General features: G+C 41.9%; 2 protein-coding genes and 2 non-coding genes across 7 annotated transcripts; 2 read left to right on the top strand and 2 right to left on the bottom strand.

Moving 5' to 3' along the window:
- The first annotated feature begins 69452 nt into the window (after positions 1-69452).
- On the top strand, positions 69453-219446 carry LOC124555794 (acyl-CoA-binding domain-containing protein 5). Of its 3 annotated transcripts, none has more exons than XM_047129856.1 (9): positions 69453-69617; positions 78457-78498; positions 171232-171425; positions 183799-183961; positions 202031-202188; positions 202677-202944; positions 210922-211067; positions 211885-212051; positions 217910-219446. In XM_047129856.1, the coding sequence occupies exons 1-8, from the start codon at positions 69557-69559 to the stop codon at positions 212026-212028; spliced, it is 1176 nt and encodes a 391-aa protein (XP_046985812.1). In that variant the 5' UTR covers positions 69453-69556; the 3' UTR covers positions 212029-212051; positions 217910-219446. The 3 variants fall into 3 exon arrangements, with proteins under 3 accessions (XP_046985812.1, XP_046985811.1, XP_046985813.1); XM_047129855.1 differs by having other exon boundaries at positions 69455-69617; positions 210904-211067; XM_047129857.1 differs by lacking the exon at positions 78457-78498 and having other exon boundaries at positions 69456-69617; positions 210904-211067.
- A 91449-nt stretch (positions 219447-310895) lies between these two features.
- LOC124554923 (rapamycin-insensitive companion of mTOR) lies at positions 310896-576207 on the bottom strand. 2 transcript variants are annotated; one of them, XM_047128612.1, is made up of 29 exons: positions 575698-576207; positions 575569-575613; positions 534491-534650; positions 534278-534409; positions 533920-534110; positions 529520-529748; positions 525197-525350; positions 498552-498730; positions 491368-491498; positions 478418-478662; positions 469616-469717; positions 461709-461894; positions 459089-459297; positions 455576-455665; positions 444374-444575; positions 431650-431819; positions 426292-426499; positions 409114-409357; positions 404794-405000; positions 404559-404703; positions 391161-391276; positions 364914-365154; positions 350571-350683; positions 348111-348284; positions 343927-344118; positions 341654-341782; positions 340067-340196; positions 324612-324750; positions 310896-312871 (listed from the first exon to the last, which is right to left on the bottom strand). In XM_047128612.1, exons 1-29 carry the CDS (start codon positions 575756-575758, stop codon positions 311606-311608), a joined length of 5790 nt encoding a protein of 1929 aa, XP_046984568.1. In that variant the 5' UTR covers positions 575759-576207; the 3' UTR covers positions 310896-311605. The 2 variants fall into 2 exon arrangements, with proteins under 2 accessions (XP_046984568.1, XP_046984569.1); XM_047128613.1 differs by lacking the exon at positions 469616-469717.
- Trnal-caa lies at positions 486147-486221 on the bottom strand. Its single transcript has one exon. It is a non-coding gene; the product is annotated as a tRNA-Leu (tRNA).
- Positions 486623-486697, top strand: Trnal-caa. The gene has a single exon. It is a non-coding gene; the product is annotated as a tRNA-Leu (tRNA).
- Positions 576208-576716: the final 509 nt, after the last annotated feature.

Here is a 576716-nt window from a genome sequence, read left to right as displayed (position 1 = left end):
CGGAGGACATTTTGAACGTTTCCTGTAACAAAGTGTTTGAAGTCACGCTGGTACGTTCTGTTGCTGTGTGTTTCCATTCCATGGTTAATGTGATTTGAAGAGAAGTAATAAAATGAGCTCTAACATGGAATGTAAGCGTTTCCGGACGCATGTCCACATAACATATTTACTTTCTTTGTGTGTGAGGAATGTTTCCTGAAAGTTTGCCCGTACCTTTTTGTAACACCCTGTATAATATTAAAGTAAACGTGAGCATCCCCAGAGCTAGCTAGTTGAACAAACGTATTCTGCCTGTCTCTAGTCTAATGGAGGATTGGAAACATTGTAGAATACGTCTGGCAACTATGTTACTGTCGATTTACTTCCTGGAGTGGTTCAGAATTGTTCTGGTAAATTCACTCCATATTTTCTTGTCATTTAGATTACATACTCAGAATGGTTCTTAAAGGATGATATAGAGGTAGCAAATTTGTGTTTTTGTGTCCAGGAAGCTCATTTCAACAGAAACTTCGCCACTTAGGTTTCGAATTCTCCTTCTTAGTCAGCACTGGTATAATAAAGGATCAATATCTGCTACGGCTGGCTTGGCACTGAAGTGTTCGCCGTTCAACGGGAAAATTCCGGTTTTTTCAGTCCTAATCTCCCTAGAGACTAAACTTTTACGTCATATGTGAAAGAGCCACTAGCACGCAGGTTAACAGTCAGTTAAGAAACCTCAAGACAATCACTCCCACATAAGTTTTGCCGCTACCTACGTATCTAAAGATGAAAAATTTGCAGAATTGCATACTTGTTAAGGCCTGCTTTTTCTGCTTTTGTTAATTGTATTGACTTAACTGTAGCAATGAATTATTTGTTAACTGTATTTCGTTACTAATGTACTCATACTACTACATTTACATACTTTCGTGGTAGTCCTTCATGTAACGCTACTTCAGTATGACTGTAGACTGACCGTAGACACAGACCATTTCGAAGACGAAAGTGCGTATCATATTGCTAATCCATAACAACTTGAGGTAATTTGTTTTATTAAAGGACGTTTTTCGTAATGCTATCAAAGTCGTAATCCGTTTCTCTTAGCACAGTACATACTAAATGGTGTATTTCTTTAGTTCATCGAACACAACAGATAAACGTGAGAGATAAATAAATCATCAGCAATACAGTCTCCCACATTTCCTAAAACAGTCTGATAATGCTCTGTTAATTTTCGACTACACGCCTGTAGTGAATATGTCGACGGTACTTCGTCAACTTGCATGTTATGCTGTATAAGAGGAAGTAAAGCTGTGCAGTTGAGCATAACGGTAAGGCAAGGGGTGTCGCGAAATCTACCACCGACTGTATAGAGGGTGTTTCCGTAAGAGCGTGCAATGTAACAGGACATAGAGGATGCTCCACTGAACAATTTGAGATAGGGAACCTGGGGTTGGAGAAGTCATCTTAAGGAGATATGGAAGTAAACTTGTGTAACGCTTTGTCTAGCATTACTGTTTCCCAGCTTATTTACAACTAACACACGTACAAGTTTACACGTACTGTGCTGTTTATTTACACATACATTCCTTATTTCGTGCAAGGAAAGAAGGAGGACGAGCCTGATTACCAGGAAGTCATGATGCAGGTTTTGTTTACTTTACTTTTCCATGAGGTGGTTCTGTTGCATCGTATTTATGTTTCCCCATGACAGAACGTGCTATGAATTAACGATTCATTACTCAGTGCTATTCAGAGACATACAGTCCAATGCGAGGGAGCAGTGCCAGCACAGTTTCGCAGAGCTCACTGACATGCCCCTTGTGTATGGGGAAATACGTTGTAATGCTCTCACTGCCGAACGACTGTACAGGGGAACGATTTCCTAACAGGCATCATCCACCATAACGAGTGTTTAATTCTCTCAGTCATTGTGTCAATGATGGTATTTGCAGTTAACTGTAACTAATGGAAATAAAAAGGTACACAGTAATGAGATTTTATTCCTATTATCTCCTTCAGCTGGCTTCTCCTACCCCAGGTTCCCTACCTCAGAATTGTTGAGTGGAGCATCCTCAACGTCCTGTTGAATTTTTGCTCTCTCTTACGGAAACGTGGGCCGCTGTGGCCGAGCGGTTCTAGGCGTTTGAGTCCGGGACCGCGCTGCTGCTACGGTCGCAGGTTCGAATCCTGCCTCGGGCATGGATGTATGTGATGTCCGTAGGTTAGTTAGGTTTAAGTAGTTCTAAGTCTAAAGGACTGATGACTTCAGATGTTAAGTACCACAGTACTTAGAGCCATCTTACGGATACACCCTGTTTGCCTCTGTGGTATCAACATTAGAACCCTAGTATCCCGTAAAAGAATTCCACATTTATTACTATAGCCATTTTGGGCGGAAAATGTAACCAGAGATGCAATAAGGAGTTCTTGCGTAAGAGATGTAGTTTGAAACATCTAAAAGTATCATCAGCATGCTGACTAATTTATGCGTATTGGTCGCATTATTCAGTAGCAGTTAGTTATAATATTGTCTTCACACAGAAGAGTCGAAATCATGGACTGTTTGCCAGAAAGAGTCTGATGTAGCTTTCCACATCTGTTATGTAGGAAATGCGTTGCGCTCCGCGCTACCGTAGCGATCTGTGATCGTGGCGTTCCTTCCTGCGATGTTTTTGTGGCTGAGAAGAGGCCCATCAGATGCTCATTACTTGTTATCAGAGTGTATCACGCTCATAAAGGAGATGCCTTTTCGCCTCTTTCCTTGCCAGAGAATTGCATAACTGTCATGTCATCTTGGCCCATTAGTTGTTTAGTATCCCCCTACTCATAAATTTCTGACGTCGTTGACCAGAGTTTATGCAACCGTTTGAACAATAGATGCAGTTTCTGAGGACACCTTTAAACATGACTTGGCCTTGTGTGGCCCAGCTTAGTGGCCACATCGTGGCATTTGTGGCTGTTTCAAAAGTAATTAAAATAGTCACGAACTGGACGAGTGCAATTCTACGCTGGGACGATCGTCTCTGTGACTTGAAGGTTACAAATCACACAGAAGGCTTTGTTAATTATGAGAAAATTAGCCCTCACATCTCAGTTACTTTATTGAGAAAAATTTTGACATTTAAAATTGATGATGGTGATGAGGCCACAGCTATGTTCCTTGGCACAGTTGAAGAAAATAGTGATACCACAAGAGGCCCATGGAAGCAGGTCTGACTGGGCCAGGTCAGTGATGACTGCATCAGGAGCTACCTGCCAATCCAGCAAGTACCGTCACGGCGGCAGTTACCACATATGCCGGCCAAACAGAGAGACCAGGATCGTAATTTTGATGAAACAGCAGAAAGGCACAACCACTGCGGCATCAGCGAACCGATTGCTACACGACCGAGTCGTGGCTTCGTGATTGAAATCATTGTTTTGGTAAAACAGGGAAGAACCGAGCAGGTATAAATACTACTCATGTCTAGACACATGTATGCAGTTTGACAGCCGCCAGCTTTTAAGGGAGGTCTGCAATGGACGTCATGAGTTGAGAATATGCAACCACCAGACTTGGCCTCCTCAAGCTATGGGCCTACCGTCCATTCTAAGTCTGACGCTGCTGACTTAGCACCCCCCAACTGTTGGGCCACCAACTGGCCTACTTCCAGTCGCTGCCAGCCTCCTACACTGGTAGGCTACAGGTTGAGCGCAGAGCCGTGCAACGGTTCAGCCATCTCTGCCTGTGCAGGCAAACTCTGCTGCTGCCTATCTCCCCTTGCGTGGGCAGGCAATGCTGCACCACGGTGTGCCCCACCCTGAGCTACGTTGTCGTATCTAGTCTGTGTGGCGACTGATGTGGGCTGCCGTCTGCTACTCAAATCCACTTCACTGATCTCATCACTTTGCTGGCCGCTGGACTCTGCCAAGTGACAATCTGTCACGTCTGTAGCGAACTGCTGCCTGCCCTCCTCAGCAGCTCCTCGCCTGCCGAATACAGCCATACCCATGGGGGTGTTGGCTCCCCTGAGCACCGTCACGACTGTTGAACGAGGAAAGTTCAATAAAAAATGCAACACTTTTTTTCTCGACCAATTTCGGTTGAAAAACTGCAGAATTTGTTGTGGAATATTCCCGCTTCAGCCCCTATAGTTTCATAAAGTTTCGACAGGTCGTGGCACTATGTGTAACCTTCAAAGTGGCGTCTGTAACGGTGGTGCGTTCCAAGCACAGAGCTGCCATTAAGTGTCTTTTGGCGGAAAAGCATAGTATCACAGACATTAGTAGGGGCTTGCAGTACGTCTACGGAAACCTGGCAGAGATCAAAAGCACAGTGAGTCGTTGGGCGATGCTTCAGATATCAGTGTCACAGGGTCGCGTAAACCTGTCCAGTCTTCCACGTGCCAGCCAGCCGCACACGACTGTGACTCATGCAATGTTGGAACGTGCGGACACCCTCATTCGAGGTGATCGACGGATCACAGTCAAACACCTCGCAGCACAACTGGACGTCGCTGTTGATAGTGCCGACAGACTCGTCCACCAGTGGGGTGTTCAAAAAATGGCTCTGAGCACTATGGGACTAAACTTCTGAGGTCATCAGTCCCCTAGAACTTAGAACTACTTAAACCTAACTAACCTAAGGACATCACACACATCCATGCCCGAGGCAGGATTCGAACCTGCGACCGTAGCGGTCGCTCGGCTCCAGACTGTAGCGACTAGAACCGCACGGCCACTACGGCCGGCCAGTGGGGTGTTACTCAAAGATGTGTGCCCACTGGCTTTCTCGCCGTGCAACTGAGGACCGTAAAGTTCAACAAGTTTGGTACAATGAAGGATGCACTCCGCGGGATGCAGTACTTGGATAATGGGGAGTTTATTGATGCAGCAAGACGTTGGATCCGAGGTCGACCGGTAGAGTGATACCGTGCGAGCATACAAGTTGTAAGGCCGTCGCATTTAACGGATATTACGTTGAAAAATAGGGTTTTGTAGCCAAAAGAGTGGAGAATAATATGGTGTGTTGGAATCCTGAATAAAACAACCTAATTTCAGATAAAACTGTGTTGCAAAACTTATTGAACGCCCCTTGTAACTACCTGAGCAATAAAATGAATGTTTAACATCTACCTGCCGCTCCATGGCAACCCCGACCAGGGTAATGAACTACTGACCCTCCGAGCACTGACGACCTAGTTCAGTCACCCACTCCTGATCTTTCCAATGAAGATGATGATAATGATGATGAGGTGTAGGGGGTAGGACAAAGTGTTCTTTGATGTCCAGCATTCAAGGACTTGTCATGTATGGTGCAGGAATAGAAAGTTTCTTTAATTTTACTTTAGTGGACAATTTGTGAGATACATATTGGAGAAAGTACTACATCTTTCATGTCGTATGCGAATATAGACTGTCTTAATTGTGAGAGTAAGGCCCTTCACGAAGCTCCTGCGAGTCTTGTAATTTTTCTCATTTGGGTTTGTGGGTCATTTATGTGGCACTGTTGTGTAGTCCAAATAAGCCAACCATGAAGTGCTGAAACATTGAGCCTTCTCTGACTCTTGCGTTAATGCAACGTGAACAGGGCACGCAAGTTCGAGAATTACTCGAATAAGGGTTTTATGAATAGGTACTTCCGTAGGTGAACCACATTACCTTACTATTCTTCGGATAAATTTAAAGTAGCATCTTCCTTGAAGATGGCTATATTCTTGCTATCGGGAGATCTTTTATCACTCTAGATAGATACGCCTAGGTTCTTGACAATGGTTATGACGGGCTCCAGTGACTGACTGGGTGCAGGAAACTGGTTCGTTGCTAATTGACATTTTCGTATATTTTCTTCACCGTGGAATTTAGTCGTTTCATGGATAGCTGTTGGGTTAACATCAGCACACCTGTATCAAATCCCTTTCCAATCGCGCAGATTTAGATTTTCTGCGGTTTTCTAAACCGCTCCAGGCAAATGTCAGGATGGTTCCTTTGTAGAGGACATGACCAATACCTTTACCCATCTTTTCCCAAATGGAGATTGCACTCCGCCTCTCCTGATCTCGTTGTTGATGCAACGTTAAACCTTTATATTCATTTTTCCCACATATTGTTAGTTGGTAATAAAGAGGGTGAATTAACTAATTACATGATTTCTCAACCGTACGTATAACATTTTACGTTCACAACACTGCCTCAGCCACGCAGTTTTCGTTAAACTGAAGAATCTATAATTGCAGCCAAAAACCTTATCCATAATGACTCTTTTCCATCTTACTATTACTCCACTACAAACTGAAAATTAAGTCAACGGGAAGTGTTACTGTCAAAAAGTCAATACAGCTGCTGGTGGTCGGCGCTCTCGGACCGTGTGTACTCGAGCACTCCGTGAGCAAGGCTATCCACGGTTCATTATAATTTCTGAATGTAGATTTCATTTACTCATGAATTTTCTATTGTGTAAAAGTTCCTTCTTGTAAAATAACTACTGAAGGTAGAATCAAATTTTCACTCTGCAGCCGAGTGTGCGCTGATATGAAACTTCCTGGCAGATTAAAACTGTATGCTGGACCGAGACTCGAACTCGGGGCCTTTGCCTTTCGCGGGCAAGTGCTCTACCACCTGACGTACCCAAGCACGACTAATGAACCGTCCTTACAGCTTTAATTCCACCAGTATCTCGTCTCCTACTTTCCAAACTTTACAGACGCTCTCCTGCGAATCTTGCAGAACTAGCACTCCTGGAAGAAAGGATACTGCGGAGGCATGGCTTCGCCACAGCCTAGGTAATGTTTCCAGAATGAAATTTTCACTCAGCAGGCGAGTGTGAGCTGATATGAAAGCTGTGAGGACCTCAGATGGTAGAGCACTTGCCCGCCAAAGGCAAAGGTCCCGAGTTCGAGTCTCGGTCCGGCACACAGTTTTAAACTGGCTGGAAGTTTCAAATCAGCGCACAGTCGGCTACCAAGTGGAAATTTCATTCTGAAGACATCCCCCAGGCTATGGTTAAGCCATGTCTCCGCAATATCGTTTCTTCCAGGGGTGCTAGTTCTGCAAGGATCGCAGAAGAGCTTCTGTGAAGTTTAGAAAGTAGGAGACGAGGTACTGGCGGAATTATAGCTGTGAGGATGGGTCGTGAGTCGTGCTTGTGCAGCTCAGATGGTAGAGCACTTGCCCGCGAAAGGCAAATGTCCTGGATTCGAGTCTCTTTCCGACACACAGTTTTAATCTGCCATGAAGTTTCACTACTGAAGGTGTAATAATAGAGGTAAAATACCATATCTGCGGCTTGATTGCACCGAGGATGAAATGTTTGTTCAAATTCCCACTATATTTTTCAATTTTCTTTAATATTCTTCGATACATCTATGTTTTGTGGCTTTTCCTTGACTATCACTGTCAGTGGCCTCACTTAAATGTAAGACAAGTATCATATGAATAAATAAGAAGCGTAGCTTGATGGTTAGTTTACGTTTTTTTCGTAAATTAATGATTGCGATCTATTCAACATATGTTGTAGAAAGACAATAAGTAATTTTCTCTAAGACCTAATTTGCTGTGTGGTTATATTGCACTACGGGAGGGCTAAACACTGTCCCTTGTCACATGAAACATATAGTAATGACATCACCTACAAATATTTGCGACCCAGAAAGGTCCACATGTTTAGAAAATACTGTAACAATGTCTTTCGTGGCACCAAGCAATTACACTACTGGCCATTAAAATTGCGACACCACGAAGATGACGTGCTACAGACGTGAAATTTAACCGACAGGAAGAAGATGCTGTCATATGCAAATGATTAGCTTTTCAGAGCATTCACACAATGTTGGCGCCGGTGGCGACACCTACAACGTGCTGACATGAGGAACGTTTCCAACCGATTTCTCATACACAAACAGCAGTTGACCGGCGTTGCCTGGTGAAACGTTATGATGACTCGTGTAAGGAGGAATGCGTACCATCACGTTTCCGACTTTGATAAAGGCAGTTTATCGTATCGCGACATTGCTGCTCGCGTTGGTCGAGATCCAATGACTGTTAGCAGAATATGGAATCGGTGGGTTCACGAGAGTAAAACGGAACGCCGTGCTGGATCCCAACGGCCTCGTATCACTGGCAGTCGAGATGACAGGCATCTTATCCGCATGTCTGTAACGGATCGTGCAGCCACGTCTCGATCCCAGAGTCAACATATGGGGACGTTTGCAAGACAACAACCATCTGCACGAACAGTTCGACGAAGTTTGCAGCAGCATGGACTATCAGCCCGGAGACCATGGCTGCGGTTACCCTTGACACTGCATCACAGACAGGAGCGCCTGCGATGGTGTACCCAACGTCGAACCTAGGTGCACGAATGGCAAAACGTCATTTTTTCGGATGAATCCAGGTTCTGTTTACAGCATCATGATGGTCGCATCCGTGTTTGGCGACATGGCGGTGAACGCACATTGTAAGCGTGTATTCGTCATCGCCATACTGGCGTATCACCCGGCGTGATGGTATGGGGTGCCATTGGTTACACGTCGCGGTCACCTCTTGTTCACATTGACGGCACTTTGAACAGTGGACGTTGCATTTCCGATGTGTTACGACCCGTGGCTCTACCCTTCATTCGATCCCTGCGAAACCCTACATTTCATAATGTTATTTAAAATCCGTCTTGATTGCAAATTTTTTTTATTATTCATATGACCGGTTTCGGTTCATTCAGAACCATCTTCAGATCTGATATTTCAGTTACAGGAGTAACCCGTCCAAATCCAGCACCTTTCACATGCTACATGTGACGATTTTAAGTAACATTATAAAATCACTGATTGCTGTTATCCCATAAGACATTATGTCTGTTTTTGCAAAAACCCTACATTTCAGCAGGATAATGCACGACCGCATCTTGCAGGTGCTGTACGGGCCTTTCTGGATACAGAAAATGTTCGACTGCTGCCCTGGCCAGCACATTTTCCAGATCACTCACCAACTGAAAACGTCTGGTCAATGGTGACCGAGTAAATGGTTCGTCACAATATGCCAGTCACTGCTCTTGATGAGCTGTGGTATCGTGTTGAAGCTGCCTGGGCAGCTGTAACTGTACACGCCAATCAAGCTCTGTTTGACTCAATGGCAAGGCGTATCAAGACCGTTATTACGGCCAGAGGTGGTTGTTCTGGGTACTGATTTCTCAGGATCTATGCACCCAAATTGCGTGAAAATGTAATCACATGTCAGCTATAGTATAATATATTTGTCCAATGAATACTCGCTTATCATCTACAGTTCTTCTTGGTGTAGCAATTTTAATGGCCAGCATGTATTTCAGATAGTCGGCTTCCAGGTAACCAATCTTTGCAAGCTTAATTAAAATAAATGAGCTTTTGCACAATGGTTTATGCTCTGAATGAGTTTGGGCAGCTTTCCTTTGACACGTTGGGGCCCAGACTTTCACGCACTGTAAACGTGCTTCGGTGTCTTATGGCCTCAGCTAAGAAGCTCGACTAAACGTCGTTAAACATAGGCTAATGAAGCTTACATGAGGCATCCCAATGACCCTCGATACTTAAATCAGTAGATATAGCATGGGAGCCATATAATCAGAGCATGGTATGTGTGTTGATACACATAGGACGTTGAAGAAACCAACATAGTACATAATAACTCTTGTCCATCGGCATGTAACTCAGTGGCGTATCAGTGTCTCGTGAGACTAACAGCAACCAATTCATATTCCAAACGAAATATTGTTTGTGATTCTTGAGTTTCTCCCGGCGTATTTGATAATCAAAATATCCACGGGTGTGCTGCCGGTCTATAGAGTCCAACGGGCACAATATTTCGGCGATCATACATGTCGCCATCATCAGATGAACTGACGGACTGAGCTCCTGTGAACGTGCCGGCACGGAGATCCGCACGCTACGACTGCTCAGAGGGAACTTGGTTCGGTCGCGACGGCGGCAGTTTTAAATACCCTCCGCCCGCGGCGCGCTCCCTCCGCCGTCCGCGCCCCGCGCCACGGTCGCGCGGTGGAACAGATTGCGACGGCATCTAAGATGACGTCGGAGTGATGGCCTTGTCCGCCGTGGTCGTCACAACTATTACTCTTGATTAACCCGATCGCTGGTTCCCAAGCCTTGCTAAGATTATAGTCACAGTCACGGTTTATGAGGTCGTCATTGGTGCGAATTTCGATGGCCTCTCTAACAACGCTGTCCCAGTATCTCGACGTCTGTACCACAATCCTCGTGCGGTCATATTCCATGGCGTGATTTTCCGACAAACAATGTTCAGCGACCGCCGACTTGCTCGGATACATCAGACGAGTGTGCCTCTGGTGTTCACGGCATCGATCCTCGACGGTACGCATCGTCTGACCAATATACGACTTGCCACATTGACACGGAATCTGGTACACGCCGGCTTTCCTCAAAGCGAGGTCATCTTTGGCGCTCCCCACCAGTGCACGAGTTTTATTTGGAGGACAAAACACAGTTCCGACCCGGTGTTTCTTCAGAATGCGGGCGATTTTCCCCGAGAGTGCGCCTGTGTATGGAATAAATGCAGTGCCTACCTCCTCCCTCGTGACTTCATCCATCTCAACAGGTTGTGCTGCAGTGGTTGGGAGGAGAGCACGTTGAATCTGCCACTCTGAGTACCCATTTTTTCGAAATACAGTTCTCAGATGTTCCAATTCCTGGGGTAGACTCTCTGCGTCAGAGATAGTGCGCGCCCTATGTACTAGAGTTTTAAGTACCCCATTCCTCTGTGAAGGGTGGTTGCAGCTGTCTGCGTGCAAATACAGATCGGTGTGCGTAGTCTTCCGATACACCCCATGACCTAGGGTGCCGTCAGCCCTTCTCTTGACCAAGACGTCAAGGAAAGGTAATTTACCCTCCGTTTCAGTCTCCATAGTGAATTTGATGTTGGGGTGTATGGAGTTTAGATGTGTAAGGAAGTCAAGGAGTTTATCCATACCATGTGCCTAGATGACGAACGTGTCGTCCACGTAACGGAAAAAGCAAGTAGGTTTCCATACGGATGACGACAGGGCTTCCTCCTCGAAGTTCTCCATGTACAAATTCGCTACCACCGGTGAGAGTGGACTACCCATGGCGACTCCCTCCGTTTGTTCGTAGTATTCTCCATTAAAAAGAAAATACGTGGAAGTCAAGACATGCCTAAAAAGTTCAGTGGTCTTCTCGTCAAACTTCTGACTAATCAATTCTAGTGACTCTCGCAGGGGTACCCTCGTAAACAAGGAAACGAAGTCAAAACTCACCATGATATCTGACTCATCCAACCTGAAGCTGTCAAGGCGTTTAACAAAATACACGGAATTACGGATGTGATGAGGGCATTTACCCACATAAGGACTTAATATTCCCGTCAGGTATTTGTCCAACAAATATGTAGGTGCCCTGACGTTGCTGACAATGGGGCGTAATGGTATCCCCTCTTTGTGAACCTTCGGGAGTCCATATAGTCTAGGCGGTACCGGACCTTGGGGTAACAATTTCTTAGCGTCACCCTCCGGTAAATCTGCGTCCTTGAGAAGCGCCCTCGTCTTGTTCTCCACCTTCTTTGTAGGGTCAACGCTGATCTTCCGGTAGGAATCGTCATTTAGCAGGCTCTGCATCTTATCAGTGTAGTCCTTATGGGAGACGACAACTGTAGCATTGCCTTTGTCAGCCGGTAAGACAACAATTTCAGAGCGCTCCCCCAGACCACGAATGGCCGCCCTCTCTTTACTGCTGATATTTGACTTCATCGGCTTGGATTTCGTCAACGCACGACAAGTTTCACGACGTATTTCCTCGGCTGATTTTGGCGGAAGTCGAGCTGCAACCTGTTCAACAGCACTAACAATTTCTGCGACCGGAGAATACTACGAACAAACGGAGGGAGTCGCCATCGGTAGCCCACTCTCACCGGTGGTAGCGAATTTGTGCATGGAGAACTTCGAGGAGGAAGCCCTGTCGTCATCCGTATGGAAACCTACTTGTTTTTTCCGTTACATGGACGACACGTTCGTCATCTGGCCACATGGTATGGATAAACTCCTTGACTTCCTTACACATCTAAACTCCATACACCCCAACATCAAATTCACTATGGAGACTGAAACGGAGGGTAAATTACCTTTCCTTGACGTCTTGGTCAAGAGAAGGGCTGACGGCACCCTAGGTCATGGGGTGTATCGGAAGACTACGCAAAATGGGTACTCAGAGTGGCAGATTCAATGTGCTCTCCGCCCAACCACTGCAGCACAATCTGTTGAGATGGATGAAGTCACGAGGGAGGAGGTAGGCACTGCATTTATTCCATACACAGGCTCACTCTCTGGGAAAATCGCCCGCATTCTGAAGAAACACCGGGTCGGAACTGTGTTTTGTCCTCCAAATAAAACTCGTGCACTGGTGGGGAGTGCCAAAGATGACCTCGCTTTGAGGAAGGCCGGCGTGTACCAGATTCCGTGTCAATGTGGCAAGTCGTATATTGGTCAGACGATGCGTACCGTCGAGGATCGATGCCGTGAACACCAGAGGCACACTCGACTGATGTATCCGAGCAAGTCGGCGGTCGCTGAACATTGTTTGTCGGAAAATCACGCCATGGAATATGACCGCACGAGGATTCTGGTACATACGTCGAGATACTGGGACAGCGTTGTTAGAGAGGCCATCGAAATTCGCACCAACGACGACCTCATAAACCGTGACTGTGGCTATAATCTTAGCAAGGCTTGGGAACCAGCGATCGGGTTAATCAAGAGTAAATCGAGCAAACGTATAGTTGTGACGACCACGGCGGACAAGGCCATCACTCCGACGTCATCTCAGATGCCGTCGCAATCTGTTCCACCGCGCGACCGTGGCGCGGGGCACGGACGGCGGAGAGAGCGCGCCGCGGGCGGAGGGTATTTAAATCTGCCGCCGCCGCGACCGAACCCAGCTACCGTAAAGACAGGCCAACCCAAGGCGGAGGAGTGGCCATATATGTAAAAAGAGGGATCCCCCACCACCAGGTATTCTTACCAGCTACCAACAAAATCGAAGCAGTGGCGGTGGAAGTAACCACTGTCACTGGACCCCTAACAATTGTTGCAGTCTACCGACCCCCACATGACCAGATAGATGAGGGAGACATAGCTGCTCTAGGGCAAATTGAAGGCAAACTCGTAATAGGGGGAGACTTCAATGCCAAACACCCTGACTGGAATTCTAGAGTAACCTCCAGAGCAGGCGCCAAGCTGCAACAACTAGCGCGCGCCCACCACTTCGAAACATGGGGTCCAGTCGAGCCCACACATTTTCCGAAAAACGGAAGCAGGCCCGATGTGTTAGACATAGCACTCACTAGGAGGATCGCAGGATTTGTGACCGCAAGGACAATCAACAGAATGTCCTCCGACCACAACCCAGTGATTCTAGAAGTCGATGTGGGAGAATGGGTAGCACTCCCACGGTACCAGACGTCGTACAAACGTACAGACTGGGAGCGATACCAAGAAACTGTCGCCTCTGATATCGCTCGCGCTCCGCCACCTACTGCCGAAACAGTAGATCAAGCGCTACTAGACTTGACAGGCACCATCTTGCAGGCAGCGGAAGAGGCCACCCCACCACAAAGGGATGGCCCTCCACCGCAAATACAGCTCCCGGAACACTTACTAGCTCAAATCCGTCACAAGAACAGAGTGGCAAAAGAGTGGAAGATCACCAGAAATCAGGCCACCAGGAGGCTGCTCAATCGTCTACAGAGAGAACTGAAGGTAGCGCTCAATGAGCACAGAAACCAGCAATGGCAAAACCGCCTCACAGCTCTCAAAGTAGACGATCATACACTTTGGCAAGCAACCAAACAATTCACAAAAAGACGCGCTAGGATGCCGCCACTGCACGGCGAGCGGGGATTGGTCTACAGCAATGCTGAGAAGGCCAACGCCCTCGCCGACTCCTTCGAGAAGCAGTTTCAAACGGCAGAACCCCAGGATGAAGAGCATGAAGAGGTAGTCAGTCGTCAACTGGCTGTCTTCCTCAATGCTGAGGAGGACCCAGAGGACGAACCCATACTTTTTGCCCCCGAGGACGTGGCAAGAGTAATCAGGTCCCTCCCTACAAAAAAGGCGCCAGGGCACGACAGTGTCACAAACCAGTTAGTCAAAAAACTCCCACCCACAGCGATCACACACCTCGCGAACGTCCTCAACGAGATTACTCGTTCCCGTGAGTTCCCAGCTTGCTGGAAACATGCGGAAGTGGTCGCGATACACAAACCAGGAAAAGACCCTCTATTCCCGCAGCACTACAGGCCGATTAGCCTCTTGCCAACACTCAGCAAGATCTATGAGCGCCTCCTGCTAAAACCCATGCAAGAACATATTACCAGAGAGCAAATTCTGCCGGATTTCCAATTTGGATTCCGGCAGAACCACTCTGCCCCACAACAGGTCATGAGAATGGTTGAAGCAGCCACAGAGGGCTTCAACCACAGAGGCTACTGCAGGATAGTGCTACTAGACGTAGCCAAAGCCTTTGATTCAGTATGGCATAGAGGGCTACTCTACAAGTTGTACTCACAAGGGTTTCCAGGGAGCATAGTTCAGCTAATCAAGAGCTACCTCACGAATAGGACTTTCTCCGTCAAAGTAGAAACTGCCACCTCCACCAGAAGGCGTATTCGTGCCGGGGTGCCACAGGGATCGGTCCTGGGGCCCGTATTGTACAGCTTGTACACTGCGGACACTCCAACTGCCCCCCTGGTGCACACCGCGCAGTACGCAGATGACACAGCCTTTTACACGAGAAATGCGAACAAGGACCTGGTCATTCGTAGGCTACAAAGGGTTTTAGATGACACAGAAACCTGGGCCCGTCGCTGGCGCATCACCATCAACTCGGAGAAGACGCAGGCAATGCTGATTACCCGCAGGCTCGGAAGGCGCGAACCTCCTCAACGTCCCCCCCTCCACCTCCACCTAAATGGAACCCAACTCCCCTGGCGCAGAACCGCCAAGTACCTTGGCGTAACCTTGGACTCTCGTCTTACGTGGAAACCCCACATAGACGAGGTCCACAGGAAGGTCTGCGCCAGAATGTCCATCCTATACCCTATCCTGAACACAAACAGCTCCCTTCCCTGCCCAGTAGCAGTAAACGTTTACCAGGCCCTGATCCGGCCAGTAATGGAGTATGCGTGCCCTGTCTGGGGATACGCAGCGAAGCAGCACCTGGACAAACTCCAGAGGCTGCAAAACCGCGCCCTCAGAAGGGCACTGCATCTATCTCTCGGATTCCCCACAGACGACCTGCACGCCGCAGCCGATATCCCACTCCTGAGAGAGCGTTTCCAGGATCTGGCAAGGGCCTTCTATGAAGGTACTTCCAGATCCGGAAATGCACTCATCCACTCCCTTGGTCGGTATGACATGTCCCGCGATAAACACAAGCGCCCTATGACGATCTTCGACGATTAAGTCGAAGAGAAAAATCCCAATACCCAATCCCTAATCCAGTTCCTTCCCATATATCACCAATCATCTCGCCTACATCAGGCAAGTCCCAGATACACACACAACAATTCATCACATATCACAGACACCAAAAATATATAGAAAAATCACACACACATGTACACAGGGGAGTAAAAGCCAAAAGGCTACAAACTCCCCCTCACACTTCCCCAAAGAGGGGAAAGTATTAGATGAGTGCAGGCAGGCAGGCGACCGAACCCAGTTCCCTCTGAGCAGCCATAGCGTACGGATCTCCGTGCCGGCACGTTCACAGGAGCTCAGTCCGTCAGTTCACCTGATGATGGCGACATGTATGATCGCCGAAATATTGTGCCCGTTGGACACTATAGACCGGCAGCACACCCGTGGATATTTTGATTATCAAATACGCCGGGAGAAACTCAAGAATCACATCATACACCTTTACGGGGAGGAGATGTATCGCAGCATGAAGAAATTTGAAAAGTTGCGCCACCGTAGATGTCGTTTGCTAAGTACTCTTGCCTTTCTAAAGAGATGTCGTTCCGAGAATGTTGTTCCAAATTTTGCTAAGGTTATGCATCACATCGATTCTGCAGCAGCTAAGAGAGTCACGAACGAGCCAGCCTCGCATTGGTACGTGAGAGAGTGCAATTCACCCGCCGGAGCCTTGAGTTTGTCTCACAGGAATTACTCAAACTACATTTGCAACTGGCTAGTAAGTTTACTTCTTGTTCCTGGGATTGGATTGATGGTGTCACCTGGGTGTCAGCTGATTCCGCCCATAAGAAGGCTACGGGACGTCAAACAGCTAAGTTCTCACGTCTCCTTGACAAACCATCTCTGCAGGTTCCGTGCAAGACTGTCATCAATTTGAGTGGCATGGTGTTGAGTGATGATGCAGTCTCGGTTTTGCAGAAAGGTCTCAACTTCGCTCCCACCCCCAAGTTCACTCCGGTCGGAGAAATTGTTAGTGCTGTTGAACAGGTTGCAGCTCGACTTCCGCCAAAATCAGCCGAGGAAATACGTCGTGAAACTTGTCGTGCGTTGACGAAATCCAAGCCGATGAAGTCAAATATCAGCAGTAAAGAGAGGGCGGCCATTCGTGGTCTGGGGGAGCGCTCTGAAATTGTTGTCTTACCGGCTGACAAAGGCAATGCTACAGTTGTCGTCTCCCATAAGGACTACACTGATAAGATGCAGAGCCTGCTAAATGACGATTCCTACCGGAAGATCAGCGTTGACCCTACAAAGAAGGTGGAGAACAAGACGAGGGCGCTTCTCAAGGACGCAGATTTACCGGAGGGTGACGCTAAGAAATTGTTACCCCAAGGTCCGGTACCGCCTAGACTATATGGACTCCCGAAGGTTCACAAAGAGGGGATACCATTACGCCCCATTGTCAGCAACGTCAGGGCACCTACATATTTGTTGGACAAATACCTGACGGGAATATTAAGTCCTTATGTGGGTAAATGCCCTCATCACATCCGTAATTCCGTGGATTTTGTTAAACGCCTTGACAGCTTCAGGTTGGATGAGTCAGATATCATGGTGAGTTTTGACGTCGTTTCCTTGTTTACGAGGGTACCCCTGCGAGAGTCACTAGAATTGATTAGTCAGAAGTTTGACGAGAAGACCACTGAACTTTTTAGGCATGTCTTGACTTCCACGTATTTTCTTTTTAATGGAGAATACTACGAACAAACGGAGGGAGTCGCCATGGGTAGTCCACTCTCACCGGTGGTAGCGAATTTGTACATGGAGAACTTCGAGGAGGAAGCCCTGTCGTCATCCGTATGGAAACCTACTTGCTTTTTCCGTTACGTGGACGACACGTTCGTCATCTAGGCACATGGTATGGATAAACTCCTTGACTTCCTTACACATCTAAACTCCATACACCCCAACATCAAATTCACTATGGAGACTGAAACGGAGGGTAAATTACCTTTCCTTGACGTCTTGGTCAAGAGAAGGGCTGACGGCACCCTAGGTCATGGGGTGTATCGGAAGACTACGCACACTGATCTGTATTTGCACGCAGACAGCTGCCACCACCCTTCACAGAGGAATGGGGTACTTAAAACTCTAGTACATAGGGCGCGCACTATCTCTGACGCAGAGAGTCTACCCCAGGAATTGGAACATCTGAGAACTGTATTTCGAAAAAATGGGTACTCAGAGTGGCAGATTCAACGTGCTCTCCTCCCAACCACTGCAGCACAACCTGTTGAGATGGATGAAGTCACGAGGGAGGAGGTAGGCACTGCATTTATTCCATACACAGGCTCACTCTCGGGGAAAATCGCCCGCATTCTGAAGAAACACCGGGTCGGAACTGTGTTTTGTCCTCCAAATAAAACTCGTGCACTGGTGGGGAGCGCCAAAGATGACCTCGCTTTGAGGAAGGCCGGCGTGTACCAGATTCCGTGTCAATGTGGCAAGTCGTATATTGGTCAGACGATGGGTACCGTCGAGGATCGATGCCGTGAACACCAGAGGCACACTCGTCTGATGTATCCGAGCAAGTCGGCGGTCGCTGAACATTGTTTGTCGGAAAATCACGCCATGGAATATGACCGCACGAGGATTCTGGTACAGACGTCGAGATACTGGGACAGCGTTGTTAGAGAGGCCATCGAAATTCGCACCAATGACGACCCCATAAACTGTGACTGTGGCTATAATCTTAGCAAGGCTTGGGAACCAGCGATCGGGTTAATCAAGAGTAAATCGAGCAAACGTATAGTTGTGACGACCACGGCGGACAAGGCCATCACTCCGACGTCATCTCAGACGCCGTCGCAATCTGTTCCACCGCGCGACCGTGGCGCGGGGCGCGGACGGCGGAGGGAGCGCGCCGCGGGCGGAGGGTATTTAAATCGGCCGCCGCCGCGACCGAAAGATGCTAACTCGCGCAGACTTTCTTCGGTCGGACGGCAGCGAGCGCAGCGTCCCTGCAGACCGTCGCAGCTGCTCCGTCGCACCGACTACCCACGCAGAAGAAGAGGTGGTAGCACAATCAGACTGTCGTCCCTCCGCCCAAGTTCTCCCTGTATGCATACGCTACACGGGTTGAGACTGGCTGGAGACTTACGACGAGGTGGCAATGGATCTGCGCTACCACCCAAAAGTGCAGATGTTGGACAATGACGCCACACTGTCCATCCAGCCACGTTCGCAGGAGGATCGAAAGACTCTCTGCGATAGGCTGAAGGCGTACCTCACAGTGCCACCTACTACTTACAAGATGAAACCGCTGCGGAAGGTCCTACTAAGGGGGCTACCATGGGTCATGACGACCGACGCGGTGCGCAAAGCCCTGTTGCACCATAACTATGACGCCATAGTTAGGCTGCACAACAGGACGAACAAGAAAAGGCCGCCACTGTTCATCCTGGCTGTCGAGTCGCCTCAAGAAGACTCCAGCCAGGAAGGCAGCAAAGATGTCGGAATCTGCGGGCTAACAACCCTGGCAGGTTTCGACGTAACGGTCGAACCACTTCCACCCGACCTCGACACGAAACCTCAGTGTTTCAAGTGTCAGAGGGAGGGTTACGTGGCAAAGCACTGCCGCTACGAAACGAAGTGCGCCAAATGTGGAGGCGGCCACGACACCCGCGAGTGCACTTTGTGTAGAGAGGACAAGCCAACTTGTGCTCGCTGTGGCGGCGACCATGTCGCCAGCTGGCGAGGCTGCAGGGCATTTTCAGCCCAAACAGATGTCTGCAGCAAGAAGAATACGACGGCAACGAAGAGAAGGAGGAGGAGGCGCAAGCGCACCAGCGCTGATGCCCCAGAGAAGGCGAACAATGCAGCAGCGCCCCGCCACAATGCGCGGCCTGCCCCACCACCCGCCAGTGGCAGAGGCGGACGGGGTGGGCCCTCGCGCGAGCAGGAGGGACGCCACTTGGCAACAGTGGAATCAAAAACTCGAAGGGCTGGACACCGCACGACCTGGCGTGTGGCCCGACACTTCACCAGGGAGAAAATATACACCCCAACGCTTCAAGGGCCTGACGGACCTGCATACTCAGTGGAAGAGAAAGCAGAACTAATGGCTCGAACACTCGCAGCGTCATTCACACCGAACCTGGTACCATCAGATCCAGTGTTCACACTTGCTACTGACCAAGAGGTTACATGCATTCTAGCCCAACCATCGCGCAACGACATTCGACATGCTAGCACAGCCGAAGTCTCCTGGGCTATAATGCATTCCGCTGCTAGGAAAGCCCCTGGTCATGATGGCATTCAAAACCGTGTCCTCCAGGAGTTCACGGATAAAGCAACTGAGTACCTAACACACATAACGAATGCCATACTAAAACATCAACACTTCCCCGCCTTTTGGAAGACGGCCAAGGTCCTGATGTTTAGGAAACCGGGGAAAGACCACAGCCTCCCACAAAATTACCGGCCCATCAGCCTTCTGAGTTCGCTCAGTAAGATTGTTGAGAAGGTGATTCTCAAACGCATCACTAGGCACTGCATAACAAATGACATCCTGAGACCGGAGCAATTCGGTTTCAGGAATCACCACTCCACAACACAACAACTCCTACGGGTCGTTGAACATATAACACATGGCTTCAGCATAAACAAAGCTAAAGGGCAATGTTGCTGGACATCGAAAAGGCTTTCGACCGTCTATGGCACAACGGCCTCATCCGCAAACTCAGCGACGCGGGATTCCCTGACGGGCTGCTGCGTCTGATACACTCATACCTCACAGACAGGAGTTTCAACACTGACGTGCAGGGAAAACAATCAACACAACGCGGTATACACGCGGGAGTACCCCAGGGAAGCATCCTAGGGCCCCTACTGTTTAACCTCTACATAAACGATCTCCCAACCACACACAACACAATAATGGCAATCTACGCAGATGACACAGCCATCCTTGCGCAAGATTGGAAACCATCAAACATTACGTCACGCCTACAGACTGCACTCAGAGTGGCCGAGCCTTGGTTGGAGAAATGGCGTGTTAGAGTAAACGTCGACAAGTGCGAAGCCGTTCTGTTCACTAGAAGACCGAAGCAACTGCGCAAACACCGCTACTGCAGACCAATAACTCTACATGCACGTGCAATACGTTTCCGCGAGAAAGTCAAACACCTCGGTGTCTGGCTGGACCGGAAATTACTCTGGGGGGACCACATACAACACATGACCAACCGAGCTAGCGCGAGGCTCAAACAGCTCTATCCTATGCTCAACAGGCGTATCACACTGAACAGAAGGGTGTCGAGGTCCATGTACATGACACTTATCTGACCCCTGATGACGTACGCAGCTCCTGTCTGGGGATACGCTGCGCCCACACGCCTGCACCGTCTGCAGATCATACAAAACAAAGTACTCAAAATCATAAGCAATGCTCCACGATACACACACATCGCGGACCTTCACCGGGAATACCGACTTGAGACTCTCACGGAGGTAATCCACAAACTCACCACAAGACTATACAGAAACTCCAGACATTCGCAGAACCCGTTTATTCTGAATCTGGGGAACTACGACCACAACCATAGATGGAAACATAAAAGACCAAAAGACATTCTTGTAAGGACATAACATCTATGGCCAAGCATACGCAAACATAACGGCACAGGCGAGCCCCTGTTAATCAGACGCCATTACTGGACATCCAGCTGGAATACACTGCTGAATAACTGGCACCCCACAGGGAAGCCGTACCGTACACTGCATGCAAACAAGCTCCACACATCCCCCACACAGTGAGATGATCTATGGCCGATCTCCCACTACTGTATAACGATCTTGATTGTTCCAGGAATGCAGCAGCAGCAGCAGCCGGGACACATCGCCATCGCTTGCCATGGTAATGATGCATGATACCTATACTAACAAATCCAACCTTGCATGAGCTATCGCAGCTAGTAAGCCACTACTGCTCTTACTACCCATCCCACTGTCGCAGAGGTTTTTTTCCCACGGCACGAGCCATGGCACTTTTTTCCCTCTGCTCTTCAAATCGCTACCCTCACTCGTGTTTCGTCCACTATCTATCACCTGATGGACCATGTTAATGCGTAGCCTTACCCAGACGCACGGACAACATCACAGCCCAGCATCCTGTGATCCACTTACTAGACAACTAACATGTTTACGGAGGTGACAGTAGAACTTTTGGTTTGGTCACCACGTTGGTGCGGGCGTGGAGGGGCCCCATCTCTTTTTTTGTTGGCAGGAGGCACCGGAGAGAGCAACATCGACGCGCTGATGGAGGAAGCCATGTCACGTTTCCAGATGGCCCTCCACGCGGAGATGGAGGCTGCCTGCCTCCTGCTAAGGGAAGCATTTGCTCTCCACCTGCAATGTGATGTGCCGACGCCACATAGCAGCGCGTCCGCGGCCACACAAACAGAAGACAACAGCAAGAAGCCGATGGCACATAGCAGTGCGTCCACGGCCACACAAACAGAAGAAAACACCAACAAGAAGAAGAGGATGGTGATCAACCGCGCCAGCCAGACCACAGATGGCGCACCATCCGTCCCAACGGAATTCTGCGTGCGTGTCGAAGAGGGCACCCAGACGTCGTCCAAACGGTACAAGCGCCATCGTGGCGCCCAAACCAAGGCGGCAGATGCGGAGTCCATCGGCACGCAAACCGAAATGGCAGCTATGGAGCCCACTATGACTCCATGGAAGCTACACAAGGGCACAACAACGAGCAGCAAACCTCTCACTCCGAGATCTCCCTCTCCAGAGGTGGAAGATCTCGGAATAAGACGAATATTAGGTGACACCCAAGAACATGGCCCCAGCACAAATCCGGCAGCGCCACAGAGAAGACCATCGTGCTCTAGAGAGTACGATTATATCAAACATTGGAAAAGGGGGCTACCCTGGGTCATGACGATGGACGCAGTGCGCAAAGTCCTGTTGCCCCATAACTATGATGCCATAGTTAAGCTGCACAACAGGACGAACAAGAAGAGGCCGCCACTGTTCATCCTGGCTGTCAAGTCGCCTCAAGTAGACTCCAGCCAAGAAGGCAGCAAAGACGCCGGAATCTGCGGGTTAACAACCCTGGCAGGTTTCGACGTGACGATCGAGCCACTTCCGCCTGACCTCGACACGAAACTTCAATGTTTCAAGTGTCAGAGGGAGGGTCACGTGGCAAAGCACTGCCGCTTTGAAGCAAAGTGTGCCAAATGCGGTGGCGGTCTCGACACCCGCGAGTGCACTTTGTGTAGAGACGACAAACCAACATGTGTACGCTGTGGCGGCGACCGTGTTGCCAGCTGGCGAGGCTGCCGGGCATTCTTCGCCCACATAGAAAACTGCCGCAACGAGAAGCCGACGACAACGAAGAAAAGGAGAAGGAGGAGGAGGCGGAAGCGCGCCAGCGCTGAAGCCCCAGAGCTGACGAACAAAGCAGCAGCGCCCCGCCACAACACGCGGCCAGCCCTTCCACCCGCCAGTGGCAGAGATAGTGGGGGGGGGGGGGGGCCCTTCGCGCGAGCAGCCGGAACGCCACTCAGCATGCGGCAATGGAGAGAGCAACATCGACGCCCTGATGGAGGAAGCGGAGTCACTTTTCCGGATGGCTCTTCACGCGGAGATGGAGGCTGCCTGCCTCCTACTATGGGAGGCATGGGCTCTCCAACAGCAACGAGACGTCCCGATGGCACATAGCAGCGCGACCGCGGCCACACAAACAGAAGATAACACCAAAAAATCGCCGGCGCATAGCAGCGCGTCTGCTGCCACCCAAACAGAAGAAAACACCAAGAAGAAGAAGAGGATGGTGATCAACCGCGCCAGCCAGACCACAGATGGCGCACCATCCGTCCCCGCAGAAATCTGCACGCGTGTCGAAGAGGGCACCCAGACGTCGTCCAAACGGTACAAGCGCCATCGAAGCACCCAAACCGAAACGGCAGATGCGGAGTCCATCGGCACGCAAACCGAAATAGCAGCTATGGAGTCCGCTAGGACTCCATGGAAGCTACATATGGTCGCAAAAACGAGCAGCAAACCTCTCACTCCGAGATCTCCCTCTCCAGAGGTAGAAGACCTCGGAATAAGACGTATATTAGGCGACGCCCAAGAAAGTGGCCCCAGAACTACATCGGCCGTGCCACCGAGAAGACACCCGTGCTCTAGAGAGTACGAATATATAAAACATTGGAAACCGAGATAGGTCCAATCTAACCAAATCAGAAGGTTGCAAACAACCAGCAGCTCCAGCCGGGTTTTGCAGGTTTTCCTAAGGCTGTAAGGTGAATACCAGAGCTGTCCCCAAAAGTTCCTGCAAATAAATTCCCAACTGGGAGATACAAGCCCCCCCTCACACCCCAGGCCAAAATAATAAACAGAGCCCAAACAGAATTACATTAAGCTAAGGCCAAATAGAGCTAGAAGCTCTTCAGTGGCCCGCCCACCACCACTCAGGTGTGGGAATGAAAAAAAAAAAAAAAAAAAAAAAAAAACGACCGAACCCAGTTCCCTCTGAGCAGCCATAGCATACGGATATCCATGCCGGCACGTTCACAGGAGCTCAGTCCGTCAGTTCACCTGATGATGGCGGCATGTATGATCGCCGAAATATTGTGCCCGTTGGACACTATAGACTGGCAGCACACCCGTGGATATTTTGAAATATTGTTTAATAACAAATCACACAAACGCTGGTATTATTTGAGAAGCACGGCTAGAGAAAGGGCAGTGGTATTTTCTGTGATTCTGTTGCAGATCGAGTAAAATCCTTATCGTTAATATCATTTCAGAAAATCTTTGTCCGCACAGACATAATTTAAAAAAATATTTCGTAGTATTCCGTGTGCACTAGATTTAGCTTAAATTGTTACAGACTACTTCTGTTTAGTGTAAGAATGTTAAACTTTGACTACAACAAAAAAAATTAAGGTAGACATTAGTAAAAGGACTTCCAAATGTTTATTGTCGATGAGTGCTATCTCAAATAACGTCTCTTAAAAAAAATAAGTAAACAATCCTCTGTATCTGATTTTTCGGCTACGTGATATATGCATATCGGAGTGAATTTTTGGTCTTAATTTATCCACGTTCCTAAGGTGTTCTACTTTCTGCGAACAGTAAACTACACCACTACTTGCTTCTTCCAAACTAAATTTCAATTATGCCGGCGAGTAATGTAGTACGTAATACCACCATAGCATATAGAAGTGTATGCACATACAAGAAGTTATGAACACCATGTACTTCATAGACTGCATCCTAAACTCTATTCTGGTTTTTTCTTCTATCACATGAATGTTTTTCACTCCTTGATCAGTATTACGTAGCTCATGAACGATAGTCATTAATTTCGAAGTGTGATTGATATTTGTAGTACAAGAATATATTATTTACTTACTAAGAAGATCCCTTTTTATTTTTCTTTATTAGCAATGTATTTCGATCTAGTACAGCTCTTAATTTCCAGAGTGGAGTTTATCTTTCTTATGTTGAAAGTAACTATTGCCCTTGACTTGGCGATCCACAATTCATACACAATACACAGACAAAAGAGGTGGACTGCCGTGGTCCTGTGTAAATTGAACTTGGTCTCCCTATGTCAGTTTTAACTTGTACTCAGTATACCAATTTTGCCATATATAACTTATTCTCGAGTTCTCTGTCATTTCCATACGCAACGTTTTACTCAAACGAAAAGATAATTCCCTCACAAACGAAACGGACGATTTCCTTCCCCAGTCCGAGCTCTCTAATGACCTTCTTGTTGACGGAATATTAAACGATAACCTTACTTCCATTCTTCTTCCTTGAAGATCATAGCATTTTCCCAGATCCCTTCCAACAAATCTGTTCCTCCATTCACCTTCCCTAATAAGGATTCTACGTGAGCATTCCATGTCGTACTCCTTCTGAGAGTCATCCCTAAATAATTATACGATTATACCTGTTCAAAACGCTCACCACTAATCTTGTAATCAGGTAGTATTGGGTTTTCTATCATTGCTATAGGCCTTATCTTACAATGATACAGATTTAATAAGAGCTACTTAAAAGGATTGCGCTTAGGCAGACCACACTAGCACCCTTACGTCTGTGGGGTGTTTTTCGAACAGTTTTTCAAACCATTTGGAAGTGATGGCGTGATTTATTGTCTTGATAAATACACATGTCTCATTCGACGTGTTGTAGGCTAACAAACCAATGGACATGATTGGATAGCCGGTTCCCGTTTCCTTTGGCAGGGAGCGACTACGGTGGACATATTAGGCGTTTATGTCAGCTTACACTACCTGAAAAAAGAAATATTCAGACAAAATGGCTGGATGTCAACCTAACTTCATTGGCATACACACCATTGGCAAGTTTTAAATGATTAGAGTTGCAGTTCTCTGTGACATGTAAGACGGCTGTCAGAGTGCACTGGTATGTTGTTCATGTTTAGCGTTGTTACCAGACATGGTAGTGTATATAATGAGCGTGAACAGTGTCAGATGTTTACTGATCACTAGAAGTGGGACAAAGTTGGTGCCACAATGCTCTGCATTGTTGCCAAATTTATACACGGTGGCGGATCCAAGATGGCGCAATAGATGTGGCAATGTCACATTAACGTCACAGCAGGAAGTCCAAATAGGTAAACTGGGCTACCTCAACTAACCTAAACCCACCCCTCCCCCCTCCCCCTCATCACCTCCCCACTCCTACCATCCCCAAGAAAATCACAGCAAAAAATAGCGGGACAAAGGCCACTTGGGCTACCACCACTAACCTAAGAAAATGGAGGGAAAATTTTGGCAGGGAATAAAGGTCACAATGGGCTGCTGGACAGGATGGATGTTAGTCTTTATTTTGCATGCATTGTTTATTTAAACAGTTTGAGTTGTCATAGGCAGTAGTTCCATCCAATATGTTCACCATGAGGTCTGGAGTCCAACTGACCTAGTACACAGTACTGCGACCAGAGTGTGCTGTCGTTCCTCCCGAGACGTAATCCAAGATGGGGGTCTGGGGAAAAATGGCTGGAAAGGACTAAGTATGTGTCCAGCTGCTGGGGAGAGGTAGGAGTGTACTTGTTTTATATTCAGTGTGAAGTTGGAACAATTTATTTAGGAATGGAATTTATTTATCACGCTGATACAAAACACTCGCCCTGACATGCTGAGGGTCACAAGTACAGTCTAAAGATCTGAAAAACTGTTCGAAAATTACCGAAATAATTTAGTACACAGATGTACAGACACGCAAACAACTCGTGAATTGTCAAAATAATGTGTAAAAAACGCTCTGAATAAAGCTCACTAATTGTAAACTGTCGAAATAATGCATTTCACGGCCCAGAGACCTGCCAAGTACTTGAAAATCACCGAAATAATGCGATACACTGATGCACGGACACGTTCACTGTGCATAAAACTGTCAAAAATAATGCATGTATGACGCTCTGCAAACACGCTCACAACGCTTAAACAGCCGAAAATAATGCAGTGCACAAACACTCATTGCATGTAAAAACGCATTCGAACTATCATTAAGAAATTCAACCACGAAGTATCAGCAAAATGTTCCCTACAGAGCTCCAAGGAGGGCAGGCCGGGCGGCACACACACACATGGAAATTCTTCCCTTAATAGTACTTGATTACGAAAATAGCCTAGAATAATACAGATGGCATTCTCCCTAATGGTCCTAACGATGCATCCCATCCACCATGTGTTGCCCATCCTGGAAATCGTAGGGTCCTGCTATTAATACTCGTATAGTACCAGAAACGGTAAACGTTCTCGCCGATAAAAGCCTTCATAACATCTGTGCATACTTGGGAAAATACCTTTAACAGTAAAAGCATTCTTGTTGTTTGTAAATGGGGCACTGTCTACGCACAGACGGGAAAATAAGAACAATTACACAAACAGTATTCGAAGCTCAGTCCTAAAGAAGAGAAAAATGGGTGGAATTTTCGGTGTCCTACACCTACTGGTCTGGAGATGTCCTAATGCCACAATGGCAAATGAGGGACAGTATCCCGCCAGAGATGGGTGGTCTGATTCAACTTGTCTTTGAACACTCGAACAAAGAAGACATCATTTGGAATCAAGTCTTTCCATTCAATCACATACTTGCGTTGGATCCTATGGAGAAATATTTAAGTGATTACAGCCACTAGTGAATCATACTCGTGGCACTCTCATATCTCGAAACGAGTCACTTTTTCGAACCTATCTGCTACAGTAAAATTCCAATGTGATTTTAAATAGTCCCTATACATCTTGTAACTGCTCATCAGACTCTGTTCTGCCATTCCTGCAGCTCTGTGCATGTGATCGTTTCAATTTATGTCAGAATTGAGCAGAAGTCACGAGAGAGCTCTATCTACCACCTTCTGCAACTCGTGTAGAGTGACGTGAGTTAGTGTGGCAGGACCGTGTTTTGATCATTCAGTGGAAATAGGAACATGTCATAGCTCCCGAACGGTGTATAGTGTGTCAGGTCAGCGTAAAACGAAGTCCACTCCTGCGACACAAGGTAGTATAAGACAGTAGCGAACAGGGACGAGGATTTTGCTACTGCATCTCCATAGAGATACAGAAAACAAAGCAAACGCACTACAACTGTTGAATATGTCTGTGGAGGTGACTGACACATTCGAGTACAGTGCTATACTATACCACCCGACCAGAAAAATAGTGAATTTGCACTATGTTGTACTACATTTACAAGCAATTCTAGAACTCGGAACGAGAAGTGATGTCATGATAGCATGAATAGAAGTGACGCAAAATCGATAAAATTACGAAAGATGACGGAAGATACGTAGAAAATTGAGGGAAAATACATCAAAATGCGGGGAAATTGAAGTACTTGCGTGTCTCCTGGTTGGCGCAGAACAATTCTTGTACATGGGAACGAGTATGCGACAGCAAGAGGAAAACGAGAAAACGTTGATATGGAAGCACCGGGAACCAGGGAAACTCATTTTTTTTCGTCGAGGCAACATTCTACTGTATGACTATTGAGGTAATAGTGATACACCCGAGTTGTCTGCTGTCTTTGATGCTTCCCTGAAAAAACAGAGAACCATCTGCCTCTAAGCTTTCTTGCATCTGCGTTAAAGGATGAGAGAGAATGAATGGAGCGATCGGTTGAGATGGAGTTGTAACCAGGTACGATTTAATGGTAGACTGATGACTCATTCTAGAGAGAGGGAGATGTTGCTGCAGGTCATTTGACCATTTTTTTCCATTGTTCTGTCAGGATTCATCAGCTGTGTGACATAGCCTGCGTTCCACTTGTATACAGCCACGTGTACTGTGTGTGGCTTAGAGTACTGTCTACTTGCAATCGTTAACAGCATACCTTTCGGTCATCTGAGGACTTCCATCTCATGTGTGATCAAACGTGACCCTTCTGTTTCGACACATTCCTCTAAACGAACGAAGATTTATGCGACGTACTCCATTCCCCTGTGGCATCTTGGAAATAAAATCGAGACTTCAGTTTCACAACTAAGATGATTCTAAGTTAGCGACAAGTGTTTGTGAGGCACTGCAATCCCTGTGTATACATCTGCCTGACAGATGTCCTTTTTTCAGAGTTAGTGGCGACGTGATGTGTGATTGCACATGTCAAACGCCACTGCTATGCGTTTATCTGTTTCCTTGTGAGAGGTATTCTCTGTTACTAACGATCATTTTCTATAGGGCTGATGCAATCATAGCATAATTTCTGAATCATGATCGGATGTGAACAGTGGACGCTGTACACCTCTGGAAAGCTATATTGTGCATGTATCACACAGAACTGATGTTTTAAGGAAGTAGTTTTTTCATTTTACAATTTGTCATCATAGTTCATCGTAGAGAAACCACCAAGAGGGCTGTATGTCATGCGCTGGAAATATATTTCTTATATTGGAATATTAACAACGCTGCATTCCACATGACTAATAGATTGGAAACTGCAACAATCTAACATTATAGCCTGTTGTAAGTGTAGAACCGCGTAGCCTTAGGAGTATATGTGTTTATGTTCTCTCTTACCAATACCTTCTTGGTACTGATCCCAGACACTAGAACAATCCTTTAGAATTAATAGCGTAGTTGATTTACGTAAAATGCTTCGAACTCTGTACATCTGAAGCTCCATTATGCACAAAAACCACCCGTTTCTTGTTCTTCTTAACCGTCTGCTATTACATCACAACACTTTCATATCTACTACTATACACCGATAAGGGGTGCTAACCTCCTCGACATGCGAGCATCTGGAGAAATCTTGTGCACTTGGATGGGTTTGGAACAGCATTTACGGACTCGGTACACTCCATTCATTCACGAAACGTGGAATGTAGTGGTCTACTTCTGGTCAGCTGCAGATTAAATCGGTGACAGTACTGTAGGGCGGGCAGGTCAAGCCGGCCGAAGTGGCCGTGCGGTTAAAAGCGCTGCACTCTGGAACCGCAAGACCGCTACGGTCGCAGGTTCCAATCCTGCCTCGGGCATGGATGTGTGTGGTGTCCTTAGGTTAGTTAGGTTTAAATAGTTCTAAGTTATAGGGTACTGATGACCTCAGATGTTAAGTCTCATAGTGCTCAGAGCCATTTGAACCATTTTGAACCATTTCCTAAACGCTTGGCCGTCTGGAGTTTCCATTTGGGGCACTTTCTTGTCTCACCACGCCCTACATGTACAATAAATTTGGACGAATTCGGTGATGACGAGTAGGCGTCCTCTCGTTGTTAGTTTTAAGCATTGCTAGACCAACTGGCTTATCATATCTGTGACACTCTGTCTTCTGTTAAGCGATAATACAAAACGAGTTCTTTGAGCTTTTTCGATATCCTCCGTCAGTCCCATATGGTAAGGATCCCATACAGCACAGCAATACTCTACCAGAGAACGGACAAGCGTAGTGTAAGCAGTGTCTTTAGTAGGCCTGTTGCATCTTCTAATTGTTCTACCAATAAAACACACACCTTGGTTCAACTTGCCCACAATATTATTTATGGGATCGTTGCAATTTTAAATTGTTCGCGATTGTAACTCCTAGACATATAGTCGAATTGACAGCGTTTACATTTGTTTCACTTATCATGTAACGGTAATTTAACGGATTCCTTTTAGTGCTCGGGTGGACGATCTCACACTTTTCTTTATTTAGAGTCAGTTGTCACTTATCTCACCTAACAGACATCGTGTCTAAATCCTTTTACAATTGATTTGGATCTTCTGATGAGTTTACTAGACGCTAAATGACCGCATCATCAGCAAACAGTCTAATAGGGCTGTACAGGTTGTCTCCTAAATCGTTTATATAGATTAGGAACAGCAGAAAGCTTGTAACACTTCTTTGGGGAACGCCAGATATCACTAATGTTTTACACGATGACTTTTCGTCGATTACTGCATACTGTGACCTTCCTGGCAGGAAATCACGCATCCAGTCGCACAGCTTTGACGATATTCCATAGGCACGTAATTTGAGTAGAAGTCGCTTGTGAGGAAAGGTGTCAAAAGCCTTCTGGAAATCTAGAGATATCGAATCAATATGTACATATACATCTACATGGTTACTCTGCAATTCACACTTAAGTGCCTGGCAGAGGGTTCATCGAACCATTTTCATACTATTTCTCTCCATTCCACTCTCAAACGGCGCGTGGGAAAAATGAACACCTAAATCTTGCCGTTCGAGTTCTAATTTCTCTTATTTTATTATGATGATCATTTCTCCCTACGTAGGTGGGTGTCAACAAAATAGTTTCGCATTCGGAAGGGGAAGTTGGTGGTTGACATTTCGTAAATAGATCTTGCTGCAAAGAAAACCGCCTTTCTTTCAGTGACTGCCACCCCAACTCGCTTATCATATCAGTGACACTCTCACACCTATTGCGCGATAACACGAAACGAGCTGCCCTTCTTTGCACTTTTTTGATGTCTCCGTCAGTCCTACCTGGTAAGGATCCTACACCGCTCAGCAATATTCCAGCAGAGGACGGACAACTGTAATGTCTCTTTGGTGGGTTTGTCGCATCTCCTAAGTGTTCTGCCAACAAAACACAGTCTTTGTTTCCCCTTCCCCACAATATTATCCATGTGGTCTTTCCATTTTAAGTTGCTCGTAATTGTAATTCCTAGGTATTTAGCCGAATTGACAGCCCTTAGATTTGTGCGATTTATCGTATACCCAAAATTTATCGGATTTCTTTTAGTACCCACGTGGATGACCTCACACTTTTCTTTGTTTAGTGCCAATTGCCACTTTTCGCACCATACAGAAATTCTCTCTAGATCATTTTGTAATTGGAACTGATGGTCTGATGATTTTACTAGACGTAAATTACAGCGTCATCTGCAAACAACCTAAGGGGGATGCTTAGATTATCACCTACATCATTTATGTAAATCATTAACAGCAGAGGGCCTATGAAACTACCTTGCTGAACGCCTGATATAACTTCTGTTCTACTCGATGATTTACCGTCTATCACTACGAACTGTGACCTCTCTGAGAGGAAATCACGAATCTAGTCACACAACTGAGACGATACTCCATATGCACGCAATTTGATTAATAGTCGATTGTGAGGAACGGTATCAAAAGCCTTCTGAAAATCTAGGAATATGGAATCGATCTGAGATCCCTGGTCGACAGTACTCATTACTTCATGGGAATAAAGAGCTAGCTGCGTTGCACAAGAACGATATTTTCTGAATCCGTGTTGGTTATGTATCAATAAGTCATTTTCTTCAAGGTGATTCATAATATTCGTGGTGTGGAAATTTAGATAACCTGTATTTTGAGAAGTCTGTTTGACTACTCTACTGTAACCGTTGTATATCTCGCGTAGGAATCAGGACAACAGGATAAGAGAAATTAGGGCACGACGTGAGTGACCAGATCGCACATCAGATCCGTACAAGTTCCAGTATCAAGGATATTAAGGACCAGTTGCAACAATTGGGGGCCACCTTGGCTCATGAGAAGATACAACTGCTTTATGACACCTCACCCCACCCCCCTCCCCCGTGTAACAATACCACCACTTGCAAAGTAGGTTAGAAATCAGATTAATAATGTTGCTCACGCAGCATATGTTCGCTTTATCGGGCAACAACAAAGTTATTGACTTTGGATGGTATCGTCAGAATGGAAATAATGAAGTCACTGTAAAAAAAGTCATTAATTTTGGCACTTATCTTGAATGGATTCCCACGTAGATTTCGCCGAAGTTGTTATGGCTCATATTGTTGATTCTATGGTGATTCCACTTTGACGGCCAGAAGGTCCAGATCTGTATTTTAGCAATATTTGAAGACCTAACAAATGCGTTTTTCAGGAAATTCTTAATCATCAAACAATCCCAGATCAGAGCAATGGTATGGTAGAAATAATTTTTGACTTTGTGTTCACGATCCACATTTTTATTAAACTTCTTGTAAATTAACATATGCTTCTTCTTAATTGTCACATCATCAAGAAAACAGTTTTATATCAATCTTCATATATTTAATTTCCACTTTAACCAAACACAAGACTTGACTGTTCTTTTAGAAAGCAAAATAACAACTTAACTTCTGCTAAGTGAAACAAAGACTGCTCTGTGCGCATTCGCGCCAAAACTGCTACAAGTAAATCAAAGATTATGACAGTCTCACAGAAATGAATACACACAAGAACCATATCACTGTAATATATCGATACATCGGAGTACCTATACATTAATAAAACCAAATGTGAATATTGTCACAAAAATATGTCTGTTACTTCCCAGAAAAGTAGTACGATATTACTGGTATCGAGAACTGGGGTTGGAGTGCCGTAATGGTAACGTAAATAAAGAACCATTACACCCGTCACCTACCTAACAAGGCATAGATTCAGGCCATAGAGGTTGCAACCTCATGCTGAAAGGTGGCCTGCCGAATGGAAATTTGATACGATTTTCTAATCACCGAAATAGCATCACATACCCTCTCAACTCATGAAGTTTCATTTCATTCCCTCCTCCCCTACTGTACTCCCGTTAACCATAACACGCTAAAAATATACATGTACAATAATGTGGGCTGCAATGCCTTTGGTATATAGCCCTTAAGCGCAGAATTCAAGCGAATAAATAGAGAGTCGCGGGCGAATAAAACCTTGACAGTGCCAGTAATCAGCTCCGAACCTGCTTGTTGGTTGGTTGGTTTGGGGGATTAAAGGGACCAGACTGCAACCGTCATCGGTCCCTGAACCTGCTTGCTTTTGGTAACTATGGAATAGTGCTGTACAGCGTAGTAGCTAAAGGGCTTCTGCCTGACGACTGCAGTTGTTAAGTCTTCAGAAACAACACAAGAGAGAAGTAACGTGCGACTAACGAATCGTGCCGAATTTGTTACTGTCTAATGTATAGTGAAGGTCAAAACAATGCATCTTCCCATTCCCCTTCCGTCTTCTTCGCCACTTCTTCAAAAGATGGTACCTTGCGTTAGGTAAGTTAACAGGTCATCATCTAGGCAGTTGCTACAATACTATCGAGATGACACAAATAAAATCGTCTACTCCGTGATGCATATTAAGGTAAGCTGACGTAACATGCTAAAATGCTGCTTTTAGAAATTGTATTTAATTTCCTCGACAATTTCCCATGTAGTTGTAACAAATCTTGAGTTTGGTACTTTTTTGTCTACCGTAGTCGTCTCTGAAACAATAAAAAAAATAAAAGGCACCCCACTACTGAACACGATAACGAAATTCACGATCGGAATGCTGAGTTGGTTTCCCTGGGACAACGTTTATCTTACGCAAAAGTGTGTTCGGCTATATACCGACATCACCAACAAACAAGAGCCCACTAGATATCTGTCAGTGGCGCCGAGATAGTACCTGCGTCGTTCTCAATAAGAACAACGCATCTAGATGACTTGCGGTTTTAGAAAACTTTATGAGCATGGGAGAAAGGTCGCCGAGTTCTTGATAACATCCCGACCGACTGTTAGTGCTCCCTTCTCAGTACTAACAACTTGTGTCGCCAAGTGGTGTTTACGACACAAATATTTTGTCAAGATGATCGCAGATTACTTATACTGAGGTGACAAAAGTCATGGCACAGCCATATGCATATATACGTACATACGATGGTAGTATCGCGTAAACAAGGCATAAAAGGGCAGTGCATTTGTGTGGCTGTCATTTGTACTCAGCTGACTCATTTGAAAATATTTCCGATGGGATAATGGCCGTACGACGGGAATTAACAGACTTTGAAAGCAGAATGGTAGCCGGAGCTAGATGCAAGGAACAATCCATTTCGAAATCGTTAGGGAATTCAATCTTCTGAGATCCACAGTATCAAGAGTGTGCCGAGGATACACAATTTCCGGCATTAAATCTCACCACGGACAACGCAGTGGCCGACGACCTTCACTTAAAGACCGACAGCAGCCGCGTTTGCATAGAGTTGTCAGTGCTAACAGACAGGCAACATTGCGTGAAATAATCGCCTAAATCAGTGTGTGGTGTACGACAAACATATCCGGTAGGACAGTGAGGCAAAGTTTGGCGTTATTGGACTATGGCAGCAAATAACCGACGCTCGTGCCCTTGCTAACAGCACTACATTGCATGTAGCGCCCTTCCTGGTCTCGTGACCGTATTGGTTGGCCCTAGTCGACTGGAAAACCCTGGCCTGGTCAAATGAGTCCCGATTTCGGTTGGTAAGAGCTGATGGTACGGCTCGAGTGTGGAGCAGACTCCACGAAACCATGGACCCAAGGCCGGCCGGAGTGGCCGTGCGGTTCTAGGCGCTACAGTCTGGAGCCGAGCGACCGCCACGGTCGCAGGTTCGAATCCTGCCTCAGGCATGGATGTGTGTGATGTTCTTAGGTTAGTTAGGTTTAATTAGTTCTAAGTTCTAGGCGACTGATGACCTCAGAAGTTAGTCGCATAGTGCTCAGAGCCATTTGAACCATTTGAACCATGGACCCAAGTTGTCAACAAGGCACTGTGCAAACTGGTAGTGACTCCATAATGGTGTGGGATGTGTTTACACAGAAAGTACTGGGTCCTCTGATCCAACTGAACTACTTAGAGACCATTTGCAACAATTTATGGACTTCATGTTCCCAGACTACGATGCCATTTTTATGGCTGACAATGCATCACGTAATTGGGCCACAATTTTTGACGATTGATTTGAAGAACATTCTGGACAATTCGAATGAAAGATTTAGCCATTCATATCTCCCGACACGGATACCATCGAACATTTATGGGACATAATCGAGAGGCCATTGCGTGCACAAAATCCTGCACCGACAACACTTTCGCAATTATGAACTGTTATAGAGGCAGCATGGCTCATTATTTCTGTAGAGGACATCCAGCGACTTGATGAGTAAATGCTACGTCGATTTTCTGCACTACGTCAGGAAATAGGAGGTTCAACGCAATATTAATAGGTATCCCATGACTAGTCACCTCAGTGTATACACTAACCTTCCATGGTAAGAGGAGAAACTGAAGTTACAGACCAGCAGCAAAGGTCAACGTTCCTCAATTTAAATGCCTCACGGAACATAATAACTGCACCAAAAAATTGTACCATTAAAAGTCATAGCGCTGATATGATTTTTTCATAGACAGCGTTAACTAATGAGCAGTAGACCGAAAGATAGCATACTGGTGCAAGGAATGCTTCCTCTGTGTTTCTCAGCTACGCTGTAATAGTGGATAATAAGAAGTACACTGAGGAGCCGAAACATAATGGCCATTGCCCACCGCCAGTCTGAATGCCGCATGCTGGTGCTGTGGGCACGTGAAGCAGTAAGCAAAGTACATAAGCGTTGCAGAGACGAATGGGGAATCATTCTAGTGGCGATACGGGCAGTAAATAGTGAAATCCACTGACTTAAGCGATTTTGATGAAAGGCACATTGTTATAGCCCGGAACCTGGGCACAAGCATCTCGGAAACTGGGAAGTTATTCGGCTGTTCGTGTGCTACTGTCATCAGCATCTATGGAAAGTGGTTCAAGGATGGTGAAACGACGAGCGGGCGACAAGGTGTTGTACTTCACGTCTCGTTTTCGAACGTGGAGTCGGAGGCTCCTGTAAAGCAGGATAGGGGGCGACACAGTACAGTGCCTCAGTGCTGAGGCAGACGTAGGTGTTTCGGAGCAAATCTTTCGGCGCATATTGCTGAAAATTTAGCTCCGCAGTAGAGAAGACCGTCCCCATATGAGTTCCCATGTTGACCAAATGACATTGTCAGCTACGATTGCAGTAGGCACGGGATCATCGAGATTGGACCAAGGATCAACAAGATCTTGCCGCCTGGCCGGTTCAAAAATGGATCAAATGGCTCTAAGCACTATGGACTTAATATCTGAGGTCATCAGTCCCCTAGACTTAGAACTACGTAAACCTAACTAACCTAAGGACATCACACACATCCACGCCCGAGGCAGGATTCGAATCTGCGATCGTAGCAGCAGCGCGGTTCCGGACTGAGGCGCCTAGAACCGCTCGGCCACAGCAGAGAGCCCACCTGGCCGGGTGAAACATATTTCTCGTTATTCCAGATCGGTGGTCGTGTCCAGACACGCCATTATCCAGGCGAATAGCTGCTCGAAACATGCACTGTGCCACAGACTCCGGCAGCTGGAAGCACTCTTATTCTGTGGGTGAGGGGGACATTCACCTCCCCACCCATCTAGGCTTCCATGGGATCTGTGGTAGCAACCGAAGGCACCACGACAGCTGTGGACTACGAGAACATTAGTGCGGACCACCTGCATACCTTCGTGCTTGATGACTTCCCCAAGGCCGATGTCATCTTCCAGGAGAACAACGGTCAGGGTCACAAGCCCTGAATCGTGCTGTTTGAGAAGACGTGATAGCGAACTCACGTTAATATCTTGGCCACCAAATTCACCTGATCTCAAGACAATGAAACACACCTGGGACGTTATCGGGTGCCAACTCAGTGCCCGCAAACCACCAGCCAATAATTTGCGGGAAATGCGTGACCTGTGGGTAGACATCTGGTGCTATATACCTCTGGACTCCTCCCAAGGACTTGCCGAATCCACGTCACGCAGATTCGTGGCTGTATTGTGTTCGAAAGGTGAACTAACATGCTATTAAGCAAGTCATCATAGTGTTTTCGGATCATCAGTGTTTGTTCCCTTCAGATTAAAAGTTTATTATGTCATATAAATACACACATCAAAAAAAAGTTTTACATCACTTCGGTTCCGAGAGTTCCGGGGCCTGTACAGAAAATTTGAATAAGGGGTAAAGTCGCAAAAAGTAACCAACATGAAAATTAAGTATGTTTTTCCACAGTTTCCTTGTCTATGTTAAAGGAAATCTTAATAAGTATGACCTACAGAATTTAGTTCATGGCCTAAATATGAGTAACTGGACATACAATACAAATACGGATGAAAAGTATAGGAGTTTAATGTGTGCGAGATTTCCACGAGCGTGTGACAAATAACATACATCCTTATTTTAATGAACTTCAGATAAGCAACAGATTGTAATCTTTAATTCGTGCAGTCCATTTATTTCGCATTATTTTCTTTTACTTGTTGTTATTTATCTATTATTCAATTATTCATTGGACGACACCGATGGCATGTAAAAATTCTCAAAGCAGAATAAAGCATTTTAAAGTTAAGAATAATATTGCCTGAAACTAGTACATACTGAAACGCGGCGCTGCAGTCTTTCTGCATCAGCTGTACACAACAAGCAACTGGACGTTTTCAACCGAGCGAAGTGAATCACAGATAGTAACTGGATTCACATTCGGGAGGATAAGGATTCGATTCCAATCAGCAATCAGAGCAATTAGCAATCAGAATGTGAAAAGAATTTTTCCTATTTTGTCGTCAGTACGCTGTTTGTTGCTTAGCGAGGCGTGTTTATTTCTTTTGTGAAGTGACTGTTGGTGTAAGGGATTAAGAAGATCGAAGTTCTCCATACGAAACGCAATGACTGTTGAGACGATAGACCGTGCACTGCTTATAAAGCTGTTTTATCAGAATGACAGCAGTGGCAGTACTGAACTGCAGGAATGTCGCGAACACAAACTGCTGTGAAGAAGCTCCATGTCGGTAAAAAGGCTAAAGAATATGATCAAAAAATTTGAAGAATAGGTGGATTAGATGGTACAGCAAGAGAGGAAGGCAGCGCATTCCCATGCCAACTGTTGATGAATTTACTGTAACTACAGCTGACCATGCAGCTCATGCCTCAAACTGTGCAGCTAGTGCTCGAGCTGTGTCACAGTAATAGTCTCTCCCCTGGTCAACAGTTCAAAAGATTTTACGGCCCATTTTACACTGGTATCTCTATGAGATTCAGAATGTGCACAAAAAAAAAATCCAAATAAAGCCCAAAGGTGGGCTAAATGGCGTGACTTTGCACTTCATTTTCTGGCACACATGGAAGTGGATGACAAGTGGCTAGGGAATATTATTTGGGTGGACGAGGCACATTTTACTCGGCACAGTATCACCATCAGTAGTGGGGTAATGTTGGTACAAGCGAAGTTTTAATCTATTCAAGATAACGGACCTCCCCCCGCTCTTGGCCCCTGCCTCCCAGTGTCAGTGTGTTAATGTTGTACTTTCGATATCAAATTAATTAATTAAATTGATCAATTAATCACCCTCTCCTTCTCCAGGATATTCCTAGCCCAATGAGTGGTCCCTCCCTCTCCCCTCTGGGAAATCCGCAGTTCTCCCCACTCTCTCCCCCTCCCCTCCCCTTCACCCCACACCTCGTAGAAAAATAATTGGCGGGAAAATTTTCTCAGTTCGTGCTGAGCTGTTGGATTGGAAAGATCTTACGACACGAAACTGAAATCAGTGTCAATTCCATTGCAGAAAAAACATGTGTGTGAAATCTTATGGGACTTAACTGCATAGGTCATCAGTCCCTAAGCTTACACACTACTTAACCTAAATTATCCTAAGGACAAACACACACACTCATGCCTGCGGGAGGACTCGAACCTCTACATTGCAGAAGATGTATTGTTTGCTTATGAGGTTCAGTTTGCATATTCTTTATTTAATCAATTTGTGGGAGACACGGTGTGGATCTCTTCATTAGGCAGGGAAAGCTCACAATGTGTTGAACTGATGAGACGTTGGTGTTGGACGAAGAGGGGTTTAATAACCACATTACCTGTAATCATGTAGCCAAGAACTGCATCCATAGTGCCCTACATGAGGATTGGAAAGGAAAAATAATGAAGGAGTGTGAGAAGAAGAATAATACTTTTCAGCAAATAATGGTGATGCAGCAGATAGTTGCTTGTGCTGGCACTGTCTACCTTTTTTGAAATGGCCAATCAATATGCCTAACAGACTAATTTGTGCTCTTTAGTAGCCCCAGCCCGACTGACCTAGTTCACAATACCACCACCAGAGTCCGCTCAAAATTGGGACATCAGGGGTTAAAAAATTGGCAGGTATCAACGACAATGCTGCATTATATCACATGATTATGACGTAGGGTATACAAGGTGAACGCGGTAGCCCACCAGTCTGTCAGTGGAAGGACCATGAGGTGTCAACAGCAGCAGCAGCTGAGTCATACAGCACCTCCAACCAGAATGGGAAGAAGCAGGAAAATAAATCCTAATTACATATCTTTGCTATTGCTATTGCTTCTTCTTTGGCCAGCTCAATTTCCTTCTCCCACAGATAATAGTTCTTCTTCTTTTTTCAACAGAGGAAGTGACATCCTGCATGTCGGGATCTGCAGCAGCAGTGGCCTCAAATGTGTTGGGACCCACAAAAGTGGCAGAAACCTCCAGCTTGCTGAGACCAGCGGCAGCAGCAGCCTCTAGCATGTTGAGACCTGCAGCAGCAGCAACAGCCTCTGACTTATCAGGACCTGCAGCAGCCTACAACGTGTCAGGACCTGCAGCAGGGGAAGTGATCTCGGCAGATCTCCAGCATGTGGGCTCCTGTGGCTTGTTGGGTCAGAACAAGGAGTTGCTATTGCCTGTACTGCTTATCGATGAAGACTCTCAGCATGTCCCCGACTAGTAGAAGTGCAGCAGGTGTTTCAAACAACATGCTACAGATCAGTACTGGACTCCAACGTAAGCACCATCCACTGAATCACAGATCATTCCACTGACGCTGGAGTGTGGGTGTGATGGATGAGAAGATATCAATTGCTCCCTGTGCACCACTACTACTCACTTCCATATATAATTTAATTGCTAGTGGATCAAAGCGTTCTACTATAGGCATAAAAGCAGCAGACAGTGACTGGCGTGTGGTGATGAAGATCTAAAATGCAACAGAGAGTGTTAAACTGCAGTTTACTGAGCTGGAATGAGAAGAATTATGTCGTGCAATATCTTGCAGCAATGCTCATATAACTATGGAGCATAGCCCACCTCTGAGTGCCCTGGACATTTGTGTGCTGGGTTGATACTACACTCCTGGAAATGGAAAAAAGAACACATTGACACCGGTGTGTCAGACCCACCATACTTGCTCCGGACACTGCGAGAGGGCTGTACAAGCAATGATCACACGCACGGCACAGCGGACACACCAGGAACCGCGGTGTTGGCCGTCGAATGGCGCTAGCTGCGCAGCATTTGTGCACCGCCGCCGTCAGTGTCAGCCAGTTTGCCGTGGCATACGGAGCTCCATCGCAGTCTTTAACACTGGTAGCATGCCGCGACAGCGTGGACGTGAACCGTATGTGCAGTTGACGGACTTTGAGCGAGGGCGTATAGTGGGCATGCGGGAGGCCGGGTGGACGTACCGCCGAATTGCTCAACACGTGGGGCGTGAGGTCTCCAGAGTACATCGATGTTGTCGCCAGTGGTCGGCGGAAGGTGCACGTGCCCGTCGACCTGGGACCGGACCGCAGCGACGCACGGATGCACGCCAAGACCGTAGGATCCTACGCAGTGCCGTAGGGGACCGCACCGCCACTTCCCAGCAAATTAGGGACACTGTTGCTCCTGGGGTATCGGCGAGGACCATTCGCAACCGTCTCCATGAAGCTGGGCTACGGTCCCGCACACCGATAGGCCGTCTTCCGCTCACGCCCCAACATCGTGCAGCCCGCCTCCAGTGGTGTCGCGACAGGCGTGAATGGAGGGACGAATGGAGACGTGTCGTCTTCAGCGATGAGAGTAGCTTCTGCCTTGGTGCCAATGATGGTCGTATGCGTGTTTGGCGCCGTGCAGGTGAGCGCCACAATCAGGACTGCATACGACCGAGACACACAGGGCCAACACCCGGCATCATGGTGTGGGGAGCGATCTCCTACACTGGCCGTACACCACTGGTGATCGTCGAGGGGACACTGAATAGTGCACGGTACATCCAAACCGTCATCGAACCCATCGTTCTACCATTCCTAGACCGGCAAGGGAACTTGCTGTTCCAACAGGACAATGCACGTCCGCATGTATCCCGTGCCACCCAACGTGCTCTAGAAGGTGTAAGTCAACTACCCTGGCCAGCAAGATCTCCGGATCTGTCCCCCATTGAGCATGTTTGGGACTGGGCCGGCCGAAGTGGCCGTGCGGTTAAAGGCGCTGCAGTCTGGAACCGCAAGACCGCTGCGGTCGCAGGTTCGAATCCTGCCTCGGGCATGGATGTTTGTGATGTCCTTAGGTTAGTTAGGTTTAAGTAGTTCTAAGTTCTAGGGGACTAATGACCTCAGCAGTTGAGTCCCATAGTGCTCAGAGCCATTTGAACCATTTTTTTGTTTGGGACTGGATGAAGCGTCGTCTCACGCGGTCTGCACGTCCAGCACGAACGCTGGTCCAACTGAGGCGCCAGGTGGAAATGGCATGGCAAGTCGTTCCACAGGACTACACCCAGCATCTCTACGATCGTCTCCATGCGAGAATAGCAGCCTGCATTGCTGCGAAATGTGGATATACACTGTACTAGTGCCGACATTGTGCATGCTCTGTTGCCTGTGTCTATGTGCCTGTGGTTCTGTCAGTGTGATCATGTGATGTATCTGACCCCAGGAATGTGTCAATAAAGTTTCCCCTTCCTGGGACAATGAATTCACGGTGTTCTTATTTCAATTTCCAGGAGTGTATATCAATATACGATGATGCAGCACTCAGGGTGAAATGTGGAGACCGATCCATTTATTTACAGCACACCACTGTAGCGAACGTATTTGTAGAACAGTCCTTTACTTCAGGTATCAGTGCAGTGCCAAAGTCGATTCCAGTAGCTATGGGGTCCATCCACACTAAATTTGCAGATGGAATACGCGAGATTTGTGATGTGATGCTCCCATCAGTTTGAAGGAAATAAGTGCAAAATGTAGTTCATACGAGAAACAGTTATTTGGGAAATAGTGTGAAAAAATGGACTAGTGGATTTTTGTTGATGTAATGCAGCCTATTTGCCATTGCCAAAGTATAAATAAAAGATATATGTTACCGCAGATCATGTGTTATTTCTTACTTCATAACCCTCTCATTATAATGTAGCCATTTTAGCTCAGTCGGTAAGGTGGTTCAAATGGTTCAAATGGCTCTGAGCACTATGGGACTTAACTACTGTGGTCATCAGTCCCCTAGAACTTAGACCTACTTAAACCTAACTGACCTAAGGACATCACACACATCCATGCCCGAGGCAGGATTCGAAACTGCGACCGTAGCAGTCGCGCGGTTCCGGACTGCGCGCCTAGAACCGCTAGACCACCGCGGCCGGCCAGTCGGTAAGGTGACTGAGCCATAGTGACTACATATATTATTATGACAAGTTTTTTTGTATAAAAACCCATTGCACGCCAATACTTGATGTGGTTGGTATCATGACAACTTGAGTGAAACATCCTCGTCACAGGGACTTTGTTATAAAGTGACTGGTCCTATGATGATGCGGAAGACCGGAAGAAGAAGAATGGGGTTGTCCTTCCCGATAATATACGAACGATAACTGTAGGTCCACCCAGCTTGGGGAAGACAAATGTCACAGCAATGCTAAGATAGACAGGATATTCGGCGTCAGCAGGGTACATGCTGGGTACAGAGCCTGTAAGTTTAACTGATACAATATGGATCAGTTATAGGGAATTTCAAAGAACACCAGATCTACTTAACCTTATTTTCGTAAGACTAATTTACGCAGCTAAAGACCTAGAAATGTATGGCGAAATATTTCATTAGACTGATCTACATAACAAAGCAAATGGAGAAACAAAATTCCAAAGCAGTGACAAATACAAAAGCATTATAAAATCTATATTAGACGGTGAAAATATCGGCGATGATGGTATTAACACTCAGCATAAAAAAAGTGAACAATCGATTCCCGCAAAATATATATAATGACAAATCCCAATGAGCTATCAGACCGTCTACGATTGCTCATGGCATCAGCTGCTGCTGGTAATACAGATCATTCGAATGAGGTTGTTTCAACAATTTCAGAGCTTAGAGAGAGAGAGAGAGACAGAGAGAGAGAGAGGTATCATCGAATAAGTATGCACACAGTAGTTCAAGAACTACACAAACCATCACGCAAAACAAACTCTCATAGACAAGTTATGACTAAAGATTTGAGTGACCTACGGCAGGCTGATCTTGTAGGTATGAGAGAATATTCATGTGTGAATAATGGTTTCAGGTATATTTTAATGGTCATTGAGACATACTCTAAATTTGCCTGAGCATTACCCGTGAAAACAAAAACGGGGAGTGATGTCACAGAGATGTTTGAGCGTTTGTTGCAGACAGGAACGTATCGATGTCTGGATAACATTCAAACAAATCATACTGGGGAGTTTTACAATAAATATTTCAAGACTGTGATGAAGTGGTATGAAATACAGCATTACGCAAAATTCACCCACCTGAAGGCGAGAATCGTGGAATATCTGACCACAAAAATAAAAGATCAAATGTGGATGTATTTTACTCGTTGCATTTCATACAAATGGTTGCATATCCTCCCATGAATAATTTCACAGTATAACGGAACCTAATACTACACAACAGAAATGAGGACAATCGACATTCATTATAATGGAATCCTAGATACAGTATAAAATCGCATTAAAATGCTGGATGCACGCAAACAGAAGTTTAATGTGGGTGATTTAGTACGTATGTCAAAATACAATATAGCATTTGAGAAATCATACATACCAAACTGGTCAACTGAGATATTTATAGTTTCTTAGGTGCAAAGAACGAATCCTAGAACTTATGTCTTAAAGGATAGCAGTGGTATTGAAACTGCAGGATGCTTTTACACACAGGAAATGCGCAAAAGCTCAGAACCGGACGAGTTTCTCATAAGAGTGTCATTAGACATGGAGAGAATAGAGCACTAGTTAAACAGCTTGGTTTTGCTGCAGCACGAAACAGCTGGATTGACGCCGACGATTTGCTATATAGTGGGATGCACAGACCAGAACCACCACAGTAGTATAACATCTGTGCCAGGAGACGCATCAAAGGAGGTGGTGGTATTCTCGACAAACTACCAGTCGAATCACACATTCCCAGATGCAACTGTCATGGACTTGGAACAAAGCTTCAAAGACAGGTGGCACATGGTAATAAGGGGACTAATCTGCTTGACGAGGCGTCTTTGAAACATGACATTGCATACGCAGCAGATAAGGATCTCCATGCTACAGATCGAATTTTAGCTGACAAAGCCAAGGCAATATGTGCGAAAGAGATGTTGGTACATGACAACACAATGCGCCATGTGCAGTTGAAAAACTCATGTGTGATAAAATTAAGTTGGGCTTGGGTTGAGTTTCAAGCAAGTTATGAACACAGCACATCCCGCACTAAAGAAGAAGAAGATCATGATGATGATGATGATAACAATGAAGAAGAAGAAGAAGAAGAAGAAGAAGAAGCGGGTGTGTTTAAACAAGTGTTTCCTGACAGCGATGTACGCAGCTGAAAGCCCTCTGAAGCATATAGGAGCGATTAAAGCGTCCAGGGTTCTGCCAGTACCCAAGAAGTCAGGTGGAATTATACCCTTCTTTATTCCAGCCCTCACAGGTTTCTCAGCAGTAGGTTCTCTGGTTGACGGTGCTGCGGCAGCTATAGCCAGGACAGTCAAGAACGCACAGAACACATGGTAGCAATTACAGAAAGCAAGAAGACATAACCACATGATGAAAACAGCAGCCATCGGGAAATGACTACACCTGAAACCATATAAGAAAGTACTAGGTCTCTTCATAAATAAAAGAAGCCCCTTAGTCCTCTTACCGGATAGAGTGCTTACAAACACGGATATGCTTAAGTTTGTTTGAAAAAAGTCAATATTCCAAGGTTCTGCGGAGTGTTTACGCCGAATACATTACTGAAGACTACGTGGATATCCAGAGAATGTGGAATTGTGTATTTAGATGATGCTGGAGGACCTGGAACCAAGTGGGTTGCATATGTTAAAAAAATACAAATAACGTCTACTGTTTCGGCTCATTTGGCGATCTGCAACCTCTAGAAGAATTACAACGATACTTCACAAGCAGAAGATAAGTGTTATACAATTTTCAAAGCTACCAAGACTTCAATACTTACCTCTGTGGTCATCATGTTCCTTCTGAAGTTTCCGAAGAAGGCTATATAAGGAAGTACATTAAGCATCCATTCACCAGTTCACGTTCAAGTGCAATGTCGTATTATTAGAAGAACGATCGTCAGTGTTATGTACAAATTACTGGACATCGATTGATTTAATCATTGGAGAATGGAGTATTCCTCTGATTGGGCTGGAGACAAACGACAGCATCCCAAATATGACAGAGGCTAACAATCAACTGCATCTGGAAATTAATGGTAGAAAAGAAATTGTAGAAATAGAGACTGGTGCATACGATATTAATGACATTTTAAAACGGCCTGGGAAAGAGATTGTGCCACATGCAAAACTCAGTAAACTTAAATCCGAAATAAGAATGGTAAACGCAAAATAGGACGACTTCTGGGTTTCACAAAAGGAGAAGTTTTGAAGAAGGATTCCAATAAATTTTACAGATCTGATCAGACGATGGATATACTCCGCATCAGTACAATCCGTGTCGAGTGTTACATTGCGACGAACTCCTATCTCAACGATAGATTGATTCACACAATTTACGGATTCTTCCCATCATTTGACAGGAGTAAAAGATTTCTGAGACTGCTACCAACGCTATATACCTCCCAGTGACAGTTCGGACGTTGGACTATCTGGAGCTCCATATTGTGGACGAGAATAATCAACTTGTTCCATTAAGTTTCGGGTGTGCAGCCGCAAGAAATCTCCTCCTTCTTCTAATATTTCGGCTGCAAAACGTTCAGCCATCTTCAGAGTGAGGCGCAAGACTGCCGCTCCAGTGCTTGCTTCGTCCCTTTATACTGTTGTACCGCGCGACTGCGCATGCGGCCACAGATGCAAATGTGCCAGAGACGTTGGTCGGCGGCAGAGACGTGCATAATGCGCGAGTTGTATCTATGACTCCGCAGCTGATCTTTGTTGGCATATCGATATGTCATTGTGAGCTGCACTGTGACGACGTGTTTGCGAGTTTATTACAGCAAGTGCCGGATTCCAGGATTTATCAAGATTGAAACCACTGTCTCTATTAATTAAGTTCGTAGTCAAGCGAATTTAAATTGCCTCCTTTACTATCGAGTCCCAAAATGACGATATAGTTGCCAAAATTTCGACGTTGTCATACAACATAATGTGACCATTATCAATACAGTGCTCTGCCACGGCCGACTTGTTAGGTTGTAAAAGTCGTGTGTACCTCTGGTATTCTGTACATCTTTCTTGGACAGTACGAGTTGTTTGTCCGATGTTAGAGAGGCCACAACTCGTACTGTCCAAGAAAGAGTTGTTTGTCCGATGTAAGAGAGGCCACAACTCGTACTGTCCAAGAAAGATGTACAGAACACCAGAGGTACACACGACTTTTACAACCTAACAAGTCGGCCGTGGCAGAGCACTGTATTGATAATGGTCACATTATGTTGTATGACAACGTCGAAATTTTGGCAACTACATCGTCATTTTGGGACTCGATAGTAAAGGAGGCAATTGAAATTCGCTTGACGACGAACTTAATTAATAGAGACAGTGGTTTCAATCTTGATAAATCCTGGAATCCGGTACTTGCTGTAATAAACTCGCAAACACGTCGTCACAGTGCAGCTCACAATGATATATCGATATGCCAACAAAGATCAACTGCGGAGTCATAGATACAACTCGCGCATTATGCACGTCTCTGCCGCCGACCAACGTCTCTGGCGCATTTGCATCTGTGGCCGCATGCGCAGTCGCGCGGTACAACAGTATAAAGGGACGAAGCAAGCACTGGAGCGGTCCCCCCTACCCTCCATCTCTACACCCTCCATCTCCTTTCCCAAGGTGGCTTCCGTCAACTCCCCCTCCCGGATGATGCCCTCTCTCCCTCCATTTATCCTTCCTATCAACTCTGATCCTCAATCCCCCTCCTTTCCTCTGTCCTTTCCCTGGGCTCCCTCTTCCCCCCCCCCCTTCCGTCCTGTTTTCTCCCCACTAAACCTCTCCCTACCTCCCTTCTCCCCCCCAGTCCTTTTGTATTACCCTCCTCTGCCTACCCCCCTCCCTGTCACGTCTGCCCCCCACCCCTCTTATGGGTCCTCATCCTCCTTCAGCTTCTTTCCCGGCTCCCCCCTTCGCTTTTACTCTCCTTTCCCCCCTTTTTTGTTTTCCCATCTTCTGTCCAGTTTCCCCCACCTGCTCTCGACTGTGGTGTCACATTTGCCAACTTTTTAGTGCAGTGTTCCAGTGACTATTCAGTGTTGTTTGTCTTTCTCGTGTTGCGAACAGAAACCATGCTGTCGCTAGGTGTGAATTTTATGTCCTTTGCGAACAGAATCCAGACTGTCGCCGTGTTTTTTTTTTTACTTGTCTATTGTTTTCCCTGTCTGCTTCTTATGTATTTTTATTAGCGTCATCATCCCTGTGTTGTTGTTTTAAGTTCCACGATTTCTTTTCGCATTGTTACTCTCTAAGTCTTCGATTTTATCGCCTGTTTTTTATTATTTGTTCTCTTGATCTTTGTCACAAAATCTGTCGGCTGAAGAGCGGCATACTAAGCTGCTGCCAGCCCGCCCCCTTCGGGGGGAATTGAAATTCACTAAATGAAAAAAAAAAAAAAAACTGGAGCGGCAGTCTTGCGGCTCACTCTGAAGATGGCTGTACGCTTTACAGCCGAAATATTAGAAGAAGGAGGAGATTTCTTGCGGCTGCACACCCGAAACTTAATGGAACAGTCTTTGCGCCGCCAAAACCTGAAGATCCACAATAATCAACTTGTTGCCTTTGGTGAAGAGGAAATCATTGTGCGTCTACATCTAAGACAGTACAGACGTAAGTCATGAAACCAGCGCACACAACCCACAGCACAGCACTTCACAGCAGAAGCGCAAGGTGATAACAGGTGCAGACTACGAGATTCTTAAATCACTGGGCCTGAAACCCAGTGATGACGTCGCTCACCATAACGGCCCCAGTAGAATACGATGAGCGAATGATAGACCAAGAATGATTCTCGCATAAACTTTACACTTCAATCACATATAAGAAGAACGACGAAATGAGGATTGTCATAGAGTACCAAGACTTCAACCTTCCCATGCAAGAGTTTCATATATTTTGGTAGGGTATTTAGGAAAAAGGATGGTTCTCCTACAGTGGAGTCTAAGGTAACACGTAACGCTTTAGCATTACACTTTCAGGAGATACGATGAACTTAACAGGTTGTGATTGACTGTACACGTAATATAAGCGTGGCATCAACCCTTAAAACTATTTCTCTGCCTTGCCCTGCTTTAGAAAATGCAGGATGGTTCATAGATGATCCAGTGGATCCAGATTTACTGCCTGCATACCTCCAACACTGCTTATGGGATACCTTGAGTACATGTGGCTCATTGTTATGAATGCTAAACAGGAACTTATCCTAGTATGGAGTGCGATGAATAACAACTCATATGTTCCAAGAACATGAGTGGGGGACAAGGCCATCATCAATAAAATAATACGGAAAATGCCTCACATCACTGTAGCAGACAAGGAGCATTTGAAACTTTTAAAAGTTCTGGATGCTGCTTCATGCCTGCCATTAATTTTCCACACAAAGGTTTTTGAGTACCCCTTGTTACCTATGGCAATCGGACAAACGTGGACTGTTAAAATCTCAGTTCAACTGGAGACGCTCAGATTCATCATACTTGCATTTCAGACCGATAGAAGGGGAAAATGTATCAAATGATTCCACCGCATTTGACAGTTGCAAGTTAACTAATACCAGAATCTCCTTGAATTCGGAATTCTACCCATATACAAGTTACTGCTGCAGTGGCATGAAAATGCGTACAGTCTAGCATTTGATATGTGTTCAAAGCTCTATGAGGATGATGAAGAAGAACGATGCCTACTTAGCCCACGGATATTCAAGCAGTTGGCACCAATCATCGTAATAGACTGTTCAAAACACAACGAGATAGTTAAATTGCAATCGATAGATGTACTATTTGAATTTGAATCTTTAAGCAAATTTCACAGAATGCACTGTGGCGTATGCTCTAATTCTGTTTGACCAAGTGATTAGCTATTGCTTGTGCAGCAATCTGTATAAATGAACAGGTGTTGTGCCATACACAGAGAATTTCACAATGGCATCTCAGAGTGTGAACATCATTGCAGACGTTCAAGGTTTCTGTGATAATAAACGCTGGCAGTTCATATTTAAAGATATTGTGTTCATAGCATTCACAGAAGATACTGGTGTAATAGAGACATTCTCAGCATACATTGCATCGCCAATGTCTTTCAAGGCTGTGAAGTGTGCTAAAACATGAAGGAGTGCAAAGTGTTTAACACATTTCTTCGATGGAATTCACTAGGACAATCTTGGAATATCCAATGAAGATAAGGTGACATCCCTTCGATTATGTGACTGCATGGATACCATCATCTACGTCAAAGGGAAGGAGAGGCTCACACGAATGTGTCAAATCGTCAAGTACACAACTATTCAAGACCTGGATTTCTATAGGTGCCCTGCTCTCCAACGACTCAAGAAGAAGATGTTTCAAAATAGTGTTGTGTCTGCTTATGAAAACGTAAAATTACTTTTAAGTTGGATGAGAAATAAATGAATTTTTACCTTACATTTTGTGTACTATTTTTATTTATTTCACCCTGCTCACACTTCGATAGTTATATAGTATGCAGCTTTTTCCAGATACGACGTCTGTGGTTCTCCTCAAGCGCTGCTGATATAATTTCATTTGTCTGCTATATGCCTCTGGAAGTGGACAGGGTCACATGCAACGCCACCTAGGTGGAGTTGTCACATGCCACCTGCTCCCATAACCCAATTTGTGCAGCATGAAACGTGAAATCCCATGCAACTAATACATATATTTTGTTATTCTCCATCTTAACCTTCACCTCTTGAATAGCACATAATTTGAAAACTAATGTCATATGTGTGTTTTCCACACTCTTTATATATACAATACGATGGGGGATAGGTTTTCTATAATTAACAACAACAAAAATGTATGGTAATGAAATTCATTTATTCAATTCTCACAGATATAGATGCAATATGGTTCTTGAGATACAATTTGGTTCTTTTTTCATAACACTGATACAATTTGGATCTTTTGCACATAATATTTTTCAATGCAGAGGTTTTTTAATTTAAACACTATTACTAATACTAATAATTATGATTTGAAGAACCCCCCCCCCCCCCCCACACACACACACAGTCTACCAAACAGTAGCACTGGTTGAGCATTTAGAATTTTCAGGTTACATAAGCAGTAGTTGCAAATATTAAAAATTTTTCGATGGGTAGCATTAGTTGAAAATATTCATGATTTTTTTCGATGGACTCAGGGTGAAATATATCTACACTAAAAACTAGTCAGACTTGAATGATTAGTGACAGGCGAAAGTTAAAAACTACTCTATTTACGTGTTGTGTAGAGGCTATTTACAAGTGTATGCATCTTAACAGCTATTTACATGTATGCATTCTATGAGCAAACATGGTGTACATATGTTTTACGTGATTTTTAATGTTTGTAGTATCACTGCACACATGGTGTGCATATATTTTACATTACTTTTGGTCGGTTTACATTATCGCTGCACACGTGGTGTCCATATGTTTACAAGTGCACATACTACACAACTATGTCAGCATATGTGGTATGCATATACAGGGTGGTCCGTTGATCGTGACCGGACCAAATATCTCACGAAATAAGCGTCAAACGAAAAAACTGCAAAGAACAAAACTTGTCTAGATTGAAGGTGGAAACCAGATGGCGCTATGGTTGTCCCGCCAGATGGCGCTGCCATAGGTCAAACGGATATCAACTGCGTTTTTTTAAATAGGAACCCCCATATTTTATTACAAATGGTTCAAATGGCTCTGAGCACTATGGGACTTAACTGCTGAGGTCATCAGTACCCTAGAACTTAGAACTACTTAAACCTAACTAATCTAAGGACATCACACACATCCATGCCCGAGGCAGGATTCGAACCTGCGACCGTAGCAGTCACGCGGTTCCGGACTGAAGCGCCTAAAACCGCTCGGCCACCGCGGCCGACTTTTTTTTTTTTTAAATTACATTTTCGTGTAGTACGTAAAGAAATATGAATGTTTTAGTGGACCGCTTTTTTCGCTTTGTGATAGATGGCGCTGTAATAGTCCCAAACATATGGCTCACAATTTTAGACGAACATTTGGTAACAGGTAGGTTTTTTAAATTAAAATACAGAACTTAGGTACGTTTGAACATTTTATTTCGGTTGTTCCAATGTGATACGTGTACCTTTACGAACTTATCATTTCTGAGAACGCATGCCGTTACAGCGTGATTACCTGTAAATACCACATTAATGCAATAAATGCTCAAAATTATGTCCGTCACCCTAAATGAATGTAGCAATACGTATAACGACGTTCCTCTCAACAGCGAGTGCTTCGCCCTCCGTAATATTCGCACATGCATTGACAATGCGCTGACGCATGTTGTCAGGCGTTGTCGCTGGATCACAATAGCAAATATCCATCAACTTTCCCCACAGAAAGAAATCCTGGGACGTCAGATCCGGTGAACGTGCGGCCATGGTATGGTGCTTCGACGACCAATTCACCTGTCATGAAATATGCTACTCAGTACCGCTTCAACCGCACGCGAGCTATGTGCCGTGGTTCCATCATGTTGGAAGTACATCGCCATTCTGTCATGCAGTGAAACATCTTGTAGTAACATCGGTAGTACATTACATAGCAAATCAGCATACATTGCACTATTTAGATTGCCATCGATAAAATGCTGGGCAATTATCCTTCCTCCCATAAAGCCGCACCATACATTAACCTGCCAAGGTCGCTGATGTTCCACTTGTTGCAGCCATCGTGGTTTTTCAGTTGCCCAATAGTGCATGTTACCCCGATTTACGTTACCGCTGTTGGTGAATGACGCTTCGTCTCTAAATGGAATGCGAGCAGAAAATCTGTCATCGTCCCATAATTTCTCTTGTGCCCAGTGGCAGAACTGTACACGTCGTTCGAAGTCGTCGCCATGCAATTCCTGGTGCATAGAAATATGGTACGGGTGCATACGATGTTGATGTAGCATTCTCAACACCGACGTTTTTGAGATTCCCGATTCTCGCGCAATTTGTCTGCCACTGATGTGCGGATTAGCCGCGACAGCAGCTAAAACACCTACTTGGGCATCATCATTTGTTGCAGGTCGTGGTTGACGTTTCACATGTGGCTGAACACCTCCTGTTTCCTTAAATAACGTAACTATCCGGCGGACGGTCCGGACACTTGATGTCGTCCAGGATACCGAGCAGCATACATAGCACACGCCCGTTGGCCATTTTGATCACAACAGCCATACATCAACACGATATCGACCTTTTCCGCAATTGGTAAAAGGTCCATTTTAACACTGGTAATGTATCAAGAAGCAAATACCGTCCGCACTGGCGGGATGTTACGTGATACCACGTACTTAGTTCGTGACTATTACAGCGCCATCTATCACAAAGCGAAAAAAGTGGTCCACCTAAAACATTCATATTTCTTTACGTACTACACGAATATGTAATAAAAAATGGGGTTCCTATTTTTTAAAAAACGCAGTTGATATCCGTTTGACCTATGGCAGCGCCATCTACCAGGCCAACCAAGCGCGCACTGGTTTCCCCCTTCAAGCTAGACGTGTTTAGTTCTTTGTAGTTTTTTCGTTTGATGCTTATTTCGTGAGATATTTGGCCTGGTCACTATCAATGGACCACCTTGTAGATGCACACAAAAAATGTTGCACTATGATAAATGGAACATACCATTTCACATACAACCAGTAGTTACACTCTCTTTCACAAACACTGCTCTCATTAAGTGAACAGTGTTAGTATGAGCGAGTTTCAGTCTCGTCCTCACAAATGACTCACTTATTGTCCTGAGACGGCAGACCGATTTTAGATTGCAGCACAGTATGCTTCTCATGCCCTCACCACTGAATACTAGTTTTCTGTACCATGTGCTGTGGCTGTGATGGAGCATGACAAACACAACTGTACAGGCACTGCAAGTAGTCTTCAGTCATGAGGACCCTTCATGCTGCAAAATGCACGACCGTTTCCGGCCTCTGGGTGGCACCTCCCAATGTGCAATATGTATACATTTTGGATACGAGGCCCACAAACTCGACAACTGGCAACTCAACTGCCTTGTCTTCCAAAAGACCAATAACCTTCTCGTTCTGTGGAACAATATTGTAATGATTATTGGCCACATAGAAAGACATTTTGAATGCACTGGTGGGGCACCTCATTACTTCAAATGGATTGAAGCCCTTCACCCAGTAGACGAAGCTATCTGTATCCATATAAAGTAACTTTTAATCATCGAAATGAATTTTCGTAATAATAATGAAATTGGTATACGTGGAGTTTGTACAGGTCTAATACATACATCCCCACATAGCGAGATTTCATGAATTCTACTGCAGTCTTCACCATTTCCATAGCAAAGAAGTTCTTACTAAAGATGGTGACCTATCTACAATTTAGTCTGGTGATACATTTCTTTACACCCCAACACCCATCCCATTGTGTTCTAATAAGAACTTCAAGGAGTTTTCTCAAATTTTCCATCGTCTTGCCGAAAATTGCGTTATTTATTAGTTTAAACAATCTTGTTCAAAATCATTCTCCACAGAAATCCTCATTTCAATATTTAAATCATTATACAGGGTGTTACAAAAAGGTACGGCCAAACTTTCAGGAAGCATTCCTCACACACAAATAAAGAAAAGTTATGTGGACATGTGTCCGGAAACGCTTAATTTCCATGTTAGAGCTCATTTTAGTTTCGTCAGTATGTACTGTACTTCCTCGATTCACCGCCAGTTGGCCCAATTGAAGGAAGGTAATGTTGACTTCAGTGCTTGTGTTGACATGCGACTCATTGCTCTACAGTACTAGCATCAAGCACATCAGGACGTAGCATCAACAGGTTAGTGTTCGTCACGAACGTGGTTTTGCAGTCAGTGCAATGTTTACAAATGTGGAGTTGGCAGATGCCCATTTGATGTATGGGTTAGCAAGGGGCAATAGCCGTGGCGCGGTACGTTTGTATCGAGACAGATTTCCAGAACGAAGGTGTCCCTACAGGAAGACGTCCGAAGCAATTGATCGGCGTCTTAGGGAGCACGGAACATTCCAGCCTATGACTCGCGACTGGGGAAGACCTAGAACGACGAGGACACCTGCAATGGACGAGGCAATTCTTCGTGTAGTTGACGATAACCCTAATGTCAGCGCCAGAGAAGTTGCTGCTGTACAAGGTAACGTTGACCACGTCACTGTATGGAGAGTGCTACGGGAGAACCAGTTATTTCCGTACCATGTACAGCGTGTGCAGGCACTATCAGCAGCTGATTGGCCTCCACGGGTACATTTCTGCGAATGGTCCATCCAACAATGTGTCAATCCTCATTTCAGTGCAAATGTTCTCTTTACGGATGAGGCTTCATTCCAACGTGATCAAATTGTAAATTTTCACAATCAACATGTGTGGGCTGACGAGAATCCGCACACAATTGTGCAATCACGTCATCAACACAGATTTTCTGTGAACGTTTGGGCAGGCATTGTTGGTGATGTCTTGATTGGGCCCCATGTTCTTCCACCTACGCTCAATGGAGCACGTTATCATGATTTCATACGGGATACTCTACCTGCGCTGCTAGAACATGTGCCTTTACAAGTACGACACAACATGTGGTTCATGCACGATGGAGCTCCTGCACATTTCAGTCGAAGTGTTCGTACGCTTCTCAACAACATATTCGGTGACCGATGGATTGGTAGAAGCGGACCGATTCCCTGGCCTCCACGCTCTCCTGACCTCAACCCTCTTGACTTTCATTTATGGGGGCATTTGAAATCTCTTGTCTATGCAACCCCAGTACCAAATATAGAGACTCTTCGTGCTCGTATTGTGGACGGCTGTGATACAATACGCCATTCTCCAGGGCTGCATCAGCGCATCAGGGATTCCATGCGACGGAGGGTGGATGCATGTATCCTCGCTAACGGAGGACATTTTGAACATTTCCTGTAACAAAGTGTTTGAAGTCACGCTGGTACGTTCTGTTGCTGTGTGTTTCCATTCCATGATTAATGTGATTTGAAGAGAAGTAATAAAATGAGCTCTAACATGGAAAGTAAGTGTTTCCGGACACATGTGCACATAACATATTTTCTTTCTTTGTGTGTGAGGAACGTTTCCTGGAAGTTTGGCCGTACCTTTTTGTAACACCCTGTATTCTTTTAACCAGAGTGACTACTTAAAGGAGATGGTGCAGGTGATTCTAACCAGTTCCGTCCCTAAGCTGAGACACTACTGGAGGTTTCTGTAATGCATGACGTATCTCTGCTTGTTCCCCAGCGTTGTCATCAGTTTTGGGATGGACCCTCCTCACAGAACTAGTTGCTCTGGACATAGTGGCAAATTGCTGTGTGCATCATCCATACTAATAGGGCATTTGAGGTCTGCCTCCACGACATACCATACGCCAGAGTCAGCTGCCACACCAATGATATTTCCACCTAATCTCTTACATTCGTTTTTGGACAGCCATCGAAACTCACTAATTGGCAGCGATTATTGCATGGCATACTCCTACAACTTATTCACATCCAGGTACATGATGTAGCTTGAACCAAGGGGTGCACTGAACCTCTCGTCCATCCGTGGTATATTTGCATTACGTGCCTATTGAAATATTGGCAAAGTCTTCCACGGATCCTTCACTTGCAGACGAGAAGCATGTGAACATTGGTCAATACTTCGACGTCGACTTCCGTTTTCTTGAGCATAGTGTCCCAAGACAATCCAGGTACTGTGTAACAAGAGGCAGTGTCCGCAGCATATGTGGTCAGTTATAAACTCCAGAATTTCTCAAAAACATCTGCAAGCAAATACGCGTCTATGTCCATATAAAGCCCTGCAGGCTCCCCTAAATTTAGGATGTTGAACTCCTGCCAAACATTCACAGCATGCTCATACTCTGCATCCAATATGACATCGCCTGTAAGGTTATTGGTGAATGCAGTTATGACGGGTAGTTTGGTTTCACTGAGTTTTCCAATACAATCCAGATACTTGTTTGGGAAAACCACTTTCCTTTGCCCAACCTGAAACCTTGTGTCGTTGGAATAAGCACCTTGAGTGATATGCATATCCTCCTGAGGCAGAGTTTCAGCAAGTTCCTGGAGTGGTTCCTACATAAAATGTAATGAGTCGAGAAAGCTGAGCATAATTCTTGCTGTCATTCATTTGGAGAATTAAATATATTCCTGGACACTCTCAGACAGGACACTGATGTAATCCTTCTCAGTACCGAAATCAGCCAAGTGCCCAACAAGAATGTTGGTATCATACCCCTCAAATTGTGGAAAAAGATGGGTATGTGTATGGTAATTTGTACTTCAGACTGCATGTGTTACAGGTGGCACTGCAGAACTTCCCTGTTAGATGACAGTGGTCCCTACGAGGAGTTTCCATTTCCCAGAATAACGGCTGCCTACCGATATGATAATCAACCACCTTCTTGTGCAAATAATCATTCTACTTTGACTTGGTCATGGGAATGTTAGGTGCTGTAAAGCTTATCAACCTCCCATGAAAGTTCTTCTAGCTCAGAGAGTAGTCAAATCGTGGGATTATCCCCAAAATATGATTTTTATGACTAAGACTTGAATTGTATGAACATACAACCTGATACACTGAAACATATACTACATGCTTTTCTGTGAATATGGTATGTGAGACTGTAAGGTCGCTTTCACAATGTGTTACAGTAGTGAGGAGGCACACAAAGTCAGCATACACTACAAGATGGCAACGTTCCTAATGGTGGGCATTCTTAATCTTTAAGATAGTTTTCCTCAGTGGGCACGACAACACATATTGGTTTGCTGATAGAGCAATCCATGTGTACTTTGCCAATAACGCACTTGTGGACAATGCATTGAGGCACCTAAGGCAAAAATGCTTTACACGTTTTTTATTTAAATTTTTTTTTTTTTTTTTTTTTTTTTTTTTTTTTTTTTTTTTTTTTTACAATCGGGATGAAGGGAGTTGAGACATATATTTGACGCATCTGTAGTGATTATTATTCTTATTCTAATTATTCTTATTCTTATTATTATTATCGCCATCAGAGAATAACAACATATTTACAAGCAGCTTAAACTGACTGGCAAATTCAGAGAAATGAAGGAGTCTGACAACTTTGTAACTTTGCCGTCTTTATCTGGCTTGTTCTCCTTCAGACCACAAACGTGAACTGATATCCCAGTATTCTGTGCCTCAGATTTAGAAACGCCCTGGATCTTAAGAGGGAACTTGATACTGTCAAAGTTATACAACCCATGAACGTCAGGCCCGAATTGACCATGCAAAACAATAACTGAGTTTTTTTAATTTGGACATTAATACATGCCTGCTTTGTCTCTATATTCTTATGAAGCTTGATATAGCTAGATCCCCCATTTGCGGGGTCAAAGACATGTGTATGGATGTCGAGGTGTAGTACTCGGCTGAGTGCTTTACCTCAGCCTCTAACTTCCATCTTCGAAAACTTGGCCTGTATAGCACCCAGAGTGGAATCATGAAAACACTTAGCGATTGAGGTACCCCAGAGTCCTGTTTGGGAGGATGCATGAACTCACAACACAGCACTGCATTAATGATTTTGAGGAGCTCTGTTTCCAGAATACGAGGTGCATTCAAGTTCTAAGGCCTCCGATTTTTTTTTTCTAATTAACTACTCACCCGAAATCGATGAAACTGGCGTTACTTCTCGACGTAATCGCCCTGCAGACGTACACATTTTTCACAAGGCTGACGCCATGATTCCATGGCAGCGGCGAAGGCTTCTTTAGGAGTCTGTTTTGACCGCTGGAAAATCGCTGAGGCAGTAGCAGCACGGCTGGTGAATGTGCGGCCACGGAGAGTGTCTTTCATTGTTGGAAAAAAGCCAAAAGTCACTAGGAGCCAGGTCAGGTGAGTAGGGAGCATGAGGAATCACTTCAAAGTTGTTATCACGAAGAAACTGTTGCGTAACGTTAGCTCGATGTGCGGATGCATTGTCTCGGTGAAACAGCACCCGCGCAGCCCTTCCCAGACGTTTTTGTTGCAGTGCAGGAAGGAATTTGTTCTTCAAAACGTTTTCGTAGGATGCACCTGTTACCATAGTGCCCTTTGGAACGCAATGGGTAAGGATTACCCCCTCGCTGTCCCAGAACATGGACACCATCATTTTTTCAGCACTGGCGGTTACCCGAAATTTTTTTGGTGGCATTGAATCTGTGTGCTTCCATTGAGCTGACTGGCGCTTTGTTTCTGGATTGAAAAATGGCATCCACGTCTCATCCATTGTCACAACCGGCTAAAAGAAAGTCCCATTCGTGCTGTCGTTGCGCGTCAACATTTCTCGGCAACATGCCACACGAGCAGCCGTGTGGTTGTCCGTCAGCATTCGTGGCACCCACCTGGATGACACTTTTCGCATTTTTAGGTCGTCGTGCAGGATTGTGTGCACAGAACCCACAGAAATGCCAACTCTGGAGGCGATCTGTTCGACAGTCATTCGGCGATCCCCCAAAACAGTTCTCTCCACTTTCTCGATCGTGTCGTCAGACCGGCTTGTGCGAGCCCGAGGTTGTTTCAGTTTGTTGTCACACGCTGTTCTGCCTTTTTTAAACTGTCGCACCCACGAACGCACTTTCGACACATCTATAACTCCGTCACCACATGTCTCCTTCAACTGTCGATGAATTTCAATTGGTTTCACACCGCGCAAGTTCAGAAAACGAATGATTGCACGCTGTTCAAGTAAGGAAAACGTCGCCATTTTAAGTATTTAAAACAGTTCTCATTCTCGCCGCTGGCGGTCAAATTCCATCTGCCGTACGGTGCTGCCATCTCTGGGACGTATTGACAATGAACGCGGCCTCATTTTAAAACAATGCGCATGTTTCTACCTCTTTCCAGTCCGGAGAAAAAAAATCGGAGTCCTTAGAACTTGAATGCACCTCGTAGGAAAGTATGATTTCAGAAAACCAGTCAGGTCTCTGTGCCATCTTGCTGGGTTCTAAATGCATAATCAGTCACCTCGTAGTTTTGCTGTTGTACCACCCTACTAACCTAGAGTCTGTCTGTACTAGGATGGGAGACGGAACTGCCACTACTCACATGATCACTATTACTACCACTATTAGTAGCAACCGAGGTCTGCGACCATCCTGTGAGTGAAGCAGGTTGTGTGGTGGAGCCACAAGGTGTGTGGCACAGTGCCACATCCCTATGAGGGCGCCAGTTCAGACGATGAGTAGATGCCTGCGTTGGGCTAGGAGGAGCACCCAGACTGCACGGATGGCTGCCGTGAGCTGCCGGCATTTCGCGGCCACAGTCTGGTTGCCTGCAGTGGAGATGTCCTAACGACTGGAGGGGTTGAAGCCCATGGTGCCAGAGTGGTGCCGTGGCGTCGGAGGCAGCGGTGGAGGTGGCAGGGCGAGAACAGCGGGGGCGGTGGCAGCTGAGGCTGCTGTGGCTCGTGCAACGGTGAGCCTCGTCCAGGGGGGGGGGGGAGGCGTGTCACACAGGGTCGTATTTTCGCAATGCCCTCTTCACCTGCCCCAGCACCTACGCTACTGTGTACTGCAAGGATGGTGTAGTGGACCATATCCCCAACAGTGTTGGCTTACTGATTGTAGAGAAAGAATAAAGAAAAATAAGTACACATGGTAAAAACTCGCCTGCTGCTGCTGCTGCAAAGAAAGAAAGAACACTAATTATATGTATTACAAAAAATAAATTACCTCCATCAGCCTCCGCCTGCGCCGATATCTCTGGCTCAAATTCTCAGAATGGTTCAAATGGCTCTGAGCACTATGGGACTTAACTGCTGAGGTCATCAGTCCCCTAGAACTTAGAACTACTTAAACCTAACTAACCTAAGGACATCACACACATCCATGCCCGAGGCAGGATTCGAACCTGCGACCGTAGCAGTCTCGCGGTTCCAGACTGTAGTGCCTAGAACCGCTCGGTCACACCGGCCGGCTCAAATTCTCAGAGCAGCAGCTCTCACTGCAGTACCTCTTTGCATGGCGCAGCAAGAACCAACCAGTCTAGCTTACCGATATCACCTACAACAACAATAACATAGTGGAATGAGATTTTCACTCTGCAGCGGAGTGTGTGCTGATATGACACTTCCTGGCAGATTAAAATTGTGTGCCGGACCGAGACTCGAACTCGGTACCTTTGCCTTTCGCGGGCAAGTGCTCTACCAACTGAGCTACCCAAGTTTCTGTAAAGTTTGGAGGGTAAGAGACGAGATACTGGCAGAAGTAAAGCTGTGAAGACGGGGCGTGAGTCGTGCTTGAGTAGCTCAGTTGGTAGAGCATTTGCCCACGAAAGGCAAAGGTCCCGAGTTCGAGTCTCGGTCTGGCACACAGTTTTAATCTGCCAGGAGGTTTCATATCAGCGCACACTCCGCTGCAGAGTGAAAATCTCATTCTGGAAACATCGCCCAGGCTGTGGCTAAGCCATGTCTCCGCAGTATCCTTTCTTTCAGGAGTGCTAGTTCTGCAGGGTTCGCAGGAGAGCTTCTGTAAAGTTTGGAAGGTAGGAGACGAGATACTGGCAGAAGTAAAGCTGTGAGGACGGGGCGTGAGTCGTGCTTGGGTAGTTCAGTTGGTAGAGCACTTGCCCGCGAAAGGCAAAGGTCCTGAGTTCGAGTCTCGGTCCGGCACACAGTTTTAATCTGCCAGGACGTTTAATAACATAGTGATTTAAAAATCGGGAACAGCACTATGAAAAAAATTAACGAAAAGAATGTGTTCTTACACGACATCTGCGATAGGCTTGTCAGGGATGGTGCAACTCCTCGAAATCACCTACAACAGTAAGAGCATATAGATTCAAAACTTATACGAATACAGGGAATACTACATTACGAAAAAATTTTTTCACAAGAATGTGTACTTAACATGTCGGAATCACCGCTGGAGGCTGCTCTGAGGGCTGTACAGGCTCGACAGTCTGCTTCCTCTCAGCTTCCACTGCTAATCGAGGTCAGGCAACATTCCATGAATGAATCTTGTAACAACAAGGAAGCTTTCTTCTAGTGAAAATATACTACTGAACTGATAAACTCATGCAATGAAATAACGAAAATATACTTCGAAATCTAAACACATTAATTTGATGAACACTTGCTACTAAATTCGTTATAACAAAAACTGAACACTCAGAGCAACGAAAAAACATAAATATACGTCGAAATTTGAAGACTCAGAGCAACGAATACAGAAACACTTGCTGTGAAAATGTGTACTTACACGGCAATTCCTCCAGGCACTGCATCGGACGTTTCCCTCTGGCACTGACGCTGCTTACGCTGCTTGTAAAGGCTAATCGCTTCATGGCTGTGTTAGATGACGACAACTTGACAAAAGAAGCAAACGGGTGCACTAACGATGGTGACCGAACGTATTCACATTCTAGAGTAGAATGGAAATGATTGTGGAGGGGGTAGGGCTTATACAGGATGAAGATTAATAAACCGGACAAACTGCAGGGTCCGATTACTGATTGTAAATGGAGGAAAAACGGTCCTATGAACGTGTGTCCCGAAATGCATCGTTGCCATGGTAGATGATGCTGATGAATGAAAGTTCCTCTGACTATGTGCCATGTGTTCCTTGACTGTGTGATTGACGCACTGTACTGTAAGCAGCAGAATGGTTCAGTATTCATGTCAGGAACAAGTCGATATGGTGTCTGCGTACAGCCAAGCAGACGGAAACGGTCGAGAGGCAGAACTCGATTATCCAAATCTGGTGTATGCACAGTTCGTCGCCTCCCTGCATGTTCGTCTGTCTAAAAGGACCCATGATCATAAAAACGCCCAAAAGGGTTTGAAATATTGTGTGATGTGACTGGTGCCTGTTAGGGTACTTGTTTTGGTATAGCTGTACTGCCTCTGGAGCATTTCCATTTGGTTAGCCGTACACAAACACCATATCAACTTGTTTCCGATATGGATATCGGACCAGTCTGCTGCTTATAGTATCCTGTGTCAATCACACACGCTGCAACACACAAGGAACACACGGCATGTGGTCAGAGAAACTTCCTTTCATCAGTGTCATCTATTGCGGCAAAAATGCATTTCCAGACACAAGTTCCATAGGACCATTTTTTCTGCATCTCCGGTCAGGAATATGTCCCTGCAGTTTCCGGGTTTTATTAATGTTCTGCCTGTACAGACTGTAGTTCTGCCCACTAATTTGGTGGGAACCTATAGGAACACTTATACAGGGGGAAACTGAAACCTGCAGGTTCAGAATGTTGGGTATTGTTCACATCCTTCATTACCATCCATATACCGGTTGCAGGTGGTAAGACAGGGAATGCCTTTGTCGGTGTTCACCAGTCCTTCCCAGAAAAGTCGCTTGTCGGCTACATCAAAACAGGTGCAAACCCCTGGGACAGGTATTGTTCCATCCTTCAGATCACCCACATACCGAACGCAGGTGGGAAAATGGGGAATGTCTTCGTCGCCGTTCGCCAGTCCACCTGGAAACCAGTTGTTGGCTACATCGCAGCCATGGTAAGTGTCCTGGCCTTTGCCATACAACTATTCCGAATGTGTCTGATACAAACTCTTGTGTGTGGAGACAGAAAATGCTCTATCCTTCCAGGAACTACTTCATGCTTTTACCAGCGTCTTTCAAATGCTCAGGTGATCACAGTCCTTCGGACACCAACAGGATAAACTGAGCAATCCCTCAAGTGCCCCACCTGTGTGGGATGACCTGTGTGTGGAGACAGAAAATGCTCTATCCTTCCATGAACTACTTTATGCTTTTATCAGCGTCTTTCAAATTCTCAGGTGATCACAGTCCTTCCGACGCCAACAGGATAAGCAGAGCAATCCCTCAAGGCCCCCACCTGTGTAGGTGACAGGGAATGCACTGTCGTTTGTCAGTCTTTCTAGGAAGGTCTTTGAAGCTGCTGCTACAGGTTTGCTGACGCAAACATGCTGGTGTATGGGGTGGTTCACAAGGGATGAGCATCCTTCACATAGAATGCATGAAGTACTGGGTGATCAAAAAGTCAGTATAAATTTGGAAACTGAATAAGTCACGGAATAATGTAGATAGGTAGGTACAAATTGACACACATGCCTGAAATGACATGAGGTTTTATTAGAATCAAAAAAAAAATACAAAAATTCAAAAAATGTCCGACAGATGGCGCTTCATCTGATCAGAATAGCAATAATTAGCATAACAAAGTAAGACAAAGCAAAGATGATGTTCTTTACAGGAAATGCTCAATATGTCCACCATTATTCCTCAACAATAGCTGTAGTCGAGGAATAATGTTGTGAACAGTACTGTAAAGCATGTCCGGAGTTTTGGTGAGGCACTGGCGTCAGATGGTGTCTTTCAGCATCCCTGCAGATATCGGTCGATCACGATACACTTGCGACTTCAGGAAGCCCCAAAGCCAATAATTGCACGGACTGAGGTCTGGGGACCTGGGAGGCCAAGCATGACGAAAGTGGCGGCTGAGCACACGATCATCACCAAACGACGCGAGCAAGAGGCCTTTCACTCGTCTAGCAATATGGGGTGGAGCGCCATCCTGCATAAACATCGTACGTTCCAGCAGGTGTTTATCAGCCAGGCTGGGGATGATGCGATTCTGTAACATATCAACGTGCCTCTCACCTGTCACGGTAGCAGTTACAAAACCAGAATCACGCATTTCCTCGAAGAAAAAAGTTCCAATAACGGTAGATGTTGTAAATCCAACCCATACCGTGACTTTCTCGTCGTGCAATGGAGTTTCCACGACAGTTCTACGATTTTCGGTAGCCAGAATTCTGCAGTTGTGGGCGTTGACAGACCCTCGGAGCGTGAAATGAGCTTCATCGGTCCACAACACGTTACTCAACCAATCGTCATCTTTCGCCATCTTTCGAAACGCCCACACCGCAAATGCCCTCCGCTTCACTAAATCGCCAGGTAACAGTTCATGATGCCGATGGATTTTGTACAGGTACGCCTCAATACCAACCAAACAGTAGTGTATGGAATGCCGGTGCGACCTGCGATTGCACAAGCGCTGACTTCCCCGTGCATAGACGAACCCGCTACAGTCTCCATTTCTTCCTGAACTGTCTCAGCAGCATTACGCCATGTGCTCGGTCGGCCACTACGGGGTCTATCGTCTAAACAACCCGTGGCTTCGATCTTCGAAATCATTCTCGCCACAGCTGCATTTGTCAACGGACCTTTACCCGTTCGAATGCCCTTCCTATGGCGATAGGATCGTAACGCTGAACTAGCACATTCCCCATTCTGATAATACAGCTTCACTAAAAGGGCCTTTTCAGGTAACGTCAACATGCTGCGACTACTGGCGCATCTGATTCTCTCTCCTTTTTTTTTTTTTTTCCTTTATTGTAATTTTCAGCACCTCATACAAGGCGGGCTGGCAGCAGCTTAATACGCCGCTCTTCAGCCTTATGGGGTACAATAATATGAGATAGGCGACACAGAAAATACAAAAAATGGCGGGCAAAGAAAGTGATTCTCTCTCTCATTACGGCTCTTTTTTTTTTCATTTATTGAATTTCAATTCCCCCCGAAGGGGGCGGGCTGGCAGCAGCTTAGTATGCCGCTCTTCAGCCGACAGATTTTGTGACAAAGATCAAGAGAACAAATAATAAAAAAACAGGCGATAAAATCGGAGACTTAGAGAGTAACAAGGCGAAAAGAAATCGTGGAACTTAAAACAACAACACAGGGATGATGACGCTAATAAAGATACATACGAAGCAGACAGGGAAAACAATAGACAATTAAAAAAAACACGGCGACAGTCTGGATTCTGTTCGCAAAGGACATAAAATTCACACCTAGCGACAGCATGTTTTTTTTTTTTTCCTTTATTGAATTTCAATTCCCCCCAAAGGGGGGGCGGGCTGGCAGCAGCTTAGGACGCCGCTCTGCAGCCTACAGATTTTCTGACAAAGAGCAGGAGAATAAATAATAATAAAAAACAGGCGATAAAATCGGGGACTCAGTGAGTAACAAGGTGAAAAGAAAATGGGGAAATTAAACAAGCAACAGAGGGATGATGAAGCGAATAAAAATACATACGGAGCAGACAGGGAAAACAATAGGCAGTTAAAAAAACACGGCGACAGTCTGGATTCTATTCGCAAAGTATATAAAATTCACACCCAGCGACAGCATGGTTTCTGTTCACAACACAACACTGAATAGGCACTAGAACACAGCACGAAAAAGTCGGCAAAGGTGACACCACAGTCGAGAGCAGGTGGGGGGAAACTGGACAGGAGATGGGAAAACAAAAGGGGGGAAAGGAGAGTAAAAGCGAAGGGGGGGGGGGGGAACCGGGAAAGGAGCTGATGGAGGATGAGGACCCATAAGAGGGGTAGGGGGCAGACGCGACAGGGAGGCGGGTAGGTAGAGGAGTGGAATACAAAAGGACTGGGGGGGAGAAGGGAGGTAGGGAGAGCCGTAGTGGGGAGGAAACAGGACGGAAGGGGGGGGGAAGAGGGAGCCCAGGGAAAGGACAGAGGAAAGGAGGGGGAGGGAGGATCAGAGTTGATAGGAAGGATAAATGGAGGGAGAGAGGGCATCATCCGGGAGGGGGAGCTGACGGAAGCCACCTTGGGAAAGGAGATGGAGGGTGAGCGACAGCATGGTATTACAGCTCCTTTTATACACGATTGTCATGTGCAGTCACTGACGTTCTGCTGTCCAGCGCCATCTGTCGGACATTTGTGAACTTTGTTTTTTTTTTTTTGTTCTAATAAAACCCCATGTCATTCCAAGCATGTGTGTCAATTTTTACCTCTCTATCTACATTATTCCGTGGTTTATTAAGTTTTCAAATTTATACTGACTTTTTGATCACCCGTTATATTGTTCAGTGAGCACTCCTTTCAGTAAATGTCTTTTATGCAACCGCTACAGGCCGACAGACTGCATCAGAGTGCTAGCAATACAACAGCCACAAGACGCCGACAAAGTGGAGCAACTTCTGGTCTGCGTGCGAAGAAACAAAGTCCCACACTATGCAGCAGCGTGGCACAGCAGACTGCTGCGGCGAGTGAATCTGCTCCCAGTGCTGCAGCTCACACGGTGCTCCAGGCACAGTGCACTATGCACTAATGGTGTTTTCTAGAACTGTGCATCTGCTTGGGAAGGTGCAGGTATAATTGTGGACACCGTTTGCAGTGCATGTTAGGCAGTATCTTTAGATTTTTGTTAGCAATGGTTTTTGGATCTTTATAGACATGGTTTTTGGCGATATGTTACTTGATGATCTGTAATTGCGTAATTAGAGCAGGACATCGCAGACGGAGCGATCACACCAATCTGTTTTGTCTAATGTTACTCCAACATCAGTTCTGGCTAAAATATTTCTCATTACAAGAGGTTCACTGTAATATGACAGCAGTGTAGTTTTTGCAGTGGAGTACCTAGCTTTGAACCATCGAATCTTCTCCACCAACGGAATCCATTAGGGAATGTATATTTCAGATTTTTCCTGACCGTAGCGGTCGCGCAGTTCCAGACTGAAGTGCCCAGAACCACTCGTCCACATCGGCCGGCGAACTTCAACAACCAGGGATTATTACTTGAAGTTTAGAATGGCTGCGGAAAATAAAGTGAGAGGCTCAACTGCGGAATGGGAAGTTGCAAATGAAAACACACATCCAAAAAAGTGCATTTTGCAAATTCTATAGATTTTAAAACCTCTCACATTAATATTGCATGGGTTTTCACTTAGTTAATAGCAGGCTTTGGATCCTGGGAACAGATGGCGATAGATCTTATTCGATTTCAAAGGAGAATTGTACATATAGGCGGAATTAAATTGCCAATATTGCAAGCTAGTCGTAACAGAAAGTCAGAGCGTAACAAATGCATATGTGTTCACATTCTGTACTGTTTGCCATAAAATGCAGTTCAGTGTCAGTTCAATTTTATCAAGACAGATACCGCTGTCAAAACTTGGTTAGCCAATGCAGATGTCTCAGATATTTACTCGAATTGTAACAACCTATGCTTTACAATAGATCATATTCTAAAAAGTGTTGAAGGTGAATAAGAAACTCTTGGCAATACTTATTTTAGATATGGTGAAAGAAAATTAATTACGTTTGAAGATGGTGGGCTACATACCAGTTGGTCTAACTCATTTTACGTAAAAGATACTGCTCTATTATTGGCTCTTTCATTTTAATGACTGCTATTTTTTTTTTTAATTTCTCGTGTCTCATCTTGCATTTTTAAATTTCCCACCATCGCCTTCTTGGATTTGTAAATTTCCCATCAACGCCTGTTTGTATTTTTATATTTCTCTCCCACTGCCTTTTGCGTATTTTTTTAAAAAATTTCCAGCCACTTCCATCTTCGAATTTTAAATATCTCATTACTGCGAACTTGATACCAAGCGTTTGACATGATGATTAAAACTTTTTGACTATGTGTTTCAAGACAAGAGGTGGAGAGAGAGGGGCGTACTGTCGTCATTGAAAAGCAGCGTGGCTTGTCACGTGATGATGATGACTTATTGATAAGGGAATACGTGGCTTGTGGTGTCACAAATGTAAACAAATTACAAAATTTTTTGATCAAGTGCACCGGGACCATTATAGTCATTCTGTTCACTCCTACAATGAAATCTTATTGTATTTTCATTTTATGTGAACGTAATTTCTCTCAAGCTCTGATTATTTTAATCTGCATTCGTATATAGGCTATATATTGTGTAACTACGTCATTCGTTTTGAAGTCAACCACATTTGAATTTACAGTCACATATTAGTTCATTTATAATCAGCAAATTTTTGTTTCAATGTTGCAGCTATAGTGTACCGGTGCATAAAAAGTCACGGCGAATTTAAAGCCTCCAATCAAATGCCAAGGCGGGACTTGAACCTTTGCCTCTGCTGTACGAGGCAGCGAAAATACCTCGAGACAATAGCGGCCAGCAAGTTCTACAGTTCTGGAGCTGTGCAAGCGAATTCTTCAAGCAAAAAATTTACCACTTTTTTCTGTATGTTTTGGACCGCGAGGCATTTGTTACTTTTTAATGGTGCACGTTTAGCGATCTTAAGTGAAGAATACAATAGCTGTGCTACATAGTATACTATAAAGTGTGTGCATGTAGAATTAATTATCTTCCTATTGTATATGTGCATACTCTATTTTATTATTGCTGGAAGCGCACGCGCTGCGCGTGATGTGTATCCTTGAAACAGTGTCAGTCGACTCTGTTAGCGTCACGTGATGCGCAGTTGTTTTACTTGGGTCGAGAAGCAAACCTGAGTAGACGTCAGTGCTCAGTGGAGTTGGAAGTGGCAGTGTGTACGAAGTGTTTGTGCTGGTTGGGGGAAGTGGTGTGAAAGCTAGCTCCCGCAATGACTACTGAAGAAAAATTTAGAGCAGCTGTTAATGTCATCCGTAATTTACCAAAAAATGGTAGGTACAGTGTGCGTTTTTATATTTTAACCAGCGAAATATATCACTTAAATAATTGGTGTGTCAGTGATTACTGCTGTGAGAATAGGTTTGAATTGAAAGTGTCATAGTTTTTTTTAATTGTTGTGATATTATAGCATTACCGTTTAAACGAGGACTTCAGTAGAGTTCCTGAAGTTTTTATTGCATTTATTCCGTGAGTAGATAGGCAGTGATAAAATTCTGATGTGTTGAAACAATACCTTTAAAATTGATAACTACAATTAAAAGCCATAAATATATAAATTAATGACGTGCATACGCTTGGAAGCTAAGCACAATTTGCAACGAGACTCTTGAATAGAGTAATGAGTGGCTAAAAATATTGTTACTGTTACTATAGCTCTAAGCTGAGAATAATCTCCAACTGTTTCGGGATTCCATGTCGTTCTGGTAGTAAGATATGGAAGGAATAAACTCACTGTCACTTGCATTTTGTTAAATGTTAGTTTTAGTGCTTCCCTTCACTTAAAGACCCCATTTGCAGTAATCAGAAAGGAGCTCAGTGTTTATAACATCACGGTTTGCCTAGAGATACGAGCTATTTGCAATGACTATCAAATTATAAAATCACAGGACGATACCTTACAAGTAGTAGCGTTTTACCTTCATGAAGAGTCTTTTAGCTTTTATACTGTGCAAGGAATTGTATGTTCTGCCATTCAGAATGTTGATATTCAATGTTTGTTTCTGCCAATTGATGCCATTGCTAGTTAGCAGGTGAAACAATATTTACTGCTAATAACTTCGGAAAATTCGTAAAAATGTTTACCTCATGTCTACTGTGAAAGTAGCATGTTGACAAATGTTAGACTAAACGTGGCATGCAGATAGATTGTTCTAATCCTGAATTATTTAAATAGTTTAGTTTCCTCGCGTCCCTCCACCCCCCCCCCTCCACCTCTCGTGTGTGTGTGTGTGTGTGTGTGTGTGTGTGAGAGAGGAGACAATTATTCTATAAATAACCATTTTTGCTAATCACATTTTGTTTTGCATAATTACTTTGTTTTGGTCTTAAGGGAGTATGAACTATTTTAGAAAATAAACATACTTCTTCATTTAAACTGGACTATTGTTATCAGCCATTCATGTGATGATTTGGTTGTCATCATTGTTTTTCGTGGTGGTGGTGGCACGATATATGTCACTAGCAACACAAGAGATTTTTTAAAAATAAAAAAATTATGGGTTGGAATGTTACATAAACTGTGCAATTAATTTACTTTGTTACTGTGAGTGTGTGTGAAACCTGACACTTTTAAGCAGATCGTTTCATGGACTTGCTCTTTGTATGCTTTCACAATTTTTACATGTTTGACAAGGAAAGGCTGTCAGAGTTCAGTGTAAAATGTTTCAGGAAGAAACCATTTATGATTTAGTGCTCAAAAAATGATTTCTACAAATTTGGCCCTAATTTTCACAATAGATTCATCGGATTTTATTCATACCAGGTGAGATGATGGAGTGGTTAGCACACTGGACTCGCACTTGGAAGACGGTGGTTCAAATCCACATCCAACCAGGCTGAGTTAGGTTTTCCGTGCTTTCCCTAAATTGCCAAGATGGTTCCTTTGAACAGTGCATGACAGCACATTTTATTCCTCATACTTTCATAAAGGGACCTTGTGCTCTGTCTCTAATGATGACACTATTGATGGGATGTTAAAGTCTAATCGTCCTACCTTCAGATCTTATTCATAAATGTTTTGCCAGTGGGGTTGGAAAATAAACAGTGTGCAGAGTAAAAGTAAAAACAACAGATGGATTGTTATAAAGAACAGCAATTAAACGTTAGTGTTATTCTGTATATACTTTAGCTTTACTGTGTGTTTATATATGTCATGGCACTCATTAATTGCTCTGCATAACTGTAGCAGGTTTTCTTACGGTGAAGGTGCAATTCAGTCCCAGATATTTTTTTCAGGTTTTTTCTTGTATTTTGCTGTTATACCTGGTGGAAGAAGCTTTGCGCTACTTTTGTGCTTTTTTAACAGCAATGCAATGTATTAGGGACTACATTTGTTGTTAGTACCTATCTGTTGAATCAGAAGTTAAAAGATATTTTCTCTAAATTAAGTTGCATCGTAGCATTTGCATTTTTTTTAACCTCTTCTAACTTTCACCATTACTGTTTGAATTGCTAATTAGATGGACATCACTGACTTGTAGACAGTTTTTAGTCTGCCACTTCACTGCAGTAGTTGCTCTATATTCTGTGATGGTGGCAATTTATGAATAGCCTCTTGGCTGTGTTTTGTTTGTCATGTAACAATCACATTTAACTCGGTGTCATAACTGTTGACATTTTACCAAGGCTGGGTAACATCAGCTCCTGCAGAATAGTCATTTACACTTCCTCCTTTGTGCTCTTGTACAGAATTTTGCCGCACTGGTGTTACCTGTAATTTTTTGTGTGTTGGTATTGTGTGAACAGTTATGACAAGAAAATGTTTCAAAATTCTTGATATGTGGCTATAGCCATATTGTAAAGTACTGGTGATAGTAGAAGTACAAGGTAACTTATTATAATTTGCTAGTTAATTGTGTGTTCCACAAATGATGTGCACAGTAACACGTTATGGTATGGAACATGCTAATTAGTTTCTCTTGTCTATTCTATTGCTGCTGATACTGTGCCCTGGATTGCTTGCATTAACAACTTCTTATTAAAGAAAGCTTCTGTTAGATACTTCCAAAGATTTTGTCCACACTACCAATTTAATATCAGTTACTTAAAAATTGAAATCTAAATCACGTGATTAGAAGTGTGAAATTATTGGTTGGAATAGGGCGAGCTAGCTAACTAATCTGGCATGATATTGTGGCGTGCTGCCATGTAGAATGCATTAACCATTGGCTTCTGTTTCCTGTATCTACATATGCACTAATGCACAGTTGTGTTATCCCACAGTAATTATTAATTGTGAGCCACATATCCTGCACGAAAAGTGTTATATTTTCACTCCTTGATTATGCCCAAAGAATTTTTACATTCCTGTTATATTTTTATTATGTTGGGTGTAAGAGCACTATAATCCAGACTTTCAGGATACTTTCCTCATATTTCCATGTAAAACCTCATTTCCTGAAATTCTTCATGATACATTAACTGTAGGAAACAGCAAGTATCAGACTGTACCAGCATACCACTTTTTTTTCCTTCATAAAATAGTCACTCTTCCCCTTGCTTATGCCTTGTTAAGTCGTAATTCTTAAGTTCACAGGATCGTGTGCCAAATGTATAGGATGAGATGGACAAATCGGATGGCTTCTGCATTCTCCTAGCCTAAACCCACCGCACTTTTATCTGTTCTGGTACTTGAAAACTCTTGTGTATCAAACATAACAATGTGCAGAAGAATCTACATTTCTGTATTGAAGAAGTCTTCAAAACCATATTCAGTACTCCAGTGTTATGTCATAACATATAGAATTTAATGTGATTGTGGGTTAATGCATGTATTATTACTAATGGAGAACATTCTGAGCTTTTCAGTTAAGAGAAAGCTTCAATTGGTATGCTGATACAGTCCATTTCTGTATGTTTCCTGTGTTTAATGTCGACCTAATCTGAAGAGTCATAGAAAATTATTTCTAATGTGGAACTAAAGCATTTCCAAAAATATGTCCACTTACCACGTTTTCTTCTTCCACTTGTGAGGAATGTGTACTGAAAGTTTAGCCACACATTTTGTTGCATCCCTGTATACTGTAGATATGGGTAGCATGTTGTAGTAAAGTGCATGACGAACAATTGTAATTACCTTTCCCTTTTTACATTATTGTTGCCTGAAAGCACTCCACCAACTAAATGCTGTATTTACTGTATGTAATTTTAGGGGTAATACAGAAGTGTCAGATTCCATCTTTCTGCTTTGACCCATGACGCCACCAATGTGATGGAAACGGGTACTCCCAGCATAAACAAAATGACAACAATGATGTCACTGCATACACACGCGAACAAAAATAAGAATGACACAATAATGTCTCGCTCCAAAAATAAAATGAAACCAGCAGGACAACTGCGGGATATTGGGGGTGTAGGGCTGGTACAAGCTAAATATGCAATAATAAAAAAAGCACCCCACCATCCCAAAACAAATAATATCAAAAATTTAAATTACAACATTCTACTACACCAACAAAACCACAGGAGTCAAACATTTCCCTTGCCCTGTATACGTCAACTGCAGATATCAATACCAAGCAAATAGCACCTGCAGCTTACCGCACCAACTACCTAAACTCAAAATCACGTTAGAACAATGACAACCGAACCTCAAATGAACGCAATACCATATGTTAAACTCGGCATGTCCACATACACCACCAGAGGGCATGATTAAATACAACAACATGACATCTACAACACAATAGCTCAGAAACCCTGTGCCGTAGTGACGTCACACACACCACTACCATTACGTCATGGGTCAAAGCAGACAGGTGGAATCTGATGCTTCTGTTGATGCATTTTAGGTTATTGTTCCATTGCATGCATTCATATTTTTTGTGTTTTAGTAGTATGTAGTTTAGTAGTTATCTTTTAGTAGTTTCAGGTATCAAAAGTCCTTGACCAGTTACAGCTTTACAATTAAGTCTCATAATTTTTCTTTCTCGATACCCGTTCTACTATACATGGGATATTTTTTCAGCTTTCGAGACCAGTCAGTGAGTATTTTTATGAACTCATTTACAGATTGGCACAGTCATTGTCTTTCACTACAAAAAATTAGTTGTTCAGCCAAGTCGTCATTTTCAGAAACATCAGTCATATTGGGCAGGTTGTTGTAGGAAGTTTCTCACAAATTTGTGAGACTACTAAAGCTGAATAGTTGCCATTAAAGTATTGGTAGTTGTGATATCTCAGTCTTGGACTGATTGTTTCGAATAGTTTTGCTACTTGATGTGGAATGTGTTCCATATAACACCTCTCGATATTTGGTTTTTCAGTGTCGAGCACTACACTTTCCAAGATTGCCATTAGAACAAAGTTTTTTTTTTTTTTTTTTTTTTTTCTTCACAGACTGGTAGTTTCCGTTTTCCACCTGCTCTTATCTCAGTGCCTACAAAGAATGTAATATATCCTTGCATAATGGTGTATTTTGTAGGTTCAAACAGTCCAAAGGAGTGTTCCCTAACTGGTGTTACAATGCACCTCAATCTTTCTGCACTAATTTCGTACAGCAGAATTATTCTCTTCACTGCTGAGTAAATAACAATTTAATCAACCCCTTCAAAAAAACTCTAAACTATTTCAATATTGTTGTGCAAAGCAGACAGCCTTTTCCAGGTACTGAAGATGTTTCCTTGTGCACAGATCCATTGAACCCATAGTGAAACTCTGAAGAAAGAAAGAAAAGAAAAAAAAAAACTACCACAGAACTGCTTGCCACTTGAAGTCTTGCACTCTGAGGCCTGTTGGTTATGGTTGATAAGGCACAACATCGAGTTATGGTCTGTTAAAAAAAAAAAATTCATTTGCAAAAACAAAATTGAAAATATCTGACAAAACTCCAGAGAAAAAGAGCCTGCCAACTCGTAGGAGAGACATTTTCAATTTCATTTTTGTAAAATACTGCTTATCACATCTCTCGTGTAACATCCAGTGTTAATGGATAGTGCCAGTTTCCTATTGCTAAAGAAATTATTTTCAAAGTGAAATTTTACTTGCCCATTCCGTAGAGCCGTCCCAAATTAGTCTAATGTGGTGTTTGTCATATCAGTATGTTTTAATAGGAACAGTAAAACATGAAAATTAACCAGTACTCTAGCAGCAACTCAGCAGGGCTGCTTACTGCACTAGCCGACAGTGCAGATCAGGGCAGTGCTGTCCCTGTTGGGCACTGGTTATTTTTCATGTTTTACTGTCTCTGATAGTACATATCGCTAAACCAAATATAGCACTAAAGTAATCTGGGATCACCCTATCAAACAGCCACATAAAATTTTGCTTTTAAAATTGTTTTGTTTGTAATGGGAAACAACCGACTTTTTCTGTTGACTCTGTGTGTCACACGAAACATATGATATGTCGATGTGACAGCAAACACAGCAACCCTCCTTGCTTCCTCTGAAACTAAGGTCCGCATACCACATTGACATATTGAAGTTCAGTCCATAAGTAACCTTTTGTAGTGATTGTGAAAAATGTTTAACTGATTGCCAGGGGAGTAGAGGTAGCAGACAGCACCCAGCCATACAACAGTGCACACAGTTTGTCTGTAAAATTATAAAGTTCCCCGCAGTTTCTTATCCAGTTCGGATGTAATACTGTTGTTAGTAACTCACAAAAAAATGCATTGTTGAGCTATACAACTCCCTTGGTGTTATTGAAAAAGAAAAAGGTTTTTATCAACACACGTTTACACTCTTTCCTTGTCCTTTCAAACATAATCCAGCACAACACAGTTACAAAACTACACTGTGCAATCAGTTTTTGTAGTTATCTACACAATATGATCACCCTTGTAATACATCATCTTTGGATTAGAGAAAGACCATTTCCACTTTCACCTTGTCATGAGTGTAGTTTGTACTGTCACATATTGTCACCTTGTTCACCCAACACCATGCAGATTCACTTTGCATTATGCAAGCAGTGAGTTGGTGAAGATTTAGTACCAAGCTGACACTCTAAAAAGAAAGAAATTTGCCCACAAACATATTTGATAGTGTGCTTCAAAAGAAAAAAGTTTGCTGGCTTAACAGTGTAAGAACGTAACATACATAAAAGTTTGTTCAATCGGTTACTTTCATTGTGTGACTCCATATGGTGTTATATTCCAGAGCAGCTGAAAATCAGAAGATTGTATAGTCTGTCAAATTTTGATACTAAAAAGATTTCAGACAATTTGCTATGACCATGTCATGGTACTAATAAATTGGATTTTTGTGAGTTGTTTTTTTTCCAGCGTGCTTAAAGATACCATGAAAGGGAAGCAACTCGTGTTGATACCTATTGATAACTCTTTCAGTTATACATTTAATAATTATAGTAGAACATTGCATGTATCAAAAAATTTGCAAATGTTTCACCTGCAATGGAACACCCACACTCGGTATGTCTTCAGGGAAAATTCATTTCACTGAAAGTTGTTGAAAATGTTGTTTCAACAATCCTCAGTGCCTTTGAAGCGAAGTAGTCTGTTGATGCTCTTCTGATTGATCTGAGCAAGTCATTTGACTCAGTAAGTCATCGTATTCTAATAGACAACTGATGTGCTAAGGGATTCGATATTCAGAACACTTATAGAACTGTATGTTGAGAGTAGGAAGGGATAGATACATTTTAATTGTATGAGCTCTGGATTCCTAGATTTTCAAGAGGTGTGCCACCAAGGTTCTGTGCTGGGACCCTTATTGTTTATAATTTATAGTAATGACCTGCTCAGTATTGTGACATTTAGATTTGTTCTGTATGCTGATGAAATTTTCATTGCAACTGGAAGTGACAGAGGACCTGAAAGAACAAAGCAAAGCAGGCATAAGAATATCTGGTTTAAAGGCAATGAATTAATTGGAAACCAGAGTAAAACCAAAAATGTAATTTCTGGTTTATACATTACCAACAATGATTTTATGTATGTTAAAGTTTTTGGTGTACACTTCGATTCCAAATTAACTTGGAACCTCCACACAGATTCTGTATGCACTAAATTATCAACAGCCATATACCTGTTATGCTAACTTAGAGCATATGAGAGCGAAAACTGATGCTTAGCACCTATTACGCATTTTTTCATAGCCACAGAATATACTGAACACTGCTTTGGAGCAGCTTCACTGGAAAAAAGAGTTTTAATGTGCCAGAGAAAGGTCACCGGATGTGTTGCTGTATTCAAAAACAATGTGTCCTGTAAGCTGCTCTAGAAGAAACTAGGTGTCGTTGCACTACCATCATTATTTATACTCGGTTGGCTAGTAAACAGTGACTACCCCTTTACGAGACTAAGCAAGACTCAGAATAGCCATACATACCTTGGAGCAAAATTGTTCACTGCACTGCCACTAGATGCACAGTGCCCTGTCACCAGAACCACTCACTGCCTCATTAAAAACCTCCAGAAATGTTATACAAAAATGAGCTAAAAACAAGGCTTTCACTGCTATAATGGATTTTCTTGATTGTGAAAAAGATAATTTAAAATTTTCACGTAGGCTATACTCGTTGTATGCTTGTATGCAAATCTACTTGAGTTAACTGTTTATTATATGTATCATTACATATTATCCAATTTGTACAAGCTGTTAACATCAGTAGTGTGCAAAATGCTCAAACGTGAAAATAAATAGATACATGAGTAAGAGTAACTACATCAAAGATCCGCAGAATTTTTCTAGGTATGAAATAAGATGTTGAAGAAGTATGTAGTGTCAGATTGCAAACATTATGTAGGCCTCTGTTAGGAGTCTATGGACTGTGGTTTCGACATCACATTACATTAAGTTTTTAAATGCTCTTCACTATATTGACCAAATATAGAATAATTTTCCTCAACAGACCTGAACAAGTATGATTCAGTTTGTGATCCTGTGCTGTAATTAGAGATTCACACACAGTTTACCCATTCCTTTAAGAAATGTGCATTTGAGACCAAATGAGTTGCTTCACTATCATGCAAAAGATATATCACTTTCGTGAAGCAACTGCTATGTTCAAGTTCCAGACAAGTTAGCGTGCACAATTTGTGGAACACGCAAATGTGTGATTGACTATGCATTCTGTTTAATGGCTTATGGCTGTCATTATTACTCCTATGGTACTATGTGTGAAATAAATTAAATTGTCTTGCAGTTAAAGCTGGTGCAATAAGGAGTATTCTGTTCAGTAGTCCGGGTGAGTCCATCATTCAGTTTCTTTTATCTTAAATGAAACATCATCAAAAGTGTTGTTAATTTTTAAAAGTAAAATCCTTCTGTTGGAGCTGATGGTCAGTTTGTTGTATAATGTACGTGATTTATACATTTATAATGGGATGAGGGCTGACAGTCATACATTGAACTGTGCATGGATTAAGCAATTCAGAAAAAATTTTTAAAAAGCAGTGAAGATTGCTGGTCAGTTTTCAATGTTCCATTCATCAGTGTGACATCTTGATGCTGGGCCTGAGTGGTGAAGTTGCTCTGTCAGTAGAGTGGCTGCTTGTGCACTGAACAGCGAAAGTTCATGAGGTTACAGAAGTAATCATGGCTCTGTGTGAATGCCCAGCACTCAGTATTCCCCTGTGTGATGGGTGGTTGTCTGTCCGTATAACAATTATTTATCTTTCTTCTGGGGTTTTCTACAAGTCTATTAATGTATAGAAGAGAGAATCAGAGAAGAAACTTTAATGCTTTGAAGGCAATGACTGTTATTATTTTGAAATGTTCATGTTCTTTTCACATTTTTAACTCCAGGTTTGAATTTCATACCGAACGAGTTCCTTACAAATTTTACATGTTAAAAATTTTACTACAAAGCCTCAATTACAGAAGTAATTAATGTGCTTTCTGAAAAAGAATGCTGTTACGCATTTTTTCCTTCAATAGTGTGGTAACAATCAGGTTTTCACCTTACACAGTTGTACAGAACTGGATTTTTGGGTTATGAACGAGTCTTATGAAACATGTCTGTCTGCAATCAAATAAGTTTTGTCGTATCACCATTCATCCATCATTTCTATCTGTGAATGGGAGCTATGTATGAGGATGATGTCATTGGGGAAAGATTAGGTGGGTAGATCAGATAACGAATAAAAAGATACAGTATTGAATTGTGGAAAAAAGAAATGTATGGCACAACATGATATATAAAAAAAAAGATCAGTTGACAGGACACATCCTGAGGCAAGGAATTGTAGATTTGGTATTTGAGGGAAGTTTTGGAGGTGGAATTTGTGTACGTTGATCAAAGTTTGATTACAGTAAGCAGGTTCGGATAGATGTGGGTTGCTATAGCTATGTATAGATGAAGAGAATTGCACCTAATAGACTTGTGTGGAGAGCTGCATCGGACTGGTCTTTGGCCTGAAGACTGCAACATCAGCATTTATGAATCGTGGTATACTAGGTGGAATCCAAAATTTTTGCACCGCTAGGTGATGAGAGTTGCATATCTCATGAGTTAGTGTGCAGAGTGGCATTCAGGCTGGGAGGACGTGTTGCGTGTTGACAGTGATTTCCGTAATACTCTGTGTTTGAAGTGCTACGGAGACCCTTGCAATGATTCAACAACTGTTTGGGGGTCAGAACATGAGTCGTACACGGGTGTTTGAGTGGCATGCTTGGTTCAGGGCCGACCGTACAGATATCGAAGATGAAGTTCACACTGGAAGGGCCATTAGCCGCACAACGCCAGACATTGTTGCCAAACTTCAACAACTGGTTCGTGCGGATCGACATCGAACCTTAAAGACCTTGTGGATGAAGTGAGAATTGGTTATGGGACATGTCAACGAAAGTTGACTGATGAATTGGGCATGCATTGTGTCACTGAAAATTTGTGCCAAGGATCTTGACAGCTGATCAGAAGGTGCAGCGTGTTGAAGTGTGCACGGGCCTTCGTCAGACTGCATCTGATGATCCAACCTTCTTGTCATGGGTTATCACTGGGGACGAGAGCTGGATTTACGGTTATGACCCAGAGACAAAGCAACAATCATCCCAGTGGAAGAGCCCGAGCTCTCCAAGACCCAAAAAAGCAAGACAGGTGAAGAGCATGATCATCATTTTCTTTGATGCCAAGGGAATTGTGCACAAAGAACTCATCCCACCCAACCAAACAGTGAATTCTGCATACTACTGTGATGTTTTGCGGCGGCTCCGTGAAAATGTGCAATGACAATGGCTCGAATTTTGGCGTCGAGAGAACTGGCTGCTGCATCACAACAACGCGCTCTGTCACACGTCTTTGCTCACAGAGACCTTTTTGGCAAAAAAAAACATGATGGCAGTTGTACCTCACCCACTGTACTTGCTAGATTTGGCACCTTGCGACTTCGTGCTGTTCCCAAAACCGAAACTCAAGTTGAAAGGCCATCGGTTTGACACTCAAGAGAGGATTCAAGAAGCATCGCTGGCAGTGGTAAACACCCTCGAAGAACAGGACTTCCAGAAAAAGTGTGAGCAGTGGCAGAAGTGCTGGGACTGGTGTGCACATGTGGATTGGAACTTCTTCGAGGGTGATGGTGACCATTAGTCCAAAGGTAAGGTTTTCAACAGACGGCAGCACCAGTTCCGAAAATTTTGGATAGCATCTCGTATGTAACTACAGAGTAATTCTATCTTCAGGTAAATATTTTATGTCTTCAGCAAAAATTAGAGGGTCTAAAAATTCTCATGTTGTTTGTGGATATGTTTGAACAATTATGAAGGTAAAGAGTGTAATTTGGTGGTGGTGGTGGTGGTGGTGGTGGTGGTGGAGTAAAATTTGAAAAGAAACTGAAAGTTTCTCCTTTATAGCTCCTCCTAGTCCATAGAAGAATTTCTGTTACTGTAATTTGTAAAAGGTGGTAGGTGGGCCTTACTAACTCACATCTGAATATCTTTTTTCTTTGTGGACAAAAAACTGAGAAAAGTTCAGAATGAACTGAATATACAAAGTAATTTGCGATTTGAATGTAGAATGACTCATTCCACATCATTATGAACTATTATGCAAAATGATTCTTGGAACATGAAACTAACTAACTGTGCCTGGAGGGTTGATGTAGGAAGAACTTCATTTCTGAGGAAATATGCCCTTTCCTCGTTCCCGTAATATAATACCCAAGACTACCATTTGCATTGGTACACATTTCAAAACATTACTTTATTAGCAGACAGTTTTATATTGCAGTTAGTTCCTGTAGTGGTTTGATATACATAAGTTTTTTATATGCATTATAATTATCTGAACTTATTGTGTAGCTTATTATGCAACTGTGAGAGATGTTTTTACTTCTGTCATGCTCCAAACGTTGTGGTCTGCCATGGAATAGTTTTTATTACAAGGTCATACATTTAAGTGTGTAAATCAACAGAAGGTTAATTCATTGTAAGTAGTATTTAATATTGTTGTTCCAAAATAGTTTATAAACATGTGTAAAAAAAATTGTCCTTTATTGTGTAGAAACTTAAAGCAGAACGTAATTTCATGTTTTATCTTACATTGTGTTCATTATAATGTGGGTACTCATTTTATTTGAAATGTTGCCTACCAAAACTATTTACCATTGGTAATAGATATTGATTTATGAAACCAACAGATAATTTTTTTAGACTAGAATGACACCTGATAGGTGTCTACAAGGTAGTCACAGGCAAATATCTTTAACACATTTGTATCGAGTCCCAGGGCTCCATTGTTGGCCTTTATTTGCCATATGTTTCCTTGATCTCATGAGAGCAAAGCTTCCCGTTTGAAGATGATTTGGTGGTATAAGGATTATATACCTTTTCCTGGCTCTCCCTGCACATTGTGCCCTGCATATTGGGGGGTACCTTCAGTCTAACACTCTTTGACCACAGTGTAAATTGTCTTTTCGCGTAAGTCCAGCAACTGAAAATCAAATCTGGGCTTTTATTTATTTCTTGTTATTTATATTGTTCGTTGCACTAAACATCTCTTCTTCATAACCATTTGAGTGTCATGTTTTATTTCTTACAGTCTGCAAAGACATTTGCTTTTAGGTTTCCCTGTGTACATCATGGTTAATGATACTGGAATATTGCACAAGATAACATTTCTTTAACAAATGTATGGATTAAAGCTGTTTCAGAAATTTTCTAGTTGAATGAGGAATGTGACAAACCCCCAATTTTGAGATCTAAACTGTGAGCATTCATTGTTATGCTCTCTATTTTTCAGCAGGCATTCATCAGTGCTTCTTTCAGTGTGGTCTATTCGAGAAATGTAAGACTGTAGAAACTGTTTGTTAAAATACACAAAATCCACACTGATGTCAGTTATAATCTAGCTTAAAGCACAAGAAGTGACAGAGACAAGACACATGTTATGACCCATTATGTTTTTATTCCATGGGCACCTACATCTTTCGAGGCAGCATCCAGATTTAGGTTTTAGAGATTTTCCTACATCATTTCAAGCAAATGGTGGGACAATTTCATTAGGGAAAAAAGGCACAACTGATGTTCACCCTGACACATACCCAGTTAAACTCTAGTGCTGTATTCATTATGACCTTGATGTGGCCAGGGTAGAAAACATTTCTTCCTCATTGATTTAATGCTGTTCCTCCAGTAGTATCCTGATGAATGCCTATTAAGTCTCTCAAAGCCTAGAATCCGATTGGTGTGCTGCAGTGAGATACTGAAGAGAGCCATTGTGTTGCTTTATTGGTGCAGTAATCGTGGCATAAACAATATGGCCATGCCCAAATGTGCTGGGACACCACAATGAATGTGGACAGATAAGACGCAAGGCTCTTTCCCAAAGGTATATAAGTGTACATAAAATTTGTCACCATAGACATGGTTTCTGATAGAATGAGTCAATGAAAAGAATAAAGTTTGATCCGGCAATCCATGTGTTGTACTGTAGGAACATCACATAACTCTTCCCTCCCTGTGTGTCGGACACAGTCATCAGTGAAGTTGTAGTCATGGGTTGTTGAAAATTACTTATATATCAATATCAATTTAGATATTAAATATTTTACTACAATTTATAAACTTTATTACAGTTTATAAACTTTATTACAGTTTATAAACTTTTACTGTTAAAAGTAATATGCTCACTTACATATAACAGCTTAATATTTTTCCTGCCTACAACCCTTGAAACATTCAGCCATGGATCACGGAACATCAAATAGATTTCGTGGATGAGTCTGCTCAAAGCCACTGTCTGAACTCCATCAAACTTCTTTGGGATGAACTGAAGAATCGATTGCATGCTAGATTGATGTCAGTAATTCCCAGAGTAACTATTCATAAATAATGCTGACTGATTCCTCCCCCCCTGCAGTCTGAGTGGTGTTTTGTCTCCAGTAATGTACCATACATTAAACTGTAATCACTGTGCAGTTATTAATACATTAACACTTTAGAAGGCACATTCACATTTTATGTAGCATAGTGAAGGCACAGTGATATAATGTCTCCACTTTCATTTAATCTGTTGTTTGACAAGGTCATCGGGCATGCGTATTTTAGCGAGGGAATGGTGCAAAATTGAATAGCTACCACAAGCGATAGGCATACACAAATGGCCTTATGGTATTGAGCCAAAACAAACACAAATGATAAAGCCTGGCAAAAGGGCTCATAGAGCAAACTGCAAAAGTGGATTTTCAGATCATTGATTGTACATCCTGAATACACTGATCGGCCAGAACATTATGACTACTGACCTATTGTCAGTATAAACCCGTCCAGGTGATAGCAGCGTTACGTTTAGAGCAATGACTGCTAGTCAGAAACATGCAGTAATGTGTTGTATACGAAACAAACCACAGTGCTGCACGCACATGAAATTCCTCTTCTTGCAGTGAAGTATGTTTGCTGTTGTTTGTACTTGTACCGCACCACGGTGGAGTTTGATGAGCTTCCTGGGTCACATCAAACGACGAGCACCTCAGGGAACTTGGCCGGGTTAAGCTGCGGTCACAGTGCCACCGATATCGGTGGATTCCGTCGACGGCCTACATCGGCCGCAGACGGCCAATGTTTTCAAATCAGTACGCCACTACAGCCGATCACACCAATACCTAAAAAGGGAAGTAGGACTAATCCGCTGAATTACAGGCCTATATCACTAACGTCGATTTGCAGTAGGGTTTTCGAACATATACTGTATTCGAACATTATGAAGTACCTCGAAGAAAACGATTTATTGACGCACAGTCAGCACGGATTCAGAAAATATCGTTCCTGTGAAACACAACTAGCTCTTTACACTCATGAAGTAATAAGTGCTATCGACCGGGGATGTCAAATTGATTCCAAATTTTTAGATTTCCAGACATCGTTCCTCACAAGCGTCTTGTAACCAAACTGCGTGCCTACGGAGTATCGCCTCAGTTGTGCGACTGGATTCCGGATATCCTGTCAGAAAGGTCGCAGTTCCTAGTAATAGACGAAAAGTCACCGAGTAAAACAGAAGTAATATCCGGCGTTCCCCAAGAAAGTGTTATAGGCCCTCTATTGTTCCTGATCTATATTAACGACATAGGAGCCAATGTGAGTAGCCGTCTTAGACTGTTTGCAGATGATGGTGTCAATTACCGTCTTGTAAAGTCATCAGATGACCAAAACGACTTGCAAAATGATTTAGATATCTGTATGGTGCGAAAAGTGGCAATTGACCCTGAATAAAGAGAAGTGTGAATGTATTCACATGAGCACTAAAAGAAATCAGCTAAATTTCGATTTCGCGACAAGTCACACAAATCTGAAGGCTGTAAATTCAGCTAAATACTTAGGGATTACAATTACAAATAACCAAAAATGGAACGATCACATAGATAATATTGTGGCTAGAGCAAACAAGACTGCGATTCATTGGCAGAACACTTAGAAAGTGCAATAGGTCTACTAAAGAGACTGCTTACACCGCGCTTGTCCGCTCTATTCTGGAGTATTGCTTTGCGGTGTGAGATCTGCCTCAGTTGGGACTGACGGATGACATCGAAAAAGTTCAAAGAAGGGCAGCTCGTTTTGTATTATCGCGAAATAGGGGTGATAGTGTCACAGACATGATACGTGAATTGGAGTGGCAATCATTAAAACAAAGGCGTTTTGCGTTGCAACTGGATCTTCTCATTAAATTTCAATCACCAGTTTTCTCCTCCGATTGCGAAAACATTCAGTTAGCACCCACCCATATAGGGAGAAATGTTCATCACGTTAAAATAAGAGAAATCAGAGCTCGCATAGAAAAATTTAAGTGCTGGTTTTTCCCGCGTGCTGTTCGAGAGTGGAACGGTAGAGAGACAGCCTGAAGGTGGTTCACTGAACCCTCTGCCAGGCACTTTATTGTGAACAGCAGATTAATCACGTAGATGTAGATGTGAGATCGTATCTCCCGAACGTACAGACTTCGAACGACAATCGCTGAAATCCAAATCAGTTTGTTTTCTTCACTCAATTCGACCGACGTTACGGAGCGTGAGAAACTGTTAAGTTTAATACGAGAAAGAGAAAATTTGTGGCATCTTGAGGATGAAAATATCAATCGTGTTATAGTTCGGTATCTATGGACTGAAATCGCAGGTTTATTCGAAACCTCAAATAATCAAAATCTTAATTCGACATTTTAGGCATAGATTATAACATCAAAAAAAATAATTTGTTAAAGTGAAAAGGGTGGCCTATCTTATGCTTACAGCTACTGTATTGGATCTTTTTTGTGGTAGGTTGTCATTAGTTGTCTATCAATTATTGTTACTGCCAGTGGCGTATTGATTCTGTTAATATGAAGTGGTTTGCAAATGTGGTGTAGGGTATGTACTCGTATTTCCACTTCAAAGTGCTTTAGGTTTTCAGAGTTTCTCATACTACACTTTATGCCTGTCTTTCACTCTTGTGCTACGTGAGTAATTGAAGGTTGACGTACGTCTGCACAGCTTTAAATACAAACATCAAAAAAAGTTTTGCATCACTCCGGTTCCCAGAACTCCTGAAGATAGATGTCGACTGTGGATACTGTATCACGGACACAGTCCCTTTGACTGTTCAGAGACGTGACTAAACCCGCCCAAGGATGTAAACAGCCATGCAAGAACAGCGCCTATTAGACGGAGGGGGTCCGACAGCCGACCAGTTCGTCATTCCACCAGGAAGAAGGATCTAGTGTTGTCTGTACTTCAACCATGCCTAGACGGTCAATACCGCGGTTTGATCGCGTCCGCATTGTTACTTTGTGCCAGGAGGGGCTGTCAACAAGGGAAGTGTCCAGGCGTCTCGGAGTGAACCAAAGCGATGTCGTTCGGACATGGAGGAGATACAGAGAGACAGGAACCGTCGATTTAATGCCTCGCTCAGGCCGCCCAAAGGCTACTACTGCAGTGGATGACCGCTACCTACGGATTATGGCTTGGAGGAACACTGACAGCAGCGCCACCATATTGAATAATGCTTTTCGTGCAGCCACAGGACGTCGTGTTACGACTCAGACTGTACACAATAGGCTGCATGATGCGCAACTTCACTCCCGACGTCCAAGGCAAGCTCTATCCGTGCATCCACGGCACCGTGCAGTGCGGCACAGATGGGCCCAGCAGCATGCCAAATCGACTGCTCAGGATTGGCATCACGTTCTGTTCACCGAGGAGTGTCACATGTGCCTTCAACCAGACAATCGTCGAAGACGTGTTTGAAGACAACCCCGGTCAGGCTGAACGCGTTAGACACATTGTCGAGCGAGTGCAGCAAGGTGGAGGTTCCGTCTGTTTTGGGGTGGCTTTACGATTGGCCGACGTACCCTGCTGGTGGTCATGGAAAGCACTGTAATGGCTGTACGATACGTGAATGCCATCCCCTGACCGATAGTGCAACCATATCGGCAGGATGTTGGGGAGGCATTCGTCTTCATGGACGACAATTCGCGCCCCACCATCGTGCGCATCTTGTGAATGACTTCCTTCAGGATAACGACATCGCTCGATTAGAGTGGCCAGAATGTTCTTCAGACATGAACTCTATCGAACATGCCTGGGATATATTGAAAAGGGCTGTTTATGGACGACGTGAACCAACAGCCACTCTGTTGGATCTACGTCGAATCGCCGTCGAAGAGTGGGGCAATCTGGACAAACAGTGCCTTGATTAACTTGTGGATAATATGCCACGAGGAATACAGGCATGCATCAATGCAAGAGGACGTGCTACTGGGTATTAGAGGTACTGGTATGTACAGCAGCCTGGACCACCACCTCTGAAGATCTCGGGGGGGAGGGGGGGGGGGGGGGTTCGTCTTCGCCGTCCGAGTCCTCATTCACAGTTTCCTGGCTAACAGCGGCAACAATCAGGTCGTCATTGAACTCTTCAAAGTGTCACAGTCTTTGTCACATTCGTTGATCCACTCTTCAACTTCATTGGCAGGGACGTTCGGGTCCAGAGTTTGTAGATCTTTAACGATCTCGAGTGCGTCGTTGTTTTGCTCATCTTCGGTATGCTCATTTTCAGTCATAACTTGTGGCCAAAGCTTACGCCATGATTTCCGCAGTGTGTCAGGTTTCAGTTCATCCCATGCTGCAGCGATTGTGCAGATAGCATCTTTGATGTTCAGGGATTCCATTGCCTCAAATAAGTTATGATCTCCATCAGATTTTTCCAAGATTGAGCTGATATACTTTCCGCTATATCACCTTTTTAACCATTCGATAACGCCCTGATCCATTGGTTGGATGAGTGAGGTCATATTAGAAGGCAGAAAGAGAGCTTTTATGTCCCCTTTCACCAAATCTTCCTCAGATGGACGTGATGGTGCATTATCCAACAGCAGTAGAGCATGAACAGGCAGATTGTGCAAAGCAAACCATGCCTATGCAAAGAACACACAGATCTACTGACGGCTATATGGCAGTTAAATACCTGCCGTCGTCATCAAAAGGCATGCAGGGACTAAGAAGCGGAAAACAAAATAAACTGTCTTTTATTTATGTTCTTTGAAGTATCGAGACAGTATCCTCCATCATATTGTCTAATACAGCTGTCACCACGTCATCTTAAAAAAAAAAAAAAAAAAAAAAAAAAAAAAAAACACACATAATACGCCAGATCGTTAGGCTCATCTCGTGAACACCTCTCTCCAGGCGGCAGAAATTGAGTGAATAGAATAGCCAACCTTATATGTTGACATGAATCTGATTGAACACGCTTTGGACCAGTTGACTCTTGCAGTGTATCCTCACACAAGATAACCCGAGGGCTGTTGTTGAAGAGAGCAACGTCTCGTCCACCTTGTGTACAGCATCCACAGGAGGATCCAAGTTTTACACTACTAAGACAAAAAAGAGACACACGGCGAAGGAATTATCCGGATGGAACGGAAAGCGGTAGATTTAATGGACATGCACCGACAAAGATATGATTACAATTTCAGAAAATTATCTGAGTTATTCAAGAGAACGAGCTTCACAAATTGGGCAAGTCAATAACGCGTTGGTCAACCTCTGCCCATTATGCAAGTAGTTATTCGGCGTGGCATTGATTGACAGAGTTGTTGGATGCCCCTCTGAAGGATACTTGCCAAATTCTATTGAAACAGCGTGTTAGATCGTCAAAATCCCGAGCTAGATGGAGGGCCCTGCCCATAATGCTGCATACGTTGTTAGCGAGCTTGCTGCTCAAGGTAGGCTTTGTCAAGCATGAAGACAAGCAATAGCAACTCTCACCATGTGCAGGCGGGCATTATCTTACTGAAATGTAAGCGCAGGATGGCTTTCCATGAAGGGCAAAAAATGGGGCGTAGAATATCGTCGACGTGCCACTGTGCTGTGGTCATCACTGAAGAGTCTGCGCCTTCGATGACCAACGAAGACGTGTCTGCAGGTGACCAAGACAGTGGTGGGGTGCCAACCTGGCTGTCGACCGCCATATCGGCCGGGCATCCAGGAGTGATCATCTGTGGTGCCATTTCTTCTGATAGCAGGACCCCTGTGGCCATCCGCGATACCTTTACACCACAGCGGTACGTCGACGATATTCTACGAGGGTTACTCCAAAAGAAATGCACACTATTTTTTTTAAATCCATCTTTTATTCTACATCTTTGAAAGTTTACAGTGTGTAGATACATCCTTTAGGAACAATATTTTCATTTCTCCACATAATTTCCATCCCTCTCAACTGCCTTACGCCATCTTGGAACCAGCGCCTGTATATCCGCACGGCAAAATTCTGGACCAACCTGTTGGAGCCACTGTTTGGCAGCGTGCACAAGGGAGTCATTATCTTCAAACCTTGTTCCACGAAGAGAGTCTTTCAGTTTCCCAAACGGATGATAGTCACATGGAGCCAGGTCAGGACTGTAAGGTGGGTGTAGCCAGGTCAGGACTGTAAGGTGGGTGTTTCAGTGTTGTCCATCCGAGTTTTGTGATCGCTTCCATGGTTTTTTGACTGACATGTGGCCGTGCATTGTCGTGCAACAGCAAAACATCCTGCTTTTGCCGATGTGATCGAACACGACTCAGTCGAGCTTGAAGTTTCTTCAGTGTCGTCACATATGCATCAGAATTTATTGTGGTTCCACTTGGCGTGATGTCCACAAGCAAGAGTCCTTCGTAATCGAAAAACACCGTAGCCATAACTTTGCCAGCAGATGTGGTTTGGATTTATTATTTTTTTTTCCTTGGGTGAATTTGCATGATGCCACTCGATTGATTGCCTTTTCGTCTCTGGTGAAAAATGATGGAGCCATGTTTCATCACCTGTCACAATTCTTCCAAGAAATTCATCTCCAGCATTCTCGTACTGTTCCAAAAGTTCTCTGTATACCATTTTTCTTGTTTCTTTGTGAGAAACTGTCAACATCCTGGGAACCCACCTCGCACAAACCTTTTGTAACGCCAACACTTTCAGTATTCTGCAAACACTTCCTTCCCCTATCCCAACGTAGCGTGACAGTTCGTTCACTGTCATGCGTCTGTCAGCAGTCACCAATTCGTTAACTGTCTGCACATTGTCTGGAGTGTGTACAGTACGAGGCCTGCCACTGCGAGGACAGTCCTCAATATTGCCGTGTCTGCTTTCATCACGTAACCTGCTTGCCCACCGACTAACTGTACTGCGTTCGACAGCAGCATCTCCATACACCTTTCTCAACCTCTTGTGCATGTTTCCCACTGTCTCGTTTTCACAGTACAGGAATTCTATGACAGCATGTTGCTTCTGACGAACGTCATGTGTAGCAGCCGTCTTGAAGACATACTGTGACGGCCCCACTAACGGGAACAGGTAGAACTAAGTTAGAAAACAAGCGGTAAGGATGTATCTACACACTGTAAAACTTTCACACATGTAGAATGAAAACTGTATTTTTACAAAAATAGTGTGCATTTCTTTTGGAGTGACCCTCGTACGACCCGTTTTGTTGCCGTTCATGGCAAGCCGTCCTGGGCATACATTTCAGCAAAATAATGGCCGCTCGGATACGGCAACCGTTTCTGCTGCTTGTCTTCGTGTTTGCCAAACTCTACCTTGGCCAGCAAAGTGTCCAGATCTCCCCAATTGAGAACATTTGGAGCTTTATGGGTATGGCTCTTCTCGGGATTTTGACGAGCTAATGCGCCAGTAGGACAGAATGTGGCAACATATCTTTCCTGAGGACTTCCAACAACTCTATCAGTCACTGCCGAGGCGAATAACTGCTTGCATAAGAGCCAGAGGTGGATCATCACGTTATTGAATTGCTTAATTTGTGAAGCTCTTGAAGAAATCATCCAATTTTTCTGAATCACATCTACAGATTTACGTCCCATTCTGGCAACTCCTTCATGGTACGTTTTTTGTTTCTTTGGCAGTGATATGAAGGCATCCCATAAGTGCTAGTGTAAGTTGAGAGTAGGAGCTAAGACACAACTTTATCGTTGTTGAAAACAACGTATGGCTCCTAATATTCACTATCTGATCAAAAGTGTCAGGTCTCCCATATGTAATGCGGAATTGACCACAAGATGGAGACCCGCCAGCATAAAAGGAGGCGGGAATATTGCGTTGTCAATAGAGAAGCAGCAACAGCAGGTCAGCCAGGAGAGCTCAGGGACTTCAAACATTGACTATTCATTGGACATCGCTTGAGTAATATATCAATCAGGGACATTTTAGCCTTTTAAAGCTGCCCACACATTCGGGAGGACGACGGTTCAATCCCGCGTCCGGCCATCCTGATTTAGGTTTTCCGTGATTTCCCTAAATCACTTCAGGCAAATGCTGGGATGGTTCCTTTGAAAGGGCACGACCGACTCCTTCCCCATCCTTCCCTAATCTGATGAGACCGATGACCTCAATGTCTGCTCCTCCTCCAACCAAGCAACCAAAGCTGCCCAAGTCGAGTGTTGGTGATGTGATTGCGAAGTGGAAACGTGAAGGAGTAAACACAGATAAACCGAGACCAGGCAGACCTCATGTACCGACGGACATTGACCGGTGGCGTAGCAGGGGATGATTGTAGAAAATCGCGTGAAATTAGAGAAAGAAATCACTCACGAGCAGTCCAGCTAACGAAATTCCTCTGATTGGGGAGTTAAGAAGAAGTGGGTACAATGGTAGAGTAGCTCCTCATAAGCCACACCCTTCTGCAGTGACATTTGGGATGGTGCAAAGAGCGGCTTTACTGGACAGTGGATAACTAGAAACGAGTGATTTGGAATGATTAATCACGCTATACCCGTGGCAATCCGATGGAAGCGTTTGGGCCTGGGGAACGTTACTTGCTATGTGTACTGTTCGGGTATATCTCATGGATCGGGTATGGTCTCCTTATTGTGAGTAAGAAATCGTGAAAGGGTATTAACACATTTTGTAACAATGTGCGCTGCACACAGTGGAGTAGTAGCTCGGAGACGATGATTGTATCAGCATGACAATGCATCCTCTCATAAAGAAGCGCCTGTAAGCCAGTGGCTTGTGGACACTAGCATTGCTGAATTGATCTGGTCTGGCCAGAATCCTGACCTCAACCCAGTGGAACACTTTTGCGATGAGAAAAAAATGTAGACTTCGCTCCAGACCCCAGAGTCCGTCATCACTAACTTCTCTGGTTTTGGCTCTTGAAGCAGAATGGGCTACCATTCTTCCACTGACATTGACACCTCACTGAAAGCAGCTGAAGTCGTCATAAAGGCGAAGGGTAGTCACACTTCGTTTTAATTTCCACTAACAGGTGCCGAGATACTTTTGAACGGATAGTGTATGGAAGTTAGACCCTGATAAAAATATTTGTTTTGTAAATAAAAACCGCCTTTTCTTGCTGCCCTGTAATTTATTTCCCTCACACATATTTCGCCTCTTTTTACTGTAAGGCATCTTCAGTGGGATCTAGAAAGATACAGTTTTGTTAAAATTGTTTGCTATCTGGAATTCAATGAATTGTTAATGCATTAAGAGGTTCACTTACAGGTTCCATCATTTGGTAACAGACTTAAAAACAACGAATTTAAGAAGTTAAGGAATTTGGGAGCCTCAGCTGAAAGTATGAAATAACATGGTGGAAGATGATATAGCACAATGAACACTGTCTGTACCTGAAGCTGTTCACTGTTTCTGTTACCAGAGAGAATGTTTTCAGACACTGAACTGTCATTTATATTATTTTCGATACGGAAGTCTGCAGCCATTTTGATGCACCCAATACTGTATTTTCAGTTGGTGTAGACCTGAGAGTTCCCTATTACTTTTGAATATCACCACCGCGTTCTTCAAATGTTAAGGATATAATACAGTGCCGGAAAAATATTAGTACACCTGGAAAGACAACGTCGATTTTAATATGATGACAAATTCCATATGCCACCTGGGGATAGTAGATGTACTGATACTGGTTTCAGCGTCATCAGCCAACAGATATTTTAGTGGCATAGTTACCAGAGCGCCATATGTGTCTGTCCTTTAATAAGGAATGCTCACAACCAGAAGGCACAGTGTGATGCAGACGTGTGAAGCAAGCAGTCAACCACGTCACGGAGATGCACTCGTGCTTCTTACAGCAAACTGAGCGAGTTTGAAAGGGGTCAAATTGTGTTCTTTCGTTTGGCGGGATGGTCCTTTCAGAGAATTGCCACCCATGTTGGACACGCTGCATCAGTTGTGCAACGATGCTGGTGGTATCACTGGTAACGTGAACATTCTCACTCCTCCCCCCCTGCGGGTCCGGGGATTAGAATAGGCCCGAGGTATTACTGCCTGTCGTAAGAGGCGACTAAAAGGAGTCCCTCCCCCTCAAGGGGGTAGTTAGCGCCTGCGTCCGGAGACGGACAATTCCACGACCTATATTTGCGGTCATTTTGGTTTTTCACTTCTTCTCGTTTCTTCCTTCCTTTGGTTGGTTCCTTTCTTTGTTCTTCTCCATCTCACTGTCTTACTTACTCTTTCCCTTGCCTTCTTTCCCTTGCCTTCTCTAGTCTCCGCCTCGGCGTTTGAGACAGTCTGTCCTCTCTCTCTCTCTCTCTCTCTCTCTCTCTCTCTCTTCTTTTTCCTCTTCTTCCTTCCTCCCTGTGCGCGCCTGAAGGCCGACCCACACGTTCGCACGCGTAGCCGGTGACGGGGTAAGGCGTAATTCCCCGCCCTGGGTAGACAAGTAAGGCACGCACATACCCCCTGGTAAAGGCCAGGCCGAGGGAGGGGTGATTGCCTGAGCTGATACCTTCTGACCATGCCGATTGGTCCCTCCGTCTGTTTCTCGGGAGGTGTGACCTGAGGTGTAAACATTCACCTAAGGCGGGAGTGCCCTCTGAGACGGTCCCCACAAGGAAGGAGCACGCCATCGGAGATGCTGGCAATCATGGGGGATTCCTCTGCAATGGATTTCTCTTCTTCTTCTCTCTCGACTTCCGCCCACAAACGGAAACTTGACCAGCCACCAGTGACAAAAGTACTACTGCCTGCCCCACAGTTCCTCGTAGTTTCTCGATCTGAGGACGGCAAGGATTTTTCCTCTGTCAACCCTTTCGTTATCCAGAAGGGCGTAGATGCCATAGCCGGATCTGTCATATATTGTACCAGGTTGTGTAATGGTACCGTGTTACTAAAAACTGAGAGCGCCTTTCAGGCACAAAAACTGCTTCGGGCCACACTCCTGTACACGTTCCCTGTCCGGGTGGAGGCTCACCGCACTTTGAATTCGTCTCGTGGTGTGGTATATACTAGATCACTCGACGGATTGACTGACGAGGAAATCCAGTCTTTCCTCGCTGAGCAGAACGTGACGGCTGTCCATAGGGTCATGAAAAAGGTCAACAATGACCTTGTACCGACCCGGACACTTTTCTTGACCTTCGATAGTGTTCAGCTGCCGTCGCGCATCAAAGCGGGCTACGAGGTTATTTCTGTTTGCCCCTATGTCCCGACACCTACGCGCTGCTACCAGTGTCAGCGTTTTAATCACACTCGCCAGTCTTGTTCCAATGCGGCTAAATGTGTCACTTGTGGCAGGGATGCCCATGAGGGTGACTGTCCACCTCCGTCTCCTCATTGTGTGAACTGTCAGGGTGACCATGCAGCGTCCTCCCGCGACTGTCCCATCTACAAGGAAGAACGCTGTATCCAAGATATTCGGGTCAAAGAAAAAGTGTCCACCTCGGCTGCTCACAAGCTATTTGCTAGTAGGAAGCCCGTGCTGCTCCCAGCGGGGAAATACAGTACTGTCCTCGCCTCTCCTCGGACTACCAGGGAGGTGGCGACGCAGACATGCGATCTGACCTTCAGCACCATGGTCGTCCGTTCGGCCAGTACTAAGATCGCGCGGTCGACGTCTCCTCTTCCTCCCGTCACCCCTCAGACACAAGCACCTTCATCAGCTTCTGCCAAGACGAAGACCCAGAAGTCAGATGCACAGGCCTTCAAGAAGGAACCGTCCCGTGCAGACTTCCTACGTACCTCGAACTCCCAGCCGTCGACCGGTACTTCCACTAAACGACCTTCCAAGAAGGCTCATAGGAAGCACAGTTCTCCTTCTCCGCCACGGCGCATTTCTTCTCCTGCGCCATCCAGTGGTTGCCGCCCCAGGCCGTCATCCGTTTCGCCTGGCTGCACCGCTGGTAGCCGAACATCTGGCCGTTCACCTGCAGTGGAAGCTCCCCCTCCCGGCCATCTTAACAAGATGGCCGATGAACCTATAGAACCAATGGACGATGACTGTCCGCCAGGTCGCACACCTCACAGAAGTCATTCTCACTGTTGCTGAATATTCCATCCCTCACACTACTTCTTCTCCACGTCGCGTACCGGTCCCCTGGTGGACTGCAGCATGTAGAGACGCTTTACGTGCTCGTCGATGTGCTTTACGCACCATTAAACGCCACCCTACAGTTGCGAATTGTATCAATTGTAAACGATTACGTGCTCAGTGTCGTCGTATTATTAAAGAAAGCAAGAAAGCCAGCTGGGCTGCTTTCACAAGCACCGTCAACAGTTTTACTCCTTCTCCTGTTGTCTGGGGTAGCCTGCGCCGGCTATCTGGCACAAAGGTCCACTCACCAGTTTCTGGCTTGACGGTCGCGAATGACGTCCTTGTGGCCCCTGAGGATGTCTCCAATGCCTTCGGCCACTTTTTCGCAGAGGTTTCGAGCTCCGCTCATTACCACCCTGCCTTCCTCCCCCGAAAACAGGCAGAGGAGGCTAGGCCACCTAACTTCCACTCCTCGAATCGTGAAAGTTATAATGCCCCATTCACCATGCGGGAACTCGAAAATGCACTTGCCCGGTCACGGTCGTCCGCTCCAGGGCCTGATTCTATTCATATTCAGATGCTGAAGAACCTTTCTCCTGCAGGTAAAGGTTTCCTTCTTCGTACTTACAATCGCATCTGGATTGAGGGATACGTTCCCGCATGCTGGCGTGAGTCTATTGTTGTACCGATTCCTAAGCCGGGGAAGGACAAGCACTTGCCTTCCAGTTATCGACCCATCTCGCTTACCAGCTGTGTCTGTAAGGTGATGGAGCGAATGGTTAACTCTCGCTGCCCGAATCTCGACGCCTACTTACCAATGTACAATGTGGATTTCGTAGGCGCCGCTCTGCTGTTGACCATCTGGTTACCTTGTCGACCTTCATTATGAATAACTTCTTGCGGAAGCGCCCGACCGCGGCTGTGTTCTTTGATTTGGAGAAGGCTTACGACACCTGTTGGAGGGCGGGCATTCTCCGCACCATGCATATATGGGGCCTTCGCGGTCGCCTCCCTCTTTTTATTAATTCCATTTTAATGGATCGACAGTTCAGGGTACGTGTGGGTTCTGTCCTGTCACACCTTTCGCCAGGAGAATGGGGTGCCACAAGGCTCAGTTTTGAGCGTCGCTCTCTTCGCCATAGCGATCAATCCAATAATGGATTGCCTCCCAGCTGATGTATCAGGCTCCCTTTTCGTGGACGATTTTACCATCTATTGCAGCGCACAGCGTACATGTTTCCTGGAGCGCTGTCTTCAGAGTTCTCTTGACCGTCTTTACTCCTGGAGTGTCGCCAATGGCTTCCGTTTTTCTGCCGTGAAGACGGTATGTATTCACTTCTGGCGCTACAAAGAGTTTCTCCCACCGTCCTTACGACTCGATGCCGTTGCTCTCCCAATCGTGGAGACAACAAAATTTTTAGGTCTTAAATTTGACAGGAAACTTAGCTGGTCTCCACATGTGTCATATTTGGCTGCCAGTTGTACCCGTTCTCTAAATTTCCTCCGTGTTCTCAGTGGTATGTCGTGGGGAGCGGATCGAACCGTCCTACTTCGCCTATATCGGTCGATCGTCCGCCCCAAGCTGGATTATGGGAGCTTTGTATACTCCTCTGCACGGCCGTCCATCTTACGCCGCCTCAACTCCATACAACATCGGGGTTTACGTCTTGCGATCGGAGCGTTTTATACTAGTCCCATCGAGAGTCTTCATGCTGAAGCCGGTGAATTGCCACTCACCTACCGGCGTGATATACTGCTTTGTCGGTATGCCTGTCGGCTACTGTCAATGCCCGACCACCCGTCTTATCGTTCCTTTTTTGACGACTGTCTCGACCGTCAATACGGGTTGTATGTCTCTGCCCTGCTTCCCCCTGGAGTTCGCTTTCGTCGAATCCTTCAACACCTTGATTTTTCACTCCCTGCAACCTTTAGAGTGGGCGAGAGCCAAACACCAGCTTGGCTCCAGGCTCAGGTTCGCGTTCACCTTGACCTCAGCTCGCTCCCAAAGGAGGTTACCCCCGGTTCGGTATACCACTCCCGTTTTGTCGAACTTCGTTCGAAGTTCATTAATATGACCTTCATTTATACAGATGGCTCTAGGACCAATGACGGGGTCGGGTGTTCTTTTACTGTCGGGGCACAAAGTTTCAAATACCGGCTCCATGGCCATTGTTCGGTCTTCACAGCTGAACTCTTTGCCCTCTACCAGGCTGTTCTTTACATCTGCCGCCACCGACATTCTGCTTATGTCATCTGCCCCGATTCCCTGAGCGCCATCCAGATCCTCAGCGATCCGTATCCGGTTCACCCTTTCGTGCACCGGATCCAACGCTCTCTTCAGCAGTTGGTGGACGACAATTCTCCGGTTAGCTTTATGTGGGTTCCTGGCCATGTCGGTATCCCTGGGAACGAAGCTGCAGATGCCTCGGCCAAGGCTGCGGTCCTCCAGCCTCGGACATCATCTTGTTGTGTCCCTTCATCAGATTGTAGCAGGGTCATTTGTCGGCACATTTTATCGCTTTGGCATGCCGATTGGGCTGCACTTACGGACAACAAGCTTCGGGTCTTGAAACCTCTTCCCGCGGCTTGGACGTCCTCCTCACGCTCTTCTCGGCGGGAGGAGGTAGTTTTGGCCCGGTTACGAATTGGACACTGCCGGTTCAGCCATCACCATCTGCTGATGGCTGCGCCGACGCCGTTCTGCCCATGTGGGCAATTGCTGACGGTCCGCCACATTTTAACGTCCTGTCCGGATTTTACTACACTGCGTCTTGATCTTGGCCTGCCATGTACTCTAGATGAGATTTTAGCGGATGACCCAGGAGCAGCTGCTCGCGTTCTTCGTTTTATCAACTTGACAAAGCTGTCGAAGGACATTTGATTATGCTGTTTTTTAATCCTATACCTGTCAATCTGTCTTTTATCGTGTTTTCCCTTTTAGTTGCTGTTTTAAACTTGTGCCTCGCGGTGCATTCCTAACGTAGTCTGGGCGCTAATGACCATTGAAGTTGTGCGCCCTAAAACAAAAACAAAAAATAATTCTCACACTTGTGGACAAGGTTCTGGCCGTCCACGCAGCACAGATGCTTACGGCAGATCTTACAGCTACCACAACACAGATAAGAGAGCTTGTGAACTCGGACGTGTCAGCACTGTTGCGAACTCGTTGTTGGCAGTGGGACTATGAGCACGCTCACTTCTAGACCGCCTTCGACTGGTGCCATCAGGGGATCACTTGGAAGATGGAATGGCACGCCGAAAACTTTAGAGCTGAAAGCAGATTCTCCCTGCACGAAAGTGATTATTTGCGCTTATGACATAGCCCTGATGAGTGCTGCTCTTCCAAGAAATGCTGACCCCACTCCAGACCTTACAGTCTGGAGTGCAATAAGCTACAACTGTCCATCACGTTTGGTGTTTCTGGAGGGGACGCTAACTAGCACTTGGTACATGCAGAATGTTGTTAGACCAATTCTTTTGCCATTCTTGTAACAGAAATGTGACGTGTTGTTCCAACAAGATAATGTTCGCCCACGCACTGCCTTTGAAACTCAATGAGTTCTTCAAGACGTGCAGCAACTTCCCTGGCCAGCACAATCTTTTGGCTTGTCTCCAGTCAAGCACGTGTGGGGTATAAGGGGACGAGAAGTGAGTAGTGCGAATAGTCATCCGATAACTCTTGCAGAACTATATGAACAGGTCGAGCAGGCGTGGAATAACGTATCTGAGGATGGTATTCGCCATCTGTACGATCGACAGGATGCCAGAGTCCATGCTTGCATTGTCGCTTGTAGAGGCTACACCACTTATTAATATGGGTGTTCACTATGGGTCGATACCAGGTATCTCAGAACTGCCTGTGCTAGTGTTCAGTAAATGTAATAATTTCATGTACTCCATATGCACTGGTGTAACCAATTTTGAGTGAATTGTAAACCTTTAAAAGGGCGTACTAATTCTTTTACCGGCTCTGTATTTTTGAGAACGGTTTTCCTCGTTCGCACCATCAAGGATTATTTTTTACGCCAACAGCGCGTAGACGAACGTTTTTTGCCGACAGCTAGTAGATGTTAACTAACAGTCACCATCATCCTTAACATTTAGCGTTTCTACCCTGTGTGGAATGTGGTGAAAGACAAAATCGGGCTCGCTACTGGTTAGAATACATTTCGGCTTTGAAAAAAAAAAAAAAATGGCCGGCCGAAGTGGCCGTGCGGTTAAAGGCGCTGCAGTCTGGAACCGCAAGACCGCTACGGTCGCAGGTTCGAATCCTGCCTCGGGCATGGATGTTTGTGATGTCCTAAGGTTAGTTAGGTTTAACTAGTTCTAAGTTCTAGGGGACTAATGACCTCAGCAGTTGAGTCCCATAGTGCTCAGAGCCATTTTTTTTTTTTGAAAAAAATGTTTTGAAGCTTCGATTATTCCCGTATTTTGAATACAACCATTTTCATTACGCCTATAGAACAAGGTCCACGTGCGTAGAAATATGGAAGTTCTGAATTTGTCTGGCAAACTGCCCATGATAGTAGACGGATATAATGAAGTTTTAATTATCACATCATAAACATAGTGTTGTAATTAATATTTTGTTTGTTTTCAGGTACATGTCCGCTGTCTTGGTACACATTGAAATCACCGCACTACAGTGCCGCAGTACACTGCTTGAGGAGGCAAAATGAGGCAGCCCATTGACAAAATGCGTCATTTTGTTTTGGCTCTTCAGGCAGTGTGCCGCGGGGATTTCAATGTTTACCAGGGCTGTAGACATTACCTGCAAACAAACAAAAAAATTACATACCCGTTTCTTATGTGTGATAATTAAAACTTTGACTACCCTTCGTATGAGATGTGGTGATACAAAGTGGACGATTAGGGGGCGCAATGCTGGTGGTCGGTTATTACTGAAGACCAGGACTCCCACTAATCATGGGTACGCTCGAAGTCATTCCCTCAGGGAAGGTAATTGATCGGTCGTACCCTTCCTTCAGTACACTTGGGGTGCCACATTAGCACAAGGCATTGCCAAGTCACTTAATGCTCTGACCCAGATCGTAATTAGAAGGTGTTAAAAATGTATAAGCACTTGCTGCCGCTGTGTTGATGGCTAAGTCAGCTGCAGCCAGGGGAGATCGGAGAAGAGGATGCTGCAGCCCGAGGACCGGCTGCATCAGGCGTTGCGCAACCATGACCGCGCGAGCACAGGCACAACGCCGCTGCAATTGATCTATAGTGGCCAATAAAGTCGGCTGCGACACTTCCTGTACGTGGCAGAGTAAGTATCTGCCACCGCGCTGGAGCACCCATCCCGATCGGAACTTTTTCATGGAAGACATGTTCCTTCTTCACCATAAGAAACGTAATCCAAACAATTACATGCGAAAGAATTCTTAATCATATCATTTGCGTTCCATTCACCTAACCACCAATTTTTCTCCATCTTCAGCGCATCCCAGGGTTCAGAAGTAGTCAATACTGATGGCTCGATGGTTGCTGGTCACGTAGGCTTTGCATATACTCACACGGGACTTACTGAATTGCGTTCCTTGCCGGATGGCTGTAGCATTTTCACTGTGGAGTTGGCAGCCATCTCTAGTGCTCTTGAGCATATCAGTTCCTACACCAGTGAGTTCTTTCTATCTGCAGCGGCTCCTTAACCAGTGTGAAAGCTCTCGGCTTGTGTTACATACGTCATCCCTTGGTCATGGCTGTCCAGGATTCCCTGTATTCCCTTGAACAATGTGGATGCTCAGTGACCTTCGTCTGTACCCTGGCCTCGTTGGAATCCCAGGGAATGAACTCGCTGATAGCCTTTCCAAACTGGCTACTGCTAAGCCGACCCTTTATCGGTATTACGGAAACAGACTTCCAGTCTTTATCACGTCAAGTTTCTGGGATCTGGAATACGGATTGACTCACTCTGACTTCACCAAACTAACTATGGGTGATATAGTAGACTACGAATCTGTGGAGTTCCTTCATGCAGGTATCTCGCAAGGACTCTGCCGTCCTTTGGCAGCTCCGTATGGCCGTTCTTGGCTGACTCAGTCATCTTCTCTGTCGCAAGGACCCACCCCACTTTCGTTGTGGTTCCCGTTTGGTGGTGGTCCACATTTTGCTGAACTGTCCCAACCTAGCCTTCCTGCGCACACACTTGATCTTCCTGACTCGCTACCCCTGGAGTTAGGAGACGATGCCTCAACGGCCGACTTACTTTCGTGTGTTATTCGTGAAGGGGACTTTCACCACTCTCTTTAACGGAGGGCCACTTAACATTATCGGCCCACTGAGAGGTTGGCAGAACACTCTTATTGTCTCCTCTGCCCAGACCGGGCTGCAGCGATCTGCTCTGGATAGTCCACCCCGGCCCTCACCCTACCTGCTCTTTTACTATTTCTCCCCCTCTCGTGTGGTTTGTTCTATTTGTCTTTTGTCTACTGTCCTTCTCTTGTCTTGCTAGTCTTCCCTAGACAATTTTGTGAGAGGCTACCTCTGGTGACAGATGTATATTCCCTCTGCTTGGGGGGAGGGGGAGCGAGGGCTTCCAGCTTCTCCGTGGATGGGGCACCTCGCATGCCTTTCTTCCTGTATCACCCTTTCTTCTTTTTGTCCCTTATCTAGCCTTCCTTGACCTTTGGTAGACCTTGGGGTTTTTTTACCGTGGGATTTTGCGTGGTAGGCCATCTCTGATCTACAGTCTAGCTTGTCGCTGCCGATTATGAGCTAACGTTTATTACTGTCTGAATTGGTGAACAAAAACTACTCTGCGGAACTTCAGAATGGCATAGATGAAGTAAAATATTGACTCGGTTGAAATGAATAAAATTGCGGGAAGATGTTGCGAGAAGTCTCCCAGTAGTGCACAGTAAGTTGGACGTCACATTACATGTCAGCGTAACTATAGCTACAAATAGGGCTGGCTCCGCAAACCCAGGCAGTTGGAGGAACGGGAAAAAGACAGTGTGCCAATCAGCAAGCTGTTACAATGCTTCATTACAACATTTCCCGAAGACAAAATTTGAATGACTTCACATGGGGAAGAATCATCGAGAAACTGGAAGGAGAGCAAAGTGTGACGAGTTGGAGCTTAGGAGTTTGATATTGCTCACAGCGTTCCGAACCACAGGCACTGCTACCCGAAAGAGAGGAAGATTGTCGGCCGTGATCAACTGCAGCAGCGGATGAAGTGCTATATTGTGCAACAGGCAAGAAGGGACCCACGTCAAACAGTGTGTGCAGTTGCAGTGATATTCAACAGAACCGCAGGGGACGCAATCCCACGCTACACACAGGCGCAGTGACTGCATAAGGATGATCTTTGTCCGATGATTAGTATGTTGTGGTCCGTTGAGACCCAAAGATCGGCGGCGCCTTTTGCGATGGTGCCAAGACCATATTGATTAGATCAACGAGGAATGGGGGTCGCATGCTCTTCTCGGATGAGATTAGATACAGTCTCAGAATTGGTTCTGGACGTACGCTCGTGTGGCGAGAGGTGGGAACACGTAATGCACCCAGGAGGATTGTCGAACATGGTCGCTTTGTTGGTCCAGGCGTTACGCTGTGGGGCAGCATAAAATTGCATGGGCGTACTCTTCTCCAAATCTGAACATGGCACACTCACCAATCAACGTTATAGTGACACTGTGCTACATTCCTGTGTGACTAGTTATGGATGACAACGCGCGACCGCATCGAACGGCGCTGGTGGAGGAACTATTATTGGGCGAGCACGGAACTATTATTGGGCGAGCACGTGTTGGATGCGTGGGTGAGACATCTTGCAGTACGTCGACATGCATCAACGACCACCCAGCAATTGTAAACTCCGCTGGTGGTGCAACGGACGCCCTACCACTAGAACTCCTTCTGTAGTATAGAACAGTTCTTTCGCTGCATGATCAAAGTTTCTTCGAGCTATGTTATTTCGCAGTGACACATCATACTTTCGTCCTTAAGTTTTGCAGTGTTTTAAGTGTAGGACTACGGCAGAAAGTTCTCGGAAACCGTTAATGACAATGTAGGAAACCTTCACAAGAGTCGTGTCGAATGTTTGTGTCTTTCATTGAAAACTAACACACACACACACACACACACACACACACACACACACACACACACACACTCTCCCCTCCTCCAACTCCCCCTCCCTCTCTGAGAGTCGGCAGGCGCATTTTCTCTAGTGTTTCTCCGGTGCTGCGGCACATATTTGCACATTTTATTTTTGAAATGTTAGATGAAGATGCTACTCTTGACGTGTTTCATGCGACGTCCAGTGTTATCGGAAAACATCGATTTATTTCTCGTTACAGAACTTTTTAAAAAGAATTTTATGTTGTCACTCAGTGGAGCGCTTCCAAATAACCTTGTACAATATTCAGTTTAACGACATGTCCTTTAACACACACGAGTGGCGTTCGATAAGAGATGTAACACTTTTTTTCTTGGCCAGTTTCCGTTGAAAGTTGCGGAATCTGTAAAGGTACGTCGTGGATGGAGTATTCCCGCTTCAGCCCCTGTAGTTTCATGAAGTTCCGATAGGTGGTGGCGCTATACGTAGCCTTCAAAATGACGTCTATAACGGAGGTGGGTCCCAAGCAGAAAGCTGTCATTGAGTTTCTTGTGGCGGAAAACCAGAGCAACGCAAAGATTAATAGGCGCTTTCAGAATGTCTACGGAGACCTGGCAGTGAACAAAAGCACGGTGAGTCGGTGGGCCAGGCGTCTGTCATCGCAACAAGTTCGCGCAAACCTGTTCTTCCTCATCCGCTCAACAGCCCGAATCTCTCACCTTCCATCTGTTTGGCCCAATGAAGGATGCACTCCGCGGGAAGCAGTACGTGGACGTTGAGGAGGTTATTGATGTAGCAAGATGTCTCCGACGTCGACCAGTAGAGTGGTACCGTGCAGACATACAGGCTCTTTTAGTGAGATGGCGTCAGGGCGTCGCATTGAAGGGAGATTATGTTAAAAAATAGGGGTTCAGAGCCAAAAGAGTGGGGAATCCTGAATAAAACCAACCTGAGTACAGGAAAAAATATGTGCGTTACTTATTGAACATTCCTCGTGTCATATCATCGTTTATCTTCTCCGATTCACTCGTTTCGTACGCCCGCCACGCCGTGCTGTATGACTGCTACTACCACACAGCAGCGCTACATGCTGCTGGAGTAGAGAGATTCTTGTTTCACTGTCGCTGTTAATAATTAAAATAGTCAAATCGTGACCAGACTACTGGCCTGAGGCAGGTAGAGTAGTAGCCTTCGTTCTTGCTATACTACGAGGGGGGAAGGTGGCGGACCTATCGTCCTGGCCCCCTTTCACCACCGGGAAAGAACCCCGTACTCGTTTGATAGCAGGCTGAGTAGACCTAGAGCCGTCCTGGAGGAACTGAACGAGGAACAATCCCCGTCACTATCCATGGAGTAGACTGCTCCACCCACTCGAACACCACCCTGTTGTAGTCCACTCAGTGAAGGAAACTCACGGGAAAAACCGCATAGTTGCAAATGTTTGCACCGTTCTTGGAGTGAGTGTCACGAACAACAAACAAAAAATCTTGTGCAGTGGGATGTGAGCGTTGGGGGCAGGGGTCGTTGTAAAAGTAACTTTTTTTTTTTTTTTCGAATAACTTTAGAACCCCGGCTCGTAGCGAAAATGTTTCCCAGTACAAAATGAAACTACTCAAAAGGTCCTATTCATTTTTTGTCTAGGACTCAAAGTTTCTGCGTTGCAGGGAATTGAAAAATCGCAGGTTATTAAAAAATATTGTTCTAATAGTGTAAAATTGACGTTTATCTTTAACAGGATTAAAAACTATTATTAATTGTGTGAACCACATCTTAGTGCAGTAAAGCCGTATTAAGGTACAAATTGTGTTCCGTGGGTGTAACAGGATGGAGGGGGAGATGGGTGGGGTAGAAGCGCGTGGGGGAAGATAGGTCCCCCGATTGTGGCCATGTACTTCTCGCCTTCGTAGGTCTGCAGTCTGAACGTCGAACACGAGATTCCCCACTCTGCCTGCACCACTACGTAACAAGAAGCGGCTACAGGATGTTCACGAAGTTACGCAGACCCTCCACAGCGTGCCTTGTAAATCAGTGGCGCCGTAGTGAGCAGTCGTTCCCAGTGGGGGATGATTATTTTCCACATAGCGCGTTTACATGACATGGAATGCAGATACGAGTTATTAATAACATTAACGTAAGTAACGAATATGGACAGAATACACGTTGATCCTTAGTCATCCAGTATGTGAGATGTAGTGTTCTTCTGGGAAAGGTGACTTGTTCGACCACAACCGTTGTTTGCAGATAGCCTTTTACCTCTCCTGCATTTCCTGTCCTCGTTTTCTTACGCGAATAGACAAAGAAATCTCCCCTGAGCTTGTGTTCATATAGTGGAGTTATTTTCAGTCTAGCCGGCCGGTGTGACCGTGCGGTTCTAGGCGCTTCAGTCTGGAACCGCGTGGCTGCTACGGTCGCAGGTTCGAATCCTGCCTCGGGCATGGATGTGTGTGATGTCCTTAGGTTAGTTAGGTGTAAGTAGTTCTAAGTTCTAGGGGACTGATGACCTGAGATGTTAAGACCCATTTATTTTCAGTTTATTGGATGTCTAGTTATTTGCAATTGTTAGGCGAGTTTTTTATGTGAAACACATTCCTGTGTGTTTAATTTCTAAATATGATGATGTCAGTGGCCTCTGTAATGGTGGTGGGAAAGGGATTGGATTTGTATATGTGATACCTTGCAGCTGTATTTCGTTGACACTGTATTGTAAAGCCGTGTAATTGTGTTTGTCACCTGATGGTGAATTAATGATTGACCGAAAAGTTGCTGTCTTCTTGCACCACTAAATTGTGTTGCTGGTAGAATGCATAAAACTTCCCAATTAAAAAATTGTGGCATTAGTAATATGGGCTGCACTGAGTGGTGCCATTTGCTTACCACACATCCACAGTATTTCTTCCAAGATGGGTCTGATTATGTTGGATGGATCATGTTAAACTATACAACAGTAATCTGCTGTAATGCACTGCAAGACTTACGTTGAAATATCTGAAGTAATAAAGTCACTTAGTTGACCTGTTGGAAGAGGAGATAATTAAAATGTAAATTCGTCTGACTAGGGCCTCCCATCGGGTAGACCGTTCGCAGGGTGCAAGTCTTCAGATTCGACGCCACTTGGGCGACTTGCGCGTCGATGGGGATGAAATGATGATGATGATGATGATGGATGATGATGATGATGATGATGATGATTAGGACAACACAATACACAGTCCCTGAGCGGAGAAAATCTCCAGAAATCGAACCCGAGCCCTGAGGATAGACATTCTGTCGCGCCGACTACTCTGCTACCGGGGTCGGACAGATAATTAAAACCTCTGGGCCTCTTCCGATTTTTGGGAATACTGAGGCTGGGGTGTGCATTTGATGCGCCTCATGCCGTGAAAAGTATTCCTTGTAGAATACATATTGACAGTATGTTAGTCAGACTCTTCAGTGTGGAGGACAGCTTACAGTTCCTCCTGTTCAGCTTGTTTACATAATAGCCTTCTTACCAACTGCAAGTGAGTACTCATTAATAAACAGAAAGGAACTCCATTATGTAAACACGAGCTCAGTGATTTTTGTCTACTCACATAAGAGAACGGCATAGGAAATTCTGGGGAGGTAGTATGTCTGTAAACTGAAAAGCGAACATCGTCATGGTGGGGGAAGTTGCCTTTCCCAGGAGAACACTATGGCTGCCATACAGGCTGACTAAGAATCAGTGTCCACACTAGCTTGTAGAACAGTGTGCAGATTTACATAGATTCTGTGCATATGCACGACTTCCCTTAACTAATAACTCGTATCTATATTCCATGTAGTGTTAACGCATTTTGTGCAAAATAAACTGCACAGTACATCAACAGTGATTCCATAAGACACGCTGTGGAGGGTCTTCATAACTTGGTGAAACACCCAGTAGTTGCTTCTTGTGACACAGTGGGATAGATAGTGGGCAATCACTTCTCGATCTTCAGTTTGCAGATCTTTGAAGGAGGGAAGTGCATGAACACAATATGGCAACGTACCTTCACTCGCGTTTCTACCCCACATTTCTCCCATAAATCCTGTTACTCCCATGGAACACAATTTATCCCTTAATAAGACTCTACTACACTTATAAGTGGTACACACATTTAATATTTATTTTCAACCCACTTCATTTAAACGTAAACATTAATGTTATACCGTTAGAACATACCTGTAATAATCTGCGATTTTTGCATCCCCTGCAACGCGGGAACTATTAGTCCGAGGAAAAAATGAATAGGACCTTTTTTGTAGGAAATTTAGTGTAGTTTAATTTTGTACCGGGAAACATTTTCTTTAGGAGCCGTGGTCTTAGTTATTAGAGAATAACATAAAAGAAATGACCTTCTAGCCCGGTCTCCTCCACCCCGACGCTCACACCTCGCCGGTTACAATTTTGTATATTTTTCAGGACACTCCCTCCTAGCTCTGTGCAAAAATTTGCGAGTACACGATTTTCCACACTAATCGACCTGTTTTGCTCTCCGACTGGGCTGCTAATACGTATTGTTAAGACGAATATCGCACTAGACTGATTTTGGACCGGTTTATACAATACAATATCTACATCTACATCATACTCCGCAAGCCAGGTAATGGTGTTTGGCGGAGGGTACTTCTGGTACTACAAACCGATTCCCCTTACTCTGTTCCATTCACGAATGGCGCGTGGGAAGAATGATTGTCTGTAACCTTCTGCATTGGCTCTTATTTCTCGAATTTTCTCTTCATGGTCGTTACACGCGATCTATGTGGTAGGTAGTAATACAGTGTCAGACTCATCCTGGAAAGTGCTCTCTGTGATGCACAACGCGTCTGTTGTGCCGACTGCCAACGGAATTCGTTGAGCGTCTCGGTAACGCTCTCGCGGCAAGTAAGGAGTCCCGCGTCGCTCTTCGCTGGGTCTGTTGCGATTAGGGCTCTCTCTCTCTCTCTCTCTCTCTCTCTCTCTCTCTCTCTCTCTCTCTCTGCGCCCCTACTATCAGTCCTACCGTGTAAGCGTCCCAATTGATGAACAAGACTCAAGAATCGGTCGAGCAAACGCCTTATAAGCCACTTCCTTCGTGGATGAGTTTAATTTCCTTGAGATTCTTCCATCGAACCTGTCTGTCATCTGCTCTTCGTAATACCTGTTTTATGTAGTCAGTGTGGATAGTTGCACAAAGATATTTCACGGTAGACACTGGTTCCAGCAGTTTTTCATCAGTAGTGTAATTGTATAGTAGTGGCTTTCTTTCCCTATGTGCATAAAATTCCTTAAAAAGAAAGAAAAAGAAAGTTTTAGACGAGACGTGCTCGTAGAGCTTAACGCGCAGCGCACTAGCTTGCGAGATGAGCCAGACCAGAATCGAATACGCGCGGTGGATTAACGATTGGTATAGTATGCTACACCAGCCGGCTTGTGTGAGCGGTTTTAGGCGGTTTTCCACTCCCATTTTGGCAAATACTGGGTTGCTCCCGATTCTCTTCCTCAGAAATTACGATACGCAGTTAAATACCGTAATACTCAAAACAAAGTTAATTTTCTCTTCGTGGGGAACCTCAGTCAATTAGAATTCTTTTGAACGAAATTTCCTCCATTTGACTATTAATTGTTCATTTATTGTACACAATCGTGATTTCGGCTTTGTAGTCATTCTGAAGTGCATGTTCAAATGTTAAAATGTGGCTGACCTGTCTGTGACTTGTCATCGTCGTAAATACCAGAAATATATATTTCCTACGATGACATTCACCGACAGGTCGGGCATATTTTAACATTTCAATATACACTTTAGAATAGCTAAAAAGTCGAAATCATGATTGTGTACAATAAATGAACAATTAAGTCAAATGTCAGAAATTTATTTTTAAAAAAAAGTTTACAGAATTCACAAATGGCACACACGAATACCCACTGTAGGTTGACTGACGACTAAGAGACAGGAAGAGCACCCAGCCACGAGATTCCCCGCTGTGGGTCCGGGGATTAGAATAGACCCGAGGTATTCCTGCCTGTCGTAAGAGGCGACTAAAAGGAGTCCCTCCCCCTCAAGGGGGTAGTTAGCGCCTGCGTCCGGAGACGGACGGTTCCACGACCTCTATTTGCGGTCATTTTGCTTTTTCACTTCTTGTTTATTCCTTCCTTTCGTTGGTTCCTTTCTTTGCTCTTCCCCACCTCACTGTCTTCCTTACTCTTTCCCTTGCCTTCTTCTCCTTGCCATCTCATTGCCTTCTTCTCCTTGCCATCTCATTGCCTTCTTCTCCTTGCCTTCTCATTGCCTTCCTCTCCTTGCCTTCCTCTCCTTGCCTTCCTCTCCTTGCCTTCCTCTCCTTGCCTTCCTCTCCTTGCCTTCCTCTCCTTGCCTTCCTCTCCTTGCCTTCCTCTCCTTGCCTTCCTCTCCTTGCCTTCCTCTCCTTGCCTTCCTCTCCTTGCCTTCCTCTCCTTGCCTTCCTCTCGTTGCCTTCCTCTCGTTGCCTTCCTCTCGTTGCCTTCCTCTCGTTGCCTTCTCTGGTCTCCGCCTCAGCGTTTGAGACAGTCTGTCCTCTCTCTCCCTCTCTCTCTTCTTTTTCCTCTTCTTCCTTCCTCCCTGTGTGCGCCAGAAGGCCGACCCACGCGTTCGCACGAGTAGCCGGTGACGGGGTAACGCGTAATTCCCCGCCCTGGGTAGACATGTAAGGCACGCACGTACCCCCTGGTAAAGGCCAGTCCCAGGGAGGGGTGATTGCCTGAGCTGATACCTTCTGACCATGCCGATTGGTCCCTCCGTCTGTTTCACGGGAGGTGTGACCTGAGGTGTAAACATTCACCTAAGGCGGGAGTGCCCTCTGAGAGGGTCCCCACAAGGAAGGAGCGCGCCATCGGAGACACTGGCAATCGTGGGGGATTCCTCCGCAATGGATTTCACTCCATCTCTCTCGACTTCTGCCCAAAAACGGAAACTTGACCAGCCACCAGTGACAAAAGTACTACCGCCTGCCCCACAGTTCCTCGCCGTATCTCGATCTGAGGACGGAAACGATTTTTCCTCTGTCAACCCTTTCGTTATCCAGAAGGGAGTAGATGCCATAGCCGGATCTGTCAAATCTTGTACCAGGTTGCGTAACGGTACCTTATTACTAGAAACTGAGAGCGCCTTTCAGGCACAAAAACTGCTTCGGGCCACACTCTTGTACACGTTCCCTGTCCGGGTGGAAGCTCACCGAACTTTGAATTCGTCTCGTGGTGTAGTCTATTCTAGATCCCTCGACGGATTGACTGACGAGGAGATTCAATCTTTCCTCGCTGAGCAGGGTGTGACGGCTGTCCATAGGGTCACGAAAAAGGTCAACAATGACCTTGTACCGACCCGGACACTTTTCTTGACCTTTGATAGTGTTAAGCTGCCATCGCGCATCAAGGTGGGCTACGAGGTTATTTCTGTTCGCCCCTATGTCCCGACACCTACGCGCTGCTACCAGTGTCAGCGTTTCAATCACACACGACAGTCTTGTTCCAATGCGGCTAAATGTGTCACTTGTGGCAGGGATGCCCATGAGGGTGACTGTCCACCTCCGTCTCCTCGTTGTGTGAACTGTCAGGGTGACCATGGCGCATCCTCCCGCGACTGTCCTGTCTACAAGGAAGAACGCTGTATCCAAGAAATTCGGGTCAAAGAGAAAGCGTCCACCTCGGCTGCTCACAAGCTATTGGCTAGTAGGAAGCCCACGCTGCTCCCAGCGGTGAAATACAGTACTGTCCTCGCCTCTCCTCGGACTACCAGGGAGGTGGCAACCCAGACATGCGGTCTGACCTTCAGCACCACGGTTGTCCGTTCGGCCAGTGCTAAGATCGCGCGGTCGACGTCTCCTCTTCCTCCCATCACCCCACAGACACCAGCCCCTGCATCAGCTTCTGCTAAGACGAAGACCCAGAAGTCAGATGCACGGGCCTTCAAGAAGGAACCGTCCCGTGCAGACTTCCTACGTACCTCGACCTCCCAGCCTTCGACCGGTACTTCCACCAAACGACCTTCCAAGAAGGCTCATAGGAAGCACAGTTCTCCTTCTCCGCCACGGCGCATTTCTTCTCCTGCGCCACCCAGTGGTTGCCGCCCCAGGCCGTCATCCGCTTCGCCTGGCCGCACCGCTGGTAGCCGAACATCTGGCCGTTCACCGGCGGAGGAAGCTCCCCCTCCCGGCCATCTTACCCAGATGGCCGATGAACCTATAGACCCAATGGACGATGACTGTCCGCCTACTGATAGCGGCGGCAGTGCTCGCTCGAAACCAGGCCCTCAGCGGCCTTCGAGGTGACCCCTTCTTTCATCTTCCTTTTCTTCTTACGATGGCACTTATTCACTGGAATATTCGCAGCATTCGCTCCAACCAAGAGGACTTGAAGTTGCTGCTCCGCTTGCACCGTCCGCTCGTCGTAGCCCTCCAGGAAACGAAGCTACGCCCATGCGATCAAATTGCCTTGGCACACTACACCTCTGTGCGTTTTGACCTATCCCCTGTGGTAGGTATTCCGGTTCATGGAGGGGTTATGTTGCTGGTCCGGGATGATATTTACTACGATCCCATCACAATGCACACCGGCCTGCAGGCAGTTGCCATCCGCATTACTCTCCCCCCCTTTTACATTTTCCATTTGTACCGTCTACACTCCATCGTCATCTGCCGTTACCAGGGCAGACATGATGCATCTTACTGCTCAGCTACCTGCGCCATTTTTGTTAACTGGAGACTTCAATGCCCACCATCCCCTTTGGGGCTCTCCGGCATCCTGCCCGAGGGGCTCCCTGTTAGCAGACCTTTTCAATCAGCTCAAGCTTGTCTGCCTCAATACTGGCGCCTCTACTTTTCTTTTGGACACATCTCACACCTATTCCCATTTAGACCTCTCTATATGTACTACCCAACTTACACGCCGGTTTGAGTGGTATGCACTTTCTGATAAATATTAGAGCGACCACTTCCGGTGTGTTATCCATCTCCTGCAGCATACCCCCTCCCCGTGCTCATCTAGTTGGAACATCTCCAAAGCAGACTGGGGGCTCTTCTCTTCCAGGGCGACCTTTCAGGATCAAACCTTCACAAGCTGCGATAGTCAGGCCGCACACCTCACGGAAGTCATTCTCACTGCTGCTGAATTTTCCATCCCTCACACTACTTCTTCTCCACGTCGAGTACCGGTCCCGTGGTGGACCGCAGCATGTAGAGACGCTTTACGTGCTCGTCGACGTGCTTTACGCACCTTTAAACGCCACCCTACAGTGGCGAATTGTATCACTTATAAACGATTACGTGCACAGTGTCGTATTATTAAAGAAAGCAAGAAAGCCAGCTGGGCTGCTTTCACAAGCACCTTCAACAGGTTTACTCCTTCTTCTGTTGTCTGGGGTAGCCTGCGCCAGCTATCTGGCACTAAGGTCCACTCACTAGTCTCTGGCTCGATGGTCGCGAATGACGTCCTTGTGGCCCCTGAGGATGTCTCCAATGCCTTCGGCCGCTTTTTCGCAGAGGTTTCGAGCTCCGCTCATTACCACCCTGCCTTCCTCCCCCGCAAACAGGCAGAAGAGGCTAGGCCACCTAACTTCCGCTCCTCGAACCGTGAAAGTTATAATGCCCCATTCACCATGCGGGAACTCGAAAATGCACTTGCCCGGTCACGGTCCTCCGCTCCGGGGCATGATTATATTCAGATGCTGAAGAACCTTTCTCCTGCGGGTAAAGGTTTCCTTCTTCGTACTTATAATCACATCTGGATTGAGGGACATGTTCCCGCATGCTGGCACGAGTCTATTGTTGTACCGATTCCTAAGCCGGGGAAGGACAAGCACTTGCCTTCCAGTTATCGACCCATCTCGCTTACCAGCTGTGTCTGTAAGGTGATGGAGCGAATGGTTAACTCTCGTTTGGTTTGGCTGCCCGAATCTCGACACCTACTTACCAATGTACAATGTGGATTTCGTAGGCGCCGCTCTGCTGTTGACCATCTGGTTACCTTGTCGACCTTCATTATGAATAACTTCTTGCGGAAGCGCCCGACCGCGGCTGTGTTCTTTGATTTGGAGAAGGCTTACGACACCTGTTGGAGGGCGGGCATTCTCCGCACCATGCATATATGGGGCCTTCGCGGTCGCCTCCCTCTTTTTATTAATTCCATTTTAATGGATCGACAGTTCAGGGTACGTGTGGGTTCTGTCCTGTCACACCTTTCACCAGGAGAATGGGTTGCCACAGGGCTCAGTTTTGAGCGTCGCTCTCTTCGCCATAGCGATCAATCCAATAATGGATTGCCTCCCAGCTGATGTATCAGGCTCCCTTTTCGTGGACGATTTTACCATCTATTGCAGCGCGCAGTGTACACTTGTCCTGGAGCGCTGTCTTCTCTTGACCGTCTTTACTCCTGGAATGTCGCCAATGGCTTCCGTTTTTCTGCCGAGAAGATGGTCTGTATTAACTTCTGGCGCTACAAAGAGTTTCTCCCACCGTCCTTACGACTCGGTCCCGTTGCTCTCCCAATCGTGGAGACAACAAAATTTTTAGGTCTTACATTTGACAGGAAACTTAGCTGGTCTCCACATGTGTCATATTTGGCTGCCTGTTGTACTCGTTCTTTAAATGTCCTCCGTGTTCTCAGTGGTACGTCGTGGGGAGCGGATCGAACCGTCCTACTTCGTCTATATCGTCCGCTCCAAGCTGGATTATTGTCAATGCCCGACCACCCGTCTTATCGTTTCTTTTTTGACGACTCTCTCGACCGTCAATACGGGTTGTATGTCTCTGCCCTGCTACCCCCTGGAGTTCGCTTTCGTCGCCTCCTTCAACACCTTAATTTTTCACTCCCTGCAACCTTTCTAGTGGGCGAGAGTCACACGCCACCTTGGCTCCAGACTCAGGTCCGCGTTCACCTTGACCCCAGCTCGCTCCCAAAAGAGGTTACCCTCGGTTCGGTCTACCACTCCCGTTTTGTTGAACTTCGTTCGAAGTTCATTAATATGACCTTCATTTATACAGATGGCTCTAAGACCAATGACGGGGTCGGGTGCTCTTTTATTGTCGGGGCACAAAGTTTCAAATACCGGCTCCATGGCCATTGTTCAGTCTTCACAGCTGAGCTCTTTACCCTCTACCAGGCTGTTCTTTACATCTGCCGCCACCGACATTCTGCTTATGTCATCTGCTCCGATTCCCTGAGCGCCATCCAGAGCCTCAGTGATCCGTATCCGGTTCACCCTTTTGTCCACCGGATCCAACGCTCTCTTCAGCAGCTGGTGGACGTCGGTTCTCCGGTTAGTTTTATGTGGGTTCCTGGCCATGTCGGTATCCCTGGGAACGAAGCTGCAGATGCTGCGGCCTAGGCTGCGGTCCTCCAGCCTCGGACAGCTTCTTGTTGTGTCCCTTCGTCGGATTGTAGCAGGGTAATTTGTCGGCACATTTTATCGCTGTGGCATGCCGATTGGGCTGCACTTACGGACAACAAGCTTCGGGCCTTGAAACCTCTTCCCGCGGCTTGGACGTCCTCCTCCCGCCCTTCTCGGCGGGAGGGGGTCGTTTTGGCCCGGTTACGCATTGGACACTGCCGGTTCAGCCATCGCCATCTGCTGGCGGCTGCGCCGGCGCCGTTCTGCCTATGTGGGCAATTGCTGACGGTCCGCCACATTTTAATGTCCTGTCCGGATTTTAACACACTGCGTCTTGATCTTGGTCTGCCATGTACTCTAGATGCCATTTTAGCGGATGACCCACGAGCAGCTGCTCGCGTTCTGCGTTTTATCAATTTGAAAAACCTCTCTAAGGACATTTGATGATGCCGTTTTTTAATCCTATGCCTGTCATCTGTCTTTTATCGTGTTTTCCCTTTTAGTTGTTGTTTTAAACTTGTGCCTCGCGGTGCATTCTTAACTTAGTCAGGGCGCTAATGACCATTGAAGTTGTGCACCCTAAAACCACAAAAAAAAAAAGCCACGAGATTAAAATAAATTTGTCAAAACATGTAAACAGCGGACCCAGTACGACAACGCTAGGAAAGAGGGGGATTTGTTTCTAAAGAGAAACAAACCGAAGTTTTACGGTGACAGGCCGTCACATGAAACACCGTATTTGTTTGGGCTAATTCCATTTGCACATTGCAAACGGCAAATTGCAAATATCTGCAGCAACCGCATAGAAATGCGTCCGATGAGGCTCTAGGAGAGACACTCGGTCTATGTATAAACTTTCAGAAAATTATCTGTCACAGTCTGATCGGTTAGCTGTATCGGGTAAGATACGTTGGCTAGAAGTCATGCTGACACCATAACCTCACAGGTGTAACATTGGTTAGGTATCTACCATTGTTTACTGAGATTCTCTAAACTCGCGCAGGAGACGGAACAAAACTGTTAAGGCCGTGCGTATCTAATAATTTTTATTTTATTTTATTTACCAGTCAGCTGTGTAAGATAAAAGACAGGATTAGTTACCTCACTTACATTAATCACTCTTGGAACCTTCGGAAAAATAATGCAAATTCCTGACTTCTCGTGAGCTTCACATCTCTTCCAAGAAATATGCATAAGCTGCCTACTTCTTCCCAGGCTCTCAAACAACTTAATGAAGGCTGCAGGATACGCGTCCTTGAAAGTTAACTGAAGAACTTGGCTGTAACCACTGGTTGTTTTGAGAAATTGCTCAGAACAATTTTAATAAAATCTCATAAAATATTTCAAGTCGAGTAACTTTTTATTCAGATACGTAATTATTTTCAAATGTATCTTTTATATAGTTTTAAAACGGAAAACTCGACCCAGAATTTTATTCTTAAAAATTCGTCAGTGGGTATTCTACATTGTTTACTTGCAAACTGAGAACACTCAACATTGGTTAGCACTGACTTACCACTGTTTACTTGCTGGTCGAATTAACGAAGCTTTATTGCGAAATGTTGAAAGGTCCGAATTGTTTTACTGTTTGATGCTAAGAAATGCATTAACAGTTATTGTAGTAATAAAGTATAACAAGCTCAAAGATTAATCAAACTTGGCACTATACAGGGTGACTCACGAAGATATGCAAATATTTTAATTTGTTATTCTACAAGTAAAACTGAAGAAAAATGTCCATATAAACATAGGTCGGCAAATGTTAAGTTACGGAGTTAAGGCTAAAAAAAGATTTTTGCCTGAAATTCAGCAACTTCCCGAACATAAAGCAATCGCAAAACTGCAAGAAGTAAAGCATGATTTCCATTTATTTTGTTGTTACTGATATGGTGAATCTAATTAAACATGTCCCAGACGTGTTTATTAGATTATTATAAAAGCAAATTTGTTTACTTTCCATTAAGAATGTAGAAACGTTTATGTCATTGTTGGCAACCTTTAGTGAGTTGTTTCAGTCGTTTCCTAACCTTGAAACGAGTTAGTTTTCTGTATTGTTCAGTTTATGGGGACAAAGTCAATACACATGAGGCATTACTTGCTCGCATTATGAATGCAGTAGACGAAATTAAGAACAACCCTGTGAAACTCAAAGAGCAACAAAATCTGTTCATACACGTACAGCTATATGCATTGAACTCTATGGAGACGTTTTTCAACATTTATTGTGAATGTATTGTGAAACTGTATATACACTGTACAACTTCTTTAACACAGAGCTTTGTTTTTTTTCTGGTTTAAAATGAATTCACGTGTGCTATGGTATTAATAAAAGCAGATTATCTGACACATTCATACAGTTTCAGTTAACGTTATTACCATCGTTTTTCCAAAATTAAATGCTCTGTTGAAAACTTTGTGCAATTGTCTGGAATTTAAAAAGCAAATTGGCCAAAGTAGTTATAAATTAAAAATTTTACGAAATTACGTCTTTGCTTCTCTGGATGTTCTGGAAAACTGCTGCAGATACACGTCTGGGACATGTTTTATAAGATTCACCAGATCAGTAAAAACAAAATTAATGGAAACCGTGCTTTACTTTAACCTCGTACAGTTTTGCGATGGCTTCATATTAGCGAAGTTGCTAAATTTCAGGCAAAATCTTTTACTAGCGTTCATTCCGTAACTAAACATCTGTGGACCTATGTTTATGTGAACGTTTTCTTTGGTTTTGCTTGTAGAATAGAATATTAAAATATTTGCATATCTTCGTGAATCACCCTGTATAAAATTAATTTTAACCAGCAACTTTCTACAGCACGTAAACAATGTTAAGGATGCCGAATGAGATTTTTCACTCTGCAGCGGAGTGTGCGCTGATATGAAACTTCCGTAACATTTCTACTCTCATCCGTTCACGTACAGTCACAGAAACTATGGTAAGGAACAGAAGTTAACATTGTTTGTTGCTTAAATAAAAATTCATTTACCTGATTAGCAATAACTTTTGAAGGGTTTTTGTGTTCAGGAAGATACACAGGAGCTTTATCTGAGTCGTAGGTATCCACATAATCTTCAGATTCCAACAAATCGCCCCTGAAATCCCCTTTTCTGGCAATAACACAGCATATGTTGCTGCTACTGGCAACTATGTTTTGGGCACTTTTTTTCACATTCACACATCCTGACAAAGTTGCCAATAGCGAGAAACTGAGATTTGAGATAGAGCTGCCATATCTCGGTTTATCGTTGAACTATCAGTTAATATGGATAAAGCACATCATTATCCATGTTTGATATACAATAACTGTTACTCATCGACTGTCCTTTAATATTGTTTACAGCGGAGGTTTCCAATTCGGGAACTGTGAGTAGGCGCACAAATCCACTTTATGAACTCAATATGATAGCCACGAAGGACTTATTTCAGTTTTAGGAAAAGAAAGAAATTACGCCTGGAGAAATTTGGGCACTAGTGTTGGTGCGGAAGTGTGTGTATTGATTTTTCAAGATATGCTTGTATTTCGGCTTTTCAGTGCGCAGCCCCCTCCTGCGGGTCCGGGGGTTAGAATAGGCCCAAGGTATTACTGCCTGTCGTAAGAGGCGGCTAAAAGGAGTCCCTCCCCCTCAAGGGGGTCGTTAGCGCCTGCGTCCGGAGACGGACGGTTCCACGACCTATATTTGCGGTCATTTTGGTTTTTCACTTCTTCTCGTTTCTTCCTTCCTTTGGTTGGTTCCTTTCTTTGTTCTTCTCCATCTCACTGTCTTACTTACTCTTTCCCATGCCTCCTTCTCCTTGCCTCCTTCTCCTTGCCTCCTTCTCCTTGCCTCCTTCTCCTTGCCTTCTCTGGTCTCCGCCTCGGCGTTTGAGACAGTCTGTCCTCTCTCTCCCTCTCTTCTTTTTCCTCTTCTTCCTTCCTCCCTGTGCACGCCTGAAGGCCGACCCACGCGTTCGCACGCGTAGTCGGTGACGGGGTAACGCGTAATTCCCCGCCCTGGGTAGACAAGTAAGGCACGTACGTACTCCCTGGTAAATGTCAGTCCCAGGGAGGGGCGATTGCCTGAGCTGATACCTTCTGACCGTGCCGATTGGTCCCTCCGTCTGTTTCTCGGGAGGTGGGACCTGAGGTGTAAACATTCACCTAAGGCGGGAGTGCCCTCTGAGAGGGTACCCACAAGGAAGGAGCGCGCCATCGGAGACGCTGGCAATCATGGGGGATTCCTCCGCAATGGATATCTCTTCTTCTTCGCTCTCGACGTCTGCCCACAAACAGAAACTTGACCAGCCACCAGTGACAAAAGTACTACCGCCTGCCCCACAGTTCCTCGTAGTTTCTCTATCTGAGGACGGCAAGGATTTTTCCTCTTGTCAACCCTTTCGTTATCCAGAAGGGCGTAGATGTCATAGCCGGATCTGTCAAGTCTTGTACCATGTTGCGTAATGGTACCGTGTTACTAAAAACTGAGAGCGCCTTTCAGGCACAAAAACTGCTTCGGGCCACACTCCTGTACACGTTCCCTGTCCGGGTGGAGGCTCACCGCACTTTGAATTCGTCTCGTGGTGTGGTATATACTAGATCACTCGACGGATTGACTGACGAGGAAATCCAGTCTTTCCTCGCTGAGCAGAACGTGACGGCTGTCCATAGGGTCATGAAAAAGGTCAACAATGACCTTGTACCGACCCGGACACTTTTCTTGACCTTCGATAGTGTTCAGCTGCCGTCGCGCATCAAAGCGGGCTACGAGGTTATTTCTGTTTGCCCCTATGTCCCGACACCTACGCGCTGCTACCAGTGTCAGCGTTTTAATCACACTCGCCAGTCTTGTTCCAATGCGGCTAAATGTGTCACTTGTGGCAGGGATGCCCATGAGGGTGACTGTCCACCTCCGTCTCCTCATTGTGTGAACTGTCAGGGTGACCATGCAGCGTCCTCCCGCGACTGTCCCATCTACAAGGAAGAACGCTGTATCCAAGAAATTCGGGTCAAAGAGAAAGTGTCCACCTCGGCTGCTCGCAAGCTATTTGCTAGTAGGAAGCCCCCGCTGCTCCCAGCGGTGAAATACAGTACTGTCCTCGCCTCTCCTCGGACTACCAGGGAGGTGGCGACGCAGACATGCGATCTGACCTGCATCACTGCGTTCGTCTGTTCGGCCAGTGCTAAGATCGCGCGGTCTAAGTCTTCTCTTCCTCCTGTCACCCCTCAGACACAAGCACCTTCATCAGCTTCTGCCAAGACGAAGACCCAGAAGTCAGATGCACGGGCCTTCAAGAAGGAACCGTCCCGTGCAGACTTCCTACGTACCTCGAACTCCCAGCCATCGACCAGTACTTCCACTAAACGACCTTCCAAGAAGGCTCATAGGAAGCACAGTTCTCCTCCTCTGCCACGGCGCATTTCCTCTCCTGCGCCACCCAACAGTTGCCACCCCAAGCCGTCATCCGTTTCGCCTGGCCGCACCGCTGGTAGCCGAACATCTGGCCGTTCACCTGCAGAGGAAGCTCCCCTACTGATAGCGGCGGCAGTGCTCGCTCGAAACCAGGCCCTCAGCGGCCTTCGAGGTGACCCCTTCTTTCATCTTCCTTTTCTTCTCACGATGGCACTTATTCACTGGAATATTCGCAGCATTCGCTCCAACCGAGAGGACTTGAAGTTGCTGCTCCGCTTGCACCGTCCGCTCGTCGTAGCCCTCCAGGAAACGAAGCTACGCCCATGCGATCAAATTGCCTTGGCACACTACACCTCTGTGCGTTTTGACCTACCCCCTGTGGCAGGTATTCCGGCTCATGGAGGGGTTATGTTGCTGGTCCAGGATGATATTTACTACGATCTCATCACATTGCACACCGGCCTGCAGGCAGTTGCCGTCCCAATTACTCTCCCCGCTTTTACATTTTCCATTTGTACCGTTTACACTCCATCGTCGTCTGCTGTTACCAGGGCAGACATGATGCAAATTGTTGCTCAGCTACCTGCACCATTTTTGTTAACTGGAGACTTCAATGCCCACCATCCCCTTTGGGGCTCCCCGGCGTCCTGCCCGAGGGGCTCCCTGTTAGCAGACCTTTCCAACCAGCACAATCTTGTCTGTCTCAATACTTTCGGACACATCTCAGTACTTTCGGACACATCTCACACCTATTCCCATTTAGACCTCTCTATATGTACTACCCAACTTACACGCCGGTTTGAGTGGTATGCACTTTCTGATACATATTAGAGCGACCACTTCCCGTGTGTTATCCATCTCCTGCAGCATACCCCCTCCCCGTGCTCATCTAGTTGGAACATCTCCAAAGCAGACTGGGGGCTCTTCTCTTCCAGGGCGACCTTTCAGGATCAAACCTTCACAAGCTGCCATAGTCAGGCCGCACACCTCACGGAAGTCATTCTCACTGCTGCTGAATATTCCATCCCTCACACTACTTCTTCTCCACGTCGCGTACCGGTCTCCTGGTGGACCGCAGCATGTAGAGACGCTTTACGTGCTCGTCGACGTGCTTTACGCACCTTTAAACGCCACCCTACAGTTGCGAATTGTATCACTTATAAACGATTACGTGCGCAGTGTCGTCGTATTATTAAAGAAAGCAAGAAAGCCAGCTGGGCTGCTTTCACAAGCACCTTCAACAGTTTTACTCCTCCTTCTGTTGTCTGGGGTAGCCTGCGCCGGCTATCTGGCCACTCACCAGTTTCTGGCTGGACGGTCGCGAATGACGTCCTTGTGGCCCCTGAGGATGTCTCCAATGCCTTCGGCCGCTTTTTCACAGAGGTTTCGAGCTCCGCTCATTACCACCCTGCCTTCCTCTCCCGAAAACAGCAGAGGGGGCTAGGCCACCTAACTTCCGCTCCTCGAATCGTGAAAGTTATAATGCCCCGCCGGCCGCGGTGGTCTCGCGGTTCTAGGCGCGCAGTCCGGAACCGCGCGACTGCTACGGTCGCAGGTTCGAATCCTGCCTCGGGCGTGGATGTGTGTGATGTCCTTAGGTTAGTTAGGTTTAAGTAGTTCTAAGTTCTAGGGGACTGATGACCACAGCTGTTAAGTCCCATAGTGCTCAGAGCCATTTGAACCATTTTTATAGTGCCCCATTCACCATGCGGGAACTCGAAAATGCACTTGCCCGGCCACGGTCCTCCGCTCCAGGGCATGATTATATTCATATTCAGATGCTGAAGAACCTTTCTCCAGCGGGTAAAGGTTTCCTTCTTCGTACTTATAATCGCATTTGGATTGAGGGACATGTTCCCGCATGCTGGTGCGAGTCTACTGTTGTACCGATTCCTAAGCCGGGGAAGGACAAGCACTTGCCTTCCAGTTATCGACCCATCTCGCTTACCAGCTGTGTCTGTAAGGTGATGGAGCGAATGGTTAACTCTCGTTTGGTTTGGCTGCCCGAATCTCGACGCCTACTTACCAATGTACAATGTGGATTTCGTAGGCGCCGCTCTGCTGTTGACCATCTCGTTACCTTGTCGACCTTCATTATGAATAACTTCTTGCGGAAGCCCCCGACCGCGGCTGTGTTCTTTGATTTGGAGAAGGCTTACGACACCTGTTGGAGGGCGGGCATTCTCCGCACCATGCATATATGGGGCCTTCGCGGTCGCCTCCCTCTTTTTATTAATTCCATTTTAATGGATCGACAGTTCAGGGTACGTGTGGGTTCTGTCCTGTCACACCTTTCGCCAGGAGAATGGGGTGCCACAAGGCTCAGTTTTGAGCGTCGCTCTCTTCGCCATAGCGATCAATCCAATAATGGATTGCCTCCCAGCTGATGTATCAGGCTCCCTTTTCGTGGACGATTTTACCATCTATTGCAGCGCACAGCGTACATGTTTCCTGGAACGCTGTCTTCAGAGTTCTCTTGACCGTCTTTACTCCTGGAGTGTCGCCAATGGCTTCCGTTTTTCTGCCGAGAAGACGGTCTGTATTCACTTCTGGCGCTACAAAGAGTTTCTCCCACCGTCCTTACGACTCGGTCCCGTTGCTCTCCCAATCGTGGAGACAACAAAATTTTTAGGTCTTAAATTTGACAGGAAACTTAGCTGGTCTCCACATGTGTCATATTTGGCTGCCAGTTGTACCCGTTCTCTAAATGTCCTCCGTGTTCTCAGTGGTATGTCGTGGGGAGCGGATCGAACCGTCCTACTTCGCCTATATCGGTCGATCGTCCGCCCCAAGCTGGATTATGGGAGCTTTGTATACTCCTCTGCACGGCCGTTCATCTTACGCCGCCTCAACTCCATACAACATCGGGGTTTACGTCTTACGATCGGAGCGTTTTATACTAGTCCCATCGAGAGTCTTCATGCTGAAGCCGGTGAATTGCCACTCACCTACTGGCGCGATATACTGCTTTGTCAGTATGCCTGTCGGCTACTGTCAATGCCCGACCACCCGTCTTATCGTTCCTTTTTTGACGACTGTCTCGACCGTCAATACGGGTTGTATGTCTCTGCCCTGCTACCCCCTGGAGTTCGCTTTCTAGAGTGGGCGAGAGCCACACGTCACCTTGGCTCCAGGCACAGGTTCACGTTCTCCTTGACCTCAGTTCGCTCCCAAAGGCGGTTACCCCCGGTTCGGTATACCACTCCCGTTTTGTCGAACTTCGTTCGAAGTTCATTAATATGACCTTCATTTATACAGATGGCTCTAAGACCAATGACGGGGTCGGTGTTCTTTTATTGTCGGGGCACAAAGTTTCAAATACCGGCTCCATGGCCATTGTTCGGTCTTCACAGCTGAGCTCTTTGCCCCCTACCAGGCTGTTCTTTACATCTGCCGCCACCGGCATTCTGCTTATGTCATCTGCTCCGATTGCCTGAGCGCCATCCAGAGCCTCAGTGATCCGTATCTGGTTCACCCTTTCGTGCACCGGATCCAACGCTCTCTTCAGCAGTTGGTGGACGACAATTCTCCGGTTAGCTTTATGTGGGTTCCTGGCCATGTAGGTGTCCCTGGGAACGAAGCTGCAGATGCCGCGGCCAAGGCTGCGGTTCTCCAGCGTCGGGCGGCTTCTTGTTGTGTCCCTTCATCAGATTGTAGCAGGATCATTTATCGGCGAATTTTATCGCTTTGGTATGCCGATTGGGCTGCACTTACGGACAACAAGCTTCGGGCCTTGAAACCTCTTCCCGCGGCTTGGACGTCCTCCTCACGCCCTTCTCGGCGGGAGGAAGTCGTTTTGGTCCGGCTACGAATTGTACACTGCCGGTTCAGCCATCGCCATCTGCTGACGGCTGCGCCGGCGCCGTTCTGCCCATGTGGGCAATTGCTGACGGTCCGCCACATTTTAACGTCCTGTCCGGATTTTACTACACTGCGTCTTGATCTTGGACTGCCATGTACTCTGGATGCCATTTTAGCGGATGACCTAGGAGCAGCTGCTCGCGTTCTTCGTTTTATCAACTTGACAAACCTGTCTAAGGACATTTGATTATGCTTTTTAATCCTATGCCTGTTACTACGTCTTACATAATGTTGTCCCTTTTAGTTGCTGTTTTAACCTTGTGCCTCGCGGTGCATTCCTAACTTAGCCTGGGCGCTAGTAACCATTGTAGTTGTGCGCCCTAAAACCAGAAAAAAAAAAAAAAGAAAAAAAATCAGTACGCAGGCGCATTTTGAGGAGCCATGAGCCCTCACACAGGCTCGCCTTTTGCCTGTTCTCCTCGATTCCTTCGAAAAGCTTTTGTGATCGTACACTAGTACACAAATGTTCTCTAGGTTACTAACGTAATACTGTTGTGTTTGGGGCAGTGGATTCGCATTCTGGAGAGGTGGGATTCAAATCTCGATTCGACCATCCAAATTTAGACTTTCCGTGGCTTTTCAGAACTGATAATGGCGATTTCCTAGATGGTCCCATTGACGAGGATACTGTCCATTTCCTTCGCCAATTCGACTTATTCTCCGTTTCTAATATTCGCATCGTCAACGGAACGTTAAACCGTAACCTTCGTATTTCCTTCCTTGCTGTTATACACTTTTATTTGAATAGCCTTATTGGGCAAGGTACTGATGAATTACTGCTACTTTAATATCAGATCAAATTAATGCAGCCAACTTTTTTCAGTAGTTACGTTGTTGAATGTCGACAAGTATCAACTTGGATTAAAACTATAAGAATTTGCTGACTGATTTCTACATACTGCGGCCCCCGTTTGTTCATTGTGTGTGTATTTGCAGTGCTGCTAATCTTTCTGTCTGAAGACTCTCATGTGAACCCTTATGGACTGTTGCTGGTCGCCGGCCGGAGTGGCCGAGTGGTTCTAGGCGCTACAGTCTGGAACCGCGCGACCGCTACGGTCGCAGGCTCGAATCCTGCCTCGGGCATGGATGTGTGTGATGTCCTTAAGTTAGTTAGGTTTAAGTAGTTCTAAGTCTAGGGGACTGAAGACCTCAGATGTTAAGTCCCATAGTGCTTAGAGCCATTTGAAACATTTGAGCTGTGTAGCTGGCTGTAAAAAGAAGAAAACTGCACTGCCGACTGCCTTAATTTCACTTATAGTTAAGAACACGAGATGCAACCTCGTAAATAGAAAACACGCACAAAATTTAAGAAATATATTGCTAGCAAAATTTGTGTGATTCTTCCTAACAGATTAAAACTGCACTCTCGACCGGTATTCAAATCGAGATTCTTACCTTCCGCGGATAAAGGTCGTGCTGACAAAGCTGTCGGACTGCAAACTACTAGTCCGTTTCATAAAAGCATGCCTTTCGTATTGCTTGCATTATTGATTGGTAATGAGAACATGTGAAGTTATTGATGGTCTGTTTCTCAAAATTTTACGTAGTACACGATCTATTAAAATGTTCCAGTGGCTTCCTCGTACCAAGGTAAAGGCAATAGCAAACGAGAGATTAAGCATCAGTAGCGCTTCCGATGGATTTACAATTCGTGTTGTATATGCGCCATAGAATGAACGATGGGTTCTTGAGTCTTTAATAGACTGCGAGCAAAAACCCAGACGACTGGAAATGCCGTCAAGAATCTACTTGGTAATACAATAAAAATGACCCGGAAGATATTCGTAAGAGTGACGCGGGACTGACCCTTATTGATGAGAAGGAGAACTGCCCAACACAGACAATGCTGGAAACCGTGATTTCGATGCACCACTCGGTTGCTGGCACATGTTTGCGCATGCACGTTTCCCATCTGCTTTGTGCCGAGTACTTCGCTGTGTCATTGCGTTTGAGGAGTGCGAGTAGCAGACGTGGTTAGTGACTAATTGAATGCAACACAAAAAGGTGTTCACAATAAAACAGCGCGTGTTGATTAGCGAGTGTTACGTAAAGGACATTTCATGGAAAGCTTGTGCGCAACTGTTTGCACAACAGTTTATCTGGAGGTGTTTCGGCAAAGCCTCCAGCCAAGTCTGCAGTACAAAACTTGGTAGCGGATAATCTCTGTGATGTTCGTCAACAAGGGTCTATTGCGCGACAGTCTTGATTACAAATATCTTTTGCACCAGTTGTATTTCGGCCATCCTGGATAGTAACCAGACTATTCCGCTTACTGATTCAGGAGGACATCTCTAGCTCGTATTTTACCTGTTTCACCATGCTTTTTTGAGCATAAATTAGACATCAACGTAAGTATTGAGGTCTGCAGGCGTGAACTGAAAGTAGGGCAGGCAGCTTCATGGGAGTCCAGAACGTTCCCGAAAAAGCTTATAGAGAAAGCGTTTATACTTTCACATACGTAAATTTCCAATTTTCTCGCCAAATTTTCGGAGAATAAAGAAGCGTAAAAAATTATAGTCTCGAAAATTTCAAGCTACTTTTCGGCTATTTGCTCACGTGAGTGAGCTTGCATTCTGACCGCTTGTGGAGAATATTCGAACCAGAAAACGGCGCCCATTCGTAAGATGACAGCACCGCTGCCGACAACAAATACGACACCGTTTGAGAGTCCACAGGTTGGACCGGTAAACCATAGGAAGTTGGGTAAGCCAAGGCAGAAAGGAAAAAATCCTGTCCCCCACAGAGAACAAAAATGAAGACCAACTTCCGGAACATAAAGGAAAATCACTGAAGCACCATTTCCCCCCCCCCCCCCCCCCCCCATTTACAGTCTTGCATAGTTACATTCTGCAGACCTGTGTTCATAAATGCAGTGCCAAGTTAAATATTTAAAATGGTGAATGCACATTTTGATTTTAATGTGTACAAAATTTGATGTCAGAGTTATGAGAGTCTGTCGCTATTATAGTTCTTAAGGCAATTGTGTTACAAAAATGCTTTCTAGATGTATTTGTCTGAAATCGAATTTCTTGGAACTTCCACCAAAGCGAAGTACTCACTGACAAACAATTATTGTATTAAAAATGTTATATGATTTAATATTCCTGTTATAATCGTAGGCGTATATGGCACGTTAAAAGTGGTGCTGAAGGCAGGTAAAGTTCGTGAGGGATGCGGAGACACTGAAACAAACAGGATTCCCACACCCCCGCCCTCCCCCAAAATAGAACCTTGAATTCGCGGCTGCGTAAGGACGAATAATTTAAATCATCTTAAGCTAGACCCCCAACAGCAAAGATCTTACTACCACTCTACTACCACTTGGACTCTCAGAAGACCCATTCCATTCCATGTAGACACAGCCCACACCATTATGGAGTCACTACCAGCTTGCACAATGCCAAGTTGACAACTTGGATCCATGGCTTCGTGGGGTCTGCGCCACATCTGAACCCTACCACAGCTCTTACAAACTGAAATCGGGATTCATCTGATAACGCCACATTTTTCCAGTCGTCTGTCCAACCAATATGGTCACTAGTCCAGGAGAGACGCTACAGCAAAGGCACTCGCGTCGGTCGTCTGCTGACATAGCCCATTAATGCAAAGTCTCTCCTCAGTGTCCAAAGCAGGTTCGTCATACTTCCCACATTGATTTCTGCGGTTATTTCATGTATTGTTGCTGCCTGCTAGCACGAACGACTCTACGCAAACGCCGCTGCTCTCGGTCGTTAAGTGAAGGCCCTCGGCCACTGCTTTGTTCCTGGTGAGAGCTAATGCCTGAAATTTGGTATTCACAGCACTCGGTTGACACTATGGATCTCGGAATATTGAATACACTAATGATCTCCGAAACGGCCCGTCCCATGTGTCTAGCTCATTCCACATTCAAAGTCTGTTAATTCCCGTGGTGCGGCCATTATCGCGTCGGAAACATTTTCACGTGAATCACCCGAGTACAACTCCGCCAATGCACAGCCCTTTTTATTTCGTGTACGCGATACTACCGCCATCTGTATATGTGTACAGCGGTATCCCACAACTTCTGTCACCTCGGAGTATTTACACAGTCTAATATATTAGACTGTGGTATTTATGTAGCTAGAGACACCGACATAGCAGCGGTCTCATGAAATATTGACAATCCGTCATATATTGCTGATATCCAGCAACCGCCCAAGTCTAATACCATAATCAAGCCTGAGATAACTCGATTCGCTTAGAAAGGCTTCAAAAAGTGTTACTGGTACTTTTTACGGGACTGTGCTGACGTTATTAGGGCAGTCTACGAAATACAGTAACGATTTGCGCCATAAACGTAACGAGAGTGAATAAGAAATTTGATGACCTCAGCTATTGCTTATATTCCGCAGTCGTAAATTTTTAGTGTATTTTGTACTCTCTCTCTCTCTCTCTCTCTCTCTCTCTCCCTCCCTCCCTCCCTCCCTCCCTCCCTCCCTCCCTCCCTCCCTCCCTCCCTCCCTCCCTCCCTCCCTCCCTCCCCCCCCTCCCTCCCCCCCCCTCTCTCACCCTCACCCTCCTCCTCCCCATCCCCCCCTCTCCCCATTTAATACAGACGTACAGTGATTTTGAGCAGCCTGTGAACCGTTAATCGTTACTGTTGTTCAAAGGTTGGACTGTGTAAGTAGTATAATATCCAGAATTTAAAAGAAAGTTGTCTAGAGCTAAAGACTCAGTACTGATGCATGCGGAAAGTCACGTAACTGCCACATTGCTGTTGTCAGTGGGCAAAATGCACACTGGTGTTATCTTGATACTGTGAGAGTGTGGACTGCGGTTTACAAAATTTTTCGTATTAGATTTGATTTGGCTTCTAGGCATTTAAGGTAATTTCCTTCTACGTGATGCAGACAACAAGGCATTCCAGACGGTGCACACACTTCAGATGAAAGCGCCGTTAATATTGTTAAATGAAAATGGTATTCAGGTGGAGCAGCGCAAGTGATACGAACTACAGTTGAGAATTGCGTACAGTTAAAATTCGTAGCATTATCCAGTAAATGAAATTAAATTATCGTGTGGAATTGATGGTCGGTAGTCCGCAACTGGGGGAGTTAGGCCGTCGAGTTGCAAGTCTTTTCAGGTGACGCCACATTGGGCGACTCGCGTGTCGATGATGATGAAATAAGGACAAGATAACACAAAGTTCCCGAACGGAGAAAATCTCCGACCCGGCCGGGAACCGAACCCGGGCCCGCCGAATGGCAGTCAGACGCGCTGACCACTCAGCTAAGGGGGCAGACATTAACAGGTTTACTTGTTATTTCAGACTGTTTCCCGTTATTGCACGATAATCGCGCGTGCACTCCGCAAGCATTTAATTATTCTATTAATGCATGTGATTATCGTGCAATAATGGGAAACACTCTGAAATTAGAACCAAGTAGCTGTTTTCTGTAGTGGAAGCTAGTACATTCAGCACACCTGTAGTGGACAATCAGGTAGAAACATCTTTTTACATACATTCACCGAAGTAACGCAATATATTAAAGCATGTTTGGTGCCTTCTGTGACAATACAAGACTGAATGTATGGATGTATGTGGTCCTGCAGATATTAGAAATTGCGCCAAGAAGTGCCCATGTATGTCTGAATATGGAACTTGCCCTCGGGGGACACTTGTAAGTGATAACGTATCATTCAGTTTGTTTACAGCATATCTGCCGCTCAGATATCAGTGCACCAGTCGGATATTCTGAAAATTTCACGCAATGCCCTTATGTCTGGTATTAAGACAATAAATTTAAATGTGAATGTATGATCTTTTTCTTCACGCAGCTTTCGCCGTGTTATTGTGTGTACACAAGAAATTTGTTTAGCGGCATAAGATACAGAATAATTTTGGACGAAGAACAAGCAGTGCGTCATTCATACTGTAAAATGATACATTTAGATAGAAGAACATATCTGTAAACATTTTTTGCGGACAAATATTTATTACTTCTGTGTTTATAAATTAAGAAATTTTCCTGTTTTCCTTATTGTGAAGAAATGGTGTTTAATTACTTTAAAGTAACATGTTTACTTCTACGTTAAAAAATATTCTTTCTTATTGTTGGTAACTATTGAACTCACCCTGAAGATGAAATAAAACAGGATGCTTTGTTGGATTCTTGTAAATTAAGAATTTCTGATGGATAAATTGACTGCTGATTATTATGCCGAACATCCTTTAAGTATTGACGTTCTTAAGACTTTAAACACGAAGAGGCCAATGACACAAATGCGAGCATATGGATTTCGGACAGCCCTTGCCTTATGCACATACGCAAAGTTCTGTTTTCATATATCCAGTAGCAGTATGAAAACTGCATGAAGAATTGCGATTGAGCCTAAAATAGACTTTATTGTTAATCAGTCAACATCGTCTGGCCTAGGAAGGAAATTCGTAGAAGTGGTCCACACTGCAGTAACCCATCTCACACTTACACTACAGGTCCATGATAAGCGTGTTAAATACTGCAAAAGCGTAGTCCCGTGACATAATGTGGTATGCGTCAGTCCCCACATTCAAGCAACGCCTCACTGCCATGTCTGATAAAAGGCTGCCAACTCGGACGTGTAACTGCGGTATCACGTTACGCAGCGTTGTTTGTCGATTATTTCGCACAGTGGGTGCCACTCGACGTTGCTTATGATAACCTTGGAAAAACACCTTGCAATCAGCAGTGGATAGTGGACTCGCATTCGGGAGGACTAAGGTTCAATTACCACACCGGCCATCCAGAGTTCTTCAGTGGTTTCTAAAAATCGACAAATGCTGTGGTGGTTCTATTGAAATGACACGCTCGATTGGCTTCACTGATGCAAGCTCGCACTGCATCTCTTGATTGGTTCATCGGTTGAACGTTAAACTTTGATCTGCCTTCTTTGCTTTCTAGCAATGGTTAATAACATCTTCTGTGCAGCTAGAGATGTGGCATGTTAGAGGAATGCTGAGTGTAGGACCTATGCAGTAAGAATCATTGTCGGTCGTAAACTAGTGTAAACAACTGAAACCTCATTTCTTGTCAGTCGCTTGCTAGTGAATAAATCCGGTTTTCACTGATACTGTACAGGTATACAGGATGGGCGAGGAGTTTCCGTACCCCCTAATATCGAATGCTAATTGATTTGTATTGTTTTAGCACAAATACGTACTAACGTATTAAGTGTCCAGTATATCGGTATGTTCCTAGTCGTGCTGTAAACAAATTTCCATACGTCTCCATCTTCTCCTTGACATATTTTTTCAGCATGTCCGTTATCACAGTGCGAAATGCAGTGTCAGTAGCTTTACACAGTTCTTCGTTTGTAACATAACGACGTCCAAATACTTGCGCCTTAATGACTCCCCGCGACGAGGAACTTCTTGGCGACCATTTCAAAGGAGCTCGCGTACTGCACGAGCATGGTGAGGAGGCGTTCCGCATTGCTGCATCCATATCCTCAAGGTATTAACCAAGTTTGTAACATGTGTAACTAATTTGCGCCATGCACGGTCCAAGCAGAGGTTGTGTTGTCATCGCTGCCCATATCATTACTTGAGGCGGGTTGCTTTCTAACTCGACTGTGTAATGAGGATTCTCTTTGGGTCAAACGACAATATTTCTAGCACGTGAGCTGCGATAAATAGCACATTCATCTGAAAACATAGGCACAGTTCACTGCATTTGCAAACTGAGTTAACAAAGCACGGGATGCTAAAACGCGCTCATTCCGGTCTATATCCGATAACTCGTTTAGCAACGTCGGTCAAAAAGGTCTGACCTTAATGTCATTTTTCATGTGGTGTCACATTGTTGTCCTCGGAGTGTCTAGTTCATATGAGACTGTTCAATCGAAGCAAAGACTCCGGCTCATGTTCCTTCTCGTGCATTCTTCCTTCCACTCCGCCGCCTGTCTTTAACACTGCCTAGAGCGAAAGCACGTCTTTCCCAATACAAAAATGTTGCCTTTCGCGGTGGGGTCTTATTAAATCTTTCCTGGAATGCTCCTACAATCTCTCATTGTCTACCCTGTGTGTTGTCATTCGTGCACCCACACACTTGTCACTAAGCTCTCCTCGGCAGTGTTAACGACTGCTCACGTTGCCATGGCTACAAATTAAAACTCGACTGCGAGTGTGAAAAGGTGTAAATAGGAGTTCCAACAGTTGATAAGAAGTAACGCAGCCACCAGTCTACATAACATCATTTGATACTAGGTGTTACATCGGTACAGCGACTTCTCGCACACGAATTGCAATGATATTAGTGAGCGGACTATCGGGGGCTGGTACACTTGTGCCGAGATAAGTCACTCTGAGAATTTGATTCCTGTCCAGCAGTGTAGCACAGAGTGCAATGATCTACCACAGTGACTGTCAGTTTTAATATATTTTGAAAGATTGAAAAACTGCGACCATCACATTTTATAATAATTTATTTGGCCTTTACAAGTTTCAGGCTGGTTTGCCCGTCTTCAGACGAAGTCTAAGTAAATTTGGAATGTGATAGTTTGGTTATGAATTGGCAATGCCAGCGAATGTGAAGGCAAAAAACTACTTGGGGCTCCGCAGAAATATCAACCTCATCCCATATCCGCACAACTCGGCTAACGAGCTGGGTGGCGCAATGGTAACACACTTGACTCTTATTCGAGAGGATGGGCGTTCAAATCCCCACCTGGCCATCCAGATGCAGATTTTCCGTGGTACCCATAATTCGCTTAAGGCAAATGCCGAGATGGTGCTTCGAAAGCGACACGAACGATTCGCTTTCCCGTCATTACTCTAATCCGAGCTTTTGCTCGTCTCAAATGACCTTGCCGTCGACGCGACGTTATACCCTGATTTCCCTTCCTCGTGTAGACTGTAAATTAAGACTAGCGTTTTGTTCGTTGGTTTCTTTACCTGTTTCATTTAAGAGCTTAACAGATTTTCCCTTTGGCTTTTGTGAGAAATATGTTATATATAAAATGACTTAGGGGTGTGTTATTTGGACAAGAACATATCACATGATTGCATAATTCCTGCTGAAAAATAAAGAGCTTTATCTCAGTCATCGTCATTCGGAGAAGTTTCGAATATGTGGAACAAATTTGATACCTGAAAGATAACATCCTAAACAATTCAGGATGTACTGAATGCATATTTGGAACTGCGCAAGTCAAATATCACTTTAACATGGCTCCACGCCGTATTATGTAAGTTATCAGACTTGATTTGTATATTTTGCTGATATCTTACGTCCGTATTTAAATTATTAACATTTACGAGCATTTTCTTCTTAAGGCGTATCATTTATTTTCATAGGTGACCCTCGTGCTACCTTGATTCACGAGTCCTGAAACGCATCTCCAGTCCCTCTGTCAGGATCTTTTTCCGACACCATTCCTGACGTGTTTTGTGGGCACGTGTTTCATCACTGCTTGTAGGCACCGCCGCGAAACAAGAAATCTAGCGACTTCACACACCGTGTGGCCATGGGCGCGGCCAAACACGATTGCCCCTTTTTGCCACTCTGTCATCGTCCTTACATTTACCCATGTTAACATACAATGTCCGCTTGAAACATAAATGAAGTGTGCGTGCGACTAGGACGGCTACCCCTACCCCTCTCCCCCCGGTATACCTGTTGTCTGGTGCACGACTTTTTAGTTGACGCCACTTCGGTGACTCGCGTATGGATGATGATGATGATGATGATGATGATGATGATGATGATGATACAAAGCCCTGTTCTCGAGCGGAGAAAATCTCCGACCTGGCCGGGAATCTAACCCTGGCCCCTCGCATGGCATTCTTCCTCGCCGACCACTCAGCTATGTCGGCGGACTGCTTGAAACATAAATGTCGCATTGATTGCTACTTTCTTATGCTCACGTAGAGGCAGTGCGCGCGCGGTTGAGCACTTACTCGATCGCTTCGCCATCTGCCAATCCTTGACGATTCATTGTGCGTGCGCCCTCGGGTAACTGACTTTTTGTCCGATGAATTTATTTGAGCTAATGCTGATGTTAAAAACAAAAATACATTTGTGTGTGTTTGTCGGATAATACATTGTCATTTTGGCCGTACTTGATAGGCTTAGCATGTATTTTTAGATCTAACGCAGTAGATATTTTTGAATTTACTTAAAACTCAAGTTTACTTTACACACGCAGTTGCGTTTCTCATTAGATATGACTTTTTTACTTTTATCAAAAATGTTTTGTGTACAATGTGGGCTGAACAACCAATCTCTAAGAAAAATGTCTGTCTAAATCTCTTTGAACCTTAAAAAACGAACTTTAAGAAAAGTTCGTATTTTTTTCACACACTGCAAAAGATGCTGAATCAAAATTTGAGCAGTTTCACGTGGCGTTTCGTCTAAATTTAAAAGTTTAATTTGAATTACCTTCTCTAGACTGAAAGTTATTACAACAGTTGGAACAAGTTTTACGTCAATGCCGTGTGAGCTATCCATAGTTACTGTTAACATAATGTTTTCCAGAGAACGCAGCACGTTATCAAATATAAAAGGCGAAATAACATTAACAGTAACTGCTTCGATTTTGGTTCTAGCAGATGCAAACTTTTGGGTCCTATCACTAACCAGTTTAGATGTGCAGTGTAATGTTTTGAAACTGAGTTCGTGTCTAGCAGTGTTGTAGAAAAGTGTAGCCACTTTAGAAGCACACTCCAGATCACAGTTCCCATCTTTGGTTTTTAAAAATTTCGTATGTTTAGTGAAGTACATGCATTAATAGCGTTTCTATGTTAAACTGTTTTCACGTGGTCTTTAATATCATGTTTTCCTTTATGTGCAACATAAAATTCTCCAATACGTTGTGTGCAATAAACACGTTCATTGTTGCTGTCATTACACAATTTCAAAAATTCGTGTCTTAGGTTAACATTAAATTCGCCATTTTCTTTTGCCCATTGCTGAACGATGAGAAAAAAACGAATAGAGATAAAATGATCTAAAACACTTCACACACGAAAACAACACGAGCACAAGCAAATGGAAAGTTGTGGCAGAACTTGTCGCCTTCCTATCGACGTCAACGCTTGATCAAAGATCGGTTGAGAGAGGCATGGGCCATAAGATTATGTTTATAAAGGCAATGTCGAACATAGATTTAAAATTTTTAAAAAAAATCCTCGTCAGTCATAAAATTTTCAACAATGGACATTTTTGCGACCCCGGCCAACACTAAAAAACCGGGAGTGTCCGGGCTAACCCTGGACGTGTGGTAAGCCTACTACTTCAGTTTCGTAAGGCGGTAGAGTGAAGAACGTGCAAAACCGACGAGGCAGTGCTGTGTGGCCCTTCTCAAGGCGTAATCCAGTGCTGTGCACGTCTGAGACGGATATTCGGAAGCCTGCCCTGGAAAACTATCAGATGTAATGAGCCAAAAAGAACTTCTTATGCGTTACCATATATTTAATCTCAAATATGATTTTATCCAGTTATGAGAATAGCACAGGCCGCGGTTCTGATTGCGTAGTGTGATTTATTTAACCTTTGGCTACCAAAATTCACTTCAGTTACAGGTAACCCAATATTACTGTCCTCAGCGTTAAGCTGATTACACTTGGCAGCAGAAAAGGGCTCAGGACGTAGGCGACGAGCCAAACAAATTAAACGCGGGATATGTTACGTTTTGCTGTATTCATCTTTAAGACAAGTTCTGTCTTTTGTCCTTGTTTGCTTACAAATAAAGTTGTTTCTGGATAGAGTTTTTTCTTATTGGGTTTGCCAGAGTGGAACATATCCAGAAACAAATTTTTATTTTTGCTGTAGTTATTGCGTATCGATCAGGAAAGGCACCTTTATGGATTGCCAGCTACAAAAGTATTTTACCGATTTTGAGTATTGCAAAATTTAGTATTTTCTAGAAATAAAATAATGGAGCGAGAGATTCTGAACAAAAACTTGAGCACCAGAGCTATTAAATTCATACAAGTGGAGACGGCGAACCTTAAGACATAAGAGTATTGAGAATTTATAACTGAAGATTTATTTCAGCAGCGAGCGTTTGTGTTCACGTGACAAGAGTATCGCAGGTACTCTGTTCAAATGGACAAAGTCCTATGTACATCGATAATCGTTATCGTAACGCGTCCATGAACTTCACCCTCAACAGTCCACCGTTATACTCGTAACGAACCAGGTGTTGCTCTTTCATTTGTACACAATACGCACGTGCCATTGAAACATTTCTAATGACAGTAGAGATCCCTGATTCTCGTTACGAAAGTTCATGTTAGGTTCTTCTCACGTTTAGTGTTGTAGCTTTGTAAGTGTAGTTGAAGATGTTTGAAGTTATTTACCTTATCAGTGTTTTTCTGTTAGACAGCTGCGTCATTAAGTGACGTTCCTATCCACGTATCGTAAAAGATACGCAAAGGACATAAAAAGTGTATATGGCTCTTACCGGTGGGGGCGGGGGGGGGGGGGGGTCATCCTGTGTAATGTGACGTGTCATTCCCAGAACAGATAGTTGTTGTTCGCGACGTCATTTGGTTTGCCATTTACGAAACTCTGAAGTTATAGTATGACGTCAGAAAGATTGTGAACGCTTGACAGCACGCAGTTCAATACAGTGTGTGGTATGCTATGTCTTTTTACCCTCACAACGCTGGCCAGTGTGAAACGATCACAGACATACACTCCAATGATCACTTCTAAATCTGGATCCTCCTATCTGACCGAAAGGTGCCCGAAAGCAAGCCGTCAAACGATGCACTCAACAAGCCGAACTGAACGCTGTCTATGTTTAGAGAGAGACAGCATCCAGGGAAGGTTGTATCATATCGTAAACACAGTCCGCTATGCCAATTAATCATATATTCCACGGCCTGTAGTCGAGCTCTGAAAACGCTTCTCTGAGTCACAGATCCCTCTGAAATTACTGGCAGGCTTACGGCTCTTGGAGAGATTAAAGCATAGGACAGTTGTAGGGAACGCCACTGGTTTTCAGGTAGCGTAGGAAAAATTTGCAGACACCATTGAAGATAGCAAGAAGAGAGCATGGTAGCAGTTAGTGACTTCCACATTGCGTCGCAGCTAACTTCAGAGTATATTAGACTGGAGGCTGTAGGGGGCATTTCAGAGAGCGGCTGTAGTGTCGAATTTGTGCTAAAATCGAAATCTCTAGTCCTCGAGACACAATATTTCGCTGATATTGCCATGGAGTTTGTTTCCCCAACGACGAAGCTTACTGTTCTTCAGCAAGTGGGTGCAGCATTGTCTGTAGGCCGTTACACACCACGTCACGTAAACGTTCAGCAACGCAATACGGAAGTCGCGTTCTCTCTCTCTCTCTCTCTCTCTCTCTCTCTCTCTCTCTCTCTCTCTCTCTCTCTCTCTCTCTCTGTCTAACTTTATACGAGAAACATGATAAGTTGCCTGCTAGATAAAAGAAACTATTTTAATCCTGTCCTGAAATCTGCTTTCGCGACTAGTTACTATACAGGGTGGTCGGAAATTCCCGTTACAGACTTCTAGGGCTTGTAGAGGGCAGTGAGTACATCGTATTTTGAATAGGAACCCATGTCCGGAAACGTCATCCAACGAGACTACAGAGCGTCAAAGTTATAGGCGCGGCGTCTGTCAATGTATGTATACACAGGGTGATTCCGTGATGATACTACAGAATTTTTAGAATGATGGAGAACGATAAATGTATTAATTTGAAGTAAGGATCCCTGTACCGGAAACGAACGAGTCTAACGTCATAAACGAAAACCGTTCTGATACCTCTGACAGTTGAATACATGTACCGGTTCTTGTGTTGCGAAGAGTGTAGGGTTGGTAACTTTTAGAGGTGGTAGTATGGACAAAAACAAGAAAAAATGTCCAACAAACGTGGGCTCTGAAGTGCGTACGTTAACAGCTATGAACATTTGCTCAATAGAGGAGATGTGTTTCACGTTAGTCAAAATGAACAAATGGTCATAGCTCCTCAGGTGTGCATTTTAGAGCCCACGTTTGACATTTTTTCTTGTTTTGTCCGTACTACCACCTCTGAAAGTTACCAACCCCTACACTCTTCGCAGCACAAGAACCGGTACATGTATTCAACTGTCAGAGGTATCAGAACGGTTTTCGTTTATGACGTTAGACTCGTTCGTTTCCGGTACAGGGATCCTTACTTCAAATTAATACATTTATCGTTCTCCATCATCCTAGAAATTCTGTAGTATCACCACGGAACCACCCCATGTATACGTACATTTACAGACGCCCGCACCTGTAACTTTGACGCTCTGTAGTCTCGTTGGGTGACGTTTCCTAGAAGTCTGTAACGGGAATTTCTGACCACCCTGTGTAGTTGGTCTCCCTATCTGTGTAGAGAGAACCGTTGCCTAGTCTGAGTTCTGGGTTTCAAATCAGGTTCTGTGTCGTTTTCAATGTGAATTCGTTGCTCTGGTATGGTATTTCACAGTTCGTAACGGACATTGTTGAAGGCGGCTACATCACGGAATTTTCTACGTAGGATTCACCAACTGCATATATTCGTAGATCTTGAGAAGTCCTACGTGCAGATTTCCTCGGTCGGCTCCATGGACGGACCCCAAAGACTGTCCCATAGGAAAAGATCTACATTGATGATTCAGCAGTCTTGGCCCATAAGACAAAGTCGTATTTAGGAATGTGGCAGGTACGATCAATCGAAGCAAAAAGTCTAGTAAACATAGGCTCTATCCAAAATTCATACCTTAAAAGCTATGAGCACTTGTTTATTTTCGCTACTGTGAAACACTTCTACTGAAGAAGTGCTCATAGCTCTTAAGTATGCATTTTGCATTTTTTTTGCTTGTAATGATCGTTTCTGTCATATCGCTGAATACGACTGCGTCTTGGCCAAGACTACTGAATCACCAAATCACCAATGTAGGCTTTGTCTTATGGGATATGACTTTTTGAATCACCCTGTATATACACTATTTCCTGCAATGTTAATTCAGATACCGAGGCCGTAGCGTTCTTTGATATTTTTGAAAGCGAAAAAGGATGAAACATTAGGTTCAAAATGGTTCAAATGGCTATGAGCACTATGGGACTCAACTGCTGAGGTCATTAGTCCCCTAGAACTTAGAACTAGTTAAACCTAACTAACCTAAGGACATCACAAACATCCATGCCCGAGGCAGGATTCGAACCTGCGACCGCAGCGGTCTTGCGGTTCCAGACTGCAGCGCCTTTAACCGCACGGCCACTTTGGCCGGCGAAACATTAGGGTTTAGCGCCCCGTCGACGACGAAGTCGTTAGAGACGAAGCGCAAAAATGGGGAAGGGAAACAGCAGTGTCTTTTCAGAGGAACCATCCCGTCATTTACATTAAACGATCTAAGGAAGTCATGCAAAACATAAATGTGGATAATCACCCGGCGATCTAAATGAACGTCATCCCAAGTGAGAGTCCAGTATCGTGCCACTGTGTCCTCTCCCTAGGTTTTTGAAGAAGAGAACGGTATGCGAAAAAGCTAAAGTTACCGTTCTAAGAAACTTCCATTAACAATATCACGTCGTATAAAGAAGCCAAGTCTATTGTCACTTAATCGTGTATAATTTTTTGTCCTTAAATCCTCTAATATCACAACATTGACGCAGAATTTTCATCTGACAGTCAGGAGACAGGAGAATTTTAAAAAATAGATTTTAAACATTTTCAACAGATAACTCTGTATGAATACTTTTATTTTAAACAGTTCACCCCCCCTCCCAAAGCGCTTAACACCTCCAGTTGTTTTAGGCACGGAGCACAGAATTTACTTTTTGGAATGGTGACCTTGAAGGCTCTGCTGCGTATGCGGCTTGACTGAGAGCAGATCTTCCTCGTAACCTCAGTTTGTCGGTATCCTCGGGGAAATTCAGCCGATGTACCCAGCAGCAGTAATTATTCAGACCCTTAAGCAGTCTTGCCTCCATCGAGGAAAGTAACTGTAGATTTTGACACACTTCGAGACACTGGGACAGATGTGAATCCAGGAAAGTGGACCCAGCAGCCATGTAGTCCGTCGCTATCGAGTGTGAGATTCGTGTAGCTGTTCAAAAAAGACTCTGAAAGTGATCATGGCGATTGGTTTGTGGGGCGCTCAACTGCGCGGTTATCAGCGCCAGTACAAAGTCCCAATTTTTTCACAGTCCAATCCAGCCACTATCACGGATGATGATGAGGGTGATGACACGAACACCCAGTCCCCGGGTAGAGAAAATCCTCCAGCCGGCCGGGAATCGAACCCGGGACCCCGTGATCAAGAGGTAGCAACGCTAGCCACTAGACCACGAGCTGCGGACGACACTGGAAGTGAGGAAAAACAACGTGCATTTAATTCGAGCAACAACTAAACTGGATTCTACTTCCTTCAGATCACAGTTAACGTTAGAAGTCTCCCCTACTTATCTGAGGCACTTTCCTTCGACATCTAGCGGATTTATTTCTACAAGTAGACACATCAGCGTTAGTGCCAGTCACGTATACGTTTTAATAAAGTGTTATTTTCGTACAAGAGTGAGACTACTCTCTAAATAAGGAGCAGCCATTTTACTTTAGCTGACGAGGAATCGAGTTTTCGTTCGTATTTTAATTTTTTTTTTGTCTCTTATTTTGGGATGTGAGATTCAGTTTGTTGCAGAGTGGCTAGCCCCCCCCCCCCCCCCCCTCCCCTCCTCCTCCTCCACCGCTTCTCACATACTGGAAGATAGTACTGTTTGTAAGTAGCTGTCAGTCATTGAAGGAAGGAGTTTCCCGATATTCACTCGATCTCAAAATGCTCCCCCTAAACTTCACACGCTGTGAATTATCGGAAAGCGGGTTGGTTGATCCATAAGCAATCCGATGACATGTGATTGAGTTTTGAAAAGTACACAACTTTATACCTGTTGCGATTAGGGTACACACGCGCTCTCTCTCTCTCTCTCTCTCTCTCTCTCTCTCTCTCTCTGTGTGTGTGTGTGTGTGTGTGTGTGTGTGTGTGTGTGTGTGTGTGTGCCATTAAAGAGTCTTCTGCAGGAAAAATGTATGTATCCTCCCGTGCATGCCGTGTGCCGAGAATACCCCATTGTTAGTGCCCCAAATGGATGGAACATCAGGGTTTAACTTTCCGTGAACAGCGAGGTCATTAGACACGGAGCACACACCTGGAATATTTCACGGATTCGGAAGGAAATCGGCCGTTCCCTTTCACAGGAACCATCCCACAATTTGCATTGAGCTGTTTAGGGAAATCACGGAAAACCTAAATCTGGACGGGCGGACGCGGATTTGAACCGTCGTCCTCTCGAAGGCGAGTCCAGTGTGCTAAACACTGTGCCACCTCGCTTGGGTTTTCGGCTGCTGACAATGTCAGCTAACACATTTATGTACGCTCGATATTACGTTCGCTTTCGTTCTACCTGACAAGGAAGTTTCGGAACGAGTGGCGTGTGTGATCATGTATTCCCTAGATGCATGTATTATTTAGTAACCGATTGTTTGTAACTGTACAAAAAGCCGCCCAAAAGTCGAGAAGCAACACTTCCATCCAACTGACCGCTCTCATCGCTTTCTGTATGTCGTAACCTGGTCGAACTGACTTTTGAACGAAGCATGCTGACTACGACAGAGTTTTTCAGAAGTAACAAATGCATTTTTTTCCGTGTGTTTCCTCTTTAGTCAGTGTACTTTGTTTTCAGAGGTTTTTTCCCAATGTTTGCATTCCATCGTTGAATTGCGATTCTTAAACGTCTGAAAATACCCATCTACGAATGTCATAACTAATTTATTCATTGGACACAAAACGTTTGGCAACCACAGTTTCCTGGAGATGTGGGAATACGTGGAAATCACTAGTTGCCAAACCTGGTGAATAGAGTGTATGCTCCAGAAATTCTCACTTGAAGCTCCTCTGTTTACCCATTGCCAAACCACATATGTGGGTGGGTACAATGTCCTGGAACGGAAGCCGATATTTGTGTTGCAGTCCGGGCCACTTCCCGCGCAATTTTTCTTACTTGTTACTGAAGACTTGCATGGTGTTCCCCATTTATTGTTCTGTCATTTGCAAAGTAAGTAATCAGTAGAATCACTTTTACATATCAGAAAGCATTGTCTATAACCTTTGTGGCACACGGAATCGACTTTGCCCTTTTTTTGCAGCAAGGCCACCAGATTCCACCCTCTGTTTTGATAGCTGCTGCTTTTCTAGCATGCAAGGCAAAAATCTACGCACAAAATCAGTTTGGTTCTTCCTAAAACTGTGCAAAAATAATTGATAGATTCGCTTTCATATTAGCTTTTGGTCAGCATACAACGAAGGCGCCGCCTGTCTTGCGCAAAGCTTGCTCTGAAATAATTATTCGTGTAAGAAGAACCGTACTTGAACTTCTGATCTATACATAGTCAGCTATTTGGTACAGCACTTTCTTGATATTTTCAGTTGGAGTTGCAATTTTTAGACTCCTCCAGATGTCAGCCTCAAGGGGAGTACGGACACGTCAGAATTCGACCTCCCACTTCGTTACTGTTTAAACTTAACTGGTAGATTCCTTACAAGTCGTCAACAGTTTGGATGAATTTCCATTGTCAAAAGCTATCTAAATTTCCATTCTCGATAAGTTATCAAAAATCAAAAATTTTATTGCAGTACGATATAATTTAATGAAGCAGTCACTGCTGCTTTAAGAAGCCTTATAAACAGACTTATTTTGCGGATTAAGTGGACACTTAGTGTAAGTTATTGCAACATACACTAACCTTAAAAAAAACCTAGTGTCAATGCTCATTCTGTGCCAGGTCGGAAATTTTCGCTTTACTCTCAAATGTATACACTTTAGCGGAGAAAGAGAATATGTTATATAGTTACACACCAGTGTAATTGTAGTACTATTTAACGCGTAGAGTGCCAACGGTTTCTACCTGAAGCCACAATTTTATTAATTTTTTGAAGTACCAGTCCCTCGCATGAAACCACGATGCTGCTTGCAAAACAGACCTTTAGTGGTACACTGAGGTGCTTCTGCGAATGCAGTGCGTTGTATAGCGATTGTATTGAGATCATTGACAGTGGAAGTAAGTGTATCTAACGTTATTGTAAAGTAAATTTGAGTTTGTACTACTGCTGTTATGAGTGCTTTCGAAGTGAACCCGCTGGAGCAGTATTCACTTTGATTATAGTTTATTAAATTTTAGGCCCATTGTGGCTTGTTATTTAGGACTATAATTTGTTTTAGGCATTGAGTTCATGGAAGTTCAGAGGTGTTGGAATGTGTCTAGGAAAAATGCGAAATTGCTTTAAAATATACCTCACGATATGGTGGATGGTTGAAAACAGTGTGTCCCATTGGTTCTAAAGTGAAATCACAACTTTAAAATAATTGATTGTTTACTTTTGCCGATTTCGTCTTTTATTCGTTGCTTACTGTGATGATACAGATAAATTTTATGAAAATAACAGCATAGGTTGGAAAGTATTTCATTTGTACTCTGATTAAAAATAGAAACGTTATGCCAGAGATCAGACAATGATGAAAAATTTCTCAAGCAGGTTCTGGGGCGGCAAACTTCACCCCCCTCCCCCAAATAAATAAATCAATAAATTGCTTCCATTGAGTGCCTTATTAAAACGAAAGTTATCATGTTTGCTTGTGTACTGTGTGAGGACGAAAGTAGAGCAGAAAGAAAGAGGCGGTTTACATAAGAGTGAAACTGCGCCGAGCACCTCTACCATGAATAATACATTGTCACACACAGGCCAGTGACATGTGCAAAGCACCTCTGTCAGGCATGACTCTCGCTTTTTCTGAGCCTTCGATCGGCATTTTAGATTCTGTGTCATACTGAATGCTATATTTAAGAAAGAAAAATGCGAAACTGTGAATAATGTTGCAAAATTTACGAATTTCGCAAACCGCTACTTGCACATGCACCTGATAATGGCTTTCCAATCCGAAAACCAGTTTGTGAAAGTGATACTAGTAAACGTTCTATCTGTTGTGAAAATCGCAGATACCTTAGATCTGTCGAAAAGATAGTTTCTGGTAAAGTATTGTCGTATAGTTAACAACTTCGTCTCAAGTATTATCGCGCCGTATTACTTGATTTCACAAGGATGACACTTATTTTATTGTAAGACATAAGAGTGCTGACGAGATTTGATGACAGTAGAAGATATTGCAGTTAAAATACACTACTGGCCATTAAAATTGCTACACAAGAAGAAATGCAGATGATAAACGGGTATTCATTGGACAGATATATTATACTAGGACTGACATGTGATTTCATTTTCACACAGTTTGGGTGCATAGATCCTGAGAAATCGGTACCGTAATAACGGCCTTGATACGCCTGGGCATTGAGTCCAACAGACCTTGGATGGCGTGTACAGGTACAGCTGCCCATGCAGCTTCAACACGATACCACAGTTCATCAAGAGTAATGACTGGCCTATTGTGACGAGCCAGTTGCTGGTCCACCATTGACCAGACGTTTTCAGTTGGTGAGAGATCTGGAGAATGTGCTGGCCAGGGCAGCAGTCGAACATTTTCTGTTCCCAGAAAGGCCCGTACATTATGCGGTCGTGCATTATCCTGCTGAAATGTAGGGTTTCGTAGGAATCGAATGAAGGGTAGAGCCACGGGTCGTAACACATCTGAAATGTAAGGTCCACTGTTCAAAGTGCCGTCAATGCGAACAAGAGGTGACGGAGACGTGTAACCAACAGCACCCCATACCGTCACGCCGGGTGATACGCTAGTATGGCAATGACGAATACACGCTTCCAATGTGTGTTCACCGCGATGTCGCCAAACACTGATGCGACCATCATGATGCTGTAAACAGAACCTGGATTCATCCGAAAAAATGACGTTTTGCCATTCGTGCACCCAGGTTCGTAGTTGAGTACACCATCGCAGGCGCTCCTCTCTGTGATGCAGCGTCAAGGGTAACCACAGCCATGGCCTCAGAGCTGATAGTCCATGCTGTTGCAAACGTCGTCGAACTGTTTGTGCAGATTGTTGTTGTCTTGCAAATGTCCCCATCTGTTGACTCTGGGATCGAGACGTGGCTGCACGATCCGTTACAGACATGCGGATAAGATGCCTGTCATCTCGACTGCCAGTGATACGAGGCCGTTGGGATCCAGCACGGCGTTCCGTTTTACCCTCCTGAACCCACCGATTCCATATTCTGCTAATAGTCATTGGTTCAAATGGCTCTGAGCACTATGGGACTCAACATCTTAGGTCATAAGTCCCCTAGAACTTAGAACTACTTAAACCTAACTAACCTAAGGACATCACACACACCCATGCCCGAGGCAGGATTCGAACCTGCGACCGTAGCAGTCCCGCGGTTCCAGACTGCAGCGCCAGAACCGCTAGACCATCGCGGCCGGCTAACAGTCATTGGATCTCGACCAACGCGAGCAGCAATTTCGCGATACGATAAACCGAAATCGCCATAGGCTACAGTCCGACCTTTATCAAAGTCGGAAACGTGGTGGTACGCGTTTCTCCTCCTTACACGATGCACCACAACAACGATTCACCAGGCAACGCCGGTCAACTGATGTTTGTGTATGAGAAATCGGTTGGAAACGTTCCTCATGTCAGCACGATGTAGGTGTTGCCACCGGCGCCAACCTTGTGTGAATGCTCTGAAAAGCTAATCATTTGCATATCACTGCATCTTCTTTCCGTCGGTTAAATTTCGCGTCTGTAGCACGTCATCTTCGTGTGGTAGCAATTTTAATGGCCAGTAGTGTAGCTGACAAAGCAATGGGGGCGTAGAGTTTGGGTTGTCGCATGTTGTGTAGTTGATACGATGAACATTATTTTGTGAAACATGTCATTCGTAAAACAGTTTCAAACATTAGTTACAAATATACCCAAAAGTGTGTATCTTGATCCGTTCCAGTTAGAACTGACCACTTATGCTACATAAGGAGTTCTAAGGCGAAACAACAGAAATTTCTGTTTCAGCTGAATACTACACTCTGTTAGATATTTAATTTCTGTTGGTAGGACTGAGAAGTGCATAGCTTCCCGAGCCAGAATTAATTTCGCTACGGGACAATGTGCATTTTTTTCTTGTAGTATTATTCTCGCACTCTGTATGTTGACACCAAATATTATCAGTGAGCAAATGTAGTATGAAGCTGCTGTTAGTATTTCTTAGTGCTTAAATAACGTCTACAAGGTGTTAATGCGTTTGAATCCGGCTCACAGTTTACACTACTCTATTTTGTGTAATATATATACTTTTCACTACACCCGACATATTTTCTTTAAGTGTGGAGCTGCTTCAAATATTATCCCGTAGAGCACTGGCGAATGAAAATATGCAAAAGGCATTGATTTACTGCTTTCTGTGTCTCAAACGCTGACAACTGTTCTTGTGGATATAATAGTTCGGTTGTTCGCAACGCGGTGGTAATTACCCCGTGAGGGGTAAAATGAAATTTTATAAGTTGTAAAAACAAAAGGGTTTGATTGTGTTTCGATCACGAACGTAAATCATTTCGAAAAGGTAAGTCCCGTTTCGTAAGACTCTAACACTCATTACATATGTTACAAATTATTACATTATTATTATTATTATTATTATTTTATAGCGGCATTACAATGTGACACATTGTGATGGAGGTTACAGCTTGTGAAACGATTGTATGATCATCATCTTCCTCACATAGTCAACTTACTACGCACATACCTTGTACCGTACGTAGGTGAGAGTAAAACCGAGGCATGTACACTAATAAACCAAAACATTATGATCACTGCCCACCGCCGCGACGATGTTGCCGCCTGGTGGCTTTGCGGGCACGTGACGCGGTAACAGAAGTATGTAAGCGGAGCAAACCCGGACGGGGCTCACCCTAGCGAAGATACAATCTGTAAATGGGAAAATCCATTAAGATAAGCGACTTCGACAAAGGGCAGACTATTATTACGCAGAGCCTCGGAATGAATATCTCGGAAACGGCGAAGTTGGTCGAATGTTCACGTGCTACTCTGGCGAGCATGTACGGAAAGAGGTAGAACAGTGAAACTAACTCTAGGCGCTAAATGGTTGGACGTCCACGACTCTTCACAGAACGTGGGGTTCGGAAGCTTGTCTGCTCTGTAAAGTAGATGGTGATCTGTGGCATCTCTGCCGAAAGAGCAAAATGCTGGTGCCCGCACGTGTGTTTCGAAGCTCACCCTTCGTCGTACATCGTTGAACATGACGCTCCGCAGCAGACCGCCCACCTACGTGCTCACATGTTGACCCAGCGACATCGTCAATTACTACTGCAGTGGAAACGGGACCATCGGGATCCGACCGTCCATCAGTGGAAATATGTCGGTTCTTCGGGTGAATCACATTTTTGGTACACTAGGTCGAGGGTCGTCTTCACAAACGCCGCCCTCGAGGTGAATGGCTGTTCGAAACGTGCAGCGCGCCAACTACGCTGGCTGGTGGGAGCAGTATTATCCTATGGGAGACATTCACCTGCACTTGCATTGGACCTGTGATACTAATCGAAGACACCCTGACAGCTGCGAACCAGCTGCATTCCTTCATGCTTGATGTCTTCCCCGACGGTGATGTCATCTTTCAGCAGTATAAGTGTCCGTATCTCGGAGCCAGAACCGTGCTACAGTTGTTTGACGAACATTATAGTGAACTCACGTTGATGTCTCGGCGACAAAACTGATGTAAATCCTGTGGGACCCATCTGGGTCGTTATCGGGCACCATGACGGCGTACGCAAATCAGCAGCCCGTTATTTCCACGAATTACATGGCCTGTGCGTAGACAGCGAATGCCAGATACCTAATGACGAACTGTCGGATCCATGATACGCAGAATCTGTTATGTATTTAGTTCCAAGGACGGACAAACAAACTCTGAAGCATGTGGTCATAATGTTGTGGCTCATCAGTGTGTCACATATGCACAAATATGTATGAAAATTCTTTGTCTGGGTTGTATGTAGCTCCCACAATGGACTAGAAATTGCTTCATTATTCATTTCACAATAGATAAACCAACTAATTAACTGCATAACACTATAGTAACTAGGTGTTAAAATATTATTATTATTATTATTTCTTTCCTTTCTCAGACGTTATGTCTGGTTAAAAATGGAAAGTGACGCGGACCTTGCGTGACTTCCTTTTAACTGTACGGTATTATTATTATTATTATTATTATTATTATTATTATTATTATTATTATTATTATTATTATTATATATTTATTTTTCTATTTATTTTTATTTATTTTTATTATTATTATTTATGGCAGTGGTCGTACAGAAAGCATTGGCAGTCAGACGTCTTCGTATTTGACAGTTAAGAAGTAAGGAGTCAAGTAACCAAATCATTTACAAAGTATAATGCACTCATTTTAACTTCATTTGTTTTAAATGTGAGTGCTGGACGTGCGTGAAAAAAGCGTCGCTAAGGAGGGGAGTGATGCAGAGGAGGCACGATTTGTAACGAGTGTGTATCCTCAATGTGGATAGTTGTCTCTTTTTTTGTGATGAGGAGTTGTAGGTAGCACTCGTGATGTACTGAGAATAGCTTCGTTCTATAAAAACAGTACCAATTGTTTCATTGACTTAATTAGTTCATGGTTTAATAACACATTTACAAAAACTAAATGTCATTTACCCTTCGTAATTTTGAAAATAAGTTTTCAGACAAAGACGTTTATCATTCTAAATTAATTACGCGCTAATGCTGATGATGGTGGAGGTGTGATGCATAATTGATTATCCAAGCAAATGCGATCGCGACACCCAACTACAAACTGTTTGATCCTAACCTAAATTTATAACTCGCAAATTCCATTTTTTTCTTATACACGTGATATATTTATAACAGCAACACGGCATTGCTGATTGCGTGCCGGTTCCATAGAGATCATACAGTACCTCTAAAATTATATTTTAAGATTCCTGTAAGAAATCTATATTGCAAATTTTGAAACCAGTTAAATTCATCACCCCATATTTTATTATCATGATTTGAGAAACTGTAATACTAAAGATCGTAACAGGATAACAGGTTTCATGGGTAATCCACTCATTTGGTTAATTCCGGAATTAGATCCCCTCTTAACAGAACAGAAGCTGTTTTGCAACATTCCAATTTCATTAAACGTCTGTTTTGAAAAGTTAAGTTTATTCAACTGATGCTGGAGGACAAAAGGCCCTTTTTTACTCACATTGTAACCCAGTCTCATCAAGTGAATTAGTATTATTAAAATATAAATTATAATAAAATTACCCATGTCTTCGCAAATATTACAGACTCACAAAATCTTAGACCAGTTCTGGAATCAGCTCGAAAATTTCTTTTAGATGAGACTCTGTCGTTTTAAATTTCGTAAAAATTCCAGACTGGGTTGCGGAAATATGGTGAAATGAAGTATGGTTGCTGCCGCATTGATATACATTTAAACAAATTTAATATATAAAAGTAAAACTATTTACTATTAACCCTAAACTAAAATAGCTCTAGTCTTCGAGCAACTGAATTCTTGTATTAAAATTAATATTTGAACTTCGATTTTGTAAGCTGATATCCGGTGGGGAGAGGGATGTGTACTAACAGACGCCAGATGACCTTCATTTCACTCTTTAGGTAGTAGAGACCTACAGTAATTATAATTTCTGTAAATTCCATCCATATGTAAGTTGGAAATAGTGTGAAATCGTGTCCGACGTCGGTTGATAATGTGATAGTCATTTGTAAGTAGTTTACGTAATAAACGTTGTGCTGTGAAGACATATTTTGACTTATCAATATTTACATGGCACTTACAGAAACCTGATATATGACAAGTGAACTCTAGGACCAGGGACCTAGAATCTGCAGCCATTGAAATTAATCACATGGCATTGATGAAATCCACAAGTTGAATTTGTGGCACGGTTGAACTGGGACTCATATTTTTATTGACCTCAAGCATAAGAAATGTCGCAAGGGAGCAGGGGATACGAATAGGCGGAGGGACTAGCTAGTAACTGATTGCACTGAAGACTAATGGTCTCAGAAAGATTAGGAACTTCTGTAAAGCTGAACATAATCGATTCATTAGGTGCTCGATATTCTTCATCTGTGAGAACTGCACGCTCTGACAGCGCAGAAATGTAGAACTTCGTATCCTGTGTAAACGTAGGCTTCCGCGGCCGTTGTCGCAATCAATAAAATTCTTCTGGGTTTGTGACCGCATTGTCAACTATACATCCTGAGGAAGGCGTCTTGCAATAGTCACCGAAACGTCGAAATTTTATAGTTGACAGTGTGATCACAAACCCAGAAGAATTTTCTTAACTTTATATCCTGTTTACAATTGATAAATATTGGGTTGGTGCATAAGTTCGTAACGTTTTTCCACAAGTTTAACAAACGCTACAGGTACACATAACGGATACTTTAGTCACCAATAATGTATTCTCCTTCACTATTAACAATACTCTGCCAACGTTGGGGTAACTTTTTGATTCCGCGACTGTAGAAATCGTGTGATTATGATGCGAAGGTCTCGTCGATCCATGTTCGGAGGGCATTTTTATCGGGACAGGAAGTTCCTTGAAGGTTGTTAGATAGAGAGCGGAAAAGACGAAAAACTGAGCACGCAAGATCAGGTGAATTAGGTGGGAGCGGAATGACTTCCCAACCCAACTTCTTTATGGTGTTTTTTGTCAGTCTAGCAGAATGCGGGCAGGCGTTATCATAAAGTAGCATTACTTCACGCAGTGTACCTGGACGTTGTTCGTGGATTGCGTTAGCAAGACTCCTCAATTGTTGACAATATTATTTGATCAGGCCAGTTCTACTAAAAATAATTGGGGAAGCAATTCATAGTACGCCACACTGACGCTGTTCCACCATATGCATAACATTATATTTTGTGGATGCGCACAGGTCTTCGTACGGCTAGTTGCTACTTTTTGGGGCTCATCCCCTCCTTTCTTTTCCTGATGTTAGCATAAAGACACCATTTCTCGACACCAGTAACGATACAGGACGGGAGTGGTCGCTGTTGTTCGCGATCCATTTGATGAACAGCAATCAGAAATGCCCATGTGGGCATCCGCTGATTTTTCTGGTTTTTGGCTTAGAGAATGCGGTACCCATACACCTGATTTTTGAACCTCCCTCATTGCCTGCAAATGTCGTACGATAGTGGAATAACATCATTTGCCACTTCTACAGTGCACTGACGTGGATCATTGTGGGTTAATTCGTTTAAAGCATCTCCATGAAAACCGAAGGTCTTTCTGAACGTGGAGAGTCGCTAATGTCAAACCGATTCTCCTCAAAACGAGAAAACCATTTTCTTGCCGTGTTCTATCCAATGGCATTATCCCTATACACGGCGCAAATGTTTCTGGCTGCCTGCGCTGCTGTCATCCTTCTATTCAATTCAGACAAAAGACTATGTCGAAAATGTTCAGATTACTCCACTTGGCACTTCATCTCCAAACGACGCAATGGTAATATGTAAAATCAAATAGCAACAGTGAACGACGAATAAAAAATAACGAACCATAAATAAACCCATAGCAACCTGGATACCAAGATACAAAACAAAAATGCTAAGGAATAATGCACCAACCTAATATTAAAGTTCACGGTAGGAAAACCGACGCACTGTATATTTTAATATTTGATCAGGCCATTTCAACTAAAAATAAATTAATAATACAGCGATGATGAGGCCACCCGCTGTGGCCGAGCGGTTCTAGTCGCTTCAGTCCGGAACCGCGCTGCTGCTACGGTCGCAGTTTCGAATCCTGCCTCGGGCATGGATGTGTGTGGTGTCCTTAGGTTAGTTAGGTTTAAGTAGTTCTAAGTTCTAGGGGACTGATGACCTCAGATGTTAAGTCCCATAGTGCTTAGAGCCATTTGAACCATTTTTTGAGTGATGATGACGAGTGCAAACAGCGAGACAATGCTGCCTGGCAGCGTAACGTGGTGAGGAAAGTATAGTATGTAAGTGGAGCATAAACTCGTGGGGAATCATTCTAGCGACGATACTGACCACAAATGGACAAATTCAACAATACGAGCTAATGTGCCAGAGGGTAGTTTGTTATGGCTCGACACCTCGGATAGAGCATCTCGGAAACGGCGAAGCTGGTAGGATGTTTGCGTGCTGGTGTCGTGAGCATCTATTTAAAGCGCTTGAATGGCGGTGAAACACGAGGAGTGACAACGAGGTGGACGTCACAGAACGTGGTAGTCCGAAGCTTATCCGCTCTGTTAATCAGGATAAGCTGATATCTACTGTAGATCTGGTGCAGGCCCAACTATTGAGAGTAGGGATGGCGGTTATTGCTGAAACAGACGGCTTTCGGTTGTATCTGTTTTTTCCTCAGTAGTTAAACTTGACTGTTAAAACCGCTCAAAATTTTCGGTTTTTTGTTTGTATTATTTCCTGTGCTAAACGTAGAAATCGAAAAGAAAAGGTGGATGCCCGCATCTCATGGTCGTGCGGTAGCGTTCTCGCTTCCCACGCCCGGGTTCCCGGCTTCGATTCCCGGCGGGGTCAGGGATTTTCTCTGCCTCGTGATGGCTGGGTGTTGTGTGCTGTCCTTAGGTTAGTTAGGTTTAAGTAGTTCTAAGTTCTAGGGGACTGATGACCATGGATGTTAAGTCCCATAGTGCTCAGAGCCATTTGAACCATTTTTGAAAAGGTGGAAAATATTCTTTTTTTCAAGATACATAGAATCAAAATAGTAAAATAAGTAGGCGAATAAAAGAAAACTTAGTCCGTCCACCGTTCGCTGTTTTTCTCGAAAAGTGATAAGTGGTTGAATACTACAGATATCACCAGCATTCTGATAGTGATTGTAATTTTTTGAAACTGTTCAAAAATCTTGTAATTGGGATCATACGATTATTTTGGCATTACGAATAGTCCCTGCTAAAGAATGAAAACTGAGGTTGAACAACTGTTTCCCGCGTTAACTTGTCCGTTTTCAAGGGCTACAAACAGATAAAGGCACATTATGTAGATACAGGTAGCGGATAAGCTACCCTCTATTTTTATGGTATTTAATGAATGAATTGTTAAGTATTTAATTTATTACTGTTTGCATAATTTCCTTCCTCCTGTATTATTTCATAGAAATGTCAGATAAATATTTAATCGTTTAAAGCAAATGAAGCACTGTTCTTCATTGCTACGTCATTTCGCAAAAATATTTCCAGGCTAGGGTCGGTGTCATTCTACAATACAACGGATTTCCAGCGACGACAACGAGAAACTACCGTATAGACCAAGTGGGAGCACATCTTGCACACTGCACTTGCACATGTACCTTAAGCCACGACACACGGCGGCAGGGATATTATGATCTCAGCAATGGTGTACTAATTCTCATGCCATGTATTTGTTGCTCGTTTCGGTCGACATTGTAATTAAAATACCACTGATCGCTTTTCCCATTTTCTAGAATAACGCAGTATTTCAAACCAATGCAAATTTTACGAATAAAAATTATTCCTTTACCGGTATCAGTTTTAACCGGTCTGTTTTTCCCATCACTAGCTCAGAGCGCACAGTACACCACACATTGTTTAAAATATTCCGAAGCAGACGTCTTCCCGTGTTGACTCCGTTTTGCTGCTCGGCGACTTTAAAACCCACCATACCCTTTGGGGATCTTCGAGAACCTGTCCGAGGGGTTCCCTCTTGACTGACCTCAATCAGTTCAGTCTCATCTGTCTTAACACTGTAGCACGCACGTTCGTTTCAGACTCCACACACACGTGTTTGTATTAGGACCTCTCGTTCTGCACAGTCCAGCTTGTCCCTTGTCTCAAGTAGTCCGGCTCTCTGACGTGTACTTGAGCGACCATTTCCCATGTGCTATTCGTTTGCTGACTACTACCCCACCTGTGTGTAAATCCAATTGGTAGCTTTCTAAGGCTGACTGGAGACTTTACTCCTCCCTGACGACCTTCGACGAACATTTCCCCGTTGTGATGACCAGGTGGAGTACCTGACCAATGTTATCCTTACCGCTACAGAATGTTCCATACGTCACACACCTTCTTTACTACACCATGTCCTGGTCCTCTGGAGGACTGAGGCATGCCGCGATGTGATTCTAGCGTGGAGACGTGCTCATTGCATTTTTAACAGACATGTTACGATGGTGAACTGTGTTCATTATAAACAGTTGCGTGCGCAGTGTTGTTGCATTCTTCTGGATAACAAAAAAACTAGAGGAATTTCCTTTACTAGTTCTTTTAACAGTTTCTCTCCCTCTTCTGTCGTGTGGGGCAACCTCCATTGGCTCTCTGGGACCAAGGTTCATTCTTCGATTTCCGGCGTGACCATAACAGATGATATCATTGTGAACCCTGTTACTATCTACAACACCTTAAGCAGCTATTTTGCGGAGATTTCGAGCTCTACCCACTATCACCCTGCGTACCTTCATCAGAAACGAGTGGAGGCGGCTCGGCTGATAACCTTCTCCTCTCATAATCTTGAATGCTGCAATGCCGCCTTCTACTATGAGCGAGCTTGCCCATGCGCTCACCTCATCCCAGTCTTCCACATCAAGGCCGGGCAAGCACCTCCTCCTTCATACGTACAATTGCATTTGGGCAAATGGTATGTTTGCCAGGAGCTGGTGTCAAGCCACGGTCATACCCATACCTAAGCCCAGTAAGGACAAAAACTTTCCTTCTAGCTACCGCCCCATTTCTTCCACCAGCTGTGTTTGCAAGGTGATGGAACAAATGATTCATGGCCAGCTGATATGGTGGCTCGAGTCTCGCAATCTAGTAAACACTGCACAGTGTGGATTTCGTGCTCGCTGTTCTGCAGTTGATCATCTCGTACTTTTATTAACTCACGTCATGAACGGTTTTCTGATTTGGAGAACGCCTAAGACACCTGCTGGGGGACTGGTATCTTCCGTAATATGTACTAGTGGGGCTTCCGAGACAGCCTGCACCCTTTCCTTTAGGAATTCTTAAAAGAATGAGTTTTCAAGATACTTGAGAGTTCGGCATTGTCGGACACCGTTATCCAGGAGAACGGAGTGCCTTAAGGGTCTGTCCTGAGTGTTATTCTCTTTGTTATAGCCATTAATGCTACTAGGGACTGTCTCCCACAAGGGATCTCTGGTTCCCTTTTTGTCGACCACTTTACGATCTATTGCAATTCTCCACGGACATGTCTCCTTTAGCGGCGTCTTCAGTGATGTGTCTATCATCTTTACCCATGGGACATCGACAATGGCTTGTGCTTTTCTACGGACAAAACCGTTAGTATGAATTTCTGTTGGTGCAATGGATTTCTTCCATCGTCTTTACGTCTTGGGCATGTTTTTCTTCTGTTTGCTGAAACTACAAAATTCCTAGAGCTCATGCTTGATAGGAAACTTGTGTCTTACCTGGCAACACGCTTTACTCGGTCCGTCAGTGTCCTGTGTGTCCTAAGTGGTACTTCCTGGGGAGCGGATCGGACCACCCTCCTCAGTTTGTACCGATCCATTGTCCGATCGAAACTAGACTATGGAAGTCAATCTATCTTACTTTGTCTTAACACAATCCACCATCGTGGAATGCGTTTGACCGCTGGCGCCTTTTCCACCAGCCCAGTTGAGAGTCTTTATGCAGAAGCTGCCACATTACCACTGTCATGGCGGCGTGATGTCCTCCTCAATGGATACGCATGCCATGCTCGGTCACCTATCCTAGGCCCCCTTTTTCTGATGATTCCCTTGACCGCCAGTATGGAGTGCTCTCTTCTTCTCTATTACCTCCCGGAGTTCGCTTTCGGCTACTGCTCCAGCAACTTAAAGCTATCTGCCACGTTCCCAATTGGTGTGTACCCTTCACCGCCTTGGCTTCGCGCGGTGGCTGATGTTCATCTTGGATTTCATTTGGTTCCCAAGGACACTACTCCAGATTTGACCTATTGCTGCAAGTTCTTCAATCTTCTCACGCAACTTAACAATAGTACCCTAATGTACACTGACAGCTCTTAAGACCGACTATGGTGTCGGATGTGCCTTCATCATTGGCACTGACCATTTTCGGTATCAGCTTCCAGAACACTACTCAGTATTTACAGCAGAGTTCCTAGCCCCCTATCAGGCTACCCAGTACATCCGGAGACACAGGCTTTTTAATTGTCATACGCTTCAATTCTTTCCGTGCCCTTCAGAGCCTGTGTCTGCTGTACACAGTCCATCCCGTAGTGCAACGGGTCCAAGAAAACTTCCACGTGCTCGCTGTCGATGGAGCCACTGTGATGTCTATGTGGGGTTCCTCGTCAGGTCGGTCTGCTGGGAAATGAGACTGCTGACGCTGCTGCCTAGGCTGCAGTCCTCGTACCTCGGCCTGCTAGCGCTTCCATTTCTTAGGGATGATCTCCGTGTTGCTGGTTGTCGGAAGATGATGTCGCTTTGGCATCGCCACTGGTCTTTTCTTCATGGGAAGAAACTCCCGGCATTTACACCTCCCCCAACGGATTGGTCGACCTCCTATTGGCCTTCTTGTCGGGAGGAGATGAAAAAATGGTTCAAATGGCTCTGAGCACAATGAGACTTAACTTCTGAGGTCAGCAGTGGCTCTGAGCACTATGGGACTTAACTGCTGAGGTCATCAGTCCCCTAGAACTTAGAACTACTTAAACCTAACCTAAGGACATCACACACATCAATGCCCGAGGCAGGATTCGAACTTGCGACCGTAGTGGTCGCGCGATTCCAGACTGAAGCGCCTAGAACCGCTCGGCCACACCGGCCGGCGGAGGAGATCATTTTAGCTAGGTTGCGTATTACGCACTGTCGCTTTAGCCATTGCGATTTGTTATTTGGTGACCCCGCACCACTTTGTGCTCATTGTCAACATCATTTGGCGGTTCGCCTTTCCTGACTCAATCGCATAGGTTCCGGTGTGTTTGGCGTCTGAGTTATCCGCCGTTTTAGCGAACGTCGCTTGGCTGTCGACCGTTTTACTTTCTATACGTCGTAGCCGTATGGCAAAGGACATTTAATCTTTGATTCGGGTCCTCTGCTGTCTCTACGGAGTCTTTTGTGGACCTTTCTCCAAGGAGAAGTCGTTTTTAGCTCTGTTTCTTTCCATCGATTGGGCTTAACGTATAGCCGCTTTTAACTTCTTTTTCTTATTAGTGTTCTAAGGTTATGACTTGGGCGCTTATGACTTCAGTTGTTTCTGCGACATAAAAAGAAAGAAAAGATTCACGTCGTCAGTTATAATTGCCATGGGCACGGAGTCATCGAAATTGGACCGTGAATCAGTGGAAACGTGTCACCTGGTCGGATGAATCACTTTCCTTGTTACCCCTGTCCGGATACGCCGTCATCAAGGATAACCCCTGATCGAAACATCCACCGCGCCATGGTTGCAGGCCGGTATGGGGGGTGGGGCCGTATTATGCTACGTGCTTAGACACCTGTTGGCCCATACCTCCATAAACCTGCCGAGGACCTGTCCATTTCATACCAAGCACACTCGCTGCTTTAATGTGTTCCAAAAGTGGACCAATGCATTTCTAAGCAACTGGTTGTAATATTTTGGTTCGTCAGTGTATCTTGTATAGTCCGCCGAGATTCCAATTCTGCCTCGCGCTTGATTCCAATTCTGCCTCTTGCTTCAGGTAAGTTGGGTCATCAGTCACATAGATATAGCAAGAAGAGCAGACGACTCGTGCTGAAATCCCGAGAGACAGCTTTTGTAATTTCGTACTGTGCGGGTGAATTGTCTAAAGATGAGAAGCTTCTGTTACAGGGGAAAATTAAAGTGCAGGCACTCACGAAGGTCCAGAGTGGTCTGAAATTATCGCACGATAGTGAAACGTGGTAGATATGCTAATGCGGAACCGATTTACGTGGAAAAAAATTAGTTTCAATTTTAGCCACCAGTTGCTAGTCTGGCGCTGTATAGCATCTAGTCAACGTCTCCGGTGCTCATATTGAACAAATTGTGTAAACGGTGGTTAATAATAAAATCAACATTATGCCTTTCTCACTTGTTTCGCGTTCTCTGCCCACATCCCGATCCTTATCCATTACATGTGGAAACAATTCCATACGTCTTTCTTGTCTTCACAGGGTCAGATTTGCATTTGGTGGGCAAAATTGGAATTCCTTTTTTTTTCCAGAATATATCGGTTCCGCACGAAAACAATAAAATATCTTAAAAATTCCCTAGCCATACAATAATTACAGCGTACACTGGATCTTTGTGCATAGCTGAACTTTAATTATAACCACCCGGTACCACGAAACTACCTGCCAGATTGAAGCTGTGTGCCGGACCGAGATTCGAACCCTGGGCCTATGCCTTTCGCAAGCAAGTGATCTGCCGACGGAACTACCGAAGCACGGCTCATGACCTGTCCTCACAGCTTCCGCCAGTACCTCGTCTCCTACCTTCCAAACTTCACAGCTCTCCTACGAAACTTGCAAAACTAGCACTCTTGGAAGAGAGGATATTGCGGAGACATGGCTTTGCTCCAGCTTGGGGGATGTTTCCAGAATGAAATTTTTACTCTGCAGCGGAGTGTGCGCTGATGTGAAACGTTTCTTTTCTTCCAGGAATGCTAGTTCTGCAAGTTTGAGGAGGGCATCTGTGAAGTTTGGAAGGTATTAGACTTGGTTCCGGCGGAATTAAAGCTATGAGGACGGTTAATGAGTCGTGCTTGGGTAGCTCAATCGATAGATCACTTGCCCGTGAAAGACAAAGGTGCCGACTTCGAGTTTCGGTCTGGCACACAATTTTAATCTGCCAGGAAGTTTCACATCAGCGCACAATTCGCTGCAGAGTGAAAATTTCATTCTGGGAACCCGGTACCATGTTCGCCGATATAAATCCCGTAACTCTTCAACAAAAATTAACTTTTTGCAATACCGATATGTCACAAAATGAGTACTGCTTTATGATGTGCGAATTTCATTAGCTGCAACCTGTCGCCAAGCGTTTCCAGCCTCTGCTCATTGTAAGGCGACCATTCAGGATACAGCAGTACGTCGCTGTACTATACTAAGCTTAGCATATGTTCTGTTGCGTCTGCAATGGGACATTTTGCCGCTATTCGTGGTTCGAATCCCTGTCCGACTATCCAGATTTAGGTTCCCTTTCATATCCCTAAATCATTTGAGGCAAATTCCGGCATGGGTCCTTTGAAAGAGCACGGCCGATTTCCTTCCTCAGTCTTCCCTAATCTGAGCTTTTGGTCCGCCTCTAATCACATCATTGTCGATGGGACATTAAATACTAATCTTTCTTCCTCCAATCGAGCAGTTGCCTCATGTGCTTGCTATTATGTTGGTTTCATAAGTTCGTAGCGTTTTTGTTTTACGTGTTGGTGTTCCAGTTGCTATGGGTTTATTTATCCATTGTCATTTTTTATGTCTAGTTCGCTGTTGCTATTTAAGTTTACATATTGACATTTTGTCATCTGGAAATAGTGAGTGAGGCTGTTGACGCTATAAAGTGGAATGCCAAGAGGAGGAATCGGAACATTTCTGACTTACTCTTCTGTTTGAATTCAGTATAACGGTGACAGTAGCGGAGGCGGCCAGAAACATTTGCTCCGTGTAAGGGGATAATGCCATTGGATAGAATATGGCGAGAAAATGGTTTAATCGTTTTGAGGATGACCGATTTGACATTAGTGACTCTACATGTTCAGGAAGACCTTCGGTTTTGATGAAGATGGTTTAAACGCATTCATCTACAATGTTCCCCGTCAGTGTAATCTAGAACTGGCAAAGGTTATCATTCCACCGTCTGGCGACATTCGCATGCAATGAGTAGGATTCAAAAATCGGACGTATGGGTACGGCATTCTCTAAGCCAAAAATAACAAAAATCGGTGGTTGGCCACATGTACATCTCAGCATGCTCTTCGTCAAATGCCTCGTGAACAATATCGACCATTCCACTCCACTGTATCGTTACTGTTGACGAGAAATCGTTATCTTTATGTTAACATAAGGAAAAGACAGTAATGGCCGAGCAAAAACAAAGCAGTTAACTCACTGTACAAAGACCTGCGCACAACTACAAAAGATAATGTTATGCATGTGGTGGAACAGGGTCAGTGTGGCGTACTACGAATTGCCTCTGTTATGCTCTGGTGACACTTATTGCCAACAATTGAGACGTTATGCAGACTCGGTCAGAGACTAACGATCAGGAAGATTACGTGAAGTGATGGTACTCCACGTAACACCCGCCCGCATTCTACTAGACTGACAAACACCATACAGAAGTAGGGTTAGGAAGTCATTCCGCATATTCACCTGATCTTGAGCCCTCTGATTTTTACCTTTCCTCTCTCTATCGAATAACCTTCAAGGAACTACCTTTGCGGATGAAGATACGCTCCGAACATTGCTCGACGAGTTCTTGGCCTGAAAACCACCGGAATCGCGGAATCGAAAACTTCCCTCAGCGTTGGCAGGGTGTTGTAAATAGTGAAGGCTAATACATTATTGACGACTAAATTATCTGCTGTGTTTATTGAACTTAAAGAAAAACGCTGTGAACATATGCACCAACCCAATATTTATGAAAAAGTTTGTGTCTTTTAATACATCAGTAATTTAAGATTTAAATGCCTTGTAGCGAACCATTACTCGAACTAGAAATATGAATTGTTTTTGATCAGTCATTTTCACTTCATAAGTTTGATCTCGAGATAAAAATCTTAATTTCTATGGATTTTCCGGATAAATCTTTGACCGGTGGGCGTTGAAGAAACTAATTTCAATCATTTCTGGAATTGTTCCACTGAAGTAACAGGATCTTGTTTCACGAAGATATCTTAATGTTAAATTTTTGTGGCGATAATTTGTCATCGCGTTGTAATTGTTAACGGCAGCTGTAGATCGAGTGGTGAGCTGCCGCTGGTATCGGTGCCGTGCGCGACTAGTAGCTTGTCCACGTCGTTAGTCGAGAGCGCGTGCCCAAATTTTAAACTCGTGCCATTAACCTTGGCGATCAGTCGTACTGTCGGATGCAGGCTGCTAATTTAATGGATGTGATTGTGTTTATGGCACGCTGCCAAGCTCCGTTACCAAAAGAGATGGTTTTTAAAGGGCACTGGAATCACAAAAGACATGTAGCTGGTGAGTATTAATAAGAACTGCTATCAAGACAACTGTTAGTATTTGCATTGCGAAATATGGTTGGAAGTTTCAGAACTTCAATAGTTCCATTCGGTAGCCGATTGGAGAAATGTCAGAAAATACCGTAGTACTAGTTGGGTGCTCCTCGCTGCGAGGAAGTGGCTCGTTGCAGGATTCGGCATTTCAGTTTTTTAATTCGTTCGGTGCGCGTTAAGCTAATCAGACTGGTGAGACACAGCTTGGACTCTGTTACGGGATTCTCGTGTGTCTTTTATGTTTTTGCAATTATGTAGGCAGATAAAGTAGTTCCTTATGAACTCAGCACACACTCATCTGCTGACGCACGGTACTTGGCAAATTAATTTGAAAAAGAGGCAGAGATTTTGTCTTCCCCGCCCCTGAGAAATAATGAGGTCTGTAACTATGCCCAAAAAAAAATTATATATTAGTCATGGCAGTCACTTTCATCCTCTTCTGTTCCACGTAACAATACAGGCAGTTGGAAGGTAAGGGGGACTTGAAAAAATAAAATGCATGGTCCCGTCCCTAATGTGATCACCGCCGACGTTAGACATCAACGTGCGATGAACAGTCAAATGCGGCACACCGCCGACGTTAGACATCAACGTGCGATGAACAGTCGAATGCGGCAGGTGGCAGCATTAGCGGTGAAGGTTATGTAAAGCGTGTCGGGGGGGGGGGGGGGAGGGACGCGGAAAGCAGTGCAGTGGTTGTCGTAACGCGGAAAAGGAGCGATTTATCTGGCGTCCAAAAGGGAATGATCATTGGATTTCGTACCAACGGCTAAATCTGTAAACTGATCGTGTATGGCCACAGTTAAACCGTACAGTGCATGCCAAAATGGCGCTATCCAAGTTGCCGAGGCAACTGTAGTGCACCACAGGCCATAGATGTCCGGATGAACGACGGCTGTGGGGATGTATACGGGCGAATAGACGTGCAACTTTTGAGCAGCTGACATCCCAGGTGAACCAAGGGGGATACCAACAAACAGTGTCTCCTCAATGACCGTTCAGTGAACGTTGCTGTATATGGGCCTCCACAGCAGGGTCCTGGTTCATGCATTCGTGCCGGTTGCTGTTCATTGGTGACGAAGGTTGGAATTTGCTTGCTAGTGCTTATCGCAACTGGACGTCCACTGAGTGGGGAGAGGTGGCATTTTCAGACAAGTCTCGTTTTATGCGCCATTGGACAGATGGCCGGCACCCTGCAACAATCGTCGGAAAGATCCAAGCTGGAGGAAGGAGCGTTATGGTATGGGGACAGCTTTTGTGGCTTTCTCTGGGGGTTATCGTCATTCTGGAAGATGCAGTGGATCAATACAAGTATTCATCTATCCCTAGATACCGTGTACACCCATACATGCAGTTTGTTTTCCGCACCAGGGCAGTGTAACGTGTCACACATCTCTCAGTGTACATGTGTGGATTGAAGAGCACCAGGATCAGTTCACTGTACTCCACTGGCCACCAAACACCCCAGATTTATACCCAATTGAAAATATGTGGGACCACCTAGGACTGTATTCCATGAAGAATGGGCTGCTGTTCACATAGAAACCTTCCAGCATGTGATTGAATGTATGCCTGCTTGAGTGGAAGCTATCATCAAGGCTAAGGGTGGGCCAACACCATAGTGAATTCCAGCATTACCGAGGGAGGGTGCCACAAACTTGTAAGACATTTCCCACTAGGTGTCCGGATACTTTTGATCGCATAGTGTATTTGAACTGGTTGTCACCACTTCAGCCTTGAAGCACATATGGACTGAGGAAGGCTAGAGTTTCCTCCTATTCTGTGATCTTATGAGCTGTCTTCAACTACTGGTCAGTGTTATCCGTAATACACTCATCAGTCGGAATATTATGCCCACCTGCCTAATAGTCGGTATGTCCACCTTTGGCACAGGTAACAGTGACAGTGCATAGAAGCAATGAGGCTTTGGTAGGCTGCTGGAGGGAGTTGGCACCCATCTGCACATACAAGTCACCTAATTTCTGTAAATGTCAGGGAGGAGGCTATGAGCTCTGACACCATGTTCAATCACATCGCAGATGTGTTAGGTCGGGCTCAGCTCTGGTGATTTGGAGGGTCACCACAGTAATTGGAACTCGGCACTACGTTCCTTGAACAACACTATCACACTCCTGTGACATAGTGCATTATCTGGTTGAAAAATGAGAGTACCATTGGGAAACATTATCGTCATGAAGGGATGTAAGATGTAAGTGCTCTGCAACCGGTGTGCAATACTCCTTGGCCATCATGGTGCCTAGCATGAGGTCCATTGGATCCATGGATGCCCATGTGAATGTTCCCCAGAGCGTAATAGAGCTGCCATGAGCTTGTCTCCATTCCACAGTACAGATGTTGAGAAGCTGTTGCCCCTGGAAGACGATGATTTTGTCCCCTCCTATCAGCATGAAGAAGAAGATATCAGGATTCATGAGGCCATGCAATGCTCTGCCACTGCACTAGTGTCCAATGCATTGGTGAAATGGTCACATGCCCATTTCAGTCGTAGTTCCCGATGCTGTGGTGGTTAACATTGGCTCATGCTTGGGTGGTCGCCTGCTGGTGCCCTTCGTTAGGAGTGTTTGGTGCACTTTGTGTTCACACACACTTTCACTCTACCCAGCATTAAAGTCTGATGTTAGTTTCGCCACAGCTTGCTGCCTGTCTCACTTTACCACTCTGTCCATACTACGACATCTGTAATGGTGGGTGGGCACCCAACCACAAAATGTTTGGGCATGGTTTTACCATGTGTTGAAGACACTTGCCACAGCACTCCTCAAACACCTGACAAGTCATACAGTTTCTGAAATGAAACTTCCTGGCAGATTAAAACTGTGTGCCGGACTGAGACTCGAACTCGGGACCTTTGCCTTTCATGGGTAAGTGCTCTACCAATTGAGCTACCCAAGCGCAACTCACGGCCTGTCCTCACAGCTTCAGTCCTGCCTTCCAAACTTCACAGAAGCTCTTCTGCAAACGGGAGATGTGGTACTGGCAGAATTGAAGCTGTGAGGACGGGTCGTGAGTCGTGCTTGGGTAGCTCAGTTGGTAGAGCACTTGCCCGTGAAGGCAAAGGTCCCGAGTTCAAGTCTCAGTGCGGCACACAGTTTTAATCTGCCAGGAAGTTTCATATCAGTGCACACTCTGCTGCAAAGTGAGTATCTTATCCTGAATTTCCGAAATGCTCGTGCTGAGCCTCCAGGCCATCACAGTCTGCCCTTAGTCAAGCTCATATAAGCTAGATCGTTCATCTTCCCCATTCTACACATGGACAGCGCACCCGCTGATATGACATGTGCGGTGCATATGTGTATCGGTCGTTCCTCACCAGGTGACACCATCGCCTGGAAGGGTTTTATATCGATAGTACGTCAGTGGTCGTAATGTTCTGACTGCTCACTGTATATCCTCTTGCCTCATGAGCTTCACAGAAAAAGATACTATGGTACAGGTACCAACTCGTGTGGATATCACAAAAATAAACTTAATTAACAATTCACCACAAGTGAATTAACAGACCATAAAACTTAGTGATGACGTCCTCCCACTACAGCTAAGACACTTCATCCTATAAACAAGGTGTAGCAAACCTCTTCCAACACTCTAACAAGCTCTGTGAGTCATTAGAAAAAGGAAGTGTTACCAAAACTTTAAACTGCTAATGAATTCTTAGAATAGATCAATTGCCTCTCCTTGGCTCTGTTCACATTGAGACCGAATGCCCCTGCTTTTCCAGTAAAGCATTTCATTCACTGATTTTAAAAAGTCTGTTGGTGAGTTTGCCAACACACTTCATCTTACTCTCACAAGTTGCTACACCTTATGTTATTGCTTTTTGCTCCTGGCTGCTTTCTAATTTCTAAAGGAGCAAAATCAGCAAATTACTAAATAATGAAATGTCTATTTCGAAACAAAAGAACAGCCTAAATGGCTTCCATCAATAAAATCTGATCGTAGACACAAAATACAATAAATAAATAAATCATATTAACTTTTAATTTCCTGAGCACTGTAATTTATGTCTTATTTCTTTCTTTGGATTTGTTATTTTTATTATGTATTTCACTGGAAGTTTTGTAAACTTTGAAAGGGATGGAAAATAAATATAATTTTAAAATTTGCATTTAAATAGGTGAAGCTACAAACTGAACTGTGTAAAATAAAAAGCAATAGTATGATAAAGGGATTTGGATGAGCTAGGAGACAGAAGTGTAAGTCACCTAGGATCTTTAAGTTCTACTGATAGAACAACAGGGTACTGAGGTGAAACAAAACACAAAAAATTGATTGCAGCATCTAAATTGCAGAATTTTGTTTACAGAGTAAAATTTAGATATAAAGTGGTGAGCATAGAGAATAAAATTGAATGAATATAATACATAGGTGAAATGTGGGGAGATTTAAATGCAGAACATACAAGCGACTGAGAATGAAAAAGATACACAATTGGTTGAATGAAGGTGAATGAATGGGCAGAAGAAAACATTATGCTGACTGAAAATCTGAGGAACAGATATTCAACAAGGGAGGAATTGAATGTACAAGAGGTAGATAAGATATAGGCTGAGAGTTGAAGTAGAGTTATGTTGAATTGCACCATTGTTTGAAGTCCACATCAACCCCCCCCCCCTCCCCCCCCCCCCCCCCCCCCAAAAAAAAAAAAAATAGTGATTGGGTCAGTCAGTTCAAACGTCGGAGGAAGGCAAGGGCCTAGTACATCACTGGTGATCAAACTGCCTGTAGTGTTGAAGACAGGACACTATGGAATGTATTATTATAACTCCTATCCTTCAAGATAATTGTAGTTTGTATATATTGGTAATCAGACTTCTATATCTACTGTTCTGTGACATAAATATTGAGAGTTATGATGTGAACAACGGAGAAACGATGATTCAGGGTACTTAAGATTGTACTACAGTATTCAAATTACAGTGCAACTTTTGCAGTGGCCAGTGCAGAGCCTCTGCAACAATTTTGTGTGTGTGTGGTGTGTGTGTGTGTGTGTGTGTGTGTGTGAGAACAGCCATATGGTATATTTAAAAAATATGTAAAATACTTGATGAGGTGGTGGTAAGTGTAGTAGGTAATTTACACATACCGGGCAACTATGTTGTATGTTTTTTGTAAATGGTGTCCTGGAGTAAGTAGATGTAATTGAACTTATTGTTATTACCTAAAATAAAAAATGAAGATATAAGGAAAAAATAAAATGAACCACCAAATGATATAATAGATGAACATAGAGAGAACTAGAAGGACCATGCGGAAAGAATGAGTGTGACATTACCACTGAAAGTCATGAAATATGTAGCCTATTTTGGTGATTGGATATATGTGGAGAAACTTCAATAAAGTTATCTGTATAAGATGTCTAAGACGTTACTCTTAGAAGTGTACAGTTTAAGATTGAGTTCATTTCTTTGTTGGCAGTTGTGGAATATCAGTTTTAGGTGAGAAATTTCGTAATGAATTGTACTCTGTACTTGCACAGGATTGTCATGGGGCTTCCCATGTGGTAATTAGATACTTATTTGATCAAATTTGCACGATAATTGTGGAAAACAGATGTAGTGTTAATGTTGGAGTTGTACAAGGGACATAGAACAAAGTAAGTTACACATTATTGTGTCAACTCAGGTAACTTTAGTCTCTATAAACAGTCTACCAATTGTTCTGTTCCATGTCAACAGAAATCTACTCCTTGGTCACAGAACCATTGTGAGAATGTCATCAGTGTTAGAAAATCTCTTTCCTCAAGTGCTCTTTCAGCTTGCCAAAAATCTAGAAATCATGTGGTGCAGAATCTGGAATTCTTAGTTGGCATCACACACATTTGTTCAGACTTGCTAAAGTTATTGGCAGCACTTCACTATGGCTGGAACACAACATTAAATTTTGTTCAATACTGCCAGAATTTCACGGTGAATGTGTGTGCAATTTAAATGGTTTGCCCACAAGAACCGTAGTGTCCTGTATATGTCATATTTAGAGTACATTTACAGTTGCCACTCCAACAGTATGCTGTTATCCATATCACAATGAAACAAGTCCCCGCTTCTGAAAATGCAGCACTGTTGTGCAGTGGTCTTAATGTGTGATGACGTGTATCTTATTTCTTGAAGTATCCTCGTATCAGCTGACACTTCACAATTTTCTTTTTAATTCTGCTGCTAAAGCCTAAATAGCATACCTTGATGAAGCATAATGAATGCATAGCAATTATATAATGTGGTCTGGATTTCTTTGGTATATGCAGGGTCAGCTCAATTTTTTCCCCCTTTTCTTTAGTATTCCTTCTTCAGAGAGGTAGTGCTAAGAAATCATACTTAGTATTCCACATTTAATTTATCTTGAGTACACTTTGTCTCTAGAACAAATGAGCAAGAACATGCCTGGTAAGGCCCACAGACAAGGAAACCGAAGTTGACATTGTTATAAAAATACATATTTTTCCAGTCACAAGTGGGGGGGGGGGGCGGGGGGGGGGGGGGGCAAAAAAGCTGACAGAAATGCCTCCTCATTTTAAGGACAGCTGTGTAAATGTGAGAAGTGAAAAGTAATAAATGTTGCTTCAGGAAATTTAGAAGTTTAGGCAAACTGTCAGTACAAATATCTGAGACAACCAATTCTCTCATGATCCCATGGAACCAGCTAAAATTTCCACTGAAAAGTATGGTTACCTAAAAGAAATCACCCACAAAGGTGGAGTAAATATTTACTATAAATAAATGGGGACAGAAATATTGCTGTAAGGAGAATAAATGTTACTAGTCATGGAGCTCCTATCAATTTAAAGAGTAGGTTGTAGGTTATAAGTTGGAAGGGAAGAAAGTAGACAGTCTGGAGAATGATTAGTGTGCTTAATATATGATGGGAGTTTGTTCAAAATTGGTTCCAGGTGTTGGGCAGCAAGTGTCAAACGTGCCCTGTGCAGGCATAAAACCAGCAAGAGGGCAGTCAAGGTCTGTATGTTGGAGCCCAACCACTGAAACATACTTGTTGAATAACAGTTCCTATGAAACTTAAAACACATCCACGTAACTGCACACACAGTAGAATCATTGTGATATTGCCTCTGAGGACCGGTTAACCACTTCATCATTACCTAACTTATTATGTTACACATGCTGCCTGTGATGTCTTTAATTGTGTTTTATTTTATCACTAGAATCATTTGAATGTTCTGTATGCTACATATGTGGCAAACATTTGACACTTACCATCTGCTTTGACTGAAGTGTTTGTTCACGCCTCCAGTATTTTTGTCGACTTATGTCCCTCCCATCTCTGTCTGAACCAAACTCACCTTTAATGTTTTTCACTCTCTCTGCAGCACCATCCTTTCCCTTGTGCTTGTTGCATTTGCCTCTTTCATTTTTTCAGGCATACTCCGACATCTGTCATAAAAGGATTGGTAGTTTCAATTTCCTACATCCCTACTTCACTTCCAAACAATCACTAGCTTCTTCAGTCTGTCTGCATAGAAAGTTACTTGTCTGGGAAATGAACCATTTGACTATGGCAGTCTTGAGTTTGTCGTCTTCAGCCCAATGTCCATGAAGCCATTGTTTGAAGTGGAAGGAGAGGTAATAGTCATGAATGTGAGTTCAGGTGGGGTGGTTAGCCTAAAGTTCATAATGAAAATGCTGAATTTTATCTTTGGCACAAGTGACTTTGTGTGGGCACACATTGTACATTGTAACTGAGGAGGACTATCCCTGACAATTATTTCCTGCACTGTCTAATCTGGATGGCACTTCTTACTGTGGTGAGTGTTTTGCAGTACACAGCACCTGTAATTCTTGACCCATGGTCCATGAAGTGAAAGACACATTTTTTTGTCCTAGAAAACAGTAGATATCATTTTTGGCATACAGATTAGAGTGCTTTACTGTTTTGCTGTGGTGAAGTTGAATGATTTTGATGCTGCGTTATTGTATGATATCCATGTCTTATCACCCATATCAATGGCGAAGAAGCAAATCGTCCTTCTTGTCAACAGTGCTCCAGCAACACTCATCCACATGGCATGGTTTGCACTTTGTGTTGGCCTGTAAGTTGCACTTTGTGTTGGCCTGTAAACCTTTTCGATGGCCACCTTGTACACAATTTGTGTAAATAATAGTGCATTCAACATGATGAAATACATGTGTATGTACACCAGTCATCAATTGTCAATCATATTGCAGTTTTTGATCCATCTATTGCACGATTTCACTGGTCAAGGTACTGAATCGGCCACTCTTCATGTACATTTATATGGTCACATCCGTCAAACCTGTCCTTCTCTCATTTCTGGAGACCCATAAACTTGACACAAATACTAGTAAACTGCAGCAACTGTAGATCTTTAGTGCATAAAAACTGAATTACACCACATACTTTGCAACTGGTGGAAGCAATGATTTTTGTTACTTTAATTCGCAGTCAGTTCTGTGGCTTCATAAAAAATCGATAGGTGTTCAGCTTTGTTGAGAGCTGCCAAAATGTAAATGGAATCAAATGGTCTTCACTTTTCAAATATGCCTCATATATTTGTTTCATTTGAATATTTATTGATTTCATTCCGTAAGTTTTTTCTCGTTTATTTTTGCTAGTTACAGAAGTATCCGATGTTGAAATTTCATTTTGGCTGTAAACATTCCATTTTTTAGATTCAGGTTCTCGTCTGTTTTGTATGTTAGACTTGATGTGTGATTGTGTATGGCCAGTCTGCTCATCAGTTAGAGTTGTCAATCTTTTGTAACTAATCTAATTTTTTTTTACAACACAGAGAAGAAACTAAGCGGCGATTCATTGCTGACTAATTTTATACTGATAGTTTGATCCTTTCATTAAGATGTATAGTTCGAATTATTGCAGTGCTTATATCAGATGGCTGAATGGTTTTTTTAAAAAAAATTTTAAATATATATTAGAGAGGGAAGTGGTTCACAACTATATTTCTATTTCTGGCTTTAATTCAGATAACTGTAGTAGAGAGACTTTTGGGGTGGAGAGTACAAGTTCGATGACTCCGTTTAGCACAGTACGATATGGCAACAAGTCAGCTTTGCATGAGCCTCTGGGCTTAATCACTGCGTTCTTTTATGCTTTCTGGAAGAATACCTAGAGGAAAAACTGAAGCAGCAATATCTAAACATAGTAATTCTCATTCATGTTTATACACTCAGTTGGTTGTGGATTAAAACTGAGTGATGGAAAAGGACTTTTACGCAGGACTCTGTCTTGGTCATTGTGTTCACCTAACATCACTCTCAGCCAACATTTTTTGAGACACTTATCATAGTATGAGACACAGTTTTCTATGATAATTATACAATTAATACAGTAACAATTCCAAATCGTAACACATCAGCCATGTACATACTGCCCACACTTTGGTAGATAACTCTCGTGTGAATTTTTCCTCCCACTAAATAAAACTCAAAAACTCTTTGTTCTGTTTGCTAAAACGCAGGAATTCTTAATCCTTTAACAGATGTATGCTGTACTATCTAAGGTGTCACTAGTGTTTGGTATCTAAGTTATGAAAGGAGATGCCTTATTGATCTACTTGTCAGTTTCTGAACAGTAAATTAATCAAAAACCTATTCAGTTAAAAATTCACGATAATTTTTGTAGTTGTGGGCAATTATCAAAGAGTGTTGGTATTCAAGAATGGTTTTCATATAGAAGCAATTATTATGCTTTATCTGTGGAAATTGGAACAGCACTCTGTTGCAGTTGTAATTTTAATACACACACGCACGCACATAGATAGAATTGTAGATGCATTAACACTTCTCCATGCACTTTAACTTAAATGTTCTCTCTCTCTCTCTCTCTCTCTCTCTCTCTCTCTCTCTCTCTCTCTCTCTCTCTGTGTGTGTGTGTGTGTGTGTGTGTGTGTGTGTGTGTGTGTGTGTGTGTGTGTTTTTCTTCCTCTAACATATTTTGTACCAATGTTGTAATAAATTCTAATATTTTTTCCAGGATCATACCAACCATCCCACGAGTTAATGCTTAGGTTCTATGCATATTATAAACAAGCAACTGAGGGGCCATGTACAGCTCCTCGTCCATCATTTTGGGAGGTTGTAAAAAAGATGAAGTGGGAAGCGTGGAGCAAGCTTGGTGATATGAGCAAAGAAGAGGCTATGAACAACTATGTAGAGGAACTAAAGAAGGTTTGAAATTATTAATACACAAACATTAGTAGTTAAATTTTAGTGCTTATAAATTTATTACTAATATTAGTTTCATCAGATAATCTTATTTCTTATGGAAATCGGGTTGCATCAGAAAACTCAGTGTCTGAGATTATCTGAATGTCACTACATTCCTAAATGTACTGCAAATATTTAGATCATGTACATACAGTTACCTACGGATCTTCTCAGATAGCTGTGCATGCTAAAATGCCACTTCTGGGACAGGTTGGTGCACCAGTCCCAGATCAAATCTGTCCAGTGGATTAACAATGAGGGTTGGTGTGCGGGCCAGCCTGGATGTGGTATTCAGGCAGTTTCTCACATCCCACTGGGTGAATACGGGACTGGTACTAGTCGTGCCTCAGTTACAAGATTTGTAAAGATTGACACTTTCTTTCCATTCCACATGACACTACATGCTGGCAGTTGGGGAGAAAAATATTCCGTCGCGGGGGGGGGGGGGGGGGGTGTCTGGAGGGATGGGGGGGGGAGGGGGGGTTGATAAGAGGGTGATCCGGCAACCGCTTAAACTAACCATGCCAAATCTGTTCGTATCAATGCCTACTCTGCACCGATGTGAGGCAAAGGCACAAAAAAAGAGGAGATGTGCATACAATTATACATATTGTCATTTAATGTCACAGTTATGTGAAAAATATATTTGTGAATGCTGGAAAATTTTTACAGTAATTGCTTAGCATGTGCTTATTCCTTCTTATCTGAAATCGTCTTTGGGGTAATGTATAAAGTAATTATTTTGCAAAAGTGAGCACTAATAAGAACATTCAACTGTATGTCTTGAGGTAGTCATTTCAAAAATATTGCAGTCATTACTCTATCACTCCTCAATATGTCTACTACTTAACAACATTTGTTTGATAGTAATAAAAATAATTTTTCTCCATTGTGTTAGTGTATCATTGAAAATATCTTGATATTTTTGTAAATTTTTGCAGAAAGCTGAGTAATCACTGGAAAGAAAGTTGTGAAATCTTCATTATATGGACAGTGAAAACTTTATATGTTGTTTAATTTTGATTGTTTTGTTCATCTTCATTTTGAATATCATCATTTCAGTACTCCAGTATTTCAGTCTCTCTTGGCCCCCCAGGGGGTCCACAACTCTTTTGTGGACACGTGCGTAGCGAGCACGGGACCCCGAGCTAATGTGGCCCTCCTTCCTTTCCGGGCTGCATACCTTCCCTTCCCGCATCCCTCCCCGTCCCCCATCTTCGCCCCCCCCCCCCCCCCCCCTCGCCCCTGTCTCTTTCCTTCCCTTTTTCCCCCTCTGGGAGTATGGTTTGTGCCTACGTCCGGAGACGGACGCTCGAAACTGTTCCAAATTCCTTGCTTTTACACTTGCAAGTCCTCGTCCTTCCTCTGTCCTTCTCTTTTCCTTCCCTCTTCTCCTTGCCCTTTTCTCCGCTGCGGCGTTTGAGACCCCCTTTTCTTTCCTTTCCCTTTCTCTTTTTTCCTCCCTGTGCGTGTCTGAAGGCCGACCCACGCACTTCCATGCGTAGCCGGTGACGGGGTAACGCGTAATTCCCCGCCCCGGGTAGACAGGTAGGACACGTACGTACCCCCTGGTAACGGCCAGGCCCAGGGAGGGGTGATTACCCGAGCTGATACCTTCCGAAAGTGCCGATTGGTCCCTCCGTCCGTTTGTCGGGAGGTGTGACCTGAGGTGTGAACAATCACCTAAGGCGGGTGTGCCCTCGGTGAGGGCCCCCACAAGGGAGGAGCGCGCCATCGGAGACGCCGGTAATCATGGGGGATTCTTCCGCAATGGTTTCCTCACCTTCCACTATGTCTGCTCACAAATGTAAGTTCACTGAGTCTCAGCCACAGATGGTTCTTCCATCGTTGCCACAGTTCCTTGTTGTTTCTCGGTCTGACGAAGGTCACGACTTTTCCACGGTCAACCCTTTCATTATTCAGAAAGGTGTCGACGCAATTGCGGGTCCTGTAAAGTCTTGTTCCAGATTACGGAATGGTACCCTGTTGTTAGAAACACACAGTGCCCTCCAGGCTCAAAAATTGCTGCGTACTTCTGTGCTCCACACCTTCCCTGTCCGGGTGGAACCGCACCGTACCTTAAATTCCTCGCGTGGAGTCGTTTATACACGCTCCCTCGATGGATTGTCTGACGAAGAAATTCAGCACTACCTGTCTGACCAGGGCGTCACCGCTGTTCATCGGGTTATGAAAAGGGTTGACTCGAACATCATTCCAACCCGCACTGTCTTCTTGACATTTGACAAAGTTCAACTCCCATCAAAAATCAAAGCAGGCTATGAGATAATTTCCGTTCGCCCTTATGTCCCAAACCCTACGCGTTGCTATCGATGTCAGCGGTTCAATCACACCAGCCAGTCCTGTTCCAATCCGGCCAAATGTGTTACGTGTGGCAAGCATGCCCATGAGGGTGCTTGTCCACCTCCATCCCCTCACTGCATCAACTGTATGGGTGACCACGCTGCTTCCTCTCGAGATTGCCCCGTTTTTAAGGATGAAAAGCTCATCCAGGAAATAAGAGTGAAGGAAAAGGTGTCGACCTTTGCTGCTCAAAAGTTACTCGCCAGTCGACAGCCCACCGTGCCTCAGAAAGGAAAATACAGCACTGTCCTTGCTTCTCCTCGGCCAACAAAGGAGGCGGCCACGCAGACTTGCGACCTCACATTTAGTACCACGGTCGTCAGATCGGCCAGCGCAAAGATCGCCCGTTCAACCTCACCACTTTCGCCTGCCCACTCTATGGCTCACCCCTCGTCGGGTTCTGCTAAATCTCGAGCCCAAAAGTCAGACGCCAAGTCTTCGAAAAAAGAGCATTCTTGTGAAGAGTTTTTACGTACCACAACATCACAACCATCGGTTCCTCCTTCATCTAAACATCATACCTCCAAGAAGGCTACGAAGAAACACAGTTCCTCTCCTTCTCCGCCAAGGCGTGTCCCAACTACAGCACCACCTGGCGGAAATCGCCCTCGGCCATCTTCTGTGTCGCCGAGGCGCACTGCTGGTGGCCGGTCAACTGGCCGATCGTTGGTGGCAGGAGCTGCTCCTGACCAACCTATGGATCAGGATCTTCTGCCTTCGACTGAATGCCATTCCATGCTGTCGGTCGCAAGCTCTGAGCAGTCGTTGAGTTGACAGCACCCTTGGTCACGTTTCTCCATTTTCTGTTCACCCTATGTCCATTATCCACTGGAATATCCGCGGCATTCGCGCCAATCGGGATGAATTGTCGATCCTCTTACGATCCTACTCGCCGGTCATCTTCTGTCTTCAGGAAACAAAGCTGCGTCCCCATGACCGCTTTGTTCTCCCTCATTTTCAGTCCATCCGATATGACCTCCCCTCTGTTGAAGGCACTCCAGCCCATGGAGGACTCATGATTCTGCTCCATGATACTCTCCATCATCACCCAATCCCCTTAAACAGTTCCTTCCAAGCTGTCGCCGTCCGTCTTTCCCTTTCTGGATACACGTTCTCTCTATGTACGGTATACATTCCATCGTCTACACCAATGGCACGAGCTGATCTCCTTCATCTTCTTGATCAGCTTCCACCCCCCTATTTGCTGGTTGGGGACTTCAATGCCCACCACCCGCTTTGGGGATCTCCACATCCTTGTCCACGTGGCTCACTATTGCTAGACGTCTTCCACCAAGCGGATCTAGTCTGCCTCAACACTGGGGTCCCCACATTTTTGTCTGCCTCCACGGCAAATTTATCTCATTTGGACCTTGCGGTCGGTACTGTTCCGCTAGCTCGGCGCTTCGAATGGTTCGCCCTTGATGATACACACTCGAGTGACCACTTTCCATGTGTTCTTCGACTGCAGCCTCAACTGCCATATATGCGCTCGCGACGCTGGAAGTTTGCCCAAGCCGATTGGACACTTTTTTCGTCTCTAGCGACATTCGATGACCGTCGCTTTCCCAGCGTCAACGATGAGGTCACACATTTTACCGACGTTATTCTCACAGCTGCGGAACGTTCAATACCACGCACCTCCGAATTGCCCCGGCGCCCCCCAGTTCCTTGGTGGAACGAGGCATGCCGGGACGCAATACGTGAGCGGCGACGTGCTCTTCGCATTTTCCGTCACCATCCAACTTTGGCCAACTGTATCCGATATAAGCAGCTCCGTGCGCGATGCCGTCGCGTCATCCGCGATAGCAAGAAGGCAAGCTGGCAATTCTTTATTAGCTCATTTAACACCTTCACTCCCTCCTCGGAAGTGTGGAGTCGGCTTCGACGGTTCTCAGGCGCGCCTAGTTTCTCCCCGGTCTCTGGGCTCACTGTCGCGCATGATACCTTAGTGGACCCCGTCGCAATATCTAACTCATTGGGTCAGCACTTTGCTGAGATTTCGAGCTCTTCAAATTACCCGCCAGCGTTTCTCCCGAAGAAACGTGCAGCGGAAGTGCGACATCTTGCTTTCTCCTCTCAAAATCGCGAAAGCTACAATACTGTTTTCTCCATGCGCGAACTCCAACATGCACTCTCTTCTTCTCGCTCCTCCGCCCCAGGACCGGATGGTATCCATGTCCAAATGTTGCTGCATTTATCAACCCATAGCCTGCGCTACCTCCTTCGCCTTTATAATCGAATTTGGACCGACAGTAGCTTTCCCAGGCGATGGCGGGAAGCTATTGTCGTTCCCGTTCCGAAACCTGGAAAGGACAAACATCTCCCCTCTAGCTATCGCCCCATTTCTCTCACGAGTAGTGTCTGTAAGGTTTTGGAGCGTATGGTGAATTACCGTTTAGCTTGGTGGCTGGAATCCCGCAGTCTTTTAACACCAGCCCAATGCGGATTCCGACAACATCGTTCTGCCGTTGACCATCTTGTTGCTCTCTCCACTTATATCATGAACAATTTCCTCCGGAAACGCCAAACGGTAGCAATATTTTTTGATCTGGAGAGAGCATACGATACCTGTTGGAGGACAGGCGTCCTCCGCACACTGTTCTCTTGGGGCTTTCGAGGCCGGCTACCCCTTTTTCTTCGCGAATTTATGGCAGAGCGCACATTTAGGGTGCGGGTGAACACTACTCTATCCCGTACTTTCTCCCAAGAAAACGGGGTACCCCAGGGCTCCGTGCTGAGTGTTGTACTGTTTGCCATCGCCATTAATCCAATTATGGATTGTCTCCTTCCTGATGTCTCGGGCTCCCTCTTTGTGGACGATTTTGCGATCTACTACAGCTCTCAACGGACCAGCCTTCTTGAAAGACGTCTTCAAGGATGTCTCGATCGCCTCCACTCGTGGAGCATCGAAACCGGCTTCCGTTTCTCACCCAGTAAGACCGTTTGTGTTAATTTTTGGCGACGTAAGGAGTTTCTTCCGCCCTCCTTACATCTAGGTCCTGTCAACCTTCCGTTTTCCGACGTCGCTAAATTCTTGGGTCTTATGTTTGACAGAAAACTGTGCTGGTCCTCCCACGTTTCCTATCTTTCGGCTCGCTGTCTGCGTTCCCTTAACACCCTCCGTGTCCTGAATGGCACCTCTTGGGGAGCGGACCGAGTGGTCCTTCTCCACCTCTATCGCGCCTTAGTGCGCTCGAAATTGGATTATGGAAGCATAGTCTACTCCTCTGCTCGGCCGTCTATTCTTCGGCGTCTCGACTCTATCCACCACCGTGGATTACGTTTAGTGTCTGGAGCTTTTTACACCAGCCCTGTGGAAAGCCTTTATGCTGAGACTGCTGAACCTCCGCTATCCAATCGGCGGGCAGTCCTTCTGAGTCGTTATGCTAGCCATCTGTCTTCCATGCCTGCTAATCCAGCCCATGACCTTTTTTTCGACGCCTCCCTTGATGTCGGGTATGCAGGCCGCTCCTCCTCCCTACTACCCCCGGGAGTCCGCTTCCGTCAACTGCTCCATTCTCTTTCCTTCCGCTTTCCTAAAACCTTCTTGACAACTTGGGGTACAGCACCGCCTTGGCTCCGTCCCTGGATTGACTTGCTCAGAGACCTATGTCAATTTCCCAAGGATGGTACCCCTACACTTGTTTACCGTCGGGCATTTGCTGCTCTATGTGCACAAATGACGGAAGCCACATTTATTTACACCGATGGCTCGAAAACATCGTTAGGTGTAGGGAGTGCCTATATTGTTGGCGACACCCCAAATCACTTTCGGCTTCCCGACCAGTGTTCGGTTTATACTGCGGAGCTTTACGCTATTCTCCAGGCTGTCCACTACATCCGCCGCCATCAGCGGATACAGTACGTAATCTGCTCAGATTCTCTCAGCTCTCTCCTAAGTCTCCAAGCTCTTTACCCTGTGCACCCTCTGGTCCACCGGATTCAGGACTGTCTGCGCTTGCTCCACCTGGGGGGCGTCTCGGTGGCGTTCCTCTGGCTCCCAGGACACGCTGGTATCTGTGGAAATGAGGCGGCCGATATAGCGGCCAAGGCTGCAGTCTCTCTTCCTCGGCCAGCTATTCAGTCTCTTCCGTTTACCGATCTACGGAGCGGTTTATGTCGCCAAGTTGCTCATTTATGGCATGCGCATTGGTCAACACTTCCCCATAATAAATTGCGGGAAGTGAAAGCCCTTCCTTGCGCATGGACCTCTTCCTCCCGAACGTGTCGTCGGGAGGAGGTAATTTTAGCTAGACTCCGGATAGGGCACTGTCTTTTTAGTCATCGACATCTTTTAAGCGGTGATCCTCCCCCACTCTGTCCCCACTGCTCTCAGCCGTGGACGGTCAGACACCTTTTAATTGAATGCCCCTATTTTAATCCGTTACGCTCCCGTCTACAGCTATCGCCTGATCTATCGTCGATTTTAGCAGATGACACGCGCTCAGCTGACCGCGTTCTACAGTTTATTAGTGACAGTGAAATGACGTCAGTCATTTGAAGCCTTTTTTTTGGGGGACAACCAACCCCTTTCTATAGTGGATTTTTAAGCATTCCTTCTGCCTTTAGTTTCTCAAATTTTATGACTTTGTTCCCATTGCTGCTGATTTTAAATTTCGTTTTTTTCCTATTTTCTACGTCACGGGCTGGGCGCTAATGACCATAGAAGTTTTGCGCCCTAAAACCACAAACAAAAAACAAAAAAAAAAGTCTCTCTTGAAATTTCAGAATGTGAACTCTTCCCTTTTCGTTAAATAATCCCCTCAAAATTTATGATAGCTGTAATTGATGAAAATGTCGATGTAAAATGAAGAAAAAAAAAAATTATTTTAATGATGAATTATTTAATGACTTGCTGAATGCTCTTCCTGTTTAACACTTGCTATTTATTGCAAATACCAAATCTAAATTATATAGCGTTGACAGATGGAGCTGCTTTGAATGTAATTACATTTTGTTTTTCTGCTGATCATGTCACTTGGTGTACACCCTTTTGTGAGTTCAAATCTGAGATCATGTTGTTCTGCATTTGCAGTCAGTGTTTGATCATATTTTTGTTTCTAATTGAAGCCAAATTAGTGTCTCTCATTAAAATAAATTGTGAGGTTTACAAATTCATCATAAAATCTAATTCTACATATAGAGATGGCATCTTCAACACATCATATTTGACCCAATGCTCCCATCCACAAACCATGTGGCCCATAAAATGCTGAAAAATTAATTTAGTTATTGATTAAGCATATCCATATAAAGACTAACTGGCGAGAACCACAGACAACTGATCGTGCATTGGTTGATTACAGTGAGGCGTGGTACACAACCTTATTTGGATGTTTCAAAATTGCAGTGTTCATCTGAAAACCCAGCAGGAATTGCACAACTTTGGGGGTGCAAAGACAGTTCATAGCATAATTCATCATCAGTTTTCAGCAATGATTTTTCAGACAATGTTATCATATGCATGGTATGCACCATAAAATAAATATTTTAAACTGTATACCAAGACCTGTTTCTACCAAATCTTTCTAAAGAACAATGTAGTTGCTTGAAGACTGCATTCACTACATGTTCTTGGTGCCACGAGTACTTACTTACTTCGAATGTTTATATGCCAAGTACCACCCATGTAATTGTTCAAAGAGAAATGAGGACATGAAATAGAGTTAGTGAAAAAGTCATCACAAGGCAGCCGGGGCTACAATCTTAATTCCGTACTAATCCAAGTTGTTTGAGAAATTTATTTACCTACTTTGTTGTTATGCCTTATTGATTACCTTATTAACCAGCTCCTATTTCTACCAGTTTCAATATGGAAAAAATATAAATTAAAAATCTGCAGGGTGCATTTACGAATGAAGCCAGACGCTCTCCAGCCAGATGCCTTTTTCACAACACCAGCAATACTTTCATTGAAGGGAGTTTATCTGATGGATACGTAAGGTGGAGTCATAAGTTTCTTTCCTCAATTTCTAGGAAAATACACACTTGTGATTGCCACATACAATAATGAAAATTGCTCAGTTTTCAGTTGCCTGTTGATCCCATCAATTTTGAGTCTACTATGTGTAATGAAGTTCAGGGATTGTTTTCTCAAAAATGGAGCCATGTTGACCCAAAATATCTTAGTCTTTCATTTTATTTTGTACATAATCTATGTGCCAACTGTGAGTTCAATCAGTTAGGCATGTCAGAGGTCTCCCTGTTGTCGTCAGGTAAGAGTTGAACTAAAAATCTGAAAGTCTGAGGTTCCTTGTACGTCCTGGAATTTTCTGTACTCTGCCACTTCTTTCAGCCCTGGTAATAAATAGTGCAATTGTACCATTGGTAGGAATCAATACTAAACTGTAATCCCCTTAAAAAGGCTAGGTACATCAGTCAGTTTGAAAGTCAGAAGGTGACATACCCCAACAATGCCATATCTAATAAAGCATTGTAGTGTTCAAACAAATCTTTGGGGTAAAGACGGCTGTACTGAGTTAATCAGTGGTAATATTATTTTCAAACTGTTAAAGTTTTTTGTAATGCAAGCTTAATGAGGGAATAAATGTGACGTGAAGATGGTATTAATTATGTTTGGTTGCTTAAACCAATATCCAAACAAATCTCATGAAGCTGCTGTTAGTGTCTCTAGCAGCTTCAATAGTCATCTACAGGGAGACTGAGGACATATGTTGCACACTATTCTTATTGTACATTTTTGTGTCGTGAATATCTTACGTATAACTGAAGAACTCCCCCAGAATATTATTTTGTCTCGTAATAATGAGTGGAAGTCTCGCTACATGTGTAAATTTAAGTCCTTCATTTGTTTGTTTCTGTATATGTGGGATAATCCCAAGAACTACTGTACTGATTTTGATTTGGTTTTTACTAATATGTAGACTGATTTATGAGGAAGGTTTGTGTATGTAATTTGTAAATACGAGGGTTGGAACTTCAATAGTGGCAACTATTTATTCACAACCAATACTAAAGAGTCACATGTTTACACCTGTTACTGTCCTTTAGTTACCAGCAATGTGTAGAACCCATTGCCAGCAATGTGGAAGGCATAATATACCATTACCAGAGCCTGTTCTGTTGATGGTGTCAATGGAGCGCTCTACTGCCTGTCAAATCTCTGGAACAGTTCTGAAGCGAATGCCTCGAAGTGGTTCCTTCATCTTCGGAATCAAATCAAAGTCACAATAACTTAAGGCCGGAGAGTATGGTGGATGGTACAGTACTTCCCAGTCCCATTGACCGAACAGAGCAGCCACAGCTTGCACTGTATGTGCCCGTGCATTGTGGTGCAAAATGATGGGTGGGCTGCACAGAAAGTGTCACCGCTTCCTTAGCAAAGCAGGTTGCAGGTGATGCTCCAAAAACGAACAGTAACACTAGTTAAGTCCTTGTAACTTTGATTTGATTCTGAAGATGAAGGAACCACTTCATGGCATTCGCTTCGGAGGTTCGACACACAGTAGACCGCTCCATTCTCACCATCAACAGAACAGGCTCTGCTAATGGTATACTTACACCTTCCACATTGCTGGCAGTGGGTTCTACACAACACTGGTGACTACTTTGAAGGACAGTAACAGGTGAAAACATTAACTCGTTTGTATTGGTTGTGAATAAATAGTTGTCACTATTTAAGTTCCAGTCCTCATAATTTGAGCAAATTGGCTGAACTATGATTAATTTCTCAATGCCCCTGTGAAAACAATCTAGCTTTGATTGAAAGGAAACAGAAAGCTGAAAGTTGAGTCATCTGCTACACTGCTGATAAAAGTTTATACAAATGAATCAAAAGTGGATTCCTTGCTGAAGTAGTTTGTCAGACATGTTTTACTTTTTGTAGGAAAAATTAAAAACACACAGGTGTTGAGTTTGCATGTCTTTTTTTTTTTTTTTTTCTATGGAGTTGTTCTCAAACGATAGCTTACAATACTTTGAAGTTAGGTAACATGCTGCCTATTGTTCAAAGAATGTTCGAAGACATGATTCTTTGCATAGCAGGGTGAATAAGACTGCCACAAAGAATTGAGGCAATGAGTCTGAAGAATGAATCACTGAGTACTAAGGTTACTCCTTCCTCCGTTAATTGCCAGAGTTTGAGCCGTATTCTTTCTTCAAACTCTTTGAAGCTTTTTGTCTGTAATAGAACCTGCCTTATTCTGGCCTTCTTGATCAATTTGTTTTATCCGTATTTTTATGTTTAGCATACTATGACCACTTCCATAGTCTGCACCGGGATAGCTCTAGAAATACGTGACTGAAGTACGACGACGTTGGCACACCAAAATGAAATTGATTGTATTTATGACCCTAACACCAGGAGAAATCCATGTGTAGTGACGTCGTGGATGATATTGGAAAAAGGTGGACATGTCATTGTCCACAAAAATTCCAGTAACTGCTCCACTCAATACATTCATTCCTCACTCCCAAGTCCTAAACTTCAACCACAGGTCTAATGTGTCCATTGTCTATAGTCTCATGTATCTTCACATTAAAATCACCCTGGATGAGTGATATTTCCATTTTAGGTAGCTTTTTCATTGCATTTTCCTGCAACTTACAAAATGCATCAATTTCTATGTCCAAGGGAGCTGCAGTGGGAGAATAAACCTAAATGATGTGATACTGCAAGGAGAAGCTTTCATTTTAGAGGAGATTATTCTATCAAAAATGGGCCCTTAACCCATGAAAGCCTTACAGAGGTTCTTGGGAGTCACTATAGGCCATTCCTACCCACATCCAAAAAAATACAGTGTTTTCTTTACTTGAGACAAGAAGTGTTCCCGTCCTTTCCACTGTGTCTTGCTGAGTCCAAGTACACCTAGATCATGATGATTCATTTTTCTCTCCATGATAGCAATTTCAGACTGCCATCCTTTTAACGAGTCAGCAAGTTGGTCTAGACTGATCTACTGATCTGTGGATTCCCAGGTTCCTATCAAACCACCTATCCCCCCCTCCCCCCTTTCCCCAGAGGTCAGACTACAGGCTTATTCTTTTCTGTGCACAAATAATATTTTGGCACTAAGAGCCTGAATGCTCCTGGTCCAAAGGATTATAGGCAAATACTAACGAAAGTATCCTCTGTCATGGTGGTAATTAATTTTGCTTTGGCTCACAGTGAATTTCTGCAGCAGGGTTTAGGATATTAAGGTTTGTGCAGTCTGCTATTTGTATTCTTAGAACAGACTGACTTATTCTGAAGTGCTAATAAGCATATTCAATAACCTGTATACTGTTTAATACGTTGGTTTGAAACAGTCTGAGACTCTTCAGTAGTTACTTGGGTGACTTGGTGGTTATCTGTCACTAATCTCTTCTTTCACCTGTGTCATTGTTTGTTAATGAGAAAAATGCCACACTGCACCATGATTTGGCATCAGTGTTGTCACACAATTGGCTAAGTAAGTCAGTTCAGGAAAGTAAGAACATACCACCTCCAACAGGACTATGCTTTGTAAAAAAACTGTGGTGTTCAAACCAACCTTTCAACTTTTAGTTAATCGTCATATATGAAATTTTGCTAGACAGCTGCAAAGTGATTTTTGAAACCATAAGAAAACAAATTGATTTAGATCAGGCTTTTAGAGGGACAATGGATCCAAAAGATTAGTATTGCTGTGAAGAGGGAATGTATTTTAAGGAGTTGTGTCTTAAGTGTAAGAACTGGCAAGTTCACACATGGCCACATTTTTGCTGCGTTTGAGTTGACATATTGAGTTTATATTTCACAATTTCCTTAGATAATGTATTGGGTCCCAACATGCAACATAGCAGTAACCAAAAGATAATTAAAAGTCTAAAATTTTAATTAGTGGTTGGAAACAACATTAACGAATAGTATTTCTTGCTCTTGTACTAATTTAGTGCCCACATGTGGTGGTGGTGGTGGTGGTGGTGGTGGTGGTGGTGGTGGTGGTGGTTCTATTGTAGTTGCTTCTAAAGTGCTTGTAATTGTGTGTTTCAGATAGTGGAGACAATGTCATACACGGATAATGTTGCTAACTTCTTAGGCAGCTTGGGTTCATTTTATGATTCGGTGCCTGTTGAAGACCTTGAGCTTTTAGTTGGAAATGTTATCGAAAGAATACGTTCACAACCTGGTTCTCCTCTTAGTGGATCACCCTTTGGTATGTTTTAGTTAGCTGCCACACTATTTGTCAGTTTTATTTAAATTAAAGTGCTTCTTCAAATAGAATATTTTAAGTATATAATTTAAGCAAAAATCTGGAAACATGAGTGGTGGTGGTTGGTATCAAGATTTTGAGCTGCGATAAAAGTAGTTCGTGCATTTTGTTTCAGTAGTACTGGCACTTTTTAATTCCAAAATTGTCACTTATTTTAACAGTTGCAAAATTAATAAATACTGCAACACTAGAAGATATCCGCAGTTATATGTGTGGAAACGAACAACATACTTTGTACACAGTGATTGCAGTGTAGATACTTTTATTGTTCCAAAATGACTGGTTTCAACAACCTAATGCTATCATAATATGATCTTACAGAAATTATTATAAAATTTCCATGTTACATCACGTGAAGTCAAAGCATAAGACACACCCAATGATTCATATCATCCATGCATATAGATGGCGAACAGGACTCTCCCTAGCTTGCCACACGGCACTATGCTGTCTGCGTTCTTCATTTCCAAACATAATGTTTGCCCCACAACACAGCATGTGTACCTTACAAAACTACCTGTGTATTTCTTTATAGACCTTTTTGATAATACACTGTTGTGGATGTGCGAGGGAATAGATGTTTGCCTAATCCAATATTCATATTCTCTCTCTCTCTCTCTCTCTCTCTCTCTCTCTCTCTCTCTCTCTCTCTCTCTCTCCTTACATGGTGCCAGCTGGAGTGTGGGTGCTTATTGACTGACTACTCAATGCTTCTGTTTTTTCAGGAGTAGTCTCCTTCAATCCAAAAGTAATTATATTTTACAAGAACTTCCATATAACATATATCAAATAAGAGTTGTTAGTATATTAACAGTAGAGCTGTGCATGCTGTTGTTTTTGTTGTTGTTCTTAATAGTATCATGAGGGATTTTCATATAGCATACTAACATGTAGGCTTTACCTCATAGCCTAGTGTGTTGTTAATATATTGATTTTTATTTACAGTTAATTCTATCGCTACAAGGATAGTCAATGATATCTTCCTGCCAATGTGTGCAGAACTTTAGTTTTTTTTTTTTTCAAATTTTGTGAGCTGTTTTCAAGTACAGGCAGAACAATTCCTCCCCTGTCCCCTTATTCCTCAGTAACTGCTGGGGGAAGGGGGGGGGGGGGGGGGAGAAGCAGCTCATGTCAGAGCATTATCAAAATGGACCTACACTTTTATCGCCACAAATTTGTTCATTGTGCACATGTCGAAGCTTCAAAATCAGCCTATATATTGTTTCACTTCTGCTAGTGGTTTCTGCATGAATCCGTATTAGAAAATTTTGATCCACAGTGATCTGGATAGACGAGGCCATTTTTGGCCTCTCTAGTTGTATGTTTTTGCAGACTATATGCTATTGCACATCACAAAATCCTCATCAGTATATAGATTTAGTGATCTGTGACTTTGTTTCATGAAGCTTGTTGATGTTCACCTTCTGTAGCTAATTAATAAGGTCATTCGCAATAAATAATGACTTAATATCATATGAATTGTTACATTCGTTTAATTTATTGCTTTAAACTGGATATGGGCAATTGTTGGTGACCTGTGGGTCTGATTCACGTACTTACTCAAGGTCTCGGACAGGCTCGTCACTTGATGTGTCAGCAGTGCTCCTAGTGTATAAACTCAAAACTATAGCACCTGTGATGTTAATGTTTATGAATGGCATGTCTTTCCCAACACTCTGCACCTGCGTATTGTGCCGGGGGGAAGTAGAGTTACATCACTTCTGCTTTAATGGGCCTCATCTCGTAACTCAGTGCTTCACATGACATAAGAGTGGTTTAACAGAGTTTTTCAAGTGGTTACATGACTGTACTCACTAAATAATAACACAGAGTCAAGCAAACTACGTGATGTTTACAATTTCACTCCTGAGCACACAGTAGTGTACACAGTGCCTGTTTATATACTTCTGCATTAAAGAAAATTTAAAGCTGGTAAAATAGTAAGCTCTTCTGGTTTAGGTATTAACACAAGAGACAGGAAGATTAGGAGGAACAAAGATACACTAGGCAGTGAATTAAGTTTAACTAAGAGCTGTATAATTAGAAAATAGCAAAATTATTTTTACTACTTGATGGGAGACCAATTTAATGTGCATGAGGATTTCCAAAGTTTGTTAAAAAGTTTCTAGAAAGTTAAATTTTCAAATTATAATTAACAAACCAACAGGTTATTTAAGTGGAATTGTAAATTTTCGGTATTAGAAAAATCAGGGCTAGAAAACTGTCACTGGATTTTTTATTTGTTTGTATTTGTATTTTTGAAAGAAGTACATTTTAAAATTCAAGCTTTCATGAACGTGAAAATTTTCAGTATGAATGTGCACTCGAAGAGGTACTTACATGATGACCGTGGGTGAATACCACATATTATTCTTACTGCTTGCTTTTGTGCAATCAATAATTTCTTTCTAAGTGATGAGTTACCACCGAAAATTATTCCGTAAGACATTATTGAATGTAAATACACAAAATATGTTAGGAAGTTGATTAATTAGTTTCCAAGGCTAGCAGTTATATGAAGAGCAGAAATAGCTGAACTTAGTTGTTAGTGAAGCTCAATAATATGCTTCTTACAGTTCTAGTTTTCATCAATATATACACCCAAAAATTTTGAGCATTCTGCCCTATTCACTGACCCCTGTTCATGTGCTACATCATTCATTGGTATGACTGTTTGTTGATATAGAACCACGAGTTCATCTAGGCAGTGAAAACCCCCATTTTTTATTGCAGATTACATTTCTAAGGCAAAATGTACCTATGTTTTGTTTGAAGCATTTCCTTCAATTTGCCGCAGATGGCACTTTAATCAGAGGAATAGAAATGGGTACACAATTGTAATTTATGACATGCTACTCAGTGGCCCTTCAATATAAAATGGCATGTGGAACCACACCTCCATGCTACGAGGATAGTAGAGGCCAGTATTTCATAATTTCTTGTTGGAAACCCCATTTGAAACACTGTATTTCTCCAGCAAATTGAACAGGGGACTACTTAATGTCCCATGGTGGCCATGGCTCACGGCAAACGTTACTCTACTTTCCTAATAAGAGTAAGTGTTCAAATGTAGTACTGCCAACTTTAGTACACTTAGTGATCCACTTTTCAAATGATCATATACAGGAAAGAAGCATATCTACAGGAATGTCAGAACAGGTGTTTCTGATGCAGCTGACCATGTCTCCATGGCGTGTTGGCACTTCCTGGTACACCGTATCTTTTAAATATTTCCACAGAAGGAAATCCAGTGATCTAGTGGGCCAATTAATAGGGCCAGCTCTACCAATCCACCAACCAGTGTAAATATGGTCTAATACCTCTTGCACTTCAATTGCATAATGCACAGGGCAGCCATCATTCTGTAACCACATAAGTTGTCGAATGTCCACGGCAACAGCCTGTTGTAGTACCAGTAGTTCCTGTTCCAAAAATGTTCAGTATTTTCATCCATTCAATGTACCATCAATAAAATACGGACCAACGAGTTTTTCCCATGATGTCACACCTTTTGTTAATCATCTAAGGACATTTGTCAACTTGCCATGTCCACCCAAGGGACTCGTAACTCTTTTTTGAGCATGTGTGTGGCTACCATGGGTCCCCAGCCTTTGCAGCATTGCTTCCTTTCCGTGCTGCATGCTTATACTTCTACTTTCAATTTCTCCCTGTGCCTCTCCATCGGATACTTTTCTTGGTGCCAACCCTGCTTGGACCTGGTTTATGATTCGGCTGCAAGTTTCTAGTTGCAGCATATTTTACAAGTTTTCATCAAATAAACACACAGTCCCTATTATTGGGTTTAACCTGCCACCAAATTGAAAATTGGTGGCAGGCCAAACTTCTCCAAAAGTGCAGGTTGTGCAGGGAAGGTCACCCAATGTGGTGTGTGCTCCATGTTCATGCATTTCCATCTGTGCACCCTTCCCTTTAATACAGTAATACACTTTAAACCCAGCACAGTTGCCTCACATTGCAGGAGGGGAGGGTTGTCAAATATCTGCATGGTGGTAGCCCCCTGACCACGCTGTTGGTGCTTGAGCTGGGAACTCCTCAGGCCTGCCAAGGAGAATGTGCGCATCATGACTGGGGCACTTGGACTTCGAGTAGTGGATTATTTGTCAAGTAGCAGTTGCTGGGTAGTGCCCATTGGGAGAACTCCCATTCAGAATGGGTGGCACCATGGCAGATCAGCCGCAAATGAAGTGGATGAGGTCATGTCCTACTGGTGTCCATATGGCTCGTGCAGTCTCTATGGAAGGATAGTTCTCTTTCAATGCTGAAAAATACAACCCTAAAATGTTTCCTTCCCTGGCTTCACCATTGAAGGAACTTAAGGCTAAGCAGCTAGCAGAGCAATACTCCCCACAATACTTGGTTTGTACAAGGACTGATGGTCATTCCTTCTTGGCCACGAGCCCTGTGCTCTTTGTGGAGAACTTAGAAGACAAGTTTGGAGAAGTGGCAGCCATCTCTAAAATGAAAAGTGGGCCAGTTTTGATCAAAACGGCATCCCCTGCCCAATCACAGGCACTCCTCACTTATAACAAGCTGGGTGACACACCAGTGATTTTCACTCCCAATAACAGTCTGAATTTAGTTCAGGGCATAAATTTTCATAGATACCTGCTCTTAAACTCTGACGATGTTCTACACGCCAACTTGGAGTAACAGGGTGTACATTTTGTCCATGATGTACGTAGGGGGCCAAAGGACAATAGGGTTGCTACCGGTGCCTTCATCTTGGCATTCGAGGGTGATTCATTGCCTGAAAAGGTCAAGGTGATGGTATCCTGATGTGATGCAAAACCATATGTTCCCCCTCTATGCACTGCTTAATGTGCTTGAAATTTGGGCACTTGTCTTTGCATTACATCACTAGCTTCATCTCTTTCTCCCCCATCTCCCAGCTGAAGACAACTCGCCTTCCTCTGGCTTCTCTCACCAGGAAGGAGTCCCTCAGGTCACTATCTTCAATGGTTCTTGCTGGTCTACAATTGGACACCAGCCAGTGGCTGAAGGAGCCCCAGGCTGCTCTTTGCAAGGCTTTGCGATCATCCTCTTTACCTGAAACTGATTCAGAGAAGCCCTTGCAGTCATCGAAATCCTCTTAACGATAGGAAAGACAAGAAAAAGTCCTCCAATAAGGAGGACATTCCAGTGGCCTCATGCCACCAGATCCTGCCTGTTCCACCGAGGCGGAGACTCCGGTGGCCCCTGAGGCCCCGGTTCGCTCCACACAATGAAACCTGGAACCTATGTATATTGATGTCATAACCCCTCAGACAGTGACAGCAGGTGACCGTAAGCCATAATCTGTCCTCTTGGTCCGTTCATGGCCTCACTGTACATCGACAACATTATTATAGTGGAATTGTAGCAATTTCTCCACTACCTGGCTGAGCTACGACATCTTTTAAGCACTTCCCCTGCCTTCTGGACTTTCCTTCAGGAGACTTGGTTTCCAGTAGCATGGACACCGGCCCTTCGTGGATAACAGGGATATTATAATAATCATGTTACCAATGACAGGATGTCAGGTGGAGTTTGCACATATGTACCAGAGACTCCATATAGTGAACTTGTGCCTCTTAATACACCTTTGGAGGCTGTGGCTGTTCGGTAAAGGCATTTCAAGATACTACCATCTGCAATGTTTACCTTTCTCCCAATGTTGAAGTGTCTCAGAACATACTGTTTGCATTGGTTCCTTGGCTCGCCCCCACATTTTCTAATCTGGGGTGATTTCAGTGCCCACATCCCTTTGTGGAGCAGAACCATGGTCACTGGCCACAATAAGGACCTTGAAAATTTACTGGTGCAACTTGACCTTTGCCTCCTGAAATTGGTATCCTCACATACTCCAGTGTAGCACACGGAGCCTTTTCAATTTCCATCCCTTGTCTTCTGCCACACATCTACTGGAGGGGTCAAGGATGACCTGTGTGGTACTAACAACTTCCCAATCTTCCTGTCCCTCCTTCAGTGTCACTCACCTGGACACTGCCCATATGGGCTCTCATGCTGACTGGGATGCTTTAACCTCTGCTATTGACCCTCACTCCCTGCCACATGGAGACATCAATAAGACAGTCCACAATACAACTGAACCCTTATTTCGGCAGCTGATTTAGCGATCACCTGTTCCTTGGGCCCACCCCAATGAAAAATATTATATTTGTGGTCCTCTGAAATTGCAGAGGCCATTTGAGATTATAGGAGGGCTCTCCAATGCCATAAGTGGTACCCATCAATGGAGCAGCCAATCACCTTTAAGCGGCCCCATGCCCGGGTCCGCCACCTAATGAAAAAAATGCTGGGAATGGTATGTTTCAATCATCGGACTGTGTACCTCTCCTTCACAGGTTTGTGCTAAGATCAGGTGTGTCTATGGATAACAGGCACCTGTGGGTGTGTCTGATATTACCTTGAATGGCACTGTTTACACTGACCCAGGCTCTGTCACCAAACATTTTGCACTACACTACGATCAAATGCCTGTGTCTGAGAATTATCAACGTGCCTTTCATGTCCTAAAACAGCAGTTGGAGCAAAAGAAATGATCTTTTACAACATGCCACCTGGAGCCATATAATGGTCCATTCAGCGAGTGGGAATTCATCAGTGTCCTTGCCCGCTGCTGTGATACAGCCCCAGGGCCAGACAACATCCACATCCAAATAATCAAGCACCTACCAGTAGGCCGTCAGCATCATATCCTTGCCATCTTTAACCACATCTGGAGCGAGGGCAAGTTCCCCACGCAATGGGGAGAAACCACCATTGGCTCAGTACTGCTCTAGGGATAGACAGTTATTGCCTAATAAGTCTTACCAATGTTTTCTGTAAGTTGCGTGAATACATGGTGAGCCGGCATCTGTGTTGGCTCCTTGAGTCTCGAGGTCTTCCGGCTCTGTCCCAGGGCAGTTTCCACCAAGGCTGTTCCACTACTGATAATCTGGTTTACCTGGAGTCTGCCATCTGAACAGCTTTAGCCAATCGTCAACACCTTATAGCCCTATTCTTCAATCTCAAAAGGCTTAAGACACCACATGACATCACGTTCTTGCTACCTTAAATGAGTGAAGCATCTGAGATCTGCTCCAGATTTTAATCCTAAAATTTGTGTCATGCAGTGCTTTCCAGGTTCGAGTTAGTGCTTTCCACAGTACCCCCATATCCAAGAGAATGGGGTCCTGCAGGGCTCTGTCCTGAGTGTGCCTCTTTCTAGTAGCCATCAATGGTCTAGCAGCAGCTGTATGGTCCTCAGTATCACCCTCCTTGTATGCTGTCAAATTTTGCCTCTACTATTCCTCCTGTAGTGTTGGTGTCGCTGAACATCAACTGCAAATGCACAGGCATGGGGCCTCACCCATGGATTTCGATTTTCTGCCACCAAGACTCACGTCATGCACTTCTGTCGATGTCGTACTGGTCACTCATGACCAGAACTATCCCTTGACGACCAACTGCTCATTGTGGTTGAGACTTATCACTTTTTAGGACTGATCTGAAATTATCCATTGTCAGGAATTCCCAATCTTCGTCAGCTTAAGCGAAAGTGCTGGCTGCACCTTAATACACTTTGCTGCCTCAGTAACACCAACTGGGTGCAGATTGCACCACCCTTCTGCAGCTTTGCAAAGCCCTGATACATTCCCACTTTGATTATGGTAGTCTGGCATATGGTTTTGCATTACCCTCAGTGTTTTGGACAGTGGATCCGACACACCACTGTGGGGTTCGGCTCGTGACAGGAGCTTTTTCAACTAGCCTTGTGAACAGCTTACTCCTGGAGGCTGGGGTTCCTCCATTGCTGCCAACAACAGCTTGACAATTATGCTACCAACATTCGCTGCTCCCCTAATCATTCAAACTACCGGTCCAAAAGACTCGGTTCATACCAAGACCCTCTGCCGCCAATTTTTCTCTATCCTTGGCACATCCCTTGGTTCAGAAGTCGTCTACATTTATGGATCAATGGTTTCTGTTTGTGTAGGCTTTGCTCATACTCATGCATGACATATTGACCTCCTCTCCTTGCGAAATGGTTGTAGTGTTTCACTGCAAAGTTGTTAGCCATCCCTCGAGCTCTTTGAGCATATCCGTTCCTGCACTGGTGGGTCCTTTCTCATGTGCAGTGACTCCTTGAGCAGTTTGCAAGCTCTCAACTAGAGCTACTCTTGCCATCCCTGGGTCATTGCTATCCAGGATTCCCTGTGTGCCCTTGAACATGAAACAGGCCTCCGATTGATATTACACTGTCAAGTTTATGGAATGGCTCACTCTGACTTCACCAAACTAACTATGGGTGATATAGGAGACTACAAATAGGTGAAGGTCCTCCATGCAGGCCTCTCTCAAGAACTCTACTGTCCTTTGCTGGCTCCGCATCAGCCATACTTGGCTGTCTCATGGTCATCTCCTCCATAGCGAAGACCCACCCCACTGTTGTTGTGGCACCCATTTGACGGTGGTCCACATTTTGCTGGACTGTCACAACCTAGCTACCCTGGGGTGGATTCTCAATATCCTTGACTCGCTACACCTGGTGTTAGGAGATGATGCCCCAGTGGCTGACTTTGTTTTACATTTTATTCGTGAAGCAGGCTTCTACCACTCTCTGCAAAGGAGAGCTGCTTAACCTTATCAGCCTCTTCTGCCCAGACTGGGCTGCATATGCCTGGGCTCAGTGGTCCAGCTCTGTCCTTACCCTACCTACTCTTTTACTCTTCTTCCCCCATCTTGTGTGGTCTGTTAGACTTATTCGTCTTTTGTCTCTGTGCGCTTCTCTTGCACTGTCCTTGTTGCTAGTCTTTCTAAGGCAGTTCCGAAGTAGAGTACCTCTGGTAAGTCACGGGGGCTGGGCGATGTATGTCCCCTCATTGCACTCTGCTTTCAGGGGCTTCCGGCTACTTCCTAGATGGGGCACCTTGCTTCCTTTATTCCACTGTCTCCCTTTCTTCTTCTTGTCCTTTACCACTGAAATTGGTAGACCTTGGTGGTTTTTGTCCCCTGGGTATTGCATGGTAGGCTGTCTGGTCTACAGTCGTATAAAGCTGTCTGTTAGAGGACAAAGGGACTGATGACGCAGTAGCTTGGTCCCTTTAAGCATCCAACCTCCAACTTGGTGTAACCAGAGGGGATTGTCTACACTCCAGTAATGCATGTTGTGCCTGTTAATGCTACCATGGTTTGTGAATGTAGACTCATCAGAAAATAATACCTCAGCAAAGAACATGAGGGTCGTTTGGATTTATTGCTGTGCCCATACACAAAATACTGACCGGTTATGGAAATCAGTGCTATGAAGTTCTTGATGCAGTGACGTGTGGTATGGTGATACTTATGAGAGTATAGTACTGTGACAATACTACCTACAGATGTACCAGAATTGCACTGTAATTGTCAGGCACTTATCCATGGGTTGTTATACACTGCCGCTACTCAGTTACTTCATTAGCTTCTCCTGTTATAAGTTTGCCTCATTTCTTTTTGAGAGTCTCTACAGTGTTATTAGACACAAAGGCATTCAGAACCTTGTAAAAGAATGAAAGAGAGTGAGCTCTCTCTGGAAAACGCTCAGCATACAAGGCAACAGCAGCCTCCCCATTTCTCCTACATCCTCTGTAAATCAGGATTATTTCAATTTTTTTCTTCTATGGTTACAATATTCACTTGGACATCTGTTCTCCAAATGATTGGCAAGTATGCAGGCAATAAATGCTGCACGAGTATTGTCTTGTTTAGAGCCGCTATCTGTTATACGTCTACACAATATGGAGCACCAGTCGTAGTGTACTGCATGTTGTGATACTTCGTAGTTCGCTCCATGGCCAAGGTGGTGCTTCGAGTAGTCCCCTGTTAGATATGTTGGAGGAATACAATGGTGTGAATGGTGTTTCCAATAGTAAGTTACCAATTACTGGACTGTCCTACACTTGCAGCTTTTAGGTGGACGTCATAAATTACGATTGTGTACCCATTTCTATTCCTCTGATTACAGTGCCATATGTAATGAAATGAAGAAAATGCTTCAGATAAAACTTATGTAGATTTTGCATTAGAATTATAATCTGCTATAAAAAAAAATGAGGGTTTCCATTTAAAAAACTAAACTCCTCCCGAACAGGCCATGAAGGCCCAATGGTACCGACCGGCCACTGTGTCATCCTCAGCCCATAGGCATCACAGGATACAGATATGGAGGGGCATGTGGTCAGCACACCATTCTCCCAGTCCTATGTCAGTTTCCAAGACTGGAGAGGGTTTCCATTAAAGATACCAAAATTGTGCCCCGCCAACCACGCGTGGAATGGTGTGGCAAGCCAAGTGTGGTATCATTGGATGTCCCCTTCAGAGACAAACAAATTGGAATTATAACTTTTTTTTATCCAATACATAGTGTTTGAGATATTTCAATTTCTTCAGTTACAATGAACACCCTGTGTACATCCTGGATCGAGAAACGTGTGATCTTGCAAACATTTTGTAGTTATACGAGGGGCGCTTGAAAAGTCTGTGCAAAAATAAAAACTACTTACATGTTTGGGGTAAACCTTTTTATTTATTTTTGAACATATTCTCCTTTTAGACTTATACACTTTGTCCAACGCTGTTCTAATTTGTTGATTCCTTCCGAATAATAGGAATTGTTCAAGTCTGCAAAATAGCTATTAGTTGTTGCAGTCACCTCGTTTGAATAAAATCTTTGTCCCGCCAGCCATTTCTTCAAATTGGGGAACAAATAGTAGTCAGAGGGAGCCAAGTCTAGAGAATAGGGGGGATGTGAAATGAGTTGGAAACCTATTTCCATTAATTTTGCGACCACAGCTGCTGAGGTGTGTGCTGGTACATTGTCGTGATGGAAAAGGACTTTTTTATGGTCCAATCGCCAGCATTTTTCTTGCAGCTCGGTTTTCAAATGGTCCAATAATGATGAATAATATGCACCTGTAATAGTTTTACACTTTTCCAGATAGTCGATGAGGATTATCCCTTTCGAATCCCAAAAGCAGTCGCCATAACCTTTCAGGCTGAAGGACTGGTTTTTCGCCTTTCTTGGCGCAAATTCTCCCATGGTAACCCATTGTTTAGATTGTTGTTTGGTCTCAGGAGTATAGTAATGTATCCATGTTTCATCCACAGAGACGAAACAATGCTTAAAGTCCTGTGGACTCTTCCTAAACAGCTGCAAACCATCCTTGCAACACTTCACACAATTCCGTTTTTGGTCCAGTGTGAGCAATTGTGGAACCCATCTTGTGGATAGCTTTCCCATGTCCAAATGTTTATTCAAAATATGTACTCATTCATTTGAGATCCCCACAGCACTAGCAATCTCACGCAGCTTAACTCTTCTGTCATCCATCACAATATCATGGATTTTATCAATTATTTCTGGAGCCGTAACCTCCACAGGGCGTCCAGAATGTTCAGCATCACTTGTGCCCGTATGGCCACTCTGAAAATTTTGAAACCACTTATAAACTGTTTTAATCGAAGGTGCAGAGTCACCGTAATGTTTATCAACCTTCTCTTTAGTCTCCTGAGGCATTTTGCCTTTCATAAAATAATGTTTAATCACCACATGAAATTCTACTGCATCCATTTTTGACAATAACTCTACTTCCTTGATTCACACGAATGCCAAACACAAAGAAATAGACCAATATGGCTGTAACTTGGTGTGAATTCTTTCCAAAGATGCTACTAACTGAACATGACCTCGATACGCTTGGTGGTGCCATCTCTCGGACCTTGGATGGACTTTTCAAATGCCCCACATATATTTCATATATAAATTTTGTAGTTTCTCTCAGGCTTGGTCAGGATGGGATGCCAAAGTCGGCTCAAAGGGTAAACCGTAAGAGCATAAAAATTCTTCTATATTTGTGTGTAGAATATGCACAATATGTAATAATAATAATAATAATATGGAAAATATGGACAGTGAGTGAATAATGAAGCTTGATGCTGATACCCTTATTGTAGTCTCTTTCCTCTTATGTCCTACCAATCTGTGGTGCAGTCACTAATAGGGTGACCCACAGCTTTATGTGGCTGTGATACATGGTACAACTTGAGAATTGAACTCTAGTTGGATATTGACCAGATTTCATTTATGATCATCTTCAGATGCTGCAATAGAGAAAAGTAAAGTTCAGATTAAGACCTGATACAAGCAAAAACATTTTCAGTAGGTCTACCTATGTGCTAAGTGCTATTGTCATACATGTGGATCACACCTATTCATCATTTGATGAAAAAATGAAAAAATGTTCATTCTTTGTCAACTAAACATAATATCTGAAATCAGAGAATTGTATACATACAGCTTTGTGTAATTTTCCTTCTCTACTCTCTGTGCCAGATGTCCACATCTTCTATAGGACAATCTTCACTTATGAAAACCATAAAGTATGACAATGGCATAATCTGCCAGCAGACTTAAGAGAGCTGCTCAGATAGTCTCCTAAATCATTTATATAGATTAATGCCAGCAAAGGGCCTATAAAATCACTTAGGTTTCACTAGATAACTTCCAGTCAGTTACAGTAAAACCTGATCAAAGCAGAACATGTACAATTCAGAAATCTGGACAAACTGTACGGATATTTCAGTCCAAATGCATTCAGTATACTTTTATATGCTTATTTTTTGTATAAGCCAGAACAGGCCTACTGCAGAAATAGAATGCAAAGTTTAAGACGTGGTTAATAATTCATTGTATGATGCAGAAAAAGTTCATTCATTACTACTGTATTACGGTATACCTTAGTTATTCTTGTCTATTCTCTCTCTCTTCCAAGACTGAACAGGTCTTGGAAGACCCTAATGGTACTGACCGACCGCCATGTCATCCTCAGCCTATAGGCGTCACTGTATGTGAATATGAAGGGACATGTGATCAGCACATCCGTTCCCTCGGCTGTTGTCAGCTTTTGTGGCTGGAGCTGCTACTTCTCAATCAAATAGCGTGCTCAGTATGCCTCACAAGGGATGAGTTCACCCCACTTGCCAACAGTGATCAGCAAACCAGTCAGTCACCCATCCAAGTGGTAACCAAGCCAGACAGCGCTTAACTTCGGTGACCGATGTTACCACTGAAGAAAGATCACTGGCCTTGTCTATACTAGGATGTTACTTTAACACGAAGATCATACAGCCCTGACAAAGCTATTCTGAGAAAGAGGTGATTGTTGTTCTATTAAACAATGGCTTTACCCGGCAAGGTCAAGCACTCCAAAGAAATGTACTACCTTCATTATTTTCTGCCAGATTCAGTTGACTTGTAGCACTTTCACTGACACCATGATGTTGAACAAAAAGTATGTGTCTCTGACTTATCAAAAAGACTGAGATAATTGAGGCAAGTGGGAAAGACAAACTGTGTGGTCAAAATGATGTTGCAATTAAAAAATGGTAAAATACAAATTTATAAAACTTTAAGAAACAAGGATAAGATACATTATGAATGGATGAAAAGGAACAAGCGAATGAAAAGAAAGGCAAAGAAGACAGGAATGAAGAAATTAATGAGGAAGTGAAAAATTTACATTTCTTCTGCATGCGCATTGTGAGGTGCTGAAAGCTTGGGAATACGGAGTTTAAGGTATCCAAGGGATGACTGGACAGTTTGAAAGCTAGACACAACATTGTGTGGAATGAAGTGTTGGGGAAGCTAAGGATGTGCGGAAAACTTAACAACAGAAAGGAAGACAATACTGCACAACCTAATTGCAAATTATGACCCGAAATGTGTGTTCAGTGCTGATGAAATGAGACTGTTTTATCATGCATTACCTTCAAAATCTCTAGCAATTTGAGGTGAAAAGAAGCACCGTTTTCCTCCTCTCTTGGCAGAAAAATACCGAAGGAAAGACTCACTATACTGCTGTGTGGAAATATGTTAGGTGAAATGGAAAAGCCACTGGTGACAGGAAATGCGGCAAAACCCTGCTCTTTCAAAAACACAGCTGTCGGTATGCTATCAGCCACATGACAATGCAATAAAAAGGCAGTGGTCTTATGGAAGAGTGGCTGGGCTCTTTGAATTGCAAAATGGAAAAAGGAAATTACCAAGTTCTCCTTTTCCTAGACAATGCAACCTGCCACCTGAAAGTCAAGTTATCGGATTTAACCAGCCTCACACGGTGACCAGAGGGTTACTTACTCATTCAAGTCCCATTATACAACCAGAATCTCTTTGGATTTAGTGCCATATTTTGAGATTTTTGTTGTGGAAACTTTCAAAAGCATCTTGCATTGAAGTCCACATTAAACTTCAAGCTTCTGTGAAACATCACCAATGTCAGAGATTTTGCATTTTTTAAATTGGGCATGAGTTTTATTGCTTCTGCAACAGTGTTGTGACATGTTTCATGTAACATGGTGGATCAGTTCCATCTTGTATCAACACTCGAGCGGGCACACCAATTTTCATAACGTGGCCGGGCACGTGGCATACCTTCCACACATGTAAAAATAACTGTCTTTATTATTGAGATAAACATGTAAGAGGAAAATCATAGTTTAATCTTAGTTTAATTAACAACAATAAAATAAACTTACATCATATCATCTTGTTGCCACAGACAGATGTTACCCCATAGTAATGACCCACTTGAAGCATTAAGCAGTGCAGTTGCATCAGATCCTACCCAACTGCTTATTCACTCACTCGCTATCTCTTAGACAAATGTCTCAGTGTGGGATGGTCCTGCTAGCTCATAATGTGGGTTATTTTCTTGCACAGATCATAATTTTTTTTTCTGACCTACAATTTATCACAGTGTTAGCTGAAGCAATAATGAAGGAATGGTATGGGCTTGCAATTGTGAAATAACAAGAGAATGCTGTAAACCAGTTTTATTTGTGTTTGGTGCACTTTATGCATCCACACACCTACTCACAGATTAATGTGCTTGGCATGTATATCTCAGTTGTAGTCAATACTTTTTTTTTTACATTGTTTGACTGTACGATAAGCACCTGAAACAAGTAACAGCCAAAACAGTATGGTGTCACAGAACACAAAAACAGAACAAGAGTGAAACTGACAGCAACTAGAGCGGCAAGCACAAGCGTAACCGCGCTCTGCTACCAGTGATACACCCTGCTAAACCCGCAGGAAAGGACATGCAGTATAAATTGTGGAAAGGGGCCAAAGTAAGTGGCTGTCAGTTACACTGTAACATACGACTTTATTTACTTGATCAAGAATTTTTTTTAACCAAAAACAGCTTTCGTCTTTGGAACCTGATCACAGGCTGCACGCGCCGTACAATTTCATGTCTCAAAGGCAATACCACTTTAAAAACTACAGAAGGCCAATAATTTTAAAAGCAAGCATAATCAGAAATTAAAAGACAAGCCTTATCTTACAACAGTTCTTTCTTTATTTATGCTGAAGGCCAAAGGAATATGAGATTTTCAGAGCAAAAGAACTTAAATTCAAGATCGACTGAAAGTCAAACAGTTAAGGCTAAACAACATTAAATTTTAAAAAAATATTAATAAATAAAAAACAAAGGCCCTACATAAAACAGTTCTTAATTAGGCAAAACTCAACCAAAACAGAAATTTAAAAGGCAAAGCCTTATCTTAAAACAGTTCTTCAGTTAGGCTGAAGGCCCAAAGAATCAGACACTTAAAGAGTAAACAAGTTAAATTCAAATCGGCTGAAGGCCTAACACTTCAAATTCAGTAACATTAAAACCTTTAAAATGCCAAAGGTCTTATGTGAAACAGTTCTTTAAATTAGGCTGAAAGCTTAAAGAATCTTACGCCTTAAGGGCAAAATAACCTTAATTTTTAAAAAATCGGCTAGAGGCCATACAAGTACAAACAACAAATAAAAAAAAGGGGCAGTACACCCAAGGGCACTCAGATGGTAGAGGGTCGGCCTGGATTTCAAACACTAACGCTCGCTTAGGTGAGACAGGCAGTTGGGCCAACCATTCACAATCTGACGACAAACCAACCGACAAACAGTCAACAGACCAATGATCAAGATCAGTTCCGCTCCACACTTGCACAAACACTCAAATGATGCTAACAGCAGAGACTGGAACAACAACAAGAATGGATCACAGACAACCCATAAGCGGTGGATGACCCAAATACACGTCATCTAATCAGGTGACCGACCAAACGGCCAAGCAAGGTTGTTGCCACTCAAATGTGTGTATCGGCAATTGTCGGGTGAGTGATGGCTATCCTGTCCTTCCTCGCTACTCCACACCAACCAACCAACCAGTCCAGAGCCAGTACGCCGACAACATTTAAATTAACTTGTCAGTCAAAACCACATAAACTACACACAGTTTCACGAACACTTGCATGAAGAACTAGACGATGCCAATGGCAGTGACCGTGTAATAATAAGGACGAATCATGAGTCAGCACACACACAGCCAACCGATCAATGGCCAAAAACACGCCATCCGGCAAGATGATCGACCGACGATCAACCAACGTTGTCCCCACTCAAATCATGTGTGTTGGCAATCATTGGCGAGTGATGGCTATCCGTGCCTTCTTGGTGCTGCATGCCCCACTGGAGCTACAATGCGACTGCACCAACCAACCAACTGCTACACATCAGCACAGATACAGCACTGAAATAGCGGGGCCGTCGACATCACGTGCTACACACAATTTCACAAACACTTGGACAAAGAATACGACCAATGATAAAGCAGTGACTGTACAATCACAAGGACGAACCACGAGTTGAGACACACACTGCTGACCCATAAGTGATCAGCGAGCAAATACACGTCGTCATGTAAGACGACCAACCGACGATCAACAGAGTCTGTCCCCACTGAAGCCATGTGTGTCGGCAACCGTCGGGCGAGTCGTGGCTATCCAAACTTCCCTGCCGCTCCAACCTGACCGAACTTCTGCCGTATCCCAACTCTCCGACTGGCTAGTCCGAACTCCACTGCTGGCGTGTTCCAACTCCACCCGACGACGCACAATAACCTGGAAGTAATAGCAGTCCAGCAAAAATAATATGGCAAGGCCTATATCGATAAGCACTGCTGCTGCTGCTGCTGCTGCTGCTGCCGCCGCACACGGGCCGGCAAGGCAGGAACTTAGTGACATCAGTAATTGAAATTAACGTAACGAGGTGGTAGTACGGTGAAAACAGGATGTTAAATAAGAGATAGCACGAAGACGAGCCACGCACGCCTCAATCTGCTCTATGCTTAAATAGTTAGTTTCGGAGGATTGGGGACTGACACTCCCACCACCCCCGCGCCGGCCCCGCTCCCACCACCCCCGCGCCGGCCCCGCTCCCACCACCCCCGCGCCGGCCCCGCTCCCACCACCCCCGCGCCGGCCCCGCTCCCACCACCCCCGCGCCGGCCCCGCTCCCACCACCCCCGCGCCGGCCCCGCTCCCACCACCCCCGCGCCGGCCCCGCTCCCACCACCCCCGCGCCGGCCCCGCTCCCACCACCCCACCCACCTACCGCACTCTCCTCACTTCTGTTGTCTGTTGCCATCCCTCTGCTCCCATCCCTTCTCACGCAATGCCCCCTTCAATATTACTTCTGCTCTACCTCTTGTTGCCCCTCCTTTTCCCACCCTTCTCCTCACCACCACTCCTCTCTTTTGCTTCCCCCTCAACTCTTCTCTTCTCTCCTCTTTGTATCCATCACTGTGTACAACACACATGTTCCTGTGCCTGCATTTGGGTGAACTCTGTCCACATATTCCGACCCTCTGCTGCTATTGTCTCCCATCTTAGTTGTTCCTCAGCTCCTTGTTTCCCTGATGCCACTGTTTATACTCTGTCCAGAATTTCAGTTATCATATTAATTTCATCAATTTTGTCAGTATCATTTCTGTCATATTTGTGCATGCTGTAGACCCCACATAATTATTATTATGAGAATGATTAAGCAAAAATTTTAATATATGTAAGCGGTTGTAGGTTACTTGTTATGTTAGGCCAAGTATAATAAAATGAATCAAATTAATTTGCTTATTTTGGTAGCATCAAGAGAGGCATCACCCAGCAGAATACAAATTACAACAAATGGCCATCCTTTGACATCAAGTCTTGAAACAAGTCCAGCAAGCAGCTACAGTCCTTCACCGCAACTAGATGAGATGGATGAGGATGACGATGAAGAGTTCATTGACACAGTTGAGGTACAGTCATTGGCCATACGCATCTTCAGAATACAGTTTGATGTGTACAACAGCGTTAATTTAAAATTACCTTTGACTGCACCAATATCCAATATAAGATGATCTGTACTTTTTAATTCTGAATTGAAAATTTACATTTTGATACAAGATGAAATGTGTTTATGACCCTTCTTTACTTTATGATTTGTTATGGCTTAAATTATAATAATATTTATAATTAGTTTGTCTATATAAGTACCATAATATACCTATGTCCCTGTGGAGTCATGCAGCAGAATTAGTTCTATTAATGAAAGTCTGTCAGAAATAAACTTGGAGGTTTGCTCATGGTTAAATAGTAACATATCCAGTTGTTTTATTGGTTACTGGATTTTTGCATAAAATTTTTCGTCCCAAACTCTGATATATTTTTATGTATATGCTTCACATTTTTGAAGACTTTTAAACTCTGAAAATTTTAAAATTTCAAAATAATTTTACTTATGCAGGCAGAACCTGACAATACCTCTAAAGAAACAGCACTAAAAGTTACAATTAGACCACCACCAACCACGACTGATGCTGTTAATGGAAGTGATCCTCTCTACACTGATCAGCCTTCTGTAGTCTCAAATGGTTATAAAAAGAAGCCAAGTAGTCTGAAGGGTAGGCATAACCCTGAATCTATAGAGGCTGCATGTCAAAATGCCAGAGCAACGTACCAGGAAAGAGGACGTTCTCGTGAACGTAACAATCAACGAGTAAACATACAAACAGGTAAGCACCTTGATGTTGCATTATACTTCACCTATTTTACTACTCTTCATTCCTTTATCAGGAAGACTCCCATGTACTGACAGCATGGACTTAGACTCAGGAGAAACTAATATTTTCCACCTGATCTTGTATTACTTACCATTGCATATTTTTGTGCTACTTGCCTCTTACTGTTTTTGCAATAAACAAGAACTGTTTTACGTGAACCTCCATCTTCAGAAGCTGAAATCTGTTGTAATTTTACATGGCAAAAAACCAGAAATGGTTTTATATCAGCATTATATTTCCAGAAGAATTCTTGAGAAATTTTACATCTGGTGCAGTGTGTGGAATATGAAAGTACAGTTCATGCTGTGAAGGATGTTATTTTAGGTCAGTGGTAAGAGGAATTAAAAAAATAGAAAATGCCATTTGGTAGCTACTTAGTCTGCAGTCTGTTTGTCACTCTATCATACATTTCCTCATAATCTTCATTTGTTCATGTTGTAATACACACCATTGGTGTATATGTTTGTAGAGCATTTTCTTCGCCGTTTTCACATTTCTTATCAGTGTGCCAAATTTCATACTTTCTCCTGTTGCAAACAACTGTTTCGTAAACAAACAAATATTTGAAATAGAAACACTGCAAACTTTCAGAGGTAGCAATGGAAGGAGAACACCACCATGCAGCTATTATTCAATCAAATTGACAAATTTGTTTGAGAATCAAAGGCATAGAAAGTGTGTCTCAATATTATGATCTATGAAGTTATTCTTTGTGGAAGCTGGTGCAGTTAAATCTGTGCAGTTTAGCTACTGTGAACTCCTAGGTCAAGTGTTGCTAGCACTTTTAATCATTCATGACAGGATTATTATTGATTGGAATGTAATGCTAGAAGTTCTACTTATTTTTAGAAATTACACAAGTGAGGCTTACCATAGTTGAAAAGTTTATTCAGGTTTTGGTTCATGAGGCAGTGGCCCAATTAAAGCATGTCACAATTCTTCATATTTTATGTTCCTAATACTTTAGATTGTGTTATATGGATAGTTATGACATGATTTGAAATAATGACACATACACACAAGGATTTTGTATAAAATTTGAGGGCTGGATTATTGATTAGTGAAAGAATATTTATTGCATGTCACAGATAAATTCCTAGTGAGTGAAATGTGCTCCTATTTATATATAACATTGAGTTTTTGGAATTACGTAAGAATTCTGTTAATAAGAAACTTTTGGACTATTCTAAATTTCTCAAATGTTAAGTTGACATTCAGGCAACAGTTTTGAATTGAACTTGGGACCAGTACAATGTCAGTCAGTGACTCTTAAGTGCTACAATACTAAATGACACAAAGGCTTTGGGAATGTGCTTCCCTTACTCGGAAAACAGTGTTTTGCTGTTAAATAGTCTTCATCCTGAACTTCTTGTGTGGCCTTCACGTGATAGTACTTGAACCTTTTCAACTTCTGGTTATATACTCTCCACCAATTCTCTGTTCAAAGATAACTCTTTCCATCAATGCGGAGACATTGACAACGTCTTTGTGTTTGTGTCTTCTTGATGGAGTGATTAAGAATGTCAACTCCATAACAAAAGGAACAGCGTTCAAATCCCCATCTGGTCATTCAGATTTACGTTGTATATGGTTTTCCTGAATTTCTTAAAGAAAATGCCGTAGTGACTCTTTATTACAATGTGAAATCATTTCAGGCACTTGTTTTACACCATCACAGATTATTACAGCTGGGGCTTAGTGATTCAGAGTAATGTCTTCCACAAGGAAGTCTGCAGTTTTTACAGCCACAGAAGTCAACATTATCTTGGTGGCAATGTAAGGCCTAAGACAGTTGGTTCACACTACTGACCATGGATTCCCATTTGTCAAGTGAAGGTATTCCCTCAAGAGATCAGGTTCAGTGTTCTGAAATGAGGCAAATTCAGGTGGAATGGTCACCAGATGTCCCATTGGTAAGTGAAGCACATGAATTATCTAAAACTCTTAACGTAGTGTGTACAGGTCTGACCAGTGATATTTGTGTCAAATTTTGTCTAGTATTGTACCAAGTCTCAGGGTAATTTGGTGGAGTGTAATGAAACACCTTCAAAGTAGTTGTCCATAATGAATTTGGACAAGCAGCCATATTCATCATACTTGATTGTAATTTGTTGTATGCACTGCTGCATCCATTAATTGGAGTTACACTTTGATAGTATCTTCCTTTTGTTGTATCTTCCCCTTTCCAGTCTTAATGTCTTTTAATGCAGTGATGACATGTATTTTGAGCTTGGCAGATTCTTTCAGGGTATTGGCAGGTTCTTTCAGTGTGTTGCTGAATGACTGTCAGCACATTAATTCTTACTTTCACTCTTGTATACCAAATCATTCTAATTTTCCCAATAGTCCACCATGGTAGTTAGCCTGATTGATTCTTCGTGCTTGTCAGTCAACATAAAGAATGGTAGTCCATTACAGTAGTGAATAACATGCAGCTTGCTGATTGAACAAATAAAGTATATTATGCACCATGTGTTTTTGGGTGCCAGTAACATTGCGTAGGTCACCCAACATAACATTGTATTTTTAGAGGCCATCGTTTCTCAGTCAGCATAATCTGTTAGTAGTGAAATTGTGTATCTGTGGAGAAATAATACTAATGTTTCCAACAGTCTGAGATGTCACTGACTTACAGCAATGTATAGATGTACTCTCTGATGATATGTTTCCATCATTGGTAACCAAACCAGATATACCATGTGCCATCTTTTTTCTTCATGAGGGCCACCGAGCGAGGTGGTGCAGTGGTTAGATACTGGACTCGCATTCGGGAGGACAACGGTTCAATCCCGTATCCGGCCATCCTGATTTAGATTTTCCGTGATTTCCCTAAATCGCTGCAGGCAAATGGCGGGATGGTTCCTTTCAAAGGGCACAGCCGACTTCCTTCCCTAATCCGATGAGACCGATGACCTCGCTGTCTGTGGTCTCCTTTCCGAAACAACCCTTCTTCATGAGGGCCACAGGAGAGGATAGTGGGCTATCGGACGATTGAATGATCTCACCTTGTAGCACCTTCTCCACTTTATTGGGAATTACCTGTTTCTTGGAAGGGGGAATCCTCCTTGAGCACTAATGGGTGAATGACCTGATTATTGATACAGTATTTCTCCTTGCATTGTCTATTCTGTCTTGTTTCTCATTCAAATTTGAAAGCACATAGATACAATCAAGCTATAATCAGCATATACAGGGTGGTCCATTGATTGTGACCAGGCCAATTATTTCATGAAATAAGCATCAAACAAAGAAAAAACCTACAAAGAATGAAACTTGTCTAGCTTGAAGGGGGAAACCAGATGGCGCAGTGGTTGGCCCGCTAGATGGTGCTGCCATAGATCAAACAGATCTGAACTGCATTTTTTTAAAAATAAGAGCCCCAATCTTTTATTACATATTCGTGTAGTACGTAAAGAAATATGAATGTTTTAGTTGGACCACTTTTTCGTTTTGTGATAGATGGTGCTGTATTAGTCACAAACATATGGCTCACGATTTTAGACGAACAGTTGGTAACAGGTAGGTTTTTTAAATTAAAACACAGAACTTAGGTACGTTTGATTATTTTATTTCGGTTGTTCCAATGTGATACATGTACCTTTGTGAACTTATCATTTCTGAGAATGCATGCTGTTACAGCGTGATTACCTGTAAATACCACATTAATGCAATAAATGCTCAAAATGATGTCCGTCAACCTCAATGCATTTGGTAATACATCTAACGACATTCCTCTTAACAGCGAGTAGTTTGCCTTCCGTAGTGTTCGCACATGCATTGACAATGCGCTGACGTATGTTGTCAGGCATTGTCGGTGGATCACGATAGCAAATATCCTTCAACTTTCCGCACAGAAAGAAATCCAGGAGCGTCAGATCTGGTGAATGTGCGGGCTATGATAGGGTGCTTCGACGACCAATCCACCTGTCGTGAAATATGCTATTCAATACCACTTCAACCGCAAGCAAGCTGTGTGCCGGACATCCATCATGTTGGAAGTACATCACCATTCTGTCATGCAGTGAAACATCTTGTAGTAACATCAGTAGAACATTACGTAGGAAATCAGCATACATTGCGCCATTTAGGTTGCCATCGATAAAATGGGGGCCAAGATTGCTTATGTTCCACTTGTCGCAGCCATCGTGGATTTTCCATTGCCCAATAGTGCATATTATGCTGGTTTACATTACCACTGTTGGTGAATAACGCTTCGTTGCTAAACAGAACGCATGCAAAAAATCTGTCATCGTCCCGTAATTTCTCTTGTGCCCAGTGGCAGAACTGTACACGACGTTCAAAGACGTCGCCAAGCAATTCCTGGTGCATAGAAATATGGTACGGGTGCAATTGAAGTTGATGTAGCATTCTCAACACCGACGTTTTTGGGATTCCCAATTCTCATGCAATTTGTCTGCTACTAATGTGCAGATTAGCCGCGACAGCAGCTAAAACACCTTCTTGGCCATCATCATTTGTTGCAGGCCATGGTTGATGTTTCACATGTGGCTGAACACTTCCTGTTTCCTTAAATAATGTAACTATCCGGCGAATGGTCCAGACACTTGGATGATGTCTTCCAGGATACCGAGCAGCATACAAAACACACGCCCGTTGGCTATTTTGATCACAATAGCCACACACCAGCACGATATCGACCTTTTCCGCAATTGGTAAATGGTCCATTTTAACACGGGTAATGTATCATGAAGCAAATACCGTCCACACTGGTGGAATGTTATGTGAAACTACGTACTTGTACGTTTTTGACTATTACAGCGCCGTCTGTCACAAAGCGAAAAAAGTGGTCCAACAAAAACATTCGTATTTCTTTACGTACTACATGAATATGTAATAAAAAATGGGGTTTCCTATTTTTAAAATACACAGTTGATATCTGTTTGACATATGGCAGTGCCATCTAGCGGGCCAACCATAGCATCATCTGGTTTCCTCCTTCAAGCTAGACGAGTATCGTTCTTTGCAGTTTTTTCATTTGATGCTTATTTTGTGAGATATTTGACCCAGTCACTATCAATGGACCACCCTGTATATTTATACATATGTAAATGTACAACTTTTTGTTGTATTATAATTTTTGCCTACATTCACATATATGACAAAACAAAAGTAGATTATATCTTAAACATAATGTTTAAGATCTTATACCATATGTTATAATTATACTACAACAAAGAACTGTATATATTCTGATAATAGTTTGATTGTATCTAGGTGCCACCTGAGAATGACCCATCGCTCAAAACTGGTGGTGGGAAATAAAATATAATAAAAGCTGTTCTGGTGGACCTTATTTCAACAGCATACTTCTCACACAATTTGAGGCTGCAGAACAGTGTGCACAAGAAATACCTATCGATGTGTCTCCCCGGTTGAGACGGGAAATACTGGGGCTTGGGTAGTAGCTACCCTTGTAATGATATTTTTTCAATGAAGCTGGGCTGACCTTCCTGTACTGATTTTACTGTTACTCGGCAAACACCATTAGGGGTGAGTTGTGGTTGTTTAGAGCAATCAGCAGTCCAGTGTTGCTGCCATCCAATTTTTATACTGAAGATAAACACTGAAATGTAAGTTTCTTTCATGAGTGTAACGGCTCTTTCATAATCGGTTACAGTTCAGCTGCAATTCTGAATTTTTGACTGTATTTTATCTTGTAGAGAACTGTGGCATAGTAATATCTTCAGTTGTTCACAACTGCCAAGAACAGTTTTGTTACTCAAACTTACTGACATCACTTAATCAGTTGGGAGCTCCAATCTTCTTTACCTTATAATTGCTTCTAATGCCTGAAATATGTGGAAGAATAAAAAATTTAAAAGGCCTTGTTCGGTCACTGATGTTATTCTGAATTGTGTTCAAGTTGACTGACATATTTTTTGTTCAAAACATTCAACAGTGTGTGTGTCTGTTGAACCTCAGAAAATAGTCTTTTTCAGCCTTTGTTGACAGACATCAAATATGACAGAAAAGAAAGCCACAGAGTCTACTAGTACACAGACAGGAAGATTTTTAATGAAGATATTTTTGGAATTTCCTTTCATGAATGATTTCTGTCTGTGGTGGCCTCACCTCCATATGATGACCCTGTTTTAAGATTTCCTCATTGTAACTGCTAGAACCTTTACATGAGAACTTGCAATAACTGCAGCCCAGTTGGAAGTATCCTCAGCCAGGAAACAAATCATGGTCTTCATCCTGAAGTCTGGCATTGTTCACTTACAATAGGCTAGTGTGGATGATATTGTAATTGTCGATATCTCATGGCATATTTATCGAGCAGTCTTTTGCTTTTGTGACAACAGTGTTTTTGTGCCCATCGAAAATGCAATGTATTTTCCACTGTGCTCCAGGTATCAGCTCTACATTTTAATTGGCTATGTGGCTTTTACACTTAGATTACTAGGAAGCTTGTCTGTTGTTTGATAGCTATTGTGCAAGTCTCACGTGAATGGATAACCAGTAATAGAGAGGGGGTAACAAAGATTGATGCACCTCTTGTTGAACCACTGGTGCTGCCTCCTGTTGCCTGGAGTTGATACCAGTTAAGGTCAGAAATTTCAGTACCTATTCTTTTTTGCTGTTTGCTTATATTGGATGTAATAACCTGATGTTGTTCTAACAATGTCACAGAACATTTGTAAATTTGTCAAACTTCTTTAGGGCTACTCTTTTTGTAGCCACATTGTATTAATCTAGTGGCACCACTCGAAAAAGTTCTCTATTGTGAAGATCCCCTTCACATCTGTAGCTGTGCATTTTGTATCTATTGAGCATGTCTCAGTTGCTCTTGAACTACTACTTGACTAGTGTGTCAAAGTAGACGTATACTGCCTATTGTACTTAGCAACTCCACTGAATCCCTCTAGCCATTTAGATGGATCCTCAACAGCCCACTGATTTCTTTCGTAGGTGGATATTAGGAGTAACAAGTATATAATTTGGAGACATGATGGTGCCAGTATTCCAAAATATTCTGCATCTCCAGCAACTTGTCATGTAGTCACCAGACTCATATACCACATTCAATAATGGGGTTGTGATTGGAAGCCAGCACACAGTGCTAAATGTGAGTAATTGCAAGTTTGTAACCCTGCGCACAGACAGAGTTGAATTGTTTAGTAAATGGAGTGTTAAATATACTAGTATAATACAGGCAGTAGTTTTTGACAACAAAAACCTTCCAGGTTCAATTTAAATCATGTTCACAGCTACACTGTCCTGACCAATTCACTTGCCAGTGCAATATAATTGCTTGACTTATGGTGTGTATAATTGCTACAGAGTATTGTGCAATTATTCATATGCAAATACTGGTATTATCCCATATTCCATACATCAGATTGTAATTAGTCATTGGTACAATAATATTTCCTGTAACAAAATCTGTAAAATTTTAGTCTTCAGGTTGATATAGTAAAACAGGTTTAATATAGATTCCATAGTTGCTCATTTTGGACCTTGCACTGTTTGCATTATGTTTAGATCTTATTTCCTGTTCAACTTCGAGCTCTCTCTACAACTTCAAAAAATTAATTCTCAAAGTTTTTGAACAAGTTCATTGTTAAAACACTGAATTTAGATCTGCAAGGAGTTATATGTAAATCCCAGTCCAGAAATCCCAATGTCAATTTTCCATGGGTTCCCTAAGTACTCGGAGAGAAACCCAAAATGATTCCCTAAACAAAAGCACGGCAATTTCATCTGAAATTCTTATAGAAATGAATTATTGCTTTATTTTTAATGTGCCCACATTGAATCCAATGTTCCAGACAATCTCTTTTTAGTGTTTGTTGTTAAACTAAATTGCAATACATTTAAGTAACAATTTTGTGTTGGTTTCTTAAATATACGTTTTGAGCAGATATATATTAGTTTATTTATCAACAGATGATCAGTGTATTCCAGAGACTGCAGAAGAAACACTACAGAAGCTGCTAGAACCATTGGAAGTCACTGATAAATTAAGAACAGCTGTAGTTCAGTTGCAGAAAGATTTGAATGATGTTTGTGGCCGGATGAGAAATCTAGAGCACACTGTCTCAACAATTCGAGTAAGTAGTATTATGTTACACTGCATGCTGTGCAGTATACAGTCAAGTAACAAGTATAGTAACTAATTAATATTATATGGAAATAAAATTAAGCAGATTCATTTCTAGGATTACTCCAGTTAAATGAGATAGATTTATCTTAAACGTATATGAAAGAAAACTGAATATGGAAAGAATTGGTAAATTCAGATACAGTTTGCTTGTTTAGTTCTTACATTCAGGAGAGACAACTCCCAGGACAGATGATAAAAAAAAATTAAAAATAATCACTCGTAGCTTTGAAACAAAGCATACCTTCTCCAGGGAAGAAAAAGAAAAAGGTTGTGGTGGTGGTGGTGGGGGTGGTGGTGGTGGTGGTTGTTGTTAAGAAGGAAGGGCACCAAGCAGGTTACTCAGGACCCATAGCAAGAGGGACTTACCTTGTACAAGGAGTAAGGGAGACAAAGATAAAGAATAGTGTTTCAGAGAGAGTTGATGGATAAAAATAGGCTTGCACATTGCTCACTAATGCTCTGAGTTCAAAGATGATTGAGGAGAAACAGAATGAGAAGTAAAGATGGACATGGAGGGGAAAAAAAAGGGGGGGGGGGGGGAGGAGGAGGAGAAGAAAATTTGCAAGTTGACAGAAAAATAGAAGTAAAGTATAATAAATAGATTATAAATGGAAGAAAGGCTCACAGGTAGAAAGATAAATAAATTAAATAGGAATAAAATAAACTAAATAGGAAGAAATAGAATAATTAAATGGAGGGAGGGGGGAGGTCAGGCAGGATGACTACACAGCTAATAAGTTGCTTTTTTTTTTTTTTCTTTACAGAAGGAAGCCAGTCGCAACACGCCAAGGTGGTGGCCATTTCGTCAAGTTCCTCCAGGATTTGCGGTATTTGTAATTCTGTGGCCCATTGTGTTTCATTTTACAGTGTTATGGCTTCAGAGGAGACGACAGAGGCGCTTGCTCTGATGTGATAAGCAAGTGTTTTGGTGGTATGTATTATATAATCTAGCATTATTGCTTATAAGTCTCAGTATGGGATACCTAGAGATGTGGTTCGGTGGCCACTCTGTGGACTCAATTTTAGAAGGGCTAAGGTTCAATTTCTCATGTAGCCTACCAGATGTAGATTTTCTGCAGTTTCCTCAAACCATTGAAGGCAAATGCTGGGATGGTTCTGTAAATATGATACAGCTAATTTCCTTCCACAATCCATCCCCTGTTCTGAGCTTGTGCTCAGTCTCTTAATAACTTCTTTGTTAGCAGGATGTTGAACCATAATGTTCCTTTCTTCCTCAACATGTTGCAGTGAAATATTATATTATTATTTGTGTTGATGTTTTGAAACGTGTTGCTCTAAACCCACAAGAGGAACATGGTAGGGTGCATGTTAATGATGTCCATACTATTGTGTGTGTCATTGGGTGCGTAAACGACAGCTCATTAGCTTGCAACAAGATTGTAATGCTGTGTAAATTCCACAAATATGAAAATGTTATAGACTGTGTGTGCAATACAATGTGTGTTTGGCATTGTAGAAGCAAAGTACATTGGAAATGGCAAGCAGTAGGGAAATATTACTCTTGTTGTCACACCACAGCCCCACTTTTCAGACTCGTGTTTGTTGTCCTAGGTAGTCTCAGATGATGTCACCCCCAACAAGCTTCTGATTATCAGAATCTTTGTCCTAAAATGAGTAATAAATTCAGCAGAATCTCACCTAGTTTTCGGCCCCTTGTACTAATAAGAGATTTTGCCAATCTTACTCCTTGTGGATTATATATTGCTGCCTTTGCATTTTCGTTCTAAAAAATGTTGTTATACCTCCTCTGAAAATATCATGCTCCTCCATAAAGGCAAGGTGGCAGATAAAAATATTGCACCAGCTGCCAACTGTGCCAAACATCTAGAACAAGATAACGATATACGTACAGAATCTCTGATTAAATTACCTACTAATGGTGAAGTTGTTACAGATAATCTCAATGCCCACAAGAAGTATGGTCTGCGCAGTGAACTTGTGATGTCATATTAAACAGCATGTCTGCCACACTTCGCAAATGTTTCGCTTCATGCAGGGCACATGGGAAATCAATATGTAATTGAAAATGTACCCATTTAAAGTCTTAACTTGTTGTGTGCTATCGAGAGCTTGCATGCATTTAAACACACAGTCAAGAATTATTAAACTAGTCGGAAATAGTTAATTGCATGCTGCCATACATGGCTACTGGCACTTGTAGGACCTTCCATGTTACATGCTGTGACGTACATGCAATAGCCTGTCTTTCTCATAGGCCTCGAGATAATCTAAATAAATGATAGGCTGTTTATAGTGAACTCTATCAGTTGCAAATTGTTCCATAGTGGGTCATGTTTTCCATCACTAGGTTTATATTTATTCTGTCGTCATGACATTCCTAGTTGAACTTTCATATTTTGTTGTATTTCTATTGTTTTTCACGGTTAATCAATAAGACATTATTCATAAGCAATATTAGGAAATGATGCATTACTACTCAGCATAAATATGACTTGCTGCGTTACAGACAGGCACAATGAAAAGACAGTTACACAGTGAGCTTTCAGCCTAAGCCTTCTTCAGAAAAGAAAAGCATGCGCACGTGATCTGTATGGTGTCGTGCACTGATAGCTTGTCATCTGCAAACCAGACAATGTAAATATGAATTTTATCAGTGAGTTAACCCATCCCCCAATTTTTTTATGTGGTTTTGGTGTGGTAACATGTTTTGTGTATATATTTGTTATTACTCACATTTTTTGTGACTGATCCTTTTGTGTATTTTTGGTTTTGAAATTGCCTTTTCACTTTGCTCTCTTTTCTGTAAAGTGCCTTTAATGTTTTAAATAACGTGCCTTTACACAGTGTAGTGTGTTCATTTAAAAATGTCTTCTGATGTTTGTTTGGGGTATAAGCTGTGGCTGGATTTCAGTATTTTTGAGTCTGTTGCTATTGTAGTTGGATAATGATTATGGACTATTAGGTGGTCAGCAAATGTGCTATGGGTGCTGTTACTTTTTGGGGCTCTAAGGTGTTCTTAATATCTTGTTTTATAAAGTCCCTGCATGTTTACCCTGTGTATACTGACTGGCAAGTGTTGCATGTGAGTTCATATATTCCTGATCTATTGAATTTGACTATGAGTGTCTCCCATGTCCTGAGTTTGCAGAAATGGCATCACAAACAGCTAAAAGAGCTTACACACACACACACACACACACACACACACAGAAAAAGAAAGATAAAACTAAACAAAATTAAAGTTCCATGCCAAACTCACTCGGGTACAAATGAATGCCGACAGTATTAAGACACACAACTACATCATGTACACTGCATTTTTCGAAGTGAAAAGGCGATTGCAAAAGTGAAACACTTCCAAGTTCATTTAATATACATGCTTTGCAGTGCCCTCGGAACGGGAAAGGAGGAGGATCAGTCACAACTGAATGCGAGCAATAACAAATATATGCATAAAACATGTTGCCACACCAAAATAACATTTTTTAAAAATCAAGGATAGTTTAACTCGCTAATAAAATTCACATTTACATTGCCTGGCTTGCAGATGACAACCAATCAGTGCAGGACGTTATACTGATGATCCTGCAAAACCATGTAATGTAAAATCGAGGTAAGAACAAAAACTGTCATTAGGTCTCATTTTCGTAGATCAGTTATAACCAAAAATATATTCACTTTTGCAGTTGTCCAATAAACAAAACCCACTGATGATGGCACAGAGGTGCTGAAACGTTTTTGGGTAACAAGAAAAAACATTTTTTTTGCATAAAAGGTGGAAGGTGGAACATATAGCCAACAATTTTAACTGCAAACACGGAAGAAATACAAGAGCTGCAAACCCAAAAGATGATTGTCACCACTACCTCTGGCAGCTCAGACTGCAGAATGCATTCCGACATTTTGACATTCCAGTCAGAGCTAGTGGTCTCATGTCTACAACTTGTAGATGTACTTAATTTAGTGCTCTCACATAATTCTCTTTTAACAATAAAATTTACAAGCAGGTCCAAGGACTAGCAATGGGAAGCCCTCTCAGTGGCCTATTAGCTGAAATATTTATCAACCATATAGAAAATAAAATTCCAACACTAAATGATAACATCACAAGCAAAGTTAAATTCTATAAGAGATATGTAGATGACACCCTCATTCTATTTGATGGCACAGAGGATGAAGTGACAAACCCTTTTAACAAATGCAATAGCCTACATAAAAATATTCAATTCACCCTTGAACAGGAAGGAAACAACACCATACCTTTTCTTGACATAAAAATATCAAAACAGAACCAAAAGTTAGCTTTCAATGTTTACAGAAAAGTACTGGCACTGACACCAATATATCAAACTCCTCTACTCATTCCCCCTCCCACAAAAAAGCTGCTTATACATCAATGCTGTACAGAGCACACAAACTTCCACTTCAACGTACAGAACTACAACAAGAAATAGAAACCATAACATATACTGCAATAAACAATGGATATGATCCTTCTCTAATTAATACAATGTTGCAACAGATAAAAAATAAACTGAACAAACAACATCAAACTACACTCACAACTGACAATTCCTCAGCAGTCAAATATGTAAAAATGCCATATCTTGGAATAGTATCTGACAAATTAGCAAAACTGTTCAAAAACACAGAAGTAAAAATCAGCTTCGGCACCAACAACAACCTATGTAGGAAGCTTATTCACAATATAAAACCACCAGATACAAGTCTTGATGCATCTGGCGTTTACAAAATTACCTGCAGCCAATGTAATAAATATTAATTTGGCCAAACAGGCAGAAATTTCAGAAGCCAATTCAAAGAACATTTAGACTGCTACAGGCTTGATAAATGTAACAAATCAGCAGTAACAACTCACATTAAAGACACAGGTCACTCTTTAAAAATCGAAGACAACCTCGAAATTTTACACAAAATAGGAAAAAGTACAACAATGGATATCATGGAAGAAATGGATATTTTCATACATAATACAAAGCATGGAGATAACATTCTTAATGAAATAACCGAATTCAAAAACTCAAAATTCTTAAACAGTCTTGAGCCAATTCTAACTCAATAGATTCAAGATACGTCGATGTAAATAATTGACTACAAATTTGTCAGTACCAAGAATATCGATACAAAACCTCGATAATCGATACAGACTGACATGCTACAGTCCGCCATCTTCTGTTGTGTGCATAACGTCGAAGCAATTTGTGCCATGAATTACGTTGCCAATCACTGACAAAATACAATGTGCAATAGTGTAATGTCAATCAACAGCCCCGCCATTACACCAGTGATGTAAGTGAAGCAGCAAGATGATGAAATCGTAAGTGATCAACTGTCATATAAAAGCCTTTCACACTATTGTCGTAACACATAACTGATACAAATCTCTCTGCATCCTATACAGGCTGTGATATCATACATAGTCAACCACAAGGAAGAAAACCAAAACCAGCAGAAGATACAGTAACAAACAATGGACAAGTAGTTCTAGATTAGTTTAAAACTGTTTATTTTTAAGTAACATTTCTCTGTGTGTATGTTTACGTATGTGTGTACGCCTGAAGATGAACAGAACATGTTCGAAATGCATTGTATTATGTTGGATTAAACATAAAATAAAAAAAGTTACTGCTAGCAGAAACTAGAAATAATTATTCCACACAGTCACGGTTCACAATTATAGCCATTATGGCTGAAAGTAACAAAATGATGAGGTTGGAAGCTTGTTTCCTGTGGTACTGTATGTTGTGCAGCACAAAACAGGAAAATGTGAGCAATTTGATCAGTCTTAATGTTAAAATTCTATACTACTGCCACAGAAAGTGGGAGCTAATTTTTGTTTTGATAGATCATCAGTTATGGTTGAAAATTTGCTCTAGAAAAAATTCTTGTTCTGCAAACTTCTGCAACACTCACATACTTTTTCCCTGCTTTGGTCTATTCTATTTATACAGTGATGTTGTCTTTTCATTGCCTCTTCATCCTTTCATTATTTTTGTCTCCTACTCTCTTCCTTTCCTCGTATGCCTGTCAACATCTGTAGTCTATGTTGTGTCCACTTCTTGGGTCCTCAGCTTCACCCATCCTCCTACTTCTCTCCAACTTACTCTCACCTGCTTGTGAGAAAAGAAACAAAAGATAACATATGCTTACTACTCTGCCATCTACTGCATTTGCAAATTTATGCCAACTTTTCCTTACTATGATATCTGCGTTCCCCTCTAATAGTGCTCAATATTTTTTTACAAATTACTATGTTACTTTTTGTGAAACCAGCAGTATTTTCCACCATTTAAATCACCAAAATTGGAATCTCACTATTTTTAATTGTTTACGTTGACTCAAGACAGCTCTTTGACTGTCTATAATGTTGTTACTTTTTATGGTAACAGATAACCTGTTAGCTCTGTTTTTGTATTTCATGTCTGTGCAGTGGTACTGAATTAATACACAACTGTACAGTTCATATCTGTGGCTTGTACATTTCATTGTTGATACTCCCTCCTCTCCTTTCCACTTCCTCTCCCTTTTCCTTTATGCACAATCCTTATTTTGTCTCAGATTCTGTCTTATCTGGTGCCTTCACTCCCTTTCTTTTTAATTCTGAAAAGCTGTTTGACACTATCAATAAAATAATATTTAGCAAAGTTTTTCATACTTTTTGGTGAATGCAGGCTTTGTGTTTGCACTGTAATGCAATTCCGCACAAAATGGTAAATATAGTTCGTAGAAATATCGTACAAAATATTTTTTTTTAATTTTTATTTTTTTATTTTTTTTCCATTACAGGTAGCAGTCGTGTCTCCTTGCCTGGACAGTCTGTGTAGTGTCAGCATTCAGGATGGACAAAGTTAAAAGGCTACAGATACGAAACTATCTCCACTGCCACAGCACACTGGTATCTGCTGTGTAGAGAAAAAACCTGCTGGCAAAGTGTATTTGTGATAGGATATTCTGTTACATGAACATGAATCAACTATTGTTATTCCTTATCTGTATCCTGCCCCCCACTGCCTCTACTCCATCTCTCTCTCTCTCTCTCTCTATCTCTGTAGTAAGCAGATACCAGTTTAAGCATGACACCTACCAATGTATTTTGATTTGGTACCAAAATGGTTCTTGTATTTCTTAGTAACAATGTTTGTTGTTTGTATGAGGAGATGATGATAAGTGTCTGAAGGTCATTTGGGGGCAAAAAGTAGTTGAACATGGCTTGGGTGGATGTAAGTGTAAAGTAAATTGCACCACCTATGCAATGGTCACAGAATATTGCTGACTTTCTTCATTAGCTTTTGTTCTGCTATGTTCTGTTCATGTTGTCACAGCTATATTATTTCTTATGTGTTCTAAAATAGAACTACAATGTTTTCTTGTGCACAAGAATTGTTCTCTTTAATAATATTTTACATTTGTGTTTTACACTGTTTAGTTCATGGAGGCTGCAATATAATAACCATTTAGAAAACAAAACAAAATTAAAATAACTTCTTTGTATCATACATTATATGTGGAAATTATAGGTGACTGGGATGGAAGAGGGCTTTCTGAAAGATTATTTTCTCAGTACAATAAAAAATAATCAAAAGGTGAAATGGTGTTTACATGTTGCTGAAATTGGAATATCAGCCTCATTTATTTTGCAGTGCGTTTTACTGACTTTAATTAGTCTTAAGGTGCCCAGTATTGAGACTGCTAGTCTTTGAGTTATTACTTAGTGTTGATTCCTTGGCTATTGAGAAGGGAACACCAAGAAGAAGGGTATACGATGAACTGATTTGCCAATGTGAATGTGATGTTGAAAAGTAATGTCTGACTTTGTATTTTAAAAATTATATTTTGTATTCCTACTTTAAATTACATGGAATTATAGTAGTACAAATATTTTAAATAAAAGTTTTAATGTGACTAGTTCGAAAGACTATTATTAGTAATAAGGAACAGCCATGAACAGGCTGAAAAGTGACTGAAATACAACATCACCTTAAAGTCTCAATTGGTATTCTTGGCATGGCCAAGAATTGAATGTTAATTCATTCTTGTATTTTTTTCTGAAAAATATCTGTAATGTGATAAGTGTTGCACTTGGCCAGACATAATTACTTTTAAAATAAACTGCAGAAAAATTTAGTGAAGTAATAATATTATTATTTACAAGACAAGCACTTTTCATGAAGTGAGCAAGTTTGAATTGCAAAACAAAGAATTTTGTTATCTGCAGTGTTGTTAAAAATACTGCAGATCATTTCAGTCTTCCACTATTTTTTGTTATATTTTCATTGAGTTTAAATTTTTCAAATAACAAAATAAAATGTATTGACGGATATGACATGTATCATTTTACTGTCTCATGTTATTCTGCAGATGAACCTCAATCTCCTTTCTCTGCCTAACTGTGAAAACTGCTAAAAAAAAAAAAGAGAAAACCTAATTTTGTACCACCCTTGTGCTTTGTATAATTTCTGCTTTTTGATTAAAAACCTCTTTCTCAATACGCTTTTTAGCGTAGAAAATCACTGCATACAGGCACTTCCGTGAGTTAAAAGGAAACTGCATTTTAATAGAACACAGTGTGTCTCCAACCATGAATGGGACAATGCAGTTTGTGTACACTATACACTGTTAAATTGTTGAAGCTTTTGTGCCACTTGTTGCTGTATTGCCTGTTAGTTTTTATCTCGGGACATTTTGCCGACATACGTTTAAAGATTTTTCTGATGTTTCACTGTCATAAGTGACTTGCATTGTAAAAGATTCACCCTTCGTTACTAATTGTGGACTGGAGTTGAGCCCGCAGCCCAGCGGTTACGGATCCTCGCAGTGCCAATGTCTGAGGACCTTTCCCTGATCATTACCACTGTGGTTCTTCCCCTGCTACCTGCAATGTATCACTTGGTACTCATTTAAAAGAGCACTCTGGTCACATTGGAGCACTGTAGATGGTGTAGAAGTGATATCAAGCAGTGATGTGACCCTTCATACTGCCGTAAGTCATGGCTGTAATGTGGTGTGTATGTGTCAGATAGTGGTTGTGTGACCCAACAAGTCACAATTTTAGCTATTTTAAAATGATGCACTAACCTGTAGTATTTCGAGGTTGTAGTTCAGGCTGGGGTGGTTCTGTAATGTTTGTTTTGAGGGTACAGAAGATACCATAATAAGCATATGCAAACAAACAAACAAACACACACACACACACACACACACACACACACACACACACACACACACGCCCTAGAGCCACCATACAGCCAAATATGTCTGACCCATGATGACATGACACAACTGCAAGAGTACAGTAGACATCCAACTTACGCAAACTGAGATCACTCTTTATAGACACTAAAAGGACCCTAATAATAGATAGAGGTCAAAAACACACTTCACACTGTCTTTCCACAGAATATGACAGATCCTGTTGGAAATGCCACCTGTGTAAGGCAAACCATAGTCTTAGGTGCCACCTCGTTATCATCACCACTAACCCATTCACAGTTGATCTGTAGTGCAGCACATGTCTGATCGGTCTTTTACTATAAGCTGACAAAATGTGACTTCAAGGTGGGCTAATTCAGCTGAGAGACTTTCAAGGTCTGAGATTATGTGAGCTATATAAACCAAGGTACAAGGTACCTCTTCATGTTAAGCCTGGTGGTGACAACTATCAGCCTGAAGCTACTAATCAGTGTGAGTTGCCTACCTATAAACAGCATCAAGGAAAGGAAGTCCGCCATCCTTTTGCATCTCCATAGTGAAGCAAAAGTCCCGGTGGAGTGAATTCAGATGTTCTAAAACGCTGTTTAAATTCTCATGTGCATGAAGGCAAACAATAAACGTATCATCTACATATCTAAAAAAGTATGCAGGTTTCAATGCTGCCAACTCGAGGTTATTCTTCAAAATTTTCCGTAAACAGGTTGCCAATAATAGGGCTTCCCATCGCAACTCCATCTGACTGCTCGTAGAACTGGTCATTGAACAAAAAATAAGTGGAGGTCAACACGTCAAAAAAGATTAGTTAATTCAACACCAAACCTAACCTGAATTAACTGTAACTGATCAGAGAAACTTGAGAGAAGAGAGAACCAAATGAAAACTTACTAAAATATTGGCGTCATTCAAATGCAGTCATCTAATCAGCAAAACAGAATCTGCCAAGTTCTTAATGTGGTGCTCACACTAGCCTACTAGGGGCCTTTATAGATTAGCAAGGTGTTTCGCTACAGTCTATCAAACCATCAATATTACTGACAAGGTGCAAGAGCCTAGTGGATCTTTGGCCATATAACATAGGGCATAGCACTACAAAAGTAAAGGCTCTTGATATACTCTTGCAACAAGGAACATTTCTTCAGGAGGCTTCTAGTCTTCCTCTCTACCCTATTTGTCAGCTCAACACTGAGTCGGTGATACACTGGATCAGACCATAACAACTGCCGCTCTTTAACATAACCCTGCTTGTCCCACATAACTGTAGCATTGCCCTTTCTATGGATAAGATAACAATATCAGACACCACTGCATCTTTTGAACATAATCCTGCCTATCTATCACACAGGGTGGATACTGGACTTCTGAACAGTGGGTCAAATTACGATAATCAACATCCTACAATATGATGACTCTTCAGAATTTGATCAGTGAGTGGCTTCAGCTGGATATAGCATACTCCAAGAAATGCACTGACTCACTTCCTCGCCAAACTGAAGCCATAATCAAGGGTAGAGTCAATGATACACGGCATTAGAGTGATGTCTCGGGGTGGGGTGGGGGGTGCATGCGTGCACTTGCGTTTATTAATGAATGATAAATCAGAACTTTCTGTAATGATCAATATAGGGTGGACAGTAGTTAATACACACTGCAGCTATTCATGTCAACTTATGACATTGTCTGTTTTGGGATAATGATTGAGTAATCTGACATTTGTGGAGAGTAGTTGTTTCTTCTTACATTAATGAAATTCCTATTTGCTGGGTGTGAAATCAGAAGTGAAGGAACATTTTTTTTTTTTTTTTTTTTTTTTCCTCCAAGTAAAATAGAAAATTTAATTTGACTAAAAAATTCAGTTTTAGATCAGAGTGAGGTTTATATCTGTTGAGAGGGTTATTTCAGTGGTTGAACTGCTACTTATAATGAGTGTGAGGTGTCATGTTGATGTGATTCCTACCAATAGCTGGTGCACCTAGGCAGGTCTCCATGTGACCCACATTTACATTTTGTGATTTTACTGTTTTCTCTCACATCAAATGAAAACAAAATAGATTTCTGTGGCTGGAAGCTATCAAGTGAATTAAAATACACTCACATAATTACAGAAGACCAAAATATGTTATTAGTTTCAGCTTTCTGATTTTATTTTACTTCCATGTTATTGGCAATCAAACATTAATCGCTTTACAGATCAATAAAGTTATTTTTGTTGGCTTGCTAAAGAAATTTGGCTTTTATTAATCTTTTCTGCAGAGACAGTCAATTGATTTGAGACAAACTGTGTCATTCCACACTATTGGCTAGTCTCAACTGTTCACTGAATTTCAAGTGCACATTTTCATCTTTTGGCATGTGTGACATTATGCCATAATAAAGAACCAGACATGAGATATACAAAACCAGTACTGGCAACTTGTCAATACTAGGTGGGGGCCTGTTTCATTGTGAATCTGGGCATACGAATGTGCACTTTAAATTGAATTTAGTGTGGTTTATTAAATTCTGATGTTAATGGAGTATCCTCTGATGTCCTGTTTCTTTTATGACATAATGTAAGACCTCTTCACACTATATATGCATGAACTTATGTAAATATTCACTTGAAGGTGAGTAAGCAGGAAAATTTGGGCAGTAGTATTGAATAAAATGTTTTGTTTGCAATATATTGACATCTTTAGTAGAGTTTTACATGTAAACTTTCCGTGGAACACGGTGTTTTTCAGTCATGAGACGTATTTCAACACTTGTCAGGTACCTCTTCTAGGCTTGACATTATTGCTTAATTTGTGTTGTTTACACCTTAAATTTAAAAAAAATTCCATCCTTTGCTAAATAATAGACTAGCAGCACTCTGCGTTTTATCATTTTAACCCCCAACAAGGCTTTATATTTACTCCTGCAGTAGAATATAAACTGCCAATTATACAGTTTCTTGGTTTCACAAATAACCTTGTTAATTTTTTATACAGTTTGAAAAAGTCATGAAAAACTTTTTTTTTAATTTTTGCACGAAATTTGTATTCGTCCTTATAACCTTTCTGCAGTGCTGCATGGATGTAAATCTGATTGGAAATGCTAGACAACAGTATTACAGATTACAAATTTAAAAAATCCACTTTAAAATCACCACATAGCAAAATATTAGGGTGCTTTGAATTGTAGAGTCATGTTTTGAAATGAATATTCGCCAAGGACTGCTTTCTTATTTTACATTCATTATGTGGGTGGGATATGATTAACAATTGCCCTAAGAACAATAACTCCATATGTCCCCTCCAAACAACATGCTGCAGTGCTGCACGTGGTCATGTGATGCCCCATTACACACGAAATCCCAAACAGAAATGTGACAAAAGGCATACAAGGAGAGCAAACCCCAAGCACTGGCTTCCTATGACATTGTAGATGCGAGTGTGCAATAACGCGTGTTTTCTGGCACACTCTGGCAACTGGTCAAGCAAATCTACTTCTAACAGTTCATGGGAAAATATTGTGAATGGTGGTTTGAGAAAGGTTATTTTCAAAGTAAAATTCCTCTTACTCAAGATGAATTATGTTACATGTGAGAATGTGTGATGAATTTCTTAAACTGCAGAGTGTTTGACTCTCATTCAAAACTTACAAAAATTTTGGGGCCAGAAGACCAGGCATTTATGTCATTAAATTTTGCTGGCACATTCGTGTTTGCCATATCACAAATGGAAACATACTCAAAAAAGACCAATATTATGTATGTGAAAGCTTAGCCTTTCCTGTAGCTATACTACATGTGTGTTAATTTAAACCATTAACTTTTCCTCTTTGTGTGTTCATGCTGTTGCTCTTGGCTGGCATAAGGACGTGACATGTGTTATGATTGGTTGACAAAAGCGCATCGCAATATCGATTTCAATGCTTTGGAAGCTAATTTGCTGTGTTTGGTGGAATTAATATGCAGTGTACATGTTACAATGCATCGAAGATCTTTCCAATATTCATTTCCCCCCCCCCCCCCCCCTAAAGTGCCAGGAAGTTCTACGCTGGTCTATGAAACCTTTACCATTCCAAGGATTGATAAGTTTTACAGTTCCATGGGAAAAGTGTATTTTCACGTGGGGGGGAGTGCATTTTTAACTGGGAAATCCGAGAAAAATCAGAATTTTTTCCCTTGTCGGCGTATGTGCCCTGATACAGCACAGTGATAGTCTCTGTAGTTTAAAACATTTCTTCATAGAGTAATGATGTAATTCATGGATCATGATTATAAGATGGCATTATTCTCTCGCACATCTTTATGTAGTTTCAAACTTTACCATTGTAGTGAGAAATCTAAAATAAGGTTCAGGCACAGTCTCTCAAAAAATCAGTTTATAAATACTGGTGAAAGATTTCACCGGTGAGCATAATCCTCATTTTGTACACTCCAGCAAAGTAAGATAAACCTACAAATACTGAAATTTTTACAGTGTTACTGCCAGGAGTAAATGATGATCACTTGCAGCTCTAGTGTGTTTATATTTTGGTCCACGCTATCTCATGTTTGGTATTTGTTACTATGTTTTCTATAGTTTCTTCAGAAAAACTCCAATGACCAAATCACGGTAGTCTGTCCTACCCACAGCAGCTCCTTTATTCCTTAAATACCCAGAAACTGGGTCATAAGATTTCTGGCTAGTGTTGGATGATATTTCCCTTTTTAGCCATTCCATTTGAAGCAGTTGCTATCTCTCACTGTTCAGAATTTTTTTCTCACTTACTGATATCTTCAAAATAGGACAAGGAATTCCACCTTATGCAAGACACCTTTTCAGTTTCATTTTAACCTCAAAATGTTTGAACATGTTAACCTTTTATCTTCACCTTGTTGATCATGTACAGACTACAGTTGCTGTGCCTTGCACTGCTAATACCACTTTTCCAAAAGCCACATATTGTCCTTTCTGCTTCAGTCACCTCTGAAAATTAATGCTAACCGTTGTTCTAACAAAATTCCAACAGTTTTCTCTTCATAGCTTATTACTTTAGGCCAGAATTGTTTCTGAAGAGAAGCAGCTATTGGGAGGAATGCACACAGTCAGGAGACATTGAATACCACAGATTATACCTTATATACTTCCAGATCAAATGTCAACAAACAGACACATGAAATTCATCTTTCCCAAATGTTCATTATGTGGAAAGATTAAAGCAATCAACTCTCCCTCCCATGTTACAATAAATTATATCTAAAGAGGTAAAATCAGAAAGATAAACATAGTTTTAGCACCTACTTGTATTGCATTTGCTATTGGTCCTGTTGTCTACAAAAGCAGCTTATGCATAAGACATTGGAAAAGTCACTTCATAGATATACAGTTGAAAGTGATCTCTCTGCATACTTATCTAAAATTATAAATAATATACTTCATACAGGAACGTACTGGTATTTGTATAGTATACTTCATAAATTTAACTATTCTTCAATGGAATAAAAACAGTGATGATGTAAATATGGCTTTAAAGATTTTACAATGGTTTGACGTCATTAAATGCTTTTATGAGGGATGAGTTAATTTTTGACGGTATGCAAGTTTCCTTATCTGTTACATTTATTTTAAATAATATAAGGGTTTCAATAAAGTAGATAGTGGATAAGGATTTCCATAATGCAGATAGAGACCCTACTTCCTAATCGAGCTTTCATTGCCCACATTATAATAAAAAGATCACTAGGTAGGCCAAGAAACAGATGGGAAGATGATGTAAAGAAAGAAGCAGAAGCTCTGAATGTAGTCAGTTTGGAGTAAACAGCAACAGACAGAATGCAGTGGAGATTGATTGTTAATTCAGTACATGATCTACAGTGCTGGTGACGACTGGGTAGTAAGTATGTATAATGTATACAGGGTCTGTCCCAAAAGTTCCTGGAATGAATTTTTTAAATCATTTATTCAGTATCAGTTTACAATCTTTTCAGAACTTTTCAAAGTACTATCCTCCTGGTTCAATGTATCATCGCCAACACTCACCTGATAATTGAAGGCAACCTAGAAATCATCAATGGGAATCTCCTTCCATGCAGCCATTGCAGCTGCTTTTACTGCTTCCATTCTTTTGATCCTCGGGAACAAAAGAAATCCGCTGGCACCAAATTGGTGCTGTAGAGCGGCTGGGGCAGCTTTAACCCGCACATTTTCACTGGCAACTCAGAGACAATGAGTGCAGTGTGGCTTGAGACATTGTCATGGTGCACAATCCAACTGTCATGAATTTCTTTTCAGACATGTCGAACTTTGTTGTACAATTATTTGAACACTTCAGAGTAAAACTCTTTTTTATGGCACAAATTCACTGTGAACCACGACTGTCCTTGCTTTTTTTTCTGGCGAGGAGGCTACTTGGTGTGCCACTCGCTGCTTTGGTGCTTGCTTTGAGTATCATACTCAAAAATCACATGCTGTCCTCTGTGATCACTCTGTCTAAAAATTCTGAGTCCATTTCATAGTGCTCATACAATTACTGGCACTTAACCAAACGCTGCTCTTCCATCTCAGTTGTCAGGATTTTCGGCACTATTTTCATGCAGACTTTCGTCATTTGAAGATCCTCAGTTAAAATGAAGTGAACAGTTTTTTGGGTATTCCACACTCCTCTGGAATCATTCAGACACTTAATCATCAGTCCTTGTCCACAACTTGATGCAGCTTTTGCACAGGGCCGTGCATTTGTGTTATCGACGGGCGTACTGTGCTGTTATCGTCATTGACAGACTCCCGACTTTCCCAGAATCTCTTGTGCCACATAATAGTTTGGCTTTGTTTCAACACTCCTTCGCTGTAGGCTTTCCATGGCATTTTGAGTGTCTTTGCTCTGGCTCTCCCAGTTTGACACAGAACTTGACTGCATAACACCGCTCCAAAAACTAGTCCGTTTTTTGGTAGACGAGTGTGCAGTAGATACCTCTGTGCAGAGTGTGACCCTGCCTTGACAACTGCCCCAGTTGACACACTGGTCTCATTACAAAGCTTAGATTCCTCACCAACTTCTCTGTCTGAAGTTCTGCCCCGCCAGCCAGTGCTGCCAACTACCAAAAATCATTCTGGGAACTTTTGGGACAGACCCTGTATACATGATAAAGGTTGAATACCAGATATCTTAAGCAGAGGTTTGCACGAGTATCTAGGTTTGCATCTAAACATCATTCTAATGGTCCATTTTTTCATTTGTGCGTTAGCTGGTTTAGGGTTTCCCCAAAATGCGACTCCGTATTTAACGTGAGAGTGAAAGCAGGCATGATATGCATGCTTTGCTGGTTTCTCACTAAAGGATGATTATAGTGAGCAAATAACGTAATGTGTCTTGCTCAATTTTGTGGTATGGTATCTTGTATGTTCATTTCATTTTACATTTATTCGCAGCCATAGCCCTAAGAATCTGGTTTTTGTACTGTGACCACCTGGTTCACTGTAGATAAAGAGAAATGGGATGTGCAATCTTTCGCATGAAACCTGGCCAGCAGCCAACCATTGCAAAGTTCAATTGAACACTGACTGCAACATGGGACAAATAAACTGGCTTCAGTGATAATACCCTAAGTCTGGCTATCTCCACAAGATGGCAGCGTTGCAGACTGTGGTAGTTCTTGGAGGAAGCCTAGTCTTCTGATCTAGGTGTTATCCTACGTCTGCACCCATTGCACATCAGTAAACAGTGCATCATTTGAATGCAATGGCTCGCATTAAAAACCCCTTGTTGCCTAAATTCTTATAGTGCCTTTCATCTAAATGCAGAAGTCTTTAGTGTAATGGTAACACAGCACAATGTATTTCACTTTCTGACACACCGTTAATAACAGTTCCACCCGGTAACATTTGTGTGTAAGATTTCTTGGCACACTGTCTGCCTGTGAATGGCGCAAGCACAGAGCTCTCCGAGGCCCACTTGGTGGCCTCCGGCAGCAGCTGCCACAGTGGCACTGCTCTCCCTCACACTGTCGAAAGCACCAGCTATTGCTCATCACTTTTCAGAGTATAAAATGCTTTACTTTTGTTGAGTTACAACAACAACAACAAAAGTCTGCAATTAGCATTTCATGCTTGATTGCAACAAAGGAAGACAACCAGTTTTTATGTGATGAGTATTGCATTACATTAACACACTGAGGTGACAAAAGTCATTGGGATGCCTATTAATATCATGTTATAGCTCCTTTTACCGGCATAGTGCTGCAACCTGATGTGGCATGGACTCTAAAAGTTGTTGGAAGGTCCATGCAGAAGTAGTGAGCCATGCTGCCTCTGTAGCCATCCATAACTCCAAACGTATTGCTGGTGCAAGATTTTGTGCGCGAACTGGACTCTCGGTTAAGTCTCATAAATGTTCAGTGGGTGGCCAAATCATTCACTCAAATTGTCCAGAATGTTCTTCAAATGAATTTGCGAACAATTGTGGCCCAGTGACAGGTTGCATTGTCATTTGTAAAAATTCCATCATTGTTTGGGAACCTGAAGTCCATGAAAGGTTGAAAATGGTCTCCAAGTAGCTGAACGTAACTACTTCCAGTCAACGATCAGTTCAGTTGGATCAGAGAACCCAGTCTATTCGATATAAACAAAGCCCACACCATTACGGAAACACCACCAGCTTGCACAGTGTCTTGTTGACAACTTGGGTCCACGGCTTCACGGGGTCTGTGCCGCACTCGAAGCCTACCATCAGCTCTTATCAACTGAAATCAGGAATCGTCTCACCAGGCTAAGATTTTCCAGTTGTCTAGGAGAGGGACTGCGGGCTATATCACGCTGTTAGCAAAGGCGGCACTCGTATCAGTTGTCTGCTGCTGTAGCCTGTTAACACCAAATTTCTCCACTCTATCCTAACAGATGCTTTCATCCTATGTTCCATATTTATTTCTGCAGTTATCTGACGTAGTGTTTCTTGTCTGTTAGCACTGAGAACTCTCATAAACACCACTGCTCTCGGTCATTTAGTAAAGGCCGTCGGTCACTGGATTGTCTGTGATTAGGCATAATGCCTGAAATTTGGTATTCTCGGCACGCTCTTGACACTGTGGACTCAGAATATTGAATGCCCTAATGATCATCAAAATGAAATCTTCCATGTGTCTAGCTCCAGTTACCATTCCTTGTCTAAAGTCTGATAATTCCAGTGATGCGGCCAATGTCGCGTCTCAACCCTTTTCACATGAATCACCTGAGTACAAATAACAGCTCTGCTAATGCACTGCCATTTGCATGTTGTGTCCTCAATACCACCACCATCTGTATATGTGCCTATCACTATCCCACGACTTTTGTCACCTCAGTGTATGAAGATCATGAGTACGGCTCAAAGTTAATTTCATAGTTTGCAGTCTATTCTGACTACCTTACCATGTTGTTTTTAATGCTTTATATCTTGTTTATTTTCCTTTTAGAAACTATTAGTTCCATATTTTTTCATCAGAAATTAGTATATTTTCGTCAAGCCATAGTCAGTAGAGCTGGTCTGTTCGTCTCTGGAATGAAATACATCACTGATCCTGTGTATCAGAGACCTGACAGTTTGTTGGTAGGCTTGTGGTGGCATGTGCTGGTTTATATATGTCTATGCGTAAATAACAGGCAGCTGATTTTTGTACTTGGTGATGGCACCCGATAGCAACCCAGATAGGTTCCATAGGATTTACATCAGGCGAATTTGGTCACCGAGACATCAACACTGAATTCACTATAGGCTCCTCAAACCATGTAGCACAGTTCCGGCTCAAAGACACAAACGATCTTACTGTTACAAGCATGAAGGGATGCAGGTGGTTTGCAGCTGTCAGCATGTCTGCTATTACTACCACAGGTCCCATGCAAGCACGGGGCATAATAGCACAATACCGCTCTCACCAGCCTGCGTCCATGGCGCGCTGCATACTTCGAGCCACCGTTCACCTCAATGATGGCGTTTGTGGACACGACTATTGACGTAGTGTAACAAAAACGTGACACACCCAAAGAGCCGACTTGTTTCTATTGATCGACATTCTAATCCCGATGGTCCCATGCCCACTGCAATCGTAAACTGCCGATATCTTCAAATCAAGATGTGAACACACATGTGTGGTCTGTTGCTGAGCTCCATGTTCAACAATGTACAATGAACAGTGTACTCTTAAACACTTGTGTGTGCACCAGAATTGTAGTTTATTGGCAGAGATGCCACAAATTACCGTTCATGCTACTTTACAGAGCAGACAAGCCTCCGAACTCCATGTTCTGTGAAGAGTCGTGGACATCCAACCTCTTTCCATAGATGTTCACGACCGTAGCATGTAAACATTCAAGATATTCACAGGCTCTGCGTAATAATAATCTGCCCTTTCTCAAAGTCGCTTATCTCAATAGATTTCCTCATTTGCAGCCCGTATTTTCGCTGGTGTGATTCCCCGTCTGTGTCTGCTGTGTTTACAAACTTTTGTTACTGCATCACATGCCCAAATGACACCAGGCAACATCCAACATCGCGGTGGGCAGTGGTCATAATCAGTGTATGTGATAAACTGTGTGAATACCTTGCAGTGCATGCTCTATAATAGCGCAGGCACATTGCGCATTCTGAGGTCCATATCTGGATCTATGGAGAACTTAACATCGATCGAAAGTGATATTTAAGGTTTTCAGTTAGATTTAAACCAACTACATTGCCCATTTTTGAAGCTGCCCTGTGTTGGAAAGAAGCTGCCAACGTTAGTGTCATACATCTACAGTGGCACCTAATCATTATTGACAGATTTAGGACCGAGGAACTATATTCACTTCATAACTGTTCCCCTGACATGTGGATCCTACGTGACGAACAAAACTCAAATTCGTATGGTGTACAGTCAAGTCGAAGTTCTTTGGAGACTTTTGTAGAGTGAAGAAGAGTGGTATTCACACAGCAGACACCTATGACCAGTAACGTAGATTACTGAGTCAAGCTTGTGAGAAGATTTAATGTGTTAAGGGAGGGGCGGCCGAGATTTCGGCTCTTAGGCCGTGCCTGGGGCCAAGTGCCAAAGCGCTCAACCTCGCTTCACATTCCCCCGACGCCACGGCACGCTATCAGTTCGAGGAGGGGGAGAAGAGGAAAACGGCGAACGCGCCGCATTTAAATGGCAGTGTAGCTGCAATGCATGCGACTTGGTTTTATGTTTCACATTTGTCAACAGCACAGAACACAAATAAACAAGTTTTCAATATTAATTAACTATTTTTGGCGCGCTGAAGACATAATTTTTATCTGGTACAAACTGTCCCCATACGGAGAGACACAGACAATTTCACAGTTTCGCTCTCAGGTTGCCACGTAATAAACATGTCGATCGAAATATTGTGTCACTTTTGTAAACTCATTATGGAGACTTGGAAAATCTACCTGAGAAAAGTAGTTAGACATCCTGGACATGTTTAACGCAAAGGGATTTGTAATTAAAACTGGAATTACCTTGCAAGTCAATCATTTACATCTGCATATGCACAGGGGCTCTTTCAACTGAAAAGGCAAACGGTCTCGAAAACAGCTCGAAAATAGATGTAGTCTTCAAAATCTATATAAAACTATCGTTGTAATTCTTGCAAGGTCATGAATTCTTCAAATCTTGCGCTTTCCTTAACGCCAGTGAACTTAGGGAAATTGATTGTCTTTCTCAGAGTATGTCCATTCTACAATGCGATTTTCTTGTTAAACGTATCCACATCAAATCCCAAAGAAGGAACCTTGCAGAGTCGTACCGTAGGCAGTGTGCAGGCAAGTCCACTTAAAATGCGAATGTTCTAATTTTCATTTTGCACTTCTTTTTCCTCCATAAATTCAACAATAGCTAGATTTAAATCGAAAAATCGTTCCAGGCATGCTGCTTGACTTAGCCACATCCCCTTGCAGTAATATACCGGGTGATCAAAAGTCAGTATAAATTTGAAAACTTAATAAACCACGGGATAATGTAGATAGAGAGGTAAAAATTGACACACATGCTTGGAATGACATGGGGTTTTATTAGAACAAAACAAAAAAGTATTGCTAGATGCGTGAAAGATCTCTTTCGTGCATCGTTTGGTGATAATCGTGTGCTCAACCGCCACTTTCGTCGTGCTTGGCCTCCGAGGTCCCCAGACCTCAGTCCGTGCGATTATTGGCTTTGGGGTTACCTGAAGTCGCAAGTGTATCGTGATCGACCGACATCTCTAGGGATGCTGAAAGACAACATCCGTCGCCAATGCCTCACCATATCTCCGGACATGCTTTACAGTGCTGTTCACAACATTATTCCTCGATTACAGCTATTGTTGAGGAATGATGGTGGACATATTGAGCATTTCCTGTAAAGAACATCATCTTTGCTTTGTCTTACGTTGTTATGCTAATTATTGCTATTCTGATCAGATAAAGCGCCATCTGTCGAACATATTTTGAACTTTTGTATTTTTTTGGTTCTAATAAAACCCCATGTCATTCCAAGCATGTGTGTCAATTTGTACCTCTCTATCTACATTATTCCGTGATTTATTCAGTTTTCAAATTTATACTGACTTTTTGATCTCCCGGTATAAAGTCATCATACTCTTCTTTCATTTCCACTGAAAACTGTTGCATCTGAACATGGAATAATGGTTGCGACTTCAGAAATTTTACTATTTGTACCATCAATTCCTTCAAGTACGAAGGTGAGTCAAATGAAAACCTTAAATTTGTAATAACAAATCGAAATTTCGCGCCGTTATCCTGTAAGTTTGTAAGCGTGCTACAAACAGTGTACAGAATAGGCCTGTAGGTGGCAGCATAGTGCAGATGCACACATACCGTCGCAGTATCAGCGTTCTGTTATTCGGTTTTTGCGTAGTGAAGGTGTGAAACCTATTGAAATTCATCGACGAATGAAGTTTCAGTACGGTGATGCATGTTTGTCACAGCAGCAAGTCTGCGAATGGAGTAGAAAGTTCGCAAATGGTGTGACTTCAGTGGAAGATGCTCCTCTTCCAGGTCAGGCACAACGAGTTGTGACTCCACAGAACATTGCGGCAATTGAAGCCATAGTGAATGAAAACCTCCAACTGACACTGAATGACATTGCAGCATGTTTACAGATTAATCATGGGTCAGCACACCATATTGTGCATGATGTGCTCCAGTTTCACAAAGTGTCTGCAAGATGGGTGCCACGGCAGCTGACTCCTGAAATCAGAGAACAACGTGTCGATGCTTTTGAAGACCTTCTTCGGCGCTTTGAACGAGAAGGTGATGGCTTCCTTAAAAGAATCATTACTCGGAACGAAACCTGGGTTCACTTCCACCAACTGGAAACGAAGAGAGCGAGCAAGGAATGGCGCCATTCCTCATCACCAAAACCAAAGAAGTTTCGAACAGAACCATCAGCAGGGAAGGTTATGCTGACTCTCTTTTGGGACGAAAAAGGCGTCATTTTGGAGCATTACATGCCCAGAGGGACCACTGTCACCAGTGCATCATACACAGATCTCCCAAAAAATCATCTGCGGCCTGCAATCAAATCAAAGCGATGTGGGTTGCTGTCAGCAGGTGTCCTTTTGCAACATGACAATGCAAGGCCCCACACTGCCCATACAACAGTTGAAACAATCACAGGCCTGCATTTTGAGTGTCTTCCTCATCCACCATACTTACCAAACCTTGCCCCAAGTGATTTCCATATGTTTGGACCACTCAAAGACGCAGTGGGAGGAAAGAAATTCTGTTCTGATGAAGAGGTACGCCACGCAGTGCATGAGTGGTTGCCAGGACTACCAAACAATTTTTTTCTAAAGGAATTTACGCACTTTGTAAGCGCTGGAGGACTTGCATTGAGCATGGGGGAGATTATGTTGAAAAGTGATACAGCTTCGTACCACTTCTGCACAATAAATAATATGTAAAAAAATATTTAAGGTTTTCATTTGACTTCCCCTCACACTCCAGAACGATGAATCCTTGTGTCGACAGTTGTAACTTTTTGCTCTTTCATTGTTTAAAGTATAGATTCTTTCTGCACGGTACTATAATCTCGTTTTGTAGCAAATAAGCGATACCAGTCGCTTATGCGAATTGAAGATTCTCGTTCCTCTCTTCTGTCATTCCCATTCATTTTAAAAGATTGTGACCATAGATCGCTAGACTGCCTCTTCTTATGCGAACAGCCAATCGACCTGTGAACATCCTTCATACCACGAACAAATAGCGAAGGCTAAACAGTGCTGGTACCACGGCTCTGCTGAACTCAGATAGTTGTGCCGACTGCAAAATACCGCAACGCTAAATAAAGTGTTGCACCATTCCAGGTACTTCTGAGAAGGACCGCGCAAAGGCGAGTGACAGGTCGGGCCTTTGGACCTCCAGCTGCTCCCACACGCTGCAGGCATGAAGTTCGGCACCCGTGGCCGGCCTTGAGTTAGGGTTTTCTTCAGACTTGGGTAAAGAATTTCTCCTAGCGATTTGCAGCGGCATTAAATAAAACGGGAAATAATAACCTGCAGTGCACTGCCTCACACCGCGATTACAACTAAGAACTCACGCTGTCCTTGCTGTCTGAGACAGGTAGGGAACAAATGAGATACTGCTGCGAGGAGATCTCTCTCATCACAATATTGGTCGCTGAGCCTCGTAAGGCGACGTTAAAGATAAGAACAGTTATTACTTACGTGAAGTAGCCATTCCTGGAGTCCAATAATTAATTAAGTTTATTGCATTAAGGAAGAATGTTGATAATTAGAAATTAAAAAAATAAAAATAGGCTGATATTAAGTTGGCTCAGTGCAAACTTTTTCTTACCATTTTGTTACTGAATTCCGTTCTAGCTGTTTCGAGAGAGAGAGAGAAAATAAAACGAGACGAAACACATCGGTCCTCCAGCGAGATGTGAACCAGCAATTAACTACCCTTGCCTTAGATTACGACATGAGCATAGCACCACGGACCAAAGGTGACAATCCTTTGTTTAGCTTTCTGCCATTGTTCTGGTGGTAGTTAATGCAGACAGTTCACAACATGAAATGCAGAACCAGTTGAAATTTAAGCGTAGAATTACCTTCCTTGAGTCAAAAAATTAAATTTACCATCTCTGTCTCGTATAAACGCGATGATTATTCAGCTTAATTCGTCATTACGAAAACAGAATATTACAAGTATTTAGCAGGATCACTCGGCACCAATCCCGAAAATGAGTGAGCGATCACGAAGTGCCAAACATCGTCAGCAATACTGCCAAGTCTCAACTGCAATAGCAATATGAAGAATTTCATGGACAGCTCACAATGTCCTCACTGCTATGCACAGCTTGCCCCAGCCAGCCGGCGCTACCAGACGCCGATGTAAGGGACAGCTTCAGATCGACAGTGAAATACACCATTGAAAAATACAAATGAGTTGCACAATTATGCTGTTCGGCTTGCAACGGAAACGTTTCTCAACAAAACTGAAAATGTGAGCAAAACTACCCTTTACAAAATGTCAATAAACAGTAAGATACTGTATACTTTTGATCTCAAATGGATTGCCTCTACGTCCAGTCTAGTGTTATACATATCCAAAATTTCAGAAATACCAGCAAAATGTGGAGGTATTATGTGCGATAGACTAATACATCAGTACCACACAATAAAAAATCAAATCGTGCATTCACAGAGACAAATTGAACATGTCACTACTGAAGCAGAATCAAAACAGGCAAATGTGCAGTTGTGCACTGTCATACGTTTTCCGCCTCCAGATCCACCATAGGTAATGCATACTAAGAAGCTTGTTCATTTCTCCTGTGATTTATGCCATCTTGTTTGATACCGAGATGATGAACAAAATACAGATTCATATGACTGATAGTTGCTTTGAATTTGTTCATAGACTTTACATTTTTTTGTTGTTGTTGATGTAACGTAGTATTCGTGATGCAGGCGACTGTGGTAGCTGTTAACGATGTTTCCTGGAGACATATGACATGTTAAGATTCATCACTTGACTTATGACAGATAGCAGCTCAGTTAAAGTAGAAGCGAAAGCAAATGATAAGATAAAATTTTTGTAGAAAAATGGGAACTGATTTCGAAAGCTGCCACCGTTTTAGGAAGTGAACACTTAACAAAAAAATGATTCAAATGGCTCTGAACACTATGGGACTTAACATCTGTGGTCATCAGTCCCCTAGAACTTAGAACTACTTAAACCTAACTAACCTAAGGACATCACACACATCCATGCCCGAGGCAGAATTCGAACCTGCGACCGTAGCGGTCGCGCGGTTCCATACTGAAGCGACTAGAACCGCTTGGCCACACCGGCTGGCAACACTTAACAACTATGTGGACGAAGCATTGCTGCAGTGAACACTTTCTCATCGTAATCGTAGCTGAGGTAGATGGCTCGCAACATGAAAGGTGAAAGTAGGGCTAGTTCACAGAAGAAACGACATTTTTGGAATCAAAAACGTTTACCTGACTAATTCACAGTAATATATAAAGTGGGAATTATTCAGAATATTTAACCAAGATTACAAGAAAAAGTCAGGCGAATTTAGCAGAATCAATCAGTCCCACACTCGCAAATCACTGTTATGACAGCAGAGTTGCCTGACAATACCTACAGCGTTGCGAAATCTTGACTGCGCTAGTGGCAAAAGGAATCTTGCAAGATCGGATCGGAACATCTAACCTAGCGCAAGACACTGTGCTCTACAAATTTCAGATATTCTTTATTTTCGAATCGTTGCACAGAGCAGCTAGCAACTTAAACGAGTTGATGGTATACAACAAGCGAGGGCTTTCTGCATTAAGTTCCGACTGCCAGACGAGTTAACGCTTTCCAAAATCAACGAGGCAGGGAGCAGTGAGAGAAATTCGGAATACATTTGAGTACATCATCGAGAGTTGTTGTTGTGGTCTTCAGTCCTGAGACTGGTTTGATGCAGCTCTCCATGCTACTCTATCCTGTGCAAGCTTCTTCATCTCCCAGTACCTACTGCAGCCTACATCCTTCTGAATTTGCTTAGTGTATTCATCTCTTGGTCTCCCTCTACGATTTTTACCCTCCACGCTGCCCTCCTGTACTAAATTGGTGATCCCTTGATGCCCCAGAACCTGTCCCACCAATCCATCCCTTTTTCTAGTCAAGTTGTGCCACATGGGGTGGAATTAAGATTAGATAGAAAATTAATAGGACAGAACGTAGCAAGGCATTTCATCGATTACACCTCTATAGTAATGTCGATATGAATACGCCAATATTTTTGTAGTAATAACGCCTGTAGGACCAATCAGGTAATAAACTGGGAGGAAACTGTACCAAATTCACGTCAACGCTGCCCACACTCGAGATGGTAAACATGCTGCTCTTATTATTATTTAATTTCTTTCGGTCGCTGTGGTCTAGCGGTTCTAGGCGCGCAGTCCGGAACCGCGCGACTGCTACGGTTGCAGGTTCGAATCCTGCCTCGGGCATGGATGTGTGTGATGTCCTTAGGTTAGTTAGGTTTAAGTAGTTCTAAGTTCTAGGGGACTGATGACCACAGTAGTTAAGTCCCATAGTGCTCAGAGCCATTTGAACCAGCCATTTCTTTCGGTCAGAAGTGTACTGCAAATTGAAAGATTTGTGCCTTTTTCATGCCTCGGCCATACAAACTTCGGTATTTTCTAATTTAACCGTAGTTAGCCTGCCCAAGTAAATTCGATGCTCTTGATTGTAGCGTGAATTGCATTAGTCATGATGATGTGTTGATGATATTTTGAGTTGCGTTACTTTAGACGAATTATTTTAGAACTTCCTCACTTGTACGGTTTTTGACATGTAGTTCTGGATAGTGTGCGTTTTGTCACATTTGTAGAATATATTCATACATGCCCCCCTGTTCCTGAACAAGAATGACAGTGTCATGAGGACTTTAGCGTGACGCATTGCATGATAATATGAAGGATGGACATTCTGCTCATCTGGAATGTCTTCAAGGACACGAAGCCAATGAAAGAAATCCGAGTGCTGAAGTAACAAATAAATTACTACATCAGCGAAGGGTTATAAAAATAAATCGTCCATAATGACTTCCTGTAACTAAATAGGAGCAATTGTTGTTGCTACCATACCTGAAAGTGACAGAAGTGAGGTTTATGGCGTTGCATGTAGGTCATAGAGTCCTGTCTGCATGCATGTGAGGAAAATGAAAGGATAGCAGTAGTATGGTATTTCTCCAGTATGCAGTGATGATACTAATGCTTTAGAAGGTGACCAACAGAAAATCCAAAGTTAACTAACAGTCCCTGCGAAAATAGGTGTGGAAGTAAAGAGAATGACAATAGCATTCTAACAGAAGCAGTAAGTGAGAAGATGAAAAGGAAGGAAAGGAAACCGAATTCTGACAACTGGGTAGTCAGAAACGCTAAAATAATGAGAAATTTTGGAAGAACATATGTGTCATCTTCAAAAACAAATAAAGAATTTCCAGCAAATAAGATATGTCCACCATGTGGGGTAGGATATTGACTACAGTGGTTGGACTAAAGTAGTATGTTAATGAGAGTTCTGGACCAAAGAGTATTGTGGATTAAAAATTCCATGTTATAAACCAAGATTCTAATTTCACAGTTTTGCCCAACTAAAAATTTATCTGTACCCACCAAACTAAATTGTCATTTTCTCATTTAAAAATTTACAAATTAATAAATTTTAATCTTTATAAATAAGAACCATCAAACCTCATTTACCTATACTGTAAAAAACCAAATTCTCATAGTCTCAATAAAAAATATAGAAATCCAATAATTTTTTTTATAAACAAGAACCATCAAACCTTATTTGCCTATGCCAAAAAAATTCTCATTTAAAAATTTACAAATCTAATAAATTTCATTCCTTATAAATAATAATCATCAAACCTTACCTACATACATTTTAACTGTAAACTTTTTAATAAAATAAAATCAAATTTCATTCTATATAAATACAACAAAAACAAATTGAATAACAACGTTGAGCTGTTCAAAAATCTAGAAAATTATAGGAAGGGAAAGTATGGATTCAGTCCTCTCCAAGGGACACCACCTTGCTGAAGCACTGTCAGTGAAGGTGGAGAGGCTTGTGTATCTGTGTGAACCTGAGGGCTATGATGAGGGTACAGGACCTACTGCCAGAAAGGCCTTAGTTGATGGATCAGACTAAGAGTGACCCACAATGTCCCTTATCCACTCCTAGTCTTTACCCAATTCCCTTCCCCAATACTGAGCGAGGTGGCGCAGTGGTTAGACACTGGACTCGCATTCAGGAGGACGACGGTTCAATCCCGCATCCGGCCATCCTGATTTAGGTTTTCCGTGATTTCCCTAAATCACTCCAGGCAAATGCCGGGATGGTTCCTCTGAAACGGCACGGCCGACTTCCTTCCCCATCCTTCCCTAATCTGATGAAACCGATGACCACGCTGTCTGGTCTCCTTCCCCAAAAACAACCAACCAACCTTCCCCAATCCAAGGTGTGATGCAATCCATGCCAAGGGATGCGTGGCACATGGGAAGATGTGTCACAAACGGAGCCTCAGGGATACCGGGTGACCTCCCTGAACAAGTAGCCTCACATTGTGTGGGGTTTCTGTGGTGCAGACTGTGAAGATCCCCAAGTCGCATGAGACCAAGATGGACAAAAGTGACGAAAATGAATTACAACAAACTGAGGGCCAAACTGAGATCTCAGACACCCAAACATCGGAGTCATGACTGATGGAATCCCTTTCCACTACTGAATCAGGGTCTAGACCTTAGCAAGAAGTGGGAACTGTAACTGAGAAGTTGGACCAGATCAAGATTAAAGCCTTGTTTGGGGCCCAGAGGAGGGAACTTCTCAGGAAGGAAATGAATGGCTTCCCGAACAAAAGTGGAGGGAATTAAAAGAGCTTGAGTCCAAGACCCCCAAGAAAAAACTGTCTCAGGCTGAAAGGGATACACAGACCCCCACAATGTCAAAGACAGGTTACAAGAGGATAAGGGAGAAATCTAAGACTCCCTTCTCTCAGGATAAGCATGCACAGAAAAAGCCAAGGCAAGAAATAGGGAAACAGACCTTTAGTACTGTAGTCTCGATTTTTAAGATGGCAGTTGTCCAGGAAGGCTATCCACTGGTAGGTATCACCTCACAGCAGGAGAAGCTCATACAGATGGCCATCTTTGAAAAGATTGGGGGGGGGGGGGCTGGTCCAGGACCCAATTTCAGGAGGGTCTATCTAGAGCACGGTGATCTCATTTTTGTCTGTGAGGGGGTGCATACGGTAGAATGGCTCAAGGACAAGGTACCCATAATATCCCCATGGGAGGATGTGAAGCTGCTGGTCAAGACAGCAGCTGAGCTTCCTAAGACCACAAAGGTTTCAATATGGGTACCAAAGATCCTTAAGGATGTCTCTCCAAAGATTCTGTTCGAGAAAATAGGGGTCAAGAACCCAAAAGCCTCGACAGAGGATTGGAGAGTAGTCAACCGGAAGACTGTACCGGAAGGATGAACCCTGGTGGTGGAGGTCGAAGAGAAGTTCCTGAAAGTGATATGAGAGTGAGATCTGACATTGTTTTTAGGGTTCTCGCAGGTCACCATCAGGGTAATCAAAGACCTCAAAGGCAGTAATGCAGCAAGAGGGAAACTTGAGGTGCTGCAGATTAATCTGCAGCGCAGTAAGGGGGCCACTGCTGCCCTGAGCCATAGCCTGAGGAGATATCAAGTGGACGTGGCCTTGGTACAATAACCCTTCATATAAAGGGGTGTATCAGACCTCAGTGGCACTGGAGGTAAGCTGATTTATGCTAGAAATCTAAGAAACTCCAGAACATGCATCTATGTGAAAAATGGAATTTCTTTCATGTCAGTGATGGATTCCAGTTCCAGGGACGTGGTGACCATCAAAATGCAGCAACGTGAGGAAGATATCACGAGGGAAATTGTTTTGGCCTCAGCATACCTCCTTTGGAGGCCAGGGAACTGAAAGAAACCTGTCATCGGCAAGGTGACCAACTGTTGGTTGGATGTGATGCCAATGCCCACAACCTAGTGTGGGATAGCAAAGACATCAACAGTAGCGGTGAGTATCTTCTTGAATTATTCTTGTCTAACAACTTGGAGGTCCAGAATAGGGGTGACAAACCTACATTCATGAATAGAAGAAGGAAAAAAGTAATTGACATAACCTTTGGTTCCATTATGTTGGGCAGCTATGTCAAACAATGGCGAATGGTGTCAGAGCCATCCTCATCGGACCACATGTATATTAAATTCAAGGTTGAAATAGGATGCAGATAGACCACAGCCGATAGGAATCCCAAGAAAACAGACTGAGAGACATATAGGAGGGGCCCTGACTTAAGCTTATCGGAAATTAAAACCTCAATAAGGAATCTAGTAGAGTTTGAGGAAGCAGCAGAGGCTGTAACCTTTGCCACAGTGACCTCATACCAGGAAACTGCTCAGTCACCAAGAAGTGCACGAATAGGAGTGTACCTTGATGGAACAATAACCTGGAAATGCAAAGAAAACAGGTATGAAGACTGTTTAACCTTGCAAGACGTAAAGGACAGTGGGCAAAATACAACCTTCTAATTATACAAGTAAAGGAGGTATCCTGGAAGGCATTCTGTGAGGAAGTGGAAGGTATGGTTGCTCAAGCCAGACTTCACAAAATCGTCACTAGAGTATCAACTAATCCAGGACGTACGTTGAAGAAGAAGGATGGGGAATATACAAAGACAGCACATGAGACGCTGGAACTGCTCCTCAAAACTCACTTTCCTCAATATACTCTGGCGGATAACATAGACCAGAATGTGATGCCTGAGAGACAATGGTCTTCAGGCACTCGAAGAGAGGATTGGGAATCGGCCAAGGAGACTGTCGACTTCAGTAAAATACAATGGTCAGTGGGAACATTCCAACGATTCAAACCACCAGGCCTAGATGGAATCTTTCCAGCTCTCCTGCAGTAGGCAGGAGAGAATCTTATAAGAGTCCTATGCAGAGCCTACCAGCAGGAATCATTCCCAATGCCTGGAGGGCAGTGAAAGTTGTCTTTATTCCAAAGCCAGGGAGAACTGATCATACCCAAAGCCCAAGGATATGAGACCAATCAGTCTGTTCTCCTTCATTCTTAAAACATTGGAAAAACTGGTTAATGTACATGTTGGGGAGAGGATGCTAACTAGGGCTCCTCTACATTCAAACCAACATACATATCAGCCAGATAAATCATGTGAGACAGCTCTCCATCAACTTGTTGGGAGGGTAGAGAAAGCACTTCACTTTAAAGAAATAGCCCTCTGCGTCTTCCTGGACATCGATGGGGCTTTTAGTAACACAACTTTCGAGTCTATGTTAAGGACAGCAGAGGTGCATGACCTAGGGACCACTATATGTATGTGGACTAGGACATGCTTAGTGGAAGGAAGGTGGAGACCACCATGATGAATGAAAAGATGGTAATTAACACCACTAGAGGTTGTCCACAAGGGGGAGTTTTGTCCCCTTTGTTGCGGAATATAGTGGTGAACAAACACATTGAGGAACTAAATTCCAGACAATGCTTTTGCCAAGGATATGCAGATGATCTTGTCATAGTAATACTTGTCAAATTTACTGACTCAGTTAGGAATATAGCACAAGGTGTGCTGGACATTGTGCAAGACTGGTGCATTAAACAGGATCTAAGGGTTAACCCTAAGAAGACTGTTGTGGTACCACTAACTAAGAATCATATCCAACACTCAAGTTGGAATCTAAAGCTTTTCGATGAAACTCTACCTGTGAAGGGGATAGTGAAATATCTAGGGGTAACCTTGGATGATAAACTAACATGGACGCCCTCAGATTATTAGCATCTGCTCCAAGACATAAGGTACTCTAATGAGCACCAGAAAGACTTTTTGCAAAAACTGGGGTCTAAGCCCCACAGGTATACACTGGATATACACCACGATGGTTAGACCTAGGATCTTCTATGGGGCCGCAGGCGGAATTAGCAGCACATCAACTGTTGGGATGGAAGCCAAGCTTGACATGCCTCCACTACAACTTTGTGTCAAGATGAAGGCAGCATCTGGTGAATTCAGACTCAAAACGTAAATAATGGATCTCATTGGGATATCCAGAATCACACACTAAAATAGTGAGTGAGGTAAATGTAGGTGTGGCTGGGGAAATGTTGGCTGACTATATAATAACTCCCAACTGCTTGAACAAGCCTCACAATATAATAATTGGAAGCAGGGAGCAGTGGGGAAAAAACAAATCAACACCATAATGGGGACATTGTCTGGTTCACTGATGGGTCAAAATCAGAACAAGAGCTGGGGCCAGGGTGCGTGGGGTTCAGCCAAGACTGGAGGGCATCATCTCTCTAGGAAAACTGGTCTCAGTATTCCAAGCTGAAATTACTGCAATCAGGGCGTGTGTGGAGGCGAATATGCATAGGTGCTACAAGGACCATAGCATCTACATCTATTCAGACAGCCAGGCAGCCCTGAAATCATTGGAAGCTCCTGCAACGAGATCTAAGATTGTTGCAGAATGTCACAGCGCTATGGTGGAGCTAGGCAGAAGCAATAGGGTAAACCTAGTGTGGGTTCCTGACCACGTAGGGATTGATGGCAATGAACAAGCCGACAGAGTGGCCAGGATGGGGGCAAAGGCTCCATTCATTGGACCGGAACCTGTCCTGACAATCACCAACTGGCCAAGTCCATAAACAATAACATGGTAAGGTAATGATGCCAGAGCTGTGATTTAAAATAAGCTCTGTAATCCTGGGCTTGAACAGGAATGAGATTAAACTCATGGTTGGACTGATGACCAGCCATGGGAATTTCAAAAAACACCTACATAAAATGGATATAATGGAAGAAGAATGTACCGAGCGAGGTGGCGCAGTGGTTAGACACTGGACTCGCATTCGGGAGGACAACGGTTCAATCCCGCGTCCGGCCATCCTGATTTAGGTTTTCCGTGATTTCCCTAAATCACTCCAGGTAAATGCCGGGATGGTTCCTCTGAAAGGGCACGGCCGACTTCCTTCCCCATCCTTCCCTAATCCGATGAGACTGATGACCTCACTGTCTGGTCTGCTTCCCCAAAACAACCAACAACCAACCAACGGAAGAAGAATGTAGGGTCTGTGATGAGAGTGAAGAAACTGCATCACACATCATCTTCGAATGCACAGCACTTGAGAGCAAAATACACAGAATTTTCAGGAGAACTAGACCTGAGGAAATTGTGTCTAACAAACAACTAGTAAAGGGACTCCTTGCACTATTTAAGGGAATTGGTTAGCTTTACTAGATATACAGGGGACAATACTGCACAATAAAGTCCGCTTCAGTGTGGGCAGTGGCAGATTAGACCAAAGCTGTTTTAGCATCTCTGCCAAAATCAAATCAAATCAAATGGATTCAGTTATAGAGATTTAGAAAATTATTGTAAAGAAAATGGTCATACAAATATAACTAAACAAGATCTGATGAAAATTATAGATTATTTCAATAAGAAAGAATGAAAAAAGAAATGAAGAGGAGAGAACTAAAAAAGAAAACTGAAAAAGAACTTTGATCAATTTGTAAAACAGGAAATTGGCAGAATTATTCTGAACTTAATAAATAAAAATTAATCAATTTTACAGTAAACCCTGTTGACAATATTAACAACAATGATAACAACAATGAATTGAATAAAAAATCTTCAAAAGAACTTCACAATATCTGTAAAATGAAAAAATGAAATATTATTCTAAACTTAAAAAAGAAAACAAATTGATCCCATGAAAAAATCTGGAATAAAATTAATAATGATAACGATTTCAGTAAAAAATCTTTAGATGATCTTCTTAAAATCTGCAAAACGAAAAATATTTTAATCTTAATAAACAAGAATTAATCTTATCAGTAGGTCTGAGGGTAAAATTAATAGCAACAATAATGAGACTTATTTTCAAAAGCATCTAATAGATAAATATCAAGAAATTAAGCAAAAGTATTACCAGAAAAATTTACTGGGTTTCGATTTTCTAGATGATGAAGATTTTTTCAAATGACTTAAACGAATTAGTAGAAGTTTTTATTTTTAAATCCAGAATAATTACTGCTCCAGAAGATTATTATAAAAAATCAAAGAATAAAATATTAACTGAAATGGAAGAAATGAGAATGAAAGGATCTGGTTGGTCTTTATTTCATATAGATGATTTAGAATTAAATATTATTAAACGCAATCCAATTTATGGTTCTTCTTATTTCGATTTACCAAAAGCAATTCGAGATAAAAAAGCTGTAATTAATGTAAAAAATGCAGATCAAAAATGTTTTTCTTATTCAGTAATATCAGCTTAATATCCAGCTAATGATCATGTAGAAACAGTTAATAATTATAAAAGTATTAGATTAGTATTATATCAACTTTTTAAAAAAGAGAAAATTAATTTTCTGGTTCAGTTAACATATATTCCAAAATTTGTAAAGAAATCAATTATTTCAATTAATGTTTATGCATACAAAAGCAATGAAGAAGAAGATGATGATATTGGTTTGTGGAGCTTTCAACATCGAGGCCATCAGTGCCCATACAAGTTCCCAATCATTCCAGTTCACATCTCGACACTTTCCGGATGATGATGAGATGATGAGAACAACACTAACACCAAGTCCCTGCATGGAGAAAATCCCCAACCTAGTGAGGAATCGAACGCGAGACCCCATGATCCAGAGGTAGCAATGTTAGCCACTAGGCCGTGAGCTGCAGACAGCAAGCAATGAAGAAGAAAAAATTATTGCATATCCTCTTTGCCATATACAAAAGAAACAGATAAAACATGCTAATCTTTTCTTAATTTGAAAAGAAAATAATTCTCATAATTGTTGCATGATAAATCTATGTAGATTAATTAGTTCACAAACAAGTGAACATAGTGCAAGAATTTATAATTCACAAGAAAAATTAGAGATTCATGAAAGCGATTGAAAAGAACAATATAAAGAAGTAAAAACAGATATGCCTTTTGAAGGTCAAAGAAATTAATTTAAAAATTATTCATTAAGGATACCTTTTGTAATTTATGCAGATTTCGAATGTTTGTTAAAATATATTAACACTTGTCAACCAAATCCTGAAGAATCTTATATTAACAAATATCAAAAGCATTTATCAGTTTCAGTTATTGTGTTACATATTCTAATTATTATTATAAAAATCCTGTTACATATACTTATAAAGATGCAGCAAAAAATTCTTTGCAATGTTAAAGGAAGAATATAGAGAAATTGCTATAATATATAGACGAAATATTCCAATGGTAATGACTAAAGAATATGTAATCAATTTTAAAAATTCAGAAAGTTGTTTTATTTGTGAAAAAGAATTTACCTTTGGTGAAAAGACAGTAGGAAATCATTGCCATTTAACAGGAAAATGTCGAGGAGTTGTACGCGAAGATTGTAATCTTAATTGCCAAAATCCTTAATTTATTTCAGTTTATATTCAGAATTTAACAAATTACGATGTTCATTTGTTCTTCAAAGAACTAGCAATAGATACTAAAGATACTGATTCTTTTCCAAATAATGAACAAAAATATCTTTCTTTTAGTAAATATGATCTGCTGGATTAACATTAAGATTTTTGAATGCATTCGAGTTCAAAGTATTGATAAATTATCTTCTAATCCGGGCTCATTCAAGAATTGCGCCCGACGTGCGCGCCCGCGCCCCGCGGGCGCAAGGCAGTGTGGTTCAGCGCCCCGTCCGCGACCGTGTGTCGCTAGTTTCGACATAGGAGCGAGAGAGAGAGAGAAAGAGAGAGAGAGAGAGAGAGAGAGAGAGATAGCGCTGCGGAACGAGTGTGAGAGTGAACAGCACTGCTCTGCGCTGGGCTGTTCCGTGGTCAGATCTAATGTAAACAAAAATTCTGTTTTAGAATTAATTTTATCTAAGGGGTATAGAGTCTCATTCTCACTGTTTGTAGTTACAAGTAAGTATTTTTTGTTATACTTCGTGCTACATTTTTTTGTATCCCTTTTCAGAGTTTAGAAATCGGATCCTCAGTTTGCTGTTTTGTATGTTATATTTTTAACTGACCAAGTTTGAAAACGTATTAAAATGGAATTAAGGTTATAAAGCTCTGTAATTCTTACAGTCAACATTGTTAATGGAGACAATTAACATTTTACACGATTTTCTTCTTCAAGGAAACGATTTTGTCTAGGCTAGGTACAATATTCCGTGAGACTGCTAACCTCAAAGAATTGGTCAAATTTTTATCGCCAAGGAATGAAGGGTTCTTAGTTTTAGCAAGCTTTAAAAGAGAGAAAAAGCGCTCACAAATATACGTGGAACCAAATATTGAGAGAACTTTGGCCGCGTGCTTGTGCAAAAGAGGATATTTCTCTCATGGAAGACAGCTGTAAAAGTCATCCAAAGTTTTACACATAAGAAAGCAGTCCTTCAGGCAGATATGGCACTGTAGGTCAATCAAAGCACTTGTGAGACGTCCTGTGCCCGAAGGGAAAACCTGCGAACATATATATCTATCGGCTGGCGTTCAGGCGGTCCGCACAGCCAGCTAAGTGACACGGCTCGTCCACATACGAATGCAGCAACATACGAATTCGCCCGGGGCGCTGGCCATGTGCGATCATGGTCGCTAGCAGGATGAGCCTGTTCTAATCTCACAAAAGAAAAATTTAGATAAGTACCAATATCTTTTGAAGGTGAACAATTAGGTTTAATAACTAAAAAAGGAGTTTTACCTTATGAATATATGTACTTTGAAGAAAAAATACAAGAAATTAATTTACACAAAACAAAATGTTTTTATTCAATATTAAAAATATAGATATATATACAAAATTATATAATAAATCTGATGTTTTAATTTTAGCAGGCATCTTTGGAAATTATAAATATACATCTATTAACACTTATAAACTTGATCCACCTCTGAATTTTACTGCACCAGGATTATCTTGGAAATCTATGTTAAAAATGAAAAAAGTGAATTACATTTATTACATAATTATGATATGATTTTGTTACTTGAAAAATGGAAATCGAGGCGAAATTTCTCAGAGTACTGAAAGATATCCTGAATCAGATAATATATGAATGTAATACTCTGAGATAAAAAAGCAATCAAATTATTTGCACATCTAGATGCAGATAATCAGAGGTGTACAAATTCCCCTTGCAGCCTGCTTGCCCCTAGCACCTCTGCAACCATTCATGCAGGTCAGCCTGCCGCGATGTAAACACAAGAGTGCGCGTGTACTGAGGCATAGTGGGCAATGCGGGCGATATGGGCTCCCGGAAGCCCAGGCTACCTGGGTTCCCGCAAGCCTGCCAAGCTTCACGGGACCCGCTCAGCTTGCTGCGCCTGACAACAGGTTGCGCTGTCAAGCTACCGTGACTAGAGTAGCCAGGTAGTTAGCCTGCAGTTCATTTATCGCAACGGTGGAGGCAGCACAATGAATAGGTCGAACTTTAGTGAGATTGAAAAAAAATTGACAACTGGCGAATACATGCTGGTAACGAAACAGAGCACAAGTGCCGCATGGGAAACGTTTTCGTGTGTTTATGAGGCCGCTTCAAATAAATCGGTAGCTGTGTCTCAATGCAAACTATGTAAAAAGCTCTTAAGTACTTATTCGGGAACCTCGAGTATGTTACGACATGTGTGCAAATTTGACAAGCAGTTCCCTCACTCCGTAAATACCTTGAAAGAGGACAAAGATTTAGTGGCCGAAAAGTGCGTCGAAATGTGTGCTAAGGACCTGAGACCATTTAGCAGTATAGAGGGAGAAGGATTTCTTAATTTAGGGCAGACACTGATCGACATAGGTAAAAAATATGGCTCAGTTGATATTAAAAATGTTATGCCTTCCCGAGTGACAGTAGCTAGGAAAGTTCAAACCTTAGCTGATAAAGTGCGCAGCAAAATGCTCCCAGATATAGTGCATGCGATTCGTTCTGGTATATGTGCCAGTACAATTGATCTATGGACAGACAATTACAAAGGGGTGCATTACATGTCAGTGACAATGCATTACATAAACTCAGACTGGCGTTTGAATAAATATGTACTAATGTGCTCTGCGTTTCCTGACTGCCCAAAAACTGGCTCGAATATTCGAAACGAGTTGGAAGATGGCTTAGAAACTATGGGTGTTTCTCGTGAAGACATTGCCATAATTACGTTTGTCACAGACCAGGGCAGTAACATTGTCAAAGCTCTCGAAGTATATCAGCGTCTTCCATGCATGGCTCATAGTATAAACACAGTCTTGAAACATGTTCTGAGCGAACAGTTTTTGAAAGAAAATGTTCCAAATATATTAGCCATTCTTAATACAGTGCGGGCTACGGTTTCGTACTTCAAGAGAAGAGGTCTCTGTGTGAGACTGAACTCATCTTTAAAGCAGTGGGTTTCAACTCGTTGGAACAGTTATTTTGACATGCTTGTATCAGTCCATTCTCAGATTGATTCAGTGAAGGCTGTTTTACATAATGAAGGTGCCTCTGATAAGAAGCTGGGTTATGACCACCATATAACTGGCCAGCTTATAGAATTTCTTAAGCCGTTTAAAGAAGCCACAGTTGATCTAGAGAGTGACAAGGATCCAACCCTACATTTAGTTCTACCGTGGTTTTATGCCTTAAAAACTCACTGTACCGTACGGGATAACGATGAAGAGGTTTGTAATTTTATTCCATCTGAATATTATAGAACCACTTGTGAAATATGTATGTTGAGAAAATGTATTTTCAGGACATGAAACCTTTGAAACAAGCCGCTGATGCCTTCCTAGAACAGAAAATGTGGGTCAGTATGTTGCATAAAATTGCAACGTTTGCGGTGGCTAAGTACCGCACATTAAGAAAGTTAACCGAGGATGAAAAAATTGAAGTTTACCAAGCAGCACGACAGATGTGTGCTGAAGGTAAGCTCCTAAGATAATGCATATATTCTTCATCTACATGTACATGGTTACTCTGCAAGACACACGCAAGTGCTTAGTTGAGGGTTCATCGAACCACTTTCAACTTATTTGTCTCCTTTTCTCGAATTTCGCGCGGGATAGAACACCTACAGCTCTCCGTCTGAGCGCTGCTTTTTTGTATTTTATTCTGATGATCATTTCTTCCAATGTATATGGGACTCAACAATATCTCTTCGAATTCGGAGGTGTAAGTTGGTGATCGAAATTTCATATATAGATCGCGCCACGTTAAAAAACGTCATTGTTGAAATGATTACCATCTCTTGTGTAATTTCCGCGACACTCTTTCCCCTGTTTTACGATAATACCAAACCAGCTGCCCTTATTTAGACTCTTTCAACCTCTTCCATCAATAGTAAGGCTCTCCAACTTCGTAGCAATGCTCCAAAAGAGTGTTTTGTCATTAAAACGCCTACAGCATTTTCTGTGTGTCCATTCCTATTTAAGTAGGTCGTAATTGTAATCAGAGGTATTAAGTAGAATCTACAGCCTTTAGATTTGACTGGTCGATCTTGTAAACGAAGTTTAACGGACTTAGTTTAGGGATAACCTCGCTCTTGTCATTATTTATTGCCAACTGCTAATTTTCACACCAAAAATATATACCTTATTTAAATCGTCCTGCAGTTAGTTTTGATCTTCTGGTGACTTTACAGGTCGATAAATGATAGCATCATCTAAAACCTATTATAATTTCAACTATGTGTAGTACGATCTTCACATTATTCTGCAAATATTAATTGGAACCTGTACAGTTTCAGTACAAGTGCCCAATCACAGCAACCAAGAAACAAATCCAGGGCCGTACAAAATGGCGAAATTTGAGGACTGGGCAGAAGAGCCTCCTCTCCTACATGATGAAGTCAGCAGATACTTGCAAGAACACTGTGTGAACGAGGGAGATATTCTACAGCGGTGGAAAAATAACTCCCAACGACTTCCTCGACTTGCGTGTGTGGCAAGAAAAATATTAAATATACCAGCCACTAGTGCGTCTAGTGAGAGAATTTTTAGTTGCGCTGGAAACCTAATTAGCGAAAAACGATCACGTCTTAATGCAGACAGACTTAACGATCTCGTCATAATTAATTCAAACACTAATCAGCAGACACATTGAAAATACAGTAGAACATTAAACGGGAAACAATGAGTTTGAGCGCAAATTTACTAATTAAGAGTGCAGATTTCTTTCTTGTGCTTTCTGGGCGTCAATTTCTGAGATAGAAATTTTGTAATGCGTACAGTTCATTTTTATTTTAGACTAAAATTTTTGATTTCAATCCTTCCAAGTGACATTAATTATTGTTTGTAAACCATTTTCTGTTACTTGGGTTTGCAAAAGTAGCCAAATATTTTTAGGAGTATCTGGTTTGGCCTAAATAATACTTTCAGGGGAACTGAAGGAAAATTTGTAAAGATTTTATGTTGAAAAGTGTTCTGCAAAATAAAATATTCATTTGTGGAGTAAGGCAATACTCATTATGAGTTTAAATTACAATTTATTTTGTTGAGTTCCACACACATTTCAAAATGTAATTTTATTCTTGTATTTCTATATTAAGGGGAATCCCACATGCAGATTCAAGATGCTGAAAACCTAGACGCTACAAATACTCCTAATATGAAGAGCGTCTTTTTCCATGAATGTATTGTAGTAGGAATATAATGGAAACTCTGAGCCACTCTCCACAGCGTCTATATCTGCGTCATGAGGATTCAGACTCGTCGTTTAGGTCTGTGTTATTAGGGTCTAGAGTCGTTGTTTAGATTTGCATCATGCAAGTAAACACTCGTCGTCTTAGTCTTCATCATGATGGTCCGAAATATGGTCCCTCATGATGCAGACCTAGACTACAAGTGTGGACTCTCATGACGCAAACGTAGGAGCCGCGAAAAATGGCTCAGGGTCGCCATTGTATTCCCAGTACTATAGTTTTTAGACGAACTGGATACGAAACAAGTCCTTCGATTTTGTTAAAATGCATTTTGGCAATTTAGAATGATTTTTCCAACTTCGAATGAATTCACAGAACCAGTAAAATACATCCTGGAAACGTAGTTAAATATTTATATAATTGGTGTCAGACTTGGCTGAAACATACTAAAGTTAAAGAATCTAGACTTCCAAAATCTTAATTTGGTTCTCATTGCAGTACAGTGGTTAATAGGGGCGTAGATAATTTATTCTTCTGGGGAGGTGACCAATCTTCTTTTTGGGGGGGGGTGGAGGTTCACTTCTTTAGTACAAATATCCATCCGTTTCGGTGTTGAAAAGTGCAGCACAGACTGCATTGCGTTGCCTGGGCATTTATTTATTCCATACTCTCGTAGTCCATCTTCCCTCCCGTATTTTCTCTCTATCCATTTAGTCCTCTCCCACTATCTCTTTGATCACCTCCCCCCCCCCATTCCCCATCCCTTGGCCGGCCGAAGTCGCCAAGCAGTTCTAGGCGCTACACTCTGGAACCGCGCGACCGCTACGGTTGCAGGTTCGAATCCTGCCTCGGGCATGGATGTGTGTGATGTCCTTAGGTTAGTTAGGTTTAAGTAGTTCTAAGTTCTATGGGACTGATGACCTCAGAAGTTAAGTCCCATACTGCTCAGGGCCATTTGAACCATTTTTGAACCCATCCCTTGGCCCATCTCCCCCCCACCCTCTATCCTTCTCCTCGTCCTCTCTCTGTTGGATTCCGCCACCTCAGTTCATCTCCTCTTCACCTAGCTATGAAAACTCATATATATCTGTCAACTTTTGTGGTGATCAGTGAATCAGTGTCAAAGTTTATTGCTAGGTAGCATTTATTGTAATACTTTTTGATACGCAGCATTGATAGTTTTGTTTTCTGGTGCGTAAACAAATGAAGTTGAAGGTGTCCCGACAGGGCAATATGCGACATACAAATAGCCATGTGAAAAACATGATTTTCAAGATTGATGCCACAAACATATAACAACTGCCCCTGCGATTTATCTATCGACATGGCAAATGTAAGCTGCACTGGAAATTATAACCATTTAAAGTCGAATGGCATGTCGGTCGGAATCTTAGTGATATTGGAATCAAACTGTCCTCACCTTTGTACTTTCCTTTTAAAATTGTGGCTTCGATTACGTCGTTCTTTAACTTCTTCCCCGCATGCCGGGTGCCATTACATAGACGTGGCTGGTTTACCTTTCGCAACATCATTGCCGATCCGACTTAATTACAGATTGGGAGGCGGTAATCCAGGGAAATCCAGCGAATTTAAAAATTCCGTAGGATAGTTGACTACATCATCTTGGTTAGTAACGGAATAAACCGACTTGTATGTCAGCAATTCGCCAGGTGTCATATTTTGAATCTGAAAATTCATTTCGTTAACATCAAGGTTTTTTACAGCCAATATAACACGTTCACTCAACCAAAAATGGTTTGCAACTGTCAAACGACATTTGCTGTGCGCGATTTGTCCAACACGATGACTGTGAATGTGTCAGACAGCTCTCAAATTTCAAAAAGATCATAGACATTTCGTTTAAAAGAAATGTATATTTTAAACGTAATGTCTATGATCTTGAAGAGAGTACCTTACAAAAGATTTTGACATCGTTTGCGGGTTACCATGAAAGTTCACTATGTACGCATGTTTCCATGGAGAAGGTTTTTGAATATTTACATGTGCATGTATATGTATATATATATGTATATATGTTTATGTGTATATACACTCCTGGAAATTGAAATAAGAACACCGTGAATTCATTGTCCCAGGAAGGGGAAACTTTATTGACACATTCCTGGGGTCAGATACATCACATGATCACACTGACACAACCACAGGCACATAGACACAGGCAACAGAGCATGCACAATGTCGGCACTAGTACAGTGTATATCCACCTTTCGCAGCAGTGCAGGCTGCTATTCTCTCATGGAGACGATCGTAGAGATGCTGGATGTAGTCCTGTGGAACGGCTTGCCATGCCATTTCCACCTGGCGCCTCAGTTGGACCAGCGTTCGTGCTGGACGTGCAGACCGCGTGAGACGACGCTTCATCCAGTCCCAAACATGCTCAATGGGGGACAGATCCGGAGGTCTTGCTGGCCAGGGTAGTTGACTTACACCTTTTAGAGCACGTTGGGTGGCACAGGATACATGCGGACATGCATTGTCCTGTTGGAACAGGAAGTTCCCTTGCCAGTCTAGGAATGGTAGAACGATGGGTTCGATGACGGTTTGGATGTACCGTGCACTATTCAGTGTCCCCTCGACGATCACCAGTGGTGTACGGCAAGTGTAGGAGATCGCTCCCCACACCATGGTGCCGGGTGTTGGCCCTGTGTGCCTCGGTCGTATGCAGTCCTGATTGTGGCGCTCACCTGCACGGCGCCAAACACACATACGACCATCATTGGCACCAAGGCAGAAGCGACTCTCATCGCTGAAGACGACACGTCTCCATTCGTCCCTCCATTCACGCCTGTCGCGACACCACTGGAGGCGGGCTGCACGATGTTGGGGCGCGAACGGAAGACGGCCTAACGGTGTGCGGAACCGTAGCCCAGCTTCATGGAGACGGTTGCGAATGGTCCTCGCCGATACCCCACGAGCAACAGTGTCCCTAATTTGCTGGGAAGTGGCGGTGCGGTCCCCTACGGCACTGCGTAGGATCCTACGGTCTTGGCGTGCATCCGTGCGTCGCTGCGGTCCGGTCCCAGGTCGACGGGCACGTGCACCTTCCGCCGACCACTGGCGACAACATCGATGTACTGTGGAGACCTCACGCCCCACGTGTTGAGCAATTCGGCGGTACGTCCACCCGGCCTCCCGCATGCCCACTATACGCCCTCGCTCAAAGTCTGTCAACTGCACATACGGTTCACGTCCACGCTGTCGCGGCATGCTACCAGTGTTAAAGACTGCGATGGAGCTCCGTATGCCACGGCAAACTGGCTGACACTGACGGCGGCGGTGCACAAATGCTGCGCAGCTAGCGCCATTCGACGGCCAACACCGCGGTTCCTGGTGTGTCCGCTGTGCCGTGCATGTGATCATTGCTTGTACAGCCCTCTCGCAGTGTCCGGAGCAAGTATGGTGGGTCTGATACACCGGTGTCAATGTGTTCTTTTTTCCATTTCCAGGAGTGTATATATATATATATATATATATATATATATATATATATATATATATATATGTATATATATGTATATGCGTATATATATGGATGTATGTATGTATATGTATATATATGTATTTGTCTATGAGTTGATTACTTTGATACAAGAGGTTATCGAAAAGGTAATATACATGTACTTCCTCTAGTAAATAATAATATTTAGGAAAAATGAAAGATGAAAATTGTGTAAAAATTATGCTAGAACGAGTGAGTTTAAGATCGAAAATGAATGCATATAACATTGTTGATAAAGAGGAGGAAACATCTAAAGGTGCTAAGTAATATGATGTGAATACTGAAGATACTTCTGATGATTATAAATATTGTCTAACTGACAAAATAAGGCAATATATACAAATGAATTCGAAAGATATTAAAAAATGAACTTTACACAGTTGAATGTAACAAAATTGTTTTAAGTAGTGATGATGATTAATGTGTTGTATTAGAAGATGTTATTAATACATTACCATATTATCATTATAAATTAAACTTAAATTAAAAGATGATAAAAATGATTTACCAGAATTTAACAGTTGCACAGAATATTAAGTAAAATAAAAATTAATGACTTTCTTAATATTCTTTCATCATATGGTGATTTTCGACGTCCTTCCAAATAAACTTTATAAACAAATTTTCCACAAAAGTACTCAACTTTTGATAACCTGTACTTTATTCGTAAATTAAAGCTATTTTTGCAAGATTTGAATGATGGCAGTTATGAATATATTTAGAGGAATTTTTTAATTTTTTTTTCATGCCTTTCACAAATAAATGTTTTAATTTGCTAGTTATGATGATGTTCTTTTTGTTTCTGTGTTTTAAAATCATTACAACGTATTTTGAAGGTATTTCTGATGTGTTATTTTAATTTCTTTATGATCAACTTTCTCTTGATTTCACAATGCACAAATCACTTTATTTTCACTTTCAATTTGTAATGAAAAAAATTATCCAAATTAAAACATAGAAAATTTAATTAAATTTTACTATATATGACTGAGATCACTTGTAGATATAAAAGTAACAAACTTATATTTAACAATTTAACTGTTAATAACTATTGATGATAAAAGTAACCTGCGGTTTAATGTAAATCTAGTTGGTGGTGCTTTAGGATATAAATACTCTCAAGATGCTGTTAAAGAATTATATTGTAATACATACGAAAATTTCAACTACGGTGCTTCACTGCTACCTAATAATATTCATCCACATACGAAATTTATTGATGAACCTGGTTCATATTTTTTAGTTATGAGTTCACAATATCATTTGCAGAAAATTTTCACCCTTGGCTTCATAAAGAAGTTTTACCAACCATTAGAACACATGTTGAATATAACATGAAAGAGAAAATAACTCACTTGGATAATTAAAATAAAATCAAAGGTTACAGTATAGAAAGATTCACAGAAGTACTTCGTCATGCAGTTTGAATAATAAACTCAAGAAATAAGGAAAGGAATACATTATTGCCACATGTTGTTCCTCAATTAAGTGATCAAAATTTAAGATCAACCTTTGTTATTTTCAAATTACATGATTTTAATTATGGATATTACATTATTTGAACACAATTTGAAAATGTTCAAAATATTATCAGATACAGGCATCAAAATTGCGACAAATTTTTTAGAGTTAATAATCTACCAAATACAGTAATTTAATGGCAACAAATGAAAGAGAATTTAAACATTATTTGCCATCAAAATTATTTCAATACATAAAATAAATATTCATGAGTGCCATTGCATTAGGATATAAATAATCTAGCAAACATTTCTTAGAATATAAAACTAAATTTCCAAGTACTTTATTGATACCAAAATTTTAAATAACGTTCATAGAAATTATTTTGTACATCTAATGAACAGAATTCATTAAATCCATATGATTACATCAACTGAAATTTAAAATTTCCAAACGATTTTGACATTAAGCCATATTTCTTAACTTTTATTTCAATGTCAAATAAACTCTATGTTCCACAATGAAACAATAAACATAATGAATATTACAATCAATTACAAAAAATTTTCGATTTTCAGTATCTAACTCCATTTATATATATAATTTCTCATTAAGATTTTAAAAAATTACATAAATTTTATTTACTGAAGTATCGTGCAAACGATCAAAACCTAACAGTTTAACTTTATTACCTTTCTTATTAAAAACTTTTCAACCAGAGAAACATCTGAAAAATTAGTTTTCGATAGTTATTCTTGATACAGATCAATTCTATTTGTTTGCTGTATAAATCTTTCAATTTATATGTGATTGGATTGGTATGATTAACATCTTCAATTTCGAAAATTTCATTTGACCAATTAGCATTACAATTCTTTCAAAAATTCGTTTCAGTATGCTTATACAGAGTTTATCACCAATTTTATATTTACATTCAGTATCTAACAAACGTGTTGTGTAAACAGATTTCAATAAGCGATCTGAAGTATTCCTGGCGTATTTTTTCAGTTTCTTTATTTACATCTTTCAGGGCTATTTTTATCTTTGAATGATTTGTGATGTTATGTTCATCATTTAGTTTAGAAACTAACTGAAGCCATTTCTTATTGGCTTGAAAAGCAGATTTCTTCCACATATTTTCTTTAGTGTTCTATTAAACCGTTCAACAAGAGCTTCTTTTAATTTATTAAAACTTGATTAATGATTAATGTTAAATTTCATTAATAATTCTTGAAATTTCTTATTATAAATTCCTATACCATTATCATCATTCATCACCATTACGGTCAGAGGAAGGCAATGGCAAACTACCTCCACTAAGACCTTGCCTAGTAAAGTGGCGCAGAACTCTCAAGTAGCTCCCCTACGCTCTGTAAAGGAGTATGGAACTCATCATCATCATCACCACCACCATTGCCTGTCTGCAAATTTCTCGGTTTTCTACTGATGAATATTTTATAGAAAAACCAACAATATTTTACCTTTGTTACCTTTAACTGAAATAGCTGAAGCAAATTTTGAAAACAAATCTATAACAGTTAGTAAATGCTTTATTTATTTTTGAAATTCCTTTCAGATTACCTGAATCCATTTTAATTAAATCACCTTGCCACAAATCATCTATTCCAAAAGAAATTACCCTTCTTATTTGTAATTTTTTTCTCATTGGTTTATGTAATTCATTAATAATATGTTCACGTATAATTAGACCTTCATCTGCAGAATTTTTTAAAAGAATTTACAATTTTTAAATTAACAAAATCAACAAATTCCTTCAGTTTTTCATTTCACGTTTTTAGTTTTTAATCTAATAGGATTATGTGTTTCAGTAGAGCTTCACACTTCTAACAGTGAATGTTATTATCATTGTCCATTTAAAATAAAAATAATTAAATTATTTCACGAAAGACCATTATCTTTACACCAACTGGAACAGTTTTAACACAATCTTTACGTGTTACAATTTGAAAATTTGATTTGTGCACTATTCTTGTTCTTGCGCTAGCAGGAGATATTTTGTCAAGTCTTTTCAACAACCCTTATCGTAATTTCTAAATGATTAAATGTTAAATCTCTCTTTATGTTTTCACCAACAACAAAAAACGTTTTAGGAATAATATCATATTCTTTGCCTCTGTAAAATTTCGGTCACCTCCAGTCATAAAAGAAAATTCAAGAATTTGTCATGTACTTTATAATTAAGATTCATTAACTCATTTAACTATGGAGTTAAATCTATTTTTTAAATAATTTTTAAATTTCCTTATTTGTAAAGTAGTTACTTACTTCTTGTTTTGTAATATAATTATTGAGTTTTGTTAAAATTACTTGTATATTCAGATTTGGAACAAGATTAAATAACTCATTCTGAAAATAATGTTTCGTCACTACATGCATGATCTGACCACTTACGTTTGCAATCCTTCTACCTTTAAAACCAATATAACCTGCACCTAAATTAAAAACACCATTTTATTGTTTCTGCAATTGTTTAATTACATTAACTATTTTTGAGTCTACTGATAAATGGATATTTTTTATTTTTGAAATTAATTCATTGTTGGTTTATTGTTTTAAAGACTGAAAATCTTTTGCACTGCAAATCGTTATTGAGTTTAATTCCAAAAAACAAATTTATTAAACTTTGAAATACCATTAAACTTATACCTTATGATTAATAGGTTGAAACAAATATACACAAATGTCCACAAATTACATTATCAAAGTTTTGTATTACTTCGATAGTGTAGTAAATATTATTTTTTCCCAAATAGTAAACTAGTGGTTTTCCTCAATATGAATCAAAAAGAAATTTTTTATCTTAAATTTTTATAATAATAAATCCAATGAGTACCAATATGTTCCAAAGTACCTAAATTTACTACTCCACATATTAAAATTTTAGTTTCATTAGGGAATTCATCAACCACAAAACGCCACGAAATTATTAAATTCTTTATTGTTTAACTAATTCTTCTATGTCAAAATTCGATAAAGGGTTTTGAAATCTGCTGATATATGTTTGAATTTTTTTCTATTTCGTTCTTTTCCATTAATAAACTATACCTTTTCTGTTTTTCCAATTTTTAACACCTTTTTTCTTATCTTTTATTGCACTTGCAACTGCTGCAGAACCACCAGCAAGTGGACCAGTAGTTGCTATATATGGTAATGCAGGTAATAGTAATGGTAAAAATTCATTTCTAGCTAATCTAATTACTAATTTTGTACTATATTACAGAATTTATATCCAGGCAAATGAATTTTAAAAATTTGTTAATTAAGGTATTAACTATTGCTTTTCAATATTTTCCACTTTTCCAAAACTTGGGAGGTAAATTGTTCAATAATATGGCAAAATAAAGCATTCCTTTTGAATCATTAATAATAAAATCACTAAATATAATAGTTAACATTTGAGTTATTCCAACTTTTTCATTATGATAATTTTTATTTCAAGTAATCCTTCACATGCAATACTGCTAATCTAATTAATTTATGAATAACCATCATCTAAACATATTCAATTGGTTTTCCTGAATATTTTTTAACTACAACTTCACCAGCTTTTTCAAATGAAATACTAACATTTCTTTCTGAAAAACTAGGGAAATATTTTTCAAATGGCTCTGAGCACTATGGGAAATATTTTTCAGCAATTTTTTTATCAAATTATAATATTTATCTATCTTACTTGATTTTTTATTTGGATTTCTTTGATTACATACAGGATTCGAATGGAATAAGTTTCTTGCATCAGTTTGTCCATGAAGAGAATGAAATTCTATAACTAAATCATTCATAGTTATTTCCTTTCTCGTTAGTTGTTTATTAATCCATCTGTTCCTTCATGTTCTTTTTAACCAATTTTGACTTTTTTGCCATTGAATTATACTGGTAATTTGGCAATAAATGTACCAACAAGTCTTAATCCAAAAATATTCTACTCACTATTGATTGATTAATTTTAACATTTTTCGATTATATTTTTTAACACTTTTTTCTTTTCATTTTGTTCTTTCTGACTATAACTACTCATCCATATTTATTAAAAAAATCACACATTTCTAATGCATGTAAAGTATTGTAGAAATGTGAACTTTCATATTGTTTAATTCATGGAATATTATAAAATTCTTCCTGAAAATGTTAATTATAAGGAACCATTTGTTTTTCAACTTCTCTACTTTCTTCAGTTGATTTAAAGACTGATTCTACTATTCCTTCAATTCCTTGGTTAACTTTTCCAATTGTAACAAGCTCTTGTTTAAGATTTTTCGTATACTGTTCTTGGTTGTTGTTTCTATTTTTAAAGTCTTGTTTTAATCGTCTTTTCTATTTCGTTTGGCATTTTTAACAATATGTAAATCGTATTTAGCAAACATCTATTAAATAAAAAAGTGATAATCGTTTATTTAATTTTATATTCGATGTTTATAATTAACTTTTATGTAGATTTCATGTGTAACATTTACATTCAACGATTATGTTTATCGTTTATTGTCAACATCTTATTTTCAACATTAACACTCAGTGTTTAGATTTAACATTTTTTTTAAAGTTGATGTTCAATTTTTGCGTCCAAAATTTTAATAATATTTAATCTTTTCTCTATATATACCTTCATTTATCTCTCTTGTCATATGTGTCGTAATAAAGGCAAATTTATCTTTATTCTAACATTTACTACAAATTCCTTTAAATTCATCAAACTTTAAATATCCACTAAAAATTCATGACAAATATGTTTGAAATTTGTAACATTTTGCACAAAAATATTTCAAAAAATTAAAATTATCTCTAAACTTTCGGCGCCCTTCAATATGTTTGACTTGTGTAAAAACAATCTATTCCTTTAACTCTTCTTCTAATAAAATAAACTCTAACTAAATTTTCAAGAATGAAATGATCAAAAACTACAACCAAGTTATCTTCACACTCAACTAACACTCTAATTTAATCATTAGTGGAATAAAACTAGTAACTACTTCGTTAATTACATTACCAATTTTTTACATCTTTTTATAGATTCTTGATTTTTTGGTTGATCAAAACTTTAAGAATAAACATACAAATGGCTAATTTCTTAGTTTAACCATCCAGGTGCTAGAATACAATTATCAAACATTAATGTTGTTTTCCACTGCCACATGTTCTATTATTGGACATTGAATAGAATTTGGTAGAATTTTACCATGTTTGGTTATTTAATTTCTCTGGAATTCCTAATTCAACTCCAATCCATCATTATTTATATAATTTTTCTCTATATAAATGACTACATTGTTTCAGTTGAATGATAATTCATCTGTTCTGGAAATGAGATTAAGTGTTCCAATAACTGTTTCACTAGTTGGTACTCATTCAACTTTTTCAACTAGTAATATTTCACTGTGATGGAGAAAATCCTGTACGTCGATATTTACTCATTCGAAAAATCCAAATATTCATTTTACACAAGATAAAATTTCAAATATAATTGTTAATGAAAGTGATGCATACTATTCATGAATAAAGAAGATTGTGTTGGCAAGTCTTAGGATTCAATAACTAAATTATTAGAGTTAATAAAAGAACTGTTGCTAAAGATGTTCCGAAGATCAATCCATTTGACTAAATAAATGTAAAACTTCCTGGCAGATTAAAACTGTGTGCCCGACCGAGACTCGAACTCGGGACCATTGCCTTTCGCGGGCAAGTGCTCTACAGTTTTAATCTGCCAGGAAGTTTCATATCAGTGCACACTCCACTGCAGAGTGAAAATCTCATTCTGGAAACATCCCCCAGGCTGTGGCTAAGCCATGTCTCCACAATATCCTTTCTTTCAGGAGTGCTAGTTCTGCATGGTTCGCAGGAGAGCTTCTGTAAAGTTTGGAAGGTAGGAGACGAGGTACTGGTAGAAGTAAAGCTGTGGGTACCGGGCGTGAGTCGTGCTTCGGTAGCTCAGTTGGTAGAGCACTTGCCCGCGAAAGGCAATGGTCCCAAGTTCGAGTCTCGGTCGGGCACACAGTTTTAATCTGCCAGGAAGTTTCATATCAGCGCACACTCCGCTGCAGAGTGAAAATCTCATTCTGGTAAATAAATGTAAATTTTACTTTGGCTGATGGGATGTTTGTGAAACATAATGATCATTTTCATTGAGAAACGAATATTATTGCTTTATTTAAACTTAATTCTGGATTTAATGATACAATAATTTATGAACCAAATGACCATATAAATATTACAATTTCTGATACTATTCAAAATTTAGGAATAAATATGACAAATGAAAATGGTAATTTTATTGAATTTAATGGTGCTTATGTAATGGTTACTTTAGAAATGAATTAACAAATTTTATCCTCAATAAATCATGGACCAAACAAAAAATTATCAATTTTACTCATTTCCCATTAATGAGAAAATTAATAACATTTTAAGTCATCCTAGCAAGGACACTTAAATTAATATTAATACTGGTGATGGTTGGGTTCATCCTATTTGTTCACCACATTATATGACTTTTGATGTTATGCATACAGATGGAACTGATTTTTATGCAATCGATGGTAAATCAAATATTAAACTAATTGATAGATATGTTTTAAAATTATTTGATGTTATTACAATCAATAAAGGAAATAATATTTTATCTAAAATCGAACATCCTGTGTTTCTTCTTCAACTCTTATTTCATTAACTTCATCCCTTTCAAATGATTTAAATATGGAAGGACATATTCTTAACAATGTAAAAGTTAAAACCAAACAAAGTTCTTTATCTATTACTATTATTTGGTGGATTGTTAAAGAGTATAAGGAAATTATGTGGCAAGGAGATTTTGACTTGGAGTTCGAGTAAAGATCAAGAAGTTCTAGTCTCTGCTGGACTACTGAAAATGATAATTCTACACTTCAAAAACTGTTGCATAAAGTACGGAAATTCGTGTTCCTTTTGCAGAATATGAACTTGCACTAGGACAAGAAATACTTAAAATTTAAAAATTCCAATTTCTTTCTTTGAAATCCAAACAACGGAATTTGCTGGTTTATAGAGACAAAGAAATTTTGTACTGGATATTACTACTTATTATAATTCTACTGCATTTGATATACCTTACTGTTTTTGTCGTTTTCCAAACTAACCAAAGAAGTTATCAGTTAAATTATTCTTCTTTCTTCGATTATGTCAAATTATAAAATAATTTTATTAAAATTGGAAGATGAAGTTCTTCCTTAAGAATTATGAAATTTAGAACCACCAAATAACTTCTTAAAAACTTGTAATTAATTTAGAGTTTTTAAAGAATAACACAGTTAAATAGTGACGTGAATATGTAAGTTCATTCAGTTTTATTCAAAATCATCCTATTTCTGTAATTAATGTGTCTAAACGAAATAATGTTGTAACTACTCAAGCAACAACATTGAATCTATTGTGCATTCTTTAATTAAAATATCCCAAATGATAGAATCTCATATATTATTATGTATGGCAAAAAGAATTTAACTTACTGAAAATATATAATTATATAAATGAATGAAAATTTAGAAAAATTAAAGAACTTTTAACTTCATGTTTTCATTACCTTTTGAAATATTTCCAGATTACTAAACAAGATAAAAACTGAAAACTTTAGATTTCAGAAAGTTAATATTTTTTCTAAACGCTTGCAAAGCGTTATAATTTCTTATTTCTTATATTTGTTTCTATGTAAATAACCTCAAAACAAAATGAACATAAAAAGTTTCTTTAAAATCTATTAAATGAACATAACAGTTACTGTAATGGATGTTCAGAAATGTTCACTAAATTATCAGAACAGATAAAACATAAATATAACCTCATTTCAATAACTGAAATTTTGGCAGTAAGTTTGGTGAAAAATGGTTTATTACTTTTAGATGGTAAATTTAAAATTATTTATTCAGATCGTTATAGTATAATCTTTATATGTGATAATGGTAAATCAGATAAAATTGTTGCATTTAATTTTATTTATCAACGTAAAAAACAAATAAACATCGTCTGATTCATGTTATTGAATTTTAATAAATTTTTAAATTTTCTTCCTTTTTTTAATAAATTTAAAATTTGCTTTAATATAATTTTCTAACTTTTCAAAATTAGTTCAACTTTGTTGTTCATTTTTAAATGATCATTTCGTTTTGTGGTTTTTTGGTTGGGGAAAACTGCAAAATTAGAAACTTGGTTTTTTACCTGGAATCTTTATTCCAAAACGCTCTTTGGTCCAAAACTCCCATCAATAAACTGCTGACAAACCTACGGATGAAGTCCTTCAGGAAATAGCTATTGGAATCTTCAATGAATTAGTGTGGAAATCTGGTACTTGTGTGGAGCTTAAGTTTATCGCCCCCTTTTTGTGGCAGTTGAGTAAAAAATAATATAGATCTTTGACAATGTGTAGTAGTGCTTGGTTTATGGTTATCAAAATAAGACACAGAAGTTGCTATTTATTTTACCTGCATAATTTTTTGGATCTCATCTATGCTTTCCATTATGCTGGAGAAATCGTTTTCGAAGATTATTTATATGAAGTATTTGTGTGAGTTGTCCATAACATCGAAGAAAAGCTTCATATATTTAAAATACTTTCAAGGAAGAAAATTCATTCTTTGAGAAGTAAGTAATTTGTAATATATAATTTTTGAGCCTGTAGGTAATGGGCATTAATAGAAATAAATTATGCTATTTTCATTTAAGTTTGTGGAATGATTTGCCGAGCATTTAGTCTATAATATTCGCTTGTTGCTGGAAGCTCAGTAGGCGTTTCCACCTCCCATTAAACAATGTGCATCCAGTCTGCCTATGGACAGGCGCGCTCCATGTGTCGGCTTACCATTGGTTGATGGCACGAATTCAGTTAAACCTGGCTTTGCTGAGTTCATGAAAATTCCACCAACCAAAAGAGCTTAACTTTAGGCACAAACTGTTCAGTTTATCGTAGCATGGGATGAAAGTAATAGTATCGAGTGGTTATGCCAGGAAGTATCACCAAGGAGAAAAGTGATAGTAGCAGGGAGGATAGTACCAGCAGCAGAAGAGGGGAATGAGCCAATGGGAATGCTTACATTGAAGTGGAAGCCAGTCAATCAGTTACCACAGCACTTGCTGGCTGATATATTTAATCCAAATGGAATATCCTCCAGACTAGAGATTTATAAGACCAAATAAGAAACACCGGCAAAGTATAGAACACAGGTAGACTCCTTTAGGGTAAAGGTTGCATGTTTCAGATTTGTTAGCAGCTCTAATTTTCGACGGTGACTTCTTATGCATTAACTTCAGCATCTACGTCTACATAGATACTCCGCAATCCACCAAACGGTGCGTGACCGAGGGTACCCTGTACCACTACTTGTCATTTCTTTTCCTGTTCCACTCGCAAATAGAGAGAGGGGAAAAACCACTGACTATATGCCTCCCTATGAGCCCAAATTTCTCGTGTCATATCTTCATGGTCCTTACTTCCAATGTATATTGGCGGCAGTAGAATCGTTCGGCAGCCTGCTTCGCATGCCAGTTCTCTAAATTTTCTAAAATGGTGTTTCTTGAAAAGAACGTCGCCTTCCCCTTGGGGATTCCCATTTGAGTTCCTAAAGCAGGTTTGTAACACTTACGTGTTGTTCTATTATCTTTTGGTGGCAGGCATATGTTAGGTCATAGAGCTAATATTTAGTTAGAGAAGGGTTTCAATTTAGAGAGTGGACTTCCCTGTAGCTGGGGATAAAAACAGTGGCATTCGTCTAACGAGTTATAGCGAAACTTTAATGTAATTTACGTTTCCTTAACCTATCTGTCGTAGTTAAGATTACTTTGTGTAACGAAATAGAATGGGTCGCACTTGAGTTGGAACACAGGATCGAGGGTAGCGGATGTTCTCATGGGCGTTGCTAAAACAAGAGAAGGAACGTCAAAGTTTCACAACGTTTCGGATTTGAATCAGGTTGTTCTCAAACAGAGAAAAACAAATTCAAAACGAGCTGAATTATTGACATCAAAATCAAGAACTTTCTGTTTATAAGTACCTAATGACGTTATTTAATTGTTTGTAATATCTTTATGGCGTATAGTAAAAACATTCTGTTAGGGCCCCTGATTGCGCCAGCGATATTGCTTGCAAAAGGTCGCTTGCTCCAGCCTACCACACAAGAACACTATAGCAAACTGTTTCAACCATTATTTCGAACATCACTGCGTGTTGCCCTGGAAAATGAACTCACAATTAGCATTATAAAAGCGTGTTGGGTAATCTTCTTCAAGTTTGGACTCATAAATAAACTTTAATGTAAATATTGGTTCAAAGTCAGTAAGTAGTTTCTTACAGTCTGTTGTAGCTACAAGAGATGAAGGATGCACACACTCAAGTTTAATCTCTTATCTGTCAGTATCTTGAGAAGATCGGTCTAGGTGGATGCCCAGTGTTATTGCAGACCTTACAAAGCCATGTTTTAGGCCAAATTCTAAAGTTCCTCCATACTTATATGAATTCCAGCAGTTACTTTATGTAATGACGAAGTCATTTTTATTTTAATTCATCTTCGTTCGATAAGCCGACATCTTTACTTCTGTCGCCACAAATGCACCTCCTAATTCAAACTAGAGGCTCAATAGAAATGCCAGGTTCTTCACACAAGATTCAAACGTAACTTAAAGCCTCGTCTACGAATTCCTCTCGTTTATCTTCCAATATCGCCTGTAAAGTGCTTATTTTCTGAACACACCGATGCATGTGCCTCCATTTAAACATTCTATTGGGTATCATCATTTTTTCTGTTTCCTATCTTTCCTCAGCTGCTTTAAATTCGTGGAGGTATGTTCCGTCTATGCATCCTACTGAAGGCAGTTTGTTTATTGCCATATGTGTTTCGCTTCTCTTATTTGGGAAGCACCTTCAGTGGCCTGTAATACTTGATTCTTTTTATACATACAATAAACGTATTTTGTGGTAGATACAATTCAAGAGAATAATTGGCTGAAGATATAATTAAACTAACAAGTGTTTCTTAAAATATAAAATTAAATTTCTAAATACTTTTTTCATAATTAAATTCCGTAACACATTCATAAGTGTTTTTATATGGCTCTAATAAGCAAAATTTAGTAAATTTATCATTAAATTCCAACAACTCAAATTTAAAATTCTCAAATAACATTGACATGAAGTCGTTATTGTTAACCTTTTTCTGGATATCAAAATAGACTCTATTTTCTTTAATGGTACAATAAACATTAAGAAAATTATATTCAGTGTCAAACATGTCTAGATTATCAACAACGTACTTGGTTTATATATTAAATTTTTTATTAACATTTAAAAAAATTACTTTTGTTTTATTTACTCAACTACTGTGTGAGTTATCGAAACCCAACCATTTAACATAAACCTTTCTCATTAAAAATGTTCTCAAGGAATATTCATTTAAATAATTCTTGTTCAAAAAATTTCATTTTATTGGTTCAACGTTTAAACCTTTCAATTTACATATGATTGTCTTGGAGTGGCTGACATCTTAAATTCCGAAAATTTCAGTTGACGATTTTGCTGTATACCCTTTTCCAAAAAATCCTTCAGGTTTACTAATTCTAACTTTGTCTCCAGTTTTATATTTCAGTCCAGTAACTAACAAATCACTTATACATAAACAGTTTTCAATAAGATATTTTCAGTTTCTTTATTTACGACCTTTGATGCCACTTTTATTGTTGAATGTTTTGTGTTGTTCTATTTGACATCTAATTTCGAAACTAAGTCAACCCATTTATAACTTCCTTGAACAGCAAATTACTTCCACGTTCTTTCTTTTACTGTTAAGAGTTGCTTGTAACTCACTAAAAGTTGAATAATGATTAATATTAAATTTTTTCATTAATTCTTGAAATTCTTTGTTATAAAATTCTTTACCATTGTCAGTTTTTTTGGTGATCTAGTGATTAATATTTTCTAAAAAGAGTCAGCTATACGTTCATCTGCTTTGTCTTTAACTGGATTACCACAAGCGAATTTTAAAAGAACATCTATAACATTTAATAAATATTTATATCCTTTCTTTACTTTCGAAATTCGTTTCAACTTTCCAGAATCCATTTCGATTAAATCAGATTGCCATAATTCATCTATTCGAAAAGAAATTACATTTTTCTTTTCAGATTCTTTCTAATTGTTTTATGTAAATTATTAATCATTAGTTCACAAATATTTAGGTCTTCACCTACAAAATTTTCTTAACAAATTAGTCTTTTTACTTTCAAAATTTGAACAAACTCCTTCAATTTTTTGTTTCCCACTTTTAGTTGTTAATGTGTAAGGATGAAGTGTTTCAGTATACTTTCTGCATTTCAAACAGTGAATGCGATTATCATTCTTCATTTATAAGGAATTAAAAATAATTAAATTATTTCACCAAATACGATTATCTTTACATTCACTGAAACAATTGTAACACACTCTTTTAATATTACAATTCGAAAATTTGATTTGTAAACTATTTTCATTCCTCGGATTTCAGAACTTATTCCATCTTCAACACTAATCGAAATATCAAAATCATCAAACATAAAATCTCTGTTTATGTTTTTGTTTGCCTCCAGTCATAAAAGTAAATTCAATAAATTTTTATCATATACTTAATAATTCCGCTTTAAATCATTTTTAGGCATGGAGTTAAATATAATCCAGAAAAAAGTCTTTATATCCATTTTTGTAAAGTAATCACTAAATTCTTCTTTATTAATATAATTATTCAACTGTGTTAAAATACTTGTATATTCAAGTTTTGTAACAAGATTTAATAAGAATGAGATTTTCAATCTGATGCAGAGTGTGCGCTGATATGAAACTTCCTGGCAGATTAAAACTACAGGGCTATTACAAATGATTGAAGCGATTTCATAAATTCACTGTAGCTCCATTCATTGACAGATGGTCACGACACACTACAGATACATAGAAAAACTCATAAAGTTTTGTTCGGTTGAAGCCGCACTCCTGGTTTCTGCCGCCAGAGCGCTCGAGAGCGCAGTGAGACAAAATAGCGACAGGAGCCGAGAAAGCGTATGTTTTGCTTGAAATGCACTCACATCAGTCAGTCATAACAGTGCAACGGCACTTCAGGACGAGGTTCAACAAAGATCCACCAACTGCTAACTCCATTCGGCGATGGTATGCGCAGTTTAAAGCTTCTGTATGCCTCTGTAAGGGGAAATCAACGAGTCGGCTTGCAGTGAGCGAAGAAACGGTTGTACGTGTGCGGGAAAGTTTCACGCGTAGCCCGCGGAAGTCGACGAATAAAGCAAGCAGGGAGCTAAACGTACCACAGCCGACGGTTTGGAAAATCTTACAGAAAAGGCTAAGGCAGAAGCCTTACCGTTTACAATTGCTACAAGCCCTGACACCCGATGACAAAGTAAAACGCTTTGAATTTTCGGCGCAGTTGCAACAGCTCATGGAAGAGGATGCGTTCAGTGCGAAACTTGTTTTCAGTGAGGAAGCAACATTTTTTCTTAATGGTGAAGTGAACAGACACAATGTGCGAATCTGGGCGGTAGAGAATCCTCACGTATTTGTGCAGCAAATTCGCAATTCACCAAAAGTTAACGTGTTTTGTGCAATCTCACGGTTTAAAGTTTACATCCCCTTTTTCTTCTGCAAAAGAAACGTTACAGGACACGTGTATCTGGACATGTTGGAAAATTGGCTCATGCCACAACTGGAGACCGACAGCGCCGACTTCATCTTTCAACAGGATGGTGCTCCACCGCACTTCCATCATGATGTTCGGCATTTCTTAAACAGGAGATTGGAAAACCGATGGATCGGTCGTGGTGGAGATCATGATCAGCAATTCATGTCATGGCCTCCACGCTCTCCCGACTTAACCCCATGCGATTTCTTTCTGTGGGGTTATGTGAAAGATTCAGTGTTTAAGCCTCCTCTACCAAGAAACGTGCCAGAACTGCAAGCTCGCATCAACGATGCTTTCAAACTCATTGATGGGGACATGCTGCGCCGAGTGTGGGAGGAACTTGATTATCGGCTTGATGTCTGCCGAATCACTAAAGGAGCACATATCGAACATTTGTGAATGCCTAAAAAAACTTTTTGAGTTTTTGTATGTGTGTGCAAAGCATTGTGAAAATATCTCAAATAATAAAGTTATTGTAGATCGGTGAAATCGCTTCAATCATTTGTAATAAAACTGTATGTGCCTGACCAAGACTCGAACTCAGGATCTTTGCCTTTCTGGAGCAAGTGCTGGTAGAGCACTTGCCTACGAAAGGCAAAGGTCCAGAGTTTGAGTCTCGGTCCGGCACACAGTTTTAATCTGCCAGGAAGTTTCAAGATTTGATAGCTCATTCTGTAAATAATTTTTGTTAACTACATCTTTTGTATGTATTGGATCATTTATATTTGCAAGTCTTCTACCTTTAAAACCATCATAACTTTAGCATTTAAAATGAACTTGTCTAATATATCATTTAATTGTGTATTTACTGAAGATTGAATATGTTTGATTTTTGATTGAAAATCTGTAGGTTCGAATGATTATAAATTTTTTATTTTTTCAAAATCGTCAGTTAGTTTAATTTAAAAATGTCAATTGATTGAATTTAAAATATCAGTAAACTTATAATTCATACACAATAACCAAATAAACACAAATGTCCACAAATTACTTCATCGAAATTTTGAATTCTCTTGATGTGTAGTAAAGATTAATTTTACCAAATACTTAACTATTTGTTTTGGAATATTTCTTCCATATGAATCAAAAACAAGTTTTATATCTTAATTTTAATAACCACAAATCAAATGAGTGCCAACATGATGAGAAGTATCTAAACTTATTATACCACATTTTAAATTTTTTGGTTCATTAGGTAATTTATCAATCTTAGAAACACCATGAAAATGAAATTGTTAATTGTGTAACTAATCCTCCTATCTCAAAACTTGATAAAGGAATATTAATCTTTTAAATTCTTTCTCTAAATTTTTTATTCATTTTACTTTCTTTTCCATTTTCAAATTATATCTTTGTTTGTTATAATTCTTTACCACCTTTTTCTTATTTATAACTGCATTTGTAACTGCTTCAGTTCCACCACGATGGGAGCCAATTGTTGCTACATAAGGTTATTTGGCTAATAATAATAGAAGAAATCCAACTTCATGTTGTGTTAGTCCTTTACCTTATTTCTTTGTTGTTAGATATTCAATAATCCTTTTCACAAGAGGAGTAGTTAACGAAACAAATAAATTTCCACAAGTTCTTTCTCTTTCTTTATTTTTTGAATATCAGTTAAATATGGTTCTACAATATTTAATTATTCGTTATTGAGTTCAAGTTTATTTGATTTTTGTTTAGTTTTGCCACTTGGTAGCAAATTATGATCAATACAAAAGTCATTCATTTATATAGATTAAGAAATAATTTCAAAAATCTATAAATCCCATCCATTTTTGACAAGCCACAGACAGTGCTTCTTTTGCAAATAAATGAAGTTCTTTAACTGCTTCGAGCCTTGTTTCTAAATCTTTATTATCTGTATAAGCAATATCATGTTCCTTACATTTTTCATCTAATGGACTACGTCCTTGAACTCCTCTACATAATCTTTCTTCTAGTTTAGTAAAATGTCCTGTTAGATGCATCTCTGGCATTGGTAAATTATTTAAAGACCTATTTACTAGACCTTTTCCATGTTTCTCAGTTTCTTAAAACATATGTGGTAAATTATTCTAAATATAATTTAACAAGGAGTTTCTTTGGGATTATTGATGATAAATTTGTTAAATTTGTTTGTTAAAATTTGCATTATACCAGGTTTTTCATTATGATAATTTTTATTTTTTATTTCCTGCTAATTTCTTCACCCTGAATTACTGTTAGTCTATGAATTAAGTCTCCAACACCATTCATCCAAACATAATCGACTGGTTTTTCTGAATATTTCTTACTAAGACTTCACCAACTTTTTCTAAGGAATCTTTAAGATTCCTCTCTCGAAAACTAGGAAAATATTCTTCACAAATTGTTTTAATCGAATTATTATGCTAACTTCCTCTACTTGATTTTATTTTATTAGGATTCCTTTCATTATATACTGGTTTTGAGACAAATAAAATTCTTGCATAATTTTGTACATGATGTCAATCAATTTCTGTTTCTAAATCATCCATTGTTATCTGTTTTTTAGTTTAAAGTTTCATTAATCCACTTGTTCCTTCATATTCTATCCCATCAATTTTTATTTTGTCACCATTGAATTCTAGTGGTAATTTACCAATATTCATATGATGACCAAAAAGTCTTAATCCAAAACTAGGATCTGTACTATGATTGATAAATTCTCAAATTCTTTCATTTATACTTATTTTTTTAACATCTTTGTTTTGAATTTTGTTCTATCTTTTTCATAATTCTCCAACACATATTTTATTTCTGATTCATTTAATGTGGAGTCATACTTACCAGGAATTTATGTAGAGGAATATCATTAAGTTCATCTAAATAATGTCGATTACAAGTTTTTCGAATTCTCAATTTTCTCAAATTTCTTTTAAAACGTTTTCTCCAAATCCTTAAATTCCTTGGTTAACTTTTTCAATTGTATCTATAACTGGTTGGTGTACTTTCTTAAATTTTTAATATTTGATACTAGGTGTTTTTCCTTTACTTAAACTCTTCTTTTAATTGCTTTTTTAATTTTTTATTTTGTTTGGTTTCTTAACGATTTTTGGATTGTATTTTGTGGAACATATATTAAGAATAAATTATCATAAATTCTTTTTATTTTGTGTTTTACATTTGTGTTTATTTTTTATATTCAATGTTTATATTTTATGTTTATGTTCGATGTTTAAAAAGTCTAAATACTTTCCCTACATTTACCTTTATTATTTTTTCTTGTCATATCAGTTGTTATAAAACCAAATTTATCTTTATTCCAATATTTACTACATAATTCTTTAAATTCATGAAACGTAAAAGCTTCACCTACAAATATATGATAAATATGATTTAAATGTTATTTTTACTTTCAGTTCGAGAAAAGATCAAGAAAATTCAATTTTTCATTTGACTACAGATGATCATAATTCTATCCTTCCAAAGAAAGGTGACGTTGTTGTAAAAAGTATGGAAATTCATGTTCCACTCGTTAAATATAAACCAGAGTATTCACTTCAATTAGAACAAGTATTACTTAAAAATCAAAAAATTCAGATTTCTTTCATTGAGTTTCAAACAACTGAAATTGTTTGTTTACAGTGGAAAAAAATATTGAATTTGATATTACTAATTATTATAATTCTACAGAATTAGGTATGGCTTGCTTTATTCTAGTTGTTTACCATACTAATTGAGTGAATAATTCTTCTTTATTTGATCATGTTAAATTACAAAATATCCAAGGTAAAAGTGCAAGAAATGAAGTTTTTCCACAAGGATTTAGGAATCTTGCTCCACAAATAATTTCTTAAAAGCGTATGATTATTTTAGAGATTTTAAAAGAACAGTTCGATCAAATAATGATGTACATGTAAGTCCTTTAAATTTTATTTAAATTGCCCCTTTTATGTAATAAATATGACTAGGAGAAGGAAGGTTTTAACTACTCAAAGAAACAACAATTAAATTATGTGCATTCTTTAACGAGAGTATTCCAAATGATACTATTGCATATCTTATTATGTATGGTAAGAAAAATGATTTCCAACATAGAAAGCTTACTGAATATTTTAATTAAGTAATTGAATGAAAAATTAGAAGAAATTAAAGAACTTTTAACTTCTTGTTTTCATCTCCTTTTGAAATATTTTCGTAAAACTAGAGATGATAAAAACTGAAAACTGTGGTTCTTCAAAAATTAAAATGTTATGCAAACGTTTGGAAAATATTTTAATTCTTTTTTATTCTTTTAATTTTTTTCTTTGTATATACAAATGTCCATGAATGTTAGCACTGAAAATCTATTAAGTTAACTTAATAATTATAGTAATGGTTGCTCTGAAGTGTTCATTAAATTATCAGAGCTTAAGAAACATAAATCTTATGCAATTTCAAAAGCTGAATTTTTACCTACTAAATTTGGGGATAAAATTTTATTACCTTTAGATGTGAAATATAAGACTACTCTTCCAGATTGTAATACTAAAATCGTTAAAAATGATAATGATAAATTAGACAAACTTGTAAATTGACATTTTGTTTAATAAGCTAAAAGTAAATAAACATCGTCCAATTCATGTTATTGAATTTGGAAGTTCTTAAAAAATTTTCTTTTTCTTTTATTTACATTAAGATTTCCTTTTCTATAATTTTATTAGTTTTTTAAATAGCTCAGCTTTGTTTGGGGCAGCGGCTTTGCCGTAGTGGATACACCGGTTCACGACAGATCACCAAAGTTAAGCACTGTTGGGTGTGGCTGGCACTTGGATGGGTGACCATCTGGGCTGTCATACACTGTTGCCGTTTTTCGGAATGCACTCAGCTTCATGATGCCAATTGAGGAGCTACTCGACAAATACTAGCGGCTCCAGTCACAGAAAACCATTGTAACAACTGCGTGAGCGGTGTGCTGACCCCAAGCCCCTCCTATCCACATCCTCAGCTGAGGATGACATGGCAGGCAAATTCACCCAATGGGCCACTTGTGGCCTGAACACGGAGTGCTTCTGTTTTTCATTTTTGTTTCCATGGTATTTATGCAGAATTTAATTTTTGGGTATAGGGAAATGAGATTTTTTGGTTTGGGGAACTGGGAAATTGGGTTCTTGGTCAGCATCCTGGTAATTTGACTTGGAAATGCTCCTTGCATTAGAATTGGCATAGACATACGTACTACTCTCGTACCTTCATTAACAGTCTGTGAAACTTCCCCTTTTGAAAAATTTATACATGACTCTGCTTAAACTGACACACAATATTTTGTTAGCGCAACGCAATCTGACTTTCAAAATTCCCTACAAAAGAATGGCCCTGACTAACATTAAACTATACCTTTCACAAATCACTTACCTCACAAAAATCTTCGCTGCTCAAGCTACTACAATACAGCGAGCGCCACTACTGCCAGCTAAATAAAAGATTCAAACTACTGAAGGCACTAACTACTGATAGGGATAGTTAGCAAATGAAAGATATTAATAGAGAACAAACAATGTATTTACCTTGATATCATCATATATAAATATAGCAGTTCATGACAAATTTCAAAACTCCGCCATCTCTCTCCCCACATCCACCACTGCTGGCGGCTCACCTCCAACTGCACAACGCTACGCGCTGTTCACATCCAGCTGCCTAACACTACAATGGCGAGTATTACAACAATGCAAAGCAGCCACAGACTGCACACAGCACAGCCAGTGATTTTCATACAGAGGTGGCGTTACCATAAAAAAACCTAAACAGCCTACTTACATAGAGAAAACATAAACAGCCTACTTACATAGAGAAAACATAAACAGCCTACTTACATAGCCCCCATGCTCCCCACAAAAAATTTTACAAATTGGTTTGGGCAGGGCCCAATACAGATTTGAAAAAATTTTTCATAATTACAATAACAAAGAAATCAAATGCACACACTAATTGATACAATGTTGGTCAAAAGCTAAAAATTTCTCACAGTCCATAAAGATAGTCCTGATCATTCATCATAATAGTAATTACAGTTTCTCATTAGTAAAAGAAATTGCACATAGAAGTAGTGGATTTCCATACAGTCTTGAAGAAGTAGTGTTGTCCTTCCAACGGAAAGACAGTGCTGACTCTTGACATGCTGACAGGTAATGGGCCACAACAGAGCAAACCCACAGCAGAGTCATTCGAAGATGATGAATATGGGTAGGTAGGTCATCACAGAGCAGACCCACTGCAGTCCTGGTAGAGAGTATTGGTGGGCCACCAGAGGTGCAGACCCACTGCAGTCCTTGTAGAAATTGTGGACAGGCCCACTGTAGTCCTGGTAGAGAGTATGGTATTGGTGGGCCACCAGAGGTGCAGACCCACTGTAGTCCTTGTAGAGATGGCCAGCAGCCATCTGTTGTGACTGTGCGGGTGCACAATCACCATTGAAGAGTCTTGCGGATAATATAGCAAGTCCATAACCACCACTTGTGCACTCACAAAGTTTTTTGGAAGTGTCCTTAGAACCAGCAATGCTGTTATCCAGTCCCTTGCTGAATTATCAACACATGTGCAAACACTAACAGTCCCTACTTCTCACATATTGTCCATATACTATGACCAACAGAAACGTGTGCAGTGAAATGGAACTGACAAGTTAATAATATAATGAACTGGTGACAATTACAATTTTATAACATAAGAATACAATAAAGGTACAAAATACATCATTAAAAACATAACAATATAGATAACATTTGTAGTACAGGCTTTACAAAAGAATAGAAATAGACATATACGTCAGTGTTACAGGAATTATGACATGAGTACATACGTAGAAGATCAGAATAACTTGCGAAACATCAACTTCACACATGAGCATTTAAACAGAATGAATAATGTCTAACATCTTTACAAAGTAAATAACATATTATTAATGCCAATTATATTTGAGGATAACAGTATTACTCATCATAGTGAATGTAGCTTAATATTAAAAGAGGAAAAAATTCTATGAAACTACACAGAGACAGGAAGAAAACAACTACACAAGGGTACACAAACACATAGTGGGATAACACCAATAGGAAAGGATAGGGTTCGTTTTCAGTGTAACATTTGGTACTGCAGTCCAACCCAAAACTTCATATATCTTTCCTCTTATTTCATCCTTTGTTTCCACCAAAAAAATTCTATCTAAGCATGCTTTCTGTATTTATATGTTCACACATTTCTTACCTCTACATTTATTTCCAAGAAAATCCTACCTAAACCTGTTTTCTGTACTTTTTTTCGTATAACTTCTCAATGCATTCTTTACCTATTCTCCATAGTCAGTTTCTTATATAGTCTACCCCCTCTTAAGCTAACTTAAATCTACTGAGCTCAGATGCTAAACTAAGGGATGAGGCAATGCAGCAGCACAAAACACAAGCATATTTATAAGGTAAATAACATATTATTAATGCCAATTATATTTGAGGATAACAGTATTCCTCATCATAGTGAATGTAGCTTAATATTAAAAGAAGAAAAAATTCTATGAAACTACACAGAGACAGGAAGAAAACAAATACACAAGGGTACACAAACACATAGTGGGATAACACCAATAGGAAAGGATAGGGTTCGTTTTCAGTGTAACATTTGGTACTGCAGTCCAACCCAAAACTTCATATATCTTTCCTCTTATTTCATCCTTTGTTTCCACCAAAAAAATTCTATCTAAGCATGCTTTCTGTATTTATATGTTCACACATTTCTTACCTCAACATTTATTTCCAAGAAAATCCTACCTAAACCTGTTTTCTGTACTTTTTTTCGTATAACTTCTGAATGCATTTCTTCCAATTCATCGCAACTCATTCTCTTAGAGGCTACCCCCTCTTAAGCTAACTTAAATCTACTGAGCTCAGATGCTAAACTAAGGAACGAGGCAATGCAGCAGCACAAAATAAGTAACACAAACAACAATGACCAAAAAAATGGAAAATTGCAAAGCAAGCTACAGTAAATCTAAATTACCAAGCAATGCAACATTACAACTAATATGAGCCAATGTGCAGCAACAAGAAAAATAAATGAGTAGTAAAATTGGCTTAACAGAGTAACACAAAGTCAAATTCAGTAACACTACGCCTGGCAAACAGCAGTAACTTATACCTAAACATGACATAGCTCAAGCAGAAAAAATATTACAGTAAAAACAACAATGCAGATAAGGGAAATGTATATTCACATCTTAATGTCTATGTAATTAAAGTGGTGCACCACAAATTATTCTACAAAAGAAATTACCAAGTACTTGAAAAGAATATTATGTATGCAGTTACTGTTACTAGTCCCTTCTTATTGTTCTTTCCTTTCCAAGTGCTCGTTTTTTGAAGAATGTGGATCATAAAATAATTATTTAATAGATCTGTTGACAGAAAGTGTTCACATTAGCAAATGCATTTCATTTTATAAAAGCAATGCTGCAACACAGCTGGAAACCAGATATCAAATGAAATAAGCAACTATGAAAAGCAAAGCATAAAAATATCATTCAGTAGTCATGTGACATTTCATAAGTTAGTAGAAATTCTCTCAACTCTCATAGAAAGACGCTTCTCATAATCAGGTGTGCAGATATAAAAATATTTCTTGTCATTTTGTTAGGCATTTCAGTAAATATAATAAATTATGAGCTCCACAGTATGCTTTCAACAAGGAAATGTCAGTAGCACGGACAATAGCCTCCCGTTTTTTTTTCTACCTGTGCCGCTGAAAGGCTAATGGCTTTTTTTTTTTTTTTTTTTTTTTTCGGGCGGCTGTCGCCCAGGTGGGTGCCCGCGACGCATTACGTGCAGGTGGTCACTTAACTTTCTTACGGAAATATTTACGACAGCAGTTTCCGCTACAGTGACAGTCTCACATAAAAATATTTCACAGGTCAAGAATTAGCGTTGCAAATCTGTAGAAACAAAATCCTATAAATATAAGTGTCCAAAAAAATTTTCGCCGGCATTGTGATACATTCACGCACTTACACACATTTCATAACTCTTTAAGTACGATTCTTGGTTTCCAACATCCTGTTTCACAAGTCAAGAGTCCCTACCCACTATTCATTACTCCTTACCTTATTACACATATACGTATCCATCGACACTCGTCAATATTTCGTCATTATAAATATGAAGCATAATCAATATGAAACTTCCCCTTTGAACAATTTATACATGACTCTGCTTAAACTGACACACAATATTTTGTTAGCGCAACGCAATCTGACTTTCAAAATTCCCTACAAAAGAATGGCCCTGACTAACATTAAACTATACCTTTCACAAATCACTTACCTCACAAAAATCTTCGCTGCTCAAGCTACTGCAATACAGCAAGCGCCACTACTGCCAGCTAAATAAAAGATTCAAACTACTGAAGGCACTAACTACTGATAGGGATAGTTAGCAAATGAAAGATATTAATAGAGAACAAACAATGTATTTACCTTGATATCATCATATATAAATATAGCAGTTCATGACAAATTTCAAAACTCCGCCATCTCTCTCCCCACATCCACCACTGCTGGCGGCTCACCTCCAACTGCACAACGCTACGCGCTGTTCACATCCAGCTGCCTAACACTACAATGGCGAGTATTACAACAATGCAAAGCAGCCACAGACTGCACACAGCACAGCCAGTGATTTTCATACAGAGGTGGCGTTACCATAAAAAAACCTAAACAGCCTACTTACATAGAGAAAACATAAACAGCCTACTTACATAGAGAAAACATAAACAGCCTACTTACATCTGTAGTGGGTCATAATGTCAAATGCTTTTAAGAAATCCAGTAGTATGAAATCTGCCTGTTGCTCTTCATCCATGGTTCATAGGATATCATGTGAAAAAAGGGCAAGCTGAGTTTCGCAAGAGAGGTGCTTTCTACAAGTGCTGATTCGTGGGCTCCGTCTTAAGGAAATTTACTACATTCGAACCAAAAGTATGATCAAGAATTTTGCAGCAAATCGATGTTAAGGATCTGTAATTTTGCTTGTTAGTCGCCTGGGACCTTGTGCTGGGCGAGAGATTCACGGTGGAAGCTAGTTAAGTAAGAGACCAGTGCCGTAGAATACTATTTGTAAAACCCAATTACGATTCCATCCCGACCTGGCGTCTTATTTACTTTCAACGTTTTAAGTTGTTTCACTACGCGACATATGCTTATTACTATGTTCTCAATATAAGAGTCTATGTGATGGTCAAACAACGGCATATTTGTCCGATTCTCCTGTGTGAACGATTTCTTAAATGCGAAATTTGGCACTATGGCTTACCTTTAACTTTATTCTACTGCCACACTTGACTGGTCAACGAGTGACTGGATAGAAACCTTAGATCCGCTTGGCGACTTGACGTAAGACCACAATTTTCTCGGGTTCTCGGCAAGATCTGTTACTAAGATATGATGGAGGTAGTTATTATATGCTTTGTATCCATCTTTTTACAGTTGCACGAATTTCTAACTTTTGCCTGTCGTTATTTAAACATTCTCTTGTGAACCGAGATTGGAACAGCCTTTGCTTCCTCATCTCCGAATTTCGTTCTTAAATTATGGTGAGTCTATCCATAATCCGCCTACTAGTATATACGAGGGCTATTCAGAAGGTAAGGTCCGATAAGTCGCGAAATGGAAATGACAGTGAAAACCCAATAAAGCTATCCACAGATATCTACATCTGCATCTATATTCTGAAAACCACTGTGAGGTGCATGGCAGAGGGTACATCCCATCGTGCCTGTTGTTAGGATTCTTTTCTGTTCCATCCACATATGGAGTGTTGGAAGAACGTTTGTTTGAATACCTCTGTGAGTGCAGTAATTATTCTAATCTTATCCTCATGATCCCTGTGTGAGCAATGCATAGAAGGATGTAATATATCCCTAGACTAATAATTTAAAACCGGTTCTTGCAACTTCGTTAATAGACTTTCTTGGGATAGTTTATGTCTGCCTTCAAGAGTCTGCCATTTCAGTTCCTTCACTATCTCTGTGACACTCTCCAAATAATTACAAACCTGTGACCATTCGTGCTGCCCTTCTCTGTATATGTTCAATATCCCCTGTTAGTCCTATCTGATTTGGGGCCCACATACTTGACCAACGTTCTAGGATGGGTCACATGAATGTTTTGTAAGCAATCTCTTTTGGAGGCTGATTGCACTTCCTCAGTATTTTACCAATGAACTGAAGGCTGTTACTTGGTTTATCCATGGTAGAACCTATGTGATCATTCCATTTCATGTCACTACCCATAACTGAACCTATGTAATCATTCCATTCCATATCACTACAAAGTGTTACACCCAGGTTTTTGTATTTGTTGGCCAATTCCAACAGCGAATCATTGATATTACAGTCATAGGATACTATGTTTCTTCGTTTTGTGAAGTGCAGAATCTTACATTTCTGAACATTTAGAGCAAGTTCACAATCTCTGCACCACTTTGAAATATTATCAAGATCTGACTGAATATTTATGCAGCTTCTCTCTTTATAGATAACTGCATCATCTACAAAAAGCCTGATTTTAGTATTAATATTGTCTGCAATATCATTAATACACAACATGAAAATCAAGAGTTCCAACACACTTCCCTGGGGCACACCTGAAGATATATTGGGCAGTGTCTCTAGTATGCCTGTCGATTACGTCACGTCGCTCTTTTCAGTTCTGAGCAAGCAGTGAGCACGAAAAGAAGCGTAAAACAATAGTGTCTCCCACCACATATTGGTGCCCACTAAGAGATTTCACACCGAGTGAGGTGGCAGAATGGTTATCACACTGGACTCGCATTCGGGAGGAATGGTTCAAATCCGCATCTGGCCATCCTGGTTTAGGTTTTCTGTGGTTTCCCTAAGTCACTTCAGGAAAATGTCAGAATGGTTCCTTTGAGAGGGCACAGCCGATTTCCTTGCATATCCTTCCCTAATCCAATGGGACTGATGACCTCGCTATTTGGTCAGCCCCCCACCCCCCAAAATCAACCAACGAACTGAGATTTCACCTGATTTCATGCAACCTCACATGACGTTCCTGTCATGCATTTTCTTCTTCATAACAATAATCGGTCACATACTCCAAGGGGAATGAGGATACCCCTGCAGCGTTTTTGATGGGAAGTGTTTTGTCAACCAGCCCAGACTTGACTCCCTTTGATGTTCAGCTCTACTCACATGAACCACTGGCTATGAAGACATCATTTTGCCACAGCCAACGAACTGAAGACCAGCATAGAGAAGTGGGGAACTTCTATGACGAGGGTATTGGAAGGCTGGTACAACGTTACAAGAAATGTCTAAGTTGGAGTGATGGCTATGTAGATGAGTAGCTGGAAGGGGAAGCAATATGTTGCAAATAAAACATGTTTTACTTTCACTGTGGTACCCATTTCAACCGATCAGACATTTCTTTTTGAATAGCCCTCGTGCTTCTCCACAGAAAGATTTACAATCCATTTAAACTTTGCCCATAATTCCGCTACATCCAACATACTAGAACTAAATGATGTCAATTCATTGTTCAAGAGGGATGCTAACAACTGCTTATCTGCTCTTTCTAGCAAAAATACTCTGGTAGCCTTCTTGATTGATTTATTAACTTTAATAATCATAGTCTCTAGATGACATCATGGTCACCAATCTCTGTCCTATACTGATCAGATCAGTGCCACTGGTGATACCAATGATAATATTACCAATGACAGCGCCACTAAAGTGGCATTGTTAAACACAATTTTCCGAAGTTCCTTCACCAAAGAAGACAAAATAAATATTCCACAATTCGGATCAGGAACAATTGCTAACATGTGTAACTTGTGTAGTGAAGCAGCTTGAAGCGCTTGACAAAGGTAAGACTTCCAGTCCAGACAGCATTCGAATTAGATTCCTTTCAGAGCATGTCAACAGAACAGCCTCATATTTAGCAGTCATATGCAACAGCTCGTTCAACAAAAGATGCATACCGAAAGTCTGGGAAGTTGGGCAGGCCACACCAACACTCAAGAAAGGAAATAGGAGTAAGCTACAGAATTACAGACCCATATCACTGATGTCAATATGCAGTAGGATTTTAGAACGTATACTGTCCTCGAGCATTATGAATTACCGTAACCCGAAGGTAATGGTCTATTGTCACATAGCACAAATTCAGAAAATATCGTTATTGTGAAACACAATTATGGCTATGGTTCTACCATGTTGTATATGAAGTACCACTGGGCTGTGCCCATCTGACTACAAAATGCAAATACCACTAGCTCTTTATTCACACAAAGTAATGATTGCTATTGACAAGGGATCTCAAATTATTTCCATGTTTCTAGATTTCCAGATAATGTTGTGGGTAAGGCAAACCAAAGGCTGTGTTTTATTGGCAAAATAGTTAAAAGATGCAACAGGTCTACTAAAGAGATTGTTTACAATACGCTTGTTTGTCACTGGTAGAGTATTGTTGTGTGGTATGGGATACTTACCAGACAGGACTGACAGAGGATATCTAAAAAGTCCAGAGAAGGGCAGCTCATTTTGACTTATTGAAAAATAGGAGAGAAAGTGTCACAGATACGATAAGCGAGCTGGTATGGAAATTATCAAACAAAGGTGTTCTGCACTGCGGAGAGATCTTTTCACGAAATTTCAATCACCAGCTTTCTCCATTGAATGTGAAAATGTTTTATTGTCGCCGACCTGCAAAAAGTGAGAAATGGTCATCATAATAAAACAAGAGAAATTACAGCTCGTACAGAAAGATTTAAGTGTTCATTTTTCCTGTGCGCTGTTCGAGAGTCGAATGGTAGAGAAATAATCTGAATGTGTTTCAAAGAACACTCTGTCAGATACTTAAGTATGAATTGCACAGTAGTGACGTAGATGCAGATAAAGATGCAGAAGAGGGGAGGAAACCTTATAGAAACAAAAAAACAAAAAAAAAATCCGAAATGTTTCCACTGTATAGCGTAAATGGGTTCAGCTACAAATGGCAGATGAATCCCAGTATGACGGTTATGGTTTGAGTTGCACATTAAACCAACCGTACTGTGCAATGTGCATGACTGCACAAGTTTAGCATTCAACAGTTGTGGCACTGTTAGGTAAGACCATCCACTATGGAAAGGTCGCACCACATCGGATGCCAAAATTCGATTTTTAATTGTCCAGAGGCCAAAAAATTGCATAAAAAGCAAAAATGTCATAGGTTTCTAACTATTCTGAGGCCAAAAACCACATAAAAAGCAAAATTATATCGGATTCTAATTGTCCTGAGACCAAAAACCACATAAAAAGCAACAATAAAATCGGTTGCTAACTGGCCTGAGGCCAAAAACTGCATGAAAAGCAACAATGAAATCGGTGTTTAACTGTCCTGTGACTGGCACAAGACATGTTCTATATGCTATCCCATATTTTCTACCACAAGTTGAAATCGACATACAGCATGTTCCACAGCAGCTCAGACTGTCACAAGGATTGCCTTCAGAATGCGATGCGCAATGTGTGCCTTTAAGTCAGCTACATTTGTAATTGGAGCACTGAACAAAAATTATCTTTCAGATAACTCCACTGCCAGTGGTCACACTTATTAAGATCAGGTGATCTGTACAGCCAGGCTGTAGAGAAATGACGACTGATAATTCTAGTATTTCCAAAATGAGTCTGCAGCAGCTGCTGCAACGACTGTGAAATTTGTGGAGCAAAATCTCGAAAAGTTCTCGAATAATTTACTTTAAATTTTTACACGATGCTTTAATAAACGTTTGAACAGGCGTAGGCTATGGTACATATTTGTAATATACATGCTATATAAATATATAACAGGGAAATGTTGTTAGCAACAATCTCGGAAAATTCTTGATACATTCACTTTAGATTTTTACACGATAGTCTAATAAACATTTGGAAGGACATAGGCTACATTTTTGAAAATATATATGGTATATAATTGTATATATTATATAAAGAGCATAATGTTGTTAGCAACAATCACGAAAAATTCTTGATGAATTCACTTCAGGTTTTTGCACGATACTCTAATTAACATTTAGGAGGACTCAGGCTACATTTTTAAAAATATATATTGTGTATAATTGTATGTATTATGTAAAGAGAATAATGTTGTTAATAAAAATTATGAAAAGTTCTTAACTGACTTACCTCTTGATTTTTACACGATGCTCCCGTGAACATTGAGATGGACACAGGCTAATTTTTTTAAACAACAATGAACAGATTTTCTGTTAAAAATGACTGTGAGACAGAAACGGCTATGCTTTGCTGGGGAAATGAGCGGTTTCATTTTCTTTCCGGCAGTCACTTTTAACTACAATAAAGGGCATTTAAATCATTAGACAAATCGCTTCTCCCACATATATTCTTTGTCTTTATGCATAATTTTGTTTCATCTCCTCGCAGTCGACTGTAACAGAAAGCAGGAAAGTTATAACTTAATAATCTTATCCATTTGCAGATTAAAACTGTGGGAAATAGTCATTGCAGCTACCATACTCACAGAGCCAGGAGCTCTAGAGATATCTCTTCATACCCCATGTACCAAAGATTGATTTGGTCATTCAGTTTAAACTGCTTTAATTCTCAATCGAGGTTTTGTTTCCAGTAACCATAAACAAATTAACAAGGCTCGAGGTTAGAGAAGGGGGAGGATAAGAGGACCTGAACAGAGATGGGAGAGGATGGACAGAGAGAGGGGGAAGGAGGTGATGGCAGAGAGAGGGGGAGAAGATGCAGAGAGAGAGAGAGTGGGGAGGAGGAGATGGAAAGGGAGAGGGTACTGGAGGTGATGGACAGAGACAGGAGGGAGGAGGAGAGTACGACGTGTATCCAATTTCCGTACATATTTAGCAATTGCGAAGGATTGCCAGGATCGTTGGTCACGTACACGTCCATACTCTGCAAACCACTGTGTAGTACATGGCAGAGCATAATCCTCATTGCAGCACATATCAGAGTTTTTTCCTGTTCTATTCCTGCAGGAGGCACGGGAGAATGACTGCTTAGATGCCTTTGTACCCACTATAATTACTCTCCTCTTCTCTTTACCGTACCTATGGAAATGATATGTAGGAAACTGTAGCATTGTCTTCGATTCCTCACTTAATTGTATGGGTTTGAATCTTTGTATGCAGCCTCCTATCTTCAAGCAACTGCTAGTCTTGTATAAGTTGATCCTACCCACACTTCCATGCTGTTGAGGGGTTGGAAAGTGTTGCTATGGTAAAGACAGCCATAGCATTTACCAGTGCCAGTGCTCCTTGACAAATTATGATCCTACAATAAACAATGTTGTCAATCCCCAACATACTGTTACCTTTCTGGAATGAAGCAGCACCGATTGATGGTTGGTTGGTTGATTTGGGGGAGGGGACCAAACAGCAAGGTCATTGGTCGTATCGGATTAGGGAAGAATGGGGAAGGAAGTCAGCCTTGCCCTTTCAAAGAAACCATCCCGGCATTTGCCTGAAGAGATTTAGGGAAATCATGGAAAACCTAAATCAGGATGGCTGGACGGGGGTTTGAACAGTCATTTTCCTGAATGTGAGTCCACCTCGCTCGGTCACCAGTTGATGTTCAAGCGGATTTTCCATTGCACATGTTCTGCATATTGACATGTCCCTGGAGGTGGAAGTGGGCTTCATCTGTCCACAGAATTTTCGGTGGCCCGTCATTTTTGACTTCCATGTGAGCAAGGACTTGTAGGGCAAACACAGGTCAGCATGAAGTAAGTCCCTAACATGCGTAATTTTGTATGGGTAACAATGCAGGATGTTTTGTAGAATTTAATGCACCATGCTCACTGGCACGTCTAAAGTTCAGGCCATCCCCCATGCACAGCACATTTGCACAGTGTCACTCAACCTCTCCTGCAATGCTGTGGCCATGTCTTCTACTGATTTCAGCTCAATTGTTTTCCTCCCTCTGACATACTGCACCGCAGAAGTACCTGTCGTTTTGAATTTCATAATAATTTTCTCCAGACATTTGGCAGACATTGGACCAACGCCTTTTTTTCAAATCCTTGAGGATTTGGAACTTCTGCAGAGCTAGAATTCTAGCCTTGGATGACTGACAGCCTACTGTGGAATCCATGTGAGTTAGCATTATCTTCAGTTAACCTTGTATACTAAGAGGGACTAGCAAAACGCTTTCCTGTATGTACCTCCAAATTAGCATTATTGGTTTCCAGCATACATTTTTCCACATGTACTTATGTCTGTATGTCACTTTCACTGTGACAAGTACGTGAACCCAAGGGTTCGATTAGAACAATAGAGTCTGCCACTTCCATGGTTCGTGGTATGTAGTACCATACTGTACTGTGTATACCCAAATCTTAACAAAGTTATAAGCCAGGTTGGCCTTTTGTTCCTGTAATTTACTGGAGAATCTAGTAAGCCTCATCTACATTTTTATAAACCTGTGTCTGAGCTCTTCTGCATGTTTATTGCAAACATGCGAAGAAGCAGTAAAAAGCAGACCAGTAAAACAACTCAGAGTCTCGTTTCCCGAAAAATCACAGCTTGACCCCACCACCATTTTTCTTGGGTGCAGCCACTCGCATACCAAGAAATGGATGACCTAAATTCCTGCGTCACCTCTGTTCTGAGCGTGAGCTACTAAGTATGTCATGACCCATGGCAGATTATGACATACAGAGTGTTCGGACATTCCCGTTAGAAACTTCTAGAACTTGTAGAGGGGAGTGAGTAGATGATATTTTCAATTGTAACCCATGTCCCAAAATGTACAATATTGGTGCTACAGCCATCTGAAAACATGTTGGTAACGTGGCCACTTTTAAAAATAAGTAATTACGCATGACCCAGTACATCACTTGTTTTACAATTCCACGCACTAACAGTCAAAGAAATTGCTCATGATCTCATTAACCAGTTCTCTTCAATGTGTTGCAGTATGGCTTCTTCCAGTTCAGGTGTGCAGTGTCTCCTTGGAGCACCACAGTCAAGCCTGTTGACGGTGAAGATACTCTTTCTCAAAGTCTTTGCATAATTGTGGTGGAAAGGGTATGTGATAGAGTCGGACATTGTGTAGCAAACATGTTTTCAAACTGCTGTAGCACAGAAACAGTAAGTTTCCAGACGTAGGTTTCTATTCAAAATATTATGTGCCCACTCCCCTACACAAGTCCTGGAAGTTTGTAACGAGAATTTCCGAAACTCTGTACAAAACTGGTGTCAGGTGTGGGGCCCAGTCTTCAGTTCCTGAATGAGTACCTTTACTGAAATGTAAGGTGCTCAGAGTACAGAAGATAGGATTTTCTCTTAGGAGAACTAGCAAGTTTCATCTTAGGGCAGATTGGCTTGAGCTTTCAAGGTAGGTCAGGCTCACTGAACAGGCAGAGCAGTCCTTTTTAGTGTACTGCAGGAAAGAAATGAGAAAGAAGAAAGAAGAAATCACCCTCCTGTGTCATAGCACTAAATGAGAGAGGACATCTTTTGCAGCAGTTACAACACTCGAGATTGGGGCCAGTGACAGCTGAGTCAGCAGCATGTGTGTGCTGACTGCACTGAAATCAAACTTCAAAATCAAACTTCACACCTGCATGAGACATCAACACAGTGGCACTGCCTGACTGCCTCACAAAATAGTATGGAAATGCGGTCTACGGCTTTGAAAAGGACAAAAAAAGAAACATCTAATATGAATCTTGAATGTAGTGAAGTCCCCACTCAGCACATAGTCTTGTCTGATACATTTAAGTTAATTCCAAGATGTTTTGATGGAAATAAAGATGAACTTAGTGAATTTGTGGACAGTTGTGACTCAGCATCCAAACTAAAGTGATGTCATAGACAGTGTGTGCTATTAAAAATGGTTAAAACTGGAACTGTGGGAGGAGCTCAAAGTAAATTTCTTGTATGTGATTTGACAGAAACTTGGGCACACATGAAGGGAATTTACTGTAGATCTATGAGTCAAAATGGACTTTGGTTTACTGTGAGTGTTTATTATTCTCTAGTCGACAGAATAAGGCCAAAAGTATGGCCAAAGGGGCGAGTCACATTGATGACACATTGCAGCATCAATTTCGAGAAGGAATGATGAGGGGAATTGTACATTACAGGAAACTATGCTCCAATTGGGAAGCTGGGCACTGATTGAACAGCATGTGAGTCATTTCAAACAGAACAGCTGGCACATAATAGAATAGCTGATGAAAAACTAGTCTGAACCTCCTTAAAATTAGTGCATTGATCAAACATTATCTTATCACTGATATTAACTTATTTCTTGGACCCTGCCTTTGTATGTGTTGAATACTTTGGCCCTATTTGCTGAGTGAAAGCAAAAGAGGGAGTTTCGTTAGCTTCCAACCTTTTCATCATCTTTCCTTCAGTTCCTTAATTCATGCATCACAATTTTTGTGCACTGTGCTCATATCTGAATCTGCCTTTGAAACCATGTTTTTCAACTTAACAGCAACCTGCTACTCAGTATTGGGCAAACTGTTCTTTTATATCATGCTTTGCATATGATTTTAACTTCTTCATTGCCACTGACACATGAAACTTAACCCCACTTATTTCCATTTACACACTGGAATTGATTGTAATCATTTCTGTTTCTAATTTATTCTTGAGATTCCCTAACATTGCAAAAGATACTATTCTTGGAGATATTAACCCCATTTCCTACTCATACACTACTCTTGTTGAGTACATATCGGGACTGAAAACTTCTGCACTGCTTAGCTCTCTCTTAATTCTATCTGTGTCAGCTATACCCTCTATTCCACCTGGTGAAATGGAATCTGCTGGGTATTTCGCAATTTGGACCATTATGTTCTGTAAAGTTGCTAGTGTGACCAACAGCTGAATATAGAATATGAAGAGTTCGTTGTCGCATCATCTGCTGCTGCTCCAGCTGTATCTGCTGCTGAGCTGAATGGCTGTACCACTGTTCCATGCTGCATGCCCCTGGTACCATCACATCCTATCTGCCAGCTGGGACCACTTATGACTACATGTTTATGACTTTACTCTCACTTTTTGCCACCAGCAGAACACTTTTCGACCTCCAGCTGTCACCTGTCAGTTTTGAGTTTACAACTAAAAACTCACTCTTGGTGAATATTTGAGAAATTAAATACTCAATCATTAATTATATTGCACTTTCCGTGTTGCTTCCCAGAATGATGACACACCATTTTCAAACATTTAGAAACTTTTTAGTGCCAGTCAAAACAAAACACATCAGTTGACAACAGGATAAAATAACTGCTATCCCAAACCTAACCAACAATTTGTAAGAAACAAACCACCTGTATCAGGAAGATGAAACCTAAAAGGGGTGTGTGGCTCAACTGAACAGCAGAACTACCTGTTGGCTCTGCACCTTCAAAGACCATCTGCACCTCCTCGACCTGTTAAACTTTCCTGATGTTACCTGCAGTGCAGCTGCTAGCATGTTGTGTTGTCACGTATGTACTCTGATAATCGATTATTCTCACACAACTCCCTGGGAGAGATTGGTACACCCATAAATGAATGGCAGACAAATCTGGTAAAATCTTAATGTGTTGTTGAGGGCCATAATTAATAACCCAATATTCTCCAAGGCACACAAATGAACTAACCCCACTGTCACAACCAAGTGGTCATCAGTAATGATAAAATCACAACACTGAGAAACTGACAAAGCATTTTACTTACCAACATGCGATGAAGCAATGGCAACGAAACTACCACAAGCTTCACTCATTACCTACCATCATCATTGTCTGTGTATGTTGTCATGATTCAAAATATACTTTGTCAACACCAAACAAATTCACTTCCTATTCAGGTTTTGTTGATTAGGCATTACTGACTCAATATGGGCAAAAACAAAGCTTATTATATCATAAATATGGAGCTGCCATTCATCACACATCTGAACCCCTCCAACTCCAGTCATGTTCTCTCCTAACAATGATGCCTCAAGAACCCCTCCAACTCCAGTCATGTTCTCTCCTAACAATGATGTCTCGCCTCCACTGCTGCCGACATTAATGTCAGTGACGTCACACCATAATTATTAATGCACTGAGTATTATACCAGCTTAAATTAATCACTCCAATGCAGTCACTCTCAGAACAATACCTGATAGAATTTCTCCTCCCTCCTAACTATGAAAATGTGTAACTTTATCATGCACCATTATTCCTCTTTCCTTCTTTGCTCCCTTGGATTCCTCCACCACGTCATAGCACAGGGATGCCCGTCCCTGTAAACTACACAATATTTTTATTTTTTTCACTGTTAGAATTCATACTGTTAGTATTCATACACTAGCCATCGAACACTTCCAGCGGCCATAGTCTGAATTTCCATCATGCTGACTTGCGTTTTTCTGGGCACCAGCACCTGTTCCTCTCACCAGTGGCTGACATTGCTTGCTGCTGGTGCACTTGAATCTGGACCATTAAGCTACATAAAAATTCAAATATCTCATGACTTTTCACTCGGATCATGATGTGGTGTTTACCAAACTCAGACTAATAAACTTTTACATGCATCTATATATGACTCCACTTGATCACATCTCTCCTTCATTATTTTACTGAGATAAGCATGCACAGTGGAATGACATATCACTGTCAATTCTCAGGTAGCTGGTGACACACTATACAAGCACTCGATTATTGGTGGACAGTCTCCAGAGTTGTCATGGTGTTTTATCATGGGGTACTTTATCTGTTGTATCTCCACTCCAGATTTGAAACATCTGAAAATTGGCGCAGAATGTCTGTTACTTGCTGACGTTGTTTCTTAACCAGGCAGTTCAGTTGTAGCTTCCTCTCCTTTATTGTCTGTAATGGTAGCAGATCACAATTCTTTGCTGATGGTATTAAGTGGCCCTTTCTGAAGTGGTTTAACTGTTCCTACGCAAATGCTTTGGGGTATGAGGCGTGGTTGCTCATGACAACTGGTGCACCAAAGTTCTCCTTTACAACCTACAATGCTTACAGTCATCATTGGCAGGTAGATTTATTATTTTAGCCAGAGTAGCTTTTTGCAATCTACAAGGCTTCACAGTTTGACTGAACATCTAGACTGATGACGGGAACTCATCTCATTGATGGCAGTGGGGTAACAACATCTTTAATGGCCAACAAGTGCCCGGAGCAATCTTTGTTATGTGTGCTTGTTGAAACAGCTTCGTCAATCTGGAACTCTGATTTCTACAGGTTATGGCAGTTTGTGATGCCTACAATAAATCCCATCCAAGAACAACATTACTGATCTGACTTCATGCTGAGAAAACAAAAATTCTAAGGGATGTGTTCTGTCATTGATAGTTGTTCTTGCAATACATCTTCCCATCGGCACTTTTGTGTTACAGGACATAATCTCCTTTAGCTGGCAACATTAAGCATTCAACATTACAGAAAAAGAAACCCCCAATTTGACTAGCACATGACAGGTTGACCACATGTACAACAATAGAATATTAATTTCATTTTCATGACAACATAAATATATTCAAGTTTCATGCACATAACTCTCCATTAAACTTGACAGAATGGTAACACAGAAAACATTAAATAGCAATTCATCCTGAAAGTATTCTCTAGTTTGGGACAACAGAATATATGTTTCCTTTGTAAAGCAAAAAGAAAATTTCTCATTACTCATGCACAAATATAAATACACTTATTTTAATATGAAAACTGTGATATTTCATTATACTAACTGTATCAGAGATATTATCATGATCTGTAAAGTTAAAATCCATAACCAGTTTTATGAAAGAATATGAATTTTAATTGCAAGTTCAATTATGTCCTATTTAAATGATAGATGAAGTGACGATGTAATTGTTGCATCTTATACAAAGATTTGTGCTGGTAGACACTGCGAGTTAGTATCAAGTTAGTATTGCATCAATCTTATGTCAGTTTTTTGGTATTGAATCCATGTCAGTTGTAGTTTTGTTTTGATGCAAAAAACATATTTTAAAAGTATTTTGTGCACTTTGACTACATTATTTATTGGTGAACATGTCACAAATCACCCATCAATGTGTAAAACTGAACCCAGCTGATAGTTTCAGCGGAGGAACTGCAGTACATTAAAGCTGAGTTACGCACCTCAATATCTCTTTGACAGTGAACAAGTTAAGTAACTGAAATGTAGCCACTAAGGCTAGTTAAATTTTAATATGGTGGAGGAGCTGGCATATGCTGAAAAAGTCAAAATGTCTTAACCAATTTTTTTAAGTTTCAGGTTACTATGTACCAAAAAACCAAAATTCCACACAAAATTCTAAAATATGGACATAAATGGTGACAACAGCATTATTGACAAGGAATGGAGCTTAGTATGGAGAGAAAACGTAAATTGCAAACAATCACATGGCACTCAAGTTACACATTCAGTAAAATGGCTATCAAAAAATGGCTTTGAGCACTATGGGACTTAACATCTGTGGTCATCAGTCACCTAGAACTTAGAACTACTTAAACCTAACTAACCTAAGGACATCACACACATCCATGCCTGAGGCAGGATTCGAACCTGCGACCATAGCAGTCGCGTGGTTCCAGACTGAGCGCCTAGAACCGCGAGACCACCGCGGCCGGCTGGCTATCAAAGAAGAAATATTTAATGACCTTAAAGCAGCACTGTCTAGTGTAAACTGACAACAGAAACTTGCAGAAATGGGGTATAGTGACTCATTCGAATGTCTGTTCCAAACCTTAAAAACAACATTTGATGACATTTGACCAGAAATCCCCAAGAATAACCCTGCAAAAAAGTCACAATGAAGGGAAAACCCCATTAAAGGCAAGATATGGTATATGCCTGAGCTAAAGAAATTACAATGCATCACCAAAATATTCAGAGACCATATGAAAATAACCGTAGATCTTCTGACTAAAGACCTGCTTCACAGTAACTATTTAAGAGCCAAAAAATTCTGCAGAAAGACAGTGAAGGGTGCAAAAAAGCAAAAAAGAAACACAGTGACAAGTTCATTAAAGAGGCTCATAATCCATGTAAAGCAGCATGGAATCTGGTAAACGAGCACAGGAAAAAGCCTACTTCTGTCTTAACTTATGATAGTCCTGATGCCTTCAACCAGTATTTTGTTAGCATAGTGGAAAGTACGGTAAATGAAATTCCAGTTTCAGGCTTAGATCCCATGGCCAATATAAAAAGTGTAAGCTGCACATTTAAAAACTGGGAGGAAATACACCCTGAGGACCTTGTATAAATAGTGAAGTTCTATAGGCATTCAGTGAGTCCAGATATCTATGGTATGCCCTGCACAGCACTGAAGAAAATAATACCAGAGCTTGCTCAGCCACTAGCCACAGTAATTAACAAGGTTTTATGTTCTGGTGTCTTTCCAGATTTCCTGAAGGTGGCACAGATAATACCAGTCTACAAAAAAGGTGACCCATGCAAAGTGACCAGTTTCAGACCTATTTCAATAACACCCATTCTTGCTAAAGTCATGGAGTCTGTATCAAAACATCAGATACAAAATTACTTTGAAAACAATAAACTCTTCCAGGACATGCAGCATGGTTTTTGCAAGGGAAAGTCAACAGTTTCAGCAGTAATGGACTTAATCATGAAGATAAGAGTGGGGTTTGAAGATAGAGAGAGTGTGGCATAGACACTCTGCGACCTGAGCAAGGCATTTTATCGCATCTCGCACAAGATACTAATTAATAAGCTCAAGTGTTGAAGGTGTGGTCCTAACTACTCTTCAATTCTACCTTGAAAACTCAAGACAAATAGTATCAGTCCATGGAGCAACCTCACAAGAGCAAAAATTGGAGCATGGTGTTCCCCAGGGATCCATCATAGGACATCTCCTGTACCTTATCTATGTGAATAATATAGGTCGTATATACGACATCCTACAATTTGCTGATGATACCATACTCTTTGCCAAGGTGAAAATGGCTGAACAAGTTCTGTTGGCAGCAGATGTACTCTTTGAAAGCATTAAAGAGTGGTTCATCAAAAATAAAATAAAGATGAATCAAGAAAAAACCCAACACATGATTTGCAGTCTCAGCAACGTCAGCTGCCAGGATAACATGGAGGCTGTCAAACTACTAGGCTTCATGATAGACAGCAAACTGACAATGAACAAGCACACAGAGTATGTGTGCTCCAAGCTCTCTTGGGTTATATACCTGCTAATAAAACTAAAAGGTTTATTAACTGACCAGTACCTATTAACATTCTATTATACACTCTTTCATAGCCATATTAATTATGGTCTGCTGTTATGGGGACACCCTGCAGGTTGTAAAGAGGTGTTAATGCTGCAAAAAAAGCTGTCAGGATCATTACATCAAGTAAAAAACAGGAGCACTGCAAACCTATATTTACCAGGTTAGGGATAATGACAGTATTCAGCTAATATGTGTTTGTATGCCTCAGCAGAGTAAAGGAAAACCAAGATGATTTCAGGACAAGACAAGACATTCATAATCAGGACACCCGCAACAAGAGGAACATTGAAGTACCAAGTTGTTGACTGACTGGAACCAAGACAGTATTCCAGGAGTAGCCCTAAAAATGTTCAGTACACTGGACCTACAAGTGCAGTCTCTGCCACTAGGATTGTTCAAAAGGACAGTTGCACAGGACTTGAAAGAACACCCATTACATTCTATTGAAGAATTTTTCAATATTGTCCAAAGTGAATGGACAAAATAATATTGTACTCATATGTTATGTCTGCCCTTATTGTGAATACTTTTCTGTATGTTGTATAAAATTGTAACCAAATGCCGGCCGGTGTGGCCGTGCGGTTCTAGGCGCTTCAGTCTGGAACCATGTGACCACTACAGTTGCAGGTTTGAATCCTGTTTGGGGCATGGATGTGTGTGATGTCATTAGGTTAGTTACGTTTAAGTAGTTCTAAGTTCTAGGGGACTTATGATCTCAGATGTTGAGTCCCATAGTGCTCAGAGCCATTTGAACCATTTTTGTAACCAAATCTTAAATATGTAACCCTGACACAGTCTGTCCAGTCATGACTGGTAAATGACACAGACTTAGTAATAAAGTAATGTAACGAACTGAATGAATGGAAATTGATTACGTGGGACATCATCGTTATTAACACAGAAAAACATAATTACAACAGATTTAATTTTTTTCTGTTCTGTACTGAAAAACAGTGCTTAGGTAATGTGAAAAACTTTGTTTTTAGGTTGTGAAGTATTTATACAATATTAGATATGAAAGACAACATGGGAATTGGTGATAATCTTAGTGAGGCAGAAATAAATTTGAATAATAATGTAGAATTTAATCAGAGTCATTATGAAGGAGCAGTGGACAGGAATGTTAGTAGTGCTTGCAGTCCATTCTGAGGTTTTGATCACAGAGAACTTTTAGGAGACAACACAGCCCTTTTTAAACAGTTTGCATGATTTCTGGGAGGACAAATCAAAGCAATGGAAAATGATCTAAATAGCAATGTGAAAGAAACAAATAACAGAACTGAGATGTCAAAAACTGAGTTGAGCGGTAGTATAAAGGTGTCAGAAAGTGAACTAAGGAACGGATTAGAACAGTCAGTGGGCAGAAGAACTGAAGCATTAAAAAGTTATTTAAGGGGTAAAATTGATGCCACAAGTACAAAGTAAAAATTTTTTGACATGAGATATCAAACTTTATTAATCAGGTTGCAGAACTAAAAGGAAACTTGCAGTAGAACCATGGCACAGACAATCAGATGCATGGATCGGTCTTGCTGAAAACAAATTGTGAATGTAGAAAAAATTAGGTTAATGAAGTTGAAAACATATGCACTGCAGAAAATGTAATTTTGTCAATAGATACAAAAATGTAGTTCTCAGTGCAGATAGGTTTGCAACAAGGGGTGTTGTTATTCAACAAACTGTTTCGCATGTCAGAAACGAAATTAAAGATTTTACCAATAATGTACCCATAGTTCACCTAAATATTAACAGAAGCAGAAGTAAAGGCATTGAAAGGAAATTAAAATAGCAGAAAATTAAAATAAAAAGGTAACATTTAAACAAATACAAACTATTAGCAAATGGGTATCTCAAATCTATTCTAAAGAAGATACTGTTGTATTTGTAAACTTGAATGAAACTATGGAAAGAAAAGTTATTTAGATGTAAGTACCAATGAAAATGTTTATTTGCTCAAAAGAATGAAAAACGTAAAAATGGCACTGTGAGAATCCAAACGTGTTATGAGTTTGTGTTGTGCAAAACTGAGCTGTAGCTATTTGGTGTAAAATTATATTCAGAGATATTCCAAGCCACTTTTGTATTTTTCGATGTACGTGTGTAACAACAAGTTAAAAGAAGTGAATTCAAACAAATTTAAGTTAGCAGCAGACACAGATGATTTCAAAAATAGTGATGATTTATGTACACTGTAAGTTCATAGACTTCAGAGGTATACACCCATTTGTATACCATGTGACTGGTGTACGTAGAGCCCTGAGCTAGTGGTTTGTTAATTATTTTTCCAAAAGTTTCTTTTCTTTTTGAAATGAAGTTTATGTCAAAATGATTAAATCTGGAAGTATTTGAAACATGGTTACTCTAAAGATACTTTACACTGCTATGATTAGAAGGTATATTTACATTTATGCTAGTATAGTGAAGAATAGTCCTGCATTTTGAGAAGGAATATTTTGTGGATGTTTCTGAGGAGAAATGTTTTTGCATTTGATGACACTAGGTATTCATTGAGTTGCTGTGCTGTCTAGTTTCATCAAAAATGCATAAACCTAAATTCTGGATTTATTTGGGGAACTTTTCTACTATATTTGTAACAGGGAAGATAGAAGTCAGATATGTTGGTTTACTGTTATTATTTTCGAGGTCTGTATTCAGCATTTGAATATAGCATTTGAATATAGCTGTTAAATAGAATCATTGATAAAGATTTTTCTATGAGAAGAGAATACTGAGATGTAACTGTAAACCTTAACAACTTTTCTGTAACTATCTAAAGTACATTTTGCTATCAGTAATTCGTAAGTTGAGAAGATTATTTTTCAGACCACATAGTCTTTGAAAATTATAACAGGTGATAAGCAAGTCTTACATGAGTAACTTTATGTGTGAACAGGATTAATTTTTGAAATATGTTGAGGGGTTGTTTTGTTATTTTTGAAGGTGTTGAACATATGATGGATGATTATTATTTGAGAAATGATACACTATGGTCAGAATATTTTATAATGTGGAGACAGCAGTTTAGCACTTACATTATGTCAAAATATGAGAAATTGTCTATGAGTATTATGATGTTATGCTTATAGCAAGTCTTGACTGTTTAAAGAGAAAAATAGTCAAAAATGAACTGGGAGGTTGCTCAAACTGAATGAAACCAATGGCTGAGCACACTGCCCAATACAACGATCTTCATGTCAATGACTGCTTCACACCCAGCGCCATCTGGATCCTTCCTATCACACCAGCTTTTCTGAATTATGCAGGTGGGAACTCTCCCTGCAGTATATCCTATGTTCCCTATCCCCCCCTTGGCCGCAACCTTCATTATTCACTGTCCTTCACCCACCTATCCCCTCCCCTGCTCCCACTCCAGCACTACACAGCCTTCTGTTCCACCAGCACACCCACAGCCTCTTTACTTCTCTCACTTTCCACTCCCTTCCCCCTCCCTTCCCCCTCCCCCCCCCCCCCCCCCCTCTCCCCCCACCATCTAACCTCCTGATTGCATCCAGCTGCCCTACCCTGTCCCCACTGCGTCCCTGTATGCTGCCACAAGCAGCACTTTATGTCCCCCACCCCTATCCTGTTATCCCCCCCCCCCCTCACCTCCACCCCAGCCTCCTCCTTACACCCCACCAACCAGATTGCTTCTGCCATCATCGGCAGTTGCTTGCAGTCTGGCCTCAGTGGCCAGAGACAGTTGTCATGTGTGTGTGAGTTGTGCTTGCGGGACTGTGTGTGTTTTGTCTACTTTACAAGAAGGCGTTATGGCCAAAAGCTCAATTGTTTGGCAGTATTTTTATTGTACCTGTCTGTGATTCATGATCTCCATGATATGGTGAGCAGTGATCTATCCTTTTCATAATATTATAATTTTCATTTAACAAATTTCCTTTCACCTTTTCAAATAGTTATATCACAAACAATCTTGACTTAACATGCACTTTCCCACAATGAAACTTCCATGAACTACACTCCTGGAAATTGAAATAAGAACACCGTGAATTCATTGTCCCAGGAAGGGGAAACTTTATTGACACATTCCTGGGGTCAGATACATCACATGATCACACTGACAGAACCACAGGCACATAGACACAGGCAACAGAGCATGCACAATGTCGGCACTAGTACAGTGTATATCCACCTTTCGCAGCAATGCAGGCTGCTATTCTCCCATGGAGATGATCGTAGAGATGCTGGATGTAGTCCTGTGGAACGGCTTGCCACGCCATTTCCACCTGGCGCCTCAGTTGGACCAGCGTTCGTGCTGGACGTGCAGACCGCGTGAGACGACGCTTCATCCAGTCCCAAACATGCTCAATGGGGGACAGATCCGGAGATCTTGCTGGCCAGGGTAGTTGACTTACACCTTCTAGAGCACGTTGGGTGGCACGGGATACATGCGGACGTGCATTGTCCTGTTGGAACAGCAAGTTCCCTTGCCGGTCTAGGAATGGTAGAACGATGGGTTCGATGACAGTTTGGATGTATCGTGCACTATTCAGTGTCCCCTCGATGATCACCAGTGGTGTACGGCCAGTGTAGGAGATCGCTCCCCACACCATGATGCCGGGTGTTGGCCCTGTGTGCCTCGGTCGTATGCAGTCCTGATTGTGGCGCTCACCTGCACGGCGCCAAACACGCATACGACCATCATTGGCACCAAGGCAGAAGCGACTCTCATCGCTGAAGACGACACGTCTCCATTCGTCCCTCCATTCACGCCTGTCGCGACACCACTGGAGGCGGGCTGCACGATGTTGGGGCGTGAGCGGAAGACGGCCTAACGGTGTGCGGGACTGTAGCCCAGCTTCATGGAGACGGTTGCGAATGGTCCTCGCCGATACCCCAGGAGCAACAGTGTCCCTAATTTGCTGGGAAGTGGCGGTGTGGTCCCCTATGGCACTGCGTAGGATCCTACGGTCTTGGCGTGCATCCGTGCGTCGCTGCGGTCCGGTCCCAGGTCGACGGGCACGTGCACCTTCCGCCGACCACTGGCGACAACATCGATGTACTGTGGAGACCTCACGCCCCACGTGTTGAGCAATTCGGCGGTACGTCCACCCGGCCTCCTGCATGCCCACTATACGCCCTCGCTCAAAGTCCGTCAACTGCACATACGGTTCACGTCCACGCTGTCGCGGCATGCTACCAGTGTTAAAGACTGCGATGGAGCTCCGTATGCCACGGCAAACTGGCTGACACTGACGGCGGCGGTGCACAAATGCTGCGCAGCTAGCGCCATTCGACGGCCAACACCGCGGTTCCTGGTGTGTCCGCTGTGCCGTGCGTGTGATCATTGCTTGTACAGCCCTCTCGCAGTGTCCGGAGCAAGTATGGTGGGTCTGACACACCGGTGTCAATGTGTTCTTTTTTCCATTTCCAGGAGTGTATTAGCTATATAATAATTTCTAAAATCAAGTAAGTCTGGTGTAAATTGGTCATAATATGATTTAATCATCAAATTCTCATTACTCTCCTTATGGACATGTTTTATATGATAATCTACCACCTTCTCACATTTGTTAAAATAGATTTTCTTTAAGACTTCTTTTTTTTCCTCCATTGGTAAGTTCACCTTCTGACACAGACACATTATTTTTGCAAATACAAACATCAGTGGTCACATTCTTTGCACTTCATTTAACTTTGAGTTTAATTTAATCAGTTTTCCCTCTGCTTAATAAGTTAGCTTACACTTTTTATTTTCTAAAGCCTCTTTCATATTACATAGTTCTGCCTTGAAGTTATCATCTTCATCTTTAATCACGTTTCCAATCTCATCAAAGTTGTTTTCACGTTTACTTTTTTCTTTGGCAAATTCAACTTCACTAAACTACCTACTTTGTCTTCAACTACGTCCACTGTGGAACATATAACCTTTAAGCTCAACATAAGATTTTAAACTGACAATTTGTTTATTGTTCATCAAGATTACACACAACTTTGCTAAGTCTCTCACTGTTTTCTTCACTGTCTCCCCTAATGTTCTCTAACTTTCACTAGTTTCTACCCTGAAATTGTGAGACTGTCCACTTATTTCTCTATGGCCTTCTGAAACTGTTCACTAGTTTCTGATTTCAAGCTCCTAAATTCACTCAACTGAACCTAAATAATTTTCATTAATTCTACCAAATCTGGAGTATTTTCTTTTCCTATGTTTTCCATAGTTTGTACTACCTCTGATAGTACTTCATGATAAAGGATGACAGCCAAAACAGTTGCAGGATAAAAATTTTATTAAAATTCTTGACCAAGGTTTCGGTACATATAAATATACCTTCATCAGAAGTAAAAAATCTAAAATTACATCATGCAATGGAGATTAACAAATCAATTGTGCCAAAGATGTCATCAATAATTAAGACATCTTCTCCATTTGTACAACATGACTATGGACACAGGGTCAATGCGAACAGTTTAGCACCAGTACGATAGTTCATATGCGAAGTTTTCAACAGTTGCTGTTGGCAGCCATGTTTAAAATCTTGAAACCTCTGATAGTATTCCTACTGCTCTGCTCACCTTCTGTTGCACTTTTCCTTCTGTAATAGTGACATTGGAAAACCTCATAACTGTTTTTATCAAGAATAAAAACCAAAATACACAAACTTTTCTATGTCTAATATACCTGTCTTTTTGCTTCTTCTGAAGTCTACTTTGAAAACACTTTGCAGTCTTCTTTAATTTCATACACCATCTTCAAAAAATCTGTCAATATTTGTTATGCATGCATCCTCTACTTTTACTTTTATACCCCGCTATTAATATGGGGGGTCTCTTCTCTCTTCTTCTGTAAAAACATAAGCAGCATTCGTGTTTTCATTTTTCACACTAAGATCCCAGACAATGCCCACAGTTTGACTTCTTTAACTTTCCCATGGCGATGGCAAAATATAAAAATCCTAGATGAGCAAATGATTCATAACTTAAGAAACAAAGGAATTAATGACATTAGCTGCCATTGAGCACTGATTTAAATCAATGGGGAAGCTGAAAATTTGTGCTGGTTGGGATTCAAACCCGGCTCTCCTGCTTACTAGGCAGATGTGCCGAGCACTACATCATTCGTACACAGTGAGCATCACATGTGCACAGGCTACCCTAATCGCCTCCCATCAGACCCAAATTCTCAACTTATCAATGCATTACTAATATAGTGCCCTTTGCTCATTATCCTCATTACTATTGATGTGCAAAGGACTCTCATAGTGTTTACGAGTGACGGTACAGGTAACAGAACCTGCAGGGCTTATCTCCTTGAAAAACTGCAGGGCTACAATAAATGACACCATCAACCTGCACCACACAGTCACCTTTGCAGAATGAAGTGGTACTGGTTGATATGTGTGCAGATTTTCTGTTGTTCATATTCTGCATATTGACATGTCCTTGGAGATGGAAATGGGATTTGTCTGTCCACAGAGTGTTTCATGGTCATTCATTGTCCATTTCCATGTGAGCAATAAATTCCAAAGTGAACATTTGTCTTGCTGGCAAGTCATTTACATCTACACCTACATTGATACTCCACAATCCACCTTACAGCATGTGGTCGAGGATACCGTGTACAACTATTAGTTACTTTCCTGCTCCACTCACAAATAGAACAAGGGAAAAACAGCTGCTATATGCCTCCATATGAGCCCTAATCTCTCGTGTCTTATATTCATGGTCCTTACGAGACATGTATGTTGGAGGCAACAGAATCGTTCTGCAGTCAATTTCAAATGCTGGTTCTCTAAATTTTCTCAATTGTGTTCCTCAAAAAGAATGTCGCCTTCCCTCCAGGGATTCCCATTTGAGTTTCCGAAGAACCTCTGTGACACTTGAGGGGTGTTTGAACCTACCAGTAACAAATCTAGCAGCCCACTTCTGAATTGCTTCAATCTCTTCCTTTAATCGGACCTAGTATAGACCCCAAACTCTCGAACAGTACTTAAGAATAGGTTGCACTAGCATCCTATATGCAGTCTCCTTTACAGATGAACCACACTGTCCTAGAATTCTTCCAATAAACTGAAGTCAACCATTCGACTTTCTGACTACAATCCTCACATGCTAGTTCTATTACATATTGCTACGAGACACTGTGCCCAGATATTTAAATGAAGTGACTGTGTCAAGCAGGACACTACTAATGCTGTATCTGAACATTACAAGTTTGTTTTTCCTACTCATCCACATTAGCTTACATTATTTTTTACATTTAGAGCTACCTGCCATTCATCACACCAAGGAGAAATTTTGTCTAAGTCATCTTGTATCCTCCTACAGTCACTCAATGACGACGCCTTACTGTACACCACAGAATCATCAGCAAACAGCTGCAGATTGCTGCCCAACCTGTCTGCCATATTATTAATGTATATAGAGAATAACAGTGGTCCTACCACACTTTCCTGGTGCACTCCTGATGATACCCTTGTGTCTGATTAACATTCACTTTCAAGGACAACATAAGGGATTCTATAACTTAAAATTTTTGAGCCACTCACATATCTGTGAACCTATTCCATATGCTCATGGGTAATTTTGTACGGATAACAATGCAGGATGTTTCACAGGATCAGTCTAATTTAAAAGCCGTAAATTGAACTAAATACCTAGGTATTACAATTACAAACAACTTAAATTGGAAAGAACACATAGCAAATGTTGTGGGGAAGGCTAACCAAAGGCTGCGTTTTATTGGCAGGACACTTAGAAAATGTAACAGACCTACTAAGGAACTGCCTACACTACGCTTGTCCATCCTTTTTTAGAATACTGCTACGCAGTGTGGGATCCTTACCATAGAAAAAGTTCAAAGAAAGGCAGCACATTTTGTATTATCCAGAAATATGGGAGAGAGAGTCACAGAAATGACGCAGGATTTGGGCTGGAAATCATTAAAAGAAAGGTGTTTTTCATTGCAACGAAATCTTCTCACCAAATTCCAATCACCAACTTTCTCTTCCGAATGCAAAAATATTTTGTTGAGACCGACCTACATAGGGAGAAACGATCACCACGATGAAATAAGGGAAATCAGAGCTCGTACGGAAAGATTTAGGTGTTCATTCTTTCTGCGCGCTATATGAGATTGGAATAATAGAGACTTGTGAAAGTGGTTCGATGAACCCTCTGCCAGGCACTTAAATGTGATTTGCAGAGTATCCATGTAGATGTAGATGTAGGATTTTGTGCATCATGCTCACAGGCGTTTCCAACACTCAGCAATTCCCTGTGCACTGCATGCTCGCACACCACCACTTGACCCCTCCTGTGATGCTGTTGCCACACTTTCGACAGACAATGGATCAACTGCTTTCCACCCTCTGCCATATTGCACTTGAAAAGAACCTGTATTTTCTAATTTTTTTTTTAAATCATTTTCTCCAGATCATTAGCAGACATCAGACTAATGCCTTTTTTTCATACCCTTGAGTGTCCAGAACTTCTGCAGGGCTACTGGCACAAAGCACCATTCTTGTAAAGGAGTTTTACCAGCAGCACATGTTCCTTCATGGAGACAATCACGTTGGAAGTAGTCTCACAACAAACTGAGGAACAGCTGTGCACTGCATGTCTGTTGGTGTACATATTCTGATGCTTACGGTACAATCTAATGGTCAAATGTTTGTTAATTTTTTTGTTCCATGTCATTTCCTCCTGTGTTAATAATATTCTATTCAAATTTGACATTATTCTGAGCAATGGTTCTCTTTCTACAACATTTTGAAGCTGGAATTTTAATTATGGATGTCCTGTATAAGCTCATGTTCACCAACATTCAGTTTTCATGCACTGGAGTTTGTTATATAGCTGACATATAGGTTAAAGCGTCTTCTGAGCCATACTGAAAGTCAGAGAGTAATTTACTGACATGAATTAAAAGTGACTCGGTGATTCAGTACAACTCAACATGGCTTCTATATTTGCATCATATTTCCTGAGGGAACCATCCATGACAAGGACTATTAAAATTGCCATGGGATTACAAGTAATCTTTAAGATTCTGAAGGGTAAAACTATGCAGAAATAACTAGAAGGCAAGTTGTGATGCCTGAATGATATTTCCAGAGCAAATTAATTCTTGTAAGGAGGAAACTAGAGTAGCACTCTACCAAAATTATTGTTTGGTAGTTGTGTTACAGTATATAAATGACGTACTAGATTGTAGAATTACTGTTGGTATTGGTAGCACTGGTATGGAAAGAAACATAACTGAATGCGTACAAGAAAAAAATGGGAGCCGAAGGCTTCTCTTTGTTTTTTTTTTTTCTTTTTACACACAATTAGAACAACACATTTTTCTGTTAGTCCATTGTGTGTTTTATATCCGTAATTGTGCTGTTTCTCTGCAGTCACTAGGACAAATACCATCAAAGAAAATGGACACATCTGTCCATCCATCAGCAAGAGCATTTAAATGTTTAATCTTATCTGTGACAACAGTGTAAAAACTTTGATATTCAGCATTGAGCAATGTGGTACTCATAGCATGGGAGTTAGGTGGCTTGTAGCTAGGACAAATGAAATGAAAAACTTTCCTCCAGTACTGGGCGTCTAACATAAATAATGAGGCTCCTGAAGCACAAACAGCTCTAGCGACAACTTCATGAACATTTGTCAGAAATTTTTGTAGAAGTGTTGGATGGATCTGATAATGTGGCATTCAAGAGAATAGATTGATCTTCAGGTGAGGTCACAGACACAGTAGACACTGACGTTTCATCAGTCATTTCAGAAGTGGCCCTTGAAATTTTTCCTGATCTCTGTACATATTCCCGAGCCATGCGTTTGATAGATTGTGGACAGTGTGCACACTTCTGGGGGTTCTCTCATAGACAAGCAATCACTGCATTATGATGTATGCATGGTTCCACAGTACTCATACATGGCTTCTGTCTTGTTTTTGATGGTCCTTGTATTGTACAATTCCCACACGTCCAAATGATGACACATGCCGAAGAATGTTGGTCACTTACTAATGTTTTGTATGTTAGGTGGTCCTGTATATATCATCACTCAATTTCTAGTCTGTCCAACACTTCTGGTCTTGAGGGGAATCCAGTGAGACAGTGACCGCATACCAAAACAAAGCAATTGAAATGAGGTAACACCCAACAGGTATGCAACACATCTTATGTACAGATAATGCAGGTAGAATCCTAACTGACCAAGTCTACTGGGAAAACTCAGCCAACAGTAGTTTTACAAGTGTAGAGGAAATTAAATATTGTGTAAGTACTAATGACCACAAAGATCTACAGCAAGAAATGACATTAGGTGTTAAAGAATACACACTGTATGCAGTTATAATTTCTTATTTCTTATAGTATGGCAAATTTAAAGGTCATATCCCTCACTTTTGGATGTATGCCAATCACTTTGTTAGAAATAGGGTTGGGAAATAAAAGTGTCTATCTCAAGAAACTCAAAAACTTCAGTCTTTCTAATAAAGCATGCCTCATGAGACCTTCAGGAATGTATGCACACTCACGATGTCATAAATCCTTTGTACTCTTGGAGTCTGTAAACAACAACTTTAAACATCTGGCGACCTAAGGCAGTCAGCCAAGACATAAACGGAGATGTAATCTAGACACAGTGAATTGCTCATGTACAATCTGGCATGCTTAAAATGGCACACAATACACAATGCAAATTTGGTCTTTTCACTGAACTATATTACTTGTTTGGCATGAGTAGCTATACTATATGCAATAATTTTAATGCATATTGATACCAAAAAAGAGAAAATCAAGGGCCTGGTAATATTTCACAGGTATACCAAAATATTAAGTACAATGGCACATTTTTTTCTCAATATATTAGTTTAGAAAGACGAAATGTAACATGCCTGATTCACCATTTTAGGAACCATGAAGCATTTCAAGACATTAGGCATCCAGCAGTACCTCTTCTTTGCAGGTTACTGGTACAGGTATGACTAATAACACGAGACAGTGGTTTTGTGTGTGTTAGTTGTATGAATGTGTGTGTGTTTTGTTTCAGGAGATCTTTTGGCCAAAAGTTTAAATGTATAGCAGTCTATTCATTGTACCTGTGTGCGACTGACTCAATGTCTCCTCTATATGGTGAGTAGCAAGCTATCTTTTTCATAATACTATTGTTATTCCATCTTAGAACTTCCGTTGTTTGAAAGTACATTACTCATTTTCCAGGGTGAATAATATTTTTGTATATATGTTAGGGATAGAAAGCATTTGATTGTGTTGCCATAACTATGGCATTCATTAGATCAGTTTCATTTGGAGTAGCCCGATGTAGTTGTTTTCTCACTTATCTGTCTACGATCTATCTTGACATACATGAAGTGTAAAGTGCATTTGGACACCAAGATTTTGCACTGGAGGTTCTCAAGGAAATAAATCAATGTGCTAACAACAATGTGCACCACAGATTGCATATGCTGCATATTTGTTTCATATGTGAAGTAAACAAAGTAATTAAATATTAAACATTGCATCAAATAATATCAAGCTCCAGGCAGTCACTCATTTTAGATGCACAAATATTTCTTTTAACAGTTTATGAGGCCAAATTCTTGGGCTAACATAAATTGAATGTATCTGGAAATCTAAAAAGAAAAAATATGTAACCTGGAATGAAGGTCATTTGATTTTGAAGGTTATGTTAAAACAAAGCCATTTTTCATTGCAGCGAGATATTTTCTTGTAATTTTATCACTAACTTTCTCATCTGAATGTGAAAACCTTTTATTAACACCAACTCACATAAAAAGAAAAGATCATAATTACAAAATAAAAGAAATCAGAGCTTGTACCCAAAGTGTCCATTTTTCCCAGGTGCTGTTTGAGAGTGGAATGGTAGAGAAATACTATGAAGGTGGTTCAATGAACCCTCTACCAGCCACTGAAGTGTGAATTGCACAGTAGTCATATAGATGTGGGGATCAATTGCTACTATAGTATCAATATAGAGTAGGCTGAAAATCTGAAATTGACAAAAGTATGCACAGAAAAATTAATAAGAGCCTACTTTGTGCGAGACTAAGAATCATCCTAAATGCAAGTGTTGTTTCTTCTGCATACGTACTCCTGGAAAGCATTTATTAATTGATTCCACTAGTTTCAGTTTCTCCACTGCTGATATTTTACCTCAAGCTTCTACAAATCATTTCGCCAGACCACTCATATTTGCAGACTGATTCCTTTTAGCGAAGGATTCTAAATTGTTCCACAAATTTTTAACATGATTAAATTGTGAGACTGTGGGGTATCACTAGCTGATTTAGTGTCATTCAGAAAACACACAGTATTTGTGGTGGTATGCTCAGTATAATTGTTTTGTTTGACTTTAAAATTGTTTTCATCTATATTTTACGGTGTCTGGCAAAGGGTACATTACGGTCCACTGTTTCCATTCCAGACCTGATTTTTTCACACGTGTTTTCCTTCAGTTTATCAATATGATACGTCATTCTGCCCATTATTCCTTACATGAAATGCATGTTTTCAACTCCAGCTGAGCTCATTATGTATTCACAAAGAAAACACTGACTCACCTTCATGCTTTATGGTTGCAGTTACTGTACATGCTTGGGCTGCACCTCTGCATATACTAGACACTAAAAATATAAGACGAATCAGCAAACTAAATAATACCTTTACCATAACTTTTTCTGAATTGTTTTCAGTAAGAGCTGACTAAACTATATTCTTACTTTATTTAGTTTTATTTTGTCTTACGGATCTTATAGCAAAACCTTTTCTGTTCATCTTGTCATTTTTGTTTCCATGCTTGGACATCTGCAAAGAAACATTTGGATCACTATGGTAACGAAGGGGACAGCTTCTTAGACAGGATCATTACTGGTGACGAAACATGGATCCATCATTATGAGCTGGAGAGTAAACGGCACAGTGTGGAATGGAAACATCCAAATTCGCCGTGCAATAAAAAGTTCAAGACCCAACCGTCTGCAGGTAAACTGATGCTTATGGTTTTTTGGACACACAAGGTCCAGTACTGGAACATTATTGGAAAGGGCCACAACAATAAACAGTGTGCATTACAGTGAGATGCTTACTGCCAGGCTAAAGCCTGCAATTCGAAGCAAACACTGAGGATTGCTGTCAAAAGATGTTGTGTTGTTGCACAACAATGCCCGTCCGCAGACTGCTTCCCACACTGCTGAAACACTCCAGAAACTCAAATTTGAAGTACTGGAACATCCTCCATATAGTGCCCATCTTGCCTCTTCTGACTATCACTTGTTTGGTCCACTCAAACAGGCATTAAGAGGCTGTTGATTTGCCTCAGACGTAGCAGTGAAAGAAGTGGTGCATTCCTGGCTCACAGCTCAACCAAGAACCTTCTTTTATGAGGGCATCAGGAAGCTTGTACAACAATAGAGCAAGTGCGTTCAAACACAAGGAGACTATGTCAGAAAATCATGTTCTCGTAAGTTTCCTATTTGATTACAATAAAATTTTATAACTACTTTGTGGACAATAATTGACTTACACTTGCATTTAGGACTCAAAAATTTCATGCCACATAGAACCTACTGCTCTTTCTGACTCCACAAATAATCATTTTTTTCTGTTATCCAATTTACTCTATTAACTAGAAACTATAACAGAGTCATAGTCAAGGGCACTGATGACAGTAAATTTCCTTCATTGTGGGTACTTTCAGAATGTGTACTTTTATTTATCCAACACATCTTTGCCAACGTGTGTTATCAGAGGTTATAGAAATCAGGACCAGAGTCCATACTTTCAGAGTTGAGAAGTTTTCTTTCTTCCAGTTATCACAAAGTGAACATGCATACTGCGTATAATTTCAGTTTATGAACTGTCAGTTTGACTTGGTAACACTACAGTAACTCATAATGTTAAAACAATTACCCCTGTTTCCAGTCTAACATTTAGTTCCTCTGAATTTGTAAATGGAATGTTTTCAAACATAGTCATAATGCAAATTTAGTGACTACAACACTCAAAACTGAATGATGATGTTCCTATGAAAATCAACATTAAATTCCAGAATAAGCAACACAACAATTAGGAGAGATGCCCTATTGGGCAGACTTTATTACAAATAAACAGTTTCAGTACTCTTGTCAGTATCTGAAGTCACACTGCAACAGAAATTAAGTACAATTTTTATGTTATTACAATAATTACTTGGGTTGACTAGAATCATATACAGTCTATTTCTTAGGCGCATTTATTATAAAACAGTCAGCAGAAGTAAAATGTTTCTCAAACAATAAAATTAAATTGTTTAACAATATTACATATTTAGAAACTTAAGCAATAAATAAGTTTAGCTGAACAACAGGAATTTCCACAGCAAATAAATATTGGTTTTGTACACACCACTCAATATTAAATATAGTCTAAAAATATTTTGCAGTCGCTACAATTTGACAATTTTGGCCACATTGCATTTTTAACAGGAAACAGAATTTTAATTGATTGGTACATTTTCCCCCAAAGATTTTCACACTTATGTAATATATCACAGGTTTTAATCCATTCACCATATAAAGTGACAGATCTAAAAAATTAAAAATCAAATGTTTGGAACAATTGTCTTTCAGGTAATTCATAGGGAAAGTACCAGTTGATTTACAAAGAGGAAAACCTTGAACAGTTATTTTTAATGTCCGAGGTCAACAATTTTCTGCTCTTTATATTTTGAAAGACAATCGAATGGCACAAAACATCCTGAACTTTGGTTTAGTTGTGGATCACATAATCATCTACCATCATTTTGTATTGTTACTGAGGACTTCAGTTACAGCACTTGTTTTACTTCTTATGTCATTAGGAACATTTGAGTCTTCATGTTTATCAGCTGATGAAAATATGCTTGAATTGAAATTTGTGAGTGATATATTAGGTGCCAAAACAGTTGCAATTTTACGCTGCCTTATAACCACTGTGGGTTTATCTTCGTTTACATCATTGTTAATGCCTGTTAATGGTAAAAAAGAGGAAGAGGTAGGTGTTGGAGATTTGTTGGAAGACTGCCCAGCCTCTCTGTCCAATATCACAGCTTCTGAAGGAGACTGGTTAGTTGTGGAGTCTAGATGATCACAGGAACTTGAGCTAAGATTGGCTGTCTCATTGGTTGTTTGATTAACATCATACAACTTCTCTGGACTGTTTCCATTCCTACTGTTCTCTTTTTCTTTAATGACTTTGGCCCCTAACTTTGTCAACAGAGTTTTGTCACTGGATGGTGCGTTGCAGTTTTCAGATTTAATAACATTTGATAGTCTTGAAGATCCCAATGCACAGTCTTCACCATTTATACGTAAGGAAGCATTGCCTGTACCAAGCAGTTCATCTACTTCTATAGCAGATTTCTGTAAATGTACTCCAGATCCAATGATACCTACTTTTGGCAGTGTAATACCTCTTCTATTTGACAAAGAACTCCTTGCCTTATACAAATCTGGATGCTCACAACCTCCCTCTGTTCGTGATATTTCAGTAGATGCAATGCAGGTAAAATTAATAGCTTCATCTATCATTGGTATATCCCCATTATCCTGATGTAAGGGCCCTGAATACTGCTGAATTTGTGCTTGTGACTCGAGTCCAAGCCTATTATTTACAGAATACTGAGTAGTAGGAAACTTAACTCCTGACAACACATCACTCGTTAACTGTTTTACACATTCACTTTGTTGAGACACATTTACCAAAGCTGTTGTACCACTACATGAATCCAGATATACATTTGGTTCATCACCAGCTGCACAGAGAGAAACACTATCAACACACAGTTTCTGACTAGTATCTCCGGTAGGATGGTTCTCATTTCTGTAACCCACTGGAAATGGAAAATTTGACTTGTCAGTAATATTGCTAACATCACTGACATATACTGTCGGAGTTGAAGCAGATGACATGATGTCTTCTGTATCTTTAGCATCCTTGTTAGCAAGTAGGGATAGTGATGGATCGTCTCTCGAATGTACTGATAAAGCTGGCGATGACAGAATTGCAACTGGTTCCTCGTATAACTGAAAAGAAATGAAAATTTATTTCTACAAGCTACACTTTCAATACTTTCACAAATGTTTAAAATTAATTTTAGGGAGTGAAGGTGCAGTGATTGAATGTCATTTTTAACAGCACATATGTTTCTGTTGTACCAGTGAACTGCAGTTAGTTGAAATTCTTAATAAAAAAATCTTTACTGAAGAACTATACACAATCTTTAACACATGCAATGACAGGTAATTGATCAACCACATTGTTTTGTGTGAAGTGTTTTATGGAAAAACAAAAGTAGCATGACCATTTTAACCTAATACTGACACAATAACAAATTCTGTCGCAATAAAAATGTAGCAGAATGAGAGTGCAGAGTGTAAAGAAATGAAAAATATGACAAACATTATTGATTACAAATAAATCCTCCTACGTTCAAACACTATTGCAAATTGTGGCCTTCCTTGAAGTGCAGCAGATTGGTGAAGTCTTCAGCTTATTTCAAGAAAGGCCACATTCTGCAAGGGCACCTAATTCTTGGATGTTTTCTTTTATATACACAGAATGAGTTGCATAAACATAACACTATGAGTTTGATAAACATAACACTACTTTTATTACCTGAACTGTTCAAGATATTGAAACATGGTTTTCAGCAAATCATAATATATTGAGGGAGTATCCCTTTATTATATTATTAACATTTTTAACTCTTGTATCAACTGAGAAACTACAGTGCATAACAACATATTTCTCTCAATGGTTTTTGAAAGCTGTAGAAAAGAAGTAGACAGTGATAAAACTTGTGTCCAACCTTAAATAATGCTTGTTAATCCTGGTGTTAGTTTTGGCATACTACTCAGCTACTTTTGTGCAATGTTTCGAGGCTAGGTACCTGGACTCAGTTATTGTGGTGTAAACACCACTATACACGGCTCCCATGTCAGGCTCCATCATCAAATGCAGCATGTAGATACATACAGACTACGAAGATGAAAGTTATTTCAACTTGTCCTACTTTATAAGATAGAGATACAGGGTCAGATCTGACTTTTGCAACTAGAACAGCATGTAGACTTCTAGTACACATGAAGGACCCTAGGAGAATTATTTCAAAACTGTTTATGTCCATATGTTTAAGTGAGCAGTATTTGTGGAAATAGCTACATTTTCAATATGTAGAAAGATCTGAATTTGATTTTGTGTTGGCAAAAAGGTTATCTGATGTGTATTTACTCATAAGGAATCCCTCGAGTGTGAGGTCGCAAAAGGCCACTGTTGCAGCACTTGATGCCCCACATATTATCTACCAAGTGACCACAACATTGGTTGCTAATGGCAACAGGGGGTGGGACTAGAGGTATCCAGTGGTGAGCACAGCATGAGGCTACAGAGCATAGTTGAACTACTTAGGCGACGAGTAACTCACAGCAGTGCTACAGTGCTAGTGGTGTCTAAACAAAGCAGAACGATGATAAACAAAGTAAACATTGCATTATATCTAGAACAACAGTTGCCGAAGTCAACATTTCGTCAGAAATGGATCCAGGAAATTTTGCAGCATGAGAAACAAGTGTAAGATGAACTATTAGCATTTCTGCAACATGAGTCAGTGGAATATGTGTTGTCATATACGCTTGACTGTGCAGACAATGTATATGAGAAGTACACTGATGACAAATACAAAGGACAACAGCTGTCCAAGGAGTGGATGCTAAACATAATAATGTATATGGAAGATCATCTGCAGTGCAGTGAAACAATTATGACCTAGTTTAGAATAAATCTGCAGCAATATGACTGCACAGTACATAAGAAAAACTATGGATATTCAATACAATTTACAGGATGTGCATGACAGTCACCTACTATGTTATGCACAGCAAACTGTACGTGACATAGATTACAGTGAATTCAAGGGCAGCAGTGGATGGTTGCATTACTTCAAATAGTGCTACAGAATTGGAAGGCATAAGGTAACAAAATTTGAAACAAAGCATCAACTTGACAATGCACAGCAAACTGCAGAATCAGCCTGAAATTTTGTAGATGAGATAAACAAACTTATTCCATTGTTCAGCAAGGAATTTGCTTTCAACTCCAACCAATCAGGATTTGAAAAGGAAATACATATGAAAGGAACCCTGGAAATTAAAGATACCAGGAGAGTTGTATCAAGATCAACTAATATCAGTGCCTTAATGCATTCATATCAATTATGCCAACTGTTAATCTGTATGGTAAATTGGCTAGAAAGTTATTTACTGTGCTGTTAGAAGTTGGAGGTGCTCTGTCACCTATGATTCTTTCTTGTGTGCATAATCTTGTGCAAGGGCAGTAGGAAATATTTATGTCACAGCAAGAGTGGGAAAATGGGTGTAAGAGAAGTACAACTACGGTGTGAGCACTGCTTTTGGACAATAGCTGGTCAAAATGACTTGTTTTTGCATGATTTCTGATCTGCATATAAAAATCATACTCCTTTAGAGCATACTATCCCCCCTGAAAAGTGTGCGACATTGAAATTCATACCACATGGAACCACTGGACAAATTCACTCTCTAGATGTTTGTTTTTTCCTTGCCTATAAAACATATTATCGCACTATCTGCAGCTATGCCTTTAAAAATAGCCAGTTTCGCGGTAAGGTCCACCTCAGACTTTTTTGCATTTGGTTACATTCCATCAGTTCTCAGCACCCCATTACACCAATACGGTTCTATATGCATTCTTTAAGAGTCGGTATCGAGCGGAATGTCCTGCACGGTTTGTAATTTCCAAGGAGTTCCCCGTCGATCTCGATGGGGAGAACCTTTGTGACCACCGTGGTGCGCCATTTTTCATTTGGTGTTCATGGTGCAAGTTATTGCCTTGTTCTGAATAATTCTTGATTGTTGACAATGTCCATTTTGTGAAGTGTAATACATACATCCCATAGAAGGTTGATCTCTGTACATCCTGGACACTTATTTTCTATCACCCTCCTGATGCACAACTGTGAATAAAGATACTACTCTGACATGTGTATTCAATTAACTGAGTATTTCATTCACTATGATTTGATAACTACCAGTCTCCTACAAAATAAATACTTTCCTTAAAAAAGATGTTGTTAGGCTTCACTTTAGCAACTGCTCAAACTGTTTCTCATCAGCTACAACACACATTTCCAATCAATGCTTGAGACACAGATGAACATACAAGATTATTTCAATGGATGATATAGTGGTGCATAACATCAGTTATGGTTAGATTCATGACAGAATGAAGCTAGGTGCTCCCCACAGAAAGAAACCTACAGGAGTGAGGAGTACCTGGCTGGCCTTTAACTGCAGGATTCTGTCCTATCCCAATGACCAGGAAATTTTTTTCCATTCATTGTTTGTGTTAGAACAAGAGAAATGTGAGCTGGACAGCTGTTAAAATGACCTATATTTAACATGGCTGACTGAGGTGAAGTGAGATATCACAATGAAATCACCTGTGAGGCTGCACCATTCACATATGCTCTACAACCACTGCCACTGCACATGATGATTCCAATAGGAACTGTCTGTAGCTCAGTACTGTATATTACAGAAATTTACACGACCATTTTTCCTCGTGTGTTGCAGAGTAGCATGACAAAATTCAATACAATGTTTAAAGTCACAATCTAAGAGTTCCTGTTGTAATGACAGGTGAATGGAGTGTAATTTATGTCAATGAAAGATATGAATGACAGACATCTGGCTGGTGCTACATCCCTTGGAAATATGTCTTATGCAACTGTGCAAATTGATGAGCAGCAGAACCACAGTAGCTTCCTTGTGTGCTCTGTCAGCTACAGCTCTCCTCTTCAGCCTCAGTCTGCCTGTTTGAATTAGTGTCCACATGCATACAAAATCCTGGCATGAGCAACACTAGAAATCTAGGTAGATATCTTTATACTGCCTTATTATACTGACAGATATGCTACTCAAATAAATTGTAGCTTTTCGTTATTGGTGTACATATCTGCATGCAATAAAGGTTAAGAAGAAATGAGCAGTTATAACATAGCAGGCAGGTCTATACATGCTATTTCCTGTTAATTCTGCATTGTAGATAAGTAAACAGTCGAAAGAGTTGACATAATGACAGAGCCTTGGAGTTTGAGCCCTAGGTGGTGGTATTTACACCACAATAGTGGATTTCAGCCACCTTGCCCATCAAGTTTACCACATTTCTCAAAAGATTTTCAAATGTTGTTAAGAAGTGCACTGCTCTATTCAAAATATCTTGGTTCAACATCTCGGTTGATACAAATCTTATGGTTGGTGGTTATGCTTGTGATCTTCAGTCCAAAGATGGGGTCTGATGTAACTTTCTACACCAGTCTATCCTGCACAAGTCTCTCATCTCTGCATACTAATTCAACCTACATCCATCTGAACATACTTAGTATAGTAAAGCTTTGGTCACCATCTACAATTTTTATCTCTTGCAAAATTTCAATCTTTTTGCTGCTTATAGTTGTTCCATCAATTTGTAAGTGCATTTCTAGTGACAATATTCAGTCAAAGACTAAAGGACTGAAGGACTGAAGACAATGCACCCATCTAAAGCCACAATGTTATATAGTGAAAAGATTAGGACAGACTCCCATTACAAGGAAAGTCTGCTACTATTGCAGCACTGGAAGGATGATGTACGATGAATATTTAAAAAGTAAGAGCCGTTTGCTTATATTAAAATGTTGGCAGCTGAGAACAAACTAGCATGAATAAAGCACCATTTATTATATGTTTAAGAAGCCACAAAAGTCACTGTGTTGATTAAGTACTTGTCTGACTATGTGTCATAATGGATTTGAAACTCATTGTCAGTCACACAGTGCATACTGTAAGTTTGTCTAGTTCATAGGCCATAGTAGTGAGTAAAGGAAAGGTTAGACAATGGTGCTGAGACTTAAAAGTGTCCATACAAATGTGAATGATGAAGATCCAAGTGACTGGTCCAGTATCAAGACTAATGAAACCGTGCAACAAGTGGACCAAAAACTGTTATCTGTTGACGACTGGTGCTCTGCATGCTGAATTTCCTCATGTTTGATGCATACTATTTACACTGTTATCATGTAAAAGCTTAGATATTGCAAATTTTGCCCAATGTGCCCATTGATAATGTTTATGCACAAACACAAAGAGCAAAAAATGTCAAATGGATAGGTGTTTTTGGATTGCTATGGACAAGCTGTAAATTGTTTGTTTTCCCACATAGTTACAGACAATGAGATATGACTATCCTACACCAAACAGAATCAAAACAACAGTCAACACAATGGCCCTAATCAGGTTTGCAAAATCAGAAAAATTCAAGTAATCTCTTTACTTGAATCGAAAAATCATGGCTATCATTTCCTAGGATGAAATAGGGATTCTGCTGGTCAATTTAATGAAATGTGAATCAGCAATTACAGCAAAACACTCACCAAATTGAAATGTATTGCCCAAAACTGGCATGTACACAACTATCATCCACAATAGCTCTCATCGACAAAAACACATGTTCACACACCTCTGCTCTTACAAGCATTTCCATTGGGAACTTATTCAGCATCCACTCTACAATCCCAACTTCACACTCAATGACTATTACCTCTTCTTGCAATTGAAAAATGCCTTGGTGGACAATAGTTTAAAGATGATGAGGAACTTAAGACCACCACTGTTAAAATGGTTCACTACCCAGGCAAACAACTTCTACGTGGAGGAGTTGAAGAAGCTAGTGCAAAATTATAAGTGCTTACAAGTGAATGGCAATACCATGGAAAAGTGAAGTAGGTCTATAGGAAAATAAAATCACCAAAAAAAGCTTTATCTAAATAACATATAAAGTTTCAACTTGTGAACTGATAAAAAGACACATTTAAATTTGGAGAGAAGCAGAGGCCAATTACAAACTCTGTGACAATACCAGTTGTATTGCAGAAAACAGACAGAAATATTAAGAACAAAACATACTGTTATGAATACATGGAAACTCACTGATGATGCTGTAATAACACTAAGGCACAACATATATGGGCACAGAGATAAGAAACAAGCCATTGTGTTTTGCTCAAGGCAGAATTCTCAAAATATATTTAGAGCTCAAGCAAACACAGGTGCAAATGTGAATTTTCCTGAAGTAAAATCACATAAAGATAAATATATATGTCTTTATGTTGACAAAATAAGTGATTTTCAAATTACAAGACAAACATGCTTGACACGACAGATCTCATTTCATGAACAAACAATTGCATATAACTAGGCTGTAATGTAATTAACTGTCAGAGATAAACTTTATCTCTTGCGAAAAGTACGATGCCCACAGTAGAGAGTTAAGGTAACTTCATTATGTTGCCATACAATGTGTTTAATTTATTTATGAATATTTTCTTTTATGATAAATAATGGATTTGTTTGAGATGATAAATGTTGTATATTTATATGTATTTATTTATATGTGTCTTTGGAGTGTATTAAGGTCAGAAGACCAAAGAATCTGGAATGCAGGAATGTCTGCAACTTCCGGGCACATGTTGGCTTGCCCGCCACTTCTTTGTCGGTATTGGAGGGAGATGGACGTGTTTAAGTGACCGGTACAGTATAATGCATTTTTAGGGTATCAATGTTCGAAGTGAAAATATTGTAGTTACTAAACAAAGAGTACGAATAAATATTATTTTAGCCGAAAGCAATTCGAATCCGGTAGCGTTTATTTCAAACAAGAAGAGAACCCAGGCCATGCTTGTTAGAGTAATGTTTTGCAGACAAAACCCCTAGACAAACGAGATCTGCAGTGTGTAATCTTTCAGCAGCTACTAATAAATAAGCCTTGCTGAAATTGTGCTGGAACTACTCGTATTATTATCAATTACAAACACGTGGTGCGAATGTGGTCCTACCACAATATACCGCGTAAGATTCCACATCATTCAGTTATCAAGAAACAAGATAGGTAACAACCAGCACAATATGGTGGCGTCATCCGGGATTATTGAAAATGTTACCGAAATAAACTACCACCGAGATTGCGAAGAAAACGACAGAATTCGTACATCCTGGATGAAAATGTTCAAGGAAGTCGTATGCTGATACCTTCAAGACAAAGGAAATCGTATGCTGGTACCTTCAAGACATCGGAATGCAGTTACTGGAGCAAGAATAACGGCGCAATAAGTCAAGAAAGAAGAAAAAAAGTGTAAAGTGTTGTGCAACAAAAAAAAAAAAGCAATATTCATAACGTGTAGTGTTTCAGTGTTGTGAATTCCATCACGCACCAATCAACAAAGAAGACGTTATAAGATAAGAAAACCAGTAAACTGTGAGTAAGATAGTTTAGTATCCTTTAGAAAAGATAAATTTGTTGTGTAAAAAGATGACTATTGTAAAAGAGGAAGGTATTGACGACGGTGTCGCCAACGCTAGTACAGATGTAAATTTATCATACGAAAGTGAATGCAACAGTAATAGTCCGAATCCTGTAGACAAAGTTGAAACTCATACGGAAAGACAGAATGAAGTTAAAGACATGCTATCAAAAATAATGAATTATATGGAGGGAAAATTTAAGGCAATTGATGACACTAACAGACAAAACGGACAGTGGTTAGGAAATATTAAAGACAGACTCGATGCTAATGAGATTCGGTTGGATCAAATGGAGCAAAACAACGCTGCTCAGTTAGACCAGACTCTTAAGCTCATGAGTGATAAATTTGAAAAACAGTTCAAAGAATATGAAAAGAAAAATGACGATCACTTTCAAAAAGTAGAAGCAAAAATTTCCAGTTTGAGCCGTAATATGGTTAAGATCACGGGTAAGGTCAATTATGTCGGGAGAAAAGTTAAAAATGTAGATGCAAAAGTAAAAAATCTGAAAACTGAAGTTACTACAGGTAGAGAGAAAATCCATAATGTGTTTAAAGTTGTGCATTCAGATATCAAACATGTAGAAGAAACAGTATCTGATCGTATTTCTCTTGTAGACGATAAAATTGTTAAAGTAGAAAGCAAATTTGAACAAAAGATAGGAATTATTACTGAAAAAATAGATGTAAATAATCAGATAAACAAAAATGAAGTCAAGAGTTTAGAAAGTAGTATTAATGACGTCACTAAGAAACTTGAAAGTGTTAGTAGCAATATGGTCACCAATAGTTTGCAGAACAATATTGGCACTTTGTGGTACAATATTCCAGTAAAAAACTTTTCAGATGAGAGCAGTATGCATCCGGTAGATTTCCTGCAGCATTGCAAAGATAACTTTTTTCCAAATATGAATGATAATTTGAAAATTAAATTTGTGAAAAGATTTCTAGAAGGTGAAGCATTGTCATGGACTAATCATTATTGTACGGAGGGAATGTCTTTTGCAGAGTTCGAGGAGAGGTTCTTAAGTAAATTCTGGTCAGAGACAGAACAGGCAAGAATAAAAAGCGAATTCTTGAATGGACCTGTTTATAAACATGAATTTGGTAGCATGAAGCAATTTTGCAGAAATCAGTTAAGGAAACTCACTCACCTAAGCAAACCTTTTGATGAACTCACTCAAATTAATGCACTCAAAAGGAGGCTACCATGTGAACTACAGTGGGAGTTAGCTTATGGTCCAGATGACACAATAGATCAGTTTTTGAAATACGTTGACAAACTAGACAGAATTATTGAGAAAACGGGTAAACCACCACACCATAGTCAAAACCATTTTCAAAAGACAGGGCATACAAATTGGGGAAACACACAACATGATAAAAAGGAAACACACAATTTTGGAAGTAGTGATTCTCATCAGAGAAATCACCAGTACAACTTCAAGGGATCACAAGGACACAATTTCCATTACAAAGGTCAGTATGGAAATAATCATAACCAATTTGGTAACAGACACTTTGGAAATAAACCAAAGGAGTGGAATAGTCATAATGGTATGGGGAGAACTGAACAGGAGTTAAAAAACTGAATGAGGCTCCATTGGCGGTCCGCAAGGTAGGAGCTACTTATACACAAATGGAAAGGGCCAACCCAAAATGTCTAACTAAACAGAAAGATACCTGTGACATAATGAGTAATTATTTTAAAGAGAAGTGTTATCCCATTAATGTAGTATCTGTTACAAACAATATATGTCATACAAATAAACCAGAAACAAAAGGTAAGTTATTTAAAGACACTGATTGCTTAGAAAACTGTGAAGAACTAAACTTAGATTCATTCTATGAGTGGGCTGAGAGGAGCACCTTGCTGGAAAATAGTTGTTCAAATGATCAAAGTGTATTAGGAATTAGAGAACTTATGGAAGAGTCTGGTGGGCTAGGAATGAAAAGAGCACCTAGTAAGGATGATTAAATGTATATCTGCATACTGAAGGTAAGAGTGCAGAGGATAAAGATGATAATTTTTGTGATGTTGATTGGGAAGAAAAGGAGATTGAGGATAGTAGTGAAGATAGATGTTTTATTGGTGTAAGTGAGGAGTTGGAAGCTTTAGGGATTACTAATATAAAAGAGGATAGTAATGAAATTAGCGAGGTACACATGAAAACAGTTGACAATTTCAATGATAAGGATGCCAGAATTTCAGCCAATGAGTTATTTGATCTTAATACATGGAAGAAAAATGAGAAGGAATTGACAGCAGGTAATCTTAACAGCATTAGGGGAGTAGATGATGAAATGTCAGATAGTGAGCAATTTTTGTTTAACTTATGGATTAACAGTAGTGCCATTAAGGATGATGAAAATTTCAGAACGGTAACACTTGATATATGTGAAACTTTGTATCCAGACTGGTGGCATAGAATTAAGTATCACATTGCACAAATGTTAAGAGAGAAATATAAAGGAGAGACACACAATAGCACAAACTAATGCAGTTGGATTAATGAAATATTCAGAAATAGTAATCAGGCCAAAGAAAATGCAATTAGGGTAATAACAGCATATAACTCTGGTAGTAATGATACAGGTAAGGATACTGGAAAGGGATATGGATTCAGTGAAATTGAAGATGACTTATTACATGAGAATATTAACAAAAAATTTGACTTTGATGTAAGCAGTCCGTTTATTGATGTGCAGATAGGATCATGGAAAGGAAAGTGTTTAGTGGACACAGGAAGTCAAGTATCTGGGATATCAGAATCATTAAGTAAAAAACTGAAAACTAATAAGGATTATGTCGAGTTACCTGTGGTAGGAATTAAAATAAGAGGTGCTACCAGGAAGCACAGTAAATCAATAAGGAGTCAGGCTTTTATTACTTTTGAAATTGAAGGAGTATCATGGTCACATGGGTGTCTCGTCATTCCTGATCTCACAGAGGATTTTATCCTAGGCATGTCTTGGATAACAAAAGTAAGTGCAGCATTTGATTGGACAGGGCAGAAATTAATGATGACTCTACCAAGTGGTGAAGTCATCACTACGAAACTTCTTCAATCAAATGTGTTTTGTATGAATAAGACTGTGAACAGTATTGAAGTTACAAAAGAAGGTAAGTACATTGAAAGCCATGTCACAGATTTTGATACAGACGAGATAGAGTTTGAAAAGTTGGTAAATGAAAAAGCAGCCGAAGCTAGAGAACTAACTGAGAACCAAAAACAAGATTTGAAATTATTTTTGTGGGAATATAGTGATGTATTTAGCAATATACCAGGTGAAGTAGTTGGATACCAATGTACTTTACAGTTGAAGCCACTGGAATGCAGGAATGTCTGCAACTTCCGGGCACATGTTGGCTTGCCCGCCACTTCTTTGTCGGTATTGGAGGGAGATGGACGTGTTTAAGTGACCAGTACAGTATAATGCATTTTTAGGGTATCAATGTTCGAAGTGAAAATATTGTAGTTACTAAACAAAGAGTACGAATAAATATTATTTTAGCCAAAAGTAATTCGAATCCGGTAGTGTTTATTTCAAACAAGAAGAAAACCCAGGCCATGCTTGTCAGAGTAATGTTTTGCAGACAAAACCCCTAGACAAACGAGATCTGCAGTGTGTAATCTTTCAGCAGCTACTAATAAATAAGCCTTGCTGAAATTGTGCTGGAACTACTCGTATTATTATCAATTACAAACACGTGGTGCGAATGTGGTCCTACCACAATATACCGCGTAAGATTCCACATCATTCAGTTATCAAGAAACGAGATAGGTAACAACCAGCACAAGGCACACAACAGCATATAACTCAGCACATTGACCATTCGAGCTCACTGTGGCAGCCTGTATCCAACAAAACATGTTCAGAAAACTCTCTTGTTGCTGCTTGCAGCCTTTCCCAGACCACTTCCACTGAAAGTATCTCAGCAAGTGGATTCACATTAACTTCGTTTGTAGTTCTCATACACCACAATTAACAGCATCACACAACACATTCACACATCACTGTATGTGCTATATTCCTATGAAGGGTAACCTGGCTCTGTACTGTCATTAATATACATATGACTGCACAAACAAGTAAGTAATGAGTTTTAATGCATTAACAATGGGAGGGGGTGAACCATGCACCATGCCACATGGTAGGAACACTAGAGGTCATAGTGCTAAAAATATACCGCTTTTATGAAACTCTTGTAAAGATCTCCTACAGGGAAGATAATATGAAAAAGTACAGTTGTATGTAGTGTAACTGTCACATTTTTTTGCAAATATTTCAAACATAAAGGATATCTTCTTAATTGTCAGTTTATGGAATGACGGAGGTTTTTAACCTACTGTTAAGAAATAGTTTTACTTCAAATGAATTTTCCATACCACATCAAAAGTCAAGTCGAGGAAAAGTTCTTGGATAAAACGCCGTGCCATAAGACGATATGTAGAATGGGCCAACTTATAGGATACTTCTGAATACAGACAAACATCCTGGAAACTTGCTGGATATTTTTGTTTCAATCTGAAAAATAATCCAAAATCAGTAATACAATTAACTTCGAGATAATTAGGAGTAAAAAAATACAAAAGAATATCAAACATATTATACATTGTTGCTGTAGACTTTAGCTGCAGTCTACTTAACTCATAGTGGGTTCTATTTAATCCACACAATATTTCAATAAAATGATGACATTAGAAATACTTTGGCATATTAGTTAACAGCTAGAATAATGATATGACAAGACTGTGAAACAAAATATTCCTATTATACAGAACTCACACATGATTGGAGCTGTTATAATGGTGACATTTCAACCCTATAACTTACAAAATATTGAAATTCATCAAAACACACAGTGAGGGATGCATTTCACATCATTTTTTAAAATGGGTGCATTTTGATCCAGCTGTGGTGTAAACACTTATCTATCCTTTATGTGGATATATTTTCATCAATTTTGCATGTATATGTTATTCTTTTCAATAATCAGTTGTAAATGACAGTCAATTATGAAAAAAATATACACATAAGGAGTATAAAAGCATTTCCTACATAACTCCACTTTTCATGAGTTTTCTAGTTGCCAGAAATCTACTTGTTGTGCCAACCAAGAGTTAGTCATTCTTCATGTGTCTCTCTGGGGTGTTTTGCTGTGACATTTGTGTTTTAAATCACAGAGAACTCAACTGTTAGAAGCCCTTGGGGACAGTGATAAACAACAATGTGTATAGTTTTGTGGATTCATTCTGGCCATGGAAGATAATTTCCTTTTCAAGTTTAGTGTTCAGTGATTAGGCTATGTTCCATTTGAGTGAAAAAGTGAAACACCACAATGCAAGAATATGGGTTACTGAAGAGCTACGTATCATTGTTAGCTGCTCCAGGCTTTCATGCTATGTTGGTGGTGTACACTTTCATGATATTTACTGAGATAAACTGTGCAGTGTACATCTTCAGTACACCATTATAGAAGTTGTCATAGAATTAGCTAAGTAAAAGATCCATGTGATTTGCACATTTATTTATATGTCAAAACAGACTTTGGAACTTTCCTTTGTGTGTGGCAGATTAATGTGCTGGTCTGACATTCCAGATTCACATATTTTATGCTTCACATTGCTGCTGCATAATCTTTCATTGATTGTATCAATACTTTTTTTTTATTGTTATATATAAAAACAAAGATGAGGTGACTTACCGAACGAAAGCGCTGGCAGGTTGGTAGACACACAAACATACACACAAAATTCAAGCTTTCGCAACAAACTGTTGCCTCATCTGCTTGTGTCTGTATGTGTGGATGGATATGTGCGTGTGTGCGAGTGTATGCCTGTCCTTTTTTCCCCCTAAGGTAAGACTTTCCGCTCCCGGGATTGGAATGACTCCTTACCCTCTCCCTTAAAACCCACTTCCTTTCGTCTTCCCCTCTCCTTCCCTCTTTCCTGATGAGGCAACAGTTTGTTGCGAAAGCTTGAATTTTGTGTGTATGTTTGTGTGTCTACCGACCTGCCAGCACTTTCGTTCGGTAAGTCACCTCATCTTTGTTTTTATATATAATTTTTCCCACGTGGAATGTTTCCTTCTATTATATTGATATCACTTTTTTTTATTGTGATATACACACATGAAAAAAGTTTTGCATCACCTCGGTTCCCAGAGTTCCGGAACCTGTACAGAAAACTGGAATAGAGATCAACATAAACATCATTTCCACCCTTTTTACTGCTCACGAAAACCACACATTGCATGTTGTACCACCATACAGCGAGACCTTTAGAGGTGGTGGTCCAGATTACTGTTCACACTGGTACCTCTAATATCCAGTAGCACGTCCTCTTGCATTGATGCATGCCTGTATTCGTCATGGTATACTACCCACAAGTTCATCAAGGCACTGTTGGTCCAGATTGTCCCACTCATCAACAGCGATTCGGCGTAGATCCCTCAGAGTGGTTGGTGGGTCACGTCGTCCATATGCAGCCCTTTTCAATCTATCCCAGGTACGTTCAATTGGCCACTGGCCACTCTAGTCGAGTGATGTCGTTATCCTGAAGGAAGTCATTCACAAGATGTGCATGATGGAGGTGCAAATTGTCATCCATGAAGACGAATACCTCACCAATATGCTTCTGATATGGTTGAACTATCGGTCGAAGGATGGCATTCACGTATCATACAGCCATTACAGCGCTTTCCATGACCACCACCAGCGTATGCTGACCCCCACGTTAAGCCACCTCAAAACAGCAAGGAACCTCCACCTTGCTGTACTAGCTGGACAATGTGTCTAAGTCATTCAGCCTGACTGGGTTGCCTCCAAACACGTATCCAACAATTGTCTGGTTGAAGGCATATGTGAGACTCATCGATGAAGAGAATGTGATGCCAATCCTGAGCGGTCCATTCGGCATGTTGCTGGGCCCATTCGTACCATGCTGCATGGTGTCGTGGTTGCAAAGATGGACCTCGCCATGGCCATTGGGAGTGAAGTTGCACATCATGCAGCCTATTGTGCACTGTGTGAGTCGTAATATGACATCCTGTGGCTGTACGAATAGCATTATTAAACATGGTGGCATTGCTGTCAGGGTTCCTTCGAGCCATAATCTGTTGGTACTAAAGTAGTAGCCCTTGGGTGACCTGAGGAAGCCATGTCATCACCAGTTCCTGTCTTTCTGTATCTTCTCCACGTCATCACAACATCGCTTTGGTTCCCTCCGAGACACCTGGACACTTCGCTTGTTGAGAGCCCTTCCTGACACGAAGTAACAATGCACGCACGATTGAACCACGGTATTGACAGTCTAGATATGGTTGAACTATACAGACAACATGAGCCGTGTACCTCCCACCTGGTGGAATGACGAACTGATCGGATGTTGGACATCCACTGTCTAATAGGCACTGCTCATGCATGGTTGTTTACATTTTTGGGCGCGTTTAGTGACATCTCAACAGTCAAAGGGACTGTGTCTGTGATACAATACCCACAGTTAATGACTATCTTCAGGAGTTCTGGGAACTGAGGTGATGCAAAACTTTTTTTTGATGTGTGTATTATGAAATTTCAAACATTTGTGAGACATAATAAACTCATAATGTTATCGTCAATTGTAGGCTTAAACTTATTTGTACACTTTTTTGGAAACAATAAGCCCATCTTCATTTAGAACAATTAATCTCTAATTTTATTAAATAATTACATGAGAAACAGATTATTTTTGGGAATTTTCAGATGCTTACAAAACTATATTTCTTAAATTTTCATGATACGAGTGTTGTGGATAACTTATTTTGTAGCAAATCATTTGTCATTCACAGTTAATGGGAAAGAATAGCTAACCCAAATTTCAGTGTATATCAACGCAAGTAAACATTCATTTTAGAGAATATTAAGAAGTTAGCACTGTGTTGTGCATAAACTAATTAGCAGTAAATCAGTATTTATGATTTAGTTAGTGTAGCACATACTGTAACTAAGATAGTGTATTACATCTAAGTTTTCCCTTTCATGATGAGTGTATATTACCTATGTTTATTGTAAATTAACTCTCTTTTGAGTTTGTTACCGAATATAATTAAACTCAAAAAGTTTTAGGAAACCAGTAATTCTTACCACAGGTTTTTCGGTTGCCTTAATAGAAATCTCTATTTGTATATCTGCTTCAACTGTTGTAGGGAATTAGTAATTTTTTAGCTGAACACGTTCAATGGCTAAGTTTAAAGTCATTTGTTCACTGTGTTGTAACGCTTTACACCAGCTACAATGCAGCCCCACTGTGAACACTGTTTTTGAACATGGGATAAGTTAGTTGACATTCGCAAGCAGGTGAAAATTGCCCTGCCAACTGTCATATGATTGGTGGCAGCTGCAAATTGGTGTGTTGGGAGAGTTCCTTCCTGAGAGTCATGTACCGGTATCTGTGATACATTAGATACCTCAAGTATTATCCTCTCCTGTAGGCCCTGTTTCCTCTTCAGGAAGTATGAGATCTGTCCTTACTTGTCTACTTGATTGCCAGTGGTGTGTCAATGGTAGATCTAGGTGTCCTATGCAGGGGACACATTGATCAGGGATGACTCAGGGTGTTACTCTCCTAACCACCTAATTCGAAGTGTTGTCTTTCACTGAAACTGTTAAGTCCTATGTCAAGAGACGGCAGATGCAATAGGGTAGGGATCTATCACTCGTTGGAAGTTCAAAGGTATGGCGAATAATGGTCCCCATTAGGGAAATAGAAGCAATGGACAGGAAGGAACACCATGTGCAATCAGTGTGTACGCTTAGGGTCCTCATTCAACCTGTTGAAGATGCTATTCCAGCAACTACTGAGGGATTACACTGCACCCAACTGCAGACTGTGGCACATGTCAGAACAAATGATGCCTGTAATCTGGGCTCCAAGGTCACAGTTGCATCAATCCAGTGACTGGCAAGAAAGTCTGAGAAGATCAGCCTCGCAGATGAAGTTTCAATGAAGCTCATAATTTGCAGTATTGTCCCCAGAACTGATCGTGGCCCCCCTGGTTCTTAGTTGAGAGGAAGGGGTAAACCAGAGACTTTGAAGGTTCTGACAATCTAGGTGGCAACTTCCTGGACTTGTGTAATGTGGTTGACAACTGTAGGGGTGCACTACACATCAGTTTGTGCTACAGATGTAGCTGCCTGTGTGTGGGGTGCATACAAGGGTTTTTTGGATTAGGCGACTCTTTATCCTGTCCAGATAACAAGTGCTGTAGGAGACCCAGAAGCATAAGTGTAAGATTAAAAAGAATGCCTCCCCCCCAGGCAAGAGTATTAAAATCTTAGAAGTTAACTGTCAAAGCATTCACAACAAAGTGCCAGAGTTTGAAGAGCTCCTGAAAAACAGTGAAGCTCACATAATACTAGTAATAGTAAGTGGGTTGAAACCTGAAATGGATAGCAGTGAGGTTTTTGGGGAAAATTTAAATGTATATCAATAGCATAGGTTAATGGGAAATGGAGCTGGTGTATTCATTGCATTAGACAAGAAACTCAAATCTACCGAAATAGAAATTGAGGCTGCATGTTTGAGCAAGACTCGAGCATCAGTGGTGTGCTTAAAATGGTAACTGGATCCTTCTATCACCCAAGAGACTCACAGTGTACCTATCGGTGGAGACTTTAATCACCCAACAATCAACTGGGAAATCACAGTTTTGTTAATGATGGACTATGAAACATTGCTATATGCCTTCTCTGAAAGCTACGTAGAACAGATAGTTTGTAACTCCACTCATGATGTAAATGTATTAGACCTAATGGCAACAAATGCCATTAGACCCCTTTGAGGATGTCCACATCACAGCTGGTATCATGACCATGACACAGCTGTGGCAACAATGATTACCGATGTACAAAGGATAACTAAAACAAGTGGAAAGATATATATGTTCGGTAAACTAGATAAAGAACTGTGGAGTCATATCTCAATCAGGAATTTGAAACTTTAAGCACAAGACAGGACAATGTAGAGGAACTATGGCTCAAGTTTAAAAGACTAGATGACTGTGCACTGGATAGGTATGTACCAAGCAGAACAGTTCATAATGGGAGCAGCCCTCCATGGTATACAGTCACTTTGAAGGAACTCCTAAAGAAACAGGACTACTGCATAATAGATGAAAAACAAAGCATAGTGCTATAGATAGAGAGATGCTGACTGAAATGCATTTGCCTGTCAAGGGAGCAATGTGTGAACCTTCAAAGACTACTGTAGCAGAATATTGTCAAATGATCTTTCACAAAACCCAAAGAAATTCTGCTCATATGTAAAGGCTATTTGTGGCACCAAAGTTAGTGTCGAATCGCTCGCAAATGAGACTGGAACTGAAGTTGAGGGTGTCGAAACAAAAGCTGAAATGTTTCATTCCATTTTGACATGTTCATCTATAAAAGAACATCTAGGAGAAGTGAACCAATTTAATTTTTGTACCAGTGAAAAGATGAGTGCAATAAGTATTAGTGGCAATGGTGTCAAGAAACAGCTAAAATTGTTAAAATTGAACAAAGCTCCAAGGCCCAATGGAATCCCTATCAGATTCTATACTGAATCTGCAGCTGAATCAGACACTCTTCTAATTATAATCTATCACAGATCCCTAAAACAAAAAACTGTGCCCAAAAGTTGGAAGAAAGCACAAGTCACACCTGTTTACAACAAGGGTAGTAGAAGTGATCCACAAAACTACCATCCAATATCCTTGACATCAGTTTGTTGTAGACTCTTAGAATATACTCTGGGCTCAAACATAATGAGGTATCTCAAACAGAACAATGTCCTCCATGCCGATCAGCATGGGTTCTGAAAACATCAATCATGTGAAACCTACCTCACACTTTTCTTATATGCCATACTGAAAGCTTTGGATCAAGGCAGCCAGGTAGATGCAGTATTTTTTGATTTCTCAAAAGCATCTGACTCAGTACGACATCTATGCTTACTGGAGCTTGGCCTTGGGGGTTGGGTTGTTTGGGGAAGGAGACCAGACAGCGAGGTCATTGGTCTCATCGGATTAGGGATGGACAGGGGAGGAAGTCGGCCATGCCCTTTGAAAGGAACCATCCCGGCATTTGCCTGGAGCGATTTAGGGAAATCACGGAAAACCTAAATCAGGATGGCCGGAAGCGGGATTGAACCGTCGTCCTCCCGAACCACTATGCCACCTCGCTCGGTCATCTATGCTTATTATTGGAAGTAAGATGATATGGGGTATCAAACAAAATTTGTGATTGGACTGAGGCTTTTTTGGTAGGGAGGACACAGCATGTTATCTTGGATGGAACGTCTTTGTCAGATGTAGAAATAACTTCAGGTGTGCCTCAGAGGAGTGTGTTGGGACCCTTACTGTTCATGTTGTATATTAATGACCTTGCAGATAATATTAATAAGAACCTCAGGATTTTTGTAGATGATGTAGTTATCTATAATGAAATACTGCCTAAAAAAAGCTGTATAACTATTCAGGTAGATCTTCAAGATTTCAAAGTTGTGCAAAGACTGGAAACTTACTTTAAATGTTCAGAAAAGTAAAATTGTGCACTTCACAAAAAAAAAAAAAAAAAAAAAAAAAAAAAAAAAAAAAAAAAAAAAAAAAGGTATCTTATGACTATAGTATCAATGGATCACAGCTGGAATCTGCCAACTCATACAAATACCTGGGTGTGACACTTTGTAGGGATATGAAATGGCATTATCACGTAGACTCAGTCATGAGTAAAGGAGGTGGTAGACTTCTGTTTGTTGGTAGAATACTGGGGAAATGCAATCAGTCTGCAAAGGTGTTTGCTTACAAATCACTCATGTTACCTGTTCTAGAATTTTGCTCAAATGTGTCGGACCCATACCAAATTGAACGTACACAGAGACAGGTAGCATGAATCGTCACAGGCTTGTCTGCCCCATGGGGGAGTGTTGGGAGTGTTGCAGCAGCAGTGAAGAAATTCACTTGACACTCTTGAAGAGAGACATAAAATACGCCAAGAAAGTCTGCTTACAGTGTTTAAAGAACTGGCTTTAAACGATGACTCTAACAATGTACTACAACCACCTACATATCACTCACATAGTGATTGTGAGGACAATATTAGGTTAATTACAGAATGCAAAGAGGAATTTAAACAATCATTCTTCCCGAACTCCACATGTAAATGGAATGGGAAGAAACCCTAATAACTGGTACAATGGAAAGTATTCTCTGCCATGCACTCCATAGTGGTTTGTGGAGTGTATATGTAGATGTAGATAGTCGAGCACAAGAGACAGACTTCATAGCACCATTTGTTTTGCACAATTTTGCCAGAAAAGCTCTGTCCTTTTTCCAGAGAAGGACAGGAATCACATACTTCGATATGTTGTATAGCTGGCTTTTATCAAAATTAACTGAACATGCCAGAAATATCATTTTTCAGCAGTATGGTACACCACTACACTGACAAATATAAGAACAGTATTTCTCAACAATGAGCCACCTGAATAATGGATCAGCCATATAGGGCATGCAGATCTCTCGTTGCACCATTGGTACCCAAAATCACCTGATTTTACTAAGGTTTTTGTGGCAGTCTGAGAAAACTCCACATATGTACCTCCCCTTCTGACAAATTTGGGTCAAGTATGATGCTGCATAGTACCAGCAGTGAATGTGGTAACCCACATTGACACAGAAGCATGGGCCAAGTTTTAACTATTGTGTGGATGTTTACTGAGCATCCAGTGGAAGGTATACTAAACATTTATACTGTATAAATGAAAACCTAAACGTAATTATAGGTTGGTTGGTTTGAAGTATAAAGGAACCAAACTACTTGGTCATCAGTCCCTTGTTCCATTGAACTAAGTCCATGGGATAAAACTTAAAACATACAGGAGACACCACAGGAGTTCGAGATGGACAAAAAGTAAAAACACAAAGCTGAACACACTAGGGACAACAAAAGTCAGGAAAAGCACAGACATACAAGAAACAGGCAGAAGAGCTTAAAACAGTAAAGCAGATGGCCTGGGATGGCTGATCACGGGGATAAAAAAGGATGAGACAGCCACTCTGCAACACATTAAAATCTCTAACCTAAAAGGACAAGGGTAGAAAGCACAGGGAGACAAAGGACAGGAAATAAAACTTAAACCGAAGAATAAAAACCAGTGTCATGTAGAAAATATAGAACCAAGTTAGCTGCGGAGGGAATGTCTCCTAAAATAGAAGGAAGGGAGTCAGGGAGGTTAAAGTTCCGTCTTAGGGCAGCGAGATGTGGACAGTCCACCAAAAGGTGGATCACTGTCAAACGTGAACCGCAGCAATAACACGCCAGAGAAGACAGCCATGCGTCAGCCACGTGTGGCCGATGTGAAGGCAGCAGAGGACCACAGAGTCCCTGCAAGAAGGCCGCAGAGAAGACTTCCACTCAGTTGTGCTCTCCTTGATGGCGTGGAGTTTATTGGGCAAAACTAAGCTGTGCCATTCAGCATCCCAAATCCCGAGAACTTTGCAGCGTAACACCGATCGGAGGTCAGGTTCGGGTATTCCAATCTCCAGAAGCGGCTTACGAGTGGCCTGTTTGGCCAGTCTGTCAACGAGCTCATTGCCCGGGATGCCGACATGCCCTGGGGTCCATACAAAGACTACTGATCGACCAGATCGTTCAAGGGCATAAACCAACTCATGGATAGTTGTTACCAGAGGATGGCGTGGGTAGCACTGATCAACGGCCTGTAAACCACTCGGCGAATCACTGCAGACCAGGTAGGACACACCGGGGCAGGAACGAATGTGCTCAAGGGCACGAGAGATGGCCACTAGCTCGGCAGTGAAGATACTGCTGCCATCTGGCAAGGAGCACTGTTCGATACAGGCTGAGTGAGCATAGGCATAGCCTACGCTACCATCAACCAGTGAGCCGTCAGTATAGGTGGCTTCAGAACCCCGGGATTCGCCAAGGATAGATAAAAAGTGACTGCGGAGTGCCTCAGGAGGAACAGAGTCCTTATGAAAACGTGATAGGTTCAGCCGTAGTTTTGGCCGAGGCATACACCACGGAGGCATATGTGTACGGACCCACACGAGATGCTGGAAAGGAAAGGACTCGAGTTTCAACAGTAGGGAACGGACACGTGCAGCGATCGTTATCCCTGACTGAGACCGCCGTTCCGGGAGATGAATCACAGTGCTCGGGTACAAAAGGCGGTAATTCGGATGCTGAGGAGAGCTATGGACGTGTGCCGCATAGTGGGCGATCAGTTGGCAGCGCCTGATGTGCAGTGGAGGGACTCCAGCCTCCACTAGTAGACTGGCCACTGGGCTCATTTGAAAGACAGAGCCCGCAGTGGTGCACAGTATCAACCAGCTGCAATGCTGAGGGTGCTGGTGAACCACACACTACACTCCCATAGTCGAGTAGTGACTGAACTAAGGCTTTGTAGAGCTGCAGCAATGTAGAGCGATCTGCCCCCCAAGTGGTGTTGCTCAGGCAGTGGAGGGCGTTAAGATGCCGCCAGCACTTTCGCTTCAGCTGACAAATTTGGGGGAGCCATGTTAGTCGGGCATCGAAAACCAGTCCTAAAAAGTGATACCCGTAGTAGATGGCCATCAAGAAAAAGTGCATGGTCAGGGCGGACTGTACATTGCCGACAGAAGTGCAAAACACGGGTCTTGTCGGCAGAGAAGTGAAACTCATGGGCGAGAGCCCATGACTGCGCTTTCCGAATGGCTCCCTGTAGTAGTCGGCATTCAGCAACACAAATGGTTGAGGAACTGAAATAAAGGCAGAAATCGTCAACGTATAATGAGGGCAACAATGACGGCCCTACAGCTGCTGCTAGGCCATTTGTAGCGACTAAAAACAGTGGGATTCTCAATACAGAGCCTTGCAGGACCCCATTCTCTTTGATACAGGAGGAGCTAAAGGAGCCTCCTACTTGAACATGGAAGGCACGTAGGGAGAGAAAGTTCCGTGTAAAAATTGGGAGCGAGCCATGGAGGCCCCACTCATGCAATGTGGCAAGGATGTGGTGACGCCAGGTTGTGTCGTAGGCCCTCTGTAAATAAAAAAAGATGACTACCAGATGTTGGCACCTGGAAAAAGCCCTTTGGACGGCAGACTCAAGGCACACCAAATTATCTGTCGTCGAGTGGTCTCGGCGGAAACCACCCTGGGATGGAGCCAGAAGGCCCCGAGACTCCAGGAGCCAACACAACCTCTGGCTCACCATTCGTTTGAGTAATTTGCAGAGAACATTGCTGAGGCTAATGGGGCGGTAGCTGTCCAACACTGCGGAGTTCTTCCCAGGTTTCAACACTGGGACGATGACGCTGTCTTGCCACTGGGACGGAAACACTCCCTCGCCACAGATGCGATTCAAGGTATACAGAATCTGATGCAGTGAGGCCACAGACAGATGTTTGAGAAATTGGGAGTGAATTCGGTCAGGGCCTGGAGCTGTGTCAGGACAATGGGCAAGGGCATTGAGGAATTCCCACTCATTAAAAGGAGCATTGTATGGCTCAGGATGGTGTGATGTGAAAGACAAGTGCTGTTGTTCTGCCCGATCTTTCAATGAACGAAAAGCCTGGTGATAACTTGTAGATGCAGAACACCGAGCAAAATAACTCGGCAATTTCACCGGAGTCGGTGCACACTGTCCCATTTACTGAAATCTCAGGCACCCTCAGCGGGATCGGGTAACCATAAAGGCGGCAAATCCGAGTCCACACCTGAGAGGCAGGGGTACGAGAACCAATGGAGGAAAAATATCGTTCCTTGCACCCTTACTTCTGTCGTCGTATCAGGCGGTGGGCACGGGCACGGAGCCGTTTAAAAAGAATGACAGTCTCCAATGATAGATGCCGCTTATGTCGTTAGAGGGCCCGCCTACGCTCTTTGATGGCCTCAGCGATTTCCGGCGACCACCAAGGCATAGTTTTACGCCGAGGGCACTAGGAAGAAAGAGGAACCGCGAGTTCTGTAGCTGATATGATCGACGCAGTGACCTGCTCGACCACCAGATTAATAGAGCCATGACCGGGAGTGTCAACAGTGCCAGCAGATGTGAAAGCCAGCCAATTGGCCCTATTAAGGGGCCATCGCGGCAGGCGTCCAGAAATGTGATGCTGGGGTAGTGACAGGAAGATTGGGAAGTGGTCACTACCACACAAGTCTTCATGAACCCTCCAATGGACGGATGGTGAAAGTCCTGGGCTGCAAAGCGAGAGGTAAATGGCCGAATAAGTGCCATGAACCACACTGAAATGTGTGGGGTCTCTTGTATTTAAATGGCAGAGGTCGAGCTGAGAGAGAAGATTCTCGACATCTCTACCCCGGCCATCCCACAAGAAGTTATGGGCGTTGAAGTCCCCGAACAGTAGGAATGGTAGCGAGAGTTGGGAAATCAGAGCAGCCAATTCATTAAGAGGTACTTCACCATCCAGAGGAAGGTAGACATTACAGACGGTAATATCCAAGGTTGTCCTTATCCTCACAGCAACAGCCTCTAAAGCTGTATGAAGAGGCACTGATTCAGAGTAAACAGAGGTAAGGGTATACAGACATACGCTACCTGATGCTCTGTTACAGTCAGTCCGATTTTTATAAAAACCCCGATAGCCATGAAGGGCAGGGGTCCACATTACTGGGAGGAGGAGGAAATTAGTGTTTAACGTCCCGTCGACAACGAGGTCATTAGAGACGGAGCGCAAGTTCGGGTGAGGGAAGGATGGGAAAGGAAATCGGCCGTGCCCTTTCAAAGGAACCATCCCAGCATTTGCCTGAAGCGATTTAGGGAAATCACGGAAAACCTAAATCAGGATGGCCGGAGGCGGGACCACATTACTGGGAACCAGGTTTCTTGGAGTGCAATACAGAGAGCAGGTGTTGAGCTCAAAATCTGCCTTAGTTCAGCCAAGTGGTGGAAAAAACCGCCACAATTCCACTGCAGGATAATGCTTTCTGTGTTCTGTGAAGGCATGGAAGGATGGAGAATGCAGGTTACTCCCTAGAGTCAGTTGCTGCTACTGGTGGAGGACTAATGGCTAGGAACATTTTATTGGAGGCATCGGCGAGAGCTAGATGCTCAAGGGACACTAGAAGCTCCACCTCGTCCTCAGAGGCGGAACTGGTGGGTAGTGGTAGAGTGGGGACCACCGGAACCTCTTTCGGTGGAACGGGTTCTTTCTTCTTCTTCATCTTTGGTTTGTCCCCCCGCAGCTCTTTCGAAGTTTACTGAGAGGGCTTCCCAGAAGCAGCATCACGTAAGGTCGAAGAGTGGGAAGCCCTTCGATCTGCAGCCTGTGGCTCCTTGAGCCACTGGCTAACTTCCACTTGTACACTGTGTGGGGCCTTTGAGGGTAGAGCTCCAAGGGACCTCGTAGGTGGGAGAGGGGCCGAAGAAGGGGGGCACTCTTTCAGCTCAGATGCGGGGGCCAGCGGCCCCGACGGTCGGGAGGGCGTTGCTCCCGAAGATGGAGGTGTGGGAGCAACAGTGAGAGGGAGAGCCCCCACTGCTGAGGGGGCAGGTGTGGTCACTGAGGAACTGGAAACTTGTGCAGTTGTGACGGCATATGAAGCGTACATGCGGACTGGGTTTAACTGCTCAAACTTTTTCTTAGCGTCCGTGTCGGTTATACAATCCAAGGTCTTGCATTCCATTATTTTTCATTCCTTCTGGAAAACTGGGCACTCCGGCGAGCAAGTGGAGTGGTGCCCCCACAGTTGACACAGACAGGAGGGGGAGCGTATGGAGCGTAAGGATGAGAAGGACGTCCACAATCACAGCATATAAGGCTGGAATTACAGTTGGAAGACATATGTCCAAACTTCCAGCACTTGAAACACTGCATAGGGGGAGGGATGTATGGCTGGACATTGCAGTGATACACCATCACCTTGACCTTTTTGGGTAAGGTGTCCCCCTCGAAAGCCAAGATGAAGGCACCGGTGTCAACCCTATTGTCCTTCGGGCCCCTGTATATGCACTGGACGAAGTGAATACCTCGTCGCTCGAGGTTGGCGTGCAACTCATCATCGGACTGCAGAAGGAGGCCTTTGTGAAAGATAAGACCCTGGACCATGTTGAGACTTTTATGGGGCATTATGGAGACAGGAACATCACCCAGGTGGTCGCAGGTGAGGAGCATCCTCGACTGAGCAGATGATGCTGTCCGAATTAGGACAGACTCAGAACACATCTTGGACAAACCGTCCACCTCGCCATACTTGTCTTGTAAATGTTCAACAAAGAACAGAGGCTTCAAGGTGGTGAAAGATTCCCCATCAGAATGCAAACAAACTAGGAATCGGGGTGAATATGGCTCATGGTGTTCTTTAGCCTGACATTCCTCCCACAGTGTGGCCACGGAGGGGAACGAGTTCGAATCACATTTCCTGACATTGAACCGATGCTTTCCTCGCTTTGAGACTGCTGGTTGAGGACCAGCGACAGATGACAGACTTTGCTTCATTGCGGGTCATCCGCACCGATGCCACCCACTCCGACCAAGGGCCCTCCCCACGGGCACCACCCAGCCACATCAAGGGCCACCTGGCAGCATGGTCAATGCCAGGAGTCCCGTTGCCCCAGGGAGATAGGCATTTACTCCTTGCCATACATGGGGAGTTAACGGCGCAGGCATCAGTAGAGCGATCCCCGTGTTGTCAGGGGGCTACAACAAACAGGGTACAAGGCAGCCCCACCACAACAGACAGGCTACCGTGCTAGATATTAGTTGAAAAGTAGTCCATGGTCATTGTCAGTGCACAGTGCATGGTGGAAATTGCACCCAGGAATGTATCCATGCCCAAGAGATGGAGAGCAGGTGGGACTGCAACGCAACAACGAATAAGCTGGCTAAAGGTCTCAACGCACGATGGACACAATGCACCAAGTAACGCACTTTTCCCCAATCAGCTCACTCTTCAGAATAATTTTGAAATATGGAGATCAAACACAAGAGGGGACCATCACATAAGGGCCAAAATGTTTGAGACTCCTTTTAGTCGCCTCTTATGACAGGCAGGAATACCGCAGGTCTATTCTTAACCCCGAAACCGCAGGGGGCCGTAATTATAGAATCCACCCCAAGGTTGTATGTTCATGCATGTGGAGCACACATAATTAGATGGTTCTTTTGAAAACAAAGATTTTTTTTTCACCTCTATGCACAACTTAAAAAATTCATCTGAAGTTTCTAATTTTATTCATGTAGAAGATATAGTCTTGAGAAATCCGATGGATCTTTTTGAAACACCCTGTATTATGAATGTGAAATCTAAACTGCCATGTAATGTTATTCAACATCTTGTACATGTCACAAATATTCATTACAAAAGTAGTGCCCTGCACATGGCCACACTTATGTCATATTCAACTCTTGTGGTATTGCTTCTATTCATGTCACTGTAAAAAACAAACAAAAATTAATATAAGAAAGGTTATGCTTACAATGTAAATATTTTGGCAACTCATTTCATGGAATAACGTGATGCATGAAATCTCATACACATATTACCCAGTGCTGTAAGACATGTTACATTTTTGCTTAAGAGCTGTTGCTCATATCCCACTAGTTCTATGTTGTGTATGAGAGTGAAAACCCGGGTAAAACATCAGTTTTAAAAATTAAAACATCTCGTAACTTCTAATTTATGGTATAATTAAATACATCAATTTTATGAAGGTTTTCAGAAGGCAGACCACTACTCCATCCTATAGTATCCAACAGACATTTTCACATAACAATGTTGAACCATTTTTCAAGTATGACAATGATTAGGACAACCCACACAAAAAGCACTTAAATTAAATGAGATGTAATTACTTACTGCAGCAAAGATTGCTTTGATATCTTGGTCCACACTGGGTTGCTCATACGTTCTATGTTTTTTAAGATTTGTTTCCGAACGAAGGATTTGCTCAAGACAATATCTTCATCTTCTTCTTGTTGGGTTGGTGCTGCACAAAACATTTAAAAAAACATTAAGAGGCATAGATTATTGAGAAATGAAGTAAATATTTAAAATACTTTAAGTTCAAGATGTCTTCTTCAGTATAAAAATAGAAAATACAGGTTTGAGAGAGAGAGAGAGAGAGAGAGAGAGAGAGAGAGAGAGAGAGAGGGGGGGGGGGGAGGATTGGGGGAAGGCAGAGGGGATGGGGGGGAGGCAGAGGGGATGGGGGGAGGCAGAGGGGTTGGGGGGGAGGCAGAGGGGATGGGGGGAGGCAGAGGGGATGGGGGGGAGGCAGAGGGGATGGGGGGAGGAGGGGGAGTAGTAGTAGTAGTAGTAGTAGTAGCTGTGTGTGTGTGTGTGTGTGTGTGTGTGTGTGTGTGTGTGTGTGTATGGGGGGGTTTGCTGAATCTGACAACTGTAGTCTTCCAAGAAACTATCTACCATACGTAAAGGAAGCCAGAAGTCTATGTCACTCTTGGGCCTACACAATGAATGTTGACAGATTTCTCTTTACTTGTTTGCCTGTCACTTTAATTACAATGGCATTTTATTAGTATTTAAAGTAGTACTTCATCAACTGTCGCCGGCCGCGGTGGTCTAGCGGTTCTAGGCGCTCAGTCTGGAACTGCGCGACTGCTACGGTCGCAGGTTCGAATCCTGCCTCGGGCATGGATGTGTGTGATGTCCTTAGGTTAGTTAGGTTTAAGTAGTTCTAAGTTCTAGGGGACTGATGACCACAGATGTTAAGTCCCATAGTGCTCAGAGCCGTTTGAACCATTTGAACCACCAACTGTCATTTCATATACCATATGTTATATACTGCCTCCCTTTCAAGTTGAAAATTGTAAGCAATACAGTGCACCTCTGTTCTTTCACTGCTCTCCACATTTAATCATGTAGGCTGTCAGTGAAATCAACACAAGACATTAACAGCAGCACAATAAGCATATAACCACTGGGGGGGAAATTTACAAAGTGGATGTGGAGATTTGGTAAGACAAACTAAAAGCAAAAATAATGTAACACAATGTAGAAGCAATAGAAACATCCGGAGTATCATGGAACAATAAATAATGAATTTTGAAATATTTTAACCAAAGAATCATATTATTAGTGAGACTCAAAGATGATAAAACGACACTATTTTTTGTTTCAACATTTACCATTCTATGAACAGCTGTATCACTGCACATGAAGTACCTTCTGATAACTAGTCACTGTGTTGGTCATTGAGTTACCTTTTTATTCACTTGGGGTGACTTATCAAGACAGGAGAAATTTACTATCAGCATCACTATAGCCCAAAATCTGAAATATGGACTTTCTAATTACAAACTTGTATTTGCTGGTGTTGGAGATAGAAGTAAAACAACGTTTTAGGGGGAACACCAAGTCATAAAAAAGAATGTCATGGAATACATTGAGCATCCTACAATTCAAGACCAAACTGTATTAACATACGTATTTCCAAATAGGTGTTGCTGTCCACACTTCCACCTGAGTTAGCAACCAGCATAGCAGCATTACAGGTCCGGCCTTTACGATTTAAAATAACTGGACTATCAGCTCCACCACAGCTGCTTTCAGTATCTGTAAAGTAAAAGAAAGCATAATGAACCTGAATAGATATGAATACTAATAAATGCCTAAACTACTTCCAGTACACGAACAGTCTGTTGGAAAATTTGCATAATGAAATCTGTAAAAACAGCAGGACACTATCTGTGTTCAATACATTACAACAGAACAGAATTACCCCAGTTATGAAACATTACACCTGTAATTAAAAGTGGGCGAATGTCTCAGGCTGCCATCCTGATCTGTGTTCCTAAATAAACCCATGTGAACTGGGAGAGTTTCTTTGGTATCCCAATTCCTCTCCCCATTTTTGTGGTGTGTGTGTGTGTGTGTGTGTGTGTGTGTGTGTGTGTGTGTGTGTGTGTGTGTGCATACTATATATGTTGGCCACCCTCCATCACTCTGTCCTTTTGCTGTCCATGACACTGCTGTAGGGAGTGATGATGGGGTGATGCCCAACTGTGAACTGTGTTGTCCAGTATCAGCACAGTCGTCGTCGTCGTCGTCGTCGTCGTCGTCGTCATCGTCATCATCATCATCAGGTGTAGACCTCACTGTAGAGGAATGCTTTTCTTTCTCTGGCTCAGGGCAGGATTTTGTTGTAATCTACAGCTTTTATATTATGATTGGCCATGGATGATTTAATGCTCTGGTGTAATTCAGTGTGGCGTATGTGTGCACGGCCCCTCTCTTTTACTGCGCATTAGTTTCCCTAAAGTATGTTTTCCCACACTAGCAGGAGATTTGGTCACACCTGGTGTGCGAAGGCCTCAATTACCCTTTACTGGACCTAGTAGTGTCACTGTCTTGGGGGGTGGACAAAATACACATTTAACATTATGTTGCTCCAAGATTCTCCCGACTTTCTTGGAGATATTGCCAATAAGCAGTAGGCACGCTTGTGGTTTGTGCTGTGCATCTCTTTTTCTTCCTACCATTGTCTAGGTATAATCTGCTTAAACACAGGCCTTATCTGTTTTCTGCTGCACCCATTTCTTTGGAATGTTGTTTCCAGGTGTTTCAGTTAAGTTGGAGGGTTGTCTTGATTGCAGATGGATTGCACTCAGTGAAAAAAAAAGTGTGTAAAACGGCTTCATGTTGGGAGTTGCGGTGACCATGGGATAACTGTCGATACACATCAGTCTGTGTAGGTTTTCTGTACACACTGTTGCCTAGCTCGCCATCTGGTTTCTGTTTCACCAGGACATCAAGGAATGGGAGGGCACTATTCTGCTCCACATCCATGGTAAACTGTATGCTGGGGTGAAGTCAGTTGAGGTGATGGAGAAATTCATCTAAGGTGCCCCACTCACATGGCCAAATGATGAGCATGTTGTCCACATAAGAGTAGAAACATGTTGGTTTTAGTTGTGCTTGCTTCAGCGCCTTCTCCTTGAAATCTTCCCTCAACAAACTCATCAGAGCAGCGACAGATAACACCCTATGGCAATGCTGCCCATCTGTTCATAATACCCATTGAGCAGGAAAGGATGGTCTCTTGATTTCCTGCTTATCAGTTCTACGGAGTCCTTTTGTGGAAAGCTCCCTGACGGGAGTGATGGAGGGGGTAATGGTCAACAGATATAGGCTGCTGACAAGAGCAGAGCAACAGTCATCGGGAACCACCTGAAGATGACAATAAGCCTGTGTGCCAAACTACTATGGAGAATTTACAATGTAACAGGGGCAGACATTCAAGAATTTTACAATGACAAACTGAAGATCAGCACTTGTTGCAAATGAATGCCAACTCTATTCATATGCAAGTAAATGTAATGAAATGAATAAAGTAGCAGTGGTAAATCAAACAGTGACACTTCCCTCTTTTGGATAACAGGTGAATCTCTCTCATCCCAAAGCCCGAGTGACCTGCTCCTCATTTCTAATCTTCCCCTCTTTGCTTGCCAAGAAAAGATATGCTCGTTTTTTGTACTTTTAGATGTGTACTTAGGATTTCTGCCACCTGAAGGCACTGGCCAGTCATATTGTCTTCTTGTAGTTTTACCTTATTTATATACTTCCTCATAACTGTTTGGAGTGACTAAGTGTATCCAGAGTAATTCTGTTCTTCTACTATTCTGAGCACATTGTAGAGCTCACCTCTTTATGTAAATATTACACCAGAGTTATTCCTTATGAGACTAATGAGATACTACCTGTTCTGTGACGATACGAACTCGATGAAACTTTCCTACTTCTAGTGCGACAACAGGCTAAACATGCTGCTGACAGATGATGGTAAGGTTTGGACACAGGTTTCTGCATCTCCTTTAAGCCACCATCCAAGTCTTCAGTTTCTGATGAAGATGAAGATGATTCCAACAATGAATCTGCTCCAACAGGTTCATCTAAAATAACAAAGACATACTTCCTAGGTTCATGATAGTTAATACCAGTATTAAAGTGACAGCCACACATAAGGTGTTGAAAACTTCTCATAAGAAAAAAATATAAAACCATCTAATGCACATGAAAACATCAATATAGTCTGTTTTAACCTTTTACATAGAGCGTGCATAATTAAACAGCGTGCATCTCCATGGCCAGCCTAAAGAGGCCACCTCACATCGGCACAGATGGCATAGCAATCTCTACTCTGTGTGCAAAACAGCCATATATAAGACAGCATGCTGGGCCCTCAGACACACTAATATTTATGTGATTATTGTATACTTCACTGTTAGTTTGTGCCTTAGTGTAATCCTTCATTTCATGTTTGTAATGACTACAATGTTATTCAGTGTCCAAGTATTTTCCTTTATATAGAAGAGAATTAAAAGTTGGTTGATGGGAATTCTGACAGAGAGAGAGAGAGAGAGAGAGAGAGAGAGAGAGAGAGAGAGAGTGTGTGTGTGTGTGTGTGTGTGTGTGTGTGCATGCGCGCGCATGCGCAACATTACAATATTTTTGGTGACAAGTGTGGTGTTCTACTCAGCATGTTCAGTTTCCTATATGGCAGTAGGAGAAATTCTTCAATCCCTTGTTGCACAGCAGTTTCCTATATGGCAGTAGGAGAAATTCTTCAATCCCTTGTTGCACAGCAGTTAGTTCTCACCAACCAGCAGCAGGCTTTTTCCATGCAGCCATGTGCCTTGATGACATCACTGGGTTGGCTGACTCTGACGTAACACCCATAGTATTCTCTGTACGAGGATTCTGTGGAAGACTGGGACGCATATGAAAACGGCTTCATCAATATTTTCAAGCTTTTGGTCTCATCAACCCCAATATGTGTACAGCTTTTGTCATGGATTTCTCCTTGTGTTTATCACTTTTTGTATCAGCTAGCTCCTCTTCAGGAACCTGCTAGTCTCTCTTTTCATGAAACATATCAGTTGCTCTCTACTATCACTGCAAACATATCCATGTTGTTGTTGCTCATGCTGAGATATGCTGTTGTCAAAAGCGGCCACAACATTCGTACAAAGCTTGGGCAGCAGAACATCACAGGCTTAGCCATCATTGCCAGTTTGTTACTAAAGCCCATTGGGGCTTGTACACTGATTCCATCGTTTGTGATGCTGCAATACGCTTGACCTCTGATAGGGAAGTTGCAAATGCCATTTTACAATGTGAAAATCCCTCTCTCACAGAGGTTTTGTACATTGCCCAGTTGTTTGGGGTATCTAGGGAAGCAGGAAATCAGACAAAAGCTTGGTATGGTAGTAGTCGCCAATGATTCTCCTCCTCAGCCATGGTCGGTTAGCTCATGAGGTGGGGAGGGGGGGGGGAGGGGGGGGAGGGGGGGGGGGAGGGAAGATGACATCACGGCTGTGCAATCGTGGTCTCCATGACACATGGGGCACTGTTGTGCTAAACAGCAACAGCTGTGAGTGTTTCAACAGCGGCCTTGTGCTCCTCTTGCATCTTGCCCTTATCATTTTGTTCAACGTGAGTGAGTTGCACGTCCAAAGTGTTGTGTGACATGCAACTATTGCAAAAAAAGTGACATATTGCTTCTGTGTGCGACTCTCAACCTCCTGCATCAGACACGTGAACATGGAAATGAACTGGTTTCTCAAGTGACAGTAGCCCCAAACAAGTACATGTTATGGACATGATGTTAAAAATGCACAATTAGTTAAAAATGCAAGTAGACATGGGTGCAACAGTGACTATGTTAAATTCTCAAACCTATGTGGATCTTGGATCACTGCTGTTGTCCCGTTTCTCATCAGTTGGTGACTTACAACAAACAACAAATATCTATACTGGGATAGTTTTCTACTCATGTAATGTATAAGGCAGTTGTTCAGTCTTTGACCTTTCTAGTGGTGAATGATGCCAACACTAAAAGCTTATTTGGGATAGACGCCTTCAAAATTTTTAGATTTTTTTGTTTATGATGAAGTGCATCTGGTATCAGATCATGTTCCAAATCAACTACTGGATGTGCTCTGCACAGAATTTTCCTCACTGTTTTTGGAAGGTTTCAAGTTTGTTACTTATTTCAAGGCTCACATCACAATGAAACCGATGATGTGTCCCTGTTTTCTGTGCCTGCTCAATCCCAATAGCTTTACGGGAACAAGTCCAAGCAGAACTTGATTGACTTCCATCCTTGGGTATTTTCATACCTGTCTCCTCTAATGAACGGTCTACAATGTTGGTAACTGTCACAGAACCTAATGGCAACCTTCAGCTCTGTGGTGATTTTCACAGTCTATTATTGATATCCTATCAGGATGAACTCTTAGCATACCTTTCTGTAGGCCAATATTTTTCCAAAATAGACTTGTCAGAAGCCTACTTGCATCCGTCTTGGGACGATGATTACAAATGTATCTTCATAGTGAATACCCCCTTTGGGTTATGCCAATGCCAGTGCCTGCCATTCTGCGTGGCTAGTGCCAGTGCAATTTTCCATCAATTTTTGGGGCAACTCATGGCCTCCATGCCGTGGTGCTTTAACTACCAGAATGATATTGTGGTCCCTGGTACCTCAACAGATGCACACCTGTGGAACATTTGTGCCTTGTTCACATTGCTGAAGGTCACTGGCTTGAAAGTAACTTGGGAAAAATCACAATTTTTTCAGCCATCTAGTGTCTATATCTGTTTTGAAGTCTCGCATGCTGGTGTCAAGGCTTTACACCAGCATGTTTGATGCCACTGTGGTTTTTCCACATCCTACTAGTGTCAAAGAGTTGCGGACCTTTCTTGGAAAGACTGCTTATTACAACCATAAATTCCTTCCTGATGCAGCCACAGTGGCTCTCACGAGGGAGTGGGCACCCCACCTGTCCACACCCATGCTATTTCAGATTGTATGCTCCTCTGGTGGCAAAGCACCTGCTCTAACAGTAGCGCCTTCTCATGAAAACATGGACACCTCTACAGTGAACAATTTTTCCAAGTGGGAAGGAGTATTGTAACTCTATGCAGTGAGATGCATAATTAAACTGTGTGTGTCTCCACAGCTGGCCTGAAGAAGTCACCTTACATTGGTACAGAAAGAGCAGCAAGTGCTACGCCATGTGCAAAACAGCTGCATATAAGCTGGTATGTTGGGCCCTCAGCCACTCTAATGTTTATGTGATGATTGTGTACTTCCATGATGAGACAATGCCTTAATGTACGCCATGATTGTGTGTGTCTGTATTGACTACTATGTCATACAGTGTATACATATTTTCCTTCATGTGGAAGCTAATTAAAAGTTGATTGGTGGGAATTCTGATATTGTGTTTGTGCAATATTACAATACAGTCTAAATTAAAGGTTGCTCTATTTGAAAATAGGAACTGTGCCGATTTGCATGCAACTGTATATTCATTTACTTTTTGGACAATGCAGTGACAACAATTTGGGGTTGAGGGAATATCTAGAAAAGGAATTCTTATACACTGAATGCTAAATCTGTCAAATAATGGAAGCATGTGGTGGCACATTAGCAGTGCTGTTACAATCTAGTGTTTACATTTAAGAAGAAGCTACGTACCACAATATTTATGAAATGTCTATCGTTCATTCTTTGAACAGAGTGTTACCCTTTAAAACCATTTTCTACAGATGGAGACGTCCAAATTTCATTAACACAAACAGCTCATGATGATTATCATTTTGTTTAAATTATAATCCATTTGAAACAAATAGATCATAAAGGATTAACAAATTTGCAGTGTAAAATGCACGACCTCCAAGATGATACTCCAGGAAAATTTACTTATACAGCCAAGCAAGTTAGAAAAACTTTGTGGAAATACCAAGAACCAGAGTTTACATTCAACTACACAGTGAGACTATGTATGCCTGCACAATATGTAATATATGCCTTACTTCTTATTTGGAAAAAAATAACATTACTTCAATTTGCAATCTCCTAAAATAATTTAAGTACCTGTTTCTGCAACTTCATCCATCTCACTAAACGACACTGAGCACCTGTGCCTCATAGTTGCTACAGAGTGTTGTTGTGAATGACACTCTTCTGTTGGAAAAAGAACACTCAATTGTTGTGGTAAGCTGATACCCATATAGCATTGGCGAGTTTCATCATGTTGTCTGGATGGGCCTGTTAAAACATTTCCTTTTGGTAATAAATGAACAAAATACAGCACATCAGTTTATTCAAATTATTAAAACAATATTTGGATTACAGTTAGATTTTCATAAACAGACAATTTTTGGATCCTACGGAACAGACCACATGTATTTGAAAAAGGTGTAAAATAATTTACATTTTTGATGGCTAGAATAACGATATTTACCACCACAAATTTACATTTAGAAGTGGACAGATCCTGCAGTAAGCTATTTATAAGAGAATGCGGAGTGTTACTAGCAGCTTTGAAAAACTTCATCGCAGAAGATGTGTACTATCAAAAACATCCCAATTTGGTACAATAATGTACTAGATGATTTGTCCTTAATCTAACCACCTGGCACACATTTTTTGCCCCACTGTCAGCCAGTGGGTGGCAGTGCTGGCAGCGAGAATATTTCTCCCTCCGCTGTGAAGCCTTTGTTTGTGTAGAATTGTTGTGCAGGTAGCATGTGTTTGTTAGATGATGAAATACAGTGTAATGTGTGAAAGTATTTCAAGTAAAATGGTGAAATACAAGTATTCTACCTGCCAAAGTGTATTCCTGAAAGATCCATACATGTGTACAAGAATCAGCGTCTGCTGTAAGGAGATTATTTCAACAGGAATTTCTTGATGTTCAAGTTCCTAATTGGAGTACAATTCATCAATTGCTAAATAAATTTGTGAAATGGGAAGCGTTCTTGACAGGAAGCAATGACAATCACATATAGTACTCACAGAAGAAGCTCTTGATAACATTGGGTATGCTCTGGAAAGGTCTCCTAGACAATCAGTTCAACATCTTTTTCAGAAAATGGGCTATGGCTGTGTTCAAAGTTACTGAAGTTACAGCTCTATAAAATAACTGCAGTGCAAGAACTTAAACTGGGTGACCCTTAAAAATGTTGCTGTTCTGTGAATGGATTTTGATTAGGTTGCATGAGAGAGGAACTGACCCTCACCTAACTTTATTTTCGGATGAATCATGGTTCCACCTAAGTGGATACATTAATTCACAAAATAACAATTACTGGAATTCTGAAGAGCCTACCTTAATACCCAAGGCACACCTGCATGATCAAAAAACACAAGTGGGGTGTGCTATTAGTGGTGAGAGAATACTAGGCTCTAATTAGAGGAACAACTAACAGCAAGAGATACGTGGAATACATTTTGAACCCCCCTTCCCTTTTTTCCCCACTTAACTGAGAGAGACTGTGCTTTCATGACCTTTCAACAGGACTCTGTGATGGCACATGCAGCCATCTTTTCATTACAAGAAATTCATGATGTGTTCCAACATACAGTTATCACTAACAACACATCGCCTCCTCTTACAACCCCCCCCCCCCCTCTTCCCCCCACCCAATTTAAACCCTGCAATTTTTATCTCGAGGGGAGAGGGGGGGGGGGGGGGGGGGCAGCGGCATTAAAAGAGAAAGGGTATCAATCAAATCCACACACTTTATATGAACTTAATTCTAACATTTGTCAAGAAATTGCTGTGATTTATCAGAGGTAACTGCAGAGTGCAATGAGCAATTTCCTAAACAGATGTAAGAAATGTTTGAACAATGAAGGGGGACAGTTCCAGCATCTTTTTGCTTAATAAATGTGAGTAATATACTTTTATTTTGAAACATTTATGTTATGTATGTTAGAAATAACTTATGCAACAACCATACTATATTTACTGTGGACCTCCTCTCTCTCTCTCTCTCTCTCTCTCTCACCATGGGCACAGCAGCCAGCTTCACCATCCAACTATATGCCACAAAAGTGGTTGCATTAATGATTGATCACCTTGTATTTAAGGTACAGTAGCTATTATGGAATTATAAAATATTGTATACCTGCAGTTTTTAATTATTACAGATTACTTTCTCTCTGAGTTTGGACACACGTTAATGAATAAAATGATTATCATAATAACATTATAAATGTGTAGCAGCTAACATTTCCTAACTTAAAGTATTTCATTAGCCATTAAATTTTTTTGTGCTTATTCCTTGCACCAGTTTCAAACCTTTTCGGAATTACGCCTGAGGAATTCATTTTAAATAGCTCATTGTAATAATAATAATAATAATAATAATAATAATAATAATAATAATTAGTGGGGGTGGAAAACATGTGAAAAGATTAAAATCAAATAAACTATAGTTTCATAATTATACTACTGAATTGCGATGACTGATATACACACATCATTTAAAATTCCTTACAAGAAACTAATTTTGGAAGATTGTATTGCATCTGAAATTGATAAAATACCTGTTTGTCGACCAATACTGAAATAATTCGGAAAGTATCCTTTGGAGCCCAACGATGCTGAGCTAGGGACACCACCTAAACGAGGTGGCATACTGGCTTCAAATTCACACAACCTACAAAGAAATTAAGCAACACAAAATACAACAATGAATAGTGAGTGATAAGAAACTATGGAGAAATATAAGGAATCTGTTTCAAGGACCTATTAATACTATACTACATTCACAAAGATGTGAGTGCACTAACTACTTCACTTTTGATTTTAATACACTGACAAGGTCTGCCAACAGTACATTTAAATTCACACAAACAGGAATGATGCATGTGAATTACATTTAATTAAATAAAATTTGAATTTTTTGTTTCTCAGAACTTCATCACAAGGTAAGTCATATGTGATGAAGGGAAGTGAAAACTGATCCTTAATCCTTCAATCTAATGTTTCAAGAATGAAACTGAAATTCTTCCATTGTTTTTCCTTCCTCAGTAATGTGTCACACAGATTTAATGTGTACTCTCAGCAGAAAAAAAAATTGGGACACTGTAGACAAAATGACAGAAAAATCACACCATTTGGCAAAAACTGGGCCGAGCATGGCATCAGACAGAGGGAAAGGGTCATTGATTCAGGATATTCGGGATACCCGTTGCTCACTTTGTATTCCCGTAGTCCCATGTGCTAAGGACTGCTTACTTCATGACACAGATTATGGACCTGATTGAATGTTCAAATTGCAGGGAGAGCACCTGGATACCATAAAGTATGAGGCACAGAGGGTATGGATCTTAAAAGAACGTGCTTATAAGGGCTCACTGTCTACCATTCAGGATTAATGAAGAGTGACAGATCAATTTTACCAATAAGACTCAGGCTCTGGTTCCAATAAATGCATGTCATTCAGGACAAACCAATGACAGCCTGACACAGATTACAAATTTATTTGCTCCAGCTATTTCCATTATGCATGATTCTTTTTAATTTTGTTTAAGAACTTGACATTAGAGACATATGTATTACAATGGGTCATATTCTTGAAAATGGCATTCGACAATTGGGCCAAACAGCCATTCATTGTGTTTTATCATCATTATTAGTACTCACTAAGTATGCAGAAAGACTACATAAACTCAACATGCCTATGAGCAAAGTCAAATCTACTATTACTGTCATTTGCAACAGGAGGTTTGACATATAGATTTTCTCTCTTTGTTTAGATACATATGTTTCAAAGAAACAAGCCTGCTACAGATGCTAACTACTGACATTCAGCCTCTTCAGACTGGAGCCACGCGCTCAAGGGCAGAATTAAAGCAGCAAGACGTTTTTAATAGGTCTTCGTCCAGGATGTCACCACTGCCACACCCTTTAACCAAAATATGTTTACATGTTAACATATCAGTATAAGAGCAGCAAGCAGAAATATCATTGGGGCCATTAGTCACAATGGTTCACTGGGAGTATTCAGTTAAGAGACAGAATCATTGCTCTGACTGAAGTAGGCACGTTTTAAATTAGAGATTCTGGCAGGAGGTACTACTGCAAAGATGTGGTGGAGGAATGAGGTTTAAATAGGCACTAACAACATAGTTCCTGGCTCAGGCAGGAAGAGACTAAGCACACACCAGGAGAACACAGAGCTCGCACGTTAAGACCTGACAGCTTCCCTCACTAATCGTGAAGCAGTTGCAGCAAGAGATCATATTCCTCGGTTCCAATGACACAATTCACTGAAGGCTGAGGGCAGCTGGACTGCATGCACAAACCTCCACGGTGAAAGAAAACTCAAACAGCAAAATATTTTATTCCAGCTGGAATTTACAGAGCTCAATATGAACATGGTGTGGAAAAGTGTAATTTTCAATGATGAGATGGTGTTTTCCATGCATAACAACTGCCCAACAGTACTTTGCAGATTGCAAGGGTCAAGACATCATGAAGAATATGTCGTGATGACTAAAAGACCAAGGCGACTATCAATTTCCTGTGGGGGTCGGATTTCTGCATATGAAGCAGGAGTACTTCACAGAATTGAGGGAACTTACAATTCCAGGCAGTACTCACATATAATGAAGACTTTGATGGCAGCCTTCAGTGCAAATGCTATGCACTGAAGGAGAATTCACATTACAGGAAAATCATTCTCCTGTGCATAAGTCCACATTCATTCAGCAGCAGCTGTCCAACATGAGCATTAAGGTCATGGACTGGCCGCCATGAGCTCCTGAAATATAGATCCAATGGAGGATATATGGGCTGAGGTTACATGAACACAGTCACATATTTGGCCAAGAAACTAACTGGCTGTTGCCGACATTCTTTGGGACTGCGTTCTTGAAGCCAGGGATGAAGTTGCCTCTTCTGGCAAACGTGTCTGACACTTCAGAGATTCCATGTCAAGATAAGTTAGAAATAATGGTGGATTCTGGACAAGATATTATAACACTAAAAACATTCGATTTCATTTACTTCTTTTCTCAACTTTCTGTCAGTGAGAGCCAGTGGAAGATCACTTGGCTACAGAAAAATATCTAACCTGACATAAGAGAATATGAGTTAGCTTTTAATTATGTTTCTTAACCGACATAAGTTGCTTTTAAATATATTTTTTTTAAATATTACCCCTCTGTTATTTGCTCCCTGCCTATGTATTTGAAAAGTGATAAATTTAGAGTGATTTTAATGCTATTCTTTGTTATTTCAAATTCATCTCTTTCTTCCCCTCTACTGATACCCCTTGCATCCTCCCAAAAACATATAAAAGATTTTTTCTAATATTTACTCATCTTTAATTTCCCCTCCATCTTTCTTTCTCTTACACTCTAACCTTACTTGCTCTCACTCCATCCTTCCAAAATTAATAAACAAATCAAGCACTTTCAATTAAAATTATGCTTTTTCTTGTAATGTCTGTCCTTCTATAAGATCTAATTTTCTTGCTTTTCAATCTTTTATTGTATAATTTTACTCTCCTTCCTTTTCCAATCCCCCCTCCCCCCCCCCCCCCCCTCCTCTCTCTCTCTCTCTCTCTCTCTCTCTCTCTCTCTCTCTCTCTCTCTCTCTCTCACACACACACACACACACACACACACACACACACACACCTGCGCGCGCGCTCGCATCTTAGCATCCAGAGTGTCGTAGGATGCAGTGACTAATTTCAGTGGATAATAGTTTCTCCAGAAAGCTTTTCGGGATCCATGGAGATTGGACAAGCTACAGTTCGAGTATGTACAAGCTGAAAGAACTATAAATTATGCACCTGTGCCTGGGCATGGATGTTCATCAGCAGTTTCTTAATTCTGCATTGTGTTGTAATTAAGTGCAGAGATGCGAGAGATTATGGCGGTAACTCCCAGTAGTGATGGCTGCCGAACAAACTGTAGCTACAGCCCTGATCTGCAAAAAATGCGTAGATCTTAAAATGTTTCAGGGACCACAAGGACCTGGTGGTATTGATGAGTGAGTTAGTTGTCCCTCCTTGGGGACAGAAGAGACGTCTTCATGGCCAAATGGACGAAGATTTATTACGGTAGTATATAAATATATCAAAACTGACATTTGGAATCCCTGTGCACTTGCCAATCTCATTCTGATACTGGAAGACTACAAGAATAAGTTCTGTGTCTACGTGTGGATGCTGAGTCTCATCATCAGTATTCAACATCCACATGTGTGTTGATATTTAGCACACAAGTGTTTGACTTATAGTGGGAGCTTATGGTGTTGATCAGTTATTAGCAGGTTCGTTCTTCAACAGAAGAAGATTGTGTAAGTAACCAGACAGCCCTATAGAGCAATTAATTAGTAATGGGAGTTAATGGTTGTTATGAGGTCTATTAAACTGAGTATAAAGAATATTTTTTTGTTTTTCTTGCTTTCCTGTTTTGTTGAGATATCTGATGACACTGCAGGATGTTAGTTGGGGGTTAAGCAATGGATGTTTCTGTTTCGTTTTTTGATTACCCAATGGCTCTTCATGTTTGTCCGTGTTGATTTTGTATGACAGATCGCTAGTTTTCATGTCTATTGGTCTTTCTGGTTTTACAGTAGTTGCCTGCAATTTTTTTTCCATTAAAAAAAAAGAGTTGGTGAGCAATAATATCTGCAGACAAGTAAATGTGCCCAAGAGGTATCTTGAAGGCATTCTTAAACCAATACAATAGTGTACAGGCTTCTGATTTGAGACTGGATTATACGCATCATAAAAAACCTTAAAATGCATGCACATATGCATGAAAAATGCTTAAACAATACTTGAAAAGTGTCGAAATATGCAAGATCAAATAATAAAAAAGCATGGTAGTTACTGTGTGCATTATATATCAAAGTCAAACCTGTGCACATCAATTACGAGGAAGAGTGCCGGCCATGCACAAAATCTGAACATTTAAAACACTATCATTTTCTGAAAGCTTTCTGGTAAAGGTTAGGAAGGGGCCTTTCTGGGATTATTTTCTAAAAATTTGCAAAATGGGGATGCATATCGTGTTTCAAGAATTGTTCCTTCTTTGCTATTGTTGTCAGTAACAAGCGGATGTGATGTGAGCGAGTCACAGCGAAACAATCAATTTGTACAGTACCAACTTCGAGATATATTGCACGCAGTGCGGCACACTCAAAAACTCCGTCATATTTTATTTAAAAAACAACATACAATCATGAATTTTTTTGAACAGCATTAACTTTAAATTAATACTATTGGACCAAAGCATCATTTACAATTTATTTTACATTTTTCTACTATTGCAAACATAAATGACCAAGTACTGTTCCAAATGTTCGGTAGTAAGATTGTGTCTTCAAATCACTCAAAACATTTTTATATGCAGAAAAGGACCATTCTACAACTGAGGTAACTCGGCAGTATTTGAATTTAGGCGATAAGTTGGCACTTATTGCTTCTGGTAAAAGTTCACCCATCCCATTAATAAACTATCAATTTGCACAAGTGTTCAAACCTGCATTATTGTTTAAAATGTTTTCAAATTTTTCTTTAAGTTTTCTTGGGAATACCTCTGGCAATGAGGCGTTCACTAGAATAATTTTATTCATTAACTGAATACATTCATTCAACGCCAAGCCTTGAGTTCCAAGCTTTTTAATACTTGCAGGTATATGGGAAAAATGAGTACTTATCACAGCAATGTCTTTTTTAATACCAGAAACATTAAAAGCTTCCTTGCACTGGCAAACTGCCAAAGCCTCTGCACTATCGAAATTGTACACTACCCCTCTAATGGCCTTGAAATATTCATTGTAAAACAACACAGCTTCAACCGACATGCCCTAACAAGTTACCACTGATTCGGGAGGTAAAGGCACATTTGGTGGTTTTTCTTTGTAGGTCTTTATGTGAGCAGGAGCCTTTAGAAACACTTTCTTTGTGGACAAAATCAGTTTATTTACATTCATAAACGTGGAACATACGTCTTCAGCAAAGCGATGTACTCCTTGAGCAAAGCACATCACATCACACGATTCAAATTGGGATAAAATACTTGGGAGGGCTTTCCCTGCTTTGACCATATAGGGAGCAGCATTTGAAATAAACACAAACACCCTTTCATCTGCAGAAGATTCTGGAAATTTTTTCTAATATCCTCATTCACAAATCTGGCAATCGCAGAATGATTTACTTTTTTGAGTATGTTGCAGATTGCTAAATATGAAGAAGGCGGCTCTTTTGTTAAAGCACCAACAATTAAATTTGCAATGTAACAGCCACAAGTGTCTGTAGTTTCATCAACTGAAATCCAGATAATGCTGTCCTTGAGTTCACTGCATATTTCTTCCAGAACATTTACGTAAATTGTCGGTATGTAATTTTTACGCGATGTTGATTCATCTGGTATATTTTGATTTAAGCAAATTACTTGCAATCAATGCCTCACATAGATCAATATTAAACCGACTTTTTTGGTTACTGCTACTCAGAAGTTGTTGCCGTGGCCCTTTCTTCTGCATTCCTGTGATATGAAAACTTGTCTTGACATGCTGGTCTATTTGAAACCTTTTCTTACATGAAACGTTTTTCTCGCAAACTCGACAATATAAAACAGTTCTGTCATACGTAAACATTCAAGGATGGTCAGCTGCCCACGAAACAACATTTCTTTCTTCAGGCACAACACGTTACACACTACACACCATAAACACGTTCAACTGTGTACAAGTAAATAGAAATCTAAACTGAAACAATGGACGTGCGACTAAAACACTAGGGTACTACCAAAATAGTTTAGAGAAGAGACGAAGAAACAAATGTTACCCTGTACATACTACTATCAGCTCTGTAGAAATCTGATTACATTATGTTAAATTCCAAATCCCTACCACTGGACTGGACATGTACATCACTTACAGTCTCCACTTGACCATCTCAACTTAACTCACAGTTAAAACACTACATTGTTATTAAAAATGTGAGCAAAGAGAATTCTCAAGACCAATATTCAAAGTAAAGAGTCACAGGAAATCAAGAACATCAGATCTCATGGGAACAATACAGTTCATTCTCCTTTTAAGGAGCGTCCAACTGATAGTTATTTTCATGAAGTGCTGCCTTTGATTAACACCACCAGCTTCTTCCTCATACCACTTCCCACATCTCTACTTTTAACTACAAAACTGCCAACCAGTCATCACTACTGGCAGCTACCACCAAAATGTCTCGCACCTCTGCATTTATTCACAACAGGATTTCAGAAGTCAGAAACTGTGGATGAACATCCATACCCAGTCACAAGGATATAACTTATAGTTCGTTCAGTTCTTCCGTACATGAAATGTAGTTTGCCCAATACTCACACATACTGAATAGCTGCCTGGAGAAGCTGATATGCTTGCTACTGACATTAGTCACTGTGTCCTCTGACTTTGGTTGTTAAGATGTTAAGGTAGACCTACCCCCCCTCACCCCCCCCCCCCCTCTCTCTCTCTCTCTCTCTCTCTCTCTCTCTCTCTCTCTCTCTCTCTCTCTCTCTCACACACACACACACACACAAACACAAACACAGAGAGAGAGAGAGAGAGAGAGAGAGAAGAGGAAGGATGGTAGAACCGCAAAATAAGAGATTGGAAAGCAAGAATAGTAGATCTCATAGAAAAGTATGTCATGATTCCTTTTACCTTAGAGGAGAGAGAAAAAGGACAAGACAAGGATGTTTTCAGAACGAAGGTGATTTAAAAGAAAGCCATGTGCTCCCCTCGCAGAAATCCAATACTAGGAGGAAATCGATAGCTGACCCCTTCTCGCTGTCACTGTGTATTCTTCATGATGCCTTATCCTTCGCAGTCTGTAAACCCCTTATCCTTCGCAGTCTGTAAACCATTCTTGGACTATCGTTGCTTGTGGAAAACACCTTCCCATCAGTGAAAATTATAATTGTGTTTTCACATGCCGCATTTAGATGGAGCTACGCAACTGCTGGCGAGTATAAAACATTTTCCTCAACGAGTTCCTGTTTCTGTCTTACTCACAAGCTCTGTGTACTCCTGGTGCGTTGTTCTCTTCTCGCCTGAGACAGGAACTCTGATAGTGCGTCATTCAACATGATTCCTACATCTCTTTTAGTAGTAGGTGACGTAGCATGCCATGCCTCCTGTCTGCCTCTCTAATGGGGGGTGGGGGGGGGGGGGGGGTGGGGGGGGGGGGGGGGGGGGGGGGGAACCCTAACGCCTTCAATCAGAGCGACGATTCTGTCTCAAACTGAATGCACCCAGTGAGCTATTGCAACTGACTTCTCACAATGTGATTTCTGCTTCTTGTTCTTATCATGATACCTGAGGAAGAAATAACCCTACTTCTGTTGAAACAGGCTGCAGTGGTGACGCTCTAAATAAAGAGCTATTCAAAAATTATTGCAGCTATAATTCTGCCAGTGAGCCTATGTGACTCCAGCTTGTAAGGGCGGAATGAGCCACAAGACACTAAGACCCATTTTCAGAGGTCATGGATTTGAATCCTGCCTGCAAGATGGACAGTTTTGTCTTGCATATGTGTTTGTCTATGTTTTTCCCTGAATAAACATTTCTGAACCACTTCTCAGGAAACTTTCTTGAATTCAAACAAAATATATGTGCCGTAAAGTTCTTGCATCTATAGCATGCATGTGTCTGAGGCCAGATTCTTTAAAATGTACAGAGTGATCACAATTAAAGTTAAACTTTCAAAATGCTGTAGAAATAACACCACTGGTCAGAATGACGCCAAATTGCAATGGAATATTATTGAAGAAAGGGGAAAATGTACGGCAAAAGAAAAAAAAAATAGCGTGAAAATTGATCAATAGATGGCGCTGTGTCTCAGAATACGTAAATGAAAACACCTGTCATGCACATGACCCACTGAAGTTGGTATAAATACGCCGGGTACATGGCTTTTGCTCCTTTCCTGTCTGCGACTTTCGCCATGATTATCTCAATGCAGGATTGCGCTCTGCCTGTAAAGCTGTATTACAACAATGATGACTGTGCACCCGTCGCACCGCCGAAGTTCCAGACACTGAAGTGTTTGAAAAAGATGCTGGTCCGATGACTGCCGTGGGTCTGAAGAAAATGAAACGAATTGATTCTACGTCAGTGGAAGCAGTGGCCACAGGAATGGAGGAGGAGAGGAGTGGTGGTGTGCAAACGTGTAGTACGCAGAGCACAGTGCGTATAATCCTATGAAACATTCTTATTTGCTACCCATTCAAAATTACCCATGTGCATGAGTTGCTTTCTGTTGACCTGCCAGCAAGAGAGACCTTTGCTTTAGAATTTCTTGCTCGCATGGTAGTGGACAATGACTGGTCATGGAAGATTTTGTGGGCAGATGAAGCCCACTTCCATGTGACAGGATATGTCAATACGCAGACTTGTCCAATATGGGCAATGGAAAATCCACACACAAATCAGCCAGTACCACTTCATCCTGAAAAGGTCACTGTGTGGCGCAGGTTTACGGCATCATTTATCATAGGGCCATATTTTTTCGAAGAGACAGGTGCTTCCAGTCCTGTTACCTGTACCGTCACTGGTAAGCACTATGAGTGTCTTTTGCGCAATCATGTCATTTCAGCTCTCCAAAAATATTGATGTGTGAATGGGATCATTTTTATGCAAGATGGTGCACCTCCGCACATTGCAAATCCAGTTAAGCAGCTGCTGAAGCGTCATTTCAGAAATGCTAGAATTATCAGCTGCCATTTCCCTACAGCCCGGCCGGCCCGACTACCTGATCTTAATCTGTGTGACTTCTGGCTGTGGGGCTATCTGAAAGATGATGTGTTCAGTGTTCCAATTGCAAACTTAGCTGCATTAAAGGCACACATTGTGCAACATACTCTGAACATGACCCTGGAAACACTTCGGTCAGTTGTGGAACATGCTGTTTCTCGGTTTCAACTTGTTGCAGAAAATAGTGGACAGCATATGGAACATGTTTTGCACCAGTCACATGGAAATTAATAATTCGATTTGATTCTGATTGATGCTTTTTAAGCAGTTTTTGGCCTCAGGACAATTAAAAACCAATGTGATTGATGCTTTTTATGCAGTTTTTGGCCTCAGGGCAATTAAAAATCAATGTGAGTGACACCTTTTATGAGGTTTTTGGCCTCAGAACAATTAAAAACCGATTTTTCCCATCTGATGTGATATGACCTTGGGTGGTGGATGGGCTCACGTAACTAACAGTATCACACCTGTACACCTTTGCACGCTGAGCAGTACAAGTTGTTTAATATCAAACTCACATCTTAGGCATTGTTGTATGATTCATTTGTCATTTGCAGTCAACCACTATTAAATTAAATCTATTGCTAGATTTGCTAACTATTTATTTTTCTTCTGCCACATGTTTCCCCCCATCTCCAATAATATTCTATTGGCAGTCTGAAAGTTTAACTTTAATTATAGTCACCTTCTACATATTTAAATAAAGAGAAAAAGTCTGTTTGGCTGATCTCCTGCTGCAGATGGAAACGAGGCTGTAAGATGGAGAGAACCAGTTAAACTTGGTCCAAGACAATGTTATTTTCGGACTGTGTTAGTGTTGCCCTATGTGTACTGCGTGAGTAATAATAGTGACAATAAAACACAGAGAATGGCTGTTTGGCCTAATTGTTGAATGCCAATTGTTGAACCATTGTAACGCATATGTGTCCAATGTCTCTAATTCTCAAACAAAAGGAAACAAAAATCATGCGTACTGGAAATATCTGCTGCAGACATACACTGAGGTGGCAAAGGTCATGGGATACCTCCTAGTATCGTTCGGACCTTGTTTTGCCCAAAGTAGAGCACCAACTCAACGTGACATGGGCTCAAGTCGTTGGATTTCCCCTGCGGAAATACTGAGCCATGCTGCTCTATAGTTGTCCATAATTGTGAAAGTGTTGCTGGTGCAGGATTTTGTGCATGAACTGACCTCTTGATTATGTCCCATAAATGATCGATGGGATTTATGTCGGGCAATCTGGGTGACCAATGGGTCATTGCCATCCATAAAAATCCCATTGTTTAGTAATATGACTTCGACGATTGGCTGCAAATGATCTCCCAAGTAGCTGAACATTTAGGGGGACCAGGCCAGTCCATGTAAACAGAGCCCACACCATTATGGAGCCACAACGAGGTTACACAGTGCCTTGTTGACAACTGGGTCCATGGGTTTGTGGGATCTATATCACACTTGAACCCTACAATCAGCTCTTACCAACTGAAATAGGGATTCATCTACCAGGCTGTGGCTTTCCAGTCATCTATGGTCCACCTAATATGGTCACAAACCCATGAGAGGCTCTGCAGGTGATGTCGTGCTGTTAGCAGAAGCACTCGTGTCGGTTGTCTGCTGCCATAGCCCATTAACACCAAATTTCGCTGCTCTGTCCTAATGGATACATTCATCGTAAGTCCCACACTAATTTTTGCATTTATTTCACACGCTGTTGCTCGTCTGTTAGCAACTCTATGCAAACGTCACTGCTCTTGGTCTTTAAGTGAAGCCTGCCAGCCGCTGTATTGTCTGGAGTGAGAGGCAATGCCTGAAATGTAGTATTCTCGGCACTCTCTTGACACTGTGGGTCACAGAATATTGAATTCCCAGACGATTTTTGAAACTAAATGTCCTATGCATGTAACTCCATCTACCATTCCATGTTCAAAGTCTGTTAATTCCCGCTGTGCAGCCATAATCATGTCAGAAACCTTTTCACATCAATCACCTGAGTACAAATGACAGCTCTGCCAATGCACTGCACTTTCATAACTTGTGAACACAATACTACAGTCATCTGAACATGTGTGTATCACTATCCCATGACTTTTGTCAGCTCAATGTATATGTAACGTATGTCAGGCAGTTGTTGGTTGCTCCTGAATATCATTCATTTATTGGATCCAGAACTCGAGTTTAGTAACACTGAAGTTTAATCACTGTTGTGTATATGCAGGATGCTAAAAGCTTATAAATGCGCCAAATATGTGACGAGTGTGGATAGCAAGTCACTTTATACGCACACTGCAGGTGTTTGCTGAATCCTGTACAGCTGAAGCTAGGCTCACTGCAGAGGACAGGCCATGTGATTGATATCATCAACTTGACAAGATAAATAACTTGGCATCAGATCACTATGCCATGTCTAACATAAGTAATAAACCACTTTGACAACACCTCAGTTACAATCACCCATACACAATCAGCACCATGAGCATATTACAGTTAACTGGAAGTAAACGGTTGGAGTTTAACTGCGGACATGAGCAAAACATCCAGCGGTGTCCACGCATCCACACAATATACTGTGCCCTAGAATTTGTGTAGAAGACATAAACCATCTATAACAAAAATCTGAATAACATTATAAAGTGCATGAAGAAACTGTTTTTTTTTTCTTTTTTTTTTGCCTTAGACGGGTTTGTAGTACCACCTTTCACAGCACACATTGCACTGGATCCTACAAAAGCATTTTGTCACAGGAATGGAAAGTGAAATAATAGTTACACACATGTGATGGACAATATTTCTAGGTATACACTAGTGCATCGAGTTACAACATTTTGCCTAAGTAGGTCAGTGACAGGGCGACACAGCGAATCACAATTTCTACTGTTTTCATCCTTTAACTACAATGTTTGGTTCATATTTAATAAACTATACCAAACTAAAAACCCATTAATAGCACCTATCTCATTACCTGAGATGCCTATGTTTGAGTCAGACTCCTTTGTAAGGCTTTGAATTGTGGGTATGCTTTATTTCTAGAAGTCCATATTAGATTTTGTATATAACAGTTAATATTTTCTGACAAGTATGTGATTCAGTAAAACTGGGTTACTAATTTGATAATATAGCCCATTCATGAGAGCTTTAATGGCTGTTTGTGGGCACTCTAGTACTAACTACCCTTACACTCTTGGTTGAAGTATTCTGCTGTTAATCACTTATAAACACTTACACGTACCTGTACAAATTTGTTACACTTCTTACACTGAACTGGTACCATAATGATTTCATGTTAAACTGTATCTTTTCAGAATAACTCTCAAAAATATAATATGCTTTTGTGATTGGATAGTTTCTCTTATGTGAGACACTGTATCTTTCGTGACTTTAGCTGCTTGAAGAAAAATATTTCAATTACAGTGAAGTAGATATGCAGCAATATATGCTGCACTGTTACCCTCACACTTAATTTCATAATTTGAGTAAACATTGTCCAAAATATGGCTGTCTTATTCTTTCTAGTGAATTTGTACAAATGGTAAAAAAAACGGAAACATGTAGTTGTGAACTCTGTACCTTCAGATTACCATTCCACTTTTCTAATCTTTATGCTACAAGAAACTGATGTAACATTTGTCTTCTTGAACACATTACATGGTAGGCTAGTGGAAGGTAATTTTGTGGCTTTAGTCTTCACTCCAAAACATGCAAAGTTATTATTTCAAGTTGTGAACAATGAAGATAAGCGAGCTTAGGGGGGAAAATTTTTTTGTTAAAACTAGTTTTCATCCTTAATTAAGCCTGAATGGTAGATAGTGAACCCTTACAAATTAATTCTTGAAAGTTTTACAGCCTCTGTTACTCATATTTGTCAGTATCCAGGTATTATCACTGTGATTCAAACATTCAGTCAGGTCCATAATCTGTGTCATAAAGTAAGCCATCCTTAGCACACAAGGCATAGGTGAATACAGAATAAACGTCAGATATCTCACATTTCCTTAATAAATGATCTACTCCCTCTATCTGATGTCACACACTAGTCTAATTTTTTCACTGTTATTGCAAAATGGCCCAATTTTTCTGCTGTTTTGTCTACAGTGTCCCAGATGTTTGGCTGTTGGGTGCACATAAGAGGCAGAAAAAAATTAAATTGTTATGATCCTCAACAAGTGAAAACTGTAAAGCCTGCAGCCAGTAGCACACAAATATGTTGTGTTAAGTGGAAAATAAATGTAATTTTTATTTTCAGTGGATGGTTCTCTGATAAGCTTCAACATAGATGTAGTTGTTATTGGTTTCAAAACCACTGATGGAGAAAATTAAATGATATAGTTTAACAATGTATCAACTGAGTGCTCACGAACAGTCTACATACTGGCTGAGTTGGAACAGAATGATAAGAATAAATTGATCATCATCTACTTTACAACTTCATGTACACTGAAACACACTAGATATATTAAGCAGATGATTTAAGTGACATGAAGTTTCTATAGATACCCTTCATTACCGTGAATGGCTACCCATCTCCATCTACATTCAAGAGACATGACTAGTAGAATGATTTTATTGCTTACTGTGGATCAAAATATATTGTTACCCAGTCTGGGTTTAATTCTGATCTGACACACAATTTTTGTTGTGCCAAGAAGTTTTATTATAGCACAACGTTAGATGCAGCCACATTTTCTGTTACAAACTTCTGTGGAGTTTAACAACAATGCAAGAATTATTATTTGCTTTTATATCAGCTGACACTGTGCAGTAAAGTAATGGTATATTTATTTCTGTTCTACTTTATACATTTCATGTAGTCTCTTCTGAAGGACTTAATTCATATAAAGTGTTTGTACTGATAAGTGATTAGTTGTAAAGTTCATATAGTACACTGAATAATAAAAATAACTACAATTTCAATAATTTTGGGCAGTACCAAAGTTACACATTTCAGCGTAATGGTGTGTGAATATTTAATGTATACACTTCAAATTTTGAAAGGCTACTATATGAAGAAAATCTGTGTGACACACTGGGACTGACTGTGTAATTCAATGTGGTCATACGAACAAATATACCATATGAGCAAATTAATGTACAATAAAAAAGAAACATACATCAATAGGTTACTTACGATTGTTGCGAAAACTGATTGCTTGAACTTCTCATTCGAAGAGCTAGCAACAGTGATGTATTGCCTTTAAATTCTTCAAAATAAAGCAACTCCTCCGCAGCAAGAGTTGTAGAGTCAGGATAAAATGGAAGACGATACCGATTCAGTGAGCGTAAAGTAGCATAGCCTTGCAAGTCTTGATGACTTAGTTTTGAGCTGGTAGCATCCGGAGAACTAGCAACACCCTCTGAAGATACACTGCCTGAAACATAACATAAGATATAGAAGAAATTTATCATTTATTTCCAATCCTTCTGACCAAGTAGTATTAAAAGAAAGGAACTGACAAAAAAAAATGTGATCTATCACTCAAAATAAACAATAGCTTTTGACTATGTTTTCATTTTGCTGTTGATACTAACATCTGTGAGCTCTTGTTTGGATACTATCATAAATTCAGCTTATGTCTACATGACTTTGCTGGCTGCATATACCATGTGTGTGGTACTTTGTTGAGTTGGACTTGATGGTCTATCTAATTTACAACAGTGGTGTGTTACAAGTATATAATGTGTGCTGAAACAGAGTTCAGAGAGAATGTGATTAACTAATGAGGACAGGACGGTTTGCACAGGATGGGTTGGGATATTTGGGCAAAAATGTGTAGCCTGTCTTTCACAGTGACATGTAGGATGACAATGAGGTTTACAGCACAAGATGGCTGCATAACTAGTATGCCTATGAAATGAGTATTAATAAAAAGTTAAATAAAATTTTGTGAAACCAATGTCTAGCATTTTCACATATGCAGGGCAGCCACACAAATGAAGCTGAAATTTATGCTCTACAACAGTAACACTCAGCATTATAATATACACACATAAAAATTGGTACAGCCAGAAAACACAAGTACAGATAAATGGCAGATGGTAACTAATTAACGAAATACTCCATCAGCACTGTAGTCAACAAAAATGTCAAGATGGTACACCGGTGTGCAAAACTTAAGACTGAATGTAGCTTTCACATGATGTGTCACTGCCAAGTAACATAGCTCGATGAAACTTGCACCAAACGAAGAAAGACTTGCTACACTATATTACAGAATGTAACTGAAGGAAATGTGCAATGAGGCAAACAGAAATGACACTTTTATTAAAAGACAATAATTACACTGAAGTCTGTGATATTTACGATGGTCCCTTGAACATTACAAACGGCAAGCCAAGACTCTTAATAGTGTGTGAGATTATCGTGGACACCAGTGTGTGCTCTGCAGCATGCTCCCATGCTGGTCACTGGTCACAAGTTTGGCACAGAGTTCTTGTGTTAGGGCAATCCATTCCTACGCCAGCATGACTGACAACTGCTGGATTGTCATTGGTGCATGCGGACGTGCTGCAGTACATCTCCCCAACACATCCTGCCGCACGTGTTCAATGGCATGCGATTCAGAAGAACAAATAGGCCAGTCCATTTGCCAGATATCCTCTCATTCCAAGGCCGCCTCCACCTGCGCAGTTCGATGCAGTTGCATAACATTTTGCCTCACAACACCATAATACCAGGACCACTCCAATGATCATGTTCGACAAGTTAGTCAGTCAGTCAGTTAATTACATGTTCCACAGACCTTTTGAACAGTTCTTTAATTAAAATGATGTGGAACAAGTCAGTTTGCAGCATATGCATAAATGTTTGGTGTTAACATAAATGAACAAGTTATTTTTTAATCCTACTAACACAACTACACTTACAAACTAGTTTTTTTTTCTTTTGCAGGTTACCAGTTTTTAAAGAGAAATTTGTCCATGAAATAGAAAGGGCTGTCCACAAGAAATGAATTCAGGTTGAATATAAAACTTGCTTTGCTACCTGTCAGACTTTCATGTTACTGGGAAAAATTATCTATAATTTTGTTGCTGCATACTGAACTCCTTTCTGTGCCACTGACAGCTTTAATAACAGGTAATAGACGTAATTTTTTCCTCAGGTATTGCAGGTGTGGACATCACCATTCTTCTCAAACTGTGATGGATTATTTTTGATAAATTTTATTAGTGAATGTGTTTGTTGTGATGGTGTAGTTAAAACACTTAACTCCTTGATGAGGTACCTACATGATGATTGCAGGTGAATAACACATATTATTCTTACTCCTTGTTTTTGTGCAATCAATATTTTCTTTCTAAGTGATGAGTTCTCAACAAAATTATTCTGTAAGTTGTTGTTGTTGTTGTTGTTGTTGTTGTTGTTGTTGTCTTCAGTCCAGAGACTGGTTTGATGCAACTCTACATGCTACTCTATCCTGTGCAAGGTTCTTCAACTATGAGTAACTACTGCAACCTACATCCTTCTGAATCTGCTTAGTGTATTCATCCCTTGGTCTCCCTCTACGATTTTTACCCTCCAAGCTTCCCTTCAACACTAAACCGGTGATCCCTTGATGCCTCAGAAAGTGTCCTACCAACCGATCCCTTCTTCCAGTCAAGTTGTGCTACAAATTCCTCTTCTCCCCCATTCTATTCAGTACCTCATCATTGGTTACATGATCTACCCATTTAATCTTCAGATTCTTCTGTAGCACCACATTTCGAAAGATCCTATTCTCTTCTTGTCTCAACTATTTATCATCTATGTTTCACTTCCATACATGGCTACACACCATACATATACTTTCAGAAACGACTTCCTGACACTTAAATCTACACTCAATGTTAACAAATCTCTCTTCTTCAGAAACGCTTTATTTGCCATTATCAGTCTACATTTTATATCCTCTCTACATCAACCATCATCAGTTATTTTGCTCTCCAAATAGCAAAACTTATTTACTACTTTAAGTGTTTCATTTCCTAATCTAATTCCCTCAGCATCACCCAATTTAATGCAACTACATTCCATTATCCTCCTTTTGCTTTTGTTGATGTTCACCTTATAGCCTGCTTTCAAGACACTGTCCATTCTGTTCAACTGCTCTTCCAGGTCCTTTGCTGTCTCTGACAGAATTACAATGTCATCGGCAAACCTCAAAGTTTTTATTTCTTCTCCATGGATTTTAATTCCTACTCTGAATTTTACTTTTGTTTCCTTCACTGCTTGCTCATTATACAGATTGAATAACATGATGGATAGGCTACAACCCTGTCTCATGTCCTTCCCAACCACAGCTTCCCGTTCATGCCCCTCAACTCTTATAACTGCCATCTGGTTTCTGTACAAATTGTAAATAGCCTTTCGCTCCCTGTATTTTACCCCTGCCACCTTCAGAATTTGAAAGAGAGTATTCCAGTCAACATTGTCAAAAGCTTTCCCTAAGTCTACAGATGCTAGAAAAGTTGGTTTGCCTTTCCTTAATCAACCTTCTAAGATAAGTCGTAGGGTTAGTATTGCCTCGCATGTTCCAACATTTCAACGGAATCCAAACTGATCTTCCCCAAGGTCGGCTTCTACCAGTTTTTCCATACGTCTGTACAGAATTCGTGTCAGTATTTTGCATCCATGACTTATTAAACTGATAGTTCAGTAATTTTCACACCTATCAACACCTGCTTTCTTTGGGATTGGAATTCTTATTTCTTCTTGAAGTCTGATGGTATTTCGCTTGTCTCATACATCTTGTTCACCAGATAGAAGAGTTTTGCCATGGTTGGCTCTCCCAAGGCTATCAGCAGTTCTAATGGAATGTTGTCTATGCCCGTAGCCTTGTTTTGACTTAGATCTTTCAGTGCTCTGTCAAATTCTTCATGCAATATCGTATCTCCCATTTCATCTTAATCTATGTCCTCTTCCATTTCCATAATATTACCCTCAAGTACATCACTCTTGTACAGACCCTCTATATACTCCTTCCACCTTTCCGCTTTCCCTTCTTTGCTTGGAAACAGTTTTTCACATGAGCTCTTGATATTCATACAGGTAGTTCTCTTTTTTCCAAAGGTCTCTTTAATTTTCCTGTTGGCTGTATTTATCTTACCCCTACTGGTATATGCTTCTACATCCTTACATTTGTCCTCTAGCCATCCCTGCTTAGTGATTTTGCATTTCCTGTCGATCTCATTTTTGAGACGTTTGTATTCCTTTGCTCCTGCTTCATCACTGCATTTTCATATTTTCTCCTTTCAATTAAATTCAGTCTCTTCTGTTACCCAAGGATTTCTACTAGCCCTCGTCTTTTTACCTACTTCATCCTCTGCTGCCTTCACTATTTCGCCTCTCAGAGGTACTCACCCTCCTCCTATGGTATTTCTTTCCTCTATTCTTGTCAATCGTTCCCTAATGCTCTCTCTGAAACTCTCTAGAACCTGTGGTTCTCTCAGTTTATCCATATCCAACCTTCTTAAAATGCCATCTTTTTGCACTTTCTTCAGTTTTAATCTACATTTCATAACCAATAAATTGTGGTTAGAGTCCACATCTGCCCCTGGATATGTCTTACAATCTGGTTCTTAAATCTCGGTCTAACCACTATACAGGGCTATTACAAATGATTGAAGCGATTTCATAAATTCACTGTAGCTCCATTCATTGACATACGGTCACGACACACTACAGATACGTAGAAAAACTCATAAAGTTTTGTTCGGCTGAAGCCGCACTTCAGGTTTCTGCCGCCAGAGCGCTCGAGAGCGCAGTGAGACAAAATGGCGACAGGAGCCGAGAAAGCGTATGTCGTGCTTGAAATGCACTCACATCAGTCAGTCATAACAGTGAAACGACACTTCAGGACGAAGTTCAACAAAGATCCACCAACTGCTAACTCCATTCGGCGATGGTATGAGCAGTTTAAAGCTTCTGGATGCCTCTGTAAGGGGAAATCAACGGGTCGGCCTGCAGTGAGCGAAGAAACGGTTGAACGCGTGCGGGCAAGTTTCACGTGTAGCCCGCGGAAGTCGACGAATAAAGCAAGCAGGGAGCTAAACGTACCACAGCCGACGGTTTGGAAAATCTTACGGAAAAGGCTAAAGCAGAAGCCTTACCGTTTACAATTGCTACAAGCCCTGACACCCAATGACAAAGTCAAACACTTTGAATTTTCGGCGCGGTTGCAACAGCTCATGGAAGAGGATGCGTTCAGTGCGAAACTTGTTTTCAGTGATGAAGCAACATTTTTTCTTAATGGTGAAGTGAATCTGGGCGGTAGAGAATCCTCACACATTCGTGCAACAAATTCGCAATTCACCAAAAGTTAACGTGTTTTGTGCAATCTCACAGTTTAAAGTTTATGGCCCCTTTTTCTTCTGAGAAAAAAAACGTTACAGGACACGTGTATCTGGACATGCTGGAAAATTGGCTCATGCCACAACTGGAGACCGACAGCGCCGACTTCATCTTTCAACAGGATGGTGCTCCACTGCACTTCCATCATGATGTTCGGCATTTCTTAAACAGGAGATTGGAAAACCGATGGATCGGTCGTGGTGGAGATCATGATCAGCAATTCATGTCATGGCCTCCACGCTCTCCCAACTTAACCCCATGCGATTCCTTTCTGTGGGGTTATGTGAAAGATTCAGTGTTTAAACCACCTCTACCAAGAAACGTGCCAGAACTGTGAGCTAGCATCAACGATGCTTTCAAACTCATTGATGGGGACATGCTGCACCGAGTGTGGGAGGAACTTGATTATCGGTTTGATGTCTGCCAAATCACTAAAGGGGCACATATCGAACATTTGTGAATGCTTAAAAAAACTTTTTGGGTTTTTGTATGTGTGTGCAAAGCATTGGGAAAATATCTCAAATAATAAAGTTATTGTAGAGCTGTGAAATCGCTTCAATCATTTGTAGTAACCCTGTATAATCTATCTGAAATCTTCCAGTGTCTCCAGGCCTCTTCCATGTATACAACCTTCTGTCATGGTTCTTAAACCAAGCTATGATTTAGTATGCCCTGTTCAAAATTCTACCAGGTGGCTTCCTCTTTCATTCCATATTCACCTACTACTTTTCCTTGTCTTCCTTTCCCTACTATCGAATTCTAGTTCCCCATGACTATTAAACTTTCGTCTCCCTTCACTATGTGAATAATTTCTTTTATCGCATCACACATTTCTTCAATATCTTCATCATCTGCAGAGCTAGTTGGCATATAAACTTGTGCCACTGTGGTAGGTGTGGGCTTCGTGTCTGTCTTGGCTACAATAATGCGTTCACTATGCTGTTCGTAGTAGCTTACCTGTGCTCCTATTTTTTTTATTCATTACTAAACCTACTCCTGCATTATCCCTATTTGATTTTGTATTTATAACCCTGTATTGACCTGACCATTGGTCTTGTTCCTCCTGCCACCAAACTTCACTAATTCCCACTATATCTAACTTTAACCTATCCATTTCTATTTTTAAATTTTTTAACCTACCTACTAGATTAAGAAATCTGACATTCCATGCTCTGATCCAAAGAATGTCAGTTTTCTTTCTCCTGGTGACTGCGTCCTCCTGAGTAGTCCCCACCCGGAGATCTGAATGAGGGACTATTTAACCTCCGGAATATTTTACCCAAGAGGATGCCATCATCATTTAACCATACAGTGAAGCTGCATGCCCTTGGGAAAAATTATGGCTGTAGTTTCCCCTTGCTTTCAGCTATTCACAGTACCAGCACAGCAAGGCCGTTTTGGTTAATGTTACAAGGCCAGATCAGTCAATCATCCATACTGTTGGCCCTGCAACTACTGAAAAGGCTGCTGCCCCTCTTCAGGAACCACACGTTTGGCTGGCCTCTCAACATATACCCCTCTGTTGTAGTTGCACCAGCAGTACAGCTATCTGTATCGCTGAGGCACACAAGCCTCCCCACCAACGGCAAGGTCAAGGGTTCATGGGGGGCTGTACAACATTATTGAGTAGAAATATGCAAAATATGCCTGCAGATTGATACAAGACTAGCAATTACACTAAGAGCAAAAGTAGCCAAACTTGACTTTTGAGAAGCTTGTTAATACGCTTCTTACAGTTCAAGTTTTCACCAACTTGTAGACCCACAAATCTGGAGCATTCTATCGTATTTAGTGATTCCTGTCCATGCACTACCAAAATTGTTGGTATGATTCTATTTATTGTACAGAATTGAATGTAGTGTGTTTTCTAACAACTGGGAGAGTCTATTTTCAGAGAAAATTTTAGTGGTCTTATAAAAAACATCATTAACAATCTTTTCCACTGGTTTCTTTCTAGTAGTACCTATTGTAACACTATCATCTGCAAAAAGTAACAATTCTGCTTGTTGAATGTTAAGTAGAAGGTCATTCAAGGACCCATAATTGAACCCTGTTGCACTCACTTTGTGATATCTCCCCAATCAATAAAATTTTCTACCTTTCCAACATTGTTTGAATTATTCAGCACAACATTTTGTATTCTGTTTGTTAAGTATGATTCAAACCAGTTGTGTACGAAGCCACGAATTCCACAAAACTTAAGTTTTGCTAAGAATGTACTATGATCTACAAATTCAAACACCTTGGAAAGATTGCAAAAAAAGTACCCACTGCTGATATTTTATTATTTAAGAATTGTAATACTTGGTGAGCGAATGTAAGACCAGCATTCTCAGTCTAGCAACCCTTCTGGAATCCAAAATGTGATATGCTAAGTAATTTCTAGTTAAATGTGAGACTATTCTGGAGTACATTACTATTTAGAATATTTTTGCAAAAGACATCAGTACAGAAATTGGGTGATGCATTACATATATCACCAAGAACATTAGTTATCAAGCTAGAGCAACTTTTCAGAATTCTGTTTGAAAGTCCATCAACACCATACAAGCTTTCATTTTTTAGAATTTTTATAATTCTACTATTTGCAGTGAAGGATGTTGGTGTTACATCTAGTTTCTTGAAGTTTTGTGCAATGATATTTTTAATATAGTCTCTTACTTATTCAATTGAACAATTTAATCCTATTTTTGCTGTTACATTTAGAAAGGGATTGTAAAAAGAAATTGGAACAGGTGAATTGTCAGTCACGACATCATAATTTAATTCAATTGTTATGGTATCTAATACCCTCACAAGCTGTCCTGTCTCCCATTTGACAATATCCCATGCAGTTTTAACCTAATTTTCTCGATTATTTATTTCTGGCAGAACATGCATACTTTTGGAGATTTTCATAACTTCTCTTAAAAGACTACAGAATTTTTTGTAGTATGCATGTAACATTGTATCTTGACTTATTTTGTCCTTCATACAAACTTCCCTCTTCCTATTACACGAGATTTTAATTCCCCTAGTTATCGACCATAGCTCGTGTGTTTTAATGAATTTTCTGGATAACCTTTTCGGAAAGCTACTTCAAATACTGGCACTGTTATATCCTGAAACTGGTGTGTGTGCACTGAGGATGGTGTAACCATACATGCATGTTTAAATCCATCACCAACTGTATCACAGTGGGCTGGCTGCTGGTGGCCATCTGTGGGAGGTGTGCCTGTGGTGAGGTCTCCCTGTGCCGTCTACTGGCGACTCACGCATATACAGCCACAGAGCAGTGCTAGCCGAGTTATCTTGTGCATCTTGCCAGTGAGCCATTCATGTTAGTGTATTGTGTCTTGTTACGTAGGGATCCACAAGAGTCTGTTTTCAGTTGTAACTGAGTGCTTCATGCATACAGCCATATTTGGGTTACTTTGGACAGGTCTCATGTATTCTGTAGTTGGTATACAATTGACAGCACATTTGGATCGGTTTCGGTGTGTGCAATATTTATGTGCAGTTTGTTCATTATGGCCGCCATGCTACCAGCCCTGTTTGAACAGCTTGCTTCAGCTGTGACCACCTTGTCGGCTTCCATTAACAGACAGGGTACTGCTCCGCCAACCCATCCACCTGCATTCCTTCCTACAATGATTCAGCTGAGGATTGAGAAGATTATGAAAAAAGACTCAGACAGCATTTTTTGGCTTTCAGAGTGACACACACACTCATGGACTCCACCGAAGGTGTATCACTTACTGTGTCGACTTGCCCCTTTACAAGAACCAGCAGCTCATACTTTTGATCACATGTGCAGTTCACTGTCCAACTACTATCACCAACTAATGCATGTCATAGTGGCGCGAGTTGAATTCTACCGATCCCACAAGAAACCAAACCAGCCATCCAGGGGCTGGCCAGCCAAACTTCACACTCTTAGCTGGAAGTGTCAATTCGTTACTGATGCCCATAATGACTCTTATGCATGCTGTATAGTGCAAACCACAATTATCCCTTTAGCTCTGGACAAAGAAATGTGCCAGAAGCCCATTGGCAGAAATTTTGCAAATAGCACCATCTTTTGAAGTTCCTCGGGTAGTGGGTGACCAAACCGAAGCTTGAGGCGATGTAGCAGTAGTGTCACAAAATATGCCCACTAGGACGACAGATAGCTCCCACGAGGCAGCGGCAGTGGCAGTGGTAAACAAACGTTCGGCACGCCCTAAGCACTGGGCTACTTGCCATGCTTTCTGGGAGACAGTCCACATCGCCTCCGCCGACAGTTGCTCAGGATATGGACGTGGACGTAAACTGTGTGACTCCAATGCTTGTGACTTCTCCCAAGTTGTTAATCGAGTTAAGTGTTTTTCACCAAGTGATCCGGCTACAGAATGACACTGGTACTGCAGTGACATTACTGAATTCTCAAACCTATGCGAATTTAGGCTCACCGCTGTTGACATCGGTCACGTGGAAGCTTGTCAGTTATTACAAAAGAACACTGCACTGGTGGGACAATTTACGGCATCTGACTCTTACTTTTAATTGGAAACACTGTGTGAGGAGTTTTCAAACTTTTTTTGGAAGGTATGGCATGTGCTACGAATTTTACTGTGCACATATCTTTGAAGCCCACAGTTCGGACCCATTTATGTTGTGCACATCCTATTCCTATCATCCTGAAAGCCAAGTGGTATTAGAATTGGACAGGGGTGGTGCATCCTGTTATGGCTACCGAATGGTCATCTCCGCTGGTTGCAGTTTGGAAACCATTGGGGAAACTTCACCTCTGTAGCGACTTCAGTACTAGTGTCAATGCGCAGTCAATCGTGGATATGTATCCTCTTCCATGCCAGGTGGAACTGTTGGCAAAAATATCGAGTGGCCAATTGTTTTCCAAAATCAATTTGTCTGAAGCACACGTGCAAGTTCCTGTGGATGAAGAGTCTCAGTGAGTTCTGGTTTTGAATACTCTGTTGGTAGTCATTTCCACCGCATTATGGCATGAGGTTCTATGCCTTCTCCAGCAGGGTCATTGGAGAGTTTCACGCACTAAACTGTTAGCTAAGAGACGTGTTTTGGCCAGGGATTGATGGTGAAAGTGTCTGTTTCATCGCAGCTTGTGAGCAGTGTGCTGGACAACAGGTAGTTCCCAGGGTGTCCCTGTCCCACTGGGCCGTTCCACACCAGCCATGGGAACACATTAATGTAGACTTTGCCAGTCTCTTCTTCAACTCCTACTGGCTCTTGGTTGTGGATGCATTTTCATGGTTTCCTTATATTTTCTGGTGGGCGTTGATGTCAGCTAAGGTCACAATTCATATGCTGTTAAGGGTTTCTTTCTATTGAGAGATTGCCTTGTACTTTAAGATTCTGGTAATGGGGCTCAGTTCACATTTCGCACAATTTTCAATTTTTTTTTTCTCGTCATGGAATTCTTCATGTTAGAGCTCCGCCATTCCATACTCAATCAAATGGCGGGACAGAACGACTAGTGCATATGTTCATGTCCCAAATGAGAAAGTCTGTTGTGAATTCTCCTGTGGTTGATGCCCTTCTCCATTTCCTGAGCACCTGTCACTTCACGCTATGGGGGAGCTGAACCCAGCCGAGATGCTTCATGGCTGGCAGCCACACATGCTTCTCCACCTTCTGCAGCCTATGCAGCAGCTGCTGCAGACCAATTCCCGTGGCCTCTTTGTGTATGGATCACCAGTGTGGGCATGAGAGTTTGGTTGCTGGCCCAAGTGGATACCAACTACTGTTGTCTGCCACTGGGGACGCCATCTGTGAGACTTCGATACAGTTGATGGGCTGGTGACGTCCCACCTTGATCAGTTGCACCCCCATTCGCCGCCAGAAGCTACTGGTTCGTGCATGCAGCCCCCATCGACGTAGCCCATTGGCTGCCTACTCCATGTGTGGCATGCTGGGGTTTCAGCTTCTGGTGCCGTGTGCTGGCCTGTCTCCAGCCTCGGGTCTGTTGCTGCAGCCTGCTGTGCTTGTCAGGCTGCCTGCACTGGACCCCCCTCCATTGTCACATCAGCCTTCATTGACGGAGGGTCCAGCCCTGCTGCCCTAACACTGGGACCTGCCTGCTGATGACGACGATGAGATGGTGATGGCACCCTCCTTTTTGTGCTGTGATTGGGCACCATGTAGGCCCACCACCTTCAGGCTAGCCTGCATCCCTGCACGTTGTAGCCTTATGCTCTGGTGTCCACCCGGCACATTGTCCCACCATCTCCGTTGGCACCGGCTGCAGCTGCTTCAACCCAGATGGATGTATGTCTCAACAGGCCACCAGTGTCTCCTCCGTCGCCCGGGCATCTATTTCTCATGATGGAGAGGTGTGTTATATCCCGCGACTAGTGTGTGTGCTCCAAGGGTGCTGTTACTGCTCAAGTGTGCTTGAATTGGTCACCAACTGTATCAAAATGTGCCAGTCACTGGAGGATGCCTGTTGGAAGTTTGCACACGGTTAGGATTCCACTGCGCCATCTACCAGTGACTCGTGCATATATATGCACAGAACAGTGCTAACTGGGTTCTCGTGTGTGTACTGCTAATGTGCCATTCATTTCAGTGTAGTGTGTCTTGTTACGTGGGGATCCACAAAGTCTGTTTTCTGTTGTAATTGAATGCTTCATGAATAAAGCCATCTTTGGGTTACACACATAAAAAAAAATTGGAATACCACAGAGTTTGCTGCAACGACTTCTTACGGTACACCTATTGAGGTTTGCTCAATACCTAATTAACAAAATAAACATGATTCCTTCTGACAACAAGAACGATTTTGGTTGGTTAAAAACAAATCATTACAAAAAAAAAAGCAGGCTCTCTCATAAGTGTACACCCTGTAAACAAAACAGTGAAAATCTTTATCTCATGGGGATGGATTATAAGTCTTTAGTAGTGAGTATGTCCTCCCCGCACACAGATGAGTTATTCCACTCTGTGAGGAATGCTCTGGATGAGACCATCAAGTTTATCTTGGGGTACGAGGTCCCATTCTTCAATCACAGCTACAGTAAAATCCTGAAGATTGTCATGCAGATTCAGACGCTGTGCAATGGCCATCTTGAACAGGTACCATGCATGCTCAATTCCAGTCATATCTGGGGACTATGCTGTCCAATGTATTCGGTTGATATTGCATCTTTTAAGATACCAAGACATTGCTAGAGCACGGTGCAGTCTTGCATTGTCATCGACTAGGATGAAGTTGTCACCAACATCACGTCTGTTGACCTTACAATCATTTGTAGGACCTCTTGGGGCTATCAGACACCAGTCAAATTGATGTAGATGTGGGTTACAGAGGTCCACTGTCCTATCATTATTGCCGTCCAGATCATTACACTTTCACCTGCAAACGGATGGACTTCCTGAACGTATTGGCATTCCTGGTGTGCAAACCTAACACATATAGTATCCAGTCACAAACTAGTCAGCAGACAAGACACTACTCCATTTTGCAATAGTCTAGTGTTTATGTACAAGAGCCCCAGAACTTTGACTGTTTCAGTTCTGTTGGTTCAATGCCAAACTTCTCATTGGTCTTCTGAAATGATCACCCTAATGTAATATCACATGCACTGTTTGGTCTGAGATATGAATCCATGTTGCCTGGGAGAAGTAATTACCTGTACTTATGGCAGTTGATGTTGGGTACCTACCAGCTAATATTTGGAGGAAATGATCCTGCATTTTGGAAAGACCTATGATGTGCAGCAACATATATGCTGCATATTTTGATATTACGAAAGTATGAATTAAAATGCCACCAAAAAGCAAGTTAGTTTCTGGAGCATTGAAATCGAGATTGCATTGCCCTTTTGTAAGCCAACCATACCTCATGCCAACTGATCTCGCCAGCTGATGACAGCAGATTCAGAGCATAGGACACGTGTTGTAGTCAGTCAATAGCAAGATCATTGTTAAGTAGTGCGAACACACAAAGAGGAAAAGTTAATGGTTTACAGTAATATACATAGTGTAGCTGCAGGAAAAACCAAGCGTTCACATATAATATTCGTCTTTAAGATTAGTAAGCTACAAAATTCGCAGTACTGTTAGAAAGAGATTTGTTTTAGCAGATGCCAGACAACGCCAGGAAACAGGCATTATTGTGAGTGCACAGCTGCGGTGATGTAGGAAGCCTGCATGTTTGTATGTATAAAGCATTAAGAGACCTTACATTACGCCATAAAAGAAACAGGATATCAAAGGAGACTCCAAGAGCAGTGGAATTTTGTAAGCCTACTAAAATACATAATTAGGCTTGCAGTGCACATTGGTTTGTCCAGATTCACAATGAAGTAGGTGCCACATGATATTAAGCCTTTCAGAGTGGATTTTGGGGAACCAGTTTTCTCACGGTAACAGTACTACATTGTCTCATGTTTGGTTCTTTATTATGGCATAATGTCACACATGCCAGAAGATAAAAATGTGCATTTGAAATTTAGTGGACAGTTGAGATTAGCCAATATTGTGGAATGAAACTGTTTGTTTCACGCAAATTAACTGCCTCTGCAGAAAAGATTAATAAAAGCCAAATTTCTTTAGCAGAGTGACAAAAATAAGTTCATTGTTCTGCAAGGTGATTAATGCTTGACTGCCAAAAATGTCAAAATAAAATAAAATCATAAAACTTAAACTAATAATATATTTTTGCCTTCTGTAATCATGTGAATGATTTAAATTCACTTGATAGCTCCCGGCCACAGAAATCTGTTTGGTTTTCATTTGACATGGGAGCTATAAACAAAGAGGAAACAGCAAAATCACATAATGTAAACACGAATCACGTGGAGACTACCCCACTCCCCACTACAACTCAGACAACTCTGTGCATGCTTGAAACTGGCATCTAGAATAAGAAAAATTTTTCTCGTTAGCATCTGGCTGCTTGCTGCTACTGCCGATACAGCTAACAGCCATACCTCAAGTAGCCAGAAGCGGGAGAAGGAACTGTTCATACATGAGTCAACTATGCATGTGCATGCGCTCACTGGTGACTGCTCAAACAAACCAAATGTAAACAGTTTTGATATCACGCTCATAGAAAGCAATTTACTGATACAAAGTATTGCGTAGTCTTTACCCTACGACCTCTGACATATTTTTGCTGTTTGCAGATGCTTGTGCATGCACAGTGTTTTGTTGTTGTAAATGGCGCATTTCCCATGCAACTACAGTTTTTTTTAAAAATTATTCTCTCTTTTATGTTTTATTGCTGCAGTATTATTCTCCAGTAGCACGATACAGTAACATTCTTGGCTCAAGTATCAGTTCTTACCAGTCAAAACTACAAAAATTTAACTGAAAACTAAAACAATGAAAAATTCCTGTAATTCTGAAAAATTCCCGGGTTTTTCCCAGTTTTCTCACAGATGAAAAAATTACCACGATTTTCACCGGTTCTCCCAGGTCGTATACACCCTGACATTCTGTTCCAATAGTGGCACACATCGACACGAGCCTGCATTTCCTGTGGAGTAAGCAGTCGCAGTATCCATCATGTACACGCCGTAGACATTTGCAAAAATTCTTTTAAAATTGTAAGAGTTCTCCCAACTGTTAACCCAAGGATGTGTGCAAGCTGTCTCACAGTGACACATGTCATCACAAATAATTTCACCTGCTCTGTTGATCGTTGTTTCTGTTACAGCAGTAACATGTGCACCTGCTCCTCCCAGCAATTCAGCATCTTCCCAGCCATTTTTGAAAGCATGACGCCAATGGAAACATGCTTGATGAGATACTTCAGAGCTTACATAAGCTCCCTTCAGGTCGTTGTACGTTCAGGTAGCATTTTTCTTCTAGGGAACACAAAACTTTATAGCACAATGCTGTCCATGAAAATCACCCATGACAATGTTTATAGAGCTGATTATGAAACACGTTCACTCTCACAAGCTGCCATCACTCATTAGAGTACGTAATTCAACAGCGCATGGACAGGAGTTGCAAGCAGTCATTCAAGTATGGAGAAAAATTCGGTACCAGTCTTCCTTGAACATCCTTTGTATATTGTGGTCCCGTTCTGTTCCAATTTCTTTCAAGACTGTCTGTCTACAATCTGACTAACTTAAAAAATGTGCCTCTCTGACTCCAATAATCACACAAACTTTGTTTGTGTGCTTGTGGCCCCCTTACACTTTCTGCAAGATGGTTGGTTGGTTTAAAAGGGTGGGGGGGAGGGGTGGGGGGGGGGGAGGGAGGGACCAAACTGTGAGGTCATCAGTCCCTTGTTCTTAGTAGTACAATTACCCAAGGGAAAGAATAAAACAAAGAAAATGTACAGCACAGCAATAGGAACAAGGAAGAATCAGGAGAACAACAGGACAACAAACACTACAATGGACAAAACAGGACAAGAAAACCCCAGTGAGACACAAGAAACAGGAGAGGAGATTAAAAATAAGAAAGCAGATTAATATGGCTGGCTGACCATGAGAACAAAAAAGGTGAAGCCAGCCATTCTGTAACACATTAAAACCTTCACCCTAAAAGCCCTAGGGTGGAGGACACAGACAGACAAAGGAAATTAGCTAAAACTCAGATCAAATGATAAAACCCACCCTCATGAATAAAACGTAAAACTAAAGCTGCTGTTGAGGCATTGTCACCCAACACTGAAGGTAGGGTGCTGGGAAAGTTATAAGTCCGGCGCAGAGTGGCTAAAAGTGGGCAATCCAGCAAGAGGTGGACGACTGTCATTTGGGAGCCACAGCAAAACTGAGGTGGGTCCTCGCGATGCAGGAGGTAACCATGTGTGAGCCATGTATGGCCAATGCGGAGTAGACAAAGGACAACTAATTCCCTGGGAGAAGCCCACAGGGAAGACTTCCACACATTCGCAGTCTCCTTAATGACACAGTTTGTTGTGCATACTGTTATGCCACTCCCTCTCCCAAAGCCGAAAAACCTTGCAGTGTAAGACAGAACACAGGTCAGTTTCAGAGATGCCCATCTCCAGGAGCGGTTTCTGCGTAACCTATTTGGCCAGCCTGTCAGCAAGTTCATTGCCTGGGATTCCGACGTGTCCTGGGGTCCACATAAACACCACTGAATGACTAGACCATTCCAAGGAATAGATGGACTCCTGACTGTTCACTACCAAAAGATGGCATGGGCAGCACTCATCGATAGCTTGTAAGCTGCTCAGGGAGTCAGAACAGAGAAGAAACGACTCACCAGAACAGGAAAAGATGTACTGGAGTGCACGAGATATGGCCACAAGCTCTGCAGTGAATACACTGCGGCCAGCGGGCAAGGAATGCTGTTCAATATGGCCTCTGTAGACATAGACAAAGCCAACATTACCATCAGCCATCAAGCCGTCAGTGTAAACAACTTCAGAGCCCCGGAAAACGTCAAGAATCGAGAGGAAATGACAGCGTAGAGCAGTGGGGTTAACAGAGTCCTTAGCGCCACGCAAAAGGTCCAGACGAAGTTTCGGCTGAGGTGTATGTGAATGGAGCTCAAGTAGAGGTGGTAAAGGGAAGGATTCCAGTTCTGAGAGAAGGGATCGCACACGAACCGCAATCATGAGCCCTGACCTGGGCTGCCGACGTGGGAGATGAACTGCCTTGGGAGAGAAAAGGAGACGATAATTTGGATGCTCAGGAGAACTACGAATCTGTGCAACGTAACTGGCGAGCAGTTGTACACGTTGGATCCACAATGGAGGGAATCTGGCCTCCACCAGGAGACTGGACACCGGACTCGTTCTAAAAGCTCCTGTCGCTAGGCGAACGCCACAGTGGTGCACTGGGTCAAGTAAATGCAACGCTGAGGGTGCCACCGAACTGTAAACCATACTCCCATAGTGGAGGCGGAATTGAACAAGGGCTCTATAGAGCTGCAACAGCGTAGAGCAATCTGCACCCCAGTTGGTGTTGCTCAGGCAGAAGAGAGCACTGAGGTGCTGCCAGTACTACCGTTCAAGCTGACGAAGGTGAGGTAGCCAAGTCAATCGGGCGTCAGAAACAAGTCCTAAGAATCTCCACTACAGTGAGTGGGTCATCATTAAGATAAAGTTCAGGGTCCGGATGAAAGGTATGACGCCGACAGAAGTGCATGACACATGACTTCGTGGCTGAAAACTGGAAGCCTGGGCTAGAGATCACAACTGTGCCTTGTGAGTGGCTCCCTGTAGGCACTGCTCAGCAACACCAGTACTGGAGGAGCAGAAGTCATCCGCATACAGAGAAGGTGAGACTGATGGCCCTACAGCTGCCGCTAGGCTGTTGATGGCCCCTAGAAATAGAGATACACTCAATACGGAACCCTGCAGAATGCCATTTTCCTGAATACGGGGGGAACAATGGGAGTCACCAACTTGGGCACAGAAAGTACGGAGCGATAGGAAGTTTGGATAAAAATCGGAAGCAGGCCCCGAAGACCCCACTCACACAATGTGGCAATGATATGATGTTGCCAGGTCATGTCGTATGCTTTACGTAAGTCAAAAAAGAGGGCAACCAGATGTTGGTGTCTGGGAAAGTCTGTTCAGATGGCAGACTCGAGGGACACAAGACTATCATTGTTAGAGTGACCCTGGCAGAAGCCACCCTGACATGGAGCCAGAAGGCCATGTGACTCCAGGACCCAACCCAACCGCCGACACACCATACGTTCCAGCAGAAAGTTGGGGAGGGTGATGAGCCGATAGCTATCCACATCAAGTGGATTTTTACCAGGTTTTAGCACCAAAATGATGGTGCTCTCCTGCCATTACGATGGAAAGACACCATCGCACCAGACCTGGTTGAAGATGAGGAGGAGATATCATTTGTAGTCAGACGAGAGATTTTTCATCTGACTGTGCATCCAATCCGGCCCAGGAGCTGTGTTGGGGCAATATGCAAGGGCACTGCAGAGCTCCCACTCTGTTAATGGGGTGCTATAGGGTTCACTGTGGCATGTAGTGAACAAGAGTACTTTCCTTTCCTTCTGCCATTTGAGGGTGAGAAAGGCTGGGGGGTAGTTCTTCAACGCAGAGGCTCGAGCATAGTGCTCGGCTATCGTGTTTGCGTCAGTAGAGAGCACGCCATTGATGTCAACTCCAGGGACACCTGTTGGGGTTTGGTACCCAAAAAGACGTCTGATCTTTGTGCAGACTTGGGAAGGTGATATATGGCACCCAATGGTTGATACGTACCTCTCCCAGAACTCCTGTTTCCGTTGTTTTATAAGCAGGCGAATGCGGGCACAGAGCCGCTGAAAGGGTATTAGGTGCTCTAGGCAAGGGTGCTGCTTGCATTGCTGTAGGGCTCGCTGATTATCTTTAATTGCCTCATCGACTTCTGGCAACCACTAAGGGACTGTCTTTCATTGGGGGCACCCTAGAGAACGAGGGATCGCGTTTTCCGCCACAGAAATTATCACTGTAGTGACCTGCTCAAATACAACATCAACGGCACCATGTGGGGGAGATTCAACGATGACAGCAGAGGTGAAGGCTACCCAGTCTGCCCCGTTTAAAGCCCATCTCGGTAAGCGTCCATGGGCATGATGCCGGGGAGTGACGGAAGATGGGGAAGTGGTCACTATCATACAGGTCATCATGTGCTCTCCAGTGAATAGTTGGGAGGACTCCTGTTCTGCAAATTGATAAATCAATGTCCGAGTAACTACCATGAGCCATGTCCGAGTAACTACCATGAGCCATGCTGAAATGTGTGGCAGCCCCAGTATTTAAGAGGCAGAGATCAAGTTGGGACAGTAAATTTTCACCATCTCTGCCATGGCCAGTAAGCATGGTGCTACCCCACAAGGGGTTATGGGTGTTGATCAATTAGTGCAGCCAATATGTTCATGGAGGGAGATTACATTGCAGACAGTTATTTCCTGTGTTGCCGATATTCTGACAGCCACAGCTTCAAGAGGAGTTTGAAGGGGCACAGGTTCACTACATACTGAGTACAGGAGATAAACACAATTCACTATGGTTCTTGTAATATCGCCTGTAGCCATGAAGGGCAGGGGTCTGCATTGCCAGGAACCAGTTTTCTGGAGGGCAATGCAGATAGAAGGTGTAAAGCTTAACAGTTGCCGTAGCTCATCCAAGTGGCGGAAAAAACTGCTGCAATTCCACTGGAGGATGACATGATCGTGAGACTGGGAAGGCATGAAACACTCAATGAGGTAGTCTATGCCTCAGGGCCACCTGCTGCCACGGACTTATTTCCTGAACAGACTGTATCCATTGTGCCTGAGGGTCTGGCGAGATCTAAGTCTTCAGCAGACGCCAGAATCTTCACCTCACCCTCAAACGCACAGCTTGTAGGCAGCAGTGGTGTAGGTGCCACCGCAATTCCCTTCGTCTTGGGGGGGTCTTCTTTCTGGATTTCTCTTGCTGATACTTGGGTTTCTCTGGCTGGGAAGTACAGCGGGAAGACATATGGCCGAACTTCCACCACTTAAAGCACTGCGTTGGGGGAGGGTTCTTTTTTTTTCTTTGGTGGGGGTGGGGTTTAGGGAGCAAAACATCAAAGGTCATAAACGCCAGTATAGAACCATAGAATGCTGGGACCGCGAGAGTAAAAGAGCGTTTCGAGGTCCAATGCAGAAAGGAAGAAAAAACAAATCTAAAACGTCATGACGTTACGGAAGAGTATCTAAAAGACGTCAAGAAGACACCGGAGTCACCAGGTAGAAATCAGATCTCTTTTGTGATATTACTGCTTTTTAAAAAACTTAAAACATGAGCCACAGATAAGACGTCATCCGCTAAAATGTCCGGCAAAGCGCGCGGCAGCCCGACCCTGAGATGTAAGTGGCTAAAATAGGCGCAGAGGATCAGGAAATGTATGATAGTTAATGGCTGGCTACAGAAAGGACAGCTGGGTGCAGGGTCGCCACTCAACAAGTGGCGGCGACTAAAGCGGCAGTGCCCTATTCGCAAACGAGCTAACATTACTTCCTCACAGCGAGACAGCTCGTCTCCGAGCACTGATTGCATCGCGGCATGCCTCAGTCCACCGAGGGATCGGAATAGGTAAAGTGAAGATGAAGTGCGAGGAATGAAACGTTTTGCGGCGGTAAGAATAACGTTGGTAAGGTAGTCTACCTGGTCGCCACAATTGGGGATATGTTGTGGAAGTCGCGGAGTAAGAGTAAAACCTCCAGTCGGCCTTAGAAAGGTTTGACTTCTCTGAGTTTGTTCCCATGAAAGGAGTACCAATGGTCATGCCAAAGTGATGTGATATGCCGAGAGAGAGAATTACGAATATCTTGCGAGGAAACAGAGTAAGAGGCGGGCCAACCGAGATGGACTGCAGCCTTGGCTGCAGCATCAGCAGCGTCATTCCCAGGCACACCAACATGGCCAGGAACCCACATGAACATCACTTGAGCTCTCCCATCCAGGAACAAATGGAGGAAGTCCTGGATTCATCGAACAATGGCGTGGACTGGATATGGATCATCCAGACTCTGAAGGGCACTGAGGGAGTCAGGGCAGATCACACAGCGAGTGAGCTGGTGCCTCCAGATGTAGTGAACAGCCTGATAGAGGGCAAAGAGCTCTGTGGTAAAAATTGTGCACTGGTTGAGAAGCTGGTATTGAAACTTATGTCATTTTCCAAAGCTGTTTCACAGAGGAAGACTGCACTGTAGTTCCTTCTCTAGATTTTCGCACAGATGACAAAATGGTAGATATCGAAATAGATGACAGAGGGATAGAGAAACAATTAAAATCGCTCAAAAGAGGAAAGGCCTCTGGACCTGATGGGATACCAGTTTGATCTTACACAGAACACGTGAAGGAACTTGCCCCCTTCTTGCAGTGGTGTACCATAGGTCTCTAGAAGAACATAGCGTTCCAAAAGATTGGAAAAGGGCACAAGTCATCCACATTTTCAAGAAGGGACGTCGAACATATGTGCAGAACTATAGACCTATATCACTAACGTTGATCAGTTGTAGAATTTTAGAACTCGTATTATGTTGAGTACAATGACTTTTCTGGAGACTAGAAATCTACTCTGTAGGAATCAGCATGGGTTTCAAAAAAGACAATCGTGTGAAACCCAGCTCGCGCTATTCGTCCACGAGACTCAGAGAGCCATAGACACGGGTTCCCAGGTAGATGCTGTGTTTCTTGACTTCTGCAAGGCGTTTGATACAGTTCCCCACAGTCGTTTAATTAACAAAGTAAGAGCATATGGACTACCAGACCAATTGTGTGATTGGATTGAAGAGTTCCTAGATAACAGAACGCAGCACGTCATTCTCAAAGGAGAGAAGTCTTCCGAAGTAAGAGTGATTTCAGGTGTGTCACAGGGGAGTGTCGTAGGACCGTTCCTATACACAATATATATTAATGACCTTGTGGATAACATCGGAAGTCCACTGAGGCTTTTTGCAGTTGATGCTGTCGTATATTGAGAGGTTGTAACAATGGAAAATTGTACTGAAATTCAGGAGGATCTGCAACAAATTGACGCATGGTGCAAGGAATGGCAATTGAATCTCAATGTAGACAAGTGTAATGTGCTACGAATACATAGAAAGAAAGATTCTTTATCATTTAGCTACAACATAGCAGGTCAGCAACTGGAAGCAGTTAATTCCATAAATTATCTGGGGGTAGACATTAGGAGTGATTTAAAAGGGAATGAGCACATAAAATCAGTCATCGATAAAGCAGATGCCAGACTGAGATTCATTGGAAGAAACCTAAGGAAATGCAGTCCGAAAACAAAGGAAGTAGGTTACAGTACACTTGATCGCCCACTGCTTGAATACTGCTCATCAGTGCGGGATCCGTACCAGATAGTAATGATAGAAGATATAGAGAAGAGCCAACAGAGAGCAGCGTGCTTTGTTACTGGATCATTTAGTAATCGCAAAAGCTTTACTGAGATGATAGATAAACTCCAGGGCAAGACTCCGCATGAGAGATGCTCAGTACAGGCTTTTGTTGAAGTTTCAAGAACATACCATCACTGAGGAGTCAAGCAGTATATTGCTCCCTCCTACATATATCTCGCGAAGAGACCATGAGGATAAAACTAGAAAGATTAGAGCCCACGCAGAGGCATACAGACAATCTTTCTTTCCACAAACTATACGAGACTGGACTAGAAGGGAGAACCGATAGAAGTACTCAAGGTACCCTCCACCACACACCGTCAGGTGGCTTGCAGAGTACAGATGTATACACTATCCGCATGTTGTGAGCGAAGTTCAAGAAATTTGCAGCGATAGGTCAGCTCGGGAGTTGAATCCTTCGGGAATGAGCTGAGGTCAAAATGAACACAAACCGGTGCCTGAAGCCAAGGTTGTGAAGGGCTCTCACCCATTTGGAAAGTGGCAGGAAGTCTGAACTGCAGCTGCTGAAGCAGGTGATGAAAGTTGATGCCGGGAGGCCACAGAGAAGAAACGTATATCTCGTATTGGCAGTCAAGAATGTCATCAAACGTGGGTCAAAGGTTGGGTGGCCTGGCAGGGAAGAAAGCCGACATGCATACCTACTGAGTAGAATGTCCTGCCGGTATGACCATGGTAGTTCACCGGCTTCTGCATTTAGACTCTCAACTGGGCTAGTACGGAAGGCACCAGTGGCAAGATGGAAACCCAAATGGTGGATTGTATTTAGACAGTGTAAGATAGATGGCCATGCAGAGGAGTAGACAATGCATCCATAATCCAACTTGGAGCGGACAAGAGATCGATAGAGGTGGAGGAGGACAGTCCGGTCAGCTCCCCAAGAGGTACCACTCAATACACGAAGGACACTGAGGGACCGGGTGCAGTGTGCCCTAAGAACTTTGTTGCACCCACGAATGGGAGAGTATTTTGGCTGAGTCATAAGGACGCTGGAAGAAACGCCTTGTACTGCCAGAAGTTGACGCAAACTGATTTGGTAGCAGAAAAGTGGAAACCATTTGTGACACTCCACAAATAGAGACGGTCCAGACAACACTGAAGACAGCGTTGCAGGAGACACGTCCACTGGGAGCTGCAATAAATAGCAAAGTCGTCAACGGAGAGAGAGCCGCAAATGCCAGCTGGAAGGCAGTCCATAATTGGGTTGAGGACAACAGTCAGTACGCAGCCCTGAGGCACCCTGTTCTCCTGTGAAAAGGTGTGGGATAAGGAGGAGCCCACACGTACCCAGAAAACTCATTCCGTAAAAATTCCCGGATGAAAGTGAGAAGACGAATGCGAAGGCCCATATGTGCATAGTAAGTAAAATGCCTGTCCGCCAACAAGTATCGTAGGCTTTCTCCAAATCAAAGAACACAGCCTCATAGTAAAAGGAGTATTGTATCACCCTCAATTCAAAGAGATGAAAGAGATTGCATGAGCCTCCTCCACTTGTTTCCGAGGAAGGAAGGCACGATGGTAGTGGCTGGAGCTTGAAACCTCTGCAAAGTACCAGCCCAAAGAGTCGGAAACATCTACAGGGTCGACTACATTTCCTGCCACAGTCACACCAGGGACCAGGGAATGGGCGGAGTACCAGAAAGCCGGCGCACGCCGGGGTAAAGGGGCTAAAACTGTTGAACGAGCTGGTGAAGGAAACCCAGCATGCTTTCTTGCGTTGCTTGATAGTGCAACGGCACTGCGCACATAGTAGCTTGTAGCGGATGCAGTTCGTTAACGTAGGATGATGGTGAAAGACGCGAAGCGCACATCGTCAAGTACGAATCACATTGCCACACTCCACAGTCCACCACGGGACCGGGACCCGATGAGTCGAAGTAGTAATACGAGGGATAGAGGATTAAGCAGCCAAGAGAATAACATCCACGAGGTGCTCGACCTGATCATCACAGCTGGGAAACGGCCGTTCATCAAAGACTGCCAAGGAGGAACAGAGCCTCCAGTCAGCAAGAGAGAATTTCCAATGAGTGGGCTGCTATGGCAGGGTATGACTGTACAGGCGAGTCACACAAGGGAAGCAGTCACTCAGGTAAGTATCGGAAAGAGTACATCACTCGAGACGTCGAGCGAGCTGGACAGAGCATATCAAGAGGTCTAAGTGGGAATAAGTGTGCGTGGAATCAGAGAGAAACATGGCTTCGCCGTTGTTAAGGCACACAAGATTAAGATGATTAAGAAGATCCGCCAAAAGAGAACCTCTTGGGCAGGCGACAGGCGAGCCCCACAGAGGATGATGGGCATTGGTGTCACTGAGGAGCAGGAAGGGTGGAGGAAGCTGAGTAACAAGCTGCGACAGGTCTGCTCTAATGATAGCAGAAGACGACGGGATATAAATGGTGCAGAGGGAAACGGTAAAGTCGGGAAGGAAAACATGGGCAGCAACTGCTTGCAGGTGGGTGTGCAAGGGGATAGGATGATGACCAACATAATCTCGTAGAAGCAGTACAACCCCACCATGAGCAGGAATCCCCACCGTAAGGAGAAGGTCCATCCAGAGCGAAGTAAAATGGAAAAGAGCAAAATGGTCTTGAGGACGTAGCTTGGTTTCTTGGAGACAAACAAGTGGACACTGCGATCACAGGAGCAGCTGGAGGTACGCCCTGTTAGACCGAAGGCCACGGATATTCCATTGTAAAAGAGGCATAAAATTTAGAAACACTGAATAAGAAACACTCACCTCGACGGCCGCTTAGGGTGAGCCATTGAGGGAGGATGGCCACTGGAATCCACAGGTGGAGGATCTTCGTCCATCAACTCAGCAGGATCAATTGAGCTTCCCCGGTGTCAGTCAGTTGCAAAGGACTGATGAGTCAAAAACGGCTGACGAGTCGGAGAGGGGGAAGACTGTTTGTCTTTGGATGATTGTTTTGACTTTTGGTGATTTGCAGAAGAGCCAGATGGCTGCGGCCTCGAGGTATTCAAGAAATCTTCCTGGGAATAATCCTCTTTGAATTGACGGTTCACTGGCTGCGTTGCAACCGTATTCACCAGGGAGGGCGAAGAGCAGGTAGCAGAATCTACAGCCCAGGAATGTAAACACCCCACAAATATTCACTGAACTTAATTTTAAATCACAGAATGCATGAAGGGAATGAAAATTAAGAAAGTATGATATTTTTAGCAAAAATATCAGACAGACACTATCCAGAAATTTTAGAAAGCACTGGAATGTATTCAATACAACAGGTAGCATTCAGCAACCGCTGATGCTGATGCTAATGCTAATGTCAGTGTGTTTGGAGAGTGCAACCGTCTGCCACAACTGCAAGCTACTAACTGTATCTAGATGCATTTCATACCCTAATGTGGCACCAGGTGGAAAAGCATAACGCAGCCAGGAACATTGTTGAACATGATCGTTTCGTTGGTCCAGTTGTTACGATGTGGGGAGGAATAAGTTGGATGGGTGTACTGGCCGCCAAATCACTGAACAAAGTACACACACTGGTCAACATTATTGTCACACTGTACTTCTTCCCCATATGCACCTTTCCAGGTGCGCGTTCTGTCCCGACTTCATTTGTATGGATGGCAATGCACAAACACATCGAACTGTGTAGATGGAGCAGCTCTTGGAATGAACAGATATTCAACGAATAGACTGGCCTGCCTGTTCCCCAGACGTAAACCCCACTGAGTGCATGTGGGATATTTTGGGGAGATGAACTGCAGCCAGTCCACATGCACCAATGACCATTCAGAAGTTGTCAACAGCACTGGTGGAGGAATGGAATGCCTTACCACAAGAACTCCTTACCAAACTTGTGGCCACCATGAGAGCACACTGCAGAGCTTGCTTGCCATCCATGGTGTTCATACAATCTATTAAGAACCAACTCCCACCTTTTGTAAGTTCTGGGAACCATCATAAATTGCACTGGCTTCGGTGTAACTAATGTCTTTCAATAAAAGTGATATTTCTGTTTGTCTAATTGCATATTTATTTCAATTACCTTCTGTACTACACTTAATCAGTTCTTTCTATGTATGGTCCAAGTTTCATAGAACCACGTTACAGTAGTGACACATCATGCGAAAGTTACTTTCATCCTTAAGTTTTGCACAACAGTGTATTTTTAACATTTCTATACTAAAATGTACTAACCATTGTCTTCAATGATGGTATTAACAGTTAGCCTAAATGTACTGTCAAATTACCTTGTGTAGAATGCTTTCGGTAGCTTATATGGCTATTTCTCCGTTGCTGATTGCTTGATTTAAGTGTATTTAGTGAAGTGGAACTGGGTATTGGACTCAGCTTTTGAACACGATCACTGTAACAAAAAAGGTTGACACATCAGAAAAGGGAAAAATAAGTTGTATGCTGTGATTGACACAGAATGTTGAGTTAAGCATTATGACTATAGTCACATATGTGTAAATTCTGCTTGACATAAAAGTTAACAACACAAATATGAAGTTTTCGTTATATTTATCATTTCTTCACCAACTACATAAAGAAGTTAACTTAGGGAGTCATTGATTGTTTCAATATCGATTCTTGTTATATTACATGAGTCACAATGGCAGTCTATATTAACTTACTGGAGATATAATATTCCCATTTACCATATTTACCCAATTATATGGTGCCCCAGTCAGTAGTTGATCACCACCCGGTAGTTTATCAGTTTCATTCTAATCTTTAAATTTTAAGAGTTGGTGGCACTGGCACATTTAAAAATGTAGGAGAATATAAAGAACCTACATTGGCAAACCTGTATCTTCTATTGTTACAACATTTGGAGAGAACTGATATCTTTGAGAAAATCTTTCCTTTTGTGCTGTGCTGAAAAGTGCTGAGTCAGAGCGTCAAGACTAACTGTAAGGTAGGTTACAGTGATACAAGTACCAAATACTGAAATGTGATGAACTATTTTAAGAGATAACTCATTATGAATGATTAATGGTATCATTTATCACATAGGAAGTGTGAAATATTGCTTCATTGATGTATAACGGGGTACATCAACTACCAGAGTGCATAAAAGCATTTTTTCCAGTAGTTGGTCATACTGATCAATTACTGGTACTTTTTAGAATGTTTTCACAAGTTGCTTTTAACCATGGACCATGTAGGCATTACTTTCTTCTGACCCATACTGATGGAAATTGGAAATTTGAAATTTATATGGCCCCCCGGTAATTGATCAGGGCAATCACCGCTGGTGTACATATGGTCAACCAACAATTATTGTGACATACAGATAAAATCTGTATTAGTCATTATGACGAGAGCTGCAAAAGAATTTGGTATTCTATTTAATATGCTAAATAATAAAATCAAAGGAAAAGCACCTATGGAGCATAAGATGTGACCAGGTTCAACTTTGACAGAGGATGAAGAGAATTTATTGGTTAACTGGATCCATGCCAACACTAAAAAAGGCTTTCCAATCAAGTGAAGGATGCTGTACGAAACTGTGAGTGACATTGTTTTGGCAGATGGAAGACTTATACTATTCAGAGATGAGAGACGTGGTGAGAAAAGGGTTTAAGTCATGAAATGTCACCCTGATGTATTAGAACAGCATGCTGAGAGCATAAATACTGCTAGAGCAGCTGTTACTGAGGAAAATGTCAGGCAGCAGTTCAATCAACTTCATCAGCATCTTCAACAGGGTAAAAATTAGGACATTTTAAATTTATAATAGAGATGAAACAGGATTTGAAACATGCCCTAAAAGCAGAAATGTGCTGGGTCCGATTTCTTTTGACAGTCTGTATGAAGTCAAAAGTGGCATTGAAAAGGAGGTCATTACTGTAAAGGTGAATTGCAATGCTGCTGGAGACACTGTACCCCCAATGGTTGTATTTCCACTACAGAAAATTTCAAGGGACACACCTGAGAATTTGAACAGTGAATAGGGCACTGGGAAGTCAAAACAGAGTTGGGTGAAAGGGGCCCTCTACTTTGAATATGCTGTCAACATTTTCCTTCTGCGGCTGGAGAGAGGGAGAAAGGGAGAGAGGGAGAGAGGGAGAGAGGGAGAGAGGGGGAGAGGGGGGGGGGAGAGGGAGAGAGGGGGGGGGGGGAGAGAGAGAGAGAGAGAGAGAGAGAGAGAGAGAGAGAGAGAGAGAGAGAGAGTCACATTTCCTGTCATTTTATTGGTAAATGGGTACAAATCCCATGCAGCATATAAAGTCACTACGTTTTGTGCCGACAATGGGATAATACAATTTGTGCTGTATCCAAAGGCGACTCGTGCACTTCAACCAGCTGATGAGGCAATATTTCGACCCCTGAAATCTGGATGGACAGATGCTGTATGTAACTGGAAACACAAAACTGGCAACAAAGCTGTAACAAAAACAGTATTTGTCCCATTGCTTGAGACTATCTTCAATGAAAAGGCTACTCCTGAAACAGTGAAAAACAGTTTCATGAAGTGTGGTCTTTTCTCTTATGATCCTGATGCAGTGGACTATGCTAGACATATGTCCAGCAAATCTAAACATTATGCACCTATTATAACATGTGGTAATGCATTAAAACCATCATCATTTGATGTTGAACATCTCTTGCATTTTGAATCTTTAATGAAGAGAGGTAGAGTGGAATAATTCCATGCAGCAGAGAAAAATGGATGGGAAGGCGATCCAGGAGCATAAGAATTGTTTCAGGTTTGGCATAAAATTCGTGATTCATGTATATCACCTTCAACAAACAAAACTACAGATGCTAACATGTCATCTCTGCATTTAGGTAGTACAGAACAATCCATCCCCTTATCAGAAAATCCAGCAGGAGATCTTCAAGTGTGCATTAACGACAAAATATTTTGTGATTTGGAAGATGAATCATCCACATGTCATAATGAAAATTCATGAGATCAAGATACAATAAAAGAAAATGCCAGTTCAGATCCTCCTGAGCCCTCTTCACATCCAGTCAACACTGAAGCAGACACTCCAAAAAACACCATTCATCCCAATCATCTCAGAAAAACAGACTCAGTCCACATTTTTCTGATCATAGTACCTGGCCTACTGAATCCCCTATCAAAGCTGGAAGGAAGAGAGAGTAGACACCAATGCAACAACATCCAAACAGCGACTAGACTGGAACAAATCAAAAGAGAGCCTAAAAGCCAATACAGATGCTGCCAAACAAGCTAGAATAGAACAATGTAAAATGACAAAACAGATGAATGAGAAAAGAAGAAAAGTAAGGAAAGCGTTTCCAGATGCTGAGAAGAAACCACAAAAAAAGAAACCTGTAAAAAAGATAGTTCAGCATCAGAATCCAGGAGTGATGAATGAAGTCCTAGTGAAGACACATCAGAAAATGACACTAACAGTAATAAACAGCTTGCTACCACTGGGAACAGACATGACACTGACAGTAATAAATAGCTTGCTACCACTGGGAACAGACATGACACTGGAAAACCTGCATTCAGAGGAGGAGATTTTGAATTGATCTTGTTTCCAGGCCAGAAGATGATAACAAGTATAGATTTGTGTGCCCTGTTCAAAGAATTACTGCAGAGGAGGACATTGAGGTAACAGGTTTGAAAAGATGAGCCAAAAAAAATATGCTATTTAAAACTGATGAGGATGATGTAAGCACTGTTGAGTCTTCACAAATTTTAGCAATACTTCCAAGAACCCTCTATTACTTCTACAGGAGGCAGGCTGTGTTACAAGTTTCAACATCCTGTTGATATTGGAAAACTGAAATGAAACTGAACAGACTTGTGTAAAGTTTATTGTTATGTGTACTGTTTTATTGTTTTATTCCACTGACAAAAAATTGTTCAGTATGTTAATGATTTATGTTAAACATTATACAGTTAAGTTCCCAGACGTAATTACCAATTTAATGTCATATGACTTTATTTATTACATAATGATCAACTACTGGAATATGGGTGATCATTTTGTGGAACTGCTTATGCTCAACTAAATTTCTGTCCACTGTAGTTGAACTTCAGAAAATGTAAGGAATAATCATTTCAAAGTTAATTTTATGTATGTGATTCTTTACAGGAAATTTACTCTGTGATGTGTGTTATCATCAACTTAGTCCTTCAAGTAGATTATTTTATAAATAATATAAACATAAAATAAAATTGTTAATTGATTAACTATTGGCAGTATCACCCTAAAACAAGTAACTTTTTCCCCAAATTTGTAATGAAAAAAATACTGAATCATCTTACAGTCACAGATTAAACAACTGCTGTCGAGGTGTATGGTTTTACATTGTGTAATAGATGAATATAGGGGTCGTCTTACATTTAAAGATGAAGCTACGACAATTGATGTCACATGCAGATTTATTTTGAAGAATTCTGAAGCATTGTAAGGGGAACAGTGACACCAGCTTGGCTGAGAAGAAGGATGAATGCTGGGATGGGAGTTGCAAAAGGGCAGCAAATTTTTCCATGCTGCCAACCCTGGGAATGTATACCGCATACCTTGGCTTTTTGCTAATGTTTAGCACATTTTTACTGTAGTTTGCTTGAATCCACTTGTTGTTGTAATTGAACTGATTTTAAAATTGCACTAATACTCAACAATATTATATACCTCTGCGGCAGACAGTAAAAGTCTAGATGGGGGCTAGTGGCGTACTTACTTGTTTCGTGCAGCAATGTTGTCAATACTTGCCGGGAGGTATGATGGCAATAAACGGGAGTGTGTTAGCTGCTCGATCTATGCAGCTAATGAGACAGCAGTGCACAGATGAAATGTTTGGAAGCAAGAGATGAAATAATATCATCAAATTTGTCACATTCTCACATCAATACAGATCCTAAGTCCAATATGTTCTTAGGATCCACCACAACCACACCTTTGGAAATTGCAAAATATTCAGAAGAAACAGCCAAATATTTGTGACAACCCAGATTATAAATTTTATTGATGCCCAATTCCATTGCAGCAATTTAAGCACTGGTATTAGGTCCAACCCTAACCTCCACCTCAAAAATCATAACATAGTCACAACAAACAGCCAAATATTTGTACAACCAAGATTATAGATCTCACTGCTGCTTGTGTATAGAAATACCGTCTCTCTTTTCTTGTCTCTCATTGGTTAGGTGAAACTAGCATTCCATATAATGGTAACAGTGTTGATGACAACAATTATGATGGATGGCTGATTGGTTCATTGCAGGCTACGACTGAACAGCAAGGTCATCAGTGCCTTGATGCAGTGGTAGTTCATCCAGAATTATTGAAATGCACCACAAGTGTGTTCCAATGACGAAGGTACATAGAACCGGTAAAACCGAGGCACTGAATGCAGCACTGATGCCAGGGCCTAGAAATAAATTAAGGGCCGGTATTAGGTCAGAGCAGACAAAGGATCTCCCTGGACTCATCCAAGGCAACAGAAATCATAGCCCGCATTCGATCCCTGCCATCCCTAAGAAGGGCAAAGACAGTTGCAGCGCAAAGAATGCCTTCCAGTTGTCAGATTGAGAACAGTACAAGTGAGCAGCTTAAAAACATAATGGGTGGTTAATTACAAAAACAAGAGGAGAGAGACAGGTAAGGCATCATGTGTGCATACCCAGGGCTTTGCATGTGATGGGAGTCGCTCCACCCACAGCCAAGCCACACCTGACCCACTATAGTCAAGGCGTTAAAGAACACCCACAGCAAACCATAGCTAAAAGCAATTAAAACAGGGGTAAGGGAAGGATGAAAGAGTGAGCTGGTCAAGGAGGTAGTGTCGGGGGTCCCCAAATCTAGCATGCAGTGGAGGACACCCTGACTACAACCGCCGCACTCTTGCCCCAAAGGTAGCTGAAAACCTTATATCCAAGAGTAAAAACCACTTTCATGGAGGAAACATCCAACCACTTCAACCATCCATTAATAGTCTGCCGATATTAGAGGCAAAGAATTCATAATGCCATGCTTAGCATGGAAGGCCAGAAGGAGGGACCATTCCTCCAGGATATGACTTACTGCTTTTAAGGCTCCACAAACTACAATGTTGGGGTGGCTCATTACAGAAAATAAATTATGGGTTAGTCTGGTATGACAGATGTGTAGGTGACAAAGGGTGGTGGATTCCTTCCAGGAGGAACAGAAGGAAGAGCACCATGCAGCAGTGGTCTCCGTGGCAGTGCAGAGTTTATTAAAGGAGGCAGTAGCCCACCTGATACCATTCCATCTCCAAGTGACCACAGGTCATATTTGTACAAACAAATCTACACCTGGGACTGTCACAGTGAGTGGAGGAGAAATTGCTCCTCTAGCCAAATTGTCAGTCAGTTCTTTCCCTGCGATATCCACGACTTGTGACCCAGAGAAAGACACCAGAGCATGCTGTATGACCAACGCCAGTGAGAAGGTCATGAATAACAAAGCTTACAGGGTGATTTCGGTCAATGGCCTGGAGACTGATCACCGAGTCACTACATACCAAAATGCTGTCAATGGAGGCCTGTTTAATAGAACGGACAGCTCTGCTAATGGTTATCTGCTACTCTGGAAAAAAAAGAAACACTGCTCCTGGCAACAAATGCTGTTCCTGAGCAGGAGATGTAAAAGCACATCCTGTCCTATTCGCGGTTTTGGAGTCAAGAGTGTAAAAGATGATTGTGAAGAACTCAACACAAGACATGCCAAAAGGTCATGGGGGCAACTGAGACTTTAGGACTTCAAAATGGATCAGTCCTAATTTGTGGACTGGGCACCAACCAAGTGAGAGTGAGTGAGAAAATACACGAGTGCATTCCAGAGAGGAGAGGCAGAGATCCAGGCAGAAGGCTGTGATGTGCATTCCAACTGGTACCCCTACCAGAGTGTGGGTATCAGGAGGTTGATGCCCCTCATATACAGAAAGAATGGGATATGTTGTTGGATGATCAGGGAAATGTCGAGTGGCAGTTGTACAGGAGACCAAGAGTTCGTACCACTGGAACTGAAGACGGAAGATCCACGATTTGGCAAGGAGACTGTCTATGGGACTAATCCTGAAAGCACCAGTGGCCAGTCACATGTCATGGTAATGAATTGGGCCCCATAATTTCAAAGCTGAAGGTGCCACCGCACCAATAAACCTGGCAACCACTCGAGTTGGGACGAGGCCAAGGCCCAGTAAATATGGATAAGAGTAGCACGATCTGTATCTCAGGAGGTGTGGGCACGGAAGCAGAGAGATTTAAGCTTTTCCCATGAAGGTAGCCTTTGGCTTAAGAAGATGGGACTGCCAAACCAGCTTATCATCATAAAGGAAGCCCAAAACAGGTGCTGTGCAACAACATCCAAGTGCTGAGTATCCAAGCAGAATTCTGGTCAGTATGGATCACAGTATGCTCACAAAAATGCATGACTTGGATTTTTGCCTTGGAGCTGGCATTCACCCTAGGCTACAGAGTGGGAACTATACCAAATGCTAAAACCGCCACCATGCAGTGCAAGTGTGACCACTGGCCCAACCGAGGTCACTAGCCTATTGATGGGGAAGAGGAAGAGTGTTACACTCAGTACAGAGCCGAGTGGGGTTAGATTTTGTTGGACCTATGGAGAGCTGAGTGAAGCACCAAATCTAACCTGAAACAACTGGTGGGATAAAAAATGATGAATGAAAATTGGTAGGAAGTCTAGAAAGCCCCAGTCATGGAGGGTAAGTAAATTGTGATGAATGCAATGAGGTGTCGGTGTTTAGAAAAATCCTGTCGGATTGCTGTTTCCAACCTAACCAGATGGTTGGTTGTGGGTCAGCCCCCCCTCAAAATCACGCTGATTAGGTGTAGTGGCCAAAAGCTCTAGCAGCATGGAAAGTAGCGCAAAACAGTAAATCAGGTCTGCTTGCTGGGCATCACCCCTGCCAGTACTGCAATTCAGCAGACGCCAACACGTCAGTATCGTTGCACTCACATGCCTACAACCTGGGAGTGGTACAGCCTTCAGGACGCTTCGGAGTTTGACCAATTGACGCATTAACACCAGCCGAACTCCAGTCATTGGCCTCCACTACGGAAGTTTCCAGGCAATGCACAAACATGGCTGGGCCACGGGATTTAAATTCCAGTCCGAGGTCCAGTCCATTGTGATCAGCACTGCTGGGCACTACTATGACACACAGCTTGTGCCACTCGTTGCCGTATTTATGACAGGTAAAAGTTCCTGGCAGCACAGCAATGGCCATTGCCTGCCACCACTGTCCACCCTGCAGTTCTGTGTTCACTGCCCAGATAGTCCAGCTAGGCTCACCTGCCTGGCACAGCTTTGCCTGCCATCTACTGTCTGCCTGCTGCATATGCACTGCTCTACATTCATGTTCGATTGTTAATAAAGGTTTGGCAACAAACTAGCTGCCTACATTGTGTGCACCTCCTGCAGAGAACTGCTTGCCCATATCTTACTGAAGCAACACGTCAGGGGGATAAAAGACCCTGGGATTTGAGAACCCAACAGAATTTGCGGGCAACCATACCTTCAAGCATTTTGCAGGGCATGCTGGTAAGGATAATTGGTTGTTTCTGCCTGGTTTGGGGATTGAGAAGATGATACTATCTTGCCATTGTGGAGGAAAGACATCTTCCACCCAAATATGACTCAAAACCTTAAGTAGGTGTAGCCTTTAGGTAACATTCACATGTTGGATCAGGACCTGGGGCTGTATTGTGAGATGAGAAAAGAGCCTGAAGCAATTCCTAGCCAGTGAAAGGTTCATTATACGATTCGGCTTGGCAATGGGTGAAACATAGGGAAATGTATTTAACTTATCGTTTCTCTCATAGAAAGGTAGCCGAGTAACAAGGGGATACCAATGCAGTCACGAAGTGGGTTGCAACATGTTCAGCAAGAACCAGAGCATCAGTACAAAGACCATTCTGAAAGACATGACCTGGAACAGTTGTTGATCACTGGCAGCTGGAAGACTAAGTAGCTTGCCCACAACTTGGAAGAGGAAGAGGCATACATTCCCAGGGGGAAACATTGTGCCCCCAGCATTCCTTCTTACAGCATTTTGTACGATAGCGAGCCTTAGCACAAAGTTGCTTAAATGTGATAAGGTTTTTCTGTGAAGGACATAACTTGAAATGTAGCAGGCCTCTTCAGCAATCCTGGAAAGCTCCTGCAATGTCTTTGGTCAACCATCACACCAGCTGGCGATGGAAGGGCCTGTTGAAAGGGGAATAGCAGTTCCCACATCATTGGTAATCATGTTGGATACACCTTGCACAACCTCATCAATGCAATATGACAGAGAGGGTGAATATAAAAGCAGAGGCACATACAAATGCCAACTGCCTCTTCAAAGCACTCAACATGGTAGTTGGTCCACCTGGTGGTGGCAAAGAAATGACAGGATCACTGGAAAGTCATCACTGTCACAAGTGACCAATGCAGCTAAGCCACGAGATTGGGGAAAAATACTACTAGGTCAACAGCTATAAAGATGCCCTGTATGTTGCTGGATGGATATGAGTACCATTATTGGGGAGACATGGATCATGGTCTGTAAGAAGCTGGTCAATCAAGGCCCCTACCAAATGAAGTGATACTCCCCCACATGCCTTGGTGCATATAAAAGTCTTCAAATGGGAGAAAAGTGGAAGAGTTGCATGTGCACCACTATTGCCTCCAGTGTGGTGCACAGGGCAATCCACTCACTAATCAAATGTGTGCAAACAAATGTACAGACCCCTCCAGATGCCCTCTTGGGCCAGCATGGTTCTGACAAAATGCACAATAATCATGGAACATAGGGGAATGGTCATCAGTGAAGTGTGTTGCTTGTAGAATATGAAAAATTACAGAAGTGGAGGAATTCTCACTGAATGATTACATTACAGGCACCCATGTTAGGCATGAAGGGGCCAGGAGGACCGGTCATGCCCAAGGATCACTGCCTATCACCGATGAGGATGGAACTATGTCAATGACGATTGGTTCATATTCTGACTACATGTGGGGATCAGGTGCCTTCAGTGTCAACAGAGTAGCCTTTTCCCAATAATTCTCCTCCTCCTCCTCCGCAGTCTTTGGTGACCAATATTTTTGTAAGGGCCTATCCGCAATGAGCATGGGAATGGATGAAAGGTCGGCAGCCCTGGGACCCACAGGTCGCAGTTGCTTCAGACTCTGAGCTGTGGGTTGCCAGAGACAGGGGACCTAAGAGAGAACCCTGTCACTGGTATAAATTGGACGAGGAAGCTGCTTATGTGGCCAGGTGTGTGATGTGGTTCCTGAACATGGTGCAGTGGGAACCACAAGACAGAATGGCATTGGAAGAACTGGTTTGTAAAAAAAAAAAGGTAGAGGGGGGCGAGGACTGCGACGTTCACATAATTGGTCATCATATCAACGGGATGCAAGCATTCGTATTGTTTTCATGCCTCAGCAAGTGACAGGTGGGCAACAGATTTATGTTCCCATATTTTCTTTTCTTTCTTGAATACTGGGCAAACTGGTGAATGTGGAGCTTGAAGTTCCATGCATTTGACACATATAGGATGTTGTTCACAAAGACTACCTCTGTGGAGTGGCTGTCCACAGTTTCCACACTTTGGGTCCACCTGGCAGTGGGATGGCATATGACCAAGCATAAGCATCAGAAGTATGTCATTGGTGGTGGGACGCAAGGTTTCACTTCACACTTGTACACCATGATTAACTTTTTCCTGAAGAACATTTCTTTCAAAGACTAAGGTAAAGGTGCTTGTATCTGTTTGATTACCCTTGGGTCCTTTCTGGACATGTAGGACAAAACGTACACCTAGCCACTCAAGATTAGCCCATTGCACCTAGTACGTTAGGAGTCTCCTCGTATGCCTCTATGGAAGATGATACCTTGGACCATATTCAGAGTTTTGTGTGGGGCATTCATCAACACTATTGGCAACTAGGCATTCACATGCCTGAAGAGCTGTAGACTGTGCAGCTGAGGACAATCAACTGTGATACATTGTGCATTTTCCCCAATGGCTCAACTTTTCGAAATTTATCTTCAATATGTCCCACAAAAATAACTGTTCGAACACATACAAAGTACTGGATCAATTGTTTCACTCCCCAGATACTCTTCCCTTGGGATAGCCAGTGTAGGAAAAGCAGTAGTGTTCTAGTGTCTGCAGTGAAATTTCTATACTCGTCAGATGACACAGCTGGGTCAGAACACACATCGTTTTGGTGTCACTTAATATGTTTCATGTGTGGAACATTCCCCCCACATGCCTCCTACTCTGATCAAGAGCTCTCCCCAAAGGAGAGCAGCATAGGTCATGGCCTGATGGCCATTGCCAGCAGTCCTGATGCCCCAGGAAGACGGGTATGTACGGCTTGACATGTGTGGAGAGCTGGCAGCTGGAGAGCTGGCAGCTCAGGTATCTGTAGTGTGATCCCTGTGTTGGCAGTGGGCTCATTTGATAGGGTACATAAAACGTCACCATGTCAGATTGGTTACCGTGTTGGCAGTGAAATGGATATACAAGTCTGTGCAGGTATTGTGCATAGATAGTCTTTAACAATGCATGCAGTAGCACTATGTAAGGTATCCTTTCCCAGTTGGCCTACATTACAGAAACAATTTGGAAAATGAAGATCAAACCCAGAAGGAAACTAAAAAATTATTTCAGCTAAAAGATGATGTAAAGCAAATGAATGAATAGTCCGAGAAAGGAAGACAGAACTTAAGGAATAGCAGGATGGACATCAAAGGCTGCCACCATGAGAAAAAGAGTATGAGAAGGAATGATAGAGATGAAAGACTGCAGCACAGGAAAGGATGTAGGTGCTGCAATAGCTCAGGACCCTGTGATAGCCACTCACGAACTCGCAAAAGAGTCATAAGCCCCGTGAGAGGAGGATGATGATGATGATGATGATATTATTATTATTATTTATTATTATTATTATTATTGTGATACCACCGACAACTGGATTAGACAGTAAGCAAAAGAGGAAATGAATATAAAAATGGATGTAAACCATTTCTTTATTTAAATTTCACTTTTCCTTTTACTATTCTAGCAATCACTAAATTGCATATGTTTAGTATACATATAATATCAACCATTTTAGGCATCTATATCAATATTTTCATTAGTCAGAATATGTTAAAATTAAAATTTTCTCAAAGATGAGAGAAGATTTTAACTTTAGGTGCAAGTAGAAAGATAAAGACATCTCCCCCTCCCTGTCCACGAACACACACACACACACACACACACACACACACACACACACACACACACACACACACACACACCCCTATCCTTTATCTCACATGACAGTGATATGTTGGTTTGCACAACCAATTTCTGCACAAGGCCACCAACTAGTTTTCTCGGAATCTGCTATTGGGTGGAGAACTGTAGGGGCCTCTAAACAACATTGCTACTTGAGATGGACTTTTTCCATTTTCATGAAAAAGGTGCATGTAAACAAAATCAGACTAGGAGACAGAGAAATAGCCAAAACATTGTGCAGTGATCTAGGCATGCACACAACATCACAATATCACATGCCTATCATTCTGGCCACTTTACATTCATCAAGAATATATTTACACTTTGATCATCACTTATTGCCAAACTGCCAGCAAATTTTTTTTCACGATACTAACCAATCTCTTCACCATCCAACCCACTGCCATCAAATATCGTCCCTGTCATTCCTCATACCACATACCCTTTACACTGGTAGATCCACACGCACTATCTATAAGGTTTTTTTCAACATATAATGGATCAGCACTAAAACCACGTTATCTGCCACATGAATTTCCTTTATGTAGCTGGCTGAACTAGTGAAGGCAGCTGGCATTGCATGTAGGCTGGAAGATCATCTTGTGATTTGTTACATTGTTCCCAGAACTATGTCATGGGTCTATGGTTTGGAGACGAGTGGATGAAGCACAGATGAATCCTCAATGACCACTGATGTGATTTTCTCGAAGTCTGCTACTGGGTGGAGAATTGTGGGGCCCCTATGATAGGTAAAGAGGTATGCTACACATAGGAAGTGGTTACTTGGCTGGCAGCGTGCCTTTTATGTTATAGAAAGCCTTACAGAACAGGAAGAGAAAATTACATTGTACTAGTTAATGGCAAGGGTATTTATGATAATGCTCCAGAACTAGTTACAATTATTAGCAGTAATAAGGTGAATGTAGTTCTAGGAACAAAAAACAGCTTGAATTCAGAAGTGACTAGCAGCAAAATTTTAAATTCTGATTATAAAATATACTACAAGTGTAGGGTGGTAACAACTGGTGGTGGCACATTTACTGCAAGAAAGGACTGTCATGCAATTACAGATTCCAGGAAAGAAATAACTTTCATAAATTTATTTTTAAATTGTGTCTTCAACAAAGTGAACTAAAGTGTATCACAAATGTAATAATAAATTTACTGCTTCAACTTTTAACATAAAGAGATTAATGAAACAAAACAGTTAAAGTATAAAAAGGAAAATGAAAAATAATTCAGTTACACAAGGGGCAGCATAGAAACTAATATACAATATTTTGGTTAATACACAACTATTTTGAGTCAACAACTTCTTTCCAATGTAATGCATTAATAAAAACTGTGATTAAGAACTACTGGTAAATCAGTGGTCTGCAATGTAACCAACCTTGTATCTGCCTGGTCCCACACTGGTGATGATTGCTTGCACTCACTCATGCTGCGCACATGACGTGGTGGTCGCCAATGAGGAAGTGTTTGCGATTTCTGCTGTGGAATATTTGTTGGCTTGCTTGTCCTTGGTCCACTGCTTCCTAATATGAGAATTACGTTAAACATCATATTTTAAAAACATTATTCAAAATAAGAATCATGGTCCAAAACTGAATTTTGTACATAGTAACCTGAGCTGTCATTCCAAGACAATACTGCAGCTTCATCTTCACTTATTTCATCATCATCGATGAAAAAGTTCTTTTGGCAATCCATATCCACAGCACTACTAGAGGTGGAAACAGAGTCAGCTTCACTAGATGAGCAAAGATCAATATCTATCTGCTCTTCAATAACTGGCCACCGTTCATGCCTGTCATGTCTTACACTAAGCCAACCTAAAATTTAAAGTGGTGTCAGTTACAGAAAAAGAAATGTAATTGTGTAAAGTATCCTACAAAAAATAATAAAAATTAAATAATGGGAGAATACAAAGAAAAAAAGAGATTTCTTTTACTGAGAAGTGAAATCTGTCTGTCATGTTTACATGCATACCATGTCTACCTTGCCCACTGCAGTCATCATCCACAAACATGACTGCTAACCTGACAAATAATGAACCTATCTGAGTTGGGCACAATGATTCTTTCACTAATTATAATCTACATAGAATTAATTAGTAATTATTGAAAAATAACAATTAATGAGAAAGAGATTTCCTAGGAAAATGGAATGACAATTCAAAATTAACAACAGTAAGTTGCATACTACACCACCCTTTGTGGCATATAAACAATGAAAGGAGTAAAGGTAAGCACTCATCATACTGTACATGTATGGCAGTGGTGGCCACAAAGGTTTCAAGATTTCAATACACTTTTTCAGAACTGATTTCCTATGGCTTCTTACGGCTGATGGCAAGTTAACTGAAAATATGTGTCCTTGGATAATGAACATCTTTCTGGACAAAAGTGACTTTGAATCTTTAGGTGGATTGTTCTTATTTTCGGTATTATGAGGGTGGTTTGAACAGTTCTCGGAATGGAATAGAAAAAAAGGACTTACATCACTGAAACGTTATTTTATTTTTCAATGTAGTCTTATTGGGAATAGATCTTTTTCCCTTACCGGGTCTTGAAATACATGACTCATGCCAGGCCGTCCAGTCGTCGTTGGCAGACAATCACTTACAGCAGCTTCTGGACGACTTCCCAGACGTGTTCTCTCCCACATCTCAGAGGGTCTCCAGGTTCGAAGCCCACATCAAACTCCTCCCCTCGGCAGTTCTGAAGTTCCACAAGGCTTGCTCGGTACCAGCTGCTCTCCGTGATAAACTACAGCAGGAGCTTCGTTGCCTGGAGGATGAGAGCTTCCTGACCCCATTCCACCATAGTCATTGGGCTACACCCTTTGAGATCCTTGAGAAGCCAAATGGATCTCTTCACGTTTGTGGGGATTTTAAGGCCACTGTCAACGCTCAGTGAGTTATTGACCCCTATTCCATACCCCAGGTTGATGACAACCTGTCCAGGTTGGCTAGTGGAAAGGTGTTTGTCAAAATTGACCTGCAGGATGCCTACCTCCAGTTGCCTTTGGACAACTCGCCGAAAACGATTTTGGTAGTCAATACCCCTTTTGGGCTCTTCGGTTAGAACTGCCTTCTGTTTGGGGTCACCAGTGCTCCAGCCATCTTCCAGCGCTATTTGGAAACATTGACAAGAGACATCCCGGGGTTGGCTAACTAGCTCGATGACATCTTGGTCAGTGGTGGCTCCAACCTGGACTTGGCCCGGAACCTCCGGCACCTCTTCCATGTTCTTCAGGGCGCCAGCTTACATTGCAACAAGGAGAAATCTCTTTTTCTTGTTCCTCAGGTGACCTACCTCAGCCACGTTTTGGGCACTAATGGCATTCGACTGTTGCCCCAGATGTCGAGGCTATTCAGCAGCTGCCACCCCTGTAGGACATCTCCCAGCTCAAGTCAGTTCTGTGTCAACTCAATTACTACTGCCATTTTATCCCACATGCCACGGCTCTGATGGAACCCCTTCACTGCCTCCTCCGTAAGAAGGCTGCCTGGGATTGGTCACTGGCTTGTGATAGTGTGTTCCGCTGTTTGAAGTCTTCTCACCTGATGCCAGCTTGCCTGGTCCCTTATGATCCTGCCAAGACTCTCACCTTGGCTGACGTATCAGACATCATCTTGTCTCACATCATCGACAGAGTCGAGTGCCCGGTGGCCTTCATCTCCAAAACGTTATCCCTGGCTCAGAATTAACTACAGAAAAATTGAGGAGGCGGCCTTGGCCAGCATCTTTGAGTTTAAGAAATTCCACAGTTTCATCTACAGCTGTCGCTTCACCTCATACACTGATCACAAGCCTCTGGTCTCATTGTTTGGTGCTACATCCGCCATCCCTATGAGGACTGCTTGCAGTCTCCAGTGCTGGACATTGTTCCTCGTGGAATATTCCTACAACACCCGTTTTTGAGCCACAGCTCTCCATGTCAACGCGGATCTTCTCTCTTGTCTCCCAGTGGGTGCCAACCATGAGTTCGATGCTGACCCAGCTGCCGGTTTCCCCCAGGATGACGCCGCTGCTGAGGTAGTCGTTGATTTGCAGCTGGATGCCAAGCTAGCTGCACTACAGATGACTCGACCCTCCACGTTCAGCATGGGTGGATGTCAGATCATCATCAGTTCCAGCAGCCGGAGGTCCAGGCCTACTGGCACTGCTGCCACGACCTGTCTGTCAGAGATAGGGTCCTCCTCATCTTGGGTGATAATGATCGTTGGCAGGTTGAGCTGCCGCCCTCCCTCCACCAGTGGGCCTTGGAGCTCCTGCACGTTGATCATTTGGGGATTGTCCTGATGAAATGGCTTGCCCGGCAGCATGTCTACTAGACGGGGGGGTGGACGCAGGCCATCACCCGAATCAACTGTTCAGGGGTCATCTCCAGCTGAAAAACTTCACGGCCGCCCTCATCGGTCCCCCTTGTCTCTCCTGTTTCCATCTTCTCTCCGCCCAGCTTCTCCGCTTTCGGCAAGGCCCCATTTTTCTCTGCAGGATCCAGTCTGGGCAATGGTGTTTACATGGAATTGTCCCCGGCGGGTCCCTGCCAGGGTCTCATACTCATCAGCCAAGCTATGGCGCCAGTCACCTTCACCACCAGCACGGTGTGCCGGAAGCACACCAAGCAACTTCACCACTGGTGTGGTCCGCACTCGGCTCCTCTGCCATCTCCACGGCCGTCGGCCCTTGGGGATGACGGTGCTCCTCTTCCCTCCCAACTGCCACAATCGCCGGTCACACCCCAGGTGGACCCTCTGGCAGTGGTCCCTATGCCCATGGAGGTGAATCGTGTGCCTGTGCCTGTGCCTGTGCCTGTGCCTGTGCCTGTGCCTGTGCCTGTGCCTGCCCAGGTCTCCTGTGGCCGATGGCCCCGGAGCCCAATGTCGAGATGAGCCTTCCACTCACCCCTTGGGGGTTGGGGGTGAAGTCTGCTGTGGCTGCCCACTTCATACATCGTAATGCCTACTGCATCGGCATCCTACTTCATGTCCAACCAACATGGGATACCTAATTCACAGGGCCTATATACACCAGGAAAACCAACATCGTCTGTGTTATCAAGATAAATATTTACCAGTAGTCACAACACAACAAACACCAGGTCCCCACCAACGGTTGCCAGGGACCACTATCCATTCACAGAGCCTGCAGAACAGCTTCACCACAGATTGCAGCTTGGGCAGAAACTACTTTGATATGCCAGGCACATGATCGCAGATAGTACCAGCAGATACATCTGCCAAACAGGCTTTATAGGGTGGTGCACTGCCAGCAAAGGGCAGTTCGATGCACCGCTTGGAAGTATACAGGGCTGGCAGCCACTGCCAGACGCCTCTTCTAGCTGGCTGATCTCTTGCAGATGGACTTGGAATAGTCGATCAACATCTTGACATTGTAGACTTGTTTATTGTGATTGCTCCCCGTGAACAGTCAGGTCTTTTTTATTATTATTTGTTATTTTATATTTGTGACAATCCCCAGTTGGGATCAAGTCTGTTGTTATTTTGGAGACTGTATTATTGTTTTGTTTTGATGAGTCCAATAAATTGTTTCTGGACTTGTGTTTTCTGCATTTCTATTCTGCTAGTGCAGATACTTCAGAATATGAACAGCATTTCTGGTGTACCTCAGAGTCCTGGTCTCCCTCATCACTTTAATCTTCTCCTTTTCCTGATGGAAAGAGTGGCAAATCAACCCATAAATATTCCTTTTAATAATTTCCAGTACTGCTGTGAGGAGCACAAAGAACATCGCTGGTGCTATTTTGCTTCTGAAGAAAACCTTTATATATTTTTTTAAAAATTAAGATGAGAGTTGTGTTTAACCAAATATTGTACAATTCTGAAGATACAAAAATAAAAGTAAGATTTTAAATAAAAATGTATCCTTTAGTTGTTATACACAACTGCTCAATATAAAAGTATAAACAGCATTTACCTGCTTTTCGTAGTTCATTAGCTCCATGAAATGTTGTTGCAATCAGTCCCAAAACATAGACAGCTGTACCACGAATTGAGTAAACGTCAGAAGTTTCTGCTATTTTAACTATTGCTTGCACAACACCTTCCTCTGATAGAAGTGATAAGCCAGATACTGATGTGGCTACATGTCCACATACCCACAATGCTGCTTTCAACTCCAAGATTTCTTTCTCAGTACTGCAATTCTGCACGTGAACAATCTGCATGAAAAATTGATTGGAAAATTAAATACATTCATACAGGTGATATACCACAGTTTTTACATATATCTGCCATGATCAGAGAACTATGTTAACATGCCAGTAACTCCAACTACCATGGAAAATAGAGTGAATGAAACAAGGTGAAGAATTAGTTCAGCATTTCATCAGCAAGCAGATGCTCAGTGAAGGGAGTGGGGGTGGTGGTGGGAGTTCGAGAATGGACATAATGAAATTAATTTTAATGCCACTCACTGGCACCTGGTACACAAGTACAAAACATTAATGTGAACTGTAACTGATTGAAGTATACCCATAAGAGAGCCCTGTCAGAAATTACTTAGATTTTTTTATATGTCCAATATTTCCTGATGGTTAGTGGAAGCTTGTCTCAAGAGATTGACAACATCCTTAATTTCAATAAAATTCTTACGTGTGTATGGGGCCACATCAAATGTAATAAAAGTACCAACATTTTAGCTACTATTTAGGCATTCTTCATCTGAGTGACAGTACTTTGTAGTATCGGCTGTGTATATGGTATCTGAAAGTGGCTGGTGTTCCGGAATACCATGTTTTGACTGGGTGACAGAATCAAGGGGGTAGATATTTATTGGTTGTAACTGGCATATCCATTGAAAGTGGCCTTCATGACACAGTAGGCAGTGGCACCCAAGCGTAACTGATTTCTGTAGCCTGCACTGGCGGTATTTACAGTGTATGTTGGGACAATTCTGCAGGCACAGTCGGTCTGTAGTGACTGCACTAACTGGCAACCAAGATGGCAAGTGTTTGTGGTCTTACTCTCAGTTCATTTAGGACAGCCATTTTGATATCTCAACAGTTCTGCTGCCTAACTAAAACAATGGTTTCTTTAAATTGTACGGTCTCAGAGCACTAGTCTTCCCTTTACACATCTGTTGATTTGGGATGCTGACATGCCTATGTGTGTTGTTAATGCTCATCAGTGTGTGTGTGTTGAAAGGACATCTCATCACACCAATACAGACCAGTCCACAACCATAGCCAAGCTAACATGCCCCTGGCATGTAAAACTCGTTCACGGTATCTTAAGTGGAACCCAGAAAGTCCCTTACCTCATTGTTGCTGTAGTAGGTGGGTTTCATTCTCTCTCAGCACAGAATCTTTTCCACACTATCACTAATGCCTCATTCATATCAAAGGCAGGAGATTTGTCATGGTGGTGCTTGCTGCGTGCTCTTGATCTTGTGTCCCCCTTGTTCCATAGCTTTTTTTTATGGTACCCTTGCTATGGGCATTTGCCCTGAAAGTGGATTGTAGCTTGCAGAGTTTGCCCTCCTGGTTGTCAGTATTGCTGACTCAGTAAACCCCTGTTTGTAGTAAGCAATACACAAAACCAATTCAGATAACCGCGTATATGGTTTTATTCATAAACCTCTGAACAACAATGGAAATAAACCTCTCATGAACCCACATGTGACAAGGCACAGAACAACTGATGTGAGCGGTACAACTGGATAACATAGAGAGGATCACTCAGGCCTGCTCCGCAGATATATATGCGTGAGTCGCCAACAGACTGTGCGATTGAGACTGCGCCACGTGCACACCTCCCTTGGGCAGCCTATAGCGGTCGGGTGCTCTGATACAGTTGGCGGCTGATTCAAGCACATATGCACAGCAACACCACACTCAGTGTACTTACACTCATATGCACTAGAAGCAAGATACACAGAACACCTCTCCCTTGTGTGAACTGGGCATCCAGGCAACGGAGGAGATGCCAGCTGCCCGATGAGAGAGACATCCATTGGATATGGAGTGGCAGCAACCAATACCGATGGAGGGGGCAGGACATTGTGCCGGGCATGCACTGGAGAATAAGGCTAGAAAGTGCAGGACGCGGGCATGCCCGAGGGCAGTGGGGCCGCACGGCGACTGTCAACAGCACTGGACCAGAGGTTGCCATCACCTTCTCCGAGTTATCATCAGCAGGCAGGTCAAAGTGTGGAGCAGATGAGGCTGGACCCACCTGTGACAATGGCTGTGGTGATGATGCTGATGATGAGGGGCCAGGTGAGAAACCCTGACCGGAACAGCAGACGGCTACAACTGATCCGAGGCTGGAAGAACCCCAAGCCGCCACACATGGAGGGTAGTGGGAAAGGCTGTGGTGATGGAGGCCGCACCCACAAACCAGTAGCTTCTGGTGGTGAATGGACGTGCAACTGAACAAAGTGGTGCGCAACCAGCCCGTCAGCCATATGGGCATCATAAAGATGTTGTCCCTGGTGGTGGACAACAGTGCCTGGTATCCACTTGGGCTGGCACACCGGTGATTCAGGAGCAAAGCAGTCAGATGGACCCAACCAAGGCAGGTGCAGCGCAGGCTGCAGAAGGTATAGGAGTGTGTATGCTTGCTAGCCATGAAGCAACTCAGCTGGGCTCCACTCTCCTATCGGCGTGAAGCAATAGTTGCTCAGAAAACAGAGAACAACATCATCCCACAAAGAATCCACAACAAACTTCTTCATTTGTGACTTGAATGTACCCACCAGTCACTCTGCCTCACCATTTGATTGAGGCTGGAATGGTGGAGCCATAACATGACTTATGTCGCGATGAGAACAAAACAATTCAAAGGTGTGGGATATGAACTGGGAGCCATTATTGGAAACCAAGATACAAGGCAACCACTCAATAGGAAAATCTCTTAAAAGCATATGAATTGTGACCTCAGCATGGTCGATGCACGCCAGAGAATGTAAAGAAACCGTTAAAATGCATCTACAACCAAGAGCCAATAGGAAATCAAGAAAAGACCCACAATGGATACAGGGGAGCGGGCCAGGGAGACAGAGATGCCCTGGGAGCTGCCTGTTGTTGGGCACACTGTTCACAATTTGTCTCAAAACTGACAATTTTGCCATCAATCCCTGGGCAAAAAAGCATGTCTCCTAGCTAAAAGTTTAATGCTCCCAATGGCTCTGCTGAAGAAGGCATAGAACCTCACACCGTAATGCAGTGGATATGACTACTCTGGGAGAGAGGTTGTCTGTGGACAACAGCAAAACACTGTCAAAAACAGAGAGGTTATCCTATAAGGAAAAATAGTTGCTCAGGTTGTTCAAAGCCCGACCGAGCAGTGTATCTGGCCAGTCCCGTTGAACAAACTGAACCACCTGTTGGAGAACCAGCAGCTGATATGCGCAAGCTCCTAATTTGTAAACCCTCGACCACATCCTGCATTTCAATATTGAGACGGAAACAAAGCGAAACTTGAAGATCAAAGTTGGAATCAGAATCCACAGGAAGGTGGGACAAGATGTCCACACTGGCATGTTTAGATGTAGATTGAAAACGGATTTTGTAATTGGAGCAAGACAAGAACAACACCCAGCATTGTAGGTGGTGTGTTGGCTTTTCAGGCAAGGAAGTGTGAGGGTTAAACAAGGAAACCAAGGGTTTATGTTCAGTAATAATGTGAAACCTGGAGAGAACAAAAAAATCCCCACAGAGCATAGACTATGACAAGAGCCTCTTTTTCCACCAGAGAGTAAGGATGTTGGGCCAAAGTGAGAGATTTACATGTGAACACGATAGGTCGTTCAGAGCCATCACCATCACCGTGCACTAATGTGAGGCATCAGTCACCAAAACTATGTGCTGATCTAGAGAGAATGTAGTTTAATAATAGTCCCAGAATAGTTTGGATTTGAACATGTGAAAAGCATGTTCACAATCCGGGCTCCAGTAAAAAGGTACATTCTTGCGTAAAAAATCATGCAACAGGTGGACCAGTGTGGCTGCTCCCGGCAGAGATTTATTGTAGTAGGTTATCTTTCCTAGGAAGGCCTGAAGCTCCTTTGTGGATGAGGAGCGAGGCACAGATGTAACAGCAGAGATATGGTCTGACCCCATCCCACTGGACCTTGAGCCCCAAATAAACAATAAAAGGTTGAAAAAACTGAGATTTTGCAACATTACACCATAAGCCTGCAGACTGTAAGACAGGTAACAAAGTGCGCAAATTTTTCAACTGGTTGGCTGTGGAGGAGCCTGTCACAACAATATCATACAGATAATTACACAACCCAGGACAGGCATAATCAGTTGCTCTAAAAATCACTTGAAATAGCAGGGGCACTGGCCATACCAAAAGGAAGGCACAAATGTTGCCAGAGACCAAAAGGAGTATTCAAAACCAGAACTCGCCAGAACTCTTTGTCCACAGGGATCCGCAGATATGCTTCATACAAATCAATTTTAGAAAAATACTGGCCACCCTACATTTTTGCCAATAGGTCCTTCCGGCATCAAAGAGGATACGCATCCATGATCGACTGCACGCTGATGCTAGTACTGAAGTTGCCAAAGAGGTGAAGTTTCCCCAACAGCTTCCAACTACAACCAGTAGACACAACCATTCACTAGCCATAACAGGTTGCGCCACCATTACAGACTGAAGTCTGTCCAATTCTGCTTACACTTGATCTTTCAGGGCAATAGGAATAGGATACACATGACAAAAATGAGGCCGAGCTGTGGATTTCAAAGAAATATGAGCAAAAAAATTCATAGTGCACCCTATACTTTCCAAAAACAAGTTTGAAAACTCCTCACACAATGTTTCTAAATGAGAATAAGATACCTGATCAGACAAAAGGTGAACTTCGTTGGTGATAGAAAACCCAAATGCCTGAAATGCGTCCATCTCAACCCCAGTATCAGCAATGTGGCAAGCATTACAATTGGCCCAGCGCTTAGAGCATGTCGATTGTTTGTGCTGGACAAAACATAAGAGAAAAGATGGAAACAGAGACTTTTGATGCTGGTGCTGTGACGGTCTGGATGCTTGGGCCAGCCTTGGGCTGCTCAACACTGGGCCCAACATGTTTACCACCACCACTGCTGCTTTCTCGTGCAAGCTATCTGTCGTCCTAGTGGGCATCTTTTGACACTACTGTCACATTGACCAACTTTTCAATTTGGTCACCCGCTATTCCAGAAACTTCCCCAACTCATGTGGCTAGGACATGCGTTCGTTTGCAGAGTTCTTGTAATGAGGCAAGCTGACACAGTAATTGATACATTTTAAGGTGAATCTGTGAGTGGAAGGAGGCTTTGCACAAATCTGAGTCTGTCACACCGACAGCCAGAAAATGCTGTCCGAGTCTTTTTTTGTAAGCTTCCCAATCCACAGCTGAATCATCATATGGAGGAAAACTGGGTGGATGTTAATGGAAGCCGACAAAGTAGTCACTGCCGAAGTAAGCTGTTCAATCAGGGCTGGTAGCACAGCATCCACAATGACTAACTTAACGGAACTGTACTTAAAGACTGCACATACGGAAACTATTCCAAATTCATTGCCAGTCATGTAGTAACTAAGTAATACACAAAACTGAGCCACGTAACACAAATATAGCTTTATTCATAAACCTCTGAAAACAATAACAGAAATCAGCTACTCATGAATCCACACATAACAAGACACAGAACAACAGATGTGAGTGATATAACTGGATCAAAATAGAGAGGGTCAGTCAGCGCCACTCTGCACACATATATATACATGTGAGTCACCAGCGGACGGTGCAGTGGAGACCGCGCCACATGCCCGCCTCCTACAGGTGGTCTCCAGCGGCCGACCCATGCTGATACAGTTGGCACCTGATTCGAGCATACGTGCATGGGGACCCCACACTTGGTGCACAATCACTCACATGCACTAGCAGCAAGATACAAGAGTGTCATAAATATATGAATCACGAAGATGATCTGATTTGGTGTGATAATGAGACAGACTGTTCAGGTATCTTTCCACGCTTTTTGACTTTCTGAACACTCTGCATCTAAACTACCTGTCAAATTTCCTACTGACTACCACACTCAGAAAATGTGGCATACTGTCCTTTTCAATTTCCACCATGAAGCTTCCGTCAAAAGGTCTCCAGCTATTGGTGAGAGAAGGGAGTGCCCCTTACCACATCATTTCTCTGTTCACAAAAGTTGCCTTTCCACTTCAAGTTAGTGGTCATCAGGCAGTCCCACATGAGGTAACATGTATTCAGTGTAATGTGCTCTTGTAAAGTATTCATTACATCCTGTACTGGTATATCATTAATCAAGGATTTGTCATTGAAGTTCATCATTAAGGAGCGAAATTGGTAGCCCCTTTAAGTGCATGATGAAATGTATAGAGTCCTGAGCATATGATTCTGTATGACTCATCAGATTTCCAGTTTGTTCTTTAAGAATTTTGTTGGCAGGTATGTAGGCAAATTAACAAAATTAACTACGGGCCTTAACGGGTGTGCTTCCTTGGGTACCTTTAGGTACTACATAGATCCTCAGTGCTGTTGGGTCTTGAGGGATGACCATTCTTGCTGTGCCATACTGTAATCTCGAGTTTCTAACTAAAGTATGTGTCTGCCTAATTATTTTGGGAGTAGTGTCGCACTTAAGTTCATAATCACAGATGTTTTAGCCTTGCCAGCTTGTAATAGTATAAAATTCCTATGTTATAACATGGCATGGCATTCTTCCTTTGAGATATTAGCTTACGCTGGCTTTGCACATGGCACAGTATGGATTGTCTCATGACTGATGTACTCTGCTTCTATCTGGTGCCCTGGGTAGGTCATGAAGCGAGATATCTAACAACACTATTACTTCATATGTGCGTACCCATTTTGGAGTCACTACGAACTTGAGCCCTTTGGTTACCACTTGTGCAGCTGGTTCATTTGAACAGGTTCACAAGCATCCAGATGTGTTGATGATGGGCATTTCATTGCGAGCATGTGGTGACAGTCAGGTCAATTTCGGCTTTTGGTGGCCAGACACAGTTGTATTTGATACGTTGGTTTGGAACTATGTCAGTCTGCTGATCTTCTCCCAGTCAATTCTCATCGGTTTGCTACCTAACAATACATGCAGGATCATCAATCTCCTGTTAGTGCCATCGAGCCTACTGTGAAAATGGTTAATTCTGTCATGCAGCAGGGCTCAGTCTGCCCACTGGCAATGATTATTGCTTTGGTGGAACAGAGGCTGATGCATACCCCTAGAAACTTAGCTATTAATTGAAATCTTGATACCTCTTTAGAAATGCAAGATTTTTTTCCCCTTAGTGCTTTTAACTTAAATGTGCCACTGTGCAATACCTATCCAGACAGGTTAGTTATTCAGTATCATAGACTTTCGCACCCAAAGTTCATTCCAATACAATTTATTTAAATGTGTGACAGTGTCATGTGTGATTAAACACAGTTATTTTTTGGCTGATATTCCTTGCTGTCTTCATAAAGGTGACAGACTGTAGTTTGTAGTTACTGCTTTAAAAAATATATAGTATTTAAAATTTGCTGGGTGTCTTGGCATACAAAGGAACAATAGATGCTTACTGCTGGGGATATTTAATACTGTGACTTCTTCAACATGAAATCACAATGGGTGTTACAACCTCTCACTGTCTTGGTTGCCAGTTGTTATAGACAAGTAGGCTGATCTTGCTTACCGAGATTGCCTCACCACATGGCATAAACACCACACTGCTGCAGCAGGAAGCACCGACAGGTGTCAAGAGCCAATGGCCAATATATGAGCAATACTATGTCACAACAGCAACTTTCACCAGATTTGCCAATGGAAACCAATAAAAATTAGAATGAGATTTTCACTCTGCAGCGGAGTGTGCGCTGATATGAAACTTCCTGGAAGATTAAAACTGTGCGCCCGATCAAGTCGGGCACACAGTTTTAATCTGCCAGGAAGTTTCATATCAGCGCACACTCCGCTGCAGAGTGAAACTCTCATTCTGGAAACCTCCCCCCAGGCTGTGGCTAAGCCATGTCTCCGCAATATCCTTTCTTTCAGGAGTGCTAGTTCTGCAAGGTTCGCAGGAGAGCTTCTGTAAAGTTTGTAAGGTAGGAGACGAGATACTGGCAGAAGTAAAGCTGTGAGTACCGGGCGTGAGTCGTGCTTCGGTAGTTCAGATGGTAGAGCACTTGCCCGCGAAAGGCAAAGGTCCCGAGTTCGAGTCTCGGTCAGGCACACAGTTTTACTCTGCCACGGAGTTTCAATAAAAATTAATACCAAATATCCCAAGCAATATACATATGTTAAGATACAAAGGAATTACAGACATTGGCTGCGAATGGACACCGATTTAAATCAATTGGGAATGTCGAAAACTTGTGCTGGACCATGATTCGAACCCAGTTCTCCGGCTTCCTAGGCTGATGCACTCATCACTGGACCATCCAAACACAGTGGTCATCACTACTGTGTGGACTATGCCTCCCATCAGACCCAAATTCTCGCTTTATCCACACACTACTAATATAGTGCCCCTCGCCCATTATTCTCATTGCTTGCGGCTATTCACAAATTTCTTTACGAGTTCAGGCCTGGTATGCATCTGCACTGAAGTGATCATTAGCTGTCCTCACCTCAATTATATACTGTGGTGTCTGTTCTTTTGGACATGTTATTGCTCTTATGACTTCATTTCTTTTCCCATCTTCCTTAATGAGACCTAGGAGAGACATTTCCATAGCTCACTGAGCTGTCCAAAGTTTTCTTCTGAAAAACTCTTTTAAAATAAAAAATTCACAGCCAGATGTTAGTGTGGGAAGAACACACTGTTCAAAAATAAATTTTTTATTAGTTATTTATTTATTGTATTTTTAAGTTTGTTGGCATACTGGGTTTAAACTGGTTGCATTTCTTACATAATCCCTCCAACCAAGCTAGATTTGGTAGAAAATTACAGGATCTCAGATAAACATATTCATTAACAATTTTTAAACAACTTTTCAATATTATTTGTTTTGCAGTTACCCTTTGTTATGTATATATGATGGGTGTTCAATATGTAACACAAATAGTTTTTTTATTCTGAAAGCAAGTGAGTTTTATTCAGGATTCCAATACATCATACTATTCCCTACTCTTTTGGCCACAAAACTCTATTTTCCAACATAATTTCCATTCAATCTGATACCCTTACCTCAACTTACTGGGAGGGCTTGTATACCCACATGGTATCACTCTACTGGCCAATGTTGGAGCCAATGTCTTTCTACATCAATAACCTCCCCATCATAAACATACTGCTTCGCACACTTCATTTGGCCAAACAGATGCAAGTCAGAAAGTGCGAGATCGGGGCTGTAGAGAGGATGGGGAAGAATAGTCCAATGAAGTTTTGTGAGCTACTCTCGGGTATACAGACTTCTGTGAGGGCTTGTGTTGTCATGGAGATTTATACGTTCATTTGCATTTTTGTGGGAATGCACACGCTGAAATCATTTCTTCAATTTCCTGAGAGTAGCACAATACTCTTCAGAGTCTATTGTTGCATCATGAAGTAGGAAATCAAAGAGAATATGCCCTTCAGAGACCCAGAAGACCATTGCCCTGGGTCTACCAGCTAAAGATGTGGTTTTCAACTTTTTCTTCGGAGGAGAGGCGGTGTGCTGCCACTCCAGGCATTGTTGTTTTGTTTCTGGTTTGAAGTGAGGAATCCATGTTCCATCAAATGTGATTATGTTCACAAAAATCTGTCACGATCAGCCTTGTAATAAGCAAGAAATTCTGCAAATATGGTCCTTTGTTGCTCTTTGTGGCCTTCTGTTAGGCAAGGAGGAACCCAGTGGCCACACAACTTTCAGTAACGCAACTGGTGAGCTAGTGTGTCAGCACTACCAACAGAGACATGCAGTTATGCAACTGGGTGTTTTATTGTGATCTGTTGATCACCTCAAATGAGAGTGGCTACACGTTCCAACATTGTAGGAGTCACAGTTGTTTGCAGGTGGCCAGCACGTAGGAGATCGGACAGGTTTGTGCAACTTTGGATGATGAGACACACCTCATCGAATGACTCACTGTGTTTTCTTCACATCCAGGTCTCTGTAGATATTGTGCAACCACCTGTGAATATTTGTGATGCTCTAGCTTTGTGCCAAAAGAAAGTCAATTACAGCTCTCTGCTTGGAACATACCTCCATTACACACACCATTCTGAAGGCTATGTATAGCGCCGCCACATATCGGAACTTTATGAAGTGGGAATCTTCCATGATGTCCCACAACAAGTTCCTGATTTTTTCAACTGAAATTGGCTGAGAAAAAAGTATTGCATGGCTAGTTGAATACTCCTTGTATTTGTATTGGATAGGTTTATCTTAAGGCCCAGTTTTTAACAACTATCGGAAAAATCCTTTATTGAGAATGCATCATATTTTTAGCTAGACCTACCTGCTGATCTTATATTAGTGAGTCTCTTCTCATTTATTCCAATTCCCCTTTCCAAATAATATTGGAATTAGCCATTTCAAGAACTGCTATAAATAGTTTCATGGATATAGGGTCACCCTGCATTACTCCTCTTCCAGTGGAAAATTCCTTCATAAGTGTTCCTATGCAGTTAGAAGCTATTGAAGTATCATAGGTGCTAACTAATACGTTTATGTATGTTATAACTCCAAGTTGAAAAAATATATTTCAAGGACGACGCAATACATGTAAGTCACAGACCAAGCAAACAGAGTAAGACGTGGATACTCTTTAACAGTCAAATCATAACTGAGTCCGAGTCTAGCGGCTGCTGGCTGGCTGGCTGGCCGCTTAGGTGGCGCTGCTGCTGCATGGCTGGCAGACAGCGCCGCATGTAGAGGATGCGCGTAACTGTGTGTCGGCACTTTGAAAGATTGGCGAGTCACAACACTTTCCCCCCTTTTGCAGTTTTTGCACAGGTCTTGTGGAGGTGGCCTGTAGATTGCTAACGTCCATAGGTGGTGTTTGACTGGCCTAAAAGTCTCGAGGAGGAGGCATCCAGTACGGACAGAAGTGTCCCCGATGATAATGCGTCGAGATGACAGGAGATGTGGGGGTCGAATCTGCTGGGGCCCCGTGCACCAATCTGCCCATTGCGGCAAGTCCAGTTGTTATAACAGGAGACATGGGCGATGTTTCCGTGTCCGTAGGAGAAGGAGGCGAGTAGAGTTGCTCCGACAGATGGTCATCTGGTTCCTGCATGGCCACGTCTCCTGCTGGTGTCAGTTCTTGTGCTGTCACCGATATGATGGTGAGAGGACTGCATTGTGAGTAATGAGAGATTCCAGGGTCCCGAGCATCAGGTAGAGCCAAAGGTGGTGTAGCAGCATCTGGAACAGGAGTTGCTGGCACATGAGGCCAAAGCTGGTCTGAATGACGCACTGCAACACCCATGTCCGTCTGGATTTCATACAGGCGTTGGCCATGGTGTTGTAAGATGCGGCCAGGACTCCACTTTGGCTGTCTACCATATCCCTGTACCCATACAAGGTCGCCGGCGGTGAACCGGCAAGCGAAGGCACCCACGGCCATGAGGTGGGAGGCCACAGAAGATGAAGTAGCGTGCAGGGCTGTTGGCCATGTAAGAGCTCAGCTGGGCTGTGGTCGCCCATGGGGGTGAAACAGTAAGAAGCCAGAAATTGGAGAAGTGCATCATCAGCAGCAGAAGAAGTCAGGAGTTTCCTCATCTGAGCCTTAAATGTGCAGACCAGTCGTTCAGCTTCACCGTTTGACTGTGGATGGAACGGAGGGGCCGTGACATGCATGACGCTGTGACGGGCACAAAAATCCGCAAAATCGGAAGAGGTAAATTGCAGAATATTCTCAGTAACAAGAGTAGAGGGAAAGCCTTCCAAAGTGAAAATCCGAGCTAGAGCATTCGTGGTTTCAGTGGTGGTAGACGACGTGCAACGGACAATGAAAGGAAAGCTAGAGTACGCGTCAATAACGAGAAGCCAATAAGCACCTAAAAAAGGTCCCGCAAAGTCAGCATGAATACGCTCCCAGGGCTTCTCAGGCGAAGGCCACAGTGACAAAGATGACTTTGGGGCGGCGGCCTGTGATGCACAACGGCCGCAGGCAGCGACCATGCATGCGATTTCAGAGTCGATGCTGGGCCAGTACACATGACGGCGCAACAGAGATTTTGTGTGAGAGACACCCCAGGTAAAGGAGGCGCAATACCGAAGCCCGCAAAGACGCAGGTACCACAACACGCGGTGAAGCATTGTCAGTGGAAAGGAGGATAACACCATCCCTAGCCGTGAGGCAGTAACGCAAAGTGTAGTAGTTCCGCAATGGATCAGAAGTCTTAGCAGACAGATGATCTGGCCAACCCTTCCGAATACAGCATAAAACCCGGGAGAGGGTAGGGTCAGAAACCGTAGCAGCCGCCAGCCGGTCCCCGGTGATGGGGAACCCGTCCACAACCCGCTGCTCGGCAACATCCAGGTGGAAACACAAAAGTTCGTCCCAATCAAATGCCAGATCAGGACCCATGGGAAGGCGAGACAGTGCATCAGCATTCGCATGTTTAACCGTCAGCCGGAAATGAATCTCATAATTGAAACGAGACAAATAAAGAGCCCAATGCTGGAGGCAGTGTGCAGCCTTGTCGGGAAACGACGTTGATGAATGAAAGAAGGAAACAAGTGGTTTGTGATCTGTAACAAGATGAAATTTGGATCCATAGAGAAAAACACCAAACTTATGAAGAGCATAAATAATGGCCAAAGCTTCTTTTTCAATTTGAGAATACTTTTGTTGGGCATCCGTGAGCGTTTTGGAGGCATAAGCAATGGGTTGTTCAGAACCGTCAGAAAAACGGTGCACAAGAAGGACTGCACCAACCCCGTATTGAGAGGCGTCCATGGCAAGAACAAGATGTTGGCCAGGTCGATAAGTAGCCAGGCACGGGGCCTGTTTCAGCATAGTCTTCAATTTCTGGAAAGCTGCATTGCATGATGCGGACCAGTGAAAAGGCATGTTTTTATGCAACAGGTGACGCAACGGCTGAGCCACCGAAGCAGCAGATGGTAAAAACCTGTGATAGTATGCTATTTTCCCCAAGAAGGCCTGCAGTTCCTTAACAGATGTAGGGCAAGGAAGGGCATCGATCGCAGCGACAGTTTGCTGAAGTGGACGAATACCATCCTGAGAGAGTTGAAACACCAAGTACATGATAGATGCCTGAAAAAATTTTGATTTCTGAAGATTACACTTAAGACCAGCTGTCTGTAAGACATGAAAAAGTGTGCGGAGATTTTGAAGATGTTCTTCAGTGGTGGAGCCAGTGACAAAAATGTCATCCATGTAATTTATACACCCAGGGACAGGGAGCAATAATTGTTCCAAGAATCGCTGAAAGAGAGCAGGGGCGCAGGCAACCCCAAATAGCACTTGTTGGTATGGATAGAGGCCGAAAGGCGTGTTAAGGACCAGAATCTGCCGGGAAGCAGCATCGAGAGGAAGTTGATGATAAGCTTCTGACAGGTTAAGTTTAGAAAAATACTGGCCTCCAGCAAGTTTAGTGAACAATTCTTAAGGTCAAGGCATAGGGCAAGTGTCGATAAGGCATTGAGCATTTACAGTGGCTTTGAAATCGCCACAGAGACGAATATCACCATTTGGCTTAGCAACGACAACAACAGGAGAGGACCACTCACTGGAAGTGACAGGAAGCAAGACTTCGGAACCAGTGAGACGATCCAGCTCCCGTTTGATCTGATCACGAAGGGCCACAGGAATGGGCCGAGCCCAAAAAAAAGTTATGCCGAGCAGTGGGTTTGAGCATGATATGAGCTTCACAGTCGTTTGCATGGCCTAACTCAGGAGAAAAAAAGGGACGAAAATGTCGTCGACAAGGAATCCAATTGAGCATAAGGAATAGCATCAGAGACGATATTGACAGACTCACTTATGGAGAAACCAAAAACGCAAAAGGCATCGAAACCAAAAAGATTCTCCGCATTACTATGGTTGACCACAAATATGGGAACAGTGCAAATGACAGATTTGTAAGATACCTCAGCATCAAATTGTACTAAGAGAGATATCTTCTGTTTATTGTAAGTCTGTAATTGCCTAGTGACAGAGGACAGGATTGGAAAACCCAACTGAAGATACGTCTGAGAATTGATGATAGTGGCCGCACAACTAGTATCCACCTGCATGCGAACATCTCGACCAAGTATTTGGACAGTGAGGAATAACTTCCCCGAAAGGGAAGAAGTAGAATTGACAGACAACACACAATCAGAATCAGGGCCATGTTCATGAACATCAAGTATGCGTTCAGATTTGCAAACGGATGACACATGACCTCTTTTCTTGCAGCTGTGACACATGGCCCAACGTTGTGAACAATCCTCTCGTGAATGTTTCGTAAAACACCACGGACATGAAGGAAGTTGCCGTGGGTTTTGCTGCAGTTTCTTAGAGGGTTGTTTACGGTTAGGCCAAGGCTGCGCTTGGGAGTGTACTGTGGCCACGTCGGCCGGCGGGGACACACCACACGCTTCGTCAACAGCACACAGAGGTTGTATTTCCCTGACGTCACACCATGCCTCTATTTGCGCTCCAGCGGCGCGAGAAATTTCAAAAGACTGAGCGATGGATAGGACGTCAACTGAAGGGCACGTTGTTTCACAGAGGAAGACTGCACAGTAGTTCCTTCTCTAGATTGTCGCACAGATGACAAAATGGTAGATATCGAAATAGACGACAGAGGGATAGAGAAACAATTAAAATCACTCAAAAGAGGAAAGGCCGCTGGATCTGATGGGATACCAGTTCGATTTTACACAGAGTACGCGAAGGAACTTGCCCCCCTTCTTGCAGCGGTGTACCATAGGTCTCTAGGAGAGCGTAGCGTTCCAAAGGATTGGAAAGGGGCACACGTCATCTCCGTTTCCAAGAAGGGACGTCGAACAGATGTGCAGAACTATAGACCTATATCTCTAACGTGGATCAGTTGTAGAATTTTAGAACTCGTATTATGTTGAGTACAATGACTTTTCTGGAGACTAGAAATCTACTCTGTAGGAATCAGTATGGGTTTCGAAAAAGACGGTCGTGTGAAACTCAGCACGCGCTATTCGTCCACGAGACTCAGAGGGCCATAGACACGGGTTCACAGGTAGATGCCGTGTTTCTTGACTTCCGCAAGGCGTTCAATACAGTTCCCCACAGTCGTTTAATGAACAAAGTAAGAGCATATGGACTATCAGACCAATTGTGTGATTGGATTGAAGAGTTCTTAGATAACAGAACGCAGCATGTCATTCTCAATGGAGAGAAGTCTTCCGAAGTAAGAGTGATTTCAGGTGTGCCGCAGGGGAGTGTCGTACGACCGTTGCTATTCACAATATACATAAATGACCTTCTGGATGACATCGGAAGTTCACTGAGGCTTTTTGCGGATGATGCTGTGGTATATCGAGAGGTTGTAACAATGGAAAATTGCACTGAAATGCAGGAGGATCTGCAGCGAATTGACACATGGTGCAGGGAATGGCAATTGAATCTCAATGTAGACAAGTGTAATGTGCTGCGAATACACAGAAAAAAAGATCCCTTATCATTTAGCTACGATATAGCAGGTCAGCAACTGGAAGCAGTTAATGCCACAAATTATCTGGGAGTACGCATTAGGAGTGATTTAAAATGGAATGATCATATAAAGTTGAACGTCAGTAAAGCAGAAGCCAGACAGATTCATTGGAAGAATCCTAAGGAAATGCAATCCGGTACAAAGGAAGTAGGTTACAGTACGCTTGTTCGCCCGCTGCTTGAATACTGCTCAGCAGTGTGGGATCCGTACCAGATAGGGTTGATAGAAGAGAGAGAGAATATCCAACGGAGAGCAGCGCGCTTCGTTACAGGATCATTTAGTAATCGTGAAAGCGTTACAGAGATGATAGATAAACTCCAGTGGAAGACTCTGCAGGAGAGATGCTCAGTAGCTTGGTACGGGCTTTTGTTGAAGTTTCGAGAACATACCTTCACCGAAGAGTCAAGCAGTATATTGCTCCCTCCTACGTATATCTCGCGAAGAGACCATGAGGATAAAATCAGATAGATTAGAGCCCACACAGAGGCATACCGACAATCCTTCTTTCCACGAACAATACGAGACTGGAATAGAAGGGAGAACCCTCCGCCACACACCGTCAGGTGGCTTGCGGAGTGTGGATGTGGATGTGGATGTAGATGTAGACATTGCCTAACTTCTTTGTTGGGCACCGATCGGATAATAGCATCCCATACCATGGAATCGGCGTAGGATTCTCTGTGAACTTCAGTAACAAATTGACACTTTCTACTGATGCCGTGAAGTTCAGCAGCCCAAGCGCAATAGGATTGATTCGGTTGTTTTTGACAATGATAAAAGGCAACGAGAGGCTACCACATGCATATGCTTTTGAAAATAGATGGACAGAAGTGAGCACATTTCAGCAAAGGACAAAGACGCAGGATCTTTCAAAGGAGCCAATTGCAACAACAACTGATACATTTGATGTGAAATCCATGAAAGGAACAGAGACTTACCTCAGTAATTACATGTTTGGTCATCCGCGACATGAAATGCCAAGAAGTGCTGTCGAAGACGTTTTTCATAATCAGACCAGTCTTCCGCCGTCTCGTCATTAGGAGGAAAAGGAGGGTAGAGAGAACGACGAGAGATGCCCCGCATTTGATGCCGCGACGAAATCACGAATCGCATTTGTGAGAAGCGTTTGCTGTTCTATGAGACCTTGCAACTGCTAGTATTTTCAGTTACTGAACAGAGTCACAGTTATTAAACTTTTAGAATGATCACTCTTATCTAGCACTGTTACCTAAGCATTACAGATTTCAAACATTTTGTTGTTCAGTGATTTTGTAGAACTGACAAAATGTCATAACAGTGGTAAACAACAAATGAGGCATTCTTTCAAATTTCAAATGAAAAATTATATGATTCTGAACAAAACAAATGACTTTGCATTACTGCAGTCATGCATAATGAAGATGATGGCGAAACATTCAGAAAGTATACTCTACTTAGACAAACAGACATGCTGAAGATTTATCTAAGAAATTCCTTTACATTGAGTCCTTTGTACCTGAAAATAGGAGCTCAAATGACCCCCATCCAGAAGCATTCTAAAACCAGCTTCATGTTGAGCTAACTGTCCATACAGATGCGGTGGCACATATACATCAGCAACACGTTGTTTCACATTGCTGATCCGCCGGACATAACGCCCATCTTCTCCTCTTTTATGTAAGGTAAGAGAATCGTGCAGTTCGCCCTCAATGACACCAACATACCTGTTCATAAAGAGTATTAGACATTTTCTCCCTTAATGCACCATTCTACCCTACAAAAAATTCAATTTACACTGGATTAGCTTAGTTGAGTTGAGTCTGTAACATTTTTTGCACATCTTTTGTATATAATTTCATAATTATATGGAAAAGTACATTTACAGACTATTAATATAAATTTTCTTAAAACATGATCACATGCAGCTGATCAAGTGTACTATGTATGAGGAAACAGAACTACAATACAGAGTGGGTACCTACCTTCAGCAGGCAAAATCCTCAGTACTGCTGATAAAGACACAAAAGTATAAGAAACTGTCTTATCTTTCAGAACTACTAGTTCCTTTATCAGGAGGGAAAGAGGGATAGGTTTGAGAAGGTTGAAAGGAAGGGCAGACCACTCAGACCACAGAAATAGAGATGCCCATCTGCTGAAAGCAAGACAAAGATGAAGGGGGAGTTGTCAGAGATACTAAGAGGTCAACGGTAGTATATTGGTAAGCACTGTGTCAGTTTCAGTCCAGAGATGATGAGAACAGACTGAGAAGGAAATATGAATTAAAGGGAAGAGAAATGAAGTAAACACAATGGAAAAAAAGTAAAATATATTAAAAATACATAACTTCCAATCAAGTACATACTTTATTCTTTTTGCTCTCATTTGTTTGTAAATAAAAAGTATTTTGTAGATAGGATGAGCAACCCAGAATAAGAAATAGAAGAAGGAGAACCATACAATATCCATTCAAGATATCCACCCCACGTAACTGTGAAGTACCCATAATGTAATCAGCCTGACGGATAGCTTTAAGGCAAACAAGTGCTGATGGACTGCTCACCAAACTGGGCCATGATCTCTAATCATTTTCACTGAAACACTTTACAAGTCAAACAAAAACAGAAAGACTGTTACATGACTATTTTGACTCAGGAACTCATGGCTCTGCATGCACATGGGCAGCATGTTGGTGCCACAATACCAAACTTAGAAGGCTGAAGGAATCAAAAATACATCTTTAGGCCAGGGTACACAGGACACCACTTTTGGATATACTGATAGGTTAATGGAGATGGAGAAAGTGTTAGATAACATCAAATGGGTTACAGCAGTGTTGTCAGAAAAAATGAAAGAAGTGCCAAATAGAATTGAAATTGAGCCAAGTGTTTCATGAAAGAGAAGCAGGGTAGGAAGGAAATACCTCAGCAGGATTTAATGTCAACAAGAAAATAAAGAAGCATTACAGATATTGAATGAATATCAACAAGAATAGCAAGACTTTGTTTATTAAACAAAAACATATTCCACCGAAATCTGCAGTAGAAATGTGTTCACATTATGATGAGAGCATAGAAGGCCTCTGCAAAGAGTTACATAAACTGATAAAGGACAGAAAATCCAACTGTAACATATCACTTCCTGCCCACACCCATGTCCTCATCCTGTTTGTTACTGTGGATGCCAGGGCCACAGTCTAGTAGCTGGAGGAGGACACTTTAGTTTCACTTGAAGATGATGGAGCAGTCTTTTCCTAAATGGATTGTGTGGTCTGAGCTTACTAGATGGCTGCAGGGTGAGTAATTTTCCCATGATTGCCAGTGGTTTCCAGCTCCTGGTGTAAATAAACTTCTGGAGATTCTGGCAGGAAGCGGCACCTTCTAAGAGACTTTCTAGTAATGAGAATAGGAAATAGTCAATGGAAATTCTTGAATTCTTATCCTGATGACTGACTGACTGAAAGGGGTAAATGCTAAATCATGAAACCAGAAGTCTACTGACAGCCATCATGGGGTAGATGTGCCCCGTAGAGGGGAGCTGATGATTTAATGTTTAACTGAAGTCAGCAGTTAGTGATCCTTCGAAGACTGATGAAGTTACTTTTCAAATATGGAAAGACTACAAGAACTAGTGGTGTGTTCCCACATGCAGGCATGTAATTCTGTTTAGTCCTTTTCTGGATTTTCTAGGTGAGTGTTGTCTTTTAGTGAGCATGAAATGCCCAGTAGTGAGATTCATCTTACAGTTGAGCATGGAGCCATAAGCTGGAGGCAGTGTTTACTGAACAAAGTGAAGTTGGTGAGGTTAAACTGACACAAATAAATTCCATTTGTGTCCACGGAAATTTGAGAGCGCGTGTTTTACACGTCTTTCGATCTACTGATTTTGAAATGTATTCTTGTTTTTTTTGTTTTGGAGAATATTGCAGAAATTGCTATGAGCCAGTTGGAGGGTGTGTATGAACTACTAGTGGTGTGCATATTCCAGTTCAGTGGTTAGATCTCAGGATCATAGGTACAGTTGACAGCTCTGCACCAAGCAAGAAGGGTGAGTTTTTTTTTCTCTTGTAGATGTATTTTTGTTTATGTTTTGCGTAGTAAACTAGAGAATCTCATTTAACTGTCCTTTTTTCTTTCCAGCAATTTAAGTTGAGTGTATTCCTTCATTATTTAGTTCATATTTCCAGAACACAGTGTTAATTTAAGTTGTTTGGATTCAGGAATTTACAATAGTAATTTGTTTACATGCAGTTACTTTTATACCAACTTTTGCAACTGTGTTTCCTTCTTCATTGGTAATGTAATTGACTTATTCTTTCTAAAGTATTATTTTTATCATAAGTGAAAAATGCTAGACTTTCCAGGGTATGGTGTGATGGGTGCTTTAGTTTTTTCCACAGGGGTGACTATAGTGGCATAAGAACTTGGGAAATAAATTAATTTCTTGAGTGGTTTCATAGGATATGTAGTAGATACAGGGAGATAGAAGAAGAGGAGGGAAAAACTGCTGCCCTTCAGGCTGAATCAGACACGGCTACAAAAGATCTGGACATGTTTAGGAGGGAGAAAGGTAAAGAGAGGTGGGAAGTGATAACAGAAGAAACAGGTTTAGAATTTAAGCTGACAGCTTCATGGTGAATGTGAAAAATAAGTATAACCTGTTGCTTCAGTTAGAAATCAATGAGCCTCTGGCAGATGTAGATGTAGACAGGGCACAACAAACTTTCAGTAGTAAATTGAAAATTAAGAATGTAGGGAAATCAGTATGAAGAAAGAAAGTTTTATTATTAAGTAGTTCTCATGCTAGATGGGTAGGATCTGATTCCCAGGTCACCAATTCTTTTTAAACTTAGAGCTGGTTTGAGGCAGGTGACAGAGGATTCAGACTCATTCTATAAAAACTTTGCCAAGGAAGACACCATGTTCATAACCACACAGCAGCACAGACAGAGACCCTAGAAATGATTTCATCTGCATTGGAACACACCAGTTTTTAGTTCATATTTGTATATTTGTTCTGGGGGGGGGGGGGGGGGGGCAGGGCAAACTTGCTATGCTGAAAAAGAAGGATCCCTCACATAACGGGTTTATGGCTTTAGCTGAGACATTTCATTCCAGGGAGGATCCCAAGCATTAGGGGTTTAAGACTTCAGCTCAGATATTTCATCCCACAGATTTGACTTTAAATAATAGTGGCAAAAAAACACAAATTTAGAACTTATATGTTTTTCAAGTGTAATGCCATGCAACAAAGTACCGTGGCTATGATAATTTTAAGAAACTTGTAGAAAAACTTTTAAAAGAAAACAACATTGACGTAATGTATTTTATGACTGTAATTCAGACTGAGCTCGGGCATGAAGTGTTTGCCAAATATTGATCAGGTTTACTGCAGACACCAACAAAAAATGTTGACAGTGAGTCAATTTATCCCACTACAGTACTGTTACAGATAGGAAGTGTAATCTTAAAGAATGCAGTGTTGAAATATACACACTACTTTCTTTTGAGCATTAAAAATATACGTTAAAAAGAATCAGTTGCAAAATATCAGTTTTATTTCTTTCCTCAGATTGCTGAAACAGAAGTAGTCAATGAAGTCGCTACAGTATGTCACATACACTATTGACAAGTATAAATCATATATTACATATGGCCAAAAATTGAGGCTACATTTTAAAGCAGCTGGTTATTAACATTCCATACACTATTCATCATTTTCATGGTTGCAGTGAAGAGTGATTTGAAACAAATGTTTTATTTTTGATAAGGCTTCAGCAACAAACCGTCATCAGAAATGAACTGAGTGTTGGGTGTCTCAGGGAAGTGTGAGAGTGGAGCTCATGTTGAGATCATATATATATATATATATATATATATATATATATATATATATATATATATATATATATATATATATATATATATATATATATTACCACATAATAATGGTGAGCCTAAGCACTTTCTCATACACTGCCGTTCACTATGAAAAAAGGTAATCTGAGAAGATTGTTGAGAAACTGAGGAAAGCCAATGAGTATCAAAACTTTCTACAGTGAATTGTTGATGACACAAAACGTTAAGTGCCACACTGCAATGCACACAGGGAGATACGAGTCCATGAGATACATATGTGTCATCAGAAGTATAGTAACAGTGCCTGCAGCATTTGTCAACTATGATTAATGATTACCAAAAAGCAATGTGCTGTTTGAAACCATTAGCAAAGAAGACTAACATCTGATTATAATATCTGGTTACGGCATAGTCCGTTACTCTGAAGTGGTGTGATAATTTTTGAAGGTTGTCACACATTTGTGTAAACATATTTTCAAGTAACAATTGCCTCAGGTTATTACAATGGTATACTGATTAAAGAAGACAAGGAGAAAGGGCAGCAACCAACAAATAAAGGTCATACCTGTATCCCTGGATTAAAGAATCAGCTGCCCATTTGAGAAAAGCGATTTAGGGAAACCATAAAATACTAAATCAATTGCGCCAGATAAGAATTTGAACATTATTCCTTTGAAACAGGTCTATTAAGTATGTCATAAAAAATATGTAATATCATGTGAATCTAATCTTAACATTCTTCAAACCTGTCTCAACAAGGGAGACAGTGGAAATATTGTGAAAAAGAATCATGTAGTGCATGACATCCACAAGAGTAGCTACCAGGGTTAATACTATTAGTGCTATGTCCTTCCAGAATAAATAACAAGAAGGCCTGCATAGTACAAATAAAGGTGTATCTGTTAACACCCTAATATACATCACCAGTCTAAATAAAAAAAAAGATAAACAAAGGATTTTAATTCATGTTCTTAAGAGAACTACGAATTGTCATTGGTACAAATGTAATCGAAACTCACCTGTAATTGTAGCTAGTAAACCAATGATGAAGATGGTTGGAAACCACATTGTCATCTTGGAATAAGCTAAATCCAGCTGGTGTAGAGAAGAAACGAATAAATAAGAGAAGCCCTCTGTCTCCCAAATGCAGCAATGAAGGCCGATGAGAAATAAGTGCCTCTAAATACACCTGGAGACAAGAAGAGAAAATGTATCTGTAATAAAACAATTACTAGCTACAAATAATATTATTTTATACCCCAATTATTAGTTGCGTACAAACAGATCATCATGACTTAACAACAAATAAAATAATCTGATAAAATATGGGGAAAATGAAACCTACATCATAATCAGAAAGTAAATCACTGAAAACATAACTCTCACAGGAATCATGAACAGAAATAAAAGTCAGCACAAAAAATAAAAAGTACATTAAGGGGACATAGTGAGCTATTAATAATCTTTGTTAATGTTCATATACTTAGAAGCTGTTATGAATACAAGTGTTAACATAAAAGTCATCTCTAAAACTAGCAATGTGTCAGAAAATGATCAAGTAGATTCTAATGAGAATGTTCAGCAGTAAAATGTGTGTCAAACTATGTTATTTTTGGGATGTTTGCCCAATACCATACACCAAACACAAACTAGCAGAAATATTAAATTAGTTCAATTTGAGAAGACATAATGAAGTCATGGATGTAGGTTTTTGAAAAAAATATTGCTTGGAGTTCACGTCTCTTGCGGTACTTCCATAAAAACATTGCACTTTTGAAAGTGCCTACCCAATATAGTAAGACGATTTATATGAAATAGAGAACGTGGAAAGAAATGGAAGGGATGGATGGAATTTCGTGATTTCCTGCAGCACAGCGCACTGTGGTAATGCAATGTCGAAAGGTGAAAATTTGTACCAGACCAAGACTCGAACCCAGATTTACTGCTTCTCATGAACAGTTGCCTTAACCACTTCAGCCATCCGGGTTCCCGTCTGACTCGAATTTCTAACTTAGTGCACATTGCAATGCAGCATCCCTCGTCCATTAACACTTACTCACAAATTATTAGTTCCTGTACGAGTTCAGATGATATTAGTGCATCAGCAAATGAAACAAACGCCAAGGAGCTGTGACGCTATTACACCACTTAAATACGTAGTATGAGAATTATTGGTGATTATTGCTTTCAACTGCATAACAATATGACATGTAATATGGCCAACAAAAAATTAAGTGTACTCTGTCAAAATGTGGTATAAACTAAAATGTCACAACAGTTTGGTGTGTCGCCCAGTCAGTCCAAAAGACCATGCTGCATAAATAGATGGAGCAAGGTGTCCGAGACAAAATGGTAGGTACACTATGTGATCAAAAGTATTCGGACACCTGGCTGAAAATGATTTACAAGTTCGTGGTGCCCTTCATCAGTAATGCTGGAATTCAATATGGTGTTGGCCCATCCTTAGCCTTGATGACAGCTTCCACTCTTGCAGGCATACATTCAATCAGGTGCTGGAAGGTTTCTTGGCAAATGGCAGTCCACTTTTCGCAACATTCTGCACTGAGGAGAGGTATCGATGTCGGTCGGTGAGGCCTGGCACGAAGTTGGCATTCCAAAACATCCCAAAGGTGTTCTATAAGATTCAGGTCAGGACTCTGTGCAGGCCAGTCCATTATAGGGATGTTATTGTCATGTAACCATTCCACCATAGGCCGTGCATTATTAACAGGTTGTTGATCGTGTTGAAAGATGCAATCGCCATCCCCCAATTGCTCTTCCACAATAGGAAGCAAGAAGGTGCTTAAAACATCAATGTAGGCCCTGTGCTGTGATAGTGCCATGCAAAACAACAAGGGGTGCAAGCCCCCTCCATGAAAAACATGATCACAGCATAACACCACTGCCTCAAAATTTTACTGTTGGCACTACACACTCTGGCAGATGACACTCATTAGGCATTTGCCATACCCACACCCTGCCATCGGATCACCACATTGTGTGTTGTGATTTGTCACTCAACACAGTGTTTTTCCACTGTTCAATTGTCCAAAGTTCACGCTCCTTACCCCAAGCGGGGCATCATTTGGCATTTACCAGTGTGATGTGTGGCTTATGAGCAGCCACTCAACCACGAAATCCAAGTTTTCTCACCTCCCGACTAACTGTCATAGTACTTGCAGTGGATCCTAATGCAGTTTGGAATTCCTCTGTGATGGTCTGGATAGATGTCTGCCTATTACACATTACGACCCTCTTCAACTGTCAGCGATCTCTGTCAGTCAACAGACTAGGTCGGCCTGTAAGCTTTTGTGCTGTACATGTCCCTTCACGTTTCCACTTCACCAGCACATCGGAAACAGTGGACTTAGGGATGTTTAGGAGAGTGGAAATCTCACGTACAGACATATGACACAAGTGACACTAATCACCAGACCATGTTCGAAGTCCATGAGTTCCGCGGAGCACCCCATTCTGCTCTCTCATGATGTCTAATGACTGCTGAGGTCGCTGATATGGAGTACCTGGCAGTAGGTGTCAGCACAAGGCACCTAATATGAAAACCGTATGTTTTTTGGGGTGTCCGGATACTTTTGACCACATAGTGTAGGTAGGTAGGTTGGTGCTTGGGGGCAGGTTAAGTGACTAAACAGTGAGGTCATAAATCCATCAGTCAAGAGATAGTTCATCTGGAGTTTGTGACATCAGGCAGATTTTGTACATGAATGTAAATATGTAAAATTTTATACTGTCTTGTATTTTGCTAAGTACTACATCATGAATGTGAAAAATGGCCTTCCGAGCAATACAGATTTCAGAGACGGGAAATAATTTAAAGAGAATTAAAAGTATATAGGTCAGGCCAGTATGCAGGTCAGAGAGCAGATGAGGGCTACCACAATGTTCATCTGTGGTGAGAGAAACTTCACCCACATCCAAACCCCTCTCCCCTCCCCTCCCCTCCCCTCCCCCTCCAAACCAATTAAGGGCTCAGCCCTATCCATAGTTTTATAGTGACCAGTGTAAATTGCAGTAGCACTTTGATAATGCTGTAAAACAGGGGAACAGATGCCAAAGAATCATGAGGCTGGCTGAAAATCTAGCTCTTTGAAATAAATCAGTCCTAATTCATTGACGGGTTGGTTGGAGGACTAAACAGTGCGGCTATCACGCCGTCAGCCAAGAGACAGTTCACCTGTAGTTAGTGACAGCAGTCAGAAATTTGATCGAGCTATGAAAGTATGTAGCAGTGGTAAAATAGAGGCCTTGAAAGCAATATGGATGCTAGAGATGAGAAATAATTTAAGGAGAAGTAAAAGTATATGGATCAGGACAGCACATAGATCACAGTGAATGAGGGGTTTCCCAGGGCCCATTGGTTGCAAGAGATACCCCACCCATAACTGGTTGCCCTGCCAACACAATTAAGCACCGAGACAGTAATAGACAAGAGAATGTCTTCTAGCCAGGTGTTTCCTCATAGTAAAAGAGAGAAGCCTAAAAATGTAATGGATATTAGTTGAACTGACAACAATAAAAGAATGTGAAAGAAATAACAGGTCAGTAGGAGGGTGGGGCCATGTAAATGTCCCCTGGATCTCTGCAAGTGACAGGGGCCATCCCTCCCACAACTGTCCCACCCACGATCTGCTATAGTCAAAGTATTAATGAGGTCAATAACACCCAATGCTAAGTGGAGTGCAACCCCCAAAATGAAACATATGACGCAACAAAAGTAAGGGGCCACCTGCATCTAAAAGCAGTAAAAATGGAGCAAAAGAGAGATGACCAAGGCATCTGGCACAGGAGCTGGGTCAGTGGTCATCCAGACCCAGCATGTGACAGGATAAGCCCCAACTGCAACCAAACTGCCCATTACGAAAATAGTTTAAAATGTTGTATCTGAGAACAAGATCCACTTTCATGGAGAAAATAAAGACCAGGTTCAACAATCCGTGAGTGATCCACCAATAGTAGAGGCAAATAATCGAGAAGAATATGCTAAGCAAGGAGAGATAGCAGGAGGGTTCATTCCGCCAGGATATCAGCTACTGTCTGTAACACCCCACAACCACCACGTGAGGTGGTTTACCACCTAAAAGAAAATTATTGGTTGCAGTAGTATGACTGATGTGGAGGCAACAGCAGTGGATTTCTACCAGAAGGAATGGTCCTAATTCATGTTTCAGGTACTAGGAAGAGCAACAGATGGGAGGAGTGGGCAATGCGGGTAAACGCAGGGAGAACATTCTATGGATTTGAGAGGCCAGACACAAGGTGCATTCCAACTGGTAATCCTACCCAAGGGAGAGTTTCAAGGGGTTGACGCCAACTGTATAAAAAAAGGATTTGATACATTGGATGATTAGGAAATTGTTGTATGGTGATTGTGTAAGTGGAATCGGAGAGGTAAGATCCTTGCTTTGGCAAGGAGATGCTACAGAACTAGTTCAGGTGATACGAGTTGCCAGTCTTTCTCCACAATGATGTAATGTGTCCAATTTCAAAGCCAAAGCTGCCACTGAGGCATAAACATAGCAAATACAGCCCAGTTGTGAGAAAAGGGCACAGTAAAAATGGAGTAGAGTAGTGTAATACTCACCCCAAGAGGTGTGTGAAAGGAAGCAGAGAACACTCAAATTTTACATGCAGCTAGTCTTTAGTTGATGAATATGGGGCGGCCATATCAGCTTTTCATTCTTGGAAGAGTCCCAAAAATTTGGACTATGCAACAATGCCCATGTGCTGGGCATTCAAGTAGAGTTCTGGATCAGGATGAAACATGGTAAAATGACAGAAAAGCTTGACTTGCATTTTCACAGGAGGGAACTGGAAGCCATGGGAAAGGGTCGAAATGGAGGCCCTTTGAATGGCTCCTTGGAGAGGGCATTCAGCCAAGATTACAGACTGCGAGCTATACCATTTGCAAAACTCGACGACACACAGTGCGAGTGCACCATTGGTCTCAGAGAGGTAACTGCCCCATTAATGGCGATGAGGAAGAGTGTATCAAACAGCATGGAGCCCTGAGGGACACCGTTCTCCTGGACCTGCGGGGAGCTGGGCGATGTACCAACACTTACCTGAAACAATCAGTAGATTAAAAACTAATAACAAAAATCTTTTGAGTGTCTCACAAGCCCCAGTCAAGGTAGGTAAGTAAAATATGATGGTGCACAGCAATGTTTTATGCCTTATATGGGTAAAAAAAGATTGCAATGAGATGTTTGCATTTTAAAAAATGGAAATCACATTTACAGGGGGACAAAAAGCTCCAGGATTCGAAAACCTGGCATAATCGTCAGGTTTCCATCTTTCCAATCAGTTTATGGAGCATGTTGGTGAAGCGAATCGGTCAGTAGTTGTCACTGGATGTTGGGTTTTTGCCTGGTTTAAGGAGTGGGATGATGATATCACAGCACTGAAAAGGGAAAACCCCTTCCAGCTAAATAAGTCTTAGGCTTAAACTAGATGGTTTCTGAGTATCACAAATGTTGTATCATAACATTATGAACTGAATCAGAGAGTGAGGCCATGCATGTGATGAGTCAAAAGCCTGAAGCATTGCTGATCAAGGAAAGGTTTATTATATACTTCACATGGTGGAAGGGTAAAGGATAGGGTGTATCTTCCAATTGTTTTTTACGTGTTCTACAGGTAGCCACTAAAAAGAGGGAGCTGACACTGTTGCAAAGGGGTCACAAGGGGTTCAGTAAGAAACAAAGCATTGGGAGAAATACTGCCAGAAGGAGGAGACCCGAACAGTTACTGATCTTTGGCAGCCCAGTAGATTACAAAACGTAGCCCACACATGGAATGAAGAGGCATACATTCCAAAGAAGGAGACATACTGTTCCCAACATTCCTTCATACTGTGTTTAATTAGATAGTAAGCTTTTGCAGAGAGCCATTTAAAAGTGATGAGGGTCGTCTGTGAACAATGTCACCAAGACTGAGGTAAAGTGATCGTAACGTTGATAGCCAAAAAGATGCCATGAGTGGCAGCAAAGTGGGTAAGAGTAATGTCAGTGATGGGAGACAGATCAAGATCGAAAAGAAACTGGTCAATCAGAAGGCTCCTACCAGACAACATGCTACTTCCCCACATGGGGTGGTGCACAGTGAAATCCCCAAGTAAGAGTAAAGGAGGTTTGGATTGAAGTGGTCATTTCAAGGTAAGTAAGTGCCCTGTCTGGGGGTAAATAAACATCACAAATGGTGATTGCTGGGGTCATTCGCACCTGCACTGTTACTGCTTCCACTACAGCACAGAAAGGAATCCACTCACTGATTATATCTGTGCAAACCAATGAACAGACCCTTCCAGATGCTCTCTCAGGTCCAGTAAGGTTTTAACAGAGTGCACTGTAACCTCAAAGAGTTGAAGAACAGTCATCAGTGAAATGTGTTTCTTTGAGAGGAACATGCGATCACAGAACAAAAGGAAGTCCAATGATTTAGTTCTAGAAGATGACAGCAACTTTCACTGCAGTTCCATTAGATTACAATGTTAAGGGCATCATGGTTAGTCTTGAAGGTACCAAGGGGACACTGCAGGATCGATGTCTGCCACCACTAGTGATGGTGGAACAACATCAACAAACATAGGTCAGACAGGGTGGCAGGATCTGGTGCCTCCAGAGTCACTGGAGTAGCGTCCTCCTGTGATTTCTTCTTTTTCTCTTTCACTTCTTTAAATGATCAGGACTCTTACGGGGGCTCATCCACTGTGGCTGTGTGAACTGAAGAGTATCAGATAGTTCAAGGACCCACAGTCCACAGTTCCTTCAGCCACTGCCTGGTGTCAGGTTTTTGAAGTGTAGTTCTGGGACAGAGTTCCTGAAAGAGAGTCCTGTCATTGGTAGATTGGTAGACATAATCAAAGATATTCAGTTCCGAGATTTTGCATTCCTTAATTAAGGTATTGCACTATGGGGAACATGGAGGGCAGCTGATAGCTCACATTGTAAGCACTAGTGGCCAATCCCAGTCTCCACGAATCAGGTCGTATGTACGCCGCAGAAGTCATATGTCCAAAACACTGACATTTAAAGTACCACATCAAGGGTGAGAACTACAGTTTCACATCACAGTGTTTAACCATAATTCTAACCTTCCCAGGAAGCAAATCCCCCTTAAAAGCAAGGATGAATGCTCCATTATCAACATTGTTGTCTGGCAGGCCTAGATGTACGCAGCATAACAAATGGCCCCCTCATTTCTCCAACTGTTCACATAGTTCTTCATAAGTTTGCAGCATTAAATCCTGGTGACAAATTAAACCCTGATCATGTTTAAGCTCTTATGGAGTGTTATGGTAACAGGCATGTCACCCAGTTTTTTTTTACAAGAGAGTAGCACATGTGACTGGGTATTATTCCCCATTTTATTTAAGACTTAACCATTATGTAATTTACAAAGGCAAGATATTTCTCCAGAGAGAAGGAATTTTCCATCTGTCCATGAGCAAACCAGCTTCATGGCTACAGGCTGTTAGCTTAGGTCTGTTCACGACACACATCTGCCATGATGCTGCCCACTCTGAATGAGGGCTGTCCCTACGGGTGCTGCCCAGCCACAGCAATGGCCACCTGGTTCAATAGCCATTGCTTGGAGTCCTGTTGCCCCAAATGGACAGGCAGCTACTTATTAGCATACACAAGGAGGTAACAGCCCAGGCATCAATAGTGCCTTCCTGTGTTGTAAGGGGCTACGACAAGGTACTTATTAGTATAATAGAAGGAAACATTCCACGTGGGAAAAATTATATATAAAAACAAAGATGAGGTGACTTACCGAACGAAAGCGCTGGCAGGTCGATAGACACACAAACAAACACAAACATACACACAAAATTCAAGCTTTCGCAACAAACTGTTGCCTCATCAGGAAAGAGGGAAGGAGAGGGGAAGACGAAAGGAAGTGGGTTTTAAGGGAGAGGGTAAGGAGTCATTCCAATCCCGGGAGCGGAAAGACTTACCTTAGGGGGAAAAAAGGACAGGTATACACTCGCACACACGCACATATCCATCCACACATACAGACACAAGCAGACATATGTGCGTGTGTGCGAGTGTATACCTGTCCTTTTTTCCCCCTAAGGTAAGTCTTTCCGCTCCCGGGATTGGAATGACTCCTTACCCTCTCCCTTAAAACCCACTTCCTTTCGTCTTCCCCTCTCCTTCCCTCTTTCCTGGTGAGGCAACAGTTTGTTGCGAAAGCTTGAATTTTGTGTGTATGTTTGTGTTTGTTTGTGTGTCTATCGACCTGCCAGCGCTTTCGTTCGGTAAGTCACCTCATATTTGTTTTTATATATAAAGGTACTTATTAGCATACACAAGGAGGTAATGGCTACCATGCTGAGTATTGTGCAAACTTTCCCGTATGACACACACCTTTCTTCAAAATTTTGATAAGGTTACGGACAAATCCAGATGCAATATGAATCTGGGTGCACTCAGCATCTGTGATATGACTTGCAAATGATAGAGCACAGCAATGAGTCACCCTTTTTTGCAGGTTTTATTTGGCACAGTTCTTTCAAGATTGCCAGTAGTCTTGAAACAACTGTGACAGACACCCGAACAACAGGGGACTGACATGCATTGATACTATGAAATAACGCACTGATAATGGCTAGACACTAACCGAAATCTAGATTTGTCACACAAAACCTGTGAAGAAGTATGACTAACTGCTGTGTTCTATCATTTGTAAGACTGAAAATAAGTTAAACCAAAATAGGTGGTTTAAAATATGGAAACAACACAGGGAAAATCTATAACTTAAGTTCCACAAGCAAGCTACGTTGTCAGAACGGAATTTGTCCAACAGACTAAGTCTGAGAAAAGATATAATCAGAGTGTAAGACTGCAGCACAGGAAAGGAAGATGTAGTGCAATGGCTTGGGGCTCCACATTCCCCACATACGTGCTCCCAAAAGAATTGTGAGCCCTCTGAGGCTGTGACACAAAGGATCAATACCACTATTATCTTCTGGGTTTCACTGATCACTGCTCATTGTTCAATCACACCTCTAGTCACCCATCCCGGTATTAGGAAGGGGTCTGCATAAGGACTGAGATGATGGCCTGCATAGGAATGGTGCAACCTTTCCCAGTGAGTACCCCACAGTTTTATTCGATTGTTATATCAGTTTATAAGTGTTCCAGATTTGAATAAACCCTAGTAACTAGCAAATAACATGTTCTTCTGATGGTTTTGTGGTAGGAGAAGAAAGTAATGACTGTTGTGGTCAATTACAGCCCTGCTTCCATTTGCTAAAGAGGTTTGAGAGCATCAAGGAATTTAGTGCATGTTAGGTTGTTATTTATCAGTAATCCTTCCTCTCTTCCAGCATCTTCAGGATTACATAACTGCAAATACTAAATATGTTGGTGTAATAAACCCTGAAGATAACAATGATGAAACAGCTAAGAGCTACCTCATACCTTGACCTTATGTACACAGTGTGCCAAAGAAATAACGTTTTCCCCTGGAATATTTTCAGGAAAGTGTCAAACAGGTTATCATTTGACCCACTAGACTGTGCTGAACACTCAGATGCTTCAATCATGTTGATAACTCAGCCACTGCATCCACAGCTGCCACTAAAGTAACATTGTGCAAGTAGTGACAGTCAAACAAGGCACCATGGATCAAAGAGCTGTGACAAAATTTTAATGCAAATTAGGAAAAACAGCATCAGAATTTTATGAAGACATGCAACATGTTTATGAGGATGAGTGCCTTAGTGGTGCACAAGTGCTCCACAGACTTTTTTATATTTCCAAAAATTAAATGAAATTTACAAGGGAAATGTTTCAGTGACACTGAGGACATCCAATGTGCTGTGACTGACAGACTGAAGGAAGTACACAGTCAGGACTTCCAGCATTTTTTCAACAACACAACTGATCAATGTAAACATTGTGTGGAGATGCAAGGGGATTGTTTTGAATCTATGTAACAAGGAAAGTGAAACAAAGTTCTTAGCTTGGATGTAAAGCTAGTTGTCTCATTACTTATTCGGCACTCTGTGTACACATTTTTAAAATTTTGGTGCTTACCAGAAAATTAAAATAAAAAAATTTAAAACTAGATACTGAGTGCATTCTTTCCTGAACTTTGTTAATTCCAATCAATTTCAACAAAGTTTCTTGGACAAATTCCATAAGGATTCATAGCTTGAGGATGATTATTAAAAGTCTTTCAGGATGAGAAATTAGTAATGTGCGCATGTGTGAGGGGGAGGCAAGAAACTTACTTGTTACGTCATTAAAAGTTACCATGAAGTAATTCAGCATACAGGGTGGTTATAATTAAATTTTCACTACCTGAGAAGGCTCCCACGAAAAACAAGTGATCGTAGGACAACAAAACTTTGTGGAAACATTTGTAAGAACACGCAGAAGAGAAATAATGAATTAACTATTAAAGAAATACATTTTGATTTCCACATGTGAGGGTAACATTTATTAATAGTATACCATGTTTACATTCCAGGTTACAAACAATGCTCAATGTGACAATCATCTGCATCCACAACAGCCTGGAACTACACTAGAGATTCCATTTCACAATTGTTCACAGCACTTTTCGAACAGTGGACCACGCAATGTTCAGATGTCACAACACAGCTCGTGCACTGCTTGAAAACTGAACTCTGTCCAGCATTCTTAGCCATGGCAACAGTAACTTCTTCAATAACTAGTGGCGCAACTAGCCATTGGCCTCTCCCAGGAGCAATTCCCTAATCAACAGTTAATTTAAACTTCCAAATCATGTTATTCATCATTCATTCTGGGAGTATGCGTGCGGAACGATTTGAAGTGGAATGATCATATAAAATTAATTGTTGGTAAGGCGGGTACCAGGTTGAGATTCATTGGGAGAGTGCTTAGAAAATGTAGTCCATCAACAAAGGAGGTGGCTTACAAAACACTCGTTCGACCTATACTTGAGTATTGCTCATCAGTGTGGGATCCGTACCAGATCGGTTTGACGGAGGAGATAGAGTAGATCCAAAGAAGAGCGGCGCGTTTCGTCACAGGGTTATTTGGTAACCGTGATAGCGTTACGGAGATGTTTAATAAACTCAAGTGGCAGACTCTGCAAGAGAGGCGCTCTACATCGCGGTGTAGCTTGCTCGCCAGGTTTCGAGAGGGTGCGTTTCTGGATGAGGTATCGAATATATTGCTTCCCCCTACTTATACCTCCTGAGGAGATCACGAATGTAAAATTAGAGAGATTAGAGCGCGCACGGAGACTTTCAGACAGTCGTTATTCCCGTGAACCATACGCGACTGGAACAGGAAAGGGAGGTAATGACAGTGGCACGTAAAGTGCCCTCCGCCACACACCGTTGGATGGCTTGCGGAGTATAAATGTAGATGTAGATGTAGATGTAGTGCAGAAAGAGGACCTCTTCGTATACCTTTAAGGTGTTAATACTCGAAGTTAAGTCGCATAGTGCTCAGAGCCATTTGAACCATTTGTTAATACTCATCAAGAGCAGCAGCACTATTACTGTTGTTTTCATATAAAAGCTTTACAAATAAAGCCCCACTCACCTTATATAGACCCATGTTGACTGTCTGCAACTGTAATGCCCACAGTTGGTTGCGTTTCAACACTACGTTGCTGTGCCAGTACCAGCCCCTAACAACATCTCATGAAATAACACTACTAACAATGCATATCCTGCAGCACATGGTCTGAAGATCATTCATATAAAGTTGTGCATCCATATGGTAAATAGTTTTCTGTCTACACTGCCTCAAGTAGTGAAAGTTTAATTATAGCCACCCTGTATTTTCAATTGGAAAGCATGGTGGGTTGTAGGAATTTTTACTAAATGTACCACATTTGAAAGTTATTTCAATTGTCTGAGCATTGTGTGGTAGTGTGCGACTTGTCAAAACATACAATTTTCCTTCTCACAAATAGAAACACTCTCTCAAAACTGCTGAATGCTCTTTCTACTCAGAAGGCACGGGAGAGGGATGCAGGTGAGTGCTTTTGCGAAGTGGTTGACAATGAAGTGTTGCCATGTGTGCAGTAATTATGATATAGTTCTAAACTTCATTGATTCTGTCCAGAATTGGATCGATGTGTGTGTGTGTCTGGATATGTGTGTGTGTGTGCGCGCGCGAGTGTATACCCGTCCTTTTTTCCCCCTAAGGTAAGTCTTTCCGCTCTCGGGATTGGAATGACCCCTTACCCTCTCCCTTAAAACCCACATCCTTTCGTCTTTCCCTCTCCTTCCCTCTTTCCTGATGAGGCAACAGTTTGTTGCGAAAGCTTGAAATTTGTGTGTATGTTTGTGTGTCTGTCGACCTGCCAGCACTTTCATTTGGTAAGTCACATCATCTTTGTTTTTTATATCATTGACGTAAATACGTATGAAATGTCAACTACTCCACCATCAAATTTAATCTTTGTTGTGCATTGATGCATCGTGCACATTTCATTTAAACTTTGAGAATGAATTTAATACGAGCGTATCCTAATCTGGAGAGTAAATTTGGTTATGCAAATATTTAGTAATACTGGATTTTTATATGCAACATAATGAACAGGTGTAATAATTTATATAGGTTCTCATAATTATCTGAACGTAATTACAGTGTAACTGAAACAATCTATAGAAAAAAAAGAAAACAAAAAATCCTTTATTGTACCTGAAATGGAAAAATCAATAAACAATATACTTATACACAAGTTATAAAGGAAAGTAGATACCTCCTCTTCAGCAGCCTCCATGAGAACAGAAACTGCAGCAAGGCACACACTCCTAGATGTATCCTGTAACTGTGCGACAAGCATCTCTACACCCCACTTGTGAAAATCAGTAACTTTAGCTCTCAGAAAAACAGTCATCATTTGAGTTGCATAGAGGCGAAGTGATTCTGACGTGCTTGTAAGAACTCTTCTCAAAATTGTCCTGAAATTGAAAAATAAAAATATTACAGAAGTTTTCATCAGCAAGCGCAGGGACAGGGACAAACAAAATACACTAATGGATGTAGCAATGAAGTAAGATACATAACTGTGCACACTAGAAAAAGATATTAGGTATGTGTATAGCTAACTTATAATTACACTGTTGTGCAGAATGATTCATTGTAACGTCCTTCACTTTTTGTTTAATTTTTACATTAGTACTTGTTGGGTTGGCAGAAGATCCAACACCGTGTTACTAGAGGAAGCCGAAATGCATGCATTTTAGCTCACGCACACTGGCGTGAAGAGGGCAGAACTATACTGACGTGAGGTCTTGAACATGACAAGGAATTAGAATTCAGAAAGCGGACGTAGCTAGTTGATACTTCACTTTAATCCATTTATGATGAACGTCGCTCTTGACGGTACATGAGTCACAATATTATCTGTTAGTAACTGAATATGGCACCTTGCTAGGTCGTAGCAAATGACGTAGCTGAAGGCTATGCTAAACTGTCGTCTCGGCAAATGAGAGCGTATGTAGACAGTGAACCATCACTAGCAAAGTTGGCTGTACAACTGGGGTGAGTGCTGGGAGTCTCTCTAGACTAGATCTGCCGTGTGGCGGCGCTCAGTCTGCAATCACTGATAGTGGTGACACGCGGGTCTGACGTATACTAACGGACCGCGGCCGATTTAAAGGCTACCACCTAGCAAGTGTGGTGTCTGGCAGTGACACCACAGTACTAGTTTCAAACAAAACAGCTCCATTTCAAATGGTTACTGACTCAGGGTCACTCATTCAAACATCTGATCATCATACTAACTACTGCAAATAAAAGTGATATAATTTAGCCATTAAATAAAGCTGTCAGCATTCACGTTACTAACAGCAATAAACATATATTCATGGCTGAGAAATCTAGAAATGTATTCAAAATAAAATATACTACACATCTAAGGGTATGTAACTTTTTTTTATTTTTCTTGGTGAGAAATAAAATTCTCTTAGTCCCATTTTGAGTTACATTGCATCTCCATTTATGTCTTAGTCATTTTTTAGATTTCAATCTACCAGGAATACAGCTGAATGTGTTCAGGAACTACGATAGGCAGTGTAAGACAGTCCTGAATTAAACTGACTAGTGCATGACATCCCGGCTTTGGCGTTATGACCAAGAGAAATTTTCTGCCATACCAATGAAGTTTTTATTAAAAAATACCATTAATGTTGGCTGAGTCAACAAGTTACATGCAATAATACAAATAGGAGACTAACTCACAGAAAATAATCCATTACCACTATCACCAGTACATAAGGACACACAAATTTAACCTGTCAAACGTTCAGGAATTCATATTGATACAAACTAAATTGGGATGAGTATGTCAGATGGTATCACTGTCTCATATGATATCTGTAAACTGACATGTGGTTGATGGACAATATCTATGAACATGATAATAGCATTTTATTTTGAGGGCCAACTTTGGTGTTACTTTATGGACAATTTTGGTGTTATTTTCAGTTGGATTATCTTTCAAGTTCCAGTATGTTCTCTAGTTTGTCTAATTTAACTGTTTTTAACATTCCCTTTATTAAGCTGCTGATCCATCAAAGCTTCACTATACTGTGAAAACAGTCACTCTTGAGTGTATATTTGAATATGGAAGCCAAACTCCATTCAGTACAACAGTAGGCATATGGCTATGATCACATTTTCTGCTGTTATGAAAATTGGTTTTCCTGTAAATAATGAAGGATTTGTATCCCCTCAGGTATCTACCTTGCAGAGACATGCTATTCCAGTTATACATAACAGCATCTTTGCCACATCATCATCAATAGAATTCTTCATTATCATCATAGAGTTGAGAGACAGACTTGTATGGATATGTGGCCGTAAGAGATGGCAGCCTAGTTTGAAGGAGCAGCCTAAGGCATTTCCATGTTGTCTTCAAATCTCCATGAAGTATTTGTCTTTTTATGTTTTTCAAAGACTGCTGGTTTCATCACCAAAAATTCCGTATTCCACAATAATGAATTCATCTTCAAGGCATTTTAACTTGAAACAGAAGTAACAGTTTTATCCACATATTTCCTAACAATTTTGCACAAAAACACTTATCAAAAACTAGGTGTTTTGGATACGTCTTTAATATGGTGCATGAGTTTAAAAAAGTGGGCAATTTAACTCCATAAGGATGGAAACCAACATGGTGTCTCCTCGGTTTGCTATGATCAATCTATCACATCACACGATGTGATGTCATGCAAATGTGTTTCTAGCAGTACAGGAGAACACCACGGAGGTTTATAACAATATATACTCAATATTATTTTTATTGTGTATAACTAAATTTGCAGTGATACCCTGATCTGTAGTGTAGACTGAGAGCTTACTGGCTGTCAGAAGCAAATCGAGCAGATGCCGTGTGGATTTACGTGTTTACAAAATTTAAGTGCCATATTTGATAATTTTCATACTGACACAATATGTGGTGTATGCAGTGTGGTGTAGTGGTTAGCATAGCTGGCTGACATGTTGCAGGTCGCTGGTTCAAACCAGATCACCAGCAATTGTTATTTCATATTTATTACTTCGGGAAGGTTCTTCAAATATCTATGTTTGTAATATTTGTATATGTGTAATATTCGATGGTTGTATAAATACTAGGATTCTGGAATATTCACTGTTTGTATAAATAACTACACTCTCCATCCAGGTAAATTCTGTTCTGGTTGCATGTTGTTATCAGTAATAAATGTGTTTTCAGTTCTAAGTGTCGTACATCACTGCCTTCATATATGGACTTCACTGTGCTTTAGAATGTGACATTGTCTGACGGAGACCCCAGGTGCTTCAAAGTGTCTACATCACTGTAGCTGCAGTTAGGCAATGTAAAAGCCATCACTCACATGTACAAGAATCAGAATACAAGCAGCAAATAATTTAAAGATATATACTGTATATTCAAGAAATAGATGGAGTCTTAATCAGTAGTAAATCTGCTTCACATCAGGCATCAATCATTTCCCACAGATGCTGGTCAGGACCAAAGGAAATGGCTGAAAGGATTCAAAAAAGTTGCCAAATACAAAAAGTGGAATGACATTTGGCAAATGTTTACTTTTACCCGAACAGTGCAGCCCTGAAATGGTTTGAGAACAAAAAAGAGAAGTCAAATAGCTGGGACAAATTCCAGGCCAAACTGAAGAAAACATATGGTGACAACCAACAGCAAGTCTGCTTAGAAGAATAACAATGGAGGAACAGGACCCAATGCCATGGCAAAATTACATAGCCATAGATACAAATGGTGTGGCCCTCCCACCACTGTGAACCCGAATGTCACAAGCTGACAAAATATCAATTTTGAGAAAGGAGTTGCAGAAGACATGTACCAAGTTCTTTTAGCAAAGGATTTGATAGAAACAAAAGAATTCAGCAAGTGGTGCCAGTGCATTGAGCAAATGCAACAGAAACAAGTTGCACGAAAGAGATATTATCGGCTCCCGAATGTGGTCCCTACAGTGGTTGTCGATGACAGCCATGAGCTCACCTCTCCTATACACCAGACAGTAAGAGAATAGATACAGCAGTATGTGGCAGTCATAAATGTTGGCCTGAGTACACAAGAGATAGCAGCCCTGAATATCAACCCCATGTGTCAGGAAGTCAGAGAGTGTTGAATTATAGGTATATCAATCTTTGGCACCAATTTCCACCTCCACTCAAACATATGCTGAAGAATGGAATGGGCCAGCTTGGCCTCAGGCTGCTGCTGTCAAACAACAACCCAGATCCAACCAACTCCTCCCCCAAGTAAAATGCCCAGCAGAAGAATAGGCATTTGGAGGACGGAGGACAACACACCAGCCTGTTTTCACTGTGGACGCCCTGGACATGGGCACTACTGCAGAGAAAGAAGATGAGTGTCCAACAACTATTATGCCACAAGATGTCAACAGTCATAACAATCCTATTCACACGTGACAACTGCTGACAATTATAGTCAACCTGTTGGCTGAAGCTCATTGCTGTGCTGTGGGTCAGGTCACTCACCAACATGCCATAGCTGTTCCCTGTTGGCAGCCAGCCACCTAGCTGCCGAATTCAGGAAAACTAAGAGAAGTCAACACAGATGAAAATTCTCCATACACAATAGTTACCAAGATGACAGGAAATATCATCAATGACCAACTTGTCTGAGCACTAGTTGACTTAGGGGCTTCATTTTCTGTAATTCCGGATGTTTATTGGTGTCAGCTAATGAAGACTTATGTTCCATGTTATGAAAGCAATTGTACTGAAGGTCACAAATGGGAAATATGTCAGCTGACAGGAACATGTATTGCAAAAATACCTATCTATGACAGAACAAAGTCTTTTGAATTTGTTGTTTCACCAGAATGTAGTCATGATGTTACTCTCAAATGGAATTTCTTGCAGGCATCACAAGCAGTCATACACTGTGCAAGATCAGAGCTCCATTTCGATGAAGCTATTCCAACAAGCACACATAACAAAGATTGCTCTGGGCAGTTGTTTGCTACCAAAGAGATTGTTGCCCCACCATCATCAATGAGGTGAGTTCCAGCTGTCAACTGAGAAGCACAGTTAAACTGTGAAGCTTTAGCCGATTGTAAAACAGCTATTCAGTCTCAAAAAATAAATCTAAGTGTCACCGATGATCATAAGCATAGTAGAGTGGTCAAGGAAAACTTTGGATCACGACAGGTATGTGCAGAGGGAGCCAAACCAGTCCTAGAAGGTCAGCTTAGTGCTAGCGACAAAGAAACGTGCTCTGCTACCATTACAGGTAACACGGGGGTGGGGTGGGGTGGGGTGGGGTTGGGCGGTTGGGGTTTGGGGGGGGGGGGGGAGGCGTGTTTAGCTACCATCAAACTACTGACAGGATCTGGCCTGACTGAGGAACAGTGCCAGCAACAAATAGCCATTCTGCTTCATAGCAGAGGTTGAAAATACTGCTTCAGTTGTAAATTACTTCATTTTCACACGACTGGTTTCAGACTGTTATGTTATAAGCCCTTCCTCAGGTGTCATAGCTGTCCTGTGGTCCCCGAGGTCCACATGTACCAAGCGCTGTGTGCTGTTCTGCACTTACAGGCAGCACACCACACCTGGTATTCGCAGCACTTGGGGACCACAGCACTGCTATGAAACCTGAGGAAGGGCTTATAACAGTCCGAACCCAGTTGTGTGTTCTTCCAACAGGACTGTTTGTCATTCTGCTTCAACTTTCAGATTCTTTCAAATCCAGAGTGGAGAAAAGGCAGACCAAGGGACCCTCTATAAAACACAAATTTGTGTTGACTACAAACAAAAAAGATGTCTACCCATGGCCGCACATTGATGACACTCTGGACTGCTTGAAATGAGCACCGTATATCTCAACTACTGACATGGAGAGAGGCTACTGGCAAATTGATGCTGATGTTGCTAACCAATAGAGATGCCTTTACAACTCTTGACAGTTTTTATGTCATTTGGACTACATAACTCTCTAGTCACCTTCAGATGGATGATGGACAACCTGCTCCAACATCCTAAATGGACAACATGTGTTTGCAATCTGGATGACATCATTTTTTCGAAGACATTTGAAGAACATCTAAGCTGACTTAAGACTGTGTTGAAGTGTGTTCAGACTGCAGGTCTCCACCTAAATGTGAAAAGTTGCTAATCCCCGCCCAAGAAATAAAAATCTTGAGGAATCTAGTGAATGGAAATGGAATCCATCCCAATCCAAAGAAAATAAGAACATAAGAACAGTCACAGATATCCTGAATCCTTGGCAGTTCCTGATGTGAGAAGTTTTCTTGGAATGTACTTTATTACCAGCAATTCATAAAGGACATCTGTATCAAGGCACATCACTTGCAAGAACTATTGTAGGGAGATGGCAAATTTTCTTAGAATGAGGCACAAGAAAGATCTTTCTTTGAGGAGGTGGTCTACATCATCTCAAGATCTGGCATTATGCAACGAGAAGGCCACAGCACAACTTCACACCAACACTAGTGGTTTCGGGATAGGGGCAGTTCTAGTACAAATTCAGGAAAATGTTGGAAGGTGACACGTTATGCTTCCAGCATGATCTCCAAGTCACAGAAAAACTACTTTTAGAGAGAGAGAGAGAGAGAGAGAGAGAGAGAGAGAGAGAGAGAGAGAGAGAGCGGGGGGTGGGGGCAGGACTGGAGGGGGGGGGGGGGAGGGGGAGAGGAGGCGGAGGAGGAGGAGGAGGAGGTTGCCTTGCAGTTGTTTGGGCCATCAATTTCGAGCCATATTTATTTGACAAACAATTCAGTGTTTTGAGAGATCACCATTCTCTATGCTGAGTGACTAGCCTGAAAGATCTGTTAGGTTGAGTGGCAAGGTGGGCACTCAGGCTTCAAGACTACTTCGTCGCAATGGTATACAAAATGGATACAGACAAACGGACACTGACGGCATTGAAACGGATCCTTCAGCAGAACACAGCAACATGGACAAACTCTCAATCATCGCTGCATTAAATGACACTGCACAGAACAGTGGGAAGATCCAGCACAGCTGAAAACAATAGAAACATTGAAGAGTGAGGAACATTGTATATTAGGAACTCTGACCCAATGGGGAGGAAATAGTTACTTGTCACCGCAGCTCCTCTGCAGCCAACAATCCTGAAGTATTGCCATGATGCTCTAACATCTGGTCACCTGAGGTTCATGAATTCTCATAACCAGTTCAGATGTAGGTAACACAAGCCAAGTCTCTACTGATCCATTAGAAACACTGTCAGCCACTGTAAGGAATGCCAATGACAGAAGCCTGCAGCACTATTACCTCCAGGGCATCTGGTAACAATCCTGTCTGCAGAAGAATCTGAACTGAACTAAAATTGATCTCTTGGGGAGTTTCCAAAGTAAACAAATGCGAATTGACTGATAATAGTCTGAACTGACTACTTCAATCACTATGCTGACACTGCAGCCGTGTCGACTGCTGCAGCTCAGAAAATTGCAAAATTCCTTATAGAAGACATTATTTTGAAGCACTGTGCATACGTTGTGATGATCTCTCATTGTGGAAAAGTTTTCCAGTTGAGACTAGTATCAGAGGTAATAACACATTGTGACACCATCGACAAGATGACAGCTGCCTATCATCCACAGACAAACTGCCTCACTGTGAAGTTGCTATCAATGTACATTAATACTGAATGTAAAAATTGGAAGGAAATACTGACCATATTGACATTCGCATACAATGCTGCACAGCAAGACAACAGATTACATGACACTCCTTCTTCTTCTTCTTCTTCTTCTTCTTCTTCATAGCCATGAGGTCAAAAAGACAACTGATACACAGCTCCAATTTCAACCAGACGATACTTATTAGTACTACGTGGAACATCTCACCACCGCACCATACAAGTAAGGCAGCTGGCTCACATACAGACCCTGGACGCTCAGGAGAAATAATGTCAAGCACCAGCCCACGAGATACAGCCCGGGAACTTGGTATGAATTTTTACGCCTCTACAATAAACAGAACTATTAGAAAAATTTCTAATGCACTGCATTCAGCCATATCATATCCTTCACCTCTTGTTGGACATCAAAGTCGAGGCCTCTTCATCAGGACACAAGCATGGAGATGTCATCCATGTTCTCCATATGAAGCCCTACCACAGTTCAGAGGTGCAGATTAATGGTGGGAGATTCAAGGAAACTTAAGACTCACTTGATGGTCATGTAGTTTTGCCAGGAGGGCTACCTTTGATGCTCATCATAGTGAAGAGGATGTAACAACAAGACCAGAATGTGAGTATCTACCAGCATCACCATACAGAAGACCATTGACAAGATCTAGATCCAGGCTTCTGCTCTTGCCCCAATGCAAATTTGTCAAATAGTGGGCCACTGTTTCTCCAGGAGAGGGAGCAATGCAACTTTCCTTGAAAGTTGGTATTACACAGGCTTTTAATAGGGTCAGAATTGTAAGTTTTTTAGGGCTACTTACAAGTCACCATTTGCCTTTCAAACTGTTAAAAATATTCCACACCCCCAGGTCTAACGCCCCCACCCCTTCCTACAAACAGTGGTATGGGTGCCCTTGGTATACTGTAGGGTTAGCACTGCTGGATGGCATGCTGCAGGTCACCAGTTCAAACAAAACAACCTGCAATTATTTGTTATTCCATATTTACCATTAGTGTAAGGTTTTAGAAATATGTTATGTTTGAGTAATGTTTATATATCTGGAATATTCGATTACCGCATAAACAGCTACACTCTTCATCCAGGAGATCAGTTATTTTCTGCCTATATGTTGGAGTCAGTAATAAACATGTTTTCAATTCAAAATATAGTACTTCACCTATGATCATGCCTCTGCATTTGGACTTGACTGTGGTTTCAAAGTGACAATATTGTTTTGCATACTACAGAAATCTGCACTTTAACTGAAACAATGCATTAATGACTTCTCCAAAATGTGTTGCCATTGATAGAATTTGTTGTGCAAAAGAGCTGGGAAATTTGCAGTTGACAGAAAGAAGTGTTGCTGGAATGTAGTTCAAGGGAAGCAGGATATTTTTGCCTCATGTCACTTCTATGGCATCAGTTCTTTACATGGGAAGTGAACTATCATTTTACAGTGACATGCCAAACTCAGCCTTAAGAAAAAGTTCAAGATACAATTCCAAAATTAAGCTACATAACTTTCAGTTACCAACTGTAATCAGATGCTGCCTTCAGACTTAAATTTTTACATGAGAATAAGGAAAATGCAAACTTGTGAGACATTTTGTGAAAATTGCTAATGATGCATTTTTTGTTGCATTGTACTTCACGTGAAACTTTCATGTCCCTAACAATGCCTTATGATAACAGAGTTTGGACAGTTACAGCCACAGATTTGGTACTGACTTACGTAATCAGGACACACTTGCCATATCAAATACCGTATTTACTCGAATCTAAGCCGCACTCGAATCTAAGCCGCACCTGAAAAACGAGACTAGAAATCAAGGAAAAAATATTTTCCCGAATCTAGGCAGCACCTAAAATTTGAGACTAGAAATTCAAGGGGAGAGAAAAATTATAGGCCGCATCTCCAAATCGAAACAAAGTTGGTCCATTGTAATATGAGACAATTTAGGTCGAATGAATGACGATACAGCTACAGTAGTTTGGTTCGAGTCGTAAGTTAGCCGTTAAGCTTTACCAGGTAGCCATTGCTATGCGTCAGGTGCTCCGTCCGTATTTATATGGGTACCCTTCCTTTTCCACGTGCTCCGTCTGGTTTGAACTGATAGCTTATTTTTCTTTGACCTGATAAGCACAGTTTTCTTTGTTAAAGGTGTTTACGTCACTCTAAGCTGAAAATGCGTTACTGTACTGTGTCATGCATTGTTTGTCGCATTCTGATAGTGCGTGTTTACGGCCTGTCGCCGCTCGCGGCACGGCTTGCTTTTGTGCGCGCTACCGCCGCCCCCCCCCCCCCCCCCCACTTTTTTTTAAAAAAAAAAGAGGAATCATCTCATTAGCGAAACAATGGCAAGAAACTGCTATTTGTTGTTACTTACACTGCTGCTTTCTTTGATAATGATCAACAAGAACCAAATAATAGACTGCATATGATAGAAGATGTTCTGAACTAGAGTTTAGCGAAAATTTTTCTCCGTTTGAAAATCTTTGCAGGCGCCTCTTTAGTACATTACATTCTACACAGAAATTAGGGTCATCTTAGATTTAAAAATCTAGTCAATTGCCGTGCTTCATTTCTGACTGTATCACTATTAAGCATAAGAATAATACGAATATAAACATGACATGATATGTATATTCTTCCGCGTTTGCTGTTGTCTCACTCTAGTTTCGTAGTTTATTAGGCAGACCGGATTTAAATGAGATAGCAGCAAACATGAAACAATACATGGCAAAATGTTTATTTGCGTATTATTCTTATGGTGACGAGAATACTGCATGTGATTCACAATTTATAAAAGTTCCTATTATAGCAACCATCTCTTCTTACAGATAGGAAAAAATTCAGAACGAGTTGGCCATATTGACAAACATCCGTAACAGTCTTTCCAGTCGGATTTTCGTAGTACATTGAAATGCTGCTACGTTCGAAGATTAACCATGCGGAATTTGTATTTACTTCGTTGGATAATGTATGAAAATGCAGTGGTCGAAACTCGGCACAGAGAAAATAGCTCGTCTTCCACCTTTTTTTTTTTTTTTTTTTTCATTTATTTACTGACGCAGAGGTTTTGGCGCCAGTATTTATCTTTGTGCCTACATAGCATGCCTGTGTAGCGCTACATATATTCAACGGCAGAAGTAATTTGTGGCGGCACCCACCAACTTTTTTCCGAATTTTCGCTGACTTTGCACTCGATTCTAAGCCGCAGTTGGTTCTTTGGATTACAAAAACCGGAAAAATAGTGCGGCTTAGATTCGAGTAAGTACGGTAACTAAATATACATGCCTAAGCATCTCCAAATGGAGAAAAGTCATAATATCTGTACTAGACTCAGAACACTAACAGCTGCCCATCTCCACCTGAATCTCTCCTTACACTGCCGAACAGCTGCAGAATATGTCACTTGTAAACAGTCTGCCAGCAAAGTTTGATATGCCATAGTTTTGGCTAGCAGTAAACGAAAAATAATACTGAGAGTCCCACAAAACTTTATTATATTGCTATATTCCACTCAGATAGCTCAATTTTTAATGTATCTACAATAAAAGTTTGGCAGTCAGTTCCTTTTATATTATAACAGCGAATACCAGAAAAAATAATGTCAATCTATCATGACCAGCCTTCATGTGTATTGCACAGTACATTACATACAATATTCCAGTTTAATTGTTTCTCACAGTTGTTATCTGCCACTAAGTGGCATAAGAAAACAACTGAAATTGACAAAATGTGACCAAAGAAATAAAGATGATAATTCTAAAGTTTACAACATATTTACCTGGGTATACCATCGAGACTGTAGTCCAAACCAGATACAACAAGCTTTATGTAACATTCATGATTGGTGTTTCCGACAAGATTCAGCAACCTAAAAAAGAAAAAGCAACTACATAATTTAAAAATGACTTATTTTTTTAACAATGAAGTATGGTTAGATATTCTATGCTATATTTGTTTATGAACTAGGCTATCATAGGATCTACAGTTATGAAAAGAGAGTCGTGCACAAAATAACATCATTACATTAATGTTGTTCTGTATCTACTTACAGTAAAAAGATACACCCATAATGAACACTGGTGCAGCATAATTTGGCATTTTGTGTTAAATATTTCTCATACGGTGGTGATGTTTGATTTGCCATCACCAGGGCCCGTAAAAAGCTCCAATTTTTACACAGTCCAGTCTAGCCACAGTCACAAATTATGATGATGATAATGACGATGATGATGATGAGGAGGAGGAGGAGGAGGAGGAGGAGAACACAAACACCCAGTCCCCAGGCAGAGAAAATCCCAACCCAGCTGGAAATCGAACCCGGGACCCGGGACCCTGTGATCCAGAGGCAGGAATGCCAGCCACTAGACCATGAGCTGCGGACTATTTCACATATGTTTTATATCACAAGCGTTGTTAGTGATTAACTGGTTCACTGTTAGGGGATACTCTTCGACAATTGTCAAGAAAATCTGACACATAATTTCAATGACTCCAAAAACTATATTTGATAGCATTCATTTTGTCAATTTAGAGCAGCAAGGATTTCAAGAACAAAGAGGACTACAAAGTCTGATATATTTTCCCCAGAAATGTTAAGCTGCTGTTCTCACATCACCACCAACACAAGAATGTCACCCTCCTCCTGTCCTCATATCAATTTCTCATGTCATCTTGTTTTCCACGATTAATGTAATGCTAACATGCATAACCTGTCTCATTATGTGATCATCTCTCTCTGTATCCTGATCTTGTTCACTGTTGGCTCTGTGAACTGTGGTTATCTTCTCTCTTGCCATTTACCTCTAATACAATATACCATAATAGCATATTCCTGATATTTGTGCTGGTCAATGTTAATCCTACTGTATAATATTTCCGTGAAAAATATAATATTATTTACCTTATTAGTTAAAGGAAAATGTACACATACTAACTTAAATTTTCTCTACATTTAATCCTAATGCAAGACCAGATAAGCCTTACCATATACCAGTTTTAAATTCATAAATATTTTATATTTTAAATATTAATTGTGTTATCAGAGTCAAAAGAGTACCGGGCTTTTTAATGTTTTGTTATCTGACTATTATATTGGTGAATTCAAGGGTTCCCAATGTATGACGATTTCGAACTGTTCATTGGTGTTCTGCATCATTCACATCTGGAATATTTTAGCAAGGTAACTTTTTGCCCTTCTCAGATAATCACAACTTAGGGTGTTCATACAGATGCTGGTTTACAGATATGCTGCCTCCTGCTGTAGCGTATAAGTCTTCCACTCTGTTATGGCTTTGATGGTGAAGTAAGGGGGAAAGTGCATCATCAAGACCAATCCTTAATTTGCTACTATCACTGGCACAATGTGTGGGCCACTATTGACAGAAAAAGGAGAAGTCACAGTACGTTTCAAGTTCTTCAGCTGGTGCAACATGAACAGATCTTGCCCCAGCCTGGTGTGTTTTGAACATGGTCAAACCAGAATCCTATGCTTTACATATTAGGAAAACATTGTCTTATTTACAGATGCACCATGAACTTCATTTTTCATGGATGCTTTTAAGACACAGCTGCAGAATATGTTGGTGTGTTGTAACAGCTTGGTGCCTTCATACCTCATATTGAGTCCTGTGGAGAGAATGTGTTCTGCAATTGCTGACATCAGTGGTGGTTGGTTGTTCAGTGGTACCTATGCTCTGTGCATCTTTCCTATATTATCTACATCCTCTGGCTTACGCAAATTTTCTCATGCTCGCAAAGAATGATGTACATTCCTGGTTTTCAAAGTTCAAGGTCATCCTTACAGAACCCAACAAGGCCTTCATCCCAGATAATGGACATAACATATACATGACCTTGTGTTCCTGAATATTTGCCCAACTTTTCCTGATATGTGGTAGTAGATGCCAGGAGGAAACAGATACATATAGCTAGTAGCCAAAGTAAGAGAGTCACCTAGTTTGTCTGAGACTGGGTACAAGACAAATTGTTGAAAGCTGAATAATAATACCTGTGAGAACATTCAAAGCCAGTTAAAAAAGACTAACAGATTATTTAACATACTTGAGTAATAGGATGACCTGCATAAATTTGACATTTTCAGTTAGAATATATTGCATTTGGACAAAACAAAAACAAAAACTGGATTTGCTCTAAAATTAAACATAACTGTTCATTTCAACAGATGTTTTGATTGTGTATTCTAAACACTTTTCAATTTAAGTTTGTTTCTCAGAATAATCTGGAATGGGACACACTTTTAAATACTCTCAATGTGATTCTTTCATTTTTCCGTTGAAATTTTCTTGTTTTACAAAATTTTTCTTCTAAGTGCTTTAAAGTGCCTGCAAAGCATTGCTAATCAAATAATTGGATGATTGTTAAGGATAGTGGAAGTGCTAGTAAATTAAGAACCACATTACTTGTGTGATCATTTGATCCTGTAAAAACTGTTTGTCACTGATTTGAACATTTTAATCTCAACAAAAATCACAAGAATTTTTGTCACGTATCTTTTGATGATACTACTTGGGTGCTAATGACTATAATGTTGAATGATTTTTTGTGTGTGTGTGTGTGTGTGTGTGTGTGTGTGTGTGTGTGTGTGGGCGCGCGCGCGCGTATAGAAGCAAGATACACAACAGATATGACTATAACTACTTGACTAGCAACTTAACATTTGTTTGTGTAGTAAATTAGTAAATGGTGTTATATAAATTTTCAGGAAGCACTGATGTTGCCCTGAAACCAGTGTTAAGAGTACTGGGGACATCTTAATTACAGCAAAGTTGCAGCAAATTATTTGAAGAACAACATTATTGTGACTATATTTAATGAAGGACACAGTTAAATCAAATGCTATCCTTCCTACAGATATTTCAAGACAATAGTTTCATAAAATGTAAATGGGTGTTAAAATTAAACAACTGGTAAGAAACAGTTTGCTGAATTCAGAAATAAACAGAATCTGAAATGTTTCACAGAACATTCTTTCATAATTTTACCACTAAATGTGTTTCATGTTAACCCAAGATAAACAAAGTGAACAGCAAACTGTGATACCGAAATAGTCGTCTTTTTTTTTTCACTGATATTTTGCGAGTGTGTTGCAAAATGATAGTACAGATCATCCACATTTTTAGACACCACATTGGCAATAAATCCACTAGGTTGAAGAATTATCTAAGTTACACAAAATTAACTTTTAAAACAATGTTACAGATTCCCTCAACATTATGTGTACATATTTCCCTTGGAACTAATGATATATAGCAAATATTTAAGTCATACTTACTGTTGCAAAATACCAGCTTTCTCCAAGGTTTGTTGACCCCTGTTAGTACGACACATTCTCCCAATAAATAAGAAATAATACTGGCATAATGAATTCTGCATATTTTGTGGGCTAAATAAGCAGTCATGTGCAGTCTTTGATGATGTGATTCCGTCAATATGTTGCCAGATGTCTGCCAGCAACTCTGGCAAAAGCTTTCCACCTTCTGGCTATAGATTTAATAAAATTATTACTATTAATATTATTGCTTATACCAATGCTAAGGCTACTGCTACTGCTAAGAAAAAGATTATACTGAAGGTAACAAAAAAACAACATCAAAATAAATGCACAAGATCTAAGGTTCGTTCAAATAATATGTTAGTTATTTTAGCCTCTTTTCATGCATTTGATGCAGGGGGCAGGGGGGGGAGGAGGAGGAGGAGGAGAAAGAGCAGGGGGAGGAGAAAGGAGAATGTGCAGGGGGGAGGAGAAAGAGCAGGGGGGAGGAGAAAGAGCAGGGGGGAGGAGAAAGAGCAGGGGGGAGGAGAAAGAGCAGGGGGGAGGAGAAAGAGCAGGGGGGGGTGAGAAAGAGCAAGGGGGGGTGAGAAAGAGCAGGGGGGGGGGTGAGAAAGAGCAGGGGGGGGGGTGAGAAAGAGCAAGGGGGGGTGAGAAAGAGCAAGGGGGGGTGAGAAAGAGCAGGGGGGGTGAGAAAGAGTAGGAGGGGGATGAGGAAGAGTAGGAGGGGGATGAGAAAGAGTAGGAGGGGGATGAGAGGGACCAGGGGGAGGATGAGAGGGACCAGGGGGAGGATGAGAGGGACCAGGGGGAGGATGAGAGGGACCAGGGGGGAGGATGAGAGAGACCAGGGGGAGGATGGGAGAGACCAGGGGGAGGATGGGAAAGACCAGGGGGAGGATGGGAAAGACCAGGGGGAGGATGGGAAAGACCAGGGGGAGGATGGGAAAGACCAGGGGGAGGATGGGAAAGACCAGGGGGAGGATGGGAAAGACCAGGGGGAGGATGGGAAAGACCAGGGGGAGGATGGGAAAGACCAGGGGGAGGGTGAGAAAGACCAGGGGGAGGGTGAGAAAGACCAGGGGGAGGGTGAGAAAGACCAGGGGGAGGGTGAGAAAGACCAGGGGGAGGGTGAGAAAGACCAGGGGGAGGTGGTGGTGGTGGTGGAGGAAATTGATATAATCAGTTACGATGCAAGGGAGTCGAGACAGCCCATGGAAAGATGTCAACAGATGACACTGTCTAGTGAAGCAGTGATGATTTCAGTAGTGCTCCATATGTTACAAAAATGTCAAAGTATTATTCTTAGTTTCAGCTGAAAAATTAATGTGTTTACTCATAACTGTACATTGTGAAATATTACACCCCAAGGCTATTCATAAATGAAGTGCAACACATATTTCATAAGATATAAAATAAAAGACTGGGCACATCAACTAGATAAGACAGTGGTTTTGCTGAGACTGAAACAAATATATCACAAGTTTCTAGTAACTTCTCCATACTGTAGTGAAAAAGAGAGACATTGAGATGTAAGCAGTGCAAGATTTGAAGAAGTAAGCTATTATTTGCACACTCATTCTCCCCTCGTCCCCTAGTATTGTCCCTCCTCCTCCTTCACATATGCTTAGCATTTTTCCTTAAATTCAGCACAGTCGGAGTGTGCAATTAACTCTCCCTCATTAAGAACCTTATGTCAGCATCTTCTGTCTGCATTCTTTTCCTCTTCTCTGCCTAGCAGCTGTCTCTCAGCTCTCAATTTTCAGTTAACCTGACTATCTTTCCCTTTTAGAAATATATGTCAAAATATCCGAGAAAGTAGGTTTTTGTAATGAATTCTGGTTTCATGGCAATGTGGCTTATTAAATTGCACAGTGTACCACACAAAGGTTGCTCTTTTGGCTAATAACATGCATTATTTGCATTTTGTTGGGACCTGTGGGTGAGTGGTGCATAAAAATCGACATAAATGCAATGGCAAACACATTGAAAATATAGGCCAAATTCATTTTTAGTCAAACCTGTAAGGTTTATGGGAGAGGTGTTCGCAAGTTACTCAGTGGTTTTTAAGTAGGTGTAAATATTCAGTTCAGTAGATGACAACATTTGCAACAGACTGAGCAAAGTTAATTTCTAAAGCGCTTGAGGAATTGATGGAAATATTTGATGTAACTTTCAGAGTGACTATATTAGCATTCCGATTTAGGTATAAAGTCCATGAATTGAAAGAAAGTTAACATCTGGTTAAAATACTTTTCCCTCGACTTTCTTCTTTTTTACAGTCATCAGTCCTTCAATTGGTTTAATGCTGTCACACACACATTCCTTTCTGGTTCTAAGCTATTCATTTCTGTAGACTTTCTACATCCAATTTCCTAAGCTGCACTGCATATTTTAATTTTTGTCTGCATTTATAATTTTGTATTTTCTCTACTGCTCCTTACTGTACCAAGAAAATCATTTCAAGATGATTATTACATGCCTACTATTTTGCCCCTCCATCTGGCAAGGATTTTCAATAGACTATTATTTCTAAGGAACTGTTTTGTTGGAAAAAGAGCATGCACACGCACATGCACACACAAAGGGGAGGGGAGTGGGAGAGAGAAATGATTATAAATACCTCCTCTGCTTCAAGCAAGCAGTCTATAAGCTCACAACCGGCCAATGTGTAAATGTGAGTTTGACGTCTATTTCCCACTTCAACTCTACTAAAGCGGTTGCTGGATGGTTTAAAATAATTAACAAGGCGACGCATAAATGTCCGGCAGTTGGAATCTTCTAATTTCTTCAGCCCAATATACTGAGTCTGAAATGTACAACAAGAAATCAATATTAATTTACTTCAAAAATGTAAAAAATACAAGGTTAAAACATGTTAAGAAACTTTTAACATTGTTCCATTAATTGGCTGAGAACATACAAAGGTAAACCAGTCAGACTATGCTTTAAACACAGAGTACAAAGGAAAAATGTGCCATAATTAAGATGTAATAGAATAAAAATCATTATATCCATGCAGTTTAGCAGGTCTTACAACGAAATGTTTTTTGTGATCCCTTTTCTTTCCACCATTCAATGATTAACATACTGGAGCTATCCTTGATAGGTTAAGTCATGAAGACAAAAATAATAGTGAATGTGCACCAACAATTGAAAGTTTGTGCCCAACAGACTCAGTCGTGTAACCATTACACTGTTCGGCCATGCCTCCAGCTGTTCTCCCATATAGTATGTAAAAATCATAAACAGAAACATCAGTCACAATGAAAGTATGGGTCAGGCCTGGAGGCATACTCAAACAGTCAAATGATTAACGTGAGTACACACAATGTGCATGAGATCTGGTTCAAATCCGCAGTCAAGCAAAATTTTTCAGCGGCCACTACATATTTTTTACACTTTAGATTTAGCACACCTGAACTGTTTCAATTGTTGTTATTTCATGTCACTGCATCTTCAATGACTTCATCCCGTCTGGTTAAATCATCCCATTTCAGTACACTTAATTCATTTCAGGAATATGTGAAGGACAACAGAAATGATGAGGGAGTGAGAAGGGTAGCTCATAAGAGTCTATTGCTCTCTGATAGATGTCACACTTCAATTTTGGACATGTCTAATCACTCACTACAAAATATTTACGTGGTGAGACAAAATTTCATTGGTATAAAATTATGATTTTTCAAATTCTGCTCCAATTTGATTTTGTGCACTGCAAACAATATGCGAGTGCACAAATAACTTCCAGTAATGCAGTCACTGGGTGATAACAACAACTATTGACATACTGACAGGTACATACGCTGTCATTTTCAAGGCATGCCTGCTGCAAGCAAGCACTGTGCAAAAGAATTTAAAACCTCAGTTTGCAGAGTAAGTCAGGAAGGTTACTTGCTTTCGTTATAATATTATCTCAATAGCTGGAAGTGCATCCACAATGTTCGTGTAGTTATATTCTATAGGATGACGAGTGGGTGCATGATATGCTCATTACAGTGGTCTTCCATGGTCTTGATGCCTGTCCAATATATGACATGCCACAACTGCAAGGAATACAACGAGGCCCCTGCTTTTCACAAACCCAGATTTTCTGTTACAGAATCTAAAAGGATCCTCATCTTACATAGTGGTTGAAAAACTCATTTCCCATTATATTTCGGCAAAATACAAGCAATCCTGCTGGAAATGCTCCTTGTATAAGGCAAAAAGTTCTTAGACTTTGGCACCAATGTTTCCAAAAACATTGATCATGTGAGACCCAACTTGAGTTTTTCTCATCTGACATCCCTAAAGCCACAAGTCGAAGCAGGCAGGTAGATACAATGTTCTCGACTTCCAAAGGTACTTTGCATAGTACCAAATGTTCACTTATTATGGAAAGTACAATCATATGGAGTATAAAATGAGATTTATGACTGGATTGATGATTTCTTGGTGGGGTGGACACAGTATGTTATCTTGGATAGAGTGCCATTGACAGATGCAGAAGTAACTTCAGGTGTGCACTAGGGAAGTGTGTTGGAAGCCTTGCTGTTCATTTTTTACATTAATGACCTTGTAGACAATATTAATGGTAACCTCAGACTTTTTGCAGATGATGCAGTTGTCTGTAATGAAGAGCTCTCTGAAAACAACTGGGCAAATATTCAGTCAGCTCTTGAAATGATTTCAAAGCAGGGTAAAGATTGGCAATGTGCTTTAAATGTTTAACACTGTAAAATCTCATACTTCACAAAATAAAAAAATTGTGGTATCCTATGACTTCAGTGTAGATGAGTCACAGTTGTAAGCTATCAATTTGTACTAATACCTGAGTGTAACAAATTTGTAGGGATATGAAATGGAATGAACACCTAGGCTAAGTTGTAGGTAAAGTAAATGGTAGACTGTGGTTTATTGGTAGAATACTAGATAAATGTAATTAGGTTACAAAGATGACTGGGTACAAAACACTCAAGTGGCCCACCCTAGAATATTGCTCAAGTGTGTGGGACCCATGTCAAAGAGGACTAATAGGTGATATTGGGGCCGTAGAAAGAAGGACAGCATAAATAGTCACAGATTTGCATGAACCATGGGAGTCACAGAGATGTTGAAAGAAACGCTTGAACATTGTCACAAACTATCATGTGAAAGCCTACTTAGAAAATTTCTAGGACATACTTTATGTAATTAATCTAGGAATATACAACAACACCCTTTGTACTGCTCCCATAGGGATCACAAAGACAATATTACACTAATTAATGCTTGCACAGGTGTTTAAGCAAGAGGACTAATAGGTGATATTGAGGCCGTAGAAAGAAGGACAGCATAAATAGTCACAGATTTGCATGAACCATGGGAGTCACAGAGATGTTGAAAGAAACGCTTGAACATTGTCACAAACGATCATGTGAAAGCCCACTTAGAAAATTTCTAGGACATACTTTATGTAATTAATCTAGGAATATACAACAACACCCTTTGTACTGCTCCCATAGGGATCACAAAGACAATATTACACTAATTAATGCTTGCACAGGTGTTTAAGCAATCATTCTTCCTACAGTCCATATTTGAATGGAATGGGGAAAAGCCATAATAAAAAGTACAATGGGAAGTATGCTATGCCATGCACTTCACAGTGGTTTGCAGAGTGTCGATGTTGATGTAGAAATACACATTGTCTGAAGGGAAATATGGGGAATTGGATGAAACATCACTAAAAGTGAAATATTAACACATGCAATGTGGAATGTGAAAGACACATGCTGCCCAGACAGCATAGAAAGTCAGCAGTTTCAGATCAAGATAATGAGTGTGGCAAAGTAATTGTCCTGAAAAGCTGGTGTGGTACTTAGACAGTCAGTCTTCAAGGGAAAGAGTTAAAAAAATAAATAAAAAAGTAAACTGTCATTTGACTGGATGTCACCCCATTTTTTTCTGTACTATCTACATTTTGGCTTTTATACCGTCGTCAGGTACAATGCCAAAATTTCTTAGACCGCTAACACGTCATATTTGGTGAAGTCAGCCCAAAGCAGGTAAACAAGACCAACACATGCCTCTAAGATTTAAGTAGTTATTGAATTCACCAATTATGACATGTTCATGGTCTACGAACTATCAACATTGTACTTGATGATGGCATAAAAGCCAAAATCGAGATAGTACAGAAGAACACTACAGTAGTATACAATCAAGCGGTGGTTCATTCTTTCAAAAAAGTACTGAATGACTGTGTTTCAACACTATCAAAAACTTTTTAAGTGTATATTGTGATCATGATATTCTAGGTTCTACCTACTGCAACACCTCTCTTCAAAATTGAAGGTTCAGAAATACAAACATTTGAAACACTGTACCAAACTGTCCTAACAAAATGATTCCGTATTTCCATTAACATGAAAATGGAAATGTGCAAGAACCAAGATTCTCCCAGTACGTACAATATTCAAATAATTCATGAGAGTGCAGCTAGGTGACACTTTTGACAACTGCTGATATTTCGATTGGTGCACACCCAGCAAGGGAATCTACCTCGATTTGCAGCGCAATTTGGAAAGGTATACAAACAAAAATGAACACACACACACACACACACACACACACCACCACCACCACCACCACCACCACCACAGCACCACCACACGACCAAAGATGACTGACATAGAAGTTGTCGATAATGAAAATGAAAAACAAAGAGGAGATGTATAACATTAATTCTGACTCCCTGTTTTCTGACAAGGGATGACATGCCACAACTGCATGGAATTCAATAGACACTCACCTTATGTCTATCAGTATAATCCTTTACGGAATGTAAAAGGGTCTTAATCTTATATAGTTGTCAAAAAACATACGTCACATTATATTTTGGCAAAATTCAGCCAATCCTGTTGGAAATGCTCCCTGCGTAAGACAAAAAGGCCATAGACTTTGGTACCACCTCGGTATTATCATCACTCACCCTGTGCACCATTGGTAAATACTGCAATACACATCTGATTTGTCTTTCACTATAACCATACTGACGAAAAGATGGGCTCACTCAATTGACAAACTCTCAGGTTCTGAGATGCTGTGGGCCCTGTGAACCAAGGTACAACGTACTCCTCTATGCTGAGCCATATAGTGACAACTATCAGCCTGTAGATACAAGTCAGGGTGAGTATACATCCTATAAATGGCATCTCCCAATATACCATCAACGTTCCTCCTGACCAACACATCAAGGAAGGGAAGGCAGCTATCCTTTCCCACCTCCATTGTCAAACGAATATTTGAGTGTTCTAAACAGTCATTCAAATTCTCACTGTCATGACGCCAAACAAAAGTATCATCTTCATATCTGAAAAACCCACGGATTTCGAAGCTGCCAACTCCAAGGTATGTTCCTTAAAGTCTTCCGTACACAAATTGGCAATAACAGGTGACAACAGGCTTCCCATCACAACTCCATCTGTCTGCCTATAGTACTGGTCATTGAATAAAAAGTCATCTTCGTAACCTAATTACATTTCTCTAGTATTCTACCAATAAACCACAGTCTGCCACTTGCTTCACCTCCAAGTTAGCCTGTGTGTTCATTCCATTTCATATCCCTACAAATTTGTTACACTCAGGTATTAGTACAAGTTGACAGCTTGCAACTGTGACTCATTAACACTGAAGTCATAGGATACTACATTTTTTGTTTTGTGAAGTATGAGATTTTACAGTGTTAAACATTTAAAGCACATTGCCAATCTTTGACCTGCTTTGAAATCTTTTCAAGAGCTGACTGAATATTTGCCCAGTTGTTTTCAGAAAGTTCTTCATTACAGATAGCTGCATCATCTGCAAAAAGTCTGAAGTTACCATTCATATTGTCTACAAGGTCATTAATGTAAAAAATGAACAGCAAGGCTTCCAACACACTTCCCTAGTGCACACCTGAAGTTACTTCTGCATCTGTCAATGGCACTCTAAGATAACATGCTGTGTCCACCCTACCAAGAAATCATCAATCCAGTCACAAATCTCATCTTATACTCCATAATAAGTGGGTACTGAGCAAAATGCCTTTTGGAAGTCAAGAACATTGCATCTGCCTGCCTGCTTCGATTCATGGCTTTATGGATGTCAGACGAGAAAAGCTCAAGTTGGGTTTCACATGATCAATGTTTTTGGAATTTGTGCTGGTTGGTACGGAGGAGATCATTGTGTTCAAGATACCTTATTATATTTGAGCCCAGGAGATGTTCTAAGATTCTACACACACACACACACACACACACACACACACACACACACACAAAAAGCCCATAATGATATTGGACAGCAGTTTTTTGACCTGTGCTCTCTTCCAACCACTCGGCACAGTTTTTTGTTTGAGGAATCTTTGGCATATAATAGATAAAAAGAGAGGCTAACTCAGCTGCAAATTTGGTATTGACTCTGATAAGACTTCCATCAGGACTTGGAGCTTTGTTCAATTAACAATTTCAGGTGTTTCTGAATGCCACAACACTAATATCTATTTCACTCATCTTTGCAGTGGTACGAGAATTAAAATAGTGCAATACTCCTATTCCTTTGTAAAGGAACATTTGAAAATGGAGTTAATCAATTCTGTTTTTACTTTGCTACCCTCAATTTCAATTCCTTTCTCATCAATGAGTGTCTGGACATTTAACTATGGTGCCACTAATGGCATTTACACATGACCAGGATTTCTTCAGGTTTTATGAGAGATCTTTAGATAATGTTCTGTTACAGTAGTTGATGAATGCATCATCTATTGCCCTCATGACAGTCAAATGTTTTTCATTCAGCATCTCCTTCCCTATAGCTCTATGCTTTGTTTTACACATATTATGGACTAGTCTCTATTTCTTTAGAAGCTTCTTTACAGTGACTTTATACCATGGAGCATCCCTCCTATCTTGAACTGCTCTACTAAGTATACATCTATCTAGTGTACAGTCAACTATTCTTTTAAACTTCAGGTACAGTTCCTCTACACTGTCCTGTCCTGAACTATAAGTTCCTCATTGAGAAATGACACAGCTGCTTCTTTAGTTTATTGAATATATAAATATTTCTACTTGTTTTAGATGCCCTTTGTACTTGTCATATAGTATCAACCATTTCCAAAATCTTTCATTCGTAATTTGGAAAATTCAGTCCAACTACCCAATTACATATTGTTCCACCCTCACAAACAAAAGAGCTACAATTTGCCCAGGTAAAGTTTGACTTGTTCCTTGTAATGATAATACATCTACAGATCCACAAAATCTCCATGCACAGGTCATGTAGTTCCTCTACATTATAAAGAGGCGGTAAGTGTACTCGGGAGTTGGAACCTGGCTACTTTCACAACGAGATTGACAGTGTTGAAGTTTTGCGAATTTGCAGCCATGACAACTGGATTTCATCATCATGATAAAGAAAAATCCACCAAAAAGCCCAAATGCATGTTGAAACAGGTATGCAATGCTTTCATCAACATGATCTAACAGGAAGTGTGGTTAATCTCACAAGGCAACTAAAATTTATTATTCCTGGGCCCAGACATGACACCCACGCTGACTGAGTCAGTAGCGAGCCAGTGGGTGTGTTGGACCTTCCATTGAGCTACGGACCCCCTTGAAGACGTCTCCCGCAGTCGGAGACGAGACGTTGGGAATCGACACAGAATTCATCAACCGACCATGGCATAACAGCCCGGATAATTATAATGGACACTTCTTATATACAGCAGTCACCTGTGGTTTTTTCCAGTCCAATTTGCAATAAATGCAAGCTAAGTAGGGGCCAGTGCCATAGACTACTCAGTAAAACCAAACTGGGATTCCATCCAGACCTAGTAACTTATTTCTTTTCAATTCTTTCAGTTATTTCTTTATGCCAGGAATGCTTATTACTATGTCGTCCATACAGGACGGCATGTAATATTCAAATGATGGTATTTTTTTATGATTCTCCTGCATGTACGATTTATTAACCATGAAATTTAAAACTTTGGCCTTCATTTTGCTGTCTTTTACTGCCTCACCAGACTGGTCAATGAGTGACTGGATAGAAGCTTTAAACCCACATAGCGATTTTGCATTGGACCACAATTTTCTCAGGTTCTCAGCCAGCCCTTTTGCTACGTTATGACGGTAGTAGTAGTTGTGTGCTTTGCACACAGATCTTTTCACAGATGCATGAATCTGTACTAACTTTTGCTTGTTCTAATTTGTGTGGTCTGCTTTGAATGGAGAGTGCAACAGCTTTTGCTTCCTCACTATTTCCCAAATAACCACAGTGGGTCTCTTCCATTCTTAATCCACTTAATATCTTACTGGAACCAAATGACATGAATTCATTGTCTAAATGAAATGCTAACAACTGTTTCTCTGCTCTTTCTGAGAGAAACATTCACCTAGCCTTCTTAACCGATTTATTAACTTTTGTAACCATAGTCATTATGATGACATGATCACTACTACTACTAATAATAACAGCCATAAAGGATGACAACAGATGCATTAGGCCCCTCCTCTGATATATTACCTTTAGTATTGTACGGACAACTGTCCAGTTCCACGAGAAACCATCCTTGTTTGAGAGAACAGCAGATTCTCTAAGTATGTCATCAAAATCCTTCAGTGTGGGCTGTAAGCAAAAAACAAAATTCTAATATAGGAGATTGTATAGAGGAATGTTACATGCTAGTGTGGAATTTAGTTCATGAAACATAACAATGCATTATATTAAAAAAATGGACTGTAGGCTGTGTCTTATCCATCAAAAGCATTCAAGCTAAAAACAAAATCTGTGAATCACAAATACAACATACATCCTAAAATAAAGCACACAAAATCTTTCAAGAGCTAAAAAGACAGTGAAAACGTGTCTTCAGTAGATTAAAACAGACAATGACAATAACACAAATCTTATGGATGCCATTTATGTAGCAGATGCAGCTTTGGTACGCCTATTAGATCAGTAATATATTGAGGCTTGCAGACCCTCCATACATGGTTCCTCAAAAATTGTACCTAAATATTAGTGACAAGCATTCTATGTGGCTAGCTGGATTTGTCCTATGAACCACAGAGATGGCCAACTGGCAAAAACTTGCTAATAATGAAGGCGGTTCATTTTTAAGTCAACAGTGAAAGAATTCCACCTGACATAAAAAGTCTTGGGGAGTTAATTGTGACATTAACAGCTATCAATATAAATAAATTCTTACCAATCAGACCAACTGAATGGAGGGTTTATGGTTCCAATCATGAAACTACATCTGCAAGTATTTACAACAATTGCACCCAAAAGATGGACAGTATGAAAGGGTACCGATGGTTATGTGTGTTAGTTATCAAGAAACATAGAAAACATTTTCAGTGCACTAGAGCGTATGTTGAACTGAACATAACATTTTTTGGCAGTACATGCACTCCACAGATTATTTATAATTTTAACTTAACAGTAACACCAGAAGCACCTAATGTACGGTCTGTTAGAGAAATGTCCTAAGTCCCTTATTGTTATTGAAACTATACAGTTACAGAGACCATTTGCAAGTCTCAAACATCTATTATGTATATACACAGACTGAAGTGACAATGACCCGGGTCTCCCGCTCACTAGACAGATGACGCTAACCGCTACGTCACTCTGGCACAGTGGCTTTGCACAACTGTACCTACTACCCTAGCATGGCTCCCTCCTCAATCCAAATTCCATTCACCATCATACAGTTTCATTTCATTAAAGCACCTATCCTGGGTTTCAGGTAGGATACCTTGTTTCATTCCACGCTGAGGTGCTATTCCAATACTGTTGGAGAACCTTCACAATGCTGTTCGAGTTTACAGGAAATACCAAGTGGGCTGAGACATGAATGGGAATTTGGATTGGGTCGCAAGACATGCTGGGGTAGTCCTTGCAGTTGTGCAAAGCCAGTTTGTGAGGGTGGTGTAATGGTTAGCACATCAGCTTAGTAAGTAGGAGAGCTGGGTTCGAATCCTAGCATTGGTACAAACCTTGATTCGCCACTGTGTATATACATCACTGTAAATGAATTATCTAACTACAAAGCTACAAAAATCAGCACCATGATATCTGTTGTATGCTAATGTTTATAAAACATAAATGGTCTGGCTGTTATGTGTAATGTTAAAGACCACATCCAAGAACACGGATTGTAAACATTCTGCTGGCCACTTAGCAGGAGTATGGCAAGCAGACATGGCACTTGCATGCAGCACACACTGTCTGCTCGCCATTCTTCCACCAAGCAGTTGGCAGAATGTTTACGACCAGCATTCTTGGATATGGTCTCTATCACTAGGTATGGCAAACAGAGCATTTATGTCTTGAGCACAACTTAACAACTAGAAACTAGTCACAACACAATGAACATATAACAACACAGCTGAAGTAGTTTTTCATTAATCATTAAAATCACAGAATAACATCTGGTTGTAACAAATTACATATGCTTTCAGGGGTTCTGTGCAATCCAAAAATGCCCAGACAAACCAAAGGCAAAATTTATAAAGCAGCAGCAAGACTACTGTTATTGTCTGGGCACCAAAACCGACTTACAAACGGAAGCTCCATACAACAGAAATGTGCATTTTACAATGGGTGTGAGGAGTAACACTGAATTCATAAGAGGTAGTTTTCAAGTAGTACCCATAAAAAGAAAACTCTCAGAAGCCATACTGAGGTAGTAAAGTCACGTAACATTTAGACTTGAATATCATGTCAAGAAAAAGTGCCTCTCCATGGCTACAAAGAGGAGAGGGAGATGAAGACCTCAAACCACTAGGTTGACGACTATCCGAAGTGATATGAAGAAGCTAAGTCTTAGTGGAGATTATGCCGACAAACCGGACAGATGGTGCCACATAATTGGGAAAGCTGACCCTGATTGACAAGAAAAGACTAGAACAAAGAAAGAAATAAGCCCCCAGTACAACCTAAACTTTAGAAAAACAGTAACACATTACCATCCCTCCACATCTCTACCTATCATCACTGAAAAGGATCAATATGCAATAATTGTAGAACATAGACTAGTTTACTTCTGTATAGGACAATAAGTTCAAAGACATGTAGGGATGACACTTCAAATCATCAAACTAGGCACTGTGCAGTGCACAACTGGAAGGGGCACAGGGCAGGGGAGAGAATAACCTATTCAGCTTCTAACACGTCTAATCTGTCAACAATAACTTGAGAAAAGTATTCAAAGGCTGTATTGGCCAAGAAGGTATTTATGTGTAGGCCATATCTAATACATACACGTACGACACACACTGCTGCCACATTGTGGCCCCCAGAAATAGTTCACAATTTTTCTTGGCAAAGGCAATGTGTGTGGTATATAGTTTGATCACATCCTTAGCCCAACAATTATCAGATACTGAGATCAGATACATTAAATTTTCTCCAAGAAATATTACCCAACTTCATCATGTGGTCCCTGGTGTCAACAAGTAATGTTTCATTAGTACTAAATACACCATGTCAACCTGCACTTGTCAGATTCATCATCACCACCACCACCACCATTGTTGTTATTGTTGTCTACAGTAAGAAGAATTGTTTGATGCAACTCTCCACACCAGTCTATCCTGGGCAAGGTTCTATATCTTTGCACAACTACTGCAAACTACAGTCATTTCCCTCTCCAATTTATAACCCCCCCCCACACACGCACACACAAAGATTGTCTCTTCCCTCAGTTATCTAATTGGCAATTATGTGATACCTCAGAAAGTATCCTATCAACCAATTTCTTCTTTTAGCCAAGTGGTGCCATAGATTTTTTTTTCACCAATTTGATCCCCTACCTTTTCATTAGTTATCCAATCTACTAAGTAAATATTCAGAACTCTTCTGCACAACAACATTTAAAAAGTCTCTATTCTCTTCCTGTCTGAAGTGTATATCATCCATTTTTCACTTCTATACAACACTACATGTCAGACAAATACCTTCAGAAAGAGAGACTTCCCACCACTTAAACTTATAATCAAAATCAATAAGTTTCCTTTTTTTCTAAATATTGTCAATTTGCATTTTATTTTCTCTCTATTTTGGTCATCATTATTTATTTGCTGCCCAAATAGCTACTACTTTTAGTGTATCATATAATCATATTCCCTCAGCATTGCCTGATTTAATATGATTACATTCCACTGTCCTTGTTTTATTTTTGTTGACATTCATCTTGTAACCTCTTTTCAAGACACCATCCATTTCATTCAATAGATCTTCCATGTCGTTTACCGTCTCTGACAAATTAACGTAAGTCCATTTCCAGACTTCTCCTTTGTTTCTTTCACTGCTTGCTCAATGTACAGACTGCATAACATTGGGGATAGGCTAAAACCCTGTCTCACTCCCTTCTCAACTACACTGAGGTGACAAAAGTCATGGGATAATGATATACACACATACAGATGGCAGTATTATCACGTACACAATGTATAAAAGGGTGGTGCACTGTAGGAGCTGTCACTTGTACTCAGGTGATTCATGTGAAAAGGTTTTCAACACTATTATGACAACACGACGGGAATTAACAGACTTTAATGTGGAATAGTAGTTGGAGCTAGATGAATGGGAAATTCCATTTCGGGAATCGTTAGGGAATCCAATATTCTAAGACCCACAGTGTCGAAAGTGTGCTAAGAATACCAAATTTCGGACATTACTCTCACCACAGACAAAGCATTGGCCGGCGGCCTTCACTGACGACAGAGCATCAGCATTTGTCTAGAGTTGTCAGTGCAAACAGACATGCAACACTATGTCAAAATATTAACAATATAAGGAAAAGCTAGATTGCAACTCATTGTAAGGATGACATATTGAGACATAGACAGGCACAATAAAAAGACACTCACACATAGCTTTCAACCAAAGCCTTCTTCAGTAAAGGAAACATACAAACTTTCATTCAATAAAGCAAGCATGCTAACAATAGACCTATCTTCATGCAGACCAAACTAACTACTGTTGTACTGTCTTTGAGCAGCTCCTAGTTTCATCATTTGGGTCAGCATACACAGAAACACAGATTCTGAACGGTGTCTTTTGCTATAGATGCAGTGCAATGCATCTTTGGAAGACTATTCCATTTTACAAATGTTTCAAATGGCTCTAAGCACTATGGGACTTAACATCTGAGGTCATCAGTCCCCTATACTTAGAAATACTTAAACCTAACTAACCTAAGGACATCATACACATCCATGCCTTAGGCAGGATTTGAACCTGCGACTGTAGCAGCAGCGCAGTTCTGGACTGAAGCACCTAGAACCGCTCAGCCACAGCGGCCAGCGATGATTCCATTTTACAGCCCATGGTTTTACTCTGATGTTTTGTGGTAGGATGTTCAAAATTGACAGTGACTGCAGGATACTTTTTCACAACTTGAACCTGTTGTTAGCTGACAAACTTGAAACTGATATGGTCTATATGTTTCAACACTCTTACCTTTAGCACCTAGACAGATAGACAATACACTCCCATGGGTATAAATAATAATGTCATGTGGCTAGGGCCTCCCGTCGGGTAGACCGTTCGCCTGGTGCAGGTCTTTCGATTTGACGCCACTTCGCCGACCTGCGCGTCGATGGGGATAAAATGATGACAACACAACACCCAGTCCCTTAGCGGAGAAAATCTCCGACCCAGCTGGGAATCGAACCCGGGTCCGTAGTACTGACATTCTGTCACGCTGACCACTCAGCTATCGGGGGCGGACACTCCCATGGGTAATCAAGTCAGAGATAGTTGCCATATTGGTGATGGCAAACCTGTTGCCTTGATTAATGTGGTAGACTAATGTGGTAAATGAATGTGATCCCAACAGAGACTGAACCGACTGAGTGAGTGACAGTCGCGGGAAGGCCAGGTAAAACAAGCTGTATGTGCATCTTATTTTAAGATAAATTAGGGTCACAAGGCACCAAACACTCCTGCTATGTAATTAGCAGCCACTTCAATTTTAATGAGTCACCATGTAAAGGATGTTCAGAGTATTCTGATTCAGATACAATTACAATGGCAAATAACACCCAGACTGCAGGAATCACCACAGGCTAGTAAAATAGACAGAAAAGCTGAAAAGTAGCATATAACTTGGCAGTTAAATAGTGTAAGTTAACAACAACAAAACTGAGGAGCCATTACACTTAGCGCCTCCTCATTTCAGGATACAGACTGGAGTACCTCACACAAGCACCTCTGCTAAGTGCATGTGTAGTGCCACAAAGATTACCATGGATTAATAAAAAGGACCACAAAACATCAAGTGACGGATAAATGTTGTATGAAGTGATGAATATGACACATATTGGTTCCTGCCCCTTGCAGAATAAGAGAAGCCCAAAAAGTATATGAAGCTTTCCCATATGAAAAAAGTCAGACTAGAGGAAGATACATTTTATGGGGCACACGTATCTATGATTACAGCATATAATTTACTATCAAATGTACAGTTCATCTTTAGAAGTCATTTAACAACTGAAATGCTATATTCTCTTTTCTCCGTGAGGTACTGGATGGATTTAACAAAAGGTTTCGAACACTAGGCATATTTTTTTTATTTAACTAAGGTGTTTGATTGTGTTGATCACAAAATATTGCTCCAGAAGTTGGACCGTTATGGGATACAGGGAGTAGCTCACAAGTGGTTCTCCTCTTACTTTAGCAACAGACAGCAAAAGGTCATTATTCACAGTGTTGAGAATGGCTGTGATGTGGGATCTGAGTGGGGTACGGTCGAATGGCAGGTGCCCCAGGGATTACCGTTGGGACCACTCCTGTTCCTTATTTATATAAATGATATGCCCTCTAGTATTACGGGTAATTCTAAAATATTTCTGTTTGCTGATGAAACTAGCTTTGGTAGTAAAGGATGTTGTGTGCAACATTGGCTCGGTTTGAAATAGGGCAGTTCATGACATAAGTTCATGGCTTGTAGAAAATAAACTAACGCTAAATCACAGTAGGACTCAGTTTTTACAGTTTCTAACACACAATTCAACGAAACCCGGCATTTTAATTTCACAGAATGGGCATATGATTACTGAAACTGAACAGTTCAAATTTCTAGGTGTTCAGACAGATAGTAAACTGTCGTGGAAAGCCCACGTTCAGGGTATTGTTCAAAGACTTAATGCTGCCATTTTTACTATTCGAGCAATATCTGAAGTAAGTGATCATTCAACATGAAAATTAGTCTATTTATTTTCATTTGCTTATGTCATATGATATTCTAAAAGGATATTTTTGGCTCAGAAATGGGCAGTTCAGGCAATAAGTGGTGTAAGTTTGCAAACCTTTTGTCAACCCCTGTTCATTAGTCTGGGTATTTTGACACTGGCCTCTCAAAAAAAAAAAAAAAAAAAAAAGTTGGCAGGTGCCCCAGGGATTACCGTTGGGACCACTCCTGTTCCTTATTTATATAAATGATATGCCCTCTAGTATTACGGGTAATTCTAAAATATTTCTGTTTGGTGATGAAACTAGCTTTGGTAGTAAGGGATGTTGTGTGCAACATTGGCTCGGTTTGAAATAGTGCAGTTCTTTACTGTCATTTCTTGTTGACAATATCAGCATATTCCCAAGAATCAGCAGCTTTCACTCAGTTAATACTCGACAGAAATCTAATCTGCATTTGGATCACACTTCCTTAACTCTTGTGCAGAGAAGTGTGCAGTATACTGCTGCATCCATTTTCAATAAGCTACCACAAGAATTCAAAATCTTTGCAACAATCCACACACTTTCAAATCAAAACTGAAGAGTTTCCTCATGCGTCCCTACTCCTATTCCATTGAGGAATTCCTTGAAAAATTAAGCTGATTCTTATTTGTATTGTTGATTGTGTTTACTTAAACTTATGGCTTGCTATTTTTGGGTTCCTAAACATTTTATTTTATCTGTTATTACTTTTATTTTGTAATTTCATGTTCTAACACATTCCATGACCTTGGAGATTTGCTCCTACAGAACTAGACATGGAAATAAACAAATTCAGGGTTTAACTGCCATCATCTTTCATGGGTGAACAAAACAGGGACCAGTTAGCATACTTTGTATGCCCACACAGTGATGTACAACCCTGTATCTCCCATTATGCATTGGTAAGTAAATCAAACTTCTTCAGATACAAATTTACTTGTATCTCCACTGTGGCCACCTCACATCAGTCCTTTGGAGCACTTATGGAATGTTGTCAAGAGGGTGTGCCTCTTTGACATTGCTCTGACCAACATCCACAAGTTGTCGACAGCTGTTGAGCAGCTGTGAATCAGCTTTGCCCCCTAATAGGTCATCATTGTCCCCCTATTCATCCAGTGTCTTGCAGAGTCTTCACCATGACAAGTCTCCACCATCAACAGGGTGAAAGGGGAGGTTTATGAGTAACCCCAGTTCTGAAAAGTGTACAACCACCTTGTAATCATACCAGCTATTTATTTGGGGTTGCATTCTCTATGAGTTGCCCTAGCTCCCAAATAATAGTGTTTTGGAGACAATATTGTTGCATGCATTAAGACAATGTCAACACATGATAGTCATACACAGAGTAAACCCAAACTATTGATATTTATAAGTAGTGATGTCAAGAGCTCATCCTCAAGATGTCCAGTTAACTCCAACAGCAGGTGCTCCAAGAAAGGCATTGTGCTCCACAAAGAGGTACACTTAAAACTAAGAGTGTATCCTCCAACAAGAGTCAAGCAACATATTACTTCCTCCTTTATATAACTTACGAAATAAACATGGCAATTCAGTCAGAGAAATTCCAGTTGCTACAGAGGTTCACTGGTAATCACTCTTCTTGCACATCATTCTCAAATGGAATAGGAGGATGTGTAGGGTTGCGACAGGGAAACGATAGTAAAAGACATATTGCCCATGACATACCACATGGTGGCTCGTGCAGTATTAATGTAGGTGTAATAGCTTTTCAGCTTGGTACCATTCAAACATCTCTCTATCCTTCAGCTTCAAATTTCTTTGTTTATTTCAGAGATTGAAGTGATATTTTTTGAGGATTTTACTTCATATGGTTCTTAAAATAATAAAAGTTTGTTACCTTTTTCAGCTTCCTCCAGTACATATTCTTGTGTTGTGAAAACATGCACACATGCATTTATGAAGCTGATACACTTCAGATTTTTGCCTAGTCATTGATCAATTTTACACACACACACACACACACACACACACACACACACACACACACACAAAGAGAGAGAAAGAGAGAGAGAGAGAGAGAGAGAGAGAGAGAGAGAGAGAGAGAGAGAGAGAGAGAGAGAAATTTATCTGAAAAAGTACCTGCAGAGAACGTGAATGAGATTTCCTTCCTGGCTGCAGTAGCTGATCCAAGAAGAGGGAGGCAGGAGCAGGTCGCCTGCTCAGTAATGAGTGCAAACGATGAAGTGCTGCAACAGCAGCCAAGGCCCGCTGCTGACACACCTTATCTGCAGTATTAGCAGCATGAGACAGGAGATTGGGCAAGGCTGGAGTCAAGTCACAGCATTCTGGAGGCAGCAACAGATGTACTTTGTGCAACAGTACACCTGAAAGCATAGGGAAAAAAGGCTAAATAAATCATTTCTACACTATACCCATCTAAAAAACCACCACCTCACTTTAATTACAATAATTGTTAAACATGTGCACAAAACTATCAAACTGTAACAATAACAGCTAAATTATAGAAGACAGACAAGTGTGTAGCATAAATTATTTACGGAGTCTTTGAATCTTTGTTGTTACATAATACGGGTCTTTGCAGCAGTGAAAAAGATTAAATCTAACCACAATTTGCTAATGAAACACACTGAACCAGTTTTGTACATGAGAGTAACTTTGTTTTCATGGTTTTGTTGGTTCATCCTGATTTAGTTTTGAGACATACATACACACACACACTTTTCATATATGTGGGAAGTATTTACTATCAATACAGAGCCATAAGTATTATAATACGATCTGCTAGACTTTAAAAATATCTGTATTTTCTAGGTCACAACAAGTGTTCCACATTTATCAATATATCTTCAGTAGGACTGGAGTCCTCCAAAGCAGGCCTTCTTACCATCCACTGGAAAAGCTCTAGTATAAACTTCTGGATTAAATCATATTATGTGGCAGTTTATGTGAATATATATCTGTTGCACCACTATTATTAAATAACTATATGAAGTAGAACTTCAAAAATTTTAGTGTGAATAAAACCCAGAAAAAGCAAATAGGGTTTTAAAAGATAAAGAACCTTAGCCATTTAGATGTGGAAAAAATTTATTGATGAGATATTTAAATGAAAATAATGCAATTTGACAACATTTCCCCATAACTTTGAATTCAGCTCTTTTACATAAATGGGCAGATTTGACAGCAATTCTTCAAATAGTATTGACTTCATGAACAGGAATTAGTTTGATGTGCAAAAGTCCACTTCTGCATAAGCTCCAAGATCTATATGGAAAAATCTCAAAGGATATTCAACAGCAGCTTAATTTATGAACTATTTTTTTCATGAAAAAATACTTAATAAACTGACTGCTGGTTAACAAGAGATCTTATAACAGGGTGTATGTGGGGACAAGGAAAAAAAAAATTCCCAGATTATTCCCAGATATCCCGTTTAAAAATATGCGTTTTCCCGGGCGAAAATACACTTTTTCTGTGCCAAGTGACAGTAGGTTTTCCATAGATTTTTCCCTCGGGACTGTAAAACTTATCAATCCTTTGAATGGTTAACGTTTTATACCCTCGCGTAGAACTTCCCGGAAAAAAAGTAGAGATGGGAGAGAGAAGTTTTGGAAAGACCTTTGATTTGCAGGAACATTTACACTGCATATTTTTGTATTACAAAAGTATAAATTCGAATTCCACCAAACACAGAGCATTAGTTTTCGGAGTGTTGAAACCGAGTTTGCGATTTCCTTTTGTAGGCCACTCATATCTCTCGCCACGTGACCTCACCAGCCAATGACAGCAGATATTCAGAGCGTAGGGCACGTATTATAGTCAGTCAATAGCAAGATCACTGGTTACGTAGCGTGAACACACAAAGAGGAAAAGTTAACGGTTTACATTAATATACATAGTATAGCTACAAGAAAATCTAAGCTTTCATATATAATATTGGTCTCTAAGATTAACAAGCTACAACAAAAGCTAAGCTTTCACATGCAATACTGATCTTTTTTTGCATGTGTTATACTTTAAGATATATCACACAAATGTGCCAGTACATTTAAAATTATGACATAAATGTCTGGGTTCGAAATTCTTGGAAGTGGCTGGTTCTCAAAGTGTTCAGTTTTAAACGCTCTGTGATTCAAGAAATTCATCCCATTTTCTCACACGTAACATAATTCATCTTGCGTAAAAAGAAATTTACTTTGAAAGTAACGCTTTTCGAACCGCCGTTCGCAATACTATCCAGAGACTGTTAGAAATAGGTTTGATTTACCAGTTGCCCGAGAGCGCCAGAAAACAGGCATTATTGCATGTACACAGCTGCAGTGGTGTAGGAAACCCGCACGTTCATATGTATAAAGCACTAAGAGCGCTTACATAAACCATACTAAAATGCATAATTCAGCTTGAAGTGCACATTGGTTTTATCCAGATTCACAATGATATTAAGGTTTTCAGTGTGGTTTTTGGGATGTAAATTTTCTTGAAGTACCAGTACTCTACGATCTCATTTTTGGTTCTTTATTATGGCATAATGCCATACATGGCAGAAGATGATAATGTGCACTTGAAATTCAGCGAACAGTTAGAACTAGCCAATACTGTGGAAAGAAACACTTCGTTTCAAATAAAATTATTGCCTCAGCGGAAAGATTTAAGCCAAATTTTTTTAGCAGACTTACAAAAATAACTTCATTGTTCTGCATGGCGATTAATGCTCGACTGCTAATAACTTGGAAATAAAATAAAATCAGAAAACTGAAACTAATACTCTATTTTTGCCCTCCGTAGTTATGTGAATGTAATTTAATTCACTTGATAGCTCCCGGCCACAGAAATACTTTTTGTTTTCATTTTACGTGGGAGCTGTAAACAAAACAAGATCACTTAACGCAAACAAGGGTCACGTAGAGACTAATGCCCTCCCCACTACAACCCAGACAATTCTGTGCATGCGCGAATCTGGCAGCTAGGGCGCATGATAAAAAATTTTCTCGTTGGCATCTGGCTGCTTGCTGCTACTAATGAACCTAATGTGAACAGTTGTGACGTCATGCAGCAAGCAGTTTATTGTTACAAAGAATTACATAGTCTTCACCCTACGGCCTTTGACATATTTTTGCTACTTGCAGATGCTTGTGTGTGCTCAGTGTTTTGTTGTTGAAAATGGTGCATTTCCTTTGCCACTAAAGTTTTATTTTATTATTTTTTTCCTCCTCTCGTTTCTATTTTATTCTGCTGTATCATTCTCCAGTAGCAGGAGAATCAATTCTTACCAGTCAAAATTACGAAAATTTAACTGAAAGCTAAAACAATGAAAAATTCCCGGAATTCTGAAAAATTCCCGGGGTTTTCCAGGATTTCCCGGTTGTCCTGGGTCGTATACACCCTGTATAAGTATTGCTGATGTAAAAGCTTCCTACAGAAAATTTGTGTAGGCCTTAAACTACACAAGGTGTTTCAAAAAGTTTGGATCTTTTATATGCATTCACATACAACCTTTCACAAATATTCAACGTGCCCTCCATTGGATGTACAACACGCATCCAGAAGGTTGTGAAACACAACTAATACATTTGAGAGCATGTGGGTTACTGCATTCACTGTTGATGATACACTTTGTCCCAGCTCGCTCAATGTTGTTAGAAGGGAAGAAACACAGACAGAGTCTTTCTCACCCCCCCCCCCCCCCCCTCCTAAAAAAAATTCATATACCATGAGATCAGGTGACCTCTGAAGCCAATGGAATGGTACAATGCAATACCTGTACACCACTTACAGCTCATCTATCACTGAGGCAGCTCATTGTTAATATATACTCTTATACGCAGATGGCAGTATAGTGGTGATCCAACTTGTTGAAAATCAAATTTACACATGTTCTTGCAAATTATGGACAATGTCAGATCTCAAATATATTCAGCTACATTATTCTTCTAACTGTATTTTTGCAAAAAAGAACAGGTCATGAATTTTTTCTCAGGAAACAGCACAAGACACATGAAGCTTCGAAAGTCTCTCTCATGCACAACTATGGTGTGTGGCTGATGAGTTCTCAGCATTATGATGTGGCCATTCACTTTTCCACTTAAATGGATGTAGCCTCATCACTGAACATTAAGTGTGAAAGGAAACTTCTCTTCCACCTTCATCCTCAGAATGAATTCACAAAACTACACATTATTGTCTGTCTTCATTTTCATGGGCTTGTATCAAATGAATCCTGTATGGTTTGAATCATTATCACCACATGGAACACCCCGGAGACACACATGAGGAACGGCTAACTCTGGGCTGGCGCGATGTGTAGACTTTTATTGATGACATGGAAAACTGTTGAGTGTTCTCTCTGTCTTTAATGACCACATGGTGGGCAACTTGTGGCTATCTCCTTTTATAAACAATCAGTGCCTTGAATTGGCTGGTGTCATTGTCAAATGCTTTGAGCTGTAGTAGGTAGTAGTGTTGTACTCTCAATGAAATCGTGTTGCACGTATGTGACTGAATTGTTCCTGTTCAAGATGTGAACATCAAGAAAGTGCAAAGAAGGGCAGTTTGTTTTGTATTACTGCAAAATGGGGAAGAGTGTCACAAATACGATACACGAATTGGGGTGGCAACCATTAAACCAAAGGCGTTTTTCAATGTGGCGAGATCTTTTCACGAAATTTCTATCTCCAACTTTCTCCTCCAAATAAAACATTACATAAAGGGAGAAATGATCATCATAATAAAAGAAGAGAAATCAGAGTTTGCACAGAGATATTCAAGTGTTCATTTTTCCCAAGTGCTGTTCAAGAGTGGAATGGTAGAGAAATAGTGTGAAAGTGGTTTGACGAAAACACTGCCATGTTCTTAAGTGTGAATTGCAAAGTGCACATGTGGACATAGACGCAGAACACAAAAGGCCTTTTGTTGCTGCATTATTGCCATCTCGACTCCGCACGCATTACGTAATGAATGAGTAAGAGAGCTAGCTATACCAGGGAGACCTTTGCTGGCAAATACCCGAACAGGCAACTTACAACTAGTGCCAAGGTAAACTTTTAATGTATATGTACAAGTTAAAATTTAGTTCACATTTCTATTTTCATTTGCATAGAAGAGAGGGTCTTGTGAAATTGGATGAATCTTATTGCAATACATTGTAGCAATACAAAACATTTATTTATTTATTTATTTATTTATTTGTCTTTTATAAATTCCATCATGAAAGAGAATGTGGAGAAGGGATGAGATGGAGTCAAGGTACAGATTAAAAGATAAAAGCAGCTGTAGGAAACTAATTCTGTACACTAATCTAACAACAAACTGTAATTAAACAGCTATATGTTATTTGTGCATATTTAAGCTAATTTTACATGGTAAAAACAACTGATGCTCCCTCCGTTTTATTAAGTAACTGCTGTTATGTCACTGCTGATTTAATATTCACATGACCAAATTCAGAGTTGCAAAAATTAACAGAGTTTCAATATATGAAGCCTACTTACAATGCCACGTTTGTTTCTCATGCAGCTAATAGGAACTTTCGGTCCTTCAACCTACAGGGATTTCCAGCTCCTATCTATTGATCAATGAGCAATATTAACTTTTAACTTCTGTCATCCAGTCCATCACATGCCACAGATAAATAATTAAGACCTCAACAAGTGGGATAATGGATTAACGCCCTGTTGTCACCAAGGTGCCATGTTCTTTATAAAATAAAACCATCAGTACAGCCAGCCTGCTCAATGTCTGGTCACTGTGAAGAACAGTAATTACAACATAGATTTTTGTTATTTCTCTACTACACTGGAAAACTTTTTTCGAGCTTAGAGTACAAAGCACGCCCCCCCCCCCCCCTCTCTCTCTCTCTCTCTCTCTCTCTCTCTCTCTCTCTAGCCGACCTATGCCTCTATATGCACAACACCGGTGTTGCATTTCGGCAAGTGGACTAGGTAGGGTTGTATGTTGTTTTGAGTGAGGGGGCAGACTATCTAGGGGTGGAAGTTGTGTTGAGTGAGGTGGGTAGAGGGAGAGAGAGGTGGAAGACACTGTTTTGTCTGCTAACAATGTGGGACGGAGGGGTGGCAGGTGCACAAGCTAGGCATGAGATGTACGATTGTTGGACCTGGTTGGAAGCGGCGGGCACTGAAAGTGATGTGGGGACATGAATTGGGAGGGGGTGGCAGGATGGAGGAAGGAGATACTGTTGGGTGGAGATGTGGGGACAGGGGGTTAATGGAGTTGAGGTCAGAAGGGTTATGGGAGTGAAGGATGTGTTGCAAGGATAACTACCATCTGTAAGGTTCAGTAAAGTTGGTGGTTGAGGGAAGGACCCAAATGGCCCAGGGTTGTGAAGCAGCCACTGAAATTGTGCATTTTATGCTCAGTTGCAGGTCGTGCCACCAGGTGGTCAACTTTGTTACTGGCAAGAGTTTGGCAGTAGCCATTCATCTTGATGGACAGCTGGTTGGTAGTCATACCAATATAAAAAGCTGTGCAGTGTTTGCAGCAGAGTTGGCATATAACATGGCTGCTATCACAGGTGGCTCGGCCTCTGATCAGGTAGAATAAGCTTGTTACAGGACTGAAATAGGAATTTCTGGGTAGGTGGGCTGGACAGGTCTTGCATCTTGGTCTTCCACAGGGATCATATTCCTCTGGCAATGGGATGTGAGTGGGAGTGGCATAGGGATGGATAGAATGTTGTGTAAACTGGGTGGGCGATGGAACACCACTTCAGGAGGGCTGGGATGTCCCTCATTTCAGGGCATGATGAGAAATGATTGAAACCCTTGCTTATATGATTCAGTTGTTCCAGGCCAAAGTGATATTGGGTGACAAAGAGGGCACTCCTTTGTAGACGATTCTTGGGAAGGGGGGATTAGGGGTATGTGAGGATACGGCACGAGAAATCTGTTTATCTTTGTGCACTAGAATTTGGGGGAGGGGGGGCAGGTAGAGCCTGTCTGTGAAAGCCTTCGGCATACTGAGCAACAAGGGAGTCCTCATCACTGCAGATACGACATCCAAGTGGCCAGGCTGTATGGGAGGGGCTTTTTGGTGTAGAAGGGATGACAACTGCCAAAATGCAGGTACTGTTGGCGGTTAGTGCGTCTAATGTGGATAGCTGTGTGATTGGAGCCATCACAGAGGTTAAAGTGAACGTCCAGGAAATCTAGTAAATTTTCTTTCTTTTTTGTGTGCGTTGTTAACGACTCAGCACTTCTACCCTTGGTAAGTCGTCTCCTTTATTCCTAAAGTATTTACATTCTACCAGAACTTACCTGCAAAATCACACAGAAACACTTACATTTTTGTTCTGTGAAACTGAATCTCAGGCAACTGTAATTTGTATTTTTAACAGGTATTATGGGAAACTTAGTTATTTGCTTGTTTAGAATCTTACAAGTGTTAAAGTACTGTACAATTACATTCATTGCCACTAATTGTTAAGATTTCTTTTAGTTTCATTAGGGCAGACATCACGACATCTCCAGCTCGATCTGCTTTATTTCTTACGGCTGACAGTGCACTGTTTCATGGATCATAATGATAGATTACAACAGCATTCTGAATGACATATTCATTTCCAAAGCCATGAAACAAAACATTGACACAATGCCATAATGGTTCAAATTTGTAAAATAGGTCCTTAATGGAAGATGAGAACATCATGGGCAAGAACAAGGATTGAACTTTGTCAATTTTTAGGTAACTGTCAGCTCAGAATCGGAATCACACACACAGCAGATTTCTATTGTACCTAATGGATTCTGGGAGATTCAACAAAATTCAAGAATGAGATTTTCTCTCTGCAGCGGAGTGTGCGCTGATATGAAACTTCCTGGCAGATTAAAACTGTGTGCCCGACCGAGACTCGAACTCGGGACCTTTGCCTTTTGCGGGCAAGTGCTCTACCAACTGAGCTACCGAAGCACGACTCACGCCCGGTACTCGCAGGAGAGCTTCTGTAAAGTTTGGAAGGTAGGAGACGAGGTACTGGCAGAAGTAAAGCTGTGAGTACCGGGCGTGAGTCGTGCTTCGGTAGCTCAGTTGGTAGAGCACTTGCCCGCGAAAGGCAAAGGTCCCGAGTTCGAGTCTCGGTCGGGCACACAGTTTTAATCTGCCAGAAAGTTTCATATCAGCGCACACTCCGCTGCAGAGTGAAAATCTCATTCTGGAAACATCCCCCAGGCTGTGGCTAAGCCATGTCTCCGCAATATCCTTTCTTTCAGGAGTGCTAGTTCTGCAAGGTTCGCAGGAGAGCTTCTGTAAAGTTTGGAAGGTAGGAGACGAGGTACTGGCAGAAGTAAAGCTGTGAGTACCGGGCGTGAGTCGTGCTTCGGTAGCTCAGTTGGTAGAGCACTTGCCCGCAAAAGGCAAAGGTCCCGAGTTCGAGTCTCGGTCGGGCACACAGTTTTAATCTGCCAGGAAGTTTCAACAAAATTCAAAGTTATTTTCCACAAGGGGACACAGATTTTTAACTCTCGTCCTAGGGGTTTCAATAATATACAGAAGAAACTGTGAAACAGGACAGACTATTTACTGTGCATGACGTCACAGAGGTGATTCTTAAAAGTTTGATACCAGATAGATTTCTTGTTAAGCCATGTCCACACCAGCCACACACAAACGAACGGAGCAGAGTGTTCGTAGGTGCACAGCATGGTTCCAGTGTGCATGCATGCATGCTCATCAGTAAAAACAGAAAAGGAAACTCCGAAAATTGCAAGTGTTGCTTTCACAGTTGTTTATCAGAAGGTGAAGGGGAAAAACGTACAACATGGCGTCAGTGGGGGGCACCACTGCTGAAAAGTCGAAAGATATACAGCGGAAATAGCTTACTTACAGGACATACCAACTGGAATGAGCAGCTCACTACACACCAAATACAGACTAAGAGTAAACCAAGAAGATGGAAGTAATGAGGAGCAGCAGAATGAGATTAATGAGAAAATTACCATCAAAATTGGGAACCACAAAGTAGACAAAGAGGCGGAATACTAGTACCTTGGAGGCAAAATAACACACACTGAATGAAGCAAGGAGAACATAAATAACAAACTAGCACAGGCAAAGAAGGCATTCCTGTCCAAAAGGTGCCTACTAGTAACAAACATCAACTTTCATTTGAGGAAGATGTGGATGCACATCTGGAGCACAGCTTTGTATGGAAATAAATCACGGCTGTGGACAAACTGAAAAAGAAGAGAATAGAAGTCTCTGAGATGTTTCGCTACAGAAGGATATTGAAAATTAAGTCATCTCATTAGGTAACTCATCTTCATACGAAATAAGGAGGTTGTCTGCAGAATTGGCAAAAGAGGAAACATGTGGAAAACACTGACAAGAAGAAAGGACAGGATGATAGGACTCATGTTAAGATATCAGAAATAACTTATATGGTACTAGAGGAAGCTGTACAGCGTGAAAACTGTAAGGGAAGACAGACATTTGGAAGACATCCAACAAATAACTAAGGATGTTGGGTGCAAGTACTAGTCTGAGGTGAAATGGCTGGCACAGGAGAGGAATTCCTGGTGACTGCATCAAACCAATTAGAAGTCAGATGACCCCAAAAAATTGATGAAAAGTTTGAACATTCTTATAACACGTCATTGGAACACTTCTAACACTTGGTCAGTTTGACTCAACCAGTAATAAAGAAGCAAGAGACAGACTACAGAAATGCAATGTTGTTTTAAAAAGAGAAGAGCAATAACACTGCATTTTTTGATTTTGTTGAAAGTTTGACATCTCTCTTCAAAGTGTCCAAGCAAAGACTCTCAATGACTGTACCTGAAGTGCACAAGGCTCTTAATGATGCACTAAAAATATATGTTATTTATTTCAAATTTTCATTACCAGTATAACTTAGGAGGTAAAATTGTTACCAAATTTCTGCAAAGAGCCACACTACTGATATGAAAGCACATGATGTTCTCCTCAAAAGGGCGACTGGGCTATATCTGACATGGAGAATATAGAGGTGCAGGGGTCAAAGATGATTGGCAGGACAGTGATTCAGAGTTGTGCTCAAGTGTGTGATGAGCATCTTGTTGTTTATTTTATATGTGGCAATCATGATACATCGACAGAAAAGAAACCCTAGCATCAAAAAATAATTAATGTAGAGTAATGAAATTTTGGGAATACTTTTGTGTAGGTAAAATATTTAACACTGCAAAGATCACAGGTTAATGTAACTGTGAGAAAAGCAATTGCAAATGTGAAATGCTAGTACATTAATAACTGGTGTAACTGCCATAATGTTGAATGCAAGCATGCAAACATACATGAATTGTGTCAGACAGGTGTCAGGTGTCAGTTTGCGGGATGGAGTCCCATGCCCGTTGCACCGGGTTAGTCAATACTGAGACAGTTAATGCTGGTTGTGGATGACGTTGCAGCTGTTGTCTGATGCTTTCCCATACATACTTGATTGGAGACAGATCTGAGGATCAAGCAGGCCAAGCCAACATGGTGCACTTTGTAGAGCAAGTTAGGTTACAAAGTGGTATGTGATTGAGTGTTATCCAGTAGGAAAGCACCACCTGGAATGCTATTCAGAAACAGAAGCACAACAAGTCGAATAACCACTGTCACACAAATTTGCAGTCAGAGTGTGTGGGATAACCATGAAAATGCTCCTGAAATCGCACCCCAGACCATAACTCGAGGTGCAGCTCTAGTATATCTATGCTGCAGACATTACCTGGCCACCTCCTAACCAACAGATAGCCATCACTGGTACTGAGGCAAACTGGCTTTCAAGAGAAAACACATCAGACCTCCACTCCACCCTCCAATGAGCTCTCGTCTCACACCACTGAAGTCGCTAAAGGCAGTGGTTTGGGACCAGTGGAATGCACACTACAAGGCATCTGGCTCGAAGCTTTCCTTGAAGTAACAGATTTCTAACAGTTTGTTCTGTCACTGAGGTGCCAACTTCTGCTCAATTGCTCCTGCAGACCACAGTACGATGCACCACAGCCACATGTTGAACATGACAATCGTCCCTCTCTGTAGAACCATGTGGCTATCTGGAGCCCGTCTTCTTGCTGCCATACCTTCCTGTGACCACCACATCCAGCAAACATGTACAGTGGCTATGTTCCTGCCAAGTCTTCCTGCAATATCGCAGAAGGAACATCCAGCTTCCCACAGACCTATTACACGACCTCATTCAAACTAAGTGAAGTTTTGATAATGGTGTCATTGTTGCTTTAAAGTCATTTTTGACTAACATCAACTAACTACATCCAATCTCAAAGGTAACTAAAGCTCACAAATATTACAATGCGTCCAGAATGAGACTTTCACTCTGCAGCGGAGTGTGCGCTGATATGAAACTTCCTGGCAGATTAAAACTGTGTGCCCGACCGAGACTCGAACTCGGGACCTTTGCCTTTCGCGGGCAAGTGCTCTACCAACTGGGCTACCGAAGCACGACTCACGCCCGGTACTTACAGCTTTACTTCTGCCAGTACCTCGTCTCCTACCTTCCAAACTTTACAGAAGCTCTCCTGCGAAACTTGCAGAACTAGCACTCCTGAAAGAAAGGATATTGCGGAGACATTGCTTAGCCACAGCCTGGGGGATGTTTCCAGTTTTAATCTGCCAGGAAGTTTCATATCAGCGCACACTCCACTGCAGAGTGAAAGTCTCATTCTGGAAACATCCCCCAGGCTGTGGCTAAGCCATGTCTCCGCAATATCCTTTCTTTCAGGAGTGCTAGTTCTGCAAGGTTCGCAGGAGAGCTTCTGTGAAGTTTGGAAGGTAGGAGACGAGGTACTGGCAGAAGTAAAGCTGTGAGTACTGGGTGTGAGTTGTGCTTCAGTAGCTCAGTTGGTAGAGCACTTGCCCGCGAAAGGCAAAGGTCCCGAGTTTGAGTCTCGGTCGGGCACACAGTTTTAATCTGCGAGGAAGTTTCATTACAATGCGTATTTAAAGCAAACCTGATTTGCATCCTCATAGGGGTGCTACCAGCACCATTGTTATGCGACTGATGTGAAATCTGAAGAGACGTCATTTTTCATATACAGAAACATGCCTACCAACTTTCGTTTATCTCTCACAACTCCTTAGTGCAGCCAGCATGACAAGTGAATACACTTCAAACATTGATTAATGAAGAACTGTACATGTTATACTGTATGCAATCAAGATAATGTTGGTTGGTCGGTTAGTTGAGGGGAGGGGACCAAACAGCGAGGTCATCGGTCCCATTGGATTAGAGAAGTAAGGGAAGTGAGTCAACTGTCCCCCTTCAAAGGAACCATCCCGGCATTTGCCTGTAGCAATTTAGGGAAATCACGGAAAACTAAATCAGGATGGTCGAACGCTGGTTTGAACCATCTTCCTCCTGGATGTGAGTACAGTGTCCTAATAATGTGCCACCTCGAATGTGAATAAAATGGAGTGTGCAATTGCAGTATCTGTTACATGATCAGTTTCCAGATTTTAATGATTAATTACATTACCAAAATACAACATTATCAATTAAGTCACTTGTCTGAACATCACAATATAAGAATGCCATTAAAAAATCCCATATATAGTTATTGCAGAATGCCATTAAAAAAGCCCATATAGTTATTGCAGTATTTAAACTTTTTTTCCGGTTGCCCACATGTGTGTTTGTTGATGTCAGTCTCTCTAAAAATTGATTTGAGGATAAAATACAAGCCTGGAAAAACAAGTGTGTACAAATAAAGGTAACAACACTGCCAAACACTTGGGTAAACTCCTCTCAAGTGCATGTCTTGTAAAGAAAAGAGGCTAGTACAGAAACATTAGTCAAGTAGAACACTGCTACGATATGCAACTAAACATGGAGAAAACATACATGCAAAGATCAAATGTAAGAATACCATGAGTAACGACAAGCCTAAACTGGTTTCAACCAAAATTCATCTGAGATAGATGAATTTAAAATTGGATGTCAATTTTATGGATAATGGTCTGGAATCTGTATATAACAGAAGCAAAGAGATATATAAAAAGTAAAGAATGAATTTTTCAAGCATACAGAGAGTCTTAATTTCTGTCTCTCTTATTGCCAGAAAATTTTATTTACTTACCTAGGAGCATAGTAGCACGAACAGATATATAAAGATCTGAAGTAACAATAACTTCAACAATAGCCTCCAGAAGGCCTGTTTCTACAAATATGTACATCAGCAGAGCCATGTGTACTTCAGAAAGGTTTGGCCTGAAATGAACAAAGAGGAAAAAATTAGACCTTTTAATGATTTACATACAAATACAGGTCAAAATATATTCACCTTTTATATCCTATTGGTAGTTTCATTTCTGCACAGATAACGTGTATATTTATTTTTCATCTAATGGGAAACATAACTCTAGATTAAGAACTATGGTAACAAAAGTTCTGACAGAATGTAAATAATTTAGTAGTAAAGGGGGCGAATCATCGAATAGTGGAGATGTTGAGTCGTCGACAGGCACACAAAAAGAAAGAAATGCTTTGCTAGCTTTTCGCTACTGTTAACCCCCCCCTCCCTCCCCCCCCCCCCCCCCCCCCCCCCCCCACACACACACACACACACACACACACACAACTGTGCAGCTACAGTGTTGTGCCAGTTGAACCACCAATACGAGGACTGTAGTTTTGCAGGCAGACTGGGGTGAGTGGGATTTTGTTGGGTGGGGAGGATAGAAGGAGAAATAATCGGAAGTGAGAGGAGGGGTTGGGAAAGTGTAGTTGATGGCTCAGAGGGAGAGAGCAAATGTGTTGAACAGAGATGTGGGAGGGAGTGGCAGCAAGTGCACAGGATAGGAATGTGACACATGGGCACTAGAGCCAATGAGCTCATGCAGTGCATGATGACGATGATGTGGGGGCATGGATTGGGATGAAGGGTCAGGACAGGGGAAGGAAAGCTCTTATCTGTGTAGCTCAGAAAAGCTGATGCTGGAGGAAAAGGATCCAGATGGTATGGGTTGTGAATCAGCCATTCAACTCAAACAAGTTGTGCTCAGCAGTGTGTTCTGCCATTGGGTGGTCATCTCTGCTCTTGACCACAGTGTGGCAGTGGCCATTCATTCTGGTGGACAGCTGGTTGGTGGTCATACCCACATATAAAGCTGCGCAGAAATTTCAGAAGAGCTGGTATATGACATGGCCGATTTCATAGGTGGCCTTGCCTCTCATAGGATAGAATAAGCCTGTGAAAGGACTTGAGTAGGATGTGCTGGCTTGGTGGTTGAATCAGGTATCGATGAGTGGAGTGCTCCATTGCAGCTGGTTCTTGAGTATGGTGGAAGGATTCGAAGGGTGTAAGGATATGGAGCAAGGAAACTGTTTGTGGATTAGGTTTGGGGATACTGCATGTCTGTGAAGGCCTTGTTAGACCTTCAGTATACTGCACAAGGGAATTCTCATCACTCCAGAGAAGTCATCCACATGGGGCCAGGCTAAATTGGAACAATTTTTTGTTGTGGAACGAGTGACAGCTGTCATGATGCAGATCCAGGAAGATAGCATGTTGGGCTGAAGAGAACCAGCTGAAGCAGATTGCTGAGAAGATTGTGGAGGAATGAGGAAGGGTGTCTTTGTCCTGCATTCAGATTAAGAAGATATCATCAATGAATCTGAACCAGACAATGAGTTTGAGGCTTTGGAGGCTAGGAAGGTTTCCTCTAGATGGCCCGTAAGCAGACTGGCATTGGTGCCCATGGCCATGCCACAGATTTGTTTATATATCTTCCCCTCAAAAGGTAAGTAGTTGTGTGTGAGCATGAAACTGGTTAGATGTATTACGAATAAGGTAGTGGAGTTTGGGTCAGGACAGTGGTCAATGGCATCAAGGCCATGGGAACAAGAGATGTTGGTCTACAGGGAGGCAGCATTAAAGTGACAAGCAGGGATCCACTTGGTAATGTGATGGGGATGGTCAATAGTCAGTGGAGGAATGGGTTTGTACATCTGATATGAGAGGATAGGCTACAGGTAATTGGCTGGAGGTGCTGGTTGATAAGAGACAAAATTCTTTCAGCAGGAGTAGAGTAACCAGCTACAATGGGGTGCCCAGGATTGTCAGGTTTATGAATTTTGAGAAGCATGTCGAAGGTTGGTGAGCTGGGGAATACTGAGGTGATGGGAGAGATAGATTCAGAAGTGGTAGTGACTGGTGCTTCTGGCTGTCACAAAAGTCATTCACAACCACACTGGCCAGGGCCACTGATGTGTGAATGTAACAAACTTGAGAAGGAAAACAAAGGGAAAGATATGGACAGACAATGTGGGAGAGACAAAGCAGATGTGAATTGTGGGACAGTAACAAATAACTGGTGACATGAGATCTGAGATTGAAGGGAGCCACTAGGAGATATAAATATGGTAAGGAAAGTTGTGGCAGAATAATTTAGGATTAAGGGTGGCCACTCACTGAATAGTAGAGACATTAAGTTGTTGACAGGCACACAAAAAAGAATGAAAGTTTTGCTAATTTATGGATGAATCCTTTAATGACCCATCACTATCTCTCCCACCATTCCTCCAACTCCAAACCCACTATCTCATTCCTTATACATCTAACCAATTACATCCTCTCTCCTTTGAGAGGAGGGTATAAAAACAACTTTGCGGAACATCCATGAGCAACCACATGGCACCATCCCACACCGATCTCTTTATGGGCCATCTAGAGGAAACGTTCCAGGCCTCCTAAAATACCAAATCCCTTGCCTAGTTCAGGTTTACTGAATATACCGTCATGATCTGAACCAAGGGCCAAGACTCCCTAGCCTCATTCCTCTCAACAGCCTCAACATCACCTCTCCCATCTGCTTCATCTGGTCCTCCTCAGCCCAATATGCCACCTTCTTGAACATCAACATCCCCTTCTCTGATGGCTTTATCCACACCTCTGTCCATATCTAGCCCACTAAGTACCAACTGTATCTTTATTTTGACAACTGTCACCCATTCCACACCAGAAGATCTCTCCCATTTAGCCCGGCCACCCATGGATGGCATATCTGTGGTGATGGCAATTCCTTCACCCAGTAAGTTAGACAGTTAGTTAGTTAGTTAAATGTTCCATAGATCATTTAAACAATTCTTTTATCGAAATGATGTGGAACGAGTCAATTTACAGGATATGTAGACATGATTAGTGTTAACATTAATGAAAAAATTATTATTTAAGCCCTACTCACAAAACTAGACTTTTTCTTTTTTTGTGCTGAACGTCTCATGGTGGCCTTCACAAGCAGGCACTACCCCCAAACCTAGTCCACAAATGGATTTCCTGTTCCATGTGCTCACACATCCATGGAAATTAGTTTCATAGTGCACAACAAAATGCCGAATTGTACTCTTGACAAATTGATGTACACAAGACATAGTCTATACAAAAATTTGATGGTACACTGTGAAGTGTGATTTATTACTATATTATGAGGTTTTATGTGTGATGTTTAATGTGACATGTGTAAGTTGCTACAGTGTAACTGTGACTTCACTGAAATGTAAACACACAAAAATGATGATGTATGTTGTCCTATATATACTGATCAATAGAAAAGTAACTGTGCTAACAAAATTTTGAATATTCTCTTATGCAGAAACTCATATGCAACTCATAACTTACACAGTTCACTTCAATGTTTTACAAGTCTTATTACTTTCACATTGACACTAGCTATATGACAAGATACATCAGTAATGGTAAAATTTTCATGTTCACACTACATTACAATCTTCACAATTATGCAGTAGGTCATACATAGCAAGCATCACAAGTAAGATATCACAATACAGAGAGAAAAAGCATCTGATGATTGGAATTATTTGGCATAACATGTCTCGCACAAATTAAATAAAATCATGACCGTCGGATATAATGAACCCATTAATTTTTATCATTGTAAGCTTGTTTTACTGTGGATAAAATGAAATTGTAAAAAATCAGACCTAAAATAACCTTGCAGCTCAAAGTAACTTCTAGCTGAACAGGCTATTTTCTTATGTTAAAAATATGGTTCAGATTGTTGTTATTCTTACTGATTATAACATTTAAATAGCAGTTATGGTCAATATTCTCACAAAATATTTGTTATTTTTACACAATTAAAACCAAAAAAATCATTAAATATCAAGATCGGGTTATGTGAATGAAAACGCTCTCTTGTTGGCTGATGCTCTGGTGACATTGCAGACTAGGAGTATGACAAAGCTATATGTGTGTTATAAGAGCATTAGCTGATGTTACGAGGTTTTTACATTTTTTTCTGCAAACAGTTTAGCTGTTTAGTGATGGAAAATGCAATTACAACATTTAAGTAACAACAGAAAGGAATTTTGTGAACACTGATAGTGGAAGCCTTGTGAAAGTTGATGCGCTTATGCTCCACCCATTTACAGCAGAGATGTGTGCAGTAACGGACATTCTTTTCGCTGCTCCCTGCAACATCATTAAAATCGCTCAAAACTAAAGAATTGTAGAACTTTTGCAAATAGGTATGTATATTATAACTAGATTGTTATGAGCTCCGAACGAAAGCACAATAAAATTATTCTTGGCAAAAGTTAGTGCTGATTTCCTCTGTACATAACACTCAACAGAGAGACTACTGTTTTGTGCAGGCATTCAGTGGCACAATGGACAGCGCATCTGAATGCAGATAAAGGGGTCACATGTTTGAATCCTGTAAGTGTCATATATTTTTAAACGTGTTACACAAAATACGAAAATAATGTTAGCAAGAACGGATTGCAGCAGCTGTTTCAACTGTGGGATGTATTATATATAGTTTCACATTAGTCTTAGTCTGAGAAATGGACAACAGAGGATAAATGAATTTACTTTGTGAACAAACAATTCACTTTTTTGGAAAGCATTGCTAGTAGTGAAGGCATCACCATACGCCAAAGTACAACGAGGTGTAGGACGATGAGGTTATAGGGAAAGATACAAAGCATGTACAACATGCAAGTGACACAAATGCAAAGGCCACGATTTTTGTGAGCGTAAACTAACATTAGCATCTGAAGCACACTTACTTCACCTTTATGTGACATGATGTAACTGCAAAAGTTTAAATAGTAAGGATCCTAGCTAGACAGTACAAAGACAAGAACATTATTTCTAATAAAGTAAAAAGGGTGTTGTCACATTAACTACAAAATATCTTTCTGAATGCGACGTGTGTGAACAGCAATTGCAAATATAAGCACATGTAGACACCAAGGAAAACACAATAATATTCATTTTCTGATCAGTGTGATAAAGTTTTGTAATTATGATTTGGTTTTTAAATGAGATGACTGTAGAGTCGTTTTGCACATAAAATATTCTTTCAGGTTAGATTCAAACCAGCAATCTATGGACATCATCTTATTAAATTTGATGGTCTATCATTCTAACAACTGAGCCACTGAATAATTGAGGTGTAGATGGAAAAGCAATTTCCACTAGGTGTTTAATTTCGTTGAACAACACGATCCTTCACTGTAACAATGGGAGAGCATATCTTGGAGATAAGTTAATGTTAACTTGAAAGTGCAACACGTTTCTAATTAAGTTAGTGACTTGTGCGTCAATGTGGTGCCAGGAGTTTTTATAGATGTATTTGTATAGTTCAGTACTACACAACATTTGCAACCCATTTTCCAAAACAAGACATCACTGTGAATTAGCATTATTACAGTAGGAGCAGCAAGCTAGCCAGTGATGTCACATGTGGCACGTGACTCAGATGGAGCATTTTAGTGGGATTTTGAATTATTTGAATTTGATTTATGTTTTTATAAAAGAATTCAAGAGGAATAAAAGCATGCTAGGGGCATAAAATGACATAATTAATCATTTAAGACAATTTCCAGGAAACAGTCAAATACCCTATTGAAACAGTGATGATTGATTGGTGGCTACTGAATCTTGTGTGTTACATAATAATTTTCCTCCATTCCTAGAAATTTCTTTTGATTACAAGAAATTAACCACTGATGCTGTAGCTACAAGAAAGACAAACATCCTGTAAGATGAAACCACAGACAGAATGTGACACTGTGTTTTTGTTGTCCTTTTTGGAGTGTCAGCTGCAGAAGAATGCTAGTCATTTCCTGCTGTTGTGAAATTGCTAGAATCAGTAAATGCAACAAAATGTTCTCACATAACATTGGATACGCTATATGAGTACATCGCACCACATAGTACTGTACAAGTGTTTGTTAGGAACAGTGCTTTGGACATGACACTTTGCTATGAATCTTTAAAGGTCATCACTGGTAATCATCAGATATATGGTCAGCCCTGCAGGATTCATGGTGTCAGTTCCCTCCAGCACTATTTCAGACATTAGACGAGTTCGCGCCATGTCGTGTTGTGGCACTTCTGCATGCTCTGGAGGGGCCCTACATGACATTAGGTAGGTGTACCAGTTTCTTTGGCTCTTCAGTGTACATTAGGACATGCTGCATGCAGATGTGCAGGTAACTCCGCAAAAAGTAAACCTGTTATGCTGAAAGGCAAGTATCTCAATTCTAACAGGTTTGAGGCTAATCATTTACAAAAAATAAAATAAAAATAAAAATTTAAAAAATAAATAAATAAAAAATGATGCTAATTTTACCAAACACAGATGTTAATTTTGCAAAAAATAGGTGCTACATTTTCAGGTCCCTAAATTAATGGGACACTGAGGACTCTCCCATAAAAGCCTTCAATAATATCACGTACCTGTCTAGACATTCTGCAAGCACGTATTTTGTCAAATAAGCAATGGTGGACAACTGAATCCAAGGCTTTCTACTCTTGTCCTCACTACAGGTGGGTCTCTCTCATTCTCGGATCTGAGTGATCTTCCCTTTCTTTTTAACCTTCCCCAACTTGTCCCACTGTCCTCTCCATTGACTGCACTATTAGTTCTGAAAGCTGGGTATCACATCCCTTTTGCTTTTACTTTTATGTGTGTCTATTGGTGGCATTTTACATTTTGCATCCTTAACGTAAGTACTAGTCAGCAATTTTGCCTCATAGCTGATTAATTTTCTTGACTTAATTTACGTTACATATAATCAATCACGACTTTACTCTGCAGAGCAGAAAGAAAGCAAGAGATTAGATAAATCTAAACAATTTTTTTAAATATTCATGTGACATACAGTTGAAGCCGCTTTTTGGAAGTTAATAAGAATTTTTATATTTCCAAAATGCATATGCTGTACCCACATTTAACTCCTTCAGTGTGACAAACCAGTTGCAGCTACAACAATACAGTAAGAATGACTTGCCTGACTTTTGATAGATGTGGTAACACAGCTCTTCCTTCAGCAGCAACAAAGCCTTCAGATAACTTCCAACCACTTTGTGGCCTTGCTGGATCCACAGCTTCCAAGGCTACACTGAATTCATCGGTCCATTCAGGGTGAGGAAGATCAATCAGGTCATACAAAAGTTCCAATACTGCTTTCTGCAGGAAATGAAAAGTATAATCAGTCCCATTAAAATTAACAACATTACAATTTCGAACGTACACACCACAGAATACCCCAAAATAATATTTGTATTATATCACTAATAAAGAACCCAAATAATTTAACCCTTGAGTGGGAGTGAGGCAACAGCCTTGCCGCAATGGATACACCGCTTCCCATCAAATCACCAAAGTTAAGCAGTGCCGGACATGGCCAGCACTTGGATGGGTGACCATCCGGGCCACCGTGCGCTGTTGCCATTTTTTGGGGTGCACTCAGCCTCGTGATGCCAATTGAGGAGCTACTCGACCGAATAGTAGCGGCTCCGGTCAAAGAAAACTATCATAACAACCTGGAGAGCGGTGTGCTGATCACACGCCCCTCCTATCCGCATCCTCAGCCAAGGATGACACGGCGGTCGGATGGTCCCGATGGGCCACTTGTGGCCTGAAGACGGAGCGTGTGCTTGAGTGGGAATGCCTGTGTATAAGGTGCATCAGCCACAAATAAAATTAATTTGCACCATTCCACTGTTGTTTCACAACTGCGATCCCATACATATTTCTTCATTATTGCTTCAGCTAACACTGTGATAAATTGTGTTCCATATGTCCAAGTGACCAGCAGTAATAAAAAACAAACTGTGAGCTAGGTGAGAAAAAATTTATGATCGCTGCAAGAACATGACCCAGACTATGAGCTAGCAGCACACTCCTACAATGAGGCACTTATCTATGAGACAATTAGTAATTGAATAAGCAGTTGGTTGGTATCAGATACAACTGTGCTGCTGCGAGTGGGCCATTACTGTGGAGTAACATCTGCCAGTGGCAACAAAGTGATAAAATGAAAGTTTATTTCATTGTTGTTTAAATAAACAGTGCATTAGCTCATACTGTGTAAGTTTATGTTATCGTTGTTTAATTCAGCTAAGATTAAACTGTGATTCTGCTCATACAAATTTACCTTGGTAACATAAAGACAGCTATTCTTTACATGTGTACAAAGTCGCTGCGCACCTGCTTATCTTAAGAAAAACCGCGTGCCCACTCGAGGGTTAAAGTATCCACTCAACCCGACTATTCTAGCTGAAAATCAGATGTGGAGAAGCAAGTGTGTTGTACAGCTAGCAATATGTGCCAGGTAGCACTGGGAGCTGAGCTAAGGACATGCACTGTCAGTCTGTGATTGTCTCCATATGACTGCTTAACATCATAATAAAAATTCTGAAAATGTGTAATCGTGCAGATTCTTATAAAAATGGTTCAGAAACACGTAAAGGTAATTAACCCAGAGTTTGAAATTAATCCGATCAATAATTTTCAGAAGTATTGATGCTTTACAAAAATTATACATATGCTGAGATTTGTAGCTATAAAGCTGAGATCTTAATAGTACACGTGGTTGGGTACAAAACCATATTATGGAAGTTTCTGCAGTGTTACCTTTACCAGTTTTCAAGGTTCTTCACGTAACTGTAAATTTTGGCCTATAATATAGTAAAATTTAACAAATTATCTACCATTACATGTTGTTGTTGTAGTTGCTGTTGTTGTTGTTGTTGCTGTTGTCGTCTTCTGTCCAGGACTGGTTTGATGCAGCTCTCCATGCTACTCTAACCTGTGCAAGCCTCTTCATCTCCGAGTAACTACTGCAACCTACATCCTTCTCAATCTGTTTACTGTCTTCATCTCTTGGTCTCCCTCTACAATTTTTACCCTCCACACTTCCCTCTAGTACTAAACTGGTGATCCCCTGATGCCTCAGAATATGTCCTACCAACCAATCCCTTCTACTAGTTACATTGTGCCACAAATTCCTCTTCTACCCAATTCTATCCAGTACCTCCTCATTAGCTATGTAATCTAACCATCTAATCTTCAGCATTCTTCTGTAGCACCACATTTCAAAAGCCTGTATTGTCTTCTTGTTTAAACAGTTTATTGTCCATGTTTCACTTCCATACCTGACTACACTCCAGAAAAATACTTTCTGAAAAGACTTCCTAACACCTAAATCAATACTCGATGTTAACACATTCCTCTCCTCCAGAAACATTTTTCTTGCCATAGTCAGTCTACATTTTACATCTCCTCTCTTCTTTGACCATCATCAGTTATTTTGCTGTCCAAACAGCAAAGCTCAACTGTCTCATTTCCTAATCCAGTTCCCTCAGCATCACCTGATTTAATTCAACTACATTCCATTATCCTTGTTTTGCTTTTGTTGGTGTTCATCTTATATCCACCTTTCAAGACACTGTTCTTTCTGTTCAACTGCTCTTCCAAGTCCTCTGCTGTGTCTGACATCATTACAATGTCATCAGCAAACCTCAAAGTTTTTATTTCTTCTCCATGGATTTTAATTCCTACCCAAATTTTTCTTTTGTTTCCTGAATTTTTCTTTTGTTTCCTTCACTGCTTGCTCATTATACAGATTGAATAACATGAGGGATAAGCTACAACACTGTCTCACTCTCTTCTCAACCAATGCTTCCCTTTCCTACCCCTAACCTCTTATAACTGCCTTCTGATTTCTGTACAAATTGTAAATAGCCCTTCGCTCCCTGTATTTTACCCCTGCCACCTTTAGAACTGGAAAGAAAGTATTCCAGTCAACATTGTCAAAAGCTTTCTCTAAGTCTATGCATGCTATAAACATAGGTTTGCCTTTCCTTAAACTATCTTATATGAGAAGGTGTAGGGTTAGTATTGCCTCATGCGTTCCTACATTTCTCCGGAATCCAAACTGATCTTCCACGAAGTCAGCTTCTACTAGTTTTTCCATTTGTCTGTAAAGAATGCGTGTTAGTATTTTGCAACCTTGACTTCTTAAACTGATAGTTCGATAATTTTCACACCTATCAGCACCTGTTTTCTTTGGAATTGGAATTATTATATTCTTCTTGAAGTTTGAGGGTATTTCACCTGTCTCATACATCTTGCTCACCAGATGGAAGAGTTCTGTCATGGCTGACTCTCCAATGCTATCAGTAGTTCTAATTGAATGTTATCTATTCCTGAAGCCTTGTTTCAGCTTAGGTCTTTCAGTGCTCTGTCAAATTCTTCACACAGTATCATATCTCCCATCTCATATTTATCTATGTCCTCTTCCATTTCCATAATACTGCCCTCAAGTACATCTCCCTTGTGTAGACCCTCTACATACTACTAATTCCCTTCAGTTTCCCTTCTTTGCTTAGGACTGGTTTTCCATCTGAGCTCTTGATGTTCACACATATGGTTCTCTTTTCTCCAAAGATCTCTCTAATTTTTCTGTAGGCGGCATCTATCTTACCCTTATTGATATAACTCAGAAGTCAGAAGCACCATACTCTGGCTATAAAATGGTAAAGATGTACCAAATTTTAAGTGAAGCAATGTGTTACTAAGTGGTACAATGATGACAGAAAGTGGAGTTCAATACTCACAATATATTTAAAAAATTGTACTAGCAGTGTTTATTGGAAAACAGAATCAAAATTTAAACAGAACACTCCTAAAACATTTATTTATTGTAAGAAAAACAGGAAGCAGATATAACCCCATCTGGGAGAGTTACTGGAAATTTAATGTTGCGAGTCAGTGCTTTTCACGCTCAGAGTTGCATCTGCCGCCAATCAAGAACCAAGTGTTCCATTCGGGGTCAGTGTCAGTTAGTCTGCAGTCGGTATTCAGTCAGTCAGTTCCAGCCTCATGATGCATTCACTTGAGATGGTAGTTGCAACTGTGAGTGCTGGCCTAGGATGGCTGCATACGGTAAACTGTTAAATTATTACAACTTAGTTTTGGTGTGGGCTACAGCGGGCTAAGGCCGATGTTGTTTTGTCTTGCTGGTTAAATCAAATCAAATCAAAGTTATCCCGAGAGAGAATACAGATGTACTTCAGGAGTTTGTGTGCACCATAAATAATCAAAGTCTAAGTGGTAAGTGAAGCATTAGACTTTCCACTTCCATGTGGTCAAAACTCTGACTAGTCTGGCCAGTGTGTAATACAGACAAAAAACTGTAGTTAGTGGAACTTTGAAAAAGATTTCGAATCTGAATTCTGCCAGGTAATGGGGAAAGAATACAAATAAATTGACAGTTAATAAGTTAGCATTATCAAGTAACAGTTCTTTTTCAGCTATGGAGAGCTGGGAATGTCAGCAAGCAAAATGTGTTTAAGACCAATTTTGGGTTACCTATCTCTGTAATTCATAGGCCCTTGCTGTGTGGGTGGACAATATATTAGGGAAAAAATACTGAAAAACTACTTAAACCAATCTGCCAACCAACACAACATCAACATACACCAAATTTCACTGGAAATTCCATCTGAGTATGGTATTTTCAGTCATTTTCTGAGTGTCTTCACATAGGTTGGTGTCCTGTGTTGTACAAGGACATGAACACTGCTCACCACGAAGCTGAATGCTGCCTTGTGGCTTTACAGGCATGTGACACAGTAAGAAAACTAAATAAGCAGAGCAAGGATGAATGGAAATCATTCTAGCAATGATACATGCTGTAAACCGGACGTCCACTACCACAAGAACGCTTGGAAAGGTCGAAAGTGGTTAAATGACAGTGAAACCAGGAGTAGGTGACAAGGTGTTGCATGTTGGTTGGTTTGTTTAAGAGAGGGGATGGGGGGTGAGGGGTAAGGGACCAAACTACATGGTCATTGGTCCCTTGTTCCTATAAAACAAGGGGTAGAATAAAACAAAAGACAGGCACAGTGCAATACCGTAAAGAAGGAAAAACCAAGAAGAACAAAGGAAAGGCAACGAACACTAAAAGGAACAAAAGAGGGCAAGAAAGCAACAGAGACGTAAGAAACAGAAGAGAGTAAAACAAGAAAGCAGATCACAGCAGGCTGACCGATCACGAGAATAAAAAGGAGAAGGCAGCCATGGTGCAACACATTAAAACCTCCATCCCAAAAGCACTGGAGTGGAGGAGACAGAGGGACAAAGAACATACACTAAAACTCAGATCACATGATAAAACCCACCCTCACAAATAAAACACAAAACTAAAGCTGCTGTTGAGGCATTGTCGCCCAACACCGAAGGTAGGGTGCTGGAGAAGTTAAAAGCCCGCCGCAGAGTGACTACAAGTGAGCAGTCCAGCAAGAGGTCAGCGTCTGTCATTTGGGAGCCACAGCAACACTGGGGTGGGTCCTCGCGATGGAAGAGGTAACCATGCATGAGCCACATACGGCCAATGTGGAGTCGACAAAGGACAACTGATTCCCGGAGAGAGCCAGTAGGGAAGACTTCAACACATTCGCAGTCTCCTTAACAGCACGCAATTTATTCTGCATACTGTTATGCCACTCTGCCTCCCAAAGCCGAAAAACCTTGTAGTGTAAGACAGAACCCAGGTCAGTTTCAGAGAGGGCAAACCCCAGAAGCGGTTTCCACATAGCCTGTTTGGCCAGCCTGTCAGCATGTTCATTGCCTGGGATTCCGACGTGTCGTGGGGTCCACTCAAACACCAAGGAACGACTGGACCGTTCCAGGGCATAGATGGACTCCTGGATGGTCGCTACCAAAGGATGGCGGGGACAGCACTGGTCGATATCTTGTAAGCTGCTCAGTGAATCAGTACAGGGGAGAAACGACTCGCCAGAGCATTAACGGATGTACTCAAGTGCTCGAGATATGGCTACCAGCTCTGCAAGGAATACACTGTAGCCATCTGGTAAGGAATGCTGTTCGAAATGGCCACCGTGAACATAGGTGAAGCCAATGTGACCATCAGCCGTAGAGCCATCGGTGTAAACCACTTCAGAGCCGTGAAACATTTCAAGAATCTAGAGGAACTGTCAGCGGAGAGCAGCAGGGTTAACGGAGCCCTTAGGGCCACGCAAAAGGTCCAGTTGAAGCTTCGGCGTAGGGCTACACCATGGAGGCATACATGAATGGATCTCAAGAAGAGGTGGTAAAAGGAAAGACTCCAATTCAAACAGAAAGGAGCGGATGCGCACCGCAATCGTAAGCCCTGACCTAGGCCGCCTATGCGGGAGGTGAACCACCATGGTTGGGAAAAGAATCTGGTAATTAGAATGTTCAGGATAGCTACAAATGTGTGCAACATAACTGGCAAGCAGTTGTGCACATCTTATCTTCAATGGAGGGACTCCAGCCTCCACCAGTACGCTGGTCACCGGGCTCATCCTAAAAACTCATCACTAGTCTAACTCCGCAACGGTGCAGTGGGTCGAGAAAACGCAACGCTGAGGGTGCCGCTGAACCATAAATCACACTCCCATAGTCAAGGCGAGATCGAACAAGGGCTCTGTAGAACTGCAGCAGTGTAGAGCGATCTGCACCCCAGTTGGTGTTGCTCAGGCAGCGAAGGGCATTGAGGTGCTGCCAGCACTTCCGCTTAAGCTGACGAAGGTAAGTCAATCGAGTGTCAAAAACCAGTCTTAAGAAACGATACGTCTCCACTACAGTGAGTGGACCATCATGAAGGTAAAGTTCTGGTTCCGGATGAACGGTACGACGCCAAAAAAAGTGCACAACACACGACTTTGCAACCGATAACTGGAAACCGTGGGCTAGAGCCCATGACTACGCCTGGTGGATGGCTCCCTGTAGGTGCTGCTCAGCAACACCAGTACTAGTGGAGCAGTACGAAATGCAGAAGTCATCTGCACACAGAGAAGGTGAGACAGATGGTCCTACAGCTGCTGCTATACCGTTAATGGGCACTAAAAAAGAGAGATACACTCAATACAGAACCTTTCAGGACCCCGTTCTCCTGGATATGGGTGGGAACTATGGGAGGCACCAACTTGAACATGGAAAGTGCGAAGCGACAGGAAATTTTGGATAAAAATCGGGAGCGAGCCTCAGACCCAACCCATACAATGTGGCAAGGATATGTAGTTGCAAGGATATGTAGTTGCAAGGATATGTCGTTGCAAGGATATGTCGTTGCAAGGATATGTCGTTGCAAGGATATGTCGTTGCAAGGATATGTCGTCCCCAGGTCGAGTCATACGCTTTTTGTTAATAAAAAAAAAGACGGCAACCAGGTGTTGCCATCTGGAAAAGGCTCGGGGGGACACAAGATTATCAGTGGTAGAGTGACCCTGGCGGAAGCCGCCCTGACATGGAGCCAGTAGGCCACATGATTCCAGGATGCAACCCAATCGCCGACACACCATACATTCCAGCAGCTTACAAAGAACGTTGGTGAGACTGAAGGGCCGATAGCTATCCACAACAAGAGGGTTTTTACCAGGTTTGAGCACCAGTATAATGGTGCTCTCCCGCCACTGCGATGGAAAGATGCCATCGCACCAGATCCAGTTGAAGATGACAAGGAGATGTCACTTGTAGTCGGATGAGAGATGTTTAATCATCTGACTGTGGATCCAATCTGGCCCAGGAGCTGTGTCGGGGCAATGTGCGAGGGCACTGAGGAGCTCCCACTCAGTAAATGGGGCGTTATAGGATTCACTGGGCCATGTAACGAACGAGAGGACTTTCCCTTCTAGCAGCTGTTTGAGGGTGCGAGAGGCTGGGGGGTAATTCTCGGAAGCAGAGGCTTGTGCATAGTGCTCAGCAAAGTGCTCGGCAACTGCATTTGCATCGGTAGATAACAAATCATTTATGCTAACATTGGGAACACCTGTTGGGGTCTGGTACCCATAAAGACGTTTGATCTTTGCCCAAACTTGGGAAGGTGACGTATGGCTCCCAATGGTCGAGACGTATCTCTCCCAACACTCCTGCTTCTGTTGTTCGATAAGTTGGCGAACGCAGGCATGGAGCCATTTAAAGGCTATGAGGTGCTCCAGGGATGGGTGCCGCTTATGCCACTGTAGAGCTCGCCAAAGCTCCTTAATTACTTCAGCGACTACCAAGGGACTGTCTTTCGCTGGGGGCACCCTAAAGAGCGAGAGATCGCGTTTTCTGCCACAGAAACCATTGTTGTAGTCACCTGCTCAACCATCACATCAATTTTGCCATGTGAGTGAGATTCAACGGTGACAGAAGAGGTGAAAGCTTCCTAGTCTGCCTTGTTTAAAGCCCATCTTGGTAGACATCCGGGAGAATGGTGCTAGGTGAGTGACAGGAAGATGGGGAAGTGATCACTACCACACAAGTTGTCATGTGCCCTCCAGTGGATGGATGGGAGAAGCCCTGGGCTGCAGAGGGATGAATCAATGGCCACAAAAATGTGTGGGGGCCCCCGAATTTAAGAGGCAGAGGTTGAACTGAGACAGGAAAGTTTTGACATCTCTGACGTGACCAGTAAGCACGGTGAACCCAAGGGGTTATGAGTATTAAAATCTCCCAAATGTAGGAAAGGTTTAGGGAGTTGATGAACCCGTGCAGCCAATGCATTCAGGGGTACTGCACCATCTGAAGGAAGATACACTTTGCAGGCAGTTATTTCCTGTGTCGTCGTCATCCTGACAGCCACAGCTTCAAGAGGAGTTTGAAGGGGCACAGGTTCACTGCATATGGAGTTCAGGACATAGACACAAATTTCACCTGACACTCTATTATATTCGCTACTGTTCCTGTAATACCCCTATAGCCGCAGAGGGCAGGGGTCCACACTGCCATGAACCAGGTTTCCTGGAGGGCAATGCAGAAAGCAGGTGTAAAGCTTAACAGTTGCCGTAGCTCAGTCAGGCGGTGGAAAAAACAGCCACAATTCCACTGGAGGATGACGTCATCGTGAGACTGGGAAGGCATGGAACATCCAATGAGGCAGTTTACGCCTCAGGGTCACCTGCTGCCACCGAATTATTGCCTAAACAGTCTATATCCATTGTGTCCGACGGTCTGGTGAGATCTAGGTCCTCAGCAGATGCCAGAATCTCCATCACATCCTAAGACACAGAGCTTGTAGGTAGCAGTGGTGTGCATGCTTTGGATTTCTCTCACTGCTCCTAGGGTTTCCCTGGCTGGGAGGACTTCACTGATTCAGTCTCCGGGACTGAGGATGACTGTGAAGCCCTACAACCAGCAGCTTTGCGCTCTTCAGCCATTGGTGGGTGTCATCTTTCCGACTAGCAGAAATTTGGGAAGGGAGTGACCCAAAGAGACTCCTTCCTAGCGAGAGGAGCCGAAGAAGACTTATGCTTCTCCAGCTCAGAAGTGGGGACTGATATCCCCAACGGTTGGGGAGGGGGTGGGGGGGTGTTGCTTCTGAAGTAGGTGGTGCAGGAGCAACAGGGAGGGAATGCCCCCCACCATAAAGGGGGCAGGTGTAGTTTACTGGCTCTGAGATGTGACTGAGAGGTGGCGGAGCTGATGGGGATAGAACTGTTGTAGTGGCGGTGTAAAACGATGTCAGACGTACAGAATGTAGGTGTTCAAATTTCCTCTTAGCCTCAGTGTAGGTCAGTCGGTCCAGGGTCTTGTACTCCATGATTTTCCTTTCTTTCTGGAGAATCCTGAAATCTGGCGAACAAGACAAATGGTGCTCTCTGCAGTTGACACAGATGAAACGGGGGTCACATGGAGTATTGGGATGTGATGGGCATCCGTAATCTTGACATGTGGGGCTGGAAGTACAGCGGGAAGACATATGGCACGTCACAGCGGTAGAGTATCACCCTGACCTTCTCGGGTAATGTATCACCCTCGAAGGCCAAGATTAAGACACCAGTGGCACCCTGATTATCCCTCGGACCCCAGAGGAAATGCCGAACGAAATGTGCACCTCGCTGCTCAAATTGGCGCGCAGCTCACTGTCAGACTGCAAAAGAAGGTCCCTGTGAAATATGGACCATATTTAAGCTCTTATGGGGTGTGATGGTTACAGAAACATCCCCCAGCTTGTCACAAGTGAGTAACGCCTGTGACTTGGCAGAGGATGCTGTTTTGATCAAGACTGACCCAGATCTCAATTTGGACAATCCCTCCACCTCCCCAAACTTGTCCTTTAAGTGCTCTACAAAGAACTGAGGCTTCATTGTCATGAAATATTCCCCATCAGCTCTTGAACTTACAAGGTACTGGGGCGAATAAGAGCCGCTGCCATCCTTAGCCTGATGTTCCTCCCATGGTGTGACCAGGGAGGGGAACAATTTGGGGTCGTACTCCTGTGCGTTGAATTGAGCCCGTGAAAGCTTAGAGACTGCTGGTGTTTGACCACCAGCAAGAGATGACGTACTACGCTTCATCGCGTGTCATAGGCCCTGATGCCACCCATTCTGACCAGGGGCCCTCCCCATGGGCGCCACCGCCACAGCAAAGACAACCTGACAGGATGAAATTGCTGGGAGTCCCAATTCCCCAGGGTGACTGGCATCTGCTCTTTGGCTGATGTGGGGAGTTAATGGCGCAAGCATCAGCAGAGCGATCCCTATGTGGTCAGGGGGCTATAACCAACAGGGTACATGGCAGCCCCACCACAACGGACTGGCTAACGTGCTGGATATGAGGTGCAAAGAAGTTCACGGTCATCATCGGTGAAGAAAGCAACACTGCATAGTGCATGGTGGAAAATGCACCCAGGAAGCTGTCTTCGCCCAAGAGCTGGAGAAGATGGAGAATGAGTGGGACTGCAATGCGATGACGAGAATGTGGGCTACAGATCTCACTGCACAATGGACACGATGCACCATGTAAGGCGCCCTTCTCCAACTGGCTCGCTCTTTGGGAAAATTTAGAAAGATGGAGGTCAAACCCGACAGGGGACCATCACATAAAGGCCAAAACGTGTGAAACTCCTTTTAGTTGCCCCTGCCTCTTATGACTGGCAGGAATACCTTGGGTCTATTCTAATCCCCAAAGCCACAACAGGGGAGGGGGGGGATTGACGTGGGTGGAGGGGGGGGGGGGTGAGGGGGGAGGGAGTGTTGGACGTCTATGCCTCATTAGAGAAGATTGAGATTGCAGATTTGGCTGCTCTGTCAAGCAGGACAGGTGATGATATGATGACAGAATACAATGCTGGAAGAATCACAAGTGTTTTGGATCACATCATTTGGTGCACACTGTCAAACATGGGGCTCTGCAGCAGATGACCCATACATGTTCAAATGTTGACTCAATGACACTGTCAATTACAGCAGCAGTGAGCACAAGACCACAGAAATTGGACCGTGGATTAATGGAAGTGTGTTTCTTGGTCAAATGAATCACAATTCTTGTTACACCAGGTCAATGGCCACGTCCTGATACGCCACAACTGGGTGCACAGATGTTGGAAACATGCACAGTTGCATGGATGCAGGCCATTTGGGGCAACATTATGATATGCAGGATATTCACCTGAGCTACCATGGGACCTGAAGGTAGTAATCAAAGGCACCATGATGGCTGCAGACTGTGAAAATTACTGTGGACCACCCACATGCTTTCATCCTTGATGTTTCCCCTAACAGTGATGACAACTTCTAACAGGAAGGCCATAATCGTGCACCAGTGCTTTGAGGAACAAGACAGTGAACTCACATTGTTGTGCTGGTCACCAAATTTGCCTGATCTGAACCCAGTGGAGAACATGTGGAATGATATTGAGCACTAGCTCCATGCTCTGAGAATCTACCAATGACTTAGTTATGCCACAAAGAACTACTGCTGTACTTCATTCCAAAAAGTGAACCTACATGCTATTAAGCAGGTGATCATAATTTTTTAGATCATCAGCGTACAAGTGCACCGAAGATTTCATTTTCCTCTTCTTTCCATTTTTATTTCAAACTGAAATCTTTATTAAGCATCACTTTATTCAATTGCTGTTTATAAACCATCTTTAAAAGTTGTAATTCTGATACTTGAAGTTGTATCTTCCCCTCACATTCATATTGACCATCTATCAACAAACCATTCTACTTCACATGAACCAAGATTTTACCTCAATTACAACAACATTAATTAAAAGAAATTAAAATTATTCTTATCTTGAAATATTGGGCAGTCTTGGCTCCAGACTGCATCGTTCCCACAGCGGTTGATGATACAGTGGGATATGGGCAATCAGTCCCAGGTTCATAGGCTACTTTTACACATTTTCTGCCAGTTTCTTCACGTCTGCAACTCAATTTTATGTGGTCAAATTGCTGTCGTTTGTATCACATAATAGTTTTAGGTATGTAAGGTTTGACCCAAGTCAGAGGAACAATGCCATGACATACTCAGGTAGTGACAGAGAACTGATGGTCTATTCTGTATCTCTCCATTATTTCTTCATATTCTTTGTAACATGTCAACTGCTCCCTTTGACACCCATTCTTGTTTAAGTTCAGAGATATTCATTTCCATTATATTGCAGCACATGACCATTTCCTTGCTTAAGATGAGGGAGTTGTGAATATCAACAACTATCTCAAATTCACCTAAGCTCCATTTGCTTTACTCTGTTACTTTCAACCCACAAGGAACAATTTCACAATATTTTAGTCATTATTAAGATACCTGCAAGTCCCCTCTACACCTGTGTGAATATGAAAATGGGAGACTTAAATTTCCCCTCCCCCCCCCCCCTTTTCCTCTTTATAACCAGAAACACATTTTGATTCAATATTTATTGTGTTCATTTACTAATTTTAATCAGACTAACAGGATGACTAGCCTGCTGCAGTCTTTTTGCAGAGTGGATGTGAATACTCCCAGATGGTACACCCATCTCATTGGGAATATGGTGTTGTGTATGGGATTCACAATGGTGTTCCCACGAAGCAACCAGGGATACAAAAATCCCCCCAGACAGAGTTCCACCTGCCTGGATAACCCTTATACAACTGAGGGCCCAGCTCAGGAAGCCTGTGTTCATCAAACTCATACAGAACCAACGAACTCGGAGTTTCCCAAGGTATTTACCATTTGGCACAATCCAGTGGGCACATGTAGCTTACTGAATGCCAAGGATGTGATATTGCAAACAAAAACTGAAATCCAGAAACAAAATGAGTTGTCTGCTTAGGTAAAACAATTTACAATAAGTGCACAGAAAGCCTAAGATTTTAAGATCTTCAGATGTTACAACTGCATAAGCTTTTGATCAAAAACAGTTTTATTTAACAATGTTTCTAGGCTGTATACCTCATTCTCCATTATGGAAAAATAAACAGTAATGCGTGAGATGATAAACTAAACATACACAGATGTCTAGTTTTCCCACTCTTGCAACTGCAAGCTTCTGTAATAGTGTCATGGCTGGAAGAATACCAGGGAACTAACAACTCTTCCATGAATAAGGAGCACATAACTAGACCTCAAACCATGATGATCACACACTAAAACCTACCTTAAGAGAATTGAGGTCAGAGGTTCATGTTCCATCAACATGTGTGTCGCAGCCCAATGTCAAGGAGATCAGCTCCAGTAATTGTCTTCTAAGACAACACAAATATATTTTGTGTGTTGCCTGCTTAAGGAAGCCCGCTGTATAGCTGCTTCCACCAGTCAGGTTGTTGTGGATGGAGTGATATCTGCTGATCCACTATGAAGTCAACTACAAATTTTCTGGATTCGACAGCCATATGAAGTAATAGTTCACAATTTAATCCACTATCTTTCCAACAAAACAAATGATGACAGTATCACCTCAACAGCTCCAGTCTTCGGCAGGATTCAGGAGATGTCTTAATATGACATTTTTCCACAAGATGGGAAGCTGACCTTTCTCCGAGAATTAAAAATGACTAAGAGGATTGTGGATCGTGTGACATGCCTCAGTACACTATAATTAATCTGAGACTCACATTTGTGCCACAAGTGAAGCCAGTGTCCCCACACAGAAAGAACAGTTGCAAATTGCACTGCATCCCACACGGTCCCTCTTAGGTGGCAGAAGGATGACACATTACTGTTTTCTGCAATTGTCTAAGCTCACTCTCTTGAGTTTAGCTAGCTATCTATTTTATTACTGCAGTGAAAATGCATCAATCACCTCTTTCTAAATTTCTCTCTATGGTTTCCCATACAATTTTGTGGACATCATGGATTACGTCCCTTATCACTATACAGCTTACTACTATCTTTTATAGTTATTCTTAATAATTCAAAAACATTTCTTCTTTGATAGTTTTTTTTTCAGCGGGCCTGCATGAGCACTGATACACCAAACGTATATCAGTTAGAAATGGTAGAGAGAAGCAAAATGTCCTCTATGTCATTGAAAAAACAGTCACTTCCATTTTAGTACTATCCTTACTCACCTTTTCTTCATAGCGTCTATCTATTGAACAGATGTGCCAGTAATCTGAAAATGGGCATGCTTTGAACACAGGTACTAGGATCTTTCTCCACGTTTATCCTGAATACTCTTCTCTTCCATCGTAATATGGGACCAGTTTCATTAGTATGGGTTTCGTCTTTCTTTCCTCAGGTTGGGGGCACAGTTATGGATCAGAGGGATTCAGAATTACAGAGTGACATGATGCATAGAGGGAACTGATAACATGGTCAAATGGACACAACTGAATAGAAAGAAAAAAATATGATGAATAGCAGCACAGCAATTAGATGGAGGAGACTGGGGATCAGATCTTAAATCAGATACTGATCATAAAAGCATGAAATATGGGCTCATATTTTGAGGAGGAACACCAATCCACACAAAGTGTTCTAAATGAAGTAACAAATGGGTCTTGATAGCAAAAATAGAACTTTGAATAAACAAATAAAAACCAATTTAGCACGAATAATGTTGGAATAGTAGAAGATTACATTGGAGATCAGATACTCTTTCTCTCTGCCATTGGTGATGTGATCACAGAAAGGTGTCAATAAATGCATGGATTGGGCAGGATACAAATGGGCTGTACAAATAAATGACGTTAGGTACTGAGTCCGACCTCTTAAGGTGGCATAATGTTGTGAAGAATTACACAAGATACGAGTACAGCTACTCAACCTTGTAAACGAGCTTTGCTTTCCATTTTCTAATATCTGGTACATTCTGTTATTCTAAAGAGAAAGTTATCAATGTTATAATCAATGTTCTTGGAGCTTTTCTTTCCAAGGTTTAGTAAAAATGTGTCTTACTTTGATGTTCAAACACTGGAAACTCCAGGATGGAATAATGACAACATTATGGAAAGGAGGGATTGCTACTCATCACATAATGGAGATGCTGAGTCACAGACAGACACAACAAAACGACTGCTAAACCAAGTGAGCTTTTGGCCAAAAAGGTCTTCTTCTAAAGTAAACAGAAAACACACACACACACACACACACACACACACACACACACACACACACACACACAAAAAAAAAAAAAAAAAAAAAAAAAAAAAAAAGGAGAAGCACAACTTACACACAACCAATGTCTCTGGACACTGGGGCTGGACTGCACGCAACTATGAATGATGAGAAGGGCAATCTTGTTGGCATGGGGGTAAGAAGGAGGGTTGGGGTGGAGTGGGGTGGGGTGGGGTGGAATAGCAGGGTAAGAGTAGGGACAGTTAAGTGCTGCTTATGGAAGCATATAGGGACATGATGGGGACAGGGTAGAGCACTAGGTGAGTCGGGAAGTAAGAGGGGGTTGCGGGGGGGGGGGGGGGGGGGGGCAGCAGGAAGGAGAGAAGTAAACAGACAGTGGGTGCAGTGGTGGAATAGAAGGCTGTGTAGTGCTAGAGTGGGAGCAGGCAAGGAGACATGTGGGTGGTAACTAACGAAGATTGAGGCAAGGGGGATTTCGGGAGCACAGGCTATTTTGCAGGGAGTTTTCTCACCTGCACAATTCAGAAAAGCTGTTATTCATAGGAAGGATCCTGGTAGCGCAGGCTGTGAAGCAGTCACTGAAGTGATGAATGTTATATTGGGCAGCATGTTCAGCAACTGGGTGCTGCAGCTGTCTCTTGGCCACAGTTTGTTAGTGGCCATTCTTGGGGTCAGACAGCTTACTGCCAGTCATGCCCATGTAGAACGCAGCACAGTGGTTGCAACTTAGCTTGTAGATCACATGACTGCTTTCACATTTAGTCCTGCCTTTGATGGGATAGGTGGTGACAGGACTAGAGTAGGTAATGATTGGGGGGGGGGGGTTATGGGTCAGGTCTTGCATCTAAGTCTATTACAGGAACGTGAACCATGATGCAAGGGCTTGGGAGCAAGTGTGGAGTAGGGATGTGTAGGTTCAGTGGGCTGCGAATACCACTGTGGGAGGTGCAGGATGGATACCGTGTAGGGTATTCCTCATTTCAGGGTATGGCAAGAGGTAGTCAAAACCCCAGCGGAGAATACTGAATCATATTCTCTGCCAGGGTTGCTCCAGTCCTTGGTAGTACTGAGACATGAGAGGAATGCCGCTTTGTGGCCGGACAGTGGGGCTTTTGGAAGTGGTGAGTGACTGGAGAGATGAGGCATGGAACATCTGTTTCTGTACAAGGTTGGGAGGGTAATTTTGGTCTGTGATGGCCTCAGTGAGACCCATGGTATATTTGGAGAGGGACTGCTCATCACTGCATGTGGCACTGTGCATGCTGCTATACTTCATGAGTGGCAGCTGTTGAAGTAGAGGTACTGCTGGTGGTTGGTAGGTTTGATATGGACAGAGGTACTGATGTAGGTATCTTTGAAGTGGAGGTCAATATTGAGGAAGGTGGCTTGTTGGGCTGGGGAGGACCAGGTGAAGCAAATGGTGGAGAAGGTGTTGAGGTTCTGAAAGAATGTGGATAGGGTGTCCTCTCCCTCGATCCAGATCACGAATATGTTATCAGTGAATTTGAACCAATGAGGGATTTGGGATTCTGTGTGATTAGGAAGATTACTCTAAATGGCCCATGAACAGGTCGGCATAGGATGGTGTCATGCATGTGCCCATTTCTGTACCACAGATTTGTTTGTAGGCGATGCCTTCAAAGGTGAAGTAATTATGGGTGAGGATACAGTTGGTGATGGTGACCAGGAAGGAGGTTGTAGATACCCAATACATCAGATGTTAGGAAAGGTAGTGTTCAATAGTGGCTAGGCCATGGGCATTAGGGATGTTAGTGTAAATGGAGGTGGCATCAACAGTGACGAGCAGGGCACCGTATGGTAAAGGAACAGGAACTGTGGAGGGTCAGTGGAGAAAATGGTTGGCATGTTTTATATAGGAAGGTAGGTTGCAGGCAATAGGCTGAAAGTGTTCATCTACAAGAACATAGATTCTCACAGTGGGGGCACAGTAACTGGCCACTATAGGGTGTCCTGGGTGGTTAGTTTTATGGACTTTAGGAAACATGTAGAAGGTAGGAGTGCAGGGAGTTGTAGGTATGAGGAAGAGAGACAGACTCGTGGGAGAGGTTCTGGAATGGGGTCACTGTGGTACACTGTGTAGGTAGACAAATCTGACAGCTGTGGAGTCATTCCATCAGGTAATCCCTGTGGTTTAAAACCACAGTGATGGTGCCTTTGTCTGCAGGTAGGAGTATAAGGCCGGGATCAGATTTTAGGTGGTGGATTGAGGTTCTTTCTGTGGATGTAAGGTTAGCTTGCATGTTGAGGGATTTGGGGAATGATGGTGAGGCAAGGTTTGAGGTTGAGAAATCCTGAAATGTTAAAAGGGTTGATTTTGGTGCAGTGGGGGTGGCTCATGGTTGGATGGGGGAGTGACTTGAGATAGGCAGGGTTCAACACTGGTTTTGGGTTGAGTCTGTTGGTAAGGTTGCTGGCAAAAAATGTTTCCACAGTAGGGACCGGTGGAAGGAGAGGTCTTTAGCAAGTCCAGCATGACTGAATTTGGGAGTAGGGCAAAAGATAAGGTCTCTATAAACGATTGATATTTCTGTGAGACCAAGGCTTTTGGATGAAAGGTTCGTGACTGTGTTTCAGGCCTGTTTAGGTTCTACTTTCTGCATGGTAGTGGGAGGGAGTTTCTGAGGGTATGATAAATGTAGTAGGTCTGCAAGGCAGGGTTTGTCAGCTATGAGGGGATGTAGAGGAGGTTTGGAGGCTGTTGTAGAGGTGATGGATGGTGGTAATCCAAGGTAAGAGAAGAAGGTGAACAGGCTGTAGAGTTTTTTGAAGTGGCATTGTGCATGCTGCTATAGCTCCTAGACTGCAAGAGTTTCAATGTGAGAGATACAGGAATTTAGAATTGCAGTGCAGGAGAATTTCACAGAAGCAGAGGATGTATCACAAGGTGTTTTTGGCCTGATTTACATGGTTTTGCAGTAGTAGGTTGGTGACAGTGAAGGACTGGTGGAATGTGAACAGATGAAGGTCATTGTGGAAGGAGGGGTTGTAGCTGGAGATGGGTAATTCGATGGTGAGGCCATTTGGGGAGATTCCACGTGCCAAACAACAATGCAGGAATAGTATGTGGGACTGCATTCTGGCTGAGGATAAGGAAACTTCTCTATATCAGTGCAGATGGAAGGAGCAAGGATCCACTGTGGAGGATAAAAATGCTTAAAAATATGTAAATCGTGTAGAAATGTGTGCAAAAACAATCACAAAGATACAGAAAATGCATAAAAATACATGGAAAAATATCAGCAAAAGGATGGAACGAATGAAGTATGGATACAAGGCGAAACCTGAGGGAGTAGGGCCAATAGTGAAAGTCAAAAACAAACTGAAATTGACATGAAAACACAATAGATCAAAGAACAAAATAAATAAAAAGATGATAATTTGGGTGCAGGTTGGTGGGTGAATATATGTGATGGAGGATGACAGCAGATGAGACCGGATTAGGTGAGGTTAGTAAATTAATACTGGAACAAGAGTGTGGGGTGGGGTGGGGATTGGGAGGACGCTGGTTGGTTGGTTGGTTGATTCGGGAGAGGGGACCAAACAGCGAGGTTATCGGTGCCATGATGTAGGATGGAAGAAATCAGGGAAGAAACAGCACAGTCCAGTCAAGAGGAAGGGATAGTACGCAAACAAAGAGGGGAAAAGAGACATCTGGGAAGCAGGAAGAGGAAAGAACAGGAGGGAGGTGGTTGGAAATAGGGAGAGCAGGGTGCCACAGAAGCACTATGTGCACTGGGGCCACAGCAGCACCACTGAACTGTCCCGACACACCCACACCATATCATACTGTTACCACGATACAATGGGGACAACACCAGGGGAAGAAGACAAGGAAAGGGGAAACAAAACAGCACAACAGACCAGACAAAATGCAGGGAAAAGGTTGGGAGAACCTAGCCAGTGTGGAGGCAAGGTCAAGGCCTCCATAACCAATGTCTACACTAACTGAGGGACTCAAATTCCATAGGAAAATTCAAGGATTTATGCCTGAGAGTACAAACCACTTTTGTGAAGAAAACCAAGGCCAGACATAACCTACACGATCATGCAAGGGCCATCCACTAACGCCCGAGACTAGGGAGGAGAAGGCATATTTAGTGTGAAAGGCCAAACGATGGGGGCAGACTCGCAACATATGGATCACCATGCACAGAGCCCTGTGACTACAAAAGGGGAGCAGCTCATCGCAGAGTAAAAAACATGGGTCAACATAGTATGACCAATACGAAGAACGCAGAGGATGTTGGTTTCCTGCCATGAGAGGTAGAGGGAAGAACGCCACACAGTGGGGGTCAATTCCGCAGTAAACACCCAACATGTGGCAGGCAAGAGATGGTGTTCCATGCCAAACAGAAGACATGAAGGCATATCCCACATGGTCAGTGGATTTAGAGTAATCAGTGTAAAAAAACAATGACATCCTGAAACTCCCATAAGAGCATTCAGAACAAACAACATAACACCACTGGAACAATGGAGGCTTTTGGACCCCAAAAGAGTCCCATCCAAATCCATGGCCGAGGAACCAACCAATTGGGGAGGGGTTGCTTGAGAGGGAAGAGGACATGGAGGGGAGATGGAAGTCACGGAGGAGAGAAGCGAGGGGAGCCCAACCAGTATACCCACCCGAGGGCAAGCAGTAGGTGGGCAATGGCCTGAAGCCACAGAAAGAATAGACTGGGGAGGGGAGGGGAGGGGAGGGGAGGGGAGGGGAGGGGAGGGGGGGAGCAGATAGTGATGGTACAGGAAACCAGGAGCTGGGACTTCCGAATTGAAAAGGGAGTGATCCCAGCATCAACCAGAAGACTACCGACAGGGCTAGTGCGAAAGGCACTGGTGGCTAAATGGATACCACAATGATGAACTGGGTCCAAGAGGAGCAGCATGTAAGGGGCAGCTGATCCATAAACTTAACAACCATCGTCCAGACGAGACAGAACTAAAGCCCGGTAAAGGTGGAGATGGGTTGAAAAATCCACACCCCAAGAGGTGGGGGCAAGGATGTGAAAAACACTGAGTTTACGCAAACAGCCAACCTTCAGATGAGGCATGTGGGGACAACCAAGTAAACCTGTTGTCAAAAATAGGACCAAAGAAATGGAACTGGGGGACCACTGTCAGGCATTGGGTATCGAAGTAGAGCTCTGGATCAGGATGGACCATAGTATGGCGACAGAAATGCACCACCCTCGACTTAAGGGGAGAGAATTAAAAACCGTGTGAGTGTGTCCGCGTGGAAGTGCATCAGATGTCACCCTGTAGCTGTCATTCCATAAAGGCTACAGAATGGGAGCTAGCCCAAATATAGAAATCATTCACATGCACAGCAGTGGTGACCAACAATTCAGCAAAGGCCACAATTCCATTAATAGCAATTAGAGAAAGAAGGACACTTAATACAGACTCTGAACGACTGATGGGACAGGAACAGGTGAATAAAAATTGGGAGGAGGCCCCGAAGAGCCCACGCATGGAGCATAAGCACCAAGATGTGTCATAGGCCTTACGAAGATCAAAGAAAACCGTGACAAGATGGCGGCATTGATAGAAGGCCTGCCGAACTCTGGTTTTGAATTGAAGCAGATGATCAATCGTACACTGTCCCTCCCAAAAGCCGCACATGTAAGGAGATAAAAGGTCATGAGATTCAAGTACCCAACTGAACTGATGAGCTGCCATCAGTTCTAATAACTTGCATGGGACAATGGTCAAGTTGATGGGCTGATAGATCCTTGCTGGGGTTAAGGACAGGAACCACAATACTGTTCCTCCACTGAGAGGAGAAAATGTCTTGGAGCCAAACACAGTTAAACAGCTGGAGGAGATACTGTCGTCGTGGAGGATTGACGTATTGAAGTAATTGGTTATGAATAGAATCAGGGCGAGGAGCTGAATCATAGCAAGAAGAAAGCGCCAAGAGAAGCTCCCATTCAATAAAAGGTTCACTGTAGGATTCAGCCCAACAAGGGGTAAAACATAAGTGGGAAGCTTCAGCCTGCTGTTTTTGGAGGAGGAAGGCAGCTGGGTGGGAGGCTGACACTAATGCCATCACAAAATGTGTCACGAGGCTGGTTGGGAGGACGAGGTACAATTTTGTGTGGCACAGGAAGGTACAAAAAATGGAGAGTGATGCAGGAGGAGAGGTCAGTCTGAAGGTCTAGCATTAATGATAATGGTGGGAGTAATGTGGGACATAAGATGCTGCTGCAACAACAATCAGCCAGGTCATGAAGCCATGTGTTGTACGTGGATGAGACGGTTGATTCAGTGTGGCTTTTTAAGTCGGGGCATATGGTGCAGTTCGGAAGGCGACATGTACAACACAGGAAAGGAATAGAAGGACACTGAGTAACGTAATGCAATGGAAAATAGTAACAAAGGAAAACAGCACTGGCTTACGGAATGGAAGAAAAGCCATTAGGCAAAATCAAACAATGGAAAATCCAGGATGGAGTAATAAATATATCATGGAAAAATAGGTTGCTACTCACCATACAGTGGAGTTGTTAAGTCACAGACAGGCACTCTAAAGTGGATAGGTGGTTTAAGGACAGGAACTAACAAATGTCGAGGCAGGGCAGGGGTGGAGAATGGGGGTTATAGGAATGTAGGATATATTGCATGAAGAGTTCCCACCTGTGCAATGCAGAAAAGCTGGTGTTCGTGAAGCAGTCACTGAAGTGAAGAATGTCATGTTGGACAGCATGCTCAGTAACTGGGTGGTCCAACTGTCTCTTTTACACAGTTTGTCAGTGGCCATTCATGCAGACAGATAGCTTGTTGGTAGACATGCCCACATAGAACACAGCACAGTGGTTGTGGCTTAGTTTGAAGATCACATGATTGCTTTCACAGGTAGCCCTGCCTTTGATGGGTAGGTGATGCTTGTGACCAGAGTAGAGTAGGTGGTGGTGGTGGTGGTGGTGGTGGTGGGAGGATGTATGGGACAGGTCTTCCAAGGTCTTGCATCAAGATCTATTACAGAGACGTGAGCCATGAGGCAAGAGATTGGGAGTAGGGGTAGAGTAGGGATGGACAAGAAGAAGCAATCTATCCTTATCAAATAATATTGTCAGTTCACTATAACCAATGGCTTCACATCACAGTGTAACTCATACAGGCAGTGGGACCACCCACCTCCAAAAACTTTAGTGAGCTAATGGTATGCATGTGTGTACATCCAGCATCTCCTCCAAAACCACTGCATCAATTTCAATCAAATTTGGCAAACAAACAAAAAACTTCGCATGTATCAGCACTGTGGAGTTTATTGACTCCTAGGTCCAATAGGAGTAGATACACAAGCAATAACACATTTTTCTTCAGCCCCTGTCATACAGGCTACCCAGTATAACAGGCATGTTGTGTGGCAGTCATACCAGCCTGCCATGTCAACCTGCTTTGCAGAGCAACCTATAGATCAAGATCAGGAAGGGTTTTCTGCCCCCTGAAGTGTAGACTGCCTTGCACGAATGCTGCGTTGTGTTCGACTAGAGTCGGCCTGGGTTATCAACATACTTTACATGGCAGCCTATACGTCGGGGGCAAAAAACGGCTTTAAAGTTCAGACATGTATGCTACTCTTCACAACAGGCATGTTGTGGGAGTAAAAACAGCCTTCTTTATTGATTGTTTTGCAGGAGCTATATGTGCTAATGGACATGGCTGCAGGAAGGCTGAATTTGATAGAGGAGGGGGGATGGGCAGAGAGGGAGCAGCAAGAGAGGATGTATAGGGAGAAGCAGCAAGAGAGGATGTATAGGGAGAAGCAGCAGGAGGGGATGAACAGAGAGATGGGAAAAGGAGGAGAGAAACAGAAAAGTGGGGAAGGAGAATGTAGACAGAAAAGTGGGGAAGGAGAATGTAGACAGAAAAGTGGGGAAGGAGAATGTAGACAGAAAAGTGGGGAAAGAGAATGTAGACAGAAAAGTGGGGAAAGAGAATGTAGACAGAAAAGTGGGGAAGGAGAATGTAGACAGAAAAGTGGGGAAGGAGGATGTAGACAGGGAGGGGGGAAGGAGGATGTAGACAGGGAGGGGGGAAGGAGGATGTAGACAGAGAGAGGGGAAGGAGGATGTAGATTGATAGATGTGGAAGGAAGATGTAGATAAGGAGGGAGAAGGAGGAGGATGTGGATAGGGAGATGTGGGAGGAGGATGTGGATAGGGTGAGAGGCAGGAGAATATGAATGGCAAGAAGTGGGGAAGAGGAATGGATAGGGAGACAGGGACAGGCGGGGAGGGGGGGGGGGGGGGTGAGGGATAGGATGAGCAGGCCAGGAAGAGATGGAAACAAGGGTGGGGCAGGAGGAGAGAGAGAGGAGGAGGTTGGTTTAAAGGGGGGGGGGGGGGGGGGGGGGGGACCAAACTATGAGGTGATCGATCCCTTGTTCCAATTAAAATAGTTCCACAACGGTGGGAATGAGACTACACAAAACAGAATGAAAGGAAAAACCACAACAATGACTGAAGGGCAACAAACACTTAAACGGAAAAAAGGGGAAAAGAAAACCACAAAGATGCAAGAAACAGGTAGAAGAGCTTAAAACAAGAAAGCAGGTTACCATGGCTGGCTGACCATGAGGATAAAACGAAAAGACAGCCACTCGGCAACACATTAAAACGCCCACCCTGAAAGCACTAGGGTGGAGGACACACAGGGACAAAGGACATGTGCTAAAATTTAGAGCAAATGATAAAACTTACCCTCACAAATAAAACATAAAACTAAAGCTGCTGTTGAGGCAATGTTGCCCAACACCGAAGGCAGGGTGCTGGGAAAGATAAAAGTCCACCGCACAGCAGCTAAAAGAGGGCAGTCCAGCGAGAGATGGATGACCGTCATTCGTGAGCCACAGCGACACCAAGGAGGAAGTAATCATGCATCAGCCACGTATGGCCAATGTGGAGCCGACAGAGAACCACAGAGTCCCAGCGGGAGGCGCACACAGATGTCTTCCACACATTCGCACTTTCCTCAATGGCACGCAGCTTGCTGTGCGTACTGAGGTTATGCCGTTCCATCTCCAAAAGCCACAAAACCTTGTGGCATAATACTGAACACAGGTCAGTTTCAGAGAAGCTCATCTCCAAAAGCAGTTTCTACGAATCCTGTTTGGCCAGCCTGTCGGTAAGTTCATTGCCTGGGATTCCGACGTGACCTGCAGTCCAGACAAACACCACTGAACGACTGGGCCGTTCCATGTTATAGATGAACTCCTGAATAGTCGCTACCAAAGGATGATGATGGTAGCACTGTTGATAGCTTGTAGGCTGCTCAAGGAGTCAGTACACAGGAGAAATGACTCACCTGGGCATGAGCAGATGTGCTCAAGAGCACGAGAGAAGGCCGCCAGCTCTGCAGTGAAAACACTGCAGCCATCTGGCAAGGAGTGCTGTTCATGTTCTCCATGAACATAGGCAAAGCCAACGTGACCATCAGCCATCGGTGTAAACCACTTCATGACCCTAGTACATGTCGAGAATCAAGAGGCAGTGACAGTGGAGAGTCGCTGGGTTAAATGAGTCCTTAGGGCCATGTGAAAAGTCCAGGCAAAGCTGCGGCCTAGGTGTACACCATGTAAGTGTATGTGAATGAACCTCAAGTATACAGCCAAGGACTCCATTAGGAGAGAAGGGATTGCACATGAACTGAAATTGTAAGCCCTGACCTGGGCTGCCGATGCAGGTGATGAACCGCCGTGGGCGGGGAAAGGAGACGGTAATTCGGATGCACAGGAGAACTACGAACGTGTGCAACATAACTGGAGAGCAATTGCGCACGCCTAACCTGCAATGAAGGGTCTCCAGCCTCCACCAGGATGCTGGTCACAGGACTCTTCCTAAAAGCTCCTGTTGCTAGGCAAAAGCCACAGTGGTGCACTGGGTCAAGTAAACACAACGCTGAGGGTGCCACCGAACCATAAACCAAACTCCCATTGTCAAGGTGAGATTGAACAAGGGCTCTGTAGAGCTGCAGCAGCGTAGAGTGATCTTCACCGTAGTTGGTGTTGCTCAGGCAGCAGAAGGCATTGAGATGCTGCCAGCACTTCCGCTTAAGCTGACAAAGGTGAGGAAGCCAAGTCAACTGGGTGTCAAAAACCAGTCCTAAGAACTGATATGTCTCCACTACAGTGAGTGGATCATAAGTTCTGGTTCTGGATGAATGGTATGACGCCGTCAGAAATGCATAACACATGACTTTGCGGCCAAAAACTGGAAACCGTGAGCTAGAGCCCATGACTGCGCCTTTTGGATGGCTCCCTGTAGGCTCTGCTCAGCAGCACCAATACTGGTGGAGCAGTATGAGATGCAGAAGTCGTCCGCATACAGAGACGGTGAGACAGATGACCCTACAGCTGCTGCTAAACCATTAATGGCCAATAAAAATAGAGATACACTCAATACGGAGCCCTGCGGGACCCCATTCTCCAGGATATGGGAGGCACCAACGTGGACACAGAAAGTACGAAGCGACAGGAAATTTTGGATATAAATTGAGAACAGGCCTCGGAGACCCCACAGTGGGAGGATGAGATTGACAATCGGAGAGGGGGAGGAAGAGATGGGTAGAGAGATTGGGGGAGGGGAGAGGAGGGAGGGAGGGAGGATGACATGTGCAATACATTAGTCAAATTGTACACAAACTATGCTGCGGGGAAAAAGCTAGTTCTGCAAATAAAATGCTTCATATCTCCATATTCCAACACAATAAGGTCTGTCCCTTACACATTGTGTGCACTTTTAAATTGTCTTACACCTCATGACATGCAACCCTTCGCTGAAAGTTTCCAAAACATGTTGTCTACAAGCATATGTGTGATAGAACACAAAGGAATCTTCAAGACAGCAAAAAAAAGGACATCATATATTTCTTGGTCCATGGGCACTTGTCTCTTCATGTCGTGAGAGATGGCATGAAGTCATGTTAGCTGCATCATCAAATCTTAAGTTTTTCTAACATAAATTATTATTCAACTTTGTGGTAAATTATTAATTGTAATATCCAGCCTGCTGCATCACTATCTGTGGCAAAATCTGAAAGATGCTACTTGTACTGCTGATCAACTGTCAGTCAAGATTTACATTTCACTAAATAATGTTGAAGTGGATGTCAACTGTGCTAATGTAAAATTTCTCCATAATCAATGTCCCCAAGCATAACAAAAAATAAACAATGAATCATGGAATCTTTATTTCTGAAACAATAAACACTAAAAATAAATTCTTAGTTTCAGCAAGATGAAGACGTTTAACGTTAGGATTGGTTCACAAACATTATTATAAAAATGAGAAATGAATTACTTACTCGGACCTCTTGCTGTCTCAGATATAGAATGTCCACAATAGCTTGGAAGCCTGAAACATTATTTGGATGACAGAAGTGCAAGACACCAGGCCATGACCTAAGTACTGACAGGAGTGCTAAACGGCTGCTTACAAACTTCGAAACTCTGTCTTCTCTGAAAAATGCAAAAACAGTAAAAGAAGTCTGCGAACACATTGGTTTGGTGTAAAGATAGGACATATGACATAACATTTTAAAATATCAACTCTCTCGATTAGGTATTTTCTTGAATACTGACAGCAAAATGAGCAATGGAACAAGAACATTTCAGTTGGGCAATACACAAATTTAATAGCCAGATTTAATCTCAGACTCTTTAATTTGTTTTTAATTTACCCAATCACAAGAGAAAGGATACAAGTTAAACATGGAAAGGAAGTTATACAATGTGAAGATGGCAAAATGGGTAGCAACCTACTTCGTAGTCCTGACCAGGAGAAAGAATGTTCAGAAAACAATTCAGATGTAACAGCCTCCTTATAGCTATGATTTACAATCATGAATACTAGTAATAATAAATTATTGGTAATACATAGGTCACAGTGAACAACGGGGCACAGTGCTGGGGAAATGGTGTGGGCAGGGGAGCGGGGGGTTCGCCTCAGGAGGGCAGCGGGGTGCAGAGGAAAAGGAGAGGAAATGGGCAGTGGAGAGCAGCAAAGGGGTGTGGGTCACGGGTCATAGCAGAAGGGGGCTCGGGTGGTGGGACCAGCGAGGGAGGGAGGGAGACTGAAGGAGGGGAACTGAGGGAGAGATGGAAGGAGACTGAAGGAGGGGAACTGAGGGAGAGATGGAAGGAGACTGAAGGAGGGGAACTGAGGGAGAGAGGGAAGGAGACTTAAGGAAGGGAACTGAGGGAGAGAGGGAAGGTGACTGAGGAGAGGAATTGAAGGATTGAGGGGGCTGTGGGGAGGGGGTGAGGGAGAGGGGAGAGGGATAGGGGAGAGTGATGGGGAGAGGAGGGTGGAGGGGGTGGTGAGGGGGTTCGAGGGGGGGAGAGGGGGTTCGAGGGGGTGAGAGGGGGTTCGAGGGGGTGAGAGGGGGCTGGAGGGGGGGAGAGGGGGCTGGAGGGGGGGAGAGGGGCCTGGAGGGGGGAGAGGGGCCTGGAGGGGGGAGAGGGGCCTGGAGGGGGAGAGGGGGCTGGAGGGGGAGAGGGGGCTGGAGGGGGAGAGGGGGCTGGAGGGGGAGAGGGGACAGGAGGGGGAGAGGGGGCAGGAGGGGGAGAGGGGGCAGGAGGGGGAGAGGGGGCAGGAGGGGGAGAGGGGGCAGGAGGGGGAGAGGGGGCAGGAGGGGGAGAGGGGGCAGGAGGGGGAGAGGGGGCAGGAGGGGGAGAGGGGGCAGGAGGGGGAGAGGGGGCAGGAGGGGGAGAGGGGGCAGGAGGGGGAGAGGGGGCAGGAGGGGGAGAGGGGGCAGGAGGGGGAGAGGGGGCAGGAGGGGGAGAGGGGGCAGGAGGGGGAGAGGGGGCTGAGGGCGAGAGGGGGTCGAAGGGGGAGGGGGGTCGAAGGGGGAGGGGGGTCGAAGGGCGAGGGGGTCGAAGGGCGAGGGGGTCGAAGGGCGAGGGGGTCGAAGGGGGAGGGGGTCGAAGGGGGAGGGTGTCGAAGGGGGAGGGTGTCGAAGGGCGAGGGGGTCGAAGGGGGAGGGGGTCGAAGGGGGAGGGTGTTGAAGGGGGAGGGTGTTGAAGGGGGAGGGTGTTGAAGGGGGAGGGTGTTGAAGGGGGAGGGTGTTGAAGGGGGAGGGGTGGGATGGGGAGGGTGGGGGAGGGCGAGGGCGGTAGGGAGAAAGGGGTAGGGAGGGAGGGGGAGGGGAGGGTGGAGGGAGGGGGAGGGGAGGGTGGAGGGAGGGGCGGGTGTGTGGAGGGAGGGTAGAAGGGATTGCGGGGTAGGGGGAGGGAAGGTGAGAGGGGGATGGAGGGGGAGGGGGTGGCTTGGGGAGGGTGTGGCTGGGGGAGAGGGGGTGGATGGGGGCAGAGGGGGATGCAGGGGTGAGAGGGAAAGGGGGGAAAGGGGAATGGAGGGGAAGAGGGGGAAGGAAGGGGTAGAGTGAGAGGGAGGGGGAGGGAGAGGGAGGGGGTGGGTGGGGGTAGGGGGTAGGGGGAGGGTGAGGGAGGGGGTGGGTGGGGGTAGGGGGTAGGGGGAGGGTGAGGGAGGGGGTGGGTGGGGGTAGGGGGTAGGGGGAGAGTGGGCGGGAGGGGGAGGGGGTGGGTGGGGGGAGTGGGAAGTAGAGGGAGAGTGGGCAGGTGGGGGAGAGGGGGCAGGTGGTGGAGAGGGGGCAGGTGGTGGAGAGGGGGAGGGAGGGCGACAGGGGGAGGGAGGGGGAGAGGGGAATGGAGGGGAAGATGGGGAGGGAGGGGGAGAGGGGAATGGAGGGGAAGATGGGGAGGGAGGGGAGGGGGGAGGGAGGGAGATAGGGGAATGGTGGGGAATAGGGGGAGGGGGGAATGGAGGGGAATAGGGGGAGGGAGGGAAAGGGGGGAGGGAGGGAAAGAGGGGGAGGGAGGGGGAAGAGGGAGGGAGAGGGAAGAGGGAGGGAGGGTGAAGGGGTAGGGAGGGGGAGGGGGGAGGAGAGGGACAGAGAGGGGGTGAGGGGGGAGGTGGAGAGGGGGAGAGAGGGGGAGGATGGATGGATGGATAGATATGGTGTGGAGAGGGAGGGTGGAGGGAGGTGGAGAGGTGGAGGGGGGTGGAGAGGTGGAGGGAGGTGGAGAGGTGTAGGGGAGGGAGGTGGAGAGGGGGAGGGAGGTGGAGAGGGGGAGGGAGGTGGTGAGGGGGAGGGAGGGAGGGGGAGAGGGGGAGGGAGGTGGAGGATGGATGGATGGATATGGTGTGGACAGGGAGGGGGGAGGGGAAGGGAGCGGCGGTGGAGAGGTGGAGGGAGGAGGAGGGGGGAGGGAGGTGGGATGTGGAGGGAGGGGGAGAGGGGGAGGGAGGTGGAGATGTGGAGGGAGGGGGTGAGGGGGAGGGAGGTGGAGGGAGGGGGGAGGGGCATGTAGAGGGGAGAGGGCGAGGGAGTGGGAGAGCGAGGGAGGGGCATGTAGAGGGGAGAGGGCAAGGGAGTGGGAGAGCGAGGGAGGGGCATGAGGGGGGAGAGGGGGAGGGAGTGGGAGGGCAAGGGAGGGGCATGTAGGGGGAAAGGGGGAGGAGTGGGGGAGGGGCATGTAGGGGGAAATGGGGAGGAGTGGGGGAGGGGCATGTAGGGGGAAATGGGGAGGAGTGGGGGTGGGGCATGTAGGGTGAGAGGGTGGGAGGGAGAGGGGAATTAGTTGGGAGGCAAGGTGGGAGGGAGCGGGAGGCGCATTAGTTGGGCGGCAAGGTGGGAGGGAAGGGGGAGGGACACTGGGCGGCAAGGTGGGATGGAGAGTGAAGGAGCAAAAGGGAGGGAGGTGGGCAGGAGGGCGAGGAAGGGGAGGAGAGCGAGGGAGAATGTAGGGCGACACGGAGAGGCAGAGGAAAGATTGAAGTCATCACAAGGAAATTAATGTAAAATCCCAGAACATATCAAAAACTCTACGCCTGCTGCAAAGCACGCGATATATATGAGTGATGTGACTTAAGGATGCACTGTGCATTAAATTTCTTAGTATCAACGGCAAACTGTAATTAGATAGCAGTCACAACAATACACATAGAAAACATTTAAGCACATGTAGCAGCATACAAGTAATTGGAGTTTCCATGTATTGGTCAGTGGGTTATGTTTTGTAATGTGCTATACCTTTTTGTACAAATATAGGTACATACTTATGACAGTATTATCTGCACACTGATTGGCAATGCCTGGGCAAGACATACATAAAATACATCTTCTGCTGACATGTAACTGTGCTATCTATAATAATGATGTTACATTAAACGCAAGCAAATTTGTACTAAGCAGTGGTTTTGATGAATACTCAGGTGCACTGTTGTGGAAAGCCAGAGGAATGTGCTGAAACACTGGCAAAAGCTGTGGTCATATCTTACCGAATGCCCCAGGTCAGAAACACCAGTGTCTCAGTTCGAAGGAGATTAACAAACTGGTATTTTAATAACAAGGACTTTGGTTCAATTTATCTGGTATCGAAATTTTCATATGTTGTCTTTACGAGTTCAGACATTGTTGCCAGATGACCTCTAATATAATTGAAGTCACTTTCAAATATAATATATTAAGACCTATACCAAGTATTTCACATCTGATAAGTTCTACACCACATTAAGCCCACCCACCAACAGGAAATTCTCAACCACTAGAAACACCTATAGAATGTTCTAAAAATATTGTTAAAAACTAAAAGAAAGCACTTACTTTGCACTGTTTGCAGCTCGACTGCTACAATCTACATGAAAGTCACAGTATGGAGCTGCTAGTGTAGACAGGAAAATACTTGCTCGCCTTCGTGTGCTGGGATGGTTCAAGAGGAACAATAGCACTCCTGAAAGTGTCTCACTTATACGAGGCATCTGACAACTCAATACATTCCGAGATACTGCTGCAACACCCCCACATTCAATAAATAATGGTGAATTAAGGACACCTACAAAAGAAATTAAATTTGGTTAACAACCACTTCACTCAGCCACATCATAAAACACGTTAATTTATTAAGAACATCTAAAGACAAAATTATGATATTTACAGGAAACACTACACAGGAACTTCTTGGTGCAAGCAGGTTGACAGGAAACTAAACTAACACAATTTGAGGAAATAACCAAACAGTATGCTGACAGGTTTCAACAGTCACATTAAATTAGATCAGTCTTAATTGCACTTGTTTGTATCTCAGCAGAAATATTTCAACCCTATTACTAATGCAATTTGATTCTCTCAATCCTTGATCTTTCTTGGTGCACTTGGAGTAAATATTAACCTGCAGTTCAAAGCAATCCTTATCAAAGGCTAAAAATGCAACTAAACCAGCATGTGTACCACGCGTGGTAGCCACGTGGTCTAGGGAGCCTTGTTACGGTTCGCGTGGCTCGCCCCATCAGAGGTTCAAGTCCTCCCTCTGGCATGGGTATGTGTGTTGACGTTAGTGTAAGTTAGTTGAAGTTAGATTAAGTAGTGTGTAAGCCTAGGGACCAATGACTTCAGCAGATTGGTTGGTTGGTTGGCTGGTTGTTTTGGCGGAATGGACCAAACAGTGATGTCATCGGTCATGTCAGATTAGGGGAGGCTGAGAAAGGAAGTTGGCCTTTTCAAAGGAAACATCCCGGCATTCGCCTGAAGCGATTTAGGGAATATCACAGAAAACGTAAATCATGATGGCTGGACGCGGGTTTGAACCAACATCCTCCTGAATGCGAGTCCAGTGTGCTAACCATTGCGCCATCTTGCTTGGTCAGCAATTTGGTCCCATAGGAACTTACCACCAGCATATGCAGCACTAACTAACATTTTAATATGCTGTTGAGGGAGATAAGGATGATTTTCCATTACCAGTTTGCAAGTTTCATGGATCACTGGAAAACCACATTTACATAATGGTTTTTTTTACTACTACTACATACATTAATTACAGCCATGGAACAGCAATGTAATTATAGTAAGTACTTATAATTACTTCCATCTCAGTCAAAACCAGCATCTCCATACACCCAGTGACTTTGTCTACAAGATGCAATACAGTAGTTTCATTACCCACTTACTTCTGTTCCTAGATTCTCTCTCTTATCCCTGCAACATCCGTTGGTTTCTCTTTCACATTCCTTTGCTGCATCCACTTACAGTACAACACTAACTTTTTCTCATCTTTTCTCCATCTTGCAAATTATTTTCATTTATCCAAACCAACCTTGATTGTGTTGTCCCATTTAAGGTTAAATACCCTTATCAGATCTCGGTTATGAGTTTTGTAAGAAAGTAAAAAGGGACAAACTGAGATACTATCTGACACTGTAACTACTTTCCCTTCCTTTATAGCCAGTGATTGAGTTTCCCGTGCATTCTCTTTTTCCCAATCATTATGTCACATACTACTTCTTAAGAAACTATCCTGCTCCTGATCTGTTGCTATGACCATAAAAATGGTCAATAAACCGCTATTTTCATATTTACTACCAACAGACTGTTGCCCAACGACAAACAAAACATTTATGCCCAAATCTGTTCCATTAATCTGAACCCCTAACGTATAATAAAACAAAAAATTATACATTGACTTTCAATGCTTAAGCTCTGTGTATCATTTAATAGTACCCACTGAAATGCATCAGTCCATTGTTGGACCGACACCTCTCATATTTCATTATGTTTAATTCAATACTCCGGTCAATTAATAAATAGTCAATGCAGATTATGGGTAATAGCAGTGATTGCAAGGATTCAGCCCATAACTCCTCTCACATTGTTTCCTCTAATCTGGTGATAGTTTGCATGTTGCATATTTCTGTAGTTGCACATTTTTAGGAGTGTCGTGATGATCCGGGAAGAGAATAACGATGTATGGCAGTGCTCCCAGGGGAGCGGGCTTGGATTTCAATGGAGAGAGTATGAGGAGACATGTCCCTTCTGGATGCCAAAAGCAAACATTGGCCACACAATGTCAGCTGGGCACCCAGCCACTGGCACCCATACATTCTCGCGCTAGCCATGCCCTGTGTGGTATGTGATCAGAGTTTTAACTGAACAAATTGTATAGTGAGTCATGATGAGAATCTAGCCCTATGCTGCATATTACCGTTTTACAAGGCCAGTAATCCGGACAAGCCACAGTTCTAAAGGATGTAATTTTGTCTGACTGCCTACTTCCTAGAAAGCAGAGTAGTACAGTTTGGTCATAGATCTCTGTTGTCTCGTGAAAATGGATGCCTTGAAAACAGAAATTTTATTTGTAAGTGCAATGTGTAGACATCTTGGTACCACTCCAGGTGGGGTGAAATACCTCATGTCTAAAAAGTGGCAGTAAGAGATTTCATTGGGTAGTCTTAAAATTACATGTGGGAGACAGAGTGCAAGGTTCTGAGAATTTCAGGTGTGAGGGATCAGCATACTGGCTGTACTGAAGACTTAATCGACAACTGGGAGGTTTGTACTAAATTGTTTAAAACCAGTATACATGGCGAGGAAGCCAACTGACTTATATTTCAAACTTTTTCAAGGTGGGGAGTTAGTTTGTTAACAGTAATACCTTTGGCCAGTGTTTAGTGGAGCTTTTAAAGTCAAAGGAGAATTTCAAAAACTTGCAGAGGGCAGAGAGTTATGTTCAGGACACACTGGAGTTTAAGACACAGTCAGGGACTTTCAACTCTAGGAAACAGTCTGCGGCAGTTGAGCCCAGGGCAGTGCCAAGTTTAGGACTTCCGCTTGGGAGGAAGATGCTTGGTTGTCAACGACGGGGTTACAGCATCCAGTTCTCAACTTGTGGCTGTGGTCTTGCATCACTTGCGGCTTTCCACTTTCAGAATGCTATGTATAGTAAGAAATTGCAGAGTAGGCAAGTGGAGGAATGAAAGTTATCAACTGTTCATTTCCACAATTTCTACATTTTCTTATGTTTGAGGGCTCATTTATGACCTGGGTAGTTATGTTGTTGGCACATAGTAGTCATATGCCCTTCTAGCGAAATCTGAGTGATCACTGTGTGTCACCGCAGTTATGTAATTTTAGAGATGATGTGCGAGATGACGGTCATTCCATTCACCTATCTGACATGGACTTTGCCAAGCTTTTCAATTGTTAGTTTAGATTTATTTAATGTTTATAAATGTTAGTTTTCATGTTCTCTGCGACTTATTGACCTCAATACATTTGGACACTAATTCACATTGATCTGTGTAAGAAGAGAGAATATTATAATAAACTGGGGTTAATTTGAATTGATCTTTAATTTAATTAGTTAGATGATCCCTTTTTATTATACTGTGTGAGAACCAACGCCCAGGACTCATTTGCAGGGCCACCCTTATCCATATCGTTATTCCGCTATGTGACAGATTTGATTACCGCATTTGAGTCCATGTGGAGCTATCTGACTTTGGGCGGTTCAATCGAAGCAGTCACTGCAACAGAAAGAAGTGAATGTCAAGAGCTCAGCTGGCGTGTCACACCATTTCACTATCATTTTCAAACTCACTGCCTCCAAACTGTATTTATTCTAAATATGTCAAACAGTCCTCACATTTACACCTCTTGTGATCCCAATTCTGCCCTACTACTCACGTTCACATGCTGAAATAAACAAAAATATGACACTACACTTAAATAATAATACTAAATTCATTATTTGTATTAATATGAAGCATTTATAAACAGAAAAATAAGGGGACGAATGGTGTGGAGATCAATTGCACAAACAAACAACAAAGTTATTTCAGAATACCGGTTCAGAACTGTCTAAATTATATATATATATATATATATTATATATATATATATATAGTAAGAAATTGCAGAGTAGGCAAGTGGAGGAATGAAAGTTATCAACTGTTCATTTCCACAATTTCTACATTTTCTTCTGTTTGTGGGCTCATTTATGACCTGGGTAGTTATGTTGTTGGCACATAGTAGATATATATATATATATATATAGAGAGATATATATATATATATATATATATATATATCTATATATATATATATATATATATATATCTCACACACACACACACACACACACACACACACACACACACAGATGAAAGATATTAATTCCTTATGAATTAAAAAAGGTTTACAAATTAAAATAATGCAAATACTGAACATACATATTTCAGCCAGTGTGGCAAGGCAGGCTCTCAGCATCTGATCTTTCTCTTCAACAGCCCCATTAGCGAGAGACACGAGGGAACGCACAATAGCTGGTGGAAAAAGGCCTGGTGCTAAAGCCAAAAGACGGCGCACAAGGCGCAGGGCCTGGACCCTTTCCATATCATTTCGAAGGTTCACATCAAGGCACCTGAAGTAAACACAAATTACTATTATGGGTATATAGCTGAATTATTTAAATCATTGTTTGTAATGTCCTAAACTTCTCTACCTCAAAATGAAGATTACATTTACAGTTAAAACTTCACCTATTTATGAATTTCTACTCAAAGAGAAAATACATTTCATGAAACTTACCTGGCAATGAGATAAGGGTAATTTAGAGAGTACAGTGACCTTACATGCTTCTCTTCTTTCACTGTGTACCTCACAGCCTGCAGAGCTGCTGCTCTGACACGGGATGCCTCGTGAATTAATGGAACACGCAAACTACAAAGGTTTAGATGCAGTATATCATATTTCCTAGTCATCAATGGTTAGTACAAATAAAAAACAGAAGGCATGACTTACCAACACTGTAATTGTTCCACAGAATACCCAAGCTCTGAAGGTCCATTGACCTTTGATATCAGTTTTACTAGGGCACTGATATAACTAAATATTTTCCCCTCTGTGAGACCTTTTTTTCTGCACAAATTATGCAGAACTTCCTTGCATATTTCAGAAGCATCTAAAAGCAAAAATGCAGTGAATCATTTTACTAGGCCATATTGTAAATAATTAACATGTAAAACATAAACTACAGCACCAGGCTTTTTCAAACACTCAGATTTTTCTTCAAAAAATCCGAAGGAAAAACATCTATGTAGGCATGTTTCATTATACAAGGACAGATAATTTCACTGTTCAGATTAATTTAATTTGTATTCAGATGAACATCTGTGCCATTGTTACATAATTATGTCATAATGCTCAAGCAACACTTTATGTAAAGCAAAAACATTAAAGTATACAGTGTAGAAATGGCGATCACAAAACCATCTCACATATCATGTCACAGGAGCTAGAGGAGTAACAAACTCTGCTGGTCTGGTATGTTCACCCTGTATAGGCTGCTAAGAGTACAGATGAAATCAGTCAACATATTTGGCAGTATAAGACATGGAGCACCCTCTCAACACAAAAGAAAGTAGATAAACTACTACTATGGTCATATCAAATGTTATCTAAATCCACATATGCCTAACTTGCAGCAAGTGCAAGGGTTGTCAGCAACTGTTCATTAGATGGATGCATTTGTGTGTACTGGAACTAACCACTGAACTAAATCATTGAACTGACCCTCAGTTCAAATCTTTGATAAACAAGCACTACAAGTTCTTTAATATAACTCTTCCAGGTAAGTGAACGCATCATCATGTTGTTATATTGACCAATCTTGGAACCACTGTTTCAAATGGCCTTCATCACCAGGGCAATTAATTTACAGTAATTACATTAACCTTAACAGGGCTGCCTTCAACTGTTTCAGGAACTTCTGTTAAATAATAACATTACAATTCAGCCACATACCCAGAAAAGTTTTATTGAAAGTGACAACAGCTGGGCAAGTTTACAGGTATCTCACTTCTTTCAAAACATTGAAAATACTCCTGTGAGTAGAATAATTTCACAGACCTGACAAAACTTTCGAAAAAAAAAAAAAAAAAAAAGGTACAGAGAGAAAAATGATTTGGCCTACAAAAGAAAATGCCATACACAGTGGAAACTATAAGCCCTTCAAAATAAAAATAGGCAGACAAATCCTCAAAAACATGCCACATCTAATAGCCACATACTGAAGTCAATAACAATTGTAAAACCAATACTTAAAAGCATTATGATAATCACTATATCTGTAAAAAAATGTATCCGCACACTAGCAACTGAGTTAAAAAGTTGTTGGTCTGAGGGGGGGGGGGGGGGGGGGGGGTTCCTATTGCCACGGCAACTAGAATAGTCTGACATGTCAGCAGAGCTTGTACCGGCTGTCAGTATAACAAATGAGCACAGGGGACGCAATACGTGCGGTATCAGTGCACTTGACGGGGAAAGATTGTGGGTGCCTGAATGAATTATAATGTGTACAAAATTCCACAAAGCCAAGTCAAAAATTTTCTAAGTGATTTTACTGCTTAGTTTAACCTGTTGACACTAAATTAAAATTTTAATAATAAAATAATTTTCCTACATTTTTAGTAAATTATTACTTTATTTTTACATTAAATAAATGTAAATATTTAATACAAGTGAACTGACAAATCCTATGTGAAAAACATCCCTCACTTTCAATCAAACTAAGCGGGTGAGGGGGGAGGGGTGGTCCTCTGAATGTACACTCTCAAATTTGCAACAATAAAGCATTATGTGATGCACAATGTCTCTTCTGTAGAATCTTCCATGGGAGTTTTTCATGCATATCCATAAGACCCTCGTGCTGACTAAAATGCACAACTCTTCAATGGATCTTCTTTACTTCTACCACTGATCCTAGTAAAATAAGGGTCCCAAACTTATGAACAGTACTCAAGAATCAAAACTTATGAACAGTACTCAAGAATCAAACAAACTATTGTTTTGTAAGCCACTTCTTTTGTGTATGAATTACATTTTCATAAGAGGTGTGTGTGTGTGTGTGTGTGTGTGTGTGTGTGTGTGTGTGTGTGTGTGTAGCTTATGTGCATTAAATGGCGAGGTTCTCAGCGTCCTTACATTCATTAAAAAAAAATGTGTGTGAATAAAACTTCAAAAATTGTTGCTCACTCATGTACTCAAATTGACTGCACAATCATTCCACCGCACATAAAACAATGGAGAAAGAGTAAAAGTGGCTATACATGATATTGAAACACAAGTAAAATGGCAAAGGAGGTAAAACAAAGGCACAGGAAAATGTCTGTGGCTGACCACCAACAAAAAACATCAGTGAGCCAGTCACCCTGTTAACACATTAAAACCATCTCCCTAAAATCTTGGGAAAAAGTGTTGGACAATTCACAAAATTTTAAAACTCCAATTGCATTCATTTGCACATCAATTAAAATTGAGGGTATATCCATTGCCAAACCCACAGCAGCCCGCAGGTCGGAAACTAAAACACAGTCCACTAAAACATGGCGCACAATGACCCTACACCACAAGCACCACACAATGGAAAATCCACCCCTTTGTGCTTCACAATACACATGTGCCCTGGCATCCAGCAGAAAGATACCACCTTCCCCAGTCATTTTAGTTGGAGGATGGCTTCCTGGATATTCTGAACTACTTTATCTACTGGGTACAAACATTTTAGAGAGTAAGGATACTCAGAGAACTGAAACAGACAAGAAATTAAGCACTGGAAGGATATCCCATCTGCTCCAGTCCCTGCAAGATTGCATATAATTCTGTGTCGAAGACCATAATGTCTTGAGGCAGTTGGGCCTTGAGGACACGATCTGGGAAAACAACAGAGCAACCAACGGCGTCCCCCTGTTAGATACATCCATAAAGAGAGTTACATAGTTGTGATGTTCATCTAAAACGTCATAAAATATTGCATTAAAAACACACATAGGAGTGCAATCTCTCCTGCACTGCGCCAAATCTAAAAAATTACTTTGGGCCTCTGCAGTAGCAAGTGCAGCAGGCAGTTAAAACTCTGGATTTAGAGTTGTACTTGCTCCACACTGAGTGACTCCAGCACATGCTGCACGCAGATCCCAAATGGCATTGTAGCTAGTGGACTGTAGAAGAAAGGGCATTCCAAAGGCAGATGAGCAACAGAATGGTATGCGGGTGAAGTCAGAGCTGCGAGGAACTTACATGCCTGACGCAGCATGAGGAGGTGCCACCAGATGGTGAGTAGTGATTCCCCAGCCTCAGCACAGAGAGAGGATATAGTGCTGGTCCTTTAAGCACCGATAGCCGGCCTAATCCCTTAATGGTGGATAATATCAAGGTAAGAAGCCCTTGCTGACTCATACACTGTGAATCCATAGTCTAGCTGTGAGTGCACAGAAGCCAAATAAAACTGGAGTAGATGGACCCAGTCTGCTCCCCAAGACCTGTGGCTAAGGCAGTTTATGATATTTAGCACCTTCTAGGCTATGGCTTTCAGGTCCCTCAGGTGTAGTAAGCACGACAAATTAAGAGCCAAAAATAAGGCCCAGAAACCTCACCGAGTCTTTAAAATGTAGAATGGTGTCCCTCAGATGCAAGTCAGTTTGCAGAAAACTAAAAACCTGTCTTTGCAGCCTACTCCTCCAACCTCTACACCATAAGTTGCAACTGACAGATCACTGTTGCAGCACTGGAGGAGGAACAGAAAAAAGTAAAATTGTCCACAAATAACGAGCACTGTACAGCACTCCTTTCCGTAGATATGATACTTACTATCGCAAAGAGGGTAACACTTAAAACATTGTCCTGAGGGACACCATTCTCCTGCTCAAAATGATCTCACAGCATGTCACCAACATGGATCCTAAGAAACCACTGAGACAGGACGGACTGTACGATGAAGATGGGGAGGTGGCCACGAAAGCCCTATTGATACATTTGTGTGAGTAAATTGTGTCTCTCAGTAGTGTCATATGACTTAATGATACCAAAGAATATGTCAAACAGTGATGTTTCCACAGGAAAGACAGACAGCGCTGATTCCAGTTCCCACGTGGAGAAAGGGTAGATGTAAGACTCAGAACTGCTGGATTTGCCCCTCTCTACAGTTGCACAGTAGCGATGGAACACCAGATCCTGGCTTGCATTGGCTGAAGTTTGTGCAAAATGATCGGCAAGCATCTGAGCAATGTCTCTAGGGACTGTCTGGAGACACCCCTGCTTCAGCACTGCAGCTATGGGTAAACAACTGTGTTTGCCAGAAACCCTCTAGATGGATTCCCAAACTTTTGTAGAACAAGTGGAATGATTGATGGAGACCAGGAACGCTTGCTATGACCTTTTCTTGCTCTCCTTCATTACACATAGAGCCTTGGCTCTTGTGATGCAAAAGGCTGTGATGTTGTCTGTCTTCACATGGCATTTAAACTGTCAAGGATCCACACACTTGTCCTGGATCATTGAAAGGCACTCATCTGTCTACCAAGATACAGGTGGCCTCCTATGGCAACATGAAGACTTTGGGATGGATCATACACGTGATGCAGTCCACCCACTCCTGGATGCTGTCACGATGTTCAAACACAGCCAACTGGCTAAACACCACCCAGTTAGCCCTGCTGATCTTCCATTTCGGTGGCTTCTGTTCAAGCAATCCTCCATTCAGTAGGTGGATCCACAGTGGGAAGCTGTCACTGGAAAGAAGGTCATCAACTGCTTCCAACTGTGCTGAGTCTGCAAGGACTGGAGAGCAGAAAGACAGGTCTATCGCTGAGGATAACCCAAGAGCAGCTGAGAAAGGATTGGGACTGCCCATGTTGAGGATACAGAGCTCCTGATACATCATGAGGGTCTCCAAGACTTGACCCCTGGGGCAAGTATAGTTTGAACCCCATAATACATTACGGGCATTGAAATTACCCAGTAGAAAAATCATGTGAGTGAGTTGTTCAATAAGGTCTGCAAGAGTCTCAGAGCCTATTGCATACTGCAGAGGTAAGTACAGGGAGCAGATAGTGATGATCTGACTTGCATTAACTGCAATGGTTACTGCTTGTAGGTCAGTAAGCAAGGGGAGAGCACAAGAGTGGTCTGTGTTCACAGGGGCATCTGTGGCTTTGAAATGTGTTTCCTGTAAACACAAGCATAGGGGTTCTGCCTGTGGCAGGAATTTCAGTTCCTCCACGTGTCCTGAACCTAGTCGTGTTCCACTGTAGTACGCGAGACATTTACCACCTTCACTCTGTCTTTCTGCCAGGATGGGCAGTCCACAATGGGACCGAGTGAGGTGGCACATTGGTTAGCACACTGGACTCGCATTCAGGAGGGCTACGGTTCAATCCTGCATCCAGCCATCCTGATTTAAGTTTTGCGTGATTTCCCTAAATCGCTTCAGGCAAATGCCGGGATGGTTCCTTTGACGGCCGACTTCCTTCCCCATCCTTCCCTAATCCAATGAGGCCGATGACCTCGCTGTTTGGTCTCTTCAAAAAAAAAATGGTTCAAATGGCTCTGAGCACTATGGGACTCAACTGCTGAGGTCATTAGTCCCCTAGAACTTAGAACTAGTTAAACCTAACTAACCTAAGGACATCACAAACATCCATGCCCGAGGCAGGATTCGAACCTGCGACCGTAGCGGTCTTGCGGTTTCAGACTGCAGCGCCTTTAACCGCACGGCCACTTCGGCCGGCTTGGTCTCTTCCCCCAAATGAACCCAACCCTCCACAGTGGGTGGAGGGTCGACCTTGCCAAGATTCTGAGTTCCATTGGCTCTGAAGCAGAAGCAGCATAACCATCATGTCAAAGCACATCACATGGTCTGACAGTCTACCGCCTGTTTTTACGTGTGGTGGAAGCTTCCCATTTGCTTATTTGGTCTGGGAGGGCTTTGTGGGAATTGCTGCAGCAGTGGCAGAGGCTATGCTGGATGTTTCACAAGACTCTGCCTTTGGAGGTACTGGGAGCTCTGCATTGGTGGTAACTGTGGCTTTTCAGATGCTCTTGGAGGGGCTCTGGGCTCTGAAACAACATCAGCTTGACAAGTACACTGATAAACGCAGGTACTAGTGTTAACACTAGCAAACTCCATCTGCGTAGAAGCATTGGCTGTCAAAATAGGCTTCTTAATGGCCGAAGCAAAAGATATAGTAAATGAGGGAGGCTGCATGGACTTACAGATCTTCTTGGCCTCACTGTTGGGATGTGTTTAGATGTTTTAATTTCTCGTATCTCTTTTCTTCAAGGAAGACAATGCAGTCCCTAATCCAGATAGGGTGATCCCCAGCACAGTTTACACACTTCGGAAGTGAGAAGCAAGCAACTCTGCCATGGGCGGCCTTGCCATGTTTCCCCACAAGTGGGTTCACCCTTACATCCTAAGGTGGTTTGCCCAAAGTACTGGCATTTTAAACAGCACATTGGGTTGGGCACACGAAACCTGCCTTGATATGCTCCAGGAGTTTTGTGCTATTGAAGGTAACGCTGAAGGAGTTAGATTTTACCAGATGCCCATCCACCCTTTTCAATATATTCCACACATCGACACTCCCTTCTTGAACCCACCCATCTTTCAAGTCCTTCTTGGTCATGTCTACCATATCTCTACACAACACAACATCCTTGCTGTAGTTCAAGGTGCTGTGGAGCCCTATTTTGATGGCATATTCACCAAGGCATTTAGCTTTCCAGAGGCAATCACTTAATGGATTTCAGTGTGTCTGTGATGCCCTCCACAAACTTTTGAATATAAAAAGGTGTAACCTTTACAAAACTGCCCTCTTTCTGTTTCTCAATTAAAAACACATTCTGACCAGCAGCATGCATTCTGTTACTATTCACAGACGAATTCTGTGCAACCCCTGAATCTGGAGCTACACGAGCCCTCTTATTTGATTGGCCACACTTGAAGAGAAGGAGAAAACTCCAAGGGTTCCATTACGGCCCCACGAGCAGCTAGGTCCACTTAGAGCCCCGCATGCCTGAGTAAGCCTTATAGAATTGAGGTGCAGCAGGTTCCCCAGAGGCTGCCCGCTAATGACTGTTTCACCTCAACATCCATGCATCTCATCAGCGTAAACTATATCTTCAGATTGAGGTGTATTTTATAGAGGTTTTTACCACCCTCACAATCTAGGTGGTAAAGTCAAGAGCCCCGTTCCCTGTGACACACAACGTTCCACTGCCACACCATACAGTGGTTGCTGAAGCATGCCCAGAGCTTACGGTGACAGGGGACTGCCGGCGCTTACCAGTCCACACCTCAGGAATCCTGGGGTTGCCAAGCCCATACCCAGCAAAAGAAAGCTGAACCCCTAAGGGCATTTTCATAAGATTCTCCCAATGAATCTCAGTCTGGTACCTGCTTTCCTACTATTTGTTTTATATGATCACTCCACTTTGGGTCACTCTGGATGGCTACTGAGGTATTTTACGATAGTTACTGTTTCCAGTGTTTTGATGCCAACAGCGTAATCAATCAATAGAAGACCTCTTCACCTACTTATGCACAATACATTGCATTTATTTGCATTAGAGTCAACTGCCAGTCCTTGGACAGATTGTCGATCCGCTGTAAGACTTCCTGCATTTTGCTACCATCTTCTGGCATTGCAACCTTCCTACAGACAACAGCATCATCCTCAAACAGTCTTAAAGAGCCTCCAACATCATCCACGAGACCATGAATATAAATTGTGAACAGTAGTGACTCTATACCATTCTGTTGGGATACTTAAGAAATTACCTTTACATTTTTCAATCTTGTTCCAGTAAGAATGACATAATGACCTGCCAAGAAGTCCTGAATACAATCACAAATCTGGTCCAATACTCTGTAAGTTCATATTTTGTCCATTAAATAACAGTGTGGAACTGTATAAAATGCCTTCTGGAAGTCAAGGAACTTGTACATTTATGTACAGCACTCTAGATCTCAGAGTGAACAGAGTTTCACAAGATCTCTTATTTGCTGATTCCATGATGCTTTTTACAGTGGAGACTTTCATTCTTGTTTTTGTTTTGTTTCGTTTTAGGGTGCAAAAACAACTAGGGTCATATGCACCCATTTCAAAACTGTAGAACATGAAGACAAAGAGAGGAGTTACAAATGACTACATGTTAATCGCAATCGACGGAAGAGAAAACAGCTAAAAGACGGACATGGAGAAATTCCGCCATAGAAAAATGGAGGCCCTGAACTAAAAATTAAATGTCCTTCACCATATTGCTACGACAGATAAAAAGTAAAATGCGGTCGACAGCCCACGCATCATTCGCTAAAACGGTTGATAACCCAGACGGCAAACACAAACGAGAACGTAAGTCGTTAAATAAAGGACAATGAGCCCAAAGTAGTAGGAGAGCACCACTTAACAAATGGTGATGGCTAAAAAGACAGTGCCTGATACGCAACATAGCTAAGAAGATCTCCTCATGACGAGAGGGCAGAGAGGTGGTCATCCGAAAGGTTTAATAACCCGGAGCTTGATCCCCTAAAGGGAGGACCAGTGGTGATGGCAAAGTGACACCACCTGCTGACAGATGGCAAACACAGAGGTCATCGGAGGGAATGTAAGAACTAGTGGGCTGAGATACAAGGACTGCAGCCTTGGCAGCAGCGTCAGCGGTCTCATTTCCTGTCAGACCGATGTGACCAGGAACCCACACAAACATCACAGTGACTCCATCAAGAGTGAGCAAGTGACAGCTTTCCTGGAGCCATTGCACTAAGGGATGGACAGTATACAGCACACACAGGCTTTGAAGGACACAGAGAGTTGGAGCAAATGACGCAGTTTGAAAGCCTGTGTCGCCGGATGTACTGCGTGGCCTGATACAGGGCAAAGAGCTCTTCTGTAAATACTGAGCAGTGTTCTTGAAGCCAATACCAAAAAACGTCGATGCAAATGACGAAGGCACACCCGACACCACGGTCAGTCTGAGACCCATCAGTGTACACCAAGGTACTATTGTGAAGACCTGTGCGAAGGTCATGGAACTGAAGGCGATGAAGCGAGGCTGAAATAGTGTCCTAAGGAAGCAAATGGAGGCTAACATGAACACTAGCCACTGCACGAAGCCAATATGGTGAAGAGTTCACACCCACCAGGAAATTTGCAGGTAGCGTAAAGTTAAGCTGCCAGAACAACAGCCAAAAGTGAACTCCAGGTGGTAACAGAGAAGAGGGATGTGCCCTGTACTGGCGATCAAAGGAGTCAGCCAAGGAGGAGGCATGAAGGCATAGGATATGTGGCCATGCATGGCAGACAAACACCATGCATATCTGCTGAGGAGAAAGTCACGGCAGTAGGACAGCGGTTGTTCGGCAGCTTCTGAATACAGACACTCAACCAAGCTAGTGTATAAGTTGCCAGTGGCCAAATGCGTGCCACAATGGTGGATAGTATTGAGACAGCATAAGAGCAACGGACATGCAGATGCATAAACAAAACACCCATAGTCTAGTGTTAAATGGACAAGAAACTGGTACAAATAGAGGAGGGTGGTTCGATCTGCTCCCCAGGAAGTACCACTGAGGGCACACAGGACATTGAGGGACCACATACAGCAGGCTTCCAGGTAAGACATGTGGGAGGATCAAGAAAGTTTCATATCGATCATTAGCTCCAGGAATTTCGTAGTGTCAACATACAGAAGAGCAACAGGCACAAGATGTAAAGTTGGTGGAAGAAACCAACTGCACTGCCAGAAATTCATACAAACTCCAAAAATGTCATAATGCATGAGCATAAAACATCTTCGATATTTCTACAGCAGATCGACTTCAGAGTCATAAGCCAATAATTAAGAGTGACTGTCCAATGACCATCTTGAAAACAGGAATGACCTGTGCTTTATTCTGATCACTAGATGCCCTTTGTTGCTCCAGTGACCTATGATAAACTGCTACTATAAGGAGAACAAGTTCTTTCACATAATATTTGTAGAACCTTCAGGTATTTCATCCGGTACAGTTGCCTTTCCATTGGTGACCAGTTTTTGTTATTTTCTATTCCCCAGATGTATAGCTCAATATCTGCCATCAGGGCATTTGTTCGCCGACTGAAAGGAGGAACTGTATTACCATCTTCCACAGTGAAACATTTTCAAAAGTTCAAATTCAGTATTTCAGGCGTTTCTCCATCATATTCCGTTTCAATGACAGTATGGTCACTGAGTGACTGAACAGAAGATTTCAATCCACTTACCGGCTTCATTTATTACAATTTTTAATCAGATTGTTAGGAACAATTTTACTTTCAAATTCACTCATTTTCTTCACACTCAGTTTGGCTTCATCCAGCTTCTGTTTGTGTACTAGGTCTCGATCTTGCTTAAATTGAAGATGAAACTCTCTTTGCTTTTGAGGGAATTTTATAACATGGCAATTGGCACATGATTGGTCTTTTCCATTTCTCTCAACCTTACTTGGCACATTCTTGTCTGACATTGAAACTTCATCAAATTGTCCTCCCATTATAAGGAGAAAAAAAGCACACTTGCAAGACAACCCCAGCATATCCCATGTGCAAAAATTTGGGGCATACCTGTGATAGTACACAGTTACAACCTCCTGAAAGTACAACTTTTAAACTACTTCTAGTTGTTTGCATTCAATGTTCTCCATCAGTTACATCTCATGCAGATCTCGCAGCACACAGCAATACTCCAGAAGAGGACAAACAACTATGGTGTAAGCAGTCTCTTTAGTAGACCTGTTGCTCTTTCAAAGTGTTCTGCCAATAAATCACTGTCTTTTGTTTGCTTTCCCCACAACATTATCTAGGTGATCATTCCAATTTAAGTTATTTGTAACTGTAATCCCTAAGTATTTAGTTGAATTTACACCCTTTCGATTTGTGATTATCTAGGTGATCATTCCAATTTAAGTTATTTGTAACTGTAATCCCTAAGTATTTAGTTGAATTTACACCCTTTCGATTTGTGAGATTTATTGTGTAACCAATTAGCAGTTTTTTTTATTACTCAACGTGGATGACTTCACATTTTTCATTATTTAGAATCACTTTATGCACCATACAGGTATCTTGTCTAAACCATTCTGCAATTGGTTTTGCCCATCTAATGATTTTACAACACAGTAAATGACTGCACCATCCACAAACAATCTAAGAGGGCTGGTCAGATTCTCTCCTAGGTCATTTATGTAGATCAGGAAAGGCAGAGGGTCAACAACACTTATGACACTTCCTTGGGGAATGCCAGATATTGCTTTTGTTTTACTTGATGACTTTCTGACAATCTTTATGAACTGTGACATTTCTGACAGGAAATCACAAATGCAGTCACGCAACTGAGGTGATACTCCAGAGGCACAAAATTTAATTGGAAGATGCTTGTGAGGAATGGTGTCGAAAGCTGCCTGGAAATCTAAAAATATGGAATCAATTTGACATCCCCCGTTGATAGTACTCCTTACCTCAGGAGAATAAAGAGCTAGTTGTGTTTCACAAGAACGATATTGTCTGAATCTATGCTATATTTCAATAAATCATTTTCTTGGAGGTAATTCATAATGATCGAACACAGTATATCTTCCAAAACCCTACTGTAAATCGATGTCAGTGATATGGGTCTGCAATTTAGTGGGTTACTCCTATTTCGTATCTTTGGTATTGGTGTGACTTGTACAACTTTCCAGTCTTTAAGTACAGATCTTTCAGAAAGTGAGCGGTTGTATATGATTGGTAAGTACTGAGCTATTGTATCAGCACAGTATGAAAGTATGTAGTTTACTTATTTAATGTTTACCATTAGATATCAGTTTAATTTTTCGTCAAAGTTATCCTAAACCATATTCTGAAATAGTGTCTCGTTTCTCCACTAGGCAGTGCCACAAGTTCCTCCAAAAATCGTAACACAACACACACACAAATGTAATACTTACTAATGTAAACCCACCCGATGATGGAGGTTTAAACCTTCTAAACGCGTCGTGGAAATAAATAAAACGGTGACTGGTAACAGTGAACTTGTTGTTTCATTTAATGAAAGGAACCAACTGGTATAAAATCTGGACCGGAGGCCTTGCCTTTATTAATTAAGTGATGTAAGCTGCTTCACTACACTGAGGATATCTATTTCTAAGTTATTCATGATGGCAGTTGTTCTAGATTCTTGAATATTTATTTCATTTGATGTGGTGAAGGAGTTTCGGAAAACTGTGTTAAGTAATTGTGCTTTACTGGCACTGTTATCAGTAACATCACAATTTTTATCGCACAATGAAAGTACTGTCTGCGTCTTGCTGCTGGCGCTCTTCTCATACGACCAGAATCTCTTCAGGTTTTCTGAAAGATTATGAGACAGTTTTGCTGTGGAAACTATTAAAAGCATCTTGCATTCAAGTTCACACTAAATTTCAAACTTCTGTAAACATTGCCAATTTTGGAGATTTTGCATTCTTTTAAATTTGGCAGGCTTTTTTTGTTGCTTCTGCAACAGTGTTCTGACCTGTTTTGTGTACTATGGGAGATCAGTACCACTTCTTATTAATTTATATGGCACATATCTCTCAATTGCCATCGACATTATTTCTCTGAAGTTAAATGACAAATGATGTATGCTTACATAGTCAGATCAGAAGGAGTGGAAATTCTCTCTTAGAAAAGTGTCAAGAAAATTTTTATCTGCTTTTTTAAATAGATGTACTTTGCATTTATTTTTGGTAGGTTTTAGAGTTATGGTATTCAGTCTCGTCAGAACTGCCTTGTGGTCACTAATCCCAGTATCCATCATGAAGCTCCCTATTTGCTTAGGATTATTTGTTGCTAAGAGGTCAAGTATGTTTTCACAAACTTTCACATTTTGGGTGGGCTCCTGCTGTTCGAAATAATTTTCTGAGAAAATACTCATTACAATTTTGGATGACGTTCTGTGCCTACTGTCGGCTTTTAACATGTAATTTGGGCAATATATCCAGGGTAGGTTGAACTCATCACCAACTGTAACTGTGTGAATGGGGTACCGACTTGAAAGACTCAAGTTTTCTTTGAACTCTTCAGTGACTGAATTATTTGAGTAGGGGGTCAGTAAAACAAACCAATTATTAATTTATTTTGGTTGTCAAGTATAACCTATACCCATGTGGACAGCAAGGGAAGAGAAGGGGGAAGGGCGTCACTTCTACTGAAGATGTTTTGAAGTCTCGTTTGAGAACATGTTGTTTTGCACAAAAAGAGTACCTAATATGTCAACCTGGTGTGTGTGTGTGTGTGTGTGTGTGTGTGTGTGTGTTATTTGGGAAACATTCCACGCGGGAAAAATATATTTAAAAACAAAGATGTTGTGACTTACCATACGAAAGCGCTGGCAGGTCGAAAGAAACACAAACAGACACATACATACACACAAAATTCTAGCTTTCGCAACCAACGGTTGCTTCGTCAGGAAAGAGGGAAAGAAGGTAAGTCTTTCCTCTCCCGGGATTGGAATGACTCCTTACCCTCTCCTTTAAAACCCACATCCTTTCGTCTTTCCCTCTCCTTCCCTCTTTCCTGATGAAGCAACCGTTGGTTGCGAAAGCCAGAATTTTGTGTGTATGTATGTGTCTGTCTGTGTTTCTTTCGACCTGCCAGCGCTTTCGTATGGTAAGTCACATCATCTTTATATATATATATATATATATATATATATATATATATATAATAGAGGGAAACATATATTTAAAAACAAAGATGATGTGTATGTATGTGTCTGTTTGTGTTTCTATCGACCTGCCAGCGCTTTCGTATGGTAAGTCACATCATCTTTGTTTTTATATAAGTAACCCTGTCAAAGAGTAAAGAAAAAACGGGAGGATATATATATAGCAATTGGCAAAGGCTAACTGAAGTCTCCAGAAGGTTAAAAATAAAATTAATATGAATGTGTTTTAAAAATAACATGACAAATGAAAAGAGTTTGTGATTACATAAGTCAATCATTAATGTTTCTAGTTTTACAAAACCAAAACATCTTATTCAAACTACAGAAAAATTATGGATGGATGGATGGATGGATGGTTGATTGGGGGTAAGGGACTAAATAGTGACATCATCAGAGTCGGTCAAGGGTCCATTCATCCAGAGGTAGCGGCATCCACCAGGAATGCACTCAGACAAGGAAAGTACAAGCGAGACACTGAAGGCAAAAACTGGTGTCAGAACTGAAGAAAAAACAGAAAAAGAAAAGAAAAATAGAAAAAGAAAAAAAGAAAAGAAAAAACCACACAATTTATGGAGAAGTTAAAGCATGTGGATTAAATCAGTACACAGATCAGAGCAGACAAGAGGTCTCCCAGGGCACAGCAGTGGCGAGAGAAATGCCACCCGATCTGACCTTGCCAACCTGATTATGGATGAAGACAGATACAGAGTAAAGAATGCCTTCTACTCGAGAGATCCAGGAAAGTAAAAGGGAAAAGGTTCAAAATGTATTGTATCATCAATAATAAAAAAAGATGAGAGAAATAGTTAAGGTCATACACATAGGTGTCGTCCAGTGCTCTGCACGGGATAGCACCAACTAATCAACAGAGTACTCCTCCTAAATTAAAACAGTGTGTGGCACAGAAAGAGGCAAACCACCTCAAAGCAATTACAACGGAGGGAAGGAGGTAAGATGGGTAGCAGGTAAAAGAGGCAGGGTCAATGGTCCCCCTGATCCAGTATGTGGAAGGATACATCACCAACCCCAACAACTCCAGCACCCCAGGGGTGTTATACCTGGTATAATGTTAAAATTTTATATTTGAGAATAAAAACCACTGTCATGGAGAAAACTGAGAACCAGTTTAACTGTCCATGAGTCATCCACCAACATGAGAAGCAAAGAATTTGGAAGGCCATACTTAGCAAGGAGAGAGAGGAGGGGGTTCATTCCACCAGGATATGAACTACCGCCAGTAAGGCTCCACAATCACAATGTGAGGGTGGCTCCTAACATAAAATAAAACTATGGACGAGTCTGGTATGACTAATACGTAGGTAACATCGAATGGTAGATCATTCCGGGAGGACAGAAAGAAGTATGCAGTGAAGCAGCAGACTCCTTGATAGTGCGGAGTTTGTTAGTAAGGGCAATAGCCCACCAGATGATGTTCTATCTCAGAGTGAGCAGAGGTCTTAGTTGCACCCGCAAATCGATGTCTGTGATCATCAAAGTAAATGAAGGGCGAGTAATCGCACCTCTAGCCAAACAGTGAGCCAGTTCATTCTCTGGGATACCAACATGACTTGAGACTCAGAGAATGAAAACTGAGCAGACTGTATGATTAAGCTCAGAGAGAATGTCACAGGGTGGCAAGAGTAACATTGGTCAATGGCGAGGAGACTGTACACCGAGTCACTACATATTAAAATGTAGTCAAGGGAGACCTGTTTTATTTAATAGTGGGGTCTTAATTGCCAGCAGTACCATCATAAGAACACTACATGAATGGTGTTCCTAAGCAGCAGAGGCTTGTGAGGCACATTCCGACTGGTAATACAACCCAAGGGCAGGTATCAGAGGGTCAATATGACGTGTCATACGGTCAGGAAATTGTCGAATTGTGATTGCATAGGTGAGTAAGGGTTGGTATCACCAGAACTGAACAGAGAAGAGTCCTGCTCAGCAAGGAAACGAGAGACTAGTCTGGAAGGTGCCAGTGGCCAGTCGAACTCCATAATTATTGACTGGACCTAACAATTTCAAAGCTGAAAGTACTGCTGAGCTATAAACCTGGCAACCATAGTTCAAGTGAAATTGGGCCAATGTGGCACGATCCGCACCACAAGAAGTGTGGGCAAGGAAGCTTTTATTTGCTGGCAGTCCTTAGCCAAGTCAGCTTCTTGTCAAAGAGGAGTCCCAAAAATTTGGGACTGCGGAGCTATGTTCAAGAGCCGTGTACCCAAGAAGAGTTCTGGCCCAGGATGGGCTGTGGTATGATGACAAATTTGCACAACCCACATTTTTGCAGGATAAGATTGGAAACCATGGGAAAGGCTCCAAGCAGAAGCCCATTGGATGGTGCCTTGGAGCTGGCATTCAGCCAAGACTACAGCCAGGAGCTGTACCAAATGCAAATGTCATTAACATACACTGCAGGAGTGACCAATGGCCTGACAGAGGTCACTCGGCCATTGATGGCAATGAGGAAGAGGGGGATACTCTGCACAGAACCCTGTGGGATGCTGTTGTCTTGGACCTGTGGAGACCTGAGTGAAGTACCAAGTACAATCCAGAACAACCAGCGAGATAAAAACTGATGAATATAAATTGATAGGGAGCCTTGAAAGTGCCAGTCATGGAGGGTAAGTAAAATGTGATGGTGCCAGGTACTCTTGTATGCCTTATGTAGGTCAAAAAGACTGCAATGAGATGTTGCCTTTTAGAAAAACACTGATAGGTGGAGTCGACAACCCAGCATAAGCAGTGGGAAAACCTCCTTTCAAGCAGTTTGCAGAGCAGGTTAGTAAGGTTGGTGGGTGAGTGCTGGCAGCATAATATCTATACTGTTGAGTTAAATAAGCATTTCATGATTTACTTTCCTTCTGCACTATGCAGTTAATGTATATTCACATCCCATTTTTGTGACTCAAGTAATAATATAGTAGACTGAAAAGATAACAAATTGGCTCAGTTCCCATAAAGAATTTTTGTCTATTTAAATTTATTTCATTGAAATTACATTTGGCATGTCTTGCATAATTAGTCACAAAAGCATTTGCGATATTAAGTTTTAATCCTAATGAACTTGTGTATAACCACCATCATGTTTTTCAAGCCTATAAGATGCAAATAACAAAATATATTCTAAAACATGGAATAGTTTGGAAGGAAATACAGGACTTTAACCATAACACTGGCACAAGAATTTCAGGGAAATTTTGGTGAAATATAAAGCAGAAATAATGTCAGTACACTGTTAAGGACTGAACTTTGGTATGTTCTGCCAATAGCTTTGAAGAACTAGTCTAGGCAGCTTTCTGCAAGCTAGCTCGAGGAACCATTATAAGCTTCATAAAGTAACATCGGTTCAATAGATGTGACCCACTTTCTACTGTCTTAAGATACAGTGACAGTAGGTAAAGAGAAATCTAAGAATCCAATTTCACTTAAACAATAAAAAGGTGGGAATTGTGGGGCATTATTCAAGGGAAGATATCTACCCACAATGTAGTACTTAGCAATTTTCCATTTTCTATGGCCCAACTAGCTTCTCCTTGAATTCATGACTAAAATCTTTTTATACAGCATTAAGTTTGTCATTGCTGCGATACTACTAGAAGCTGCAAAATCTGACAGTGGGTCAATTATTTGATGATTCTTCTGAAAACTATTAGCAGTGATGAAAACAGTAGAGTGAGTGGTGATTACAACAATGCTAGGGGTTGCAGAAATGTGCACACTGCATTGTGACCACCATTAGAATCAGAAGATTTATGTTCAAAAAATGGCATTCATATCCAAAGCACCTAGTCACCAAAAACACCAGTATGATCTTTCCAGACCGTTAGTAACAAGCTATTGAAGATCACTGGAAACAAAACAATACAGCACATCATAATCTGTGTATCACTCATTACAAAAGCAACATGTGTTAAACAACTAGAGAAGCTTGACTATACAGCAATTGAAAATTTTTCTGAGAGTGATTCAGACCATGATAGCCACTCCAATGTCCAATACTAAACATAAATTTTTAAATTTCTGGCTTGATTACAAATTGTTTTATTTAGATATGTTCTCATACCATGGACTCATACAAACCGTTTGGACATTTCAAGTCTCTTCCACCAGAGACAGAGGTAGGAAACATTGTATTGTTCTTGAAGAGCAAATTCTTGGAACCTTTTACACACAGAGGCAACATTACCATCCAAGCAAGCACAGTACATTCCAAAGCAAACATCAACTTCAGAATGTACAAGCCACAAAAACCAATGGACATGGTTGAGCTCTGGCTGATTGTAACACAGGATATGTTAGTTGTTTTGAACTGTTGCAAAATTCTGGCTGCACAGATTTCCAGATGTTCACAGATATGCTCTATAAAAGAATGACTGGGAACTCAACCGTGGAAGAAATAAAAATTAAAATTCAAGGAAACAGTGCAAACACCCAAGGGAATATGATACAAATTGAAAATTAACAAAAGCAATGTGTGTGCTTCTCTAAAAGACAGCAAAGTTATCATATTTGTGAGAGAAGATAAGATAGGTATTAAGCAAATGCTGCACTGCCAGCAAACAGGTGCAGGAGAAAATCTGTGGTGCTTGCATAATGAATGAAATACATGAAAAGAATAAGTAATGCTGAGGGAGTCAAAGAAACATTACATTGCTGGCTATGATTTTATTGGTAAATCACTAGAGATGAGTATAAAAATAGGTTTCTGACTGAAATTCTTGTAGTGAATAGTTTCAAACCATACAATAGTTTTCAAGAGAGCATGACATCTAAACAGTATTTGTACCACCAGTAGAGGAAGACACTGAGAAGCATGTTGGTGAAGTTTGAAGCAACACATCAAGAATAAATTGCCCTATATCAAATGACAGATATTGAAAAAAGTTAAGGAGCAGGAAACAATACTGTTTCTGCTTTCCTTGACAAGACGACAAAAGACTGTAATGTGAAGTCAACAGAAGATATCAAGACACATGGATCAAAACTGTATTTTACAGCAAGTCATCTACATTAAATGTAGGACTCCATCATACTAGACAATTTTTAAATATTTAATACTATGCAGAAACACAAATAGCATGGTATATAGGGTGCAACTTATTTTCTTTCACTAAAAACACATGAAACCTATAAGTAAATTAAACTATGTTACATCTGAAATCATTTACTTGTGATCTTGCAATCTTTATGACTGCACTTTCTTCTTGGGATCAACAAGTCTATAGGCCAAACAGAAAAACTGAATTGCTTGGAACCTTTAGATTCTTGCATATGAAGTAGAATAGAATCAGCCACTGAGATTACATACAGGGAAACTTAGGTGTTGCAACTGTGGCAACAGCTCTTGTTCTCAGGGGCTGATGATGATCTACACTGCATCCGTTAAGCTCCAATTCAAATAGGGCAATATTATTGCCTGTTTGGCATGACAGAATTACTAAAACATTTTTCATGTGATCATTTTGAAGGGGGGAGGGTGTGTTATTGTAATGACTGCACAATGGTATCAGTCTACAGTGAGCAGATGCTACAAAATAATTGTTCTTTTGATCTGACATTGACTCCTGATCATGCAAGAAGCTATTGAATTCCACATGTCATCACAGCCTGTTTCTTTTAAATACACTGAGCTTTCACACTGTTTATAAAACAAAGGGATTGTCTGCAAGAAGTGGGTCTTGGATTTTGAAAGAACTGGGAATAATTTTAGATACACAGCATGTATTAAATCTTTATGGTCAAAATTATACATACAGCAGTAAACCCAAAATGAGTATTTTGAAATTAGGGATCAATAACATTAAGTTAAGTGATGGTACCTTGAAGAACAATACACAATTGATTGTGGTGTGTCCACAGTGAATCTTTCCCTGTGGGGTTGCATGAAGCTGTCATCATATTATATCCCTTCAGAGTCTGAAGAGAAACTGGCTGTCTCATTTTAAAACAGAGTGAAGTGACAGTCGAGTGTGTGTGGCAAAATTCGGCTTCTGGCACTATTCTGAGCACCACATGTGACTGGAACATGAAGGGGAGAAATTCTAGTGGTACTCGAAGTACCCTCTACCACATACTGAAAGGTGACTTGCAGTATTTATAGCAAATATAAAATGCATGGATTGAGAATGACCATTGTCACTGAACAGTTGCCATGATCTTAAGTTCTTGCTCTACTATGTATGTTGCTTATGTCAATAACACTGGTTGACAACGAAATTTTTTCTTAACAGCAAAGAATTTTCCTGGTGCATGTTTGGGTGCTGATTTGAAGTAAAGTATTCACTCACATGCAGTTTTGACACAAATTTAGAATTTCTATGACATATGCAAAATGTAGCTGTTTAATCATCATAAAATGCCAGTATTGTTTTATGAAGATTTGCAATGTAACTTGCTACAAATAGATTTTTAATTTTATAGTCTATAATACAGGAACCTATATATTTAGGTGATATTGTAATGTTAAGGCCTAACATGTTTGTTTTACATGTTTTTCATGCGAACTTCTCTGAAGAGTAATAAATAGTAATAAATCAGCTGGTGCCTGCTTTTGCAGATTTCGTGGCTTCAAGAGTTTATATTAATTTTTCTGGTCATTTCTGACACATCTGTGGCAAACTTGTAGTGAAAAAGAAGCAACAGGCTATCTCAAGTTTTGTCAAAGAATGTATTTTGCATATTTTGATGTAAGGGTTTGGGATTAGAACAAGTCAGGGAATCCACATTGAGTGTGTTCAAGTTGTGAGAAAGAACCCCCTGCTTCCTATTCAGATGAGACTGTCATGCAAAAGACAAGCACTCGTCTCAAGAAAGTTCGCCAAACAGAATGTCAAAAGTTGAAGGGAAAAACATGCTAATCGATTCAAAAGTGGACAAAATAAAAAAAATCAATCTTCCTCCACTTCACATGAAACTTGGCATCATGAAAGAATTCATTAAAGCCCTGCCAAAATGTGGTGACATTTTCAAATATGTGGTAATTAAGTCAGTATACCATGGCTATCAGAAGCTAAGACGAAAGAAGGGGTTTTCATCAGCCCTGACATTCAGAAACTAACGAAAGACAAAATATTTGAAGGGAAAATGAATGAGATTTACAGATCATGTTGAATATTCTTTAAACAAGTTGTCAACAAGTTTCTTGGCAAGTGCAAAGAACTTGGTTATAAGAATTAGTATTAAACATGGTGGATAACTTCTACTTTCTGGGCGCCTGCATCAGTTATTTTCTAGAAAATCTAGGTGCTGTGAGTGAGGAACAGGGAGAAAGGTTCCATCAAAACATTAAACAAATGGAATGGATATACTAGGACCATCAGGATGTCAGTTAGCATGGTAGCTGAAAATTGCTGGATGCCGCACATGAGTGTCCTCAGTCAGTGCACTGACGATAACACAACTGCAAACGTTGAGATTTATGCCATTGTTTTAGACGTGAAGAACATAATACTTCACTATAATGTTAGGAGTGCCTTATTTTCTCATTTTTAATAAAGTTTTACTGAATGTACACTGAGGTGACAAAAGTCATGGCATACCTCCTAATATAATGTCAGACCACCACCTGCTCAGCGTAGTACAGCAGTACGTGGCATAGTGTCAACAAGTCGTCAGAGGTCCCCTGCAGAAATACTGAGCCATGCTGCCTCTATAGCCGTCCATAATTTCAAAAGTGTTGCCAGTGCAGAATTTTGTGCATGAACTCATCTCTCGATTACGTGCCATAAATATTAGGTGCGATTCATGTCAGACGACCTTGGTCGCCAAATCATTCACTCGAATTGTCCAGAATGCTCTTCAAACTAATCACAAACAACTGCGGTGTGACGACATAACGCACTGTCATTCATAAAAATTCCATTGTTGTTTGGGAACATGATGTCCATGAATGACTGTAAATGGTCTCCAAGTAGCTGAACATAACAATCTCTGGTCAATAATTGGTTCAGTTGGACCAGAGAACCCATTCTGTTCCATGTAAACACAGTCCACAGCATCTTAGAGCCACCATCAGCTTGCACAGTGCCTTGCTGACAACTTGGGTCCATGGCTTCATGGGGTCTGTGCCACGCTTGAAAGCTATCATCAGCTCTTACCAACTGAAAACAGGATGCATCTAACAAGGCCACAGTTTTCCAGTAATCTAGGGTCCAACCAATATGGTTATGAGCCCAGGAGAAGCACTGCAGGCGATGTCATGCCGTTAGCAAAGGCATTTGTGTCGGTCATCTACTGCTCTACTGCCACAGCCCATTAGCGCCAGATGTTGCCACATTGTCCTAACAGATATGTTCATCGTACATCCCACACTGAATTCTGTCATTATTTCATGCAGTGTTGCTTGTCTGATAGCACTGACAAATCTATCTAAATGCTGCTGCTCTCGGTTGTTAAATGAAAGTCATCGGCCACTGCGTTGTCCATGGTGAGAGGTAATGCCTGAAATTTGGTATTCTCAGCACACTCTTGACACTGTGGATCTAAAAATATTGAATTCCGTAACAATTTCTGAAATGGATTGTCCCTTGTGAAGCTCCAACTAACATTCCACATATAAAGTCTGTTATTTTGCGGCCATAGTCACGTTAGAAACTTTTTTCACGTTAATCAACTGAGAACAAATGACAGCTCCAGCAATGCACCACCCTTTTATATCTTGTGTATGCGATACTACCACCATCTGTATATGTGCATATCACTATCCCACAACTTTCATCACCTCAGTGTACATATTTTGCATGAATTTTCCGGATCTTCATCATTATCTTGAGAAAAATCTTGTGTGATAGAGTGAAACCCTCAGCATTTACGAACTAAGCATACCAAAAAACATTAGAATCACCTATATTATTTAAAAAATTTGTCAAGTATAAATCTGTATACCTATATAAGGAACTAAATACACTCCTGGAAATTGAAATAAGAACACCGTGAATTCATTGTCCCAGGAAGGGGAAACTTTGTTGACACATTCCTGGGGTCAGATACATCACATGATCACACTGACAGAACCACAGGCACATAGACACAGGCAACAGAGCATGCACAATGTCGGCACTAGTACAGTGTATATCCACCTTTCGCAGCACTGCAGGCTGCTATTCTCCCATGGAGACGATCGTAGAGATGCTGGATGTAGTCCTGTGGAACGGCTTGCCATGCCATTTCCACCTGGCGCCTCAGTTGGACCAGCGTTCGTGCTGGACGTGCAGACCGCGTGAGACGACGCTCCATCCAGTCCCAAACATGCTCAACGGGGGACAGATCTGGAGATCTTGCTGGCCAGGGTAGTTGACTTACACCTTCTAGAGCACGTTGGGTGGCACGGGATACATGCGGACGTGCATTGTCCTGTTGGAACAGCAAGTTCCCTTGCCGGTCTAGGAATGGTAGAACGATGGGTTCGATGATGGTTTGGATGTACCGTGCACTATTCAGTGTCCCCTCGACGATCACCAGTGGTGTACGGCCAGTGTAGGAGATCGCTCCCCACACCATGATGCCGGGTGTTGGCCCTGTGTGCCTCGGTCGTATGCAGTCCTGATTGTGGCGCTCACCTGCACGGCGCCAAACACGCATACGACCATCATTGGCACCAAGGCAGAAGCGACTCTCATCGCTGAAGACGACACGTCTCCATTCGTCCCTCCATTCACGTCTGTCGTGACACCACTGGAGGCGGGATGCATGATGTTGGGGCGTGAGCGGAAGACGGCCTAACGGTGTGCAGGACCGTAGCCCAGCTTCATGGAGACGGTTGCGAATGGTCCTCGCCGATACCCCAGGAGCAACAGTGTCCCTAATTTGCTGGGAAGTGGCGGTGCGGTCCCCTACGGCACTGCGTAGGATCCTACGGTCTTGGCGTGCATCCGTGCGTCGCTGCGGTCCGGTCCCTGGTCGACGGGCACGTGCACCTTCCGCCGACCACTGGCGACAACATCGATGTACTATGGAGACCTCACGCCCCACGTGTTGAGCAATTCGGCGGTACGTCCACCCGGCCTCCCGCATGCCCACTATGCGCCCTCGCTCAAAGTCCGTCAACTGCACATACGGTTCACGTCCACGCTGTCGCGGCATGCTACCAGTGTTAAAGACTGCGATGGAGCTCCGTATGCCACGGCAAACTGGCTGACACTGACGGCGGTGGTGCACAAATGCTGCGCAGCTAGCGCCATTCGACGGCCAACACCGCGGTTCCTGGTGTGTCCGCTGTGCCGTGCGTGTGATCATTGCTTGTACAGCCCCCTCGCAGTGTCCGGAGCAAGTATGGTGGGTCTGACACACCGGTGTCAATGCGTTCTTTTTTGCATTTCCAGGAGTGTATTCTTTTCTGACCATTAGTTCATTGTCTGAAAATATTCAGTTTGGGATCCTCTAACTACTTGTATAATTTTGTCCCAAGGTATTTGGGACACCCTGCAGAGTGTGGTTACACTGTTTTCCTGATTGCATGAATGATGATACTTTCGTGGTGTGGAGCCATGGTGAAGAACAGCTCGGTGACTTCCTAATACACTTGAACAGCCTCCATGCCAACATAAAATTCACCATGAAAGTAGAAAAGGACAAGAAACTGCCATTTGTAGATGTGCTGGTCACAAGGGATAGTGAAAACCTGGGACACAGCGTGTACCGAAAACTGACACACATGGACCAACCTGCTTAAACTATCAAACCACCACCAGAGCCAAAAAAAGAGGCATGATTAATACGCTCGTAACGCGAGCAGGACGAGTATGTGAGCTGCAGCACCTCAGACGAGAAATGCAACACCTGGAAAGTGTTCTGAGGAGCAATGGGTACTCCACAAATTATATCAGAAGTGTAACAGAGCCAAACACTCGGCGACGTAAGGAATCAGAAAAAGAAATGTCGGCTACGGCCTTTCTGCCACACATTCCCAGAGTGACAGACAGAATTGGCCGTATATTGCGCAAACATGGCGTAAAGACAATTTTCAAACTGACAAGGAAGATCAAAGAGTGCCTTAGATCGGCAAAGGAGAAAAGGGACCCACTTGCAATGTTGGGAATATACCGTATACCACGCACATGCAGAAAAGTTTATGTCGGAATGACTGGATGATCAATTAACACCAGGATCAAAGAGCATAAGCGGCATTGCAGGTTGGGGCAGGTGAAGAAATCGGCTGTGGCAGAGCATGCACTGAGCAAGACCAACCACGTAATAAAATTCACCGACACGGAAGTTCTGGCTGTAGAGAAGCACCATCACGTGCGCTTGTTCAAAGAAGCTGTAGAAACACAAAAACACACGAACAGTTTCAACAAGAAAGAGGAAAGCCTTAAGGTAAATGGATCCTGGCTTCCCGTACTGCAGCGAACGACCGTCGCAGGTAGCAAGAGGAGAACCGCACCGGAAATGACTGTGAGAGTCTGCGGTAGCGAGCTCGGCTCCAGTTCACCACCGGCAATGGAGGGTGAAGCTTTGACAATGCCAGCCCTCGTGCTGGCGAAACGTCAGTAAAATCATTAGATGAAAGTAGGCCAAAGAACCTGAGACAGAAGCTAATAGGCAGTTTGTTAACAAGTAGCCACAAAAGCCTTAACAAGTCTGTTAAAAATGTTCTGAATTTAGTAACATCTTTCAGTTATTTGTGTAACCAATCATTCACCAGTCGAACATTTCTCAATTGGCTGGAATGTGCTGAAGTTAGGCCTCTGTAAAAGAAAGTGGATGAAGAAAGTCATTGAACTTCCTCCTAATGTCCCTTTTGCCAGCAATGCGGAAATTTTAGAGAATGTAATACAATTGCAAGGCTTCGCAATTGCTACGTATGTACAGACGTGGGATGTACATCTTAATCTCCATTCGTCCTTTCTCTCTGCGCATCTCCTCATACACAGTCCTCATACACAGTCTTCATCCATCTCCCCCGCTCCCTCCTCTCTCAGTGCACCACACGCCCTCCCCACCCCCTCTCGGTGCATCACCTCCTCCCTCCTCTCTATGTCTGTTTCCCCACCTACCCCCTGCCCCACCCCTCTGCGTCCTCCTACTCCTTTCTCTGACCTTCAGCCTTGTTTATTGTTATTGCAAACAAAACCTTGATTGCTAACTGAAGTCACTTAAAATGAATGGCTGGTATCTTTGGTATACGGGGCATGAGAAACACCTCTCCAGCTGTTGGATGTGTTGCAAGGGTAGTAGCTTCAATGACACCATTTTGATAGTTTTAATCTGTGAATGGGCAGGATCACAAAGTTTCAGACAATTCAGATTTCATAGTAGTATTCTACTGATAAGCCATTAAACCATAAATACAACTTTCCCCGTTTTCAAGCAAAACCAACAGTGAAGAACAAAACCTTGTTCTGTATACCATTTTTGCTTGAAAAAGTATATAAGGAGAATTCTCACTGCTACCTTATTCTGGGTCTTCCTATTCCTCTCCTTCCTCTTGGGTGGCACAGCATTGTGGGATTCTCTTTGCACTTATTGCTTGTAGGTGATGTTTCCATAATTTTTTAAATTTCCTTAATCTTTTCATTAATATCATAAACATCTAGTTCATTCCTAATATCTCCATTTCTTATACAGTCTTTCCTTATAATACCTCTCACTTTTCTTGGAGTCTCATTTCTGCTGCTTGTAGTTTATGTTTATTGCGTTTTTTAGGGATCCACGACTCACTGCCATATACTCCCATAGGTGGTTATGTATTTACACAGGATGAACATTAATACCACCGACAAACTGCAGGGCCAGATTCCTGACTGGAAATGGAGGACAGGTGGCTGTAAGAACATGTGTCCGAGTATGCATCGTTGCCACGATAGGTGATGTTGACAATTGAAAGTTCCACTGACTATGTACCGTGTGCGTGTGATGCAGCATACTGGAAGCAGCAGAATGGTCAAGAATTCATACTAGGAACAAGCCAAGATGGTGTCTGTGTACAGCCAAGCAGACTGAAATAGTCGAGAGGCAGCATATCCTGTAGAACCCAGCCCTCAAAATCTGGTGTATGCACAGTCTACTGCCCCCTGCACATCTGTCTGAAAGGACACATGATCTCGCAAATGCCCTAAAAAAGGCTTGACATGTTGTGTGATGTGGTTGGGGTCTGTGAGGGTACTTGATTTGGTACAGCTGTGCTGCCTCTAGACTGTTTCCATCCCCGACATGAATACTGGACCATCGACTATTCTGCTGCTTACAATATGCTGCGTCAATCACACAGCCTGCAACACGCGAGGAATACACAGTACATGGCACAGGAACTTTCATCAGCGCCATCTACTGTGGCAACAATGCATTTCCAGACACATGTTCATACAACATTTTTTCCTCCATTTCCTCATTACAGCATCATGTAAAAGTTTGAAGTTAATCAGTCATGTATTTTTTGGAGATTTTCCGTAACAATGTTAATCTAATGCTTTGTCTTTATATAGTAGTATAGATATAGATAAGCAACTTCTTAACCATCTGACCACAAATAAAATATTGTCCTAGGCAAAATCTGGAATTCTAAATGGTTATGATATCATGAAGAAGAGTTATGTATTAATAGTCCAGTCAATGAGGACCAAAAAAGGTCAATAGGGGGAAAAAATCATATAGTCACCAATTTTTGAATGTTGCTAGGAGGGAGTGTCATGAACAATGTACTAAACATCTTGACCATTGGAGTTTGTGTGTTTGGAGTGGAGGGTGTTCAAATGTCACTTTTTTATGTTATTCAAAATTACTAAAAAACCGTAGCTTCTAGCAAAAAAGTTTCCCAGTACATCGAAGCAGTTCAGAAGCAGGCTGCTAGATTGGTTCCAGTAGGTTCGAACAACATGAAAGTATTAAGCAGGTGTTTCAGAAACTCAAATGAGAACCCCTGGAGGGAAGGCGATGTTCTTTTCGAGAAACACTAAATATTGAGAAAATTTATAGAACCAGCATTTGAAGCTGACTGTGAAACAATTCTACTGCCACCAACATACATCGTGTATAAGGAACATGAAGATAAGACACGCGAAATTGGGGCCCACACGGATGTGTACAAACAGTCGTTTTTCTCTCGTCAGCGCCATCTACTGTGGCAACAATGCATTTCCAGACTCAGGTTCATACAACCCCTTTTTTCCTCCATTTCCTCATTACAGCATCATGCGAGTGGAACGGGGGGGGGGGGGGAATGACAAGTAGTGTTACAGGTTACCTTCCGCCACGTGCCGTACAGTGGCTTGCAGAGTATCTATGTAGATATACAGAATTAAATTACATTAAATTTTCCACAAAAATAGTCCTATTCATTTTTTCCTCTAGGACTAATAGTGTCCACATGGCTGAAGATGGAAAAATCGTAAATTATTAAAAATATTGTGCTAATAGTATAAAATTAAAGTTTATCTTTATTTAAAAAGGGTTATAAATAAATATTAAATGTGTATGACATCTAAGTGCAGGAAAGCCGTATTAAGGGCTAAACTGTGTTCCGGGGGGTGTGACAGGATGGAAGGGGGAGATGGGTGGGATAGAAGTGCAAGGAAAGGTAGGTCACAAGATTATGGTCATGCACTTTCCTCCCTTGGAGGTCTGCAAACTGAAGGTCAAGCAGGGGATTCTCCACTATCTATCCCACTATGTCACAAGAAACAACTACAGAAAGTTATATAGCCCCACCATAACACACCTTACGAATCACTGGTGATGCAGAGCGCAGACATGATGGGTGAGTGTTTATTTTGCACAAAATGCATAAACACTACATGGATTGCAGATATGAGATACTAATAACATTAACACAAGTAATGCCTTTGGACAGGCTCAACATATCTATGCAGCTAATGGGGAGTTGATTCCTAGTCGTCCTGTATGGGAGCTGCAGTGTTCTTCGGGGAAAGGCGACTTCCACTTCCTCCACCATGATCACTTCTCGATTTTTAGTTTGCAGATATACTATACCTCCCCTGCAGTTCCTGTCCAATGAATAGACAAAAAGCTTCCCTGAGCTCATGCTTATAAAGTGGAGTTATTTTCAGTTTACTGAATGACTATTTATTTGCAGCTGTTAAGCGAGCTTTTATGTAAAATACATTCCTGTGTGTTTAATTTGTGAGTGTGATGTTGTCAGTGGTCTATGTAGTGTTGTTGGGAAAGGGATTGGATTGGATTGGATTGGATTGGATTGGTGGCACCTTGCTGCCGTCTATGATTGACAGCACACTGTAAAACCTTGTAACTGTGTTTTAGTCACTTGGTGGTGAATTAATGAATGACCAAAAAGTTACTTCGCTTCTCTTACCATTAATCCTGTTACACACAGACTGCACAAACGTTTTTCAGTAATGAATCACTGGCATCTGTAGTGTAGGCTGCCCTGAGTGGGGCCAATTACCACAGAACATCAACATATCTTCCAATGGGAGTGATAATGTTTGATACAAAGGAATTGATCATGTTCATGTCTAGAAGAGTAATCTGTTGAAATGCACTGCTTGACTTATGTTGAAATATCTGAAGTTGTATAACATCTAAATGACCTCCTGTTGGAGAGGGGGAGAATTTAAGCCTCTGGGCTTCTTTAGATGTTGGGAGAGTTAAGTCTGGGGAGATGCATTTGATATCCCCTCATTCTGTGGAAAGTATGCCAGGCAGTGATAGTGGAGACAAGTAAATCAACATTGTCAAATACATATTGACACAATGTTACACTTGGAAAAGGCTCTTCAGTGTGGCAAGCAGGTGACAGCTCCAGCTGTTGAGCTTTTTTGTAATAGCTAACTTAACTGCAAATAAGTACTAAATAAACTGAAAATAGCTCCGCCTTAAAAACACATTCTCAGTGAAGTATTTCATCTATTCACATAAGATAACTGGACAGGAGAGGCTGGGGAGGTATAGTCTGTTGTAAACTGAAAAGCAAGCACTGCTCATGTAGGAGAAGTTGCCTTTCCCAGAAGAAGACTACAGCTGCCATAAGGGATGACTAAGAATCAATTTCCCTCTAGCATTGCAGAACAATGAGCAGAGATTTGCGTAAACATTGCTCATATACATTACTTGCATTAGTGGTTAGTAACTCACACCTGCTTTCCATGTGGTGTTAACACACATTTTGGTAAATAAACACCCCCAGAAACATCTGCACACTGCATTGCCAGTGATTCATAAGGTGGGCTGAGGATGGTCACTATAGCTTTGTGAAACACCCAGTAGTTGCGTCTTGTGACATAGTGGTGTAGGTAAGAGAGGGGAATCACCTGCTTGCTCCTAATTTTGCAAACCTATGAAGGAGTAAAGTGCATGATCACAAGCTGGAAACCTACCTTCTCTGGTTCTCCTACCACCCATTTGCCCCCTCCACCCTGTTACACATCTGAAACACAATTTATCCCTTAATACAAGTCTACTGCACTTAGGTTTGGAACACATATTCAATATTTGTTTTTAACTCACTTGACTTAAAAATAAATATTAATTGCACACTGTTAGAATAATATTTTCAACAACCTGTGTCACTTCCAACCTGTGAAATGTGGGAACTATTAGTCCTAGAGAAAAAAATGAATAGGGCCTATTTGTAGGAAATTTAATGTAGTTTAATTTTGTGCCGGAAAACTTTTTGTTAGCTGCAGTTTCCTATTTATTCGAGAAAAAACATAAAAAGTGACATTTAAACTTCCCTCACCCCAATGTTTACACCCCTCCAGTCAAGATTTTTGTTTGTTGTTCATGCCACTCCCTCCTAGCACAGCACAAATATTTGCAACTACACAATTTTTTCCCCTAACTTTCCTTCATTAACTGGACTATATGTTGTCAGTGTCCATGTGAATGCGATAAATGTAGCATCCTACAATGTTTCATCTTTTTCTGTGTATATCAATCACCTTTCAATGGCAACACTATTAAATGCTAAGGTTGTTTTGTTTGCAGATGATGCACGTCTATGCTAATTAACTACAGCTTTAGAATGAAACTGTCAATGAAACTTCCATGGACAGTAATAAATTGTTTCTCACCAAATAACGGTCTTTCAACTTCGGGAAAACACTTTACGTGCAGCTCAGTTCAGAAACTGCAAGACATTTTCACATAAAATATGAAGACCCATGGATGTAGGAGGTTGACAGTGTAAAATTCTTGGCATTATAAATTCATCATAAAATCAGCTGGCAGGAACATACAGCACAACTTCTAAAACAATTTAAAAAATCTTTGATGTAGTGAAAATGTCAGATGTGGGTGATGTAAAAAATACACTACTGGCCATTAAAATTGCTACACCACGAAGATGATGTGCTACAGACACGAAATTTAACCGACAGGAAGAAGATGCTGTGATATGCAAATTATTAGCTTTTCAGAGCATTCACACAAGGATGGCGCCAGTGGTGACACCTACGACATGCTGACATGAGGAAAGTTTCCAACCGATTTCTCATACACAAACAGCAGTTCACCGGCGTTGCCTGGTGAAACGTTGTTGTGATGCCTCGTGTAAGGAGGAGAAATGCGTACCATCATGTTTCCAACTTTGGTAAAGGTCGGATTGTAGCCTATCACGATTGTGGTTTATCGTATCGCGACATTGCTGCTCATGTCGGTCGAGATCCAATGACTGTTAGCAGAATATGGAATTGGTGGGTTCAGGAGGGTAATACGGAACGCCGTGCTCGATCCCAATGGCCTCGTATCACTAGCAGTCGAGGTGAGAGGCATCTTATCCTCATGGCTGCAACTGATCGTGCAGCCACGTCTCAATCCCTGAGTCAACAGATGGGGACGTTTGCAAGACAACACCCATCTGCACGAACAGTTCGACGATGTTTGCAGCAGCATGGACTATCAGCTCGGAGACCATGGCCGCAGTTACCCTTGATGCTGCATCACAGACAGGAGCGCCTGCGATGGTGTACTCAACGACGAACCTGGGTGCACGAATGGCACAACGTCATTTTTTTTTATGAATCCAGGTTCTGTTTACAGCATCATGATGGTCGCGTCCATGTTTGGCGACATTGTGGCGAACGCACATTGGAAGGGTGTATTCGTCATCGCCATACTGGCGTATCACCCGGTGTGATGGTATAGGGTGCCACTGGTTACACGTCTCTGTCACCTCTTGTTCACATTGACGGCACTTTGAACAGTAGATGTTACACTTCAGATGTATTACGACCTGTGGCTCTACCCTTCATTCGATCCATGCGAAAGCATATATTTCAGCAGGATAATGCACGATCACATGTTGCAGGTCCTGTACGGGCCTTTCTGGATACAGAAAATGTTCGAATGCTGCCCTGTCCAGCACATTCTCCAGATCTCTCACCAATTGAAAATGTCTGGTCAATGGTGGCGAGCAACTGGCTCGTCACAATACGCCAGTCACTACTCTTGATAAACTGTGTTATCGTGTTGAAGCTGCATGGGCAGCTGTACCTGTACATGCCATCCAAGCTCTGTTTGACTCAATGCCCAGGTGTATCAAGGCTGTTATTACGGCCAGAGGTGGTTGTTCTGGGTACTGATTTCTCAGGATCTATGGACCCAAATTGCATGAAAATGTAATCACATGTCAGTTCTAGTATAATATATCTGTCCAATGAATACCCATTTATCATCTGCTTTTCTTCTTGGTGTAGAAATTTTAATGGCCAGTAGTGTAAAAAGAAATCCGGAATAATTTAATTACTTTCATTCCACAATGACGAAGTATCATACTTTCAGGTGACTCATCAAGTCATGCTAAGGATTTCAGACTCTACAAATAAACAAATCATCTGAGTATTAATTTTAAGTCAAATTTGTGTGTGTCCGTATCACCAGGTTATTTCAAATCAGCCTAATAATGGCAACTTTATCAAGAAGATCATATTTGAATGACCCTGATGTGTTTTATTACATCTGCAACTCTGACTCTCAAAAGCAAGAGAGAGAACATAATCTCATGTGCTAAAAAAAGCATTTCTGTCTTGTTGCAAGTTTGAGGGAATGGAGAAAAGGTAAACAGATATCTTTACTTTTCCAGATTCCAATGGTATCGAGAGAACAAGAAAACTGCTTAGATGACTGCTGTTTTTGTATGGTGAAAGTTGGCAGGCATAGAAAGAACAGAATGAAAGAAATTGTTTATCTGGACCTAAAAGCAGCCATAAGACCCATACCACATGGTTCTAACATCTTTGTGCCGACCCACCCACTACTTAGAATCATTATCGTAAAGTGAAACTGCCCACAGCTTGTGGTCTAGTGGCTAGCTTTGCTGTCTCTGGATCACAAGGTCCCGGGTTCGATTCCTGGCTGGGTTGGGGATTTTCTCTAACCAGGGACTGGGTGTTTGTGTTGTTATCATCATCATCATCATCATCATCATCATCATCATCATCCATGACAGTAGCTAGAATGGACTGTGTAAAAATTGGAACTCTGTATGGGCGCTGATGACCGTGCAGTTGAGTGCCCCAAAAACCAAACGTCAAGTGAAATTACATACCCTGCTGACTCCACACCCACAAAAGGACAAGAGCAGTTTACACAAGAACTGAATGACTTGTAAGAAGATCTGGGTCTCTTGTTTATTGTAAGAGCATCGATGGTTTGTTATCCAGATATGGTGTTACATATAACATGAATGAATGGAGGATATTTATAGATTCTGACACAAGAGGCGTCACACCCATACTTCTACATACTGAAAATAAGCATGACAGTGTCAGCAGCATATTCTGTGCACTGTAAAAGAAACCTATGAAAATACGGAGATCCTGCTGAAGGCATTAAGCTATTCAAAACACTAATGGGTTGTATGTGGAGACCTTTAACTAATAGGAATGCTGCTTGGACAACAGTCAGGCTTTACAAAGTCTCCTTGTTTCCTGTGCCTCTGGGAGAGTCGTGCCTGTGAATTGCATTGGAGTAGACTAGAATGGTCTATCAGACCAACAATGAATCCTAGGGATAAAAATGTGATTAGACAATCTCTGGTGAAATGAGAGAAAATCATTCTGCTGCCTCTTCATATTAAACTGTGAATCACAAATCAGTGTGTCAAAGCACTGCCTGAAGATGGTGATTGTTTTAAGTCCAAAAGTTCCAAATTTTCATTTCTGTCTGAGGCTAAACTCAAGGGACTACTATTTCTGGGACCAAACATTTGAAGTTTGATAAAAGATGAAGTATGTAAAAATGTACTAACACAAGAAGAACAACTGGCTTTGACAGAATTTATGAATGTGGCTGCCAATTTATTAAGTAATAGGGAACACCCAGGTTTCAAAGCCATGGTGGAAAATATAACAGCTCTGAAAAATTTACATAACATGAATGTTTTGTAATATCTGATTTTGGCACTAATCAGTGAAATAATGCAATCTGTATAAGGAGGCTTGTAACCTACTTTTGTTTTGATTATGCTTCCTGCAGTAGCCTAAAAAACAATTTATGCATTACAATGTTTATGGTACACTTTTAAATCAATTTGTATATGAGAAAATGGGGAAAAAACTTACTTCCCATACCCTTGTGAACCAGCATTCTTCAGGATTTTTAGAAGCAGCACTATCACATCAGATTTTTTAAAATATGTATTTCTGTTTTTCTGACACATTCCACATTGTCAAGGATCACCCCACTTCAAGTGTACAGAATGAACTATATTTAATCTAACATGAAAATTACAGTCACGCAATACGCTAACAGGTAAATGGTTGCTAAGCTGGTGTGGAGAGACAATACACATCTGGCTCACCTCAGTCCTGCAAGTGCTGCAAATTAAGCTACACAAGCAGGTCATGGAGGAAATATACTGACATAAGGAAATGCTCACTGGAGTGAAGGTCAACAGCCACCTACCACCAAACAGGTTCAAATGATAGGAAAACAGCAAAAGATTATCCTCTGCGGTTAACCGTATTGCTGTGATGAAGTGTGTTGATCTTCACTAAGCACGTACATGTTTTCTGATAATGACAAGCCTCTATGAGTCATCCCCTGTGCGAGATGAGAGATGGCAATATAGCAGTTAAAAAGAGCACACAAATCCACAGAGACACAGTTTGCGGCTGCTTGTAGTTTAGTGGTTACAGACATAAAGAGAACGTGACAACAGACGTGCTGAACTCCCCCTCCCACTCTCTCTGATGTGTTTCTTTGCAACAACATATAGACTGCCCTATTGAGACCATTGCTTTGATTTTCCATCATTCCTGAATTTATTCATTTTCCACAGGGAGGAGCAGAATTAGTTGGTTCTTATCATGCACAAGAATCATTCTGACTTCTGATATGAAACCCTCATTCAGTCATTCACGGCACAAGTTTCTTTTATATAAACAGGCTGCAGGCAAGAATAGAGGCAAACATTATTTGGCATCATTTTTTGGCCACACTTTTCAATCACCACTCAGTTCAAGATGAACAAAGAATAACAAGGCATTAATGAACTCCTACTTAAGAGTTCGAAAAAAAAAATAAAAGTAATGAAAAGACATGGTTACATTAGTGTGCAGAAGTGAGCATATGCCTAGAATTGAGCAGATACAGACCCAATAATCTGTCCTGAAGCAGGTCAAATTATAGCTTCATAGCACATTATATGTACCATATAGTCTTAAAAGCATTAACAAAGGGTCTTCCAAAATAATTTCCACCAGGGAGCACCTAAAAGATTATTATAGGGCAGCGAGTAAATACACACTGTTTCAGCCTTAAATAAGGGCACATACAGCAACACAAAATGCTTGGAATTACATCAGTAGGAGAACTTGAGCTAAGCAGCATGTACCATTGGCAAAGACAGAAACTTACAATGTTGTTTTCTCCCATCTGAAGCTACTGAATTTTGCAATGTAAAAGGCTTCAATAGCAAGTTTTATGCAATAAAAGTTGAACTGTACATTCCACTTCCCAAATAAAAGGATCCATGCTCAACATTTTTAATGCCTGAGAATGTGACTGAGTTTTGAAGAATGAGTGTGGAGCATTTAAAAACAAAAATTACACTGTGATGGGTACACTACAAGGGAATGAAAGATTTTGGATCAATAAGAGTATCAAAGACCAGCCCCAAGATATTTCTCTCTCCACATGTAACTTAGGCCGAAAAGCCATGTCCAGTAAACCTGTATGCATTCAATGTAAAATGCATGACAGGACATTTTCAAATGTACAATTTCCATATTTAAAAGGACTTTGAATACTGGCAGTTCACAGGTATCTGCATGTGACACACACACACACACACACACACACACACACACACACACACACACACACACACACAAAAAAAAACCACCCTCCCAGAGGCCACTTAACTATTCCACTTTAAATTTCAGTTTTTTGTAAGATGATCAAATTAGACATTTTTTTCCTTGACCCAAAAAATGTGGAAAAAAAAAAAAAAAAAAAAAAAAACACATTGGCTTAGGTGTCTGTCAGTTTTTATTATCTAGATATATTCTCTGTAAGACACCTTACGGTGTGTAGTGGAGGGTGCAACCATTTCTATCCTTTACTATTCTACTCATGCATTTTGCACTGGAAGTAAAATTGTCATTAATCATTGTGTGAAATGTAGGCACGATGTTAAAGTGTTCTATATTCTTACAGGTACTGGTCAAAATGAAAAGTCCTACAAACATTTGTCTGGAAATGTCTGTTGAGATAACAGATCATTTCACTTGTGCTGACAATTGTTAGCAGTCAGTCCTTATGATGACAGTGATTGATTATTGGGTGCGTGTGTCTCCGTACTTAAATCATGACTGTGATTCTGTTGGACACACAGCACATACAGATTAACCAAATCCTTTGATACCACTTTGCCACATTTCACCCTAAGATAGCCCTCAGGATATGCTACAAATCGGTACTTCACCACAACTAAGATTATACATTCACATTTGTTAGCTTGACCAACTCACAAATCAGACTGGCACCTTTCAATCCAACCTATATACAGGGTGTTACAAAAAGGTACGGCCAAACTTTCAGGAAACATTCCTCACACACAAAGAAAGAAAATATGTTAAGTGGACATGTGTCCGGAAATGCTTACTTTCTCTTCAAATCACATTAATCATGGAATGGAAACACAGCAACAGAACGTACCAGCGTGACTTCAAACAATTTGTTACAGGAAATGTTCAAAATGTCCTCCGTTAGCGAGGATACATGCATTCACCCTCCGTCGCATGGAATCCCTGATGCAGCCCTGGAGAATGGCGTATTGTATCACAGCCTTCCACAATACGAGCACGAAGAGTCTCTACATTTGGTACCATGGTTGCGTAGACAAGAGCTTTCAAATGCCCCCATAAATGAAAGTCAAGAGAGTTGAGGTCAGGAGAGCGTGGAGGCCATGGAATTGGTCCGCCTCTACCAATCCATAGGTCACCGAATCTGTTGTTGAGAAGCGTACCAACACTGACTGAAATCTGCAGGAGCTCCATCGTGCATGAACCACATGTTGTGTCGTACTTGTAAAGGCACATGTTCTAGCAGCACAGGTAGAGTATCCCGTATGAAATCGTGATAACGTGCTCCATTGAGCGTAGGTGGAAGAACATGAGGCACAATCAAGACATCACCAACATTGCCTGCCCAAACATTCACAGAAAATCTGTGTTGATGACGTGATTGCACAATTGCGTGCGGATTCTCGTCAGCCCACACATGTTGATTGTGAAAATTTACAATTTGATCACGTTGGAATGAAGCCTCATCCGTAAAGAGAACATTTGCACTGAAATGAGGATTGACACATTGTTGGATGAACCATTCGCAGAAGTGTACCCGTGGAGGCCAATCAGCTGCTGATAGTGCCTGCACACGCTGTACATGGAATGGAAACAACTGGTTCTCCCGTAGCACTCTCCATACAGTGATGTGGTCAACGTTACCTTGTACAGAAGCAACTTCTCTGACGCTGACATTAGGGTTATCGTCAACTGCACGAAGAATTGCCTCGTCCATTGCACGTGTCCTCGTTGATCTAGGTCTTCCCCAGTCGCAAGTCATAGGCTGGAATGTTCCGTGCTCCCTAAGACGCCGATCAATTGCTTCGAACATCTTCCTGTCGGGACACCTTCGTTCTGGAAATCCGTCTCGATACAAACGTACCGCACCACGACTATTGCCCCGTGCTAATCCATACATCAAATGGGCATCTGCCAACTCCGCATTTGTAAACATTGCACTGACTGCAAAACCACGTTCGTGATGAATACTAAACTGTTGATGCTACATACTGATGTGCTTGATGCTAGTACTGTAGAGCAATGAGTCGCATGTCAACACAAGCACCGAAGTCAACATTACCTTCCTTCAATTGGGCCAACTGCCAGTGAATCCGAGGAAGTACAGTACATACTGACGAAACTAAAATGAGCTCTAACATGGAAATTGCGCGTTTCCGGACACATGTCCACATAACATCCTTTCTTTATTTGTGTGTGAGGAATGTTTCCTGAAAGTTTGGCCGCACCTTTTTGTAACACCCTGTATAAAAATAAAGGAAATACTGCCAAGTGTTTTGTTCTCTTCCTTTTACTGAATTTACGAGTTCACACTCTACATCATAACATCAAGGTACAAAGCCAAAATCCAGTATCAGTAGCTTCAGTTAACCCATATACACAACTATATACATCAGCCATTCCATGTGTATTTTGAGGATTTGCTGGCATCAGGATAAATTAGTAATTCTATGGGGTGGAAACAATACAAACATCGAAATGGAGACTTATTATTCCATACAGGAGACGGGAGGTATGGTATTACTCTACAATTTAAGAAATGTGGGGGAGCTAGCATTGCAATGAGAAGAATTTAATCCTAAAACAACTAAGCAAAGTGTTGAAGCTGCTGAATACATAAACCAGGCTCACATACAGACATCTGCATGAGCAGTTACTTTCTCCATTTCACTTATAGCATGTTCTAGTACTTAGCACACAAGATATTCATGCGCAATCACACTTCTGCCAACGGATTCTAAGATGGAGCAATGGAGAACCATCATTCACAGCTTGCATTTCATTTACATATAAGTTGGGATTCACACAGAACAGGATAATAAATTAACACAATATGCATATGTAGGCACATGCCAACGCTCAAGTAATTGTGGAAGCAAGGCATCATATTCACTTAGTTTTAGTGCATGAGCAGGAACTACTGGTGACCCAATAAAAATAAGACCATTCAGTTTAGCTGGCACGTTGACGGGTGAGGTTTATCACTCCCTTTTCTGAGTACAAACTGCTTGCACTAATGGAGAATGTTACCATTTCCCTCATACAACAGTATATACCTAGTGTTCGATGAGTCTTGAACTGATCAAAAATCCAGCTCCACATTCATCTGACTGTAATATCTTTGATCTTGCTGTGATGTCCTCTAATGTCATTGTTGGATCCCATATCCATCAACAACGACGATGTTGCAGGATCATATGCCCAACAATACACGAAATCCATGGTGTGATTCTTTGAAGGCTGAAGGATGTATAAGAACGAGTGGTAAACACACTGAGCAGCTCTTACTGTGTCAACAGAAAAATTGCTGTCACAGCACAGAATGAGTCAATCTCAAGTATTTGTTTCTCAATACATAGTGTGTTTTCTTCCGAAGTATTGGCCACTACTCATGACAGTAAGAATAAAGGACACTTTCTAAACACCCTGTGGGGCTGTATACGGGAGGAAGTAAGCTCAAACTAACTTTGTGACGGACAGATTGCAATTGGTGTTTCGAGCAGCACAGCACATACATCCTCATACACCTGTATACCTAAGAACAGGTAACACAGGAAGCAAGTGGCACTTTAAAAAAAGGTGATGGCAGCTGGTATCTTCCATTTCACACACTATAATATCAGCTACAAAATTCTTGAACTGTAGTTTGATGAACATGTACAAATACCTCAATTATTCTTAATGTACTCTCTAAGATTAACCTCTGTGTGTCTCCAGAAATTTCTATCATTTTTAAAATGTTTCTACTTATTTCGTAATTGATTTTTCTTGCTGTAGACAGGAGGAAGAAAAAGTCAGAGTGAAAAACTTCATTTACTTTTAATAATCTCTGTTACAGAAAATTAATTAGACATGAAAATTATTTGTCTATGCTAAAGTAATGTATGGTGGTCTACTTCAACACATATGTAATATGAAGTTCATAAATAAGCTATGATTTGTGTATACTGCAAGTATTGAACCAAGGCCTGAAGTACATTATGGACAGATGTAAGATAAGCTACTAAGATAATTAAATCTATATTAATTGCATTTAACATGCAGTCGAGAATGTAGAATAAACATTTTGTATATAGTTGTATACAGACATATATGACAAGCTGATCACACTTTGAAACAGACAACAATTCTCAGTCTGACAATCTAAAAGAAACTGAGCTCTCCCACTGATGCAAAGTTTTATCACTTCAACTGCTTCAAAGAAATTTATTACTTTTATCATTAGCACAGTTATTAAGTTTTATATCTCTCTTATTGCTAACATCAAAGTTTTGATGACTAAGTAACCATTTGTTTGGGCACTGAAACACAGGTGACATAATACTGTCCACAGCATAAAATTAGAAATGTGTGTTACTCCAAACAAGTTTGGCACAGTTATAACATAAAAAGTATTATAAAATGTGAATTAATAACCGTTTTCAACATTACTTTCCGAATATTATTCCTTCTCCACCACTGCAACATGAATGAAAAACTAAATCTAAAATTACCTAACTATTGTTTATGTGTGCAATGATAGTCCTATTCATTAATGTAAGGGACTTAAATAAAGTAGAAGACTTTGTTAATACTTCAGATTCACTACTGGAAATTTCATGAATACGACCAGAATAATGTCTTGTATTACAAAACAAGCACTTAATACTACAATACAAACAAAAACATTTAATTAATTAATGGCTGAATAAGTATTTGAACTTCAATCACTCCAGCTATTGTTATACACATCCTTCATTTAAATACCGACGCTCCATATACAAAGTCCCAGTATTAAGTGGAAATTGGGAATCTTCGTCTAAATGTAATATAGTTGTTGAGAGTTTAACAATACTGTTATTATAACAAGTGTTGCCAAACACTTTTAGGGAAAACATTGCTACCTGTCAGTCAGTGGCATACCTATAAACAATAGCTTTCCACTGGGAAACTATAGGCCTACAGCGTGATATGTACTTTCTTATTACCGCAATACGAGCAAATCATCGTACACTCGACGCGTCAGATTATTCCAATAATAAATTCCTTACAATATTTATTTACAAGTCTTGTGTAAGCAAAAATCCAAAACACTACATCGTAATGTGTCTAAAATTTGCTGCTTTCACTGACCTCTGGAGAAGTCGATCTGCACATCGTCTTCACTATCCTGTGGACCTGAAATTTGAAAAAAAATAAAAGTGAACTACTAGGCGATCTTTAATATAGTGTAGCCTGAAAGACACTCGCAACCTCACTCACTGCGTATGGAACGGCCAGCACGCGAACTCCTCCCTCTTAACATCCAACTTGCGATTGCCATCCTTTACTACATATGTAAAGGACAATGAGAAACCCCAAACACGATGGCATACATCGTATTTTATTACGGATTTCATTCAACTACTGTCAGAGCACTACACTGACAAGTCACGATCTTCAATTGTACCAATACAAATTTAACCAAAGTTCCTACAAGCTAGAGTGACAATACAAATCGCAGGCCGCTCCAAAAGAATCAAATCACTACATCACATCAGTTTTTATTATCACATTGTATGGGATGTGCTGTATAGCATTAAGCGGTAATTCAACTAATTTTAAATTAGGGCAGTTAGACGGTAGTGAACGTACGCAAAGATATTATTTGCAGCCACCTGTCTACACCTGATACACTACATCAACAAAAAAAGGGCCGATACTGTTCTATAATGAAAAAGGACATTTCGTGACATTGCAGTCAAAAGTACGATTGCGTATTTTGATAGGGAAATATGTAAGGGCAGAATTGCAAATATGAAGCTGCATACATTAAAATATGACTTTTCTGAACACTAAGGACAGAGAAGGAGCGGAGACTCAACACATCAATTACTATTGCGTCTTTATACTACTAATGATCTTTGAGACACTTTCTCATTTGTGTACATTCCATATCCTGTCAAAATGGGCATGTCTTATAAATTACAGTATGTTTTATTAAATTCAGACGAGCTGAGAGTGGAACGATGGATTTCAAATTTACTTGGGACGTTATTTCCATTTCTGTACTGGTATCGCCACGTAGAAAAATCCCCCAGAAACATTTGTGGGTAACGATGAACTGGTATAATTGAGTTTAAGGCGGAGCATTATGCTCTATATAAAATTCCATAGACAAAGCGTTTATACTGTATTTGTTAGGATACAGGAAGGAATAAATATGAAAATCTTCCACCTGAATGTTCAGTCAGAAACAAACCACGCGAAACTGATATTTTCTGGAATACAAATCTGTCATG

Source organism: Schistocerca americana, chromosome X (assembly GCF_021461395.2).
Source record: "Schistocerca americana isolate TAMUIC-IGC-003095 chromosome X, iqSchAmer2.1, whole genome shotgun sequence".
In the NCBI taxonomy this organism is placed as follows: Eukaryota; Metazoa; Arthropoda; class Insecta; order Orthoptera; family Acrididae; genus Schistocerca; species Schistocerca americana.
Note: the sequence above shows the minus strand (reverse complement) of the source record. Positions and strands in the feature narration are given on the sequence as shown.

Coding starts and splice junctions, on each gene's coding strand:
- LOC124555794 (XM_047129855.1), top strand. CDS start 69,557: ATGACTACTGAAGAAAAATTTAGAGCAGCTGTTAATGTCATCCGTAAT. Junction 183,962..202,030: donor TCTTAGTGGATCACCCTTTG/GTATGTTTTAGT, acceptor TTATTTTGGTAG/CATCAAGAGAGGCATCACCC. Junction 202,945..210,903: donor ACGAGTAAACATACAAACAG/GTAAGCACCTTG, acceptor ATTTATCAACAG/ATGATCAGTGTATTCCAGAG.
- LOC124554923 (XM_047128612.1), bottom strand. CDS start 575,758: ATGGCAATCGCAAGTTGGATGTTAAGAGGGAGGAGTTCGCGTGCTGGC. Junction 459,298..461,708: donor GCTTGCTTGAAGCAGAGGAG/GTATTTATAATC, acceptor TTAAATCTATAG/CCAGAAGGTGGAAAGCTTTT. Junction 340,197..341,653: donor CAACACCTATTTGGAAATAC/GTATGTTAATAC, acceptor TGTTTTGTGCAG/CACCAACCCAACAAGAAGAA.